Source organism: Chanodichthys erythropterus, chromosome 10 (assembly GCF_024489055.1).
Source record: "Chanodichthys erythropterus isolate Z2021 chromosome 10, ASM2448905v1, whole genome shotgun sequence".
In the NCBI taxonomy this organism is placed as follows: Eukaryota; Metazoa; Chordata; class Actinopteri; order Cypriniformes; family Xenocyprididae; genus Chanodichthys; species Chanodichthys erythropterus.
In genome coordinates this window covers 167501-642500 of record NC_090230.1, presented here as the reverse complement: position 1 = coordinate 642500, position 475000 = coordinate 167501, and the positions used below count along the sequence as shown (strand labels likewise).

General features: G+C 40.4%; 6 protein-coding genes across 21 annotated transcripts in view; 5 read left to right on the top strand and 1 right to left on the bottom strand.

Moving 5' to 3' along the window:
* Positions 1 to 394, top strand: part of arhgef3 (Rho guanine nucleotide exchange factor (GEF) 3) — a 165337-nt gene extending 164943 nt beyond the window's left edge. For all 4 annotated transcript variants that reach the window (XM_067395770.1, XM_067395771.1, XM_067395772.1 and 1 more), the window contains one exon: positions 1 to 394. This exon is cut by the window's left edge and continues 1109 nt beyond it. The gene's annotated coding sequence lies outside the window, so the exon portion shown is untranslated.
* A 3898-nt stretch (positions 395 to 4292) lies between these two features.
* tasora (transcription activation suppressor a) lies at positions 4293 to 48999 on the top strand. 2 transcript variants are annotated; one of them, XM_067395769.1, is made up of 23 exons: positions 4293 to 4649; positions 18817 to 18962; positions 22001 to 22093; positions 22266 to 22338; positions 23442 to 23533; positions 23623 to 23754; positions 23880 to 24013; positions 24094 to 24122; positions 24712 to 24817; positions 24916 to 25019; positions 33055 to 33158; positions 33244 to 33316; positions 33398 to 33475; positions 35219 to 35800; positions 37014 to 37387; positions 37623 to 37749; positions 38386 to 39440; positions 39733 to 39855; positions 39969 to 40128; positions 40240 to 40348; positions 41182 to 41360; positions 42765 to 42920; positions 47514 to 48999. In XM_067395769.1, exons 1-23 carry the CDS (start codon positions 4421 to 4423, stop codon positions 48728 to 48730), a joined length of 5475 nt encoding a protein of 1824 aa, XP_067251870.1. In that variant the 5' UTR covers positions 4293 to 4420; the 3' UTR covers positions 48731 to 48999. The 2 variants fall into 2 exon arrangements, with proteins under 2 accessions (XP_067251870.1, XP_067251869.1); XM_067395768.1 differs by having other exon boundaries at positions 37011 to 37387.
* A 128-nt stretch (positions 49000 to 49127) lies between these two features.
* Positions 49128 to 70607, bottom strand: ccdc66 (coiled-coil domain containing 66). Of its 5 annotated transcripts, none has more exons than XM_067398467.1 (19): positions 70415 to 70607; positions 69962 to 70020; positions 68901 to 68941; positions 67562 to 67898; positions 67357 to 67471; positions 66443 to 66549; positions 66037 to 66122; positions 63426 to 63536; positions 63157 to 63288; positions 61951 to 62171; positions 59907 to 59991; positions 59646 to 59807; positions 57539 to 57701; positions 57347 to 57466; positions 55627 to 56096; positions 55044 to 55087; positions 51086 to 51291; positions 49694 to 49803; positions 49128 to 49497 (listed from the first exon to the last, which is right to left on the bottom strand). In XM_067398467.1, exons 1-19 carry the CDS (start codon positions 70534 to 70536, stop codon positions 49402 to 49404), a joined length of 2787 nt encoding a protein of 928 aa, XP_067254568.1. In that variant the 5' UTR covers positions 70537 to 70607; the 3' UTR covers positions 49128 to 49401. The 5 variants fall into 5 exon arrangements, with proteins under 5 accessions (XP_067254568.1, XP_067254570.1, XP_067254571.1 ...); XM_067398469.1 differs by having other exon boundaries at positions 51086 to 51288; XM_067398470.1 differs by having other exon boundaries at positions 55627 to 56033.
* A 1246-nt stretch (positions 70608 to 71853) lies between these two features.
* On the top strand, positions 71854 to 173359 carry ip6k1 (inositol hexakisphosphate kinase 1). Of its 7 annotated transcripts, XM_067395762.1 has the most exons (8): positions 71854 to 72686; positions 76750 to 76842; positions 138886 to 138934; positions 142336 to 142742; positions 157120 to 157324; positions 159538 to 159719; positions 160706 to 160881; positions 169837 to 173358. In XM_067395762.1, exons 4-8 carry the CDS (start codon positions 142520 to 142522, stop codon positions 170350 to 170352), a joined length of 1302 nt encoding a protein of 433 aa, XP_067251863.1. In that variant the 5' UTR covers positions 71854 to 72686; positions 76750 to 76842; positions 138886 to 138934; positions 142336 to 142519; the 3' UTR covers positions 170353 to 173358. The 7 variants fall into 7 exon arrangements, with proteins under 7 accessions (XP_067251863.1, XP_067251864.1, XP_067251862.1 ...); XM_067395763.1 differs by lacking the exon at positions 138886 to 138934 and having other exon boundaries at positions 142339 to 142742; XM_067395761.1 differs by lacking the exon at positions 138886 to 138934.
* A 26879-nt stretch (positions 173360 to 200238) lies between these two features.
* On the top strand, positions 200239 to 210065 carry gmppb (GDP-mannose pyrophosphorylase B). The gene is made up of 10 exons (XM_067395757.1): positions 200239 to 200432; positions 201302 to 201498; positions 201604 to 201684; positions 202751 to 202799; positions 202884 to 203026; positions 204066 to 204224; positions 206122 to 206200; positions 206767 to 206894; positions 207829 to 208011; positions 208871 to 210065. Exons 2-10 carry the CDS (start codon positions 201367 to 201369, stop codon positions 209000 to 209002), a joined length of 1086 nt encoding a protein of 361 aa, XP_067251858.1. The 5' UTR covers positions 200239 to 200432; positions 201302 to 201366; the 3' UTR covers positions 209003 to 210065.
* Positions 210066 to 210219: 154 nt separating this feature from the next.
* On the top strand, positions 210220 to 469779 carry lmcd1 (LIM and cysteine-rich domains 1). Of its 2 annotated transcripts, XM_067395758.1 has the most exons (7): positions 210252 to 210332; positions 210634 to 210693; positions 218310 to 218398; positions 258652 to 258907; positions 406977 to 407306; positions 467860 to 468075; positions 468251 to 469779. In XM_067395758.1, the coding sequence occupies exons 2-7, from the start codon at positions 210667 to 210669 to the stop codon at positions 468377 to 468379; spliced, it is 1047 nt and encodes a 348-aa protein (XP_067251859.1). In that variant the 5' UTR covers positions 210252 to 210332; positions 210634 to 210666; the 3' UTR covers positions 468380 to 469779. The 2 variants fall into 2 exon arrangements, with proteins under 2 accessions (XP_067251860.1, XP_067251859.1); XM_067395759.1 differs by lacking the exon at positions 210634 to 210693 and having other exon boundaries at positions 210220 to 210332.
* The last annotated feature ends 5221 nt before the right edge of the window (positions 469780 to 475000 follow it).

Sequence of the window (475000 nt, the reverse complement as noted above, 5' to 3'; positions counted from 1 at the left end):
TGCTGCGCTGAAATAGACAACCTGTGCTGTAAAGAATTCAACCTTTGCCAAAACGTGTTTGGTGGTTTTAATTGTGTTCAGGTTTACTCACTAGACCTTGTGTTGTGTTGTCAGATGTGCAACATTCTGTTTATAAAAACTATCCAAAAAAGCATTTTATTCTGTTTCTTTAGTATTGTATTGTATTGAAATGTATGATGTAAGATGTTTATTTATAGTTTGTTTTTCACCTAATTTACTGCTTTGGTTGCTGTTGGATTTAAAAGGAATCCATTGGATGGGATTTAAGAGAGAATTTATCAGAAATTAATCTGAAATTATTAGAAAAGAAAGCACAGAGCCACATGGAAGAGTTTGAAGGTCAGCTGGGGTGTAAATGCTTGTTTAAACAATGGGAGAGATTGACTAATGGGTAGTGTAACAAAATGAAAAAAAAATCAAATAAACATTTTAGAAAACCTTATTTCTATCTTTTATATATTGTCTGTAATTACATTTTAAAATTAGTTTGAAATTATGTAATTATTTGAGAATAGTATGTTATTTGTGAAACTCTGAAGTGCCTTAGGTTTAGGAAATATTTTGATGCAAATGTGTGATGTTTGAGCTGAGCTTGGAATGTTTACCATCTTTACACAATGGGAAATAATGGGCAGGGACCGCAGAGTCCCTCTAGTGCTCCTCTAGCAGTGTATCACGTTTATAATGAGGACCACAGGGAACTAAAAACACTGTTTATTTACCACTGATATGACAGTCAAGATACAACCTTTCAAAGTATTCACATTCAATTCAAGTTTATAGAAACCAATGAAAAACAGGAAATGCATGTTTACGTTGCATTACATTACAAGAGTAATGTATTGTCAGAGGTGACTGTCAAAGCAATGCCCAGTTGGCAGAAATGTACAGTTCTAAGATAATACAAATCACAAAGTTATTTAACCTCATTCATTTAGGCAGGGAAAAACGTACATATTTTTCTTTCTTCCGTTTTCTTACAACCATTTGAGTGCATATGGAATAATCAAACATTCAAAGGTTTGGCTTCCTTAAGATTATTGAGATGTTTTTGAAAGAAGTCTCCTCTGCTCACAAAGGCTGCATTTATTTAATCAAAATTACAGTTTAAAAAAGTAATATTGAGAAATAATTAAAAATATTTATTTTTCTATTTTAATATGTTTTTTTTTAACATGTAATTTATTCCTTTGATGGCAAAGCTGACTTTTCATTATTACGGCAGTCTTCATATTTTGGTCGAAAAAAAATTTTCTTGGACGAATGGAGTTAAAAAGAACAGAAATACTTTTTTTTTGTAACAATGCAAACATCTTCACTGCCACTTTTGATCAATTTAAATGCATCCTTGCTGAATAATTGTATTTTAATCATTCTGACCCCAAACTTTTGAACAGTATTGTGTGTTAAAAAAAAATCTCCATACCGAGTTAATGTAGAACACTTTTATTAAGAACTTTTCATTTACAAAAATTGGCAATTGAAAGGTCTAATTCCATGTTTTGTTTTGTTTTGTTTTACTACAGAATTAAACCCAAATTATGAAGTGAGAGCAGAACCTCTGGAACTGAACTAACTCCTTGGAAGATGATTACTATTGATGATGCAATAGCAGATCTGACATATGGCTGAGGCTTTGTGCCATATCCCCTAAAGAGCCCACTTATCTCAGGTGTGCTTTTGTCTGTCCTCCCCCTGACAGTAACACACCCTTTTTCACATGATGATGGTCATGTGTGCATATGGATAATTATTCACACATAGATGAAGCTGGAGAACAATAACACACAACAGATGAAAGACAATATAGCACTCTCTTATACCATCTGCTTCTTTTTTTAAATAGCACACTAAAATGTTTAAGACGACATTATTTATTTATTTATTTTATTAGGCTATACATTCAATTTAAAAGTAAAACCATTGATGGAAATGCATGTTATGTAAAGACAGCCATTTCAGGCAGGGTAATATGTTCATAATGTTAATATGTTCATCCCAAATATGTAGTCACATATACCATTGTTCTGCAAATTTTCGCAATCGAAATCAAATAATTGAATATATAGAAATCTAGTTTGCGTGAGGTCCAAAGAGGTCACTACATTTTTGCAATAGACTGGTTGCGCAAATTGTGTTGACCAACAGAAATGTGATTTCTCGCTTTTTGCAATTCTAAGGAAACTTGTATATACCATGGGGGAAAAAATAGAAAATGTAGGCTAATTGCAACTTTTTGTCTGGCAATTCTGACTTTTTATGATTGTAATTTACTCTGTGGCAGAAAAAAAGCTTCCATACAATTCTCTTATAAATATTATATTAAAAAAATAAAAATAAAAAGGGTAATTGCTAAAAATTTTTATCACACAATTCTGACTTTCTCAATATTTTTCTCAGAGTTCATATTCTATTCAGTATTGTCAATAGTATGAAATATATGAAAGCTTATTTCCACTACAATATTTAAAAAAAAAAAAAAAAATCTCACAATTCTGAAAGTTTATCAAATCTGACTTGTGAGATATAACTTCAGAATTGCAAGAAAAAAAGTCAGATTTATGAGATAAAAATAGCAAATTAAATGACCTTTTTAAATGACCTCTTTTAAAATTTCATGGCGGAAGTAAGCTTTAATATATTTCACACTATAGACAATAAGTAATGGAAATTTTGCCTGTTAAGTTTTGTTAATGTGTATGCAGCCTTTTAGAAACATCCCCTCCCTCTTGCAGCACATCTATTCTCTTCTCTTCTCTGATGAGCTGTTTACCAACGAAAAGGCGGAGCAACCTGTCACCTGTTGAGATCCACCAATAGCAAACCACAACCATCCAATCAATTCCCCATGGACAAAATCAAGCCCATCCCCCCACACACACACTTTTTTTTTTTTTCTTGCTCGAGAAGCCTTTTCACTTGGATATACATTGTACAATAATGAAGAAAAGGTTATCGCAACTTCTGTTTCATGACGACTTTAAAGGTCCACTGAAGTGCCTTGAAACACGCAGCATTATTCAATGTGTTTATGTAATTTCCACTGAAACAGGAAGACAGAGCGGGACATATTGACAATTATATCACAGCTCGCCCAGAGCTATTGAGCTCGCCACATTTGACAGCTTATGGCAGCCACAGTCTAATAGATTCCCCTTTTAAATTTAATATGAAACTGTTAATAAACTTAATATGAAACTGTAAATAACTTTTCAAACTACACATCCTTAGCATGATTATCTTCACTGTTTTAGTTATGTTGGTACATGGCTCCACCGGTGTCAAGCCCCGGTTATAGGCTATTTTCCGCATACACAAGGGTCCGCTAAGGTCCATGTTATGTAAAAATCAGCACTGGAGGGTGTTGCATCCCATTTTTTGTGACCGTGTGGACAGGTACAGGTAGGCTACAAAAGCACCAACTGCGCATGCGCTGGAAAAACAATATGGACGTTGAATTTAAAAAGAGGCTGTGTGAAGAAATCCGTCACTACCCCACATCTACAATCTGTCGTTAAAACAATATGGAGACAGCCAGATGTGCAATAATAATGATGTGCATAATCCATGTTTGCAGTCACATGTGTGGAACGCGTCCACCGATCAGACCCCAGCATACTTTCAGTAGCATAAATACAAGTAGTCCGTATCCGTACTGTCCGCAGCTGTCCGTGTACGCATCCGTACTGGAGTATAACCAAGCTTAATGATTATACATTACATTATACAATCAAGAAGAAGGAGAAGCTGAAGTGCAGGGTGATTACATCAAAATCGTAGTTGAAACATATTGGATGAAGTGAAAGACTGCAAGTTTTGAATGCCTATATATTTTAAATGAAATAAATTGTCATTATTTTGGAGCACACTAGCTTATAGATAACGTTAAGTCTAACATATTCCTACTAAAAGACAAACAAATTAAATTTTGATTTCATGGGGACTTTAAATACTGGGAAACTGTCAGGCCAACTGTAGCACTGTGGTAGTGAGTTTTGCAAGCACTGCTCAAATTTTTCAGACAATTTTCTATGTAATTTTCATATAAAGTGATAATAAAATATTTTAGAATTTATAGGCTACTGTATTTGCCATTGAGTATGATATATCGTTAAATTTTTTCTTTGTTGGTGGTGATAAGCTGAAAGGACATTCTGTAGTTCAGCATTGACACCTGCAGGCGGCGCTCAGAGTAATATCTTTCAGCAGTGTTATAATGGAGCCCGCTGGATGGCGCTATTGCGATACGGTTACATACACACATTGCGGCTATGAGTGGGCATGTACATGTGTGTGTGTTTATGTGTGGTGTGAGGCACATTCAGCAGACAGAAACCCCACGCTTCCTCCAGCTTTTAGCGCTGCGAGGAGAATCCATGTCCACTCATGTCTGCAGCTCATGAATAAAGCAGCGATGGAGCATCGAGGAGGGAAATTCAGCGACGAAGTAAAAGACAATCCTACTGCGTCTTCATGGAGCCAAAATGGCGCCACGGAGGAAGAGTATGGCTGTCCGGACGGTCCCGATGAAGGTAAACGGGTCAAGAGAGTATCGTGGGCCGCGAAACCTGCCGAAGAACAGCCGCGACTGAACTTCCACATCCCCCGGAAGAGCAAAGAAAAGAGAGGTGCGCTGGCCCCCTTTGTTTGTCTTTTTTCCGTTACTGGGACTAAAGACACCCAGTCTGTGTCTCAAATTGTAGTGAGCTCTCAACCTAGACAACAACTCTATGCATCACAGGCGAGTTGAATGTGTTGCCCAGTAGTGCTGTCTAGATAGGCAGCCCAGTAATTCATGACAGGATAAATGAAGTTCCTGTGCATCAGCCTATAATATTAGAGATATTATAAAGTCTCTCTCTTTGTGTGTGTGTGTGTGTGTTTGTGTGTGTGTGTGTGTGTGTGTGTGTGTGTACACTCTCCCTCAGGTAACAGGTTGCTCTGCCACACCCGTTGTGTCACTGGGGTACAGTGGGGAGCACTACATGCCATTCTGTTTTACGATTTAAAAAGACACAAATAATTGCGCATTTTAAATAAAATGTTGCTTTAGAAGTTTATAGAATCGAATTTCAAACATTAAAATGTGTACACATTCAAAGCTTCAATTCAGATAGATAACTATCTGTAGATAACTACAAATATTTCTGTGCAGTTTTTAAAGGTTGAATATTCTGTTTGCACATTTAAAAATTTAATTCATGCATTTGACTTTTTTTTTTCTTTTCAAATACTCTTATTCAAAAGATTCTCTTGAAACATTTTAAAGGGAATATTGGATGCGAAATTCACTTTTACAGTGTTTGGACATAAATGTGTGTTGGCAGTGTGTCCACAACCACCCTATAATGATAAAAATCCACCCAGTGCTTTTTTATTAAAAACCACAAATCACAAGCACTTTGTTAGATCAAGCCTTTCACAGATTCTTGGCAAAGTGACATAAATTTGCACAGGCCCCTCCCACGACTGTTGACTGACACTGCCGTTTTAGCATAGACACCTGAGTGAGCTGTAAACAGTCCGCCATTGTTTCAACGCTGCAAAATGCGTAGACAAGAATGTCTCCTAAGCAACTGAGGCGTTTTGATATTTTTATATAAGAATGAACATAGAAGTCATCATTTACTCTCGACATCTGAGCCGCTGAAGACGCTGTGGATTCATTTTGTTTTTTAAGGGAATGCGCCCCGGATCTACCTATATGTGTTTATGTCTGCGCTATTTTTTTTTTTTTTAATGTATATTTGCAAATCGCTTTTCCTAATAATGTGCTAGTTAGCAAGTTCCACGACGAATGTGGCTAAAGTTAAAGGCCAGTGAACACCGCATAGATAAAACGGCAACAAACACGTCTGTTGGAGTTTGTTGGATCAGGACGCAGCCTCCGAAATGAGACGCAGCTAGTGTGATACCCCTGTCGGCGTCTGTTGCTGTTGGTCAGAGTTTGTTTTCACCCGACTGAACATGTTTAATCAGCGTTTGTTGGGTCAGGGAATGTTTGAGCAGAGTCGTAAGATTTTCCAGCAAAGGACAACAAACTCTGATGTAATCTGACCAGGGGCCGTTTTAATAAGGAGATTCAACCAACTCTGAGTTAAAACTTGAACTCTGAGTTGACTTAAGGCCAGAACACACCAAGCCGGCGACGACGAATTAGTGGCAAACAAACTGTGGGGTTGGCTCACGTCGGCAGCGTCAGTGTCCAAAGTGGCCCTGCCACACCAAACCGACGCTAAACAGCCGACGGCCAAGCAGCACGTCAGTTCTGCGCCCACGTGAGATGAAATGCCTTTCCGAAACAGCAGGTGGCAGTAGCTGAGCAGCCAATCAGAATGATCAGATGGCCAGACGGACCGATGAGCTCCAACGCCGATTCAACATTTCGAATCGGCCGAAAAAAGGCAGACGAGGACCAACTTCAGCCGACGGTGCAGAACACACGGAGAAAACTTAGTCAGCCGACGAAGAAAAACCGACCGTCGGCTTGGTGTGTTCCTGTCTTTACCCTGAAATGGGAAACTCTGAGTTTTCTATTTCAGAACAGTTGAATTGAGTTAGTTCAATCGACTCTGAGTAGGTTGACTCAGAGTTAAGCGCGTGCACCATGACTCTGAAAAGCCATCATCAATGGAGCTCCGATATTACGATTCACCTTGGCATGCCAAGAATTTTTATTTTTTGGGGGGCAAATTATGTTATACTATTTATCATGTAGGCTAAAAGTAGCAGTTCTTTTCAATGATTGTAAATAGTAATTAGATGCTATTTATTTTTTATACTGGCAGATACATACTATTTGCACCTCAGTATTGTTTTACATTAACAGAATGCAATAATAACGGAGTATAAATTATTTTATCATTATTAAACACTCGTTAGGCAATTTACTTCCACTTTTAGAACATTTTATTCATTTTTATTGAAAATAAATGCCTTTCTGATGTGATATGTGATGGGGGAAAAGGGAGAATAACGAGTTTGGCAGAAGGCAGATTCGAACCCAGGCAATCGCGTCACAAGTTACTTCATCGTGCTCAACATGCTAATGCCTACTCCACTGAAGCCATTAAGCATTTGTGTTGATTTTAACCTTGTGTTATATTGGTGGCCAGGGCTACTGTAAATTTGCACTTAGTAATAGACTCCGAATAATCTTATTTTCCGTTTGCATTAAGATTATTTTTATTACCACACTGGCAGATATTGATCATTTTACTTACGTAAAATGCACTTAATTTAGATCCCCCCCCCCCCAGGAAACAAGACTAAATATCTTATATCATTTTCTTATACAAAATCTTGCTTTAAGAATTTTTAGATATTTGTACTTGAAATAGGACAAAAAACACTGAGTATGAATAGCATTTTTGCAGCATGAATGAATGAACTATTTAAACATCACTTGCGCTTTAAAAAGTGGGAGGAAATCAAAGGAAACTCTGGGTTTTCTGAAGAAAACCTGCTCACGACCAGGTTAGGTTCACAGAGTAAGTTACCATGGTAACTGACTCTGAGTAAGAGTTACCTCCCTTTTAGAAATGGGCTTGACTTTTACCCTGCTTTCTTGGGTTTGACATACCTCCCATTCTGAAACATAAAACCCAGAGTTTCCCTCATTTCAGGGTTAACATAATCAGAGTTTTCACTTAACCTCCTTTCTGAAACGGGCCCCTGGCCATGAACCGTTGCCATGACGATGAGCAAGTGGTGAGAGACGTGCGCGGATTGGCCCTCTGGTTTGTCAAGCACTGCCATGACGTTCCTTGTGAGAGATGTGTGCGGCTGCACGCTCCAGTAACTTTCCACACTCCACAGGCGCCGCATACAATGTATTTGTCAGGAGACCGGAGTAACAACTGCAGATTATGAGTTACCTGCGGTGAGTCCGACATAATGAATCCACTAATGCCTGGTTCACACTACAGGAGTTTTAAAATCCTATCCAATTGTAAAATCTGGTTGCAGCACACACTTCAGGAGAATCTTTGCAGATTTTCTTCCCTCAAATCTTAAATCTTATGCTCACACTACAAGATTTGATTCGCGGAGCATCACACACTACAAAATGTTATTAAGATTTTTTTTTTTCCCGAGGAAGCGCGTCACGTGATCTACGCAGCAGATCGAAAGCGGATGTAAACAAAATGGATAGACTGAAACACGGAAACTTGCTGTAGCAATAATAATCGTTTGTTGTGAGAACACATAAGCGGAAGAATAAACGAGTGTGGATGAAAAAATGGTTGAGATGGGCTCACCGTGGATTGTCAGTTCTTCAGCGAGAAATGGAGGTAAAATTTACCTTTTATTACTATCGTAGTGTGCTAGAATGTTTACCGTTATAATATTGCCTGTCTACTGTAGTTCAAAAGCGCTAGTGTCACCTTTTACATTGTAGATTTCTTGATCTTGAGGTGCGTCCCAATTCGCGTACTTGTGCACTATTCTGTGACGTTTTTAAGTATAAATGGTGCGAGTAGTGCGTTCACACAGAAAATTCCAAAAAGAAAAAGTGCAATTTAAATACCCGGATGATGCACTAAATTAACGGAAAAAACGAAGTGTGGAATGTTGGACACTTCATGCACTCAACTGTCGCAGCTTTAATTACGTAGTGGAGGGGAAGGGACGATCAGACTCCGATGTTAAATGACAAAATAACCTTACACAATTCACGCACTTACATGGATGAGTGCATAGTGCACAAGTACATAGTGTATAAGTGCATAGTGTATAGTGCGTCATTTGGGACGCAACTTTGGTTTTGCGGTCACCATTTCGAAATGTCTGTCACTTTCGTCGCGTCGTATACTTATTTCCTATTGGCTATTGTGGCAGTACTGATGTTATTACAATCTTGCTCATCCCGATAAATATCAAACATGTTTGATATGATCGGGGTGAGCCCGATTTGTGTGAGATCAGATTGTGAGGTGCAAGATTTTACCTGTGAACGTCTCACATTACCAGATAATCTGCGCCGAAAATCGGAACCGATCGAGGTCGTGGACAAGATTTTTTCTCAGATTCTCGGGAGGGGAAAATCGGGCATAAATCGGCCTAAAACTCCTGTATTGTGAGCCAGGCATAACATGACACAGCGAATGCCGGTGGTAAACACTCGTGATCCAATACTCGTGCACGAGTTTTGGGAGGCGTTCCCTTGAAATGAGCTGTGAAGGAGGGGGGTTGTTCTTACGCATGCGCTCATTTCAAAAACTCACTAAGGCCCCATTTACACTGCACGGCTCAAGTGACCCAATTCCGATTATTTTTTTCATCCCATGTGGCACAGATCGGATATGAGTCACGACCGTGTAAGCAGGAAAAAAGCGCATGGATTCCGATTTTCACAGATCGGTTTCAGGCCTCATTCATATGTGGTTATAAATCAGATATGAATCGGATACGTGCGTTTGCGCCTGCAGTGTAAGCGGGCAGATCGGATATTCCCCTGTAAATGCGACTCCTGCGTCATTGAAAAGTGAGGGTTTTTTAATATTTCGCGGTACAGACATACCTATAACAAACGGAACATCTCTAGTTGACTGGCAGATTATTAATTGCATTTGTTTGTGTTAAATAAAAGGCGATCTGACTCTTGAAATCACACTGAGTATTCGTTGTCGCTGTTGTCAGTGACGACGGCTCGTGCACAGACGCACGCTTCAGTCCCTATTCGTTCCATTGAAACCATAAAATAAAGAGCGCACAAACTTGCAACTGCCCTTGATATACAATCACTGATGAATGCATTTGTTTTAATGATTCAAAAAAAAAAAAAAAACACTAGTATAGAATGGTGGATTCGAGCCCATGAAGCTGTGAATATCTACCCGTGCCCAAGTATTCTTCAACTCGCACGCTTCCAGCGGAGCTGCGTACGTATAGTGTCGTGAAGAATTTGTATTATTTTTATGTAGGGATGTAACTATTGCATTAAAAGGGTTTCTATATGAATTCATGTCAATAAATTAAGCTCAATGTACCATTGAAATTGATTTGTGATGTCAAATAGGCTATTTTTGGTACGTTTCGCCAAGTGCAGTGTAAAAAGGACACATCCGATACAGGTCACCTTTAAAAGAAATGTAAGCACGTTGTCCAAAAAAATCGGATATGGTCAAAAGATCGGATCTGTGCATTAAGACTTGCAGTGTAAATGCGGCCTAACAGTCTTTGGTTTCTCAGTCGACGAAAGGATCCTCTTTAGCACCTTTAAGGTGATTGTCTTATTACAAACTGTGTACATTTTATGGAAAAATAACACGTTAACACTACAATACAAGTAATTTTCAAATGTCCCCCCTGAATTAGTTGGTACAGTACGGTACAGTAGTGTTGTGTATTGCCAAGAACCCGGCGATGCAATACACATCATGATACAGGGGTTGCGATAGCATTCGCAGCCTTTTGTTTTGTGCAAATGTAAGTTGTAATATTGTTTATTTTATGTAGGCCTATCTATATCTGATTTATCTAATATAGGATGCATCTGGTTAAGAATTAACGCTGTCGTAAAGCATGCTTCAACTTCAGCTCATGCAGCTCAAACAGCAATGCACAACTAATGATTTGGACTGTCATATTGCTTAACATTAAAGAGAACAATGTTATAATAAAACATTGTGAATTATTTGGGGTTAGTTGCCGTTTAGTTGTTTCATTGCATTGCTTCAGGAAGAGCATGTCCACAACATGATTCACACATTCTGAATAGCACATAACTTAAGTGCAGTGTGACCGCCCCCTTTTCGTTCCATTGACTTCCATTCAAACGCATGCGAATGCATCAGACCAGAAAAGACATTGTACAAAAGACCGTGTAGACTGTGACGTCATATCACGACCATCACAGCATCCGATTAATTTCACATGTTCAAAGTCTAGTGTGACCTCTGCTTTAGTTCATATTCACTTGTACATTCACATCATTATGTGCAGATATAATTTGTAAAATTGTTTATTTTGTAAATATCTCATATAGGATGCATTTCTCTGAGTTAAAGGGATGGTTGATTATGATTTCACTTTTTTAACTTTAGTTAGTGTGTAATGTTGCTGTTTGAGCATAAACAAGATCTGCAAAGTTAGGATGCTCAAAGTTCAAAGCAAAGGGAGATGTTTTCTTTTAAAGAAATTGCTTTTTAAGGACAACCAATGGCTGGCACGGACTGCAATGAGCAATACAGTACATAACACAAATGCAATAGCATGTCATAAAAAGCAAGATGACAACATAAGTTATAATCGTAATTAAACTAAACTAGTTCTATCTTCATGCAGCATATATTCTCTGACTCTGTAGGCATCTTACAACAGTTCCCACATGAGTCATTTATAGATTGTCATGACGGAATATAGTAATCAATGACTTCAAGATAGTTAACTCCACATCCGCTACATAAATTCATCAACTAACCATTCCGAAACGTTCTGTTGCATTCTTCATGTTGTCACTTCTTCTTGAGTCTCTCCATCATTGTCCGACTCCGGTTTGAACATAAAAGGCTGAACCGTTTCTGATATTTTCAGTGAGTCTGTGTGAGGTAATTGGATCTGCTAACATGAGCTCTTGAAACTCCGCCCTCTTCTTCGGAGCAGCAGCTCATTTGCATTTAAAGGGACACAAAAACATAGTGTTTTTTGCTCACCCTCAATAAGTGCCAATCTTAACATGCTATAAAAAATTATATCTGGTGTATTTTGAGCGAAAACTTCACATACACACTCATTTAACTCATTTGACTTATTTAACACCTTGTAAAAGTTGCATCATATGACCCCTTTAAATAATGTGCTAGCAAAGCACTCCAGTTTACCGGTGTTCATTCAAACAGCAAAGCATGTCTAATAATAACTATGATTGGGACTGTCATATTACATAACATTGAGAACACTATTTTAATAAATTGTTGTGAATGTATTGAGTTTAGTTGCCGTTTTCAGCGCGTTGTTCCAGGAAGAGCGCATCCAGAGCAGGAGTACACATTCTGACAAGCACGCATCTGAGGCGGCGTTGGTGACCTGTATTAGTCGTTATATTTGATTATTAAATAAGTAATTTAATAAATTATCACAGCAACTCATTTTACAATCCTTCTAGCTCTTTATTTAGATTAAAAACCCTTCTCATTCATTTGGTGAGGAACATGGCATTTTGAGCAGCATTTGCACACCCTGTTGTGCTGTTGACTATATGCCACTGCAGTAGACGCATATTGCAGTATTAAGGCTAATGATTAATCGATTCATTGATCGTTAATTTAAACAATGATCGATCATGGGAATTTGTGAATCCATAATGGGAACATTGATGTTTCGATTAAAGTTTATGAGGGCGTGACTAAAATCCTGACAAGGTCTTGGTTGGTTAAATGCTCTCGCTGTCTAGGGCAACCTCATTGACCAATGTAATAATGTTGTACTACATTGCTCTTTGTATCGAAATATATAAAACTGTGTTTGCGAGAAAGACCCGGTGTGTGAGAGCGAGTGAATCAACAGTTTTAGTTTTAATATATCTCCAAAAAGGACAGATGAGAGTACCAGGAATCTATGCAAGCTGCCAGTATGCTAGAATCTCTCCCGGTACTGTGAAGAAGAAAAAAAGCAACAAAAAAAGAAGTGCCGCACTGCCTGCACAAACAGCTGGATGCGCAGGGTTTGATTTTAGACTGTTTATAGTCAGGTAAACAACACGTAGCAGCGTTATGTTACCATTCGTTCCTCAAGTCTCTGGAAACACACGGCTGGTTCACAACAGGCTCCAGTTTGCCTGGCCGAGAACAGGCTCTGGCTCCAGAAGGTGAACCATTCTGGTGAAAAAGAGGTAATAGGAACTTGAGGACGCTTAGGACTGGACATACATATTGGTTGGACCATACATATTGGTTTGTTTTTTTCATGTTGTGGATGCTGCCATTTGAGCATGAGAAGCAACATTTATGACACAGTTTGTGTCTGATTTTTTTTGGGTGATTTCAAATAAGAAATGTAATTCGAAAGTTTGGTAAACAGCTTAGAAGAATTTGGTGTTTCCCCATTCAAAGAGATGAGAGCTTTTTGCTTGCATGACTGAAATAGATGCCCAAGAGGCATTTCAAAGATAGCCGGCAAGTAGGGGTGGGCAATTTACCAGTAGACACGATTAACTGGTAGAAATTTGTCAACCGTTAGAGATTTTCAACTATTGTCTCTATCACGGTTATGCTCACATGATGTTGCTGCTTGCACGCTATATAGTTGTGCAAGCCTATAGTTTGCTTGCATTTTTAAGCGTTTTAAAAACAAGTGGTTTTTAAACTGTTGAAGCGCAATTAGCAGCTAAAGACAACTGATTTCAACATATGCACGCGTTCTCGGAGAGACTTTTTCCACAGCACTGCCTGAGAGATACGCGACTTGAAGCCGCTGCTCATAGAGTGCTTTTTTGCCACCGAATTGGGCTTTAACGGTTAAATACACTTACCTATGTGTTATGTTTCCTGGGCTGCACTTATAATGTTAGTATGCTTTTTACATCCAAAATTGTCATAATTCATAAATAAAAGACATTTTTCCTACCCTGATTTTAGCCCTCTGTCTGCTGTGAGACTTCAGTGTAAATGCCCACTGCTGTGATTGGCTAACGTCTTAGATTTAAAAATAGACTTTTAATATAGTACTCACTCTTTTAGCATGTATTTACTATTACAGCTCTCAAGGTGAACTAATCGTGAAAAGTGCTGCATTACATTTATATCTATGGCATTATATTTAGATTGTGGCATGAAAGGTTGCAGTGATGAATGCTGTAGCCGATCACAGACATGTTGAGCACGTCAACTCAATTTCTGTACACTAACAAATGATTTCATATTCACTAACAGTGCAAACGCAATATAATTAAGAGATTCGTTGAATAAAATGGGAGTTTTACGCGTGTCCGTTACGATAAACTTGCACTGTTCGATTGACCGCTTCAGCGCGCTGCTCCAACGATTGCAAAGGGAGCTTTCTTTGATCGCTTTCTATATATAATTTAATCACCGTAAATAACAATTATTTTCATCCTACTAAGAGAAACAACGCAAGTTGATGTTCAGTCACTGGTTTGATTTACTGACACACAGACATTTCTCAGGTCAGTCGGAGCGTGCATGGTACGAACAGTGCGTATATAGCCATAGGCCTACAGCTGCAGGCGCCACTGCGGCCACATATCTAACCAAATTAGTCACACTGCCAGGAAAAAAGGAGGACGGAAATCGGGGTGCCGCGGGCCGGATGAAGATGATTGGTGGGTAGGGCTGGACGATTATGGCCTAAAATCAAAACCTCAATTAACTGAACATTTTACCTCAATTGTGATTAATGAACGATAATTTTGTTTCTGTTTTTTTTTTTTCTTGCTTTTTTTCTTTTGGCCATCATAGTTCACTGACAAGGTTTGTATTGTAAATATGATTGACTATTAAAGGTGGGATATTTTTTCCTATTGAAAGAGTGATCTGACATAGCTCACTTTCAGCAGTTATTTATCTATGGTTTGTAACATTTCTTACAGATTTCTGCTCGTTGTAAATCAGATAAATTAGCACAGTACCACTAATGAGAGCGATTGCATGTGTGAATTAGTCATACCGTCTCTCTCTATTAATTGTGATGCTGTAGGTTGTAAATAGCTCCTTCAAAAGTAGAACAATATATGCTATAAGTAGTTTTGAGTTTCTAAGCTACTTTAGTGATAAATCACAGGACAGCGCTGACAAGTAGTTACACATCCTATAGGCTAAAATTGCTTGAGTCCAAACTGGCAAACTATAAAATGAATACAATTGACAAAGTTTAGTGAAGACGCAAGGCTCACCACTCGCGCGCCATCACCATGCCTGTGTCTCAATGTGCATACTATCCTGCCAATAGTATGTGGCATTAGTAATATTCAATACTTTTTTGGATGAATAGGGTGGATAGTATTGGGGTGTAACGGTACACGTATTTGTACCAAAAATTTCTGGTATACATATTTCGGTTCGGTACCAACAAATATAGAGTTGTATAACCCATTAACCACTTTTTACCACCATTAACCACCAATAATTGCATTAAGTTCTGTCTTTTTTTTTTACTTTCAATAAGAAACAAAAGTTCATCCCTCAAATTCTGTCCATTTTATCATGAAATTCAAGCAATAAATACCGTTTTGATGCTCTTTGATGTGGCGTCACAGGTCACTGTACAGGCACCTCATTTCAAGCGCCAGCGTGGAGCGCGAGTGAGAGCGTTCATCTCTTCCTCTTTAATACTAGTTACAGAATGAACATCTGAAGGTATGCTGAACACTGTACTGTAGCTTACTGAAACGTATCTCGTGTTATCGCTCAATCAGTGTTTCAACCGCAGAAAGACAAATGAAACGGCTTATAAACAATGTCATGTTCATTTTCTTCAGAAATGCCATTCAGTGTCCACAGCTTGTTAGTTCGCTAGAGAAATTAACTCTTTCCCAACAGATATGCACTATATTAGCCTATATATTCATTATATTTTACTTAAGCTGTCTTGATTATTTAATGTATATGTTTAATGTATGTTTAAATAAATCTGTCATGAAAACAAGTTATGATAGCCCACTGTGTTAATGAATGTATTTTACATGGAATTTTTAAATACATGTTTTTATGTAAATTGCATGTAAATGCCTTATATGCAATTAACATGTTTGCGTACAATTTTGATGTGAGTGTTGATTATTATATCTAAAAATAAATAGCAACTTGTAGGGCTGCACAATTAATCGAATTTCTAATCCCGATTACCATTACGGATGCCACGATTTCGTAATCGTTCAAAGGCGCGATTACAAAGAAAAATATCCACTTACATTATTCTGTGTGTTTAAGAGGTGTGAGAGCATATTACGTTGTGAGAGGTGAATCATGACTACTTCAGAGTGCAAAAGGTCTAACCAGCACAAAAGAAGCTACTAATGACATGTGTACGCTGATGGGAAACACCATGACCCGCCATTTTCAAAAAGGCGTGTACACAGCACAGTGTTGTCAAAAATATCGATATTTTGTTATGTATTGATACTGAAATATCTGAAAAGATACCAATACTCCTTTCTGCAGTATCGATACACGGATACCAGCTGCGCGTTCTTGCTTTCCTCTCTGACAGCGAGTTGAGATGCGCACGCCTACTCTCATTCAATCGTCTCATGCTCTCAGGTTTAATAGTGTTGGTGTGACCGGGTCTGAATTTTGGCATGGTATTGCACATAATTCTATTCACTCCCACAGATTTCGCCCTCACGTGAATCGCAGACACATAATAATGCCGTTTTTGACGTACAAGTACCAAAATAAGCTCTTTTTCTGGCTTATTAATGGTTAAATATATTCAGAAACAATGTCACAATGCCCATCTTGCAAAACAGTTTAGGAAGAATGTGTCCGTGCGTTCGTCATGTCTTATAGGGACATCAGGCAAATAAACGTGCCACTCTCTGTTGTTAATGTTAATCAAACGACAAAAGACAAAGAGAAAATCACTTACTGCTCTTGACTGATTAAATTCTGTAACTTAAATTGATTAATCTGTATTTATTTTACAATGATTATCCAATGTTATTTTACATTTGATTACTTTTTCCTTATTCAGTTTCTTACCTGATTACTACTTTAGACATAACTAAAAAAAAAAAAAGCAGTCTGTTTATTTTCTGTCTTTATTCTATTGTATTTATTTGTGCTATAGTTAGTAATTTCTTAATTTGTTCTTATTTTATTACTGTTTACTTTTCCTTTTTTGAATTCAAATTACCACTTAGAATCAAGCTTCCTTGTGTTGTGTGTAAAATATTGGAACAAAATTACCCCATTGTAAAAGCAAATACATTGAGTTGGCAAATATTTGTGAGATAATTGTAATGGTAATGGTTTATATATGAAAAAAGCTTTATCATATAATTTGATCTCTTCAGAAGAAATTTTTGATTGCCTAGACTTTCAATAGATGGACAAAAAAAGGAATAATATTAGAATTATCTATATGACAGTATATAATTTTTTTTTTCCCCCCATGGTATCAAAAATGGTATCGAATATCAGTACTTTTCAAGGTATCATATCGAAGTTAGAAATTCCAGTACCGTGACAACACCACAGCCTATATATTTAGTCGATGAACTAACTCTACAAACATGGAAAAGAGTGATAGATGGACCTCTCAACCTTACGCAAAGGAGAAAATCCATCAAGCAAAACATGATTATTGCTTCAAACAATGGTATAAAGCTATTCAAAACATCATTCAATGTAAATTGTGATAATCATAATTAATAATCGCAATGACAATTTCAAGGAAATAATCGACAATTATGATTTTTGTCATAATCGTGCAGCCCTACTCTGTTGTTAATTGTAACTTTTAAAATTATAGTGATGTGCAAGAAAGTGCTGCCTATATAGTTTACAGCATTAGCAGAGATATAATTATAATTTAATTTATTTAAAGACAGACACAATTTGTTCAGTAAACACTACATTCAGTTTTAATACATTGTGCAGCATTAGAAAACAGTCTAATGCCATCATGGATTCTCGTCTGTGGAATGCACCACTTCCGGTTTTGTTGGTTTATTTGACATGGGTAAATTGCAAAAGGGGATTTTTTTTTTTTTTTTTTTTAACAGCCTAATGAGATTATTAAACTGCTGAGAACCATGGCTTAATGAGAGCTAATTATGGCTGATTATGAATGTAATTTGATCGTGACGACTGATCTTGCCCAAACACATTGGTCTAATCTGTGTTTAAAGTCATGCAGTGTGCGGTGTCTAAAGTTTCTAGTATTAATTTAAGAACCAGCTGTTGCCAGTCTTCCTCACAAAGATTTTCCTAAACATGTTTAATAATGCAACTGATGCTTGTGACTATGCTGTGGAGATGCATTTCTTGTCAAACATCATTCATCCTTATTTTTGTAATTTTGAAATTTTTCTTGATTACACATGTTGTTTTGATGTTTCTTGTATCTTATTTCACAAGTTAACATTGCAAGTTAATTGTTTTTAGGCAGATATCTGCAGATGGAAAAAAAGTGAAACTGCATTCTGTAAAAATTCACAATAAGCAGTGATTTCTTTACTTATAATTATAAAAAAATTGAAGTATTCTTTGTTTGATCTGCAGTCTAATAAAAGTTAAATATATTTGCATTCTAACTTTTCATCTGCACAATATTTGCAAGAAAGAATGTGGAATGACAGCTTTTTAAAATAAAATACGGAAAATAAAAATGGAATTTTTAATCTGATTAATCAATTTTTTAATCTTTACTTAATCTGATTAATTTAATCAGATTATTTAAAAACTTATACTTTCTTCCCCATAAAAAAATTGAGGCTTTGATAAATAAAAATTTGTAAAAACAAAATTTGTTGTGCAAAGATGGCGGCTGTGGTTCAACCAAGTAAAAAAAAAAAAAAAAAAAAAAAAAAAAAACCCTAATGGTTTTGCAATACCACTACACTGATTGAAGTAATGCTCAAAAATGTAGTAAGATTTAAAATGGACAAGCAACCTCAATGAGACCACTTGAGACTGGTTGACCCAGTGAGGTGTACCGTAAACAGCTTAAAGCTCATTAGTGGTGCTACATTGACAAAATGAATTGGCTACTTATGTCATTCCCCTGCCATATTTTCCATGTATAAACAAGGCTGCTTTCTAGGGCACAGACTGACTTCAACAAGAGATTGTAGTTGTATTGTGTTCTGATGGTTTTGTTCTCCGTTCACAGCTCTGTTTCAGTATGTGTCTACGGACTCCAGAGAGTTTTCTGACATCCTTCAGATCCTCACCTCCAGTTACAAGGACTCTTCCTCAGCAGGGACGTTTGTGTACAACAAACCTCGCCTCGTCCACAGTGAACCACTGGAGAAAGACGTAAGAGCATATTTAAGCATAATTTTTTAATATGCCATATAAATGAGATTGAACACCTTTTATAAAAAATAGGGATGCACCGAGTCCGATACCAGTATCAGTATCAGGCCCAATACCAAGCTCATGTACTTGTACTGTTACTCGTAAAAATACCCCTATACCAAAGACCGATACCTCAACTGACAGAATTGTCCGTGCACAGAGACACTATATTTGTCATTAATGTTAATAAAACAACAAAACATGTTAAATAAATGTATACATGGTAAATAAACCTGTATCTGAAAAACAAGTTTATTTAATTTGTATATCTATAGTATTTGTTGTATTGTTTGTAATTTATTTTTATATAAAAACAGTTTTATATATATATATATATATATATATATATATATATATATATATATATATATATATATATATATATATATATATATATATATATATATATATATATATATATATATATATATATATATATATATTGGTAATTGTGCCCTTTGAAGGTTATTGGACACTCTGAAATTTTTGATCTTTTAAGTTTGTGACAAGCACATAAAAATTATTACTTTTTTCATTACAGTAATAATAAAGAAGCTGTCCTACATTCATTAGTCTCACTGTGTTGTGCTTGGAAAACTGCAACATCAAAAAAAAAAAAAGAGAGAGAGAGAGAGAGATAAATGAATAAATGCATTGACATCGGTATCTGTATCGGTGAATACTAGAAAAAAAGTATTGATACTCATACTCAGTCCTTTAAAAATGGTATCAGTGCATGCCTAATAAAAAAATATACATGTTGAATTGTCTCAGAATCTTTGTGTAGCTGTCTAAAAGTTAACTCTCAGTATGATTCACTTTCCACATGGCAAGTGGTGTTTTTGTTCTATGCTCAAGGTCAGCATATACAATCCTAACAAGAGAACAGTAATACCACACAAGTCTCAACAGTAAAGATGTTTTGCTAGGCCAGTAGTTCAGATTTTTGTTTGGGCAGGGCCATTACTTCCAACAAACATAACTTTTTTTGCAGTTTATAGGTATATATATTTTTAAACTGTCATTACCTGTTTGAGCATAGATCTAAATTCACAAATGCTTTGGAATGCTGAGCTACCAGGGTTACAGGTGTTTGCACCATTGTAGATGCTCCTGACTTTAAAGATCACCGAACTGTGTAACGTAAATTATGTTAATAATGCAATTTCACATGCTTCAGTTTTTTACTTTCGTTAAATTGTTTTTAACTAGGGATGTGCTGGTATTGGGCCCGATACTGCACTTGTGTACTCATACTCATCAAAATGATCCGATACCAAAGACTAATACCACACAGCATGTGGTGTTCGTGTCCAGACAAAGAATCACAGACAACAGAGCAAACATAGAGCACATTTGAGATATCAGAGGATATCTATGAAGTAAATGTATCTAATTAACAGAATATTAAACAAATTAAATATTCGCACAATCACACTATAGCTGCTGTGCGCAAGCTGATAAGCAAAACATGCAGAGTGCATTGAGTTGTCAAGTTGTCAGTTGCATCCCTTTTTCACAGACATCGCTGGAAAGTTTGTAATTGCGTCAGATATGGCAGCAGCAAAGGACGTTACTAACCTTAACTTACATAGCGCGCACATTTCTGTTGCTGACAGAGCGCGTGCACTTCTGTTGCATGCTCTTGATTGCTGATCGTGCACTTAGCACGCATGCGTCATTTGAATTAAAACCAAATGGTATATGTACAAGCAAAAACATGAACTGTTGCATGATTTATGTATGACAAGTCGTTCCCTACATTATTACAGGAAGGTGGTACAGTCATATGACGTTTTCAATAAGTTTTCTGTGTGTGCACAAACATCCGAAGCATGCACCCAGAAAACTGCCTCTCAGACAGCGTACAAATAACCTATTAAATCAAGTTCTCTTGCGCTTGAACGGAAAAACTCACACAAAATTATGTCAAAATACCCATATAGGCAAGCATCCTTGTGAAACATATTCGGTTATGTGTTAAGAAAAAATCCATATGAAGCCCTGCTGGAGCAGCTCTAAATATTACTATGCTATTAAAGTAAAGATAAAATATGATATATGAAAATATGAAAGTGCAATACATTTTAACAGGCATAATTAGGCATGAAAATAACTGAAGGATATACCTATTTGCTAAGCCAACTAATTTGATTCATGTTGTTTTGTTTTATCTGCCCAGTATTTTTTTTTTAAATTAAAAATGCAACGAAGATACAGGTATCAGTACTTGGTATCTGCAAGTACTAAAAGTGAAAGTATTGGTATCAGACTCTTTCTGGAAAAAGTGGTATCTAGTTTTAACACATTGAGGATTTTAAAATCAATCATGTGTGTTAATGTTGACAGCCTTAATTTATTTATTTAATTTCTCTTCAGCTAAGGAAGGAAAGTCATATACATATTGGATAAGTAAATAATCAGGACATTTTTGGGTGAGCTATTCCATTAGCAAAAGTTCCAAGTGAGTGATTCACAGTCGGATTTGCCTGGCTGTGACCATATTATAAACCAAGTTGTACATGTATACAAGTGACTGGATTATGATCAGATCACTGAAAAACCACATTCAGTGGTGGTCAGGGAGGAATCGTCAGCACACTGAGCAAGTTTGTTATTTGCATACACTTACATGTCACTTTGATAGATTGAGTTGTAAAAGTTCTAACTTGTTGTATTAATTGTCCTAATATTATGTAGATGTATTCCAGTTGCATTTGTCTATTGTCTTCATATCTCCAATTAAAAATCTGTAAAAGTAAGGACAGTGTTATACACAATGAATTCACAAAATCTCATTCTTCATTCCTTAGGAACAATTATTTTTCATGTGGTCAACTGAGATGCAAGCATGGCTTTAATCTGGTGTAATTTTATTGCGTGTGCATATGTCTGTGTTTTTGAACAATGGTACTTTCACCTTTGGCATTTGGATATCTAGATTGTTCTTGGTAGATTAAGTACAAAAGTAATATTGTTATGTTTTGAATGTGCAGTTCATGGAGAAGAGAAGGGAACTCAAGCAGGATGGGCGCACAGAGAAAGAGCTGTCTGAATCATTCTGCTTCCTGCTTTGTGACGATCAAAAGGTAAACGGCTTCTTTTGTACAGCCTTTTATTAGTTCAGTACCTTCAGAATGATCTAAACAAATGATCATTTGTTATTCTTTGGTGATGTCATTCATTTCTGAGCTGGTTTCTGCTGTGATAATCAGTCATGCCTGCAGTGTAATTATGCCTGTGTTTATTTGCTGCTTGCAGATCTCAGTGGTGTGTGAGAGAGGTCTGTCTGTTGGCTGCAGCTGGATGAATATGTTGGGGAATCCTTCTAAAGGTGAAATTGCCAAATCTTCACACTACATTTCATAACACACATTCTTGAGTTTTGGGGAAGTGGTCTGTGATGAGTCACAGGAAATGAATCGAGTACTACGCCTTGTCAGAAAAATACCTAGAGAGTATTAACTCTAAAACATTTTTAATATTATATTAATATTAATAATATTAATTAGTATACATATTAATTAGTATAATTTATTATAAATATCATAATTATAAATATTAGTATAAATTAGTATAAATATCATAAACATTAAGTTTTATTTGACAGTACAATAATGTTGTTATTTTTATAGTAATATATTTTTCAGTGGCATGCACAGGGAAAACAAAAATTTGTTTTAATTTTTTGAATTTAATAAAATAAATTAAATTATTGTAATAGTAATAATGATCATAATAATAATAATAACAACAATAATTAGTATCACCAAAATTATTTTTTATTACCAAAACACCAAAATTAAAGTTTTCATTTAGCCAAAAATGAAAATAAACTTTATTTAATAATAAATCAATTTTATTTAATAATCAATTTTTATATATATATAATCAAAACACTCAAATAAAAATTGAGTTGTATACAAACATTTAAATGGCACATAAAGCAGTTTTATATCAACTTTATAATATTTATAATGACGTGTCTACTCCAGTTTGTTGTTGAAATATAAACAGTGGCTGTAATAAATAACTTGCTTTCATGACAGATTTATTCAAACATTAAATAAAGACAATGGGTTAAGTAAACATATACAAAATATCCAAAATAGTGTTTATATTTAGCAAAATTACTCTAGTCTTATTTTTTCTAGCTGACAAACAACCTCCACTGAATGGCTTTCATGAAGTTAATGCAACGTTACGTGACATAAGGTTGAACTGAGAATTTGACAGCTGAAACTTTGCTGAAAACTTTGCTGAAACGTTTCATATCAAACGTAACAAAGCCCAAAGCTTATTGCGATTATTGGATCAGAAGCTCGCTGCAAATTGTTTAGTCAAGTTTTGTTCATGCATCAAAAAAAAAGATGCATGACTAGAAAAAACTTGTTCATGTAGTGCCTCTAATAAATAGTAAATATGTTGATATTGCAGGTGTTTACCTGTGTCAGTTTTCTGATTTACTTCAAATCAGCCCCATCGAGCCTGGATCCACAGGAAACATCATCATATTTAAAGTTATAAAGGTACATCAGCAGTTTGAATGATCTGTTATTTTCAAATGAAACTCGTAGTGTTTTTAAATCTGAGAAATGTTCGATCTTCTGTCCTTCAGGGAAAAGTCAAGAGTGTACATGATTGTATGTCAAGAAGTATGGATCCTACACCTAAATTTGACAGTCATTTCTCCAAGAACTCAACTCGAGTGACATCCTTACAGGCGTACAGGGCATTTGAGTATACTCAGGTAAAAAAGTGCTGTTTTCGTCATTCAAGTATGAGTAAAAAAAAAACTGACTAAAAATGCTTGATCAAATGATCATAAGTGCATTTATTTTTACTCTGAGATGGCTGAAGGGTCTTTCTTCACAGCAATATTTCTACGAGTATGTGGATTTCGACATTTCATCCAGGCCGAGACATGTGTGTCCATATGCTGTGGTTTCTTATTACTTTAAAAGCAAAGAGGCTTTGACGGTCGCCCCCAAACCGCTTCCTCCTCTCAGGTACCTGAATGCTCTCCTTTACTCTTGGTGCTGTGACTCACAAAACTCAAGTTTTTATTAAAATTGTCTTTGTTCCTCAGGACCAGTCAGCCATCAGGGATGAGCAGAGGTGAGCATCACTTCAGTACTGCAGCATTTGGCAGCACATGAGATGTTTTTTCAGATATTAATGGTTTTCTGTGGAACATTAAAGCAGTATTTTTTAAAAATTTTCCAAGATCGGTTTTCCTTACTGCAACAGCTTATATAGTCTGCCAAGCTACAAAAAAACACCATAAAAGTACACAAAGAATTTAGCAAAGACTGTAACAAAAACGGTGCACTCATATTATTATGAATGGGACAATGTGCAATATGGCAAAATAATTCCTGCCTTCTAAATAAAAGCATTTAGAAACAGAATTTACTGTAGAATGAGAAAATGTATGAAATTTAATCATTAGCTAGGTTCGGTGAACAACTTTGGAGAACTTTGTTTCCCCATTCAAATAGATAGGAGCTGTACTGTCACGACTGAAACAGCTGATCGAGAGGCGTTTCAAAGATGTCTGCTAAGTGAAATTACTTGCCTTATCGGGGACTTTGGAATTTAGTCTTCATTAACTTGTTGTACGGAAGAAATTAAAATTTTGTGGAATAGGGGAAAAAAAAACATTTTCAACTATTCTTTTCCTTTGTCATTTTCATTGTTGTGATAGGTAGACGCAGCTACACGGTATGGCGGGGACATTTTGTGAATGGAGGAAAAGACATGTACCAGGCCTGCCTTCGATCGCTCTCTCAGCCTTTCCTGCCCTACAAACTGTAAGTCCCATGGACAACAGCAGTCACCTTGTGTATAGTAAATGGCATTGTGCATGTGGAATCACTGTGATAATGAATACTGACTGTTGTTGTTTCAGGCCAGAGAAGATTGAGATCGGTAAAGTCATGAGCCTGATGCAAGTGAAGCAGAAAATCCCACCTGCCCTTTTCTCCTGGAATCTCTACACAGGCAGCCACGAAGGTTTTACCACTAAAATATCGCTCGGTGCTTTAATCATCTTTATATTGGCCATTGGTCACCCTGCTCTCTAAGGGGCCGTTTACATGACACTGTTTTCAACAAAAAATGTAAAGCTTTTTATGCGTTTTGTTCATTTTAACACTGCAACAGTGTTTTGGGGGCCTGAAAATGCAAACTTTAAAAAAAAAAGTACAAAGTTTGGTAACACTTTACTTGAAGGGGTGTGTATAAGACTGACATGACACCTTCATAATCATGACATTACATATGTCATGAATATGAAGGAGGTTTTATGCATGTTAATGATAACTGTCATTAAGTGTCATTCGCTCAATTATGTCATTTTTAATGCAAAGATGCCATTGTTTGAGATGTCTTTATGACAACTTGACATAAATCAGTACATCACATAACCTGTCATAAACATGACATAGCAGATTAATTGTCAAAATTAAGAAACTACTTTGCTTTATGGGTTAACATTACATAACATTATTTTGGTTACCCTTCAGTATAGGGAACACACAATTAACTATGACTTTCCCCTCAATAAACTCCTAATTTACTGCTTATAAATATAGTTAGTTGTTAAGTTTAGGTATTGGGTAGGATTAAGAATATAGAATAAGGTCATGCAAAATAAGGCATTAAAATGTGCTTAATAATTACTAATAAATAGTTAGTAATAAGCAACTAATTCCAATATTTGATTTTTGATGGCCAATGCCAGTATCTTAAAGAGAAGGATGGCTGAAGTTGTACTATGAATGAAAATAATTTTTATTAAATACTTAATTTCTTATTTTACAGTACAGTCTTATAATATATTTCTTATTTTGTTTAACATATTATTTAATTTTATGCTGAATTGGTCAATAACGGTGGGAATGTGCCCTATGGTAAACTGGTACCCTGTGTAAATAAAAAAGAAAAAAAAAGAGAGATATTATTTTGTTCACATTTAGGCATGAATCTTTATGTTGCGATAATTGCTGAAGCTTTTATCATGGTATACGGTATTATCACGAAATTGAAATAAGTTGCAAAAGTGTTGTCATAGTATAACAGGTTTAAGAACTCTTTCATATAATAACGCAATACTCAAAAATATATATCAAGTATAATGTTTCAAACAGATTAAAGTGCAAAAGAATTATAAAGAGCAACAGGTAACACTTTACAATAAGGTCTTATTATTTAATATTTAATTCATTAACTAAGATTTAAGAATGAGCAATAGCTACATTTGTTACAGAAATATCATATAATACTTTTTGTTAACAATAGCTAAAAAATACAACGGATCATTGTTCGTTTTAGCTCAGGTCCATTAATTATAATTGCAACCTTTTGATTTAGTAATGTTATTAAACATTAACTAAGATTAATAAATGCTTTATAAGTATTTTTCATTGTCAGTAATGAATTAACATGTTAACTAATGAAGCCTTATGTCACTTAGTGTTAATGAACAATAATCAGAACATTTTCAGTCATTATAGGGCATGTTGTAGTCCAGATTAAAATATAAAAATGTTTAAGTTTGAAAATAAATAACCTATTAAGTATTTAAATATTAAGTATTTGGTGCTGTGATGAATAACAACACGAGTATAAAAAAAACTGAATGGCTGTTTGAAGCATTCGCACAGCTGCTTTGTTTACGGGTTTCTGGGGTAACTACAGCATTTCTGCTGTTCCATCAGTGCCCTCTGCTATCAGAGAGTGAACGTGCACTTTCATTCAGCGCATCTCTTTCAATCGTTCCGCTACGTGCTTCTCATGTACTTTGGGCTTGTTTACATCAGTACGTGTGACTCTTTGATGGAGCATACAGCAGTGAGCATTTTAAACGGTTGATGGGTAAAGTATTCTTAAAATGTATTTTAAAAATTTGAATAATTCATAATGAATAACTATTCACGATATAGAGGGTATGCACGACCGTTAGGTGATTTGCTTCAAAAACATTTTTGTAATGCTGGTTGAAAGTCTCTTCACATCCTGATAGCAATCACAAAGTTAAGTGGTCTAAATTTATATATATATATATATATATATATATATATATATATATATATATATATATATATATATATATATATATATATATATATATATATATATATATATATATATATATATATATATATAAAAAACTCAACTCTGCGTTGCCACGCTTTGGGGAACGTCACACGTGACTCGGTGTCTGAAAAACCAACTATCCAACAACGCCAATGCTCATTGGCCGACGACAGCCTATGACTACATAGGGGCGTGACCCGGATGTATAAAAGCGCGCCCGCGGGAGCAGTCATTATCTTTTCGTCTTTCAGGGACTGCCTGTGTCTTGCCGCTGTCTGATTTCTCTAAATTTCGAAACTGTGAGTATCTTGGTAACTGTGTCTGAGGGCAAAAGTTTTAGGAAGTGTGTGGGTCCTTGTCCGAGGTTTCTGACCCCAGAGGATCCTCACACCCTATGTGTGTTATGTCTGGGTGAAGAGCACGCACGGACGGCGTTTGAGGACACTGGCTGTGAGCTGTGTGAGCGTTTTCCCATGAGAACGGATGATCTGGTCCTGCTCGTGCTGAGGCCGAGCGGCGGCTGCATTCATGGGGGTCGCAGGTGGAGCTTGCCGCTAAGTTTGAGAGAGGTGTCACGGTCTCTCAACCTCAAGCAGCGGCTGGCAGGGATGAGCTTCTGGATGACAATGATGCCATCTCCTTGACATCACCGGATCCAGGAGCGAGTGCTCTTCTGGCTGAGAGCCCCCGAGAGCAGGAGATGGTTTTGGAAGAGGGAGAAGTGACTGAGGTTGCCTCTTTCTCTTCCAAGCCTCCCTGTCCAGCATATGTGGAATTATTGGAGGTTGTGGAACGCGCTGCAGGCAGGCTGCAGCTGCCATGGAAGCGCGTCAGGAAAGAGCCCGTTCGTGGCAGATTGGACGAACGGTTTCTCTCCGATCACATCCCTGTAATTCCTGTGAGCCTTCCATTCCTTCCCGGCCTACATGTTGAGGTGGGGAAGGCATGGAAGAACCCATACTCGGCTAGGATTCCTTTGCATCAGCGGGGGAATTTCGCTGATGTGGAGGAATTGGGCCAGCATGGGTATGTGTCGATGCCCCCCATTGACGAGACGTTTGCTAACTATCTCGTCACGGGTAGCGCGCCGACACTGAAGGCTCCGGTTCTGCCGTCCAAACCCCGTTTGAACGGCAGAGCATATGCTGCTGCGGGCCAGGCTGGTGCTGCTTTGCACACGATGGCGGTGTTGCAAGCATACCAGGCTGACCTGCTGAAGGACCTGGATCAGGGGCAGGGTTTGTCCCCTGATGCGGTGGCTGAGCTGCGCCAAACCACGGATTTGGCTCTCCGTGCCACTAAGCAAACGGCCGCCTCGATTGGAAGATCGATGGCGGCTATGGTGGCTACGGAGAGGCACCTTTGGTTGACCATGGCGGACATCGGGGAGAAAGAGAAGGGCTCTCTCCTCTGCCCCGGTTTCACCATCTGAACTTTTCGGCGGTTCCGTTGAGGCGGGCGTTGGACAGTTTAGGGAGGCGAGGGCGCGTTCAGCAGCATTTAAGAAGTGCATACCGCTCAGGTCCGATTCTGGGCCCAGACAACCGGGAGGCTCTGGTCCGCCTCGAGCCGAGGCTCAGAGGCAGGGTCAGAGATCCAGTGTTGCCTGCTCGAGCACCTCCTTCACTTCGTATTCTCTCTGAGAACTAGTCATATACACTTTCGCTGGCCAGGGGCCCAAGTGGTAGATTCAACCCCCTCTTTTGCGGGTTGTTTACCTGGCTTGGGACCTAAACAGTACCACGAGCTGATGCCACGTGTTTGAGGTTATAGGCCTTCCAGGCCTTCCTTAATGCGTGTTGGCGTACGCTGTACTCCTCTTGTTTAAAGAGTAAGAAGTGTTTTTTACTGAGTACACTGCTTGTCGGATTGTGTTGGGTGGATTATTAAGGAGCACTGTGCAGCTTTCCTTGGCTGCCATGGAAGTTATCTGTCTCTGTACGTTAGACAGGTGTTCAGAGAGGCGTTTTACCATAAAACGGGTCGTTTTCTGAAGTGTACTTCTGTTGTCATGTTGTAAGTCCCTTCCGGGCCTCCATGATTATGTGCTCTTGGCATAGTCTACCTGTTAGGTGAGCTCTACGCTTCCCCCTTGGGGTTGGGTTTGTAATAGTGCTTAGCTCCCTAAGCTGATTATGGTGGTAGGGCCTTCATCTGGCCCCATCTTAAGGATCAGCCCCAGGCTGGTTTGTGCTCCCCTTTCAGGGTTTTCAGCGCACAGCCTCCTCAGTGCGTTAAGCACTGGGTAGATCCTAGGTGAGCGGATTATCTCCCCTCGATATGAGGGTTCATAGCATTCAGCTGAGTTCTGCGCTCCAGGATGCCCGTCTCTACGCGTGGGTCTGAGTTGGTTTCTGCCTTTCTGCAGTCACTCTAACCTATTTTCTTCTTCAAGAATGCATTCTAGAGGCTCTGTATTCAGACAGGGTTGGCCTTGACTAAGTCTGTTCCCCTAGAAGACCAGGTCGGCCTCCCTGGTGGCAATGAGGGTAACCCCGTTCCCCTCAAGAGTGGCTGGCCGAGGTTCCCTTTGGTTCCTTGGCCACATTCCCTTAAAGGGACCACTTTTTCCTTCGGGAAAGTGGGTCCCGGACGCCTTAGCGATTTCTTTAGGCTCTATTTGTTGAAAGAGAAAGGTTGAAGCCTTTTGGAAGTTCAGCTTGGGCTGTTGGCCAAAGGGAACGCTGTCACTGACAGCCTGGTGTGACCCGAGGGGGAGTTGCTGAGCAGTTCGAGAACTGCTTTGAGACCTTTGTTTCAGCCATATTTTTTGGCAGGCACTCTCCTTAATCATGGCGGCGTTGGTATATCGTTCCCCAAAGCGTGGCAACGCAGAGTTGAGTTCCCTTCGAAAGGGAACGTCTCAGGTTACATATGTAACCATAGTTCCCTGAGAACAGGGAACGAGACTCTGTGTTCCTTTGCCATGCTTCAGGCGGCCTGCTGGGCAGTCCCTTCAAGACGATGGATAATGACTGCTCCCGCGGGCGCGCTTTTATACATCCGGGTCGCGCCCCATGACGTCATAGGCTGTCGCCGGCCAATGAGCATTGGCGTTGTTGGATAGTTGGTTTTTCAGACACTGAGTCACGTGTGACGTTCCCCAAAGCGTGGCAACGCAGAGTCTCGTTCCCTGTTCTCAGGGAACTATGGTTACATACGTAACCTGAGACGATTTGCATAGACATGATGAGAAAGTGTTTGGGGGGTGGGTCTTTGAACAGGGTTACGTTGAATAAAATCATGAGAATCACACCTTTTTTAGCTGTCCCAAAAAAAAAAAAAAAAAAAAAGCAACGCTTCTTGGAAGAGTGAATGCATGACTAAAGAGAGCCGTCTCTGCTAGTTCTGCCTTCATGCCTTAATGTAAGAATCTCATAAAGTAGCATTAGGATAACCTTAATTTAACTTGCATATGTAAAGCTTGGGACTGTTAATAAGCCTGACATGGCTGACTTGTTTTAATTTTAACGTTGTTAGCTTTATTTCCACCGAAATTGTACTTATTCCAAATACAGCTTGTGTAACGCTACTAACATTAACATTTTGCCAATGAATACAACTTTATTTTAACTGTACTATACTATATTGTCATAACCACAACATAATTAAACAGTTTGCTTTTTAATCGAGGAATCGTGACAGCCCTATTTCATGCTATGCAGAGTAAGACAGATGCCAGTCATGAGCACCGCAACCAAAACAGCAGCCATTTTACAGTTCCTCCTGAAACAAAACAACAAGCTTATGCAGTGTTCACATCATAACTAACGTAATTTGGAATAGATTAGGGATGTAACGATATCAAAATCTCACAGTACGATAATCCCTTGGTATACACCGCATTCCAAATTATTATGCAAGTGACATATCAGTAAGATTTCAGTAGAATAAAAAGCAGCTTCAAATACCTGTTTGCTGCTCAACACTGGCTTTTTTATAGGTGCCTTTTTAATACAATAAATTTTTTGACCGCAACTTTCATTAATAAGCCTTTATCTGACCGAGTTCTGCTGTGCTCTAAATCACTTATGATGATTAGTTAATCTCCATTCAGTTTTTACACAATATTATTTGTTTTCATGCCTTTTGCACAACATTGGATCATTTCATGCTTTTCATCTTCAGAAAGATCTTTCTTCCTCCCCATATTGCATGAGAACTGTGACTTGCTTAATAATGTGGAACAACCTCAAAGTAGCGTTTCCATAGACCTGGCAAATTATTTTGTCTGAGATTGATACCAGTTATCTAAAAAGACGTGGATAAATAAACAAACATTTTCTTAGAAAAACTAAAATCTGAATGTTTATTCTACTGAAAACTTACTGATGTCACTTGCATAATAATTTGAAACGCAGTGTAAAGTCCATGATACAATATTTATTGTGATATTTTAAAAAAGAAAAAATGTGCCATAAGTGTTTAACTCCCTTGGGTCGGCAGTCACGCCGGCGTTTTTTTTCTTACCAGTGTGAAAGAGACTCAAAATACTCTGTCAATGTTGCACATACAATTAAAAGCTATACACCATTTTAATCTGTGGAATATCTTTTTATTTGTGTACACTCAGAGTAAAAACAAAATGTTGTGCTTTTTGCAAAATAAAGAAAACAAACATGATGCGTGATCTCTCATCTCCCTCTGAACAAAGTCCAATCTGATAGTTCTCAGAAAATGAACTGTAACTTAGTGAATACTAATCACAAAAAAATGAGACTTGTCTAAAAAAAAAAACGCTGACTTGTCAGGTTTTAAATTTTGTAAGTCAAATCAAAAACAAAAATTCTGTTTATGTAATCTGTATGAAAAGAGAGCCATGTCAGAAGTCCGTGATTCAGCTCATTATCCGCTAATGCGGCCACTCCCACGGAACAAGCGCTATTTAGACGCAAATTCTGAGTCAATACTTGTATACATCGTCTCAATCGTGTATTTATTGTCTTAAAAAGTGTTTATCTGGATGTTAAAGCCATGGTTAGCGACCTCTAGAAGACATGCTGTTAGTTCCTGGTTCCTGTTCTTCTTTAGATGAATTTGTGGACTAAAGGTGCACAGAGCGCCCTCCGGCTGCAAGTATGAATTGAAAACAGTATCCAGCGCTCACAGTGAGGACAATAAATATTGAATAAATATTACTCCACTGTGTAGAAAATTGACAAACATATGAGAATCCATAAATATTTCTCCAAATGTGCATGCTTTTAAGCTTAAAGCCTATATGAAATGCCATAGAAGTAACATAACTGTTCAGACACTTTGCATCACAGAAATGCATTATATTTTAAAGAATACTTTACACCATGATGAGCTTTGAGACATGATCAACAGAGGGTTTTTTCACAGCCTACCTGACTGAAAGAGCTCATTATTTATGCAGGACATTAGAGCTCTTTATGCGATTCTTTTGTCTTCTCGGGTGAGAATCACCCATTATTCATGATGATTCACGCCTCCACGCATACTGTTTCTTGACCCAAAGATGTTTTAGAAAATTTAAATCTCTCTATTGTTTTATATGAACAAGCAGGCAGCATAATTTTTTTTACCTCATTTTGAAGCAAAAACTCTAGTCTACAACCTCCAATACCCAGAAGTCTTGTGAACACATATATTTTTTGGCTTTATTTCAGTGACTTAAGTTTTTTGTTTTTTCAATAACCATGCATAAACGTTATTCCTTCAAAAATACAAACATATACATACATGTTCCTCGCATATTATTGTAGCATAGTTTGTGCTGAATACAGTATAATGACACTTTTTCCATCAATATGTTTATGAACAACTGAAAAAAGCACAAATGTCAGGGCATGTCAAAACTTCTCCAGGACCCCAAAAGTCCTCAGACCCCTGAGGGTTAAGCATTATTGTGGGGATGTTAAAGTTGCATTGATTGTGCTTGTAGAGATGTGATAATATAATGTAAATAATGTCTCTGTATTTATAGTGTCTAAAAGTGGCATGTTCTGCAGTCTGTTTGACGTGGTGGAGAAAGACAAATCTCCAAAGAGTTTGACTGCACTGCTGCAGAAACTGGAGGAAGAGGGTCTGGTGAGTGTTCATATTGGGCGTCTAATCCTGACTCATGTTGCTTTGGCAGTTGGTATAGGAGTTGAGTGTTGTCTTGTCACTGCAGGTGTTGGTGAATATGGTGAAGGACAGAGGTTTTCTCTTCTTGCTTTCTGGCAGTCAAATGGCCAACTCAAGTGGTATGATCTAATGATGGTGAAATGTCATTGGAAAAAAAAAAATCAAGCTTTGAAATATTTCAAATGTCTTTGATTTTATAGAGCGACGAGGCGGTTGGAAAATGTCCTGTATACAAGCACTTTTTATTTACCATGAGAAGCGAGACTTGTTAAAGAGCTGTGAGTATTTGGAGAGATGTACATGGTTAAAATGATGTGCACCTTCTTAAAAGCCAGAAACATATTTTATGCAGACACGTGAATGCTTGGCCAAAATATTGCAAACCCATTGTCTCGTTTAACACACATAGTGTGGCAAAAATAAATTTCATTAACTCAAGGAAGTAGATTCAAATGTCTGTGCTGTTAAACATACGTTATCATTCATGTAGCTTGTCATAAACACAGTTTACCTTATTTCAGCTAAGTTGATCAGCCAGCTTCTCTTCAAACTAAAACAGTTTACTGTAACAAAAATTATAGTAGTGAGTACCAATAGCCATGTTTCCATACAAAGTTGTGAATTTAACGTGTGAAGTATTGAAATATCGCACAAAACAGTTGTGAATAAATCAGCATTTCCATCCCATGTGTTTCCTGTGAAATTGGCGCAAAATCTTTTTAATATAGTTGCTGCAGTCGGGGAAGAAACTATGGCCCTTTTTTCCTTACATCATGAATGAGCGGCAGATGAAACTCAGTAAACACTGTCATGTTCTCTTGAGTTTGGTTGCTGGTGTTTGTGAGCACAATCATGAGAGACACTTCTGGGAGGCAATTAAACCAAATCTTTCTGATTATTTCAGAACCACCAAACCAACATTTGATATGCTATAATAATTGATCCGCTGGTTAGTCCAGTTAACCAATCTGGTGAGGCATAAGCCGCTTTTCCACCGTCAGGCTGAACAGTTCTCATTGCATAACCTTTCCATTCCGTGTTGATCCAGGCCAACTGGTACGGTTACGGTTTCATGTTCCACTGTGGGGCTGACAACGTCCGCTCTTTGGAATGAAATACAAAAGAGTCAGTCATTGCCTTGGTAACTCAGCGATTTAATGATGATATGAGATGTAAATAATGACCGCGTTATGGAGGATGATCATATATTTCTTATTATTATTTGTGTTTACGTCGCTCAAATAGAGTGCTCTGAAGGGAGCCAGCTACAGAGAAACTGGTATCCAGGCAACAAACAAGTGACCAATCCTGGTTGGCGACATCATTTCACGTATTCTACCAGCACGATTCAGCATAACCGTGCTGAGAATTACGGTCTGAGAATGGTTTGTAATTGTGCTGTGCTGTACCAGGCTCAAGTGGAAGCACAACTGGAACCATTCCTTACCAGTTTTTTGTTGCGCATTGAGGGAATTATTCAGTAATTGTGTTTCCATCATAGATTATGCACGTCGTCTTGTTATAAAAAGTGTATCCACCTCAATTGTTGGCAGATTTTTTTATGCACATTTTTAGAATTTATAGGCTTTTTTTATTTCAATATAACTTGATAGCATTTGTGTTTCATCTGTCATTTATGATGTAGGTTAAAAGAGCCACAGTTTCTTTCCCTGATTGCAGCAACTTTAATATTTATTTCAGGTATTTTGAGCTAATTTTCCAGGAAATAACAGTTTTCTTCCCTTAAACATGGGGTGGAAATGCTGTTTCATTCGCAAATGTTTAATGTGACATTCCAATTTTACACACTAGTTAAATTCTCAACTTTAAATGGAAACCGATATTGGCATTCAGAACACAACTATGTATGAAAAGCTAAAATCTACGTTTTCATATTAGCATAGAGTATGTTTCAGGCTCAAGTCTCAGTCACTGATCTAATCTTTTTTTTATCTTATTTTTTATCTTAATTTGTATTATTTAGTAATGAAACTAATTTCAATTTGTTTGTGTTTGTAAAGCATCAACTCCCTGCAAGCCTGTGTCATCAGACCATTGGGGTCCCATCATGCCCCAGCATGATTTGTTCATCTCCGCTCTTCACTACACCCTCAGCAAGGCTCGTAGTGACCCTCCTGCTGACCTCAGCGCCACCATAGAGCAGCAGGTTTACGACTACCTCACAAACCTCCATGAAGGCAAACCAATACAGCGCATTAGGACAGACTACGATCCTAAACTGGATGTCAGGGAAAAGCTCTTCCCTGCACCCAGACAGAAGACAAACTGGGAGGCCTTCATGCGGCCCTACATCTACAACCCTGCCGTGTTTGCAATGGTTCTGGAGAACGTGAAGAAGAAGGTGGAGGAGTTCCAGGTTCAGACCAACCTGAGTGCTGAGAAAGCACCCCCTCATGATAACCCAGAAAAAGTAAAAGAGCTACTGAAGCTCATTCAGCTGAACAAGAAGAGCTCAAAAGGAAAGGCAGGAGGTCCAGAGGTGATGGAGGACACCTGTGCACTTAAGAGGAAGGTAGATCTTGACGCCCTTGAAGGAAGCTCAAAACGACAGAGAAATCAACCCAATGAAGAATTCAGGGAAGGTGAGGCGAGTGAGGACAATCTTGTGAAATAGACATAGAATAAAGATGCAGCTTGATTTTAAGTTTATTGGTGCAGAGGTTCTATTCAAAATCTTGTTTGCATTGAATATTCGCATTTGAATTGTGTAACAGCCAGGGTAAGAAAATAGCATTTCCAGTATTTGGCCCTTGGGATTGATTTCAACTGACTTATTACCATTTAGGGCAGTTTTTATAATTACTCTATTAAATGTATCTGTGTTGTCTTTTAGGGCTGCCCCATCTGAAGATTTTCCTCGTCGGCTGGTAGTCGTTACATTAGCATTGTTCTACAGTACAGTAGATAGTTAAACCATAATAATGAGCTTTAAAATATAAATTCCCAGTTTGCAAAAGTAATGATTGTGAATGTGTCGGAAAAAAGGAGACTGTATGAACATTTTAATAATTTATTAATAAGCTAGTGTTTTCTGAATCAGTGTTGGCTGCAAAGATGAAATTGACGAAGCTGACACTCGCCATCTCCGAAGTATAGTGGATGTGTCACCTTAAGTTAAATGTCATGCAGTAAAGCGCGGCACTAATTTAGCTTCCATACTTTGCGCGAACACTTGGATATACATGCGTCTAGTAATTGCCCATATCTATAAAAGTTAATGTTAAAGTGAGCAGCCATGTAAAATGGTTTACGTTAGGGTACTACTAACATGCTTCAAATGATAATCCATGTTTGAAGATGATTAATGATAGTTGAACATTTGCATCACCTTTTTGGGGTCATCCTTTACCCTCTTGAAATTATTCCATATTTTGGATTTCCTCCCCAACATAATGATAATAAACATAATAAATATATGTTTTTAATAGTGACTAATCAAAACACTTCTGATTGAATTCATAAACTCAGCAGAAACGTGTGATTGGTTATAATGCTTAATGCTGGAAAAATGCATAAAAAGAAATGTCATCCAGCATGAGCAGATCTAAATGTCACAATCAACACTTAACTTTTAATTTACACATTTTGCTTTAAGCGCAACAACCATAATCGCAACAGCTGTTTTTTGTTCTGTTGTTTTTTTATAGTGTAATTGTGCAGTGGCATTCCTTATCTTGAATTTGGGGGCATTTTTGTTAATTTTGGTGGCTTCGGCCCATGTTAATTTCAGACCCTGGTTATAGCTGTATGCAGGTTGCTTTCAGTCATTAATTTAATGCTCTCCTTCATCAGCAGACGAGAGGCAGTCCACTCCACGTCTCACCAATGTTCTGAGCAGTGTCGGTATTCAGGACACAGACCTGAGGAAGGACAAATCTCAGAGTGCGCTGAAAGTCATGGAGATGTTAGACAGCCTTGGAAAGATCAGTCTTGACACAGACTTGCGCAAAGACAAGACCCAGGGGGCGCTAGAGGTCATTAAGTTGATAGACAACCTGACCAGAGTCACCACAGAATCACCTAAGGACACAGAGGTGAAGGACACAACGGACATTTCTGACGCCGCTCTGTTCGACAGCATGTTAAGACTCGGCCTCCCGACTGACCGTGACATTGACCTGAGGAAAAGATTCATGGATGATGAACCAGAGAGAACTGACTGTCTTGAGGTAGATCACTGTGCTCAAGCAACTCAACATTTCCACATTAAAAATCAAAAAACAGGAGCAAATATTTGAATACTACTGTACCTGGTATATGCTCTTTACTTAAATAATAGTTGCTAGTTTTGCATCTAGCCAAAGTATTGTTTCTTTTTATGATAGTTTGCATTTCTCCAGTAATTTGGTTAAAAAGCCATGAAGTCCAGGTATGGATTTTGATTATGTTTTTTTGCCATTTTAGGAGGAGACCGCTGGTAGCTTGAGTAGTTTAGAAGCATTTAGCCCTTGTTCAGATTCTGGTGGACAGCAGCGTGGCGTTAACCTGCTCGGGGAAAAGACAATCCCATGGGTACTAATACCCATCACAGGTAAAGTCATTAATGAAGAAGTGAAGAACACCGTAAAAATGTCTAATAATGATTTTGCAAGTCAATATCTGCAAAAAAAAAAAATTTTTAAGGTCAATTATACTATATTATATTATTATATTAGTTAAGAAGCCCAGTAGAAGTTCTAACATAATGAAATATTGAATATCCAACTCCCGAAACAACACGCTTCACTTTGGCCTAATTTTGTTTGAAATTACGTCACACCAGTTTGTTCTTTGATTTGCTTGAAGTATATCAGGGTATTAAAGGAAATTACCTTTGTTTGAACCCTGTGGCCGATTTTTCTAGATGATTTTTCATTACATTTCCACATGAAAGCTGTATATACGTAGTTGGAGGGAAACTTAATTTGTTTGAATGACCTCCAGCCGCAAATCAAGTTACCTTAAGCTGGTTAGTGAGACACCACCTTAAACTCAGTACATATATATATATTTATATATATATATAATATGTTCATTATATCAATAATGCACACTTAACACTGTTTCTGAGAATGAGTACTACACCGAGATGTTAAAAAATAAACTATAAAATGTAAACCTCAGCGAAGATGTTTATGTACATTGTTTATAGTTTTTAGAATCTTAATTTTCTTTATTGCTTGCTTAGGTCTGAAAACAGAAAGATATTCCCAAAGAAAGATGGACTATCCTGAAGATCCACGTTTCCTTCAGAGCCCAGTTGTATCTACACACACCACACCTGACAAGAAAGATCTCTCACCCCCCTACCAGCCTGACAGCAGCAACATAGTAGTGGATCTGGATGTACAGACTGCAGCAGAGGTTGAGGATGAAGACCCTGTTCCTGCTGCTGTGACCACTTTTAGTGATTGTCCTGCAAATGAAGTTGACCACATAGTCGATGAGCAAATCTCTGGCTTTTCCAGTGAGGTTGAGCAGCTCTTGAGGGGCAATAATATTTATTATGTTTCTTGCTTAAGCACTCAGGGCTCACGAGAACCTCCCCAGACTGCAGTTCTACCTCTTTCTGATTATGTCTCAAACTTCAACACTCCATTTCCTGTCTGCAACTACATCAGCTCTTTCCAGGACAGTCTGAAGATGTTCATAGACTCCCATCATGCCAGTGGACCCCTTGCAGCTCAAGAAGTTGTGTCTTCATCGTCTTCTGCGACAGAAGTTACTTCAAATGTCCCTGATACATCCTCCAACATTAATCCTTGTGCTTCCTCATCTTCAACCACTAAACCTAACACTTTTGAGTCATCTCTGAGACCATGTTCCCCTTCTATTGCCCTACCTGACTCAATGACACAACGGCAACATCGGTCAAGTTTACCTGAACCTGATGTCCACAAACCTCACCAAAAAATGTGTCCATTAGAGCAGGACTCAGTGTGCCAAAAGACCCTGGAAACAAACATCTCTAATAATCTCCATCAAAGCTCACATGAGATGAATGGTAGTTTGTTTGCTGAGACTACGGAAGCTGTGGAGGGGCAAATGGCACACCCTGCCGTGCCAGCTGAAGTCGCCCCGATGGAACACGCACATTCCGCCATCAGCAGTATCATTGATCAGCTACAGCCAGAGGTGATTAGTAACCTAGTGGAGATCCTTAAAGGAGTTCAGAAAAATTCAGTTCACTTCTACATCCATTCCATGGATGAGGAGGAGAGTGACGTCTGCTGGGAAATAAAGGTACATCTTTCTTATGTGAAAACATATAGTTTACTCTTCAAACTATACTGGTTTGTTCTGCTGTTTTTGGACCAGCTTTACACCTGTATTTAGTGCTGTCTACATGAAATTAGATGTTGGTAGTAGGTGTAAACATGGCCAAATAGGCATACATTTTTCACTGACTTGAAAAGGTGGAACTGTAGCTCCATTGTTGGTAAAACTTACTGTCAAGTGTTAAACGAATTGAGATGGATGTTTAAACTTAAGTCAAACTTAAGACATACTAACCTTGTACTGATATTTGTAACAGGAATATTTGAAAAAGTTGGGGGATTTGGAGTGTAACCCTCATAGTTTCCTTGAAAAAAGCAGTAGTCAAGATAAACTACTGGTCATCATTCAGAATATGGACATCGCCACACAGGTTCACAAGGTAAGTCGCAGCCCAGCGCTTAAAATGGATTTGTTGAAAAAGTTGATTCTGTTTGAATTTGGGAACCAGTTCCGTAAATGGAAAATACCAGATGTTGTGTTTTATACCCATAGATACCTTCATTAGTTTCCTTGAAGAAGCATCCATCTGTGAGCTTTGCTGGTGTAGACAACCTGAGTGACATTCAGAACCACACCTACAATGAACTCTTTCAGTCTGGGGGTTTCATTGTGTCAGATGAGCACGTGTTGAATCCAGCAGTCATCACAGCAGGTAACTCATTTTCAGGATGTTTTCAGGTATCCAAGCAAATAGATTTTTTTGTCGTTAGGTTTGTTCAGCTATTTAACAAGCATTTCAGCTAAGCCATTTTTCTGTTTTTAGAGAAACTTCAAGATATCCTTCAGCACATTGAGCAGCTCAACTCTCCTCAGAACCCCTGGAGGTGGAGGATACACTTCAAATCACACAAGAAACTCAGAGAGCACAGCAGGTTTGCCTCTAAACCATCAACCGTTTTTACAAAATAGTGACACAAACTATTTTTCTTTGTAGGGGATTTTACAGTTAAAGACCCAAGGACCAGATATGATAAATGAAGACCCGGAGTCAGTTTATATAAAAAAAATTTACTGAAGAAAAGTTAGCAGTTTCATCAGCAGAAGTCAGTTTCACCACTCAAAACTTCTTTTCGCAGGCCGCTCTGCCATACATTCTCAAAACAGCAGCAATTATACTCTTAACATACAGTATGTCAGGTTCAATGATTCTGATTGGTTAAGAAATAGATAAAATAGATACAAAAAAATCTCCACACATGGACTGATAGACAGAATCATATCTCCATTGAATATCCAGATGACACAAGGATCCTGGCTTAGGCACAAAGTGACCCACCAAGGTCATATATCAGCATTTCTAGGCTCCAGTTTGTCTAAAAGATGGTCATTTCATCTCGCCTGGATACCAGTTGTTCAGTCAGGACCTGTAACTATGGATACTGACACGCACAGATACACAGCTTCTTCAAGGTCTGAGCTGCTTGAGCTCAGAAAAATTTCCCAAAACATACTGATAACATGCACTTTCACTCAGTATGAAGTTTAGACAATATTCCTCATTATTCTCTAGTGATTGAAGGAGGAAAGTAAAATAAATGCTTTAACATATGCTTGAAGAAGTCATTCAAATCATTTAATATTTAGAAGGTTAAATGTTGATTAATAACTTGATTATAAATCACTCTGGAATCCACCCCCTTCATCTTCATGATTGATAGCACTGCAAGAACTCACCATGACCATGTTTTGCTTGTTCTGTCTCCAGGCTTAAAGCTGATGCTTTGAACCTGTACGAGATCCTCACTTCTTATGAGAAGAGACATATTGTGGAAATCCTGTCGTACCATGACTGTGACACTCCATCACGTAGAGCACCTGACCTTGATTGTCTAGTGGATCTGCAAGCAAGATTCATCAAGCAACGACACCTGATATTTCTCACAGGTGCCCTTAGACCTTTTTGACAATTTAAATACATAAGTGGACTGTATTATTGTTCATAAACCCTAGTGAGTTACATTTGCATATTGCATTATAAGTAGGGCTGTGCCTGACAGTGTGATTACCGCCACACCACAGTTGCAGAGTATCACCAGCAGTGTCTGTTAAACCGAGGTCCTGACTCTTTGTGATCATTAAAAATCCCATGGCACTTAAGAGTAGGTGGTGTTCTGGCCTTATCAACCATGGCCTTCTGACAATCCACATCCAAACCTCAAAAAGTTTTTCAGTCTGTAAATTAAATTTTAACATTTTAGGTAAATTAAACATTGTATGCTTATACATATACATATACATTTTAAAAGTTTAAACTTTTCGTTGCGTGTAAACTGATACATTTAGCCTAAGTCAACTGCTTATCGACTTGTTTTAAATAAATGTACCAACCTCTTTTATTTAAACCTGGGAACATCTCAGTGTTTACCAGCTTCCTCAAAATAAACCTGGCAATAGTGTTGTCAAAGGTACGGAATTGGGTATTTTAAAATGTTAAAAATGTGATGATACCAGCATAGCCTAATATTTTGAGCACTATTGAGCGGATTCTTAAACACCTGATTGGCCATTGTGTGTTCACACGCTTAACATATGTATATGACACGTATGCTACAATGATCAGCGCTTCCAAAACATATTGTAAATGGACATCTTTGATGCTCTTCACCGAGCACTTTCAGATTCACACGGAGCGTTGAAAGCAGGCATCTGTCAGCGGATCCCTAATATATCCGCTGATAGACGAATCCGCTGATAGACACCTGCTTTCAAATGCTCCAATGTATATCTGTGTATATCTGCTTGGTGAAGAACATCAAAGATGTCTACATTTGTCACATCAATTGTATAAAAGCCTAAATGCGTCCAGACTTTGAACTTAAACGGGGCTGGGGCATCTATTATTTTACTCTCACTGCTGTCTGCCATCCCATTAAAATCTTTTTTCTTAGGCTAGTTAACTAATGTTCACGTTCCCCTCATTCATGTGTTGAGCACGGTTTTGAAGTAGCGACGCTGGGAGCAGGGAAGTCTTTTAGAGCGCCTTATTTTATTAATTAGAATATCGATATTTGGCACCAATGTATCGATTCTCGTATTGCACAGAGAAGGACAACAATATATTGCCCTATCGATATTTTGTCCCACCCCTATTTAGAATACATAGTTCAAAATTCTGTTCTAGCAACCAGAGGCTGCATTTTGCTATTTTAGAATGTTTTTGTAGTGTATTTATCAATTGTTATCCAAAGGTAAATTCAAAGCATGATTTATGGTTATGGAACTATACTTGCCTGAAGTATGGTGAATGCATATGACGAAAGTAATGTTTGTTTAAATCCTGTCCAACAGGCTTCCAATTTGAGATGTTTCCCCACTACTCAAGCAGTGGCATCGTTATTGCCAATGTTGATGACGTAAAGTTTGTAATAAGCAGTTTAGCCAGTGGAGAAAATGTGGACACCATTCCATCTGCTGAGATTTACCCCACTCCTGATCCAGCGTCATGTAAGTGATTCTGTGGTAAAACCGTCTGACAACATCAAAACTACGTCTTGCTCTCGTTGTGATTGTACGTGGAATCTTAATGAGTATCCCAGTCGATCTGCTGCCACCATGATCCTTCCATGTCTCCTGAATGACCTTTATTATTCATCATAGAGGCAAGTCCAGCTAAAACTCAATGACTCCAAGTCCAGGAAATGCATGTAATGTCCATGAACTGATGAACAATCAAAATAGAAAATAACAGGACAAAATGGTGTTTTCTGAAAGTTAAAACAGGTACTGAACAAAAACAGCTCACAAACACAGTGGCATTATGCCATGATAATAATGACCACAATAGAAAGCAAGGCTGAGGAAAGGATTGGAAGGACATGGATGAACACCCAATAGATATCTTGTTTACCTTTGGGATCAACAGGTCTTTTGTATACATTCACCGCCGAATATAACCATGGCATTTTTGTAACCACACTTGCCAATGAATGTAAAATTTTAAGTACCTTGAAACTGTATCAAATATTTTTTATCCTTTATATTTTTTGTCCTAATAATAATGGGATTATAACTGTTTTCATACGAGATGAACCAACAACAGCTGTCGCAGAAATGTTAAGACGTTGTGAATTTCTTCCAAATATATTAATTTTGGTATTTAAAGGGGCTATATGTAGAATTCAGAAATCCTTGTTATTAGTGACACCGGTGGCCGTTAAGTGAACTGCAGCCAGTAACTTAATGCTTGTTCTCTCACTTGCGCACGTAACTCATAAGAGACTGTACGCAATTCAAGGCCCTGATATTCTTGCAGTGAAGTTCTTTTTCGTTCTTTTGTTGCATGACACATTGTTATTACAGTACAGAATGGCTCTTTAGGCACATTGTATGGTTTCATGTGCCACTGAACAGAAGAGAGGCTCATGGGAGTGTAAAAATCACATCCTTTTGATTTTCCTGGCAAAACCAGAGTCCTTCAAATAAAAATAAAGTCTACAGGCTTTCATAGACAACCTAGGAAGTCGGGGAAGGTTGAATTTAAGTTACATTACAAGCTGTTCACACATTGACAATAAAAAGGAATTAATACATTTAAATTCTTACATATAGCCTCTTTAAGATGTGGAGTATTCATGCCTAAATAAAAATAAACGGGAATCCTAGATGTATTTGTGGTGATAAACTGATGTTAAAGTTTTCTTAGTAGACCTGTAGATAATTTGCTTTGTTCTGAAACAAAGACAAATTGTTATCATGTGGCATTTTTTTCTTTGGTTTGGTTCACTTTCACAAGGCAACAATTCAAACAAAGCACACCAAAATACGTTTATGCAAGTCACATGTGAGACTTCTCATTGGCCTGAGTGCAACCTGTTTATGTCCAGGGATTCTGCTCACAGCAGCCGCCCTCTAACTGATAAATTGCATTTTATATAGTGATCTCAGACTGATTATTTTGATGCGGATCCGAGCATGATAGCCATATTCGTATATGCCTTAGCGAACCAAACTAAGGAAGAAAATGCTCCAGATTTAAAAACACTCCAAACAAGACACCCAAGACATTTATTATGCTGCAATTACTGAAATATACCTGCCAGCTGGCCAGTAACTTGTTTCATTTACTTGTCAAAAGCCCATTTTTACTCTTTTGGCTCGAGTGTTTGTTTTGAACCCTGTGTGTGTAACCTTTTGCAGGTGTGAAGACCATTGTCTGAAGATTTTGATTAGTCTAAAAGTTTCCAGAATGTTATACATGTCTTAAAAACACAAAGTAAAGAAAAGAAGTGTTCTATTTTAGTGTGTAAATACAGAAAAGTGTTTGTATTTGGACCCATAACTGTAACTGTTACAAAAAAAAAAAAAAAAAAGAAAAGAAATAACCCCTAAAATATAGGGCATTAATAAAATCTTTTGTATCTGGTTTAAAAAAATTCAATTGTGTACATACAAAATTCTTCCAATAAATATATTTTGATCAAACTTTCTCAATTTGTCTTAAACTTGCTCTGCATTTATGGTAGATGAAAATAAATAATTGCAAATAGCATCAGAGCTAAAGCAGATGACAGATGCTAAAGCCTAGTACAATAACTTTACAAACCACAAAATTAATTTTAATTGAGGTTTAACATGTCCATTACACAACGTGCATTAAAGTTATTTTTGCATTATAAACATTGGCAAAATGTAATTTCTGAATTTTGCCAATAATTTTGAACCTGAATGTTATTTATTTTGTCCACCAACATGCTGGTAGCCATTTTGTTGTCTGTAACTGTACAACCCGTATAGTACCATAGACAATACCATATTGACATGGTTAAAATATATGTTAAAATGGATAGTTCACCCAAAAATGAAAATTCTGCCATCATATACAGTGCTCAGTGTAAATGAGTACACCCCCTTTGAAAAGTAACATTTTAAACAATATCTCAATGAACACAAAAATAATTTCCAAAATGTTGACAAGACTAAGTTTAATATAACATCTGTTTAACTTATAACATGAAAGTACGGTTAATAATATAACTTAGATTACACATTTTTCAGTTTCACTCAAATTAGGGTGATGCCAAAATGCGTACACCCCACAACAAAAACTACTATATCTAGTACTTTGAATGGCCTCCATGATTTTTAATGACAGCACCAAGTCTTCTAGGCGTGGGTTCATTCCATTAAGTTGGCAACATTTTGCAACATCTATCTTCCATTCTTCAAGAATGACCTCTTTTAGAGACTGGATGCTAGATGGAGAGTGATGCTCAACTTGACTCTTCAGAATTCCCCATAGGTGTTCTACTGGGTTCAGATCAGGAGACATGACTTGGCCACTGAATCACTTTCACCCTGTTCTTCTTCAGAAATCCAACAGTGGCCTTAGATGTGTGTTTGGGTCATTGTCATGTTGGAAAAGTCCATGACGACCAAGGGCACGGAGTGATGGTAGCATCTAATCTTTCAGTATAGAGCAGTACATCTGTGAATTCATGATGCCATCAATGAAATGCAGCTCCTCTACACCAGCAGCACTCATGCAGCCCCACATAAGGACACTGCTACCACCATGTTTCACTGTAGGCACCATGCATTTTTCTTTGTATTCCTCACCTTTGCGACGCCATAGTTTTGAAGCCATCAGTTCCAAAAACATTTATCTTGGTCTCATCACTCCAGAGTCCCAGTCGTCTTCATCTTTGTCAGCATGGGCCCTGGCAAACTCTAGGCAGGCTTTTTTGTGCCTGGGCTTTAGAGAGGCTTCTTTCGTGGACGGCACCCATGCATTCCATTTCTCTGCAGTGTACACCGTATTGTGTCACGGGAAATAGTCACCCCAGTTTGACTTTCTACTTCTTTAGATAACTGCAGTGAACTTGCATGCCGATTTTCTTCAACCCTTCTCATCAGAAGACGCTCCTGTCGAGGTGTTAATTTCCGAGGACGTCTCTGTGAGATGGTTGCAGTTTTTGAATTTAAATTAAAATTTTTGTACCACTTTTGCTACAGTATTCTGACTGATAAGTAAAGCTTTGCTGATATTCTTGTAGCCTTCACCTTTCTGGTGTAAAGAAATTATTTTCTTGTGACATTTCTCTTCCATGTGGTACCATTGCTGACAGCATGAAATGGGAAGGGGGTTTAACACCCTTTTATATTCAGCTGTCTGCTGGACACCTGTGTAATGAATTTTTAGACTCACCTGTGGTTGAATTCTTGTTAAATTAGACATTTGTAGTCTAAAATTTAGCTTTTCTCCAGAGACTTTCAGTGGGGTGTACTCATTATTGCATCACCCTAATTTGAGTAAAACTGAAAATTTTGTTCTCTAATTTATATCTTTAACCTTACTTTCATTTTATAAGTTAAACAGATGTTATATAAAACTTAGCCTTGTCAACATTTTGGAAACTGTTTTTGTGTTCATTGAGTTATTGTTTAAAATGTTACTTTTCAAAGGGGGTGTACTCATTTACGCTGAGAACTGTACTTGACCTCATGCCGTTCCATACTAGCATGATTTTCTTTATTTGTGTTTACAGCCTTTGACTATTGAAAGGAATCTTGATAGGAGTTTTGCATTTTCAGTAACTTGATTTTATGAAGTTCATGGAGAAGATTACCAAATGCCTTTATGCAAGTTACATTGGTCAGTTTTTTGTCCAGGGCAGACCTGATTTCAAGCAGGTATCCAGAGTGCCAGGAGAAACTCAGTGGATTGAAGGCAGTTAGCTTTCATTAAAACCAAAATAGCATTGATGAGCTGACAGTAAAGATAAGGATGTCTATACTTGCACAGATGATGTATTGTGTTTGGAGAATGACTGACATGTTGGAAATGTAGAAATGACCATTAAAATGGTCAATTAAGGTACCCAAAGTTGTCTACCACTGTGTACCAGAATCCACGTTTAATGGTATATTCTAGAAATAAAACTTATTTCCATCAAAAAAGTTATCAGGAAAAATTTTGTAGAACAAAATTAAATCTTTGTTTAAAATTATGGTTCAAATTTCCTACCTACTATTTAAATGTTGCATTTCATTTGAAATTCTGACTGTTGATGGCCTGTAACCTCTCTCTTGTCCCTGTAGTGAGAGATGATAGCATGTCCATGGACTCGGACCAGGACTCTACAGATAACAGTGTATCTGTCACAACTAAGTTGAGCCATGTTGTTACAGACCAACACCCGTCACTTGCGACTGATCCGTACCCTCCTGTCTCGGAACCCTCTCTTCAAGACCAAGCAAACACAATTCCTGGGCCCACAGCAACCAGCGATATGGCAAAACAGTTAGACTTTAAAGCTCTCAGTGAAGCAATTTCTCAATTCAAGGCTTCCAAGATGCTTGTGGAGTCTGACGCAGGTGAAACTTCTTTTCGAGTCGATCCACACCAAAGTTTCCTCAATCTTGGTGATCAGACAGATTCCTATCCTCAGTACTCCTTGGAAACACACAGTCTGTCAGCTACTCTATCGGAGACACTAGTCTCCTGCACTTCCAACAAAATTGAATCAGCTGTCCCAACAATGTTCACTGGGGCTCCATTGAGCAGTGCTTCTGGAAATGCAGAGTTGGCATCTTCTGTTGAAGCTAGCCGTGAAATGGTCATGGCTAGCGGAGAAACGCCGTGTAGCTTCAAACCAGCCACACCTACAGCTGTGCCTATCATAGCAGCTGAGAATGCCAGCGATATATTGAATAATCCAGAACATTGGGAACAATCAAGCACAAGCTCCATGGACACTCGGTCAGACACGCCTAATACTGGGAGCAAAGCATCCAATAGTGGTCAAGCATCCAATGGAAGCAGTGTTTTGGAGAACCCCCCGATGACAGCAGTGGTCAATACTAGTTCCTTTGATCCACCAGTCAAGAACCAATGTGGGAGCAGAGGTTTTCTTCCCACACCTGGCAATTCTAGATATGGCATGGATTGTTTTTATCCAGCACTCCAGGGAAGTGGCTTAATATCATCTACACCTAGATCTATGGGTCTGAACTGCCCTAGATTTGTATCTCACAATGGTGCTATTGGAATCAGACATCCTCTTCTGAACTGCACGGTTTCCAACAATCTCGCAGTGGTAGGACCTCCAGTCTTGACAGGATTCTTGCCTAGTAATAACATGCATATGACGTGGAACAATTTGGCACAGGGGTCTGCATCAGGCCTTTGGGCTGCTCGCTATGGCTTGGATGCACAGCAGCTCCATAGGTCTCAGTTCATCCAGAATTGGCAGGGAAATCCTGCGTTCCAAGGAGACAGTTATCGTCCCAACAGGGGAGGATTTGGTGGCTGGTAAACCAGCAGTGTGTGTAGATAGTTTTCAAAATGTTTACAACTGGAAATCTCAGTTTGTCTTTTGTATGAGAAATGAAACATTTCCAGGTTTTCACTGAAAGTGAATTAAAAAGTGATTCATTTCATATTTTTCAGAGAACATTATATTTGTATTTTGCTTTTGCATGTTGGTCAGGCTGAACATGTTTTTTTTTCTTTTCCCTTTTGTGAAAAAGCTCAAGGCCTTGGTTTTAGTATTATTTTTATAAAGCCGATTAACATTAAACAACTTTACAACCAATCTTTGATATGAATGTGTCCAAATTGCTGAAATATTCTGTTAACTGAGACAGAAGTAATATTGAGCATTGATTTTACCAGGGTGAAAAAGTATCACAATAGTAGACAAGTTGGGCAACTTCAAGTTTAATTTAAAAGGTTTAAAAACATGTCATTCACATTTAGAGAAAATTGTAAAATTCACATTCAAGCCATAAAATCAACCCCAAAACCCAGAATACTGATGCATTACACAATGAGTCTCTCTTTAATAAGTGTTTTACAAATATTTTATTAACAGATATTAGTTTTTCAAATAGGAACATCTCCGTTTTAAAAAAAACAAGATTCAGTGTTCACATCTAACAGTAAGTGCTGGACCGGGTTTGGTCTTGTTTGGGAAGCAGCTTTGGGTCACACATGTTTAAAAGGAGAAAAGTAGTTTCTCTGTTGCGTTTGCAGTACAGGGTTTAAACTAGTTTCTAGCTCTCTTTGTCTCTGCAGCAGGCCCTGCAATAAAAGAAATCGACATTTCATATGGATTTCAGTGTTTTCTAAGTTCACATAACACAATTTGACATTTAATTTAAATATTAATAAAAAATGTACTTCTAACTGCATCAAACAACAGCAAATGGCTAATGTATCAAAGAAGAAAACGGTCCTGAGCTTGTGCACAGTTGGACATCTTGGGTCAGAGCATTACCTGTCTTAACTCGGACAGACCCTTCAGTATAGCCTGCTGCCTTTCAGTGCTTTTAGGGGCGTCGGGGTCGTGCTGGACCAGAGGTGTTGCCTGCCTCTTGCTGCTCACAACTGCAAATAAAATCAACAACTGTCTATAACAGTCTTCATTACAGAATATTTTGATTCTTGAAATCGGTCTCTCACCAAAAAGACCCAGAGTTCTTTGCTCCTGCATCAAGCTCCAGAAAGAACAAAAAAGCACCATAAAAGTATCATAAACTTGACTTGTGCACTATATTCACTTGAAGTTAAAATACATTTTGTTCTGCTTTGTGTGACGAATTATGTCGTTATTCAATAACAACCTTTTCCTCTGCCAAAATGCAAAAATATTGTGTATTCCCATTAAGATTTAAAAATAGACATTGTGCGAACAAAACATGACACGTCAGTTTATAATGCATTTATAATGCAGAATGGATTATTATTTCGGCAAGATTTTCCATGAATAAGGACTCACAAATCCATTGTATTCCAGAACACTTGGAACACAAGTAGTGTGGATTCCTTTTATGATACTTTTATTAAAAAAAAAAAAATAAATCCTTTTTGGAGCTAGATAGACAATTAGTATGAAGTGCTGTATGGTAATGGACTGTGTGAAGATCCTTCAAGAATACTCCTTTTGTGTTCCACTGAAGAAAATAAGTTTTCACAGTGTTTGGAAAAACATAAAGGTAAGTAAAATCAAGTTGTGGAAACTTGTTGCATTAGACTTCCTGGGTGAACTTTTTAGAGCAACTCTGATAGGTTGGGATGTTGAATTTTTGTTGTCATAAAAGCAAAAACATACAAAGGGGACAGAATTATGGGTAAGGTTTAAAGTAACACCCAAGATGTAAGACCTGTAAAGGAAATTTCAATTTAATTCATACTATTCATTCATATTTACTCTATATGTATTTACACCATATATTTACTGCATTATTTCCCTTTCTGTTATGTGAGTGTATATGTTTGAGGCCTGTGAGACCTACTTTGGCCTGAATATGAGATGTCACAAATGACCTGCTTGTGTTTGCATGCCTGTGCTTGTTTGGGAACACAAAGTATCAAGTCAAAAAAATTTGAACATAACAAGTGCTTATCACACTTTCTTTGTCCATATTAGGGAGAGTTACTGAAAACAGAGCCAAAAGCGTATAAAAACAGAGAAGCAGCAAGCTGCTTATTTTCTGTCACACATATGGCGGAGCTCACTGCTGCCTGTCTGACCTTCTTGCAAGAATAAAAGATTCTGTCTCTGACCTTGTTCATTATTTGAGGGGAAATTTCTTCAACACACCAAAAATGGGTTTGTCCAGTATAGTGACACCAAGCAGCAGAGGGTTAAACGCCATATTTTGCTTACCTGCGTCGCCTCTCTGCTGGACTTCGTTTGTTGAGGGTCTGGAAAGAGGAGCCAGGGGGTCCATTTGATAAACCTCGTCTGTACGCACGTAGGGCACATAGTCTAATAACGGAGGGCGCCCCATATCCTCCATTTGGCGAGAGGCCTGTTGTGATGGCTGATGTGCACGGTTCTTTACTGCAGGAATGGGAGGAGACGTCATCCTACTGGAGACAAAAGAAATTTTACGAAATTTTAATCCACTTTATTATGAAATGTATTCACATTTATTCACAATTTATAAATCACATGAAAACACATCATGCATAGTAAATACTTTCAAAAGAAGTTACAACTTTTCAAATGGTAAAAAGCCTAATTTCCAGCAGCCATTTTGGAAACCTTTATGTATGTTAAATAATCTTTAAGAAATCCATCTAATGTGCTGATCTGGTAGTCAAAAAATGTTTCTTGATATGTTAAAAATTATTGTGCAGCATAAAGAAGTATGGAAACAGCAGTACCGTGTCTCTTAACAGTTACCAGTTTGAAGAAGGGAAAAAAAATAAAGTATTATTGATGGATGAATGGACAAATACATTAAGATTTTTTTAATTGACCTAAAATTGACCGGTGTATCTAGGGGATTTTGAGACTTTTTCATGTTGTTTTTTTTGTTTTTGTTTTTTAAATAAACTTTACTAAAGTACTATATAAATAATGTTGAATTGACAAACTGCACATGGAGGATTCTATGATGAACAATTGCATTTTTAACAGTGTTTTTAGTTAATTTATGCATCATAGGCATTGATTTCTTTGAAAACAAAGTCTTAAGTGTTTTCAAACTTTTGAATGGTGATTTATCATTATTATATTAATTGCATTACATACAATGCATTCAAAAAGTATTCAGACTTTTCAGATTTTTATTTATTTATTTTTTTTTACATTTTTATGTTGCAGCTATTATTTTAATTCTTGTATTTTACTATTTTTGCTAAGCCCCAATACACCAAGACAAATTCCTTGTACAAACTGACAGTACTTGGCAATAAAGGTGATTCTGATTCTTATTTATGTTAAAATGCTTTATTTTTTCAGATCAATCTACACTCCATACCCCATAATGATGCTATAAAAAACAGATTTGTGATAATAGACCCTTTGCTTTGACACTTGAAATTTAGCTCAGGTGCCTCCTGTTTCTCTCGATCATCATCTTTGAGATGTTTGTAAACTTTGACTTGTGGCCATTTCAATGGTCATGATTTGGAAAGGCACATACCTGCCCAACAGCTGAAAATACATATCAGATCGAAGGTCAAGTCTGGGGAAGATTACAAAAAAACATTTTTGTTGTATTGAAGTTTCCCAAGAACACAGTGGCCTCTATAATTCTTACTGGAAGAAGTTTAGAACAGAGCTGGTCTCTTCCTAGAGCTGGTTGCTTGGCCAAACTGAGTGCAAGGGGAGAAGGGCCTTTGTAAGAGAGGTGACCAAGAACCCAACTGTCGCTCTGGTTGAGCTCCAGTGATCGTATAGATGAGAGAAAGTTGAAGAACATCACTGCAACACTCCACCAACCTGAGTTTATGGCAGGGTAAAAGCATCAAATTAGTTTTTCAGACTGCCAAAAACTACATTCTCTGGTCTGTTTTGCCTTTATTAAAAGGGTCATGTCTGGAAGAAACGAGGCATCGATCATCACCTGCACCATACCATCCCAACAGTGGAGCATCATACTATGGGAGTGTTTTTCACAGGCAGGGACTGGAGGACCGGTCAAGGTAGTGTTATGGAAAATGTCAATGAAGCTCAAGAGGGAGAGTTCCGGAAATCAAAATAAGACTTTATTGAACAAAGCAACAAAGCCGGGAGGACAGCCGCTGCATCTGAATTTGTCTCAACCAAGTGACATATTTCTCTGGTAAGATTCACCCCTCCTGTTTTCACATAATTAAGTTTTACATCTTTTGACTTTCTTTCTAATTGTGGAATTTTGCCAATTGATGGTCAACCCTTTCTCATAGGCAAAATGTAACATTCTCCAAGGACAATCAATTCTTTCCAGAGGCAAGAAGCTTCCACGTGACACCTTTTAACAGTGGTCTTATTCTTTCCACAGCTAAATGTTGTTTACTAAAAAAATCCCTGACTAAGCAAAATATACTCAAGGGCCAAATGAACTTCTCAGATACATTTGTAATTCTACAATTGTTTTCTATAGGATAAATAAAATAGTTTATCAGTAGAAGGTTAAAAGAACCTGGTCCAGAGCATTTAGGACCTCAGAATGGTCCAAAGTTTCACCTTCTAACAGGACAATGTCCCTGAGCACACAGCGGAGAGACAACACAAGAGAACCACTCTGAATGTCCCTGAGTGGCTCAGAGCCCAGACTTGAACCCAATCAAACATCTAAAGAGAAACCTGAAAATGGCTGTCCAACGGTGGTCACTATCCAGCCTGAAAGAGCTTGAGGGGATCTGTAGAGAAGAATGGCAGAAAATCTCCAAATCCAGGTATGCAAAGCTTGTAGCATTTGACTCAAAATACTTGAGGCTGTACAGACAGTCCCAATGGCCAGCTTCAACTCCTCCTCACTCCATATGCCGACGATGTATCCCGATCTTCAAGCAGAAGGTCCACAACATGACTTGTTATGGAGCCTGGAATCATAATCACACCAAATTGCTTTGTTTGGCCAGAGGAGGACTGGCCCCCCGACTGAGCCTGGTTTCTCCCAAGGTTTTTTCCTGCATTCTGTCACCTGATGCCGTTTGCCAGTGTCGCCTCTGGCTTGCTTAGTTGGGGACACTTAATATTCAACAATATTATTGATTTGACTGCACTGATGCTGTTGGATGAGAACTGAACTGAGCTGGATGATGGCATCACTGTTTTCTGCAGAGCTGCTTTATAGATTAAATGAACTAATTTGATGATCTTCACATCAGAACTGAATCAATAATGAACAGACCTCAGCTGAAGTACTGTCTTTTCAGAGCTGCTTTACAGCAGAATTGAATTCTGTGTACATCACTGAATCATTATTTCCCTGTTTATCACAGCTTCTTTGAAACAATCTGTATAAAGCGCTACAGAAATAAAGGTGACTTGAGTTTACTGTAATTTTTGCCAAAGGTGCTTTAACCAAGTACTGAGGTAAGGGTCTGAATACTTATGTCAATATGATATTTAAGATTTTTTTTTTTCTTTTTAATCAATCAGCCAAGATATCACAAATCTGATTTTTGGTTTGTCATTATGAGGTATGGGGTGTAAATATGAACTGTATTCAAATATATTCAATGATTTTAGTGAAATGTCCCAGAGTTATTACAGCTCACTGCAATTGTATGCATTCCCTACATATAATTCCAAATCTATATTTCACAAAAATTTCACTATTTTCATTTGTGGAACAAAAATAAAACCTCTAGCAATATTTTGTCTGAGATATCAGTTAATCAATATTAGGGCTGGGCTATATATTGCATGCGATTGTCACGCGCATTTCATCAGTAAAGCCAGTTCCCTGATTACCGCTAAATCGCCATCACTTGCTTTCAAATGGAGTGGCATTTAATAGACAGAGCCGTAGTTCACTGACAAGCTACGCAATATCGCGTTCATTATCGAAGGGAATTCCTCTCCGATAATAAACACGATATTGCGTAGCTTGTTATATATATAGATATAAAATCAGCAACTACATGAAATTGCATATTTTTGCTCAGGTTGGGCATCTAAACAAAACCGTGGTGTTCTTCCTCCTCAAGGATGATTATTATACTATATGAGCCATTATCGCCTGATGTATCAAATATGATAATCAAATTTGCAAATATTGTTCTGACCCTAAATAGTTACTGTAGAACATCACAGTGACATACATTGAGAGAGAGTTAAGCATCTGTTCATTTCCTAGATAAGAAACCTAAAGTAGCTTCATGCATCTGGCTAACAGACTCACCTTTCAGCACGGAAGGCTGATGGTTCTTGGAGTTGATTTTCACTCTGAACAAAGAGAAGAAACAACATCAGCACTCTAACATGTACAAGTCTGCACTATATGCATTTATAGGGGTGGGGACTGTAAGGAATTTAAAGCCGCTGTCTGTAACTTTTTTTTGGTTAAAAAATATCCAATCAATTTGAGCAAGTACATTTTTTGACATGATCCGAGCTAAGCAATCGTTAGATTTAATTACCATTGTGTAGTGATAGCAGCGTGATTTATTGTAAATCTTTTTTTTTTCCCTCTCAGTTGGTCAGAACAAAAGTGCCAGACATGTTACTTGTTCAGATGACATTTTCCAGTGAAAATTCTTACTTTGGTCATATTTCAATCTTCATCTGTGATTCTGAAGTACAGTATCCACACCGGTGCGGTGACAGACAGCAAACATTATATTCATCAGCGCTGAGGACTTTAATTATTCTTTTAGTACTTGACAGATAACTGGTCACTAATTTTTTTTTTTTTTTTTTTTTTTAATGCTTGGTTCCCCACCCTACGTAATTATTCCTGAATACTATGAATAGTGAACTGGCACCTGTGGTTGTGGTGACTTTCTGTGTCTCTGCGCTTGAGGTTTTTGATTATTAACAGCGTATGCTGGTGGTAGCAGCTCTTGCTGCGGTGTTCGTGAGAGCGTGTTTCTTTCCACCAGCGTCATGAGCTCTATCTGCCTCTGTCTCCTGCTCTCCTGCCTGTGTCTCTTCAGGGCTTCAGGGTACCTCTCAGAAGCAGGGACGAATGCTTTACTGGGTTGCTGTGTGTTCCACTCAGGCCTTTTTTCCAGTTTGTGGTTCCTGCTGGTCCGTGCGTAAGGCTCATAAGGGTCGGCTCTGACTTCTTTATGTGCAGTAGACAGATGATCTTTGCTCTTTTCAGATGCTTGTCCCTCACCATGATGGGATTTCTTGCCATTTAGAGTGTTGGGAGGAGCTGTGTGCATTACTGCAGCAGGAGATAGTTTGAGACTGTTAGAGATCAAGATATTCTCAGGCTGATGACTGATCTCTGCAAAATCACAGATTGATATTATGCTAATGCTGATACATTTTTTTTTTTTATAAATACTCTTGTTCACCCACAAATTTGAATTCTGTCATTATTTACTTAACATCCTTTTATTCCAAATGCTATTTGTTTTGTTAAACAAATGGGGGAATTTTTAAAAATAATTTTTCATACAACAGTTCATAGTGCCAAGGCAAAAACCATTAAAAACACAATAAACGTGTGTGTGTGTGCGCATGTGAGAGAGAAACAAAAATTAGAATTCACAAAAATCCACTCATGAACCATGTTCTGATTTAAATCACATATATGCAGGTTTGCCATCATTAGCTATGTTTCAAAAATCCAAAGTTGCGAATTTAATCTGTGTACAAAACTGAAATATCGCATAAAACATTTGAGAATAAAGCAGTGTTTCTATCCCATGTGCTCAAGAGAACAAAATCGTCACTTCCTGTGAAAATTGGCACAAAATATCTGTAATAAAAATGGAAGTTGCTGCAATCAGAAGAGAAACTGTGGCTCTTTTATCCTTTAATCCATCATAAATGACTTAGTGTCTCAGAAGCGGCAGACAAAATGCAATAAACGCTGTCATGTTCACTTGTGTTTAGATTCTGCTGTTTGGGAGTGCAATCGTGTGAGACATTTCTTGGAAGGAATTAAACCAAATTATTGTGAAGACATACTTTGGCTAAGGCGTTTCAGAACCACCAAACCAACATTTGAGATGCTGTGATGTGATTGGTTCGCTGCTTAGGCCAGTTATCCAATCACATCCACTGTTGAGGCAAAGTCATGTGAGATTTTTGTTGTGCATCGCGGGATTTATTCAGTAAATGTGTTTCCATCATAGTTTCAATGTGCATGTCTTCTTATCAGATAAAAAAAAAGATCTGCCTCAATTGAGCGCATATGTTTTTAGAATTTATGCTCATCTAGATGTTTCCATCCACCGTTTTTTTTAAGCGATATCCCAAAATTCACATAAAAATAAGTGGATGGAAACAAGGCTAATGACACGTCAGATCAAAAGTAAAGAATGAATAATTCAGTCTATTTCTCACTAAAGGCTTCTGAAGGCTTTTTGTCCCTTTTGGAATTTGACAGCCATTGTCATTGTCTACAACCTGTCATTTTACGAAAAAAAAAAAAAGATTAATCAAAAATCTTCCAACATATAAGGATGAGTAAATGATGACAGAATTTTTCATTTCTGGGTGAATTATCCCTTTAAAAGACAAACAAACCTGTCTGAACAGCAGTGTCTTTTCTTGGAGATGTTGTGGAAGGCGGTGCCATTCTCTGGGTTTGACTCTTGGACGATGTTAAGATTGCTGATGAACCAGGTAAATCTGGACCACTGAGGGCTAAAAGACTACTTTATAATAATGCATACAAAATGTTGCAAATACAAAGCAAATGTTTCATTACTCCCATACCCTTTGAGACTGAGTCTCCTTCCAGGCTGTGCAGTAGTTTGGACACATCGTGGCCTTTCTTGGCCAAGTCTCTGATTCTCTCGAACTGTCTGTCTTTAATCGCCTCCTCTTGGGCTCTTTGAATGCTCTGATACAGCTCCTCAGTTTTACGTGACTTCACCTCCTGGAATACATTTTACAACTTTCATATTCAAAATATTTGAAATTTGAAATAGACCCTACCATTTTTCTTATTCTTTTGAAACAAGAGCTCATACGATGTAATTCTTTTACAACTAAAAATGCCCTCCCGAGACTAATCAAGCCATTTGGTGTGGTTTCAACCAAGCAGACTTTGTGCAGTACAAGGAAAACCTGTCAGTGACACTTTACAGTAGTAAAAACCAAACAAATTGGAAAAATATGTAAATAGAGTGAAAGAGCCACAGTGCAAGTTGCCCCAGAAAAAAGGTCAGGAACAGTTTCATTTGATATTTTAAACCATTTTTCGCACACAATGTATAAATTAATTATATATATATTCTACTTGATTTTTGTTTGAAGGAGAGCACTGGGCAAGATAATTCCAAAAAGCAAAGAGTGTTTCTGATTGGCTAGTTTTCGTAGTGATATCTGACAGGAAATAGGGACATTTCATATGTTCATATGTATCACCTTTAAAATATTAATAATAAGTATAGCTGGCTGCACACAGCAATTAAGGGGCCAAGCACCACAGATGCACAATGAGGAGCTAAAAATCAAGACAGCAAGCATCAGATCACCTGCAAAAATGAGTAAAGACATTTGGAGACCATTTTAAGCTAAATGGTCGAAAGCACATAAATACAATCATTTGTAATGTGACATGATTGCTTGTTACTTTTGACACCAAATTGATGTGGTGTGGTCAGAGTAGTGACAATGACAAAGTTTGGTGTCAATATGTCAAATCTTTCCAGAGATATAGCCTCAGATGCAGTTTGACATTATACCATCAAATTTGTTGATATGGTATAAGAAAACAGTTTCATCTATCAACACGAAATCCGTACGTTTTTGGATGGCGCTGTCTCAAAAAATTGAGTACCTTCAGGTAGTGTTGTAGTACTTTAGATCGTTCTTGGTCTTGAGATCAGTCTTAAGACCATTTTTTGAAGGTCTTGGTTTCGTCTCAGTCTCAATCACATTTGTACACATTTGTGGTTTTGATTCAAGACTGGTCCAAACCACAACTGCGGTCGCTGCAAAGGATATCACAAAATTGCCAGTGCATTGTCTGATTTATTTATTGTGCCAGTTCAGAAATTAAAGAGGGACTGTGTCAAAAATGTCACCAAAATTAATACAATTGCTCACAAAATTCAAGATATTGAAATCTGGATTTTTTTATTACAACATCATGTGATAGAATTAAGCAATATCACAAGAGCAAGAGAACTGTTTTCACAAATTTAAACATGATATTGCTTTTGAACAAACATTCAATAAAAACATTATTTAAAACATTATTCTCAACATTATTTATGCAATTGTAATTTTACCAATTCAGATGCATCTTCTGTACCACCTCTGCAGTGCAAAGATGAATTTTGTTAATGATTTAATTTGATTGGTAACAGCTCTATATAGTCTTATTCTAATTATATTTACTGATTAAAAATAAGTAATTTCTCAGGCAGCAATGTGAATCTTTATGAATTTAAGGAGTGCTGGTCTGGTCTTGGTCTTGACTCGGACTAGCCTTGCCTTGGTCTTGGTCGCGTCTTGGTCTCAACCCCTCAAAGTCTTGGTCTTGTCTTGGTCTCAAGAAACATTGGACTTGACTTGGTCTCGGATTAGGTGGTCTTGACTACAACACTACCTTAAGGGCATGGTGCTGATGACACTCACCAAGTTTCGTAACGGTGTGCGCCAATGCATTTGTAAAATATAGCAGTTTATGACCAAATTCAAAATGGCCGACATCGGATAATTGGGTATCGTTCGATTTGGCATGCTGCACCAAATCTAAAGAGACCAGTTTTGCCAAACCATTCAGAAGTTATAAGCAAAAATAGCAACTTTTCATATCTCCTGACCACTTCGTTGCTTAAATTTGTGCAGTAGGTGTGCAGGCTAATTTTACCTTTCTGTGTCTCTGTCGCTCTGTGTCATTTATATACTGCTGCTGGAGTCGTTCTCGTTCTCTTTCAATCCTCCTTTCCTCTTCTTGTTCCTGTGCTCGTCGTGTGGCCTCCTCTTTCTCTTTCTGACGTCTGCGCTCCTCTACTTGAGCCTCAATTGCTCGCTACACATATGATTTATAGAGCTCACAATTGTATAAATATAAAGGTACATACTATACAGCAGTGATTTCCTGTCAGTTTGGTCAAGGGATGAATCCTACCTGGTGCTCAAGCTGTTTGAGTCTCCGGCGTTCTCGTTCCTCGATCTGAGCAGGGTCCAACAAGGCTGTCATTGTGCGAAGATAACTAAACAACAAATTACAAGGGCATTTTTATTTTCAAAAAAAAACTTTGAACAAGACAGACTTAGAATATTAAGAATTTGTTTAGTTATTCCAAACAAAGAATAAATCATTTTGGTGCATGATCATAAAACACTGAAGACAGCTGGTAAGGCAAGGAATGACCAATGAGATTCCATGGCCTGACACACTGAAAAAAAAAAAAAAAAAATCTGTGAAATTTCCAAGTGGTACTCACTGCAGAGTCTATGATGGCCAGCTCCTCCTCTCTGGACGTCCAGTGGGGTGGAGGGATAGAACTCTCCACCTCTCTGGACGTTGAATGGGATGGAGAGATATCTAGCGAGGGGGAGCTAACATAAGCTCCACTCATTTGCTCTGCAGCGAGCACCTTCTCGAAATTTCAGGTAAAAAGCCAGCAGTTGTGGTTACAAAACCGTAAAAATTATCGAAGCAACATTTTAAGTTTTACAGACTGAACTTTAATTTATACAGTAACCAAATCTGTCTAAAATCGGTTTTGTACCTTTATTATATATTACTGACAACCACCTTAAAACACTGGTGGTAAAGGGAAAGCCACATAAACAAACAAAGTGCATCACAAGTAGTTTTTCCACAAGTAAATACTAATATACAGTACAGTTCAAAAGTTTGGAACCACTAAGATTTTTAATGTTTTTAAAAGAAGTTTTGTCTGCTCACCAAGGCTACATTTATTTAATTAAAAATACAGTAAAAAACAGTAATATTGTGAAATATTATTAAAAATTTAAAATAACTGTGTACTATTTAAATATATTTGACAAAGTAATTTATTCCTGTGATGCAAAGCTGAATTTTCAGCATCGTTACTCCCGTCTTCAGTGTCACATGATCCTTCAGAAATCATTCTAATATGCTGATTTGCTGCTCAATAAACATTTATGATTATTTTCAATGTTGAAAAAAGTTGTGTCCTTTTTTTTTCAGGATTCCTTGATGAATAGAAAGTTCAAAAGAACAGCATTTATCTGAAATACAAAGTTTCTGTAGCATTATACACTACCGTTCAAAAGTTTGGGGTCAGTAAGAATTTTTATTTTTATTTTTTTGAAAAGAAATTAAAGAAATGAATACTTTTATTCAGCAAGGATGCATTAAATCAATCAAAAGTGGCAGTAAAGACATTTATAATGTTACAAAAGATTAGATTTCAGATAAACACTGTTCTTTTGAACATTCTATTCATCAAATAATCATGAAAAAAAAATATTGTACACAAATATTTTGTACAATTGTACACATTAAATGTTTCTTGAGCAGCAGATCAGCATATTAGAATGATTTCTGAAGGATCATGTGACACTGAAGTGAAATATATTCAAATAGAAAACAGTTATTTTAAACTGTAATAATATTTCACAATATTACTGTTTTTACTGTATTTTTAATTAAATAAATGTAGCCTTGGTGAGCAGACGAAACTTCTTTTAAAAACATTAAAAATCTTAGTGGTTCCAAACTTTTGGACTGTACTGTATAGAAGGCGTACAGTGTCATACACACAAAACACCATCATGGTAGCACATGACGCTAAACATTAATTAAATAACATAAGTTATTACATAAAACCATAATGTACATATCTGATAAGAAAAAACAGCTATTTCGACGAAAAATAAATGTGAGCTGAGATTTCCATTTTCACTGTAAATTATGTGATGACTTGTTCTTTTTCACTTCCAAAAACAGTACATTTAACAATATTTTAAAGTAAAATTACATAAACAGTGTCATAAGTTTTTTACTGCATAGAGTAAGGAAATTACAGTTCATCAATTTTTCACATTTTCAGTCTTTTTTTCAGTCTAAATGATGATCATTTTTATGCTCAGTATAGATCTATTTTCTTACCTTTGTCAACTCAGAGTATACGGGTGTAATAATGACCTGTGTGTCATGAACCTTTCAGCTAACTGACCTGGATCTCTGTTGGTTTCCCTGAGTGTTGTCAACGCTGGCCCTCCCCAGACTGTCCCCTCCAAATGTGCTCATGCCCTCCCATGCAGTGGACAGGGCTCCTGAAATGGACCGATGATGAGACAAACAGCTGCTCATGTCAGGCACCCCTTGATCAGGGCCTACTGTTGAGGGCTGATGCAAAGAGTCAAAATGAACGGCCCACCGCTCGATGTCCTCGACCTGTGGAGACAGAAGTTACAGAACACTATATGACAAAGAGATTAACATTGATATGATTTTGAAAACCTAATATGTAACCCCATAACCCCTGGGAATCACCCTGCTTTTATACGAGATCCTCCCAGCCGAGACTAAAGCATATTCAAAGGCATTGTCTCTAGAGTCTATCTGGTTACTGCAGGTTAGTGGAGCACTAAAGACCTTATTCCCAAGTAACAATGTTCATAGTGGGCGAGACGTTGTCCGACACAGCAGGGTGTCGACTGGAGACACGCACTAGAGTATACATTTTAAGTGTTGACTGTAGACAGTTGGATGTCGGTTGGAGACGCCCCAGGTAAACTTGAGTCAGGTGTGTAGGGGAATTTCTAGCAAAATTCTGGCTGTCAAAAGATGTGAAGCACAGTCCTGCAGTGTGACTTCTCCTATGACAACCATCAAATAAAAAAGCAACAGGAGCACAAAACCTGTTGATACAATTAGTGAGACAACAGCAAACCACTAACTGCTCCACACACATCGTCTTTGTTTATTCTTTTTAAGACAAAGCCATGATCAAAATTAATGCTAGAGATTGTTTTTGTTTGCTAGCTACCATTTCAATGCCACATGTAAATGCAACTAATCATCACGAACACGACACGGATTGATGATGTAAAACTCTGGATGAGTCTTCCTGCGTGAGTCAGTTTTTAACACTTCTTAACTGACATACAGTCTGACATTAATGACAACTGAGATCATACAGTGCTTACAGTGACTTACAACACGGATCATGTTCATACAGTCTGTCTAGCAACAGTCTCTTCTAAATCATACAGTGTGAAACCGGCTTTAGCTTAAAATGAAAATGAATGATTTCCGAAACTGAATCGAGATACTTATGTTTTATTGTAAAGCAACTTTGAAGCAATTTGTATTGTTTAAAGTGCTATTCAAAAAAACTTGACCTGTCTCGACTGGAATCACTGTGGGATGAGTTCACCTGGTTGTTAATTTCTTTGTCTTGTTGTCGTCGTAGTTTGGCCTCTTCTCTCTGCCGGTCCAGTTCCTGTAACCATCGCCTCTGCTGTTCCTCTCTCTGAGTGTTGAACATGTCCTCCATAGGAGCTGCTTCCTGTTCACGCATCAAACACCACAGATACAGTCAAGCATCATTCAAATCTATCAATCAATCTATTGTAGAGACATTGCAGCAGACATTATTCTAAGTTTGCCAAAAAAACAAGATGCGAGTAAATGCTGAAACATCACCCCCACTATAAAGGCCGAGCGGATGGCAGCGGGCAGCTCTCGCTGTGTCTGAGCTAGAGCTCTGCGCTTTGAACTCTCTATTCCAGCAGCATTTCGTGTGCTCATCCCATCCTGCACCAAGACATGGGGCATACATCCACATCTCAATTATACATGGACAATGGCCCTGTTTACACCTGGTGTTAAGAAGCGTTTTTGTTGATCGGATCACAAGAAGACGAGGGAGACACATTCTCATTTACACCTGGGGCCCTATGATACACCCAGCACAATGCAACGCCAGGAGAGTTTTTTGCTAGTTTCAGCCCGACGCAGTTATCATTTTCACATCCAGCGCCCACGTTGTTTAAACAGCAAATGCACTTGCACCCATCTGTTCGCCCATGGGCGTGCTGGTCTGAAAACAAGGTGTGTTCAGACGTATTGTTGGCTTGTTGCCATTTTGACGCAACTGAGAAGGACTGAGCCAATGACCAACAAAAACCTGGTCTAAAGTCAATGGTGCATTATTTATTTATTTTTTGTTTGTTATTTAAAGACTGCGTTAGTAATATGCGCCTATAGGTGGGTGCACAATGAGCTTACACTGTTCACACACAAAAATCCAAAAGTGGATTTGGACATGCCATGTGTCAAAGAGCACCTGCGCCATGTGCTTCAAACCATGTGCTTAGATTGTTAAAATAGGGCCCCTGGTGTTTAAATCCGTCTCTTGTCCACTTTCAACTACATCTGTCCTGATTTTTTTGAGGGGAGGGTCGGTGGGTGGGTTTTTTTTCAGATCTAATGGATGTTCACGCAATTTACATATGAACTCAAGACCATGGAAAAACATTTTGGAGAGCAGCAGCTTTCGTTTCTGCTCTGATAGCGGCAAGACCACGGAGAACACAGAGGGTGTATGTTAGAAATCAGGAATGGTGGGAGAACATTGTGCTTAGTATATTTTTATTCTTTAAACCAAACTTCGGTCTTCTGCTGACAAAGTTTAAATCCCGTCTGGCTTGTGCGCTTTCCATAATGTTTACACAATTGGTCAGTAGGTGAAGAGTAGACGAAAACAGACACTTCGAAAGCAATCCGGTCAAATGCGTTTTCGACTACCTCTGGAATTGGTCGAAAGTGGACAAGCTCAAAACTTTTACAGCCCATTTACACCAGTATTTAGTGTCGTCCACTTGTGAGCCGACCAAAACGCACCTCAACACCAGGTATAAACAGGGCCACAGATGTATACAGATAGACAGATGTGTAAAAAATGTTTTTTAATGATAATCATCAGAATTTTCATGTTGCTCTGTCATGGAGTGATGCTTTATTAAGGTGCAGTCACATTTACTGAATTGTTCGATGAATTTTCATGGGCAGAAAGATTCCACCACACAGATTTCACCAGTTGGTCAAGTGAATTTGCCACACTGATCAACAGAAAGCTGCTTTTTTTTTAATGTGACTTTGGTGTGATATACATCACTACACTACTGATAACAGACACTGGACCTTTTTTGCCTGTGGCGGTTTTGGGTCTCTCTAATCACTGCCTTGTCCACTTCCTTCAAAACTTACAGGCTATAAAAGTAACGGCTCTCTGCAGTTACTAGGCTATAGTATGAAAAAGTAACTGCTGTACTATAGTAACTACAGTGTTATGTGTCTGTTTTTTTTTTTTTTTTTTTTTTTTTTTTAAGGGCTATTTTTGGTGTTTTTGCCTTTCTTGCGATAGGAGTCCAAGTAGTCTAGAGCAGACAGGAAGTGAAGTGGGAGAGAGAAGGGAATGGGATCAGGAAAGTTCCGCAAGCTTGGACTCAAAGTCAGGACGTCAGAGCACTGGCCATAGGGAAAACGGCTCAGCCTTTAAAGGTAATTTCTGATGACATCACAGAGTTTATGTTTTTTTTTTTTGTAAAAAAACAGATTTCTGTTACTTGTGTAAACAGCACATTTGTGCATTTACCGGTCAGTCTGGTAATTTTAAGGTAATTTACAAGGATTAATGTGTAAAGGGGCCACTGAATCAGCATGTCAGACATTAAGTCAGGGCCTGGTGGTGCAAGCGTTTCCCTCACATTTGTGACTAAAATAGATGCGTACAAACTTTAAAACATATTTAGGAGCACGAGTGTGAATATATAAAAAAAAAAAAATCCTTAAATTCAGAATTTAAAAAAAAAAAGTAAATTATCCTCATGAGATTTATACATATGAAATTGCAATGTGAACGCACAAATGAACTTGAACTAGTCAGAATGTACAAAAATGAGACCAAAAACTGTAAAACAACAACAACTAGTCTGAGAGTCTAGGTTAAACCTTTTGATTTTATAATACTCTTTAATTTCAAACAAATGCATTTTTGTCAACAGTCAGGGTTTTTTTCATTAAAAACATTATAACAAAGTGCTGTATAATTTATATTTAATTGTTGCACCCTCTTGTGGACTGTTGATTTAAAAACAAATTACAGCCCTAAAGGCATAGCAGAATCTTTATTGTGTGTCACAGTATATATGGTTGTACTGGCAGCCTTAACTGTGGCAAATTGAACAGACACAGATAGGTATGAAAGCGTTTCAACGGCAAAATGAATGCAGAGAATATAATAATTACTTACTGTTTCAGGCACATCTTTCAGTCTCGCTTCAGCTCTCATATCTTTGAGACTGGCTTTTTGCTGCCTTTTTAGAGCCATCTGCTCATCTGTAAAGTAACAAACTGATCAGCCATACATTTCATCACCGATAATTCAACACATTCTTGTTGCAATTTGTTTGCTTTTTTGTTTATCTTTCTAAAAACCGTATTTTTCTGTACGAATCACATACAAATTCATACAATCGCTAGTTTATAAGATAGTTAAGTTTTCCCATGATATTTGAGTTCATTAGATTAAGGTAAATTTAATGTAAAGAATTTGTCCACTGTATTCATAGACTTTCTATGCCACACTCATTATTATTTAAACTCTTGTTACTTATAGTTGACACAGAGGTTTATAGAGTCTAATTGCACATCAGTACCCAGCTCTCTCCTCCATTGAGCTTTTCTGGCTTCCAGTTTGTCTTTGTCCCTTTCCCTTTCTCCAAATGTGCTGAACAACCCTGAATGCTGCCCATCTGATGGAAACCTAAATCAAAACAAAAGAGAACAAAATAATTGTTTATCATGGTCAAAAACTATTCATCAATTAACTCAATGAATGAATCTTACCAAACCTAGCATCAAAAGCAAGCAATATTTCATGGCACTGGTCATATTTTACCTTAAATGCCCTTATATACTTCATGCGAAGAACAAACTGGTGTGACGTAATTTTGAAAGAAATCAGGCCAAAACTAAGTTTATTTCGGGAGTTCGAAGCAGCTTGCCATAGCAAACTTTCTGGAAAAGTTTGCACCTCCTGGTAAACACCTTCAAACCCCCACTGGTCTGTGGCAATTATGTAATAGATGGGTGTGGTTTTGAGGCTCTGCCTTCTTTGACATGGAAATCTTCTCCAGTTCATTTCTTCTGTTCAGTCCGTTAAGGTCAGACGTGAGTAAAAACATGAACACATTGGAGAGCCGCTTTATAATATAGTAGAAGTTGTAATTCTAATTGAAAGGAAATTGAGAGGAAAGCATATACATATTAGAGTAAAGCATATTTACATTTTTTTATCTAAACTTCGTTCTCAACAGCTTCGGCACATTTGATAACAGTATAATCGCTGCAAAGGTATTCCCAACTCTCTTTTTTTCTACCTCTAAGCGAAGAATGAAAAAGAACTTTGGAGAGAGTATATTAGTGCTTTAAAAAAAAAAAAAAAAAAAAGAGAACAAACGAGACTTTCAGAACATTTCTTGTCATTCTAACATTATCATTACAACTAAGCACATTTTTTAAAAGATTCACCTCATCAGATACAGATGTTAATACAAGTAACTTTTCTTACTCTCCTCTGTCTGTCTTTACTTGTGACACTCTGTGTTGACGGCCATCTGGGATGAAATCTTTAGCTGCTTCTCTAGTTCCATGACTGTTTTCCTCTGAGCTGACAGCAGGTTCTGCTAACAAGAAAATAAATGTTGTAGTTAAGAATGTTTTGCATGAATTTATTAAAATGAATCATACCCCTAGGCCCTACTGTATATGCGCACCTGTGTGGGTGTGCGTGTTCGGTCCATGCAGTGCATTTGCAGCGGATGTGCTGTTGATTGTGCTCAGTATCTGCTGAAACTGCTCCTGTGTCAAACATACTACACTCTCTTTCTGCTGTGTGACTATGCAAGATTCATTCTTGTTGTTCCCTGACTGGACTCTCAGAGACTCCGTGCTGTGCTTTGTGTTGGTCACTCTGGGTCTGTGAGTGATATTCTGCTCTACAGAACTAACAGCTGCTGTGTCTTTGCTCTTTCTCTCCTGTTCAGCTTTGTCTGTTTGAGGAGGACCTTGTTTTGAGCTGATGATTTTCTGTGTTCTTTTCCTTGGAGGAATCTGAAAACAAAGGATATAGATCACATACACAAGTAACCAGTGTTAGGGGTAACGCATTACAAGTAACAAAAGTTATGTAATCAGATTACTTTTTTCAAGTAAGGAGTAAAGTAAGGACTTTTTTCAAGTAAGGAGTAAAGTATGTTTAGTGCAGAGGTGTTGTGTGTGAACTTGATGGTTATTGTAATTCTATGTAGACTGAACATGTAAACATGCATTTACTCATCTCACGTGCACAAAAACATTCAATATTCCTCAAAATAAATAAAAAAACTGTGAAATGCAAACTCAGAATATTACGCAAACCTGCAATAATTAAATGTTAAATAACAAATATTTAATATTTATATTGTGAGATTAAATATAAATATTTAATCTCACTTTATTAACCAATGTATTTGCTGCTGACCTTCGATGATCCAATTCAATCATACTAATAAGCAAAAACATCACATTTGTTTCATTTTTTGTTTTTATTGCTTAAGGAAGAGTGTTGAACTTTCTACTCCTGGGTCCTATTCTTCTGCGGTCAAGAATGGCAGCACAGCTGAAAGGTTTGTATGAGCCGCACCCTCTACTGTACAGTCTAGAATTTGCATTTCCTTCAGCCTGAGGCTTATTAATTTCACTTTTGTTGTGAAAAAGCCTTTACATTTGCCAAAAATATTACTTTTTTTATATTTTGTTATTAAAAAAAAAAGAAAGAAAAAGACAGCCCAGCCCAGTAGAGAAAAAGTAACGCAAAATGTATAACTTTCCATTAAAAAGTAACACAATTAGTTACTTTTTTAGGGAGTAACTATTATAATATTGTTATAATATTGTAACACATTACTTTTAAAAGTAACTTTCCCCAGCACTGCAAGTGACACACATTTCACAACAATATTCATGTTTGATAACTTCTAGAATTTAGATGTCAAATTTACACACACTTATTTATTTATTTATTTTTTTTACACACATAGTTCCTGCACAAAGGTTGCATAGAGGTTTACTTACCCGACAAAAGCCCTTCTTATTAGAAGATTTAGATTCAGCACCTGTATAAAATGAGATTATCAGCCAAAATACAGACAGAGAGTCTGTTTCCCAACTGTATAGTATGCAGAATGCGGTATGTCAAATGATTAGTAGTGGTAATATGCAGTGCTCATAAAGCACAAACATTAGGTGGGAAATATCCTGATGACCTGAAGAAAACTCCTTATATTAGTATTAATATTAATATTAGTTAATAAACATAAAACGGTTCATTGTTAGTTCATTTTAGCTCAGGTACTTTTGCATTTTCTTGTGTATTTTTTTCTTGTTTATTTTTCTTTGTCTGAAGTGAAATTTTTGTATTGTCTTAAAACATAATTATAAAATTATGATGGAAAGCAAGGAAAAGAAGCAAGGGCAGAAAATGTGTCTGCACAAATACAAATCTGAGAAGCACGTCCATTCTTGCAGGGAATGCGTCCCTGGTGACGGGAAAGTGTACACTTTTTTGAGTAGGCGATACGACCATATTAGATTTTTGAACTATTAAAATGTCTCCACAATCTGCCTTCACAGAGAGATTGTTAATATTGTGCTACAGTGCACATTCAGGCTTCACATTGACACAGTCGGTCATGTCAGTTGGCAGAAAATCAAATATTTATCAGTATTATAGATATCTGAAGTCTTAGTGACAGTATCCTAATAAACCTGCTGCTGTTTATCATAAATGTTAATCAAACAACAAAAGACAAAGAGAAATCACTCACTGCTCTTGACTGAATAACTTTTGTATCTTCAAATAACACACAATGTATATTTAATTAATGTAGTGAAAACTTCAGTGTTTTATTTTTTCTTTAGATTATTTAATTATAAATACTGCTTTTAAAGTGACCTACTGAATATTGGCCTATCTGGAAAAAAGTATTAGTTTTGCTAGTTTGACCCTTACTGTTGAGTGTTAAGTAAAACAGCAAATTACTGCACATATTACAACAATGTGAAATTTAATCTTGATGCAACTAATCAAAGTTAGTGGATTATCTTCAATGAAGTGACTGATTTCATGTTCTTACCATATTTAGCCAACACGAGCCTGGGCTTGCCATTCTCCAACTCAAACAACAGACCATCACTGCAAAAAAAATTAATACACCTGAGAAGAACACACTAATATTCTAACAAGTAACGTTACCATGTTAAAACCATGGTATTATTCGAAGAGCCATGATTATTGCAATCATTTATTACTAAAGTGCCATGGGATAACCAGCATATAGTGCACCTTGTTACCACCACAGATTTTATTGCTCAGATCAATCTAAAATAAACAACAGGGCTTATAATAGAGGTTTCAGATTACGTTTCATGCCATAAAATATGGCATCCTTTAATCACCCGTCTTTGCAAACCACTAAAACAGCGTAAAACGCTGACTGTTCAATGTGACAAATTACTGCATAACATGATCAAAGAGAGTAGTTTACTAATCTATCAAATCATGTAAAGTCCATTAAGATCCCACTCACCCCAGATTCATCATTTTAAGCCTCCAATATTTTGATGCCTGTGAGCTCTGTTGAAACGCGTGTCCGTTGCTGCTCGCGACCAGTAAGCGCTCCTCTGATTGGCTGAGGTGGCTTCTCTTCATCTACAGCCGAGCAGCAAGTCAGCAAACATCAGGAGGCGCTTTAGCGCCTCTTCAGGTGGCATACGGAAGCGCGACTGCGTTTACAGTCTGACACCGTCTCGCTATAATTTTTGGAAAATTTTGAAATACTGTTGTAATATTTTTCAGCTTAAAGGGATACATATGAAATCAATTTGACATTAAGAAAAAGGAGTGTATTTGGTATTTTGGTAGTTACAAAAATATTGTTGTTTTTTTTTTTTAACTACTCATGTCAGTGTTATTTATCAACAGTAAAACAGGTGAAAGAAAAAGATATAGGCCCTATTCATTTTTGTCAAATATTTGATTCGCATTATTTTGTTTATGCTCAGCTAAGATACAAATGTTTTTGGAATGTTATTCTTATATACAGCATATAAAACTGAAAACCTTACAATGAGACAGATGCTAAGAAAATATAAAAATTGGCATCCCAATCATCAGTTATAACACCCATTGCACAATGAATTTGAATTCTACTGCCCATTCACAAACCAAGAGCTCACTAAATGGGACCAAAAAAAAAAAAAAGAAAGAAAAGAAAAAAAAAAGAAAAAAAAAAGAATATACTATGATAGCCTCAAATATTGCCTCAATAAAAATAAAAATAATAATAATAAAATTACATTCATTAACCATTTTATGTAACACTAGAGTGGTGACCTCACTAACTAAAACATGTCAAGCTGATCACTGGAATAAAAACTCAGCTAGACCAAATTATTAAAACACAATAAGAAGAATATATACATCGTTGTGAACAGTGTTTGGAAAGTTAGACTACTTTTAAAAGTAATGCTTTAAAATATTGCTTGAATTGCTAATAAAGTAACTAATTGCATTAGCAATTGCATCTTGCATTAGTTACCCAATCTGCCGGCCTCATCATATAATACAGGAAGACACAGACAGTCCAGGATAGCAGAAAAAGACAGACATGCTGTGTGATCAAAATGCACTCTTTAGCATCCCACTCTAAAGATTGTTATTACATACATATTAAGGACACCTGCTGCTTCCCACACTTCACATAGCTACTTTTGTATTTGTATGAGAGAAACACAATGTATTGTTTTACTTATCTTTGTTATCTTATTGCCATTAATTTCTTTCGCGTGTATATATGCCTGTAAACATGTATGTATGTGTAAATATAGACTATATGCCAATAAAGTTTAAATCTTGACAGACGTGGTTCTGGTAGTTTTATCAGTAGGGGGCAGTATATGAATGATGATACTGCTGGATTCTGACTGACTTGTCAGTTTGTTCTGCTATTTCAGTATCTCAGGCGCCTGCACATACTCAGTGCGTGTTTTTGTTTAGCTAGAAAAAGACTTTAAATGCGAGTTAACGCACTAGCTTATCGGATATATTAATTAGTTAGTGTTTATAATACGATATTGCACCTTTATTTGATGAGGTTTATTATAATAGTATAGAAAAAAGAGAGGCCAGGTTAAATGAGAGTCCCTTAAATATCATTATATTCTCTGTAAGTGACAAAGCAGGGTTTGATAAAGTTAAAGATAAAGAGGCAAATCGATATTTTATGATTTTATTTGCTAGACTAAATACGTTAAATTTCTCAGGATTAGCCATCAGAGCTAACGTTACATGGACGAGATGAGATCGTGCACCGCTATATATATCTGGCAATTTATTCAGCATTTAAATTCTACTAAATAAGCCAGTTAAAGTGTTCTCAGCTCTTTATTTCAATTATTATTTTTTAAATCTGGTGATAATTTTTTTAACAGGTTTGTGAGTTCTGTTTATGTGGGTTAGCATCAGCTTTAGCATCCACACACTAGACGAGTAAAAAAGGTTTAGAAGATAAAATATTAAAACTGTACTTGAAATCTTAACATTATTATCAGGCGTTTATTTACTGTTTTGAAATACAGAGGGTCAGTGGACAGTGTAGTTAAATCATATTAAATCGGTTTATTTGAAGACATATAAAGGTATTAGCCGGCGTGCTAACACGAAGGACATCAGGAGGATTTTATACCAAAATATTTAAGTATTTATTTAATCGTGTATTAATAAGGAAATATATCAAATCGTCGTGAAAGAAGGAAGAGGTATAAACAAGAGGGCTTTCCTTGAGGAGGAACTGACATCAGGTATGTACATAAATATTATGACCTCATGCTCATTTCCTATCATTGTCTGTTTTTAAAGGTTTATACGTTAATTATTGTTGTGGATTTTTGAGTGGATAGATGGGATGTAATGCGTGATTAGCACATGTATGATGATATTATTTATTGATGTTTGTTAAAGGTCACTGGTATAACAACATGTATTTAGTTTATTTTTGGACATATTCTTTTTATATATCGTTTTTTTATATAAATATATATAAATATTTATTTCATCATCCCATTATTTCACCATAATAGATTATTACGTTGATGATAGGCATATGAACACTGGATGGATCGTTACATAAGTCTCACATTGGAGTTGAAACGTGACTTCATCTTTGCGTGTAAAGTTGCCTGTATGTTTATATATGCGTATCAGAGTTTGTTTTGTTTTAATGTTTGTCAAAATACAAGGTTGTTAAATGCACATGAGCTGGAATTTTCTTGATGATCGTTTTTAACGTCGACACACACACACACACACACACACACACACACACACACACACACACACACACACACACACACACACACACTTCATTGCTGATTAATAGTTGCTATTTTGAGTGCATTGCCCTAGAGATGTTTTTGACATTTTCAATTTTGCTGTCATTCAATGACATTTCAGTCTGAGACTGTATGTTTGATTGAGGATTTAATTTGTTATTGTTCATAAAGCCTATAAGACCTTCAAACTGATTTTGCGGATGCTGATGTTGGCTAACCCTAGAAGACAGACACTTGGCATTATTGTTTTACCTGAAATATTATTGGACATTACATTTGAATTTTATTAAAACGTTAGGAACGTAATAGCGTCCCCTGACTAAAAAGCCACATATTTACATCTTGCTAAGAAAAATGGAGCTAGAATGAGATATCTTACTGTAGTCAGTTTATAGCTGCTGCTAACACTGGCAACGTCAGATGAAATGAACAAGCCATTTTCTGTAATAAACTATCCTTGGTCCTGCATTATTGATCCTTTACAAGACAATCAGTCAGATATCTAGAAATCTGATATATGAAATTCTAAACCTTCATGTCACGATATGTCAATCACCTGTAACTTGAGATGTCAGTTCGTCTGTGAGGATTTTTATTCATTGAGGTCATTGTGGGATGTCTGCTGGACTTTCAGTTGTTTTCAAGCAACTGGACTTGTTTAGTGGCTTCAATCTGTTGCTCATTTTAAATTGTTTTTAACGGCTGAGATGTTAGCATTTTTATTAATTAATTGATTTATATTTATTTTTTCACAGTTTTAGATGACTTCCTCCAGCATGCTGAATGCATATATAGAGAGTTCGTTGAGCTTTTCAACTCTCTTTTTATGTTGGTTTAATTGAAGATTAAAACTGAACTTAAAATTATGCCATTTAGTTCTGATATGTTTGCATAATGTCCACAGTAGTTCTTCTTTTTTATTTATTTTTTCTTTGCATATAAATGTAGGTGGTGTGCTGGTTAGGGTTGGCAGTATGACTAAAATCCCATCTGATCTCCCAGAAACTTTATCAAAGTACAGCATACATCATATTATACAATACCGGTCAAAATTTTTTTGTGTGTTTTTGAAAGAAGTCTCTTATGCTCTCTCAAGGCTGCATTTGTTAAAAAAAATACAGTAAAACAGTAAAATGTTATCACAATTTTGAACTGTAATTTAATATATTAAACTATAATTTATTCCTGTGATCAGTGCTGAATTTTCAGCATTGTTACTCCAGTCTTCGGTGTCACATGATCCTTCAAAAATCTAATATTCTGATTTGTTGCTCAAGAAACATTTCTTATTTTGTTGAAAACAGTTCTGCTGGTTCTCCAGTTCTCCACTTCCTTCCACTGTAGAGAAATGAAGCCGAAATATCCCAGAAATGGTCATTGCTGATGACTTTATTTGGAGCCCAAGTCTAGAGTAATGATCCTGAGGTGGAGCTGTGGCATCAAGGTCCCGCCCACACTCCTGCTCCCACAGACTCAATCACAAGCACAGCTGTCAATCATGACTTGGCAACAAATAACTAACTAAAACCAAACTTATTGGAAAAGCAAACATTTGATTACATGGAGAGGACTGGGTTTAATATGACCTACACTGCTGCCAGCCACTAGGGGGTGATCAACGTTTTGGTTTTGGCTTCACTTTTTAGTACGCGTATGACACACTTGCTGTAATTTCACAAACAGTGCAAGTAAATCAGCTAAATGCATCTCTAGCTGCGTCCCAATTCAGAGGCTGCATCCTTTGAAGCATCCTTTCAAACCAAGGCCACATTTCTAGGCCGCATTCAAATGAGCCTTCAAATTGGGGCAGGCTTCAATACTCCGCTGTGACGCAATCTGCCTTTGAATGTGACCTTCGAAGGATGCAGCCTCTGAATTGGGATGCAGCTTTTCTCTTTCTCTCTTGGACACGCAGTGAGCTGTGTGTAAAGGAAGAGGGTTCTCACATATTTCTGAACATTGACTCACTGAAGGCTAAATAAATGTGTTAATTCGACACGCAAATGCCGTCACACCACGTATGCATTACAAGCCAGCAGTGCTCTGTGATGCAACAAAACGTTTGCTCGTAATTAGATTCAAAGAAGCTGTCTACATGATGCCACATCTACACTGTCATCGTGCTCATTCAGAATACAACATGAAAGACAGCAGCAGAGGTAGAAAGTGTCTGATGCTTTAAGAGGGTGAAGAAGGATACTTAAAACAGCCTGCATCTGCTCACAATAATGTCAGTGATACAGGTTATACTCTTTTAAAGAACAAACATTGAATTATTGTGTAGGGCTATTTCACAACAAAAATAACCCCATAGCACCATCTGTCGTCCAAGTTGTACACTTTTAAGTATCTGTTAGTGGCAAATTTATGTATTTGATGATTATATGATTCAACACACAATTACATTTCATTACCGAAAAGGAGCTTAAAGTAAAGTGTCACCTTTGACTTGGACATTACGGTGTCATTAAGGTTATTCTTTGTAAAACTGCTTAAAATTATGTGTATTGTAAAAACAAATACAGTGAAAGTGCATTAAGTGTGCAAACATTTATATTTGACAACTGTAATTTTATAAGAACTTTATCTTATGAGATACAACTTTTCCACATATGTTTTTTTTCTTTGGGGGCATTTGCAGTTGAACAAAAGGTAATAAAGTGCAGTATTTTGCAATATATGTTATTGCAATGATCAGCATATCACAAAATGTTTAAAATCGCAATAATGTTGTATTGTAGCATAAGAATCATGATAATCGTATCATGGGAGATTTGGTGATTCCCACCCTAGAACGCATTCTAGTATTCGCTTAAAAATGAAGTATACTTTTTTGGCTTAAAATATCCCTGTACTTGTTCATCATGCGTAATGGAGTGTCTTGGCACAAGGTCCAACAGTAAAGAATGGTGTGATGACATTGTCAAGGGAAACTGTCTCATGGAGTTTTTGGTCCATTTTCTTTATGCTGAAACAGCAGTGTGCTTTGTGAATCACTCCCAGTCATCTTAGGTACGACGTGTCAGCATGTAGACAAAGATCTGCAGATACAACCTAGTTTTGTGCTACAGGAGAACACTTGAAATACCAGTGTGTTGTCTTTAATATTCTTTAAAGGAATGGTCATTCTGTCATCATTTACTCACCCTCATGTAGTTCCAAAACTACAAAAAGACTTTTGAAAAACATCTCAAAATATGGACAAAAAGTGTTTTTTCACATTCTTCAAAATATCAGAAGAAAGTTTGGAACCACATTAGGGCAAGTGAATGATGACAAAATTTTGGGGTGGAGTATCTCTATAGCTTCACAACCTTCAGCCTACATGTTTGTATTGACCCTGTGAACAGAGGTTGAAAGCCATCGCACTACACAGTGTCATATTTTCCATGACCATGATGTTTGATTATCTGCTTAATCCGTTGTGCCCCTGAAATCAAATGACCAATGCTTCTGCATCAGATGGACAAGCATTCAAATATTCAAGACTAGCATTCTCTCTGCTTAATTGTGTTTTATGGCTCTGCTCCAGAGCCTTCTGGAGCGTGTTTTTGCAGGCACTCCCACAGAAGTGCGATGTGATGTCATGAAAATCTGTGATCCATTTTACCGGAAGTGAAAGACTGTAAGTTTTGAATGCTTATATATCCTAAATGCGAATTTTGTCATTATTTTGGAACACGCCAGATTATTCATAACCTTTAGGCTAAAATATTCATATTAAAAGCTAAAAAACTTACACTTTGATTTCAGGGGGACTTTAAAGGTGCCGTAGAACGTGTTTTCAAAAGATGTAATATAAGTCTAAGGTGTCCCCTGAATGTGTCTGTGAAGTTTCAGCTCAAAATACCCCATAGATTTTTTTTTATTAATTTTTTTAACTGCCTATTTTGGGGCATCATTAACTATGCGCTGATTCAGGCTGCGGCCCCTTTAAATTCTCGTGCTCCCTGTCCCCAGAGCTTGCGCTTGCCTTAAACAGCATAAACAAAGTTCACACAGCTAATATAACCCTCAAAATGGATCTTTACAAAATGTTCGTCATGCAACATGTCTAATCGTGTAAGTATGGTATTTATTTGGATGTTTACATTTGATTCTGAATGAGTTTGATGGTGCTCCATGCCTAAAGCTAACATTACACACTGTTGGAGAGATTTATAAAGAATGAAGATGTGTTTATGAATTATACAGACTGCAAGTGTTTAAAAAATGAAAATAACGATAGTCTTGTCTCCATGAATACAGAAAGAAACAATGGTAACTTTAACCACATTTAACAATACATTAGTAACATGCTAGTGAAACATTTAGAAAGACAGTATACAAATATCACTAAAAATATCATGATATCATGGATCATGCCAGTTATTATTGCTCCATCTGCCATTTTTCGCTATTATCCTTGCTTGCTTACCTAGTCTGATGATTCAGCTGTGCACAGATCCAGACGTTAATACTGGCTGCCCTTGTCTAATGTCTTGAACATGGGCTGGCATATGCAAATATTGGGGGCGTACATATTAATGATCCCGACTGTTGCGTAACAGTCGGTGTTATGTTGAGATTCGCCTGTTCTTCGGAGGTCTTTTAAACAAATGAGATTTACATAAGAAGGAGGAAACAATGGTGTTTGAGACTCACTGTATGTCATTTCCATGTACTGAACTCTTGTTATTCAACTATGCCAAGGTAAATTCTATTTTTAATTCTAGGGCACCTTTAAGGTTGAACCACTGTAGTCATGTTGACTATTTTAATGATGTCTTTACTACTTTTCTGGACCTTGAATGTGGTAATTATGTTGCTTTCTATGGGGGATTAAAAAACCTCTTGGATTTTTCATCAAAAATATCTTAATTTGTGTTCCGAAGATGAACAAAGGTCTTACGGGTTTGGAAACAACATGAGGGTGAGTAATTAATGACAGAAATTTCATTTTTGGGTGAACTACCCGTTTAAGTTATGTATGAATTTCTTTCTTCTGCTGAATACAAAAGATGATATTTTGAAGAATGTCGGCAACCAAACAGTTGATGGACCCCATTGACTTACATGGTATTTTTTTTTTAATACTATGAAAGTCAATAGCTACCGTAAACTGTTTGGTTACCGACATTCTTCAGAATATCTTCTCAGCATTTTTCAGCAGAAGAAAGAAATTCATACAAGTTTGGAACAGCTTTATTTTTTGTTCAGACAGCATCATACCAGTAATTTACTGGCAATGTTACAACTTCTCCATCTTTGATCAACAAAATGACATATTTAAAAAAAAAAATCAAGTGAGAAATTTTTTTTCATGCCTTAAAATAGCTTGAATGTAACTCTACAACCTTGCCTTATTTAATATACACAGATCAATGAATATGCAAATTAGCCCCGCCTCCACTCACTCACACCAGCTCGGAGAGTCCACTGTTGCTGCAGTGACGACGAGGCAATTTGTTGTTTGTGTTGTGGCTACATGAAATAAATGCACATCCTTGAATGAGCGTGACTTTACTTGAAGTTATCAGGTACGCTAATATCTATGGTTTGATCCATTCCAGAGGCAGCCAAAATCAGAATTTATAATGGACTGAATATGAATATATGATTAATAATATGAATTAATATGATTAGCCTTTTGCTTGTCTACGTTATCAAACAGCTAATAATGTGTTGCTAATGTTACACACATCGTTCTTTATCTCAGAGTCAGACAGCTGCCTTCTAACAATCAGTATCCTTACAAACGCTTTGAACAACTCAGAACATCAGTGGAGAAAGGCATATAGTTGTAACGAAGCGGGAGTCATGATAAGATCCATGTGCAAGCTTTATTAAAGTAGAGTGGTCGTACAGGCAGGGTCAAAACAGGAACAAACAGGAACAGTAAGGAACAGGCAGAATCGTAGTCAGGGTACAGGCAGTAGATCGAGGCAGGCGGATATCATACACAGAACGCTATATCAGGCAAGGTTCAGGACAGGCAGCAACGGTAACAGACAGGCAGACAGGAATATAAACGCTCGGAGATGATACACTGGGTAATCAAGACTTCGCGATCGGATGGTGTGAATGAGATTCCTTTTATAGTCCAGGTAACAAGCTGCAGCTGGGTGTGGTGATTAGTGAGGAGTGTGTGCATGGCTGTATGTGGCGACAGGTGATTGGTGTGGAGTGAACATGTGACTGGCAGGGAGGATAGTGGGAAGTGAAGTCCGGGAACTGACAGGAGCAGACCGTGATCATGACATAATGCCCCCCTCCCGGAAGACGCGTCCTCGCGACGTAAACGGAACAGCTAGGGAGGGGGGGTGGGTGCATTGGGGACTGGTATGCAGACATGAACAGGGTCCCCAATGCAGGTTCCAGGAACTCGGGCCATGTATGGACTCTGACCCGCTGGGGTCACCCATGGACCCTGACCTGCCGTGGCTGCCCAAGCCGCCTGACCTGCCGTGGTTGCCCGAGCCGCCTGACCTGCCGTGGCTGCCGGAGCCGCCTGACAGCTGCTCGTGCTGTAGTCAGTGGAGGATCATTCATGCTGGAACGCAATCCTCTCCGCTCTCGGACAGGACCAGCGACGTGACGTGACTCGGGGCGTTCAGCGGAGACGTGACGTGACTCTTGGCGTTCAGCGGAGACGTGACGTGACTCTTGGCGATCAGCGGAGACGTGACGTGACTCTGGGCGATCAGCGGAGATGTGACGTGACTTTGCTGTTATGGGAGCCGCCATCTTGTGAGTGTCCTTTGGCGCGGCAGCCATTACATGATTAAGCGAGGAATCACGTTCCCCCGCTTCACCCACAGTAAACTGAGAGCCAACAGTCAACAAGGCATAATCCAAAAATTGACTAAGGGTGGAACGGGGTCCATTGTGAACTAATTGTTTTTTGAGTGGCTGGTTCACTCCATCACAAAAAAAGTCAATGAGTGCGCAGTCAGGCAGATCCGAATAACAAGCTAGGTTCAGATATTCCGTGACACGCATCCAAACTTTAATTGAGGATAGTGAGAATGAAAGGGCCTTAGATACTGCTTTGGATGCGACTAGCCTAGTAAACACTACACATTCGGTTCCGGTTGTAGAAGCCACGCAGCAGGCTAACTGGGTGACTGTGAGGCGGCATAATGGCAAGAACAAACACCACTCTTCCGTTCCGATTAGAACATCAAACAGGTTCTCCCCACTCAGTGACGCACCCACTGAGAATCCTGTTGAAAGTGCCCTAGTAATTGGCGATTCTATTACACGGAACGTGAAAATAGAGACACCAGCCACCATAGTCACATGTTTGCCGGGGGCCAGAGCACCTGACATCAAAGCAAATTTAAAAGTGCTGGCTAATGCTAAACGTAAATATTCTAAAATCATTATCCACGTCGGCACAAATGATGTTCGACTTCGCCAGTCGGAGATCACTAAAATTAACATTAAAGAGGTGTGTGAACTCGCAAATTCAATGTCAGCAAAAGTAATTTGTTCTGGCCCTCTTCCTGTTCGTCGGAGTGATGAGATAGTTAGCAGGTTATCATCACTCAATGGCTGGCTGTCTAAGTGGTGTGCGCAGAATAATATAGGTTTCATAGACAATTGGAAAAGCTTTTGGGGCAGACCTGATCTGTTGAAAAGAGATGGTATTCATCCCTCCCGGGATGGTGCTGCTCTTCTCTCTAGAAATTTGGCAAATAGTCTTCGAGCTGAAACATGACAAACCAGGGCCCAGATCAGGACGCAGACAAACTGGCTAAACCGACCGTCTGCTAGCCGCCTCACGTCACAGAACTCAGATAATTCACAGCACATAGAAACACTTTCACCTAGATATTATCACATAGAGACTGTGTCTGTACCTCGAACTAGTAAATACAAAAAACTTCCAAAACCTTTTAAGGGTAAAAATTTAATTGATGTTCAAAAAATGAAAATCACAGATAAATCAGATAAACAAATGATAAAGCTTGGGTTACTGAATATTAGATCTATTTCTTCAAAAGCACTTATTGTAAATGAAATTATCACAGACAATAAACTAGACTTGCTGTGTTTGACAGAAACCTGGCTAAAACCAGACGATTACATTACTTTAAATGAATCTAGTCCTCAAGGTTATGATTATCGACACAATCCTCGACAGAAAGGAAAAGGGGGAGGTGTTGCTGTAATTTATAGTAATATATTCAGAACAATTCAAAAGAATTCCAAATATAATTCCTTTGAAGTGATGGTGCTTTATGTAACATTATGTAAGTTGACATTTGTGCTGGCTACTGTATACAGGCCACCAGGGCACCATACTGACTTTATCAAAGAATTTGCTGAGTTTCTATCAGAGTTAGTACTGGCTGCGGATAAAGTCCTTGTTGTTGGTGATTTTAATATCCATGTAGATAATAATAAAGACGCATTTGGATTGGCATTTGCAGATATTTTAAACTCTATTGGAGTTAAACAACACGTGTCAGGACCCACTCATTGTCGTAATCATACCCTAGATCTAATACTGTCGCATGGAATAGATATTGATGCTGTTGAAATTCTACAGCAGAGCGATGATATATCAGATCATTATTTAGTCTCGTGTATAATACAATTAGCCAAGGCTACAAAACCACCACCCAGCCATAAATATTGTAGAAAAATCACGTCTGCCACTAAAGATTGCTTTATAAATAATCTCCCCGGGCAGTTTCATCGCCTTAGTATACCTGACAACATAGAAGAACTCGATGCTGCAACAGAAACTATTGGCTCTCTCTTTTCCAGCACATTAGATGCGGTCGCTCCTTTACGTCTAAAGAAGATTAAGGAAACTAATCCAACGCCGTGGTATGATGAGCACACTCGGGCTCTAAAACGAGCTGTTAGAAAAGCTGAACGTAGTTGGAAGAAAACAAAACTAGAAGTTTTTCGCCTTTCGTGGAAAGAAAAAATGATTGAGTACAGAACAGCCATAAGAAATGCTAGATCTACTTATTTTTCAAATCTCTTAATAGAAAACAAACATAATCCTAGGTATTTATTTGACACAGTGGCTAAATTAACTAGAAACAGAGATTCAACTGCTGACGTTTCCATAGAGCACAGCAGTAATGACTTTATGAACTTCTTTACTTGCAAGATTGATAATATTAGAGAGAAAATTATAAACATGCAACCGTCTACAGTTTCTCTTCAGACAGTGCACTGTAGTGTCCCTGAGGTAAAACTAGAATCATTCGCCGCTATAGGAGAGGAAGAATTATCTAAACTTATCAAATCATCAAAATCAACGACATGTATGTTAGACCCAATGCCGACTAAACTACTGAAAGAAATGCTTCCAGAGGTCGTAGGTCCACTTCTTGATATAATTAATTCATCTTTAACACTAGGACACGTGCCAAAAACCTTTAAGCAGGCTATTATCAAACCTCTTATTAAAAAACCTCAACTAGATCCGAGAGATTTAGTAAATTACAGGCCAATCTCGAATCTACCTTTTCTGTCAAAGATACTAGAAAAGGCAGTTTCAACACAACTGTGTTCCTTTTTAGAAAGAAATGGAATCTGTGAGGATTTCCAGTCAGGATTTAGACCATACCATAGTACTGAGACTGCTCTCGTTAGAGTTACAAACGATCTACTCCTATCATCCGATCGTGGCTGTATTTCTCTATTAGTGTTATTAGATCTCAGTGCTGCTTTTGACACTATCGATCATAACATTCTTTTAAAAAGACTTGAAAACTATATTGGCATTAGTGGAATTGCTTTGGCATGGTTCAAATCATACTTATCTGACCGTTATCAGTCTGTGGTAGTTAATGAAGAGATGTCGTATCGATCACAGGTTAAATATGGGGTACCAGAAGGCTCAGTATTAGGACCGTTGCTTTTCACTCTGTACATGCTGCCCTTAGGAGAGATAATTAGGAAGCATGGTGTTAGTTTTCACTGCTACGCTGACGATACTCAGCTCTATATTTCCTCGCGCCCTGACGAAACCTACAAATTCACAAAACTAACAGAATGCATAGCTGACATTAAAAACTGGATGACAAGAAATTTCTTATTATTAAATTCAGAAAAAAATGATTTCCTAATCTTTGGACCAAAAACTTCCTCACGAAAAAACCTTGAATACTCTCTAACACTTGACGGGTGCTCCATTAAACCTTCGTCCTCAGTTAGGAACCTGGGTGTGCTCTTTGATACCAATCTTTCATTTGAAAGTCATGTTTCTAGTATCTGTAAAACCGCCTTCTTCCATCTAAAAAATATATCTAAATTACGACATATGCTCTCAATGACAAATGCGGAACAGTTGGTTCATGCATTCATGACCTCAAGACTAGATTATTGTAACGCTCTACTGGGTGGTTGTTCTGCTCGGCTTTTAAACAAACTACAGTTGGTTCAAAATGCGGCAGCTAGAGTTCTTACTAGAACCAGAAAGTATGACCATATTAGCCCAGTTCTGTCAACATTACATTGGCTCCCTATTAAACATCGTATAGATTTTAAAATCTTGCTACTTACTTATAAAGCTCTAAATGGTTTAGCTCCCCAGTACCTAAGTGAGCTCTTAATGCATTATAGTCCTTCACGTTTATTGCGATCTCAGAATTTAGGCCAGTTGATAATACCCAGAATATCAAAATCAACTGAAGGCGGCAGATCATTTTCCTATTTAGCACCTAAACTCTGGAACAATCTTCCTAGCATTGTTCGGGAAGCAGACACACTCTGTCAGTTTAAATCTAGACTAAAAACACATCTCTTTGCTCTTGCATACACATAACACATTATCAATACATTAACATTTTTCAAATCCGTTAAAGGATTGTTACGCTGCAATAATTAGGTCGGCCGGAACCGAGAACATTTCCTATAACACTAGATATACCTGTACATCAGAACAAGAATGGCATCTACGCTAATATCTGTCTCTCTGCTTATCCTGAGGTTTGCCGGGTGCTGGATCCAGGCCGTATCCAGGTCAGATGGAGAACCTGCGTCTCGACCTGACTACAACGTAGCCCAGGATCCCCGTATCCGCTTACATATATTTATATATAATCGATTTTTAATCTCTATAATAAAATGTACAATTCAGATTTTGATCTCCATATACATTTACATATATATATCTTCCAAGGGGTTTTTTCCCTCCTAGGACTTTTTTCCCAGTGCTAGCACGCTGGGTTTTTCTCCTAGGGGGTTTTTTCCACCCCTGGAAGTCAGCCGACATTGGCTTAATGTAGCACCATCTTGTATATGTTACATATTACCACGCTTGTTTGTACAGTTTTAACCACTTCCCTTTTTTTCTGTGCTTCTAATATGTAAAGCTGCTTTGAAACAACTACCAATTGTAAAAGCGCTATATAAATAAATTTGACTTGACTTGACTATTCCGTGATGTAATCCTCCAGTGAACGTGTGCCCTGCGTACTCCACAACAACAATTGGTTAATGTCCATACCGTAAAGAGTTCCTGCGGGAAAGCTGCTGGATCGTGGTGGGGGCGAAGTCTTCTGTAACGAAGCGGGAGTCATGATAAGATCCATGTGCAAGCTTTATTAAAGTAGAGTGGTCGTACAGGCAGGGTCAAAACAGGAACAAACAGGAACAGTAAGGAACAGGCAGAATCGTAGTCAGGGTACAGGCAGTAGATCGAGGCAGGCGGATATCATACACAGAACGCTATATCAGGCAAGGGTCAGGACAGGCAGCAACGGGTCAAGAAACAGGAACAGGAACAGGCAGCAATGGTAACAGACAGGCAGACAGGAATATAAACGCTCGGAGATGATACACTGGGTAATCAAGACTTTGCGATCGGATGGTGTGAATGAGAGTCCTTTTATAGTCCAGGTAACAAGCTGCAGCTGGGTGTGGTGATTAGTGAGGAGTGTGTGCATGGCTGTATGTGGCGACAGGTGATTGGTGTGGAGTGAACATGTGACTGGCAGGGAGGATAGTGGGAAGTGAAGTGCGGGAACTGACAGGAGCAGACCGTGATCATGACAATAGTTCATCATAACATCGTAATAGACTCGCTATATTGATAAATCTACACAAATTTTCTTATCAACAGGAAATCAACTGGGATAACCTGGTTTCTCTCGAGACTTTCCTGCTTCAGAGCAGTCATAGTTAATGATATGCTAAAGCCTGCTGGCAAGTTGTTGTGATTGGTTACAAGGTAGTCTGTGACATCACAAACACCCACGATTTCAAATCGCGGGTTTTTGGTTTACTGCAGTTTCAAACATAAAATACTCAGCAATGGTGCTGGCTTAAGAATTTGCTCATGGTTTGTCTTAAAGCATATTAAAAACACCACATAGACATATAAACAACATTAAAAACTTGATTTTCACCACAGGGGGTCTTTAAATATTTGTTAAATTCCTTTTAAGTGCTCTGAATGAAGGCCATCACTGATATAATACTGATAACTGATGTCTGTAGCTTCGCAAGTATTTACAATAATTTCCGCACCTACACCTGTGTGTCCCTAGAATCAAAAATTGAATTTACCTGGGCATAGTTGAATAACAAGAGTTCAGTACATGGAAATGACATACAGTGAGTCTCAAACACCATTGTTTCCTCCTTCTTGTGTAAATCTCATTTGTTTAAAATACCTCAGAAAAACAGGCGAATCTCAACATAACACCGACTGTTACGTAACAGTCAGGATCATTAATATGTACGTCCCCAATATTTGCATATGCCAGCCCATGTTCAAGGCATTACATAAGGGCAGCCAGTATTAACGTCTGGATCTGTGCACAGCTGAATCATCAGACTAGGGCAGGCAGGGAGCGTGCAATTTAAAGGGGCCGCAGCCTGAATCGGTGCATAATTAATGATGCCCCAAAATAGGCAGAGTAAAAAATGTATTAAAAAAAATCTATGGGGTATTTTGAGCTGAAACTTAACAGACACATTCAGGGGACACCTTAGACTTATATTACATCTTGTAATAACTGGTTCTAGGGCACCTTTAATCATTGAGACAAGCACATTACTGACAGGATCAAAAACAGGCAGCCAGACGGAGCTTGAAACATAATTTTTAAACACGTTAAATGGAAAATATAATTTAACCCAGAAATTAATGCATTAGTTTTGACAGCCTTAAATGCAACAAAAATAGTTAGAAAAAGTGCATTCTGTCATCTTATTTACAGCAAAAAGTAACTACTGCAGTTTTCTACCAAAATAAAAGCTTGAGGGTTTAACAAGAGTTAAACTGTCAAGACTTTACTTTGGTGGAAAACGTGATTAATAAAGGCATTGCAAGTCGCACAAAAGCATGTTCTTTTTCCATCATCAATGCTGCACTTACATCTTGCGTTCAATGACTGTTGCGCTCGTTTCATCACCATTTTTGAATTGAAATTGCAGATTTCTAACCAAGTTTCCCTCATTCCCTGTAAGGGGAGCTCACACTAAGACAAGATAAAAATTCTTTACAATGCACTCACTGTATCCTGTGTAATTTGGCCTTAAATGGTTAGTTCACCCAAACATGAAAATGATGTCATCAATGACTCACCCTCATGTCGTTCCAAACCCGTAAGACCTCTGTTCATCTTCGGAACATAGTTTAAGATATTTTAGATTTAGTCAGAGAGCTTTCTGTTCCTCCATTGAAAATGTATGTACGGTATACTGTCCATGTCCAGAAAGGTAATAAAAACATCAAAGTAGTCCATGTGACATCAGTGGGTTAGTTTGAATTTTTTGAAGCATCGAAAGTACATTTTGGTCCAAAAATAACAAAAACTACAACTTCATTCAGCATTGTCTTCTCTTCCGGGTCTGTTGTCAATCCACGTTCACGACTCTGCAGTGACACTGCTTGTGACAGCGGTTGCTACTGTGTAGGAGCTTCTTCCATCGCTCTTAGTTCTTCGTCCGTGTATTCGGGTTCAAATAAATATGGCTGAGCAAAAAAATGCAAGTCTTCCTCTGTGTCAAAATCCTTAGACATGTTTGCAAAGGTTATTTTGTTTACAGCATGCATCTCCCTCAGACTGTAAACGAAGCTCGGGCGCACCAGATAACACGTCAGCAACGTCTTACGTCAGCAGCGTCACTGCGGAGTCGTGAATGCGGATCAACAACAGACCCAACGGCACCAACGGTCTCTATGATCTACTTCAGCTTACGGTGCTTTTGGGAACTGCTCCCCTGGTGCTGGCTGCTCCACCTGGATGTAAAAGATTTGGGTGTAAACTAGGCTAAGCCACATGTCCAGACTTCTGATAACAATTTACACCTGTTGCACCAGGCGCAACTACACCCAGAGTAGATGATGCTCGTCCATGCTGACACATTCTACTGCAGGTATATTAAAGACAGCATTCACAATGGTTACAAACTTTGCTAATAATAAAGAACTGAATTGCTCATGACATTATAACAAATAAAGCTACCATGCCATCTGATTTCAGTGCATAAATGTTGATGTAATGAGTCAACGTTTTTTTTATCTGAACTCCCTGTACATTCTTACAATGCAAACATCCTCAGCTTGAAAAAGTTTTTACTTTCCCATCTTATTAAAAGTGAGCTAGCTACATGAAAGCCTACTACTTTTCTATAATCTGAATATGGTTGCACAAATTAACCATAAACATTGCAGTTCATGTCTGAATGAACTCACAGACATGAAACTAATCTTATCTGCACAAGTCAAGACTTTTCACTTTACATAGCTATAAAGATAACAATAAAGATATAGTTCTAAAAATTGTTCAGAATATAAAAGAATAACACTGTCCACACCACAGCTATAACGATAATGATATAGAGAAACGATATTGTTGGGATCACTTTCACACAATTTTTTTTCTTGCTGTTGAACAAAACACTTGACAGCCAATCAGAATCCGTTGTAATGTTAGGGCTCGCGCATTTAAAATGGAAGTTAATCGCGAGGTCCAGAAAAAGCCACCACTGTTTGACAAGTCAAACCCCCTTTTCAAGGATACTTCAAAGAAAATGGACATATGGAAAACAATAGGTTATACCCCCGGAATAAATGGTCAGAAGTATTAACGATGAGATCATTATGCCAGGCTAGCAAACAGTGTAATATAAAATTACCTCAGGTATCCAGAGCCAGTTTTGACAACATTTGCAGCAAAAAAGACTAGGTGTTGTTGGTTTTTTCCCCACTATATTGACTTTGTCAGCTAAATTCACTGTTAGATTAGATTGAAAACATTAGCTATTCATTCGAAACATAGCATACTGAGGACATCTACTGGCTAAATCCATGTAAATGCAACAAGAACAGCAAAAACATGTTGTACACACTTTGAGTGTAAGTTTAGAATAAATAGACTGTTATCATTCGTTGGTGTGGACACTAATATAGTTATCGTTATAGTTGTCTTTATAGTTATCATTCATGGTGTGAACAGGCCTTAAGATGGTGAAACAGGTATTAATTCTACGCAGGACTTAAAACTTATTTTGTGTCCAGAGTAGTCTTACAACTGGGTGTACGTCCAGCTGGTGCAACTGACCCCTGGTGTGTTGCAATAACCTCAAGTAGGGCCCTAAGTTTTCTGCAATGTGGAAAATGTGGAAGGAATCCGGTCATGTGAAGTCAAGTCATCTTCATTTATTTTTATTTTTTAAAGATTTATTTTTGCCGTTTGTGCCTTTATTATGATAGGACAGTGATTAGACAGGAAGCGAAGTTGGAGGGGGGGGGGGCATGAGGCCATCGGTGCTGACGTCGACGTCATCTTCATTTATATAGCACTTTTTACAATACAGATCGTTTCAAAGCAGCTTCACAGTGATAAAGGGAAAATGAATGGACACAGATTATTTTGGCTTTACAGCAGCTCTAGGAAAAAGTTATTATAATTTGTTTGATTAAATCACTTCCGTTGTAAAAAATGTTAATTATTAACTTAGGGGCAACTTAAATGACACCTTTTTAACTGAAAACAGAAGACTTTTAATGCGTTCTTGCCATTCATTTATGTGGTTAGTCTATAGGTATGCGCATTTGAATGTGTATTTGCGCAGACGCTTAGTCTTTTTTACAAAGTGACACTGCCAAATTACTTGTCTGGTCTGCATAATACAGAATCACTAGTCGCTTCCATGGACCCATGCAAAACGGAATCATTTTGATAATATTTTATCTATACATAGAGAAAGGAAAGGGAAGGAGGCTTTCGCATTTGATATTTTAGTTGGCACTTCAGGGCTGCGTTGTCGTCGTGTCTCGGTGCAGGTCCTTCATCTCATCTGGATACGGCCTGGATCTGGCAGACTACAATAAAACTCAGAATAAACAGAAAGAGACTAGTATTAACATAGACGCCATTCTTCTTATGATGTAGCAAGTACATCAGGTGTTATGGGAAGTGTTCCTGGTTCCGGCTGACCTAATTTATGTAGCCTAACAATTTGCATGATTTGAATTATAGAAGTAGATAATGGATTATGTGTATGCCAGGTTAAAGGTGCTCTATGCATGTTTTTGACTGTACTAAAGCATAAAAATTGCAGCCATGGAAGCCATCGAACAAAGTGGGTCAGAGATCGCAGATTCTACCTGACCTAAAAAGCCTAAACATATCAACTCATCATAAATCAGTAAATCAACTAATTATTCCTTCCAATGTCAATTGAGCTGGCAACACGTGAGAGCGTCGAGTCTTGAGGAAGCCGGGGCGAGGGAATTTTTTTTGAATTTGGACTGCAGTACCCATTTCAAGCACTAGCTGTCATTCTTACATAAAGCACCTTTAAAGAGATGTATTTTTCGTCTAGAATCTTTCGTCTGCTTCCCGAACAATGCTAGGAAAATGCCTGCGGGTGATTTTGATATTCTAGGTATTATCAACTGGCCAGAATTTTGAGATTACAATAGACGTGAATGTGTTAAGAGTTTGTACAAGTACTGGGGAGCTAATTAAACTAAATTTAAATTCAATTAAAATTATATTAAATTAAATTAATTCGATTTATACTATGTTTAATGGGGAGCCAATGCAGTGTTTACAGAACCGGGCTAATATGGTCATACTTCCTGGTTCTAGTAAGAACTCTAGCTGCTGCGTTTTGGACCAGCTGGAGTTTGTTTATTAGGCATGCAGGGCAACCACCCAGTAAAGCATTACAGTAATCTAGCCATGAGGTCACAAAGACTTGACAGAACATCCATCAAGTGTTAGACAGTATTCTAGGTTATTACGTGCAGAGGTTTTTGGTCCAATAATTAGAATCTGTTTTTTTTCTTAATAAAGCAGTAGGAAATTGCTAGTCATCCCATTTTTTTATATCAGCTATGCATTCTGTTAATTTTGTGAATTGGTAAGATTCGTCAGGGCGCGAAGGAATATAGAGCTGAGGATCATCAGCATAACAGTGAAAACTAATGCCATTTTTCCTAATGATATCTCCCAAGGGTAGGATATACAAGGTGAAAAGCAACAGTCCTTGTACTGAGCCTTGCGGTACTCCATACTGAATTTGTGATCTCTTCGTTTACTGATACAAACTGATAATGGTCAGAGAAGTATGATTTGAACCATGCCAATGCAATTCCACTAATGCCAACGTAATTTTCGAGTCTATTCAAAAGAAAATTGTGGTCGCGATAGTGTCAGAGAAATAGAAAAGTAGAGAAATACATTCATGATCTGATGATAAGAGCAAATCATTTGTAACTCTAATGAGAGCCATCTCAGTACTCTCGGTGCGGTCTAAATCCTGACAGGAAATCCTCGCAGATATCATTTCTTTCTAAAAAGGAACATAGTTGTGAGGATACTGCCTTTTCTAGTATCTTTGACAGAAAAGGTAGATTCGAGATCGGCCTGTAATTGACTAATTCTGTAGGATCAAGTTGCGTTTTTTTAACAAGCGGTTTAATCATAGCCAGCTTAAAAGTTTTTGGTACGTATCCTAGAGACAAAGATGAATTAATGATATTAAGAAGAGGATCTATGACCTCTGGAAGCATCTCTTTCAGTAGCTTAGTCGGTATAGGGTCTAACATACATGTTGTTTTGGATGACTTAATGAGTTTATGAGTTTAGTTTATAATTTTTCCTCTGCTATAGCAATGAATGTATGCCAGAGTTTTTTTCTGATGTGATACTGTAGTAGACGGTTGCATAGTTAGAATTTTCTCTCTAATATTATCAATCTTGTAAGTAAAGAAGTTATTACTGCTAGGGTTGTGCCGATGGACGATAGCATCGTCCATCGTGATGGCTGACCGACATCACGTTGGAGAGCAATGACACGTCACCATGGAAACAATAAAGTGATACGTTCTAAATAATGGTCGCCTTGAAAAACTCACGCTGGGGGGTCAGCCAGAATATTTTAAACTTACATGCGAAAGGGTTATTTTATTTCCCAACTAATGACTCATCCGGGTTTTACAATAGGTTGCACGTGAGTGGAATAAAAGGGGCGGAGCGGGGCGGGGGCGTGGCATCACACACCCGAAAAAAGTAAATAAGCTTGACAGTATGGGAGTTTTTCGGCTTCTTAGACAGCCCAATCTGCAGGATTTGCCTAGCTAAAGTCAGTGCGAACGGTGGCAACTAGACTTGTGCCGATATTCGGTAATGCGATACATCGCGATAATGAATATGCCCGATATTGTAATCGTCGGCACTTCAGAATACCGTAAATAATAATTTATTACCAATTATTAATTTTTTATAAGGCAATTAAGGATACTTTACCCATCAATCGTATAAAATGCACAACACCGCTGTATTCTGCGTCAAAGGGACACGCGCTCAGATGTAAACAATCCCAACGTGCACGAGAAGCACATGGCGGAACCAGTGAAGGAGACGAGCTGAATGAAAGTGCGCGTTCACTCCGGGTGTGTCTCATACGTTCTGAAAAGTGAAGCCACGGGCTCTTTGATCGCCCCCTGGAGGCTGGATGCAGTACAGGTCATAAACACCGCCCTCTCAATGCAGTCGAATGAGACTTCAGTGAAAACTTAAAAATAAATTCTGCTTCAAATAAAACTTTCTGAAAGATGGTTTTGGTCATTTAAGGTAGTTGTTATCACACTGATATATATTCAATTGTTCGTTTTTGTGATGATTTAGATTTTAGCTAGCAATTTGATTCTATAAAAACGGGGCGTGTCGTCATGATTCGAAGTTGATTGACAGGTTGTCTGAGGACTGTCGGAGCTTCGAGGGGAGATTGAAGATGTATTAACTAACTGTTAATTTTCGATTTCTTTGTCATTAACACCAACAAAATGAGTTGTTCAGCAGTAAACTGTACTAACCGACCTACAGGATCTGACGGATCACTGAACTTTTTTTCTGTAACATCAAATGTGGGCGTTATAAATTAATTAATAAATGTTATTAGTTAAGATAACACACCTAATATTAACCATGTCGGGAAAAAGCAGGTGATCGTTATCTGGCAGTTACTTATTATTTTTATGGGTATAAAATAATAATTAGCAGGACAAAACTAATGATAGCTTACTCTAATTACAGCAATCGATCTCCTGTAACGTTAGTTGAACTTGATTTAAAATGGCAGGACCGTTTCTGACGATTTAGAGTTGTTTCTAGTGGCATATTATATTGATTTTATCTACTGAATTTGCTGTTTCAAAAATATTATTGCTCTAGAAACAGAATAGCCTATTATTTTATAGGTAGACTTTTAAATTGTGCATAATTTTTATAGTCTATTTAAAATACATGAATGATGACGCAGTCGTCTGGGCGGAAGTTTGATATCGCGACTCCGCCTCCGGCTCAACTGACGATTCCTTCTGCGCATGCCCAGGCTCCAAACTTTTTTTGGGACGTATTGCGTAACGTGTCAGCGCCCATTCATCAGCCCATTTTGGCTTCAGTTCAATACAATAGAAGGAAGCGACGTCGCGTCGTCCATCTTTTTTTACAGTCTATGGTTCACTCTCTGACAGCAGAGGGTGCTGATGGAACAGCAGCGTGCAGCGGTTACCACAGAAACCGTGCAAACAAAGTAACTGCTAGTGAAGTTTTTAAAATGCTTCAAACAGCCATTCATTTTTTTGTAATCTCAGTGTTGTTCATTACAGCACCAAATACTGAATACTTAAAAAAGACTTAAAAGGATATTTATTTTCAAACCTAAACATTTTTATATTTTAATCTGGACTACAACATGCCCTAATGATTAGAAATGTTCTGATTATTTGTTATTGTTCAGTAAAACTTTGAAAACATTATTTCATTAGTTCATTAGTTAACATATTAATTCATTATCACTAAACTGACAATAAAAATACTTAAAGTATTAATTATTATTAATTAATGTTAATTTCTTAGTTACTATTTAATAACATTACTAAAATCAAAATAACTTATTTAATGGACCTGAGATAAAACTAACAATGATCAGTTGTGTTTCTAAACTAACATTAACAAAAAATAACACTTTCTGTATCAAATGTAGCTATTGCTCAATCTTAGTTAAAGCTGCTGTCCGCGATTTTTGGCACTCTAGCGGTTAATAAACAGAACTGTACGCGTCTTGCGGGCGAACATTGTAGCCGGAGCTAATTTTCTCCATGTATGTCTATGGCGAGTCACGCAGTTACTGTGATACTCTGCGGCGAGTCCTACCAGTCCGGTCTGAAATAGTCCGAATATAAACACTTATTATAAGTGTACCATAATGATTCAGGACAAGTCAAAAACACGGTTTGGAAAATGGATGTTGTGTATTCTCATTATATAATTTTTGTAAGTGTTTAACACAAAAAAGTTGCGGACTGCAGCTTTAATGCATTAAATAGAGTAAAGTGTTATCTGTTGTTCTTTATAGCCTAATTCTTTTGCATTTTAATCTGTTTGAAAATTTCAGTCAGAGTTGTTTTTCTTTTATTACAAAAAGAGTTCTTAAACCTGTTAAACTATGACAACTTATTTTAATATCGTGATAATACTGTATACCGTGATAAAAGCTTCATCAATTAATCGCAACATGAAAATTTGATACCGTCACATGCCTAGTGGCAACACCACCAACCTCTTACCCACCTCCGTGTCCATCACCCTGCAGATTACTCCATTTTACAGAGAGCAAGTTGCGATTATTTTACTGGTCATGGAATGGAAATGTTATATTAACCTGTTAACAGCGATTTTCTGTGTTCATGTATTCAAATAGAAGGTGATTATTTTAAGTACCGCATTTTCTTTATTCGTCTTATGTGCATGACGAATTTTTAGGATTGCGAATACGAAAAAACGCATGCAAAAATTTTGGACTCAGTGTGCAAAGGCCTTTACTCAGCATGATGTAGATATGCATGCAGTTATTTGCCCACAAAATTCAAGATACACGGGCATTTTTTGCCCCGACAATTTTTTGTCATTATATCATATTATAAGATGTAGTTGTTTTACAATATCACATGAGCAAAAGTGCCGTTTTCCCCAAATCAGCACAAATGAAATGTTCCTTCAACTTGTTAAATGAACAATCTGAGTTACATTTTAGACACAGTATTGTTAATATTGTTTGTTTTGTTCTTTATTTCGCCAACGAAAATTAAAAAAATTATGAACAGCAGAACAAAGCCCCGTGCAACAGAAATGTTTTTGTTAAACAGACTGAATCCATGTTTAGAACGAATGAATCCAAGCTTCGTTCCTGAATGAAGTCATGAATCAGTCATTTGAACAAATCGTTTGACTCACTCACTCATTAAGACAAGTCAAGTCAAGTCACCTTTATTTATATAGCGCTTTTTACAATGCAGATTGTGTCAAAGCAGCTTTACATTGATAACTGGTACATAATTTGGCTGCACAGCAGCTCCTAAATAATAGTGTCAATGCAGGCAGATCAGAAGCACTGTTGAATAAATGTCAATAATACTATTGAATATCAAATGTCAAGTGTCCCCAACTAAGCAAGCCAAAGGCGACAGCAGCAAGGAACCCAAACTCCATCAGGTGACATCAGGTGGCAAACAAGTGGCAAATAGGTGTTAAAATGGAGGAAAAAAAAACCTTGGGAGAAACCAGGCTTAGTCGGGGGCCAGTTCTCCTCTGGCGAACAGTGCTTTGTTACAATCAGGTTGCTATCATAAGTCTGATAGGATCGCAACAATCAAAGTATTTCAGATAAAGACAGTGACTTGCTGCCACCTACTGGTAGTTTAGTTTAGTTTCATATTTAAGGGACATTAAAAAGTTAAAATTAGAAAAAATTATTTAAATATTTAAATATTAAATTAAATTTATGTAGACAAATTGTAAATGCTGTGTAAATGCTGTGTAAATATATGTCACTTCTCATTCTGTGTCACCTCTGTATTGCAAAGATGGATTTTGTTGATAATGATTTAATTTGATTGGAAACAGCCATAATGTATAGGCTACTATGCTAGTATTAATTTTTATTTCTTCAGGTTTTAAACAACTTAAATTTGACTTTAAAAAATGTGCAGCAACCCTGAAAGAGAAAAAACTAAATAAACAAAGTAAAAATTATTTAGACTGCTAAATCCCCCCCCCCCCCCCAAGGATTCTATAAATATCGCGATATATCAATACCATGATATTTTTTGGCCACAATAACCGTTGTGTGAAAAATCCAATATCGTGATAGCCCTAATATATATACACACATACATACATACATGCATACAGTGGGTACGGAAAGTATTCAGACCCCCCTTAAATTTTTCACTCTTTGTTATATTGCAGCCATTTGCTCAAATAATTTGTTCTTTTTTTTTCCTCATTAATGTACACACAGCACCCCATATTGACAGAAAAACACAGAATTGTTGACATTTTTGCAGATTTATAAAAAAAAGAAAAAAAAAAAAAAAGAAAAATTGAAATATCACATGGTCCTAAGTATTCAGACCCTTTTTGTCAGTATTTAGTAGAAGCACCCTTTTGACCTAATACAGCCATGAGTCTTTTTGGGAAAGATGCAACAAGTTTTTCACACCTGGATTTGGGGATCCTCTGCCATTCCTCCTTTCAGATCCTCTCCAGTTCTGTCAGGTTGGATGGTAAACATTGGTGGACAGCCATTTTTAGGTCTCTCCAGAGTAAACTTGTGCCGATATTCGGTAATGCGATAAATCGCGATAATGAATATGCACGATATTGTAATCGTCGGTACTTCAGAATACCGTAAATAATAATTTATTCCCAGGCAATTAAGAATACTTTACCCATCAGTCGTATAAAATGCACAACACCGCTGTATTCTGCGTCAAAAGGACACGCGCTCAAATGTAAACAATCCTAACGTGCACGAGAAGCACATGGCGGAACCAGTGAAGGAGACGAGCTGAATGAAAAGGCGTTTCTCAATGTCAAGGATACTTCCTTGGCAGGACTGGTCCTTCCAAGTCACTTCCTTCAGAGTCTAGGAGAGGCTCCTCTTTAGCATTCAGGGAACACGTAAATGGAACAGACTAGCAAGTGCACGTCATTGCGTCATTACCCCCGGTAAACAGCTGCTTGTTTTCTACCTTTACAATCTATGTTTTCTACACGGAGACGTATGAACGCCTCCGTTTGTTCCTTGGTCCCTGTTAAAAAATACGAGAAAGCTATGAATAACGCTGTGAATGGTATAAATGGTATAATATTAACGTTAAATTACTTTAGACAACTTAACTAGTTATTTATAAAGGATGCCGGTGATGGCTAACAACGGTCCGGTTCAGTTAGCCATCAATAACGTAATTTGTATTTGTATAATTTATAATATCAATACTGTAGTAATTTGTACTGGCATTTAAACGTTAAACTTTATTTATCTGACATATTTACTACTGTTATAACAAATGTTTGGTAACGTAAATATACTTACATTTGAAAGCATATTGCCCGCTAACGTCCAACATTTTTTAAAAACATTTTTGAACAAGATTGCAAAGCTGCACGCATAGGATTGTGGGTGATTTGAGAGCGCGAAGAGCGCGAAGGATACACATATGCATCCTTTCCTGTGTATGGGATATTTTTCGAACGAAGGACTCAGTCCTTGTTTGAAATTCCGAGGATCCTCGACATTGGAACAGTCCTTTGACGGATGTCGATGACGTAGCATCCTCGAAATTCTGGCTTCCGAGGATCCTTCCTTGACATTGAGAAACGCCTAATGTGCGCGTTCACTCTCTGACAGCAGAGGTCGCTGATGGAACAGCAGCGTGCAGCGGTTACCACGGAAACCGTGCAAACAAAGTAACTGCGCTAGTGAAGTTTTTAAAATGCTTCAAACAGCCATTCATTTTTTTGTAATCTCAGTGTTGTTCATCACAGCACCAAATACTGAATACTTAAAAAAGACTTAAAAGGATATTTATTTTCATACCTAAACATTTTTTTTAATATATTTTAATCTGGACTACAACATGCCCTAATGATTAGAAATCATTTGTTATTGTTCAGTAAAACTTTGAAAACTTCATTAGTTAACATGGTAATTCATTATCACTAAACTGACAATAAAAATACTTATAAAGTATTAATTATTATTAATTAATGTTAATTTCTTAGTTACTGTTTAATAACATTACTAAAATCAAAATAACTTATTTAATGGACCTGAGAAAACTAACAATGATCAGTTGTGTTTCTAAACTAACATTAACAAAAAATAACACTTTCTGTAACAAATGTAGCTATTGCTCAATCTTAGTTAATGCATTAAATAGAGTAAAGTGTTATCTGTTGTTCTTTATAGCCTAATTCTTTTGCATTTTAATCTTTTTTAAAATTTCAGTGACAGTGAGAGTTGTTTTTGTTTTATTACAAAAAGAGTTCTTAAACCTGTTAAACTATGACAAAAATGGTTTTGCAACTTATTTTAATATCGTGATAATATTGTATACTGTGATAAAAGCTTCATCAATTAATCGCAACATGAAAATTTGATACCGTCACATGCCTACTCCAGAGATGCTCAATTGGGTTTAAGTCAGGGCTCTGGCTGGGTCATTCAAGAACAGTCACAGAGTTGTTGTGAAGCCACTCCTTCGTTATTTTAGCTGTGTGCTTAGGGTCATTGTCTTGTTGGAAGGTAAACCTTCAGCCCAGTCAGAAGGTTTTCGTCCAGGATATCCCTGTACTTGGCCTCATTCATCTTTCCCTCGATTGCAACTAGTCATCCTGTCCCTGCAGCTGAAAAACACCCCCACAGCATGATGCTGCCCCCACCATGCTTCACTGTTGGGACTGTATTGGACAGGTGATGAGCAGTGCCTGGTTTTCTCCACACATACCGCTTAGAATTAAGGCCCAAAAAGTTCTATCTTGGTCTCATCAGACCAGAGAATCTTATTTCTCACCATCTTGGAGTCCTTCAGGCAGGGGAGCCATTGGCACGGGGGACAGGGGGTCAGGACCCCCGCAGTTTTGATAAGGGCTGCTTCAATTAGTCACATTATATCATCTTTTAGCTTAGCTTAGCTGAATTTTCTTTCAAATGAGACCATTTTCACGTTTCTGTGAGCTCCCGTTCGTAAATAATCAGCTGTTTTGTCGCGGATGTGAACAGGAAATGTGCTCTCGAACAGAGAAACACACGATCTCCAAACCATCGATCAAAGCGTGCTAACGTTTTAGGACAGGTCGATGGTATATAAATCATGCCCGAATGTTAGCGTTTGTCAATCAAGCCAAACCGTCCATTCAGAAACCGAGAAATTTGACACTTTAAGGTAATGAGGCTGATCTCTCAGGTTGACGCGTGAGCTGGCTTGACTGACGTTTTCGTGAGGATTTATAGTTTATGGACTGTTTTGATTTCGGTAATTACATCTTGAAAGGCAAAAGCATTGATGGCATCTATAAAAGAGATATCTGAAATAGAAATGAAAGTGATATTGCCTCATCCAGTGGAGGTCCACGAGAGGAGATCTGTGCGTTTCATTGGTATGTGTATACTGTAATACTGCATTTACAATGCTTATCAGTGGCGTGCACTTTGATCGTGAAAGTGCCTTTTGTGGTCACTTTGCGGTGCTCCCGTGTTCCCGATTTGAACGTGAGCTCCAGTCCATTACAATTTAGAGCGGTTAAGGCCCGGGTATACTTAATTTCCCGCGTTCTGTTCAGTCTCGCGCGAGTCTTTCAGAGAAACTCCTTTGCCCATGAGTGCCGAAAGACCATGGGAAAGACGCGTTCAGCGCATGCATATGTGCACCGCACTTTCTACAACTTTCTCCCATCTCCCGACTGCATCTCTGGAGCTCAGCCACAGTGATCTTTGGGTTCTTCTTTACCTCTCTCACCAAGGCTCTTCTCCCCCGATAGCTCAGTTTGGTCGGACGGCCTAAGAAGGGTTCTGGTCATCCCAACCGTCTTCCATTTAAGGATTATGGGGGCCACTGTGCTCTTAGGAACCTTAAGTGCAGCAGAAATTTTTTTGTAACATTGGCAAGATCTGTGCCTTGCCACAATTCTTTCTCTGAGCTCTTCAGGCAGTTCCTTTGACCTCATGATTCTCATTTGCTCTGACATGCACTGTGAGCTGTAAGGTCTTATATAGACAGGTGTGTTGCTTTCCTAATGAAGTCCAATCGGTATAATCAGACACAGCTGGACTCAAATGAAGGCGTAGAACCATCTCAAGGATTATCAGAAGAAATGGACACCACCTGAGTTAAATTGTGTCACAGCAAAGGGTCTGAATACTTAGGACCATGTGATATTTAAGTTTTTCTTTTTTAATAAATCTGCAAAAATGTTAACAATTCTGTGTTTTTCTGTCAATATGGGGTGCTGTGTGTACATTAATGAGGAAAAACATGAACTTAAATGATTTTAGCAAATGGCTGCAATATAACAAAGAGTGAAAAATTTAAGGGGGTCTGAATACTTTCTGTACCCACTGTGTGTGTGTGTGTGTGTATATAATATATATATATATATATATATATATATATATATATATATATATATATATATATATATATATATATATATATATATATATATATAATATCATATCAGAGGTCGCGTTAACCGAAAATGTGCCATCATTGATGGAATTTTAGCAGTGATGGAAAAAATCTGTAGCCCGTCCGTAGGGCTGTCATGATTATGAAATTTGGCTGACGGTTAATTGTCTAATAAATCATGACGATTATGCCGATTAATTGCCTGTTTTAGGGCTATGACGATTAATTGCCTGTTTTATTGCTTTGACATTTAATTCTCATAAATTTTTTATTTGTTCATGAAATAATTTTCACACATTGTTGTGATTATTTAAATTAAATTTGATTAAATTTTAAAGTTTTTCCTAGCAGTAAATATTAATACACAATACACATAACACATATTTAAAAGTATTTTTAATATGTTTCAAAAACTGAAAATTCTTTATCAAAAATAAACACAATAAAGTATCTGAAAAACAACTGAAATAAGATGCAATCAAAAATATACTGCCTATAACAGAACAACTTTAAATGCTGATTTTTCGACTGTATTGAATGGCTGCATTTCCTTTGCTATGTATCGCGTTACACTCTCCGTCAAAGAGCGCCATCTGAAACTGTCTCGTTTATACTTAGTTGATCGCTCAAAAGCCTGCGTTATAGGCAATTGACAAGACTGATGCGCGGTCGCGGAAGTCTTCGTGATTTTGGCGAATTCTGTGGGGTGATGTGTCTTCAGGTGAGTCCGTAAGTTTGTGGTGTTAGCGCTTTTCACGGATATTTCTCTTTTACACATACGACATATTGCCTTCTCAATGACCTTTGGTTGCCCTTTGTCATCTGGTTTGAAACCAAAATACTTCCAGATCGGTGCCGTCGTATTCGGCTTGAAAACTAGATCCATTTTACCCGTGGATGTACAACTGATATATGATACTGACGTCAGAGCACTGTATTGCGTGCAGCCAGAGTGGTGGATGTAGGGATGCTGCAGGTGCTGCAGCTCCCTCTTGTGTTTTTTAGAGATAGATGTGTGCATCATCGAGGTCAAACAATCGCGGTGAGACGATTATTTAATTATTGTGACAGTCCTACCCGTCCGTCATTTTGACAGATTATGTAGCTTGTAACTGTAATTCCCACCTCTGTCCAGTAGGTGGTGAGTGCACTCCAGTGTGGCAGCAGAGCGCGAGTTCAGTCTCCAGAATAAAATGAAAACAATGCGCTTGATTACACACAGACGAGCACCCAGTTTAAGTCAATTTTATAATAATAAAACTTATGCTTACATAAATAAATAATTTTTGTAATTTTTCTTGCTGACTATAAGTTTATGGTCAACAAATGGCTTTTCTGAGGTATAATGTTACGTGACATTGTTTGCAACACTGATTGAACTGAAGTGATACAGATTTCGGTAAGCTAGTATCTTTCAACATATTTTTTGATTTTCATTCATGTTTATTTTGTTCTGTACAGTAGTAAAGAAGAAAGGACGATCACATTCACTCACAATCAAGATGAAAACTAAAAAGTGATGCAGTCTTTGATCAACTTTCTTTTCATAATATAAATAAATGCATAGCTAGGCCTATTTGCTTATTCTGTAAGTTTGTGAATAAAAGTGAAAATGTGGACGAAATCAGAAGCTATTAAATGACTTATCATTAAAATATAAGAATTCATATGACGGGTAATTATTGATTATGATGGACCCATAAATGAAAATTCTGTCGTTAATTACTTACTCTCATGTTATTCCACACCCGCAAGATCTTCGTTCATCTTCGGAACACAAATTAAGATATTTTTGATAAAATCCGATGGCTCAGTGAGGCCCCCATTGACAGTAAGATAATTAACACTTTCAAATGCCCAGAAAGGTACTTAAGACATATTTAAAACAGTTCATGTGACTACAGTGGTTCAACCTTAATGTTATGAAGTGATGAGAATATTTTTTGTGTGCCAAAAAAAAAAAAAAACCTTTATTCAACAATATCTAGTTATGGCCGATTTCAAAACACTGCTTCATGAAGCTTCGAAGCTTTATGAATCTTTTGTTTTGAATCAGTGGTTCTGAGTGTGTATCAAACTGCCAAAGTCACGTAAACCATTGAAAAATCTAAACGTTTCGAAACACTTGTGACGTAACAAAGCCTTGTTTACTGAAGTCACATGACTTTGGCAGTTTGATACACGCTCCGAACCACTAATTCTGAAAAAAATATTTGTAAAGCTTTGAAGCTTCATAAAGCAGAGTTTTGAAATTGCCCATCAGTAGATATTGTTGAATTATGTTATTTTGTTTTTGGCACACAAAAAGTATTATTTCCAACTGACCATCAAACCATCCGGCAAAAGCAAGCCACTTTTATGTTGATTGTGGGCTTTTCTGGAGTTGTTAGAGCCATTGATGGAACTCATGACACATCATTGCTCCAATTGTAAATGAGAAGACGTATATCAACAGAAAAAGATTTCACACCATCAATACTAATTTGTGATAATTTTGCACAATGCGAAGCTATTTTTAAAAATAAATTTAAATATTAAAACGTTTCAGTGTCCTTTTAAATTATTTATTTATTTTATTTTTTTACAATAACATCAATAATTTAATGTTGTGCTGCTGTGACTTCACCCTTGCAGGTCCGCTATTGGCTGAGGTTGAGGGCCATTTTGTAGTCCTTGGTTCACAACACTTAAGTCAGCACTTAAGAATCAGTCTTAGACTTAGGGCTGGACGATATGGCCAAAATTTATATCACGATATAATTCTTAATTTCGGTCGATACGATATAATTCCGATATCGATATGAAATATATAATAGCCTCAGAAAAATTGCCAAGAACGGCCACAACGTAAAATAAACAGTGCTTTTCAGGTTTTCAGGTATCTAACAGCAGTTTTCAGGTACAGAATGGATAAAGTAATCAAATATAAAATAACACTGCATATTATCTTTACTGTATAAAATAAATAATATTAATCATTATTGAAGTTACAAAAACTATTCAGTCAAGAGCATTGAGTGATTTCTTTGTTATTTGTTGTTTGATTTAACATTAAAAACAGGCAGCAGGAATATTTTTTTTCCCTTTTAAGACATGCACGATCCAGTAGCTACATATACTGTTACACATGCGATGTCTTTCTCGACTGTTATACGTTCACTTAAGACATAACCGACTATGTTTGCTAGGATACTCGCCAAGACGGGCATGTTGACGTAATTTTTGTATTCATTTGTCCGCCGAAGCGCAAGACGTGAAAGAGAAGTCAGTATTTGCGCGCTGACTGAAATAAGCTGTGCGCGCGTCGCATGAGCGCACACAAATCTTCTCATAGCGCGTGCGAGTTCTCTTTCGCGTCTTGTTCTTGAAGGTTTAAATCAGCAAAGCTAAATGAGTTTAGTTTAAACAGATAGCATCGTGTGCTGTTCAGGTCTCACCTGCGCTCGCGCGCTATCAACACCCGGGTGATGACGGCGTAAATGACTGGACATTAGAGCATACGGCACTCGCTGTTAACAGTTTACAAAGAGTTACTGTTTTGTCCACGCTTTCTGATTATCGTTGTTGTAACGTTTTGTGCATCCATCGACTGAAACATACATTATCTGAACTCTGTCTGTTTTCCACGTTGCTATTTTAAACAGACCATATTAACCAATAGATACGCTGATGGCAGCGTGTCTCTGTGGTGTACGTCATCACGCAAATAGCCAATCGCGTTCTGCTCTTTCTAACGACTGCGCCTCAAGTAAGTGAGAAATGTTGTAATGTATATATCGAAATACCGGAAATGTGTTTAAAAATCATATCACCGTTATCTAAAAAAATTATATCGCGATATATATTGATATTGAATTATTGTCCAGCCCTACTTAGACTTTACTAAAAGTTGCTTTTAGCTTCTTTATAAAAGTCTCCTACTATTAGAAAAGTACTACTTTTTACTAAGAATTTTTTGACACTTAAGTCAAAAATTAAGACTAATAATTAAAAATTATTCTTAAGAGCATTTCTGAGAAGTTTTATACATACGGACCCAGATCTTTGCACACAGTAACCGTGGCTTCTTTGGCATCATATTTCCCAAACATAGCTTCATGCTATGGTGTGAACATTAGAAAAACAGCTTGAATGGATTTGATCCATCATACCTCCTTTAGCTCCATGATAATCTTCCCAGCCTTTGATAGCAACCCTGATTCATACTTTGTCCTTGTAATCCAGTCATGATGAGGGCTAAAATTAACTATATAATGGCATGCAGCCAGCAGTCAGTGTAAGGCTCTAATCTAACCACCCTTGCCTGCAGACACCCAGGTGGCCTTTCAAAGAAGCTTAGTGGGGTCATCAGTCTTTCAAGTGTCTGTCTCACACTTTTATTCTGTCTCAGTCTCCTCCCCATTGAGCTTCCTTATCCTGGAACCACTCCCACTATTGTGTCAAAACAGATGCGACCTTGAGATGTCTTTTTTTCCAGACGCTGAACTGCTGCTGTGTGTTTTGGAATGAGATATAATATGTTTGACTGAAATATTCCATTGAGACTTGTACGAATATCAACACACATTCATGCATGCAAAAAGATGTATGCAGGTATGTATGCATGGGTGAAACTGGGCTCAGATCTTAAATGGACACTTCTGCATCCTCAAATTTTCTGCTGGATCTAGTCCCATATTCAGTAAGTAGAAACTATATTGAACTATAGTGGCTGACCATGTTATTATTCACTGAGATTGCCTAGTTATACACGCACAATCAGATATGATTGGGCATCTTTGCTGCAGTTTAGAGTCCAATAAAGTCAAAACAAATGTTGATCATTGGCAGGCAGGTGTATTTGGGAGACTTATTTGAAAACCCATTTGGTGGCATTGCCCTAACGTTTTGAGTGTCAGATGGGACTTTGTAGCTAAGGTTCTAGATAAAATAGTGTAGGCCTGCATGTTTAGTTTTATTTTTAGTTCAAAAGTAAATTCTCTCATTACTTGCCACAGGTAAAAAAAAACAAAAAAAAAAAACAAAACACAATAGAAACAATGTCAAGTAACATTTATTTCTATAGCGCTTTATACAATACTTATTGTTGCAAAGCAGCTTCACAGTACTAAACTTATCCTGCCCAAAAAGACCATATGCCTAAACATTACAGTTAATTACCAGTAAGAGATCATGTGTAAACAGGACCTTTTCAAAAATACCGGTAAATTGGTTCTGGCAATTTACCAGTACGGGAAGTTGTAACATTGCCAGTAAATTACCAGAAATATGCTCTGTGTGAACACAGAATGAAGATTACAGGTATGAGCATGTACGAATTCGGAACGCGTTGACGTAAGAAGTCTGCTTTGAGCCAATCAAAGTTACTATAGAGATTACGTGATTATTCCACACAGTTTACAGTAAGCTTTTTAATAGTTTTTCTATGTAAATATGCACTAATTGATCATTCTTGACCATTGCGCCACGTCGTGCAGATTTTTCAGTGTGTCGCGCTCAAGACCCAGCCTTCTTTTCCAACCATCATTGTGGCTCTGCAGTTGGATACTATTATGCGCGTCTGGTGTTTTTAAGAGCAAAAACTCATTCTGTTTGATCATCCGTTATGCCTGCCACTCAGACATCAAAAAAGTGTTGTCAAATTGAACAGATTGAAAAACTAAAGTGCTTCTCCTCATGCGGGCAAATAAAGAAAACAGTGCAGCATTTAAAGATAATTTTCGATGACTGACATCACAGAATTTACCAGTATTTTGCTGCTAATGTGTGAATGGTCTGTGTGCACCATGTGTGAACAGCATATTTGTGTATTTACTGGTAAAATCATTCTGGTAATTTTACGGTAATTTACTGGGATTACTGTGTGAAAGGGGCTCGAACACTTCCAGTGGCTTCACCGCCTGCTGGCAGTTTAGAATGCAATGAGCAATCCATATATCTATATATAATGTCAGTTAGGGGTGGACTATATACAGTGCATCCGAAAAGTATTCACATTTTGTTATGTTACAGCCTTATTCCAAAAGGGATTAAATTCATTATTTTCCTCAAAATTCTGCAAACAATACCCCATAATGACAACATGAAAGAAGTTTGTTTGAAATCTTTGCAAATTTATTAAAAATAAAAAATGAAAAATATCATATGTACATAAGTATTCATTGCCTTTGCCATGACACTCAAAATTGAGCTTAGGTGCATCCTGTTTCCACTGATCATCCTTGATGTTTCTGCAACTTGCTTGGAGTCCACCTGTAACGTCTCGGTTACATAGGTAACCCTTCGTTCCCTGAAGGAGGGAACGGAGACGTACGTCGGACAGACCGACGAATAGGAATCTCGCTAGAGAGGCCAATCTACTTCGAGTGTAACTAAACGAGCCAATGCACATTGGCATGCAATCATATGCATCAGCTGCTTACCTCGCAGCGCGGGTATATAATGAGCAGCAGGTGCGTTGCATCTTCAGGTTTTCGCTGAGGAGCCGAACCGAGCAGGCGGCAGCATCAGCAGGACAACGCCTGTGGCAACGGGACGTACGTCTCCGTTCCCTCCTTCAGGGAACGAGGGTTACCTATGTAACCGAGACGTTCCCATTCAGTCGGTCACGTTTGACGTACGTCGGACAGACCGACGAATAGGAATCCCTACCAAAGCGCCACAGGAGCTGCCCTCTTCCAGCGCTCTGTCGTGAGCCACCTGAACCCCCTTGCCAAAGGACGGTGGGACCAGGCTCACACAGAGAGGGTCGATCACTGTTGTTCCCAAAACCCACTCAGTGCGACAATTGGATAACGCTGGGAAAGCGTAGCCTTACATGCGATAAGGAACGCTGCGGAAGCCATATCCTTCCCCGAAGGAGTTATATGGATAAGTACATATGGACTAACCTTGTAGGTTGTACAACATATGGAAGAACTGGGGTGAGGGAAAGACACAGGCTTCGTTTAGGAGCAGCCGTGGAAAAAGCCATATGGGATCCCCGTAGGGTCACACATATGGAACCCAGCCTAAATCCGGTTCTCAAGGATACAACGGAGTATAGGCCTGGCGCCAGACGCTCCGCCACGTCGGCTGCTGAAGGGTAACCGGAGGACTCAACAGGGTCTGCCCGTAGGGACTCTCTGGAGAATAGAATGCCATCCTCTGCTTGGAGACAGCCTTTCCCTTCTGCTGGCCTCCGTAACAGACAAAGAGCTGGTCTGAGGTCCTGAAGCTTCGAGTTCTGTCTAAGTACAGTCGCAAGGCGCGAACTGGACAGAGCAAAGCCAGGGCTGGGTCTGCCTCCTCCGAGGGCAGCGCTTGCAGGCTCACTACCTGGTCCCTGAAGGGAGTGGTTGGAACCTTGGGCACGTAGCCAGGCCGGGGTCTAAGTACCATGTGGCTGTCACCCGGCCCGAACTCTAGGCACGATTCGTCGACCGAAAATGACTGCAGGTCCCCTACCCTCTTGATGGAGGCCAATGCCACCAGCAGCAAAGTCTTCATAGAGAGAATCTTTAAGTCTGCTGACAGCAAAGGCTCAAAGGGAGCAATCTGGAGTGCTCTGAGCACCAGAGTGAGGTCCCAAGAGGGTATGGAGAGGGGACGAGAAGGATTTAACCGTCTCGCCCCCCTAAGGAACCTGATGACCAGGTCGTGCTGACCAACAGATTTGCCATCTATGTGGTCGTGGTAAGCGGATATGGCAGCAGTATGGACTTTGAGGGTGGAGGGGGACAGCCTACGCTCCAACCCTTGCTGCACGAAGGAAAGCACGACTCCGATAGAGTATCTTCGGGGGTCTTCTCGACGAGAAGAACACCACTCGACGAACAGGTTCCACTTCGAGGCGTAAGCACGTCTCGTAGACAGTGCACGTGCCGAAGTGATGGTGTTAAGTACCTCAGGGGGTAAGTCACCTAGAACCTCCGCGTCCCGTCCAGGGACCAGACATGGAGTTTCCAGAGGTCTGGACGCGGGTGCCAAAGAGTGCCCCGTCTCTGAGAGAGGAGGTCCTTCCTCAGAGGGATGGGACAGGGAGGGGCTGTCGCGAGGAGTGAGAGTTCTGGGAACCAGGTCCGGTTGGGCCAGTAAGGCGCAACTAACAAGACCTGCTCCTCGTCCTCCCTGACTTTGCACAGGGTCTGTGCAAGTAGGCTCACTGGGGGAAACGCATATTTGCGCAGGCCCCGGGGCCAGCTGTGAGCCAGTGCATCTGTCCCGAGTGTTCCCTCGGTCAGAGAGTAAAACAACTGGCAGTGGGAGGTTTCTGGTGAGGCAAACAGGTCTACCTGAGCCTCACCGAAATCTCTCCAGATCAGCTGAACCACCTGGGGGTGGAGTCGCCACTCTCCGGGCAGCGCAGCTCGTGATAGCTCGTCGGCCACACGGTTGAGCACACCGGGGACATGAATGGCGCGAAGCGACCTCAGATGCTTCCGACTCCACAGGAGGAGATGGCGGGCGAGTTGCGACATGCGACGGGAGCGTAGACCACCTTGACGGTTGATGTACGCAACGGTCGCAATGTTGTCCGTACGGACCAGTACATGCTTGTCGCGAAGCAGGCCTTTGAGGCGGCTCAGCGCAAGGCGTACTGCCAGCAACTCGAGGCAATTGATGTGCCAATGCAGATGGGGTCCCGTCCAAACCCCTGAGACTGCATGCCCGTTGTACGTGGCACCCCAGCCAGTGGTAGAAGCATCTGTGAAGACCACAGCATGCCGGGACCCCTGTTCTAGAGGGACTCCTGCCCGAAGAAACAAGGGGTCCGACCACGGGCTGAAGGTACGGTGGCACTCCTGAGTGATTGGCACCCGGAACGTGCCGCGTTGCCACGCCCATCTCGGGACTCGGCCGTGAAGCCAGTGCTGACCGCAGCCGCCATATGCCCCAGGAGCCTCTGAAAAAACTTCAGTGGGACCGCTGTCCTGCCATTGAACGTATTCAGGCAGTTCAACACCGACCGAGCACGTTCCTCTGTGAGGCGTGCTACCCGTTCGACCGAATCCCACTCCATACCGAGAAAAGAGATCCTCTGCACTGGGGCGAGTTTGCTCTTCTCCCAGTTGACCTGAAGCCCCAACTGGCTGAGGTGCCTGAGCACTAAGTCCCTGTGTTCGCACAACTGATCCCGAGACTGTGCTAGAATGAGCCAGTCGTCCAGGTAGTTGAGAATTCGAACACCCTGTTCTCTCATGGGAACAAGGGGCTCCCTCCACGACTTTCGTGAAGACGCGGGGAGACAGGGCCAGCCCGAAGGGTAAGACTCTGTACTGATATGCTCGACCTTCGAACGCGAATCTCAGGAATGGCCTGTGTCGCGGAAGAATCGAAACATGAAAGTACGCGTCCTTCAGGTCGATCGCTGCAAACCAATCTCGGGGACAGATGCACTCGAAAATGCGTTTCTGCGTAAGCATTTTGAACGGTAGCTTGTGAAGGCTCCGATTCAAAACTCGCAGGTCCAAGATCGGTCGTAACCCGCCGCTTTTCTTGGGTACAATGAAGTAGGGGCTGTAGAACCCTGACCTCAAATCGGCTGGAGGGACTGGCTCTATCGCGTCCTTCGCCAGTAGGACTGCGATCTCCGCACGCAGAACAGGGGCATCGACATCTTTCACTGAAGTGAAGAGGACGCCCCTGAACTTGGGGGGACGCCGGGCGAACTGAATCGCATAGCCGAGCCTGATGGGCCGGAGGAGCTAGCGAGACGGACTGGGGAGCGCTAGCCAGGCTCCCAGAGACCGCACCAGCGGCACCAAGGGGACCACCGGCGTACCCGCCGCGGGGCAGCGAGGTGGAACGCAGGGACGCGGCCCGGGAGGCTCTCTGTGTGAGGCGGCCCGAAGCGGGGTCACAGTGTGCTGTGTAACACTTACCTGCTTCCACGGGTGGACAGAGGGAGCAGTCGAGGATTTGCTTACCTGCTGCTCGCTGCTGTCCGCTAGCGACAGAAGAGGTGGATGAGAGTGGTGAGGTTCTAGCCCTCCCACTGCTCTCCGAGCCCTCTTCGGACCCGGAGATAAAGGAAACTGCTCTTTTATTGAAAATTTGGGTACCGCTGGTCGTTGAGCCAGCGGCGGAACAAAAGGAAATAACAAAAGATTCTCCACCCGGCCCTCCTCCGGGGGAAGGAGCGGTGCAGTCACCACCTCCTGAAGAGCAGTCCCTTCCATCTCCGGGTCACCCGTCCTAGGGCCGCTTGGACTTGGCCTTGCCAACCTTCTTCTTGGGGGGTGGCTGGACGGGCTGGGCACCCCGCCCGCGACCGGCTCCACGGCGCCGCTTGGATGGAGGCTGCTGCTGCTGGGGCGCGGGAGCGGGGGCGGCTGCAGGGGGGCGCCCTCGGCGACGGGTAGTCGGAGGTGCCGCCGGCGGTGGAGGTGCAGCAGCTGACCGCCTCGGCAGGATGTGACTGATGGCCTCAGACTGCCTTTGTACAGCCGAGAACTGTTGGGCAAAGTTCTCGACCGCATCGCCGAAAAGGCCGGTCTGGGACACGGGGGAATTAAGAAACCTGACCTTGTCGGTATCCCTCATGTCCGCAAGACACAGCCAGAGATGGCGTTCCTGGACCACCATAGTGGACATCGCACGACCCACTGACCGCGCCGTAACCTTCGTCGCTCGAAGCGCGAGGTCCGTCGCGGCACGAAGTTCCTGGAGAACTTGTGGATCATGACCACCCTCGTGCAGGTCCCTCAGTGCCTTGGCCTGATGGACCTGCAACAACGCCATAGCGTGTAAGGCAGAGGCAGCTTCCCCACAGGCCTGATAAGCCTTGCCGGTAAGATCCGACGAGTACTTACAGGCCCGGGAAGGGAGAGACGGCTCCCCCCGCCAGGTGGAGTTAGGGCACAGTTGCATAGCAACGGCCCGTTTCACAGGGGGTATGCGCGTGTAACCCTTCGCTGCCCTGCCATCAAGGGTGGTGAGGGAGGAGGACCCACCGACACGGTTTCGGGCAGTAAAAGGTGCCGTCCACGTGCCCGTGAGCTCTTCATGCACCTCCGGGAAGAAGGGCACTGGGGTAGGGGGCTGAGAACCAGCCCTGGCCACCCCGAGATACCAGTCATCCAACCTCGAGGGTTCGGGACACGGTGGAGGATTCCACACGAGCCCGACCCTGTTGGCGGCCCGGGAAAGCATAGCCATCATTTCCGGGTCCGTGTCGGGCACAGTTGTCACCCCCGAAGGAGGCAACTGCGCCGACTCATCCTCCCCAGAAGTATCAGGCTCACCCTCCGATGCAGCGATCGTCATCCGGTCGTCTGGGGGAGCTCCGAAGGAAACGGATGGTACACACCTCTGGGGTGGTCCACCACGTTCCGCGGGCAGCTCTACTGGCTGCGGAGCGCACGAGGGGGGAGGGTTCCTAGGGGGTTGGTCGCGGCACGAAGTTCCTGGAGAACTTGTGGATCATGACCACCCTCGTGCAGGTCCCTCAGTGCCTTGGCCTGATGGACCTGCAACAACGCCATAGCGTGTAAGGCAGAGGCAGCTTCCCCACAGGCCTGATAAGCCTTGCCGGTAAGATCCGACGAGTACTTACAGGCCCGGGAAGGGAGAGACGGCTCCCCCCGCCAGGTGGAGTTAGGGCACAGTTGCATAGCAACGGCCCGTTTCACAGGGGGTATGCGCGTGTAACCCTTCGCTGCCCTGCCATCAAGGGTGGTGAGGGAGGAGGACCCACCGACACGGTTTCGGGCAGTAAAAGGTGCCGTCCACGACTCATCCTCCCCAGAAGTATCAGGCTCACCCTCCGATGCAGCGATCGTCATCCGGTCGTCTGGGGGAGCTCCGAAGGAAACGGATGGTACACACCTCTGGGGTGGTCCACCACGTTCCGCGGGCAGCTCTACTGGCTGCGGAGCGCACGAGGGGGGAGGGTTCCTAGGGGGTTGGTTCCCCGAAGGAAGCGCGCTCACCGTTATCCTCAAGTCACCAGCCCCGCCGCTCGCAGCAACCCTCTGAGGAGGATTGGAGCGAGGCGTCGGGACCGGGACTCCACCCCTTTGCAGAAAGTGGAGTCTCGACCGCAACTCCGCGATGGTCATCTTCCCACAATGGGTACATGACTCATCCACAAATGCTGCCTCAGCGTGCCTTAAGCCCAAGCACGCGATACAGCGCTGGTGACCATCCCGAGGCGCCAGGTAACGACCGCATCCAGAAACACACAAGTAGAACGACATCTTTAAAAAGATGCGAACTACTCGTGTTAGCTCTTTCAAGGACTGACTCTTTTAGGTGCTGAAGCAAGCAGGGGAATAGCCGCTGCAGCACAGACAGGGAATGTGCAGCCTGTCGTGTGCACTCTCCTTGAAGGCGCTCCTCTTACCAGCTGTAACAACAGCTTTTTAGCGCTCTAGGCGCACCGTTTCACCAGCCGTGAGAACGGCCTTCACGCTGATTACAGCTTTGCTCAATCAAACAAAAGGCAAAAACAAAAACAAAAGGAGAATCGGCCCCGCTGCTGTGCTGTCCGCCTGCACCTCGCAACAAAGAGACGTCTTGAAGAGAGACTCGTTCACCACACTCGCTTTCAGTAGCTGTCTTCATGGAAGGTTTGGCTCCGAAGCGAAAAGCTGAAGATGCAACGCACCTGCTGCTCATTATATACCCGTGCTGCGAGGTAAGCAGCTGATGCATATGATTGCATGCCAATGTGCATTGGCTCGTTTAGTTACACTCGAAGTAGATTGGCCTCTCTAGCGAGATTCGTGAACGTTCGTGAACGTCGTGAACGTCGGCATCATTAGGCTGTAACATAAAATGTGGAAAAAGTGAAGCACTGTGAATACTTTGCGGGTGAGATTTTGGACTATTGTCTCTATTGTGGTTTTGCTCACGTGATGTCCAAAGCATACCTGATGGCGCCACTGTGTTTGGCTGGCCGTCTACCTCTGCCTTGTGTTTTATCGTTATTGTTAATTTTGTTACACTTTGCACAGAATGTGTCACCACTGTTAGTATATGACCGCCAGACTCTTCTGAATATAAGGAATTATGTGGTTATACCTTCAATCTGTGGCTTTAGTGGACAGTCTAAGATGCCACCGCCATTCCTGTCATCTGTACCTTCGTACCTGTGGCGTGTGCCCTGCCTGCTACCTGCCTTTAATCACTACCGAAAACGCAGCAGAAGGCGCGGCAGAAGAGGCGGTAGACTTGTCAGATTAAGAAGAGCCTACCTGACCCTGTCTTCGGCATCTGATCCTCGTTGCCTCAAGGAGCTCTCTCAAGATTCGTGAACGTCGAACGTGACCGACTGAATGGGAACTGTAAATTCAGTTTATTGGACATGATTTGGAAAGGCACACGACTGTCTATATAAGGTCCCACTGTTAACAGTGCATGTCAGAGCACAAACTGTTCCAAGGAATTGTCTGTTGACCTCTGAGACAGTCGAACGTGACCGACTGAATGGGAACTGTAAATTCAGTTTATTGGACATGATTTGGAAAGGCACACGACTGTCTATATAAGGTCCCACTGTTAACAGTGCATGTCAGAGCACAAACTGTTCCAAGGAATTGTCTGTTGACCTCTGAGACAGGATTGTATCGAGGCACAGATTGGGGGAAGGGTATAGAAAAATTTCTGCAGCATTGAAGGTCCCAATAAGCACAGTGGCCTCCATCATCCGTAAATGGAAGAAGAGTCACCAGGACTCTTCCTTGAGTGGGCTGCCTGGCCAAAATTAGTGATCGGGGGAGAAGGGCCTTAGTCAGGGAGGTGACCAAGAACCTAAGGGTCACTCTGACAGAGCTGCAGCATTTCTCTGTGGAGACAGGAGAACCTTCCAGAAGAACAACCATCTCTGCAGCATTCCACTAATCAGGCCTGTATAGTAGAGTGGCCATTCCTCAGTAAAAGGCACATGACAGCCAACCTGGAGGTCTTTCAGACCATGAGAAACAAAATTCTCTGGACTGATGAAACAGAGATTGACCTTTGGCCTGAATAGCAAGCGTCATGTCTGGAGGAAACCAGGCACTGCTCATCACCTGGCCAATACCATCCCTACAGTGAAGCATGATGTGGCAGCAATGTACAGAGACATCCTGTGAAAACCTGCTCCAGAGTGCTCTGGACCTCAGACTGGTGCGAAGGTTCATCTTCCAAAAGGACAACAACCCTAAGCACACAGCCACGATAACAAAGGAGTGGCTACTGTGAATGTCCTTAAGTGGCCCAGCCAGAGCAGACCTGAACCCAATTGAACATCTCTGGAGAGATCTGAAAATAGCTGTGCACTGGCGCATCCAACCTGATGGAGCTTGAGAGGTCCTACAAAAAAGAATCGGAGAAACTGTCCAAAAATAGGTGTGCCAAGCTTGTAGCATCATACTCAAAAAGCTTGTAGCATCATACTCATCATACTCAGCAAAGACTGCATACTTATGTACTTATGTACTGCATACTTATGTACTGCATACTTAGTATGTGTATATATATATATATATATATATATATATATATATATATATATATATATATATATAGTAGTCGTCAACATTTTAAGTGGATCAAAACCTTTAATCAAAGTTGTCCTAAAACATTCTTCTTAGGACAACTTAATTCTTAGGACAAATTTGATTAACTTTTTTGACCCACTTCAAATGTTGACTACTATATATATATAAAATTCTAAAATTCATAATAACAATGTTAAAGAAGTTTGTTTGAAATTGTTGCAAATTTATATATAATGTGTGTATATATATATATATATATATATATATATATATATATATATATATATATATATAGATAGATATATATATATATATAGAATATATATATATATATATATATATATATATATATATATATATATATAGAATATATATATATATATAATGGGGTATTGTTTGTAGAATTTTGAGGAAAATAATGAATTTAATCCCTCTTCGAATTAGGCTGTAACATAAAATGTGGAAAAAGTGAAGCACTGTGAATACTTTGCGGGTGAGATTTTGGACTATTGTCTCTATTGTGGTTTTGCTCACGTGATGTCCAAAGCATACCTGATGGCGCCACTGTGTTTGGCTGGCCGTCTACCTCTGCCTTGTGTTTTATCGTTATTGTTAATTTTGTTACACTTTGCACAGAATGTGTCACCACTGTTAGTATATGACCGCCAGACTCTTCTGAATATAAGGAATTATGTGGTTATACCTTCAATCTGTGGCTTTAGTGGACAGTCTAAGATGCCACCGCCATTCCTGTCATCTGTACCTTCGTACCTGTGGCGTGTGCCCTGCCTGCTACCTGCCTTTAATCACTACCGAAAACGCAGCAGAAGGCGCGGCAGAAGAGGCGGTAGACTTGTCAGATTAAGAAGAGCCTACCTGACCCTGTCTTCGGCATCTGATCCTCGTTGCCTCAAGGAGCTCTCTCAAGAGTATGACGGCTATGTCGTTAAGTGTTCCTCGGAATACTGTTATCGGTGGCTTCGACCCGTTGTCCCCGATGCTGAGTACACACCTGCTTGCCGACGACCCGTGAGGATTTACAAAAGGCATCCCATAAAGGACAACCATCGCCCGATTGCACGCATCTCCCAGCAGTCTGGTCTCAACACATTGCGCGTTGCTTTGATCAACGCCAGATCGCTTACAAACAAAACTTTTATTTTAAAGGACTTTTTTATTTCTCACTCATTGGATTTTCTTCTGTTGACGGAAACCTGGGCTAAACCAGGTGACAACAACGTCTTCACGGAGCTCCTCCCACCTCGGTGCTGTTTTTTCAGCTCCCCGCGTGCATCTGGGCGCGGAGGAGGCGTAGCTACTGTCTTTAAAGACAATTTTAAGTGCCGACTTTTATCTATAAATAATTATTCTTGTTTTGAACTGCAGTTATTTTTAATTGAGTTTACACGCCCTGTGTTGTGTGCTGTTGTTTATCGTCCTCCTAAATACAACAAGAATTTTATCCAACAGTTTTCTGAGTTTTTAGCTGATGTTGTCCCTAAATATGATCAGCTTTTGATTTGTGGTGATTTTAACATCCATGTTTGCTGTCCGTTTGATCAGCTGGCCACTGATTTTAAACGACTTTTGTCATCTTTTGATTTATTCCAACTAATGGATCGACCCACACATCTTATTGGTCACACTTTGGACCTTATTATTTCTCATGGACTCTCTATTTCCCTTACTGAAATATCTGAGACTGCCATCTCAGATCACTTCCCTATTATTTTTGAATTTCCAATTCTGCCATCAACAGCCAACAGGTCTATTGTTTCACCATGTTACCGTCGCATTTTCACCTCCTCAACAGCTGAAGTGTTTACTGCTGCTTTTATGGACTCTAAACTTTATGCCCTTAGTGAAGCTGTCTCTCCTGCATGCCCTGATGACCTTCTTTTATCCTTTTATTCCACTTGTTCTGAAATCCTGGACTCTATTGCCCCTTACAAGCATAGATCTCCTAAGTTAAGAGTAGATCCCTGGATGAACGATGCCACCAGAGACCTTAGGCAGCTCTGTAGAAAGGCAGAGCGCAGATGGAAGAAGGACAAATTACATGTGTCATTGGAAATATTAAGGAGCTGTCTTTCTGATTATCAAAGGGCTGTGAAGGAGGCAAAGTCTAAATATTTGTCAAATATTATTACCAATAGCGGCCATTGTCCCAGGGTGTTGTTTAACACAATTAATTCTGTTGTGAACCCACCTACCTGTTCTCCAACAGATGCCTCAGTCTCCTGTTGTGAGAATTTCCTTCACTTTTTTATTAATAAAGTGGAGTCTGTCAGACAACTCACGATTAAGAGCTCTGGAACTGATTTAGCTGTTGCTGCAGCACATTCTGAAGTGTTTGAACAATTTGAAGCAGTCACACTATCATTTCTTAAGGAAGTAGTGCAACAAATGAAAATTACAAATTGCCCTTTGGACTTTGTTCCAACCAAATTGCTAAAAGAGGTCTTTACCACTGTAGGGCCTTTTCTGTTGGTTTTCATTAATAAATGTCTTAGCTTAGAATATGTTCCTGCTGCTTTTAAACATGCTGTGGTTAGGCCTTTACATGCATAACGATATTGCTCGGTTTGTTGATGCTAAGAGCCCTGTTATTTTAGTATTACTTGATCTCACGGCGGCTTTTGATACAGTGGACCATGAAGTCCTTCTGTCTCGCCTTAATCACCATGTTGGCATTCGGGGTACTGCACTTCAGTGGTTCTCGTCATATTTGACCAATAGAACTTTTTCTGTAGCGATTGGGGACTCGTCCTCTTCCACCTCCTCTCTCTCTTGTGGGGTGCCACAAGGCTCTATTCTCGGGCCTGTTTTATTTTCACTTTACATGCTGCCTCTCGGGTCCATCATAGCCAGGCACAATATAGCTTATCACTGCTATGCAGATGATCTGCAAATTTACTTGCCTTTGAGCCCAAAAAACACTGACGCAGTTGAGTCACTAATTGATTGCATTAATGACATTAAACTATGGTTAGAGCAAAATTTCCTTCATTTAAATGAAGAAAAGACTGAGTATATTTTATTCGGAGAGTCTGTAACTTCCGACTTTAATGCGCTGACTTCAAAGCTTAGACCATCAATCAGAAATCTCGGTGTGACTTTTGATAGTAGCCTGAAATTTGATAAACAAATTGACAGTGTGGTTAAAGCTAGTTTCTTTCAATTACGTCTCTTGACCAAGGTCAAACCATTTCTGAATCGCTCTGATCTTGAGAAAGCTATTCACGCTTTTATCAGCTCAAGATTAGATTATTGTAATGCACTTTATGTTGGTGTCTCACAGTCATCCCTCAGGCGCCTTCAGCTGGTGCAGAATGCTGCAGCCCGTCTTTTAACCAATACACGCAAACGTGAGCACATAACTCCGATTCTCTATTCGCTCCACTGGCTTCCAGTTACTTTTAGAGTTGATTTTAAGATACTTTTGTTTGTTTTTAAAGCTCTCAATGGCCTTGCCCCTCTTTATGTAACTGAGATGCTGGCTCTGTATCAGCCAACCAGGGCTCTTAGGTCAACAAAACCAACTTTTACTGGAAGTCCCAAGGTCACGGTGCAAACACTGGGGTGACCAGGCTTTTTCTGTTGCTGGGCCCAGACTCTGGAATAAGCTTCCCGCCGATATGCGCACTATCACTGACCTGGGCCTTTTTAAAGCTAAGCTTAAAACTTATTTATTTAGACTGGCTTTTAATATCTAGCAGTTGTGCTGGCATTTTGTGTATTTTGTGTATTTTTTATTCATTTTCTTGTTGCTTATTAATTTTTGTTTACATTGTTTTGTTTTTATTGGAAAGCACTTTGGTTCACCTTGAGTGTTGTAAAGGGCTGTATAAATAAATGTTGATGTTGATGTTGCTGTGCTGCGCGGCCACGAAAACATATGCGTTTGCATGCGTTTTTAAGCACTGCGGTTTAAAAACATTTTAGTAAATGTGCACGCTCTCTGAGAAACTTTTTCTCAGCGCTGTCTGAGAAACGTGCGACTTGAAGGTGCTGCTCATAAAGCGCATGAGAACTGAACTGATTGCTTTTTGCCGCTTATTTGGGCTTGAAAGATTAAAAACACATACCTGTGCCAAAGTGGCATGTATTTGCAAGTAAACTAAACTTGCAACTAAAATAATTTATGTCTTAAAGGGTTACTTCACCCCAAAATGAAAATTCTGTCATTTATTACTTACCCTCATGCCGTTCCACACCCGTAAGACCTTCGTTAATCTTCGGAACACAAATTAAGATATTTTAGTTGAAATCCGATGGCTCCGTGAGGCCTACATAGGAAGCAATGACATTTCCTCTCTCGAGATCTATAAAGGTACTAAAAACATATTTAAATCAGTTTATGTGAGTACAGTGGTTCAATATTAATATTATAAAGTGACGAGAATATTTTTGATGCCCCAAAAAAAATAAATAATAAAGACTTATTTAGCTATGGCCGACTTCACAACACTGGTCCAGGAAGCTTCGGAGCACAAATCATGATCATGATTCGGATTACGTGTCAAACTGCCAGCACAAGTAAGAACAAACTTGTTACTGCACTGGAAATAGCAAAGTTATGGCTCATTGAACAAAGCAGCATGCCTTATATTATGCAGTTATTCACAGCCTAACTCATGCTCTGCTCTTCTGTACAATGGTAATGATCAAAACTCCAACATTCAAATGTCAAACATAACTGAACATTAAAGTATTAGTTCACTTCTGAATGAAAAATTCCTGATAATTTACTCACCCCCATGTCATTCAAGATGTTCATGTCTTTCTTTCTTCAGTCAAAAAGACATTAAGGTTTTTGAGGTAAACTTTCCAGGATTCTTCTCCATATAGTGGACTTGCAGTTTCAATGCAGCTTTAAAGGGTTCTACACGATCCCAGACGAGGAACAAGGGTCTTATCTAGCAAAACGATTAGTCATTTAAAAAAAATAAAAATAAAAATGTATATACTTTTTAACCACAAACTTTCCTTAATTTTATTAGCTTAATCGGTCCTTCAATTCAAGTCTCAAAACTACTTAAGTTTCCTTAAAACAATAGGAAAAAATATCTCTTGATTTTATTAGTCTCATTATTTTCTATACAACACTGAACCCCAATTTTATTAATAAAACATACACACTATTTTTAATTATCACCCTATTTTTTTTTTAATGAAAATTACAAGACAGATTCTTCTTTTTTTTTTTTTTTCAGTGCACAGCATTAAATGCATCAAGCAAATAGCTGGGGATGTGATAGTGGCAGTCTATTTAATTTTTTTTTTTTTTTTGATCACGTCTGCTTTGAAGGCGACTTGACATGATCAAGGTCTAGGTTAAATAATCTGTTAATTAGGGCATATTTTATCTTTGTGCTTTTATTTTAATGGAATGTTTTCCATATTTAAAAAAATGTGCATAGCCCTTCAAACATCAGGCTTTGGCTAATTAAGCAGAAGATGAGAACTGAATGCTGAGTTCAGTGAAAACGGGCCCTAAAATAGTCACTAAAGCTGATGCTTGTGCACTGATGAGACAAGTGATGTAAGCGGACGAGCCCAACAAATCTCATTTACTGTGGGGACAGCCCACATTCAAGCACGTTGGAAAGTCTTAAGAGCAGATTAATGTTGTTTGTGAGTCTCTTTCCAAACAACATTTGGCAGATGAGCCATGAATCCTTGACAATAAAAGTTCCCTTGTTCTGGAAAAAAAAAAAATAATAAATAAATAAAAATTACACACACACACACACTGTTGAGTTTTGTTTTCTTGTTAAGAGTATCCATAAGAGTCCAAGAGTATTCCACATCCATAAGACCTTCGTTCATCTTCGCAACACAAATTATTTTTGATGAAATCCAAGCGATATCTGACTCCTCCATAGACAGCAATTTAACCACCACTTTCAAGGTCCAGAAAGGTACTAAAGACATTAAAATAATCCACGTGACTACTGTTTTTATTATGCTTGTATACTACAGTCGGACACTGGCACTCCTTTCGTATATTTAATTTATGATTAAAGTTATGTTTAATGTCTGCCTCCTTCTTCCCTTAACTGGAACTTTTTTTAAGAAAAACATTATATTTATATATAAAATATCTATATATGTAATAAAATATATATAAATATGTATATTTATTTATACATGTATATATTTCTTAAATTTATACATGTGCATGTATTTATATAAGTATGAATTGAAAACACAGTATCCATTGCACATAGTGATGACAATAAATATTGAATAAATATTACTCCTCTGTATAGAAAATTGACATAAACATATGAGAGTCCATCAATATTTCTCCAAATGTGCATGCTTTTAAGCTAAAAGCCCTGATGGATGTTGTTTTGTCAAAGGTTGTTTTGACGCACAGGCTATTAACAAATTATGGTCACTATAAGAGTAAAACAGGGGTCTAAATGTGAAGCTTGAGTCTTAGATCTTTTTAATGATGTATAGTTTGTCAACTGCACATTAACATTTAGGCTATAACATTTAGCCTATGTGGCATCTGCTTGTTTGTTTTATGTTATGTCTTTTATGTGTTTGACATTGTACTCTGAGCTTCTTGCACATCTTTTCCAATGTGGTTTTACACTGCAAATGGCTAATAAAGTGAACTGAACTGAACTGATATAACAAATATAATAGCCTATATGAAATGCCATGGAGGTAACATAAATGCTTTGCACTAGGGCTGGGCGATATATCGCATGCGATTGTCATGCGCATTTCGTCAGTAAAGCCGGTTCCCTGATTGCCGCTAAATCGCCATCACCTGCTTTCAAATGGAGCGGCATTTAATAGACAGAGCTGTAGATCACTGACAATTCACGCAATATCGCGTTCATATCGTAGACGAATTGCCTTTGATAATGAGTGTGATATTGCGTGGCTTGTCAGTGAACTACGGCAGGTGATGGCGATTTGGCGGTAATCAGTGAACCGGCTTTACTGATGAAATGCGCATGACAATCTCATGCGATATCACGCAGCCCTACTTTGCACCACAGAAATACATTGTATCGTAAAGTATATTAAAATAGAAAACCATTATTTGGTTTGAGACTTGAGACTTCTTGTAAAAATATTATAATAGTAATGTGTCCAAACTTTTGACTGGTACTGTAGTTTAACATAGGCCTATACAAAATTTTCTTCACATGATGTTCAATAATATGTGCATGCAGGTGAATACAAAAATCATGTTTTTTTTTTTTGTCAAGAGTGGACTTTATATTATTGTATTCCTGTTATCAGTATGATCACAGAGAGTTTTTTCACATAGCCTACCTGACTGAAAGGGCTCATTATGCTGGTCATTATTAGACTTGTGCCGATATTCGGTAATGCGATATATCGCAATAATGAATATGCACAATATTGTTATCGTGGGCATTTCAAAATACCGTAAATAATAACTTATTACCAATTATTAAAATTTTTATAATGCATTTAAGAACACATTCATTGCACAAAATGCATTGCACAACACCGCTGTATTCTGCGTCAAAAGAACACGCGCTCAGATGTAAACAAGCGTGCATGAGAAGGACATGGCGGAACGAGTGAAGGAGATGCACTGAATGAAAGTGCACGTTCACTCTCTGACGGCAAAGGGCGCTGATGGAACAGCAGAGTGCAACGGTTACCCCGGAAACCCCATAAACAAAGCAACTGCACTAGTGAAGTTTTAAAAATGCCTTAAACATATATTTTAATCTGGACTACAACATGCCCTAATAATTATTTGTTATTGTTCAGTAACAATTACAGCTTCATTAGTTAACATGTTAATTCATTATTACCAAACTGACAATGAAAAATTCTTAGCAATAATTAGCAATAATTATTCTTAGTTAATGCTAAATTAAATAACTTATTTAATGGACCTGAGATAAATCTAACAATGATCAGTTGTTTCTTAACTCACATTAACAAAAAATAATACTTATTGTAACAAATGTAGCTGATGCTCAATCTTAATGCATTAAATAATGAGACCTTATTGTAAAGTGTTATATGTTGTTCTTTATAGCCTAATTCTTTGCACTTTAATCTGTTTGAAAATTTGACTTTATATTTTTTGTGTATTATTGTATTTAAACATTCAGAGTTATTTTTGTTATTACAAAAAGAGCTCTTAAACCTGTTATACTATGACAACACTTTTTTTTGCAACTTTAAATATCGTGATAAAACCGTATACCGTGATAAAAGCTTCAGCAATTAAAATTGATACCGTCACATGCCTAGTCATTATGCAGGTCATTATGTCGGTCTTTGTCTTCTCAGGTGTGAATCACAGCAGCATTCATGAAGATTCATGCCTCCATGCATACTGTGTTTCTTTACAAAAAGTGTCTTACAAAATTTAAATCAATATATTTTTTTATATGAAAGAGTAGGCAGGATAATTTTTACATCACTTTGAAGCAAAAACTCTAGTCTACAACCTCCAATACCCAGAAGTCTTGTGGACACATATTTTGTATTTATTTTGTGCCTTATTTCAGTGACTTAAGTTTTTTGTTTTTTCAATAACCACTAGGGGTGTGATGAGATCTCGCGAGATTAAAGTGTGACGAGATTTCTCGTCGAGGCGAAAAGTAGTCTTGCGATGTTGTCATTAGGGATAGACCGATATGCATTTTTCAGGGCCGATGTCGATACCGATTATTACAGATCAAGGAGACCGATAACCGATATTTTGAACCGATATGTGTCTAGTGTAAAAATGAAAATTAATGTCAAAATTAAGAATAAAAAGGCCTCTGACAAAGACTCTCTTTAAATTATTTTAACACATCTTTAATTCTGAGAACTGTTCATAATAACAACATTAATATTAATAATAACAACAAACATAAAAAGTGCTGGGAGCATCCATCAGCAGCATTCTATAAACAAAGTAAAACTTAAAGCAAATTTAAACAGCAACAAATTAACAAATAATAGAAAATAAATGTAATCTCTCTGAAGTTTTATAAAGTAAATTAAAATGGGTAACAATTAGTAGTATACAGGACAGCGTCATCCAGAAACGTGCAATGTGAGATTATTGACAATTTACGTTATTAGCATAGGGTTATTAGTCAAATGAGAGAGCGCGGCCGCGGAGCTCGCGCTTGATGCCCTTTCAGCTCTTCAAAATTGCATAATGGTAATTCTGAATTCTGTATGATAAATTATTTTGCAATCATGTTATAAAGCAATATTTCTCCAAATATGCACAATTTTTTTGAATAAGAGCCCTAACGGAACGGACGCTGTTGAGTGAAGCTATGTGAACAACACAAAAAAAAACAAAAAAAAACGCAGCAGGCGTGATTGAATTCATTCGTGTTGATAATCTATTCACAATATAACGTTAAGTTGGCCGAATGGTGAGAGAAGTAGGTTTTAGTTTCACTATCTCAGCACTGATGTGATGATCCGTTAAAGCATATCACTGCAATGACGGACATTGACCGGGAATTCACAGTATAATAACTGAACGGGGCTTGTCATCATAAATCGATTATATTTAGGTGTTTTGCAACTTCAGTGTAGTGATTTATTGCAACTTCAGGAACGTTTACTGCATTCTTACCTTCGAGAGTTAACTTATTGATGTGTGATGATGATCACTGAAGCAGCTCCTGTGCTTTCGGTGTGAGAGCGGAACATTTTCCAGCCGCGCCAGCCGTATTGATTGGCCAGGTTCGTGACTCCCAACAAATCAGACGGACGATGGGCGGGGCTTAGTCTAGGCCACAGAGCGGTGCGCTCTGACTGAGGTGGCTGGATCAGTGCCAGATCGCGCATTTCAAAATAAAATGGTTTTATCTGCAAATCGGTTTTGAAAATGGCCGATGCCGATAACAATAAAAATGCTTAATATCGGCGCCGATAATCGGCCACGCCGATAATCGGTCGACCCCTAGTTGTCATGACAGAGTGTTGGGATGATTAGGAAAGAATATGCCACCGCTATGTTTACATTACGCCTCCACTGTCCTTTTGCTTTGTGTTTAAATAAAAAACATTTAATTAAGTTGGATAACGGTCGCCGCCGCTCCATATTTAAAGAGTATGCGTGATCGCTGAAAGTGAAAGTAAACGCGCGCGAGCATACAAACGTGATTTCAATACTCCGCATTTTGAAAGCGGCTCCCTGATGAATGCAAATATCTCTCAATATGAAAGCTATTTTAAGCTGGGCAGTGTAGTTGTAACCATCTCTTGGCTCTGTATCAGAGAAAAAGTTGGTCTTATTTGCACTTTGAATATTGAGAGAATACGATTATGGTTGCACTTACAGTAAAGTGTTACCATAAAAACGAATAACAATTTTCTCTTAATCTTATTAAGCACAAACAGTAAGGTTTCATTTGTTAACATTAGTTAATGCACTGTGAACTTTCATGAACTAACAATGAATGACTATTTTTATTAACTAACATAAAGATTAATAAATACTGTAGCAAATATATTGCTCATTGTTAGTTGATGTTGGTTAATATGTTAATGTTAATAAATGAGACCTTATGAGAGCTATTGTAGAGTGTTACCATTTTTATTTATACTGTTTTTATTTCTATGATCAGTTTGTGGAAAGGAGTTCAGTTGGAGGTCAAAAGATGTAGAAGTTCGTAAATCATGTACAGTAAGGTCGGAAGAGACAGAAGAGAAGTCAGTCAGTTGAGTTAGTGGCAAAACCTTTTACAGTACTTGAGTATTGTTTTACTGCATATGATAATTCATACTCAGAAAGTAGAACTGAATGACATTCATTATAAGATGATTAGTTAAAATATTTCAAATACACCTGCAGAATATTTTTTCTAGTCATGTATTTCGCCATTGAGGATTTCTAAAAAATACTGTGTAAAAATATTGTCTTGTCTCGTCTCGTGAACTCAATCTCGAGTCTCGTCTCGTCTCGTGAGATACCCGTCTCGTCACACCCCTAATAACCACACATAAACGTTATTCCTTCAAAAATACAAACATGTACATACATGTTTCTCACATATTATTGTAGCCTAGTTTGTGCTGAATACAGTGTAATGACACTTTTACATTAATATGTTTATGAACAACTGAAAAAAGCACAAATGTCAAGGCATGTCAAAACTTCTCCAGGGCCCCAAAAATCCTCAGACCCCAGAGGGTTAATAAAAGCTGGATGACTTGTGTTGCTAAATGTCATTTATGCCATTTATGTCAAATGTCATTTTAAAACATATTGTATAGTGAAGAAAGATTGTATTAGAGAAAATACTGTATTACTTTTAGGCCTACTACAAATATAGCTCTTTTTGATTATGCTATGTTAGCCACTTGACAAAATAACATTGTCTCTGAGGCATGGTATAAATACTCCCCATAACATCAAGAAAACAAGAGATTCAAACAATAAGACTTAACCGTGTTGAGCTATATAACAATGATTGGTTTTCTGGTTTTTACGGAAGTAAAACATCACAAATAATGGATATGATGTCAATGGCAGGTGACGTAATGACACGGGCTGTTACACTTTTAAAATAGCTGATTTTTCTGGATTTGGATCTGGATAATGTAAGTACACAAGTCAACAATATATAACATTGTTCTAGTGGTTTTGGATATTTTAATCAAAAATCTTACATATTGTGCCTTTAACTCCTTACTGCACACCCCTCATTTTGGCAAGTAGGGCATAAATGACATACCCAAAATAAAAAGGTTGCTGCTCATAAGTCATTCTGGGTAGACACATAACCAAAATATATTTAGAAAGCAAACACTTGAGAGTTTACTGTTCAATACTCAGAATTACTCAGACTGGAGATATATAAGCTCAAACATAAAAACAAAAATAAAAATACTAAGAATATAATTTTTAAATGTACAAAAAAATTAGGCTTATATAAATGTGGTATAACAACTTATAACCACAATTTAAGTGAAGCCACAAGAGTGGTCATGCTTCTTTCAAATCTGAGGATCATATCTCTAAAACTATGCATTTTTTTAATCATTTGTGGATTATTAATATTATTAATAATAATATTAATAATCCAATATAAAATAACTCTGCATATCCTTAACTGTATAAATTAATGTATAACTGTATAGATTAATCCTTAATAAAGATTTACTTTTGTTGTTTGATTTTGACAGGCAATAGTAGCAGGTTTAAAGGCTGCTGTCTTTTTAAAGACATAAAGGAATATACTGTACACACGCTGTTTATATTCACTGAAGACAACCAACGTGCTTACGTGTATACTTGCCAGGACATTAGAGTGCATTAGAGCTACAATTAGCATCAAGCTACAGTTTTAATATTACGATTTTACTCAAACTCACTTTAAACCACCAATGAGTGTTTGTAATAACTTCTGATAGCAATTTAAAGGGCACCTATTATGCCCATTTTTACGAGATGTAATTTCAAGGGGCTTTATGTAGGAATGACACCAAGTGGTCGAAATAGGTACTGCAATCCAAATCCAAAATATTGTTTGGCCCGCCCCCTCCTTCAAAGACACGGCACTGTAAGCTGATGAGTTGATTTATCTGTGTTTTAATATGCTGTAGTTCATAGAGATTTTTAGATGGATGCAGAGGCTTTTTAGGTCAGGTAGAATCTGACCCAGTTTGTTTGCTGGTTTTCATGGCTACAATACGCAGTGTTTTCCGCCAACTGGCAACGTGTGATGTTGAAACATTATTGGATAAACTGGCAGCACATGGTTTTGCACAGACCAAAACAAAGACAGACATTCCGACAAGGAACGCACATTTCAATGTAGAATATCTGGCTGTAGCATTGTTTTTCTGAGAAACAAGTAGGTGAACTTAGCATGTTTCCTAAATATCTGCAAACATATTGGGGGATTTTTATGCTTTATTAAAGTGAAACTCTTACATATAGCCCCTTTAAGTCTCAGGTGTCAACAGAATGTGTCTGTGAAGTTTCAGCTTAAAATACCTCACAGATCATTTATAAATCCATGTTGTAAATACCCATTTTGGACTACAATTAAGAACACGCCGTTTTTGTGCATGTGACTTTAAATGCAAATAAGCTGCTGCGTGTAGCAGCAGGATTCTCTGTCAAATACTAACAAGTCATCTGCTTGGTTTTGCTTATCTATATTGTGATTACTTTCACAGATAGAGTAGTTCTTATTTCATTATTAAAGTTTATTAATTCCATGCATTTTACAACTTTATCAGTTTAAACTTCTAATGGATCATTTTCTGAGCGCTTCACTTATCTGAAGCGCACGCACCCACAGATGGCTGGCTGTCAAATGTCAAATCTCGTGAGTAACTTCTTTCACATTTTTTGTTGTTTAAACTGTCAAATATACACAGTTCACATAAACTTAGTTATGTCTGTGAATAAATACATTTATTAACCATCTGGAGTCTGAGGATTTTTGGGGCCCTGGAGAAGTTTTGACATGCCCTGACATTTGTGATTTTTTTTTTTTTTTTTTTTTCAGTTGCTTATGAACATATTAATGGCAAAAGTGTCATTACACTGTATTCAACACGAACTAGGCTACCATAATATGTGAGCAACATGTATGTATGAATGCTTGTATTTTTGATGGAATAATATTTATGTGTGGTTATTGAAAAAAAAAAAAACTTTTTGTCACTGAAATATGGCCACAAAACAAATACTAAATATGTGTTCACAATTGGAGGTTGTAGACTAGAATTTTTGCTTCAAAATTATGTAAAATTTATCCTGCCTATTCATTCATATAAAACAATATATTGATTTCAATTTTGTAAGAAACTTTTTGTCAAGAAAGACAGTATGCGGGAGGTGAATCTTCATGAATAATGCTGTGATTCACACCTGAGAAGACAAAGAACCGCATAATGAGCCCTTTCAATCAGGTAGGCTGTATGAAAGGAAACTAAAAAAAATCTAAGTTTTTTTTTTTTTTTTTTAGTTTATTCAGAATATAGTTAACAATATAAACGAGACACATTTTGAATAAATGAGGGCACATTTTGAGTATACAGATTTACCTGGAAATAAATCCTGCTCAAAGATATGTGAGCATCATTTACCTGGCATTCCAAGGTGTTTGGTGTTTCTTTGCACTGTAGAAAAAAAAAAAAAAACCTTTCCTGCTTCAAGTCAGTGATCACACCATTATATTTATTCAGAATGTCCAGTGTGGGCCAATATTTGTTCACTATGATTCTCAAAGCTGTGAGATAAAAGAAAAAACCTTCTGTGAGCATGCTGATAACAGGATCATATCAGCTATTGTGTTAACGTTAATATAATGTCCACTCTTAACAGAAAACATGATTTTTGTGATCTTATGCATGCATGTATTTTTGCACATTTTGTATATGCCTAAATTTTAAATTACAGTACTGGTCAAAAGATTGGACACATTATTTATTAATAATGTTTTTGAAAGAAGTCTCATGCTCATCAAGCCTATATTTATTTGATCAAAAATACAGAAAAAACCCAGCAATACTGTGAAATATTACAATTTAAAATAATGTTTTTCTATTTTATTATACTTAAAAAAACAATGTATTTCTGTGATGCAAAGCATCTAAACATTCATATTACTTATTTACGTTTCATTTACTTATAGTATTTATTATGTATTTCAGTCGATTTCATTCATCTCAGTATAGCAATATAGTTTGTGAATAGCCAATATGGCAATTTACTAATGCAAGTTGTGTGTAGTAAACAAAACTGCACATCGATCTGTCCCATTGATTCACACTGAGACACAAAACTTGCAGGATTCATATTTAAACAGTATTTTTGTGGTTTAATATACACAGACGCTATATCGCGAATAAAATAAAGAATTTAAGAATAAAAAAATTGGCTTTCATAATCATCGGCTTGATCTGGTTGATCCGCAAAATGAAAGTAAAACCAGTCATGCTCATCCTCTGAGGCAAATCCTTTTAAAATTATTCCTCACCGCATCTCAAAAGTCAAGTCAAGTCAAATTTATTTATATAGCGCTTTTACAATTGGTAATTGTTTCAAAGCACCTTTACATATTAGAAGCACAGAAAAAAAGGAAGTGGTTAAAAATAAGCTGTACAAACAAGCGTGGTAATATGTAACATATACAAGATGGTGCTACATTAAGCCAATGTCGGCTGACTCCCAGGGGTGGAAAAAAAACCCTAGGAGAAAAACCCAGCGTGCTAGCACTGGGGAAAAAAAGTCCTAAGAGGGAAAAAAACCCTTGGAAGATATATATAATATATGTAAATGGATATGGAGATCAAAATCTGAATTATACATATTTATTATAGAAATTAAAAATAGATTATATATAAATATATATAAGCGAATACGGGGATTAAAAATCTGAATTATAGATGCAGCCAGAACTGGATCTGTAGGCCCATTGTCTCCTGGGCTACGTTGTAGTCAGGTCCAGACACTGGTTCTCCATCAGATCTGGATACGGCCTGGATCCTGCACCCGGCAAACCTCAGGATAAGCAGAGAGACAGATATTAGCGTAGATGCCATTTTTATTCTGATGTACAGGTATATCTAGTGTTATAGGAAATGTTCTCGGTTCCGGCCGACCTAATTATTGCAGCGTAACAATCCTTTAACGGATTTGAAAAATGTTAATGTATTGATAAAGTGTTATGTGTATGCAAGAGCAAAGAGATGTGTTTTTAGTCTAGATTTAAACTGACAGAGTGTGTCTGCTTCCCGAACAATGCTAGGAAGATTGTTCCAGAGTTTAGGTGCTAAATAGGGAAAGGATCTGCCGCCTTCAGTTGATTTTGATATTCTGGGTATTATCAACTGGCCTGAATTCTGAGATCGCAATAAACGTGAAGGACTATAATGCATTAAGAGCTCACTTAGGTACTGGGGAGCTAAACCATTTAGAGCTTTATAAGTAAGTATGGTCATACTTTCTGGTTCTAGTAAGAACTCTAGCTGCCGCATTTTAAACCAACTGTAGTCTGTTTAAAAGCCGAGCAGAACAACCACCCAGTAGAGCATTACAATAATCTAGTCTTGAGGTCATGAATGCATGAACCAACTGTTCCGCATTTTTCATTGAGAGCATATGTCGTAATTTAGATATATTTTTTAGATGGAAGAAGGCGGTTTTACAGATACTAGAAACATGACTTTCAAATGAAAGATTGGTATCAAAGAGCACACCCAAGTTCCTAACTGAGGACGAAGGTTTAATGGAGCACCTGTCAAGTGTTAGAGAGTATTCAAGGTTTTTTCGTGAGAAAGTTTTTGGTCCAAAGATTAGGATATCAGTTTTTTCTGAATTTAATAATAAGAAATTTCTTGTCATCCAGTTTTTAATGTCAGCTATGCATTCTGTTAGTTTTGTGAATTTGTAGGTTTCGTCAGGGCGCGAGGAAATATAGAGCTGAGTATCGTCAGCGTAGCAGTGAAAACTAACACCATGCTTCCTAATTATCTCTCCTAAGGGCAGCATGTACAGAGTGAAAAGCAACGGTCCTAGTACTGAGCCTTGTGGTACTCCATATTGAACCTGTGATCGATACGACATCTCTTCATTAACTACTACAGACTGATAACGGTCAGATAAGTACGATTTGAACCATGCCAAAGCAATTCCACTAATGCCAATATAGTTTTCAAGTCTTTTTAAAAGAATGTTATGATCGATAGTGTCAAAAGCAGCACTGAGATCTAATAACACTAATAGAGAAATACAGCCACGATCGGATGATAGGAGTAGATCGTTTGTAACTCTAACGAGAGCAGTCTCAGTACTATGGTATGGTCTAAATCCTCACAGATTCCATTTCTTTCTAAAAAGGAGCACAGTTGTGTTGAAACTGCCTTTTCTAGTATCTTCGACAGAAAAGGTAGATTCGAGATTGGCCTGTAATTTACTAAATCTCTCGGATCTAGTTGAGGTTTTTTAATAAGAGGTTTAATAATAGCCTGCTTAAAGGTTTTTGGCACGTATCCTAGTGTTAAAGATGAATTAATTATATCAAGAAGTGGACCTACGACCTCTGGAAGCATTTCTTTCAGTAGTTTAGTCGGCATTGGGTCTAACATACATGTCGTTGATTTTGATGATTTGATAAGTTTAGATAATTCTTCCTCTCCTATAGCGGCAAATGATTCTAGTTTTACCTCAGGGACACTACAGTGCACTGTCTGAAGCGAAACTGTAGACGGTTGCATGTTTTTAATTTTCTCTCTAATATTGTCAATCTTGCAAGTAAAGAAGTTCATAAAGTCATTACTGCTGTGCTCTATGGAAACGTCAGCAGTTGAATCTCTGTTTCTAGTTAATTTAGCCTCTGTGTCAAATAAATACCTAGGATTATGTTTGGTTTCTATTAAGAGATTTGAAAAATAAGTAGATCTAGCATTTCTTATAGCCGTTCTGTACTCATTTTTTCTTTCCATGAAAGGCGAAAAACTTCTAGTTTTGTTTTCTTCCAACTACGTTCAGCTTTTCTAACAGCTCGTTTTAGAGCCCATGTGTGCTCATCATACCACGGCGTTGGATTAGTTTCCTTAATCTTCTTTAGACGTAAAGGAGCGACTGCATCTAATGTGCTGGAAAAGAGAGAGCCAATAGTTTCTGTTGCAGCATCGAGTTCTTCTAAGTTGTCAGGTATACTAAGGCGATGAAACTGCTCGGGGAGATTATTTATAAAGCAATCTTTAGTGGTAGACATGATGGTTCTACAATATTTATGGCTGGGTGGTGGTTTTGTAGCCTTGGCTAATTGTATTATACACGAGAATAAATAATGATCTGATATATCATCGCTCTGCTGTAGAATTTCAACAGCATCAATATCAATTCCATGCGACAGTATTAGATCTAGGGTATGATTACGACAATGAGTGGGTCCTGACACGTGTTTTCTAACTCCAATAGAGTTTAAAATGTCTGCAAATGCCAATCCAAATGCGTCTTTATTATTATCTACATGGATATTAAAATCACCAACAACAAGGACTTTATCCGCAGCCAGTACTAACTTTGATAGAAAATCAGCAAATTCTTTGATAAAGTCAGTATGGTGCCCTGGTGGCCTGTATACAGTAGCCAGCACAAATGTCAACTTACATAATGTTACATAAAGCACCATCACTTCAAAGGAATTATATTTGGAATTCTTTTGAATTGTTCTGAATATATTACTATAAATTACAGCAACACCTCCCCCTTTGCCTTTCTGTCGAGGATTGTGTCGATAATCATAACCTTGAGGACTAGATTCATTTAAAGTAATGTAATCGTCTGGTTTTAGCCAGGTTTCTGTCAAACGAAGCAACTAGACTTGCAAGTTTTGCAAGTCTAGTTTATTGTCTGTGATAATTTCATTTACAGTAAGTGCTTTTGAAGAAATAAATCTAATATTCAGTAACCCAAGCTTTATCATTTGTTTATCTGATTTATCTGTGATTTTCATTTTTTGAACATCAATTAAATTTTTACCCTTAAAAGGTTTTGGAAGTTTTTTGTATTTACTAGTTTGAGGTACAGACACAGTCTCTATGTGAAAACAAAGAAAAGTATATGAAACTGACTAAGCTTGAAGCGTTTTTCCAAGCTGATGCGGCGCAGGCGTTCACTCTTTGTTGCATGTATTGCACTCGCGCTTTGTGGCCATGGCCGAATTAGTGGATAATAATTTGACTCCCCAATGTCTGACATGTCTCTCTTTTCATACGGATTAAATAAACAGAGAATATTTGTTTTCGATTTGACTTACATGATTTAAAACCTGACATTTCAATGTTTCTTTAGACATACCTCTCACTTTTGTGTTATTAGTATTCACTAAGTTACAGTTCATTTTCTGAGGACTATCAGAATAGACTTAATTCAGAGAGAGACAGCGGCTCGCACAGCATGTTAGTTTTCTTTATTTTGTGAAAAGCGCAACATAATGTTTTTACTCTGAGTGTACACAAAAGAAGACATTTTACAGATTAGAATGGTGTATAGCTCTTAATTGTATGTCCAAAATTGACGGAGTCTTTTGAGTATCTTTCACACTGATAAGAAAAAAGCAAGATGGTATTGCCGGCATGACCGCCGACTTGAGGGGGTTAAGCATTTATAACCTGTGAGTTCAAAATGGCTCAATATTTGGCAGGTATTGCATTAAAGTCACCCTTATTCATGCAGTTACAACTGCTTATCAGTGATTTATAACACATTTGTAAATTTCTTAGTCATTAACAAACACCTTTTTATAAACCTTTTACAAAGGGAACCTTGATGTAAAGTGTTACCATGTTATCTTTACAGAAAACTTGCACAGTTTGTAATAAGACAATCATCTTAATGCATTGTTCATTATAAACGTGCAGTTATATATTGAAAAGGTTCTAAATAGAAATGGTGATGTAACTGTTCTCTGTGACTGTTAACTTTAGCTGTTTGTCGTGGAACTTATTAACTAGCACATTATTAGGAAAGGCGATTTGCAAATATTTATAAATAATACTTATATTTAGTACTTCTGGAGATGAAGCTGGTTCACCGATCCATCCTTCAGGAACAACTTCTTAGCAAAACCTGCTTTGTAATGACCCTCGTTCACAAAGCGGTCTGGTGTAAAAAGATTCACGCAAACAAAGGCATTTAACTTGGATAGATTGGGGGGCGCATTCCCTTTAAAAACAAAAATAATCCACTGCGTCTTCTGCGGCTTAGATGTAGGGAGTAAATGATGACTGCTATGTTCATTCTTAAATCTAACAACAAAAACACCTTGATCGCTTAGGAGACATTATTGTCTACACCTGCTCTGCTGTCAAAATAATGTTGTACTGGTTGTAATGGTCACTCAGGGCGGGTCTAGGTTAAAACGGCAGTGTCCGTCAACAGAGTCCTCCCACGACTGTTGACGGACACTGCCATCTTAGCCTAGACCCTGAGTGTAAACGGCTTGTTCTGAGACAGTGCTTATGATTTATGGGGATTTTTAAAAAAAAAGCACTGGGTGGATTTTTACCATTAAACCGTGGTTGTGTACACACACTGCCAACACACATTTATGTTCAAACACCATGTAAAAATGAATTTTGCATAATAGGTGCCCTTTCACGTATAGTGAAAGTTGAACAACAATAATCTGGGGCCGTCAACGATCCTTAAATGTAAAGGGGTTAAGGAATTTACACCTTTAAAGCAGTTGTCATTGCAAAAACTTTGCTGTGTGTATGTAGATTTCTGACTGTTGACTCCATTTTAGACTTTTTCGTTGTCTCCTAATTTCCTCTGCTTCACAATTAATGAATAGCGCACATTTATGCCAAGCGATTGCTTATAAGCTAATGTTGATGAATAATGACAATGTTTACTACACAATGTTTATATGGTAATATGTTTTAGACGGTTGTAAGAAAGCTTATTTTATCTCCCTCCTGAGTAGCCTGCTACAGTGCAGACTGCAGACATTTCAGAATAAGAGTCACGGTGTATTTCGGTATGGTTTATAATTATTATTTTTTCCTGGTCATTGTTGTTACTATGTTTACACAATAAGCTGTATTTAATTTAATTTCTATTTAATTCACAGTAAACTACTGTATCTTCTGTCACAGGAAGGAAAGTCTAAGAACATTATTTGACACATTATTCAATATGTTTTACAAGTATAAGGGTTATTATAGTTAACTAAACCTAAAACCAAAGAAATCTTCATTACTTGAAATAAACATTAACTGAAATAATTAAAAATAAATATATAAAAATGTAAACATTTTATTTCATCTAGTTTCTAAGCTTTAGCTTTACATGAGGTATTAAAATAACAGAAATAAAAACTTAGACAAACACAAAAAATTTAACTAAAAATTACAATGAAATTAAACTAAAATTACAATGAAAGCAGAAAAACTAAAAATCAAATCTAAAAAAAAATTTCAAATGAAAACTATATAGTACCTCAATGATAAGTATATCAATCCCTGAAAAGTACTGAATTTTGCTCTTTCACATGTTTTTACACATGAACAGTCAAAAACCGTCCGCTTTGGCGAGCAAAGTACAGTTGGGTGAACATAAACAGTTTGGGGAATATCAGATGTACCTATATCAGTGTATAGGATCTGTGTATTTATAGAGAAATGCTTAATGCATTACAATTTAACTAAATTAGATTATAGTTGACTAAATCTACTGTAAATTTAGTCGACTAAAATCTTATGATATTTAGTTGACTAAAAGTAGACTAAAACTAAAACAATTTCTGATGACTAAAATATGACTAAAACTAAATGGCATTTTAGTCAAAAGACTATGACTAAAACTAAATCAAAATTTGATGTCAAAATTAACACAGTTTCATAGGCAGTCAAGTTTTATTGAAAGCCCATTTTGCCATATTGAAACAGCACATTGTTTCAATATGTTTATCACTGACATATCAGGTTTGTAATTGTCGTCTTCAGTTTGTGTGGCAGCCTGCCAAAGGCATTATACAGTAAATGGAGTCGCTCTCCCTTATGTCCTTTTGAAATGCCTGAGGTGTCGTACAGCATTATTCTACTTTTCTTGAATGGCTTCAGTCTGTAATTTGAACTAACTTTTCCAATTTGCAGCTTATTAGTAGGCCAGCAAGAAATGGCTCTATATCTGGAGTTTTTTGTGTTTTATGCTAATTACTGTTGTTTTGAGCATTCTTTTTGTGAAAATATTTCATTTTCCTTAATTTTCCGTGAATTCCGTGAACTATCTGACCTCCGATAGATTGCAACACAACGACCACTTTCAAGGCCCAGAAAGGTAGAAAAGACATACAATAGTCCATGTGTATTCAAGTGGTTCAATCTTAATGTTATGAAGATAAAAACAAAAATAACAACTTTATTCAACTGTTTCTTGTCTTCCATGTCAGTCTCCTATGCAGTAGATGTAGTGAACTCAGTGCAGCGCTTCCATGTTCTATGTCAGAACGCCGGCTCCTGCATGCATTGTGGTGCTCACATGAACAGTGTCGACCAATACTGAGCCAGCCAATAAAGAACCAAAATTCATCATTTACACACCCTTATGCAATCCCTGATGTATGTAAATTCAGTTGACTCTTCAAAAACCACACAAAACAAGCATGATGGGTAATCCATACAACCCCTGTTGATTAGGAGCGTATGAAAAATAGTAATATTTTAAACTTTTTAATCAATAAACCATTGTTTTCGGCCAACTGTCATACTTGTATTTGCTTGACATAAACATCAACATGTTTTGAAGTGTGATGTAAGCATGTTGTGAAACTTCTGACAGTCTTCTGTGTTAGGCTTACTGCGATAGTCAGTGTTGACTGTTACTAACGGTTACGTCACTTGCCCACCGTGGCACTGCCCCCACCGTTGTTTTGATTTTTTTATTTTTTTTTATAGTAATAAAAATTTAGTTCAGTTAAAAAACAGACACTACCATTAAAAACTGAACGTGTCTGCTCAATGCAGCGTGAACTGAGCGAGAGGCGCAGCACAGACCAGCAGCAGGAGTCACATTTCATTTTTTAAGAGATTGAGGAGCTGACTGACAAGATGATGGCGGAAGATTGGATTTTTTGCAATATTTTGGATTTAAACCCATTGCTAATAGGGACCTGCTAACAATAGCCTGCAAAGTGTTTTTCTATTTCAAGAAATACTGCCCACCCCACACTTGTTGAAGAACAGCTTATTACAGAAAAAACTATTGTAGGGGGTTGTCAATATATGAAAATCATTTCAGGACATCTATTTATTCTATATTGTCTATATCGGTTTATAGTTTATTTTGACTTCTCTATACTTTTATTTATAGGACAAAGGGGGAAAGTGAGCTGATAAGAGCTAGAGATGTTTAGATGCTTTTGGAAGCAAAATTTCTTTGTTTTAAGAGTTTAAATTGTACATAGCATTTGTAAAAAAGTGCCTTTGACTCATTGACTTTCAATGAGTTAAAATTCTTAGAACACCGACCCAACCACTTTTCACCCAACTACTTTTCAGCCAAATGCAAGAAAATCTAACACCACCATATTGTTGTTTTCATATGAGATGTTTTCGTATGAACAGTGGTGAGTTAAAGTGTAACTTTGCTGATTTTCATTTGCACTGTACTTTGTCTTCTCTTTAAATAGCATTATGGTAAAAACACTATAGAAACAACTTTCTCACCTGTACATTTTGGTTTGGGAAGTATGGACACAACAGCAGTTTCTTTTAGTTTATTCCCCACCGTTTGGCCTAAAACACAGTGTTCGTTGTCATCCAGTTTGAAATGTACTTTATTTTAGGGTCTTTTAACTAGTTGCTTATTAGCATGCATATTACTAGAACATTAGCTATTTATTAATTCCTTTTTAAAGCTGCTGTCCATAAGATTTGCCTCTTAGTCGCCATCTCTGTTTGAAATCTGCAATTACAGTTATATGCGGAATTGCGGACGATCGCTTAGCTCATATCGCAATTGTTAATTATTATTGTTGTACTTTGTTCTCAAATTGTTAATGTTAACAACATCAGCATTGCGTGACAATGTATTTAGTGTGTATTGGCGTTACCTGTAGATTTCAGTTTCTGTAGCCACTCCGCAGTCCGAAGTCTTTTGCTTTTGACCACTGCTGAATCTCCAGTTGTCACTGATGATTGCCATTTGGACCTTTCTGGATTACAATCCGCCATCAAAATTATGTTTAATTATTTCAGCTGCTGTGAGAAAATGCTATAAATGATCCGCTATCAGCAGCATCCTATATGCAGGGACTCCTTTCTTTTTGTTTTCAGATGAGACGTAATGACGCAAAGACGAACTGCTGCATTCTCGAATTTCCCGCGGAAATCCACCAGTAAAATTTTATTATAAAACATTATTACAAGCTTACTGTTGTGAATCGGGCTAAAGTAAGGAGACAGTTTTGAACACTGGCTGGTTAAAAGATGGTTATGTACTTGCTAAAAAATTGATTTTGGATAATTTTTTATCCAAAAAAAGGTAGGGACTGCAACTTTAAGCACATATTAATGGGTTATATTCTGCATGACCTTATTCTACATTCTTAATCCTACCCAATATCTAAACCTAACAGCTACCTTACTAACTATTAATAAGCAGTAAATTAGGAGTTTATTGAGGGAAAAGTCATAATAGTTTATATGTGTTCCCTATACTAAAGTGTTACCAAAATGTTGACTTCAAACACAGAGGTTTTTTCAGATTGTCTGTCATTCTCTCCTTATTTACAATTCTTTGCAGCCTTTGTCCACTGCCTACAACATTCTGGATCCTTCACTGGAAACTGAAAGTAACTCCCTACTGCAATACGACACCATTATGATTAAAAGTTTGCTGAGTAGTATTTCCTATTAAAACAGAGTGGTATTTGACTCTGGTAAGCTTATCCATAGCAGACTGGTGGAAGTGGCTTTGGACAGCAACAAAAGGGAAGCCTTTTTTTTTTCTAGTCAAGTAGCACCAATTTCATTTTTTTGCTCTCTCCTTTCTACTGCATAAGCAGCCTGGTTTTATTGAAAACCCATTTTTCCAGTGGTGAAGTCTCTTTGATGTCATATTGAGAGTCTCTAACAGGTGCATGCAAAATGTCCCCCACTTCCAAAATGATACAGCAATGACACTGCAGTGCTTCCCACAGGTTTGAAATATACTTGAGGTGGTAGCGGGGTGGAGGAAAATCTTCCTATTATCCCGCACAAAAATGGATTACTACATGTGACAGACAACAAATAATGTGTGATTTTAACAATATTCTTATTTATTGAAATTCTTTTTAATAACATAGGCTATATTACATTTAATTACATAGTAATATTATGCATTATTATGCGTTGTAAATTATGCAAAATTGCAGCATTTACTTTGTCATATAGTGTCTCTATAACCATTAATATTACTGGGTGGCCTACCCAAGTAAAATCTATGTGTGGGAAGCACTGCATTGGGAATACAAACTCAAATATGTCCAGCAGGGTTTTATCGCAAATGCCCGGAATGCATTTTGGGCACTGCTGGATCAATACTTAATTTGAGGATCTTTTAACTTGACTGTTCAGTAGAGAATGATGCAGTTAATGGCAGCTCAGCCTTCCTGAGACATCAAACTCATTCCATCACGACTTCAGAGACATTTTCAATTTTGAGGACATGTGAAACATTCATGTGTCTGTTTTTATAATAGTTGATGAGAGCTAAACGTGTGTGCTTTGGCATGTTGGGTAATATGAGGATTAGATTGGACGTATTGTCAGAGATGGATGGTGCTCTGAGTTTGTCTGAGTGGATGGGACTCAGGCTAATGTAATAAAGGCTCTAAAATCAACAGATGCCAGCTGTGTTTGTAGGGCTACACGGCATTCTGGGAAACACTCTCAAGGTGCAGTAATGGAAGGTTATAAACCTCTGTTTTATCCAAACAATTTAAGCAGTTCTCTGTTTTATTAGAAGGTTACTTCACCCAAAAATTTAAATTCTGCGTCATTTACTCGCCCTCATGTTGTTCCAAACCCATAAGACTTTCGTCCATATTCGAAGCAAGAGTAAAGATATTTTTAATGAAACCTGAGTGATTTTTGTCCCTCCACTCAAAGTCCAATCTCTTGAAACATTGATACTTTAAAAAGATAAAAAAAATGTCTTAAAATAATTTATATGAACCGAGCAGTTTAATCCAAGACACGATTACTTTATATGATGAACAGATTTTTTACTTGGATGTTTATTCACATAAACATTAATAAACACTAATACATAGAGCATATGAAATATGGTAAAGTCTGATATATTGGTCAATTTTTTAACATCTTTTTTTATTTTGGCTTTCCTGTAGCTCAGTGGTTAGAGCATGGCACTAGCAATGCCAAGCTCATGGGTTCGATCCCAGGGATTGCACATACTCAGATTGAAATGTGTAATATAATTCAATGTAAGTCACTTTAGATAAAAGCGTCTGCCAAATGCATACATGTAAATGTAAATGTATTTTGATATGTTGTGCACCCCTGCTATAGTAGGATTACAGAATCAAGAAGTTGCCTTCTAAAGTGTGAATTGTTTATTTTACAGAATTTTTCAAAAGTTCAAACTATTTTTTTTCATGTAATTTATTTTTAAATGACTTGTTTCTAATTTAGTAAATATTATGTAAAATAAATATTAATTTAATTTCAGCAATGTGTTTTTACTATCTTTTAAAGGATTAGTTCACTTCAGAATTAAAATTTCCTGATAATTTACTCACCCCCATGTCATCCAAGATGTTCATGTCTTTCTTTCTTCACTCGAAAATAAAATAAGGTTTTTGGGGAAAACATTCCAGGATTTTTTCCATATAGTGTACTTAAACGGTTACCACCGGTTTGAAGGTCCAAACTGCCGTTTCAATGCAGCTTCAAAGGGCTCTACATGATCCCAGCCGATGAATAAGTGTCTTGTCTAGCAAAACAATGGGTCATTTGTAAAAAAAAAAAAAAAAAAAAAAAAAAAAAGTATATATTTTTAACCACAGATGCTTGTCTTGCACTAGCTCTATGCATCCACAACTTCATACACTATGTAGTCACGTTGGAAAGGTCACACGTGACGTAGGTGGAAAGTTTGACTTAGTCTTTGCACATTTGCTTTGTAAACACTGGGTCAGTACTTCTGCCTAAATCACGTGTGACCTTTTCAACATGACTACGTAATGCATGAAGTCATGGACGCACATCACAGAGCTATTGCAAGACAGGCATTTGTGTTTAAAAAGTATATAAATTTGTATTTATTTTTAGAAAATGACTGATCGTTTCGGTAGATAAGACCCTTATTCTTCGGCTGGGATCATGTAGAGCCCTTTGAGGCTACATTGTAACTGCAGTTGACCCTTCGCTGGGAGTTTGCCTGACAGGTGATTTAACCAATCATAACGCAGAATCCGCTGTTTTGTCAGACAAAGCAGTCAGGGGAGTTACTAGTTTAACATTTGTGGACTTAAACTTAGTGTGTACTGATGAATTTCAGTTGTTAAAACAATATTCTTTCTGATGTTCATTCATGTTGTTTTGATGCTATAAATTAACATGTTGGAAGAGATGATTGGTTCATGAGCAGCTTGAACTGAGGCGCTACAGTGATCTGTCACAAAAAATTACAACATTTGAAATTGGAGACTTTGTTTCATATCAAAAGTAACCTGCTATCAAAAGTCTTGTCTGTCGACGCGTTGTCAGTGTCCTCTTTGCTCCTCTGTGTATTTTTCGCTGTTTGAGAACAGGATTTGTTGTGTGAGAGCACCATGGCTTGTCAGACGTAGCAACAGTAACTAAAGGGGGCGGGTCTTTGTGAACGGTCAGTTTGGACCTTCAAACCATTGGTAACCGTTGAAGTCCGTTATATAGATAAACATCCTGGAATGTTTTCCTCAAATAACTTAATTTCTTTTTGACTGAAGAAAGATGAACATCTTGGATGACATGGGGGTGAGTAAATTATCAGGAAATTTTAATTCTGAAGTGAACTAATCCTTTAAATTAAATAGTGTGATTATCATATATTAGCCATCAAAAAAAATCAATAATCTTCCAAAGGAACCAATGAGGTTTGTTCTCAGGCATCAAGCAAGTTCCATTTACCATATTTGATTCTGACAGTATATTTCGCACAGTCTATATTTTGTTGAACCTAAATGTTATTTTCCTTTTTCTCTCCTAGAAGGCAGCATCAAGGATTCTTCCCAGCTTTCTTGAGGCCGGGATCTGTTGGCAGGTGGGTCAGCGGGCTGGCTCCTCCCCCTCCCGGCGGCAGCGTGCGCTCTCAGCCGCCCCCTTGCACCCCCCGCTCGCCAGGCCTACGCGCCCGAGCCCATGCCCCCAGCTCCACGCGGCCCTCCAACGCCATGTGTGTCCCGCACACTATGGAGGTGGGCAAGCACAGTGCCAGCCAGGGGCAGGGCAGCCGCGGCGGGGTTCCCCTGGAGCCGTTTGTTCACCAGGTGGGCGGCCACACCAGCATGATGCGTTATGATGACCACACCGTCTGCAAACCACTTATCACCCGTGAGCAGAGGTTTTATGAGTCCCTGCCACCAGAGATGAAGGAATTCACCCCTGAATACAAAGGTAAGATAGAAGATTTGTATGCAATGCACTTTTCTCAGATTTAGTGTTTTATTGTTGGTTTTTAGTGAGCTGACTTTCGACAACACTAGTCTCCTCATATCCGTAAATAGATAAAAGTTGCTCCGGGTACTTTAATGCATGTCTGGTGTGGGAGTGACATAGGATAGTTGTCACAATGGTTGACAGTGCAACAGTATTCATGTGTGGTTTCGGTAACTTACAGCGACGGAGATATGAGCTGTGTGTCATCTGAAGGTTTTAGATCCAGTCATTGTTCTCCACCAAAGCTGCTTTTGTCAATTTTGTGTTCTATGTGCAACTCAAATGCTCCACTCTCCATCCAGATATAAAAGCTGCCATCGGTTAATGAAGATTTAAAAGATGAACTCGCAGCTTGATTGGACTCTTGACATGTCAAAAATGATAAGACTTTTCGGTTTTATGGAAGTTGCCATCTTATCATCATATTACTTTGGTCACTGTTGCTATGGTTACTGGTAAGAGAGTATGGACTTGACTCCCGTTGCATGTTCATACAGACAGTATTCAAGACACTAGACACAAGACATATTGTTGTTGCTATGTGAACGGGACATTTCAAGATTCACACCTGCAAGTAAATGTAAATTTACATTTACTTGCAGGTGTAAATGTAAATCCTCCCATCCATCCCCATTTGAGCTCAATCCACTTTTACAGCTCATAATTGTGCTCATAAACTAGTCTAACTCAAACTTTCTGGGAAAATGTTTTTAAATAAAAACTGAAACAGTTCTTGGAAGCTTTAGTGATGGTGACATTGAAGTCGAGTGACTGTGGTATAGTTTGTTTATAGCCTACCTTTAGCTTTTTACTTCTGGCGACTGCATTTAGGCTTCAAAATCCTAAAACATGTAAGTATCATAAACCTTTGTTGATCACAGAGCTTGTTTTTTGCGATAATCCAAAAGCCTATGAAAAAATCCTATTGGGTTTTTGTCGAAGGAACCAATGTGAGGCTGGTTGCGCCTAAAACCTGGAAAATGCTGCCTTTTGGAGGACACATTTCAAGGTACGAAGGCATCAAGGCATGTCCGAATTCAGTGTTAGCTTCACTTCCTGTTTCTTGAGATACCTTCATCTGATTGATTTTTGAAGGCAGCATAGATGTATCTTTTGCTGCCTTTGATAATCCTGTGTTTTGATAATCCATAATCCTGTGCTTTCCATTCTGCGACAATTGAGCTAGAAAAATAAAGATGGCGCCCAAAAGTTGCATTTGCTGGTCAGTTTGTGTGTAAATGTTCATGTTTCGCCAACATTTTCCACTTTTGATGTAATTTGTTTGTGGGCCGCCTGCGCGTGTCTGAAAACACAGAAAACAAAGATAATTCAGAAAACAACACGAGTGCTGAATTGAGTTCTCTTTCACATCTTCTTGCACTTGAATGTTTTAAAATCACTTGAATGTGTAAATTGGCAAGACAAAACACATGCAAATGATAAACTTTCAGTCTATGTTGGTTAAACTTTGCAATTAATCCGTGAATCACATGCGTACCGAACAGTGGGGCCTGGTACATATGGATCACGGATCAACTACGATCTGTTCCACCCCTAGTAGAAACATAATTATATCATTAAAACATGGTTAAATAAAATGTGTGATTTAAAGGGCAACTATTATGCCCCTTTTTACAAGATGTAATATTGGTCTTGGGTGTCCCCAGAATATGTCTGTAAAGGTTCAGCTCAAAATACCCCATGGAAAATGTCATTTTTGGGGCGTGTCTAAAAAAGAGCTGTTTTGGTGTTTATCACTTTAAATCAGGGGTCTCAAACTCAAATTGGCGGGGGGCCGTTTCTGTGATTGACACCTCATAGGAGGGCCATATTAACATTCAAGCGCAAGAAAGTGCAACATTTCAGAAAATTTACTTTCCTTTGCATTATTTCTCATTTACTTCAAATTTCATTAGGCCTACTAAAATATTTTTATACCTATACTATAAATATTTTATTTACCATACAAAATGTAAACAGCAGTGTCTCTCATTGTAACAGAGTGTAATCTAATTATATAATACTATTACTAATATAATACTACTAATATAATGATACTATTAATTGCAGTAGTCTGGTGCAACTTCTCACATCCAACAAGGTGCATGGAATAAAAAAAAATTAGTAATTTAGGAACAAAACCAGCAACACTTGTGGCGTGGAGGGGTCAGAAACAAAAAAATGGAGCTACATCAACTTTATTTTGCCAAAAAATAAAAATCTCTCATTGTTACATACATTATTAGTTTTTAACATTTAGTGGAAGTATTTTCCCTTACTTTGTTAGCTTAAATAACAAAATCTTGCACTGAACAACACTGTACTGAACAAATACAATCCCTGAATACATTTGTACACTCTTCTGTTTCTTGGCAGACACCTGGCAGCGCATTTGTCCAAGATGCCGTTTGAGCATCGGTAACGTTTAATGGTTGCATCGGACGCGTTTCGGTGGTTTAAATCGACGCTCGTGACTTAAAGTCGAGTGCTTTTACTGTAATTTAGAGCTTGGCAAACTACGTCACTGCGCGTTGCATTCTGGGTAGTCGCCGCCATGTTTTATGTCATGCTCAGGAGCGTACATTGACAATAAATACAAATCACCAGATGAAAAAACGACTTTATTTACGTTCATTTTTTAAAGAGCTGCTTGTACTTACTGAAAATAAATGGACTAGTATTTGAATCTCTTGTGTTCATTCGATCGCTCAGTCGTGTGGCCAGGACACGATATATACACACATAGAAATCATACTGACGCCTTCTATCGGACCACACACAGGACAAAAGAGATATCTCTATTTCAGCTTTTAATAACTAAGTGGCACCGATATATCTGCCAGATAAAATAATAAACACAATATAGATTGATCTCAGCCAGCATATCATCATATCGCCCTGATTTCTTCATGTTAAAGCATTAAGGGATAACCAAAGAGCACGACCATCTGTAATGCAGCTCTGAAATTAATTATATTGTGGAATCGCTACACCAAGTAATTTTTACTGGACCTAAATGGAATAAATACATGATTTCTTACCGAGACAAGCTGAACAATGAATTAGAGGTGTTGCTTTATCAACACGGAGAGTGATCGCAACTAGGCCTATATCACAAATGACATTTCTAAACGCGTTTTCGTACATTATTCATGGCGTTAGCAGACATATTCAAACGGATCAGAAGTTATTAATCTGTAATAAATACAAATGACAAAGCCAAATTTTGGTCAAAATTATTTTGAGTTTCACTTTCACCATTGTGTTTTTAAGCCGGAAGGCAGAAAATGAGGGACATTATAACATGATTAACGTGGCTTAATTTACTAATGCTAATGCTTTATTAGTTTGGTGTTTACTAAGCAGACGAGCCCAGAATATGAACGCACATTTAACACAGGCATTTTCCTCCCATAAAGAAAACAGTTAATGGACAGTGACTTAACGTGTAATAAGACGGGTTCTGTTCATATTCTAGGCTCACATCTGCTTTGCTGTAACTGTTACTTACAGTTTCTATGGGAGGAAAACGTTTAACGTTAAATTAAACGCGTTGCGTTAAAAATTCTGGGCTATTAGTATGATGTTTACTTACATTACGCCAGCATTACGCCACGTTAAGCTTTTTAGAATGTCCCGAAAATGGGACAAAATGGCGCTCCATTTCACATTCGTTTTCCACGCTGGTCAGTATATGCATATAGTTAATACCACAGCCAGCGTTCACCATTCTAATATGTTTTTAACTGTATAATATAAATTTTAACATCTTCCTCCACTATTTCCCAGTCTCTACTGTACTGTCCGTGACCTAATGTCCCAGAATGCAATGCGCTGCTGACGTCACGTTCCCAGACTCTATCCACCTGTTTCCGCGGGGCGCTACTGTAAAAGAGAACGTGGGTACAACTTCCGGTGAGGCGGCGGAAGAAGCATACCAATGGTATTTTGTGTTCTAATTAGCGAAGAGGCTAAGTGTTTTTTGGATCATTGTTTACTTTGTAAAGTTTCAAATCTTTATGAGAGATGTCCTTACGGTGCTCAGGGACAACATCTCAGTTTACTACATTAATATCACAATACAATAAACAGTTTTCGTGCCCTTAATTGCTCTTTACTTTACTGACCTTCCACAAAAGTGCTGCTGCATGACTAGAGCATCCTGACCCTGCAATACATGAACAATCCGCTGTCTGTACTTCACCCGTCACTGATGCTAGCACCAAAGCCTTATGATGTTATTGACTCCTAACGTGTCGTGCGTGCCAGAGCCAGTCGCGTTTCCACTGTATGCGATGCTAAAGGCTACTTATGTTAACCACTGCGATAATACACTTATGGAAAATATCAGAGACTGCTTGAGGAATGAAGACAGTTCTTATGTGATTATAATCGTGTATTTATTTGGTTTAATGTTTTATCTGTCTCTTCCCTGTGCCTGTTGATTCCTGACAAATGCATCACAGATTCACACTCCGGTTAACTCGTATAAGTCTTCTCATGAGCTCCCTCTGTTGCTCTGGCTGAAAGGATCAGGATAGATAGACGGAGAGATCGCGCAAACATCCTCGGATATCAATCATCGCATAATTTAGAGGAAAATCAATAGAAAGTCTCAGAAAAGTGACGTAAACATAGGGTATGTTATCAATATATTTCTAAATGTGTAAGCCTTTAGATTTAAAAGCCTTAATGGAATTGTTTTTTGCATTCTTGTGATCGCAAATAAATGGAAGCAGGCCTAACTGAATAGGTCTGTGTTTTCTTTTTATGTCAATATAAATATCAGTTAGATTTAGCATGATTGACGTGCACTCCTGACATAAATTAATACATTACTATTACTGTAACATTTTTTTATTGTAAAACATTGTTCAAATATTGATGCCGGAATCTTAAATCTTTAAGTAAAAAACAAACGTTCGCAAGTTTGGATCTTTAAATCTTGAATGACTGTCAACTGTTGAATGAATGAGTGTCACGTCCAGCTTGTTTACTTCGAACTGGAATACGCTGCCACGTTTGACGCAAGGCCTCATGGGGCGTAGGAAACTTGTGGATAGAAGCGACGCGGTTGAGAGCGCGGCTCATGGTTGCATAGCAACGACAGACGCCACTGGAGCAAAAGCGCTTTGGAAAGAAGGAGAATGCGGCGCGCCCGCTTATGTGACGCGATATGTGATTGCCCCCAGCCCCGTTCACATCGCCAGCGACAAAGCGACAGGATCCCATTCATTTCAATGGAGCGCTGGCGACAAGAGCGACAGTGACCGTTGGCGACGGAATGTAGGCGTGGCAAGCGACGAGAGACAAGCGACAAAAGTTCAGATATTTCAACTTTATGCAAATCAGGAGCGAATTTCGCGAGTGACAGCCAATAGGAATGAAGCTCTCTGGAACTCACGTCACCGTCTCGAGTGCAGGCAAGTAGGGCTGTTCGATTCCGGATTTTTTGGAATCGATTCCGATTCCTGTTTCTGGAATCGAAAGAATCGATTCCAAGAATCGATTCCTCACTGTTATTTTCATTTTTTTTTTTTTTTGAAATGCCAACACCGTGTCTAACATTGTCGCGTCTTACCGTGCCACACAGCAAGTAACTCTCTACACCGGGCGTGCAAAGCGACCATTGCAAATCCATTTGTCCTTCCTATTAGACATATTGCGACTGCTGCTTGGTCATAATTAGAACGAGGCATTTACTTCAGGGATTTGTCACGTCGTGCTTCCTGCGTCAGGTGTAGAGAGTGGAGTAGACACAGTAAGACTATGTTCACCACATATAGGTAGATTCTATTTACATACATATACAGGGTGCGATTTGTGAAAAAAAAGAGGGGGGGGGGTGTTTTGAAAAGTTTACTGGTTTTTTTTTATTATTTTTTTTATTTATTAAAAACCACAGTGGAGCTATATATTTTTGGCAGCTGTTACAGAAAAATTAAAAAAAAAATAACTTTGAGATTTGAAGTATTAGATAGCTTAGATATTTGCAACATAGTGTCATTGTAGTGTTGCAAATAGCTATCTAATAAATATAATTCTTAATGACTTTCTGATAGAAATGCAATATCAATTGGTATTATTAATAAAATAACGATATACAAACCTTTACATTCAATCGCGTTTGGTCCCATTTATTTTTGATCACACATACATAAACTTTTAGTCCAAAAGTGCGCACATTTGGAGAAATGCACATTTACCTCATATTTCATTAATAGCTGGCCAGGGTTTCATAATTACAGAGGACAGAAAATGTATGCCAGGGGGGTATGGGGTATGCTCCCCCGAGAATTTCCCTGGTGTAGGCCTACATATATGAATGTTTAAGATGTTTTAAGGCCAACAAATTGGATAACAAAACCATGTCAACAAATACATGCATGCACAGTTTTGAGGAAGCTTTAATCGCATGTTTGGTAATTTCATGACTTAACTTACAACAGAACAACGACGGTCATTGCTCGTATTTTCGTTTGCGCTTTATTTAAGCTATAATAAAGTTATGCAGCGTGCGCCGGGGCATTTGCACATAATTCTTTAGTGCGCGCCACCCACGAGCACAGTGTAACGGCTGATTGGACAGTCGTGTTAATTTTTATGAGTTTTACCGAAATAGCCTGACAACATCTCATCTTAACGGCTCTGATCTGACCGCAGTTCACTGTTTTTCAACTGAAGCTCCCTCGTCGTCACCTTTTCCGCGCTCGTTTGACTTGCGCCTGGCGCTGAGGCGAAGCCGGATATTTTATTTATTCCCACCGGGATAAAAATAATTCAGCAGAGGCAGGGATACATAGACCAGAAGGGGGAAAATCCTAGGGCTTTACACATATAAACTTTTTTAGGGCCTTACACATTCTTCGCGCGATTGATTGTTGTTGTCGATTGATTTATTCTTTTTGTCCTAAACTACAACAAGCAAGATCAAACCCGGCTCAGTAACCCATTCTAAAGATTCGGTTGGGTCAGTCATTGCGCGTGATTGCCTACACAATGTTGAAATAATCATCCTACCATACTCTGTGTCACGACTGGATACATTTATTTAGTCTGAACTTTATTTCTTTACAGGTGACGTGATTGTGTTGACAAATTAAATTGGCTACGTGGCTGCGGTTTGTATTAAAAAAGAGGAGTCGATTCCTCTTAATGGAATCGGTTCCGACCTTTGGAATCGACTCTCGATTCCCAACGCCTCGGAATCGAGGAATCGATTCTTTTTGGAATCGATTCCCAGCCCTACAGGCAAGACAGACAGGGATAGTTCCGGAGCGATTTCACTGTTTTATAAGATTTGACTGTACATACGTGGATATAAATGATGCGTGGAAAAGAAACGGTCGGCAGTCTTGTGAGTTTGATTCATACATTTTGTGTTGTTATTATATGATGCTGTGAGCAATTTAGCACTGCTGCAGTTCATATTACAGTTTCCCCTGCATTGTGTTTATTATTAGGGACAAGAAAATTGATTATTTGTCAAATTCGAATGACATTGTAGTATTTTTGACTGTATGAGTGAGTTTAATTTGTTGATAGACCGATCGTTAATCTAGTTAATTATTTAATGCACCGAGCTCTGCAGTCACAACACTCTACAACAGCAGAACGTTACTTTTAATTATTTTAAACCTAATTCCTTGTCCAATTAGAATGATTTCTTAGTTTTATATATCATTTGTGACTGCATTTTCTATAGATATGATCAGATGTGCAGTCTACCAATGACATTAGAGCGACAGCCCTAGGAACGCCCACAAACGACTTCACAGTAGGTGACTAGCGACATGCAGCGAAAAAGTCACTGGCGGTGTGAACGGGGCTTTAGAACGGCGACTTTTTCTTTGCATATCAGACAGGTAGTAACTAGAGAATAATAATAATAATAATAATAATAATTTAGCGGGCCGGATTATGTTTTATTTTTGAGATCAGTTGCGGGCCGGGTAGAGGGGGTGGGCGGGCCGTAAATGGCCCGCGGGCCGGGAGTTTGAGACCACTGCTTTAAATGAAATTGAGCTGCATTGAGTTGCAGTTGAGTTGGTATAGATCCATCCTTGAGTAACAACTTTTTAGCAAAAACCTGCATTGTATAGCCCCATAAACAAATTTAGGTATATTTTGGGGCACATTATCTAAACTAATCCACTGCGTCCTCAGTGGCTCAGATGTTGGGAGAAAATTAAGACTCTTATGTTCATTCTTACATCCAAAAACAGAACACCGGGATTGCTTATGACACATTGTCGCTACAGCTGCTTGAGCGCATAAAAATGGCAGACTGAGTATAACTTGCTGAGGGCGGAAACTTTGGTAATGCAGGTCTGTCAGTCAGCGGCTATGGGCAGGGCCTTAGCAGTGTGATGCCACACTGCTCAGAGAATCAAAACGGCATGTCTAATGAGACTGCTTTGGTTTAATAGTGATTAAAAAAAAAGGGGTAGTGGTGGATTTTTATCATTGTAGGTTGGTTGTGTTCACACACTGCCAACACACATTTATGTCCAAACACTATGTAAAAGTTGATTTTGCATAATAGGTTGCCCTTTAAATGATTATACACGATTTGGGACGCACCATGTAGTAAGAGAGCTTTTGAGTGCTGGAGAGGCCTCAGCAGGAAGGCCTGAAAAGGACGCCAAGGTTGTGTTGTTTCTGCTCCAGACGTGAGTAACATTGGTTTTGCTACGTTTCACAGAACCAAGATATGCTGCTGCTGTAACGTTTTAACTGTCATTGTTTGTCTGGTGCTGATGTGCTGCTAACAACTAACCTCTTGCTTGTGTATATACTCTTGTGTACTCTGTTCATTTTTTGTTTTTCCTTGTTCGTTTGTCGTCTTCGCTTTATTTTTCACGAAGCATTGTTTTGCTTCGCTTCACCTATGATAAAGTGACATCCACTATTGCATTGCGTGTTTGTGCATTTTGGGGGAGGAACAGTAAAGGGACTGCATCTTTAAACAGTCAGTTTATCTCATTTCCTGTTTTGTCATCCTTAAGTTCCTGTTGTCTGTATCATGTACAGCTCTGTGACACCTAACCTCCGTTCTTACTTATTTAGCATAATGCCTGTTTGCTTGCCAGATGGTGAGGTCTGTCTGGTGCACAGAACATTGTCTGAGACAGGATGTTGGCTGTCATGAGAGACAAGAACAGGTCCATTTTGTTATTATCATAAAATTGTAGTTACTGAGATATAGCAACCACAGAAAACGGAGCCCTCAGGAGCAGGTGCAGTGAGGTGGGATGATATGACATCCAGTGTCATGTCAGAGGAAAGCCAGAGTCCAGAGATTGATGAAAACAACCTGGCTAGAATTCTGTTCCAGTCTTTCTTCTCTTGAGATGTTCAGCTTTAGTGGTCCTGTCTGATCACTGCATCCACTTTGACAGCAGTTTATGCATCACCCTTTCAATAAGCAGGTCAACGCCCAATCGCCATCCGCAGAAAACATTCTGCAGATTTCCAGATCACAGGAATTATCAAATTTGGGTAACTGTAATTGTGTAATGGACAATGAAGTGAACAAAGACACAAGGCAAACTAATCAACTAAATGAATAACAAGTGTAGATGATTGTCAAATGAAAGAGAAACCATGGAAACAAACTGAAACACAGGAAAATGAACTAAAACACGTGATAAACCCACCTAAAACAGAAACTGGCACAGATTTCCACAACACGCACATTGTAACCTGTTGTTATTATTTAACTCAAGCCTTTTGGACCCTGAGACCCAGAGTTTATTCGCCATACATACTTGTCAAATGAAAGAGAAACCATGGAAACAAACTGAAACACAGTAAAATGAACTAAAACACGTGATAAACCCACCTAAAACAGAAACTGGCACAGATTTCCACAACACGCACATTGTAACCTGTTGTTATTATTTAACTCAAACCTTTTGGACCCTGAGACCCAGAGTTTATTCGCCATACTTCACATAACTGTGTCTTTCTTAACTGCTGGTAAGAAAACTGGTTTCTCCACATTATATTAATTTTAAGACAAACATTGGGTTTTTTTTTGTTTTGTTTTGTTTTTTTCTCAGATTACATAGAAGTTATTACACTTAAAGTAGCAACCTCTAAGCACACCTTGGCAATAGAATCACCATTGGCTAGTTTACTCTCCAGACTGATAAACTATTTTATATACAGTTGTGGTCAGAATTATTGGCACCCTTGGTAAATATGATCAAAGATAACTATAAAAAATAAATCTGCATTGTTTATCCTTTTGATCTTTAATTCATAAAATTAGCAAAAATCAAACCTTTCATTGAAGTAAAAGAATTGAAAGTGGGGGAAAAAGCACATTATGAAATAAATGTTTTCTCCAAAACATGTTGGCCACAATTATTGGCACGCATAGAATTTTTTAATGAGTAAAATATCTCTGAAGTATATTCCCATTCATATTTAAATTTTTTTAGCACACCAGGGTGATCATGAAAATGATATTGTCCAGCCATGACTTCCTGTTCCACAGGAGTATAAACATCAGGAAACACAAAGGCCAGATTTCCTTGATCATTCATCACAATGAGTAAGACCAAAGAATAAAGCTCTGATGTGCAGCAAAAATTGTTGAGCTTCACAAAATACAAAGTGGCTGTAAGAAAATAGCTAAAGCATTGAAAATCCCCATTTCCACTCAGGGCAATAATCCATTGCGTGATTCAGTTCCAATCAACTAAAGGGTTTCAAGAAAAATCCTCTGGTCTCATCCAGAAACATGGATAAAAAGTACCCCATGCCCATGGTTAAATATATTGCTGGATCTTTAATGTTGTGGGCCTATTTTTCTGCTGGAGGTCCTGGATATCTTGTTCAGATACACAGTATCATTGATTCTATCAGATAAAAAATCAAAACCTGACCGCTTCTGCTAGAAATCCAATAATGGGCCGTGGTTGGATCTTCCATCAGGACAGTGATCCAAAACAAACATCAAAACCAACACAAAAATGTGTCACTGAGCACAAAATGAAGCTTCTGCCATGGCCATCCCAGTCCCCTGACCTGAACCCTAAAGAAAATGAGTGGAGTGAACTGAAGAGAAGCACCACCAACATGGAGCTGGGAATCTGAAGGATCTGTAGAGATTCTGCATGAAGGAATGGTCTCTGATCTCTTTTCAGGTATTCTCCAAACTCAGCAGGCACTATAGGTGAAGATTCAGAGCTGTTATCTTGGCAAAAGGAGGTTGCAAAAAGTATTGAATATAAGGGTGCCAATAATTGGCAAACGGGTTTTGTAGAAAAACATTTATTTCATAATGCGATTGAAAAATTAAAAGTCAGTCATCATTTACTCAATCTCATGGTCCAAAAGTTTAATAAATTCACTGTTGAATCAAATAAAATATTTCTTTATGAATCCACTTTTTGTAATGTCTATCTGATGCTTTACACAATAATGACTTATATATTTCAAATAATTTCATATGAACAGCACGACGCATTCGTGTGATGCTGACGCAGGAGCCGGCCAATGATGAGTCGTCGTTCTGACGTAGAACATAGAAGAGAGGATATTGTTGAATAAAGTCATTATTTTTGTTTTGTTTTGCACACAAAAGTATTCTCATCACTTCATAAAATTGAGGTTGAACCACTGCAGTAACGTCGACGAGCGAAACACTCAAGCACTCTGAGTGTTCAGCCAGTCAAAATATATCCAAAATATAGCCTCTAATATAACATATAACACACAAACGGGTGAGTAAAATCTAAGAATTTATTAGCCACTGGCTAATGATATACATTATTTTAGTTGCCTATAGTGAAGATTTAGTCGCATTTGATTGATTTACATTGTTGAGGGTTGGGTAGGTTTGTGTACTTTGTGTCATCATTATGTGAAGTCCATTTCTTTATTGCATTTTGTTTGGTGCTGCAAGTAACAAAGAAATTACTCACCTCCAGTCATGATGACTTGTCAAATGTGTACTTGACTAAATTGAGTGCGGAAAAAAGCAGAAGAAGTGCAGATTCCCTAAAATAATCTTAGGTAAAGCAATGAAAGTACCTCATGTAACACTCCTGCCAGCACATGGAATAAAGTTGTTCAGGCAGCTGCTATTATTTGTCTGCAGTGCAAATGTTTTAGAATCTGTCCTGTGTTCACCATCACCACCCCCCAAAACATCTCACATTCTAGATTCACAGCATACCTTCCATGTGAACCCTGTGAGTTTTGATGGGGCTAAATGCATGCCATACATCTGCAACTTCCACTGACTATTTCAGGCCATGCTAGAGTAACATTGAAGCTTGTTATTTCCCTCATCTAGTCACAGCAGGGGTTATAAATATGCCTGTCCTTATGAATCACATGGCATTGTTTTTAAATGTCAACAGAGTGGGATGAGTGTTATAAATGAGACTGGAGCAGGGTAGTTTTAGGCGTTACAAATTCATATCACCTCTTTAGCTGGCAAACAAATAGAAGATTTTCAGAAGGCTACATGTTTTCTACTCATTTCACTCAAGTTTATACAACTATTTGTCTTCCAAGCAAAAAGAATGGCCCTTGTGCAAATGCTTGTGTGTGTTATTAGTCAGATTGTTTTTGCCTATAATTGTGACCATCAAGGCTGAAATCTTCTGCCTCAACATCTCCACAGGCCTCTTCCATTGTGGTTGGTGGTACAGTAGAAGTGGAATGCCATAGTACCCAGTCTATTTATCCCATCGCATTTAGTTCAGACTGCAAAGTCACAACCCAGGTAAAATATCTTTTGCCATGGCACTGTAGCAGCCTGACATATGTGGGTCAGTGGCCGGTGTCTGACATAGATATCGTATAAACAAAATGTAATTTGTCAGACTGCACTGTAGTACTGTATATATCTATACTTTAAAATATATATAAAATATTTTTTGGCTTATTTAGCGCCCTGTCTCTAGTGTGTGCGTGTCACAGATAAATTGCTTATGCTGAAATGAAACATTTTGAAATCAGCCTGAAAATAGGAGAATTTATTACCTAATTATGCAAAATATCAAAGGCTAGAGTCTGATCAAAGCTGATCTTGGTGGATCTTAAAATCAAGTTACTGAGCAGATACCTGAAGGAAACTCCAGAGCCAACCTTGGCACTTGATCAGCTCGGTGTACAGCATGTCTTTTCAAGGCTGCTGCAAAACAAGCTCAGATATAAGTCTCTAAAGCCTATTAAACAGAGCTCTCCCTGAATTAGCTCATTAGGCATCATCACAGTCTTCATTCATCAGCTCACGTTGCTTGGCTGACATCACTGAGGATGGATCCTGGAAGTAAATATGAGCTTCAAGACAGAGGCATGATGGGATTATTCAGCCCTTTCCACTTGCCCTCCTGTCTCATTGTGTCCTTCCCACACATGTACATCTATCTGAGCTCCTATCTGAGTGCTTCTTTTTGTGGCATTTGGGCAGTTCTGTAAACTCAGTCATGGCTTTCTTTGAATCACTGTCATCAATGTTTATATGTCTTGACTTTCTCTTTACCCAAACCATCAGTTATTCAGCAAAAGCTATTAGTTAAATCTCTTTTTTTTATCCTTCTTACCCTTCCCTCAGAGACATTAACATCCATAAAATATTTGATTTTTAATAAATTGATTGTGTGTGTGTGTGTGTGTGTGTATCGTAATGTATGGCTGTATGTCTTTCAGGAGACTTTTGCTCTCCTGCCAGGCTGTTATTGAAAATAAGAACATGTTCTTAATGACTTGCCTGGTTAAATAAAGGTTAAATAAATAAATCCATAAAATATTAATAAATTATCATCAACAGAGGTGCAAATTTGTGAATGTGTCAAAACACATACCATGGTTTCTTACTGACTGTCAGAGTGACATCACTGCATTTACAACACTTTGTTTAGTTGTGTATGCTGTACAGTTATGTACATTTGGTTGTTACTATATGAATATCTTCGGGACTAAATTTGAAGCTTGTACTTGAATTTATACAGAATGTAATTATATTTAATGACATTATTTAACTGAAGTGTGTACATGACCAATGTAACAATTCAGTTGTAGGTACCTAATGATTTATATCAGCAGTAATTCCATGTTGATTGTTCATAAAATCACATGACTGTATCCTCTTTTGCTTGTTGTGTATTTGTACATTTGCCCTTAATAGATTAGCAAGTGTTTATTGATTGAATTTAGTCCAAAACCTGGTATAATTGGAGTCTTGCATCATAATGTGTCAATTTTGTAAACTAAATCAATGTTAATGTTTATATTATGTTTTTCTTTATTGGATTCTTAGCATACACGAGATCTCAATAGTTGACATGTAAATGTTCTTCTTTTTGTCTAGGTGTGGTGCTGGTGTGTTTTGAGGGTGACTCTGATGGCTACATCAATCTGGTTGCATATCCATATGAAGAGAGCGAGGGGCTGGACCATGAAGAGCTGTCCGAAAGAGATCAACCTCGCCGAAAACACTCTCGCCGTAGCCTCCATCGGTCCAGCAGTGAGCACAAAGAAGACAGGCCGGCTCTTGACAGCGATGGTAACGACAAGTGAGTGAACGTCCATGTATACTGGGAATATGTGTAAAAGAATCCACCACTTATGATAACCACAATGAACACAGCAAAACTTTCAGTGTCAACAGCAGCTTCCCAGAGCCAGGGATGTGATTTTTCCGTATTCATACAGATTTTCCAACCTGAGATGTATGACCCATAAAATTGCACAAATCCATGGGGAAAATTGCCGTGTTTTCAAATACATTTAAAATATATTTATTTTATGCATGGATACGGTAGCTTTCAATAGAAGTTTTCTGTGTGTGGAACATCCTTAGTATTTCCTCCAGGTAATTCGCCAAGTGGAAAAAAAAAAAAAAAAAATGTGTTGGTGAGTATACTGTATAAAACCTGATACTCGCCAACTGGCTGATAACTTTGAATAATTTCTAACAATGCATGGATGCGTGAATTTGATATGGTACATTTGGCAAAGGCTCTGATTTAATATAAATATATAGTCTGAAGCACTACATGTTACAGAGTGAGGACACTGTTACCTTTTACATGCATTTTTAATGTCTTGAAGCATCTCAGTTCACAGTAAATGCTGCTCTACTCATGAATGCATGAAAACACAATGCATACTTTTTAATTCTGTTGTCAGCAAATGAGTAGCTTTTACCTGCACATGTGCTTTTTTGTCCTTGGCTGATAACATGCCTGTATTTTGTTCATTGTCAAGATAATTTGTCCATTATCAAGCATTTCACTTTCAACTAAAGTGCATAACATTTTTAATCCAAATTATGGTTTATTATGGTCCACTCCAGTGTTCATTTCTGTATACTGTACTGTAGTTTTAGTCTTGTGACAAAAATATCCTTTAAATTTAGCTAATATTTCTTTTTAAATTTATTTGAACAATTTTACTCTGATTAAAACTTTTAGTTTAGTTTATTACAGCCAATATTTAAAGGTGCCCTAGAATGCCTTTTCACAAGATTTAATATAAGTCTAAGATGTCCCCTGAATGTGTCTGTGAAGTTTCAGCTCAAAATACCCCATTGGTTTTTTAATTCATTTTTTAACTGCTTATTTTGGGGCATCATTAAATATGCGCCGATTTAGCGTGCTTCCCCTTTAAATGCTCACGCTCCCCGCCCCCAAGCTCGCGTCTCTATAATACATTGCATAAACAGAGTTCACACAGCTAATATAACCCTCAAAATGGATCTTTACAAAGTGTTCGTCATGCAGCATACCCGATTAAGTAAGTATGGTATTTATTTGGATGTTTACATTTGATTATGAATGAGTTTCATAGTAGCCTCTGTATCTAACAGGGCTAAAGCTAACAAGTTGTGTTTATGAATTATACAGACTGCAAGTGTTTAATAATGAAAATAACATCATGACTCTGATCTCCGTGAATACAGTAAGAAACGATGGTAACTTTAACCACATTATCAGTACATTAGCAACATGCTAACGAAACATTTAGAAAGACAATTTACAAATATCACTAAAATATCATGTTATCATGTATCGTCAGTTATTATTGCCTCATCTGCCATTTTTCGCTATTGTCCTTGCTTGCTTACCTGCATAAAGTCTGATGATTCAGCTGTGCACATTAATATTGGCTTGTCTAATGCCTTGAACATGGGCTGGCATATGCAAAAGTTGGGGGCGTACATATTAATGATCCAGACTGTTGCATAACAGACGGTGTTATGTTGAGATTCGCCTGTTCTTCGGAGGTCTTTTAAACAAATGAGATTTACATCAGAAGGAGGAAACATTGGTGTTTGAGACTCACTGTATATCATTTCCATGTACTGAACTCTTGTTATTCAACTATGCCAAGGTAAATTCAGTTTTCAATTCTGTGGCACCTTTTAAACATTTTATAATTTAAATGAAACATTTTAACATTCATTGTGAACTAAGGATGTCATTGTGAGGAAATTGTCATACTGGTATGAACTTGTATCACCTTTCCAATGTGCTCAGTTGTGCCCATTTCAATTTCACTTATTATTTTGAATCATTTAATTTAAAATTTGCACAACTGATCACACTGGAAAGTGATCTCTGTGATTATAACACAGTTCTTCCTATCAAGCTGATCTGTGTGAATCAGTAAACTTGCCAAGCAAACATTTCCATGTAAAATATATTAATTCTAAGAGTTGGCAATCATGAAACATTCTCAGGTGTCACACTTACATTGGATTGTGGGTAATAGTGTGTCTCTGTAGTCTGCAGGAGTTGAAGAGTCCTCTTCTGGATCTCCAGATTCATTCAGATGTGCCCTTCCAGATGCTGGACAGCAACAGCGGCCTGAGCTCAGAGAAGATCAGCCACAATCCCTGGAGTCTGCGCTGCCATAAACAACAACTCAGCCGCATGCGCTCCGAGTCCAAAGACAGGAAGCTCTACAGTATCTTACTCTAGAGTTAGAATGTCAGATTTTTGAGAAAAAAAAAAAAAAAAAAGTATATGTAGTTGATAGAAAAATTTGACAAATTTACTTTTTGACAAGGAGTTGAATTGAGTCAACAGTTTAAAACTGCTCTTTGGATCTTAACATTTACAGTGAGGTATTCTGTAAAGGATACGTTAGCTTTATGTAGTTTTTAATGCTTTACTTATTTATCTATCAGTGTAATTAATGTTCTAATTCTCTATAGCTTGTTTGCCTTCAATCATTCCAAAGGTGTACCTTATACATTATATTTTAAATTGGCATTTTGTAAATGAGGTAAAATGCATCTGCTAGTTTAAACATTTAGGACATGAGCTGCTTGGAAACATTTTTAGACTTTTATTTTCTGCCTGAGTGATGCTCATTTTGACTACTAAGGGTAGCTACTGTTCAGACAGACCAAAGCCGTTGTGTTCAAACAGCCAAGAACAAGTTCACATAATTGCGTCAAGTCTGTTTCTGGCTTTACTCACAAATCACAATTAGAACAAATAATGTCAAAATAATTTGTAAAACCATTTCTATGTTAACTGTTGCATTCAATTCAATGAACACGAAACTGTTGCATCAACACTGAAAATCATGCATGATGCAAGTCATTTTTGAGTTCCATCATCAGTTTAATAACTTAAGCAGTGTTATCAACTCACTGCTAAGGAATATGATGTAGCTTTTCAGTATCAATGCTGTTTTATTAGTCATGGGTCAGCCTCGACATCAAGTTTCTGTGTTCCTTTACGTGCACATGCTACAGTAAAGGCAGTGCATTCATTTACAATAGTGATTATACTGGAGCTAGCTGTGCCTTAAACAGTTTTAACGCATACATTCCAGCCAATCAGAATCGAGTATTCAGACAGACCATAGTATAAATACATGCAAAACGACTGTGTGCATATGTATTTCCTCTCTTATGATCCTTGACCCAAAACCTTCACCAGAATTTCTGCTGCTGGAAAATGTGGTCCATCATTTCAACTACCCCTGCATCCTGGACTTGAAAATGGGCACCCGGCAACACGGCGATGATGCGTCAGAGGAAAAGGCCGCCCGCCAGATGAAGAAATGCGAGCAAAGCACATCTGCCACATTAGGAGTGCGTGTGTGCGGCATGCAGGTGCGTATGGCTTTGACCTGAGACACGTTTATCATGTTTATGTCAGGGAAACACCAGTACTGCAGTGGTGCTGATTTGAATTAGTTCAGGATTAGAATTTTAAACTCTTGGCCTAGTTGGTACTCTAATGTCACCCAAGTTTGAATCTAAAGATGAGACAGGAGTCCCTTACATTTGTTGGAAAACAAATGTCATTATGGTAATTTGTAAATGTATGTCTATAGAATAGGAGGGTCTTCAACCCTGCTCCTGGAGAGTGACTATCCTATAGAGTTTGGCTCAACTTGGATTGCTTAAATGAGGCAGTTGCAAGTGAAGACTGCAGGAATGTAGTGCTGGATTCAGAACTACCATTCTACTACATACTATCATTCTACTCTCACTGTTTCTGCCATAGAAAGATATGGTAAACGTAGTAAGCTAGTATGCGGTCTTGAATTCAGCATAGCTCTCTCACCAGCTATGTGTAAGTTACAAATTATCCTAGTTTTACCGTAAATTAAACTACTACATATTTTTGCGGTGCACCATTAAATTTAGTTGAAGTGTAACTCTACATATAAACGAAATATTTACAGAAGCCTCCGATCAGGAGTAATGGTTGGAATCAAATAGCAGACTGAATTGCATCAATAAGCTCGTTTTACCTGACAGACTTCAGTTCTTTAGACATATATGATAATGCTGACATTTACACTCGCTTGCATTTTAAGAGAGAAAACATTGTGAAAAGATTACGGTGTTAGCGGCTCTTCAACACAAACCCATATTTACATATGAAAACACTGTTATTCATGATTAATTAGTATTGTATTTAATGGAAACTTATTTTTACTGTTAGTTACGTGAGGCAGAATAAGTTAGAATGTTGGATAAACTGAAATTCATGCATTTCAACACAACTTCTTGGCAGCGATGCATTTACTGGCAGATGAAGTGGACCAAGAAGAGAGAAATGTCAAAGTTCCTGAAGATTATGCGCATCTTTAATTGATAGAACCAGTACATTATTAGAACTATAGATATTTATGGTTAGAACGTCTCACAGAGAAGCGCGCCTGATCATGAGCGCTGTGGCAGAAACAGTTGCGGCGCTGCAAGTGAACAGTGCTTTACAACAGGTTACTTTACTCATAGAAATAATCTTAGACAAGCTGTCCGAAATTACTGCGTGCTATATCAGTATGATTGTATTTTTATCTCTCTCTTTACCATTCTGATTGTTGTTATGCAACAATTATAGGCCTACAATGTGTAATCCATCTGGATGCTAATAAATGTTATTTAATAATAACAATAATAATAATAATTTCTGTTCCCAAAAATAATTCTGGTGATGTCTAAACCCATCATTTTTAGAAAGCACTTTGGTCTGATGTGAACATATGCTGGTGGTATAATGGTGTGGAGGATATTTTCTTGGCACACTTAGGACCAATTGAGCATCCTTAAAAAGCCACAGCCTACCTGAGTATTGTTGCTGACCACGTCCAGCCCTTTATGACCACAGTGTAGGCTACATATCTTCTGATGGCTACTTCAGCAGGATAATACACGTCACAAAGCTCAAATCATCTCAAACTAGTTTCTTGAACATGACAATGAGTTCAGTATACTCCAATAAAGCAGATTTGGGATGTGCTGGAATAGGAATTTTTTTTTTGGCATGATAGCTTTTGTACAGTGTTGAAAAATATTCCTAGTTGTGAAATTTTAAATAAAGTGTTCATAAACAATTTTCTAGCGTGTGAAAGAGGGGTTTAAACATCAGAGATATTTTTGGGAATATAAATTATTATTATTATTATTTTTTTTTTTTATAAATAACATTAGCATCCAGATGGACTACACATCATTTTATTAAAGGCCTATTATTGATGCATAAACAACAATCAGAATGGTAAAGAAAGAAAAAAAAAAAAAACATACTGATATAGCACGCAATAATCTCAGACAGCTTGTCTAAGATTATTTCTATAAGTAAAGAAACCTATTGTAAAGTACTACTCACTCGCGGCGCCACGGCTGTTCCAGCACTTTAACAGATACACCACAGCGTGATATCTCACAATAAGGTGCACAAGTCCAGGCGCGTTCTGTGTGGTGTTCTAACCATGAATATCTTTGGTTCTAATAATATACTAATTCTATCACTGACTGACACGCATAATCTTCAGAAACATTGACATTTCTCTGTTCTTGCTCCAATTCAATAAATTCCTTGCTCTTAATAGCTCTGTCTACCACCCCCATATTTCCATCACCTGGCCCCACCTTGGTGCAATGATTGACAGGGCGGGGCGGGAACGTGATCGGTTCTGATTGACAGGGCGGGGCGGGAACGTGATCGATTCTGATTACTTTTTCAATTCCACATTGAATTTTGCTACACTTATTGCAGGACATTTAATAAAATGCAATCACAAGTGTGTTAACTGTGGGTGTAAATGCAATTAAAGGGGTGGTTCAGTGTTTTTTTTTCTAGGCTTGATTGTGTTTGTGGGGCACAGTTTAACATGTCTTAATGCTTCATTTTTTTTTTGTTTTGTTTTTTTACGTATTTTTCATATATTTTACCTTTATTCTACATTGTTTCCATTGTCATTTGAACGTCCGGTTTGACTTCCTGGTTCTATGATACCACTCCCTCTGAAATAGGCAATGGGCTCAGATTGGTTAGCTGGCCCAGTGTATTGTGATTCGCTGAAGCGTCCGGAAACGCCATGCCCTTTAACCATTAGTTGTTACATGTGCTTCAGTGGAAATGTAAATAATGGCATCTATGTTGCTCTATCAAATTGAGCTCGAATCAGACCCAGATGAAGAGGGTCAAGCAGAACCTCTGCAATCCCAGCTTTTAAAGGACGTTTATGAATGGTATTTCATGGTATGGTATTTAATTTTGTATTTGTGTCAAAGTGATTAGATATGCTGTCACTGCTGTTTGTCAGCTTTCAATCAGGTTTTATCCTGATTAAAGCCTTACTGTAGCTGAATACATGACTGAGTAGTAGCTTTTTTGTCAAGGTATCGTTTAATTTATAGCATGAACAACTGTTTGTCTATAAACATAGAAGTTTGTTGGCATTTGTTGAAGTATGCAATAGAATTTGGCTAACTGGCTATTGAAGCCAAACCAAGTTGGTCTTTGTTTACGTCCTTGATGCAACCAAAAAATAGCAACAGAACCATACATTTAAAAGACATGTACAAACAATAAAATGTACTTACAGTTTGGGGCAAATAAACAGCAGCTTCTGCTTTTAAAGTGGGAACTGCTCCATCTTTCAGTAATAGCCTTTGTGCAAATCCAGCATTGATTGAACTGTAGATTCTGGAAGCTGTCTTCCGCGCCACATCCAGTGTAGAAAATATTACTGATTATTATAATGGGTTCTATTATCTTTTGACACTCGTGTCCGGTGTACACAACTCTTCCGCTTCCATTATGCTGCACGACATGGCCTTGCCCACTTTGTTGCATGTTCCCGTGGGCAGGGTTTATGATGTCACCAACCCAGGAAGAAGCTCGTTATAGTCCAAACCGGTCGTTTTTGTTTAAAAAAAATTTGATTAGATTTGATTTTTAGATTTTTTGCTTTCAAAGTAATTTTAGTTCAAAGTTTTAGTAATTTTTTGTGTTTGTCTTTTCGTTTTTGCTATTAAACGTCATTATAGTTTTTTATTTCTGTTTTAGTTATTTTAGTACATCAGGTTAAGCCAAAGCTTGGAATCTAGGTGAAATAAGGTTCACATTTATTTCAACTAATGAAGATTTTTTTTATGGTTTTAGGTTTAACTATAATAACCCTTATACTTGTAAAATATATTGAATAATGTGTCAAATAATGTTCTTAGTCTTTCCTTCCTGTGACAGATGATACAGTAGTTTACTATGAATTAAATAGAAATTAAATTAAGTTAAATACAGTTTGATGTGTAAACAAAATTTTAAAAACAATAATGACCAGGAAAACATAATTATAAAGTATCCTGTATACACCGTGACTCTTATTCTGAAATGTCTACTGTCTGCAGGCTGCTCATTTAAGTTCAGATGAGGGAGATAAAATATGCATTCTTACAACCATCTAAAACATATTACCATATAAACATTGTGTAGTAAACATTGTCATAATTCATCAACATTAGCTCGTAAGCAATTGCATGGCATAAATGTGCGCTATTTATTAATTGCGAAGCAGTCTGAACTCTGAAGTGCTGCTGCTCGAGCCTGTAGAGTGTGCAACAGCGCCACATTTTCCCAACATTTTCATGTTACACTTCAAATGTGCGCATCTTCAACACAGGACAGCAGTACTGACTAGATATCTTCCCAAATCTTCCCTCTCTATTATTTTCGTTTCGTTTATTCGTTGACGAAAATGAGAGTGGATTTTAGTCAAGTTTTAGTCATTCAAAAAGCATTTTTATTTAGTCATCGTCTTGTTTTCGTCCGTGAAAAAATGTTGTTGGCAAAAATTATGACACAAATTATTAACACTGGTTTAGAGGGCTCAAACGAACTAGGTGTGATGTCAAACACCCTAAGAAAAATAACTTTTAATGATCATTTGCAACAATTTTTGCTTAAACATGCTAAACATATATAATAATTTCTGTAATACATTTTCCTTTTAATTTTGCAACTAATAAAACATTAAAATATATGTTTAAATTATATGTTAAAACTAATATAGGAAATAGCAAATATAAATTATATTATTGAATTTGAATTATCATTTTGTTCCAAACTTTGCACATATGGTATGGAAAATGTTCATTTAAATACAGAGAAATGCATTGCCATTTTGCATATTACATTTCAAATTGAATATTGCTACCCATAAGCTTCCATAACACTGGAGCAGAGTTGAAGATCTGCTGTAGATTATTCTAGTAGGCAAGTCAATATACAGTGCCCTCCACAATTATTGGCACCCTTAGTAATTATGAGCAAAGGCGGCTGTGGAAATAAATCTGCATTGTTTATCCTTTTGATCTTTTATTAAAAAAAATCACAAAATTCTAATCTTTCATTGAAGGAAAACAGTTGAAAGTGGGGGGAAACTCACATTATGAAATAAATGTTTTTCTCCAATACATGTTGGCCACAATTATTGGCACCCCTAGAAATTTTTATGAGTAAAATATCTCTGAAGTATATTGCCATTCATATTTACATTTTTTAGCACACCAGGGTGATCATGAACATGAAATTGTCCAGCCATGATTTCCATTTCCACTATCAGGGCAATAATTAAGAAGTTCCAATCAACTAAAGATGTTACAAATCTGCCTGGAAGAGGACATGTGTCTAAATCGTCCTAATTTGAAGTGAGGAGGAGAGTTTGAGTGGCCAAAGACTCTCCAAGGATCACAGCTGGAAAATTGCAGAGATTAGTTGAGTCTTGAGTCTCAGAAAGCCTAAAAAAAGATCAAACAGCACCTACATGCCCACAAGTTGTTCAGGAGGGTTTCAAGAAAAATCCTCTGCTCTCATCCAGAAATAATCTCCAGCATATTCAGCTGTCAGACACAACTGGAACTTCAAACTGGACTGGCTTCTATGGTCAGATGAAACTAAAAAAGAGCTTTTTGGCAGCAAACCCACCAGATGGGTTTGGTGCACACATGGATAAAAAGTACCCCATGCCCACGGTTAAATATACTGCTGGATCTCTAATGTTGTGGGCCTGTTTTTCTGCTGGAGGTCCTGGACATCTTGTTCAGATACATGGTATCATGGATTCTATCAAATACCAACAGATAAAAAATCTAAACCTGACTGCTTCTGCTAGAAATCCAATAATGGGCCATGGTTGGATCTTCCATCAGGACAATGATCCAAAAACAAACATCAAAACCAACACAAAAATTTGTCACTGAGCACAAAATGAAGCTTCTGTCATGGTTGTCCCAGTCCCCTGACCTGAACCCTAAAGACAATTGAGTGGAGTGAACCGAAGAGAAGCACCACCATCATGGAGCTGGAATATGGAGGATCTGGAGAGATTCTGCATGAAGGAATGGCCTCTGATCTCTTGTCAGGTGTTCTCCAAACTCATCAGGCATTATAGGTGAAGACTCAGAGCTGTTATCTTGGCAAAAGGAGGTTGCAAAAAGTTTTGAATAAAAGGGTGCCAATAATTGTGGCCAACATGTTTTGGAGAAAAATTTCATAATGTGAGTTTCCCCCGACTTTCAATTATTTTCCTTAAATGAAAGGTTATAATTTTGTGATTTTTTTTTAATGAAAGATCAAAAGAATAACAATGCAGATTTATTTTCACAGCTGCTTTTGCTCATAATTACTAAGGGTGCCAATAATTGTGGAGGGCACTGTAGATCCTGGTTTTAATACAGACTCTGTCGCTTTCCTTTTTTGCTTGTAAACTTTGCTTGTTTTGCTTTATAGGTTTATCAAAGTGTATTTGAGTTAAGACACGGTTTGGAAGGTGGATTCTTTTTGCATACCCTCATTAAAGAGTTAGTTCACCCCCCAAAAAATGATCCCATATAAGCAATCCAAGGTGTATGTGTCTTTCTTCTTTCAGCCAAACACAATAGGAGTTTTATTAAAATATATTCTGGCTCTTCCAAGCTTTATAATGGGAGTGAATAGTAACCATGAATTTGAGGCCCAAAAAAGCGCATCCATCCATCATAAAAGTAAACGATACGGCTCCAATGGGTTAATAAAGGCCTTCTGAAGTGAAGTGATGCATTTTTTTTTTTTAAGAAAAATATCCATATTTATAACTTTATAGAGTATAATCCAGTGGCGAGCGGTGACTTTTTTAACCGGGTATGCTGGGTTAAAAAATGTAGCCAATGCAGTTATAATGCTATACGCTGATTGGGTTTATAGCTAATAAACGTTCTCTCTAGACCAGGGGTGTCAAACATACGGCTGTCCAATCTGGGATGATTTGAACTATAATTAAAGAAAGAAAAAAAAAGAGAGAGAGAGATGCAGTAGTCCAATTGGCCATAAATCCAAACGTTTTTAGATTTATTTTGGTCAGTCTTTATTCCGGGCTTGCAAACAAACTGATTTGTAATAATTTCCCAAAATGTAATATATGGAAATATTTATAAAGTCTGTAAACAGGATGTTAACACAGATACACGCTAAATACGGAAACAAACAGGAAAACACATGCCCCAGTCTACTGCACCATGCACAAGTTCACTGTTCGCAAAATATAGAAAGAATAATATAAATATTGAATTAGGGTTTATATGAATGTATCTCTGAAGGGGTCTTCAGAAAAGTTTTGATGGCATTTCCTCTTATCTCCGTATAAAGTAGTAGCCAAGCAGCACTGCTTTGTGTGTAGCAGTAACCAAGGAAACGCTATATCGCTGCTGTTCCAAAAGTGCCACCTACTGTCAGAGATTGAATTTGCATTTTCATTCAGTCCGTCTGCTGATTGTGCAGATGTCTATGAATTGTGCTATGATGTCTATTTCACAAACTAAAATCAGGCCATGCTGTTTTTGCTGTTAATCTTGAAATTATACAATAATTTAAATTAAAAACAATTTAAATGTATGCCAGAAGTACTTTTTAAAATATTAAAAATAAGTAGGCATATAGTATAATTAGTATTAGCAGTATATTATAAATAAAAAGTAGAATGTAATTATAATAAAATAAGTAGGCTATAAAAATACAAATATCAGTATTCTTTAAAAAATAAAATGAAATTATGCAAACTGATGAGTTTAACAAACACACAGACTATTGATTAACATCATCTGATAGTTACAGTACGACTGTCTTTAACAATTTATTTTGTTTTCAGTTTCCATTCAGAAATTAGGCTAATTTCCTTGTGGAGAAAATTAAATACTATGAAAATAGTGTAAGTTATGATTTTTCCCCATTTGGCTAAGTCTAGTTAGTTTTGTATCAAATAAAATGTGATTTTCGGTGATCGAGATCTGGCAGCAGCTCATTTTTCCTCTTGGGCGAGCGGTCCGCTCATAGCTTATCCTGCCCATGTAAACTCGCATAGACCAGCAAACCAATGAGAACGCGGGACGATGATGACGCTTCATAACAAAAACGCAAAGGCGCAAAAGCTGCTGTAGATCAGCTTACCCGGAAGTCTCTGTAATTGGCAGATTTAAAGAAAATTACCGTAGTTTGGCAAATAAATAAATTACGGACAGTTACATACACATTACCAATCGTGTAGGCTTTGGTACACATCAAACAAGGGATTTAATAGTAATTTATAATGTTAATATTAGTTGCAGACTCCACGAATGGCTTGGGTATGCAGAGCATTTGCAGCTTATATGGACCGCATGCCACTGGTATAATCATTAGCTTTCAGTAACATCCATCCACGTGCTCACGAGAGAGTCGAGTTCCAATGTAGGACGTTGTAGGATGCAACAAACTCAAGCTCCACCGACATTTCTTTAATTCTCTTTTTAGACTTCTAATTTGTGACCTGTGTTTTGTTTTGCTCTGTCCTCTGTGCTTCCGTGTTCATCAATACGTCATGCGTCAGGTCAAAGTTCACTCTTACAGCAGTAATTCTAGTTTATAAAGTTATAAATATGGATATTTTTTTTTACAAAAACTCATCACTTCACTTCAGAAGGCCTTTATTAACCCCCTAAAGCCATATGGTTTACTGTTCACCTATGATGGCTTCACGGTGAGTGGGATAATTTTCATTTTTGGGTGGACTAACCCTTTAATAACATTGTCATTTTTTTTTTTTATTTATTAAAAAAAGTTACATTGTGTATCTTAAAACATTGGCCTGACCAAAAAGCAAAGTGATTGAAAGCAAAAGCCAGTGAAAGACTTGAAGACTATAATCAAGCCTTGACAGAATATAACAGGTGATTAATCACAAGCCATTTTGGCCATCATAGCTTTATTTAGTTGCATCAGCCTTACCAACCTCTCCTCATCTCCTTACTCTGCAGGTGTACCAGATGGACACAGGTCATTATCTATGCAGGAACAAGTACTATGGCCGTAGTCTTTCCATTGAGGGATTTCGGCATGCACTCTTTCAATTCATGCACAATGGCACGCAACTACGCAAAGACCTTTTTGAGCCTATCCTGAGCAAACTGTGTAGCTTGAAGGCTGTCCTGGAGCGCCAGGCCTCGTACCGCTTCTACTCCAGCTCGCTGCTCATCATATATGAGGGCAAGGATCCAGAGTCTGTCGACGGGTGGCAGAAACCCTCAGAACTGCCACCTGAAAAGGAAAATCAGGCCACATTGCTTGGTTCTCTGGAGAAGCCACCTGTCTCTGAGCCCCATACCCCTCCTCAGGTGCTCAGTGTGGATGTGCGCATGATAGACTTCGCCCACAGCACCTTCAAAGGTTTCCGGGATGACCAAACCGTCCACGACGGACCTGACCGCGGCTACGTATTTGGACTAGAGAGCCTCATCAACATTTTGCAGCAAATCCGTGAGGAGAACCAGTAGCCAAACCCATTGTTCCTTTAGTTGCAGTCCAATGTAAAAAGCTCCTCCCTCCAGACTATTGACATTTTCATAGAAAAACAAAGAGGTTTATAAAGATTGCACATTAACGCAAACCTAAAGGTGTGTTTTCTGTTTCTCACTTAGTATTTGAACCATGAGGGATTCATATACTTAAGAAATGGAGGAAGGTTCTTGACTCTCTTGTCATGAAAGAAATGGCTACTAGTCTGCCTCCCCTTATCAGAAGATGTTTCAGTTTGTTTGTCACATGGATTCATCACCACCATGTGGCCAACTGAAGTACTGCAGTCATGAACTGTGAGCTCAGGGCACGTCCACTGTCAGGGTCTCTCTTAAAGTGTGGGATTGCCATAGAAAGAGCAAGTGTGTGTGTCTGTGTGTGTCAGTTTGAGTGAATCGCAAGAAGAAATGCACAGGTCATATTTTACCCCAAATCACAAGAAAATAAATCTTGTTATATTGCCTAAATAAAGCCTATTTTTAGGACCTTTAAGATTTTTGTGCCATTATTATTTATGTTAATTTAAGCATGAAAGCATTTCTCCCCATATCTTATTATAATGCAAACAAACAAAACATTCTATCCAGAAACACTGATTTTGTTTTTCATTTATTAATATATTATAAATATGCTTAAAGGTGCTAAAGAGGATGTTTTGTATTATACATTTTTGCAATATTACTTGAAACTGTCTTTACTAACTGATAAAAGACTATTTATTAGGTGCACTGAAAGGAATAATATTAATATACATCATCTGTGCACGAGGTAGGGCCTTAAAAATATCAGCCAATTTTGGCTGATTGGCTCTCTGGCTTGTCAATCACTTCCGTGACATTCCTCGTGAGAGATGTGCGCGGATTGGCCCTCTGGCTTGTCAATCATTGCCCTGACGTTCCATATGAGAGACGAGCACGGCTGCACGCTCCAGTAACTTTCCACACTCCTCAGGCGCCGCATGCGATGTTTTTGTCCGGAGACAGGAATAACAACTGCAGATTATGAGTTACCTGCGGTGAGTCCGACATAATGAATCCACTAACACGATACAGCGAATGCCGGTGGTAAACACTCGTGTTCCAGTACTCGTGCACGCGTTTTGGGAGGCGTTCCCTCGAAAGGAGGGGGGTTGTTCTTTACGCATGCGCTCATTTCAAAAACTCAGTAACAGTCTTAGGTTTCTCAGTCGACGAAAAAGATCCTCTTTATCACCTTTAACTATGAAAATCATGCCACAATGCAAACAAAGTCTTGATGGTTTTAAAATATCTTTATGCAGTATTGTTTTTTTTCTTGTGTTATTTGGGGGGTGGGGGTGAAATATGAGCTGTTCTCAGCATTTCTCCAGGAGTTAAAGGGAGCAGTTTAGCTCAGAGTCGTTGATTTAAAGCTTTATTGTAGGAGTTGGAGGTGTTTAAAGGGAGGTTTTAAACCACTCATCTCTGATGACAACATGATGATTCTGGCCTTATGGCAATAGTTGAATTAAGCTTAGCTATGCGTGTCTATTTAACCAGTCAGGTGATTTTTTTTTTTTTTTGTAGCTGTCTTAACTCTGTGCATTTAGAGCAATCATTACATTTTACAGTTTTTACATATTTGTTGGGATAGTATATTTGTAGTCTTGAATTTAGATTACCCTTGTGTTACAAAGTCTTTCCCTGTCAGTAACGAGGTTATCATTACAGAAGAAAACCTCACTGCAAAAAAATAATTTTCTTAATCTGTCAGAATATTTAAACTTCCTTAAAACCTTGAAAAGCAAAATTGTGTAAGGTATTAAGACTTGTTTACAAAAAAAAAAAAAAAAAATCAAATTAATTTCTTACCCAATTGGCAAATCTAGAAAAAACTTTAATATTTGAAACCATTTTTTATTCATCCTCCAGTTGTTTTAGGAATATTTAGATATTTTTGCTGAAAAACAAATGAGATAAAACGACTGATTAAGAAATTTATCTTTGCTTTAGTTAGTGCTCACTAACTTCTGCACTGTAAATTATTATAAACACCATTACAAGAGCATGACTTTGTTTTGTTTTGTTTTTTTGCATTTTGAAGTATCTTAACTACACCGATACACAGTGACAATTTGCCCACCATCAGCAAATGTAGCAAGATTTGTCCCTAGGTTCATTCTCGTCAAGTCAGTTGAGTGCAGAATGACACGTTCAGCATGTTCTCTGTCTAGGTGAATCATTTATTGCACTATAGTATCATCCTTTTGCTGAAACATGGACACTTTTCTGCACTCTCTGGAAAACAGACATCTCATCCACCTGTAGTAGCAGTTGAGCAAATATACTTGTAATAACTTTGTTCGTTCGTCTTGTCCTACATTTATTGACTTTGGTCACATGTGGTGTATAAATCATAAATCAACATTACAAAACATGGCATCTATGCGGAGTTGTGCCGTAGGGATGTGTCTGTATTTAGACGTGTGATTTTGGTCAATAGCCATAACTGGGAGCCCAGGAGTGTATCGCGTACATTGTTTAACAGAGTCATCACAGCACAATCAGATCATTTCCGTAACCGTTGAAGGGAAATGTTTGAAGAACAAATGCCACATGCGTTATGTGTTCTCTCACAATAAATGAGCAATGTACTAAAGTTACAATTAGAATACATCATCACTAACATGTTGGCGTCATTCTGTAGCTGGTTTATGTATCTAAACCCTTAATTTGTGCCGAACCATGAGAGAGGATCCCACATTCATAGATTTGGCATAAAAAGAAAGAATGTTATTACCCCTCATCCTGAAAACAATCCTTTTCTCTTTATTGTTGTTGCATGGATGTTTTTTTTTTTTTTTTAAGAAAAAATATGACAACTTTGAATGTGAGATATAAATTGTTTATTTAAGAAAAGTTGTCTTGTCTCTTTAATATTTTGTTGCTGTTTTGACTTGACCAAATAAAACAGAAGACCATTTAAACCATAACTTTGAATACAAAATAAGAGTTTAAATAGAAGGAATTCTGTGTGCAGTCCAAAATAAATAATAATAATTTACTTGTTTGTCTTTTCTTTAATTTAGGGTACATTTCATATCAGCAAAATGCTTTCTCAATAAAACAAATATTGGTTTTAGTTTATATATTTTATCAGTGTAACATATCTGCTAAACACCATTTTGATATTACCAAAAAAACAATTTTAAAAAATCCCTGGTGAGTTTGTCAACTATTATTAACAAAATGTATGCCACTACATACACTGATTAAGTTACTCAAATATTAAATGTTTGTTGATTTATTTAGTCTATTCTATGTACAGTGATAATTTAAAAGATTTTGCAGATATTTGTGTAAATTTCTCAGCATGGTCATTAAGGACAAGAGCATTTAATCATACATCTACTTTAAAGATAATTTTGGTAGTTTTAAGAATGCCATGTAAAACTCTAGTCCATGTGGATATAAACAATACCCTAAAATAATATCAAAAGCATATTTAAAATGTAAAAAATCTGTCCAGACATAGTTGACAATGACAGTTGACGCAAGTAATGGTTAACAATGACAGTAACAGTTGACGCAAGTAACAGTTGACAATGACAGTAACAGACAGTAACGGCTGACGTAAGAAAGTAACACAGTTAACAATTTCACCATTTTGCCTCATAATTTCAATGGCTTGTTTGGCCAACCAAATGTAATTTTCTTGATCAGGCTAACTTCATATTTTAATATTTTTTTCAAATAAATTCATAAAAGTATTGTAAACCATAACAATGTTCCCTAGATAGTTGATGGGCAATTAATATACTCCTTGATGATTCATTGGAGATAAAATATAGAAAAAAAATTAAGAGGATATTTACCAAAATGTGTTCAAAATATCGGCAGCATAAGAATGACGTCACATGATGCTAGTCACATGAGTTAAACCATTGTTTAGTTTTCAGGGAGTGTTTGGTTAGTAGTATAGTTTACAGAATTTTTGCAGACATTAATAAAATGAAATATTTTCTTATTTGAAAGAAAATTAAATTTCTAAGGCAGGGATTCCCAAACACATTCCTGGAGCCTCCCCAACACTGTACACTCCCAGAAGAAAAAAGGTACAAAACCTGTCACTAAGATGGTACCCTTTAAAAAGGTCCATTTAGGTACTCATATGTACACTTTTGGTTCCAATATGTACCTTTAAGTTACTAATATGCACTCTTTAGGTACAAAGGTGTACCTTTTGAAAGGGGTACTGCCCCAGTGACAGCTTTTGTGCCTTTTTTCTGAGAGTGCATGTTTTCCATGTCTCCTTAATCAAACACACCTGATTCAGATCATCAGCTCATTCATTGAGACTCCAAGACAGGGATGGGCAAACTCCAGAGATTGTATTATTATGGGGAGATGTGAGGGTCTGTATCTCTTACCATTGGAGAAAGCGTAACAGCTAACTTAATCACGTGCAGCACTTCTCAGCCTATCATGTAATGGCCTGTGGTCTCCTTACCTGCGTACCGCCACAGCCGGAGCGTAAGCATTAGCCGTTACGCTTTTTTGGCTAAAGTTTTGTAGGCTTGCCTTCCAGTGGCTTTGGTAAACTCTGTCCTGTAGGGCCACTGCCCTGCAGAGTTTTAGCTGCAACCATGATAAAACTCACCTGTGTGTAATCCTGAATACCTTGATTAGCTGGTCCAGGTGTGTTTGATTAAAGTTGGAGCTAAACTCTGCAGGGACAGTGGCCCTCCAGGACCAAGTTTGCCCATGCCTGTTCCAAGACCTGAAATGGGTGTGTCAGACAAAGGAGACATTCAAAATGTGCAGTGCTGGGAGGCTCCGGGAATGTGTTTGGGAACCCCTGCTTTAAGGTATTTGTGCCAATAATTATGGGGGTCCATCTTACCAAAAAGACTGACTAAATCTCACAAATGTTGATATTGAGATGAAATGACTGAAAGGTGTATTTATGGCAGGACATTTTATCATTTAATGCTGCATGTTGATTATCCATAATTATAGTTCACAATTGCATAATAATGATGCAGATTTTCTCTAATTTGATTAGTAAGGAAGATGAGATATGAGATATTTGTATGACACGTACATAGAAATGACTAGACAAAATTATATTTTCAAATATAATAATTGTTCCTCTTCCTAGTCAAATATACTGTGATGTGTTGAGCAATTGAAGTGCACTTAGCTCCATCCTTTACCTCCTGTTGCTTACAGAGCAGACACTGCATCCAAAACTGCTGATAGAGCAGGTACTACATTTCATTAAGAATGAACTTCAACTGTTAAAAAGTATGTTCTATAATGTGTGCATAGGTTATTTTTTCAAAATCTAGATAAACCCACTTAAATGAGAAGGAAAACGCTCATTATGCACATCCAGATCCATTGTCCAAGTCAATGTTTTTTTTTTTAAATGAGTTTTTGGTTAAATGCCTGAAATAAAGTCTGTGGTTAACACAAGCTCTAGATATTTTATTTTTTTTCAAAGCTTTTATGTGTCTTGTAAAAGCCAGTTGCTACCAAATGGTTAAATGGGTCTACAGAGGTTTGTGGGGACATTAAACCTCAGCACAGCAAACAGTAAAACATCTAAGTTACATATATAACAATGGTTCTCTGTGTAGGGAATGAGACACTGTGTACTGTAACTGTGCAACACCCTCAAGGTGCGACAATTGTCTGAAGGCCATATACATACTTTTCCATTTCACAAAAGGTTTTTTAGATTATTAAAATGTTCATTGCACTAAGAAAAATTTGTTCTTTTATGAACTGTTCAATATAAGGTTCTTTGGGGAACCCAAATGTTGTTCGTTTATGGCATAAAATCACAGCAATTCATTAACTTATAGCTCTAGTGATGCCCTCTGAAGTGCAGCACCAATCGTGTCTTAAGAGGTTGAACTCACGGCATCACTCCTCAGATTTCTATGAAAGAAGTCATAGCAGTAATGAAGGAGTATGGCAAAGATGCAAGTGGTGCTCACTTCAGAGCCAAATGACATCCATCTCCCTCTCACTCAACCTAATGGGTGGAGCTTGACCTAATTAGGTTTAGAGATTGGGTTCTGGGTGTGGCTGGACCTTCAAGCTCCACCCATTACATTCAGAGAGGGAGAGCTTGACATCAAGCTCTGCAGTGAGCTGCCTCTCCAAAGTTTACAGTGTCTCGTTCCCTACTGTGTGTAACCGAGAGATTACTCTAAGTTTTTTTTTTTGTGAATTTTAACTTAAAAGTTAAAAGTATATTTTTTTATTTATATACATTTTAAAAATACCCCCCCCCCCACCCAAAAAAAAAAAAAATGTAGAAAACAAATGTAGAGTAAAAAAAATTTTTTTTTTTTTTTTTTTTTAATCACTAGGACCCATTTACGTCACTTTTTCAAAACTCTTCACACAGTGAGCAAAACATCATTCAGTGTGGACTAAACTGTGATTACATGAATACATTTCTCACTCAGACCAAACACCACCAAAACTCTATGAACCTACAGGCCAATTTGCATGTTTAAATACTCTTTTCAAACTTACGTTCAGAACCTAACATAATACAAAAATGACAGCAATTTGCTAAATTTCTACAGAAATACCATGTTGAAATATATTTCCAAATCTAAAAAAATGAAATGTAATCAAAACAATTGGATGTTGCTGAACACCTACACAGATGTTAGTCTTTCAGTTTCATTACTATACAAAAGGGGAAATGGAAATACATTTTGTACTGTAATGCAAACATGGATTGTGTAACAGTGCAGTGAATTACAATTTAACTGGTTGGTTAAATCATTACTATTAAAAGAAGCATAAAAATATTTTGTTCAATGGCAAAAGCAGCATCACTAGATCCCAGTCCCATCATTGTGTTTAATCCTTACCAGGCCATCAGTACTGTATATCACCTGTATGTCATTTTTCTCCACTATCCTTTGATATTGCCGTTTAACTACCTTATTCTTTTAACTGTTTGACACTGTTTATCACCCTTTAAAAACACTTATTTGGCTACAGTCTCACATGTAACCAGAAATGAAGGTAATGAACAAATGAATATCATTTACACAGCTCTCAAAAATATATCCCAGTCTGTGACTTCATCTTCCCTTCAGTGTTCTGTGGACATAATTGCAATGTTTTTTCCTGCCAAGTGACGGATGTAGGCTACTGTAAAATCTTAAGGCAGAAACAGCGGCTGCTGACTGATCTGGGCAACTTCAAGATGGAGATAATGTGGTTTAAGCAAGCATTATTTTCTGATGTTTTGAACAATTGGCATGTTTGCAGTAGGCTATGGATTATAACACACTTTTGAACACTGGTAAAAAAAATCATTTTGACTAGCCTATGATTGTCATAATTTTGACTTTTTATAATTATTTTTATTTATTTATTTATTTCAATTTACTTATAAAGCACAATTAAACACAACTACTGTTGACCAATATGCTGTACAAAATAAAAAACATGAACAGAATAAAACAAAAAAATCTGATAAAAACTAAGAGACATCAAAGCAGGACAACTGCATCAACCGTCATATGTTATAAGACAGATCAAATAAAGAAGTTTTTAACCTAGATTTAAAAATGGGCAGAGTAGGAGCAGATCTAATTTCCATAGGCAGACTGTTCCAAAGTCTTGGAGCAGGCTCGATCTCCCCTAGACTTGAGCCTAGATCTAGGAGCCACTAAGAGCTTCAAATTGGCAGACCTAAGAGCTCTTGCAAGTTGATGGACTGTCAGCAGATCAGAAAGGTAAGACGGTGCTAACCCATTTAATAACTTGAAAATTAATCAAAGAACTTTTAAATTTAGCCTATAACGCACAGGTAAAAGCTTGACTTCACAACTTGATTAACCTGTCTATCAAGCTTTAGGGCACTATCCAACACCACACCCAGATTTTTCACATGTGGCTTAACATAAGGTGCCAGAACACCAAGATTTACATTTGCTGTACAATGTACGTCAGAAGGGGTAAACACCATAACCTCAGTTTTACTCTCATTCAAACTTAGAAAGTTCAGAGACATCCATGTTTTAACATCCAAAATGCAAGTGGCCACCTGTTCTAGACCATTCTTATGTTTAAGAGGAAAATATATTTGTGTGTCGTCTACATAACAATCATAACTTAAGCCATACTTTTCAAAGATAGTACCAAGAGGGAACATGTATGGAGAGAATAACATAGGAGCTAGTGTAGAGCCTTGAGGAATCCCACAGGTCAGTGGTACAGAAGAAGATTGAAATTTACCAATATTAACAGAAAAACTCCTGTTTGTCAGGTAAGACTGAAACCAATGTAAGGCTGAACCTCTGATACCCATTATCTGTTCTAAATGGGACAGCAGAACATTATGGTCTACTGTGTCAAATGCAGCACTTAAATCTAAGAGTACCAATGCTACCGAATATCCAAAGTCAGTGGCTAAAAAGATATCATTAAGCACTTTTAAGTTTCAGTGGAGTGAAATTTTCTGAAGCCTGATTGAAATGTATCAAAAATGTTGTAATCGACCAAGAAACTTTGGAGCTGATACAAAACTACTTTATCCAAGATTTTTTTCTTAAGAATGGAAGATTAGAAATGGGTCTGAAATATGATAGATCAGAGGAATCTACAGTGGGTACGGAAAGTATTCAGACCCCCTTAAATGTTTCACTCTTTGTTATATTGCAGCCATTTGCTAAGTTAATTTTTTTTCCTCATTAATGTACACACAGCACCCCATATTGACAGAAAAACACAGAATTGTTGACATTTTTGCAGGTTTATTAAAAAAGAAAAACTGAAATATCACATGGTCCTAAGTATTCAGACCCTTTGCTGTGACACTCATATATTTAACTCAGGTGCTGTCCATTTCTTCTGATCATCCATGAGATGGTTCTACACCTTCATTTGAGTCCAGCTGTGTTTGATTGTACTGATTGGACTTGATTAGGAAAGCCACACACCTGTCTATGTAAGACCTTACAGCTCACAGTGCATGTCAGAGCAAATGAGAATCATGAGGTCAAAGGAACTGTCTGAAGAGCTCAGAGACAGAATTGTGGCAAGGCACAGATCTGGCCAAGGTTACAAAAAAATTCTGCTGCACTTAAGGTTCCTAAGAGCACAGTGGCCTCCATAATCCTTAAATGTAAGACGATAGGGACGACCAGAACCCTTCCTAGAGCTGGTCGTCTGGCCAAACTGAGCTATCGGGGGAGAAGAGCCTTGGTGAGAGAAGTAAAGAAGAACCCAAAGATCACTGTGGCTGAGTTCCAGAGATGCAGTTGGGAGATGGGAGAAAGTTGTAGAAAGTCAACCATCACTGCAGCCCTCCACCAGTCGGGGCTTTATGGCAGAGTGGCACGATGGAAGCCTCTCCTCAGTGAAAGACAGATGAAAGCCCGCATGGAGTTTGCCAAGATGGTGAGAAATAAGATTCTCTGGTCTGATGAGACCAAGATAGAACTTTTTGGCCTTAATTCTAAGCGGTATGTGTGGAGAAAACCAGGCACTGCTCATCACCTGTGTGGGATTACAAATTTGTTCTATGTTATATCTAGGTTCCAATGTAATAGTATATGAACTGAAAACTTTATGTATATTGTGTCAAGGCAGGCAGACCAGATGTCTGAGACACTAACCTTTTGTCTCATGCACTTCCTGACCATGTGGCATGACCAGCTCAAGATACAGCTGTGCTTTTGTCTCTATGATAATGTAAAGGTATGGGCGATACTGTCAGACTGATTGGATTAGCACCTATGCATTTGAATGCTTTGATCTTCCTACAGGAAGTCAAACTATGTGTGAATGTTCACATAGTCTTAGTTCTTGTGACCAGCTACTGTTTATACTATTTGGGGTACTATTATCTACCCAGTCGGGAGTAATTTCCTGTATTGTCTTTAGATGATTTTGTTTTAGTGGTCACTTCTAAGGCTGTGTGTAAGGCCAACACCTTTAAGGACTGCCCACTGAATGCCTATAAAACATCATGTATACACTGCCTTAGTTAGATTTTGGATGACCACAGCGATGCACAGCGTGTTTCTCAATAAAGAGTAACTTCTGCTTCAAGAGATCCCAAAGTCTCCTGGTCTATGCTTCTGAGATTTCCAACAGTTTTGGTGCCGTGACCCAGATAGAGCTTCTCACCTCAATCCAGATTGAAACTTCAAGCACAACAAAGATCTGATCCAAAAGAAGATACAGGCTGAATTTTCCTGTCCCACCAAGGGTTGGTGAGTGATACTCTATCCAAAAGAACCATTAAGAACAGTTGTTACGAACCCCTACTTTAAAAGGCAGAAAAGGGGAAACGTAACATAAAGAAGGACACGTGAAACCCAATACATCGTCAAATATTTATTCAACGAGCAACAAAGAAAATCGGGAACACGTAACCTATCATACGAAAAAACAAACAAATCAATGCCCAAATATAACCAACAATTAACCCAAATTAAGAATAAAGAAATAAATACCTAACTTAACTAAGACAAACAAATCAACTGATATAAAGAAAAACAAAAAATAAAACGGAAAGAAAAGCTTGTTTGCTGGTGTGTCTCCTCCCTCCAGTCTTCTCAGCGTCCTCCATATAAGCACACGCAACTAGAAGCAGGTGCACAAAGGCGGACCTACAATCAAAACTCTCAGGAAGAAACAAAGTCATGTCGTCACACAAAACACACACAAGGCACAGGCCGTAACACTCCCCCACCTAAAAGAAGAACCTAGTCAAATACAAAAAGAGACAGGTTCTGGGTGAAGCATCAACAAGCAAACAAGAATGAGAAGAACAAAAAACAAAACAAAAATGAAGTTACATTAACTTACTTATCCTCGTGAAAGAGCATCTGCAACGATATTATCAGATCCCCTCTTGTGACGGATCTCCACATTATAATGTTGAGCCATTAGAGCCCAGCGCATCAACCGTTGGTTATGATTATACATTTTATTCAAAAAAACCAACGGGTTATGGTCCGTATAACTCCGCGTTGCGGAGCCTGAACGCCATCCGCTTATATTGGAGAAAAGAATCGGGAGTCACGAAGGCGGAAATTTCAGAGGCACGTTCAGTCAAAGGCACCTGCCAGTATCCTTTTAAAAGATCTAATTTTGTAATGTACTGAGCAGTGCCAAGATTATCAATACAGTCCTCTATACGTGGTAAAGGAAAAGCATCTGGCACTGTAACAGAATTCACCTTTTGAAAATCTGTGCAAAAACGGAGCAACCCGTCTGCCTTAGGCACTAAGACACACGGTGAACTCCAAGGACTGTTACTCTTTTTGGCAAAACCATTTTGAACCAGATACTCCACTTCACGCCTCATGACCTCCCTCTTACTTACTGGACAGCGATACGCATGCTGTTTAATTGGACGGGCGTCGTCCACCTCAATGTCATGCTGGATGACAGGAGTACCTGAGGGTACATCATTAAACAAGTTAGGAAAACTTTTCACCAAATCAGTCACATCTTGTCTCTGATCATTAGATAAATAAGACAGTTGAGATGGCAATACTTTCAGAATTTCAGAATTGTTCAAACAACCACCATTCAACAATTCTGTAGACATGGACAAACCGTCATCTACATCTTCACTCGCGAGAGTGTGAGACAACATGGACACTCGCTCTGCCTGGAATTTACACTCGGAAAGGTTACTTGCCTCAGTTTTACCAGCACGACACAGGTAAGGCTTCAACATATTCATATGACATCATCTGCGTTCTGGGGTATGGATTATATAATCCGTATCACTCAGTTTACTTTTAATCACGTATGGTCCTGCAAACCGTGCAGCCTAAGCAGAACCAGGCGCAGGAAGCAACACTAAAACTTTCTCGCCCGCCTTAAAATTGCGTACAACAGCTCGCTTGTCAAAGCAACCCTTCATTTTCTTTTGTGACCGAGAGAGCGCTTCTTTTGCAACAGCACAAGCATTTTGTAAACGCTCACGGGTACGAGAAATAAAATCAAGCATGTTGCTTTTCTCAGATGGATTAGTGGTGAAGAATTCATCTTTTAAAACCTTTAGAGGACCACGTACGTTGTGTCCAAAAACCAATTCAGACGGGCTAAAACCAAGTGATTCCTGTCGCGCTTCACGAAGAGCAAATAAAACTAAAGGAACGCCCTCATCCCATTCATTATGAGTCTCCATGCAATATTTTCGCAGAGCAGATTTCAGAGTTTGATGCCAGCGTTCTAGAGCACCCTGCGATTCACGACGCTGGACACAACATGGGACACTCCTAGAGCTCTCAGAGCACTTCGAAAAACTCTAGATAAAAAATTTGAACCTTGGTCAGTTTGAACCGTTTTAGGCAATCCGAACGTGGTAAAAAATTGTCAAAGCTTTAATGACAGCTCTAGCAGTTATTTTCCGCAGCGGTACTGCTTCCGGAAACCGTGTGGCCGTGCACATAATAGTTAAAATAAACTGTGAACCAGATTTTGTTCGTGGAAGCGGACCAACGCAATCGACAAGAACTCGTTCAAATGGCTCACCTAGAGCCGGAATAGGACGAAGGGGAGCAGGTGGCACAATTTGATTGGGCTTCCCCACAATTTGACAAGTATGGCAATTTTTACAATGTCGGGACACATCAGCTTTTAAACCGGGCCAAAAGAAGTGTTGCAGCACCCGATTATATGTTTTGGTCACACCAGGGTGTCCAGACCAAGGGTGATCATGAGCCAGATTTAAAATATGCTGTCGAAACTGAAAAGGTACCACAATTTGATGAACCACATTCCATTCATTCTGAACATCCTCACACAAGGAGTGAGCACTCCAGCGACGCATGGTTACGTGACGGTAACATGTCACTATCAGCACTAAGACGGCATTTTTCAAGTGTTGGGTCACTCTTCTGAGCCTCTGTAAGAGCGCTACAGGAAACATCAGAACCTGGACAGATAGATTTCGAAATAAATCTAGGAGCCTCTGAAGACTCAGAAAATACTTCCTTCTCCAGAATCTCTTTAAAAACAGAGTCACCTAGATTTATTTCATTGTCTTGATCTAAATGTTTTGCCTGTGCACGTGTCGTAACTGCACTAACAGCAAATACGTTCGGAAAATTCTCAGCCAACCCATCAGGTTGTGGATCAGTAAGTGGAGTATTAGTAACGTGCATAACTGGCATTACCTTACCTCCAGCAATGTCATTGCCCATAATAAAATCGACGCCCGGTACAGGAAGAGAAGAACGGACCGCAACGTTAAAACATCTAGAGACCAAATCAGACGATACCCAAACACGATAAAGGGGAACAGGTACAAAACCCATTTCTATTCCCTGTACAATAGTACTAGTGCCACACGCAGACTCCGCACCAAAAGGTAGAATATTAGACAATATAAAAGATTGCGATCCCCCAGTGTCGCGTAAAATTTTTACAGCCCTCTGATCCTCATCACGACCAGTCAAAGACACAAGACCGTCAAACACGAAAGGCTGAAAGCACGCATCAGAAACTTCAGAAGTCACAGGCTGCGGCGACAAAACTTTCACCAATACTGAACCCCGAGGTTGATTCACCGAAGGATCTGGACGCTCTTGTTTTCGTTTTAAAATTCTACACTCAGCGATCACATGTCCCATTTTATGACAATAGCCGCATTCTTTACGAAATTTTGGGCCAGACGGACTAGGTTTTATTTGATCATCATAAGAACTAACCTCATTTTCCTTTTGTGAGGCATGTCCAGCATCAACCGAATGCTTGACAAACACGGGTTTATGCAACAAAGCATACTCGTCTGCCAAAACGGCTGCTTGTTGTACAGTACTAACCTTTTGCTCATTTAAATAAACCGCAGTTCGCTCCGAAACACAATTCTTAAATTCTTCAATGAGCAACAGTTCACGCAAAGAATTGTAGTCAGTCACTTTACAAGCCTTCACCCACCTGTCAAAAAGTATACCCTTCTCACGGGCAAATTCGACATATGTCTGTGTAGTGGATTTTTTCATCGTACGAAACCATTGTCTGTAGTGTTCGGGCACTAACTCATATGCACGAAGAATCGCATTTTTCACCGTTTCATATTGAACACTCTCTTCCAAAGGAAGAGCGGCACACACTTGTGCCTTCCCGGTCAATTTACATTGTAACATTAACGACCAGACCTCATTTGGCCATCTTAACGCGGTAGCTATTCGCTCAAATGCCTGAAAATAAGCCTCAACCTCTTTTTCACGAAACGGTGGAATTATTACGATATTCTTCGCCACATTAAACTGAGGAGACAAAGGAACAGTTAAGGAATCTGTTAACACGTTAACCGAATCACTTCGAACAGAATCATTTGAAACAGTCGTAGGATTCAAACCCACAGCTGCCTCAGAGACTGCATCTTTCAGCGCAGCAGATATTCTTTTTTCATTCGAGTCTTTACTGACCGGCAATTCAAGCGGTCGTATTTTAACTTTCATCTCCGCGTCAATACGATAACGTTCAAGCTGATGCTGAAGCTCATCCTTTCGTGCTTGAGCCTTATCTTGCGTCTCTAATTGTAAACGCGCTAACCGCACTTTCAAACGCGCATCCCCACGCGGAGCAGATGAGGTCCCCGTCGACAGAGATAACGGCTCAAACTTTGGTAAAGAATATGAAGGTCCTACCTCTCCCCGAGCAACAAACGGAGTAACTGGCTCGATAACAGATGAACTCGATGGAGATTGTTCATCCGCAACAGCTGCCAGCGATTCCGCTGATTTCTCCGGGACATTAACCTCTGAAGGTAACACCCCTTTACCAACTAAACCAGCCACCAAACAAGCTTTTAAGTCTTTTTTAAGTAATGTTTTAGAAACGGGTATATCAAAATGTTGGGCAATAAGAAACAAATCATCCTTTCTACACGTTTCTAATCCTACAAGACTTGGTTGTTTTATAAACGCATTTAAATCAAATGTCGCCATAGTTGAGCAACAAACAAACAAATATAATAGTGCAAACAACTCCAGACCTAAACCTACCTAGCCAAAAACTAAATAAGACCTAACTAGTCTTCAGAGGGTACCGATTGAGAGGAACCTCCCCCCCGGATTACCTCCAAAAATAACAAACTAAAATAACAAAGAAAAACAATAAATCAGTAAACCGTACTTTAAAAGGCAGAAAAGGGGAAACGTAACATAAAGAAGGACACGTGAAACCCAATACATCATCAAATATTTATTCAACGAGCAACAAAGAAAATCGGGAACACGTAACCTATCATACGAAAAAACAAACAAATCAATGCCCAAATATAACCAACAATTAACCCAAATTAAGAATAAAGAAATAAATACCTAACTTAAAGGGATAGTTCACCCAAAAATGAAAATTTGATGTTTATCTGCTTACCCCCAGGGCATCCAAGATGTAGATGACTTTTTTTCTTCAGTCGAACGCAAATTATGATTTTTAACTGCAACCGCTGCCGTCTGTCAGTCAAATAATAGCAGTGATTGGGAACTTGAACAATAAGAGTCGAAAAGACTTCCATAGACAAATCCAAATTAAACCCTGCGGCTCGTGACGGCACATTGATGTCCTAAGACACGAAACGATCGGTTTGTGCAAGAAACCGAACAGTATTTATATAATTTTTTACCTCTAAAACACCACTATGTCCAACTTCGTTCAGCTTCCGGCTAGTGAGGTCTAATCGCGCTCTGACAACGGAAGTGATGTCTCGCGCTCATTGAAGTATATGGGCGAGACATCACTTCCGTCATCACAACGCGTTTTTTGACCTCACTAACAGGAAGCTGAACGAAGTTGGACATAGTGGTGTATTAGAGGTAAAAATTATATAAATAATGTTCGGTTTCTCGCACAAACCGATCGTTTCGTGTCTTAAGACATCAATGTGTCGTCACGAGCCGCAGGGTTTCATTTGGACTTGTCTATGGAAGTTTTTTCGACTCTTATTGTTCAAGTTCCCATCTACTGCTATTATTTGACTGACAGACGGCAGCGGTTGCAGTTAAAAATCATAATTTGCATTCGACTGAAGAAAAAAAAGTCACCTACATCTTGGATGCACTGGGGGTAAGCAGATAAACATCAAATTTTCATTTTTGGGTGAACTATCCCTTTAACTAAGACAAACAAATCAACTGATATAAAGAAAAACAAAAAATAAAACAGAAAGAAAAGCTTGTTTGCTGGTGTGTCTCCTCCCTCCAGTCTTCTCAGCGTCCTCCATATAAGCACACGCAACTAGAAGCAGGTGCACAAAGGCGGACCTACAATCAAAACTCTCAGGAAGAAACAAAGTCATGTCGTCACACAACACACACAAGGCACAGGCCGTAACACCAGTACAAATGTGTTATCCTCTGTGCCGTCAGAGAAGAGTTAACAGACAGCTGTAGGGTTTGGTTAACTAAGTTATCCTCTAAAAATGTTCTTTTAGAAATGAAGTTTATCCTCTGTTCAGGCAGGGAAGATTAGCATTAAGTGCTAATATTGGTAACCTCTGTTCAGGCAGGGAAGTTTGGCATCATGTGCTAATATTGGTTTATCCTCTGTGAAGTTATGGAAGTTTTATCCTCTGCTTTATAAGGGAAGGTTGTTTATCCTCTGTTTAGGCAGAGAAGATTTAGCATTACGTGCTAAAATTGGTATCCTTTGTTCAGACAGGGAAGAATTAGTGTAAAGTGCTAATAATTTGTGTTGTCCTCTGTTCAATGAAGGTTGACAATAGTTGACAATAGATCTGTATTAACAAGTGTCCCCTCTGCTGATCAGAGAAGTTTTAGTGTTTTTATTGTGTGGTAACCAAGGAACTCACAAAAATGTTTAGAAAGAATGCTAGACTGATCCCCACAACTGATAAAGGTGGTCTTGCGACTCCTTTGTGGTCAAATAGTGAATTCAAATCACAGTTAGGAGTGCAAATGAACCTAATAGTCACTGAGAAAGTTAGACAATAACTCACTCAGAAATAAGAGATCCATCCAAACAAGATTTGGTCTGTAGATGAGTGTAAAAAGGTACTAGGAGCATGTATTCGCAAGAACAATGTGAAAGGCATTATCTGCTGCCATAGAGAATTTGGTTTAGCGCTAGCTACACAACAGTCTCAGCGTAACTCCGAGCTAGAGGAACAGAACAAAGAGCTCCGTGCTAGAGTAACTTCTTTGACTAAGAAATTGAACCGCAAAAACTGATGTGGATGAAGTTAGTCAGTCTGATAACAATTATCCTGATTTACAAGCTTTCTTTGAAAGATGTAGCCATCCAATCAGTAACTGATGTGCCCCTGGATTCAGTGAAGGTATGTGGTGCTAGGAGAAGATCTCAGGGAATTGAGGGAATTGACAGTGTTACAATTCTTCTGTTGTCCAAGTATAAACTGTTGCCAAGGCGCTAAGACCTAAAGATGTAGAGACACTATCCCAGAGCTTACCCTCAGCACGCACAAATTTTCCCGAATTTAGAAGTGCATTGATAAGCAAAATGCGTCTCTATGACATGTCGTTGACAGAAGTCACCCAGCTTATGTCACAAATTCTAAATGAAACTGAATTCAACAGTTTTGAGTCTGCTGTTACTTCTGAACAACAACATATCAGTAAAGGCGATTTGAGAGAAGGTGTTTTGAAAATTATAAAGAATATCATGGGACCCAAAATAGACTGGTCCAGAATCACTAACTGTGTGCAAAGGAAAGAAGAACATGTGAGTGAATACACTGAAAGGTTTTGTCAGTCAGCTGTGACTTACAGTGGAATAGTTGATGATTCTGAATGTGTGCTAGATGACAAGGGACCCTTAGTCCGCATCTGGTCAGATGGCCTTTTAGTCGAGTACAGAAAATCCTTGCCATTCCTAGATCTAACTTGGTCTAACAAAACCATCAGAACTAACCTAGACATCTTAGCTACATGGGAAAGAGATGATGATATTAAGGCAAAAGTGAGAGTAGCAGCAGCTACGTTTAGCACAACAAATCAAGACAATAGATGGCATAGAAAAGAAGGCAAATGCTACTACTGTGAAAAAGCAGGTCACTTGGAGAAAGAGTGTAGGAAGAAGTTGCAAGATAGTAAAAGAAACAATATGCATAACTCTGCTCCTTCTCAGCCCGCCTACAACCCTGAAGCAGTCCCGCCAAGTTACACTGAAACCTTAGGACAGCTCGCTCAGGCTCTTCTAAAAGCACAAAAAGAAAAGGAAAAAAACTAATTGTTGGGGCTGTGAGTAACTACCTTTCCCCTGTAATCCATCACAATGACCAAAGAATTTTTGTGAAAGGTAGCATACAAGAGAAAGAGATTGACTTTTTGCTTGATACAGCTGCAGAAATTACAGTAATTCCTACAAAATTGGCTGAAGGTTTAAACATCCCGTACAAGAAAACTAAACTTGGTTTAACTGGTGTAACAGGTGAAGATTCTGTTTTGTATGAAACCCCGCCCATAGAGGTACAGTTAGGCCCAAAGACTCTGACTACGAAATTGCTATGTGCTCCATTAAATACAGGTGCAATTCTAGGCATGGATCTACTGAGACAAGTGCATCTAACTTTAGACCTGTCCTCAGAATCTGCTAGCATAAAAATTCTCAGCACAAGTTTCTACTAATAATGCGACCACTCCTGAGTATGTTTTCTTACAGAATCATCCAATTTGGGCTAAAAACAAGGATGATTGTGGGTTTTTGACAGGTGTAGAACCAGTCAAATTGACAGGAACTCCACCTCCTGTTACCAAACAATATCCAATCAATAAGGAAGCTATACAGGCAATCAAACCTATTGTAGAAAAATTGCTAAAGCAAGGAGTGCTAGTTAAGACTAACAGTCCCTGTAACTCACCCATATGGCCCATCAAGAAAAATCCAATGGGACTTGGAGACTCACCATAGACTGCAGAGTAGACAATAAACATATTGATAAAATCACCCCCCTAGTAGCAGATCCATCTACAATTTGTAATGGCCTACCATTAGATTGCAAGGTTTTTTCAGTAATTGATATATCTAATGGATTATTTTCTGTACCATTGCACTCTGACAGCCAGGCATGGTTAGCTTTCAGTTGACTATGAGCAATACCAGTGGACACGGTTACCACAGGGATTTCAGAATTCCCCAACTATATACCATCAGGCTGTCAGACGTGACTTGTGTGACCCAGAATGTCCAGTCAAACAGTCCACTATGATTCAATATGTTGATGATATTTTGAGGTACATCAAACTGAATTGGCAGCATTGTTGGACAATTTGCAGAAAAGAGGACACAAATGCAGCTTTCACAAAGCTCAAATTGCTAAAAACCAAGTCACATTTCTGGGTCAAACAATTGGTGCAGGAAATAGATCCATTACACAGGATCGAGCTGCTTCAGTCAAAGCCATAACTCCACCTACGAACATTAAAACACTTTTTTAGGAAATCATTTAAAATCATTTTTAGGAACAGCAGGTTACTGCAGACCTTGGATTGAAGACTATGCCTAGATTGCTCAGCCACTCTATGACTTGTTGAAAGGCCAGGTTAAAGATTCTGATACTGTTTGTATGGAAGAAATTCATCTCAAAGCTTTCAATGATTTAAAGAGAGCATTATGTCAAGCACCAGCATTAGGAATTGCCCAATCTGATAGGCCCTTTGTGCTTTATGTCCATGAACACTTAGGCTTTATGACTGCATGTCTAATGCAAGATCATGGGGGCAGTTTACGCCCCATTCATTACTATTCTGGTAAACTTGACATAGTCACTCAAGGGATGGGCCAATGACTTAGAGCAGTGCAGGCAGTTCATCTAGCTCTTCAGGCTTCATCAGGAATGGTGTTAGGACAGATGGTAAATGTAAGATGCCCTCATACAGTGTCCGCACTAATGAATCAAGCAAAAGTCACTTCTGTCACCTCCTCTCGTTGGGGAAATTGGTTAACAACTCTCACAGCCCCGAACATTGTTTTACAGCATGCGCCAGTCACAAACCCATCCTCATGTATGATGTCTGCAATGACTGAAGTTGTGTTAGAGGATGAAGGAGAAATGACTCACGGTTGTGTTACGCTTACATTTGCAGCTACGAGTGAAATAAAAGAAACTCCTATAGAGAATGCAGAATTGGAGTTGTTTGTTGATGGTTCAGCTCAAGTTATTAAGGGTAACAGACGAGCAGGCTATGCAGTAACTTCCATCACTGAAGTGGTAGCTTCAGGTCGACTTCCAGACCATTTTTCAGCTCAAGCTGCAGAATTAGTAGCCTTAACTAGAGCATGCATGCTAGCTTCAGGATCGGTAGCAAATATCTACACTGATTCCAGGTATTCTTTTGGGATAGCTCATGATTTTGGTGTCATTTGGCAGAGTAGACAGTTTCTAACTTCTGCTGGATCCCCCATTAAGCATGCTGGATTAGTGAAAGATCTAATGTTTGCCATGAAACTTCCAAAGAAATTAGCGGTGATCAAAGTGAAAGCACATCTCACAACTACCGTATTTTTCGGACTATAAGTCGCACCTGAGTATAAGTCGCATCAGTCCAAAAATACGTCATGACGAGGAAAAAAACATATATAAGTCGCACTGGACTATAAGTCGCATTTATTTAGAACCAAGAAACAAGAGAAAACATTACCGTCTACAGCCACGAGAGGGCGCTCTATGCTGCTCAGTGCTCCTGTAGTCTACCACTGAAAACAACTGAAAACTGTTAACTGAAATATTAACTTAATTTATTTAAAATCCAAGACCAAGAACAGATATTGGTAATCTGGAAAGGCAAGTTATTCAGCTAATGGTACACAATAGTACACAGAACAACAGGCTGAATATGTATGTTAACATAACACATTAACAGTTAGCTACATAATAGCATAAAAACATACCTGGAAGGCTGAATAGGCTAAAATTAACATAACAAGCCAGCGAGTCCAACAGTTACCGGTAACACTAAGCAAGTTCACAAAGCTCCCGCGATCTTATTCCACTTCACTGAATCCGTTGAATTCTTCATCCTCTGTGTCGCTTCTGAACAACTCCGCCAACTCCGGAGGAAGATGAAGCGCCGTCTCTTCTTCTTCTGCGCGGCTGTCGTCAGACTCCGCATCAGTTCCAGTTATTCCGGCCTTTCTGAATCCCGACAGGATGGTTTCAATTGTCACTGAAGCCCATGCTGTGTCGATCCATCCAAGGACTTGCTGATAAGTTGCATGGCGCATTCTCCCGGTTGCCGTGAAGCTGTGCTCTCCGTCCACCATCCACTCCTCCCACAGGCGACGCAAGACTGCCTTAAAGCTCCGGTTCACCGAGATGTCGAGTGGCTGGAGTATTTTGGTTAAACCTCCAGGGATGATGACAGGTATGGAGTTGCACGCTTTTATTTTATCTTTGAATTGTGGCGTTATGTGCGCTCGCATACTGTCCATCACAAGCAGGGCTTTGCGTGTTTTAAAGAAGCCATCAGGACGCTTAGTGTAGCACTTTGTAAGCCAAAGGTTAATCATTTCTTGATTCATCCACCCTTTCTCATTCACGGCCACGACAACTGTGGGGGGAGATTCGTCTTTGGGCATGGTTTTCCGTTTGAAAATGACCATCGGTGGCAATTTCGATCCATCTCCACAACATGCCAGCACCACTGTGAAGTGCGATTTCTCATGACCAGTTGTCACTATATTCACACTTTTCTGCCCTTTCTCTGCGACACTTCGGCCCATGGGGATGTCAAACGTGAGGGGGACCTCGTCCATGTTGATAATATGGTCCGGTGACACGTTGTATTCAGTAACCTGCTTTTTAACGAACTCACGGAAACTGTCGACCTTAGCTTGGAAGTCTGCTGGCAGTTTCTGACACAATGTTGTCCGTGCTCTGATAGAGAGGCGGTTGCGTTGCATGAAGCGGTAACACCAAGAAGGCCCGCCAGCAAAATCATTTACCGGTATATTCATCTCCTTGGCTACTACCATGGCGTGGAGACGCAACTGCACTGTTGACAAGCCTCTCCCGGCAGCGCGTTGTTCAAGCACCCATCTGTGGACTCGTTCCTCCAGCTCTGGCCATCTTGCTTTCAGCCCGCGGTTAGCTTTTTTTGTTTTCTTCATTTGAGTTAGAGTAACCTCTGTTTTACGCCAGTCCCTCACAAGTTTCTCACTCACTCCAAACTTTCTTTCTGCTGCTCGATTACCGTTTTCGGCTGCATATTTTACTATCTGCAGTTTGTAATCTGCAGAATAGGATTTTCTTTTTGGGGGCATTTTATTTGCATTCAGTCTTTCTCAGTTGTCTTTAAGTTAATATTTCAGTTAACAGTTTTCAGTTGTTTTCAGTGGTAGACTACAGGAGCACTGAGCAGCATAGAGCGCCCTCTCGCGGCTGGAGACGGTAATGTTTTCTATTGGTTCATTTCTCTTGGTTCATTTCTCTCGGTTCATTTCTCTCAGTTCATGTCAAATAAATTGATAAATAAGTCGCACCTGACTATAAGTCGCAGGACCAGCCAAACTATGAAAAAAAGTGCGACTTATAGTCCGGAAAATACGGTAATACTATGGAAGCTAAAGGTAATGCTCTTGCTGATGTAGCTGCTAAACAGGCTTGTTATTATGCAACAGTACAAGTGTGTTCAGGTAGTACAGCACAGAAGACAATTCTGCCTCCTGAATCAATAATTGATCTGTACAAAGACGTTCCTCTATATGAAGCATGGACATGGTTAGACAAAGGAGCCACAGCGGATTCATCTGGTTGCTGGACCAAAGGGGGAAAGTATGTTGCTCCCGAATCACTGCTGCCATATTTGGCTCAACAAATACACAATTTGGGTCACAGTGGTCCAGCAACGATGAATCACAGGTTCTCAAATCAATGGTGGAATCCAAAATTCAGAAATGTAGCTACCGAAACAGTCAAAAGATATGTTACATGTCAGAAAAATAATGATGTGCCAGCAGCAACTACAGCAGCAACACATACCCCAGCTCCACCAAGACCTTCTCGTCACCTGCAAGTTGATTACATATCGTTGCCTCCTTGTAAGGGAAAAACTGATGTTTTGGTAGTAATAGACAAGTTCTCAAGATGGATAGAAGCTTATCCAACAGGGCGTGCTACAGCTGCACATACTGCTAAATGTCTTGTCATTGATTTTATTCCCAGGCGGGGATTACCAGATTACATTGACTCAGATCAAGGTACACACTTTACAGGACAGGAAGTCAAGGAAGTGTCTAAAATGATGAAAATTAAGTGGAATCTTCACTGCCCCTACAGGCCACAAGCATCAGGACAGGTTGAGAGAGCTAACAGAACAATTATAACCAGGCTAAGCAAAATGCATCAGGAAGGAGTACCATGGGTCGAGGCACTGCCAACGGTACTGTGTAGCATGAGAGTGTCACCTAACAGATCAGTAGGACTGAGCCCTCATGATATTATTACAGGACGCCCAATGCAGATACCAGGTGTGATTGATCTTAGAAATGCTGATGTACACATTGCCTCAGATGCTCTGATCACTTACTGTGAAAACCTCACAAAGGCAGTACAGAGTGCCAGAGAGAGAGATGAGTCTTGTTGGCAGACTCCACCAGAAGGTGGACACACAATCATCCCAGGTCAGTGGGTCATGATAAAGTCATTCAGAAACAAGCCGTTAGAGCCTAAGTGGCCCGTACCACATCAAGTGATGCTGATTACAGCTGCTGCAGTGTTGTGTCAGGGAAGGAAAACCTGGACTCATGTGTCACACTGTAAAGTTGTTCCCCCAACTACAGGGATAGGATAGGACACACGGACCAGTGAGGAGCCCAGGAAATAACCGAATGCAATAGGCATCGGGGGTTAATCCTGCGGTGAAGAATACCTCATAGGCCTTCCCCCACTCACTAGTCCATCCTTACCTAACTGTTCTTTAGGTGTCACAGGAATTAAGAAATAGGGAAAGAAGGAACAACAATAGCAGACTTAGATTGAACAGAGGATAGAACCCTAGTGTTTGCAGACTTTTACAACACATACTGCTCTGTTGTCTTTTGTTTTCTTTCTTACTCTATGCAGATACCACTTGATAGCTGTCCTGAGACCCACACGCACCGACCTCCTGACCTGCATATGAAGACAACTAGACCCACTACCGAGCCAACTGTCACGGAAGAAAAAAAATAAAAAATACACAACGCAGAGAATCACATACGGGAACTTCAGTCATCCATCAACATGATCAAGATTGCCATACTAGTAATCATCATGGACATCGCACAAAGTGTAGACTCCAGAAACAACATATTCTTAGAGGTGATGAATATGTCAAGAAATGCCTTGTTTGCTGGAAAGAACGTTTGCATGCCACACCCACATTCAGTAGGAGCAGGAATTGCATGGGTGGCACACCCCATCTCCAACTGTGACACATGTACCTTATTCGAAGTTCATACCAGTGGAATATACAACAAGAGTGCATGTCACAACATCACAACTCCTCCAGCTTCTCCATGTTGCATTCCTGGATTACCATCCTGCAACCTAACTTCAGCTACTCCCATCATGACCGATCTACTCTTGCCAATTATCCTTGGTGCGTGGAAAATTATGTTCCAGCCTCGACTCCATTGGGTGAAATTCCTCGTTAACGTTGCAACCTTGTAGTCGAAAAGAGAACAGCATCCCATGTGGACATTACTCCATCAGCAGGGAGAGAGGAAAAGGACTTAGAAGGGTGTCTTCACCGGACACCATCTCTCCCAAAACTCTTTGCAATAAATCAGTGGTGTATGATTCCTCCACCGACTGGCACCTTTTGGTTATGTGGAACTTCTGTCTACAACATCCTACCCAGCCGATTCAACGGCAGGTGCACCCTGGTTTATGTTCTACCAGCTATCAGAGAAAATACACACTCCATCCCAAGCTCTCCACATCTATATAATTCAGCTCCTACCACAAACAAAGAAGATGGCTGCATTCCAGGACTCACTTGTGCTCAAACATGGTGGTCAAGAACTCTTGGTGCATTAATCCCGTCTTATGGTGTCATGCAGGCCCTTGATCAAGTCAGAAGCTTATCGAATTCTGTACAGAAACTGGCCAATGATACGGCTTTGGCTCTAGGTAACATTACAGACACTCTCGCTTCGCACAAGATAATGATCTTACAGAACAGAGTGGCTTTGGATTACATTCTTGCAATGCAAGGGGGAGCATGCGCCATTATCAGACCTGAGTGCTGCACCGGGTTAATGGATCCAACAGAGAACTTGAACAAAATCCAACAAGACATTCTTGATCTTTCAGCAAAATTACACCAGATGACTGAAGATAATTCTTCATGGTTCGGAAACCTGTTAGGTAAACCTTGGCTGTGGATCAAGGAAATAGGAATTCTGCTGTTGTTTTTCCTACTAGTTTACTATCTATGCGTCCACAGTATCAAGTGTTTCATTCAACAAATGACTCACACTCATCACAAAGAAATGACTGTTCCAACCAGAAAAGACTATTACCCGTAATAGCTACAAGGTCCCTAGCTGCATGTTTGTTTCTGTGTCAACATGCCATTCATCACTAAAGACAATCAACACAGAGCAAGTGCTATATGCCTGTAATGATCAAAGGTTACAAGAATGAAACTTTTAAGTGTCTAAATTTGTATTTTGTGAGAGTTATTAGAACTCTCAAAGGGGGAACTGTGGGATTACAAATTTGTTCTATGTTATATCTAGGTTCCAATGTAATAGTATATGAACTGAAAACTTTATGTATATTGTGTCAAGGCAGGCAGACCAGGTGTCTGAGACACTAACCTTTTGTCTCATGCACTTCCTGACCATGTGGCATGACCATCTCAAGATACAGCTGTGCTTTTGTCTCTATGATAATGTAAAGGTATGGGCGATACTGTCAGACTGATTGGGTTAGCACCTATGCATTTGAATGCTTTGATCTTTCTACAGGAAGTCAAACTATATTGTGAATATTCACATAGTCTTAGTTCTCATGACCAGCTACTGTTTATACTATTTGGGGTACTATTATCTACCCAGTCGGGGGTAATTTCCTGTATTGTCTTTAGATGCTTTTGTTTTAGTGGTCACTTCTAAGGCTGTGTGTAAGGTTAACACCTTTAAGGACTGCCCACTGAATGCCTATAAAACATCATGTATACACTGCCTTAGTTAGATTTTGGATGACCACAGCGACGCACAGCGTGTTTCTCAATAAAAAGTAACTTCTGCTTCAAGAGATCCCAAAGTCTCCTGGTCTATGCTTCTGAGATTTCCAACACCCTGTCAAATACAGTCCCAACAGTGAAGCATGGTGGTGGCAGCATCATGATGTGGGGGTGTTTTTCAGCTGCAGGGACAGGACGCCTGGTTGCCATCCAGGGAAAGATGAATGCAGCAAAGTACAGGGATATCCTGGACGAAAACCTTCTCCAGAGAGCTCAGGACCTCAGACTGGGCCGAAGGTTTACCTTCCAACAAGACAATGACCCTAAGCACACAGCTAAAATAACGAAGGAGTGGCTTCACAACAACCTTGTGACTGTTCTTGAATGGCCCAGCCAGAGCCCTGACTTAAATCCAATTGAGCATCTCTGGAGAGACCTAAAAATGGCTGTCCACCAACGTTTACCATCCAACCTGACAGAACTGGAGAGGATCTGCAAGGAGGAATGGCAGAGGATCCCCAAATCCAGGTGTGAAAAACTTGTTGCATCTTTCCCAAAAAGACTCATGGCTGTATTAGATCAAAAGGGTGCTTCTACTAAATACTGAGCAAAGGGTCTGAATACTTAGGACCATGTGATATTTCAGTTTTTCTTTTTTAATAAATCTGCAAAAATGTCAACAATTCTGTGTTTTTCTGTCAATATGGGGTGCCGTGTGTACATTAATGAGAAAAAAACATGAACTTAAATGATTTTAGCAAATCGCTGCAATATAACAAACAGTGAAAAATTTAAGGGGGTCTGAATACTTTCCATACCCACTGTAAGCTACGCCTCTTAAGTCTGTGTTGAACCAAGGCAAGTTTCAGATAGTCAGGAACGACTCCTAACTCAAGGCATTTGTTTATAAAAATTTAAGAGCGTCGGACCCATTGCATTAAACACTTTTTTAAATAACCATGCAGGGATTAGCCTATATCTAAAGGTGAACCCGCTGATTTGAGCTGCTTCACAATGTCATTTAGAAAAGACATCGAGTTAGGACACCTGTGTATTTTAACTGGCCTGCACAGGGACGTGCACAGACATTTTGGGGGGCAGGGGCTCAAGTGGAAAAAAGGGCACTTTTAAATATAAACCCTCAAATATACTCTGACTTCCCTTACACTCATGCAATTGTTTTATACTCCACAGATTTCTACAAAATAATTAGTTCACATATAGAGACCATGGTCTTCTTTAGTATTCACTAGGTTTATCACAAGAGAAGGCAACAGCAACTATTTTCAAGCTATATATTTAGAATAAATGACTGCACCTAGGAGAGGGACATAGTTTCACTAATAATATGTTTAAATCAATAAATAATTTACTTTTCTTTTTTTTTTTCTTTTTTTTTTTTGGTGTTATTGGAATGCTTCTTTCATTAAGTGGACAATTTTAAGATTGTGGTCCATTTTTGCTGTCATGTCTTTTACTCTAATAGAAAGAAAAATCAACCCTAACCCTACACATTTAGATGGTGTTTGTTTTAAGCCTACTACCCTCCATCTGTTTGCATCTGTAGATTTATTCTAAATTAACCAAAACAAGATAATCTGCATATTTAAACACATCAATAATTTGTTTTCCTGAACTGTTAATTCTTAATGCATTATATATTATAACAACTGCCTGCAGAGGGCGCCAAAAGCGTGCTGATTTTTGTTGTTAGACAGCACAGCATGATCAAATACACGATCAAAGCCAACCATGATTAAAAATATGTTATTAGCTAAATAATAATAATATTCAGCCACTTCTTTGTGATAGAAATGCTACAGCCACTGTAATTTCTTCAAGAATATGTGGACATCAAACATGCAAAGACAGAGCGAGGGTTTAAACTTTTATTGATGTATTATCATGTGTAAGCGTAGATTTAAGAATAGCATTATGTAGCTAATGCTATGATTTTTAAATAGTTTTAATAAACCATGCATCCTTAGAAAACTGTCTAATAATGCGGTTCATGGATGTGCGTCCATGGAATGATCCTCTTCTGGTATTGAAAGCCCTACAGATATATTCACCATGGTTCAAAACGCAATGCATAGCACAGTAAAATAATTGAAATTATAATATAACATAAATTAGTATCAAATCAGGCAGATGCGTTGATGGTGGTCAAACTATTAATGCAGCGTTAAATGTATAACCCTTAATTAGCCAAAACTTTCAGGTTTGTGAACATAGGCTAGCCTACCTGAAAGAAATAGACGGGATGCATCCATCTAGGGCTTTTTTTTTTTCTTTTTTGCTTCTCATCGTCAGACAGCAGTTGCATTTTCGCGGGAATAGTTGTCACAAGTTTTCAGCCAGCAGCAAACTCGAGGTGGGGTGAGGAAGGTGAGCGAGCGTGCGTGCGGGCAGGCGGGCATGAATGGCGCGTCGCGGAGTGAGGATCTGAACTCGACAAAGCCGACCTGGTATAGTATTTTTTTGTATTTTTTTTTATTCAGTAAATATATTTGTTTGACAGGGAAGCTGTGCGCAAACAGCAATTAATTTATTTAAAAGAAAAAAATGGCACTTTCTCTCGAGAAAGAAAAAGGGCAGGTGCTCAAGCCCCTTTTATGTCTATGTGTGCACGTGCCTGGGCCTGCAGGATCACCAACAGCCGCTTTGATGTTAAAATATTTGACAGTTTGTTCAAATGTTTCGACTAGCTTATAATTTCGATTTTTTTTTTTCTAATTAAAACGTAGCATGTCAAAAATCTAATGTCATTAATTTCATAATTATGCCTTAGTATGTTATTATGAATTTTTATGTCATAATTTCGATTTTTAAGTCAAAATTATTACTTATCTCAGTTTTTTTGTTTGTTTGTTTGTTTGTTTGTTTGTTTGTTTTCTTATGTGACGGTAATGGGCTTCCATAGCAGGTTTGTCCACTGAAACTCTTTGGAAACTGAGATATCACATGCCAAAAAATGAAGATGGATAAAGACACGGATAGAAACAAATATCTAATGCTACAGTGTTTAATATTTACCAGTTTGCCTGGTTTAATGTATTTATTTTATTACTGTCTGTGTTGCGATGACACCTAGTGGCGTAGATGCAACATTATACAAAAGAAACGTTTTCAGTTATGGATGTTAATACAAAAATACGCTATGTCAGATATTATTAAATTATTATTATTACATTTGAACACATGATTAAAATAAGGGCATCACTGTGCCGTACTCACAAAACTCTTAAAACATGGTTGCGTGTAAGCATAAACAATATTGTCCTAAACAAATGTTATATAGGGTAATTTATTTTATAAATAGAGCTGCTTGCCTTATGTTTTTTATTTTTATTTTTATTTTTTATTTTTTTTTTTTTTTTTACTTTATTAAATCTTTTCAAACTTTTCTTATGAAATGATTGTTTAGGCTCTTATTCATTTCTGCGCCACGTTGTTATGAAATGATTGGTCCATGAGACCGCGTGTGTCATTTTAATGGGGGACACCACAGCCAATGTAAACAGTTAATCTTGTATTTTGTTTATAACTAGCTTTATACCGTATTCTGTCATAAAACAAATGATTTCATAATCACTCTTCCATGATTTAAATTATGTTTTCATGTTGTAAAATCTACCGGACTTTACGGCAAACGTCCACAGATTCCCTCGCAATACTGGTACAGTCTATTGACCCATGACGCCACAGCTCCAGAGCTGTGGCCCCGCCCTCACGCTGTCTCATCATCACTGTACGGAACTCAACTCACCTCACTTCGTTACAGAATATTATAGATACTTAAATCTGTCAGATAGACACGACATTAAAGATTAATTAAAGTTTATTTGTGGAAGTGAGTTGATTAAAAGCCATGTTTTGTTGATTATTTGAACGTAATCATCAAATCAGAGCAGCAGGTGAATCGTTTATTGGGTGAGTTTAACTTACCATTAAATAAAATGAAACATGAGCTGTACAGTTTTACTGTCTGGTAATTATAATAGTAATAATAATTAGTTAAATTGTATTATTTTTATGTTATGTTTTAAAAAGATAAATATTAAATTAGTTTTTCAGACAAATATTGTCATTTTGACATGTATGAGTTGCGGTGGCTAGTGAATGAAAAGCATCCAAAAAAGTGTCCAGCATACATGGGAACCCCTTCAATCCTCTTGGGTAAAGTTGGTTTTATATTCGCACATTCGGACATCCGTATTCAATAGCCTTGTTAATCACACTACATTGGACATTCAGTGGACATTCACAAGTAAATATGCCATTAAAACAATACTTGCCTATTTTGATCGACTGTGAAAAATGTTGTAAGTTGACAATCGTTGGTTGCCAATATCATGTCGCTGCTTAAAATTCGCAAACATTAATTTATTGCACATTTATTGGAAAGTCTGAATTTATCAGAAGTCCGAATGTGCGAATATAAAACCAGCTTTACCAAAGTCTTCAATCCGGTGTAAAAAGGCATCTCAGAATGCAACCCATGGCTTTACTGTTATTCAAAAATGTGCAAAAATAGTAATAATAAAGAAAGAATGACTTGGTGTGTCCAGACTTGACTGGTTATCAAGCTCTTTGTAAAAGATAGAGAGAGATGATTTTCAGGTATTACAGCTGTGCTGTGTGGGTGTGTTCTAATGGGACAGATATAGGTGTCAAATACTTTACCTTGTGACTTTGTGACTCCGTGTTCACTAGTGTCTGGTGCCTTTTTAAATACTGATATAATGAGGACTTATTTATTAAAGCTTCTAGTTTCAAATGTTTCTTGTTGTGTTTCTCAGGTACCGTTCATACATGATTGCACCTGATGCCCATCTGCATTGACTGCTTCCTGCTGTACTGACCCATGATGAAAGCTCTGATTCTTGTTGGTGGCTATGGCACAAGGCTACGACCGCTCACTCTCACTGTGCCCAAACCACTGGTTGAGTTCTGCAACAAACCCATCCTGCTTCATCAGGTGGAAGCCCTAGTCAAGGTAGCTGAGAACACTCTTTTATACAGTCAGATTTAGTTTTTTTCTGAAGTATTACATTTAGATGTACATTCATATAATGTTCATTGTTGCCATCTTTTTGGTCAGGCTGGAGTCTGTCATGTCATTCTGGCTGTGAGCTACATGTCTGAGCTATTGGAGCGAGAGATGAGAGCTCAGGAGCAAAGGGTATGCTTATTGGGTTTTATAGGGTTAGTTCACCCAAAAATAATGTAATTTATTACTCACCCTCATGTCGTTCTACACCTGTAAAGCTGAAGACACACTTAAAGATTGTAAGGCTGATTATGAATGTAAATTGATACTTAGGCCTGTGACTGATCATGCTCAAACGCATCCAGTCAGAGCCAGTTGCGTTCAGTCAGCGATTACAGTCGGTGTTTAAATCTCATGTGTAAGTATTTAAATCTGCTTCAGTCGCAGGAAACAGTCGCTGTGTGTTGAGCATAGTCTTAGAATGTTTTAGCTAGTCGTTAAATGTGTGCCCGGCTTTAGGCCTTCATTCATCTTCGGAAAACAAATTAAGATTTAAAACCGATGACTCATTGAGGTCTGCATTCACAGCAATGACACTTCCTCTCTCAAGATCCATAAAGGTACTAAAAACATTTTATGTGAGTTCAGTAGTTCTACCTTAATATTATAAAGCGACGAGAATACTTTTTGCGTGCCAAAAAACAAAATGATGACTTTAACAATATAGTGATGGGCCAATTTCAAAACACTGCTTCGAGGCTTTACGAATCGAATCAGTGACTCGGATCTCCTATCAAATGGCTAAACTGCTGAAATCACATGACTTTGGAGCTCCAAGTCACTGATTCGATTCACAAAGCTCCGAAGCAGTGTTTTGAAATCGGCCCATCACTATATTGTTAAAATCGTTATTTATTTTTATTTTTTTTGCCACACAAAAAGTATTCTCGCCACTTTGTAATATTAAGGTAGAACCACTGAACTCACATTAACTGTTTTAAATATGTTTTTAGTACCTTTATGGATCTTGAGAGAGGAAGTGTCATTGCTGTGAATGCAGACCTCAATGAGCCATCAGATTTAATCAAAATATCTTAATTTGTGTTCCGAAGATGAATGAAGGCCTTACGGGTGTGGAATAAATGACATTATTTTCATTTTTGGTTGAACTAACCCTTTAATGAACATTCATGTTTTAGATAGCCTGTCATATGTGGCGAATATCAAAGTAATACAATCTTATTTGTGATTTTGACAGCTTGGAATAAAAATCTCCCTTTCACATGAAAAGGAACCTCTAGGCACTGGTGGGTTAACATTTGCATATCGCTTTGATGGCACAACCCTCAGTCAATGTGAAATTGTAAATCTGTAGCCTTTTTTTTTTCCAGCTGGTCCTCTGGCTTTGGCTCGAGAGCTGCTGACCGACAATGAGGAACCTTTTTTTGTTCTCAATAGTGATGTCATCTGTGATTTCCCCTTTGATGACATGCTGAAGTTCCACCAACAGCATGGCAGAGAGGGCACGATTGTTGTAAGGGATCCGTTTTCTTTTTTCAAATTTTGTGAAAAATATGGTCTCACTTTCAGAGATTTGAATAAGACTCAAACCTATATGAGAAGTTTTAAAGATTCTTTCAAAGTACATTTTTAGATCCAAATGTGATTTGTAAATTTCTACCTCTCTGAATTCTTGCCTCATACGTCCTACATCTTGAAAGGAATATTAAAGGGATAGTTCACCCAAAAATGAAAATTTGATGTTTATCTGCTTACCTCCAGCACATCGAAGATGTAGGTGACTTTTTTTCTTCAGTAGAACACAAATGATGCTTTTTAACTCCAACCGCTGCCGTCTGTTGGTCAAATAATAGGAGTGGATGGGAACTTCTACCATAAGAGTAAATAAAACTTGCTTAGACAAATCCACATTAATCCCTGTGGCTCGTAAAGACACATTGATGTCCTAAGACACGAAACGATAGGTTTGTGCAAAAAAACGAATAGTATTTATATCATTTTTTACCTCTAAAACACCACTATGTCCAACTGCATTCAGCAATCGTTTAGTGAGGTCTGATCGCGCTCTGACAACGGCAGTAATGTCTCGCGCATATACTTCAATGAATGCTAGACATCACTGTTGTCAGAGCGCAATCAGACATCACCAAGCGATTGCTGAACGCTGTTGGACATAGTGGTGTTTTAGAGGTAAAATTTATATAAATACTGTTCGGTTTCTCGCACAAACTGATTGTTTCGTGTCTTAGGAAATCAATGTGTCGTCACGAGCCGCAGGGATTAATTTGGATTTGTCTAAGCAAGTTTTATTTACTCTTGTAGAAGTTCCCATCCACTCCCATTATTTGACTGACAGACGGCAGCGGTTGCAGTTATAAAGCATCATTTGTGTTCTACTGAAGAAAAAAAGTCACCAACATCTTGGATGCCCTGGGGGTAAGCAGATAAACATCACTTTTTCATTTTTGGGTGAACTATCCCTTTAAGGAAAAGGACATTACTCACCTGATTCTCTGTTACTCACCAACATTAACATCTGGCTGATGTTTCAGGTGACAAAAGTGGAAGAACCATCTAAGTATGGTGTGGTTGTTTATGAAGGGGACACTGGACGAATACACCGTTTTGTTGAGAAACCACAAGTGTTTGTCTCCAACAAAATCAATGCTGGGATGTACATTTTCAGTCCTGCCATGCTGAGAAGAATACAGGTCAGGAGTGACTCAAATGCCATCACACAAAACTATTATTTTAAAATGGATTTTCAAAAATATTTTTTTTTAATTGGAAAATCCGCAATCAATATACACTGAACAAAATTATAAACGCAACACTTTTGTTTTTGCCCCCATTTTTCATGAGCTGAACTCAAAAATCTAAGACTTTTTCTATGTACACAAAAGGCCTATTTCTCTCAAATATTGTTCACAAATCTGTCCTAGTGAGCACTACTCCTTTGCCAAGATAATCCATCCACCTCACAGGTGTGGCATATCAAGATGCTGATTAGACAGCATGATTATTGCACAGGTGTGCCTTAGGCTGGCCACAATAAAAGGCCACTCTAAAATGTGCAGTTTAATCACACAATGCCACTGATGTTGCAAGTTTTGAGGGAGTGTGCAATTGGCATGCTGACTGAAGTAATGTCCACCAGAGTTGTTGCCTGTGAATTGAATGTTCATTTCTCTACCATAAGGCATTTCCAAAGGCGTTTAAGAGAATCTGGCAGTACATCCAACCGACCTCACAACCGCAGACCACGTGTAACCAGTGCAAAAGTGGATTTTATTGATACTGATTTTATCATAGCCTTAATGTGATTAACTGTAAGAATTTGATATAAAGGTTAGAAAAACATTGCCCTTATAAAGGTAAAAATGCCCCAGGAAATCAATTTAAGGGTGCAAATATTTGGAAAGATTTGGGATTCAAGGTATTTTTATATATTTTTTTATTAGTTTATGCATTCCCTGGGAATCAAACCTATGACCATTGCTAGCACCATGTTCTGTTGTTTGAGCTAAAGAAACATGACATTAAAACACTTCACATGAAACGCTTCAAAAAGGCTCGTAAGTATAGCTTTTACTGTGGGTCGGTTGCTTGGTATTGACCATGCACTTGTGCAGTTTGATGTGATAGAGAAATGTCTTATCTCTTAAATGTCCCCAGCACATAACTTTCTATATTCTTTATTCTATAAATCAATCCATCTATTCTCAGAACTGCTTGTCATCTATAGGTTCTGTAGGCGGGGATGTTGGAGCTTTTCCCAGTGTTTCGAGCCATAGGCAGGGAATCACCCTGGATGGTTTGCATTCCATCGCAGGACATAAGGGCAATAAAGTAGAGAAATAAGTTTTTGATCAAAAATGTTGTTGAATGTATTTTATTATAACTGTAATAAGGTAGCTAGCTAGCTAACCAGCATGCAATCTTGACATATAGAAAAAAGGTTCTAAAAATAGATCTACTACAATATTAAGTATTTGGGTAATTAGTAGTTTTAAGATTAAATTAAAAATAAATTGCTGATCCTCAAAATCTCCAATAGGTGCGTGAGATTAATTCAGCCCATATCATCAAAATCTTACTTCAAAGTTGGCAGTCCTATTATTTTCCTCTATTCCTATCAAAACGTGTGACTATGTTAAGCCATTGTTGACAAATGAGAAATCGTGATTGTTTCACACTTCTTAAGTTCATCTACCATTCATCAATGTAGTTCAAACAGTAGAGCATGTGCCAGCAAAGCTAAAAACATGAGTTTGATTCCCAGGGAATGCATGAACATGAAAAAATGTAAGAATGAATGCAGTGCAAGTTGCTTCCAATGCATCTGCCATATGCATAAATCTAAATCTAAATGTAGATAGACAGCTTCTCAAAAAACTTCTGATTGGCTAAACAAAGAGCATCAAGGTGGCTGGTTTTTATTGTACTATTTCCAGAAACTAGGGCTGTGACAGAGATTGGCACAATATCTCAGGTCATTTATGCCATTGATATATTTCAGGGGGTAGGATTATTTTCTGCATACTTCAGGAAAAAAATACAAGTTTTTTATGAAAGTCTTTCAACATTTTCTTGTACTTTATACTTCAGTTGCAACCCACTTCCATTGAGAAGGAAATATTTCCTGTCATGGCAGAGGAGGGACACCTTTATGCCATGGAGCTGCAAGGTAAAGGATCACACATCTTTCACCTGAAATATGCTTAATTAGAGCGATTTTCCAGTACAAGCATATATTGATATATTTAACACCATATTGCATCTGTACTTCAGGTCCTTTACTTATATGTTCATTAATATAATTCCTTTACAGTTCATCTAAATAATCAGATGGGCCTTTTACACTTAAAATGGTTAAAATTGTTACCATCAGCCCATTTAAATCCTGCATTAACACAATCCCTGGTTATCTTTTTCCATGCTTCACATTGTTCAGTCTTAACCCTAGGTTAGGAATTACAGTATAGAAATATAGTTGGTGTGAATAGTAACAGGTTTCAAGGTTTCACTTGGCATTTGTATGGCCTGGGTTAACTTCTTATTTGCATATTTGCCTTTTCAGCAGGGCTTAACATTAACTTTTTTGCTCACCAGCCACTGTGGCTAGTGGTTTTCCAAAGTTACTAGTCACTTAGCATTTTCACTGGCCACAATTTTGCTGTTGGGAAATTACACATTCACACTGGGGCAGCCATTAGTGGTTTTTGCTAACTAAGTTAATTGTCTGTGCTCCAGGTTTCTGGATGGACATTGGTCAGCCCAAAGACTTCCTGACAGGCATGTGCATGTACCTGCAGTACGTACGGCAACAGGCTCCTGAGAGGCTCCGCACTGGTCCAGGATTCCTTGGAAATGTTCTTGTGGTGTGACATTTTTTTTATTGTCCTGTCTCCTTGTATCAAAATGCATTAAGTGGAGATTTACTTCTTGTTTAGTCTGACATGTTGATATTAATTATGTAGACTGTGTCCACAAGGTGGTAGTAGTAGCACAAAATAATCTCACTTTACACACTCGTAATATTTTGTAGCATCCATTTAACGCAAGTCAGTTTACTTGACATCCATATTCGTAACATGCCCTGGCAGCTATTCTCAGTAAGTAGAGTTTCTATTTACTTTATGGGGGAAGACAGAAATCCACTTAACTTTTTGTCAAAATTATGTTTTAATACTTTAAATGAGGAATAAACTCGGACAACAATGTCTGGTAACATATATATAATATAGTGTATATATATATAGTATACAGTATAATTAGGCTTCTGAGACTTTCAAAATAATGGAAAGGTTATGGTATGTTCACATACATAAAACAAAAAGAAGCTCTGAGCAGTTAAATTCTAAAATTAAAAATTCTTCTTGAATCTTTTTGTTAATATGAATCCATACTAAATGAAGGACAGAGGACTTCTATTTCAGTAAAAAATTCACTCTGGATTTTCAGGAAATACTGTCACATTAAACATCCATAACTAGACACAATGTGTCCAATGAACTAACAAAATGAATTTAGGGACAGTTGTAACTGCCTTCAGGTAGGTCATATTTATTCTCTTTTAAAAAAATGGAAAATGTTTAAAGCAACAAAGTATATTGTGCTTTAAGTATATTGTAAGTCAGGGGTGTCCAAACCTGCCACTGTCCTGCAGAGTTCAGCTCTAACCCCAATTAAACACACCTGAACCAGCTAATTAAGGTCTTACTGGGCATACTAGAAACTTCCAGGCAGGTGCTTTGAGCAGAATATGGTACATGTACTAAAAATATATGACATATGCCATTAACCTCAACCCAGGACCCAACGGCAGTGATCGGGGAAAACTGTACCATTGGGCCTAATGTAACGATCGGAGCTGGGGTCGTTCTGGAGGATGGGGTGAGAGTAAAGCGTTGTACCATTCTGAAGGGGGCGCACATACGCTCCCATTCCTGGCTGGAGTCATGCATTGTGGGCTGGAGCTCATCAGTGGGGCAGTGGGTGAGTTTCACAGTTTCACCAATAGAGCTCAATGGTGAGTGCCCAACTTTTCAGCAGCCTTGGTTTTGGAAATATTTTGCCCATTAATTTTCTCCATAGCAGTTTCAAAGGAATCCTTCTATAAAGAACTTTAAGCCAAGAACCTAGCAAACTACTGTAGCTCCAAGATGAATAACAATATTAAAGACTTTCATTCACAGTAGAAAAGAAAAACCAAGTCAAGTCATCTTTATTTCTATAGCACTTTATACAATACAGATTGTTTGAAAGCAGCTTTACAGTGATAAACAGGAAAATAATGATTAATTGATGCAAACGGAGTTCAATTCTGCTGTACAGCAGGGCTAAAAAGACAATAGTGTCATTGTTCAACTGAAGTAAGTTCAATGTTAATTCAGTTTGGTTAAATAACTGTGTAAAGTTCATCAATATGAAATTAGTTCAGTTCAGCTTTAAAGAAGCTCTAGAGGAAAAAGTGATGTCATCATCCAGCTCACTTCACTTCATCTAATAGTGTCAGTGTCATGAAATCAGTAATAATGTTGAATATTATTGATTTGAATGCTCATATCATGAAGCATTGTGAATTATGTAATGTAAAAAAAAGAATGAGGGAACCAGTACAAAACTATAGTCTATAAGCAATTAATTTTAAGGATAAAATATGTATTGTAAAAATATAAGATTAAACAAAAACATTTGTGTTTGCTGAGAGCTTTATGGGAATGGGTGGTTATTACTGAGCTGTTTTGAACCCTACTCTAGTTCTCTATACTCTCTTGTGGCTTGTACAGTAAGAAGAATTTTCTGTGTGTGTGCTATGTATGATGAGGATTGGTACTGCAATTGTGTTGGTCAGGTGCGGATGGAGAATGTTACCGTTCTGGGTGAGGATGTGATTGTGAACGATGAACTCTACATCAACGGTGCCAATGTTCTGCCTCATAAATCCATCATAGACTCTGTTCCTGAACCGCGAATCATCATGTGAAAAAACCTTTCATGCCACTCACGAAGTGCCCAAGTGCGTGTTTGAAAGGTTAACACTGGATGACAGAGTGAATTGGCTGCTGTGCTTAATGAGCATGATGGGAAAGAAAGGTGTTATTTGTGGAGTATCTGAAATATATTCAGTTACTGATTGTAGTGTTTCTACAGGTAAATCACATCTGTAGTAGATTCTCTCCAACTAAAATGCTGCATCACACATTTCTGACCCGTAAAGTGCTATTTTATTATCCTCTGCATTGTGTTCTCTATTACTGACAATAAGACCAGGACTCACCTTTCTTTGGTACATTTTGTTGATTTTGAGACACCATTAGGCTGTCTAATAAGTATGTCTATTCTTTTTCATTGTTTTTTGTTTGTTTTGTTTGTTTTTTCATTTATAAATGGAGCCATGTAATGCTTTCTGGATAAAACTTGGTGCCTGTAGAAAGAATAAAAAGTATGTTTATGTATCATATGATGCAGTAGCTGATGACTGTAAAGATTTTCACACCTGTGGTATGTACTACCTTATACAAATCATATTTTATTCATTACTCTGAACTGCAAAACACTGCAGAAATTTGATGTAGATATATATATATAAACCCATGAAACATGTGAGCTGTTTGGTACTTGAAAGCAATTTAAACCATTTTAACTTTTAAATGTTTGTAGTTGCAGCTTTTTGGAATTTAAACAGAAATAAGACAGCAATGATTCATGCACTTTTTTTTTTTTTTTCTTTTTTTTTTAATTACAGAAATGTAGATGAAACCACATGGACTCAATGGAAATGTCTTTTTGATTTCATTCTGAAGGCACATCCAAGGCATTAAAAAACAATTGGAAATCATTAAAGCATTGAATTTAAACTATTATAAGAAATTCTTTACTATTAAATTGTGAAATATCAAAACAACACCAGTATTATACAGTAATTCATAATTTAAATAATAACATTGTGTATGTGCACATCAAAGTTTACAAAAAGTTGTTATTCTTGTAAAATGTATGCAAACCTGTTTGCTTCCTTGGCTGTTTCTATAATTAAATGCAGTGTTTGGAGGAAACTGAAATGCGAGGCTTAGTGTTAATCTCACGTTCACGAGTGATGTAATGTCTCATTCCTGCACGAGAGACCACGGGCATTTCTAGTATTTTAAGCGGTCAGTCAGACAGAGGACGCGTCGTGGGGTCTCAAATAAATCTGAAGCAGACATTTTGATCTCCTCACTACACACCAAACTACTGACTTCATTTATACAGAACGTCAGGCAATGGAATTCCCTTTCTAACACAGAATGGATATGTTCGCGAGAGATCAGAAGGTAATGGATTTAATATAAAAATTCTCTTGAGTTTTTTTTTACAGTTGTTACAGTGGATATTGTTCAACAATAATCACCGCTTTTATGCAACGGCTCTATAAACAAAAATGTTAACACAGAGTAACATTTTAAACATAATATAGTTAGTCTAATTTCACATTCACGGGTGATGTAATGTCTCATTCCTGGTCGAAGGAAACGGCCAGTCAGTCGGTCAAACACGTTTCCAGCTCAATATCATCATCAGACACAGGGACACACACCACACCAAACACTGACTGAATTCCGCTCTACTCGACAGAACTTTAGGAAATAGACTTACTTTTCTACCAGAATGGATATGATGGCGAGTGATCAGAAGGTAAGTTATCTTACCTCATTCTCAAACAATTCAACTCAACTCGTGAATGCGCGTTGAGGTTTTAACTGTACAAAATGTTTATTTTCATTGATGAATTCACCATTGTTATATTGCCAATACCACATCTAAAACTTGAGCTTTCTGTTTTGATCTTTTTATAGTGAAAACAAAAGCTTTTGCGCAGTAATTATGTTTGTTTTGGCATCCATACACTGACAAATTGTCAAACGGGTGGAGGCTTCTTTCTCCCCCCCCACAGCAATAAGAAAACAAGAGTACGCTGGTTGTCAAGTTTACATAAGATTTCATTTACACATAGTTAGATAGTTAGGCACTAGGAACTATAGACGTCTCGTTTTTGGAATTCATTTTGCCCCAAAACGGAGCGTCCTTGCTAAAACGAAACGGCTGGAAACCATGGATTTGAGGTCCAAGATCAACTGGGAATGATTAAGCATGACACATTCTAACTAGTGCCATGTCTTAAGATAAATGTAAAAGTAAAGACCCCCTTGTTATTTATTTTTTTTTAAACTTGAACTTTGGGCATCACTGGTTTGAATAAGGTGTGGGAGTGGGGGTAGGATCAGGTAATTGTGTAGCGGCCTTAACAAGTCGAAATTTGGCAGGGTGGCAGGGAGTCAGCACAACACCTGTTGGCTCGAGGTCCTTTGCCGATCCTGGGGCCAGTTGCATAAACTTAACTACTATGTGTCTTAAGAACTAGTTTGACCAACTTCCAGTTAACCAAGGGGTTAACAGACTTTAAAAAATTATGACCTGTCTTGTAGAAAACGTTTAGATGACTAACTTTTAAGACTCGTCTTAGCACTTCATGCAGCTGGACTCTGTTCACAAAAAGGTTTTAAGCGATACCAGATGAGGAATAACAAATAACAACTGTATATGCTTTATAAACACAAATTATCACCTTGCATATACATTTTTTTTTTTTTTTTTTTTTTTTTCGAAAAAGACTGACCGTTTCGCTAGATAAGACCTGTAATTTTGACCTTCAACTGTCTGGAGGCCATTGAAGAATAATCCTGGAATGTTTTCATCAAAAACCTTAATTTCTTTTTGACTGAAGAAAGAAAGACATGAACATCTTGGATGACATTGGGGTGAGTAAATTATCAGGAAAATTTTATTTAAAAGTGGACTAACACTTTAATGTGCCTCCACTTGACCATTTCTGTGTATTTTTGGCAGTCAGACAGGTATGTTCAATGTAGATGTTTTGACTGAGGAAAACAAGATACATTTCTAATTTCAAAATTTGTTCTTCAGATATTTCTCTTAAAAAGAAAAAAAGTATCAGCTGTATGCAAAGTGACCTACTGAAAATGTGTACAATTGAACAATTTACGCATGGAGCTACAATGAGAACCTCCATATCTCTGGAATTGAACTATATACAGTAGGGTTTTAAAAATGAAGATTCTAAAAGAAATGTTTGTTAAGAGCCTGAATTTAAAAGGATATTAGGATATATGTAATACTTATAAGTTACAGGCACGCATACTTTGGGGGAAAAAACACAAAATATATTGCAAGTATACTACAGTATATTGCAATTTTCTGCTTGACCTGCACTTCACAACAACACAGCATTGTTTCTGCAAAGACTTTCGGTATGTTGCCTTTGTTACCTGATATGTTTACATTTTATTTGCCGCGAGAAAGTGACACAAGCAAAGTTAGTGTAGCTTCTACTCTTTAAAAAGGGTATCTTGACTGTAGTTTAACTTTTAAACCATTTACCAAGATACAAACTCATAATTCAATGATCTGTAGCTTCACCAACACTAGAACTTAAGTGACCAACTAGTTAATGATAATGCAATCAAAAGCATGAGACAGGGAGAGTGCACTGTGCCAAATCTGTGTAGCCTCTGTTTGGGTGACAATACGTCTTTTTCCCTGACTTGTCCTTTTTTTAAACCTTAAAAGCCATTCAGCTGGGATTTTTAAATTGCCTAAAATGTCCAGGATTTGGCTTTGTTTCGATATTGACATGCTCTCTGCAATACTTATACATTCTATGTACGTGTATTTGCATTGCTTTGACTGTTCTTTGTTGATCTTGCCTTCTCACAATTGACCCTTCGCAAAAAACAACCCCCCTTAGTTACTGTTGCTAGGTCCAACAAGCAATTATGCTCACACGCCACACATCATGTTCTCACACAGTGAAAAATACATCATGGAGCAAAGAGGACACTGACAACACGCCAACAGACAAGACAGACAGGTTACTTTTGGTATGAAGTAAAGTCTCAGCTTTCAAATGTTGTCATTTTTCAGAAATTCAAACAATAGATACAATTTTGTGTCTCTTTAATGTATTGTGACAGATCGCTGTAGTGCCTTAGTTCAAGTGGCATGTGAACTGATCATCTCTTCCTACATGCTATAGCACAAAATAAACATGAATTTTGATGGCTATATACTCTCTGCTTCGCCCTCAGAAGTGGAGTAGAAGGTGGCCTCCTGTAGCCCCCACCCCTCCTAATCCAGTGGTCCTGGAGGACATGACTCTGGTGGTCCAGTGGTCCCTGAGGTCCCTGTCATGGCCAAGGAGGCCATCCCAAAGCCATCCACTCTTCCTTCCTGTTGAAAAAAACAGCATATGCTGGTTAGGTATGTTTTGAAGCATGGCAGCTGGTTTGAGCTGGTATATGCTGGTCCTTAGTTGCTCATGAGCTGGTTTGAGCTGGTCCTGAGTTGGTTATAAACTGGTCCTGAGCTGGAGCTAGTTGCTTAGGACCATCACTTGACCAGCGCATGACCAGCTAAGGACCAACTAAGGACCAGCTTAAACCAGCTCAAACCAGCTGCCATGCTTCAGAACATTCCTAACCAGCATATGCTGTCAACAGGGTTGTCATGGCCATAGAGGCCATTGAAGCCACTCTCACCTGCTATGCCTTAGCCCTCCTGTGTGTCTGGGCCACAGACACAACCCTACTGGCTTCCTCCGCTCCAGCCCCAAATGTCCTCAGAGTCCGCTCTGACAACGAAGGCCGGCCCAGTGCTGCCTGCTCTCCGTAACGACCACGGAGGCCATAACCTGACAAGATGAACTAAATAAAACAAATTACAACAATGCTTGTTAACTTTACTTAATGTATTTGCTATCATGATTATTTTATTCAAGATATTGGTTCTATATTTAGGAGTTTTGGGGTTTCCTATCATTGCTAGGCCGATGATACGCAACTTTACATACCATTTATGCGTAATGACAGGTCTGCCATAAATAAATTAATAGACTGTTTTTAAGATTTGAAAACATGGCTATCCAATAATTTTTTTGCATCTGAATGAAGAAAAAACACAAATTGTCCTGTTTAGGCCTACCAAAAAACTGATCTGAGCACTGTTGATTTGGGTTCTCTCACCCCTTATCATTCTTTTGCTGCTAAAGATCTGGGCTTTATTTTGGACAGCAGCTTAAAATTGAACAAACAAATTAATACTTGTTGTCAGTTCCAGCTTTTACCACCTCCGAAGATTAGCGAAAGTTAAACCCTTCCTAAGTAGGAAGAGTTTTGAGATAGTAATTCATGCTTTTATTTCATCACGGCTTGATTACTGTAATTTGCTGTATCACAAGCTGCCTGTCTCGTCTATCCATAAACTTCAACTGGTCCAAAATGCATCTGCCCGCTTGCTCATGGGCAGTTGAAAACGGGACCACATTACGCCAATTTTACGTTCATTGCACTGGCTACTGATTCAATATCGTATTGAATTTAAAATTTTATTGTTTGTCTACAAAGCCTTAAATAATCTCGCTCCTCAATACCTGTCAGAGTTGTTTACTGGGCATAATTCAGTCAGATCACACAGATCACAGACCAGTCATCAATTACGAGTACCCAGATCTCGACGATACAGGGGGGACAGAGCCTTGGTAGTAGCTGGCCCAAAGTTGTGGAACAAATTGCCTTTATCTATCAAAACAGCGCCCACAGTGTCTGATTTCAAAAGTCTTTTGAAAACCTACCTGTTTTCTTGTGCATTTAACGTCTTGTGAATGTCTATTTTTAATTTTTGGTGATGGACATAGGTAACTTTGTACAGCACTTTGGTCAACCAAGGTTGTTTTAAATGTGCTTTATAAATAAAATAAACTTGAAACTTGACTACGATGATTATTTTATAAAAGTATAAATAGAAATTAATGTTAATTTCTACATATTCTAATACATTTCAGCATTTAAAGAGGGCATATGGCCTTTCACAAAATCTTGATTTTGTGTTCGGGTCTCAGGTTTTCATACTTGAATGTTCAATTTGTTGTTTTTGAATGTTTGTTTTTTCTTGAATGTTGAATGTTTTTTGTTGTTTTTTGTTTGTTCGGGTTTTTTTTTTTTTTTTTACATATTTTTCCACTCCTCTCTTCCAAGTCTGTCTTTTAGTTTCTGTTTCTATGAAGCCCCTCTTTCTATCCACCTTCCGAATGTGCTCTGATTGGTCGGCTGGACCAGTGTGTTTTGATTGGTCAATCTCTTCGAACATGTTTTTGAAATGGCATGCCCCTTACCAACTGCAAGTTTCAGCTTTAGAGGTGTAAACACTTAAAGGTGCCCTAGAATCAAAATTTGAATTTACCTCGGCATAGTTAAATAACAAGAGTTCAGTACATGTAAAAGACATACATTGAGTTTCAAACCCCATTGCTTCCTCCTTCTTATATAAATCTAATTTGTTTAAAAGACTTCCGGAAAACACGCGGATCTCAACATAACACGTAACAGTCGGGATCATTAATATGTATGACCCCAATTTTTGCATATATGCCAGCCCATGTTCAAGGCATTAGACAAGGAAAAGCAGTATTAACGTCTGGATCTGTGTACAGACAAGGTAAGTTAGCAAGAACAACAGCGAAAAATGGCAGATGGAGCAATAATAACTGACATGATCCATGATATCATGATATTTTTAGTGATATTTGTAAATTGTCTTTCTAAATGTTTCATTAGCATGTTGCTAATGTACTGTTAAATGTGGTTAAAGTTACCATCGTTTCTTACTGTATTCACGGAGACAAGTGCCGTCGCTATTTTCATTTTTAAACGTGCAGTCTGTATAATAATAAAAAGTTTGTGAGGTTTTGATTGGTGTAACAGTCATATCTCACAACACATCTTCAAACATATTTGCCATTTACAGAAGGTTTTAAAGGGCTTTAACACTATGGTTGCATGTATTGTTATGGTCTGTTTATCTCTGTGTGCTGTTATTTTTGTCATATTAAGCTCTGTGATGAAAGATAAGCCATCTGTATCGAGCAAGAATTGTGGTCGACAGCTTGTTATTATGTATTGTGTTTCAAGCTATTGATGAGTGATTTGAAGTGAATGCATGTGGTGTTTGTCATCACCTGTGTCCATCTGATCAGTGTGTCTTACACTGCTGATTTCTGAACAACCCTCACATCTGTCACCCTTTTATTTATGCCATCACTATAAAAATGCCATTTTACTGTATTACAGTAAAAAATAGTGTAATAGTGTTTTTTTTTTTTTTTTTTTAATCAGCATAAAGCACATTTTGTATTTATTGTAAGTAGTAAGAATTTTTTTCCTGACATGTTCTTGAACAGTTTTATATGATTCACCCAGAAAGGTGCCCAAATTATTCATACTTTTCACCATCAGACAGAGATTTGTATAATGTTTTTTTTTTTTTATTATTATTATTATTTGATTATTTCATCTTTTTATTTATTTTTTATTTGTTAGTTGCCTAGCTAAATAGGTTTGCTAAATAAATGAATTGGTAGTCTTTATTTAATGGTGAATCAGTAGTCTTTATTTAATGTTGTGTGAGTAATGCAATACGCTAATTGTGACAAAATTAATATGGTTTTCAAGCATTAGCTTCACTGAATACAGTGGATAAAAAAAGTCTACACACCCCTGGTTAAAGCTGGCTTTGGTGATGTAAAATTTAATCTAAGATAAATCAGTGCCCGGTTGCATAAAGCACCTTAAGTTTTTCCCTTAAGTATGACACTTAAGGCGTGATTTCCCCTTAACTAAGGGAATGACTTAAGGGTGTTGCATATAATCTCTTAAACTGTTCTCTTAGGTAAGGGAAACCGTTAAGTGTTTAACGACAGCATCCCAGGTTTTGCCGTTAAAAAATTCTACTGTTGCCATGGACACGTTATTTGTTAATACGTATCGTGGTAAGTTTTCACAGAAAACAACATAATATGGATAAGGAAAACAAAAAAGAAAACCAAATATGAAAGAGACGAGAAACTCAAATTGATTGTTTACTCAAAATTGAGATTTCTGCCGTCATTCACTCACCCTGACACCCTCATGTCGTTCCAAACCCATAAGACTTTCATTCATCTTTGGATAACAAATAAAGATATTTTTAATATTCTCTCATCATTTATGTCCGTTTATTGAAAGACATCCATATGATTACGGCTGTGTCGGAAGCTCAAATGTGCGCGCAAGAACCAATGAGGTTTGTTTTTGCGTGTGATGCACGCATGTTTGCGCTTCCGTTGACCATATAAGATAATAAGATATGTTATATTTCATCAATGTTTATGTGAATAAACCGCTAAAGTACAATTTGTCTATCATATAAAGCGGCCGATCGTGGCACGTTATACGACTTGGATTGATCCTGCTCACTCTGTGTAACACTTAAGGTGAAGTTTTACGAACCTTACGATATACTTAGGGAAATGAAGGTTAAGGGGCTTTATGCAACACTTACGCATTACTTAAGTGAAAAATATATACTTAAGGGAAATTCTTAAGGGTTTATGACGTTTCGCCTAAAGAAACCCTTAAGTAACACTTAACGGTTATTTTCTGCAACACCCTTAAGTTTAAGGGAAACATAAGGGTGATCTTAAGGGAAAATTACACTTAAGGTGCTTTATGCAACCGGGCACAGAACTTTTGCACTTTTAATGTAAAAATTCCAACCTATGCAAACCAAAGTGACATTTCAGAGGAAAAAAAAGAAAAAAAAAAGGTGAAATAACTAACTGCATAAATGTGCACACCCCTCAACTAATACTTAGCTGAAGCACCCTTTCATTTATAGCACTCATTTGGATAGGAGTCTATCAGCTTGGCACATCTTGACTTGGGGATATTTTCCCAATCTTTTTTGCAAAAATCTTCCAGATCAGTTAAATTGTGAGGGCATTTTCTGTGAACGGCCCTCTTGAGGTCCCTCACAGATTTTCCATAGGATGCAGTTCTGGGCTCTGGCTGGACTGTTCAACATAAATCTTTTACAGTTGAAGCCATTGTTTTGTTGATTTAGATGTGTTTTGGATCATAATGTTTCCATCCACTTACTTTTTATACACATTTCGTGATATTGCGTAAAAAAAGCTGGATGGAATCACCAAGATGCACATAAGTTCTAAAAATGCACATAAAAAAAAAAACGTATGTACTCAACTGAGTTGGATAATTTTTTTTATCCGAAATGAAAACATGCGATGGGAACACTTTTACTGAATAAATTAGTGACTAAAGTAATTTCCTCTACTGCTATTCTGTGAATACTTTATATTTTTCCTCTTACCTCTCTCTCTTTCTTTTTTTTTTTTTTTCCAGATGTTGGTGGGGCCACTGCCAGCAGGAAAGGGTGCAGCATGTCTGACATGTAAAGGGATCTGCTCTGGATTCCAGCCACATTCCTGGAGGTAATTTATTCTCTTGACTTAAGACGAAAAAAAGAGAGGAAAGGGCTTCCACGCCTGCCTCATTTATCTGGATGTGTATGTGGAATACTGGATTAACTGTATGTGTGTGTGAATTGTGTGAGTGTTTCTATCTGAATTCCCATAGGCTCCATGTTTTTCAGAGTGTCATGACTGACATCAAGCTTTGGTGTTTGCTATATTAATCTGTCTATATTAATTATGTGATAATTATATAATACTATGAATATGAAATAAACCCCAATGATGGCTCTGCAATTAAGCCAGTTGTAGGACTTTCCTGAGGCCTGTAGCAGTGACTATTTGAACAAAACCATGGTTTCAGGAGTCGTTTTGATTTGACAAAACCAAACAAATCCAAACCAGATTACTACTACACTGCTACTACTAAATTTTCCCATAGCATCAACGTTATGATGCAGCGTTGAGTTCCCTCAGTAAGGGAACATTCAATATATGCAAAGAGTCAATATTTACAGTGTTGACCCTTCTTATTCATAACCTCTGCAATTCTCATAGGCATGCTGGATATCAGCTTCTGGGACAAATCCTGACTGATGGTGAGCCATTCTTGCCTTATTAGCTCTCAGAGTTGATCTGAATTTGTGAGCTTCTCTTTGTCCACTCAGTTTTTTTAGGATTGACCACAGGTTCACTATGGGATTAAGATCCGGGGAGTTGCCTGGCCATGGATTCAAAATTTCATGATCTCCGAACCACTTCATTATCACTCTTGCCTTGCAACATGGTGCTTCATCATGCTGGAAAATGCATGGATCATCACCAAATTGCTCTTGGATTGTTAGGAGAAGTTGCTCTTACAGGACATTTTGATACTGTTCTTTATCCATGGGTTTTTGGGCAGAATTGTGAGAGAGAAACTCCCTTGGATGAAAAACAATCCCACACATGGATGGGCTCAGGATGTTTCACTGTTGGCATGACACTTTCTCGATGGGGCTCTCGATGGAGGTAGCACAGACCGTGATTTCTTTAGGACGTGGAGATGGAGGAACAGGAAACCCGGAGAAGCAGCTTGAGAAACCGTGTTCGCCCCAGTTCAGGATCTCGCCCATGCGCCAGGAGATGGTTGGGCTGTGTTGTTCGAGCCACAGGCGCCCTAGAGCCACGTCAGCGGTGGATTCCTCCAGAACCAGCAGGTGGATGTCCTCGACATGAAGGATGCCAACGCGGAGTTGCAGTAGTCCAGCACAGCGGCTGATCTTCTTGCGGCCTAGGGGCTTTCCGGTGATAGAGTGGGCTTGTTAGATACTAGGCGAAGGCGAGGTTGAGAGCTTGAGTTGACAACAGAGGGTCCCGGAGATGAAGTTCCCGGCTGACCCTGAATCGAGGAGCGCGACAACTGGAACAGACACATTTGCAGCAGTAAGGTTTACAACAGTGGTGAGTGGTTTTATCTTGAGTAAGGAGGGAAGGATGGCACTCATCAGAGGTCTTGGAGGGCGAGTTGGGCATGCAGAGAGTACATGCCCAGGAGAGGCGCAGTAGAGGCACAAATTCAGGTTCAGCCGTCGCTGTCGTTCAGTGGGGGAGAGCCGAGAATTTTCTATTTGCATGGGTTCGCTGGCTGGTTCTGGGGAGCTGACGGGTTCGGACCGACGGAGGAGATGTTGAGGAAGTGGCTGGCCCTGGTGCTCTTCGAGACACAACTGCATACGAGTGCCTACACGGCGAGTTGGATGAAGCGTTCGAGGGCGATGTTGTCCTCGTATGCAGCGAGATGCAATCGCAACTTCGGTTCCAACCCCTGGCGGAAGGAAGTGATGAGGGCTTGTTCAATCCATCCACTGCTGGAGGCCAGAGTACGGAACTGCAATGCATAATCACTCACAGTGTTAGATCCTCGTTTCAAATTATAGAGTTTCTCACCGACTGATGAATCCGAAAGGGGTTTTCCAAAGACTTTGCGGAAATGAGAGACGAAGGCAGAATATGATTTTACCACGGGGCCTTTCTGAATCCAGAGTGCGTCTGCCCAACGGAGAGCTTTTCCATGTAGCTGTGAGATTATGAAGGTGATCTTAGAGGTGTCTGTGGGGTAAAGTTGCGATTGCATCTCCAGGACCAGCTCACATTGCAGGAGGAATCCGCTGCAATCCTTCGCCAATCCTGAGTAGGGCGCCGGCCTGGCCATTGGACTGTTGTGCAGGGTTGGAGTGTGAAACGAAGAAGTGAACGAGGAAGCGGCGACAGGTGCTGGTGACGGTGACGGTGGTTGTGGTGAAGTGAGTGCTCGGCGCAGCGTGCTCACGAGCTCCTGGAAAGGGTCTGGTTGGCTCATGCTAATATCCTGTCGTTCTTTGCTGGTCCAGTCTTCTGTTACGGTACAGACGGCACGGAGGCAGAAGTAAAAGCAACTTAGGTTGTTTATTGAAATTCAGCAATGAGCAGGTGAGTAAATGGTGGATAGAGAGTTCAATGTGATGATAGGGAATTGATACTGTACTTTGTTGTTTGTAGATTGAATTCGTGGTTGATGAGGTGGAGAATGGCAGACGAGGAACACTCACACACACGGAGGGAGGAACACAGGAGGAAGACTGGAGACACTGGAGAGACTGGGATCGCTGGTAGCAGGTAAGTAGCAGGTTGGAGTCCTTGAGGTAAGTATACATGAGTCTGTATATCAAACGAGACCGGACGAGAGCTGTGTCCCAATGCAGGGTCCGCGCACTTCGAAGTGCATGAAAGGGGTGGAGTTTTGGAGTGGAGGGTTGCCAGGTCTGCGCAACAAAACCATCCCAAAAGTAGTCTAATCACAGCACAAGTGTATAAGTATCCCAATCCCAGACATGGCAACAATGAGCCGAGCGTCGTTACTAGCGGCTGTGTGACAGACATCTGACAGTTGACGTTTATGTGTGCATTTTAAAGTTTCTGACTTTCTATTGGGTTTTGACATGCTCCACTGCCAGCGACGACGGGACACTGGACCAAAATATGTATGGTTAAACTATGTAATGTTAGTTTTACATCGTTAGCAACTAGTTAACCTTGTTTGCTTTTTATGTTAAATTATGTTAAATTTATGTTAACTGTGAAAATATATACATTCATATTTATACATTTACTCTGTATTTAAGTCTGAATTTAAAGTACAGTACTTCAGGATTTTATTCAACTGCACTCCATCTCAGTCGTTGTTTATGATGTTCAACCTAAGTTCTGTTGTAAACAGTTGTAAAGGTACTTTATGTAATGTATAGAACGATTTATTTTAATGTAAAACTATTTAATTTACATGATGAAAAAAATGATTGTATATGTTGCATATGTAAAATGTTTCATGTAAAATTATAAGTTGCATAAAAGAAATAAACAATGAACAGAACAATTCTTTTATTTACAGACGTGAACATGCGTAAAAAAAATAAATTATCGAACAGAAATTATAGTAATTAGAAATTACTCTGGCTAATTTACAAATAAATTACTTCACAAACATAATGTATAACTTATGCATTTTATTTTTAACTTGCATCACAAAAATAAGCTGTACAGAAATTAGGCTGTTTCATTGACAAAGTGACATTTAAATAATATTTATATCGACACATTTTATGCACTATTCTGTTTTTGAGAAAAGTGAGGGGAAAGCGGCCTTTGAAGTGCGATTCACCGCGACGCGAGGAGGCATGACGTAATTCGAGAGTGACTTCAAGTGCACCCTCTCCGTTTCCCAGTGGAATGAAGCGCCGATTTCAAGACACTTCGTGGTCTACACTATCCCACAGTTCATTGCGCGCCAGTGACGACGAGTTCTGTGTGAATTCACATAAATGTAAGCAATGCCCCGTGTTCACCAATATCTAAATCAAACTGTAATATCTGGTTTTCATAAATACAGTATTTGTCTCTGAGATGGAGTGCAGTTGAATAAAATCCTAAAGTACTGTACTTTAAATTCAGACTTAAATACAGAATAAATGTAGAAATATGAATGCATATATTTTCACAGTTAACAAAAATTTTACATAATTTAATATAAAAAACAAACAAACAAGGTTAACTATTGCGAATGATATAAAACTAACATTAGGCCTACATAGTTTAACCATACATATTTTGGTCCAGTGTCCCGTCGTCGTCGGCAGTGAAGCATGTCAAAACCAGAAAGTCATAAACTTTAAAATGCACACATAAACGTCAACTGTCAGCTGTCTGTCACACAGCCGCTAGCCATGTAACGACACTCGGCTCATTGTTGCCATCTCAGGGATTGGGATATACACTTGTTCTGTGATTACACTACTTTTGGGATGGTTTTGTTGCGCAGACCTGGCAACCATCCACTCCAAAACCCCACCCCTTTCATGCACTTCGAAGTGCGCGGACCCTGAATTGGGACACAGCTAAAGACTGTGTGTTGGAGTGTGGACATTAGGCTTGTTTGAGATGAGCAAATTCTGCGCAGAACCGATCACCGGTGATCACCGCGAGATGCATGCCGGTTAGAAATGTGTCCGAGGGTGGTCCGCCTTGCTCTGATGTCATGCTGACATGTGTCAAAAACCTCTCGCGAGTGCGAGGCGGACGTGTCGGATTCTGCAGTCGAGCGCAGTTCCTCTCCACCGACTGCGCTGACCAAAAGCACGATGGGAAACGACTTGCTGACGACATAGCTTAAAGCTTATTGGTTTAAACAACCGTGATGTATTGATCTCTTTTAAAAATGTTTGATTTTAAAACACTAACACCATGATTTTACGCGTATAAATTATGTGTGAATATTCAAAAAGTCTCTGACAGTGCAATCTCTCTATGGGTTATGTGATTGTTATCATATTTATAAAAATATATAAAAACATGTCTGTAATTAAAATAAAAATGATTGATACACACATCCTTTGAATGGAAATAAATAACAAGTACTTTGGGTGTATTGTTCATTATGTTTATTTTCATATAAAAGCAACAGAATGTAAATTACATCCAGTTTATCAGCAACACAGCGCACAAGTGTGAATCCCGCGATATCCACCTTTGATCTCGCAGGTGTCTGATGCACTACGAGAACGGAGAATTGTCCGTCTTGCCTGCACTTTTTTCACTCCTCCCCTCACTGCAGCCGCCTACTCTCGGCTGAACTTCAGGCGAGGCTAGGCGCATCTCAAACAAGCCTAATATAGTGCTGGTGATTGCAGGGATGATGACGTGCAGGTGGCGGTGATTAGAACTCCGGTGATTGAGTGCGTGGGTATTGCAGGGAGGTGGAGCCTGACGTGTCTGTGACACACATGGACAGAAGGGTTAACACACATGGGTATTGTTAACTGAAAGTTTAAAATCATTGCACTTTTTGACATTAGAAGGAAATTAATAAAATTTCAGTTTTGGAACAATTTAGCTTAAGAAAGTTGTGTTTCATCCATGCATTGATTTCCAACAAACAGGCAGAGAGAGTCGAAGAGGAAGAAATTAGATTTATATTATCTAAGTGCTAATATAAATCTGGGTGTCATCCACATAACAATGATAGCTCAGGCCATACTTCTGAATAATCTGCCCAAGAAGCAGCATATAAACACCAAATAAAACAGGAACCAAAACTAACCCCTGAGGGACACCCTGATGCAGAGGCACAGTTTGAGATCTGTTAGTACCCAGGTAAACAAATTGGGAGCGATCTGCGTGGTAAGATTCAAACCAGTTCAACAATTCCAAACAGACCAAACCACCTACATAATCTGTCCAATAGTATATTGTAAAATATAGTGTTGAATGCAGCACTAAGCTCTAACAAAACCAAAATGCCACAAGCCCCAAAATCAGCTATAACGAGAAGGTCATTCAAGACCCTGACTAGAGCAGACCTAAACCCAGATTGAAAAGTTTCTAGTAGGCTATAAAGATGGGTTTGGAGTTGGCCAACAACCACATGCTCAAGGACTTTTGCCAGGAATGGTATGTTTGAAATTGGTCTATAATTGAACATATCAGCAGTATCACTCCCATGTTTTATAAGAACTGGCATAACTGCTGCCATTTTTAAAGTAGAAGAGACAATCCCTGCATTGAGTGAAGCTTTGACAATAGCAGTGATGTGGGGTACAAAAACTGGAAGACAGATTTTCAAAACAGTTGTAAGGAGGGGATCAAGTATGCATGTAGTTGAATTAATTAAAACAAGTTGGAAATAAAATCAAAATTAACAACATTGAAACTTAAAAAAAAAAAAAAAAGGCCAGGGAGATTAGGAGGATGCAACTCAACAAGTTCAGAAACATCATCACAGCTAATAGTGCTGTAAATATTCTCAATTTTAGATGAAAAATAATTGAGAAATTTGTTACACTGCTCAGTGGTGGAACAGTTGATGTTACTAGGAGGTTTAATAAGATTATTGACTGTTCTAAACAGAGATGTCACTACTAATAATAGTAGAATAATATGCCACTTTTGCAGTTTTGAGAGCATTGTGATTCTCATCTGATGTTGATCAAACATTGATCTATGAACTGTTAGGCCAACTTCCTGCCAAAAGCCTTCATTTGGCATAGTTCAAATGTATACCAAGGAGATGATCTCTTAAAAGAAACAACATGTTTTTTCAGAGGGGAAAACTCATCCAGAATAGATGTAAAAGCAGCATTATATTTGTCAATAGAGGCCACAACCGGTAAGTCACCAATAGTAGGACTAAGAAGTCCAAGATCAGTATCACTGATTTTCCAAAAACAGATAACATGTTTTTTCACAGTCTGCAAAGGAGGAGGGGTCAAATTGAATGTGAGGAGTGTAATGATTTTGGATTAGCCTCACACAAGGGCACCACAAATGTAGTGATTTTTGGTCTTAAATATTAATATTAATATTTTGTATTAATATTGAGTCAGATGATTCCTTCCTATATTTCGGAGCACCATCCTTATTGTCACCTTGACAATAAAGAACATGGAAGATTGTTGACTGAATTGACTAGAATTTTATAAATTATCATCAGACCAATCTGAAGGATTTAGTGAGATTTGGGCAAGCTTGTAGAACCTTATCAACACAAGAATAACAGTTTGTAATAAAAATTAATTTATTAACAAAAAGATATACAAGAGTAAAATATCACACTCATTAATTTTACTTAGGAAAATGACTACTAAGAAATAAACTACTAAACTAAGAATAAACTACTAAGAAAATTGAAACAATAATCAAACAGAAACTACAAGCTACTACACAAACAGACGTTAACAAAAATGAATGCCAAGTAGATGAGCAGCGGATTGGACGAAGCAATGACTGGGTGACTTGATTTGAAACTTGATTTGAATTGGTTGAGGTATCACATTTCAGTCTCAGTAGGTGCAATTGCATTGGCTTTTATTCCAGGTGCGGTTTCCAGTGTGTGTGCACAGTTTCCTGGATGAGCAAAAAGACATATAGGACATGTTCCTTACAGTATTCCTGTCCATTTTTGGTGGTTTCAAGCCAATATGTATAGAAACTGTCTTTCTTTTGGAGTATTTATTTGTTCTTGCTATGCTCTAGCTAGAATCTGTGGACCTCACAAGGAGTGGTCCGTGTACTTTTGAAAGTCGAAAAAAAGTTTTGTTTTGTAAAATTGTTGTTTCTCCCACACTTTCCAGAGCCATGTCTCTGAAACATGATAATAATTGACTTGATTTCCACCCCTCACTTGTGAGGGGTCCAAAACTGCCGCATGTCCAAGAGAATGCTATACTGGCAGCAAACCAGTATGTCCCGCTTCGTCCAGCGATAGTGATATTGGAGGAGCAAATTCACTACTTATAAGCAGCCCACTATGAACACAATTAACACATTAAGCTTTTTCCTTGAAAATAAAACACAGTTATGAAGAAAACGCTTAATTCATTAAGACACTGATATTAAATGACCAATAAGATATGCAGACAAGCAGCCAGGTCAGGCCGAAGGCAACGCGCTTTCAGCGTTCAGCGTTATGGAAAACTGTTATAAACGGTTAACATAAAAATATTGTCCTTCCACTTTGTTTACGTTGCTGTTGTCTTAGCCTTAGATGCTGTTGATGACAAGACTGTTGATGTGCGAGAAAATAGTTTCTCCCTGGATGTTGTTTAGGATTAAGTCACATAAAGCAATAATGTCCCAGTGATGCGCCCGTAACGCATTGCTTTCAATGAGAATTGAGAAACATTTCATGTCAAACCTCCACTAGGTTTGACATGAAGGCAAAGGGCATGGGAATTTTGTCTTCATGAAATTACATATTGGGGTATAATTTTGTCATCATAACAAATGTTGGTAATATTTTCAATTTGAACAGCATAGCTATAAAGTGACTCCTAATCCCAAAAAATTTCTCAATATAAAACACAGAGCCAGACGAAAAAGTCACAGTAATTTAAATTACTATTACGTATATTACCTTCATTAATATAAAACAGAGTAAAAAGCAAAATGACGAGATTGAGACCACAAGCGGGAACTTGATCATGTTAGAGCACTAAACAAGAGGCTAGCCTATAGGACTAAGGTTTAGAAATGTAATTTTTAGGTTAAAATATAAATGTAAAAATAATAATAATAATAATTTAATGAATGAAAATTAATCAATGTCATTTAGGCTGGCTCTTGAAGCGAGTCATTGATGCCAGAGGAAAAGGCAGTAGAGGGTGCTGTAGCGTCTGTGTGTATGACACAAAACACTGGAAATTAAATGTAGCTTTTTTACATATAAAAAAACATTTTAACAAAATAATAATCTTCCATAAGGAAAATTGGCTTGTATCTGCTAATTCTATTCATCAGTGTTAAAATAAAAAACAAAGAAGTATTTTCCATATTTCATTTCTGGTTTAAAAAAGGAAAAATGAATGGACGCAAAAGTACACGCACCAGGAGTCCATGGCCATTCACACCTTGGACTCAGGCATGGAGGGCTGAGGTGAAAAAATGTAATTCGAGATGAGATTAGCATTGATTTATCAATGGGCTGTTGATGTCATCTTTCTTGCCCTCCACCTTTGGCAGTCCTGATTACAATAGTCATTTAGTTGTCATTGAGGGCCCTATCACACTCTTGTCTTAAGGATGTCTGTTGTGAAGCTCTGGTGCCATCATGTCTGCTGTTTACTACAGGAGCTTGTGGTCACTTATATAAACATCAGTACACTCAAGTTGATCAATAATTACTGTGAGTAGTGTTAACACATACCTTGTGTCACTTTTACATGATTTATGTAATTTTTATTTTAATTCTCATAATTCTCAGACTGACAGTTGTCAGATGTCAGATGTCAGGACATATGTCAGGTAATATATGACCCATGGTATTACATTGTGACGTGGCTATGTGACTTCCTATACCAGTGGTTGTATGACTTTGTTGTCTGTGTGTTAAAAACAGATCAAACAGGACAGACTTTTGACTTTTGATAGGGTATCACATCTCTCACCCAGCAATGATGTTGTATGGTTTATTCCTTCCTTGTCTGCTGGCTCCTTCCAGTCTGATGGTGCAAAAGGTGTCATGTCTGTGACCGTGCTTTCTTTGATTGTGGGTTGTCTTAAAAAGACACCCAAGCCTAGTTTGTGTTATGTTGATACCTCACCAGGAACAGTAATGGCTGTTCAATACAGTATGTTAATTGATTCAAAAATATTTGGGTCCAGACAATCAGATAGACAATCACCCCCCAAAACAACAATGGGTATATCCATTTAAATAACGTGTGTGTGTGTGTGTGTTTTCCTTACACATGGCAAAATAACTTTGAAAAACAAACTGTTTCCTTGAATCTGTTGTAATGTTAGTGAACTCTAGGTGTTCTTGGCTTGTTTGTCCATATACGTTCCCCATGAATTTGCTTGACTTAATAAAATAATGGGTTAAATCATCTTCTTCACTTGAGATCTTTACATTATTTTATTATATACAATAATACAATAATAAATACATAAATACAACTCCTAACTCTTCGGTACATTCAGACATAACATCCAGAACTTTTCTTATTATTACACAGATTGGCTCTTTGGTGTAAACACACATACTCGTCACATCAGAATACCATGAATTTGCCAGGCCTCTTACGACATCCATTTCATTTTGAGATTTGTTACATATTTGGTATTTGATTGTGTTTATAGTGTGCAATATAACATGTGTTCATGTTTCGCGTGTAAAAAAACACAGTATTTTTTACATAATTTACTTATCTGTATACCGCTGTTTCCACTGTCATAAAAACGGGCTGATGACTTTCTTGTTCTATGAAGTCCCTCCTTCAAAAATACGTAACGAGTTCTGATTGTGCCAGCGGTTCCTGTGTTATTCAACAGCTCTGCGCGCACCGTGCACGGAAAAGTCACGCCTCTTACCATAACATGGAGATGCATGCGCTCAGTGTTATTGTAAACATGTCTTTAATTTTACCCTATCAATTTGAGCCAGAATCAGACCCGGTGATTGAACTGCGGGATGAAAATAACAGCGTTTCGACGACATGGCGACAAACACACTCTACAAACGCAACTCTTGTGTATTCCTGTGGGCGGAGGTTAGTCAAAAAACTGTTTTAGTGACATCATTAAAGAAGGAAGTAGAGGGATGTAGTCCAAACTGGCCGTTCGATGTAGGTGACTTCTGTTAAATAAAATATCTCGCTTGGCATTGAACTTTGAGCTTTAAAATTTTACAGATTTTATTTATACTCTAACAACAACATTACACACTAACTAAAGTTTGAAACATGGGATCTCGAAGAACGGGACCTTTAAGCAGTGTCATTTTTATTAACTCCTTTTTCATTAACTCCTATGAACACAATTGACCACGCTCAGAGTATAGACTTTACAAACTGTACAAATGTACTAAAACAAAGAAAGAAAATAAAAACAGCATCATCGACTAGTGGTAAAAATGACATTTACAAATCAACAAACTTCTTCTTTATAGCTTTCCTTATAGCTAATTGTTTTTTCCTATATGCCTTACAACACTTTAGTAGTAAATCAATGTCTTTAATTGACTTTTGTGCAAAGATGTATAAAGATTGTGTTTGATTTTATCTATAGCCTTTACAAGGGCATGTGACTTTACGGTTCTTAATGTGTTTGCATTACATCAGTGTGGCATAGTCCCTCTAACAAATCTGTCAGAATAGCACAAATGTACAAAGATTTTTAGCACATAAAGTAGCTTTGTTTGAGTCAGAGAAGATGCTGATAATAGTTGAAAACATAATGTAATCTTTCACCTCAAGCGGGATGTTGAAAGAAATTATTCTGCAGACGTTAAAGACCTTAGGAAAATCATTTGAAATGCTGGTTTATCAAAAGAGAACATTCAGTCATGCATTCAAAAAAGTTTCATCACACATGCTTTCCCATGTGAGGAAAAGCATAAACTTACACTGTTTTGTCTTCACCTAAAACAAAACACATCCCAACTGTAGCGAAAATTAACTCAAAGGGGAAATATTAATAATTATTCTTAACTCATTATGATTATTAATTATGATTAATTATGAATATGCAAATCCGTTAATCAGATTAACTGGACATAGCTACATTAAAATTAATATTAAAATCAGTTAACCTGTTCGTCCAGTGAACGCTCAGTGTTGATTGTTTATTAATTCTAAGAAATTATAATTTCCAAGTTATGGAAAAATAATATTTCTTATTGTACTGTACTACTCAGAGCACGTAGTCCGGATCTATCACTTAAGAGGCAATTCATTAGCAGACGGAATCAGAACCAAACATGTCATGTGCACAATCTTTTATTAACTAACTCACAAACACATAACTAAATTAACAAACACGTAACATAACATACACAAAGGGTCACATACACAAGTCAGAATGAGTAGTGATAGAGTTGAACCGGAAGAGATGCTGTTACTAGAGCTACATGAAATGTCAAAGGCAATCTGGAAAGGACTTATCAGTTTCTTTTAGCAATAGCAAAGGTAAGTCTTTACAAATCAATACTAAATCGCTGTTTAGCATTAAAATGTACGATACTTGCAAGATGCCTTTAGGCTGAGGAGCGTCGGATCTGCAGGTTGAGGATAACTCTTGCGGTTATCGTCTGAAGTTGTTGCCAGTCTGTTGGGTGATGAGCACATGGCTGGGTGTTGTAGGCCGGGGGCCTACCAGCCTTGCGGCCGGGCCTAGAGAGGCCGGTCGCAAGGAGATTTGTTCGGTCGTCCAGAAGCAAGGAAGAAGAGAGGGAGTGGCACTGTTTGCTAGTTTTTAACCTCTGGTCAAAGTCACACCTCTCAGTTGTTGACCGGACCAATGAAGATGTTGTAATTCTGGGTGGCAACACCCCTCCTGTCAGGGCTTTTACAACCCAGAAAGATTAACAAGCTGAGTTCTTGAATCAGAACTATTAAATATTCTTTTAATACTGATGTGTTGCACAGGTATGGATGTACCGCATACACAAGCATTTAAATCTTCCCGCTACGAATGTATAGACACTGAACATGGCATGATTGAAGTTACCGTGCAGGTCATAACATTTAACAATCATCAAACATGTAAATACAATCCCCGGGGGATGGGGACAGACTCCAGAGTGAGCTTAAAACTATTGGTTAACTAACCAATAATTGTGTCTTGATTTGCCTCAGTCATTACACAACCAACAATAATGTGAATAGTGTAATTTGTTATCTGAACAAGATGACTAAATCTAGTGGAGTAGTAAAAACGGCATTTGAAAAAACACATTTAGAAAACTTGTAACAAACTTAGAAATTGCTCATCAATGACTTTTCTGTAGTCTGTATTTATTATAAACAGTGCTTTTCTTGGTGATTTGGGCTCTTGAAGTTTCATGGTGTTTTGTGTACACAAATTTTTTTAATTTTATCTTCGGGTTTACCAGAGCGTGGTATGCTGTTTAATAACCTCAAACTTAAAATATAAATGTGCAGCTTTCAGGGCGTTACTTGGTTGTGATTCATCATAATAGTTTTAAGTGTAAAACAGTGTTACTTACTTTTCGTGTTGATGCTTCATGTGATCCCATATCATAGATAGCTGGAAAGTTGCACTTACAGAAACATCAATATAGTATTCAAACACTCAAACAGAAAGGTTATCACTTAAGTTCCTCATTTTCATTTATTCCTATAATGAACGTTGAGAACTCTCAAAGAACAGTCTTCACCAAAAAAAAAAACAAAAAAACCCCAAAACAAACTAAGCACGTTTCCAACAAACAACATGTGAACAGCGTCATCTGCTATCTGAACTAAAAAGTAGTGGAGTAATAAAAAATAAAAAAAACACCACTTACAAAACCACATTTTATGTCGCTGTGATAGAACATTCCGTTACTTGTTCAGTTACTTGTACATGTGGGGTCATAGACTCATAGAAGATGGTAATAGTTAAATTCCATCTCTTTAATTTATTTGCTAGATGTTGATGTGCTAGTTAAACAAAAAAAAAAAAGTGTAAAAAACATTGAAATGTAATATTCATATTGAAAATATTGTACAATTGAAAATATTGTGTTATTACACATTGAAGCATACTCTCAGTTTGAAAATGACATCCATTTGTTCTTTTAGTATGAATTTTGTCTGGATCACCCAACACAAAAGTTTTGTGTTCTGACCTCACAAAGATAACACCTAGATTAGCTTTCTAGAGCATTGCGTGTTTGTACTATATGCTTAAACTTAGTGATCAACATAATTCCTTTTGTGTTTGTTAAACACCTCAGGTAAATAATTTGAAATGTAGTTTTGTCAAGTTTCATTCATACATTTAAAAGTTTTCTATGTGAAAATGATGTGTTTGCTACAAACACATCCAAAAAGTTTTACTCATGTGTTTACTCATCGTGTGAAACCACTCAGCTACATTACTATTACTACTAATATTAATAATTTACAAAAAAATAAAAGTTTTATTTAAAAACAATTGACAACATGCATTGTTTTTTGCGGCAAACCAAACAAATGTATAAACGTTTAAAGACACACACATACACATACACACACACACACACACACACACACACTATAAGTTAATTAAAACTAAAACGTTTCTTATGTTCAAACTTTTTATTAGAGCAAATGTTATTACAAGAAAATAGATTACAAATGTAACATTTTTCCCATTTTGAGACTTAACCTAACCATAACACATAACCGTAAAAAAAAGAAAAGAAAAAGAAAATAAATAAATACAATATATACTTAATACAATATACATATTATATATATGAATTTATACATACAATCATATATTAACTAGGAGGTATAGTATTAAGAGACTTGAAGTAATCAATAAAGGGACCCCATTTATTAAAGAAATGACTTTTCCTAGAACATCTTACTTTTTCCAGTTTAAAAAAAAACATGGTATCCACTAGCCACTGGGAGGTTGTTGGAGGAATATTAGATTTCCAGTGGAGCAGAATACGGCGCCTAGCTATCAAAGAAGTAAAGGATAAAATATCTAATTGTTTTGAATTAAACTGAGACCAGATTTTTGGTATCCCAAAGATTGCTATAGCGGGGCAAACACCAATTCTAACTTTTAACACTTTAGACATAGTTGTAAAATAATTTAACCAAAAATTTTGCAACATAGGACAAGTAAAAAACATATGACTCAAATTGCACAGAGAAGCATGACACCTGTCGCATCTGTCTTCAATATTAGGAAATATTTCAGATAACCTGGCCTTGGAAAAATGAATCCTGTACAGTACTTTAAATTGTATGAGGCCAAGATGTGCACAAATTGTACTGGAACGTATTCTGTCCAGTGCACCCACCCACCAATCCTCTTCAAAAGTTTCACCCAATTCTGACTCCCAAGCTGTTTTAAATTTGTCAATATAACAGTCATTTAAACCTAAAATACAACCATAAATTCTTGTAATTTGTGACTTGTAATGTGGGCTGAATTGCAGAAATTCTTCCCAAACTTGCCTTGGGGGCAGAGATGGATGACTAGAAAACAGGGTAGCAGAACAGTGTCTAATCTGCAAAAAACTATACAAATGTGATTCTGACAGTCCCAAATCAGAAGATAATTGTGTATAGTTACAAAATGTGCCATCTCTGTATAGGTCTTGAAAACATCTAGCATGCCACTGTTTAAATACAGGATCAGAGAGAGATGGGGGAAACATATGATTGTCCAATAGTGGCATCATAGTTGAAGCAGAAGCAAATTTAAAGTGTTGCCTAAACTGGCACCAGATCCGAAGCGTCGATACAACTACTGGATTATGTGTAAAGGAAGATGAAGAGACATTACAGGATAGGGGTGAAGTAAGCAAAGCCAACAGAGAGGTAGATATGCATGAATTTGCTTCCAATCTACACCATGGTGCTGTAGACGGACTAAGCCAAAATGTTATCTTATGAATATTTACTGACCAATAATAAAACATGAAATTAGGTAAAGAAAGCCCACCATTTAGCCGGCATCTTTGAAGCAATGATTTCCGAATTCTCAAAGAACAGTCTTCACCAAAAAAAAAAAAAAAAACCAAAACAAACTAAGCACGTTTCCAACAAACAACATGTGAACAGCGTCATCTGCTATCTGAACTAAAAAGTAGTGGAGTAATTAAAAATAAAAAAAACACCACATTTTATGTCGCTGTGATAGAACATTCCGTTACTTGTTCAGTTACTTGTACATGTGGGGTCATAGACTCATAGAAGATGGTAATAGTTAAATTCCATCTCTTTAATTTATTTGCTAGATGTTGATGTGCTAGTTAAACAAAAAAAAAAGTGTAAAAAACATTGAAATGTAATATTCATATTGAAAATATTGTACAATTGAAAATATTGTGTAATTACACATTGAAGCATACTCTCAGTTTGAAAATGACATCCATTTGTTCTTTTAGTATGAATTTTGTCTGGATCACCCAACACAAAAGTTTTGTGTTCTGACCTCACAAAGATAACACCTAGATTAGCTTTCTAGAGCATTGCGTGTTTGTACTATATGCTTAAACTTAGTGATCAACATAATTCCTTTTGTGTTTGTTAAACACCTCAGGTAAATAATTTGAAATGTAGTTTTGTCAAAAGAAAAAAAAGGTTCATTCATACTGTTACAACCACTGGTTCCTGCACTACACTTCCCAGCATCCCCTCTGCCCTGCACCTGCACGTCATCATCATCACACGCACCTGAGGACAATCATCATCATTAGCACTCATTGGGACTTGTATATATTCACTCACCCTTCACTCTTGTGTTTGTCGGTTATACGTTGTATGTTAGTGTGTGTATATCTCCTGTGTTCCTGTATGCTCCTTTGGATTATCTAGTAAAGTTGTACTTTGATCCTATTCTCCTTGTCGTGCGTGTTCCTACACACCAGTACCGTAACAGAATAACCGACCGCCCTAAATGGATGAATGGGCTAAATTCATCGCCTTGGCTCAGGAGAGCCATGACTTTTTTGTTTTTTCTTCACGTTTTTTCCTTTTTGCCGTCAACAGTCAGCTGGAGGATGAGGAATTGAGGAAGTTATACCGGATCGGGGCGAGCTACAATGGACCTTGTGTGCTGCCTGATACCACCGGCTTGAACTGGAGGGAGGCCATGCTGAAATGCGTGGAGTTCAAGCGGCCCCGATCCGGAAACCCCCTGTACCCAGTTCCCAACCAGAGACCCACCGCCGATGGAAACGACGCCCCCGCCGTGACATCAGAGCCCACGCCAGGAGGAGCGACCGAGCCTGACATCACCCCGGAGCCTGAGGTATTTCCAACTGAGGAGAAGTTCGAGTCAGGGGTCCCTGTCAGCGACGAGGGAGTAGGTGTTGAGGACGTCGAGCTGGAGAAAAGCCCCGCCCACCCGCCCGTCACTGAGAGTGAGTCCACCGACAACAATACTACTTCTCCGCTGTTTGAAAGCTCTCTACTGGACTTATCTATTCCTACCAGCCTCTCTCTGCCACATCCTCTACTGGAATCTCCATCTCTGCCGCCTTCCCTGACCCCAACCAAGTCAGCTGTTCTTCCCGAGCTGTCTCCCATCAGTCCCGCTACACCACCATCACCTCCTCTCAGTGACGTGGTGACACCGCGGGACCACGGTGAGCCATCTCCTCCGAGGCCTGAAGTTCCCGTGGCTCCGCCTCAACATCTGTTCCCGTCTCTCTTCCTCAACCCATCGACCTGACTCCTTCGCCTACGCTCCTCCCTCCCTCGTCGTCTGCTGGGACCTTCGAGCCATCGGCTTCGCGGAGCTGCCTCGGACCGTCAACTGCACCTGGGTCAGACATCACACCGCCTACGCAACGGACTTACGGGCCGTCCGTTACTCTCCGGCCCTCCACCCCTACTGCTCCAGCTAGCTCCGCCCTCCCTCAGGCTCCGTCTCCGCCCTCGGTCGCTCCAGCTACACCTCAGCCCTCAGGATCCCTGCATCCTCCTCGGATGGTCGTCGCTGTGGCTCCGTCGCGGTCGCCTGGGTCGTCGTCATCGAGCCGCTCCATCTGTCGTCCATCTGTGCCCTGGGTTCCTCCATCGCCACGGCCGCCTTCGTTCGTCCCCAAGGTGGTGCTGATGCCTTCACCACCATGGCTCCTCCCTTCATCAGCGCCGCCACCGATGTACAGCATCCTGGTTGGGGACTGGGCCTCCATCAGGCTCATCCTCCAGCCTCACCGTCCACCTCCTGAACCCCCTCCGGCGGGGGCGGTACTGTTACAACCACCGGTTCCTGCACTACACTTCCCAGCATCCCCTCTGCCCTGCACCTGCACGTCATCATCATCACACGCACCTGAGGACAATCATCATCATTAGCACTCATTGGGACTTGTATATATTCACTCACCCTTCACTCTTGTGTTTGTCGGTTATACGTTGTATGTTAGTGTGTGTATATCTCCTGTGTTCCTGTATGCTCCTTTGGATTATCTAGTAAAGTTGGACTTTGATCCTATTCTCCTTGTCGTGCGTGTTCCTACACACCAGAGAACGTAACACATACATTTAAAAGTTTTCTATGTGAAAATTATGTGTTTGCTACAAACACATCCAAAAAGTTTTACTCATGTGTTTACTCATCGTGTGAAACCACTCGGCTACATTACTATTACTACTAATATTAATAATTTACAAAAAAAAAGAAAAAATAAATAAAAGTTTCACCCAATTCAGGATTCAATGATTTCCGAATTCTGGGCACTTTACCACCCCACAAAAAGTCAGTGATAATCTGGTCAATAGTTTTAAAAAAGCACTTGGGAAGAAATAAAGGAATGCACTGAAAGCTGAAAAGAAACTTAGGTAGAACATTCATTTTCACTGCATTAATCCGACCTATCAATGATAAAGGCAGATTTCTCCATCTCTGAAAATCAGACTTGGTCTGTTCCAACAAAGGAGAGAAATTAGCAGATAGAAGAGAAGAAAGAGAATGAGTAATATTAAGACCCAGGTATCTAAATCCTGTTTTGCTTAGTTTAAATGGAACATCTGACTGCCGAAGTCCCATAGCCAGTGCATTAATCGGAAAACACTCACTTTTGTGGAGATTTATTTTGTATCCAGAAAAAGAGCCAAATTTTTGCAACATGGATAAAATAATTGGAAAATTCGAAATTGGGTTCGATACATATAATAATAGATCATCAGCATAAAGTGATAGTTTAATTTCAATGCCTGACCTCACCACTCCCTGCAATGATGGGGAGGACCTCAAAGCAATCGACAATGGCTCAATGGCCAGGGCGAAAAGCAAAGGGGAGAGTGGGCATCCCTGTCTTGTTCCCCGTCCCAGCCTAAAATAGCTGGATCTATTATTATTAGTGTGCACACTCGCCTGAAGAGAAGCATATAAAAGACGTATCCATTTGATAAAGTTATCTCCAAACTCAAATTTTTGAAGCACAGTGAAGAGATACTCCCACTCCACACGATCAAACGCTTTCTCAGCATCGAGTGAAATAACAACCTCAGGTGTCTGGGAGGAATGTTTAAGATTAATTATATTTAAAAGAGTACGGACATTAAAGAATAACTGTCTCCCCCTAATGAAACCTGTTTGTTCCTCAGATATAATCTTTGGTAGAATGTTTTCAATGCGAGAAGCTAGCACTTTAGCCAAAATCTTTGCATCCACATTCTGTAAGGAAAGGGGCCTGTAAAAACCACATAGCTTAGGATCCTTATCTCTTTTGAGTAACAAAATAATGGATGCTTGTGTAAATGTCTCTGGTAGGAAACCACGCTCTAAAGATTCAGTATACACGGACAGAAGTAATGGGGACAGTTTATTCTGGAATTTTTAAAAAAACTCAACAGGAAAACCATCTGGCCCAGGAGCTTTATTACCTTGCATACTTTTAATTGCTGGATTAATTTCATTGGTTTCTATAGGGGCTTCAAGATCTCCAGCAACGGCAGGATCAATTGTAGTAAAATTTAAGTTCTGTAAAAAAGAAGCCATATCATGGGCACCAGTTGGAGATTCTGAAGTGTATAAAGATGAATAAAAAGATTTGAAGGTGGCATTGATACCTTCAGGATCAGATATCAAATTACCAGATAGGTCTTGAATCTCTGGGATTAATCGGCTAGCTGCTTGACGTCTTAACTGATGAGCTAAAAGGTGACTAGCTTTATCACCATGCTCATAATAAGTGCTACGAGAATGCAAAATAAGCCGCTCAGCATCATCGGTCAGAATAAGATCAAGTTCAGCTTGTAAATCGAGACGTTTTTTAAATTGATCTAGTGAAGGGGAGTTGGCAAGCTGCTGATCAATCAGAAAAATATGGGAAGTGAGATCACGTATCCTTGTGTTGCGAACTTTATTTAAATGTGCGGAATAAGAAATAATCTGCCCCCGAAGGTAAGCTTTAAGTGTCTCCCACAGCAATGAATGAGCGACCACCCCATCTACTAAAACGTTTCTTAAAAATGTATCAAAAGTAAAGACCCATTCAGATCTTATGAAGACTTCAGATGTCTCGACACTTGTGAAGATATGAGCCCAACCCGCTATGAGGTCTTCAGATGACACAAGAAAACCTGTCTAATAATTCTTCAAACCTGAATAGGAGGCGTTTTTATTTCCAGCCTTCATGAACAATAATATATCACTTATAAATGATTAAATACAGTATTAATAGTTATTATTAATGGGTTAGTTCACCCAAAAATGAAAATTATGTCATTAATGACTCACCCTCATGTCGTTCCAAACCAGTAAGACCTCCATTCATCTTCGGAACACAGTTTAAGATATTTTAGATTTAGTCCAAGAGCTTTCTGTGCCTCCATTGAAAATGTATGTACGGTATACTGTCCATGTCCAGAAAGGTAAAAAAAAACATCATCAAAGTAGTCCATGTGACATCAGAGGGTCAGTTAGAATTTGTTGAAGCATCGAAAATATATTTTGGTCCAAAAATAGCAAAAACTATGACTTTATTCAGCATTGTCTTCTCTTCCGGAATCCTTTCCATTGAATTGATCAGTAATGGTGCCCCCTAGTTGCACGCTGATCTCTGTGATGACGCACAGAAACTGTCTATGGTGCAGACTAAATCCAATTGGAAATCTTTGCAGATACTATTTCTTTCTAAAAAGAAACATAGTTGTGATGATACTGCCTTTTCTATTACTTTTGACAGAAAAGGTAGATTCGATATTGGCTTGTCAAGTCAAGTCAAGTCACCTTTATTTATATAGCGTGACAGCAGCAACGAACCCAAACTCCATTAGGTGACATCAGGTGGCAAACAAGTGGCAAATAGGTGTTAAAATGGAGAAAAAAAAATCTTGGGAGAAACCAGGCTTAGTCGGGGGGCCAGTTCTCCTCTGGCGAACAGTGCTTTGTTACAATCAGGTTGCTATCGTAAGTCTGATAGGATCGCAACAATCAAAGTATTTATTTTACGTTCCATCCAGTTGAGGATCGTATTCATCACGACGGTATGGACAGTCTGTTGAGGAACTGTGCTACTGGCTGTCGTGTCGATGAGGCCTTCACAATGGATGATCCAGTTGACTCGATCTCTGCTGATACTTCAGGGCTGCATTTTTGGTCGTGTCCAGTTGAGGATCGTATTCATCACGCCGGTATGGACGGTCTGTTGAGGAACTGTGGCACTGGCTGTCGTGTTGATGATGTCTTCATAATGGATGATCTAGTTGACTCGATCTCTGCTGATACTTCAGGGCTGCGTTGCGGTCGTGTCATGGCACCGGTCCTCGGTCTCAGCTGGATACGGCCCAGATCCGGTTGACTACGGTAAACCTCGGGATAAACAGAAAGACAAATGTTAGCGTAGATGCCATTCTTTTTCTGATGTAACGAGTACATCTGGTGTTATAGGAAGTGTTCCCGGTTCCGGCTGACCTAATTTATGCAGCCTAATAATCCTTTAACGGATTTGAAAATATAAATTGATAATGTGTTATGTGTATGCCAGGTTAAAGAGATGTGTTTTTAATCTAGATTTAAACTGACAGAGTGTGTCTGCTTCCTGAACAATGCTAGGAAGATTGTTCCAGAGTTTAGGTGCCAAATAGGAGAAGGATCTACCGCCTGCAGTTGATTTTGATATTCTAGGTATTATCAGCTGGCCTGAATTCTGAGATCGCAATAAATGTGAAGGACTATAATGTATTAAGAGCTCACTTAGGTACTGGGGAGCTAAACCATTTAGTGCTTTTTAAGTAATTAGCAAGATTTTAAAATCTAAACGATGTTTAACAGGAAGCCAATGCAGTGATGACAGAACTGGGCTAATATGGTCATACTTCCTAGTTCTAGTAAGAACTCTAGCTGCTGCATTTTGTACGAGCTGTAGTTGTTTTATCAAGCGAGCAGAACAACCACCCAGTAGACCGTTACAGTAGTCTAGCCTTGAGGTCATAAACGCATGAACTAACTGTTCTGCATTTTTCATTGAGAGCATATGTCGTAGTTTAGATATATTTTTCAGACGGAAGAATTCAGTTTTACAGATGTTAGTAATATGGCCTTCAAATGAAAGTTTGGTATCAAAGAGCACACCCAGGTTCCCAGGTTGTAACTGTCAGGTTAGACAGTATTCTAGATTATTGCATGAAGAAGTTTTCGGTCCAAAAATTAGAATCTCTGTTTTTCCTGAATTTAGTAGTAGGAAATTACTGGTCATCCAGTTTTTTATATCAGCTATACATTCTGTTAATTTAGCGAATTAGTGATTTTCGTCAGGGCGCTGTCACGGATCCCTTGTTCCCTGAACTCCAATTCCCATGATCCTCCTGTTCTCCACACCTGCACTCACTTCCCTCGTCTTCTCCTCCTCACCACGAATTGCCTGCACCTGTTCCTGATCGTCTTCACTCGCTATATATATGGACTCACTCCCTTCACTCCTTGTCTGTTATTTTATGTTATACCATGTGTTTGGAAGTTGTTTCTCTCCGTTGTGTTAATAAAAACCCATTTGATTGTGGAAGTCTGTATCAGCCTCATCTCTACAACAGCCAAACCGTAACAGAAGAACAGACCCAAAACCGTTGGACCTCCACATCATAGGATGGGAATTTTCCTTATTCCTGAGCCCCCGAAGTCTCTCCAGGCGGATGAAAGACTTTGCCGTTTGCGGCAGAGTGGCAGGCCGTTGGAGAGGTATGTGGAGGAGTTTTTGGAGGTTTCTTATTTGGTGAGCTGGACTGATGCTTGCCTTAATGCTGTGTTTCTGATGGGACTGTACAAGGACGTTATTCGTTATAAAGTTAAATTAAATAGATAAAGTTCTAGAGAACCAGAGTCCTTGTCCAGCCCCATCAGCAGCTTATCAGGCATCGGCAGCTCACCTCACCCCAGAACCCTGCACATACCGCTTCAACGGTCCTGCCCACTCCAAGCCGCCGCCGCCGCCGAGCAATCCGCTCCAGCCGCCGCCGCCGAGCAATCCGCTCCAGCCGCCGCCTAGCAATCCTCCCCAGCCATCGCCGCCGAGCATTCCGCTCCAGCCGCCACCTAGCAATGCTCCCCAGCCGCCGCCGCCGAGCAATCCGCTCCAGCCTTTCACGGGCCACCAGGGGATGATGGCTGGTTGATGGACGAGCCAGTATCCCCAGTCTCAGCCGCCGAGCCAGTATCCCCAGTCTCAGCCGCCGAGCCAGTATCCCCAGTCTCAGCCGCCGAGCCGTCCGCTCCAGTCTCAGCCGCCGAGCCGTCCGCTCCAGTCTCAGCCGCCGAGCCCTCCGCTCCAGTCTCAGCCGCCGAGCCCTCCGCTCCAGTCTCAGCCGCCGAGCCAGCCGCTCCAGGCTCCGGTGTCCACAAACCCACGCCATTCCGCAGACTCCTGAAGTCCCTCCTTAACCTCCCCAAGTATTTTTTTTTGGGGGGGCAAGTACCCATGGGTGGGGGACAGGTGAGGGACACACATGTGGGTGGGGCTTTGTCATGGCCGCCCAAGGCTCCTGACCCGCCATGTCTGCCCACTGCACCTGACCCGCCATGGCTCATGGACCCGCCCTCCCCCCCTCCCCGGTGTTACATCTACGGCGCGAGGACGCGCCTACCGGGAGGGGGAGGTACTGTCACGGATCCCTTGTTCCCTGAACTCCAATTCCCATAATCCTCCTGTTCTCCACACCTGCACTCACTTCCCTCGTCTTCTCCTCGTCATCACGAATTGCCTGCACCTGTTCCTGATCGTCTTCACTCCCTATATATATGGACTCACTCCCTTCACTCCTTGTCTGTTCTTTTATGTTATACTATGTGTTTGTTTGGAAGTTGTTTCTCTCCGTTGTGTTAATAAAAAACCATTTGATTGTGGAAGTCCATATCAGCCTCATCTCTACAACAGCCAAACCGTAACAGGCGCGAAGAAATATAGAGCTGAGTATCATCAGCGTAACAATGAAAACTAACGCCATGCTTCCTAATGATATCTCCCAAGGGTATCATGTACAGTGTAAAAAGCAACGGTCCTAGTACTGAGCCTTGCGGTACTCCATATTTAACTTGTGATTGACATGTCATCTCATCGTTTACTACTACAAACTGATAACGGTCAGATAAGTATGATTTGAACCATGCCAATGCAATTCCACTAATGCCAACATAATTTTCGAGTCTGTTTAGAAGAATATTGTGATCAATAGTGTCAAATGCAGCACTAAGATCCAGTAACACTAATAGAGAGATACAACCACGATCTGATGATAAGAGCAAATCATTAGAAACTCTAATAGGATCCGTCTCAGTACTGTGGTATGGTCTAAATCCTGACTGGAAATCTTCACAGATACTATTTCTTTCTAAAAAGGAACATAGTTGTGATGAAACTGCATTTTCTAGTTTTTTTTAATTTTTTTTATGAACATCTTTTTATTTTTATTTTAACAGTACATGTACAATACAGGATTTTCATAAAAAAGAAAGAAAACACACCCTCCTTACCCCAACAGGAGAGCCATAAAGGTATATTCACACCCATTTAAAAAAATATATAATAATAATAATAATAATAATAATAATATTATATATATATATATATATATATATATATATATATATATATATATATATGCCCAAGATCACATTATTAGTATTACTCAAGAGTCATTCCATTCTGTTCTAGAAAATGGAGGAAGGAGTCCCAGATCCTGTAAAATATGTGTTTTTTTTTTTTTTATTTGTTTTTTTTTTTTTTGATTAAGTCAGTTTCTCCATTGCTATACAAGAAGACGATTCTTTGATCCAGAGTGATAAAGATGGACAACAAGTACTTTTCCAGTGTATGGCAATCAGGCATTTCGCTTGCAATAAACACAGATTTATAAGCTTCTGTTCATGTATTTCCAAAGATAAGGCAGGTGGAAGTAGACCAAGAATACAGATTTTGGGGCAAACAGGGATTTCTTTAGCAATAATTTTAGATAATACACCAATTACTTCTTTCCAAAAGGATTGTAAGTGTTCACACTGCCAGATGCAATGAAATAATGTTCCTTTGTGAGTTTTCCACAGATATCTGGGATATTTGGATTGAATCTATTCAACTTTTCAGGTGTTATGTATGTTCTCATAATCCAATTATATTGGATCAATTTAAAACGAGTGTTGATCGATAATGTTTGTGCTTGGACACAAGTTTTTTCCCATTCACTTTCTGTAACATCCATTTGGAGATCGTCAATCCAATCCAATCTTTTATGATTTGTTGAGTCTTTAGAAGCATTAACAAATTGGCTGTATATCATAGAGATTTTACCTTTATCACTGGAATTTTTAACTGCCATTTCTTCTAAGCTACTTAAGGGAGGACACTGATATGAATGACTCTTAGATCATGTGAAATTATGGATCTGGAGAAACTTAAAAAAGTGTGACTGGGGGATTTTGTGTCTTTCCCTTAAGATTTCAAAGGACATCATTGTATTCTATGCATAAAGGTCTGCTATTTTCTTTATGCCTTTCTGCCACCACAACTTAAAACCTGAGTCTGATTTGCCTGGAGCAAACATTGCATTGCCCCAAATAGGGGAGAGTTGAGATAATGCAGGTGTCACTCCCAGCTCAACTTGTGATTCGTGCCATACTGAAATAGTGGTTTTAGCAAATGGGTTAGTTGTATTTTGTTTGAGTCTCCTTACAGAGTCAGAGTATAAATATGTATCAAGACTCAATTCTCCTGCGCCTAGTTTTTCAATCTGAACCCATGGAGTATGAGACGGACTAGCAAACCAGAAACATGCGGCTGCCTTAAAATACCATAAAAGATTAGGTAGTTGTAACCCCCCTCTTTCGAATGGAAGGTACAGAAGCGATAAGCGGAGCCTGGAGCGTTTCTTGTTCCAGATAAATTTAACAAATGTCTTCTTTATATTTGAAAAAAAGGAAGGAGGAGTTAGGGGGATTGATTGAAACAGATATAGAAATTTAGGGAGTAGATTCATTTTAATGATGACTTTACAATAACAGTACATGAATAACCATGAACTAATACCTAAATTAATAGTTACTTCAACATGAACTCATGATTAGTTAAGATATGAACTAATGAAGAGTGATCCTTAACTACGACAGGAGTCATAGGGATTCATGCATGAAAACAGCAGCCTTAACTACGCGTTAATACATGTTTGACAATTAATGCATTAATTAACATTTAGGGGTAAACTAAATAAATCAGCCTCCAGAAGAGTAAACAAGAAGTACTCTGAATTTGAATTAAACGTGAATTAATACTGTCATAATTTACACTGTAATATCATAATCTGCCATCTGCAGCTTTGTGACAAATAATTGCAATGGCACATGATTATTTAGCCATTAATTACATAGATCTGTCTAATCAAATGTGGAAAATAGACTAACTACCACTAATAAATTTAATTTGATCTAAACTGTTTTCTGATTTTTACATTTACATTTAGTCATAGCTAAATAGTCATAGGCCTAGTTTATTCCCGGAACTAAAGTATGAAGGGTTTGTTTCTGGTGGGACACTCATTAGTGGCGCACGCTAGGTGTTCTCTTGGTGCGTTTGTTGTGTTGCTGGCATTTTAAACTAATAAATGTTGACTGCTTTGGTAAGCCGAATTAATAATTAAAGACATATTTACATGTATGTTTTATTGGGGTTTTCAGGAGGTTATGTGCAGTTATTAACTGTATTTGTATTTTTGTCGTTTAAATGTATATGCTTTGATTAGCATTAGCTTGTGGACGCGCGCTATTTTACATGTAAATGTGCCTTATGTGTGTCTTTACAGGTATGTTTATGGCTTGCTTTCAAGTCCATATATGTTTAATTATATAAATACAAATAAAATACAAATACTTTTTATTTTAGTTTTTTTGTACCCGGGTGTAAAGGAATAAGGATGGCACTCTATAGTATTTATTCATATATTAGTTAATGATGTGTGATATGTGCATCATGTCATGACTTTACTTGAGGGGGCACAATCATAATTAACTCATTATTAACTAACCATATACTAACATCAACTAATGGTTTGCTAATGTATACTTATGTCATGGCTTTACTTGAGGGGGCACAATCATAATTAATTCACTGTTAACTACTTACCAAATTCAGCTCATGATTATCATTAACTTACAATCAAATACACTTGTACTAACACAACTATATAAGTATTCAGCCCAGTTAAGTGATGTTGATGACTTTTCAAAAAGTCAGAGAATGGAGGTACAGTATGATCACGGCCTGCGTCTGGATGGAGAGTGAACTTCTGAATCTGATCCCAGCAAATGCTCCCTGACCTTAGTTCATGTTTCCTGTTTGGTTATTTTTTTGGGAACCGATTCCTCAGGAACTGATATAAGTCACAGTAGTTTAGTTTGATAGGAAAGAATATCACAAAACAGATTAAGACCTTTTAAGATAGTGTATTTAGTATTTTATATGTTTGATAAGGAGGGTCAGTGAAAATAATTACAAACTAATCCTGTGCATTTCAGTAATGTTTATAATGAAGCTGCTGATGTCAGTAGTTTAAATTCTGACAATAATAAATTGTTTAAATTTATTTCAAAGTCCAAATATGTATTATTCCTTCTTATAGAGACTGTTTGATTTAGTTTACCCTAAATGTTAATTAATGCATTAATTATCAAACATGTATTAACGCGTAGTTAAGGCTTCTGTTTTCATGCATGAATCCCTATGACTCCTGTCGTAGTTAAGGATCACTCTTCATTAGTTCATATCTTAACTAATCTTGAGTTCATGTTGAAGTAGCTATTAACTCAGGTATTAGTTCATGGTTATTCATGTACTGTTATTGTAAAGTGTTACCAGTTAAATAAACAATAATGTCGTCTGCAACTAGGGAAATCTGATGTTCTAGGCCTGCAATTTCAATTCACTTTATACCTGGGCACGTTCTAATCGCAATTGCCAGGGGTTCCAGGGAAATTACAAATAATAACGGCGAGAGTGGACAACCCTGACGAGTCCCGCGATATAAATTAAAAGGTTTGGAGGTTAAATTATTTGTAATGACCTCTGCTGTTTTACCACTTTTCATCTTCATTATAGCATTTAAAACTTCTTCACTAGTTAAGGGTTTGTCCATTTGTCTTTTGGCTTCACTATCCATAGATGGGAACTTGAGATTATCTAAAAATATATTTTGCTGCATACTCTGACCTGTAGATTCTGCAGTATATAACGCTTGGAAATATTTGGTGAAAGTTTCATTGATCTCTGTTGGATCTGAAGTCAGCTTTCCAGCTGTAGTGTAAATGCTATTTATTGCTTTACTCAAATGCAATTGTTTAATCTGCCACGCTAAAAGTCTGCCTGACTTCTCTCCATATTCATAAAATGTTTGCTTGAGACGGATTAGACTAGCTTCAGCTTTTGCTGCAGATAGTTCATTATACTGCGCTCTTAAAATGAGCAATTCCTGCTTATGAGGGTTCGAATTTGACTGATCTGTGTAAATATCTTGTTCCAATTTCCTTATTCTTTCATTTTCTAGTATTTTTGACAGAAAAGTGAGATTTGAGATCGGCCTGTAATTGACTAATTCTCTAGGATCAAGTTATGTTTTTTTAATAAGAGGTTTAATAACAGCCAGCTTAAAGGTTTTTGGTACGTATCCTAGTGATAAATATGAATTAACAATATTAAGAAGAGGATCTATGACCTCTGGAAGCATCACTTTCAATAGCTTAGTCGGTATAGGGTCTAACATACATGTGGATGATTTTGATGATTTAACAAGTTTAGACAATTCTTCCTCTCCTCTACTGTAGTAGACGGTTGCATGGTTATAATTTTTTCTCTAATATTATCAATCTTATCAATCAAAGTTCATAAAGTCATTACTGCTGTGCTCTTTGGAAACATCAGAAGTTGAAGCTTTAGTTCTTGTTAATTTAGCCACTGTATCAAATAAATACCTAGGGTTGTGTTTATTTTCTTCTAAAAGTTTTGAAAAATAGGCAGATCTAGCAGTTTTTAAGGCCTTTCTGTACTCAGTCATTTTCTCTCTCCACAAAATGCGAAATACTTCTAGTTTTGTTTTCTTCCAGCTGCGCACCATTTTTCTAACTGCTGTTTTTAGGGCCTGAGTGTGCTCATTGTACCATGGTGTTGGATTAATTTCCTTAATCTTTTTTAAACGCAAAGGAGCAACTGAGTCTAATGTGCTGGAAAAGAGAGAGTCAGTAGTTTCTGTTGCAATATCGAGGTCTTCTAAGCTGTCTGGTATGCTAAGGCGATGAAACTGATCAGGAAGATTATTTATAAAGCAATCTTTAGTGGTACACGTGATGGTTCTACCATATTTATGGCAGGGAGGCAGTTTAGCCACTTTCACTAAATGTAATATACACAAGACTAGATAATGATCTGAGATGTTGTCACTCTGCTGCAGAATTTCAACGGCATCAATATCGATTCCATGTGACAATATTAGATCTAAAGTATGATTACGACAATGAGTGGGTCCCGACACGTGTTGTCTAACACCAATAGAGTTTAGAATGTCTGTAAATGCCAATCCTAATGAGTCTTTTTTATCATCTACATGGATATTAAAATCACCAACAACAAGGACTTTATCTGCAGCTAGTACTAATTCTGATAGAAAATCGGCAATCTCTTTGATAAAGTCTGTATTGTGTCCTGGTGGCCTGTATACAGTAGCCAACATAAATGTCAACTTACATAATATTACGTAAAGCACCATCACTTCGAAGGAATTATATTTGAAGGACTTCTGGCTGATACTATAAATGTTACTATAAATTACAGCAACATAAATTACCTCCCCCTTTTCCTTTCTGTCGAGGATTGTGTCGATAATCATAACCTTGAGGACTAGACTCATTTAAAGCAGTGGCGGAGGCAGAAAGTGGATGGTGGGTGGGCCTCTAAAAGTGTGGGTGGGCCAGAATAATTCGCTTAATTTGGCTTAATCAATTCAAGTAAATCTACGAGATAAGAACAAGACAAAACTGCAGTTACAACCTGAGCCGGTTAACCGATTAAAAAAATAATAATAATTTGGAAATAACATGGTAACAGGCAGCTATATGGATAAATAAAAATAACAAAAAAGTCAGCTTGCGATAAAAAAAGATAAATAAAAAAAATCAATACTGATTTGAAACTTGTGACAAACGCTCACACATCAACCCGATCACTTTATTTAGCGTTCATGTAAACATGTTCGGATTCATCGAATGAATTTATATTTATTTATTTATTTAAGAAATTCATTAAAAACAGAATATTGCTTCAGCCTTATTCAAAGGCCACAGAAACATGTTCGTTTGTTACACACTTAAATAGCTAGGCTACATGCCACCCGATGTTTTTGGTTTTCTTCCTATTTATTAAATATAGGCAATTGGTTGATGAAACAGTGATTGAAATTAAGATACAATTTCTGCAAAACGAAATTCACTTTAAAGAAAGGCTTACTATAAAACAAAACTTAATGAAGTGGACAAACTCATGTCTGACCAGCTGCCTTTGTCTCCCAACATTGCGCATCCGTCATGCTATTCACTTTTCATAATCAACATAGGTGAAATTTAAAAAATAATATAGGCTCTATAGCCTAATGTTTAAATATAAATATGAAACTAAATTGGCTATTTTTATCCCTCTGGCCGACGAACGCGCCGGCGCGTTCTGATGGATTTTTTCCTCATCGTGACAGAAACAACAAGTCTTTCGTCAAGCCTACAAATGGTCTACTTTTATTCGTGTATGCTCACAATAACAACAAAAACCTTGTACTTCAGTAAAATAAAATAAATAAAAACCAGGGTGCGCGTCTCAAAAATGAACCCCGCGAATAATTGTAGGCTACCTAAAAGAAAGAAAATCTCCATTCGATAAGATGATTTCGTTCGATAGAAAAGAAGCAGGCCGTACGCAGGGTTTCATAATTACTGAGGTTACAAAATGTATTATGCTAGGGAGGTTCGGGGGCATGCTCCCCCGAGAAAATTTTGATTTCCTTGGTGTACATATATGAATTTTAAGACGTTTTAAGGCCAACAAATTGGATAACAATAGCTTTAAAACCATGTCAATAAATGCATACATGCGCAGTTTTGAGGCAGCTTTAATCGCATGTTTGGTAATTTCATGACTTCATTTACAACAGAATAACGACGGTGCATGCCTGTAGCTTCTTTTGCACTTTAGTTAAGCTTTAATTAAAGTAATATGCAGCGCGCGCCCCGCATTCTTGAGTTCGCGCTTCGAGCACAGTAGGCTATACGGCTGATTGGAGTTTTACTGGCATAGCCTGACAACATCTCATCTGACCGCAGTTCACTGTTGTTCAACTGAAGCTACCTTTTCCGCGCTCGTTTGACTTGTGCCTGGCGCTGAGGCGAAGGTGGAATGCGTGTCTGAAAAGTGTCGCGTTTGTTGTGGTCGTAAAGAGACATTTCTTTATAAACGCGTTTTATTTGCGTTTATCTTTATTTTTTATTTATTTTTTTGCTCTGTTGGTGGTTTGTGGAGTAGCATCACCTGGGGGGGATTAGACAAATGCTGAATTAGAGACGGTAAAAGTGAGTGGGTCCAATATATTGGTCTTAAAAAGTACAATGGTTACAATGGTTCCGACGCCCATATAATATAAATACATTTCCTTGGATCTGACTGGGTGGGCAAGCTGTCGATCTGGGTGGGTTTCTGTCAAACACAGCACATCTAGATTATTGTCTGTGATAATATCGTTTACAATAAGTGCTTTTGAAGAAAGTGATCTAATATTTAACAACCCAAGCTTTATCATTTGTTTATTATTATAATCTCTATTTTTTATTTGTTGGACATCAATTAAATTTTTACCATTAAATGGGTTTGGAAGTTTTTTGTTTTTATTAATTTGGGTTACAGACACAGTCTCTATTTGATAATATCTAGGTGCAAGAGTTTCTATGTGTTGGGAATTATCTGACTTCTGTAATGTGAGGCAGCTAGCACACGGTCGGTTTAGCCAGTCTGTCTGCTTCCTGTCCTGGGCCCCAGTTTGTCATGTTTTAGTTCTGAGACTATGTGCCATATTACAAGAGAGAAGAGCAGCACCATCCCGGGACGGATGAATACCATCTCTTTTCAACAGGTCAGGTCTGCCCCAAAAGCTTTTCCAATTGTCTATGAAACCTATATTATTCTGCGGACACCACTTAGACAGCCAGCCATTGAGTGATGATAATCTGCTAACTATCTCATCACTCCTATGAACAGGAAGAAGGCCAGAACAAATTACTTCTCCTGACATTGTACTTGCGAGTTCACACACCTCTTTAATGTTAATTTTAGTGATCTCCAATTGGCGAAGTCGAACATCATTTGTGCCGACGTGAATAATAATTTTAAAGTATTTACGATTAGCATTAGCCAGTAGTTGTAGAGTGATCCGAGTTACCACTGTAGACTGATCCAAGTTACCACAGCGAGATGCAAACGCATTGTAACAGCGATTGAGATTCAAAGATTACAGGCTAGCGTCAGATTAATGTGGTAGGCAATAATAAGAATATAAGCAACAATAAATAAAAGTAAGAGATTCAATAAAAGTAAGAGAAAACAAAGCTATACGGAGACGCAAACACCAGCAGCGAGGCAAAAGCAGCGAGGCAGACAGGAGCAATCGAGCTTGTAATTGACATTCTCTAGGATCAAGTTGTGGGTTTTTAAAAAGAGGTTTAATAATAGCCAGCTTAAAGGTTTTCAGTATGTATCCTAGTGACAAAGATGAATTAATGATATTAAAAAGAGGATCTATGTCCTCTGGAAGCATTTCTTTCAATAGCTTAGTTGGTATAGGGTCTAACATACATGTCATTTTGATGATTTAAGGAGTTTAGGCAGTTCTTCATCTCCTATAGCAACAAATGAATGGCACACTACAATGCACTGTCTAATGCGACACTGTAGTAGACGGTTGCGTGGTTATAATTTTCTCTCTAATGTCAATCTTGTAAGTAAAGAAGTTCATAAAGTCATTACTGCTGTGCTGTTTGGAAACATCAAAAGTCTAAGCTTTATTTAAGAGAGTTGTGAAGTTCAATTTCTCCTCCATATTCTGTTCGTTGCGAGACCCGAAGTACGCTAGCCTGAGTCGGCTATAGAAGACTTGAGGAGATTCATGACGACCTTGTTTTGTTTCCAGGGCAGCCACTAGTCCTTGTTCTGACTCAGGGTCGGCGAACTCTTTAATGAGAGCTTCTCGGAGCAGGTGGTAATCAGTCTTTGTGTTGGCAGGCTGCCGGTCCAGGAAGCTGCGCACTTCAGAACTGGATGTGGCTCTGAGCAAATAAAGTCTATCTTTGTCAGTGACATTGGGTCTCATTTCCAGATGGAAGTCAATCTTGCAGATAACTCTGAACATTTGGGCTACCTGGCACATTTGGAGTGAATTTGCCAATGTTTCTAGCAAGCTTGTCAAGGTCTCTGAGGTCCAAGCCATGAGATGATCTGTGTCTGGCTGGAGCAAGTTCTTTTAGTTTAGTGGGGAGCTGGTGACTGTTTTGGCACTCCCCCCTTCTGATAATGTGCCAGTCTAGGAACAGGGGAGCCGGTCCTGCTTGGCAAAGGTGAAGTTGGTGTCCGACGTGTTCTTGACGGCTCACAGCGCAATTCATATGCATGCTTGAGTTCCTCTTTAATACTGTCGGACTCTTCTTTGATGTAGTCAAGCTGACGTGTTAGACGGCTGACATAATTTCTTGACTCATTCAGGTGAGTTTCGAGAGCTTTAATTCGGCTGTTCTTGTCTCTGAAGTCAGCCTTTTCTTTTACCAGTAGCTGTTCTGCATACTGTAGCTTGTCGGAGAGATCAGCGTAGTCTGCTCTGCCTCGTTCCATTTCTTGCGTAGTAGTTGCTAGGGTCTCTTTTAGCCTGTTGATCTCCTCTTTTGCGCCTTGTTCCACTTCATCAGGCCCTTCTTGTCGTTCCTGAGCCTCCAGCTCCAGCTGTTTGATGCGTCGTTGTGCACGTGTCAGCTCCTGCTGGCGATGGGCGGCTTGCCTGTCGCTCAGTTTGAGGGTGGCAATGAGTGTGTGGCTTAAGGAGCCGGTGATCTTGGCTAGTTCTTTGTGACTGTAGCTCTGGCTTGGGTCTTGTTTCATGAGGCTTGCTATGTTGTCATCCAGCTGGTCCTGTGTCTGATGATTTAGTGTTTCAGTGGCTTTAGGTAGGATGCTGTCCGTTACAACACTTAGCCAGGTCTCCAGATCCTCCCAGTGTCCAACAGGGTCTGTTGTGCGAGACATGTTTTGCACCGCGAGGGAGATCGAAACTGACACAGACCTTGAAGAAAAGAACAAAACAAAACAAACAAGCAGGACAAATCAAAGTTCAAAGTATAATTTCAAATTTGGAAATTATAGTTGTGAATTAAAATTGTAATGGGTTCAGCATTAAACATTGAGAGCAATTATAATCAAATTAATCAATCAAGTATCATCTGAATTAGGGAAGCCCAAATCCTAATTAATGACTAATGAAATCAAAATTTCAAAGCCATAATTATTAGTTAATGTTTACAAGTGACAGATGTTGGTAAGGGACTACCATTAAATTAATCCACAAATATCCCTACCATATGAAAGCTAAACTGCAATTGATTATGAAATTGATTTTCAATTAAGATTGAAATCGAATTAGAATTCCCAATCAAATATTCATAATCCCTGATGTCATTAAAATCAATAAGAGCAGTTACAAATAACAGGAAATGTCTTTAAAATAATCCGGACGATTGCTAATTATAAAACAAAACCGTGTTTAACTGACAAGAGTAAATTTAGGAGAGAGACAACTCTTCAACAAATGAGATTAACAAAACAGGTTTATTAATTTAACATTTGTCATGTTCTCTCTACTGTATAAAGGGCTCCATTACCTTCTATGTTACATTATGGCCCCGTAGAAACCACTCGACTCTCTGTCGCACAGTAGAGAAATTACCGTACAGACAGGAGGAGAAGCTCGCAGGCAATAGTATGCATTAACTTAATATGGCATACTGGCGTTACATTTTAAAATACTATACAAACTAATTAATCACAATACTTACTCCTGCTCACTCACGCCGCTCCCCGCTCAAGATCGCCGTCTCTGCAAGATTAACGATGGCAGTTTGCATGCACAGCTACTAGAAGATTTACATCTGTCAGACAGGTTGCTGACGTCATCAAGCTTAGTTTGAGTCTGCGCGTCAGAAACGGAAGTGCTAAAAATGGCTAAAAATGGGCTTCACTTGTCTCAATTGAGTTCCAATGGGGTCACTGTGTCCATTTCTTTTACTGTCTATGGTTTACACACAGTTAAATATGGCGCTGGCAGACTGCACATGCGCACTTAAAGGTTATCCCGGAAAAGGTTTCTTAGGGCTTCCGGGTTACAGCTGTCACTGTCGTGGTGACTGTAACGCACAACAAAGAATATACTTGTTCTATACTCTTTGCACACAGATAATAAACAACAAAAGCACACTAATTATTGAACTGACAGCGCAGTTCACATTCACAATGAACCATTCAGCTTCCCATGTTTCAGAGCTGAACAACCCCCACACGTTAGGGTGAGGCACATTAATCCACAGATTTTTCTGCAATTAATAATAGTAACGTTACTGAGATCTCGGCGATCTGAATCATTCGTGTCAGTTTCTGGACAAGCAACAACATGCAGGATTTACAGCAACAAATACTTGATCAAGAATTTTCAAAATAATCCCATTCAAATCGAACTCAGACACGCATAGTGTTTAGAGTATTAATATCTCATCTCACGAATGAGCGGATATAGGCGGCACATTAGGTAGCTACTCTCTAATGTAACCATGCAGGGATTTTAGCTTAGTTGAAATAACATTGGAACACGCAATATTATCCACTATAGCTACAAGGCCTTAAAAGGAACAAAAGCAAGGAACACGCCTACTCTGTCCTGGTGTGCTTTCAGGCGACTTTCTTTTCGTCTTGGCAGACAATCTTAGATTAATTTACTGCTGTTTTAACAACAACAACAAAACGTACAGACAAACAACTCGAGTTCAGATTTCATCCATCCACCACGCCTTATGTGCAATCATTGTTATGACAATCAAAAGCCTTGTTTCTGTTTCTAATCTATCTTCCGGATCAATAGAAAAGATACAATCACACAAGTTACTTGTTTTGTGTACAAATTAGATTAAACTGCATGAATCTTCTCCACCATTAATATGTAAGGACCTTAGGTCATTTATTAGCTCAATTTAATTGTTACAGGGAATAAGATTTGAATCAACTGTAAATGATTCACTGTGAATGATTCAGAACACTTCATCAATTATTCGTCCAGCGAACATTGAGGTTAGAGTATTTTACCAATTCTGGATTAAATATTATTCTGTGGCCAACAGTAACAATATTTTATTATGATTATTATTCTTATTATTGTAATTATTATATTATTATAAGCAAGAGGTAACTTGATCTTTTAAATTTAAGGCAGTAATTTGACACACAGCACAAGAAACTTGTATATGTGAAAATCAAAACAAGATTTATTGACTACTTCTAATGATTACAAGAAACTAAGGCTAAACACACACACACACACACACACATACATACATGCACACACATTCGCGGAGTTGATATGAGTTATGAAAAGTCCCAAGTTCAGTGCTAACTTAACTCATAACCTGAGGAATATCACAAAAGTCTCACCAGTTTCCAGCAAGAGAGAGAGAAGTTTGCTTGTACCTGCGTTTGCTCTGACAGCTGAGGTAATCGGGTTGTTCTGTGACTCGTGTACAGCAGAATCCCGTTTTGGATTGGCTGTCTTTCAGGTGACGTCTTCTCGGGAAAGCCCTTTGTGGGTTGCACGGAAGCTTTGAAGGATGTTGCTGGCTGGTGCAAAGCGCTGTTCTGAGCGTCTGGCTTGAGCGGCTCTTTTCTTGGGAGACTTTGGTCAGATATTTCACAGAGTGTTTTAGAGTCTGGATGTGACGGCTGTTGAATGGTCAGCGGCGCGGCTCGTGGATGACGTCGGCGACTGTTAGATGGAAAATCAGCCCCGATAAAGGATCTTCTCAACTTCTTCTTTTCAGCATGACCCAAGCGACTTTTCTAGCCTGACTACGTCAGACTTCCTACTTCCGCTCAATTTCATTTCGCTTCTGTACTCAGTCTGAGACAGCGTCAGAGCTTTCTGTTTACCACCGGTCTGGAAACAGCCGGGCCAATCAACAAACAGAGGGCGGGCTGAGAGCCGTGACGTAGATGCTAAGCGCCGAGTTTTACATTGTAGGTTAGAGAAATCGAAAACCGAAACGACCGCGGAAATGGGAAACGAGACACGGGATGCAATTCGCTCTGTTATGGAGAACATTCAACTCTTTTTCAAACTGAAGCCAGAACAAGAAGAGTGTTTGATAAACATTTGTTTTATCATGTGTTTACAACAGGTTTACAGTGGAAGTTCAATCATAGATTTGAGTTCGATGCATGATGTCTGTGCTTCGATGCGGCTGTACAGGCACATAACATACGTCATAACTAAACGTGATTGGCTTACGGGTAACCAATGATTTTAAACTTCAGACAAGCGCCCCCTGGCGAGAGAGAAAACACTTCTCTATTATGCCATTCCAGACTCTATCTACGAAGCAAAGTGAAGTAGCAGAGTCTGGTATTACCAGGCTACGACTTTTCAGCCGTGGTCAAAGTAGCGGTGCTTCAGCTACTGGGCTTCAACTTCGACAATGACTTCGAGCATTTCGACCGACTTTTGACTGATTTCTGACATTAGCTTGTTCGGACAGCATAGTTTAAAGGAGCAATTTGGCTCCCTCCTTCAGATGCGATCCTCCAATGAAACGTTGCTATATGGAGCTTAGACACGCCTTGTCTATTGTCTATTGATCACATCGCGTGATATCTGCAGAACATTCTCCTGTTTTATTAACAACTTTATAACGTTTCTTAATATTTTCCAGATGCTGAATTTCAATGTTTCATTCACATAGAATTACAGAGAATTATAAATTCTGTATTTAGAACTCAAACATGACACACTTCTTACACACATATTACTAGACTGACCTAATTAAAACAATGATTACAAGAGAAAGAAAATGCATACGGGAATACAAACATATAATGCATTGAATCCAACATGTTAGTAATCACATCATAGCAAGTGTTATTCTGGATATAGTTAATACTTTAAATGATTGTCCCTTTTGAGGTTCAAGATTGAGTCCTTAAACATAGAGTCATTGAACAGCGACCAGAGTCACAAGTGACCGGGTCAAAACGGACTCCTAATCAGGAGGATGTCTGTGTGGATCCGTTGTTCTTTTCAGGTCCGTTTAATTAGTGTTTCCTGTTCTGTTTGTTTGATACAAAAGGGTTTTGTAAGCATCTATAAATTTAATGTGATCAGGAAGGCCTCGGAACAGATATTCTCTGTTCTTAAGTCACATTACCACTTCTCTTAATGCTGACTAGCTGGAATTAGGAGCTATCCAGTGCCCCTGGGGATTCTGGGGGTCAGCAAATGAATCCTTTGTCAAATGAAGCTTTGTTAGATCACGTTGTTCATTGATAAAGTCATTGGTAAGTTCTGTCGAGCGAGGCCCTACAGTGAACAACACTGAGATTGCAAAAAAAATGAATGGCTGTTTGAAGCATTTTAAAAACTTCACTAGCGCAGTTACTTTGTTTGCACGGTTTCCGTGGTAACCGCTGCACGCTGCTGTTCCATCAGCACCCTCTGCTGTCAGAGAGTGAACGCGCACTTTCATTCAGCTCGTCTCCTTCACTGGTTCCGCCATGTGCTTCTCGTGCACGTTGGGATTGTTTACATCTGAGCGTGTGTCCTTTTGACGCAGAATACAGCGGTGTTGTGCATTTTAAACGATTGATGGGTAAAGTATTCTTAATTGCCTTATAAAAAATTAATAATTGGTAATAAATTATTATTTACGGTATTCTGAAGTGCCCGCGATTACAATATCGTGCATATTCATTATCGCGATTTATCGCATTACCGAATATCGGCACAAGTCTAGTGCTTTAGGGAAAATAGGACTACTGTCAAATAAAAGTAAAGAAAATAAGAACAAACAATCAAACTACAAGCAACATCACAAATAAGTACAATAAAGCAAATATTCAAATAAAATAAACAGTGCTTTTCAGGTTTTTCAGGTATCTAAGAGTAGTTTTCAGGTACAGAAAATGGATAAAGTAATCAAATATAAAATAACACTGCATATTATCTTTACCGTATAAAACAAATAAAGATTAATCATTATTGAAGTTACAAAAACTATTCAGTCAAGAGCAGTGAGTAATTTCTTTGTTATTTGTTGTTCGATTTAACATTAAAAACAGGCAGCAAGAATAGTTTTTTTCACTTTAAGACATGCACGATCCAGTACTCTTACACATGCGCTGTCTTTCTCGACTAATATACGTTCACTTAAGACATAACCGACTATGTTTGCTAGGATACTTGCTAGGACGGGCATGCTGACATAATTTTTGAATGAATTTGGCCGCTGAAGCGCAAGACTTGAAAGAGAACTCAGTATTTGCGCGCTGACTGAAATAAGCGTGTGCGCGCTTCTGATGAGTGCACACAAATCTTCTCACAGCGCAAGCGAGGTCTCTTTCGCGTCTTGTTCTTGAAGGTTTAAATCAGCAAGGCTTAAATGAGTTTAGTTTAAACACAGATAGCAACGTGTGCTGTTCAGGTGTCACCTGCGCTCGCGTGCTATCAACACCCGGGTGATGACGGCGTAAATGACTGGACATCAGAGCAGACGGCACTCGCAATTAACAGTTTACAAAGAGTGACTGTTTTGTCCACGCTTTTTTGATTATCGTTGTTATAACGTTTTGCGCATCCATCGACTGAAACATACATTATATGAACTCTGTCTGTCTGTTTTCCACGTTGCTATTTTAAACAAACCATATTAACCAATAGATGCGTTGTCATTCGATATGGACCGCGGTGCAAGTGCGTACCGAACCGTAAGTGGAGAACCGCTGCACCCCTTATATATATATATATATATATACACACTGTTGTATCTATTGTTTCTTTTTTGCCTGTAAAGCACTTTAAACTGCATTAATTTGTTTGGAAAAGCACTACATAATTTCAAATTTGCATGCTTGCTTGTTATTTAAAGAGGCACCACCTCTACTGATAAGCTTTGGCCAGTACAGTGTACAGTGCCTAATAAACTATAATCTAATCTTGATTTTTTTTCAGAAAAGCTTGCGTACAGTGCCACTGCAGTCAGGAGGAGCATGTGTCTAGCTCCGACAGCGAAGACGACCGCAAGGTGGGAAGATTGCTGGAAGAGTCCCACTATGCCCATCTCACAGCTAAGGTTAAGGGAGGAGACGGCATGAGGGTCTATAAACGCAACCGCATGATTGTCACCAACCCAGTGGTCTCCCGTAAAGACCCAACATTTAGCACAGTCACCTATGACTGGGTCCCACCAGGCCTCACCCAGAAACTGGTAAGAGAACAATATAAGCTAAAATAAACCAATGCATCCTAAATATTTAGTAGTTTTAGTTATTTATTATGTTTATGGTCAGGCAGTGGTGCTAGCTGTTTTGTGAAATGAAAGTAGTTTGTTGTTTTGGTGACTGATGAGTCCAGAAGAGCTATTGATGGTACCAGTAATGAGCAAGACAATCAGAGTTTAGTTGGGAAATATTCCTGGTGGTTCTAGTGAGTAGCTAGTGAAATAAAGCAATAAGCACCAAGAAACTGTGGTTTACAGCTAAGAGGCGTTGCTCCGCGTCATTTCAAAAACACCCTTAGCTGTTATAAATTCACTGTAAACCATGGTTTCACAGAGCTTATTGCATTTTTAAAACGGTTATTCCATATATATGTATATACAAATATTAAAGCAAATAATGGGTGGTTGTGCAGTGATACATAAAACCGTTGGGTGAAGCAGTCATAGCCATGTTTTATCGTGAATAAGACACAGCTATTGACCAATCAGAATCTTAATTGTGCTGAAAAGGCATGGACAGTTATTTTGCAACTGACCTTATTGCATTTGTAGGAGTTTCCCTTTCAAATGGAAAATTTATGGGTGGAGAGTTTTTAAATATCACACAGTGTAATTTACTAAGGTTTACGCTAGTCAATTTACTAGTATTTGTGCCATTATTTAACTCCCCAAAAAGCATGTCTTATAGTCCAGGTGATAACTTTTTATTTGCACCAAAGCAGGTGAAACTGATTCACAATCACTTATGCTTCCTAAGTGGACAGATTGATATCCCTGAAGTTTAATTGACTGTTTAATTTTTAAGCTTAATTATACTGTGATGATTGAGTGTTCCCTTAATTTTTTTTTTTTTTTTTTTGAGCAGTGTATTTCATAAACATGTTTGATTGTTTTGTTGTTGAACCTATTCTTTCCACTGTTGGTTCAGTACGAGCCTGGGCTAATAACATGGTGTGCTGGGCCAATAGCCTCAGACCTCAAACACTGAGGCCAAAAAAGTTGCATAACCTCTGTTGGGCCAGCAGCCCCGCAGCACTTCCCTAAAAGCCGCCCTTAATACACCTCCACACAACCTCACCATTTCACCAGCTGAATGAAAACTTGCTAGATTGCAAAATGAGCATGACAGAAGTGAACATTTGGTCTTTACTTAAAGACTTAAGATTCCAACATCAATATTTGATCAATGTTTTACAATAAAAAACGTTACAGTAACAGTAATTTATTAATTTATGTCAGGAGTTCAATCATGTTGAATCCATTTCACATAAAAAGAGAACAACATACCTATTCGGTTGCACCTGCTGCTTCCATTTATTTACGATCACAAGAATGCACAAAACAACTATATTAAGGCTTTTAAATCCAAAGGCTTCACATTTAAAAAATATTGATAAAATATCATATGTTTACACCACATTTATGAGCATTTCTATTAAAGGTGCCCTAGAATTGAAAATTGAATTTACCTTGGCATAGTTAAATAAACAGTGAGTCTCAAACACCATTGTTTCCTCCTTCTTATGTAAACTTGATTTGTGCAAAAGATCTCTGAAGAACAGGCGAATCTCAACATAACAATGACTGTGATGCAACAGTCGGGATCATTAATATGTACGCCCCTGACTTTTGCATATGTCAGCCCATGTTCAAGGCATTAGACAAGCCAGTATTAACACCTGGAGCTGTGCACAGCCGAATCAACAGACTTTATGCAGGTAAGCAAGCAAGGACAACAGCGAAAAATGGCAGATGGAGTAATAATAACTGACATGATCCATGATATCATGATATTTTTAGTGATATTTGTAAACTGTCTTTCTAAATGTTTTGTTAGCATGTTGCTAATGTACTGTTAAAGTTACCATTGTTTCTTACTGTATTCACGGAGACAAGAGCCGTCATTATTTTCATTATTAAACACTTGCAGTCTGTATAATTCATAAACACAACTTCAGTCTTTATAAATCTCTCAGACAGTGTGTAACATTAGCTTTAGCCACAGAGCACTATCAAACTCATTCAGAATCAAAGGTAAACATCCAAATAAATACCATCGGATATGCTGCATGACGAACACTTTGTAAAGATCCATTTTGAGGGTTATATTAGCTGTGTGAACTTTGTTTATGCAATGTATTATAGAGTTAGATAGATAGATAGATAGATAGATAGATAGATAGATAGATAGATAGATAGATAGATAGATAGATAGATAGATAGATAGATAGACCCTTTATTGTCCCCCAAGGGAAATTTGCTTTCACAGACTCTGTCAATACACAGAAATAAGGACAATAATAACAATATACAAAAAGACAACACATGCAGGATCTGTTCAGGTTACAAATTGTTTAAAGCAGCAATGGCAGAAGGGACAAAGCTTTTACTGAAGCGTGCCCGCCTCCACCTTAAAGTTCTGTATCTGCCGCCTGAGGGCAGCAGAGAAAAGTAAATGTGGAAAGAGGGTGGTCCAAGTCTCTACTGACTGTCTGAGCCATGCGTGTAACAGCTTTGCTGTTAAGAAGATCCGTAATGGACTTATAAACTGATAATTTTGGATGCTGTGCATGTGACTTTAATGAGCTTATTTCTATTAGTGATGGAAAGCATGTTGAAGTAACAAGGGGAACAGTAGGGAAGGATGGGTTGGATGATGCTAGTGTACAACAATAACAGACGATGTGGGTTGACAGAAAGGGCATGAAGCTTGCGAAGAATATGGAATTTCTGTTGGGAATGTTTATATATATATCTCTGACATGTTGTTCAAAGTAGGGCTGTGCGATATGGACAAAAAAAGATTTCAAGATTTCTTTATTTTTTCTCCGATTTTGATTTTATTCACGATTTCTCAGGGTTTGAGAGATGCTCTGGCTTCCTGGGGACTTTATAAAGGCTATATATATATATATATATATATATATATATATATATATATATATATATATATATATATATATATATATATATATATATATATATATATATATATATATATATATATATATATATAGCCTTTATAAAGTCCCCAGGAAGCCAGAGCATCTCTCAAACCTTGAGACAGATTCTCTCCAGTGTGGTCTTCAGGGAAATATGACGTTTGCAAGCATCGGCTTTTCATTTCGAAATAGTCATTAATAAAGTGCACCATTAAACTTAAGTAAGGCTCCGATGTTCTGATTGACCACATATCTGAAGTAGTTGCGTAGTATTTCACTTGTTTTAACTCTGATTCAACACTGGCCTTGCATTTGGAATACATCTCAGGGATGGCAACTCTTGAAAAATAACTTCGCGATGGCAGCTGATATCTCTTATCAACGGTCTGTATCATTTTTTGGAAGCCGTCTTTACTGACGATATTGGCTGGCACCATATCTTTGCATAAATGATACGTGACAGCTTCGGTTATTTCTTTATGCCTTTTTGAACTTCTGTCGTATGGTATGCAGCTCGCAAATGCCTGCATTATCGAGTTTTGTTCCGAATGAGTTTGGGATGTACTTTGGTTCGTGTCCAGGGATTTTTTTGCCATGCACTGGTCATAAAACTCTTTGTGGCGCTGCCTCAGGTGTTAGATAGATAGAAATAGATTTGTTGTGTTACCCTGTTTAGCCGCAATGACAGATTGACAGGTCTTGCAAATTACCTGGCTCTGTGATAAGTCATCTCTTCTGTATCAAAAGTAATCCCACACCACAGATGTTGATTTTTTTTGGGCACCAAGTCCTTATCCTGTCCTGAACTCATCTTCCCTGTTTCTGTTGAATATCTGTCGTTATGCCCGGTCTGTTCTGTTCTCACACTCAATATAGGCGCGCTGCATTCTGATTGGTTCGGAGGTTGGGTCCGGGAGCGCGGAAAAAATTGAGCTATAAAGCGATTTAGAAATCGCGCATGCTCAAATCGCGATTTTATTACGATTTCGATTAATCACACAGCCCTAGTTCAAAGTTGAGTTTATTATCTAATGTGAGTCTGAGATATTTAAAATGATTGACACGTTCCACTTTTTTGTCATGTATGATGATGGGGGCCAGATCCAGGATATGTGGGTGGGTGTAAATTATTAACTCCTTGGTCTTATCCACATTCAGCTCCAGACTATTTTCGGAGCAACACTTGGTAAAGTGAGTGACCGACTGATGGTTAGCAGTAATGGAGTTATTGTCTGTGAGTAAGGCCAGAATGTCAGTGTCGTCTGAATATTTAAAATATGTAGTGACAGAAGATGAGCTAGTACAATCGTTTGTATACAGAGTACAAACACACACCACGGAGCACACACCCCTGGGGGACTCCGGTGTTGGTAACTATAATGGAGGAGGTGACTGAGCCCACTCTAACAGCCTGTAGTCTATTACTAAGAAAGTTGTGAATCCAGTGAATGAGAAGTGGAAATAAGTTAAGAAACTGAAGCTTTTTAATCAGTTGGTGCCGTTGTATTGTATTAAAAGCTGAGCTGAAATCAATGAACAGGATGGATGCGAAGGTTCCAGGCGATTCCAGATGTTGTAGGAGGGGGTGGAGGAGACATGCCATGGCATCCTCTGTTCCCCGCCTGGCCCTATAGGCAAACTGATATGGATCCAGCAGAGGTCTGACTGCTGGAAGAATAGTGTTGAGAATGAACTTTTCCATGCACTTCATTATTATTGAGTAATTATTATTAGTAAGTGATAATGGTTTAGCTCGGATGGACGGGGCTTCTTAGGAATCCAGGGGTGGGAATTTGGGTATTTCTTAAATGTTCTGTTAGGTATAGTAGATGAAATGCAGAATTTAATGTAATCCGTGATAACTGAAACCTTATACTCCAAGTCTCCCTGAAAAATCTCCCAGTCTGTGCATGCTAGTGAACCCTGCTGCTGTGCCATGGTATCCTCTGACCAGACAGAGGCGCTGTATATGGTTGGCTTAGCGCATTTCAGTTTTGATCTGTAGTGCGGCAACAAAACGACAACATTATGGTCGGAGTAGCCGAGTGGAGGTTGTACCTGAGCGGTGAACGCATCAGGAATGTTTCCATAACATAAATCCAAGGTGTTGTGCCTCCTCGTATGAATATTCACATACTGGTGCTGTCACAGACACGTCAGGTTCCACCTCACTCCAGTACCCACGCACCCAATCACCAGCGTACTAATCACCGCCACCTGAAGCTCATCACATCAGTCAGTTTATTCCTGCCTCCGGTGTCTCTGTTATAACAGAAGACCGGACCATAACAGCTAAGCATCAGCATGAGCCGTCAGGACCCATTTCAAGAGCTCGTGGACGTATTACGTCGAGCACTCACCTCCCAACCACCGTCACCATCACCAGCACCCACCGCCGATGCCGCTTCCGCATCCACCGCCACGGCTGCTTCTCTGGTCTTCACCGCCAGTCCCATGGCCAAACCGGCGCCCTACTCTGGATCGGCGGAGGAATGCAGCGGATTGCTTCTGCAGTGTGAGTTGGTTCTGGAGATGCAACCGCACCTCTACCCCACCGACACGGTTAAAATAGCGTTTATAATATCACAACTGCAAGGTAAGGCCCTTCTATGGGCGGATTCTCTCTGGACTCAAAGAAGCTCTGTCGTTAAATCATACCCTGCATTTGTCTCTCACTTCAGAGAAGTCTTCGGAAAACCCCTGACCGACTCGTCTACTGGTGAGAAATTGTACAACCTTAAACAAGGAAACAAAAATGTTAATGATTATGCCTTGCAGTTTCGAACGCTAGCCGCAACCAGTGGTTGGAACGAACAAGCCCTCATCACCACCTTTCGACAAGGACTGGAGCCCAACGTGCGGTTGCATCTCGCTGCATACGAGGACTCCCTAGGACTCGAACGCTTCATCCAACTCGCCATCCACGTGGGTTCTCGTATGCAGTCGTGCCTCCTAGAGCACCAGGGCCAGCCACCAACCACCACACTCCTCCGTCGGTCTGAACCCGTCAGCTCCCCAGAACCAGCAAGTGAACCCATGCAAGTGGATAATTCCCGCTTATCTTCTACAGAAAGACAGAGACGGCTGACCCTGAATCTATGTCAATATTGTGGATCCCCTGGGCATGTACTCTCCACATGCCCAATTCGTCCTCCTCGACCCGTGGTGAGTGCTATCATTCCCTCAATCCAAAAAATGAAACCACTCACTACTGTAGTAAACCTTATTGCTGCTAATGCTTCCGTTCTAGTGGTGGCGCTCCTCGATTCAGGGTCAGCAGGAAATTTAATCTCCGGCGCCCTCTGTCGACACCTCGGGCTCAAGACCTCGCCTTCTCCGACTGTTTACAAGGTCCACTCCATCACGGGCAAACCCCTGAGCCGAAGAATGATTCGACGGGTGACTGGACCGCTTCAGCTGCAAGTGGGTATCTTCCACACCGAGAACATCCATCTGCTGGTTCTGGAGGAATCCACCGCTGACGTGGTTCTAGGGTGCCCATGGTTGGAACAACACAACCCCACCATCTCCTGGCGCATGGGCGAAGTCCTGAAGTGGTTCGACCACTGCTTCTACAGCTGCTTCCCAGACCTTCCTGCTCCAAGATCTCCTCTCTCCAAAGACATCTCCATGAACGCAACCTCCATTGAAAGTCCTGTGGATAAACGCTCCGTCAACATTCCACCCGATTATGCCCACTTCAGTGACGTCTTCTGCCCGCAACGCGCCTCCAAGCTTCCTCTACACCGGCCATGGGACTGCGCCATCGATCTGTTGCCGGGTGAACCAGTGCCTAGGGGACGCATATACCCCTGTCAGTACCGGAGGAGAAGGCCATGGAGGAATATATCAAAGAGGCCCTTAACCAAGGATACATCCGCCAGTCTACTTCCCCTGCTGCTTCAAGCTTCTTCTTCGTGGCCAAGAAGGACGGAGGCTTGCGGCCCTGCATCGATTATCGCTCCTTGAACAAGATAACAGTCAAATTCAGGTACCCACTTCCCCTCGTCCTAGCGGCCCAGGAACACCTCCGTGGTGCCACTGTGTTCACGAAGCTGGAACTCCGCAGCGCGTATAACCTCATCCGGATACGCGAGGGGGACGAGTGGAAGACCGCGTTCGTCACGCCCACCGGCCACTACGAGTACCTCGTTATGCCGTATGGCCTGGTCAATGCCCCCTCCGTATTCCAGGATTTCATCCATGAGGTGCTCCGGGAGTTCCTCCACAAGTCCGTCCTAGTGTATATTGATGACATCCTTATTTACTCCCGGAGCTTGGCCGAACATCGCCACCACGTTGCGGAGGTCCTCCAACGCTTACGGCAGTTCCATCTATTCCTGAAAGCAGAGAAGTGCTCATTCCATCAGCCCTCTGTCCACTTCCTGGGATACGTGATAGATCACAGTGGCATCCGGATGGACGAGGGGAAGGTTTCCGCCATCCAGAACTGGCCAACCCCAAGTACCATAAAAGAACTCCAACGCTTCCTTGGTTTCTCCAACTTTTACAGTTGCAGCAGGGGAATCCAAGTAGGCTCCATCCATGTGCCTTCTTCTCCCGCAAGCTCAACCCGGTGGAGGTTAATTACGACATAGAGGACCGGGAACTTCTGGCTGTCAAGCTCGCCCTTGAAGAGTGGAGGCATTGGTTGGAGGGAGCCAACCATCCGTTCCAGGTACTCACTGACCACAAGAACCTCGAGTACCTAAAGGCTGCCAAACGACTCAACCCTCACCAAGCCAGATGGGCGATGTTCTTTTCAAGATTCAACTTTACCATATCTTACCGTCCAGGCTCCAAAAATCTCAAAGCTGACGCTCTCTCACGTCTCCATGCACCCGAGGAAAAGAACGAAGACCCCAACACCATCCTGCCCGAATCCATCTTTATAAGCCCCATCGAGTGGTCAGAAGAGACACTCCCCTCCTCCAATGCCTCCTCACGAACTCCGCCGGGTTGCCCCCAGGGCTTGCGTTACATCACCCGGACACGACGCACTCCACTCCTGCACTCCGTTCACTCTTCACTTGGCACTGGTCACCCAGGGGTCAATGAGACCCTCTCGCTGCTCAAACAGCGCTTCTGGTGGCCAAACATGGCCAACGACGTCAGAAGGTACGTGCAGGGCTTCAGGGAGTGCGCCATCTCCAAGAGCCCACGCCATCTTCCCACCGGCAAGCTCCATCCTCTGCCCGTTCCTGAGAGGCCCTGGTCACACCTGGGGGTCGACTTCGTCACCGACCTCCCAGAGTCTGATGGTAACACATGCATTCTAGTTGTCGTAGACCGTTTCTCCAAAGCCTGCCGACTCATTCCCCTGGAGGGTCTACCTACAGCCATGACCACAGCCGAGTTAATGTTCAACCATGTCTTCCGTCATTATGGAATCCCCGAGGACATTGTCTCTGATAGAGGAGCTCAATTTATCTCCCGAGTCTGGAAGGCTTTTCTCGCTCCTGGGTGTGACCGTCAGCCTATCGTCTGGATACCATCCTCAGTCGAACGGGCAGACGGAACGGAAGATCCAGGAGATTGGCCGCTTCCTGCGTACCTTCTGTCACGGCCACCAGAACTCCTGGAACCAGTACCTGGGTTGGGCCGAGTACGCCCAGAACTCCCTCCGTCAAGCCACTACTGGATTAACACCTTTCCAATGCGTACTCGGTTTCCAACCCCCACTGTTCCCCTGGAACGGGGAACCCTCCAACGTTCCTGCCGTCGACTACTGGTTTTGGGAGAGCGAGAGGGTATGGGACTCAGCTCACCACCAGCTGCAGAGAGCCCTGCGCAGGCGCAAGATGACAGCCGACCTTCGGCGCTCCCACGCTCCAACCTACCAACCGGGGCAGAAGGTCTGGCTGTCCACCAGGGACATCAGGATGCGCCTGCCCTGCAAGAAGCTGAGTCCCCGCTTCATTGGCCCATTCACCATCCTGCGACAGATCAACCCCATCACCTACCGGTTACAACTCCCTGCACAGTACAAAAGAATTCATCCCACCTTCCACGTGTCACTATTAAAACCTCACCACCCTTCTGTTCTTCCCTCCACAGAACCTGACGTGGCAGCCGTCGAGCCCCCCCTTCCACTCATCCTGGACGATGGAACTGCTTACGTGGTACGAGAGATCCTGGACTCCCGGCGCCGTGGTGGTCTCTTGGAATACCTGGTGGACTGGGAAGGCTACGGCCCCGAAGAACGCTCATGGGTCCCCAAGAATGATATCCTTGATCCTGCTCTGTTACAGACTTTCCACACCAACCACCCAGACAGGCCTGCCCCACAACCTCGAGGACGACCACCATGACGTCGGGGTCCTCGGCCCTCAGGAGCGGGCCGTGGGAGGGGGGGTACTGTCACAGACACGTCAGGTTCCACCTCACTCCAGTACCCACGCACCCAATCACCAGCGTACTAATCACCGCCACCTGAAGCTCATCACATCAGTCAGCAACACCAGCACTTAAACCCCACACTCACACACACTCACTGTCCGGTCTCGTTTGTGTTACACCAGTTGTATACTTACCTCAAGGACTCCCAAAGCGATACTTACCAAGCTTCATCATCTCCTTCGTCTCCATTGTCTCCAGTTCTCCTCGTGTGCCTACCTGCCAGTGTGTGTGAGTGTTCCCATCTGCCTTCTCCAGCGTCTCCCTCTCGATTCATCTGCAACGAAAACAAGGACAGTATTATCTCTCATTCCACCTCTAAGATCTTCCACCACTCCATTCACCACCCGTTTTGCTCTGCTGTTTGCTCAATAAACATCATAACTGCTTTTATTCCTGCCTCCGGTGTCTCTGTTATAACAGGTGCAGCGATGGCATGACGCTGCCCAGTTTACAGTTGTTAAAATCCCCCAAAATAAACAGCGGTGCATCAGGATATTTAGCCATCATAGAGCTAGCATCCACGGCTAATAAATCCGCTGCTATCCTGGTGTTAGCACTGGGGGGAATGTAAACACAGCTGATCACCACGCATGGGAATTCCCTTCCGCAAAGACGATTGAAAGGTGTTTTTTAATGTTAACACACCATCGCTTATTAACGAAGATGCAGACACCACCACCTTTAGTCTTTCCAGACTTACGTGTCCTGTCAGCTCGTAGTAGGGTAAAGTGATCGAGACTGACCTCTGAATCCGGGGTGATCCCATCCAGCCAGGTTTCTATGATACATGCATCTCTAAAGGTCCACTCCAAGCGGCATTTGGCATGCAGCAGATCCATTTTGTTCCTGAGAGAGCGAACATTAGCCAGCAGAATGGAAGGGAGAGGGGTCTAAAAGGACGCCTCCTCAACCTGGTGCGCACCCCACCTCTCCTACCTCGTTTTCTTAGTCGGAGTTCTGGAGGTAGATTGACTGTTGGTTTCTGGAGGCAGATGGAGGAAGAGCGAAGCTGGAGGAGCTCATGCCAGCTATAGGTGAGTGGTACAAAGCCGCTAATTCCTGGATGTAAAGCCCCGCAGTTGTTTAGAAACCACAAAAGTAACAATATGATCGCAGTAATCTTGATCAAATCCAGCATTTTGCGTATGTCATTAAACAGCAAAAACAAATATAAAAATATAACAAACGAAATGACAGAGCAGTGTCGTCGCAGCAGAGCATGCGCCGGAAGGTTGCAAGCTTGGAGTCGGGGAGCGCAAGCATTTAAAGGGGACGCACTGAATCGGCGCATTTATAATTATGCCCCAAAATAGGCAGTTAAAAAACTGAATTAAAAAAAAAAAATCTATGGGGCATTTTAAGCTGAAACTTCACAGACACATTCAGGGGACACCTTAGACTTATATTACATCTTGTGAAAAAGCGTTCTATGGCACCTTTCATTTGCAATCCAAGGAGGTTTGAGTGATCTCTCTGTCTCTCTATACTGTTATCCTTTCAGCCAGAGCAACAGAGGGAGCTCATGAGAGGAAAAAAGAAGTTATGAGTTATATGAGTTAACCGGAGTGTCTGAGTGTGACTGATAAATGGATGCATTAATCTGTTATCAACAAAGGCACAGGGAACAGACTCATAAAACATTAAACCAAATAAAAACACGATTATAATCATATATGAGTTGTTGATGTTTCTCAAGCAGTTTCTGGTATTTTTGTATTTATTATCGCAATGATTAGCATAAGTAGACTTTAGCATCACATAAAAGTATATTTCTGCCTCATATGGTGATCAGAATCCCCATCGACTCATTAAGATTAAGATTGTAATGCACACATACACATACAGAGAGAGAGAGATACACAGACAGTGACACAGAAACCCCCCAAACCCCCACACCCCCCCGAATGAACCTGAGGTAGTATGGGGGAGGAGAGAGAGAGAGAGAGAGAGAGAGAGAGAGAGAGAGAGAGAGAGAGAGAGAGAGACTGAGAAGACAATTTTAAACAAACAAACAAAAAAATCTTAATTGTGACAAAGTAGTCTTTGATAAATTTTTAAATATACCTGCACAAACAGTATAATAAAAAACAAATCATTGTTCTATATATATCAACTTGATTATATATATGCTTGATTTATCCAACCCTGTTTAAAAATAGGTATATGCTGTCCTCTAGTTGTTACTCTATGTATGACATTAATTCATTTTTTAATCAAATATAATTAATCTGCCTATTTTTAACTTACACATGCTTTTTGAATTGGAAAAAAAAATAATAAAATGTGTTTATTTAAAACATTTGTATTACTCTATATACAAATTAATTGTGTATAGTGTTTTTTTTTTTTAAATAAAAAAAATTTCATTCTGTTTCCTTTTTTGACATTACTTCAATCTATCACCATGGCAACACCGTTCGAGATATCCATTATCCGTTCTCAATTTAACATCTTCAACGTCTTAGCACCATGGTAAAAAATGTTTTGTCTGTGTCTGGTGTCTGGTCCCCTATAAGTAGTTGTTTAAAATTCAGAGCCTGTTTATTCAAAAAAATTCACATTCAAATCAAAATAACTGACTTCCTGTTGGTCAGAGCTAATGACTGTAAATTAGAAAGTTGTCCGGCTTAATAAGAACATTAAGTGTACTGAGTTTGGTGACTGTAGGTTAAACTAACCCCCCCACTTTTGTCAAAAGGTGGCGCTGTAGAGCCCCTGCTCTGCGCCCGTTTCTAAGGCTTTGCCCATTCCTACTGTATGACAATATTGATGTGTGTGTCGAGTTTCATCCAATTTGAAGAATGTTAAGAGCCTAAAAAATGCCCAAGAACATTATAAAAGTTAGACGTCTTGCCATGGCAACAATATTTAAGAGATGACAAATACATTAACAGGTCTAAATCTGCCATGTTTTGACGTTATTGTGATGAAGTTTGAAGCAAATCGTGTAAAAATAAGAGGATGATCTCAAAGCATTTTAAAAGTGATACACTTCCTGCTGCCAGTTGGAGGCACTATAACTTTGACTCACAATAGTCACATCCATGTGATCTGACTACTACAAGCAATAAAGATCAATCAGTGTATGCAGAAGTTATAACACATTTCCTGTTTCCCTTTTCTTGCCATAAATTTGTTGCCTCGCCACGGCCAAACCGTTCGAGATATCATAATCCGCTGGCAATTTTTCATCAGCAATGTCTTGACTTAGTGGCCTAGGAGGAGTATATCAAATTCCAGAGCATGTGTTTTCCAAACAATCCTAAATAGCTGACTTCCTGTTGGGCGGAGCTAATGACATAGAGTGCAGAAGTTGTTCAGCCCGATGAGATCTACAGTAGGTGGACAACCAAAATGGCTATTACCGCCGCGCATACCGCCGCCGCAGGGCCGCGGCGTTAACTGAAATTCAGTCGCGTGTAAAAAACTACCGCCAGGTGGCGCAAAGGGACGGATTGGAAAGTGACTGTAATGATAAAATGTCGGTTTGTAAACGGAGATGAAAGGACGAAGTAAAACAACAACATTACAGTATAACCTTTTAACATCCTTAAGAACCATTAGAAAATTTAAAGTGAGAGTTAATTTCAAAACGTGGGATAGTCTTAGGCTACTCTATGCATCAAAAATTAAAAGAAAGACCTTTACACAAAGTCTTACTGCATGCTATTGTCATTAAACAGTCATTAGGCATATATATATATATATAATTTATATATATAATATATTTATTTATATATATTTATTTATATATATATTAGGAGCACACACACGGATTATAAATTCAATATTATTTTCATTCAGAACGGTCCAGCATTGAGACCACATTAATAGCAATAATTCTTATTTACTGCTATTGTTCTTGATTTTTTTAAATTGTTCTTGATTATTATTATTATTATTATATATATTTATTTTTTTGGGCTATTATATATGCTATAATGTTTAGTGATTTTGATGTCTCAGACTAAAATCCCGGCAGGAATAAATATTTAGGCAAATTTACTCATTAAAACCAAAGGTGTTTATCTGTGATTGTACATCAAGAGCAAGGACACGTTGTGTGCATTTTGTTTTGTGCTTTTACCAGACCAAAAAGCTCGATTGTCTTTGTGAAAACTGCGCGTGTGCACGAGCGCCAAGAGAACTGATAACAGCAGCAACGAGCACTGGCCATGATTTCAGAAACAACACGTTCCAGCGGATAGATCGCCTCTTATTTAACACAGACCTATAGCCTATCTTATCGAATTGAGATATTTCTTTCTTTTTAGGTACAATTATTGCTGAGTTTAAGTTCACTTTTGAGACGTTTCAGATTCTCGCAGAGACACAGCTGAAAGCGCACCCTGTTTTTTTATTTTATTATTCAAAACAAAAGTTCAAGGTTTTGTTGTTATTGTGAGCGTACACAAATAAAAGTAGACAATTCGTAGTCTTGCATCTATCTGTAAGCTATCGCCAAAAATGACGGAAGGCCTGTTTTTGTTTCAGCTGTCATGAGGAAAAAATCCACCAGAACGCACCGGCGCTTTCGTCGGCCAGAGAGGGATAAAAATTTAACCAATTTAGTTTCATATTTATATTTAAATATTTGGCTATTGCCTATTATTTTTAAATGAAAAAATTCCACCTATGTTCATTATGAAAAGGGAATAGCATGACGGATGCGCAATGTCGGAAGACAAATGCAGCGGGTCAGACATAAGTTTGACCACTTCATTAAGTTTTGTTTTATAGTAAGTATTTCTTTAAAGTGAATTTCGTTTTGTAGAAATTGTATCTTAATTTCAATCAATGTTTCATCAACCAATTACCTATATTTAATAATTAGGAAGAAAACCATGAACGTCGGGTGTGGAATGGAAACGAAACCATGTTTCCGCGGCCTTTGAATAAGGCTGAAGCAATATACGTCTTTCTGTTTTAATTAAATTTATTTATTACTTTATTACATGTCTTTATTACTTAAATAATTGATAAGATGTTTTTGGTCGAACAATATATTTTAGCTGGTCTACTTAGACACACATTTGCGTAGTGGCTTATTGTGCAAACTTTTTTTTCCTTCCACATGCCAAACATTTCTTGCAGATTTAAAAAAAAAAAAAAAAAAACACGACGCTCCGACTTTTACAAAATCCCTCCTCGCTTCAGTCAAGACTTCGCACATAACTCGGCAGCAGCAGACGCTGGCAAACACGCGGGGGGGGGGGGGTTGATCCCATTCAAACTTCTGGAGTGGAGCGTGAAAAACTGCAAAACACTGCAAATCTCCATAATACAAACAAATAAAGAAACTTACTGCAAATACTCATAACAGAGTCTAACAATTGTGTATTTCGTCAGCTTATTTCATATGATCAGATCAGGATGTTAAAATTAACAAAAAGAACCAAGATTGCAAAAAGGTCTGTCACGCGCATAGCTTAGGCTAATATTTTGAGTCTCCCGCCCTCTGGATTAATGGCTTTGGTTACAAACATTTTAAACAAAGCGCCCTTCCCCCATCTCAAACTTGTCAAGCACTGTTAGGTTGGGTGCTTTTTATACACACAAGATAATGTAAAAAATTATACATTGATATATAAATGGAACACAATCGGTTTGTTGTTTTTGTTTGTTTTTCTTTAACATTTTTATTTTATTTCTTTGTCTTTTAGGAACATTGGATGGCAGATTCTGTACAGTTATTGTTCTAATAATATACGAAACCATAATGTTACATATCTTGGTCAATTCTTTCGAGCTGCTTTACAGCTTAACCAGTTTGCAACATCAGCAGTTACTGAAATGAACTGAATCAACACAGATCTGCTGATATAAATAAATAGGCCTAAATAAATAGCAAAAAACAAGATTGGGTTTGTACGGTTCATCTGAACTATAATTGAATGATTTATGTTATGATGTTATAGAAGTACAATGTACAGATGCCTATATGTTTTGCACAAAGTAATATTTAATAAAGAATCTTAAACTTCCAATGTTAAACATGTTCTCGTCATTTTGCTCTTAACTGCAGTCGAAATACAAATAGGCCTATACAATATTCATATGCATTGTGTCCATTGTGTAGAGTCAGATTAGGCGCAAACTCTACAGCAGAAACGTTTTATCTTAATAGCCTATCACTTGTTGAATAACAAAATGTTGATTATTGGGATAACGTTTTTTTTTTTTTTTTTTTTTTCGTAGTTTATGGCATTACATTTCTTTTTGTAATGTTCATGAGCATGTTAATGGATACAAACGGCACAATTGTAGTTTATCAGATTGTTACATAGCTATAGTTGAAACATTAACACATTAAAATCGTCTGATAATCATACAGTAGTTAACATGAACCCATTGTATGCGATGTATTACCATTACATCATGGGCGTACGGGACACTCCCGCAACCCCCGCCCTATGATGGGCCCCGTCGCATTATTCACTATTTAGCCTTTGCTTTTTTTTAGAACTAAACTCAATTGACTAAAGATAAAAATAAAGCATCCAACTGAAGCCCAAAAATGCAATCAGAATACCACAGAAACTAGTGCTAAATTACCACAAAAGGGGGAAAAATTCACTGTTGTTTCCATCGCCGTTTGTAAGGTAGCCAAGACAACAGCAAGCTTTGATGCGCTGTGTTACTGTTAGCGGTGGTGTGCCGACACAAATAAATATGTTCGGTCTTTGCTGAGATATTATTATTATTATTATATTGCCCAAACATAAATAGCATATAAGTCGAGAGTTAGGCTATTTCTTTATTCTTTTACTGTAAATACATTAATTTAGTTTTGAAATTTGTGTCTGAGAATTTAGAGCAGCTAAAATATATTGTTAGACCAAAACATCTTATCAATTAATTAAGTGATAAAGACATGGATGTATTTAAGAAATTTAATAAAAACAGAAAGACTTCTATTGCTTCAGCGTTTTTCAAAGGCCGCAGAAACATGGTTTCGTTTCCATTCCACTCCTGACGTTCATGGTTTTCTTCCTAATTAAATATAGGCAATTGATTGATGAAACATTGATTGAAATTAAGATACAATTTCTACAAAACGAAATTCATTTTAAAGAAAGACTTACATAAAACAAAACTTAATGAAGTGGTCGAACTTATGTCTGACCCGCTGCATTTGTCTCCTAACATTGCGCATCCGTCATGCTATTCACTTTTCATAATCAACATTGGTGACATCTTTAAAATAAAAAAAATTAGGCTATAGCCCAATATGTAAATATAAATATGAAACTAAATTGGTTACATTTTTATCCCTCTGGGCGACGAAAGCGCCGGCGCGTTCTGATGGATTTTCTCCTCATAACAGAAACAACTTAAAACAGGCCTTCCGTTATTTTTGGCGATAGCTTACAGATTAGTACAAGAATACAAATGGTCTACTTTTATTTGTGCGCTCACGATAACAACAAAACCTTGTGCTTTAGTAAAATAAAATAAATAAAAACAGGGTGAGCTTTTAGCTGTCTCTCTGCGAGAAACTGAAACGTCTCAAAAGTGAACTTAAACTCAGCGAATAATTACCTAAAAAGAAAGAAATATCTCAATTCGATAATAAATTCGTAGGTCTGTGTTAAATAAGAGATGATGTATCCGCTGGAATGTGTTGTTTCTGAATTATTCAGTGACTCACGTTTTACTAAAATAAAGGGATATAATTCATGAAACACGCAACAATTTATTAATCAGTGTCCAAACAGCTATATTTTTCCTAAGTAGTTATCTGTCAAATAAAGGACAGGTAACGAATAACAAAGTATGTGCGAGTCAAAAATCCATGCTGTTTTATTAAAGGAGTTTAAAATATAAACAAAACATGTATTTGTGATAAATATAGGCCTAATATGCAAGAAAACTTACATTTTGCATAAAGATAAATGTGCTTTGATGCATTTGTTGGATAACATGTGGTTAAAGCGCCACTCAGCGGTCAAAAGCTGCAAATGCACTTTGCGACGCGGCGGCGGCGGCAGGCGCGGCGGTAGAAACACCGTTTTGGATGGCCACCTACTGTATATGTGTTCTGAGTTTCATATATATATATATATATATATATATATATATATATATATATATATATATATATATATATATATGTGCTAGTATGTAACCATGATTTCAGACTCAGTTCAAGGCAGGCGCTGTCGAGCTCCCCTGCCACGCCCGGGTACCAGCTTCTGCCCGGCCCTGATGGCCACAGATTCTGACCCGTGTGCAAATTTTCAAGAGTTTTTGAGCATGTTAAGGGCCCCAAAACCCCCCAAAACTTAGAAAAAAAATAATAAATATAGCTGTGAGCAGCGATGGCGGGCCAAAGCCCGGTGGCACCGCTACCCCAGTGGCTTCAGGTCAGCTGTGCACGGTGGGCAATGGGCATTTAAAATGGTTAAACATAAAAGGACTATGTTAATTTCACACCACATATACTGCAGCAGCTGATGCTCCTATGATCACAAACCACAAAAGCCACATGCATGAGATTGTTTAAATTGAGATGACTTTCATGTCACGGAATGTTATAAGTCAATTTCAAATGAGTACAGAATATCATCCTAATCATAAATGTCTGTGTTTTTTCTCAGACAACCCCTATAAAAATTCTAGAGCAAATTACATACTGTTATTTGTGCAAACTCCACAGTGCTCTGAAAAAACTAATCCAGCCTTAATGCGAATGTCTGTGATTGCTAATGCTGTATAATCCTCATACTTCTCTTCATGTGTTTTTTGACCTCCCTGAGCTGTTGTTTGTGCACCAATCTTATGCACCAAAAGCATGCATTCATTTAATTTTAATATGTGTGGTATAAGATAAAAAAAAAAATGAAAAAAAAAAATAAATAAAGCCAAATCACGTTCCTATAATTGAGCTCACTGACGTGGTTTTCATCCAAGTATAGGCTCTCTCTCAGCCATAAGACCTGAAAAGTGTTTTTTGTTGTGTGTTGGGGTTAGTCATACACAAATATAATTTTAAACTGATAATAATGTACGATGCTATGTGTGTGTATGTGTGTCAGAGCATGTGAGCACAGCGCAAGTTACAACTAGAATGACATGCTGGATCGAAAATAGCCTATATGTGAAATAATTTTTTGTCGACTAGTAGTTGTTAATTTAAGCCATTCGGGTAAAAAAGAGGGTGATCTCAAAGCATTTTAAAAGTGATACACTTCCTGCTGCCAGTTGGTGGCGCTATAACTTTGACTCACAATAGTCACATCCATGTGATCGGATTACTACAACCAACACACTTGTGAAGTTTCATAAAGATCAATCAATGTATGCAGAAGTTATTACACATTTACTGTTTCCCTTTTCTCACCATAAATTTGTTGCCTCGCCACGGCCAAACCGTTCCAAATATCAAAAATCTGCTGGCAATTTTTCAACACCAATGTCTTGATTTCATGCTGACTGAGATTGGTGGTGATTGGATTAATCGCCTAGGATAGTATATCAAATTCCAGAGCATGCGTTTTTCAAACAACCCATAATAGCTGACTTACTGTTGAGGTGACGTATAACATAATAAATATGACATATGGCCCGATGAGGTCTATATGTGTACCAAGCTTTATACTTATATGTGCAAGCGTGTTTGATATATAGACCATGATTTCGGACCCCGTTTAAGGGGGCGCTGTCAAGCCCCCCGCCACGCCTGGGTACCAGCTTCTGCCCAGCCCTGATGGCCGCGGATTCCAATGTGTGTGCCAATTTTCAAGAGTTTTTGAGCATGTTAAGGCCCCCAAAAAGCCCCGGAAGACCGAAAAAAATAAAATAACGAGCAGCGATGACGGGCCAAAGCCCGGTGGCACCGCCACCCCAGTGGCTTCAGGGCAAATTTGCATGGCGGGCAATGGGCATTTAAAACAGTTAAGCTTAAAAGGACTATGTCAAATTCACACCACATTTACTGCAGGAGCTGATGCTCCTATGATCACAGACCACAACAGCCACATCCATGAGATTGTTAACACTCTGAGGTCTGAAAACGCGCCGGCGCGTTTTTTCACATTGCAGCAAAACAGACTTAAAATATTCGTCATTTTTTGTCATAGAGACATAATATATCAAGTGAAACTATAGAATATCTTCTTTTATTTGTATACACTCAGAGTAAAAACACAATGTTGTGCTTTTTGTAAAATAAAAAAGACTAACATGATGCGTGATCTCTCGTCTCCCTCTGAACGAAGTCCAATCTGATATTTCTCAGAAAATTAACTGTAACTTAGTGAATACTTATCACAGAAAAATTAAACTTATGTCTAAAAAAACGTTAAGATGTCAGGTTTTAAATTATGTAAGTCAAATCGAAAACAAACCTTCTATGTTTATGTAATCTGTATGAAAAGAGAGCCATGTCAGAAGTCTGTGATTCAGCTCATTATCCGCTAATGTGGCCACGCCCATGGAGCCAGCGCTATTCAGACGCAAATTCAGAGGCAATACATGCATTCATCGTCTCAATGGTGTATTTATTGTCTTGAAAAGTGTTTATCTGGATGTAAAAGTCATGGTTAGGGAGCTCTAGAAGACATGCAGTTAGTTCCTGTTTTCTTTTCTTCTATAGATGAATTTTAGATGAGTTTTTGTTTCTTTAGCGCCCTCTGGCTGCAGTATGAATTGAAAACTCCATTCATGGAATAGCCTCTTCTTCTTTTATATGAATTTGTGGACTAAAAATGCACAGAGCGCCCTCCGACTTCAAGGATGAATTGAAAACACCAGCGCTCATAGTAATGACAATGAATATTAAATAAATATAACTCCTCTGTATAGAAAATTGACATAAGCATATGAGAATCCAATATTTCTCCAAATGTGCATGCTTTTAAAAGCCTATATTCAGACTCTTTGCATCACAGAAATAACATGATATTTTAAAGTATAATATAAAACCATTACTTTATATTGTAATAATATTTTTCTGTATGTTTCATATATCATAATGAGCTTGAGACATCACAGAAGGTTTTTTTTCACAGCCTACCTGACTGAAATGCCTCATTAATATGCAAGTCATTTCAGCTTATTACTATCCAATTCTTTTGTCTTCTCAGGTGAGAATGGCCCATTATTCAGTGGTGATTCACGCCTCCTTGCATACTGTGTTTCTTGGCAAAAAGTGTCTTACAAAAACTAAATCAATATATTGTTTTATATGAAGGAGTAGGCAGCATAATTTTTACATAATTTTGAAGCAAAAACTCTAGTTTACAACATCCAATACCCTAAAGTATTGTAAACACAGATTTATTATACTTTTTTTGGCCTTATTTCAGTAACTTAAGTTTTTTGTTTTGTTCAATAACCATACATAAATGTTATTCCTTTAAAAACACAAACATGTACATACATGTTCCTCACATATTATTGTAGCCTAGTTTGTGCTGAATACAGTGTAATGACACTTTTTCCATTAATATGTTTATGAACAACTGAAAAAAGCACAAATGTCAGGGCATGTCAAAACTTCTCCACGCCCCAAATCAGCCTCAGACTCCAGAGGGTTAAAATTGAGATGACTTTCATGTCATAGAATATCATAGGTTAGTTTCAAATGAGTGCAGAATATCATCCTAATCTGACATGTCTGTGTTTTTTCTCAGACAACCCCTATAAAAATTCTAGAGGAAATTATATACTATTATTTGTGCAAACTCCATAGTGCTCTGAAAAAACTAATCCAGCCTTAATGTGAATGTCTGTGATTGCTGATGTTGTATAATCCTCACACTTCTCCATGTGTTTTTTGACTTCCCTGAGCTGTTGTTTGTGCACCAATCTTATGCACCAAAAGCAAGCTTTCATTTAATTTCAATATGTGTGTTGTAAGATGACAAAATTAAATAAAATTAATTAATTAATAGAGCCAAATCACAGAACCTGCGAAAACAATTTTAATGTCAGCCTCAGGTAATAGTATGGTACATGTCTAGATTTTTCTGCTCACTTATGCAAGTTTATTTTAAACAGCCACTTTTATAAAATTTACTGAAACGGGTTTTCAATAAATTTGAATAAATAATTAATTAAACAATTCTTACTGTTATTGTAAAAAATAATAATTGTAACTCAAACAACATATAGAAAACTAGTCCTGTCCAAATAGTTATATAGTGTCATGATTAGGATTGGGTATCGTTTGAATTTGAACGATTCCGATTTTCGATTCCGATTCTTTTAAGAGGCAGGGTCAAAAAAATGAGCTAGCTAACCAACGGTCTTTCTGAAGGAAATAGTCTGACCTTCTCCATCAATTTTAATTCTATGAACTTTTTACTTTTTATGAACTTTACTATGAATTTCTCACAGGGCTGTTTTCAACTACAATATAAATATCAAATCTATGAACTTGAATATAAATATTATAAATTATGAATATATTGAAAACACATTTACACATGAGTGTATGGCTGCATTTACACTGCAAATCTTAATGCACAAATCCGATCTTTTGACCATATCCGTTTTTTTTTGGCCAGTGTGTTTACACTCACTTTAGACGCGACTGGTATCGATATCTGTGTTTACATTAGGCTACTTCCTGCCCCAAAATGATCGTCACTGATAGTTTTAAATGCACATAGTAGATCTTCGGGTTTTGAATGGCCGTGCTATTAAAATTATTTATATAATTCATGGCGTGGCCATGATTAGCCTGTCAGAATGGATAAGTTAACAGCTGTCATGGGTGTATTGCAGCGCGAATTCAGACTGAACGGATATAGACTGGAAAATAAAGGTAATTTGTGTTTGATATTTTATCTACATTTATTAATTTTAGAATTCCGTTTTTTGAATGAATTCGAGCGAGCAAGGGAGAGAGCGCGTACGTGCGAAGCTGCTGAATATATGTGTGTGCGCAATTTCTTTCACGTTAGACAAAGTTCCCACATTAATATTGAGCTGCGAATTTTTTGTGCGAGTGCATACATGCACATTTGCTTCATAATACAACATTGAAGCTATATTTTAGTGAGCAAACGTTCCGCCCTCGCCCTTTATGGCTTGGAATTACAATAGGAATCGGATATGCGTGTTTAGACGTAGGTCGCATGTTCAGAGATCGGATATGTATCGGATTTAAAACCACATTTGAAAGTGGCTCAGATCGGATACGAAAAAATCGGATCTCGTGTGGATTGCAAGGCTGGGGGTCAGAGCCAGAGGAAGAGGCAGCGGAGGACGGTCGGCGCAGCGCATCAAAGACATTTATTTATTTCTACTCCATGAACTCGGAGGTGCTTTATCATGTTCGATGTCCACCCACCCTTGCCGCAAATGTTGCATTTTGCCGAGATTTTGTTCTATTTAGAAAATTGAAGCAACACTTTGGACCGCCGACGCACGCTATCCATGTTCGAATCGCTCGGTTATGCCAACACTTTCGGTGGACGCTTCTTCGTTGGTGTTAAGCGGTTTCTTCTTCCAGTCGGCGGACTGGGAATCGAAACTAGGAATCGAAATTTAAACTTTTGAACGATTCCGGGAAAATCGCAAAGCTAGTCCCGGTTCCAATCGATACTCGATACTCGATACCCAAGCCTAGACATGATTCAATTTCAAATGAGTTTGAAGTTATCATTTGCAGTTCAAAATTTTTAAAAGTTCATCAGTAAAAGGGTAAAAGACCATTAACCACGATTGTAACACACACACACACAGGAAGGGGACAGAAAGAGAGAGAGTGACATACACAGACAGTGACACAGACAGAGACCCACAAACAGACACCCCCCCCCACCCCTCACACCACACACACACACACACACACACACACACACACAGACTGAAGGAATGAGAGGGGAGGGGGTTTGGACAGAGAGAGAGTCTATGTTTGTGTGTGTGTGTGTGTGTGTGTGTGTGTGTGTGTGTGTGTGTGTGTGTGTGTAAAAAAAAATCCACATTCAAACCACAATATCTGACTTCCTGTTGGTCAGATTAATTTAATGACTGTAAATTAGAAAGTTGTCCAGCTTAATGAGAACAACATATGTAGCAAGTTTGGTGACTGTAGGTTAAACTAACCCCCCCTCCCCCCCCCCCTTTTGTCAAAAGGTGGCGCTGTACAGCCCCTGCTCCACGCCCATTTCTAAGGCTTTGCCCATGTCTACTGGATGACAATATTGATGTGTGTATCGCGTTTCATACAATTTGAAGCATGTTAAGAGTCTCAAAAATGCCCAAGAATATTATTAAAGTTTGACATGTTGCCATGGCAACAATATTTCATATATCACAGACACATTAACAGATCTACATCTGCCCTGTTTTGACATTATTGTGATGAAGTTTGAAGCAAATCGGGTGAAAGTAAAAGGGTGATCTCAAAGCATTTTGAAAGTTACACACTTCCTGCTGCCAGTTGGTGGCGCTATAACTTTGACTCACAATAATCACATCCATGTGATCGGACTCCTACAACCAATGCACTGGTGAAGTTTCATAAAGATCAATCAATGTATGCAGAAGTAACACACCTCCTGTTTCCCTTTTCTCGCCATAAGTTTGTTGCCTCGCCGCGGCCAAACCGTTCGAGATATCAAAAATCCGCTGGCAATTTTTCATCAGCAATGTCTTGACTTCATGCTGACCGAGTTTGGTGGTGATTGGATTAATCGCCTTGGAGGAGTATATCAAATTCCAGAGCATGTGTTTTCCAAACAATCCTTAATAGCTGACTTCCTGTTGGTGTGGCGTTTAACTTAGAGTACAAAAGTTGTTCGGCCCGATGAGGTCTATATGTGTACTGAGTTTCATACTAATACGCGCAAGCGTGTTTAATATATGGACCAAATTCGTCGCGCCCCCCTGCCACGCCCGGTTACCAGCCTCTGTGGCGTCCTAATGGCCGCAGATTCCAATGTGTGTGCACATTTTCAGGAGTTTTTGAGTATGTTAAGGCCCCCAAAAAGCCCCGGAAGACGAAAAAAAAAAAAATATATATATATAGCTGCGAGCAGCGATGACGGGCCAAAGCCCGGTGGCACCGCCACCCCGGTGGCTTCAGGGCAACTGTTCACGGCGGGCAATGGGCATTCAAAATAGTTAAACATAAACGGACTATGTCAATTTCACACCACATTTACTGCAGCAGCTTTTACTTCAGCCAAGTTTTTAGTGTTTTTGGTCCAGACAGCATATTATTAACTTTGAACAATTTCAACTGCCAGAAGACTGCTTTTACACTACAATTTTCCACTTTAGATCAAGTTTTAGGATAACAAATATTTTCTTACATATATTTCCCTGTCAGCTTGCCTCGTTTAATATGAAAAATACATTATTTTAATTTTTTTTTACTCCTACTGCCAATTACCTTATTAAATTTATACACATATTTCTTTCAAACCATATTAAGGCTGTGCACTATAAGTAAATGTTGTGTTATACCAAACTATTATTTTAAAATTGATTATATCATAATATTTACAAATAAATAACTACACACAAAATATTGCATTGTACCCTGAATTTTACAGTACATTAAAACTCATGCAATGAAAACATTGAATCAATCCGCTTTATTCAGTGCCTAACACAGCTATTTTATCATTCAAACTTAGAAAAAGACAAAGACTGACAGTTTTTTTTTTTATCTTTTTACTGATCTGAAATATAGTACCTTCATTTTGAATTAATTCAGGTTCAATTACTAAACATTCAATAGTAATTTAATTTAAATCAAACAATGAGTGCAAAATATCATCCTACTCTGCCATGTCTGTTTTTTCTCAGACAAACCCTAAAAAATTCTAGAGTAAATTACATACTGTTATTTGTGCAAACTTCACCGTGCTCTGAGAAATCTAATTTAGCCTTAATGCGAATGTCTGTGATTGCTGATGTTGTATCCACCCCATGACGCTTTGCACGAATTATGGGAGTAATTTACGTTAAGCTGTAAACAGTCAGTGATAGACACTATGAACGCAGTAATGCGTTTTATTTTTAAACTGGTTACAATGAGATGACATTATTCTACTCATCCTTCAACCAACGAATAATAAATGGACATTTAAAAGTGTGAAAGCATCAACAAGGTAATTTCAACAGGCCATGAAAAGGTGTGATTCTTTCCACAGCAATAACGGATGAGTTGAACATATGCTATAGTGATATATATATGCATTATGTAATACGTTGCCTTAATAAAAATGTTCATGAACTTCAGCATTGTGTGATACTATTTCAAAGTGATTTCCATTTTAATAAATTGTATTTACCTGTAAAACAAACCTGGAAAGAGACGTGAGGCTTTGAGGAGATTCTTTGTGCATTCCAGTGTATTTTTAATGGGATGTATTAGACCAAAATTTCGGACCCTGTTCAAGGGGGCTCTGTCGAGCCCCCCTGCCACGCCCGGGTACCAGCTTCTGCCCGGCCCTGATGGCCGCAGGTTCCAATGTATGTGCAAAGTTTCATGAGTTTTCGAGCATGGTAAGGGCCCCAAAAATGCCCAAATAGTTGGAAAAAAAATAAAATAATAATAATCCTAAAGAAAACAATAGGGCCTTCAGCCCTTTACAGGGCTTTGGCCCTAATAATAATCCTAAAGAAAACAATAGGGCCTTCAGCCCCTTGGGCTTTGGCCCTAAATATAGCTGCGAGCAGCGATAACGGGCCAAAGCCCGGTGGCACCGCCACCCCGGTTGCTTCAGGTCAGCTGTGCACGGCGGGCAATGTGCATTTAAAACAATTAAACATAAAAGGACTATGTCAATTTCAAACCACATTTACTGCAGCGGCTGATGCTCCTATGATGACAAACCACAAAAGCCACATGCATGAGATCGTTTAAATTGAGATGACTTTCATGTCACAGAATGTTATAAGTCATTTCAAATGAGTGCAGAATATCATCATAATCTGAAATGTCTGGGTTTTTTCTCATTGCAAGTTCATGCTGCATGATTTTAGCCCCGATTTTAGCTCGCAGACAGGTTTTGTGAAATCACAGACAAATGCCCGAAATCACAGGCAAATCAGTGCTCTGTTATGCGAGTGCTCTGTCACAGTCTCTCCAACCATTTCCTCCTCCATATTCTTCTTTTATTTTTCTTGTTTTCACTGCAAATCAGCACACAGGCCATTCGTATTGCAAGCTTCTTGCAGGTTACCGTTTTTAATAATAAACCCAGTCTCACTTGAGAACTCCGGTCTTGCATATGTGATATTGTGTTGTTTCCTTGTCACATCTCCCATGTGTTTGGTTGTGAAACGTAGTTTTAGTGCCAGACAGATGTGTTGGCGATTCTTCCTATTCTAAATTCATGCAGTGTGAAACCTTCTGTCGCCGATCCATCATGCATTTTGAACACAACAGCGACTGAATCGAAAGCGAAAGTAATGCAGTGTGAAAAGGACAGTGACCAGACTAGTTTGAAAATCATGCAGTCTGAAGTCGGCTTCAGACAACCCCTATAAAAATTCTAGACCAAATTATATACTGTTATTTGTGCAAACTCCACAATGCTCTGAAATAACTAATCCAGCCATAATGTGAATGTCTGTGATTGCTGATGTTGTATAATCCTCACTCTTCTATTCATGTGTTTTTTTACCTCCATGAGCTGTTGTTTGTGCACCAATCTTATGCACCAAAAGCATGCATTCATTTAATTTTAATATGTGTGGTATAAGATAAAAAATAAAATGGAAAAATAATAAATAATAAATAGAGCCAAATCACAGAACCTGCAAAGACAATTTTAATGTCAGTCTCAGGTATTAATAAGGTTCATATCTTGAATCTTCTGCTCACTTATGCAAGTTTATTTTAAACAGCCACTTTCATAATCATGTGAAATTTTACTGAAACAGGGTTCCCTTTCAGTCGGTCACGTTCGACGTACGTCAGTAGTGACCGACGAATTGGGATATCGCTTAGAGAGCCCTATCATCTTCGTGTAAACTAAAACAAGCCAATGGAATTGGCGTGCGATATTTGCATAATGCGCACCGCCCCCGACAGGTGTATATAAATAGGAAGCAGATGCAATCGCACTCTGTCTTTCGCTTCGGAGCCATTCACTGGTGTCCAGTTTAGAAGACTCCTTTCTTCGTTTGCTTTATTCTAAACAATTGCCTCAGAAGAGGAATTACAGCGAGCTATCGGTGCTGGTGAAGAGGGCATGTTCAGCGAGGTCGCGAGTGTCCGAGGAGCTGAGCTATAAGCTCTAAAACTGCTGTTTTCACAGCAAAACAAAGAGTGTGTGTGTGTAGCGATTTGGGCCGGTTCCTCGGTGTGTCAGGGACTGGTGTACCTGACACATCGCGTCGCTCCCTGGGTGCTTCAGCACGAGTGAGTTGACTTCCCCTTCTAAAAGAGCTTTACAGACGAACCCTGACAGTATGTCATTTCGTCGGTGCATTGATGGGTGCGGTCGTTCCCTGGTCCCTGCTGATGGGCACAATCGTTGCATCTCGTGTTTGGGCATTCTGCACGCTGAAGCAGCTTTTGTGGATGGTTCATGTTCCCATTGCGGGAACATGACTATCGCGGTGCTGAGGTCGAGACTCTCCTTTCTGAAGTCTCAGGAAGCGGGGGTCCCCTCTCCTATGCCGCGTACGACCGTTTTTTCCGGCCCCGGGAACCGGAATGACGGTACGGCGCTGTATAGGAAGGGTGACCTGAGGATTACGGTCAGGGCTTCCCCGCCGAGCGGAAACGCTCCTCGGGCCCCTGCCGCCTCATCAGCACCGCAACCCATCGTGCCACCGTTGGTTTCCGCTGGGCCCTCTACGGACTGTCCAGCCGTTACCTTTGGTGTGCCGGCGGCGGATCGGATGTCGATCGCTGCATCGGAAGGTGAGCCTGAGTCCTCGAGGGAGAAAGATTCGGACGCGCTGCCGCCCGGGACGGTAGCGTTGCCCGAGTCGGATCCCGAGCTGACTGAGAAAGCTTACAGTGCCTGTGGGCAGGCTGCCTCTGCCCTGCACGCGATGGCCCTTTTGCAGGTCTATCAGGCAAAAGCGCTGTCGCAGATGCCCCAGGAAGGTCCTGACAAACAACTGCTTGGGGAGCTGCGCGCTGCCACTGACCTTGCCCTCCGGGCAACGAAGGTGACAGCGCGTTCTGTTGGCCAGGCGATGTCTACTCTGGTAGTCCAGCAACGCCACCTCTGGCTGACCTTGGCAGACATGAGGGAGACCGACAAACATCGGTTCCTGGATTCCCCCGTGTCTCTGGTCGGCCTTTTCGGCGACGCGGTGGAGAGCTGTGCCCAACAGTTCTCCGCTGCACAGAAGCAGGCTGAGGCTATCAGACATGTCATGCCACGGCGGTCCGCTGCTGCCTCCACCCAGCCGCCCGTGGCTCAGCCCGCTCGTCGCCGAGGGCGCCCGCCTGCGTCTTCCTCCGCCCCTGCTAAGTCGGCAAAGCAGCAGCCTACACCAGCCAAACAGCAGGGTGCCGGTCGCGGACGTGGTGCCCAGCCCGTCTCTGCCAAGCCAGGTGGCAAGCGGTCGGGGAAAACTCGGCCCTGAGACGGGCGACCTGGAGCGGAAGGTTCCTGCCCTTTGGGAGAGTATTCCATCTGCTCTCCCACCCCCGGAGGAGGGCCGGGGGGGATTTTGTGGCGGCTGTCCATCTACCGCCGCTGGCTCTCCGGAGTCCAGCGGTACCCACTTTGCCACAAAAAGAGCAGTTTCCTCAAACTCCAGGTCACAACAGGGTGTGTCTGCCAGTGTGCCAGGCTCCGCCTCGCCGCTGACAGCTCCCTCCCCATTCGCCAGCAGGCGGCAGTGTGATGGCGCAGACCGCGTCCCGTGCGCTGTCTCCCATGCACACTGCTGCCTCGCAGAGTCCGACCCCACTCCGGGCCGCCCCCAAGCCGTCCGAGTCGGGTCCCTCTCTGCCTTGCTGCCCCACCCCCGGTGCGTCTGTGGTGCCTTTGGTCCCGCTGGCTCAGTGTCTGGAAGCGTGGATCACGCTCCCCAGCCTGTCCAGTTGGCTCATAGGTACTATCAGACTCGGCTATGCGATTCAGTTCGCCCGGCGTCCCCCGGTCTTCAGGGCTGTCCACTTCACTCCGGTGTCGTTGCACAGTGCACCTGTTCTCCGGGTGGAGATTGCTGTCCTCCTGGCGAAGGATACAATCAAGCCGGTCCCTCCAGCCAATATGAAGTCGGGGTTCTACAGCCCCTACTTCATTGTACCGAAAAAGGGCGGTGGGCTACGGCCAATCCTGGACCGTCCCCAGGATTGGTTTGCAGCAATAGACCTGAAGGACGCGTACTTTCATGTCTCGATTCTGCCTCGACACAGACCCTTCCTAGGTCGGTCTGCGTTCGAGGGTCGGGCATGTCAGTACAAAGTCCTACCCGACATGGTTGTAGCTCCCAGCCGGTTGGGTCTTCAGGTCAACTGGGACAAGAGCAAACTCGCCCCCGGGTAGAGGATCTCTTGTCTCGGTCTCGAGCTAGACTCGGTCGCACGGACTGCGCGTCTCACCGAGGCGCGCGTCCAGTCGGTGTTGAACTGCCTGAGCTCGCTCAAGCGCAGGACAGCGGCTCCACTGAAAGATTTTCAGAGGCTCCTGGGGCATATGGCATCTGCAGCCGCGGTAACGCCGCTCGGATTGCTTCATATGAGACCGCTTCAACACTGGCTCCGCGGTCGGGTCCCGAGATGGGCGTGGCAGTGCGGCACGCTCCGTGTCCCTGTGACACCGAGCTGCCGTCGCACCCTTGTCCGGTGGTTGGACCCTTCGTTCCTGTGGGCCGGAGTACCCCTCGAACGAGTGTCCAGGCACGCTGTGGTCTCCACAGATGCCTCTGCCACGGGATGGGGGGCCACGTACAACGGGCATGCAATGACAGGTCTTTGGACGGGGCCTCAGCTGCATTGGCATACCAATTGCCTCGAGTTGCTAGCGGTTCGTCTTGCTCTGGCCCGCTTCAAGAAGCGGTTGTCAGGCAAGCACGTTCTAGTCCGCTCACACAGCACTGCGGCCGTTGCGTACCACAACCGTCAAGGTGGTCTACGCTTCCGTCGCATGTCGCAACTCGCCCGCCATCTCTTGTTGTGGAGTCAGAAGGATCTGAGGTCCCTTCGGGCCACTCGTGTCTCAGGTGTGCTCAACCGTGCAGCCGACGAGCTGTCACGGCAGCACCCACTTGCGGGCGAGTGGCAGCTCCACCCCCAGGCGGTCCAGCTGATTTGGCAGCATTTCGGCGAGGCCCAGGTAGTCCTGTTTGCCTCCCCGGAAACTGCCCTCTGCCAGTGGTTTTATTCCCTGACCGGCGGCACGCTCGGCACGGATGCCCTGGCACACAGCTGGCCCCCCGGTCTGCGCAAATATGCGTTTCCCCCAGTGAGCCTTCTCGCACAACTCATATGCAAGGTCAGGGAGGACGGGGAGCAGGTTCTGTTAGTAGCTCTGTACTGGCCCACTCGGACCTGGTTCTCAGACCTCATTCTCCTCGCGACAGCACCTCCCTGGCCGATTCCTCTGAGGAAGGACCCCCTGACTCAGAGACGGGGCACCCTGTGGCACCTGCGTCCCGATATGTGGAACCTCCACGTGTGGTCCCTGGACGGGATGCGGAGGTTCTGAGTGATCTCCCGCAAGCGGTCGTAGACACCATCACTTCCGCTAGAGCTCCTTCCACTAGGAATCTCTATGCGTTGAAGTGGAACCTGTTCGTCGAATGGTGCGCCTCTCGCCGAGAGGACCCCCGATCATGTTCGGTCGGATCCGTGCTTTCCTTTCTGCAAGATGGGTTGGAGCGAAGGCTGTCTCCCTCCACCCTCAAGGTGTATGTTGCCGCTATTGCCGCACATCACCATGCAGTTGAGGGTAAGTCCCTGGGGAAACACGATCTGATCGTCAGATTTCTGAGGGGGGCCAGGAGACTGAATCCTCCTCGCCCTTCCTCCGTACCCTCTTGGGATTTGACCCTGGTTCTCACAGCTCTCCGGGGTCATCCCTTTGAACCTTTGCAATCAGTCGACCTGAAACTAATGTCTCTTAAGACGGTTCTTCTGGTTGCATTGGCTTCCCTGAAGAGGGTAGGGGATCTGCATGCATTTTCGGTCGACGAAACGTGCCTAGAATTCGGGCCCGGTGATTCTCACGTCATCCTGAGACCCCGGCCTGGATACGTGCCCAAGGTTCCTACCACTCCCTTCAGAGATCAGGTAGTGAACCTGCAAGCGCTGCCCTCGGAGGAGGCAGACCCAGCCCTAGCTTTGCTCTGTCCCGTCCGCGCTCTGCGCGTTTACGTGGATAGAACGCGAAGCTTCAGGACCTCAGATCAGCTCTTCATCTGTTACGGAGGCCAGCAGAAGGGAAAGGCTGTCTCCAAGCAGAGGATGGCCCACTGGATAGTGGATGCCATCGCCTTGGTGTACGAATCCCAGGGCGTGCCTTGCCCGCTCGGGTTGAGAGCCCACTCCACCAGAGGGGTGGCCTCTTCCTGGGCGCTGGCTCATGGCGCCTCGCTGACAGATATCTGTAGAGCTGCGGGCTGGGCGACACCAAACACGTTCGCTAGGTTTTATAGCCTAAGTGTAGAGCCGGTATCCTCACGTGTACTCGCATCCACTAGTCGGTAGACGTGTTGTACCCTCTCTAAGTGTCGGCTTGCAATGCCATTCCCGCCACTGGCCGGATACGTGCATACTTTCACTCCAGTCGTGTTCCCCGCTTGGCGAACCCTGTCGAGTTCCTCCGCCTCCCCCTTCGGCTCGGACATTGCGGAGTGTCTGATGCCAGGCCTACATCCGTCGCTGACGCTGTCTGTTGGCTGGGGCCCATATGTCGTGACCCCTCTACGTGAGCGGTCCCATATGTGTATTTTCCACGGTTTAAAACTCCCTACGGGCCGAGTCCGTGTCTTTCCCTTAGCAGAACCAGCTCTGCTGTCACCTGTCAGATGAGTCTCCCCCTACCAGGTGGAGCCATCCCAGGGACTCCATATGCGTACTGCCCCCCGGGCCAGTCCATATGTGTATTCCCACGTAAACTCCTCCCCCATTGGGTAGGTAGTGGTCTCCGAAGCGTCCCTTACGGGTTCGCTTCCCCAGTGTAGTCTAGTTTACTTAGTGGGTATTGGTTAGACAGCAGTAAACTCTCTCGGTGTAAGCTCGCCCCCTTCACCGCCAGCCGGTGCTATGGGCAGCTGAGCTTGCGCTGGGCACTGGAAGGGGTTTCGTAACTGTGGCGCTTTAGTTGGGATCCCAATTCGTCGGTCACTACTGACGTACGTCGAACGTGACCGACTGAAAGGGAACGTCTCGGTTACGTATGTAACCCTCGTTCCCTGAAGGAGGGAACGGAGACGTACGTCCCGTCGCCACAGTTTCTGTACCCTCGCTGTAGCGCGGACACCAGTTGTCTCCTCAGCGAAAAAGAGTGCGATTGCATCTGCTTCCTATTTATATACACCTGTCGGGGCCGGTGCGCATTATGCAAATATTGCACGCCAATTCCATTGGCTTGTTTTAGTTTACACGAAGATGATAGGGCTCTCTAAGCGATATCCCAATTCGTCGGTCACTACTGACGTACGTCTCCGTTCCCTCCTTCAGGGAATGAGGGTTACATACGTAACCGAGACGTTTTTTTTTAATAAATTTGAATTATATCAGTAAATAAGTAATTAAAAAATTCTCATTGCAATTGTTTAAAATAAATAACTCAATATTTAGAAAAAAATAAGACTGTAAAGCACACATATGCATACACAGAGAGAGAAAAAGATATATATAGACAGTGTGACACAGACATAGACCCACACACAGACACCCCCCCCACCCACCCACCCACACACACACACACACACACACACACACCCGAATGAGCCTGAGGTAATATAGGGGAGGACAGAGAGAGAGAGAGAGAGGGAGAGAGACTGAGACAGACTGAGAAGATCATTTTAAACAAACAAACAAAACAAAAAAAAAATCTTAATTATGTCAAAGTAGTCTTTGATAATTTGTTTTTTAATATACCTGCACAAACAGTATAATTAAAACAAATTATTTGTTCTATATATATCAAAATGATTATATATGTTTGACTTATCCAACCCTGTAAAAATAGGTATATGCTGCCCTCTAGTTGTTACTCTATGTATGACATACATTATATTTGATTGAAAAATTGATTAATCTGCCTATTTTTAATTACACATGCTTTTTGAATTGGAAGAAAATGAATATAATGTGTTTATTTCAAACATCTATATTATTCTATATATAAATTAATTGTATATAGTGTTTTTTAATGGAGAATATGAGTCATTCCGTTTACCTTTTTTACATTACTTCAATCTATTACCATGGCAAGACGGTTCGAGATATCCATTATCCGTTTTCAATTAAACAACTTCAATGTGTTAGCAACAAGTTAAAAAAAGCTTGGTGTAAATTGGATGAACCCTGTAGGAGTAGTAGTATAAAATTCATAGCCTGTTTTTTTCAAAAACTTAACATTCAAACAAAAATAGCCGACTTCCTGTTGGTCGGAGCTAATGACTATAAATTAGAAAATTATCCGGCTTAATGAGAACAATAAGTGTTCCGAGTTTGGTGACTGTAGGTTAAACTAACCCCCCCACTTTTGTCAAAAGGTGGCGCTATAGAGGCCCTGCTCCCCGCCCATTTCTACGGTTTTGCCCATTTCTGCTGGTTGATATCTCTGATGTGTGCATTGAGTTTCATGCAATTTGAAGCATGTTAAGAGTCTCAAAAGCTTCCAAAACTAATATTAAAGTTTGATGTGTTGCCATGGCAACAGTGTTTGTGATATCACTATTCTTTTCAAAGGTCTACATTCACCATGTCTTGACATTATTCTGGTGAAGTTTGAAGCAAATCGGATAAAAATAAGATGGTGATCTCAAAGCATTTTGAAAGTGACACACTTCTTGCTATCAGTTGGTGGCGCTACAACTTTGACTCACAATAGTCACATCCATGTGATCGGACTACTACAACCAACACACTTGTGAAGTTTCATAAAGATCAATCAATGTATGCAGAAGTTATAACACACTTCCTGTTTCCCTTTTCTCGCCATAAATTTGTTGCCTCGCCACGGCCAAACCATTCGAGATATCAAAAATCCGCTGGCAATTTTTCATCATCGATGTCTTGACTTCATGCTGACCGAGTTTGGTGGTGATCGGAATAATCTCCTAGGAGGAGTATATCAAATTCCAGAGCATGCGTTTTTCAAACAACCCATAATAGCTGACTTCCTGTTGAGGTGACGTATAACTTAGAGCACGAAAGTTGTTCGACCCGATGAGGTCTATATGTGTACCGAGTTTTAGACTTATATGTGCAAGCGTGTTTCATATATGGACCAAGTTTTCGGGCGCAATTCAAGGGGGCGCTGTCGAGCCCCCCTGCCACGCCCAGGTACCAGCCTCTGTCCGGCTGTCATGGCCGCAGGTTCTGACCCGTGTGCAAAATTTCAAGAGTTTTTGAGCATGGTAAGGGCCCCAAAAATGCCCGAATAGTCGAAAAAAAAAATAAAATAAATATAGCTGCGAGCAGCGATGGCGGGCCCAAGCCCGGTGGCACCGCCACCCCGGTGGCTTCAGGGCAACTGTGCACAGCGGGCAATAGGCACTTAAAATGGTTAAACATCAAAGGACTATGTCAAATTCACTCCACATTTACTGCACTACAAGGTGCCGCTATAGAGCCCCTCCTCCCTGCCCATTTTCAAAGGATTACATGTGCCAAGTTTTAACATTATTCTGATGAATTTTGAAGCAAATCAGGTAAAAATAAGAGGGTGATCTCAATGTATGCTGAAAGTGACACATTTTCTGCTTCCAGTTGGTGGCGCTATGACTTTGAATCACAATAGTCAAATCCATGTGATCAGCCTTGTACAACGAAGACTAAGCCAAAGTTTCATCAAAATCAATTAATGTATGCAGAAGTTATAACACTTTGTTTCCCTTTTCTTGCCATAAATTCGTTGCCTCGCCACGGCCAAACCGTTTGAGGTATCCAAAATCCGTTTGCAATTAAACAACTTCAATGTGTTAGCAACAAGATAAAAAAATCTTGGTGTAAATTGGATAAACCCTGTAGGAGTAGTAGTATAAAATTCATAGCCTGTTTTTTCAAAAAATTAACATTCAAACAAAAATAGCCGACTTCCTGTTGGTCGGAGCTAATGAATGTAAATTAGAAAATTGTCCGGCTTGATGCGAACAATATGTGTACCGAGTTTGGTGACTGTAGGATAAATTAACCCCCCCACTTTTGTCAAAAGGTGGCGCTACTGAGCCCCTCCACCACGCCCATTTCTATGGCTTTGTCCATGTCTACTGGTTGACAATATTGATGTGTGTGTTGAGTTTCATGCAATTTGAAGCATGTTAAGAGCCTCAAAAACACTCAAGAATATTATTACAGTTTGACCTGTTGCCATGGCAACAATATTTCAAATATCAAAAATCCTGTCATAGGTCTACATCTGCTGTGTATTGACATTACACTGATGAAGTTTGAAGCAAATCAGGTAAAAATAAGAGGGTGATCTCAAAGCATTTCAAAAAGTGATACACTTGCTGCTGCCAGTTGGTGGTGCTATAACTTTGACTCACAATAGTCACATCCATGTGATCAGACTACTACAACTAACACACTCGTGAAGTTTCATAAAGATCAATATATGTATGCAGACGTTATAACACATTTCCTGTTTCCTTTTTCTCGCCATAAATTTGTTGCCTCGCCACGGCCAAACCGTTTGAGGTATCCAAAATCCGTTTGCAATTAAACAACTTCAATGTGTTAGCAACAAGTTAAAAATAGCTTGGTGTAAATTGGATAAACCCTGTAGGAGTAGTAGTATAAAATTCATAGCCTGTTTTTTCAAAAAATTAACATTCAAACAAAAATAGCCGACTTCCTGTTGGTCGGAGCTAATGAATGTAAATTAGAAAATTGTCCGGCTTGATGAGAACAATATGTGTACAGAGTTTGGTGACTGTAGGAAAAACTAACCCCCCCACTTTTGTCAAAAGGTGGCGCTACTGAGCCCCTCCACCACGCCCATTTCTATGGCTTTTTCTATGTCTACTGGTTGACAATATTGATGTGTGTGTCGAGTTTCATGCAATTTGAAGCATGTTAAGAGCCTCAAAAACACTCAAGAATATTATTACAGTTTGACCTGTTGCCATGGCAACAATATTTCAAATATCAAAAATCCTGTCATAGGTCTACATCTGCTGTGTATTGCCATTACATTGATGAAGTTTGAAGCAAATCAGGTAAAAATAAGAGGGTGATCTCAAAGCATTTCAAAAAGTGATACACTTGCTGCTGCCAGTTGGTGGCGCTATAACTTTGACTCACAATAGTCACATCCATGTGATCAGACTACTACAACCAACACACTCGTGAAGTTTCATAAAGATCAATATATGTATGCAGAGGTTATAACACATTTCCTGTTTCCTTTTTCTCGCCATAAATTCGTTGCCTCGCCACGGCCAAACCGTTCGAGATATCAAAAATCCCCTGGCAATTTTTAATCATCAGTGTCTTGACTTCATGCTGACCGAGATTGGTGGCGATCGGATTAATCGTCTAGGAGGAGTATATCAAATTCCAGAGCATGCGTTTTTCAAACAACCCTTAATAGCTGACTTCCTGTTGGCGTGGCGTTTAACTTAGAGTACGAAAGTTGTTCGGCCCGATGAGGTCTATATGTGTACCGAGTTTCATACTAATACGTGCAAGCGTGTTTAATATATGGACCAAATTTTCAGACTTTTTTCAAGGGGGCGCTGTCGAGCCCCCCTGCCACGCCCGGATACCAGCCTCTGGGGCGTCCTAATGGCCGCGGATTCCAATGTGTGTGCCAATTTTCAAGAGTTTTTGAGCATGTTAAGGCCCCCAAAAAGCCCCGGAAGACGGAAAAAAAAAAAAAAAAAAAAAATAATAATAATCCTTAGAAGAACAAGAGGGCCCTGCGCGCTTAATTCGCTTGGGCCCTAAATATAGCTGCTAGCAGCGATGGCGGGCCCAAGCCCGGTGGCACCGCCACCCCGGTGGCTTCAGGGCAACTGTGCACAGCGGGCAATAGGCACTTAAAATGGTTAAACATCAAAGGACTATGTCAAATTCACTCCACATTTACTGCACTACAAGGTGTCGCTATAGAGCCCCTCCTCCCTGCCCATTTTCAAAGGATTACATGTGCCAAGTTTTAACATTATTCTGATGAATTTTGAAGCAAATCAGGTAAAAATAAGAGGGTGATCTCAATGTATGCTGAAAGTGACACATTTTCTGCTTCCAGTTGGTGGCGCTATGACTTTGAATCACAATAGTCAAATCCATGTGATCAGCCTTGTACAACGAAGACTAAGCCAAAGTTTCATCAAAATCAATTAATGTATGCAGAAGTTATCACACTTTGTTTCCCTTTTCTTGTCATAAATTCGTTGCCTCGCCACGGCCAAACCGTTTGAGATATCCAAAATCCGTTTGCAATTAAACAACTTCAATGTGTTAGCAACAAGTTAAAAAAAGCTTGGTGTAAATTGGATAAACCCTGTAGGAGTAGTAGTATAAAATTCATAGCCTGTTTTTTCAAAAAATTAACATTCAAACAAAAATAGCCGACTTCCTGTTGGTTGGAGCTAATGAATGTAAATTAGAAAATTGTCCAGCTTGATGAGAACAATATGTGTACCGAGTTTGGTGACTGTAGGAAAAACTAACCCCCCCACTTTTGACAAAAGGTGGCGCTACTGAGCCCCTCCACCACGCCCATTTCTATGACTTTGTCCATGTCTACTGGTTGACAATATTGATGTGTGTGTCGAGTTTCATGCAATTTGAAGCATGTTAAGAGCCTCAAAAACACTCAAGAATATTATTACAGTTTGACCTGTTGCCATGGCAACAATATTTCAAATATCAAAAATCCTGTCATAGGTCTACATCTGCTGTGTATTGACATTACACTGATGAAGTTTGAAGCAAATCAGGTAAAAATAAGAGGGTGATCTCAAAGCATTTCGAAAAGTGATACACTTCCTGCTGCCAGTTGGTGGTGCTATAACTTTGACTCACAATAGTCACATCCATGTGATCAGACTACTACAACTAACACACTCGTGAAGTTTCATAAAGATCAATATATGTATGCAGACGTTATAACACATTTCCTGTTTCCTTTTTCTTGCCATAAATTCGTTGCCTCGCTACGGCCAAACCGTTCGAGATATCAAAAATCCCCTGGCAATTTTTAATCATCAGTGTCTTGACTTCATGCTGACCGAGTTTGGTGGCGATCGGATTAATCGTCTAGGAGGAGTATATAAAATTCCAGAGCATGCGTTTTTCAAACAACCCTTAATAGCTGACTTCCTGTTGGCGTGGCGTTTAACTTAGAGCACGAAAGTTGTTCGGCCCGATGAGGTCTATATGTGTACCGAGTTTCATACTAATACGTGCAAGCGTGTTTAATATATGGACCAAATTTTCAGACTTTTTTCAAGGGGGCGCTGTCGAGCCCCCCTGCCACGCCCGGATACCAGCCTCTGGGGCGTCCTAATGGCCGCTGATTCCAATGTGTGTGCCAATTTTCAAGAGTTTTTGAGTATGTTAAGGCCCCCAAAAAGCCCCGGAAGACGGAAAAAAAAATAAAAAAATAAATAAAATAAAAATATAGCTGCGAGCAGCGATGGCGGGCCCAAGCCCGGTGGCACCGCCACCCCGGTGGCTTCAGGGCAACTGTGCACAGCGGGCAATAGGCACTTAAAACGGTTAAACATCAAAGGACTATGTCAAATTCACTCCACATTTACTGCACTACAAGGTGCCGTTATAGAGCCCCTCCTCCCTGCCCATTTTCAAAGGATTACATGTGCCAAGTTTTAACATTATTCTGATGAATTTTGAAGCAAATCAGGTAAAAATAAGAGGGTGATCTCAATGTATGCTGAAAGTGACACATTTTCTGCTTCCAGTTGGTGGCGCTATGACTTTGAATCACAATAGTCAAATCCATGTGATCAGCCTTGTACAACGAAGACTAAGCCAAAGTTTCATCAAAATCAATTAATGTATGCAGAAGTTATAACACTTTGTTTCCCTTTTCTTGCCATAAATTCGTTGCCTCGCCACGGCCAAACCGTTTGAGATATCCAAAATCCGTTTGCAATTAAACAACTTCAATGTGTTAGCAACAAGTTAAAAAAAGCTTGGTGTAAATTGGATAAACCCTGTAGGAGTAGTAGTATAAAATTCATAGCCTGTTTTTTCAAAAAATTAACATTCAAACCAAAATAGCTGACTTCCTGTTGGTCGGAGCTAATGAATGTAAATTAGAAAATTGTCCGGCTTGATGAGAATAATATGTGTACCGAGTTTGGTGACTGTAGGAAAAACTAACCCCCCCACTTTTGTCAAAAGGTGGCGCTACTGAGCCCCTCCACCACGCCCATTTCTATGGCTTTGTCCATGTCTACTGGTTGACAATATTGATGTGTGTGTCGAGTTTCATGCAATTTGAAGCATGTTAAGAGCCTCAAAAACACTCAAGAATATTATTACAGTTTGACCTGTTGCCATGGCAACAATATTTCAAATATCAAAAATCCTGTCATAGGTCTACATCTGCTGTGTATTGACATTACACTGATGAAGTTTGAAGCAAATCAGGTAAAAATAAGAGGGTGATCTCAAAGCATTTTAAAAGTGATACACTTCTTGCTGCCATTTGGTGGCGCTATAACTTTGACTCACAATAGTTACATCCATGTGATCAGACTACTACAACCAACACACTCCTGAAGTTTCATAAACATCAATCAATGTATGCAGAAGTTATAACACATTTCCTGTTTCCCTTTTCTCGCCATAAATTCGTTGCCTCGCCACGGCCAAACCGTTTGAGATATCCAAAATCCGTTTGCAATTAAACAACTTCAATGTGTTCGCAACAAGTTAAAAAAAGCTTGGTGTAAATTGGATAAACCCTGTAGGAGTAGTAGTATAAAATTCATAGCCTGTTTTTTCAAAAAATTAACATTCAAACCAAAATAGCTGACTTCCTGTTGGTCGGAGCTAATGAATGTAAATTAGAAAATTGTCCGGCTTGATGAGAATAATATGTGTACCGAGTTTGGTGACTGTAGGAAAAACTAACCCCCACTTTTGTCAAAAGGTGGCGCTACTGAGCCCCTCCACCACGCCCATTTCTATGGCTTTGTCCATGTCTACTGGTTGACAATATTGATGTGTGTGTCGAGTTTCATGCAATTTGAAGCATGTTAAGAGCCTCAAAAACACTCAAGAATATTATTACAGTTTGACCTGTTGCCATGGCAACAATATTTCAAATATCAAAAATCCTGTCATAGGTCTACATCTGCTGTGTATTGACATTACACTGATGAAGTTTGAAGCAAATCAGGTAAAAATAAGAGGGTGATCTCAAAGCATTTTAAAAGTGATACACTTCTTGCTGCCATTTGGTGGCGCTATAACTTTGACTCACAATAGTTACATCCATGTGATCAGACTACTACAACCAACACACTCCTGAAGTTTCATAAACATCAATCAATGTATGCAGAAGTTATAACACATTTCCTGTTTCCCTTTTCTCGCCATAAATTCGTTGCCTCGCCACGGCCAAACCGTTTGAGATATCCAAAATCCGTTTGCAATTAAACAACTTCAATGTGTTCGCAACAAGTTAAAAAAAGCTTGGTGTAAATTGGATAAACCCTGTAGGAGTAGTAGTATAAAATTCATAGCCTGTTTTTTCAAAAAATTAACATTCAAACCAAAATAGCTGACTTCCTGTTGGTCGGAGCTAATGAATGTAAATTAGAAAATTGTCCGGCTTGATGAGAATAATATGTGTACCGAGTTTGGTGACTGTAGGAAAAACTAACCCCCCCACTTTTGTCAAAAGGTGGCGCTACTGAGCCCCTCCACCACGCCCATTTCTATGGCTTTGTCCATGTCTACTGGTTGACAATATTGATGTGTGTGTCGAGTTTCATGCAATTTGAAGCATGTTAAGAGCCTCAAAAACACTCAAGAATATTATTACAGTTTGACCTGTTGCCATGGCAACAATATTTCAAATATCAAAAATCCTGTCATAGGTCTACATCTGCTGTGTATTGCCATTACATTGATGAAGTTTGAAGCAAATCAGGTAAAAATAAGAGGGTGATCTCAAAGCATTTCAAAAAGTGATACACTTCCTGCTGCCAGTTGGTGGCGCTATAACTTTGACTCACAATAGTCACATCCATGTGATCAGACTACTACAACCAACACACTCGTGAAGTTTCATAAAGATTAATATATGTATGCAGACGTTATAAAACATTTCCTGTTTCCTTTTTCTCGCCATAAATTCGTTGCCTCGCCACGGCCAAACCGTTCGAGATATCAAAAATCCCCTGGCAATTTTTAATCATCAGTGTCTTGACTTCATGCTGACCGAGTTTGGTGGCGATCGGATTAATCGTCTAGGAGGAGTATATCAAATTCCAGAGCATGCGTTTTTCAAACAACCCTTAATAGCTGACTTCCTGTTGGCGTGGCGTTTAACTTGGAGTACGAAAGTTGTTCGGCCCGATGAGGTCTATATGTGTACCGAGTTTCATACTAATACGTGCAAGCGTGTTTAATATATGGACCAAATTTTCAGACTTTTTCAAGGGGGCGCTGTCGAGCCCCCCTGCCACGCCCGGATACCAGCCTCTGGGGCGTCCTAATGGCCGCGGATTCCAATGTGTGTGCCAATTTTCAAGAGTTTTTGAGCATGTTAAGGCCCCCAAAAAGCCCCGGAAGACGGAAAAAAAATAAAAAAAATAAAAAATAAATATAGCTGCGAGCAGCGATGGCGGGCCCAAGCCCGGTGGCACCGCCACCCCGGTGGCTTCAGGGCAACTGTGCACAGCGGGCAATAGGCACTTAAAACGGTTAAACATCAAAGGACTATGTCAAATTCACTCCACATTTACTGCACTACAAGGTGCCGTTATAGAGCCCCTCCTCCCTGCCCATTTTCAAAGGATTACATGTGCCAAGTTTTAACATTATTCTGATGAATTTTGAAGCAAATCAGGTAAAAATAAGAGGGTGATCTCAATGTATGCTGAAAGTGACACATTTTCTGCTTCCAGTTGGTGGCGCTATGACTTTGAATCACAATAGTCAAATCCATGTGATCAGCCTTGTACAACGAAGACTAAGCCAAAGTTTCATCAAAATCAATTAATGTATGCAGAAGTTATAACACTTTGTTTCCCTTTTCTTGCCATAAATTCGTTGCCTCGCCACGGCCAAACCGTTTGAGATATCCAAAATCCGTTTGCAATTAAACAACTTCAATGTGTTAGCAACAAGTTAAAAAAAGCTTGGTGTAAATTGGATAAACCCTGTAGGAGTAGTAGTATAAAATTCATAGCCTGTTTTTTCAAAAAATTAACATTCAAACCAAAATAGCTGACTTCCTGTTGGTCGGAGCTAATGAATGTAAATTAGAAAATTGTCCGGCTTGATGAGAATAATATGTGTACCGAGTTTGGTGACTGTAGGAAAAACTAACCCCCCACTTTTGTCAAAAGGTGGCGCTACTGAGCCCCTCCACCACGCCCATTTCTATGGCTTTGTCCATGTCTACTGGTTGACAATATTGATGTGTGTGTCGAGTTTCATGCAATTTGAAGCATGTTAAGAGCCTCAAAAACACTCAAGAATATTATTACAGTTTGACCTGTTGCCATGGCAACAATATTTCAAATATCAAAAATCCTGTCATAGGTCTACATCTGCTGTGTATTGACATTACACTGATGAAGTTTGAAGCAAATCAGGTAAAAATAAGAGGGTGATCTCAAAGCATTTTAAAAGTGATACACTTCTTGCTGCCATTTGGTGGCGCTATAACTTTGACTCACAATAGTTACATCCATGTGATCAGACTACTACAACCAACACACTCCTGAAGTTTCATAAACATCAATCAATGTATGCAGAAGTTATAACACATTTCCTGTTTCCCTTTTCTCGCCATAAATTCGTTGCCTCGCCACGGCCAAACCGTTTGAGATATCCAAAATCCGTTTGCAATTAAACAACTTCAATGTGTTCGCAACAAGTTAAAAAAAGCTTGGTGTAAATTGGATAAACCCTGTAGGAGTAGTAGTATAAAATTCATAGCCTGTTTTTTCAAAAAATTAACATTCAAACCAAAATAGCTGACTTCCTGTTGGTCGGAGCTAATGAATGTAAATTAGAAAATTGTCCGGCTTGATGAGAATAATATGTGTACCGAGTTTGGTGACTGTAGGAAAAACTAACCCCCACTTTTGTCAAAAGGTGGCGCTACTGAGCCCCTCCACCACGCCCATTTCTATGGCTTTGTCCATGTCTACTGGTTGACAATATTGATGTGTGTGTCGAGTTTCATGCAATTTGAAGCATGTTAAGAGCCTCAAAAACACTCAAGAATATTATTACAGTTTGACCTGTTGCCATGGCAACAATATTTCAAATATCAAAAATCCTGTCATAGGTCTACATCTGCTGTGTATTGACATTACACTGATGAAGTTTGAAGCAAATCAGGTAAAAATAAGAGGGTGATCTCAAAGCATTTTAAAAGTGATACACTTCTTGCTGCCATTTGGTGGCGCTATAACTTTGACTCACAATAGTTACATCCATGTGATCAGACTACTACAACCAACACACTCCTGAAGTTTCATAAACATCAATCAATGTATGCAGAAGTTATAACACATTTCCTGTTTCCCTTTTCTCGCCATAAATTCGTTGCCTCGCCACGGCCAAACCGTTTGAGATATCCAAAATCCGTTTGCAATTAAACAACTTCAATGTGTTCGCAACAAGTTAAAAAAAGCTTGGTGTAAATTGGATAAACCCTGTAGGAGTAGTAGTATAAAATTCATAGCCTGTTTTTTCAAAAAATTAACATTCAAACCAAAATAGCTGACTTCCTGTTGGTCGGAGCTAATGAATGTAAATTAGAAAATTGTCCGGCTTGATGAGAATAATATGTGTACCGAGTTTGGTGACTGTAGGAAAAACTAACCCCCCCACTTTTGTCAAAAGGTGGCGCTACTGAGCCCCTCCACCACGCCCATTTCTATGGCTTTGTCCATGTCTACTGGTTGACAATATTGATGTGTGTGTCGAGTTTCATGCAATTTGGAGCATGTTAAGAGCCTCAAAAACACTCAAGAATATTATTACAGTTTGACCTGTTGCCATGGCAACAATATTTCAAATATCAAAAATCCTGTCATAGGTCTACATCTGCTGTGTATTGACATTACACTGATGAAGTTTGAAGCAAATCAGGTAAAAATAAGAGGGTGATCTCAAAACATTTCAAAAAGTGATACACTTCCTGCTGCCAGTTGGTGGCGCTATAACTTTGACTCACAATAGTCACATCCATGTGATCAGACTCCTATAACGAACACACTCGTGAAGTTTCATAAAGATCAATATATGTATTAAGACGTTATAACACATTTCCTGTTTCCTTTTTCTCGCCATAAATTCGTTGCCTCGCCACGGCCAAACCGTTCGAGATATCAAAAATCCCCTGGCAATTTTTAATCATCAGTGTCTTGACTTCATGCTGACCGAGTTTGGTGGCGATCGGATTAATCGTCTAGGAGGAGTATATCAAATTCCAGAGCATGCGTTTTTCAAACAACCCTTAATAGCTGACTTCCTGTTGGCGTGGCGATTAACTTAGAGCGCGAAAGTTGTTCGGCCCGATGAGGTCTATATGTGTACCGAGTTTCATACTAATACGTGCAAGCATGTTTAATATATGGACCAAATTTTCAGACTTTTTTCAAGGGGGCGCTGTCGAGCCCCCCTGCCACGCCCGGGTACCAGCCTCTCCGGCGTCCTAATGGCCGCGGATTCCAATGTGTGTGCCAATTTTCAAGAGTTTTTGAGCATGTTAAGGCCCCCAAAAAGCCCCGGAAGACGGAAAAAAAAAAAATAAAATAAAAAAAAAATAATAATAATAATCCTTAGAAGAACAAGAGGGCCCTGCGCGAATTTTCGCTTGGGCCCTAATAATCCTTAGAAGAACAAGAGGGCCCTGCGCGAATTTTCGCTTGGGCCCTAATAATCCTTAGAAGAACAAGAGGGCCCTGCGCGCTTAATTCGCTTGGGCCCTAATAATAATCCTTAGAAGAACAAGAGGGCCCTGCGCGAATTTTCGCTTGGGCCCTAAATATAGCTGCGAGCAGCGATGGCGGGCCCAAGCCCGGTGGCACCGCCACCCCGGTGGCTTCAGGGCAACTGTGCACAGCGGGCAATAGGCACTTAAAACGGTTAAACATCAAAGGACTATGTCAAATTCACTCCACATTTACTGCACTACAAGGTGCCGTTATAGAGCCCCTCCTCCCTGCCCATTTTCAAAGGATTACATGTGCCAAGTTTTAACATTATTCTGATGAATTTTGAAGCAAATCAGGTAAAAATAAGAGGGTGATCTCAATGTATGCTGAAAGTGACACATTTTCTGCTTCCAGTTGGTGGCGCTATGACTTTGAATCACAATAGTCAAATCCATGTGATCAGCCTTGTACAACGAAGACTAAGCCAAAGTTTCATCAAAATCAATTAATGTATGCAGAAGTTATAACACTTTGTTTCCCTTTTCTTGCCATAAATTCGTTGCCTCGCCACGGCCAAACCGTTTGAGATATCCAAAATCCGTTTGCAATTAAACAACTTCAATGTGTTAGCAACAAGTTAAAAAAAGCTTGGTGTAAATTGGATAAACCCTGTAGGAGTAGTAGTATAAAATTCATAGCCTGTTTTTTCAAATAATTAACATTCAAACCAAAATAGCTGACTTCCTGTTGGTCGGAGCTAATGAATGTAAATTAGAAAATTGTCCGGCTTGATGAGAATAATATGTGTACCGAGTTTGGTGACTGTAGGAAAAACTAACCCCCACTTTTGTCAAAAGGTGGCGCTACTGAGCCCCTCCACCACGCCCATTTCTATGGCTTTGTCCATGTCTACTGGTTGACAATATTGATGTGTGTGTCGAGTTTCATGCAATTTGAAGCATGTTAAGAGCCTCAAAAACACTCAAGAATATTATTACAGTTTGACCTGTTGCCATGGCAACAATATTTCAAATATCAAAAATCCTGTCATAGGTCTACATCTGCTGTGTATTGACATTACACTGATGAAGTTTGAAGCAAATCAGGTAAAAATAAGAGGGTGATCTCAAAGCATTTTAAAAGTGATACACTTCTTGCTGCCATTTGGTGGCGCTATAACTTTGACTCACAATAGTTACATCCATGTGATCAGACTACTACAACCAACACACTCCTGAAGTTTCATAAACATCAATCAATGTATGCAGAAGTTATAACACATTTCCTGTTTCCCTTTTCTCGCCATAAATTCGTTGCCTCGCCACGGCCAAACCGTTTGAGATATCCAAAATCCGTTTGCAATTAAACAACTTCAATGTGTTCGCAACAAGTTAAAAAAGCTTGGTGTAAATTGGATAAACCCTGTAGGAGTAGTAGTATAAAATTCATAGCCTGTTTTTTCAAAAAATTAACATTCAAACCAAAATAGCTGACTTCCTGTTGGTCGGAGCTAATGAATGTAAATTAGAAAATTTTCCGGCTTGAAGAGAATAATATGTGTACCGAGTTTGGTGACTGTAGGAAAAACTAACCCCCCACTTTTGTCAAAAGGTGGCGCTACTGAGCCCCTCCACCACGCCCATTTCTATGGCTTTGTCCATGTCTACTGGTTGACAATATTGATGTGTGTGTCGAGTTTCATGCAATTTGAAGCATGTTAAGAGCCTCAAAAACACTCAAGAATATTATTACAGTTTGACCTGTTGCCATGGCAACAATATTTCAAATATCAAAAATCCTGTCATAGGTCTACATCTGCTGTGTATTGACATTACACTGATGAAGTTTGAAGCAAATCAGGTAAAAATAAGAGGGTGATCTCAAAACATTTCAAAAAGTGATACACTTCCTGCTGCCAGTTGGTGGCGCTATAACTTTGACTCACAATAGTCACATCCATGTGATCAGACTCCTATAACGAACACACTCGTGAAGTTTCATAAAGATCAATATATGTATTAAGACGTTATAACACATTTCCTGTTTCCTTTTTCTCGCCATAAATTCGTTGCCTCGCCACGGCCAAACCGTTCGAGATATCAAAAATCCCCTGGCAATTTTTAATCATCAGTGTCTTGACTTCATGCTGACCGAGTTTGGTGGCGATCGGATTAATCGTCTAGGAGGAGTATATCAAATTCCAGAGCATGCGTTTTTCAAACAACCCTTAATAGCTGACTTCCTGTTGGCGTGGCGATTAACTTAGAGCGCGAAAGTTGTTCGGCCCGATGAGGTCTATATGTGTACCGAGTTTCATACTAATACGTGCAAGCATGTTTAATATATGGACCAAATTTTCAGACTTTTTTCAAGGGGGCGCTGTCGAGCCCCCCTGCCACGCCCGGGTACCAGCCTCTCCGGCGTCCTAATGGCCGCGGATTCCAATGTGTGTGCCAATTTTCAAGAGTTTTTGAGCATGTTAAGGCCCCCAAAAAGCCCCGGAAGACGGAAAAAAAAAAAAAAAAAAAAATAATAATAATAATAATAATCCTTAGAAGAACAAGAGGGCCCTGCGCGAATTTTCGCTTGGGCCCTAATAATAAATATAGCTGCGAGCAGCGATGGCGGGCCCAAGCCCGGTGGCACCGCCACCCCGGTGGCTTCAGGGCAACTGTGCACAGCGGGCAATAGGCACTTAAAACGGTTAAACATCAAAGGACTATGTCAAATTCACTCCACATTTACTGCACTACAAGGTGCCGCTATAGAGCCCCTCCTCCCTGCCCATTTTCAAAGGATTACATGTGCCAAGTTTTAACATTATTCTGATGAATTTTGAAGCAAATCAGGTAAAAATAAGAGGGTGATCTCAATGTATGCTGAAAGTGACACATTTTCTGCTTCCAGTTGGTGGCGCTATGACTTTGAATCACAATAGTCAAATCCATGTGATCAGCCTTGTACAACGAAGACTAAGCCAAAGTTTCATCAAAATCAATTAATGTATGCAGAAGTTATAACACTTTGTTTCCCTTTTCTTGCCATAAATTCGTTGCCTCGCCACGGCCAAACCGTTTGAGATATCCAAAATCCGTTTGCAATTAAACAACTTCAATGTGTTAGCAACAAGTTAAAAAAAGCTTGGTGTAAATTGGATAAACCCTGTAGGAGTAGTAGTATAAAATTCATAGCCTGTTTTTTCAAAAAATTAACATTCAAACAAAAATAGCCGACTTCCTGTTGGTCGGAGCTAATGAATGTAAATTAGAAAATTGTCCAGCTTGATGAGAACAATATGTGTACCGAGTTTGGTGACTGTAGGAAAAACTAACCCCCACTTTTGACAAAAGGTGGCGCTACTGAGCCCCTTCACCACGCCCATTTCTATGGCTTTGTCCATGTCTACTTGTTGACAATATTGATGTGTGTGTCGAGTTTCATGCAATTTGAAGCATGTTAAGAGCCTCAAAAACACTCAAGAATATTATTACAGTTTGACCTGTTGCCATGGCAACAATATTTCAAATATCAAAAATCCTGTCATAGGTCTACATCTGCTGTGTATTGACATTACACTGATGAAGTTTGAAGCAAATCAGGTAAAAATAAGAGGGTGATCTCAAAGCATTTCAAAAAGTGATACACTTCCTGCTGCCAGTTGGTGGTGCTATAACTTTGACTCACAAGAGTCACATCCATGTGATCAGAGTACTACAACCAACACACTCGTGAAGTTTCATAAAGATCAATATATGTATGCAGACGTTATGACACATTTCCTGTTTCCTTTTTCTCGCCATAAATTTGTTGCCTCGCCACGGCCAAACCGTTTGAGGTATCCAAAATCCGTTTGCAATTAAACAACTTCAATGTGTTAGCAACAAGTTAAAAAAAGCTTGGTGTAAATTGGATAAACCCTGTAGGAGTAGTAGTATAAAATTCATAGCCTGTTTTTTCAAAAAATTAACATTCAAACAAAAATAGCCGACTTCCTGTTGGTCGGAGCTAATGAATGTAAATTAGAAAATTGTCCGGCTTGATGAGAACAATATGTGTACCGAGTTTGGTGACTGTAGGCAAAACTAACCCCCCCAGTTTTGTCAAAAGGTGGCGCTACTGAGCCCCTTCACCACGCCCATTTCTATGGCTTTGTCCATGTCTACTTGTTGACAATATTGATGTGTGTGTCGAGTTTCATGCAATTTGAAGCATGTTAAGAGCCTCAAAAACACTCAAGAATATTATTACAGTTTGACCTGTTGCCATGGCAACAATATTTCAAATATCAAAAATCCTGTCATAGGTCTACATCTGCTGTGTATTGACATTACACTGATGAAGTTTGAAGCAAATCAGGTAAAAATAAGAGGGTGATCTCAAAGCATTTTAAAAGTGATACACTTCTTGCTGCCATTTGGTGGCGCTATAACTTTGACTCACAATAGTTACATCCATGTGATCAGACTACTACAACCAACACACTCCTGAAGTTTCATAAACATCAATCAATGTATGCAGAAGTTATAACACATTTCCTGTTTCCCTTTTCTCGCCATAAATTCGTTGCCTCGCCACGGCCAAACCGTTTGAGATATCCAAAATCCGTTTGCAATTAAACAACTTCAATGTGTTCGCAACAAGTTAAAAAAAGCTTGGTGTAAATTGGATAAACCCTGTAGGAGTAGTAGTATAAAATTCATAGCCTGTTTTTTCAAAAAATTAACATTCAAACCAAAATAGCTGACTTCCTGTTGGTCGGAGCTAATGAATGTAAATTAGAAAATTGTCCGGCTTGATGAGAATAATATGTGTACCGAGTTTGGTGACTGTAGGAAAAACTAACCCCCACTTTTGTCAAAAGGTGGCGCTACTGAGCCCCTCCACCACGCCCATTTCTATGGCTTTGTCCATGTCTACTGGTTGACAATATTGATGTGTGTGTCGAGTTTCATGCAATTTGAAGCATGTTAAGAGCCTCAAAAACACTCAAGAATATTATTACAGTTTGACCTGTTGCCATGGCAACAATATTTCAAATATCAAAAATCCTGTCATAGGTCTACATCTGCTGTGTATTGACATTACACTGATGAAGTTTGAAGCAAATCAGGTAAAAATAAGAGGGTGATCTCAAAGCATTTTAAAAGTGATACACTTCTTGCTGCCATTTGGTGGCGCTATAACTTTGACTCACAATAGTTACATCCATGTGATCAGACTACTACAACCAACACACTCCTGAAGTTTCATAAACATCAATCAATGTATGCAGAAGTTATAACACATTTCCTGTTTCCCTTTTCTCGCCATAAATTCGTTGCCTCGCCACGGCCAAACCGTTTGAGATATCCAAAATCCGTTTGCAATTAAACAACTTCAATGTGTTCGCAACAAGTTAAAAAAAGCTTGGTGTAAATTGGATAAACCCTGTAGGAGTAGTAGTATAAAATTCATAGCCTGTTTTTTCAAAAAATTAACATTCAAACCAAAATAGCTGACTTCCTGTTGGTCGGAGCTAATGAATGTAAATTAGAAAATTGTCCGGCTTGATGAGAATAATATGTGTACCGAGTTTGGTGACTGTAGGAAAAACTAACCCCCCCACTTTTGTCAAAAGGTGGCGCTACTGAGCCCCTCCACCACGCCCATTTCTATGGCTTTGTCCATGTCTACTGGTTGACAATATTGATGTGTGTGTCGAGTTTCATGCAATTTGGAGCATGTTAAGAGCCTCAAAAACACTCAAGAATATTATTACAGTTTGACCTGTTGCCATGGCAACAATATTTCAAATATCAAAAATCCTGTCATAGGTCTACATCTGCTGTGTATTGACATTACACTGATGAAGTTTGAAGCAAATCAGGTAAAAATAAGAGGGTGATCTCAAAACATTTCAAAAAGTGATACACTTCCTGCTGCCAGTTGGTGGCGCTATAACTTTGACTCACAATAGTCACATCCATGTGATCAGACTCCTATAACGAACACACTCGTGAAGTTTCATAAAGATCAATATATGTATTAAGACGTTATAACACATTTCCTGTTTCCTTTTTCTCGCCATAAATTCGTTGCCTCGCCACGGCCAAACCGTTCGAGATATCAAAAATCCCCTGGCAATTTTTAATCATCAGTGTCTTGACTTCATGCTGACCGAGTTTGGTGGCGATCGGATTAATCGTCTAGGAGGAGTATATCAAATTCCAGAGCATGCGTTTTTCAAACAACCCTTAATAGCTGACTTCCTGTTGGCGTGGCGATTAACTTAGAGCGCGAAAGTTGTTCGGCCCGATGAGGTCTATATGTGTACCGAGTTTCATACTAATACGTGCAAGCATGTTTAATATATGGACCAAATTTTCAGACTTTTTTCAAGGGGGCGCTGTCGAGCCCCCCTGCCACGCCCGGGTACCAGCCTCTCCGGCGTCCTAATGGCCGCGGATTCCAATGTGTGTGCCAATTTTCAAGAGTTTTTGAGCATGTTAAGGCCCCCAAAAAGCCCCGGAAGACGGAAAAAAAAAAAAAAATAAAAAAAAAATAATAATAATAATCCTTAGAAGAACAAGAGGGCCCTGCGCGAATTTTCGCTTGGGCCCTAATAATCCTTAGAAGAACAAGAGGGCCCTGCGCGAATTTTCGCTTGGGCCCTAATAATCCTTAGAAGAACAAGAGGGCCCTGCGCGCTTAATTCGCTTGGGCCCTAATAATAATCCTTAGAAGAACAAGAGGGCCCTGCGCGAATTTTCGCTTGGGCCCTAAATATAGCTGCGAGCAGCGATGGCGGGCCCAAGCCCGGTGGCACCGCCACCCCGGTGGCTTCAGGGCAACTGTGCACAGCGGGCAATAGGCACTTAAAACGGTTAAACATCAAAGGACTATGTCAAATTCACTCCACATTTACTGCACTACAAGGTGCCGTTATAGAGCCCCTCCTCCCTGCCCATTTTCAAAGGATTACATGTGCCAAGTTTTAACATTATTCTGATGAATTTTGAAGCAAATCAGGTAAAAATAAGAGGGTGATCTCAATGTATGCTGAAAGTGACACATTTTCTGCTTCCAGTTGGTGGCGCTATGACTTTGAATCACAATAGTCAAATCCATGTGATCAGCCTTGTACAACGAAGACTAAGCCAAAGTTTCATCAAAATCAATTAATGTATGCAGAAGTTATAACACTTTGTTTCCCTTTTCTTGCCATAAATTCGTTGCCTCGCCACGGCCAAACCGTTTGAGATATCCAAAATCCGTTTGCAATTAAACAACTTCAATGTGTTAGCAACAAGTTAAAAAAAGCTTGGTGTAAATTGGATAAACCCTGTAGGAGTAGTAGTATAAAATTCATAGCCTGTTTTTTCAAATAATTAACATTCAAACCAAAATAGCTGACTTCCTGTTGGTCGGAGCTAATGAATGTAAATTAGAAAATTGTCCGGCTTGATGAGAATAATATGTGTACCGAGTTTGGTGACTGTAGGAAAAACTAACCCCCCACTTTTGTCAAAAGGTGGCGCTACTGAGCCCCTCCACCACGCCCATTTCTATGGCTTTGTCCATGTCTACTGGTTGACAATATTGATGTGTGTGTCGAGTTTCATGCAATTTGAAGCATGTTAAGAGCCTCAAAAACACTCAAGAATATTATTACAGTTTGACCTGTTGCCATGGCAACAATATTTCAAATATCAAAAATCCTGTCATAGGTCTACATCTGCTGTGTATTGACATTACACTGATGAAGTTTGAAGCAAATCAGGTAAAAATAAGAGGGTGATCTCAAAGCATTTTAAAAGTGATACACTTCTTGCTGCCATTTGGTGGCGCTATAACTTTGACTCACAATAGTTACATCCATGTGATCAGACTACTACAACCAACACACTCCTGAAGTTTCATAAACATCAATCAATGTATGCAGAAGTTATAACACATTTCCTGTTTCCCTTTTCTCGCCATAAATTCGTTGCCTCGCCACGGCCAAACCGTTTGAGATATCCAAAATCCGTTTGCAATTAAACAACTTCAATGTGTTCGCAACAAGTTAAAAAAAGCTTGGTGTAAATTGGATAAACCCTGTAGGAGTAGTAGTATAAAATTCATAGCCTGTTTTTTCAAAAAATTAACATTCAAACCAAAATAGCTGACTTCCTGTTGGTCGGAGCTAATGAATGTAAATTAGAAAATTTTCCGGCTTGAAGAGAATAATATGTGTACCGAGTTTGGTGACTGTAGGAAAAACTAACCCCCACTTTTGTCAAAAGGTGGCGCTACTGAGCCCCTCCACCACGCCCATTTCTATGGCTTTGTCCATGTCTACTGGTTGACAATATTGATGTGTGTGTCGAGTTTCATGCAATTTGAAGCATGTTAAGAGCCTCAAAAACACTCAAGAATATTATTACAGTTTGACCTGTTGCCATGGCAACAATATTTCAAATATCAAAAATCCTGTCATAGGTCTACATCTGCTGTGTATTGACATTACACTGATGAAGTTTGAAGCAAATCAGGTAAAAATAAGAGGGTGATCTCAAAACATTTCAAAAAGTGATACACTTCCTGCTGCCAGTTGGTGGCGCTATAACTTTGACTCACAATAGTCACATCCATGTGATCAGACTCCTATAACGAACACACTCGTGAAGTTTCATAAAGATCAATATATGTATTAAGACGTTATAACACATTTCCTGTTTCCTTTTTCTCGCCATAAATTCGTTGCCTCGCCACGGCCAAACCGTTCGAGATATCAAAAATCCCCTGGCAATTTTTAATCATCAGTGTCTTGACTTCATGCTGACCGAGTTTGGTGGCGATCGGATTAATCGTCTAGGAGGAGTATATCAAATTCCAGAGCATGCGTTTTTCAAACAACCCTTAATAGCTGACTTCCTGTTGGCGTGGCGATTAACTTAGAGCGCGAAAGTTGTTCGGCCCGATGAGGTCTATATGTGTACCGAGTTTCATACTAATACGTGCAAGCATGTTTAATATATGGACCAAATTTTCAGACTTTTTTCAAGGGGGCGCTGTCGAGCCCCCCTGCCACGCCCGGGTACCAGCCTCTCCGGCGTCCTAATGGCCGCGGATTCCAATGTGTGTGCCAATTTTCAAGAGTTTTTGAGCATGTTAAGGCCCCCAAAAAGCCCCGGAAGACGGAAAAAAAAAAAAAAAAATAATAATAATAATAATAATAATAATCCTTAGAAGAACAAGAGGGCCATGCGCGAATTTTCGCTTGGGCCCTAATAATAAATATAGCTGCGAGCAGCGATGGCGGGCCCAAGCCCGGTGGCACCGCCACCCCGGTGGCTTCAGGGCAACTGTGCACAGCGGGCAATAGGCACTTAAAACGGTTAAACATCAAAGGACTATGTCAAATTCACTCCACATTTACTGCACTACAAGGTGCCGCTATAGAGCCCCTCCTCCCTGCCCATTTTCAAAGGATTACATGTGCCAAGTTTTAACATTATTCTGATGAATTTTGAAGCAAATCAGGTAAAAATAAGAGGGTGATCTCAATGTATGCTGAAAGTGACACATTTTCTGCTTCCAGTTGGTGGCGCTATGACTTTGAATCACAATAGTCAAATCCATGTGATCAGCCTTGTACAACGAAGACTAAGCCAAAGTTTCATCAAAATCAATTAATGTATGCAGAAGTTATAACACTTTGTTTCCCTTTTCTTGCCATAAATTCGTTGCCTCGCCACGGCCAAACCGTTTGAGATATCCAAAATCCGTTTGCAATTAAACAACTTCAATGTGTTAGCAACAAGTTAAAAAAAGCTTGGTGTAAATTGGATAAACCCTGTAGGAGTAGTAGTATAAAATTCATAGCCTGTTTTTTCAAAAAATTAACATTCAAACAAAAATAGCCGACTTCCTGTTGGTCGGAGCTAATGAATGTAAATTAGAAAATTGTCCAGCTTGATGAGAACAATATGTGTACCGAGTTTGGTGACTGTAGGAAAAACTAACCCCGACACTTTTGACAAAAGGTGGCGCTACTGAGCCCCTTCACCACGCCCATTTCTATGGCTTTGTCCATGTCTACTTGTTGACAATATTGATGTGTGTGTCGAGTTTCATGCAATTTGAAGCATGTTAAGAGCCTCAAAAACACTCAAGAATATTATTACAGTTTGACCTGTTGCCATGGCAACAATATTTCAAATATCAAAAATCCTGTCATAGGTCTACATCTGCTGTGTATTGACATTACACTGATGAAGTTTGAAGCAAATCAGGTAAAAATAAGAGGGTGATCTCAAAGCATTTCAAAAAGTGATACACTTCCTGCTGCCAGTTGGTGGTGCTATAACTTTGACTCACAAGAGTCACATCCATGTGATCAGAGTACTACAACCAACACACTCGTGAAGTTTCATAAAGATCAATATATGTATGCAGACGTTATAACACATTTCCTGTTTCCTTTTTCTCGCCATAAATTTGTTGCCTCGCCACGGCCAAACCGTTTGAGGTATCCAAAATCCGTTTGCAATTAAACAACTTCAATGTGTTAGCAACAAGTTAAAAAAAGCTTGGTGTAAATTGGATAAACCCTGTAGGAGTAGTAGTATAAAATTCATAGCCTGTTTTTTCAAAAAATTAACATTCAAACAAAAATAGCCGACTTCCTGTTGGTCGGAGCTAATGAATGTAAATTAGAAAATTGTCCGGCTTGATGAGAATAATATGTGTACCGAGTTTGGTGACTGTAGGAAAAACTAACCCCCCACTTTTGTCAAAAGGTGGCGCTACTGAGCCCCTCCACCACGCCCATTTCTATGGCTTTGTCCATGTCTACTGGTTGACAATATTGATGTGTGTGTCGAGTTTCATGCAATTTGAAGCATGTTAAGAGCCTCAAAAACACTCAAGAATATTATTACAGTTTGACCTGTTGCCATGGCAACAATATTTCAAATATCAAAAATCCTGTCATAGGTCTACATCTGCTGTGTATTGACATTACACTGATGAAGTTTGAAGCAAATCAGGTAAAAATAAGAGGGTGATCTCAAAGCATTTTAAAAGTGATACACTTCTTGCTGCCATTTGGTGGCGCTATAACTTTGACTCACAATAGTTACATCCATGTGATCAGACTACTACAACCAACACACTCCTGAAGTTTCATAAACATCAATCAATGTATGCAGAAGTTATAACACATTTCCTGTTTCCCTTTTCTCGCCATAAATTCGTTGCCTCGCCACGGCCAAACCGTTTGAGATATCCAAAATCCGTTTGCAATTAAACAACTTCAATGTGTTCGCAACAAGTTAAAAAAGCTTGGTGTAAATTGGATAAACCCTGTAGGAGTAGTAGTATAAAATTCATAGCCTGTTTTTTCAAAAAATTAACATTCAAACCAAAATAGCTGACTTCCTGTTGGTCGGAGCTAATGAATGTAAATTAGAAAATTGTCCGGCTTGATGAGAATAATATGTGTACCGAGTTTGGTGACTGTAGGAAAAACTAACCCCCCCACTTTTGTCAAAAGGTGGCGCTACTGAGCCCCTCCACCACGCCCATTTCTATGGCTTTGTCCATGTCTACTGGTTGACAATATTGATGTGTGTGTCGAGTTTCATGCAATTTGAAGCATGTTAAGAGCCTCAAAAACACTCAAGAATATTATTACAGTTTGACCTGTTGCCATGGCAACAATATTTCAAATATCAAAAATCCTGTCATAGGTCTACATCTGCTGTGTATTGACATTACACTGATGAAGTTTGAAGCAAATCAGGTAAAAATAAGAGGGTGATCTCAAAGCATTTTAAAAGTGATACACTTCTTGCTGCCATTTGGTGGCGCTATAACTTTGACTCACAATAGTTACATCCATGTGATCAGACTACTACAACCAACACACTCCTGAAGTTTCATAAACATCAATCAATGTATGCAGAAGTTATAACACATTTCCTGTTTCCCTTTTCTCGCCATAAATTCGTTGCCTCGCCACGGCCAAACCGTTTGAGATATCCAAAATCCGTTTGCAATTAAACAACTTCAATGTGTTCGCAACAAGTTAAAAAAAGCTTGGTGTAAATTGGATAAACCCTGTAGGAGTAGTAGTATAAAATTCATAGCCTGTTTTTTCAAAAAATTAACATTCAAACCAAAATAGCTGACTTCCTGTTGGTCGGAGCTAATGAATGTAAATTAGAAAATTGTCCGGCTTGATGAGAATAATATGTGTACCGAGTTTGGTGACTGTAGGAAAAACTAACCCCCACTTTTGTCAAAAGGTGGCGCTACTGAGCCCCTCCACCACGCCCATTTCTATGGCTTTGTCCATGTCTACTGGTTGACAATATTGATGTGTGTGTCGAGTTTCATGCAATTTGAAGCATGTTAAGAGCCTCAAAAACACTCAAGAATATTATTACAGTTTGACCTGTTGCCATGGCAACAATATTTCAAATATCAAAAATCCTGTCATAGGTCTACATCTGCTGTGTATTGCCATTACATTGATGAAGTTTGAAGCAAATCAGGTAAAAATAAGAGGGTGATCTCAAAGCATTTCAAAAAGTGATACACTTCCTGCTGCCAGTTGGTGGCGCTATAACTTTGACTCACAATAGTCACATCCATGTGATCAGACTACTACAACCAACACACTCGTGAAGTTTCATAAAGATTAATATATGTATGCAGACGTTATAAAACATTTCCTGTTTCCTTTTTCTCGCCATAAATTCGTTGCCTCGCCACGGCCAAACCGTTCGAGATATCAAAAATCCCCTGGCAATTTTTAATCATCAGTGTCTTGACTTCATGCTGACCGAGTTTGGTGGCGATCGGATTAATCGTCTAGGAGGAGTATATCAAATTCCAGAGCATGCGTTTTTCAAACAACCCTTAATAGCTGACTTCCTGTTGGCGTGGCGTTTAACTTGGAGTACGAAAGTTGTTCGGCCCGATGAGGTCTATATGTGTACCGAGTTTCATACTAATACGTGCAAGCGTGTTTAATATATGGACCAAATTTTCAGACTTTTTTCAAGGGGGCGCTGTCGAGCCCCTGCCACGCCCGGATACCAGCCTCTGGGGCGTCCTAATGGCCGCGGATTCCAATGTGTGTGCCAATTTTCAAGAGTTTTTGAGCATGTTAAGGCCCCCAAAAAGCCCCGGAAGACGGAAAAAAAATAAAAAAAATAAAAAATAAATATAGCTGCGAGCAGCGATGGCGGGCCCAAGCCCGGTGGCACCGCCACCCCGGTGGCTTCAGGGCAACTGTGCACAGCGGGCAATAGGCACTTAAAACGGTTAAACATCAAAGGACTATGTCAAATTCACTCCACATTTACTGCACTACAAGGTGCCGTTATAGAGCCCCTCCTCCCTGCCCATTTTCAAAGGATTACATGTGCCAAGTTTTAACATTATTCTGATGAATTTTGAAGCAAATCAGGTAAAAATAAGAGGGTGATCTCAATGTATGCTGAAAGTGACACATTTTCTGCTTCCAGTTGGTGGCGCTATGACTTTGAATCACAATAGTCAAATCCATGTGATCAGCCTTGTACAACGAAGACTAAGCCAAAGTTTCATCAAAATCAATTAATGTATGCAGAAGTTATAACACTTTGTTTCCCTTTTCTTGCCATAAATTCGTTGCCTCGCCACGGCCAAACCGTTTGAGATATCCAAAATCCGTTTGCAATTAAACAACTTCAATGTGTTAGCAACAAGTTAAAAAAGCTTGGTGTAAATTGGATAAACCCTGTAGGAGTAGTAGTATAAAATTCATAGCCTGTTTTTTCAAAAAATTAACATTCAAACCAAAATAGCTGACTTCCTGTTGGTCGGAGCTAATGAATGTAAATTAGAAAATTGTCCGGCTTGATGAGAATAATATGTGTACCGAGTTTGGTGACTGTAGGAAAAACTAACCCCCCACTTTTGTCAAAAGGTGGCGCTACTGAGCCCCTCCACCACGCCCATTTCTATGGCTTTGTCCATGTCTACTGGTTGACAATATTGATGTGTGTGTCGAGTTTCATGCAATTTGAAGCATGTTAAGAGCCTCAAAAACACTCAAGAATATTATTACAGTTTGACCTGTTGCCATGGCAACAATATTTCAAATATCAAAAATCCTGTCATAGGTCTACATCTGCTGTGTATTGACATTACACTGATGAAGTTTGAAGCAAATCAGGTAAAAATAAGAGGGTGATCTCAAAGCATTTTAAAAGTGATACACTTCTTGCTGCCATTTGGTGGCGCTATAACTTTGACTCACAATAGTTACATCCATGTGATCAGACTACTACAACCAACACACTCCTGAAGTTTCATAAACATCAATCAATGTATGCAGAAGTTATAACACATTTCCTGTTTCCCTTTTCTCGCCATAAATTCGTTGCCTCGCCACGGCCAAACCGTTTGAGATATCCAAAATCCGTTTGCAATTAAACAACTTCAATGTGTTCGCAACAAGTTAAAAAAAGCTTGGTGTAAATTGGATAAACCCTGTAGGAGTAGTAGTATAAAATTCATAGCCTGTTTTTTCAAAAAATTAACATTCAAACCAAAATAGCTGACTTCCTGTTGGTCGGAGCTAATGAATGTAAATTAGAAAATTGTCCGGCTTGATGAGAATAATATGTGTACCGAGTTTGGTGACTGTAGGAAAAACTAACCCCCCCACTTTTGTCAAAAGGTGGCGCTACTGAGCCCCTCCACCACGCCCATTTCTATGGCTTTGTCCATGTCTACTGGTTGACAATATTGATGTGTGTGTCGAGTTTCATGCAATTTGAAGCATGTTAAGAGCCTCAAAAACACTCAAGAATATTATTACAGTTTGACCTGTTGCCATGGCAACAATATTTCAAATATCAAAAATCCTGTCATAGGTCTACATCTGCTGTGTATTGACATTACACTGATGAAGTTTGAAGCAAATCAGGTAAAAATAAGAGGGTGATCTCAAAGCATTTTAAAAGTGATACACTTCTTGCTGCCATTTGGTGGCGCTATAACTTTGACTCACAATAGTTACATCCATGTGATCAGACTACTACAACCAACACACTCCTGAAGTTTCATAAACATCAATCAATGTATGCAGAAGTTATAACACATTTCCTGTTTCCCTTTTCTCGCCATAAATTCGTTGCCTCGCCACGGCCAAACCGTTTGAGATATCCAAAATCCGTTTGCAATTAAACAACTTCAATGTGTTCGCAACAAGTTAAAAAAGCTTGGTGTAAATTGGATAAACCCTGTAGGAGTAGTAGTATAAAATTCATAGCCTGTTTTTTCAAAAAATTAACATTCAAACCAAAATAGCTGACTTCCTGTTGGTCGGAGCTAATGAATGTAAATTAGAAAATTGTCCGGCTTGATGAGAATAATATGTGTACCGAGTTTGGTGACTGTAGGAAAAACTAACCCCCACTTTTGTCAAAAGGTGGCGCTACTGAGCCCCTCCACCACGCCCATTTCTATGGCTTTGTCCATGTCTACTGGTTGACAATATTGATGTGTGTGTCGAGTTTCATGCAATTTGGAGCATGTTAAGAGCCTCAAAAACACTCAAGAATATTATTACAGTTTGACCTGTTGCCATGGCAACAATATTTCAAATATCAAAAATCCTGTCATAGGTCTACATCTGCTGTGTATTGACATTACACTGATGAAGTTTGAAGCAAATCAGGTAAAAATAAGAGGGTGATCTCAAAACATTTCAAAAAGTGATACACTTCCTGCTGCCAGTTGGTGGCGCTATAACTTTGACTCACAATAGTCACATCCATGTGATCAGACTCCTATAACGAACACACTCGTGAAGTTTCATAAAGATCAATATATGTATTAAGACGTTATAACACATTTCCTGTTTCCTTTTTCTCGCCATAAATTCGTTGCCTCGCCACGGCCAAACCGTTCGAGATATCAAAAATCCCCTGGCAATTTTTAATCATCAGTGTCTTGACTTCATGCTGACCGAGTTTGGTGGCGATCGGATTAATCGTCTAGGAGGAGTATATCAAATTCCAGAGCATGCGTTTTTCAAACAACCCTTAATAGCTGACTTCCTGTTGGCGTGGCGATTAACTTAGAGCGCGAAAGTTGTTCGGCCCGATGAGGTCTATATGTGTACCGAGTTTCATACTAATACGTGCAAGCATGTTTAATATATGGACCAAATTTTCAGACTTTTTTCAAGGGGGCGCTGTCGAGCCCCCCTGCCACGCCCGGGTACCAGCCTCTCCGGCGTCCTAATGGCCGCGGATTCCAATGTGTGTGCCAATTTTCAAGAGTTTTTGAGCATGTTAAGGCCCCCAAAAAGCCCCGGAAGACGGAAAAAAAAAAAAAAAAATAAAAAAAAAATAATAATAATAATCCTTAGAAGAACAAGAGGGCCCTGCGCGAATTTTCGCTTGGGCCCTAATAATCCTTAGAAGAACAAGAGGGCCCTGCGCGAATTTTCGCTTGGGCCCTAATAATCCTTAGAAGAACAAGAGGGCCCTGCGCGCTTAATTCGCTTGGGCCCTAATAATAATCCTTAGAAGAACAAGAGGGCCCTGCGCGAATTTTCGCTTGGGCCCTAAATATAGCTGCGAGCAGCGATGGCGGGCCCAAGCCCGGTGGCACCGCCACCCCGGTGGCTTCAGGGCAACTGTGCACAGCGGGCAATAGGCACTTAAAACGGTTAAACATCAAAGGACTATGTCAAATTCACTCCACATTTACTGCACTACAAGGTGCCGTTATAGAGCCCCTCCTCCCTGCCCATTTTCAAAGGATTACATGTGCCAAGTTTTAACATTATTCTGATGAATTTTGAAGCAAATCAGGTAAAAATAAGAGGGTGATCTCAATGTATGCTGAAAGTGACACATTTTCTGCTTCCAGTTGGTGGCGCTATGACTTTGAATCACAATAGTCAAATCCATGTGATCAGCCTTGTACAACGAAGACTAAGCCAAAGTTTCATCAAAATCAATTAATGTATGCAGAAGTTATAACACTTTGTTTCCCTTTTCTTGCCATAAATTCGTTGCCTCGCCACGGCCAAACCGTTTGAGATATCCAAAATCCGTTTGCAATTAAACAACTTCAATGTGTTAGCAACAAGTTAAAAAAGCTTGGTGTAAATTGGATAAACCCTGTAGGAGTAGTAGTATAAAATTCATAGCCTGTTTTTTCAAATAATTAACATTCAAACCAAAATAGCTGACTTCCTGTTGGTCGGAGCTAATGAATGTAAATTAGAAAATTGTCCGGCTTGATGAGAATAATATGTGTACCGAGTTTGGTGACTGTAGGAAAAACTAACCCCCCCACTTTTGTCAAAAGGTGGCGCTACTGAGCCCCTCCACCACGCCCATTTCTATGGCTTTGTCCATGTCTACTGGTTGACAATATTGATGTGTGTGTCGAGTTTCATGCAATTTGAAGCATGTTAAGAGCCTCAAAAACACTCAAGAATATTATTACAGTTTGACCTGTTGCCATGGCAACAATATTTCAAATATCAAAAATCCTGTCATAGGTCTACATCTGCTGTGTATTGACATTACACTGATGAAGTTTGAAGCAAATCAGGTAAAAATAAGAGGGTGATCTCAAAGCATTTTAAAAGTGATACACTTCTTGCTGCCATTTGGTGGCGCTATAACTTTGACTCACAATAGTTACATCCATGTGATCAGACTACTACAACCAACACACTCCTGAAGTTTCATAAACATCAATCAATGTATGCAGAAGTTATAACACATTTCCTGTTTCCCTTTTCTCGCCATAAATTCGTTGCCTCGCCACGGCCAAACCGTTTGAGATATCCAAAATCCGTTTGCAATTAAACAACTTCAATGTGTTCGCAACAAGTTAAAAAAAGCTTGGTGTAAATTGGATAAACCCTGTAGGAGTAGTAGTATAAAATTCATAGCCTGTTTTTTCAAAAAATTAACATTCAAACCAAAATAGCTGACTTCCTGTTGGTCGGAGCTAATGAATGTAAATTAGAAAATTTTCCGGCTTGAAGAGAATAATATGTGTACCGAGTTTGGTGACTGTAGGAAAAACTAACCCCCCCACTTTTGTCAAAAGGTGGCGCTACTGAGCCCCTCCACCACGCCCATTTCTATGGCTTTGTCCATGTCTACTGGTTGACAATATTGATGTGTGTGTCGAGTTTCATGCAATTTGAAGCATGTTAAGAGCCTCAAAAACACTCAAGAATATTATTACAGTTTGACCTGTTGCCATGGCAACAATATTTCAAATATCAAAAATCCTGTCATAGGTCTACATCTGCTGTGTATTGACATTACACTGATGAAGTTTGAAGCAAATCAGGTAAAAATAAGAGGGTGATCTCAAAACATTTCAAAAAGTGATACACTTCCTGCTGCCAGTTGGTGGCGCTATAACTTTGACTCACAATAGTCACATCCATGTGATCAGACTCCTATAACGAACACACTCGTGAAGTTTCATAAAGATCAATATATGTATTAAGACGTTATAACACATTTCCTGTTTCCTTTTTCTCGCCATAAATTCGTTGCCTCGCCACGGCCAAACCGTTCGAGATATCAAAAATCCCCTGGCAATTTTTAATCATCAGTGTCTTGACTTCATGCTGACCGAGTTTGGTGGCGATCGGATTAATCGTCTAGGAGGAGTATATCAAATTCCAGAGCATGCGTTTTTCAAACAACCCTTAATAGCTGACTTCCTGTTGGCGTGGCGATTAACTTAGAGCGCGAAAGTTGTTCGGCCCGATGAGGTCTATATGTGTACCGAGTTTCATACTAATACGTGCAAGCATGTTTAATATATGGACCAAATTTTCAGACTTTTTTCAAGGGGGCGCTGTCGAGCCCCCCTGCCACGCCCGGGTACCAGCCTCTCCGGCGTCCTAATGGCCGCGGATTCCAATGTGTGTGCCAATTTTCAAGAGTTTTTGAGCATGTTAAGGCCCCCAAAAAGCCCCGGAAGACGGAAAAAAAAAAAAAAAAAAAAAAATAATAATAATAATAATCCTTAGAAGAACAAGAGGGCCCTGCGCGAATTTTCGCTTGGGCCCTAATAATAAATATAGCTGCGAGCAGCGATGGCGGGCCCAAGCCCGGTGGCACCGCCACCCCGGTGGCTTCAGGGCAACTGTGCACAGCGGGCAATAGGCACTTAAAACGGTTAAACATCAAAGGACTATGTCAAATTCACTCCACATTTACTGCACTACAAGGTGCCGCTATAGAGCCCCTCCTCCCTGCCCATTTTCAAAGGATTACATGTGCCAAGTTTTAACATTATTCTGATGAATTTTGAAGCAAATCAGGTAAAAATAAGAGGGTGATCTCAATGTATGCTGAAAGTGACACATTTTCTGCTTCCAGTTGGTGGCGCTATGACTTTGAATCACAATAGTCAAATCCATGTGATCAGCCTTGTACAACGAAGACTAAGCCAAAGTTTCATCAAAATCAATTAATGTATGCAGAAGTTATAACACTTTGTTTCCCTTTTCTTGCCATAAATTCGTTGCCTCGCCACGGCCAAACCGTTTGAGATATCCAAAATCCGTTTGCAATTAAACAACTTCAATGTGTTAGCAACAAGTTAAAAAAAGCTTGGTGTAAATTGGATAAACCCTGTAGGAGTAGTAGTATAAAATTCATAGCCTGTTTTTTCAAAAAATTAACATTCAAACAAAAATAGCCGACTTCCTGTTGGTCGGAGCTAATGAATGTAAATTAGAAAATTGTCCAGCTTGATGAGAACAATATGTGTACCGAGTTTGGTGACTGTAGGAAAAACTAACCCCCACTTTTGACAAAAGGTGGCGCTACTGAGCCCCTTCACCACGCCCATTTCTATGGCTTTGTCCATGTCTACTTGTTGACAATATTGATGTGTGTGTCGAGTTTCATGCAATTTGAAGCATGTTAAGAGCCTCAAAAACACTCAAGAATATTATTACAGTTTGACCTGTTGCCATGGCAACAATATTTCAAATATCAAAAATCCTGTCATAGGTCTACATCTGCTGTGTATTGACATTACACTGATGAAGTTTGAAGCAAATCAGGTAAAAATAAGAGGGTGATCTCAAAGCATTTCAAAAAGTGATACACTTCCTGCTGCCAGTTGGTGGTGCTATAACTTTGACTCACAAGAGTCACATCCATGTGATCAGAGTACTACAACCAACACACTCGTGAAGTTTCATAAAGATCAATATATGTATGCAGACGTTATAACACATTTCCTGTTTCCTTTTTCTCGCCATAAATTTGTTGCCTCGCCACGGCCAAACCGTTTGAGGTATCCAAAATCCGTTTGCAATTAAACAACTTCAATGTGTTAGCAACAAGTTAAAAAAAGCTTGGTGTAAATTGGATAAACCCTGTAGGAGTAGTAGTATAAAATTCATAGCCTGTTTTTTCAAAAAATTAACATTCAAACAAAAATAGCCGACTTCCTGTTGGTCGGAGCTAATGAATGTAAATTAGAAAATTGTCCGGCTTGATGAGAACAATATGTGTACCGAGTTTGGTGACTGTAGGCAAAACTAACCCCCCCAGTTTTGTCAAAAGGTGGCGCTACTGAGCCCCTTCACCACGCCCATTTCTATGGCTTTGTCCATGTCTACTTGTTGACAATATTGATGTGTGTGTCGAGTTTCATGCAATTTGAAGCATGTTAAGAGCCTCAAAAACACTCAAGAATATTATTACAGTTTGACCTGTTGCCATGGCAACAATATTTCAAATATCAAAAATCCTGTCATAGGTCTACATCTGCTGTGTATTGACATTACACTGATGAAGTTTGAAGCAAATCAGGTAAAAATAAGAGGGTGATCTCAAAGCATTTTAAAAGTGATACACTTCTTGCTGCCATTTGGTGGCGCTATAACTTTGACTCACAATAGTTACATCCATGTGATCAGACTACTACAACCAACACACTCCTGAAGTTTCATAAACATCAATCAATGTATGCAGAAGTTATAACACATTTCCTGTTTCCCTTTTCTCGCCATAAATTCGTTGCCTCGCCACGGCCAAACCGTTTGAGATATCCAAAATCCGTTTGCAATTAAACAACTTCAATGTGTTCGCAACAAGTTAAAAAAAGCTTGGTGTAAATTGGATAAACCCTGTAGGAGTAGTAGTATAAAATTCATAGCCTGTTTTTTCAAAAAATTAACATTCAAACCAAAATAGCTGACTTCCTGTTGGTCGGAGCTAATGAATGTAAATTAGAAAATTGTCCGGCTTGATGAGAATAATATGTGTACCGAGTTTGGTGACTGTAGGAAAAACTAACCCCCACTTTTGTCAAAAGGTGGCGCTACTGAGCCCCTCCACCACGCCCATTTCTATGGCTTTGTCCATGTCTACTGGTTGACAATATTGATGTGTGTGTCGAGTTTCATGCAATTTGAAGCATGTTAAGAGCCTCAAAAACACTCAAGAATATTATTACAGTTTGACCTGTTGCCATGGCAACAATATTTCAAATATCAAAAATCCTGTCATAGGTCTACATCTGCTGTGTATTGACATTACACTGATGAAGTTTGAAGCAAATCAGGTAAAAATAAGAGGGTGATCTCAAAGCATTTTAAAAGTGATACACTTCTTGCTGCCATTTGGTGGCGCTATAACTTTGACTCACAATAGTTACATCCATGTGATCAGACTACTACAACCAACACACTCCTGAAGTTTCATAAACATCAATCAATGTATGCAGAAGTTATAACACATTTCCTGTTTCCCTTTTCTCGCCATAAATTCGTTGCCTCGCCACGGCCAAACCGTTTGAGATATCCAAAATCCGTTTGCAATTAAACAACTTCAATGTGTTCGCAACAAGTTAAAAAAGCTTGGTGTAAATTGGATAAACCCTGTAGGAGTAGTAGTATAAAATTCATAGCCTGTTTTTTCAAAAAATTAACATTCAAACCAAAATAGCTGACTTCCTGTTGGTCGGAGCTAATGAATGTAAATTAGAAAATTGTCCGGCTTGATGAGAATAATATGTGTACCGAGTTTGGTGACTGTAGGAAAAACTAACCCCCCACTTTTGTCAAAAGGTGGCGCTACTGAGCCCCTCCACCACGCCCATTTCTATGGCTTTGTCCATGTCTACTGGTTGACAATATTGATGTGTGTGTCGAGTTTCATGCAATTTGGAGCATGTTAAGAGCCTCAAAAACACTCAAGAATATTATTACAGTTTGACCTGTTGCCATGGCAACAATATTTCAAATATCAAAAATCCTGTCATAGGTCTACATCTGCTGTGTATTGACATTACACTGATGAAGTTTGAAGCAAATCAGGTAAAAATAAGAGGGTGATCTCAAAACATTTCAAAAAGTGATACACTTCCTGCTGCCAGTTGGTGGCGCTATAACTTTGACTCACAATAGTCACATCCATGTGATCAGACTCCTATAACGAACACACTCGTGAAGTTTCATAAAGATCAATATATGTATTAAGACGTTATAACACATTTCCTGTTTCCTTTTTCTCGCCATAAATTCGTTGCCTCGCCACGGCCAAACCGTTCGAGATATCAAAAATCCCCTGGCAATTTTTAATCATCAGTGTCTTGACTTCATGCTGACCGAGTTTGGTGGCGATCGGATTAATCGTCTAGGAGGAGTATATCAAATTCCAGAGCATGCGTTTTTCAAACAACCCTTAATAGCTGACTTCCTGTTGGCGTGGCGATTAACTTAGAGCGCGAAAGTTGTTCGGCCCGATGAGGTCTATATGTGTACCGAGTTTCATACTAATACGTGCAAGCATGTTTAATATATGGACCAAATTTTCAGACTTTTTTCAAGGGGGCGCTGTCGAGCCCCCCTGCCACGCCCGGGTACCAGCCTCTCCGGCGTCCTAATGGCCGCGGATTCCAATGTGTGTGCCAATTTTCAAGAGTTTTTGAGCATGTTAAGGCCCCCAAAAAGCCCCGGAAGACGGAAAAAAAAAAAAAAAAAATAAAAAAAAATAATAATAATAATCCTTAGAAGAACAAGAGGGCCCTGCGCGAATTTTCGCTTGGGCCCTAATAATCCTTAGAAGAACAAGAGGGCCCTGCGCGAATTTTCGCTTGGGCCCTAATAATCCTTAGAAGAACAAGAGGGCCCTGCGCGCTTAATTCGCTTGGGCCCTAATAATAATCCTTAGAAGAACAAGAGGGCCCTGCGCGAATTTTCGCTTGGGCCCTAAATATAGCTGCGAGCAGCGATGGCGGGCCCAAGCCCGGTGGCACCGCCACCCCGGTGGCTTCAGGGCAACTGTGCACAGCGGGCAATAGGCACTTAAAACGGTTAAACATCAAAGGACTATGTCAAATTCACTCCACATTTACTGCACTACAAGGTGCCGTTATAGAGCCCCTCCTCCCTGCCCATTTTCAAAGGATTACATGTGCCAAGTTTTAACATTATTCTGATGAATTTTGAAGCAAATCAGGTAAAAATAAGAGGGTGATCTCAATGTATGCTGAAAGTGACACATTTTCTGCTTCCAGTTGGTGGCGCTATGACTTTGAATCACAATAGTCAAATCCATGTGATCAGCCTTGTACAACGAAGACTAAGCCAAAGTTTCATCAAAATCAATTAATGTATGCAGAAGTTATAACACTTTGTTTCCCTTTTCTTGCCATAAATTCGTTGCCTCGCCACGGCCAAACCGTTTGAGATATCCAAAATCCGTTTGCAATTAAACAACTTCAATGTGTTAGCAACAAGTTAAAAAAAGCTTGGTGTAAATTGGATAAACCCTGTAGGAGTAGTAGTATAAAATTCATAGCCTGTTTTTTCAAATAATTAACATTCAAACCAAAATAGCTGACTTCCTGTTGGTCGGAGCTAATGAATGTAAATTAGAAAATTGTCCGGCTTGATGAGAATAATATGTGTACCGAGTTTGGTGACTGTAGGAAAAACTAACCCCCACTTTTGTCAAAAGGTGGCGCTACTGAGCCCCTCCACCACGCCCATTTCTATGGCTTTGTCCATGTCTACTGGTTGACAATATTGATGTGTGTGTCGAGTTTCATGCAATTTGAAGCATGTTAAGAGCCTCAAAAACACTCAAGAATATTATTACAGTTTGACCTGTTGCCATGGCAACAATATTTCAAATATCAAAAATCCTGTCATAGGTCTACATCTGCTGTGTATTGACATTACACTGATGAAGTTTGAAGCAAATCAGGTAAAAATAAGAGGGTGATCTCAAAGCATTTTAAAAGTGATACACTTCTTGCTGCCATTTGGTGGCGCTATAACTTTGACTCACAATAGTTACATCCATGTGATCAGACTACTACAACCAACACACTCCTGAAGTTTCATAAACATCAATCAATGTATGCAGAAGTTATAACACATTTCCTGTTTCCCTTTTCTCGCCATAAATTCGTTGCCTCGCCACGGCCAAACCGTTTGAGATATCCAAAATCCGTTTGCAATTAAACAACTTCAATGTGTTCGCAACAAGTTAAAAAAAGCTTGGTGTAAATTGGATAAACCCTGTAGGAGTAGTAGTATAAAATTCATAGCCTGTTTTTTCAAAAAATTAACATTCAAACCAAAATAGCTGACTTCCTGTTGGTCGGAGCTAATGAATGTAAATTAGAAAATTTTCCGGCTTGAAGAGAATAATATGTGTACCGAGTTTGGTGACTGTAGGAAAAACTAACCCCCACTTTTGTCAAAAGGTGGCGCTACTGAGCCCCTCCACCACGCCCATTTCTATGGCTTTGTCCATGTCTACTGGTTGACAATATTGATGTGTGTGTCGAGTTTCATGCAATTTGAAGCATGTTAAGAGCCTCAAAAACACTCAAGAATATTATTACAGTTTGACCTGTTGCCATGGCAACAATATTTCAAATATCAAAAATCCTGTCATAGGTCTACATCTGCTGTGTATTGACATTACACTGATGAAGTTTGAAGCAAATCAGGTAAAAATAAGAGGGTGATCTCAAAACATTTCAAAAAGTGATACACTTCCTGCTGCCAGTTGGTGGCGCTATAACTTTGACTCACAATAGTCACATCCATGTGATCAGACTCCTATAACGAACACACTCGTGAAGTTTCATAAAGATCAATATATGTATTAAGACGTTATAACACATTTCCTGTTTCCTTTTTCTCGCCATAAATTCGTTGCCTCGCCACGGCCAAACCGTTCGAGATATCAAAAATCCCCTGGCAATTTTTAATCATCAGTGTCTTGACTTCATGCTGACCGAGTTTGGTGGCGATCGGATTAATCGTCTAGGAGGAGTATATCAAATTCCAGAGCATGCGTTTTTCAAACAACCCTTAATAGCTGACTTCCTGTTGGCGTGGCGATTAACTTAGAGCGCGAAAGTTGTTCGGCCCGATGAGGTCTATATGTGTACCGAGTTTCATACTAATACGTGCAAGCATGTTTAATATATGGACCAAATTTTCAGACTTTTTTCAAGGGGGCGCTGTCGAGCCCCCCTGCCACGCCCGGGTACCAGCCTCTCCGGCGTCCTAATGGCCGCGGATTCCAATGTGTGTGCCAATTTTCAAGAGTTTTTGAGCATGTTAAGGCCCCCAAAAAGCCCCGGAAGACGGAAAAAAAAAAAAAAAAAAAAAATAATAATAATAATAATAATAATCCTTAGAAGAACAAGAGGGCCCTGCGCGAATTTTCGCTTGGGCCCTAATAATAAATATAGCTGCGAGCAGCGATGGCGGGCCCAAGCCCGGTGGCACCGCCACCCCGGTGGCTTCAGGGCAACTGTGCACAGCGGGCAATAGGCACTTAAAACGGTTAAACATCAAAGGACTATGTCAAATTCACTCCACATTTACTGCACTACAAGGTGCCGCTATAGAGCCCCTCCTCCCTGCCCATTTTCAAAGGATTACATGTGCCAAGTTTTAACATTATTCTGATGAATTTTGAAGCAAATCAGGTAAAAATAAGAGGGTGATCTCAATGTATGCTGAAAGTGACACATTTTCTGCTTCCAGTTGGTGGCGCTATGACTTTGAATCACAATAGTCAAATCCATGTGATCAGCCTTGTACAACGAAGACTAAGCCAAAGTTTCATCAAAATCAATTAATGTATGCAGAAGTTATAACACTTTGTTTCCCTTTTCTTGCCATAAATTCGTTGCCTCGCCACGGCCAAACCGTTTGAGATATCCAAAATCCGTTTGCAATTAAACAACTTCAATGTGTTAGCAACAAGTTAAAAAAAGCTTGGTGTAAATTGGATAAACCCTGTAGGAGTAGTAGTATAAAATTCATAGCCTGTTTTTTCAAAAAATTAACATTCAAACAAAAATAGCCGACTTCCTGTTGGTCGGAGCTAATGAATGTAAATTAGAAAATTGTCCAGCTTGATGAGAACAATATGTGTACCGAGTTTGGTGACTGTAGGAAAAACTAACCCCCCCACTTTTGACAAAAGGTGGCGCTACTGAGCCCCTTCACCACGCCCATTTCTATGGCTTTGTCCATGTCTACTTGTTGACAATATTGATGTGTGTGTCGAGTTTCATGCAATTTGAAGCATGTTAAGAGCCTCAAAAACACTCAAGAATATTATTACAGTTTGACCTGTTGCCATGGCAACAATATTTCAAATATCAAAAATCCTGTCATAGGTCTACATCTGCTGTGTATTGACATTACACTGATGAAGTTTGAAGCAAATCAGGTAAAAATAAGAGGGTGATCTCAAAGCATTTCAAAAAGTGATACACTTCCTGCTGCCAGTTGGTGGTGCTATAACTTTGACTCACAAGAGTCACATCCATGTGATCAGAGTACTACAACCAACACACTCGTGAAGTTTCATAAAGATCAATATATGTATGCAGACGTTATAACACATTTCCTGTTTCCTTTTTCTCGCCATAAATTTGTTGCCTCGCCACGGCCAAACCGTTTGAGGTATCCAAAATCCGTTTGCAATTAAACAACTTCAATGTGTTAGCAACAAGTTAAAAAAAGCTTGGTGTAAATTGGATAAACCCTGTAGGAGTAGTAGTATAAAATTCATAGCCTGTTTTTTCAAAAAATTAACATTCAAACAAAAATAGCCGACTTCCTGTTGGTCGGAGCTAATGAATGTAAATTAGAAAATTGTCCGGCTTGATGAGAACAATATGTGTACCGAGTTTGGTGACTGTAGGCAAAACTAACCCCCCCAGTTTTGTCAAAAGGTGGCGCTACTGAGCCCCTTCACCACGCCCATTTCTATGGCTTTGTCCATGTCTACTGGTTGACAATATTGATGTGTGTGTCGAGTTTCATGCAATTTGAAGCATGTTAAGAGCCTCAAAAACACTCAAGAATATTATTACAGTTTGACCTGTTGCCATGGCAACAATATTTCAAATATCAAAAATCCTGTCATAGGTCTACATCTGCTGTGTATTGCCATTACATTGATGAAGTTTGAAGCAAATCAGGTAAAAATAAGAGGGTGATCTCAAAGCATTTCAAAAAGTGATACACTTCCTGCTGCCAGTTGGTGGTGCTATAACTTTGACTCACAATAGTCACATCCATGTGATCAGACTACTACAACCAACACACTCGTGAAGTTTCATAAAGATTAATATATGTATGCAGACGTTATAAAACATTTCCTGTTTCCTTTTTCTCGCCATAAATTCGTTGCCTCGCCACGGCCAAACCGTTCGAGATATCAAAAATCCCCTGGCAATTTTTAATCATCAGTGTCTTGACTTCATGCTGACCGAGTTTGGTGGCGATCGGATTAATCGTCTAGGAGGAGTATATCAAATTCCAGAGCATGCGTTTTTCAAACAACCCTTAATAGCTGACTTCCTGTTGGCGTGGCGTTTAACTTGGAGTACGAAAGTTGTTCGGCCCGATGAGGTCTATATGTGTACCGAGTTTCATACTAATACGTGCAAGCGTGTTTAATATATGGACCAAATTTTCAGACTTTTTTCAAGGGGGCGCTGTCGAGCCCCCCTGCCACGCCCGGATACCAGCCTCTGGGGCGTCCTAATGGCCGCGGATTCCAATGTGTGTGCCAATTTTCAAGAGTTTTTGAGCATGTTAAGGCCCCCAAAAAGCCCCGGAAGACGGAAAAAAAATAAAAAAAATAAAAAATAAATATAGCTGCGAGCAGCGATGGCGGGCCCAAGCCCGGTGGCACCGCCACCCCGGTGGCTTCAGGGCAACTGTGCACAGCGGGCAATAGGCACTTAAAACGGTTAAACATCAAAGGACTATGTCAAATTCACTCCACATTTACTGCACTACAAGGTGCCGTTATAGAGCCCCTCCTCCCTGCCCATTTTCAAAGGATTACATGTGCCAAGTTTTAACATTATTCTGATGAATTTTGAAGCAAATCAGGTAAAAATAAGAGGGTGATCTCAATGTATGCTGAAAGTGACACATTTTCTGCTTCCAGTTGGTGGCGCTATGACTTTGAATCACAATAGTCAAATCCATGTGATCAGCCTTGTACAACGAAGACTAAGCCAAAGTTTCATCAAAATCAATTAATGTATGCAGAAGTTATAACACTTTGTTTCCCTTTTCTTGCCATAAATTCGTTGCCTCGCCACGGCCAAACCGTTTGAGATATCCAAAATCCGTTTGCAATTAAACAACTTCAATGTGTTAGCAACAAGTTAAAAAAAGCTTGGTGTAAATTGGATAAACCCTGTAGGAGTAGTAGTATAAAATTCATAGCCTGTTTTTTCAAAAAATTAACATTCAAACCAAAATAGCTGACTTCCTGTTGGTCGGAGCTAATGAATGTAAATTAGAAAATTGTCCGGCTTGATGAGAATAATATGTGTACCGAGTTTGGTGACTGTAGGAAAAACTAACCCCCACTTTTGTCAAAAGGTGGCGCTACTGAGCCCCTCCACCACGCCCATTTCTATGGCTTTGTCCATGTCTACTGGTTGACAATATTGATGTGTGTGTCGAGTTTCATGCAATTTGAAGCATGTTAAGAGCCTCAAAAACACTCAAGAATATTATTACAGTTTGACCTGTTGCCATGGCAACAATATTTCAAATATCAAAAATCCTGTCATAGGTCTACATCTGCTGTGTATTGACATTACACTGATGAAGTTTGAAGCAAATCAGGTAAAAATAAGAGGGTGATCTCAAAGCATTTTAAAAGTGATACACTTCTTGCTGCCATTTGGTGGCGCTATAACTTTGACTCACAATAGTTACATCCATGTGATCAGACTACTACAACCAACACACTCCTGAAGTTTCATAAACATCAATCAATGTATGCAGAAGTTATAACACATTTCCTGTTTCCCTTTTCTCGCCATAAATTCGTTGCCTCGCCACGGCCAAACCGTTTGAGATATCCAAAATCCGTTTGCAATTAAACAACTTCAATGTGTTCGCAACAAGTTAAAAAAGCTTGGTGTAAATTGGATAAACCCTGTAGGAGTAGTAGTATAAAATTCATAGCCTGTTTTTTCAAAAAATTAACATTCAAACCAAAATAGCTGACTTCCTGTTGGTCGGAGCTAATGAATGTAAATTAGAAAATTGTCCGGCTTGATGAGAATAATATGTGTACCGAGTTTGGTGACTTTAGGAAAAACTAACCCCCCACTTTTGTCAAAAGTTGGCGCTACTGAGCCCCTCCACCACGCCCATTTCTATGGCTTTGTCCATGTCTACTGGTTGACAATATTGATGTGTGTGTCGAGTTTCATGCAATTTGAAGCATGTTAAGAGCCTCAAAAACACTCAAGAATATTATTACAGTTTGACCTGTTGCCATGGCAACAATATTTCAAATATCAAAAATCCTGTCATAGGTCTACATCTGCTGTGTATTGACATTACACTGATGAAGTTTGAAGCAAATCAGGTAAAAATAAGAGGGTGATCTCAAAGCATTTTAAAAGTGATACACTTCTTGCTGCCATTTGGTGGCGCTATAACTTTGACTCACAATAGTTACATCCATGTGATCAGACTACTACAACCAACACACTCCTGAAGTTTCATAAACATCAATCAATGTATGCAGAAGTTATAACACATTTCCTGTTTCCCTTTTCTCGCCATAAATTCGTTGCCTCGCCACGGCCAAACCGTTTGAGATATCCAAAATCCGTTTGCAATTAAACAACTTCAATGTGTTCGCAACAAGTTAAAAAAAGCTTGGTGTAAATTGGATAAACCCTGTAGGAGTAGTAGTATAAAATTCATAGCCTGTTTTTTCAAAAAATTAACATTCAAACCAAAATAGCTGACTTCCTGTTGGTCGGAGCTAATGAATGTAAATTAGAAAATTGTCCGGCTTGATGAGAATAATATGTGTACCGAGTTTGGTGACTGTAGGAAAAACTAACCCCCCACTTTTGTCAAAAGGTGGCGCTACTGAGCCCCTCCACCACGCCCATTTCTATGGCTTTGTCCATGTCTACTGGTTGACAATATTGATGTGTGTGTCGAGTTTCATGCAATTTGAAGCATGTTAAGAGCCTCAAAAACACTCAAGAATATTATTACAGTTTGACCTGTTGCCATGGCAACAATATTTCAAATATCAAAAATCCTGTCATAGGTCTACATCTGCTGTGTATTGACATTACACTGATGAAGTTTGAAGCAAATCAGGTAAAAATAAGAGGGTGATCTCAAAACATTTCAAAAAGTGATACACTTCCTGCTGCCAGTTGGTGGCGCTATAACTTTGACTCACAATAGTCACATCCATGTGATCAGACTCCTATAACGAACACACTCGTGAAGTTTCATAAAGATCAATATATGTATTAAGACGTTATAACACATTTCCTGTTTCCTTTTTCTCGCCATAAATTCGTTGCCTCGCCACGGCCAAACCGTTCGAGATATCAAAAATCCCCTGGCAATTTTTAATCATCAGTGTCTTGACTTCATGCTGACCGAGTTTGGTGGCGATCGGATTAATCGTCTAGGAGGAGTATATCAAATTCCAGAGCATGCGTTTTTCAAACAACCCTTAATAGCTGACTTCCTGTTGGCGTGGCGATTAACTTAGAGCGCGAAAGTTGTTCGGCCCGATGAGGTCTATATGTGTACCGAGTTTCATACTAATACGTGCAAGCATGTTTAATATATGGACCAAATTTTCAGACTTTTTTCAAGGGGGCGCTGTCGAGCCCCCCTGCCACGCCCGGGTACCAGCCTCTCCGGCGTCCTAATGGCCGCGGATTCCAATGTGTGTGCCAATTTTCAAGAGTTTTTGAGCATGTTAAGGCCCCCAAAAAGCCCCGGAAGACGGAAAAAAAAAAAAAAAAAATATATAAAATAAAATAATAATCCTTAGAAGAACAAGAGGGCCCTGCGCGAATTTTCGCTTGGGCCCTAATAATAATCCTTAGAAGAACAAGAGGGCCCTGCGCGCTTAATTCGCTTGGGCCCTAATAATAAACGGAGCAATTCCAATAGGGTCCTCACACCATCGGTGCTCGGGCCCTAATAATAATAATAATAATAATAATAATAAACTGAGCAATTCCAATAGGGTCCTCACACCATCGGTGCTCGAGCCCTAATAATAATAATAATAATAATAATAAACGGAGCAATTCCAATAGGGTCCTCACACCATCGGTGCTCGGGCCCTAATAATTAAAGCTGCAAGCAGCGATGAAAGGGCCCTCGCACCCGGGCTCATCGCCACCCGTTGGCCTTAGGAAAACAGCGAACAGTGGGCGACATGCATGTGAGCAAGTAAATACAGGAGAATTATGGCAAAATCATGTAAAAGTGCCACATTTCCTGCTGCCAACAGGTGGCGCTATAGCTAACTGCATATTGTTATATAGATGTCTTTAGGCCAGGACTTTTATCACTCATGTGAAGTTTGGAGCAGATCGGACATAGTTTGCCTGAGTTACAACAGCTTCCTCTTTCATGGCGAAACATCAGACTTTGTCAGGCCGCCACAGACACGCCCTTCAGCGAAAACTCAAGATCTTTGATATTTAACATCTCAAAGGCCTTAAGATTAGACTGGCCATATATTATGTGCTTCTGGTTTAATCTCTATGAGGAGTTGATCACAGTGTAAAACATGTAATTTCCTGTTGCCCCCAGGTGGCGCTATGACTGTAACTGAATATTGTCATATAAATGTCTTCAGGTCAGGACTGTAATAAAACATGGGAAGTTTGGGGCAGATCAGACATTGTATGCCCGAGTTACAACATCTTCCTGTTTCATGGCGAAACATCGAACTTTGCCAGGCTGCCATGGACACGCCCTTCAACAAAAACTCTAGATCTTCGCAATTTAACGTCTCAAAGGCCTTTAGATTAGACTGACCAAATATGATGTTGATCTGATTAAAGCTCTAGGAGGAGTTCGTTAAAGTACAACATGTGGAAATGGCAAAAACTGCCAAATTTTTGCAGAGAAAAGTCAAAATATCTCACTTCCTGTTGGGTTTACAAACTTTGCACCCAGGGGCTTTTTTGTAGGTATTGGGCTGTTACATCTGTCTACCGAATTTCATAACTGTACGTGAAACGTAGCACGAAGGGCGCTTATTTGAAATTTTTTAGGTGGCGCTATCGAGCCATTTTGCCACACCTAATTCTGAAACCCATATCAGATGTAAATTTTCACCACTTCTGACGCTTGTGCAAAGTTTCATGAGTTTTTGATAATGTTTAGGCCCTCAAAAATGCGATTCATTTTGGAGAAGAAGAATAATTGGCTGAGCAATTCCAATAGGGTCCTCACACCATCGGTGCTCGGGCCCTAATAATCCTAAAGAAAACAATAGGGCCTTCAGCCCCTTATAGGGCTTTGGCCCTAAATATAGCTGTAAGCAGCGATGACGGGCCAAAGCCCGGTGGCACCGCCACCCCTGTTTTCTTTAGAATTATTTATTTTTTTTTCTAAGTTTTGGGGGTTTTTGGGGCCCTTGACATGCTCAAAAACTCTTGAAATTTTGCACACGGGTCAGAACCCGCGGCCATTACAGCCGGACAGAAGCTGGTACCCGGGCATGGCAGGGGGGCTCGACACGGCCAAACCGTTTGAGATATCCAAAATCCGTTTGCAATTAAACAACTTCAATGTGTTAGCAACAAGTTAAAAAAAGCTTGGTGTAAATTGGATAAACCCTGTAGGAGTAGTAGTATAAAATTCATAGCCTGTTTTTTCAAAAAATTAACATTCAAACAAAAATAGCCGACTTCCTGTTGGTTGGACTTCCTGTTGGTTGGTGACTGTAGGAAAAACTAACCCCCCCACTGACCGAGTTTGGTGGCGATCGGATTAATCGTCTAGGAGGAGTATATCAAATTCCAGAGCATGCGTTTTTCAAACAACCCTTAATAGCTGACTTCCTGTTGGCGTGGTGTTTAACTTAGAGTACGAAAGTTGTTTGGCCCAATGAGGTCTATATGTGTACCGAGTTTCATACTAATACGTGCAAGCGTGTTTAATATATGGACCAAATTTTCAGACTTATTTCAAGGGGGCGCTGTCGAGCCCCCTTGCCACGCCCGGGTACCAGCCTCTGCGGCGTCCTAATGGCCGCGGATTCTAATGTGTGTGCCAATTTTCAAGAGTTTTTGAGCATGTTAAGGCCCCCAAAAAGCCCCGGAAGACGGAAAAAAAAATAAATAAATAATAATCCTTAGAAGAACAAGAGGGCCCTGCGCGCTAATTCGCTTGGGCCCTAATAATAATAATAATAATCCTAAAGAAAACAATAGGGCCTTCAGCCCCTTGGGCTTTGGCCCTAATAATCCTAAAGAAAACAATAGGGCCTTCAGCCCCTTACGGGGCTTTGGCCCTAATAATAATAATAATAATAATCCTAAAGAAAACAATAGGGCCTTCAGCCCCTTGGGCTTTTTTGACCCTAATAATAATAATCCTAAAGAAAACAATAGGGCCTTCAGCCCCTTGGGCTTTGGCCCTAATAATCCTTAGAAGAACAAGAGGGCCCTGCGCGCTAATTCGCTTGGGCCCTAAAAACAATAGGGCCTTCAGCCCCTTGGGCTTTGGCCTTAATAATCATAAAGAAAACAATAGGGCCTTCAGCCCCTTGGGCTTTGGCCCTAATAATCATTAGAAGAACAAGAGGGCCCTGCGCACTAATTCGCTTGGGCCCTAATAATCCTAAAGAAAACAATAGGGCCTTCAGCCCCTTACAGGGCTTTGGCCCTAATAATAATCCTAAAGAAAACAATAGGGCCTTCAGCCCCTTGGGCTTTGGCCCTAATAATAACAATAATAATCCTAAAGAAAACAAAAGGGCCTTCAGCCCCTTACAGGGCTTTGGCCCTAATAATCCTTAGAAGAACAAGAGGGCCCTGCACGCTAATTCGCTTGGGCCCTAATAATAATCCTAAAGAAAACAATAGGGCCTTCAGCCCCTTGGGCTTTGGCCTTAATAATAATAATAATCCTAAAGAAAACAATAGGGCCTTCAGCCCCTTGGGCTTTGGCCCTAATAATCCTAAAGAAAACAATAGGGCCTTCAGCCCCTTACAGGGCTTTGGCCCTAATAATAATAGTCCTAAAGTAAACAGAAGGATCTTCAGCCCCTTACAGGGTTTGGCCTTAAAAAGAAACGGAACAATTCCAATAGGGTCCTCACACCATCGGTGCTCGGGCCATAATAATAATAATAAACGGAGCAATTCCAATAGGGTCCTCACACCATCGGTGCTCGGGCCCTAATAATAATAATAATCCTAAAGAAAACAAAAGGGCCTTCAGCCCTTTACAGGGCTTTGGCCCTAATAATAATAATCCTTAGAAGAACAAGAGGGCCCTGCGCGCTAATTCGTTTGGGCCCTAATAATAATAATCCTAAAGAAAACAATAGGGCCTTCAGCCCCTTGGGCTTTGGCCCTAATAATAATAATCCTAAAGAAAACAAAAAGGCCTTCAGCCCCTTACAGGGCTTTGGCCCTAATAATAATAAGAAGAAGAATCCTAAAGAAAACAATAGGGCCTTCAGCCCCTTGGGCTTTGGCCCTAATAATCCTTAGAAGATCAAGAGTGCCCTGCGCGCTAATTCGCTTGGGCCCTAATAAACTGAGAAATTCCAATAGGGTCCTCACACCATCGGTGCTCGGGCCCTAATAATAATAATAAATATAGCTGCAAGCAGCAATTACGGGGCCAAGCACAAAAACGGCACAAGAAGCAAGCCAACACGACTGGGAGCATCAGGCTAACTGCAGCAGTGAACAATTAAAGACCTATTAAGATCATTTTATGTGAAAGAGCTGAAAAATGATCAAAAATGAGGATTTACTGCTTCATCACTTTCGACCAATAGGTGGCGCTGTGTCCAAATTGTTGTGGTATGGTCAGAGTGAGGTGACAATGACACTTGCAAAGTTCGGTGTCAATATGTCAAAGCACTGAAGATTTATACAAAAACGGTTTGACATATCGACTTGAAATCCATAACTTTTTGTCGGCATCGTCTGAAGATGACACGGTTCAATTTTGGTGAAAATCGGAGCAACGGTCTAGGAGGAGTTCGAAAAAGTAGGTTTTTAAAGAAAAACAATATGGGGGAAAGGAAGTTTAGCTGACTATGGCAAATTTGATATCTATGTTCTCAGCATGACCCAAATAATCTACTGAGACCAGTTTCATTTCAATTGGTGAATGCAGTCAAAAGTTATTAACATTTTTGTACATTTTGTTATAACTTTTGGCCACAAGGTGGTGCTGGTCTGAAACTTCTCAAGCACTTTCAGGGCATTGTCCTGATGACCCATACCGAGTTTCGTAACGATACACAAATGCATTCACAAAATACAGCATTTTAGCACAAATTTCAAAATGGCCGAAGAACAAAATGGCCCATATGAGAAAATTGGATATCATTCGACTCGGCATGATGCCTCGAATCTAAAGAGACCAAATTTATGAATTTTTGTCAAACCCATTAGAAGTTAAAAGCAAAAATAGCCATTTTTCATATCTCCACTCCAGTAGGTGGCACTGCGCCGAAACACTGCATGATGCCTCAGGTCATGCTTGTGATGACATGTACCAAGTTTGGTCTAAATATGATAAAGCAGTGCAGAGATACAGCTTCAGGAGTGGGTTTTGCATCATGACTCAAATTCGTTGCTCCAGTATATGAAAACGATTTGACGTATCGACTTGAAATCCATAACTTTTTGTCAGCATGGTCTGACGATGATACGGTTCAATTTTGGTGACAATCGGAGCAACGGTCTAGGAGGAGTTCGAAAAAGTAGGTTTTTAAAGAAAAACAATATGGCGGACAGGACGTTCAGCTGACTATGGAAAATTTGATATCTATGTTCTCAGCATGACCCAAGGAATCCACTGTGACCAGTGACATTACAATAGGTGAATACAGTCAAAGGTTATTAGCATTTTTGTAACATTTTGTTTTAACTTTTGACCACAAGATGGCGCTGTGCCGAAACTTCTCAGTCTCCTTCAGGGCATTGTGCTGATGACCCATACCAAGTTTTGTAAAGATACGTTAATGCGTTCGTAAAATACAGCATTTTAGCACAAAATTCAAAATGGCCGACGGCCAAAATGGCCGAATTGGGAAAATTGGATATCATTCGACTCGGCATGATTCCCCGAATCCAACGAGACCAAATTTATGATTTTTGGACAAACCCATCAGAAGTTATAAGCAAAAATACCCATTTTTCATATCTCCGCACCAGTAGGTGGCGCTGCGCCGAAACACTGCATGGTACCTCAGGTCATGCTTGTGATGACATGTACCAAGTTTGGTCTGAATACGATAAAGCGTTGCGGAGATACAGCCTTACTTCTGTTTTCGCAAGCACTACGTACAATTCGTTCGTTAGTTTTTCGAAAACGGTTTGAGGAATCAACTTGAATTCCATAACTTTTTGTCAGCATGGTCTGAAGATGATCTGATTCAATTTTCATGAAAATCGGAGTAACGGCCTAGGAGGAGTTCGAAAAAGTAAGTTTTTCAGAAAATTCAAAATGGCGGAAAAATTTTCATGACGGAAAATGACGTCATATGGTGCGTTCGATTCGTCTTGAGCCAAGGAATAAGAGGAAAAAAGAATTGTGTTTCAAAAGTTATTAACATAAACATAAGTGCAACTTTGGACAGCTGGTGGCGCTAGAGGGATTGAGTTAGAGACTCCAAATTTGCTATGGACAAAGGTCAGACTGTCCTCTGACTGTGTGCCAAATTTCACAACTTTCCCGCCAGCGGTTCTATGGGCTGCCATAGACTTCAAGAGCGGAAGAAGAAGAAGAATAATAAATATAGCTGCAAGCAGCAATTACGGGGCCAAGCACAAAAACGGCAGAAGCCAGCCAACATGGCTGGGAGCATCAGACCAACAGCAGCAGTGAGCAATTAGAAAAAAAAGTTATTAGCATTTTTGTCAATTTTGTTATAACTTTTGACCACAAGGTGGCGCTGGTCCGAAACTTCTCAGGCTCCTTCAGGGCATTGTCCTGATGACCCATACCAAATTTATGAATTTTGGTCAAACCCATCAGAAGTTATAAGCAAAAATAGCCATTATTCATATCTCCACTCCAGTAGGTGGCGCTGCGCCGAAACACTGTATGATGCCTCAGGTCATGCTTGTGATGACACGTACCAAGTTTGGTCTGAATATGATAAAGCATTGCAGAGATACAGCTTCAAGAGTCATTTTTGCATCATATCTCAAATGTTTTGCTCTGGTATACGAAAACGGTTTGACTTATCAACTTGAAATCCATAACTTTTTGTCGGCATGGTCTGAAGATGACACGGTTCAATTTTGGTGAAAATCGGAGCAACGGTCTAGGAGGAGTTCGAAAAAGTAGGTTTTTAAAGAAAAACAATACAGCGGACAGGAAGTTCAGCTGACTATGGAAAGTTTGATATCTATGTTCTCAGCATGACCCAAGGAATCTACTGAAAACAGTTTCATTACAATCGGTTAATATACTCAAAAGTTATTAGCATTTCTGTAAATTTTGTTATAACTTTTGACCACAAGGTGGCGCAGTGCTGAAACTTCTCAGGCTCCTTCAGGGTATTGTGCTGGGGACCCATACCGAGTTTCGTAACGATACGCTAATGCGTTCGTAAAATACAGCATTTTAGCACGAAATTCAAAATAGCCGACGGCCAAAATGTCCGATATGGGAAAATTGGATATCATTTGACTCGGCATGATACCCCGAATCCAACAAGACCAAATTTATGATTTTTGGACAAACCCATCAGAAGTTATAAGCAAAAATATCCATTTTTCATATCTCCGCACCAGTAGGTGGCGCTGAGCCGAAACACTGCATGGTGCCTCAGGTCATGCTTGTGAAGACATGTATCAAGTTTGGTCTGAATATGATAAAGTGTTGCAGAGATACAGCCTTACTTCTATTTTCGCAAGCGCTACGTACAATTCGTTCGTGTGTTTTTCGAAAACGGTTTGAGCAATCGACTTGAATTCCATAACTTTTTGTCACCATGGTCTGAAGATGATCTGGTTTAATTTTCATGAAAATCGGACTAACGGCCTAGGAGGAGTTCGAAAAAGTAGGTTTTTCAGAAAATTCAAAATGGCGGAAAAATTTTCATGACGGAAAATGACGTCATATGATGCAATCGATTCGTCTTGACCCAAGGAATCATAGGAAAAAAGAATTTTGTTTCTAGCCCTTATGGTTCAAAAGTTATTAGCATAAACATAAGTGCAAATTTGGACAGCTGGTGGCGCTAGAGGGATTGAGTTAGAGACTCCAAATTTGCTATGGACAAAGGTCATTCTGTCCTCTAACTGTGTGCCAAATTTCACAACTTTCCCGCAAGCGGTTCTATGGGCTGCCATAGACTTCAAGAGCGGAAGAAGAAGAAGAATAATAATAAGCGTACGGAACGCCAACAATAACAATAGGTGCCTAAGCACCTTCGGTGCTTGGCCCCTAATAAGCGTACGGAACGCCAACAATAACAATAGGTGCCTAAGCACCTTCGGTGCTTGGCCCCTAATAAATGGAGCAATTCCAATAGGGTCCTCACACCATCGGTGCTCGGGCCCTAATAATAATAATAAACGGAGCAATTCCAATAGGGTCCTCACACCATCGGTGCTCGGGCCCTAATAAACTGAGCAATTCCAATAGGGTCCTCACACCATCAGTGCTCGGGCCCTAATAATAATAATAATAAACGGAGCAATTCCAATAGGGTCGGAGCAATTCCAATAGGGTATTTTAAGTAATGTTTTTTTACTCAAGCATATTTTTTCAATACTCTTTCCACTCGATTACCACAGCAAAAGAACCAGAAAAAGACAAAGGAATTAGGCAAGGACATTTTATAAAAGTGGCAAGTTTTTGAAAATTAATTTTAAAATATAAGGACCCCAGCCATGTGAACTGGATGCGGAAAGTAGAGTTCTGCTGTCAATGGACACACATATGCAAGTTTTATTTAATTTCATTGATTTTAAACTAACTTTACTATTCAACTGCTATGTCACATTCATGTATTTTTCATTATGTATGGTACTGTATGTAAAAGTGTTTGCTAGTCATATTTAAAAAAGTATGTTTCCCAATGCACACAGACTTACCAGATTACTGTGTGCACTGTTGGTTACAGATTCCTTTTTATTCATGTTTTGAAAACTTGTGAAAAATACTGTCAGTCAACCACTAGTTGCAGGGACTGAGAAACCACTCCAAATGATTCAGGGAGAAAGTGGTCCAAACAAATCACACTGATTCAGAAAGAATGATTAAGCCACAAATAATTAATTGTCATTGTTTGTTCTCAAAAAAAAAAAAAAAAAAAAAAAAAAAAAAAAAGATCAAAAAAGACCCCAAGTCTACTTCTAAGGCTAAGGCACAGTATAAATGTGTAGTGGGCAGCAGGCAAATAGGATGGCAGCCACTTTAAATGCAATGGTTCATACAGTAAATGTGTTCAAGATGGAATCCAGCTCTTTTCTTCCACTGCACTGTGGCCCAGGACAACCAGTGGAAGACATTGCCACCATCGGACTCACTTCGCCAAGCAGAACATAAAAATCTCTTCTTCTAGCTGTTGTCAGTTAATAACAAATTCTGAATTCAGCAAATACACTGATTGATTATAAGGTTTACCTTATTAGTCTCAGAGAAACAACAGTTTATCTTTCATACAGTATAATAACGCATCTCTATAGTAGCATCCAACTGAATTCAGGTCACTTAAAGGTAAAATGATATGCTCTTCCTTACCATTCATAGTATACATTTAGTAGTTATGTTAGCTCATTTAGTCTTTTTGTTAATCACATTTTCTGTGTTTTTAATACAGCATGTTATCAAGTTATCAATATCACACAAATCCTTCAGACTGGACAGTTAACAAACTCCCTCCAATTTACATTTTTCACCAATCTTACTTGAGTGTTTTTATTGTTAAGGTAAATTCCTTAGCTGGTTCCTCGAAGTGTGACTGAAACTCACAATATTAATTTGGTGCCACCAAACATTCTTGTAAATATATTAGCCAGCTATAACTCAACATATAAAGTACCATAGGCCCTAATAGGCTGAAGGCCCTATTGTTTTCTTTAGGATTATTAGGGCCAAAGCTGAATGGCTGAAGGCCCTATTGTTTTCTTTAGGATTGTATTATTATTATTAGTAGTAGTAGTAGTATTATTAGGGCCAAAGCCAAAGGCTGAAGGTATATTGCAGTCTTGATTAGTGGTCTTTAACACTCTGAGGTCTGAGGGTATCACCGGCGATACCACCACAGTTTTTTTCTAACCAGTGTGAAAGAGACTCAAAATACTCTGTTAATGTTGCACATACAATTAAGAGCTATACACCATTTTAATCTGTGGAATATCTTCTTTTATTTGTGTACACTCAGAGTAAAAACAAAATGTTGTGCTTTTTGTAAAATAAAGAAAACTAACATGATGCATGATCTCTCGTCTCCCTCTGAAGAAAGTTCAAACTGATAGTTCTCAGAAAATGAACTGTAACTTAGTGAATACTAGACTTGTGCCGATATTCGGTAATGCGATAAATCGCGATAATGAATATGCACGATATTGTAATCGTTGGCACTTCAGAATACCGTAAATAATAATTTATTACCAATTATTATTTTTTTATAAGGCAATGAAGAATACTTTACCCATCAATCGTATAAAATGCACAACACCGCTGTATTCTGCGTCAAAAGGACTCGCGCTCAGATGTAAACAATCCCAAAGTGCACGAGAAGCACATGGCGGAACCAGTGAAGGAGACGAGCTGAATGAAAGTGCGCGTTCACTCTCTGACAGCAGAGTGCGCTGATGGAACAGCAGCATGCAGCGGTTAACACGGAAACCGTGCAAAGTAACTGCGCTAGTGAAGTTTTTAAAATGCTTCAAACAGCCATTCATTTTTTTGTAATCTCAGTGTTGTTCATCACAGCACCAAATACTGAATACTTACAAAAGACTTATAAAAATGTTTAGGTTTGAAAATAAATATCCTTTTATTTTAATCTGGACTACAACATGCCCCAATGATTAGAAATGTTCTGATTATTTGTTATTGTTCAGTAAAACTTTGAAAACATACAGCTTCATTAGTTAACATGTTAATTCATTATCACTAAACTGACAATAAAAATACTTATAAAATATTAATTATTATTAATTAATGTTAATTTCTTAGTTACCATTTAATAACATTACTAAAATCAAAAGAACTTATTTAATGGACCTGAGATGAAACTAACAATGATCATTTGTGTTTCTAAACTAACATTAACAAAAAATAACACTTTCTGTAACAAATATAGCTATTGCTCAATCTTAGTTAATGCATTAAACAGAGTAAAGTGTTATCTGTTGGTCTTTATAGCCTTCTTTTGCATTTTAATCTGTTTGAAAATTTCAGTCAGAGTTGTTTTTGTTTGATTACAAAAAGAGTTCTTAAACCTGTTAAACTATGACAAAAATGGTTTTGCAACTTATTTTAATACCGTGATAATACCGTACACCGTGATAAAAGCTTCATCAATTAATTGCAACATGAAAATTTGATACCGTCACAAGCCTAGTGAATACTAATCACAAAAATTACTTGTCTAAAAAAACGGTGAAATGTCAGGTTTTAAATCGTGTAAGTCAAATCGAAAACAAACATTCTGTGTTTATGTAATCTGTATGAAAAGAGAGCCATGTCAGAAATCCGTGATACAGCTCATTATCCGCTAATGCGGCCACGCCCACGGAGGGAGCGCTATTCAGATGCAAATTCTGAGTCAATACATGCATTCATTGTCTCAATCGTGTATTTATTGTCTTGAAAAGTGTTTTGAATAGCCATAGTTAGCGATCTCTGTCCTCTGTTAGTTCGGTTATTTCCTGGATTGCCTATTCTTCTTTAGTGCTCAGGCATTTGTGGACTAAAGGTGTACAGAGCACCCTCCAGCTGCAAGTAGGAATTAAAAACACAGTATCCAGCACTCATAGTAATGACAATAAATCCTGAATAAATAAAGTAAAATACTCTTCTGTATAGAAAATTGACAAACATATGAGAATCCATCAGTATTTCTCCAAATGTGCATGCTTTTAAGCTAAAAGCCTATATGAAATGCCATAGAGGTAACATAATTGTTCAGACACTTTGCATCACAGAAATACATTATATTTTAAAGCAGTGGTTCCCAACCACATTCCTGGAGTACCCCCAACACTGCACATTTTGCATGTCTCCTTGATCAAGCACACCTGAATCAAGTCATCAATTCATTAGCAGAGACTCCAAGACCAGAAATGGGTGTGTCAGACAAAGGAGACATGGAAAATGTGCAGTGTTGGGGGTACTCCAGGAATGTGGTTGGGAACCACTGTTTTAAAGAATATAATAGAATACCATTATTTTAAATTGTAATAATATTTCACAGTATTGCTGTTTTTTCTGTATGTTTGATTTACAACATGATTATATTTGAATTATGATCACAGAGGGTTTTTTTACAGCATACCTGACTGAAAGGCCTCATTAATATGCAAGTCATTTCAGGTCATTATTATGTGATTCTTTTGTCTTCTCAGGTGAGAATCACCCATTATACATGAGGATTCACACCTCCACGCATACTGTGTTTCTTGACCAAAGATGTTTTAGAAAATTTAAATCTCTCTATTGTTTTATATGAACAAGCAGGCAGCATAATTTTTACCTCATTTTGAAGCAAAAACTCTAGTCTACAACCTCAAATTCCCAGAAGTTTTGTGAACAAAGATTTTATATATATTTTTTGGCTTTATTTCAGTGACTTAAGTTTTTAGTTTTTTTCAATAACCACACATAAACGTTATTCCTTCAAAAACACAAACATGTTCCTCACATATTATTGTAGCCTAGTTTGTGCTGAATACAGTGTAATGACACTTTTTCCATTAATATGTTTATGAACAACTGAAAAAAGCACAAATGTCAGGGCATGTCACAACTTCTCCAGGGTCCCAAAAATCCTCAGACCCCTGAGGGTTAATCCTTTTACTGAGTACCCATTTACTGATGAACTTAGAAGAAAGGCTATCTTTGATGTATCATTCGGGTACAGGTGCGGCTGCATCTCCAGGACCAGTTCGCATTGCAGCAGAAATCTGCTGCAATCCTCCGCCGATCCTGAGTAGGGCGCCTGTTTGGCAATGGGCCTGGCGTACGGTGGCGGTGAAGGAGATCCAGTGGTGCTATGAGGTAAGCTTTAACGTGTATATGCGAACGAGACCGGACAAGGAGTGCTGTGTGTGTGTGCTCTTTATGGTGCTGCTGATGAGTGCGATGATGAGGTGCAGGTGGCGGTGATCAGTACTCTGGGGATGGTGTGCGCTGTGATTGGTTGAGGTTGGAACCTGATGTGTCTGTGACAGAAATATTATTACAATTTAAATAACTAACTATGGCTATTCAAAACACTTTTCAAGACAATAAATACACGATTGAGACGATGAATGCATGTATTGACGCCATGGGCGTGGCCGCATTAGCGGATAATGAGCTGAATCAAGGACTTCTGACATGGCACTCTTTTCATACAGATTACATAAACACAGAAGGTTTGTTTTCGATTTGACTTACACGATTTAAAACCTGACATTTCAACGTTTCTTTAGACACAAGTCTAATTTTTTTATGATTAGTATTCACTAAGTTACAGTTAATTTTCTGAGAACTATCAGATTGGAGTTTGTTCAGAGGGAGACGAGAGATCACGCATCATGTTAGTTTTCTTTATTTTACAAAAAGCACAACATTTTGTTTTTACTCTGAGTGTACACAAATAAAAGAAAATATTCCACAGATTAAAATGGTGTATAGCTCTTAATTGTATGTGCAACATTGACGGAGTATTTTGAGTCTCTTCCACACTGGTTAGAAAAAAAATGCGGTGATTACGCCGGTGTGACCGCCGACCCGAGGGAGTTAAATGATCTCATGGATGTGGCTGTTGTGGTTTGTGATCATAGAAGCATAATCTCCTGCAGTAAATGTGGTGTGAATTTGACATAGTCCTTTTATGTTTAACTGTTTTAAATGCCCATTGTCCGCAGTGCACAGGTGCCCTGAAGCCACCAGGGTGGCAGTGCCTCTGGGCTTTGGCCCGTCATAGCTGCTTGCAGCTATTGATTTCTTTAGGATTATTATTAGGGCCAAAGCCCAAGGGGCTGAAGGCCCTTTTGTTTTCTTAAGGATTATTATTTTTTTGATTATTAAGTTTTTGGGGTTTTGGGGGCCCTTACCATGCTCAAAAACTCTTGAAATTTTGCACACGGTTCAGAATCTGTGGCCATTACAGCCGGGCAGAAGCTGGTATCTGGGCATGGCAGGGGGGCTCGACAGCGCCCCCTTGAATTGGCTCTGAAAACTTGGTCCATATATATAACACGCTTGCACATACAAGTATAAAACTCGGTACACATAAAGACCTCATTGGGCCAAAAAAATTTCATACTCTAAGTTATACGTCACCCCAACAGGAAGTCAGCTATTATGGCTTGTTTGAAAAACGCATGCTCTGGAATTTGATATACTCCTCCTAGGCGATTAATTCGATCACCACCAAACTCGGTCAGCATGAAGTCAAGTCAGCCTTGGCAATGCATCAAACTTTAATATTGGTTTTGAATGCTTTTGAGACTCTTAGGCATGCTTCAAATTGTTTGAAACTCCACACACACATCAGGATTGTTAGCCAGTAGACATGGGCAAAGCCTTAGAAATGAGCAGGGAGGAGGGGCTCTATAGCGCCACCTTATAGTGCAGTAAATGTGGTGTGAATTTGACATAGTCCTTTTATGCTTAACTGTTTTAAATGCCCATTGCCCACCGTGCACAGTTGCCTTGAAGCCACTGGGGTGGCGGTGCCACCAGGCTTTGGCCCGTCATTGCTGCTCGCAGCTATATTTAGGGCCCAAGCCAATGAAATGGCGAAGGGCCCTCTTGATCTTCTAAGGATTTTTATTAGGGCCCAAGCCAATGAAATGGCAAAGGGCCCTCTTGTTCTTCTAAGGATTATTATTATTATTAGGGCCCAAGCGAAAATTCATGCAGGGCTCTCTTGATCCACTAAGGATTATTATTAGGGCCCAAGCGAAAATTCGCGCAGGGCCCTCTTGATCCCCTAAGGATTATTAGGGCCCAAGCCAATGAAATGGCGAAGGGCCCTCTTGTTCTTCTAGGGATTATTATTATTATTATTATTATTAGGGCCCAAGCCAATGAAATGGCGAAGGGCCCTCTTGATCTTCTAAGGATTATTAGGGCCCGAGCACCGATGGTGTGAGGACCCTATTGGAATTGCTCCGACCCTATTGGAATTGCTCCGTTTATTATTATTATTATTAGGGCCCGAGCACCGATGGTGTGAGGACCCTATTGGAATTGCTCAGTTTATTAGGGCCCGAGCACCGATGGTGTGAGGACCCTATTGGAATTGCTCCGTTTATTATTATTATTAGGGGCCGAGCACCGATGGTGTGAGGACCCTATTGGAATTGCTCCGTTTATTATTATTATTATTAGGGCCCGAGCACCGATGGTGTGAGGACCCTATTGGAATTTCTCTGTTTATATCTTGTTCTTCTAAGGATTATTAGGGCCAAAGCCCAAGGGGCTGAAGGCCCTATTGTTTTCTTTAGGATTATTATTAGGGCCCAAGCGAATTAGCGCGCAGGGCCCTCTTGATCTTCTAAGGATTATTAGGGCCAAAGCCCAAGGGGCTGAAGTCAAGTCAAGTCAAATTTATTTATATAGCGCTTTTACAATTGGTAATTGTTTCAAAGCAGCTTTACATATTAGAAGCACAGAAAAAAAGGGAAGTGGTTAAAACTGTACAAACAAGCGTGGTAATATGTAACATATACAAGATGGTGCTACATTAAGCCAATGTCGGCTGACTTCCAGGGGTGGAAAAAACCCCCTAGGAGAAAAACCCAGCGTGCTAGCACTGGGAAAAAAGTCCTAGGAGGGAAAAAACCCCTTGGAAGATATATATATGTAAATGTATATGGAGATCAAAATCTGAATTGTACATTTTTATTATAGAGATTAAAAATCGATTATATATAAATATATGCAAGCGGATACGGGGATCCTGGGCTACGTTGTAGTCAGGTCCAGACGCAGGTTCTCCATCTGACCTGGATACGGCCTGGATCCAGCACCCGGCAAACCTCAGGATAAGCAGAGAGACAGATATTAGCGTAGATGCCATTCTTGTTCTGATGTACAGGTATATCTAGTGTTATAGGAAATGTTCTCGGTTCCGGCCGACCTAATTATTGCAGCGTAACAATCCTTTAACGGATTTGAAAAATGTTAATGTATTGATGATGTGTTATGTGTATGCAAGAGCAAAGAGATGTGTTTTTAGTCTAGATTTAAACTGACAGAGTGTGTCTGCTTCCCGAACAATGCTAGGAAGATTGTTCCAGAGTTTAGGTGCTAAATAGGAAAATGATCTGCCGCCTTCAGTTGATTTTGATATTCTGGGTATTATCAACTGGCCTAAATTCTGAGATCGCAATAAACGTGAAGGACTATAATGCATTAAGAGCTCACTTAGGTACTGGGGAGCTAAACCATTTAGAGCTTTATAAGTAAGTAGCAAGATTTTAAAATCTATACGATGTTTAATAGGGAGCCAATGTAATGTTGACAGAACTGGGCTAATATGGTCATACTTTCTGGTTCTAGTAAGAACTCTAGCTGCCGCATTTTGAACCAACTGTAGTTTGTTTAAAAGCCGAGCAGAACAACCACCCAGTAGAGCGTTACAATAATCTAGTCTTGAGGTCATGAATGCATGAACCAACTGTTCCGCATTTGTCATTGAGAGCATATGTCGTAATTTAGATATATTTTTTAGATGGAAGAAGGCGGTTTTACAGATACTAGAAACATGACTTTCAAATGAAAGATTGGTATCAAAGAGCACACCCAGGTTCCTAACTGAGGACGAAGGTTTAATGGAGCACCCGTCAAGTGTTAGAGAGTATTCAAGGTTTTTTCGTGAGGAAGTTTTTGGTCCAAAGATTAGGAAATCAGTTTTTTCTGAATTTAATAATAAGAAATTTCTTGTCATCCAGTTTTTAATGTCAGCTATGCATTCTGTTAGTTTTGTGAATTTGTAGGTTTCGTCAGGGCGCGAGGAAATATAGAGCTGGGTATCGTCAGCGTAGCAGTGAAAACTAACACCATGCTTCCTAATTATCTCTCCTAAGGGCAGCATGTACAGAGTGAAAAGCAACGGTCCTAATACTGAGCCTTGTGGTACCCCATATTTAACCTGTGATCGATACGACATCTCTTCATTAACTACCACAGACTGATAACGGTCAGATAAGTATGATTTGAACCATGCCAAAGCAATTCCACTAATGCCAATATAGTTTTCAAGTCTTTTTAAAAGAATGTTATGATCGATAGTGTCAAAAGCAGCACTGAGATCTAATAACACTAATAGAGAAATACAGCCACGATCGGATGATAGGAGTAGATCGTTTGTAACTCTAACGAGAGCAGTCTCAGTACTATGGTATGGTCTAAATCCTGACTGGAAATCCTCACAGATTCCATTTCTTTCTAAAAAGGAACACAGTTGTGTTGAAACTGCCTTTTCTAGTATCTTTGACAGAAAAGGTAGATTCGAGATTGGCCTGTAATTTACTATATCTCTCGGATCTAGTTGAGGTTTTTTAATAAGAGGTTTGATAATAGCCTGCTTAAAGGTTTTTGGCACGTGTCCTAGTGTTAAAGATGAATTAATTATATCAAGAAGTGGACCTACGACCTCTGGAAGCATTTCTTTCAGTAGTTTAGTCGGCATTGGGTCTAACATACATGTCGTTGATTTTGATGATTTGATAAGTTTAGATAATTCTTCCTCTCCTATAGCGGCGAATGATTCTAGTTTTACCTCAGGGACACTACAGTGCACTGTCTGAAGAGAAACTGTAGACGGTTGCATGTTTATAATTTTCTCTCTAATATTATCAATCTTGCAAGTAAAGAAGTTCATAAAGTCATTACTGCTGTGCTCTATGGAAACGTCAGCAGTTGAATCTCTGTTTCTAGTTAATTTAGCCACTGTGTCAAATAAATACCTAGGATTATGTTTGTTTTCTATTAAGAGATTTGAAAAATAAGTAGATCTAGCATTTCTTATGGCTGTTCTGTACTCAATCATTTTTTCTTTCCACGAAAGGCGAAAAACTTCTAGTTTTGTTTTCTTCCAACTACGTTCAGCTTTTCTAACAGCTCGTTTTAGAGCCCGAGTGTGCTCATCATACCACGGCGTTGGATTAGTTTCCTTAATCTTCTTTAGACGTAAAGGAGCGACCGCATCTAATGTGCTGGAAAAGAGAGAGCCAATAGTTTCTGTTGCAGCATCGAGTTCTTCTATGTTGTCAGGTATACTAAGGCGATGAAACTGCTCGGGGAGATTATTTATAAAGCAATCTTTAGTGGCAGACGTGATTTTTCTACAATATTTATGGCTGGGTGGTGGTTTTGTAGCCTTGGCTAATTGTATTATACACGAGACTAAATAATGATCTGATATATCATCGCTCTGCTGTAGAATTTCAACAGCATCAATATCTATTCCATGCGACAGTATTAGATCTAGGGTATGATTACGACAATGAGTGGGTCCTGACACGTGTTGTTTAACTCCAATAGAGTTTAAAATATCTGCAAATGCCAATCCAAATGCGTCTTTATTATTATCTACATGGATATTAAAATCACCAACAACAAGGACTTTATCCGCAGCCAGTACTAACTCTGATAGAAACTCAGCAAATTCTTTGATAAAGTCAGTATGGTGCCCTGGTGGCCTGTATACAGTAGCCAGCACAAATGTCAACTTACATAATGTTACATAAAGCACCATCACTTCAAAGGAATTATATTTGAAATTCTTTTGAATGATTCTGAATATATTACTATAAATTACAGCAACACCTCCCCCTTTGCCTTTCTGTCGAGGATTGTGTCGATAATCATAACCTTGAGGACTAGATTCATTTAAAGTAATGTAATCGTCTGGTTTTAGCCAGGTTTCTGTCAAACACAGCGTCTAGTTTATTGTCTGTGATAATTTCATTTACAATAAGTGCTTTTGAAGAAATAGATCTAATATTCAGTAACCCAAGCTTTATCATTTGTTTATCTGATTTATCTGTGATTTTCATTTTTTGAACATCAATTAAATTTTTACCCTTAAAAGGTTTTGGAAGTTTTTTGTATTTACTAGTTCGAGGTACAGACACAGTCTCTATGTGATAATATCTAGGTGAAAGTGTTTCTATGTGCTGTGAATTATCTGAGTTATGTGACGTGAGGCGGCTAGCAGATGGTCGGTTTAGCCAGTTTGTCTGCGTCCTGATCTGGGCCCTGGTTTGTCATGTTTCAGCTCTAAGACTATTTGCCAAATTTCTAGAGAGAAGAGCAGCACCATCCCGGGAGGGATGAATACCATCTCTTTTCAACAGATCAGGTCTGCCCCAAAAGCTTTTCCAATTGTCTATGAAACCTATATTATTCTGCGCACACCACTTAGACAGCCAGCCATTGAGTGATGATAACCTGCTAACTATCTCATCACTCCGACGAACAGGAAGAGGGCCAGAACAAATTACTTTTGCTGACATTGAATTTGCGAGTTCACACACCTCTTTAATGTTAATTTTAGTGATCTCCGACTGGCGAAGTCGAACATCATTTGTGCCGACGTGGATAATGATTTTAGAATATTTACGTTTAGCATTAGCCAGCACTTTTAAATTTGCTTTGATGTCAGGTGCTCTGGCCCCCGGCAAACATGTGACTATGGTGGCTGGTGTCTCTATTTTCACGTTCCGTGTAATAGAATCGCCAATTACTAGGGCACTTTCAACAGGATTCTCAGTGGGTGCGTCACTGAGTGGGGAGAACCTGTTTGATGTTCTAATCGGAACGGAAGAGTGGTGTTTGTTCTTGCCATTATGCCGCCTCACAGTCACCCAGTTAGCCTGCTGCGTGGCTTCTACAACCGGAACCGAATGTGTAGTGTTTACTAGGCTAGTCGCATCCAAAGCAGTATCTAAGGCCCTTTCATTCTCACTATCCTCAATTAAAGTTTGGATGCGTGTCTCTAATTCTGAGATTCTCTCTGTCAGCCTGACAATATCCCTGCATTTATCACATGTGTAAGTCTCACTGCTGACAGAAAGAGCTAAGCTGTACATGTTGCATTTACTACACATGATAATCGTCGGACATGACTGACCGTGTGTTTGATGAACGCCGTCCGAAAAACTGCAACGCACACGGGACTCGCTGGCTGGATGTCTCGGTCGCTTGCCGGTGCCTGGGGCGAGGGTGATGTGCGGGACGCTGTACCTCGCGGTGGATCGATGAATGCCGGGCAGCAACGTCTCCACAGCTTCCCGATCTGGCGAGGACAGATCAGAATAACATACATCGGATAAATCCGCCATTCAATCGACAAGGAAGGTAGGTTTAGAGGAAAAAAAGAAAGTAGACGGTAGCTAGCAGGCTATGGCTAACACTAGGTGATTACGCTGGTGGATTGCTAGTAATAAATCGTTCCGTTTAGTAATACTATGCAATAGGTTAAGTAATCAGGTGAAAAATAAGAAAGTTATATTATGCGAATAGGAATAAAGAGAAGGATTTAGGATAATCTCCACGAAGCTCCGAGCGTAGATCAGACAGCTGGCAGGCAGCAGCGTTGAGCCCTATTGAAGGCCCTATTGTTTTCTTTAGGATTCTTCTTATTATTATTATTAGGGCCAAAGCCCTGTAAGGGGCTGAAGGCCCTATTGTTTTCTTTAGGATTATTAGGGCCAAAGCCCTGTAAGGGGCTGAAGGCCTTTTTGTTTTCTTTAGGATTATTATTATTAGGGCCAAAGCCCAAGGGGCTGAAGGCCCTATTGTTTTCTTTAGGATTATTATTATTAGGGCCCAAACGAATTAGCGTGCAGGGCCCTCTTGTTCTTCTAAGGATTATTATTATTAGGGCCAAAGCCCTGTAAAGGTAAGAGGGCCCTTCGCCATTTCATTGGCTTGGGCCCTAATAATAATAATAATAATAATCCCTAGAAGAACAAGAGGGCCCTTCACCATTTCATTGGCTTGGGCCCTAATAATCCTTAGGGGATCAAGAGGGCCCTGCGCGAATTTTCGCTTGGGCCCTAATAATAATAATAATCCTTAGAAGAACAAGAGGGCCCTTTGCCATTTCATTGGCTTGGGCCCTAATAATAATCCTTAGAAGATCAAGAGGGCCCTTTGCCATTTCATTGGCTTGGGCCCTAAATATAGCTGCGAGCAGCAATGACGGGCCAAAGCCTGGTGGCACCGCCACCCCAGTGGCTTCAAGGCAACTGTGCACGGTGGGAAATGGGCATTTAAAACAGTTAAGCATAAAAGGACTATGTCAAATTCACACCACATTTACTGCACTATAAGGTGGCGCTATAGAGCCCCTCCTCCCTGCTCATTTCTAAGGCTTTGCCCACGTCTACTGGCTAACAATCCTGATGTGTGTGTGGAGCTTCAAACAATTTGAAGCATGCCTAAGAGTCTCAAAAGCATTCAAAACCAATATTAAAGTTTGATGCATTGCCAAGGCTGACTTGACTTCATGCTGACTGAGTTTGGTGGTGATCGAATTAATCGCCTAGGAGGAGTATATCAAATTCCAGAGCATGCGTTTTTCAAACAAGCCATAATAGCTGACTTCCTGTTGTGGTGACGTATAACTTAGAGTATGAAAGTTTTTTGGCCCAATGAGGTCTATATGTGTACCGAGTTTTATACTTGTATGTGCAAGCGTGTTTGATATATGGACCAAGTTTTCAGAGCCAATTCAAGGGGGCGCTGTCGAGCCCCCCTGCCATGCCCAGATACCAGCTTCTGCCCGGCTGTAATGGCCACAGATTCTGAACCGTATGCAAAATTTCAAGAGTTTTTGAGCATGGTAAGGGCCCCCAAAACCCCAAAAACTTAGAAAAAAAAAAAAAATAATCCTTAAGAAAACAAAAGGGCCTTCAGCCCCTTGGGCTTTGGCCCTAATAATAATCCTAAAGAAATCAATAGCTGCAAGCAGCTATGACGGGCCAAAGCCCAGAGGCACTGCCACCCTGGTGGCTTCAGGGCACCTGTGCACTGCGGACAATGGGCATTTAAAACAGTTAAACATAAAAGGACTATGTCAAATTCACACCACATTTACTGCAGGAGATTATGCTTCTATGATCACAAACCACAACAGCCACATCCATGAGATCATTTAACTCCCTCGGGTCGGCGGTCACACCGGTGTAATCACCGCATTTTTTTTCTAACCAGTGTGGAAGAGACTCAAAATACTCCGTCAATGTTGCACATACAATTAAGAGCTATACACCATTTTAATCTGTGGAATATCTTCTTTTATTTGTGTACACTCAGAGTAAAAACAAAATGTTGTGCTTTTTGTAAAATAAAGAAAACTAACATGATGCGTGATCTCTCGTCTCCCTCTGAACGAACTTCAATCTGATAGTTCTCAGAAAATTAACTGTAACTTAGTGAATACTAATCATAAAAAAATTAGACTTGTGTCTAAAGAAACGTTGAAATGTCAGGTTTTAAATCGTGTAAGTCAAATCGAAAACAAACCTTCTGTGTTTATGTAATCTTTATGAAAAGAGTGCCATGTCAGAAGTCCTTGATTCAGCTCATTATCCGCTAATGCGGCCACGCCCACGGCGTCAATACATGCATTCATCGTCTCAATCGTGTATTTATTGTCTTGAAAAGTGTTTTGAATAGCCATAGTTAGTTATTTAAATTGTAATAATATTTCTGTCACAGACACATCAGGTTCCAACCTCAACCAATCACAGCGCACACCATGCCTAGAGTACTGATCACCGCCACCTGCACCTCATCATCGCACTCATCAGCAGCACCATAAAGAGCACACACACACAGCACTCCTTGTCCGGTCTCGTTCGCATATACACGTTAAAGCTTACCTCATAGCACCACTGGATCTCCTTCACCGCCACCGTACGCCAGTCCCATTGACAAAACGGCGCCCTACTCAGGATCGGCGGAGGATTGCAGCAGATTTCTGCTGCAATGCGAACTGGTCCTGGAGATGCAGCCGCACCTGTACCCGAACGATACATCAAAGATAGCCTTTCTTCTAAGTTCATCAGTAAATGGGTACTCGGTAAAAGGATTAACCCTCAGGGGTCTGAGGATTTTTGGGACCCTGGAGAAGTTGTGACATGCCCTGACATTTGTGCTTTTTCAGTTGTTCATAAACATATTAATGGAAAAAGTGTCATTACACTGTATTCAGCACAAACTAGGCTACAATAATATGTGAGTAACATGTTTGTGTTTTTGAAGGAATGACGTTTATGTGTGGTTATTGAAAAAAACTAAAAACTTAAGTCACTGAAATAAAGCCAAAAAATATATATAAAATCTTTGTTCACAAAACTTCTGGGTATTTGAGGTTGTAGAATAGAGTTTTGGCTTCAAAATGAGGTAAAAAATTATGCTGCCTGCTTGTTCATATAAAACAATAGAGAGATTTAAATTTTCTAAAACATCTTTGGTCAAGAAACACAGTATGCGTGGAGGTGTGAATCCTCATGTATAATGGGTGATTCTCACCTGAGAAGACAAAAGAATCACATAATAATGACCTGAAATGACTTGCATATTAATGAGGCCTTTCAGTCAGGGTAGGCTGTAAAAAAACCCTCTGTGATCATGATTCAAATATTATCATGTTGTAAATCAAACATACAGAAAAAACAGCAATACTGTGAAATATTATTACAATTTAAAATAATGGTATTCTATTATATTCTTTAAAACAGTGGTTCCCAACCACATTCCTGGAGTACCCCCAACACTGCACATTTTCCATGTCTCCTTTGTCTGACACACCCATTTCTGGTCTTGGAGTCTCTGCTAATGAATTAATGACTTGATTCAGGTGTGCTTGATCAAGGAGACATGCAAAATGTGCAGTGTTGGGGGTACTCCAGGAATGTGGTTGGGAACCACTGCTTTAAAATATAATGTATTTCTGTGATGCAAAGTGTCTGAACAATTATGTTACCTCTATGGCATTTCATATAGGTTTTTAGCTTAAAAGCATGCACATTTGGAGAAATATTGATGGATTCTCATATGTTTGTCAATTTTCTATACAGAAGAGTATTTTACTTTATTTATTCAGGATTTATTGTCATTACTATGAGTGCTGGATACTGTGTTTTTAATTCCTACTTGCAGCTGGAGGGTGCTCTGTACACCTTTAGTCCACAAATGCCTGAGCATGTTTGGTGGCACCAAATTAATATTGTGAGTTTCAGTCACACTTCGAGGAACCAGCTAAGGAATTTACCTTAACAATAAAAACACTCAAGTAAGATTGGTGAAAAATGTAAATTGGAGGGAGTTTGTTAACTGTCCAGTCTGAAGGATTTGTGTGATATTGATAACGTGATAACATGCTGTATTAAAAACACAGAAAATGTGATTAACAAAAAGACTAAATGAGCTAACATAACTACTAAATGTATGCTATGAATGGTAAGGAAGAGCATTTCATTTTACATTTAAGTGACCTGAATTCAGTTGGATGCTACTATAGAGATGCGTTATTATACTGTATGAAAGATAAACTGTTGTTTCTCTGAGACTAATAAGGTAAACCTTATAATCAATCAGTGTATTTGCTGAATTCAGAATTTGTTATTAACTGACAACAGCTAGAAGAAGAGATTTTTATGTTCTGCTTGGTGAAGTGAGTCCGATGGTGGCAATGTCTTCCACTGGTTGTCCTGGGCCACAGTGCAGTGGAAGAAAAGAGCTGGATTCCATCTTGAACACATTTACTGTATGAACCATTGCATTTAAAGTGGCTGCCATCCTATTTGCCTGCTGCCCACTACACATTTATACTGTGCCTTAGCCTTAGAAGTAGACTTGGGGTCTTTTTTGATCTTTTTTTCTTTTTTTTGAGAACAAACAATGACAATTAATTATTTGTGGCTTAATCGTTCTTTCTGAATCAGTGTGATTTGTTTGGACCACTTTCTCCCTGAATCATTTGGAGTGGTTTCTCAGTCCCTACAACTAGTGGTTGACTGACAGTATTTTTCACAAGTTTTCAAAACATGAATAAAAAGGAATCTGTAACCAACAGTGCACACAGTAATCTGGTAAGTCTGTGTGCATTGGGAAACATACTTTTTTAAATGTGACTAGCAAACACTTTTACATACAGTACCATACATAATGAAAAATACATGAATGTGACATAGCAGTTGAATAGTAAAGTTAGTTTAAAATCAATGAAATTAAATAAAACTTGCATATGTGTGTCCATTGACAGCAGAACTCTACTTTCCGCATCCAGTTCACATGGCTGGGGTCCTTATATTTTAAAATTAATTTTCAAAAACTTGCCACTTTTATAAAATGTCCTTGCCTAATTCCTTTGTCTTTTTCTGGTTCTTTTGCTGTGGTAATCGGGTGGAAAGAGTATTGAAAAAATAATATAAGTAAAAAAACATTACTTGTCAAATGTCAGTCTGATATGTTTTACAGGGATTTGGCTGGTGTTTGGTGAAATGTTAAAAATAACCCTCATCATGATCTAAAGGTATGGAACCGCCTTGCTTTATCATCTCACTTGGCACATACCTCACATTTGACTTAATGGAAAAAGTCACATATAAATTTGTCCCACTGATCTCACATGCATTTGAGGGGATCATTTCATCACAAGGTAGGAGGATGGAATGAAGCATGCCAGCCTAGGTCGGGATTTGTACTGTTTATTTTGATAGCAGAATGTGCTTGCTGCTTTTTACCACCTCCAGGGAGTACAGCAGCTCAAAGCAGCTCAAAGTTCTTATTTAGTCCAGCAGTGGGCCATTCGCAATATGACAGGGCTCTGGAAATAAGCCCTATACTTTATTGCCCACAACTGGCTGCCAGGAAGCATGCCGCATGTGTGCCTACTAAAGCCCTTTCATTTTTCTGTCAGGTTATATTCAACCTTCTGAACATTACTGCTTTTACATTAAAAATCTAGCTTTTTGGGTTAGAATTGTTGCATATTTCCAGATAAATTTATTTTGAGCCACAAATAATTTTGAAGAGAACGGAGCACAAGCCAGAGACCACCTCAGACTCAAAGCCTTCAGCGCTGCTGGTCCCGCCCAGCTCTAAACAGGGGCGGAGCCAGACATTGTTAACATTCAGGGCTTAGCGCAAATGTAGTTTGTTCAAGGACATTTTAATTTGGCGTTAACAGCTTTACTGACTGATTTAAAAGCAACTTTGTTGTACTATGCTGGAGTAAAATTCATAAAATGATCAGCGTTTCCCACAGGATTTTGTAAAACTATGTTGGCTGGACCTCTGTTCCTCTAGGGTGCTGGGGGCAAAAACATTTTAAGATTAAATACATCAATCTGGTGCACTTTGAAAGCTCAAAATTAAGAGCTTCATTCCATGTACAGTGCAAATTGAACAACATTAAACAATTAATGGACATTAAACAAGGCTCAAACATCTTTTTAGTTGTGATCTAGTGTCTCAGTCTGCATTACACTGATGTTTTAGAATGCCAAATAATTATTACAATAATATAATAATGATTTAGATAATTATTCCTATGATAGTAATATCCATAAATTGTAAAGCAAATGTACTTTACACTGTAAAGAAATATACAATACAGCAGATCACCAGCTGATCATGTGAGCAAATGTGCCCACTTCCCTTTAAAACACGTGGTACAAACAGACTGCCCATATATTTAATTAAATCACTCTCTTTCGCTGTTTTATTAAGGCACAAAGCCATATCACGGTTTCGGTTTTAGTTTGTTGGTGAAATACAATGTTAGAGACTTTTTATGTTAGGCTATAAGTTTAAAATTTTTGGTTTATTATGAAACAGGCTCCAAGTCTCCTTCATCAACCAGTTCCAATTCTCCTTCATTGGTCAGTCCCAAGTGTCCTTTTGTTGGCCAATTCTAAGTCTCCTTTGTTGTTGATGCTTCCGCCCAGCGCCAAGTCTGTTTCGTCACCCTGCACCAAGTCTGTGGTTGTTGCTGATGCTCCCACCCAACCTCCCACTCTCACCTCCTTTGCATATGCCATCCAGTTCTTCAGTCCCATCTCCGCTGGCTCCCTTCAGCCCTTTGGGTCCACTTTCGCTAGCTTCACTTAGCAGTGACATCTACTTCCACTCATCAGAATATATATTTTTTTGTTGTTTTTTCTCAATTTATTTAATGTATTTTATTAGTATTACTGTGTATAGATACTGCTGATATTTGCTAATCCTCCTGGGGGGTTTAACGGTGTGGGGCTTGGTACTCATTTGTTTTTTTGGGGTTTTTTTTGCACACACACAGCAGTGATTAACACACACACACACCATGAACACACACACGGAGCAGCAGGCAGCCATTTTTGTTGCGGTGCCCGTGGAGCAATTGGGGGTTAGGTGCCTTGCTCAAGGGCACCTCAGTTGTGGGTAATGAGAGTGTATGAGAGTGCTGTTCATTCACCACATTCCACCACAGCCCTCTACAGTGCGAGTAAATTGCTCGCATATGCAAGTAAATTTATCGCTAGGTGACAAAAAATGTCTTAAATTAGCCAATGGTTAGTAAATTTTAAAATTTTACTTGCCTGTGACTGAGTTAGATGCAAAGAATAAGTTTAGCGCAGATATAATTTCAATTGCCTGCTCAGTCTGCTTTACACATCGTCTCTGTAAGGGAGGAACTCCTACAGGGGTTCAGGCTGTAAGGTTGCAGAGCGACTAAAGAAACTTTATCATGAGATGGTAAGATGGTAGAAAACATCACTTCTGCAGTACTTGGCAGGCGTCCAGTACCTAACCACAAACGTGTCAGCGTGACCTGTCACACTGGAACACTTTGAAGAACAATTGAACATAACAAGCATACTCTTAAATATAAAATAAGAACAACCATACGGGTACAATAACAAGTAAATACTTGAAATTATGATAAGAATTAATATATAAAGTAGAAGTACATGAATATATGAAATAAAAAAAATAACTGATAAATCATAAGCCATAAACGATTAACAGAAATATTAATAAAAATGCATAAATATGAATATTGACCATTTCGGATCCACCAATTCCCCCACTGGAGTCGTCTTTAAAGAGTCCCAAAATTTTCAAAAGATACGAAATGGATATCGAATAAATTAAATATAAAAGCATCACATCTAAATTAAGCTGCGGGTACCTCTCTAACCCCAGCTAACTGCATAGAATATTGACTGGAAGCCTTCACCAGGCTGGTCCGACGAGGGCTACTAGAAAAACCCGACCCCGAACATCCCCTGGACTTTTGCTGGTGTTGTGAACACCAGTCAAGATGGCTTTCTAGGGACCAGTTTACGACAGGGCCCCTCTCTAACTGCCGGTGTGTAGGAATATGTGCCACACCGTGATTGGATCTTTGGTGAATGAACATTAATAAATGTTCAGCAACATAAGATAAGATGTTGGGACAACTACCAGACACCTCTTCCAGAACAGGAAGGGGGACCTTCTGCACCCACCAAAACCACGGAGAAGACTTCTCATTGGACGACACATTGACTCTAGCCATTAAGCTCATTCCTAAGGTTTAGGCAAGGACTGCCATAAAAATTCTTTCAGGACCTCCTGGATGGAGCAGCAGAGACTGAAATAAAGAAAGGCCACAGATATCTATCTAAATCCATTCATACCTATGTTTGGAGGCCTTAATTTGATCTAAACTGCATCACATCCACTCCATCTTCATGCAAAAGCACAGTTTATGTTAATGGTTACTGACTGCTAAACCAACAGGTCATGGGACAGACCTGGTAACAGATAAACAAATGCATGGACAATGATTTAACCATTTCATATCATGTTTGGTGTCTATCTGTTCCCTACGATGCCTTTAATAATTTGAAAGAGGTTTGGTAAAGAAATAATGCATGGGTAAAATGTTAAAGACACTATTTTAACACTGTACTTTACGCTATGCAAATGAGTTCCACACCAGGGTGGGCAACACCGGGGCTGCTTCAGATAACAGTAGCCAATCACACTCCAGGATCGGCAAAGTGCCACATTTCAATCTCCTCCTCATCAGAAAGGGATAAATATGTCCCCCGGGTAGACACACCCTGGTTCTGCGTTTCCAACTTGACGGGGAAGGAGACATTAACAGACACTCCACGTCCTGAGTTTCTTACCTGACGAGGAAAGACACTACAAGACAGTTAAGGTGAAGCTTTTGCGAGCAAAACCTTTTTCCTTGCTTCCAGCTTCACTCTAGCTGCAAAAGGGCCCCAGCATTGAGGGATTTAATTTGACCCTTACGGCTTCTACAGCAGCGCAGCCCAGTCCGCAAAGGACCACTGCATCGGCAGACATTGCTTGTACCACACGGCTCCTCAGCGACACAGCCAGCCTGCAAAGGAACCTGTGAAGATTCATGACCCAGCTGGCCAGTCCATCCTAAAGGACCCTCTTGGCGCAACTGAAGTTCAGCATCCTCCAGCCCAGCGTGGCACGACTACTGGATCGCAACTACGCGCCCTCCCACTGCACGCAGCCTGCATCATCAGTGGAAGACGTCTCTGCTACCGGATTGATCACCCGACTGTGTGGAACGTAAATATAAACTTACCAAACCTCTTTTCTAGAGACCTTGGCATTAGTTTATACACGCAGCATATGTTATTCTAACCTGTTTAGATAACAGTTACTTGAGATCAGCTTGTTACAAATAATAGGGATATTATTTGTTGAATGATAAATAAGCAATTATTTATCACCATTTTACCAGAGCCATTAGGTGGCTTCCATAAGAAGCATTCCCATACAATTCTCTTTACTTTTATGTGCTTCTTTGATTTAATTCAGTATTCTCCTTTGATTATTATTTTACTATCTTTTAGAAGTGCATATTCATTATTTCATTATTAATCGTTGTGGTATTTACTCTTGCATGTCTATTGTTAATAAATTTCATTGATTTTTATTATAACTGTGTCTTCCTTGTGTTGATGACCAAAGGCTCTACTAGTTGACCGAACTCTCACAAATCCTTCAGATAAATCAGATGATCGACTCCCTCCATTTTATATTAATTCTGAATTATTGAACAGCTCTTTTGGAGCATTCATAAATTGTTAAGATAGTATTCTTAACTGGTGCCCCGTATTACAAAAGGAGGAAGGGGTCATCTCATACACTTATAACCACACCTTAAGTGACACATGATCAAAAATCACTACGTCACCGGTGAATGGAGTAAAAATCACTACATTGTGGTGCCCCGTGTGAGGACATTTAAGATTGAAATGAGTCTTTGATTCATCAACACAACAAATTCACCTAAAAGGTTGCAAGAGTAATTACTTTAACGGGAAACCAAAATTCTCAGTTTGGTCAGTTACCGTTTGCTTGGCAGGTGGTCCCTCCCAAGCCTGATTCATAGTTTCCTCACTCAGCTCTGTGGTACTGTTTATGAATGGGATTTGTTGCAGTTGAATTGTTTGCAGTAAATAGAATTGTTGTTTGAGCTTTGGACTATTGTACAGTGGCATAGTTCTGGTAAAGCGTTTCCTCATTAAGGAAACTATAGTGTTAGTGGAGGTTGTAATCACTAATTATAACTAATTGCTACTACTAAGCATAGCAAAGGGCTCAGATACCTTGTAAGTCTATCAAAAAGTTCTGTGTTAACTTAGATAAGGGTCAGATAAGGGCAGTTCCCTCTGACCACTCATAGCCAAGGGCTAAAATCCTCATCACTAGTCAGTGTGAGACAGTGTCCCAGTGACACCAATCTATCAACACTTTTGTGTTAAGTACTGAGATTAGCTAGTCGCTAGGTGCAGTAAAATATCTGTAAAAAAATGGCAGAGTTAACCCTACCTGAACAGCTGGTTGTAGACCTGACCAGTGCTGTGAATCCAGGTTACATAGAGACAATTAAGGGCTTAAATTATGATGAAATCAGTCTCAAGACAACACAGCTAACAGCTGAAGCAGCAGGCCAGGCCTTAAAGGGTGCCTCGCTAACCAAACTCCTCTCTAGCTTAGCACTAAATTGGGTTGCTCAGTTAACCCAAGCAATAGACAGAGTATCCCTTGCTAATGAACAGATAAAAGATAGGGATATGACGATCCAACAGCTAAAGAGTGAGCTGGCTGATCTGCGTCATGCAAATGACCATTTGAAGGTTGAAACCAAGAGGTTGTCTGCAGAGAAAGAAGACTTTATTACTGTATATTACAGACAGCCAAGGAGCAGAAATCAATAGGCTAAAAGATGAAAATCTAGACCTAGAAACTGAGCTTAGACAGCTCAGGAATGAATGCTCAAGTTCAGTCACTGTACTTAGAAGCCAGGATACAGCCGCTCTGCAAACAGAGCTTGTTCAGGCTCAAAATGATTTGTCAGCGCAGGCAGACAAATTAAGGATAGTGAGTATCAGTGAGAAACAGGCTAAAGATGACTTAAAGTCAGCCTTATCTGAAATTTCTAGTTTGAAAATGGACTTAGAAATGGAACACAAACTTTGTATTGATGCCCGCGAGCAGTCAGAGTTGTTTAGGCGACAACTGTACGATTCAAAACAGGCTCAGGTTCAACTCAGGGAGGACCTGGCTAGGGCAGACAATAAATTATTGGAAGTACAAAACAGTCATGACAAAATCGCTTCCAGAGCAGAGGCTAGAGGAAATAGGGAAGAGAATGGAGCAGTTAGACATAAATATGGACACGCCCTATGAACCTGAACCACCAAGTGTGCGTTTCAGCTCATTTGGCCCACAGGTGAAAGACTCCCCACTTGATAGCCCCTCACAGAGACAGCGCTATCAGACCCATGGTGATGCTGTAGCTGCCAGTGGCCCAACCCCCACTGCTAGTCCCAGCCATCCTTATGGAGTAGATTCTGATTCACCTGTGTGGGGAAAAACTAGTCGCTCCATCCCTGATTTCCCTAGTATAGCACAGTCCAGAGACAGTAGGCTGCGTCAGCTTAGGGAATTAGCATGTGACATTGAAGTGTTTAATCCTGACACCCCTGGAAGCAACATAGAGTTATATCTTAAGGATGTAAACTATGCATTGTCATACATCCCTGAGGCCACTATGGCAGATAAGCTACTCCTACTGAGGAAAACAACCGTGCGAACTGTCCATGGTTTCATGGAGAGACAAAGTCCTGCCATTGCTGGTAATTACAATGAACTGTGTAGGGCCCTGAGAGCAGAATACACAATATATCAAAACCCGTCGGTCTCCAGGCTTTCTGCCTTGCAGACCAAGCAAAATCACTACGAATCACCCAGAGAATATTATGAACGCTTAGGCAGAGTATATTTTGCTGGTGCTGATTCTCCTAGGGCAGAAGAGGATGTGATGTTTAAAAGTCTGTTTGTGAGTAATTTGCATCCAACAATTAGGAAGTCTCTTTCACTGCTGGTAGATGTTGATCACATGACTGCAGCAGAGTTAAGACAGCTGGCAATGCGAGCCTGGGAGAGTGAGAAGTTACACCCAGACAAGAAGGACAGGGACCCAGGCACTCATGTGTTTGAACTCCGACATGACAGGGAACCTCCCCTTGAACTAGAAGGTTCAGAGCTTCCCCAAAGCGGACCAGCTCGTCCTAGTCGCCCCTCGCAGCTAAAGTCCAGTGAGTTCCAACAGGACATGCAGGGCCATAAATCCTCAAGAAATGGAGGATACAAGGGTGGCAGACATACACAGAGAGGATAGGCACAGGAGGTTCAGAGACAGATCAAATGACAGTCACAAACAGAGCAGTCAGAAGAAAAAGGAGTCCAAAGGGACTGAAGGAAGGGATCGTGATAATTTGAAGCAAATTCAGAAAATACTTGCGAAAGCTCTCAAAGACCTTAAGTCAGAGGAGCACACATCCCCAAAAGAGAAAGACCCTCCTTCAAAGCAATGACTAGGCCGGCACCCCTCCCCTCCCCCACCTAAAGTGTATTTGATAGGGTGGGGGGAAGAGCCAGGGGAAGGGGGAACCATGCAACAGATTGTAAGGCCTAACCAGTCAGATGTCAGTAGACCAAATCCCAGTCTCTGTCAGTTCCTTGGTGACTTGACACAGAGAGGTAGGGCTAGAAGGATTTACATTTCTGTGTCCATTGAAGGTGTAATAACATGTGATGCACTGCTAGACACCGGCTCAGAAATCTCTTTGGTGTCACCTGGGGTGTTTAAAAAACTCAGTAACTAACCCAAGTAACTAACTCACTTGGTAAGTGGCTCAAGATTGAGAGTTGTCAGATCAAGATAACCAGCTACACACAGGATCAGGCCCCAATTAACCAGCGGGTGTGGGTGTAGTTAACCTTTGGTGAGATGAAGATAGTTCACCCTCTCTATGTGGTTGGTTTTGACACAGAACAACTTCTTATTGGGCAGGATTTGTTGATTAGGCTCAGACCATTAATTGACTATCACAGCTGTCAATTGTGGGCACAAGTTAGAATCCCACGACCCATTGAGGAGATTAGTTCTGGTCGGAAGCTATGCAATACAGTGGAGGTAGAAAGGACATGTGACTCTAGACAGCTGACAGTGAAGGATGCCCACCTGAATGAAGAGGCACCCGCGGTAAGGGAAATGCAAATCATTAGCCCCCAGTCAGCAGACATGGCTCATGAGAACAAGATCCCCCTAGAGCTGTTAGAGAAGAAACATGCATTACTGTGTGCCCTGGAACCTCTTAACACCCAGGTGTATAATCCACAGGTGGTGGGGGGCATACATGTTAATGAAGTACTTGTTGAGGATGCTGTAGTTGCACTCTGGTCAGAGAAGTCAGCCATAAGTCAGGAACTGTATCAACTGTTACAGGAAAAGCCTTGCAAAATTCCCATGGTTGAAAAGAAGCAAAAATTTTGGCTTGCTGGTGGCTCAGAGAAAACAGTTAAAAGTGTTTGAGTTTGCTCTGTTTCCCTTGAGCTTGGCCATAAAAATTTCAAGCACTACATGCTTGTGTTACCTGACCTGCCACACTCAGTATACATTGGTTCTGATGTCTTAGTGAGACTAGGGGTGCAGTTAGACACAGTCAACAATGTGTTATGGTCCAGAGCAGATATTGGCCCTAACATATTATCTTGTGACGCTAATAACATGCGTTCTGGCCAGACAGTTCCCCAAGCATGTCAGGTTATGAATGAGTTTGACACAGTGGTCCCTGCCCAAACTGCAGAGGTCCCGGTCAGACTAGTCATAAAAAGGGGTCAAGAAATGAACCAGACAGTACTAGCCTTTTTCCAGCCCTCTGCTCAGTTTTGCAGTTTGGGACTTACAATATGTGGTAACCCACAGCTTGAATTGTACAACCGCTCAACTTACCTACTTGTACAAAATTTCACCAGAGGAAGTATTCACATTCCTCCACATACTCCTCTAGGATACCTGATTGATAGCTCCTTTCATGATTTTGAATTAACCATTCCTGTCATAGGAGAGCTTCCTGACTTGCCTATAGAGAGAGACAACTGTGAGCAAGTGTATCTTACCTACCCTACCAAGATGATTTCCATCACAACACTCCCAGGTGTGTTTGAGAAGAATAGACTTTGAAAGCGACAGCGAGATAGTGGTACATACTGTGATGGCCCAAGAGTCGCATGCACTAGTGTAGGGCCCCGCTCGACAACTTACCAATGACTTTATCAATGAACAACATGACTGAACAAAGCTTAATTTGGTCCAAAAGATCCATTTCCTGACAGGAAACACCTAGCCTTAACAGAAGTGATGACGTGACTTCTCTTAACAAAGGACTCTGTCTAAAGGACTTCTTAGCTCATCAGCAATAAACTAATCAGAACCCATCACGTGGATCTGATCACATTAAATCTATTGATTCTCTCACAAAACCCTCTTGTATTATCGGACGGAACAGGAAAACACCCATCAACGGATTTAAAGACGAATCTGTCCTATCAATACCTCCCTTGTGTGAGCAGTCCATCCTGACCCGGTCACTCGTGACTTCGGTCAAAGTGTTAACTATGCTTAAGGACTCAATCTAGAATCTCAAAAGGGACAATTGTTTATCTGTTAAAATATTAACTATATCTAGATTAACGCATGATATGATGGGATTACTAATATGTTGGAGTCAATGCATTATATGTTTGTATTCCCGTATGCATTTTCTTTCTCTTGTAATCATTGTTTTAATTAGGTCAGTCTAGTAATATGTGTGTAAGAAGTGTGTCATGTTTGAGCTCTAAATACAGAGTTTATAATTCTCTGTAATTCTGTGTGAATAAAACATTGAAATTCAGTATCAGGAAAATATTAAGAAACTTTATAAAGTTGTTAATAAAACAGGAGAATGTTCTGCAGATATCACGCGATGTGATCAATAGACAATAGACGAGGCGTGTCTAATCTCCGTAGCAACATCTCATTGGAGGATCGCATCTGAAGGATGGAGCCGAAATTGCTCCTTTAAAACTATGCTGTCCGAACAAGCTAATGTCAGAAGTCAGAAACCGGTCAGAAGTCGGTCAGAAATAGTCAAAAACCGGTCAGAAGTCGGACTGAAGCACAGTCGTTGAAACCTGGTAGCCGAAGCACCGCTACTTTGACCACGGCGGAAAAGTCGCATGGGTCATTGAGAACTGATTGACCGGGGCTGATTTTCCATCTAACAGTAGCCGACTTCAAACACGAGCTGCGCCGCTGATCATTCAACAGCCGTCACATCCAGACTCCAAAACCCTCTGTGAAATATCTGACCAAAGTCTCCCAAGTAGAGAACCGCACAAGCCAGACGCTCAGATCAGTGCGCTGCACCAGCCAGCAACGTCCTTCAAAGCTTCCGCGCAACCCACAGGGCTTTCCCGAGAAGACGTCACCTGAAAGACAGCCAATACAGAACGGGATTCCGCTGTACACGAGTCACGGAACAACCCGACTACCTCGGCTGTCAGAGCAAACGCAGGTACAAGCAAACTTCTCTCTCTTGCTGGAAACTGGTGAAACTCCTTTAAACCTAAAGAATCAAGCCAAAGCTCTGCTTTTGTGATTTTCCTCAGGTTATGAGTTAAGTTAGCACTGAACTTGGGACTTTTCATAACTCATCAACTCCGCGAATGTGTGTGCATGTATGTATGTGTGTGTGTGTGTGTGTGTGTGTGTGTTTTGCCTTAGTTTCTTGTAATCATTAGAAGTAGTCAATAAATCTTGTTTTGATTTTCACATATACAAGTTTCTTGTGCTGTGTGTCAAATTACTGCCTTAAACGTAAAAGATCAAGTTACCTCTTGCTTATAATAATATAATAATTACAATAATAAGAATAATAATCATAATAAAATATTGTTACTGTTGGCCACAGAATAATATTTTATCCAGAATTAGTAAAATACTCTAACCTCAATTTTCGCTGGACGAATAATTGACGAAGTGTTAAATATTAATTCTGAATTATTCACAGTGAATCATTTACAGTTGATTCAATTCTTATCCCCTGTAACAATTAAATTGAGCTAATAAAAGACCTAGGATCCCTACACTAGTGAACTGTGAGAAAGATACAGGAAATGGCGCTGAACCATACCCTGGTTTTGAGTCAGAAGTGCAGCAGCAGTTAGACCAAGCAGACGCTCTTGACACAGAGATTGAGCGTCAGGAATTAAGACAGGTGTTTTATGAACTGAAGGAAATCTTTTCTAAGGATTCCTATGATTGTGGAGTTACGGATGTCCATACTGTCCGTATTCCCACAGATCCAAATGCACCGCCTACCTTTGTGCGGCAATACAGAATTCCACTCACTGCTTTTGACTCCATTCAGGAAATTATTGATTCCCTGTTAGAGAAAAAGATCATACGTGAATGCAATTCCACTTACAATTCTCCAGTTTGGCCTGTCTTAAAGCCAAGTGGAAAGTGGCGTTTAACTGTAGATTACCGGCAGCTCAACAAACAGGTTCCCCTGTCACATTGGCCTATGATACATCTTGACCAAGATTTAGCAAAGGTTACTACAGCTAAATATTTCTCCACAGTCGACGTTGCAAATGGATTCTGGACAATGAAGGTAGAACCAGCAGATCAGTATAAGCTAGCATTTTCTTTTGGAGGTAGACAATTCACCTGGAACAGGTGCCCATTTGGCTATTCAAACTCCCCTGCAGAGTTTAATATATTTCTACACAAGGCAATGGGTGATGCAGCTACACGTGGAAACCTGATCTATGTTGATGATATCCTTATGCGTAGTCAGACATGGTCAGACCATCTAACAGAGATATGACATGTTCTCACCCAGCTCACTGAGGCAGGTGCTAAGTTGTCATTATCCAAAGGACAGTGGTGTAGAACAAAAGTGGAGTATGTAGGACTGACCGTTGGCCCTGAAGGTATTCAACCTCAGTCTAGTAGAATAGAAGCAGTAAAGAATATTAAACCTCCCACAAATGTCTCGAAACTGCGTAGCTTCCTGGGAGTATGCAATTATTCCCGTCAGTTTATAGAAGATTATGCAGACATCGCCAGACCACTGCATGAACTGCTACAGAAAGGTAGAGAATTTAGCTGGGAGGAAAGTCAGGCACAGGCTACGAAAGAACTGAAGGACAGGTTGTGCACGGCCCCATGCCTAGCCTACCCTGACAAAGACAAAGAGTTTTTCCTTCAGGCTGATTTTTCAGAGCACTGCCTCAGTGCAGCACTCTCCCAAAAGCACGACCAGGATAAGCGGGTTGTAGCCTATGCTAGTAGGGCACTAAGTAGTGTAGAGATTAAGTTCTCAGACTGTGAGAAAGCCTTACTTGCTACAGTGTGGGCAATTGAACATTTTCGTAGCTATATTGGGGGTCAGAAAGTCATTGTTGAGACATGTCATCAACCTGTCCAGTTCCTCAATAGCCAAAGACTCAGGGAAGGTAGAGTTTCAAACAGTCGCATTGCCACATGGATGATGGCCTTGCAAGGTTATGAGGTGGAGGTGAGATATGCACAGAACAATAAAATGGCATTAGGCCGTGGACTAGCTATGTGCCAGCATTGCGTTGATGGAGAATACAGTCAAGAAGCCTACACAGTAATCACTACACCCTCACTGACATCAAGCCATCACTACTATGATGAAAATGTCTGTGCAGGCCTTCCTAAGGCCTACATTGATGGGTGCTCCTATCACCATGAACAACACATACAGGCTGGAGTAGGATTAGTCTGGGAGGCTGACACCCCCTGTGGTGCACAGCAGTTCTGCTTAGGCCCTAAATCTAGTCAGTATGCAGAAATCGCCGCCGCACTCATAACTTTGCAACAAGCAGCAAAGTATGGGATCAGAGATTTGGTAATCTGTTCTGATTCAAACTATGCCAGGCACAGTTTTGTTTCTCACCTCCCTCATTGGAAACAGAATAGCGTGAAAAATGCCAGAGGGAAGGAAGTTAAGCATAAGGAACTGTTTCTTGCCTGTAACAAACTTGTATATCAGAATGGAATGACTGTGTACTGGAAGAAGGTAAAAGGGCATTCACAAGCACCCGGGCCAGACAAAACAGGCAACGATGAAGCTGATAGGCTAGCCAAAGCAGGCGCCATAGCAGGCTCTCCCTGGCAGTTCCAGGAGGAGTGGCTTCCAACAGAGTCAACTCATGTAAGTGTTAATGTTGTCACACGTAGGCAAGCAAAGGAGGCAGTGACAACCCTTAATGACACCCCTCAGACTGTAGTGATAGGCAGGCAGCTATCAGATACTGACCTTATTGCCATGCAAAAACAAGACCCTGTGGTCAGCACTATGTACCTATTCATTTCTAACCCAGTAGAGCATCCGATAACTGAGCAAAATCTGACAGAGTCAAGTGACCTGAAAACACTGTATCTTATCAGACACCATCTGAAGTTAGAAAAGGGTTTGCTAGTGTACACTGCTGATGAAAATTCACCACCTCGATGGGTGGTCCCCACAGCACACAGGGGGGTTATGCTTCTGCATGCCCATGATGAACCTTGTGGAGGCCACCAGGGGGTGAAGGCAATGCATGAGACCCATCGTCATTTAGCCTACTGGCCACAGATGAAACAGGACATTGCCGCCTACATCCAGGGTTGTCTAGTTTGTTGTCAGTTTCAACCGGCTAACCCCCCTCACAGAGCCCCTCTTCAGAAGGCAGGAATAACATTTCCCTGGTCCAACATTCAAATGGATTGGATCGGTCCTGTAGTTACGTCCTCCAGAGGTAACAAATACCTCCTTAATGTGACATGTGCATTTACAAAATGGGTGGAATGTCTCCCAGCCCGTAATGACACAGCTGAGACAACGGCTATCTTTCTGATTAATCATGTGTTTAGCTGGTGGGGGCTACCCCTCTCTGTAGATTCAGATCGAAGTACTCATTTTACAGCCACTGTAATGACTGAACTGTGGAAAATGTTGGGAGTTCAGGCAAAACTTCACATTTCATTTCACCCTCGGGCATCAGGACAGGTTGAGAGGTCGAACCGCCATATTGTAGGGATGTTGAGGAAGTACATTTCAACTAATGGAAAAGACTGGGATGTAAAACTACCCCTGGTCTTAATGGCAATTAGGTCCACACCTCATAACTCTACAGGTGTCACACCTTTCGAAATGATGACAGGGCGGCAGATGACACTCCCCCTGCATCTCCTCTACCAACCTGAAGATGTCAGTGTAGCCAGCGCATATACTGCCCACCAGTATGTGGCAGACCTGAGGGCTCACCTCAGGCAGACATTCGCATGGGCACAAGAGCATCTGGAGCAAAGTGCTGAGGGCAGGAAAGCATACTACGATCAAAAGGCTAGCTCTACAGAATATCAGGTGGGAGACAAGGTGATGTATTTTAACTTCACAAAACCAGTGGGTGTTCCAAAAAAGTTTCTCCCAAACTGGCCTGGTCCTCATGAAATTGTAGGAAAACTATCACCGGTAGCATACCGCATCAAAATGGGAAAAGATCCCCTGTGTACAAGTGGGTCCACTTCAACCAGATTAAGCCTTACAAACCCCAGATAGGAATAAAGGGGGAAGACACCGCTCAGGAGTAACTCCGGTCAAGGTGTAAGCTCTAAGGCAGTGTAGAGAAGTCTATACTGTGTCAGGCACTGTGGCCAGTGCATCTGTGACTAGTTGTTGTGGCTAGTTATAGTGGTATTTGTTAGTTGTACTCTGCTTATAAAGTATTGAAGTGACACCCCATATTTGTGCAATTTCAGAATGAACCTGCTGAGCCTAATCATAGTGATCTGCGTACTCAATGCAATACAGCCCTTGGGAATAGTGGAATCAGGTCCTCCTAATGGCATTATACTTCAGGATGCACCTGGATTTTTAGTGACTGACTGTTACGTGCACACTCAGAGAGTCTTTGTTCGGCTTGACCCTGCTGACGTGTACAAAAAGCATGTGGCTGGATGGGGAAGGGTCCCCTGGTATGTCATCCAATGGAGCAAGGACATCATAGGACATGCCCAGTTAGACACAATTCATATGCTTAAACAGCTACAAAAAGTCACCATAACACAGGAAGAATTAAGAGGAGTTAGACGTGCTTCCTTGGTACACTACTGACAGCAGCATCAGCCCTAGGCTCACTCTTCTCAGTGGGTACTTCAACAGTTAACAGCATTAGCATATCCACATTGAAAAAACATGTGGAAGGGTTAAAAAGAGAAATGCCTGAGATACAAGAGAAAATGTATGTTCAGCTGAAGCAGCTGCAGCAGTTAGACAGAACTTTGGAGGGCACAATCCTCACTGTAAACCTACACACAGCCCTTTTGAATTATACAATCCACAGTATAGGCAAGATAGTGGATGATATACAACATGATTATGCCCATGTACAAAAGGTTCAGGTACTAATGCAAGATTTGCTGAGAGAGGTCAGCTCTGTTGTCAACAGTTTGGCATTGAATAGGATCCCTTCATACTTGGTACCAGTTGAGCTAGTGAAGAATATCTTGAATCCGGTGTTGCAGGGAACCTCACAAACACTGCAGGTACATTTAGCTTACAGCCTGGGAAGTACCAATCCATGTTAACCCAGAGGCTCAAGAAATTGGCTTCCTGTTAAACCTCCCGATTATCAACACTAAAAACATATATAGGTTGAAATCAGTGCTAAATGTAGGCTTCTGGTCTCAAGATATACACATAAAAATTGAGACACCCTCACTTATAGCTTACCAAGATGAAAACCCTGACATGTATCTGACACCTAACCTACATTTGTGTACAGTGGTCAAAGATATTCACTGGCTGTGTCCCAGTAAACCTTTTGTAAGAGACCCCATTGAAGGCCTATGTGGCATTAAAAGGTTAACCACGGAAGACAAATGCAATGCTGTTGCTACATACAGAGATGATGTGACTACCACCCGAATTGAGAGAGCAGGAAATAAGTGGTTAGTGAATACACCTGTCAGTGAAGCTGTAATGACATATAACAGACATGATACAGCTACTCCAATACACCTCCCTAACGAAACTATGCTAATTCAAATCCCAGTAGGAGTAATTCTCCACATCAAACACTTAGCTCTATACCATCTTGATGCTGATGTGCATAGTGTTGAGTTTGAAATAGCTGATGCCTTTAAAGGACACACTCTGGTAGTAGACAATTCACTCAGGAATCAAGTTTTGTTTGAGGGACCTAAATTAGCAAAGATCAGCCTCCAGTTAGGTAGCCTCCAAGCTACACCTGTGGAGCCAAAACCTAAGAGGGTGCCATTCACTTGGGGTTGGGATATCAGTGACAGCCTATTACTTATCTTCACACTATGTGGGTGGGCTACAATGGGCCTCCTGGGGTGGACACTGTACCAGCGAATCCACAAACTACAGATTAGCCTGATAGAGCAGGAAAGTGTGAGACTTAGCGACGCTCTTGAGCTCAAATCTAACATGTGTAGACCACTCCCTGAGCTTACTCCCGTTATAACATGCAATTCAGACTAGATAAAAAATAGAGACTGCTCTATTCCGTATACCCCTCTCACTGAATAGTCTTTATAGTTCTTTTTTTTTTTTTTACATGTAGATGCATGTGTAACCTTTTTAGTAGTCCTGAAAGAGGATACTATTATTATACTCACTAAAGAATTTACTTAGTTGTAACTGTTGAGTTATAGTTTACTCAAAATGCCAATGGTCGAAGGATGAGGTGAGGTTTGTGTTTTGTTCCTGCTGTTCCCCTCTTAGTACACCGCACAGGTCAACGACCCCAGGTCCTCGACCGTGCAGGGGGGAGATGTTGTGAACACCAGTCAAGATGGCTTTCTAGGGACCAGTTTACGACAGGGCCCCTCTCTAACTGCCGGTGTGTAGGAAGATGTGCCACACCGTGATTGGATCTTTGGTGAATGAACATTAATAAATGTTCAGCAACATCAGATAAGATGTTGGGACAACTACCAGACACCTCTTCCAGAACAGGAAGGGGGACCTTCTGCACCCACCAAAACCAAGGAGAAGACTTCTCATTGGACGGCACATTGACTCTAGCCATTAAACTCATTCCTAAGGTTTAGGCAAGGACTGCCATAAAAATTATTTCAGGACCTCCTGGATGGAGCAGCAGAGACTGAAATAAAGAAAGGCCACAGATATCTATCTAAATCCATTCATACCTATGTTTGGAGGCCTTAATTTGATCTAAACTGCCCCACATCCACTCCATCTTCATGCAAAAGCACAGTTTATATTAATGGTTACTGACTGCTAAACCAACAGGTCATGGGACAGACCTGGTAACAGATAAACAAATGCGTGGACAATGATTTAACCATTTCATATCATGTTTGATGTCTATCTGTTCCCTACGATGCCTTTAATAATTTGAAAGAGGTTTGGTAAAGAAATAATGCATGGGTAAAATGTTAAAGACACTATTTTAACACTGTACTTTACGCTATGCAAATGAGTTCCACACCAGGGTGGGCAACACCGGGGCTGCTTCAGATAACAGTAGCCAATCACACTCCAGGATCGGCAAAGCGCCACATTTCAGTCTCCTCATCAGAAAGGGATAAATATGTCCCCTGGGAGCCATTAGGTAGCTTCCATAAGAAGCATTCCCATACAATTCTCTTCCATTCTACATTCAGTTCAACAGCATTGCATTTATCCATTCTGTGTTCACTTCATTTATGTGTTTCTTTGATTTAATTCAGTATTCTCCTTTGATTATTATTTTACTATCTTTTAGAAGTGCATATTCATTATTTCATTATTAATCGTTGTGGTATTTTCACTTGCATGTCTATTGTTAATAAATTTCATTGGTTTTTATTATAACTGTGTCTTCCTTGTGTTGATGACCAAAGGCTCTACTAGTTGACCGAACTCTCACAAATCCTTCAGATAAATCAGTTGATGGACTGCCTCCATTTTATATTAATTCTGAATTATTGAACAGCTCTTTTGGAGCATTCATAAATTGTTAAGATAGTATTCTTAACTGGTGCCCCGTATTACAAAAGGAGGAAGGGGTCATCTGATTCACTTATAACCACACCTTAAGTGACACATGATCAAAAATCACTACGTCACCGGTGAATGGAGTAAAAATCACTACATTGGGTTGAGGACTTACCGCAACTGTCAGGTGGATAAAATTTCTTCCATTAGTCTTAAATTCTTAGCCAGTTTTAGTAAAGAATCAAATTAATCTACAATAATGAATTGTGAATTCAATATCAACACTAGACCTAAAAAAACTAAGTAAAATAACATAGCTATTATAACAAATTGAACAAAATATCATCTGATGACAGCATTTGTAATATATATATTGATTTTACAGTTTTTTTTTTTTTCAAAAAAATGTTTATAATTAAGAAAAAATATCTTTTAGCCAAGATGGAGTGACTAATAGCATATCTCTACCATCCATATTCTATTTAAGAGAACTCCGTAACACACATGTCTGTCCTGAGAGCAGTCTCTAAACTCTCTTCATTGCACAACATTCTCTAAGTCAAGTCAAGTCAAGTCACCTTTATTTATATAGCGCTTTTTACAATGCAGATTGTGTCAAAGCAGCTTTACATTGATAACTGGTACATAATTTGGCTGCACAGCAGCTCTTAAATAATAGTGTCAATGCAGGCAGATCAGAAGCACTGTTAAATAAATGTCAAGAATACTATTGAATATCAAATGTCAAGTGTCCCCAACTAAGCAAGCCAAAGGCGACAGCGACATGGAACCCAAACTCCATCAGGTGACATCAGGTGGCAACAAGTGGCAAATAGCTGTCATGTCGATGAGGTTCACAATGGATGATCCAGTTGACTCGATCTCTGCTGATACTTCAGGGCTGCATTGTGGTCGTGTCCAGTTGAGGATCGTATTCATCACGCCGGTATGGACGGTCTGTTGAGGAACTGTGGCACTGGCTGTCGTGTTGATGATGTCTTCACAATGGATGATCTAGTTGACTCGATCTCTGCTGATACTTCAGGGCTGCGTTGTGGTCGTGTCATGGCACCGGTCCTTGGTCTCAGCTGGATACGGCCCAGATCCGGTTGACTACGGTAAACCTCGGGATAAACAGAAAGACTAATATTAGCATAGATGCCATTCTTTTTCTGATGTAACAGTTCCAGTTCCGGCTGACCTAATTTATGCAGCCTAATAATCCTTTAACGGATTTGAAAATATAAATTTATAATGTGTTATGTGTATGCCAGGTTAAAGAGATTGGTTTTTAGTCTAGATTTAAACTGACAGAGTGTGTCAGCATCCCGAACAATGCTAGGAAGATTGTTCCAGAAATTAGGTGCCAAATAGGAGAAGGATCTACCACCTGCAGTTGATTTTGATATTCTAGGTATTATCAGCTGGTCTGAATTCTGAGATCGCAATAAACGTGAAGGACTATAATGTATTAAGAGCTCACTTAGGTACTGGGGAGCTAAACCATTTAGTGCTTTGTAAGTAATTAGCAAGATTTTAAAATCTATACGATGTTTAACAGGAAGCCAATGCAGTGATGACAGAACTGGGCTAATATGGTCATACTTCCTAGTTCTAGTAAGAACTCTAGCTGCTGCATTTTGTACGAACTGTAGTTTATTTATCAAGCGGGAGGAACAACCACCCAGTAGAGCATTACAGTAATCTAGCCTTGAGGTCATGAACGCATGAACTAACTGTTCTGCATTCTTCATTGAGAGCATATGTCGTAGTTTAGATATATTTTTAAGATGGAAGAATGCAGTTTTACAGATGCTAGTAACATGGCCTTCAAATGAAAGATTGGTATCAAAGAGCACACCCAGGTTCCTAACTGACGACAAAGACTTAACAGAGCAGCCATCAAGTGTTAGACAGTATTCTAGATTATTGCGTGAAGAATTTTTCGGTCCAAAAATTAGAATCTCTGTTTTTCCTGAATTTAGTAGTAGGAGATTACTGCTCATCCAGTTTTTTATATCAGCTATACATTCTGTTAATTTAGCGAATTGGTGATTTTCGTCAGGGCACGAAGAAATATAGAGCTAGTATCATCAGCGTAACAATGAAAACTAACGCCATGCTTCCTAATGATATCTCCCAACGGTAGCATGTACAGAGTAAAAAGCAACGGTCGTAGTACTGAGCCTTGCGGTACTCCATATTTAACTTGTGATTGACATGACATCTCATCGTTTACTACTACAAACTGATAACGGTCAGATAAGTATGATTTGAACCATGCCAATGCAATTCCACTAATGCCAACATAGTTTTCAAGTCTGTTCAGAAGAATATTGTGATCGATAGTGTCAAATGCAGCACTAAGATCCAGTAACACTAATACAACCACGATCTGATGATAAGAGCAAATCATTAGTAACTCTAATGAGAGCAGTCTCAGTACTATGGTATGGTCTAAATCCTGACTGGAAATCTTCACAGATACTATTTCTTTCTAAAAAGGAACATAGTTGTGATGAAACTGCCTTTTCTAGTATTTTTGACAGAAAAGTGAGATTTGAGATCAGCCTGTAATTGACTAATTCTCTAGGATCAAGTTGTGGTTTTTTAATAAGAGGTTTAAAAGGTTTTTGGTACGTATCCTAGCGATAAAGATGAATTAACAATATTAAGAAGAGGATCTATGACCTCTGGAAGCATCTCTTTCAATAGCTTAGTCGATATAGGGTTTAACATACATGTGGATGATTTTGATGATTTAACAAGTTTAGACAATTCTTTCTCTCCTAAAGCAGTAAATGATTTGAATTTTTCTTTAGGGACACTACAATGCACTGTCTGACATAAGACTGTAGTAGACGGTTGCATGGTTATAATTTTTTCTCTAATATTATCAATCTTGCAAGTAAAGAAGTTCATAAAGTCATTACTGCTGTGCTCTTTGGAAACATCAGAGGTTGAAGCTTTATTTCTTGTTAATTTAGCCACTGTATCAAATAAATACCTAGGGTTGTGTTTATGTTCTTCTAAAAGTTTTGAAAATAGGCAGATCTATCAGTTAAGGCCTTTCTGTACTCAGTCATTTTCTCTCTCCACGAAATGCGAAATACTTCTAGTTTTGTTTTCTTCCAGCTGCGCTCCATTTTTCTAACTGCTGTTTTTAGGGCCAGAGTGTGCTCATTGTACCATGGTGTTGGATTAATTTCCTTAATCTTTTTTAAACGCAAAGGAGCAACTGAGTCTAATGTGCTGGAAAAGACAGAGGCAATAGTTTCTGTTGCAATATCGAGGTCTTCTAAGCTGTCTGGTATGCTAAGGCGATAAAACTGATCAGGAAGATTATTTATAAAGCAATCTTTAGTGGTAGAAGTGATGTTTCTACCATATTTATGGCAGGGAGGCAGTTTAGCCTCTTTGTCTGTGGCTGTTTTTCAATATGCGTTCTTCAGCGATCTTGTGTCCTTGTGTTCTTGCTTTACGTCATCAACCGTCGAAGTTCATTCAATACTCAAGAACGCAAGAACAGAGGACGCATGAAAGTACCCGGATGTGTTCTTGATATCGAGGATGCATCATGCAAACTTGAGGGAATCGAACCATTAAAAATCCCAGAAGACGCTGCGGCGGTCGACGTACGGAAGCCTGAAAGCTTTGAAGTTCTCGTGAGATTCCAGCTACAAGCTCGCAAAAATACGTGACGGCTCGTGAAAGTAAACCGTTTGTTTTGCTTAATTTTAATAAAATGATAACCTGAAGAAAGCCAGTATTTTTATTGACATATAAAAAATAATCTTAACATTGACAAAGCATAACAGCCAAAGGCTACTCATTTTCATAAATACACACAGTGAAGTAAAAAGATAATTATATGAAAACAATGTCTATAATTATATGAAATATTTTTTTTTGAACAGGTTATGACATTTGTTTGTGATGTTATGTTGTATTTACTGTGCATTAGCCACTTATAATATGCTGGGACGGTCAGTTGGTCAGTTGAGCAACAAGATCGCAGCACATCTCAATTCTCAAATGATGCGTTCTCTGTCCTCGCATTGTTACAACAGAGACACGGAGGCAGAGATATAAACAATCCAGGTAAGTTTATTCACGTTAAAGAAGAGCACAGGGTGATGGTAAGCAGATAATGGGATGATGAGAGATGAAGAGAATATAATACTGTCCTGATTTTGTCTTGCAGGTGCAGATGATGGAAAGAACTGGCGGAGACACTCACACACACAAGCAGGTAAGTACACACGGAGAACAGGAGACGAGGGAACTGGAGGAGACGACTGGAGCAGGTAGATATGGCGTAGGGAGTCCTTAAGGTAAGCATACATATGTCGTAGTGCAAACGAGACCGGACAGTGAGTGTGTGTGAGTGTGGTGGCTTTATAGTGGTGTTGATAGCGGTGCTGATGAGTCACAGGTGGCGGTGATCAGTATGCTGGTGATTGAGTGCGTGGGTAAGGGAGTGAGGTGGAACCTGACGTGTCTGTGACACGCATCCTTCCGAGATCGTTCTTTCAAGGTCACCTGGCAAGACCGGACTCCACGAGAACGCAAGTCTGTTCTCTGCATTCTTGGAATTGAGAAACAGCCTAAATGTAGTATACACGAGACTAGATAATGATCTGAGATGTCGTCACTCTGCTGCAGAATTTCAACGGCATTAATATTGATTCCATGTGACAATATTAGATCTAAAGTATGATTACGACAATGAGTGGGTCCCGACACGTGTTGTGTAACACCAATAGAGTTTAGAATGTCTGTAAATGCCAATCCTAATGAGTCTTTTTTATTATCTACATGGATAATAAAATCACCAACAACAAGACTTTATCTGCAGCTAGTACTAATTCTGATAAAAAATATCTTCGGCAATCTCTTTGATAAAGTCTGTATGGTGTCCTGGTGGCCTGTATACAGTAGCCAACACAAATGTCAACTTACATAATGTTACGTAAAGCACCATCACTTCGAAGGAATTATATTTGAAAGACTTCTGGCTGATACTGTAAATATTACTATAAATTACAGCAACACCTCCCCCTTTTCCTTTCTGTCGAGGATTGTGTCGATAATCATAACCTTGAGGACTAGACTCATTTAAAGTAATGTAATCGTCCGGTTTTAGCCAGGTTTCTGTCAAACACAGCACATCTAGATTATTGTCTGTGATAATATCGTTTACAATAAGTGCTTTTGAAGAAAGTGATCTATATTTAACAACCCAAGCTTTATCATTTGTTTATCATTATTATCTCTATTTTTTATTTGTTGAACATCAATTGAATTTTTACCATTTAATGGGTTTGGAAGTTTTTTGTTTTTACTAATTCGGGGTACAGACAGTCTCTATGTGATAATATCTAGGTGCAAGAATTTCTATGTGCAAACGCGTTGTAACAGCGATTTAGATTCAAAGATTACAGGCTAGCGACGTCAGATTAATGTGGTAGGCAATAATAATAATATAAGCAACAATGAATAAAAGTAAGACATTCAATAAAAGTAAGAGAAAACAAAGCTATACTGAGAAGCAAACACCAGCAGCGAGGCAGAGGCAGCGAGGCAGACAGCCAGAGAAACATGTTTCGCCCCACTTCAGGATCTCACCGGTTTTCCAAGAGATGGTAGGGTTGTGCTGCTCCAACCAGGGATGCCCTAAGACCACGTCAGAGGTGGATTCCTCCAGAACCAGCAGATGTATGTCTTCGAGATGAAGTATACCGACACGTAGTTGGATGGGACCCACACATCGGTGCACACATCTTCGGCTCAGAGGCTTTCCCATTATTGAGTAGATCTGGTAGACGGACGGAGAGGGCGTAGTCTTGAGCTTGAGCTGCCGGCAGAGGGCGCCGGAGATAAAGTTGCTGGCTGACCCTGAATCAAGGAGCGTCTCCTGGAAGGGAGACACCAGCAGCAGTTGACAACAGTGGTGAGTGGCTTCATTTTATTGAGAGAAGGAATAACGGCACTCACCATGGGGCGAGGTGGATGAGTTGGGCACGCAGAGATGATGTGCCCAGGTAAACCACAGTACAGGCAGAGATTCGGGGTCAGCCATCTTTGACGCTCGGAGGGAGTAAGTCTGGAATTGTCGATGTTCGTAGGTTCGTTGGCTGGTTCTGGAGGGCTGACGGGACCATTTTGAGACCAAATGGAATCAGCCCACTGTAACGCTTTGCCTTGCAACTGGGAAATGATGAACGCTACCTTGGATGTGTCGTTGGGGTAGAGGTGCGGTTGCATCTCCAGGACCAGTGCACACTGCAGGAGGAAACCGCTGCAGTCCTCCGCCGATCCTGAGTAGGGCGCCGGTCTGGCCATGGGACTGGCGTGCACTGGTGGAGAAGGAGAGGTGACGGTGTTTGCGGAAGTGGTGGCTGGTGACGGTGGAGGTGCGCTGGCGATGAGAGTTCGTCGGAGAACATCCACGAGCTCTTGGAATGGATCCGAGGAACTCATACTGGCCATTTTTTACTTGGTCTGCTTGATTTCAAATGGTAAATTGAATAAAAAAAAAAAAAAAAACAATTTAACAGTAAGAAAATAAGAAAAAAATAACAAACTACTAATAGCACAAGTAAATACAATAGAATAAAGATAGAAATTAAATAGACTGCTTTCTTTTTTTCAGGTAGGTCTAGTGATCAGGTAAGAAACTGAATAAAGAAACAAAGTAGTCATAAATCAATCACAGGCGTTAATCAGTCAAGAGCAGTAAGTGATTTTTTCTTTGTCTTTTGTTGTTTGATGAACATTAACAACATAGAGAGCGGCATGTTTATTCGGCTACTGTCCCTTTAAGATTTGACAGACACTTTCTTCTTGTACAGTTTTATTTTCATACTCACCAGAGCCATGGGCATTGTGATATTGTTTCTGAGTGCATTTTGAACCGGTCACACCAACACTATTAAACCGGAGAGCATGACACGATTGAATGAGAAGAGCGCGTGCGTCTCAACTCGCTGTCAGAGAGGAGAGGGAGAACGCGCAGCTGGTATCGGTGTATCGATTCTGCAGAAAGGAGTATTGGTATCCTTTCTGATATTTCAGTATAGATACATATCGAAATATACATATTTTGACAGCACTAGGCTGTGTGCACGGCTTTTTGAAAATGGCGGGTCCTGGCGTTTCGCTTTTTTTCCCCTGGAGTTTCATGTGCGTTCGACATATCAGCATACACCTACATTACTGGTAGCTCCTTTTGTGCTGGGTTAGACCTTTTACACTCTGAAGTAGTCGTGATTCACCTCTCACAACTGGGTTTCCACCAGCACGAACCGGGTGCTAGTTCAGAGCTAGTGCTAGTGCCAGAGTTGGTTCAACTGACGAGCCTTCTAACGCCTGTTTCACACATAATCCGTCTGCAGTGCGTGTGCGGTCCGTATGCAGTGCGTATGTGTTGCTGAAGCAGGAAGCGGCCATTGTGCTTTCACACAGCACATGTTTGCAGTGTTTGCAGACTGTTCGAGTTTCTGCGAAAATTCATCAAAATTGTAACGTGTACTCCAGATTTATATTTATACATTATGTACACTTTCAACATACTTATTTAGATGTACATTGATACATTAAGACGTTGTATAACTACTTCACGGTCTGCCCTATAGAAATGACATGTAGCATACTAATTAGACATACAAATGTACGTACAACAAGCTATTTAATGCGTAAACTTAAATGTATACACCTACAAGCTAATGACATTTAGCTGCAAAGTGACGACCCCCCCCCCCTCCAAAAAAAAAAGATAGCAACACTACTGTATTCATGAACAACATATAGCCTTTACAGCAATAATATTTTTGTAATCATTTTGAAAAACCATAAACATAAATAACTTATTTTATATTCATTACGCTTATATATTGACAGTTGACAGAGTAGTTTAGTAAACATGTGTTACAACCACCGGTTCCTGCACTACACTTCCCAGCATCCCCTCTGCCCTGCACCTGCACGTCATCATCATCACATGCACCTGAGGACAGTCATCATCATTAGCACTCATTGGGACTTGTATATATTCACTCACCCTTCACTCTTGTGTTTGTTCGGTTATACGTTGTATGTTAGTGTGTGTATATCTCCTGTGTTCCTGTATGCTCCTTTGGATTATCTAGTAAAGTTGGACTTTGATCCTATTCTCCTTGTCGTGCGTGTTCCTACACACCAGTACCGTAACAGAATAACCGACCGCCCTAAATGGATGAATGGGCTAAATTCATCGCCTTGGCTCAGGAGAGCCATGACTTTTTTGTTTTTTCTTCACGTTTTTTCCTTTTTGCCGTCAACAGTCAGCTGGAGGATGAGGAATTGAGGAAGTTATACCGGATCGGGGCGAGCTACAATGGACCTTGTGTGCTGCCTGATACCACCGGCTTGAACTGGAGGGAGGCCATGCTGAAATGCGTGGAGTTCAAGCGGCCCCGATCCGGAAACCCCCTGTACCCAGTTCCCAACCAGAGACCCACTGCCGATGGAAACGACGACCCCGCCGTGACGTCAGAGCCCACGCCAGGAGGAGCGACCGAGCCTGACATCACCCCGGAGCCTGAGGTATTTCCAACTGAGGAGAAGTTCGAGTCAGGGGTCCCTGTCAGCGACGAGGGAGTAGGTGTTGAGGACGTCAAGCTGGAGAAAAGCCCCGCCCACCCGCCCGTCACTGAGAGTGAGTCCACCGACAACAATACTACTTCTCCGCTGTTTGAAAGCTCTCTACTGGACTTATCTATTCCTACCAGCCTCTCTCTGCCACATCCTCTACTGGAATCTCCATCTCTGCCGCCTTCCCTGACCCCAACCAAGTCCGCTGTTCTTCCCGAGCTGTCTCCCATCAGTCCCGCTACACCACCATCACCTCCTCTCAGTGATGTGGTGACACCGCGGGACCACTGTGAGCCATCTCCTCCGAGGCATGAAGTTCCCGTGGCTCCGCCTCCAACATCTGTTCCCGTCTCTCTTCCTCAACCCATCGACCTGACTCCTTCGCCTACGCTCCTCCCTCCCTCGTCGTCTGCTGGGACCTTTGAGCCATCGGCTTCGCGGAGCTGCCTCGGACCGTCAACGGCACCTGGGTCGTACATCGCACCGCCTATGCAACGGACTTACGGGCCGTCCGTTAATCTCCGGCCCTCCACCCCTACTGCTCCAGCTAGCTCCGCCCTCCCTCAGGCTCCGTCTCCGCCCTCGGTCGCTCCAGCTACACCTCAGCCCTCAGGATCCCTGCATCCTCCTCGGATGGTCGTCGCTGTGGCTCCGTCGCGGTCGCCTGGGTCGTCGTCATCGAGCCGCTCCATCTGTCGTCCATCTGCGCCGTGGGTTCCTCCATCGCCGCGGCCGCCTTCGTTCGTCCCCAAGGTGGTGCTGATGCCTTCACCACCATGGCTCCTCCCTTCAGCGCCGCCGCCGCCGATGTACAGCATCCTGGTTGGGGACTGGGCCTCAATCAGGCTCATCCTCCAGCCTCACCGTCCACCTCCTGAACCCCCTCCGGCCTGCCCCCTTGGATGTTCCTCTACGGCGCGAGGACGCGCCTTGCCGGAGGGGGGCGGTACTGTTACAACCACCGGTTCCTGCACTACACTTCCCAGCATTCCCTCTGCCCTGCACCTGCACGTCATCATCATCACATGCACCTGAGGACAGTCATCATCATTAGCACTCATTGGGACTTGTATATATTCACTCACCCTTCACTTCGGTTATACGTTGTATGTTAGTGTGTGTATATCTCCTGTGTTCCTGTATGCTCCTTTGGATTATCTAGTAAAGTTGGACTTTGATCCTATTCTCCTTGTCGTGCGTGTTCCTACACACCAGTACCGTAACAACATGACACAAAGATTTGAAAACTTACTGTCGACACCAACAGACGACGAAACTGCTTCCCATGCCTTTTCCTTCGCATTCAAATCTTTGTACAATACATTCTGCGGGTCATACAGAATTTTATGTTTTTCTACCTCAACGATGAGACGAGTGTCATCCATGTCACCTTGTTTTTGAATAGGTTGGTTTAGGTCCGCCTGTCACGTCATTGCCTGCTGGGATGCGAGTTTCCCTCAAACGATGGGGAAAAACATATCGCATTATGCAAATAAACACTGTTCATTTTTTTTTAAATAAAATAATTGTTTTGAAATGATACAACTGAACTGTGATTCTGTAATTCTTTATGTAATGTACTAAATGTACAAAGTAGTTTAAATGTGCATAATTTCTTTTTTTTTTTACAATTTCAGGTAAATCCACGTTCATTTTGCCCACACACTTGCCCTTGCAGCACAGCAAAAATAGACTCGGTACGTAAACATTCGCTCCACTGCTGCAGACGCACCGCTCCTGGAACGCAATGACGGACCGCAACCACGTGCAGTTTGAACGCTCTAATCCGTTAACATGGGTGCGTAAAAAAATACGCAACGCATACGCACAGCAGACGGATTATGTGTGAAACAGGCGTAAGAACCGGTTTGCCTTTCCACTGGCAAGAGAGCCAGCACAGAGCCAGGTGTTACGTCACTGTATACGTCTCATATTTCACAGCAAAGCTAGCACCGCAGGGCCAAACACAAACACACCAGGCTCATTTGAGATGCATCGGCTTCTCGCATAGCGATCGGCGCATGACATCAAAGCTCCGCGAGAACGATCCAAAAGCACAAGGAGTCGTATGCTCTACAAACGCTCCCGCGGATCCACGGCAACCGCCGAATCGGTCCGATGCATCTCGATGCATCTTGAACAAGCCTTCTGTCAACAATCGCGGATGCTTCAATACTGTTGATGCTCATGGCTTTGCAACCCTACATCGGCATTTTTCCTTTCAATTTAGGAATACAGTGGACTGTTCTATACAGTTGAGACTTAATATTGCAACCCTTCGAGACAGCACATTTTTAGTTTACTTTTCTTCTGAATGTAAATCCTTTCTATCTATTAATTCTTTATCCACAGATAATCCATCTTTATTAGGGGAAACCTGTAAAGCATATGCAAGGGGGCTAATTATTTCATAAACTTCCTCTAGAAAACGTCAAAGAATGATTAGAGAATCAGTTATTGGTTAAGGAAAAAATGTATGATAGTTCTCCCTCAGCAGGTTTACTGAAAGAGTTAAGAGTTTAGACTCTTGACTGTCTCCTCACTGTGGACACAGAGAAGAAAATAAGATACTCAAAACAAAGATTTTATGAGCATGGAGACAAGCCTGGGAGATTTCTAGCATATATTGCAAAACACTGTACAGCATCGCAATTTATCGCCACCATTGTTGACTCAGATGATAATATTTTCCATGATAATAAAATATTAATAACTTGTTTAAAGATTTTTATATGAATCTATATTCTTCTGAGAAAACAGGTGACCATCTCAAGCAAATGGTTGACTTTAAAATTAATCTCCCGACAATTTCAGTTACACAAAAAGAATCTCTCAATGGCCCTTTTGACAGGAGGTTATTAATGCTATTAATGCTCTAAAGAATAGTAAATCACCAGGGCCAGATGGGTTTTGCAGAGAGTTTTTTAAGGAGTTTCAAGATGTATAATGTATTATTGTTTAATATATTTAATTATTCATTTGTTGTTGATCCTTAGACTTAGAGAAGCTAATATCTCGCTTATATTAAAGAAAGGTAAAAGCTCTGATTTATGTTCTTCTTAGAGGCCAATTGCATTACTGAATGTGGACCGGAAATTGCTTTCTAAAATTTTAGCAATGCGTCTTGAAAACATTCTACCTACAATAACTAGGATTGATCAAACAGGATTTATACAGGGTAGGAATTCATCTGATAATATTAGATGCCTTTTAAATGTTATTTATGCCTTTAAAGGGAAATCCGTAGATGGGCTAGTTCTGTCTTTGGGTGTGGAGAAGGCGTTTGATCGTATTGAGTAGTCCTATCTTTTCTTTGTTTTGGAAATATTTGGCCTAGGTGAAAATTTTGTGCAATGGATCAGAGTTCTGTATACAGACCCATGCTCTGCTCTATTGACGAATGGCTTTAGGTCAGATTTTTTTCCTATGTATAGAGGCACCAGGCAGGGTTGCCCCTTGTCACCTCTTTTATTTGCGATAGCTATGGAGCCTCTAGCTGAAGCAATCCGATCAGCAACATCTATTCCAGGTTTACAGATAGGACATATACATCATAAGATTGCACTTTATGCTGATGTATTGCTTTTTTTTTATCTGAGCCTGTGAGGTCAGTTCCCACTTTGATTGAGTTGATTAACTGGTTCAGTACCTTTTCTGGTTATAAAATTAATTTAACTAAATCTGAAGCTATGCCTTTAGGTACTCTTATTTCCAAGCCTAATATTGTACCCTGTTTTCCTTTTAAGTGGTCGTATGTCTCTATATACATATTTAAAGCAGATGTTTAAATCTATTTTTGTTCCTTTATTTGAGAAAATACGGCAGGAATAAGAACGTTGGAAATCCTTGCCAGTATCTTGGTTAGGTCAGATAGCACTTGTTAAGATGACTGTGTTACCCAATTTATTATATCCTATTCAAATGGTTCCTATACTATTCTCAAATAGGGTATTAAAGGGCCTGAATATCTGGTTGACTTCCTTTATATGGAGTAAATGCAAGTCTAGGTTAGAACACTATCTACCAAGTTCTATGTGGGGGTTGGATTTTCTGAATATTAAGATTTATCAGTTAAGTTCTCAACTGAAATACATTGCAGAGTGGATTAATAATGATTCTTCCTCAACTTGGTTAGATATTGAATCCTCAATTTCACAATTTCCTTTAAGAGCTCTTCTTTTTGTTAAGAGCTTTCAAAAAATAAAAGAGATATGACAATCCAGTTATAGTTAATACTCTAAAAGCATGGAGATCAGTCTGTAGGCTTGAAGGTAGATCTAAATTGACTTCTTTTTTTACCACAATATTAAACAATTCTGATTTCCCTCCAGGAATTTTGGATGATGGTTTTAAACGCTGGTATAGTTTAGGACTTATTAGTCTTGGGGATATGTTTTCGGACAATAAGTTAATGTCATTTGAGGAGTTAATTCGGAAGTATCAGTTGTTCAAACACAATTTTTTTTGTTTCCTCCAATTTTCTTTGTTTCCAGACATTATATTACTAATAGCACAACACTTGTTAGGAATTGTGAAATGTCTTCGGTAACACTTTATAATAACGTTCAGTTATAAGTCACTTGTAAATTATTAGTTAATGATGAACTAATCATTTACAAAACATGATTTTATGTTAATGAATGATTGATAAGTGATATGTTAACATTTTATGAATGTTTTATTAATTCAGTTATAGATCATTTATAAATTATTAGACAATGTTCAACAAATCATTTACAAAACATGAATATATTAGCAATATCACACGAGTAGTCGTGCGATATGGCTGTATATCAGCACGCTGTGATTCGTCCGTAGGCACGAGGCCGCAGGTAATCACAGCGTGCTGATATACAGCCATATCCCACGGCTACGAGTGTGATATTGCGTTTATACAACAGTTCGACGGCACGTGTGTGTAAATAAATAAGAACAACAACGGAGTGTCTTTAAAACCCTCTTTTGTGCAGCACTACTTCCTTCCGCCACGGATTCAAATCTCAATTTGACAGTTGGACCAAGCCTCCGTTACTAATTCTAAAACGTCACTTCAGAACTAGTAACGAAGGAACGTTTCAAAACTCAAGTTGTCAGTTGAACCAAGCCTCCGTTACTAACTCTAAAACGTCACTTTAGAACTAGTAACGAAGGAACGTTGAGTCGCTTCATTGAAACACATTGAATTTTCAACAATATTAGAGAGAGAGAGAGAGAGAGAGAGAGAGAGAGTAGGCTATTACCTGTGTCTGGTATATTGCATTACATTCATTCTTCAAGTCGATGTCCATAATATTACATCCTTTATACAAGTCCGTTTGAATGTCCGCTGAGGTAAGCGATCTTTGTATTTGTTCTTTTTTTTAGCTTTGGGAATTTTCCATCCATAACACCACAGCGCTAAAACAACTTCCTTTTGCAAAAGTTCCTTTCAATTTAAAAGTGTCTTGTGACTCACTTCTCCTGTAAAGTGTTGCCGCCATCTAATGGCGTATTAATGTCATGTTCACTCAATCCATATTACTTAATGGACATATTTATATAAATAATATTTATTGAACAACATATAAGCACAATTGTACAGTTCAGTCAAACATAAAGCACTAGTTATTAAAAAAAAAAAAGGTCACCATTTACGCTGGTATGTGGGTTTTACAAATATTTAACGAATGAAAAGGATTTTAAAGAGCTTGTGACAAAACCTCCTAACTCCATTGGATCCTCAAACTGTCAATCAAGACTCATTAATCCGCCTCACCTCTGAATGAAGTGCGCACGCAGTTTGGACATCTCTGTGCAATGCAAAGGTAAATAAAGAGCTGATGTTTGAAAAAAAAAAAAAATGTAAAGCGTTTTCTTTACTCAAAAAAACATATGTTTATAAAGTTTAATGTTTTACGTATTTGAAGCGGAGAAGAGTCTGATATGTCCCGTCTAGTTGTAGCCAATATGCTATATAAGGATGTAACGTAACGTTTATTATCAAATTTAATATAGCACAATTCGACTTGCTCCAATAGATATAAAATAATAGATTAATAAGACCAAAGATTGCCCGTTCTATGTACTCAAATTGAATTATGTCTCATGTTTAACCACTATAAGAGCCAGCAGCAAATCCCGGAGGCACTGGCCGAGATGAAGCTGTTCTCGGCGGTTACAGAAGCACTGAACGGCCGCTGACGCACTCAAGCTCGCATCTCCGAAAACGTCAAAACAAATTGTAAAATGGGCTCTGTTATTAAATATGTGTCACGGCACACACAAAGACAAACGGTAGGTCCAATTGCAGGTATTTATTAGGGAAATCCAGAAACAATCCAAAAACCAGTCAATAGTCCAAAATCCAGGGAGGCAGTCCAAACAAAATAATAACAGGAACAAAACATAAAGCAAACCAAAACAGAGACTCAGGAAACATGAATGAAGACACCATGACCAGAGCAGTAACAAACCAGGTATAAATAGACAAACACTAATGATGAAACACAAAACAGCTGAGTGCAATGAGTGGGATAATGAGTCCAGGAGTGAGTATGGGTAATGTAGTCCAAGGGGTGAAAACAAGAGTCCGGAATGGAGTGCCCTCTAGTGGCTGACTAGGGCACTCTCACTAGTGATCATGACATTACCCCTCCTCAAAGGAGCGGCTACCAGACGCTCCACCAGACAACAAAAACAAAAAACACAAAAACTCAGGAGGGAGGTGGACAGGAGGAGGATCAGGGGGAGGGATGGTGGGCCAGGACCAGAGCCCCCAACCGAAGGCCAGGGGGGAGCCAGTGGAACAGACCATGTGGGCTCTAAGAGGGTCGGGGTCCTGGCTGAATGCCAGGGCGGCGCTGGAGGAACTGACCAGGCGGGTTCCAACGGTTCCAACGGCCAGGGCAGTGGCAGCAGGGCAGGAAGCCTGGACGACGGCGGCAGGGCAGATAACCTGGGCGGCGGCGGCGGCAGGGCAGAAGGCTTGGATGACGGCGGCAGTACAGAAGATCTGGACAGTGGCGGCAGGGCAGAAGGCTTGGATGGCGGCGGCAGGCAGACCAAGGTTGCTCTGTGGCCGTGTCAGGGAGAGCGGGCAGCTCGGGGACGACCTCCGTGGTTGTATCAGGAAGAGCGGACCGCTCGGTGATATCAGCAGGCTCGGGCTGTTCAGGCGGCAGGGCAAGGCGCTTCGGTGACGCTGGCAGGGCAAGGCGCTTGGAGAACCCACGAACAACCCCTAGAGTGGTCTCCAGGCCTTGTAGGATGGAGGAAGCCCTCTTCCTCCTCCGCTTACGAGGGTGAGGCGGTGGCTCACCCAAAATGGACTCGCTGGCTGGAGCGGGCTCGCTGGCTGGAGTGGGCTCGCTGGCTGGAGCGGGCTCGCTGGCTGGAGCGGGCTCCGGGCCTTGAAGGATGGAAGAAGCCTTCTTCCTTCTCCTCCTCCTCCCTTTACCGGAGTGAAGCTGAGGCTCAGTGCCCACCTCCTCTGAAGACGCTGGAGCTGACTCACTGGCTGGAGCTGACTCACTGGCTGGAGCTGACTCACTGGCTGGAGCTGACTCACTGGCTGGAGCTGACTCACTGGCTGGAGCTGACTCACTGGCTGGAGCTGACTCACTGGCTGGAGCTGACTCACTGGCTGGAGCGGACTCACTGGCTGGAGCTGACTCTGTAGTGGACTCACTGGCTGGAGCTGACTCTGTAGTGGACTCACTGGCTGGAGCTGACTCACTGGCTGGAGCGGCCTCCGGGCCTTGAAGGATGGAAGAAGCCTACTTTCTTCTCCTCCTCCTCCTCCCTTTACCGGAGTGAAGCTGAGGCTCAGTGCCCACCTCCTCTGAAGACTCTGGAGTGGACTTACAGGCAGGAATGGGCTCTGGCTGAGCGTGGGTTGCCCAACAGCTTCTGTGGGAGAGATAATGGACAAAGCGCCAACAATCCAGGATCTGGAGCCCCTCCAACTCCCACTGAGGCAGAGGGTCGTCGAGGCATCCATTAAACACCCCTTTTAACGCCTCATCATTATACCGCAGCCCTCTTGAAAATGTCCAGAAAAACTGGGCAAAACACCCTATCTCTCTCCCCTCCTGTCGCAGAGCCAGCACCGCCCGAACAAGAGCCATCCGCTCCCTCACCGTGGCTGGAGGAGTGATCCAAATCCCCATCCTGCTGGATCCTAAAATGATGGTGTCTTCTGTCACGGCACACACAAAGACAAACAGGGTAGGTCCAATTGCAGGTATTTATTAGGGAAATCCAGAAACATAATCCAAAAACCAGTCAATAGTCCAAAATCCAGGGAGGCAGTCCAAACAAATTAATAACAGGAACAAAACATAAAGCAAACCAAAACAGAGACTCAGGAAACATGAATGAAGACACCATGACCAGAGCAGAAACAAACCAGGTATAAATAGACAAACACTAATGATGAAACACAAAACAGCTGAGTGCAATGAGTGGGATAATGAGTCCAGGAGTGAGTATGGGTAATGTAGTCCAAGGGGTGAAAACAAGAGTCCAGAATGGAGTGCCCTCTAGTGGCTGACTAGGGCACTCTCACTAGTGATCATGACAATATGAGTCACATATTTCAGGTCTAAACAAGTACATTCTCACCTAAAAAAACTATTAAAACTACAGTTTGTGGTACAAGAAGTAGTATTTGTAAAAATTACGGTTGATTTGATCGGCCGCCATGACGGTCACTTCAAGCGGAGTGATACAAACGGTGAAAAGGCAGTAGGAGTGCTGTTTATCACTGAAATATCGCACGGCTATCAGCCAATCAGATTCGAGAACCAGACAGAACTGTTGTATAAACATTCATATATGATAAATAAGTGATATATCATTAGTAAATGATTAGTGTATGATTTATTGATGAAGCTGTAAGCTGGTCTGTGTTCAAAAGCACAAACATGCAGGTATGCTAAAGCACTATTTTTAAGAAGAGTAATTTATTTGTTTTTTGAAGTGTATAAACATTTCTAAATGCCTTACAGTCAGAGATTCCAGTGGATTATATTAAATCACATCAGGCTCACATCAGGTGCACAGAGTTAAACACTCCATGTGTGTCAGAGAAGACAGCTGTCTATACCCTCACCAGTCAGCACTTACACTGCAGTACACACTACAAAGTGTTCAACACCTGTTAGATGATTTGTAAACGCATGAATAAAATAATTTACAAAGCTTTCTGCATCCACTATTCTAAAGTGTAAACTATTCTTCACTTGTAAATGTGTTATGTATCATTTGTAGACCTTTCTTTCCTGTTAAAAATTATTTGTATATGTATACAAGTCATTTATAACACTTTCTGCATACCCTATTTTAAATTGTAAACTATTCATCACTTATAAATGTGTTACATATCATTTGCAGATCTTCTTTATAAATTATGTACAATCTGCAATTTGTAAATTTACCATTTATTTGCCATATGCAAAGTATACCTTTCAGTTACAGGATATAAAAATCTATAGGAATCCCGATATTTAAATTATATATTTCTATGCAAATATATTTTACTATTATATAGATATCTTTGAGCCCCTAACTCACCCCTTATACCTAAACATGACCACTTTTTAGCCACTTCACAAAAAAACGCAAGATAGATATATTAACAGTGACTGTTATCTTAGTTGATATACTGTTGTATAAAAAGAATAATTTTAAGCTCCCTACTCCACCCTATAACCTTAAGCATAACCATTTTGACAATATACACAGTGTAACAGGCAGATAAATGTACGTTAGTCACAATAATTTATTTAAAACATTACAAAAAGTAGTATACAGAACAGACAAAACGACGAGTGTGCTACATTACCAGCGAAATGACAGCAAATCATAATTTTGTGTGAGTAACAGAATGAAATTAAAGTGTTTAATCGCTGCAAACATTCCTCTGATCTGCATTTCCATCCTTTTAAGCGTTGCGCTGAATCTAACACAGCAACTCAAATTCGGCATGTCGCAAACACTCTATGGTAGTCGCAAATCACATGTGACAGCCAATAAGGAGCGAGGTTTGACGTCACTGCCGCAAACCTGTGTCGTATTCTTAGACGCGCCAATTTTAATTTAAAAATTATGAAATGGCGGATTGATACGATTCTTAATGTATAATGGTTATATTACGTTATAAGAATCTTTTCCTCATACGATGGCATTGTACGACTTCTGAAAACTTGAAAAAAATGCTCAAAATAATGGATTACGTTTATTATCAGTTTATGGTGCATTTTCATGTTATGGTGAGGAGCTGTTCCATGAAAAACAAGATAAAAATTAAGTGATTAAGTGCTGGTTTAAACAGTGGCAGAGTGTTGATTTATTTTGTTTTGTTTTTTTTATATAATGTAAATTTTAGGCTTGGTTAAATTGATGGAGTGAGATGGATCATGTAACAGGAACATCTGCAAATGATGTGTAACACATTTATAAGTAGAATAGGGTATGCAGAAAGTGTTATAAATGACTTGTATACATATACAAATAATTTGTAATAGGTAAAAAATATCTACAAATGATACATACACATTTACAAGTGAAGAATAGTTTACACTTTAGAATAGGGGATGCAGAAAGCTTTGTCAATTATTTATTCATGCGTTTACACATCATCTATAACAGGTGTTGAAAACTTTGTAGTGTGTACTGCAATGTAAGTGCTGACTGGTGAGGGTATAGACAGCTGTCTTCTCTGACACACATAGAGTGTTTAACTCTGTGCACCTGATGTGAGCTTCAGTGGAAGGTAAATCCGGATCAGAGGATGACTTCATCACTAGACCCCACACACTCCACACAGAACACAAGTCTGTGCTGATGATTGAAAGGATTTAATATAATCCACTGGAATTACCTGACTGTAAGGCATTTATAAATGTTTATCCACTTCAAAACAAATAAATTACTCTTCTTAAAAATAGTGCTTTAGCATACCTGCATGTTTGTGCTTTTGAACACAGACCAGCTTACAACTTCATCAATAAATCATATACTGATCATTTACTAATGGTTTGTTCAACATTTGTTCATGATTAACAATTGTTTATTGAGATACTAAAACAATTTTGTCATAAATACTTCAGTTATTATAAGTGATAAATAATATCTTAACTAATAACTTATAAACCATCTACTAATTATCTGTTTGATTTATTTAATTAAGATAACTTACAACACATTTGTAAATTGTTAACATAACACTTATTAATCTTTAAGAACGTATATTGTAATGTTTTGTAAATTATTTGTTCATCATTAACTAATACCTTATAAGTGTCTCATAACTGAATTAATAAAACATTCATAAAATATTAGTATATCACTTATCAATCATTTATAAATGTATATTCATGTTTTGTAAATGATTTGTTAATCATCTACTAATAATTCATAATTGACTTATAACTGAACGTGATTATAAAGTGTTACCAGAAATGGTATAATATTCTCTCCTTTGCTGCCAGAAAAAAATATTTTACTTAATTGGATCAATGATAAACCTCCATCACTTAAAAGTTGGCATAAGATTATTTTTGAGTTGATTCCCCCTGGAGCGTCTTACCTATGTTCTACATCAAAAGATATGCCAGTTTTATAAAGTTTGGACCCCATATCTGGACTATTTGGATCCTCGTCTTCGCCCTATTATATATTACAAGGAATATTGTAATTGTGTAACTCACTGGCCATTGGACTTTCTTTGTCCTTTTCTTTATCTTTTTGAAATATGTTTCTGTTATTATTTTTTATAACCTGTTATATTATGGTGTAGTCCTGTTTTATATATATGAATCTGAGCTTCTTTTTTTTTTTTTTTTGATGTTTTTCTTTTGGTGATGTCTTATTTTGTATTATAATGAAAATCAATAAATATAATTATGAAAAAAAAATGTAAAAAAAGAGTTTGTGTTTATTTAACAAAATTTGGTTTTGGGCAGAAACTTAACTATTTGGCTAATTGTGTGATGTAGGTGTGTTGCTGTTTTAAGAGTTTAGAAAAAGTACTTTAAGTACTTTAAAAAATGTTCCATATGTTTATGACCAAGCAGGGCAACCACCCAGAAGAGCATTACAGTAATCTAGCCTTGAGGTCATGAACGCATGAACTAACTGTTCTGCATTTGTCATTGAGAGCATATGTCGTAGTTTAGATATATTTTTAAGGAAGAATGCGGTTTTACAGATGCTAGAAACATGGCAGTTTCAACAGGATTCTCAGTTGGTGCATCACTGAGTGGGGAGAACCTGTTTGATGTTCTTATCGGAACAGAAGAGTGGTGTTTCCCGCAACTATGCCATCTCACCATTTCCCAATTGCCCTACTGCATGGGCTCTACTGCCGGAACCGAAAAATGTATAGAGTTCACTAAGCTAGTTGCATCCAAAACAGTATCTAAAGCCCTTGCATTCATGCTATCCTTAATTAAAGTTTGGATGTACGTATGTCTCTAATTCTAATTAATTTATTTCCCTACATTTATGACATGTAAATCTATCGTCACTGACAGAGAAAGCTATACTATGCATGTGACAGGCAGAGCAAGTAACAAAAGAAGGAGAGGATGACTCACCGTGTTTGTAGACTGATCCGACTTCGAAATTAGCCATTAGAGTGTGCATGGATCTGCACTTTGGTTTCCAACCGGAAAAAGTAGACCATCCGAGTATCTTTGGAATACTTATTTACACATCAGTTATATGGTAAAATAAAGCTCAAGCATGTTTGCTTGACCTGCGTGTCAAAGTATCAACTTTGGATACCATCAAACGTTCTTCAATGAATGACTGGAGGACGGTAAATGCCAGTTTTTCCCTTTTTATTTGGGGACATTCCCAAGCCAGTAAAGTGCAGAGTGCTCACAGATGCAAAAACAAACAAAAACACATTTCCCAAAGAGGGGGGAAAAAAAAAATCCCTTTAGTCAGGTATAACACTACTACAATCAAAGTACTCCACAGTAGCTACTGCCCTCACTGAATATCAATCCTAGACTCCTGGACCACTTCATTGTGTGAGAATTTATACACATGGGTACAACCATTTCTCAACTATAATTTTACATGGAAAGTACTAAAGATCACATAACAACATTTCCTTCAATACACAAATATAAATAGCACAATAAAACCCATTATCAGCTTAATTTCAGCAAAAATTAGAGGAAGTCAAGGGCAATAACCTCATAAAACAATGTTCACTCCTTCACCCCCACACTTGGTATCTCCCATTCCCATGATGCAACATGGCAAAGTATAAAAAGCATGATGAAAGTTCTTTCAGGTCTTTTACTCAATTCAAGATGGCCGCCCCCCATGAATGCCAACCCAGGTAATCCACAGTTTATGAAAAAAAATTTAAATGTCCACTGGTTTAGTGCTCAGGTGGCCAGTCTGAACACAACAGTCTAGTTGCAGGTGTATGTAGGTGTATATGCATGATCCATCTCTCCACCTCGCTGTCACATCAAGGTAAATAAAGAGTTTTAAAACCCAAATATGCGTTCATGTCTTTAAGTCAAGTCAAGTCAAGTCAAGTCAAATTTATTTATATAGCGCTTTTACAATTGGTAATTGTTCAAAGCAGCTTTACATATTAGAAGCACAGAAAAAGGGAAGTGGTTAAAAATAAGCTGTACAACCAAGCGTGGTAATATGTAACATATACAAGATGGTGCTACATTAAGCCAATGTCGGCTGACTCCCAGGGGTGGAAAAAACCCCCTAGGAGAAAAACCCAGCGTGCTAGCACTGGGAAAAAAGTCCTAGGAGGGAAAAAACCCCTTGGAAGATATATTTAATATATGTAAATGGATATGGAGATCAAAATCTGAATTATACATTTTTATTATAGAGATTAAAAATAGATTATATATAAATATATGTAAGCGGATACGGGGATTAAAAATCTGAATTATAGATGCAGCCAGAACTGGGTCTGTAGGCCCATTGTCTCCTGGGCTACGTTGTAGTCAGGTCCAGACACAGGTTCTCCATCTGATCTGGATACGGCCTGAATCCAGCACCCGGCAAACCTCAGGATAAGCAGAGAGACAGATATTAGCGGAGATGCCATTCTTATTCTGATGTACAGGTATATCTAGTGTTATAGGAAATGTTCTCGGTTCTGGCCGACCTAAATATTGCAGCGTAACAATCCTTTAACGGATTTGAAAAATGTTAATGTATTGATAATGTGTTATGTTTATGCAAGAGCAAAGAGATGTGTTTTTAGTCTAGATTTAAACTGACAGAGTGTGTCTGCTTCCCGAACAATGCTAGGAAGATTGTTCCAGAGTTTAGGTGCTAAATAGGAAAAGGATCTGCCGCCTTCAGTTGATTTTGATATTCTGGGTATTATCAACTGGCCTGAATTCTGAGATCGCAATAAACGTGAAGGACTATAATGTACCAAGAGCTCACTTAGATACTGGGGAGCTAAACCATTTAGAGCTTTATAAGTAGCAAGATTTTAAAATCTATACGATGTTTAATAGGGAGCCAATGTAATGTTGACAGAACTGGGCTAATATGGTCATACTTTCTGGTTCTAGTAAGAACTCTAGCTGCCGCATTTTGGACCAACTGTAGTTTGTTTAAAAGCCGAGCAGAACAACCACCCAGTAGAGCGTTACAATAATCTAGTCTTGAGGTCATGAATGCATGAACCAACTGTTCCACATTTGTCATTGAGAGCATATGCCGTAATTTAGATATATTTTTTAGATGGAAGAAGGCGGTTTTACAGATACTAGAAACATGACTTTCAAATGAAAGATTGGTATCAAAGAGCACACCCAGGTTCCTAACTGAGGACGAAGATTTAATGGAGCACCCGTCAAGTGTTAGAGAGTATTCAAGGTTTTTTCGTGAGGAAGTTTTTGGTCCAAAGATTAGGATATCAGTTTTTTCTGAATTTAATAATAAGATATTTCTTGTCATCCAGTTTTTAATATCAGCTATGCATTCTGTTCGTTTTGTGAATTTGAAGGTTTCGTCAGGGCGCAAGGAAATATAGATACAAAGGGGTTAAGCAAGGGCAACATAGGGAACAGAGGGCAGCTCTGTGACACTTCCTCCCCCTTCTGCAGACGACAACTGTCGTTGCAAATGTCAGACCTCCAACCCTCTATGAACTGGGGTCGACAAGCCAATTTCTGTATTTACCTCCTTTGGGATACGGGACAAAAAGTCAGCAACCTTGTTTTTGGCTCCGGGGCAGTATTTCACTGTAAACTGGTAGGGCTGGAGAGAAAGAGATCATCTCGTAATCCGAGCATTGGAGTCTTTCATACGTTCCAGCCATTGCAAAGCTCGATGGTCGGTTTCCAACTCAAAAGGTCTTCCTAGAAGGTAATACCGCAAGGAATCCGTGGCCCATTTAATGGCTAGGCACTCCTTCTCCACTGTCAAATAACGTGTTTCTCGTGGGAACAGTTTCCGGCTCGAGAATGCCACTGGTCTACGATCTCCATCCACTTCCTGCAGTAACACGGCCCCCAGTCCAACTCCGGAAGCATCAGTCTGCAGGATAAATGGTTTCTTGAAATCTGGGCTGAGCAGAACAGAGTCCCAACACACTGCCTCTCGTAAGTCCTGGAAAGCTCGCTCACATTGCTCTGTCCAAACCACCTTGTTGGGAGCTGTGGCTCTAGTGAGATCTGTAAGCACAGAAGCCCTGGCAGAAAAGTTAGGTACAAATCTGCGATACCATCCCAACAAACCCAGAAAAGATCTCACCTCTTTCTTGGTTGTAGGGGAACGGTAACTTCGGATAGCCTCCATTTTCTCCAGCTGAGGGCGAATGACTCACAAATAGCTTATCTCTCTCTTGGCAATTGTAAATTTTTTCGGGTTAACGGTAAGACCTGCTGCCTTGATTCTCCCTAGGACTTGCCTCAGATGTTGACAGTGGTCTTCCCAGGTCTCACTAAAGATGACCACATCGTCCAGATAGGCTGCAGCAAACTCCCTGGTGCCTTGCAGGATCTGATCCATTAAACGTTGGAAAGTCGCTGGTGCCCCCTGCAGGCCAAATGGCATAACCCGGAAATGGTATAGCCCAAAAGGGGTTTTGAAAGCGGTCAGTTCTTTGGCTCTGGCAGTTAAAGGAACCTGCCAGTACCCCTTACATAAGTCCACAGTGGATAGGTACTTAGCTCTGCCCAGTCTTTCCACCAATTCATCAATCCTTGGCATCGGATAGGGGTCTACCTTAGACAGGCTATTAATTTGTCTGAAGTCAATACAAAATCTGAGGGTGCCATCCTTTTTGGGAACTAGAACGATGGGGCTACACCACTCACTAAGGGATGGTTCAATCACACCCATAGAAAGCATAATGTCCAGTTCATCCTTAAGTACCTTTACCAGGCGTTCTGGCATGCTGGAGTTGCCTCCCTAAGGATGACATCGTGTAGCACTATGTCCGTACGCCCAGGTTTCTCCTGAAACAGCTCAGGATCCAACAACTGCTTTACCTGGTCTCTTTGAGGTTTCTCTAGATGGGATATATCCACCGCTTGTTGGGTGCAGCCAGTCGGAAAATACTGCTCTGTTGGTTCCTCTTCCTCCCCGACCACCCGAACAAAGAGTTGTGCAGCCTCCGACTCAACCCTGTGGTGGAACTCCTTCAACAAATTAATATGAAAGTTTTGCTTTTTCTTACCCCGCTCTGGCATGGAGATCTCATAGGTGACACTGGGGGTGGTAGGGTATGGTCTTAATAGCCCTAATCCCCAACAGTTGGTACACCTGTTTTAACAGCAAAGACATAAAGTTAGTACCCTGGTCTGTTAAAATTTCACGGGGAATCCCTACCCTGGAAAACAGCTGTACAAGGCAGTCAGCTACTTGTCTTGCTTTGATGGTTCTAAGTGCAAAGGCTTCCGGGTAATTGGTGGCATAATCACAGATTACTAAAATGTACCTGTTCCCATTCCTGCTTCTTTCCAGGGGGCCCACTACATCCATTCCCAGGCTACTAAAGGGTGTGTCAACAACTGGCAATGGTAACAAATGTGCGGGTGCAACTCTCCTTCTCGCGGTCATCTGACACTCTGTACAGGTACGAATGAACTCTGTTACATCCGTGTATATCTTAGGCCAACTGAACCAACTTGCAATCCTTGCCAACGTCTTATGCTTGCCTAAATGTCCAGCCCATGGAACAGAATGTCCCAGGGTCATAACGGTATGGCGCATAGCTTCTGGAAGTACCAAAGCCTCAACCTCCCCCTTCACCTGATAGAGTATACCTTTTTTCAGGATGTACATTTCCTCCCTTAAACAAGATACATTGTAATTTCTGACCCCATCTACTTCAGACACTTTCTGGAACCAGTCCTGCAAAGTAGGATCTTTTTTTTGCAGTTCAGCTATGTCCTCAGGGATAGTCATATTCAGAGGCCCTTCCGGCAAAGGCAGCTGCTCAACCTGCCTACTCTCCACACTACCCTGAAACTTAAGCTTACGCCTTTCCTTTTTAGATTTTCGGCTTTTCCCACTGCCCCCTTCCAAGTCACCGTCAGCAAAGGGCAACTCACTAAAGTTGGCTCTTGCACTCTGGGCTCGGGTTACTGCATAACAAGACTGAACTTGGGACACCAAATCACAGAGAATGGGGAGATCTTGGCCTAGTACTACCTCATGAGGTAACTGGTAACTCATTTTACATTGGGCATGACCACCCTCACCCCCAGACTTACTTGGCCATCTTTGACTCCAACCTCCGAAGCTGCGCTGGGTATCTCGGTGTGCGGCCAGGTACCTCTCTGCAAGCTTGGCTGCTTCTTCTGCCGTGGCTGGGTCATGCTCCTTAATCCACACTGCCATGTCAGGGTTTATCATTCTCATAAATTGCTCCAAGATAATAAGCTCCGACATCTGCAGAATTGTGCACGTCTCTGGCTTCACCCATTTGGAGAAAAGATCTTTCAGTCGCACATAAAGCTCACGGGGGGTCTCATCTGGCAGAATTTCTGAGGAGCGAAACCTTTGCCGGTAAATCTCTGCATTAATCTCATATTTTATGAGTATGGCCTCTTTGACTTTTTCATAGTCCTCAGCATCAGTCCCATCCATGGCCACATAGGCACTTCGAGCCTTACCCGTTAACAGGGGAACCAGTCTTATCGCCCAGTTGACTTTAGGCCATCTGCATGCTGCAGCCATCCTCTCAAAAGTTGTTAAGAACTGTTCAATGTCGTCATCTCTGGTCAAGGGATGTAATCTTGGCTCCATACTTCCTGATGAGGTACCTTCTCCAGTTGGCACTGGGCTTACAGCGATGGATGTTATCTGACTTCCCCTTCGGTCCCCTACAGTCTGGATCTCTAAGACCTGATGCTGAATCTGCTGGAATTGGTGCTGCATACTCTGCCAATGCTGATCTTGCTTCACCATTACTTGCTCCATTCGATCGTCACGGGCGGCTTGTGACTGCAGGAGAACTTTAACCAGGCCAGCCAGTTCTGACACCGTTCCCTCCACTAAGCCCTCTGAAGTAGTTGTACCACACACACTGGAAGCAGCTGTGGCTAGTGGTAAGTCGGTGGAAGTAGGTGCCTCCTGACTTATCCCCACCTGTTCATCTGACCCAGCACCTCGATCTTGTCTGGTCTTGGGTGGCATTATTGACCCCACTTCTGACACCACTTGTCAAAGTATCAACTTAGGATACCATCAAACGTTCTTCAATGAATGACTGGAGGACGGTAAATGCCAGTTTTTCCCTTTTTATTTGGGGACATTCCCAAGCCAGTAAAGTGCAGAGTGCTCACAGATGCAAAAACAAACAAAAACAAATTTCCCAAAACGGGGAAAAAAGAAAAGAAAAAAAATCCCTTTAGTCAGGTATAACACTACTACAATCAAAGTACTCCACAGTAGCTACTGCCCTCACGGAATATCAATCCTAGACTCCTGGATCACTTCATTGTGTGAGAATTTATACACATGGGTACAACCATTTCTCAACTATAATTTTACATGGAAAGTACTAAAGATCACATAACCACATTTCCTTCAATACACAAATATAAATAGCACAATAAAACCCATTATCAGCTTAATTTCAGCAAAAATTAGAGGAAGTCAAGGGCAATAACCTCATAAAACAACGTTCACTCCTTCACCCCCCCACTTGGTATCTCCCATTCCCATGATGCAACATGGCAAAGTATAAAAAGCATGATGAAAGTTCTTTCAGGTCTTTTACTCAATTAAAGATGGCCGCCCCCCATGAATGCCAACCCAGGTAATCCACAGTTTATGAAAAAAAATTTAAATGTCCACTGGTTTAGTGCTCAGGTGGCCAGTCTGAACACAACAGTCTAGTTGCAGGTGTATGTAGGTGTATATGCATGATCCATCTCTCCACCTCGCTGTCACATCAAGGTAAATAAAGAGTTTTAAAACCCAAATACGTGTTCATGTCTTTATACAAAGGGGTTAAGCAAGGGCAACATAGGGAACAGAGGGCAGCTCTGTGACACTGCGATAACAAATGAGGTTTATTCTTGTGTGTTATGCAGCACATTTGAGCTTCCAGAAGAGGTTTGTTCTCATGCATCAAGCAGGTTCAGTTAAGCCTCTTTTTAAGATCACTGATCAATGTTTATATGTGAATAAAATCCTATATTAAATCTGTTTATTTTATAAAGTGATCATGTCTCTTTAGAAAATTTGGACAATCTCTTTATGAACTTTATGTTGTTGTTGTTGTTGAGGAGGAGGCACTGGCATTCTATTACATAATTCTGTCTTTCTGTCAGGCGATGCAGTACATGGAGCTTCTCCCTGAAGAAAGGCGACCTGTGGCTGGCACAGAAGGATCATTATATCGCCACAGGCAACTGATAACACAGCTACCTTCCTATGATCATGACCCTGCATACTGCCACAGCCTGTCTGAGGTGGAGTTGAAAGCTATGGCACAGTTTGTGAAATTCTATAAGGAGGAATCCTTAGGAGTAGGAGAAGTTGCCCTGCCTGGAGAAAAAGGTACAGCCGAGAAGAATGAAAAGGACCCCGAGGAAAAGCCAGATGAGGAGACCACAACTAATGGAACAGCACAGTCTCCTCTCAACAAAAAGAGTGAATATGTGAGTTAGTGAAGGATTTGCAGATGGGTAACAGGGTAAACACAAGCTAATTATAATGATTAACCCAACCCTCCCAAAATTCACTTTATATATGAATCATTTTAGTCAAGTCACCTTTATTTATATAGCGCTTTTTACAATGCAGATTGTGTCAAAGCAGCTTTACAGTGATAACTGGTATATAATTTGGCTGCACAGCAGCTCTTAAAGAATAGTGTCAATGCAGGCAGATCAAAGCACTGTTGAATAAATGTCAAGAATACTGTTGAATATCAAATGTCAAGTCAAATGTCAAGTGTCCCCAACTAAGCAAGCCAAAGGCGACAGCGCCAAGGAACCCAAACTCCAACAGGTGACATCAGGTGGCAAACAGATGGCAAATAGGTGTTAAATGGAGAAAAAAACCTTGGGAGAAACCAGGCTTAGGCGGGGGGCCAGTTCTCCTCTGGCTTGAGCATCCAATCATATGACTTAAGAATCAAACCTTACCATGTATGGCATTTCAAGAAATATAATAACAAATAAGAAATGTATGTGCATAAATGTGCATGTGTCTTCAACTTCTGGTTACATGTGAGAGTGTCAGTGTGTCCAAGGACTACTACTTCTTGTTTTGTCTAGGTAGGTTGTAAGGAAAAAAGGAAGCAAAATGAGCTCAAATGAAATAATTAATTTATAGGGAATTATTAAGAGTCATTTAGTTTACGACTAAGCAACTGAATCGCCCAGCGTTCATCTGCTAGAGCCGTAATAAGCTCTGTAGCAGATATGAATATCCACTATCGTGAAAACACTGATTAGAGAGCAGTAATTTTTTAGATCAACAGTTTAAGACATTAAATTTTACAAGCACATACTACAAGACACTTTCTTTTAAAACTATACAAGAGACTTTTATTTATTCTAACACAAACTAATCTAACACAAACACACACATACACACACACATTCATACGCGTTGCAGTAAGAAAGGAAAGGATAGAGAAAGAGTTTTGAAATCTGAGGAGAGAAGGGTTTTCCAAGTCGATGATTTGTCTTTTCAGGTCCGGATGGTGGTTTGGTAAAAACCATCTGCTGGCAAAATGAAAGGAAGTCTCTTTGTCATGGTTGGAGTTAAAGTTGAAGCGGCAAAAGTCGATGGTTGAACTTTGCAGAAAAACTTAGAACACGAGACTCTCACGGAAAAGAAAAGTGAGTGAAAGTTGGATGGCTTGAATGAAGTCTGTCCTTTGTCAGCTTGGTCTTGTCTTACTCCATGGTTACTCTTTGTTCTGCTTACTCTGGTCACAGCTTACTTCTTCACTCCTAGTTCACTGTCTTGTGATATGACTATTTAACTTAGGTGTTTGTCTCACCTCTGAGAGGAGTTTTGGCCAATCAGATATCGTCCTGTTTCAAAAGATGGCTTTTCTCTGCTCCAATCATAAATAAGTGTTACCTCCGGTATTGCCGGCTTCAGCAGAGAGTACCGATTTATACATAATTTCTATTAAATGGAATATGATACATTTCACACAGATTTCATTCAAGCCATGATTAAGACATACATTAGAGATTTAAATTAATTCCAAATAAGGCATACTTTCAATCAGTCGTTCAAAAGTTATCACATTTACATGAATTGTGGGTGTTCTAAAGCATAACTGGTTACAGGTAATATGTGTGGACATGATATAAAATATATGCAGTTAAAAGATGTTTGATAAGTCCATTTCAAATTGTTTGGAACAATTTTGATGCCTTTTCAGTTGTAGAACAGTCTTCATTGGTTTCTGTAAATTTGATTCTCTGAGTTTGTATTCTGGAATTATGTTTTGAAAGAATCATCTGAATGATTCATTTGTCTGGTTCGTCCATGGTTCCTACAAGGTACATGATGTGCACAATTAAAAAAATCCCAAGACACAAAGAAAGTCAAAAAGTGAAGCCCAAGAAATAAGAAATTATTTAACAATGGCCACTTTAAATCATTTATGATTTAGCGCTTCACTTTAAAGGAAATTGCTAAAGCTGTTTTTTCAAATAATAGCAAGCAAAATCTAAACACATAATCATAATCTAATATTGTGATCTATAGACTATACCAAGTCTTAATCATTCCCTGTAAGTATTGTTATATGCATGGAGCCAAACATAAAAGCAGTAAAATCATCAATACAACAGGAAACAACAAATTAAGGCAGGGGTCTCAAACTCAAATTGGCGGGGGGCCGTTTCTGTGATTGACACCTCATAGGAGGGCCATATTAACATTCAAGCGCAAGAAAGTGCAACATTTCAGAAAATTTACTTTCCTTTGCATTATTTCTCATTTACTTCAAATTTCATTAAGCCTACTAAAATATTTTTATACCTATACTATAAATATTTTATTTACCATACTAAATGTAAACAGCAGTGTCTCTCATTGTTACAGAGTGTAATCTAATTATATAATACTACTACTAATATGATACTACTAATATAATACTATTAATTGCAGTAGTCTGGTGCAACTTCTCATAACAAGGTGCATGGAATAAAAAATTTAGTAATTTAGGAACAAAACCAGCAACACTTGTGGCGTGGAGGGGTCAGAAATAAACAAAAAATGGAGCTATATCAACTTTATTTTGCCAAAAAATAAAAATCTCTCATTGTTACATAGGTACATTATTAGTTTTTAACATTTAGTGGAAGTATTTTCCCTTACTTTGTTAGCTTAAATAACAAAATCTTGCACTGAACAACACTGTACTGAACAAATACAATCCCTGAATACATTTGTACACTCTTCTGTTTCTTGACAGACACCTGGCAGCTGAGACACATTTGTCCAAGATGCCGTATGAGCATCGGTAACGTTTAATGGTTGCATCGGACGCGTTTCGGTGGTTTAAATCGACGCTTGTGACTTAAAGTCAAATGCTTTTACTGTAATTTAGGCAAGCACACTCGTAATAGAAGCAACGCGGTTGAGAGCGTGGCTCATGGTTGCGTAGCAACGACAGACGCCACTGGAGCGAAAGCGCATTGGAAAGAAGGAGAATGCGGCACGACCGCTTAAGAACGGCGACTTTTTCTTTGCATATCAGACAGGTAGTAACTAGAGAATAATAATAATAATAATAATAATAATTTAGCGGGCCGGATTATGTTTTATTTTTGAGATCAGTTGCGGGCCGGGTAGAGGGGGTGGGCGGGCCGTAAATGGCCCACGGGCCGGGAGTTTGAGACCACTGAATTAAGGTATGTTGCCCAGTTAGAGAACCATTGTCTCATCCCTTTACCCCAGTCATATGCTTCAGGTGGATCAACAATTATGGTTTTCATGTGATTTATCAAGTCAAAAATATTGTTGTAGTGATCTGGAATTGAAAAACAGCTCTAACTTCTTCTAGGCCCGTTTACTGGCAGCTGCGGCCCCCCCTGCCACACACTGTTGTGTCTCACTCATCATTGCATATCTGTCTCCTCTACATTCTGGCAGGGTGGGATATAATTTTGGTGGAATGATAGGTTGTTTCAATTCCCCTACTGTAGGAGCATTATATTGACAAATATTTAAAGGGGATGCTGGGGCATGGGGTTGGTATGGGTACCCCTTTTTTTTAATTTTGGCCTCTCTGGGCCTTTATTCCAATATGTTTTGATTTCTTTCCATTTACTGTACGACTCTTTCATGTACTTATAATTCCACTCTGGGTCTCCCCAGCCCCCATTAATTATTGAATTAGCACTTTCCATATCCCCTGGCTTAAAAGAGCCTTCTCCTGCAAAAGGATCCAATTGTATTTTGAGTCCACCCCTTTAAATTTGATAAATAGGGTTCAGTCAATTTTGGGGTGTCTCATCTTGTATTGGTCTTGATATCTTTTGACCCATCCTTCCCCTAATCACAATTTTGATTTTTAATTTGCCACACCACACCAAAGGGGTCTCTTTATAGTTCTTTAATTATAATTATTCTGACAATTTTATTAAATCGTCAAACTGAATATTTCCATTAACACTTTGTTTTCCTTCTGAGCGGATCTAAACAGATTAATCAGAGCAGATCTGCACGGATCTTCCTTGCACCGGAGGAATAACCAAAATATTTGTCAGGTAACTGTGCGTTTAAACAGTACCCTTACAAACAAATCTTCCTGGACTAACTCTTAGAACTCCATCCAAGGATAACACTACCTATTATGAGATGAGTTCCATCAATCCTACCACCACAGGAAATCATGAAAGGTGCCCTAGAATTAAAATTTGAATTTATCTTGGCATAGTTAAAAAACAGAGTTCAGTACGTGGAAATGACATACAGTGAGTCTCCAACTCCATTGTTTCCTCCTTCTTATTTAAATCTAATTCGTTTAAAAGACCTCCGAAGACACGTAACAGTCGGGGTGTACGCCCCCAATATTTGCATATGCCAGCCCATGATTGAGGCATTACACAAGGGCAGCGAGTATTAACGTCTGGATGTGCACAGCTGAATCATCAGACTAAGTAAGCAAGCAAGGACAACAGCGAAAAATGGCAGATGGAGCAATAATAACTGACATGATCCTGTTATGACAGAGACACCGGAGACAGGAATATAAGCAGTTAAGATGTTTATTTGGCAATCAGCAGAGCAAAACGGGTGATGAATGAGGTGGTGGAAGATCTCAGAGGTGGAATGAGTGATAATACTGTCCTTGTTGAAGTAGCAGATGAATGGAGATGGAGACGCTGGAGAAGGCTGATGGAAACACTCACACACACTGGCAGGTAGACACACGAGGAGACTGGAGACAATGGAGACGAAGGAGATGATGAGGCTGGGTAAGTATCGTTTAGGGAGTCCTTGAGGTAAGTTTACAACTGGTGTAACACAAACGAGACCGGACAGTGAGTGTGTGTGAGTGTGGGGTTTAAGTGCTGGTGTTGATGACTGATGTGATGAGCTTCAGGTGGCGGTGATTAGTATGCTGGTGATTGGGTGCGCGGGTACTGAAGTGAGGTGGAACCTGACGTGTCTGTGACAGTACCCCCCCTCCCACGGCCCGCTCCTGAGGGCCGAGGACCCCGACGTCGTGGTGGTCGTCCTCGAGGTCGTGGGGCAGGTCTGTCCGGGTGGTTGGTGTGAAAAGCCTGTAACAGAGCAGGATCAAGGATATCATTCTTGGGGACCCATGAGCGTTCTTCGGGACCGTAGCCTTCCCAGTCCACCAGGTATTCCAAGAGACCACCACGGCGCCGGGAGTCCAGGATCTCTCGTACCACGTAAGCAGTTCCATCGTCCAGGATAAGTGGAAGGGGGGGCTCGACGGCTGCCACGTCAGGTTCTGTGGAGGGAAGAACAGAAGGGTGGTGAGGTTTTAATAGTGACACGTGGAAGGTGGGATGAATTCTTTTGTATTGTGCAGGGAGTTGTAACCGGTAGGTGACGGGGTTGATCTGTCGCAGGATAGTGAATGGGCCAATGAAGCGGGGACTCAGCTTCTTGCAGGGCAGGCGCATCCTGATGTCCCTGGTGGACAGCCAGACCTTCTGCCCCGGTTGGTAGGTTGGAGCGTGGGAGCGCCGAAGGTCGGCTGTCATCTTGCGCCTGCGCAGGGCTCTCTGCAGCTGGTGGTGAGCTGAGTCCCATACCCTCTCGCTCTCCCGAAACCAGTAGTCGACGGCAGGAACGTTGGAGGGTTCCCCGTTCCAGGGGAACAGTGGGGGTTGGAAACCGAGTACGCATTGGAAAGGTGTTAATCCAGTGGTGGCTTGACGGAGGGAGTTCTGGGCGTACTCGGCCCAACCCAGGTACTGGTTCCAGGAGTTCTGGTGGCCGTGACAGAAGGTACGCAGGAAGCGGCCGATCTCCTGGATCTTCCGTTCCGTCTGCCCGTTCGACTGAGGGTGGTATCCAGACGATAGGCTGACGGTCACACCCAGGAGCGAGAAGAAAGCCTTCCAGACTCGGGAGATAAATTGAGGTCCTCTATCAGAGACAATGTCCTCGGGGATTCCATAATGGCGGAAGACATGGTTGAACATTAACTCGGCTGTGGTCATGGCTGTGGGTAGACCCTCCAGGGGAATGAGTCGGCAGGCCTTTGAGAAACGATCTACGACGACTAGAATGCATGTGTTACCCTCAGACTCTGGGAGGTCGGTGACGAAGTCGACTCCCAGGTGTGACCAGGGCCTCTCAGGAACGGGCAGAGGATGAAGCTTGCCGGTGGGAAGATGGCGTGGGCTCTTGGAGATGGCGCACTCCCTGCAGCCCTGCACGTACCTCCTGACGTCGTTGGCCATGTTTGGCCACCAGAAGCGCTGTTTGAGCAGCGAGAGGGTCTCATTGACCCCCGGGTGACCAGTGCCAAGTGAAGAGTGAACGGAGTGCAGGAGTGGAGTGCGTCGTGTCCGGGTGATGTAATGCAAGCCCTGGGGGCAACCCGGCGGAGTTCGTGAGGAGGCATTGGAGGAGGGGAGTGTCTCTTCTGACCACTCTATGGGGCTCATGAATATGGATTCAGGCAGGATGGTGTCGGGGTCTTCGTTCCTTTCTTCGGGTGCATGGAGACGTGAGAGAGCGTCAGCTTTGAGATTTTTGGAGCCTGGACGGTAGGAAATTGTAAAGTTGAATCTTGAAAAGAACATCGCCCATCTGGCTTGGCGAGGGTTGAGTCGTTTGGCGGCCTTTAGGTACTCGAGATTTTTGTGGTCAGTGAGTACCTGGAACGGATGGTTAGCTCCCTCCAGCCAATGCCTCCATTCTTCAAGGGCGAGCTTGACAGCCAGGAGTTCCCGGTCCCCGATGTCGTAATTAACCTCCGCCGGGTTGAGCTTGCGGGAGAAGAAGGCACATGGATGGAGCCTACTTGGATTCCCCTGCTGCTGTGATAGGACCGCTCCCACTCCGGTGGTGGAGGCGTCCACCTCAACGACGAATGGCAGGTCTGGATTGGGGTGGACGAGGAGGGGAGCGGTGGTGAAGGCTTTCTTGAGGTGTTCAAAAGCTTCGTTGGCAGGTTGGGACCAGGACAGAGACTTGGGCTGATGACGGAGTAGGTTGGTGAGTGGACTGACGATGGTGCTGTAGTTCTTGATGAAACGGCGGTAAAAGTTGGAGAAACCTAGGAAGCGTTGGAGTTCTTTTATGGTACTTGGGGTTGGCCAGTTCTGGATGGCGGAAACCTTCCCCTCGTCCATCCGGATGCCACTGTGATCGATCACGTATCCCAGGAAGTGGACAGAGGGCTGATGGAATGAGCACTTCTCTGCTTTCAGGAATAGATGGAACTGCCGTAAGCGTTGGAGGACCTCCGCAACGTGGTGGCGATGTTCGGCCAGGCTCCGGGAGTAGATAAGGATGTCATCTATATACACTAGGACGGACTTGTGGAGGAACTCCCGGAGCACCTCATGGATGAAATCCTGGAATACGGAGGGGGCGTTGACCAGGCCATACGGCATAACGAGGTACTCGTAGTGGCCGGTGGGCGTGACGAAGGCGGTCTTCCACTCGTCCCCCTCGCGTATCCGGATGAGGTTATACGCGCTGCGGAGGTCCAGCTTCGTGAACACAGTGGCACCACGGAGGTGTTCCAGGGCCGCTGGGACGAGGGGAAGTGGGTACCTGAATTTGACGGTTATCTTGTTTAAGGAGCGATAATCGATGCAGGGCCGCAAGCCTCCGTCCTTCTTGGCCACGAAGAAGAAGCTTGAAGCAGCAGGGGAAGTAGACGGGCGGATGTATCCTTGGTTAAGGGCCTCTTTGATGTATTCCTCCATGGCCTTCTCCTCCGGTACTGACAGGGGGTATATGCGTCCCCTAGGCACTGGTTCACCCGGCAACAGATCGATGGCGCAGTCCCATGGCCGGTGTGGAGGAAGCTTGGAGGCGCGTTGCGGGCAGAAGACGTCACTGAAGTGGGCATAATCGGGTGGAATGTCGACGGAGCGTTTATCCACAGGGCTTTCGATGGAGGTTGCGTTAATGGAGAGGTCTTTGGAGAGAGGAGATCTTGGAGTAGGAAGGTCTGGGAAGCAGCTGTAGAAGCAGTGGTCGCCCCACTTCAGGACTTCGCCCGACTTCAGGACTTCGCCCGTGCGCCAGGAGATGGTGGGGTTGTGTTGTTCCAACCACGGACGCCCTAGAACCACGTCAGCGGTGGATTCCTCCAGAACCAGCAGATGGATGTTCTCAGTGTGGAAGATACCCACTTGCAGCTGAAGCGGTCCAGTCATCCGTCGGATCAACCTTCGGCTCAGGGGTTTGCCCGTGATGGAGTGGACCTTGTAAACATTCGGAGAAGGCGAGGTCTTGAGCCCGAGGTGTCGACAGAGGGCGCCGGAGATGAAATTTCCTGCTGACCCTGAATCGAGGAGCGCCACCACTGAAATAGAAGCATTAGCCGCAGTAAGGTTTACTACAGTAGTGAGTGGTTTCATTTTTTGGATTGAGGGAATGATGGCACTCACCACGGGTCGAGGAGGACGAATTGGGCATGTGGAGATTACATGCCCAGGGGAACCACAATATAGACATAGATTCAGGGTCAGCCGTCTCTGTCTTTCTGTAGAAGATAAGCGGGAGTTATCCACTTGCATTGGTTCACTTGCTGGTTCTGGGGAGCTGACGGGTTCGAACCGACGGAGGAGTGTGGTGGTTGGTAGCTGGCTCTGGTGCTCTAGGAGGCACGACTGCATACGAGAACCCACTCGGATGGCGAGTTGGATGAAGCGTTCGAGTCCTAGGGAGTCCTCGTATGCAGCGAGATGCAACCGCACGTTGGGCTCCAGCCCTTGTCGAAAGGTGGTGATGAGAGCTTGTTCGTTCCAACCACTGGTTGCGGCTAGCGTTCGAAACTGCAAGGCATAATCATTAACACTCTTATTTCCTTGTTTAAGGTTATACAATTTCTCACCAGTGGACGAGTCGGTTAGGGGTTTTCCGAAGACTTCTCTGAAGTGAGAGACGAATGCAGGGTATGATTTAACGACAGAGCTTCTTTGAGTCCAGAGAGCATCCGCCCATAGAAGGGCCTTACCTTGCAGTTGTGATATTATAAACGCTATTTTAGCCGTGTCGGTGGGGTAGAGGTGCGGTTGCATCTCCAGAACCAACTCACACTGCAGTAGGAATCCGCTGCATTCCTCCGCCGATCCAGAGTAGGGCGCCGGTTTGGCCATGGGACTGGCGGTGAAGACTGGAGAAGCAGCCGCGGCGGTGGATGCGGAAGCGGCAGCGGCGGTGGGTGCTGGTGATGGTGATGGGGATTGTGAGGTGAGTGCTCGACGTAAAACGTCCACGAGCTCCTGAAAGGGGTCCTGTTGGCTCATGCTGATGCTTAGCTGTTAGGGTCCGCTCTTCTGTTATGACAGAGACACCGGAGACAGGAATATAAGCAGTTAAGATGTTTATTTGGCAATCAGCAGAGCAAAACGGGTGATGAATGAGGTGGTGGAAGATCTCAGAGGTGGAATGAGTGATAATACTGTCCTTGTTGAAGTAGCAGATGAATGGAGATGGAGACGCTGGAGAAGGCTGATGGAAACACTCACACACACTGGCAGGTAGACACACGAGGAGACTGGAGACAATGGAGACGAAGGAGATGATGAGGCTGGGTAAGTATCGCTTAGGGAGTCCTTGAGGTAAGTTTACAACTGGTGTAACACAAACGAGACCGGACAGTGAGTGTGTGTGAGTGTGGGGTTTAAGTGCTGGTGTTGATGACTGATGTGATGAGCTTCAGGTGGCGGTGATTAGTATGCTGGTGATTGGGTGCGCGGGTACTGAAGTGAGGTGGAACCTGACGTGTCTGTGACAGATCCATGATAACATGATATTTTTAGTGATATTTGTAAGTTGCCTTTCTAAATGTTTCGTTAGCATGTTGCTAATGTAAGGTAACTTTAGCCTTACGTCATTTATTAGCTCAATTTAATTGTTACAGGGAATAAGAATCGAATCAACTGTAAATGATTCACTGTAAATGATTCAGAATTAATATTTAACACTTCATCAATTATTCGTCCAGCGAAAATTGAGGTTATAGTATTTTACCAATTCTGGATAAAATATTATTCTGTGGCCAACAGTAACAATATTTTATTATGATTATTATTATTATAATTATTATATTATTATAAGCAAGAGGTAACTTGATCTTAAGTTTAAGGCAGTAATTTGACACACAGCACAAGAAACACTATATGTGAAAATCAAAACAAGATTTATTGACTACTTCTAATGATTACAGGAAACTAAGGCTAAACACACACACACACACACATACACACATACATACATGCACACACATTCGCGGAGTTGATGAGTTATGAAAAGTCCCAAATTCAGTGCTAACTTAAATTATAACCTGAGGAAAAATCACAAAAGCAGAGCTTTGGCTTGATTCTTTAGGTTTAAAGGAGTTTCACCAGTTTCCAGCAAGAGAGAGAGAAGTTTGCTTGTACCTGCGTTTGCTCTGACAGCTGAGGTAATCGGGTTGTTCCGTGACTCGTGTACAGCGGAATCCCGTTCTGGATTGGCTGTCTTTCAGGTGACGTCTTCTCGGGAAAACCCTGTGGGTTGCGCGGAAGCTTTGAAGGATGCTGCTGGCTGGTGAAGCTGTTCTGATCTGAGCGTCTGGCTTGAGCGGCTCTCTTCTTGGGAGACTTTGGTCAGATATTTCACCGAGGGTTGTGGAGTCTGAATGTGACGGCTGTTGATCAGCGGCGTGGCTCGTAGTTGAAATCGGCGGCTGTTAGATGGAAAATCAGCCCCGATAAAGGATCTTCTCAACTTCTTCTGTTCAGCATGACCCAAGCAACTTTTCAGCCGTGGTCAAAGTATTTCTGACCGACTTCTGACTTCCAGCTTCTGACTCTGACTCTACTTCATATTTCTGACTGACGTTAGCTTGTTCGGACAGCATAGTTTTAAAGGAGCAATTCTGGCTCCATCCTTCAGATGCGATCCTCCAATGAGACGTTGCTACGGAGATTAGACACGCCTCGTCTATTGTCTATTGATCACATCGCGTGATATCTGCAGAAAATTCTCCTGTTTTATTAACAACTTTATAAAGTTTCTTAATATTTTCCTGATACTGAATTTCAATGTTTCATTCACACAGAACTACAGAGAATTATAAATTCTGCATTTAGAGCTCAAACACGACACACTTCTTACACACATATTACTAGACTGACCTAATTAAAACAATGATTATAAGAGAAAGAAGATGCATACAGGACTACAAACATATAAAGCATTGACTCCAACATATTAGTAATCACATCATAGCAAATGTTATTCTGGATATAGTTAATACTTTAAGTAATCGACAATTGTCCCTTTTGAGATTCAAGATTGAGTCCTTAAGCATAGTTTAAACTCTGACCGGAGTCATGGGTGACTGGGTCACGATGGACGGTCACACAAGGGAGGTATTGATAGGACAGATTTGTCTTTAAATCCGTTGATGGGTGTTTTCCTGTTCTGTCCGATAATACAAGAGGGTTTTGTGAGAGAACCAATAGATTTAATGTGATCAGACCCACGTGATGGGTTCTGATTAGTTTATTGCTGATGAGCAAAGAAGTCCTTTAGACAGAGTCCTTTGTTAAAAGAAGTCACGTCATCACTTCTGTAAAAGCTAGGTTTTTCCTGTCAGGAAATGGATCTTTTGGACCAAATGAAGCTTTGTTCAATCATGCCTCTGGCTGATAAAGCCATTTGGTAACGTCTGTCGAACGGGTCCCTACAGAGTCCCCCTTTTGCTTGGCGAGGTTCCTGGTGCGAACGTCGGCAGGCACTGGAACAAGAGGCAGAGAGAGAACAGACAAACACAAAACACAAACAATGCTTCCCTCACTTGACTGAGGCCTGGTGAAGGACTTGGGTATCTTGGACTAAACGGGTTAGGAACACTCCAACTAACATAGGGGCGTACTGTTTAAGATCAGTTGTAATTGGGTGGTTTCGACTAATCTAATTGTCAGTGGTTCGACGAGGAGGTAGAGGCGTGATTTCAATCAGGTTGGTTGAGTTCTCGAGTTCGGGTTCAGGTTGTTGGTCGATCTTATCACGTCGGAAGATGCACGGGACGCCTGACGTGCATCTATCAAAAGACTCTTGCACGGCGTTCACTCGCTTGTGCAGGATGAAGGCCAGTGTCAAGGTCACAATATATCCTACAATAGTAGAGATGCAAAGTGCTGTGTCAGCAGCAGACCAAGACCGAATGAACGACACGCCAGCGGGCGGAAGGCGAGCTATAGCTTCTAAGGCTGTATCAACAGGAGTCAGATCAATAAGTTGTGTTCCTTCCTCCCTGATCCTTTCTTCCAATTCCGGATCGAGGACGAAGGAATGCTGTTTGAAGAACGGTGAGATTTCAAGTTCCGCCTGGTACTCATCGTCGCCAAGGTGATACAATGCAAGATTGTCTATGTGGAGGATCGAGCCCTTAGGGACACTGATCCAGAGGGTTTGGTTAGGCAGACTGATGTGCGTGGCAGTATCGTGTTGATCATAGGTAAGGGTAGCGGTACGTGCAGGGGTGTTGACTAACCATCGGTTTCCTATGATTTCGGCTTGCGTTGCCTCGACTTGAGACCATGGGGTAGCTTCAGCGGGGCAGCTAGTGTCGGGTCTAATTGATTCTAGGCCGCAGATGCCCCCGGTATTGTCGCGGACGAATGATTTACTTGGGCAAAGGTAATGAATGTCTTTAGTGAGCGTACACATTTTTAGGTTTGGGGCTAGATACAACTGTTCGTTGTTATCGTGGTACGCCACGACCTCAGGGGTGTGTATTTTGACATAGGTGTTCCCTTGCCAAAATCCGACGTTAACAACGTCTTTGAGCCGGTAAATATTGTTTGAGTCGATAATGGGCAAACTGAGGAGGAAAGCCAAGTCGCCTGTTTCTGGGCTTACGTATAGGGGAATAGCGCTACCCAGGGAAAAAGCGAGATGGGTTTGCACAGGGTTTACAGGCCCCGGAGTGGCCGAGGCTAGAATGTTTTGGACCAAGCTAAGGGGTATCAAATAGTAGGGGATCCTACCCATGGCTAAGTTATCGATTGAGGAACTTATTTCCCTTAGCATATCGGTCATAAGTGTAGTTAGGAGTTGTATTTGGGCTAAATCGCTTTGCACGACCGAAAATAGGGTGTTGATGGATTTTATAGTTTGATTGAGAAGGGTGCTATGGGTGTTTAAGATTGTGATAGTCCCGTTCAAGGATTTCCCGAAGGTTTGCAAGGCCTGGCTCTGCACTGAGAGCTGTTGTCGTATTACAGGCATTTCGGCCTGTATTTCGCCCACATGCCGTCTAACGGTGGCCAAATTTACAGCATTAGCGGTGCTCACGCCAATGTTAAACAGAGTTCCTACAGCCGCCGCAGCCCCAAGTAGGGCGCCCAAAAATTGTTTGGGACGCCGGTTGTACCCGCTTAATTCAGCCTGGTTTTCGGTCATTTTCTGCAGTTGTTGCAGCATGTGGTTCACATCTGCCTGGGCATGGTCAAGGATCTCCCTAGTCCAACGGCTTCCGGCCCAGGTGGTTTGAGCGGCTGTGGGGGTGTAGTGAGCTCTGACAACATCACGGGGGCTGAATCTGACATAAACCCTTTGGGTGTAGGTTTTGCAATTCGTTATCAATAACCCCGGTTGTTCACGGAGTACTATCCCTGACGCTGGTCCAGGTGACGCAACTTCTGGCTGGGGCATGACCCCAAGTATGCAGAGACACAAGGCAGCGAATTTGAGCATCTCCCTGGTAATAGAGCAGAGAAAAGGAACAATTAGCACCGAAGATCATGATTTGGTAGGCTCACCTTCATTAGTTGGCAACGGGTTTTACGACAAACTCTAGCGCTTTTGGTGAAGAGTAGTCAATCCTATTTTGGGATCTGAATCAGTTACGGGATTTTCCTGATGAGGAGAAGAGGGAAATGATAGTGAAAGAGGAGAAGGGAACGCATAAGGAAAGAGAAAATAAAACACAAGGAGACACAAGGACACTGAGTTTACTAGAGCAAAGTGAGTGTCACATGTGTGAAGCGACTCCTTTCTACTAGAGGTTGTTCCTAGCAGTGCTGTGAAGGAGCATGTGTAAGTGTTGTGTAAAATAAAACCAGAAAAATAAAAGTAAAAACTTTCCCTAAAATGACAAAGTCATTAGTGTGGTGTAGCGTAGGGATTGTCGGTCTGTGTCAGTGGGTTTGAACCTCCCCCTTTCCCTGTCGGTTGGAACCTTGGTGCCTCTTTATCTGGTTTCGATGGACCCATCGAAGGACAGGCTCGTTGCGGCCTTGTCCGATCTTGATTCGGTAGGCGACAGGTGAGAGCTTATCCACGATCTCATGTGGTCCTGTCCAATGAGGTAGGAATTTCTTTGACAGGCGATGGGGAGCTTTCTGCCTTGGCTGGGCAAAGCTGTAGTACCACACTTTGTCTCCGACATTGAGTTCTTGGTAAGAGGCCCTTTTATCGTAGTAGGCTTTACGACCTTCCGCGCTTCTTTGGAGGTTTTGTTGTGCGAAGGCGAAAGTCGCTCTCAGGTGCTGATGCAACTCTTCCAGATACTGGTGAGTGGTGTAGGCGGTGACAAGGTTCATGTCACCAGGTTGGTACAGCAGGTGTAGTGGTAGTGTCATTTGTCGCCCTGTCATCATTTCGAATGGGGCTACTCCGGTAGACCGGTGAGGGGTGGCCCTGATGGCCATCAGTACCAGAGGGAGCTTGATATCCCAATCCTTTTGGTTGGCGGACACATACTTCTTCAACATGCTTGCCACTGTCTTGTTGGGCCGTTCGACCTGCCCTGAGGAAATTGGACGATGGCTTATGTGAAGCTTGGCCTGTATGCCCAGGAGTTTCCATACATCCTGCATAACCTCAGCGGTGAAATGGGTTCCTCGGTCAAAGTTGACTCTGAGAGGCAGTCCAAATCTTGAGAAGATGTGGTTCATTAGCAGGCAGGCTGTTGTTTCTGCTGTATCGTTGGGAGCTGGGAGACACTCTACCCACTTTGTGAATTCGCAAACCACGGTGAGGAAGTATTTGTTACCCCATGTTGACCGTGGCAGGGGTCCTACCCAATCTATTTGGAGGTCTGACCATGGGAAGGTCATTCCTTTCCGTTGTAGTGGTGCTCTGTGGTTTGGGTTTGCCGGTTGGAACTGGCAACACACCAGGCATCCTTTTACGTATTCCGTCACATCTTGCTTCATGCCAGGCCAATATGCTACTTGTTTGAGCGTTTCATAGGTGGCCTTGGCACCATGGTGTCCAGCGCATGGTGCATCGTGGGCGTGTGTCAGCATCATCCCCTTTTGGCTCTGAGGAACTACAAGCTTTGGCGCAGTTAGGGGCTCAGGGACATATGTGAGAACGCCGTCCTTGAGATGCAGCATGTGCTTGATTGAGTGAAGGTGGCGGAGATCAGAGGACTTGGATAGGCCGGAGGTGGAAATGGGATGAGTTATCGGGTCGGAAATGTGAGCGACAATGGTTTGCAGCGTTGGATCCGATGCTTGGAGGGTGAGGAGATCGTCAGCAGTGAACTGAAGTGAGAGGTCAACATGGGAGGAGGCGGGGGTTTGTGCGCCAATGGCGTGCTGGCGGCGGGTTATGGCTGCAACTGAAGGGTTGGGTGGGAGGGATGGGAATTTCCAAGGCTCTCCATGTGATGCACCTGCTTTGGCAAGGGCATCGGTTTGGTCATTGAGATCTTTGTCTTGCCCTGGTTGGCGTGAATGACCGCGGACCTTTTTCCAGTAGATGATCATGTCATGTGTGGTGACAATGGTATCGCATGCTTGGAAAAGTTCCTGATGTTTGACAGGCTTGTTGTTAGCTGTCTTGAATCCATTCTGTTTCCATCCAGCTAGATGGCATGTGAAACTTAGACGGGCATAGTTCGAGTCAGTACATATTAGAAGTTCTTTGATGTTATGGGAGGCGGCCAGTTGTAGGGTGATGAGGATGGCTGCTATTTCTGCATATTGTGATGAGTGAGGGCCTAACTTGAACTGTTGTGGTGGGCAAGGGTCATTGTTGAGCCAGACCACGCCTGCTCCCGCTTTCAAGTTGCCCTGTTGATTGTAGGAACAACCATCGACATATGCTGTTGGCATGCCTTCACACACATTCTCCTCGAAGTACCTATAGTTTGTCAGTTGCGGTGGTGCCGGTTCTTTGGCTTCTGCTGAGGTATTCAGCGTGTCTGTTGAACAGCTCTGACAGGCTGCTAGCCCGTCTCCCAGTGAGGATTTGTGGTTTTGGGCATATCTTGCCTCGACGTCTCGTCCTTGGAGCGTCATTAACCATGTAGCTATGCGGGCGTTGGTTACCACGCCATCCCTGATTCGTTGGCTGTTGAGGAAGGTCACTGGTTGGTGACACGTTTCAATGATAACCTTCTGAGCTCCAATGTAGTTGGAGAAACGCTGAATGGCCCATACAGTGCAAAGCAAGGCTTTTTCGCAGTCTGAGTATTTGCATTCTGGGGGAAGCAAGGTTTTGCTGGCATAAGCGACCACCCGTTTGTCTTTGTCGTGGAGCTGGTACAGACCTGCACTGAGGCAATGATTGGAGAATCCAGCTTCCAGATAGAACCCTTTTCCTTGGTCGGGGTAGGCCAGGCATGGGGCGGAGCACAGGCGTTGTTTGAGCTCGCTCATGGCTGTGTCCTGGGCTTCCGACCAAACAAAGGGTTTGTCCTTCTTCAGGAGGGACGTCAGTGGTCGTACGATGTCAGCATAGTTCTCGATGAACTGTCGTGAGTAGTTGCACACTCCCAGAAAGCTTCGTAGCTCAGAGATGTTAGTGGGCGTCTTTATGTTTTGTATCGCTTGTGTACGGCTGGACTGCGGTTCAATGCCGCCTCGTCCGACAAGCAAGCCAACATAATTTACCTTGGTTTTACACCATTGTCCTTTGTGGAGGGCAATTTTCGCTCCTGCTGTTGACAGCTGGTTCAGGACATGGTCGATTTCTTTGAGGTGGTCTACCACATTGTTGCTTTTCATAAGGATATCATCAACATAGATGAGGTTGCCTCTGGCTCTGGCGTCGGGGCAAGCTTTGTTCAGAAAGATGTTGAATTCAGCTGGGGAGTTGGCATAGCCGAAGGGGCACCTTGTGAAGGTGAATTGTTGATTGCCAAAGGTGAATGCCAATTTGTGTTGGTCATCAGGGTGGACAGGGATTGTCCAAAATCCTGAGGCGACGTCCAGTGTGGATAGGATCGTGGAGCCTTTGATTTTGAGAATCTCTTGGTCCAATTGAGTCATAGGCCATCGCGATAAGGGAACTTGCTGGTTTAATTTGCGATAGTCAATGGTGGGCCACCATTTGCCATTGGGCTTTAGGACTGGTCATATCGGGGCGGAGTAGGTGCTGTTGCAGGGTCGGATGACCCCCTTTTGCAGCATGGAGTCAATGATATCTTGCATTGATTCGTATGATGCTATTGGAATCTTGTACTGCCGCACAAATGTCGGTGGTGCATTTGGGTGAGTTGGGATGCGCACCATGTGGATATCAGTCAGGCCACAGTCCAGGGAATCCTTTGCGAAGGAGTCCTTGTATTTGCACAGAACTTCTTTAAGTCCGTGGCGATCCATTTTACTGTGGAGGGCATCCGCCTCGCTCAGGATTTGTTGGACTTGTGCACTGAACCCGGCGTAGGGTTCCTCGGAGTCCTTTGAGGGACCGTGGGCCTTGACGATCTGTTCTACAGGTAACTCTGTTGTAGTCTGTGTTGACACAGCGTAGACGGCGAGGTGAGTGTCATCTGTAAGTTCTGATCGGCAGACGCTTTCTTTAGGCACCGGCAGAATAGAAGTGATGGCGATGATCTCATGGGGCTTTGTAAAAGTTAAATTGTTGTGACATTCATCTGAAATTAGTTCGGCTGGTATGTGGCCGATGACAGGAACTGCCAGTTCAAAGTCATGGAACGCCTGGTTGATGAGCCATCCCAGGTGACTGGCTTTTGGCACATTGATGTCTTTGGCCGTACAGTTGTTGAACAACACATACACAGCACGAGATGACACTTCTATGAGAGGTGTGGCTTCCAAGGTCAGTCCTAGTTTTAGGCAGGTCCTGGAAGGTTGGAAGAAGCCTAGCTTACTGTTAAGGGTCTGGCCAGGTCGCATGTTGAGGCGGACACTGACACTCCTGCTGTAAGTGGGGATTGTGGCTTCTTGCTCATTGATCATGGAGCATGCATCTGGTATTGTTTGACCAGATCGAAGATTCTTGAGGTTGACTGAAGATGTCAATTGGTGTGACAGGGGAGCCCATATGACGTCATTCATGGTGTCAACGCAGGCGTTGAGACGGACCATGATGTCTGCTCCTATGTAAATGTCATGAGGCAGGTTGGGGACAACCAGGAGGTAGTGAGTCAAGAGTCTGTTGTTCTATCGTATGTCTACAGCACAGACGATTTTGGAGGTAGCCATGGTCGTTGACCAAGGATAGAGAGGGAAGCGGCTATGCTTCGAGATGTGTGGTATGCTCTTATTTGTCTGCTTCAATGTTCTGAAGAGTTTCAGGCTGATAGCTGAGTTTTCAGCCCACAGGGCTAATGCTGCATCAGGCACTGATATGTCTTGGACATTTATGGCAGTCATGATTCTGAGGGAACCTGAGTCTGAGTCAGATGCTTGCAATGAGCAGAGAAATGGATCTTGGTTCCTGTTGCTTGGAGTGGAACTTGCTCTTGGTTTTGAACTTGCATCGTCAGTCAGTAGATGGGGGGCGGTGTCTGTGACTTGACACTGCGATTCGTTGGAGTTTACTGACTGGAGAGGCAGAGGCTCACGGACTTGCGTCCATATCTTCAGGTGCTTGAAGTCTATTAAGGGTTCAAAGCGGTTAAGCAGGTCTTTCCCAATGAGGAGAGGATATGTGTTGAGTGGTGAGACGTATACTGGGTGAACAAGGTTCATTGGTCCCACAGTTAGGTAAATTGGGGCCACATGTTTTAGTTGTAGGCCTGTGTGGGAATATGCTTGGAGGTTTAGCTCACACCTTTGAAGTTTAAAGGTTCCATTAGACCTCTTTGTTCTGCTTTGGACTTCTTCAAGGAGTTCTGTTGACATTAAGGTGATGTCAGCTCCAGTGTCGAGGAGGGCTTCAACCTTGATGTGTTGTTCGATGATAACGCAGAGGTAGAACTTTCTTGCTATACCTTTCTCAATGAGATCACCCAGGAGTTGTGGGACTGGAGTTTGGGATGAGAGAGGTAGGATGTCAGCATTTATTTCGTTTTCTTTGGAGGAGTGTCAGACGACCAAGACAGCACTTTCAGGAACTGGAGTGGTTGCCACAGCAGGCGTTTGTTGGATGCTGCTGTGATCTGACCCATCAGGTGTTGGATCAGTTTCTGACTGTTTTGTGGGATGTTCAGGTGGGACTTCTTGTCCGTTTGGAGTTATGGTGCTTGTGGTTCTCTGGGAGAGAGATGAGGTGCTGTTCTCTGGGGTGTGTTGAGTAAGGTGGTCGCTGCCATCTCGTCCGGCCGCTAGTCAGGATGAATCTGGTTTCTTTTTCTCTTCCCACTTCCGGTTGTCCTCCTTTCGTTGAAAGAACTCTTTCATCATCATTTTCATCAGCTCTTGAGAGTCGAAACAAGGTGAAGTCTTTTGTTCTGGTATGGATTCATTTTGAGCTCGGTCAGCTTGGAATCTTTGTGAGTTTTTTCGTCGATTCCTTGGGCTGGTTGCTCCAGGGTGTGTTTGTCGTTTTCCCTTGGATTCCCATGAGCCTTTTCCTCTGGGGTTTCCAAATGAGCTTGGCTGATTCCAAGTTTTCTCCCAATGATTCTCATGAGGTCTTGATTGGTTCCATGAATTTTCCCAGTGACGTCCAGGTGAGCGTTGTCGTCCACGTGGTCCATCCCAGCGGTTGTCTCTCTGTTTAGGTCGAGTACCAGTGTGGGAGTCCCGCTCTCGGTTGGACGAGGATGCATTCCACTCTTTGGGTGTCGGCTTGGCAAGGTCTTGACGCTGGGTGCCCTCTAGGGCCAGCCCCTGACTCTGAGTGTTGAAGTCAAGAACTGCTGTGGTTTTGGTGCCCTTTTCTAAGGCCATCTTCTGTTTGCAGTAAGCTTTGTGCGCTAAGTCTCTTAACTGTTGAGCACTCATTGTGCGTGGACAGGCAAGGACGCCAAGATGGTGGCTCACCCCAGGATGGAGGTTTCTCAGGAAGAGAGTTTTGAAGTTCAATTCTTCCTCCATATTCTGTTCGTTGCGAGACCCGAAGTACGCTAGCCTGAGTCGGCTATAGAAGACTTGAGGAGATTCATGGCGACCTTGTTTTGTTTCCAGGGCAGCCACTAGTCCTTGTTCTGACTCAGGGTCAGCGAACTCTTTAATGAGAGCTTCTCGGAGCAGGTGGTAATCAGTCTTTGTGTGGGCAGGCTGCCGGTCCAGGAAGCTGCGCACTTCAGAGCTGGATGTGGCTCTGAGCAAATAAAGTCTATCTTTGTCAGTGACATTGGGTCTCATCTCCAGATGGAAGTCAATATCTTGCAGATAACTCTGAACCTTCGGACTACCTGGCACATTTGGAGTGAATTTGCCAATGTTTCTAGCAAGCTTGTCAAGGTCTCTGAGGTCCAAGCCATGAGATGATCTGTGGCTGGCTGGAGCAAATTCTTTTAGTTTAGTGGGGAGATAGGATTCTTCGGAGGGAGCTGGTGACTGTTTTGGCACTGCCCCCCTTCTGATCATGTGCCAGTCCAGGAACAGGGGAGCCGGTCCTGCTTGGCAAAGGTGAAGTTGGTGTCCGACGTGTTCTTGACGGCTCACAGCGCAATTCATATGCATGCTTGAGTTCCTCTTTAGTACTGTCGGACTCTTCTTTGATGTAGTCAAGCTGACGTGTTAGGTGGCTGACCTCATTTCTTGACTCATTCAGGTGAGTTTCGAGAGCTTTAATTCGGCTGTTCTTGTCTCTGAAGTCAGCCTTTGCTTTTTCCAGTAGCTGTTCTGCGTACTGTAGCTTGTCGGAGAGGTCAGCGTAGTCTGCTCTGCCTCGTTCCATTTCTTGCGTAGTAGCTGCTAGGGTCTCTTTTAGCCTGTTGATCTCCTCTTTTGCGCCTTGTTCCACTTCATCAGGCCCTTCTTGTCGTTCCTGAGCCTCCAGCTCCAGCTGTTCGATGCGTCGTTGTGCACGTGTCAGCTCCTGCTGGCGATTGGCGGCTTGCCTGTCGCTCAGTTTGAGGGTGGCGATGAGTGTGTGGCTTAAGGAGCCGGTGATCTTGGCTAGTTCTTTGTGGCTGTAGCTCTGGCTTGGGTCTTGTTTCATGACGCTTGCTATGTTGTCATCCAGCTGGTCCTGTGTCTGATGCTTTAGTGTTTCAGCGGCTTTAGGTAGGATGCTGTCTGTTACAACACTTAGCCAGGTCCTCCCAGTGTCCAGCAGGGTCTGTTGTGCGAGACATGTTTTTGCACTGCGAGGGAGATCAGGTACCTTTCACAGGTACAAATCCAAAAACCAGCAGCAGTAGTCAAACCAGAAGAGGACAGCTGAGAGAGAGAGAGAGAGAGAGAGAGAGAGAAGAAGAGAGTGAAGCTTTGCTCCCAAAATTTGGAAAAATTACAGGGTTGACAGAGTGGTGGCGCTAGGGAGTCGCTACACCTAGGGGGTTGACTTACTGCGCTAGCAGAAGTCAACTGACCCAAGTATTGAGGGAGACCCCAAAATGTTCCTTTAAATAAATGAATTAAATCAAAGACTAAGGGAGTGAAAGTCTGAGACTAACTCTATTTTCTTATGAAATTTGAATTTAAATTTGGAAATTATAGTTGTGAATTAAAATTGTAATGGGTTCAGCATTAAACATTGAGAGCAATTATAATCAAATTAATTAATCAAGTATCATCTGAATTAGGGAAGCCCAAATCCTAATTAATGACTAATGAAATTAAAATTTCAAAGAAATAATATTAGTTAATGATTAAAATTGCCAGATGTTTGTAAGCAACTACAATTAAATAATCCACAAATATCCATACCATATGAAAGCTAAACTGAAATGGATTATGAACTTGATTTACAATTAAAATTGAAATCGAATTAAAATTCCCAATCAAAAATTCATATTCCCAGATGTCATTAAAATCAGTAAGAGCAGTTACAAATAACAGGAAATGTCCTTAAATGTAATCAGGATGATTGCTAATTATAAGACAAAACCGTGTTTAACTGACAAGAGTAAATTTAGGAGAGAGACAACTCTTCAACAAATGAGGTTAACAAAACAGGTTTATTAATTTAACATTTGTCACGTTCTCTCAAATGGGAGGAGATGAAGAAAAGATAAGATGTGTAAGTTAGAGAGAGAGAGAGGTGAAAGCACTAGAGTGAATTAAAGTTCAGTAAGAAAGAAGTCATTCCAACATTGCAACATTGCATTCAGACCACAAAATGCTATGCTAGCCACTAGCCCTTTAGCAATGCTACTAGCTTTACATAGACTGTAATGCAACCGCGTTAGTTTTAGCTAGCTCAGCTTATGCTAGGCTTTGTTTACACACAGTTGAATATGGTGCTGGCAGTCTGCGCATGCGCACTTAAAGGTTGTCCGGGAAAAGGTTTCTTAGGGCTTCCGGGTTACAGCTGTCACTGTCGTGGTGACTAACGCACAACAAAGAATACACTTGTTCTATACTCTTTGCACACAGATAACAAACAACAAAAGCACAATAATTATTGAACTGACAGCGCAGTTCATTCACAATGAACCATTCAGCTTCTCGCGTTTCAGAGCTGAACAACCCCCTCAAGTTAGAGTGAGGCACATTAATCCACAGATTTTTCTGCAATTAATAATTAACGTTACTGAGATCTTGGCGATCTGAATTCGTGTCAGTTTCTGGACACGCAACAACATGCAAGATTTACTGCAACAATACTTGATCAAGAATTTTAAAAATAATCCCATTCAAATCAAACTCAGACACGTGGTGTTTAGAGTATTAATATCTCACGAATGAGCGGATATAGGTGGCACATTAGGTAGCTACTCTCTAATGTAACCATGCAGGGATTTTAGCTTAGTTGAAATAACATTAGAACACGTAATATTATCCACTAGCTACAAGGCCTAAAGAACAAAAGCAAGGAACACGCTTACTCTGTCCTGGTGCGCTCTAAGGCGACTTTCATTTTGTCTTGGTAGACAATCTTAGATTCATTTACAACAAAACGTACAGACAAACAACTCGAGTTCAGATTTCATTCATCCACCGCGCCTTATGTGCAATCATTGTAATGACAATCAAAAAGCCTCGTTTCTGTTTCTAATCTATTTTCCGGATCAATAGAAAAGATACAATTACACAAGTTACTTGTTTTGTGTACAAATTAGATTAAACTGCACGAATTTTCTCCACCATTATGTAAGGTAACTTTAGCCTTACGTCATTTATTAGCTCAATTTAATTGTTACAGGGAATAAGAATCGAATCAACTGTAAATGATTCACTGTAAATTATTCAGAATTAATATTTAACACTTCATCAATTATTCGTCCAGCGAAAATTGAGGTTAGAGTATTTTACCAATTCTGGATAAAATATTATTCTGTGGCCAACAGTAACAATATTTTATTATGATTATTATTATTATAATTATTATATTATTATAAGCAAGAGGTAACTTTAAGTAACTTTTTTAGGTAAGTTTAAGGCAGTAATTTGACACACAGCACAAGAAACACTATATGTGAAAATCAAAACAAGATTTATTGACTACTTCTAATGATTACAGGAAACTAAGGCTAAACACACACACACATACACACATACACACATACATACATGCACACACATTCGCGGAGTTGATGAGTTATGAAAAGTCCCAAATTCAGTGCTAACTTAAATTATAACCTGAGGAAAAATCACAAAAGCAGAGCTTTGGCTTGATTCTTTAGGTTTAAAGGAGTTTCACCAGTTTCCAGCAAGAGAGAGAGAAGTTTGCTTGTACCTGCGTTTGCTCTGACAGCTGAGGTAATCGGGTTGTTCCGTGACTCGTGTACAGCGGAATCCCGTTCTGGATTGGCTGTCTTTCAGGTGACGTCTTCTCCGGAAAATCCTGTGGGTTGCGCGGAAGCTTTGAAGGATGCTGCTGGCTGGTGAAGCTGTTCTGATTCTGAGCGTCTGGCTTGAGCGGCTCTCTTCTTGGGAGACTTTGGTCAGATATTTCACCGAGGGTTGTGGAGTCTGAATGTGACGGCTGTTGATCAGCGGCGTGGCTCGTAGTTGAAATCGGCGGCTGTTAGATGGAAAATCAGCCCCGATAAAGGATCTTCTCAACTTCTTCTGTTCAGCATGACCCAAGCAACTTTTCAGCCGTGGTCAAAGTATTTCTGACCGACTTCTGACTTCCAGCTTCTGACTCTACTTCATATTTCTGACTGACGTTAGCTTGTTCGGACAGCATAATTTTAAAGGAGCAATTCTGGCTCCATCCTTCAGATGCGATCCTCCAATGAGACGTTGCTACCGAGATTAGACACGCCTCGTCTATTGTCTATTGATCACATCGCGTGATATCTGCAGAAAATTCTCCTGTTTTATTAACAACTTTATAAAGTTTCTTAATATTTTCCTGATACTGAATTTCAATGTTTCATTCACACAGAACTACAGAGAATTATAAATTCTGCATTTAGAGCTCAAACACGACACACTTCTTACACACATATTACTAGACTGACCTAATTAAAACAATGATTAAAAGAGAAAGAAGATGCATACAGGACTACAAACATATAAAGCATTGACTCCAACATATTAGTAATCACATCATAGCAAATGTTATTCTGGATATAGTTAATACTTTAAGTAATCGACAATTGTCCCTTTTGAGATTCAAGATTGAGTCCTTAAGCATAGTTTAAACTCTGACTGGAGTCATGGGTGACCGGGTCACGATGGACGGTCACACAAGGGAGGTATTGATAGGACAGATTTGTCTTTAAATCCGTTGATGGGTGTTTTCCTGTTCTGTCCGATAATACAAGAGGGTTTTGTAAGAGAACCAATAGATTTAATGTGATCAGACCCACGTGATGGGTTCTGATTAGTTTATTGCTGATGAGCAAAGAAGTCCTTTAGACAGAGTCCTTTGTTAAAAGAAGTCACGTCATCACTTCTGTAAAAGCTAGGTTTTTCCTGTCAGGAAATGGATCTTTTGGACCAAATGAAGCTTTGTTCAATCATGCCTCTGGCTGATAAAGCCATTTGGTAACGTCTGTCGAACGGGTCCCTACACTAATGTACTGTTAAATGTGGTTAAAGTTACCATTGTTTCTTACTGTATTCACGAAGACAAGAGCCGTCGCTATTTTCATTTTTAAACACTTGCAGTCTGTATAATGCACAAACACAACTTCATTCTGTATAAATCTCTCCAACAGTTAGCTTTAGCCACGGAGCAAAACCTCATTCAGTCATGAGTCATTCAGAATCAAATGTAAACATCCAAATAAATACAATACTCACATAATCCGACGCATAAATCTGCTTCAAACTTCACGTGTTCAATGATAGTCCTGGCCTGAAGACATCAACATGGCAAAATTCAGTGACTGTAAAAGCGCCACCTGTTGGCCGCAGGAAGTGTGGCATTTCGAAATGACTTTGGCATAATTCTCCTGTATTCAGTCGCTTACATGCATGACGCCCACTGTTCGCTGTTTTCCTGAGGCCAACGGGTGGCGGTGAGCCCGGGTGCGAGGGCCCTCTCAACGCTGCTTGCAGCTTTAATTAAGGCCCGAGCACCGATGGTGTGAGGACCCTATTGGAATTGCTCTATTGGAACTGTTCGCTGTTTTTATTATTTTTTTAAATAAATAATTTTCTTGGAGCGAAATCCGAAACCGAACAGGAAGTCAGATATTTTGAATTAATTCACCGTTTTTTGCATTTTCCAGACGTTGTACTTTAACGAACTCCTCCTAGAGATTTAATCAGATCAATGTCATTTTTGGTCAGCCTAATCTAAAGACCTTTGTGACGTTAAATTGCGAAGATCTAGAGTTTTCACTGAAGGACGTGTCCGTGGCGGCCTGACAAAGTTTGATGTTTTCGCCATGAAAAAGGAAGTTGTTGTAACTCAGACAATGTCGGATCTGCCCCAAACTTCACTTGCTTTATTAGAGTCCTGACCTGAAGACATCTTCATAACAATATTCAGTTACAGTCATAGCGCCACCTGCAGGCAACCGGAAATTACATGTTTTACACTGTGATTAACTCCTCATAGATATTTCACCAGATCAACATCAAATGTTGTCAGTCTAATCTCAAGACCTTAGCAATGATAAATATCAAAGATCTTAAGTTTTCGCTGAAGGGCGTGTCTGTGGCGGCCTGACAAAGTCTGATGTTTCGCCATGAAAGAGGAAGCTGCTGTAACTCAAGTATACTATGTCTGATCTGCTCCAAACGTCACATGTGTGATAAGAGTCCTGGCCTAAAGACATCTATATAACAATATTTAGTTAGTCATAGCGCCACTTGCTGGCAACAGGAAATGGCATGCTTCACGATGTAATTCACTACCAGAGTCACATTTCATTATGCCACGAAGTACCAAACATGCTAGAGACACGTTAAATCATGCAACACTTGGCTGAGTGCTAATTTATGCGATTAACGCCACGAAAGAAACAGGAAGTTGTTGTAACTCAGACATACAATGTCCGATCTGCTCCAAACTTCACATGTTCGATAATAGTCCTGGCCTGAAGACATCAACATGGCAAAATTCAGTTACGGTCAAAGTGCCACCTGTTGGCCGCAGGAAGTGTGGCATTTCGAAATGACTTTGGCATGATTCTCCTCTATTCACTCGCTTACATGCATGACGCCCACTGTTCGCTGTTTTCCTGAGGCCAACGGGTGGCGGTGAGCCCGGGTGCGAGGGCCCTCTCAACGCTGCTTGCAGCTTTAATTAAGGCCCGAGCACCGATGGTGTGAGGACCCTATTGGAATTGCTCCGTTTATTATTATTATTAGGGCCCGAGCACCGATGGTGTGAGGACCCTATTGGAATTGCTCAGCCAATTATTCTTCTTCTCCAAAATGAATCACATTTTTGAGGGCCTAAACGTTCTCAAAAACTCATGAAACTTTGCACACGCATCAGAAGTGGTGAAAATTTACATCTGATATGGGTTTCAGAATTAGGTGTGGCAAAATGGCTCGATAGCGCCACCTACAAAATTTCAATTAAGCGCCCTTCGTGCTACATTTCACGTACAGTTATGAAATTCGGTAGACAGATGTAACAGCCCAATACCTACAAAAAAGCCCCTGGGTGCAAAGTTTTTAAACCCAACAGGAAGTGAGATATTTTGAATTTTCTCTACAAAATTTTGGTAGTTTTTGCCATTTCCACATGTTGTACTTTAACAAACTCCTCCTAGAGCTTTAATCAGATCAACATCATATTTGGTCAGTCTAATCTAAAGGCCTTTGTGACGTTAAATTGCGAAAATCTAGAGTTTTCACTGAAGGGCGTGTCTGTGGCGGCCTGGCAAAGTTCGATGTTTCGCCATGAAACAGGAAGTTGTTGTAACTTGGGCATACAATGTCTGATCTGCCCCAAACTTCACATGTTTTATTAGAGTCCTGGCCTGAATACATCTCTATGGCAATATTCAGTTACAGTCATAGCGCCACCTGGGGGCAACAGGAAATGACATGTTTTACACTGTGATTAACTCCTCATAGAGATTAAACCAGATCAACATCATATATGGCCAGTCTAATCTTAAGGCCTTTGAGATGTTAAATTGCAAAGATCTTGAGTTTTCGTTGAAGGGCGTGTCTGTGGTGACCAACAAAGTCTGATGTTTCGCCATGTAAGGTGAATCACTTTTTTGAGGGCCGAAACATACTCGAAAACTCATGAAACTTTGCAGATGCATCAGAAGTGGTGAAAATTTACGTCTGATATGGGTTTCAGAATGAAGTGTGGCATAATGGGTCGATAGCGCCACTTAAACAATTTCAACGAAGTGCCCCTGATACTACGTTTCATGTACAGGTATGAAATTTGGTAAACACATCTAACAGCCCAATACCTACAAAAAAAGTCTCTTGGAGTGAAATCTGAAAACCAACAGGAAGTCAGATATTTAGAATTTTCTTTGCAAAATTTGTGCAGTTCCCTTTCGTGGGAACTATCGACGCTACGTCGAATGACGTGATGGGAACCCTCTGTATTTTGTGTTCGTGAAGCACCTCTGTATCCAACCAATGAAGAGACGTGACGTCAGATGCTATATCTATATGCTATATCAATGCTAGATCTACTTATTTTTCAAATCTCTTAATAGAAAACAAACATAATCCTAGGTATTTATTTGACACAGTGGCTAAATTAACTAGAAACAGAGATTCAACTGCTGACGTTTCCATAGAGCACAGCAGTAATGACTTTATGAACTTCTTTACTTGCAAGATTGATAATATTAGAGAGAAAATTATAAACATGCAACCGTCTACAGTTTCTCTTCAGACAGTGCACTGTAGTGTCCCTGAGGTAAAACTAGAATCATTCGCCGCTATAGGAGAGGAAGAATTATCTAAACTTATCAAATCATCAAAATCAACGACATGTATGTTAGACCCAATGCCGACTAAACTACTGAAAGAAATGCTTCCAGAGGTCGTAGGTCCACTTCTTGATATAATTAATTCATCTTTAACACTAGGACACGTGCCAAAAACCTTTAAGCATGCTATTATCAAACCTCTTATTAAAAAACCTCAACTAGATCCGAGAGATATAGTAAATTACAGGCCAATCTCGAATCTACCTTTTCTGTCAAAGATACTAGAAAAGGCAGTTTCAACACAACTGTGTTCCTTTTTAGAAAGAAATGGAATCTGTGAGGATTTCCAGTCAGGATTTAGACCATACCATAGTACTGAGACTGCTCTCGTTAGAGTTACAAACGATCTACTCCTATCATCCGATCGTGGCTGTATTTCTCTATTAGTGTTATTAGATCTCAGTGCTGCTTTTGACACTATCGATCATAACATTCTTTTAAAAAGACTTGAAAACTATATTGGCATTAGTGGAATTGCTTTGGCATGGTTCAAATCATACTTATCTGACCGTTATCAGTCTGTGGTAGTTAATGAAGAGATGTCGTATCGATCACAGGTTAAATATGGGGTACCACAAGGCTCAGTATTAGGACCGTTGCTTTTCACTCTGTACATGCTGCCCTTAGGAGAGATAATTAGGAAGCATGGTGTTAGTTTTCACTGCTACGCTGACGATACTCAGCTCTATATTTCCTCGCGCCCTGACGAAACCTACAAATTCACAAAACTAACAGAATGCATAGCTGACATTAAAAACTGGATGACAAGAAATTTCTTATTATTAAATTCAGAAAAAACTGATTTCCTAATCTTTGGACCAAAAACTTCCTCACGAAAAAACCTTGAATACTCTCTAACACTTGACGGGTGCTCCATTAAACCTTCGTCCTCAGTTAGGAACCTGGGTGTGCTCTTTGATACCAATCTTTCATTTGAAAGTCATGTTTCTAGTATCTGTAAAACCGCCTTCTTCCATCTAAAAAATATATCTAAATTACGACATATGCTCTCAATGACAAATGCGGAACAGTTGGTTCATGCATTCATGACCTCAAGACTAGATTATTGTAACGCTCTACTGGGTGGTTGTTCTGCTCGGCTTTTAAACAAACTACAGTTGGTTCAAAATGCGGCAGCTAGAGTTCTTACTAGAACCAGAAAGTATGACCATATTAGCCCAGTTCTGTCAACATTACATTGGCTCCCTATTAAACATCGTATAGATTTTAAAATCTTGCTACTTACTTATAAAGCTCTAAATGGTTTAGCTCCCCAGTACCTAAGTGAGCTCTTAATGCATTATAGTCCTTCACGTTTATTGCGATCTCAGAATTTAGGCCAGTTGATAATACCCAGAATATCAAAATCAACTGAAGGCGGCAGATCATTTTCCTATTTAGCACCTAAACTCTGGAACAATCTTCCTAGCATTGTTCGGGAAGCAGACACACTCTGTCAGTTTAAATCTAGACTAAAAACACATCTCTTTGCTCTTGCATACACATAACACATCATCAATACATTAACATTTTTCAAATCCGTTAAAGGATTGTTACGCTGCAATAATTAGGTCGGCCGGAACCGAGAACATTTCCTATAACACTAGATATACCTGTACATCAGAACAAGAATGGCATCTACGCTAATATCTGTCTCTCTGCTTATCCTGAGGTTTGCCGGGTGCTGGATCCAGGCCGTATCCAGGTCAGATGGAGAACCTGCGTCTGGACCTGACTACAACGTAGCCCAGGATCCCCGTATCCGCTTGCATATATTTATATATAATCGATTTTTAATCTCTATAATAAAAATGTACAATTCAGATTTTGATCTCCATATACATTTACATATATATATCTTCCAAGGGGTTTTTTCCCTCCTAGGACTTTTTTCCCAGTGCTAGCACGCTGGGTTTTTCTCCTAGGGGGTTTTTTCCACCCCTGGAAGTCAGCCGACATTGGCTTAATGTAGCACCATCTTGTATATGTTACATATTACCACGCTTGTTTGTACAGTTTTAACCACTTCCCTTTTTTTCTGTGCTTCTAATATGTAAAGCTGCTTTGAAACAATTACCAATTGTAAAAGCGCTATATAAATAAATTTGACTTGACTTGACTTGACAGAGGCGGGTGACGTCACGGATCAGGAAGCTATAAAGCACACCTGAACACAAAGCACGCCAGCTTCTGTTGTCTTCAGCAAGCGCTCTCTGTATCTTGTGTGTCTTATTTGGTGTTGTTTGTCTTATTACATATAAACAAGTCAAGATCTCTTCGTCTGAGGACTCTTCGTCTTCATCTCACACCAATCCATATATTTATATATAAAAAAGACACGTATTATGGCGAGAAACAGCAGTGAAATGGGAGTGAGCCCAGGCAGCTCTTGAGGGAGCGTCTGTGTGCACTGTAAAAACTCGCTCTCAGGACACTGCTGCAGTGTTCCCCGCGGATCGGGTCCCGCTTCTGCTGAGGCAGGGCGGAGGCTCCGTTCATGGGGTTCACAAATGGATCTGACAGAGGGATTAGAGACGGGCGCGCCTTTTCTCTGCCCTCACCAGCCAGGTTCAGCGCCGTCTCCCAGGTGGAAGCACGCTCTGCGGTTTCTTCCCCCGGGTTGAGGCACCGATACTCACATGTCCAGCTCTGAGGAGGTGGATATTGTGATATCGATCTGAGGATCGCCACCTCACAGTCACACACACATATCGTGTTTCAAAATCACACGTTTATAACAAATCAATCGTGAACAGCAGTTTGATTTTTCCCCCTGTGCTACACTACAAAGCGAGTTGGGATACACACGATTTATGTGTTGTTTGCTGGGAGTGGAGCGTGCACGTCAGCTCACAACTGACAGTGACCGTGTTAATTCATAAAAATGTCCCGAAGAAAAGTATGCACTAGCGGGAGTTTTGTAGCTCCACTCCTGTTGGCTTTATTCTCGAGGGAATAAAAGTCTATTGCAAAGCTCGAATCTCGCGCTTGCCGAGGCAGCGCGTGGATTGAGTTTTCATTAAAGAATATAGCTCAGATCTCGCGCTTGCCGAGGCAGCGCGTAGACTGAGTTTTCATTAAAGAATATATGGCTCGGATCTCGCGTTGCCGAGGCAGCGCGTAGATTAAGTCTGCAAGAATGAAAATACGGCTCGGGTCTTGCGTTTGCCGAGGCTGCGCATATATCACGTGTCCGTAATTATGCATGTGTGTGTATGTGTATGTATATATTAAGGGATCTGAGTAGACGGGAGTTCCCTTTCTCTATTTCCCTAAAATACCTTGCGAATTATTACGAGCTATAATTCTTTTTGTATTCTAAATATATTCAGTCTGTTCAAAAATATAAGAACTGGCTGCATTTAATTTGAGGATTAAATGAAATATTGAATACATTAAATTCTGAGGAATTTAAAAGCCTCCGGACTAGGATGGATCTGAGGACCGTCATTATCTCTCGGAAGGCTTCAAAGAAGAGGTCCTGACATAGTGCAGGATCTCTCGAGGGCAGCCCCCTCCGGGGGGGTTCGGATATCGGGTCCTCCTCGGTGCCCTCAGGGGACCGTTCTGTCAACCCTGCCACCAAGCGTGAGTCAGGGCACAGCAGTTTCCACCGATCCTCCGAGGAGAGTCGGCCAGCACGTGATTCGTCTGTCTGCCGGTGCGCCGCGTCAGATAGACGAGCCAAGTGCTCAAAAAACACCAGAGACCAGTCTCGAGAGACTGGTTCCCTTAGTAGAATATTTGGAAGAGTGGAAAAATCCCGAATGTTTCGAAGTGGGTGCTGCTCATGATAGAACAGGGCTACAGAATTCAGTTTGGTTCACGACCGCCCAAGTTCAATGGGGTGCTTCCTACGGTGGTAACCCCAGAGCAGTCTCTGATGATGGAGCAAGAAGTAACGACGCTTTTGCAAAAAGGGGCTATAGAAAGGGTTTCCCCTCCCAGCAAAATGTCGGGCTTTTACAGCCGCTACTTCATTGTTCCGAAGAAGGATGGAGGGTTGCTTCCGATCATAGATTTACGTGTGCTAAATCGATCCATAAAGAAGCTGAAGCTCAAAATGCTTACACTCAGACAGATCATCCCTCAGATCAGGTCCGAGGACTGGTTTGTAGCGACAGATCTGAAAGACGCATACTTTCATGTATCCATCCATCCTTCACACAGGAAGTTCCTCAGGTTTGCTTTCGGGGGCGAAGCTTACCAACACAGGGTTCTTCCGTTCGGCCTATCCCTCTCACCCCGCACGTTCACGAAGCGCGTGGATGCAGCGCTGGCTCCGCTGAGACTCCAGGGCATCCGCGTGCTGAACTATATCGACGATTGGTTGATATTAGCTCAAACAGAACAACTGGCAGTTCAACATCGAGATGTTGTCCTGTCGCACATGAAGTGGCTTGGGCTGAGGCTCAACGCCAAAAAGAGTGTGCTGGTCCCGAGTCAGGTTGCAAACTACTTAGGTGTAATCTGGGATTCCACCACGATGCAGGCGCAGTTGTCCCCTGCTCGTTTGAGTTCCATTCTCGGGGCCGTGAAAGGGGTGAAGTTAGGCCAGTCACTCACTGTAAAACAGTTTCAGAGACTGGTGGGTCTGATGGCAGCTGCGTCCAACGTTATTACTTTTGGCCTTCTGCACATGAGACCCCTACAGTGGTGGCTCAGGACCAAGGGGTTTTCCCCGAGGGGAAATCCTTTTCGCATGATCAAAGTCACGCGGCGATGCCTTCGTGCTCTGTTCATGTGGAAAGAGCCTTGGTTAATAACCCAGGGACCCGTGCTGGGGACTTCTGGTCGTCGTGTAATGCTTACGACAGATGCTTTCCTCACGGGCTGGGGAGCGGTCATGAGTGGCCGCTCAGCTCAGGGTCTGTGGGAGGACCATCAGCGCTCCTGGCACATAAATCGGCTGGAGATGATGGCGGTGTCTCTAGCACTGAAACACTTCCTCCCAGACCTGAGGGGCCACCACATGTTGGTCCATACGGACAACATGACGGTGGTCTCTTATGACCAGTCACTCACTGTAAAACAGTTTCAGAGACTGTTGGGTCTTATGGCAGCTGCGTCCAACGTTATTACTTTTGGCCTTCTGCACATGAGACCCCTACAGTGGTGACTCAGGACCAAGGGGTTTTCCCCGAGGGGAAATCCTTTTTCGCATGATCAAAGTCACGCGGCGATGCCTTCGTGCTCTGGTCATGTGGAAAAAGCCTTGGTTCCTGTCCCAGAACCCATGTTGGGGTACTTCTCGTCGTCGCGTAATGCTTACGACGGATGCTTCCCTCACTGGCTGGGGGGCGATCATGAGTGGTCGCTCGGCTCAGGGTCTCTGGGAGGACCATCAGTGCTCCTGGCACATAAATCGGCTGGAGATGATGGCGGTGTTTCTTGCATTAAAACACTTCCTCCCAGACCTGAGAGATCACCATGGGTTGGGCCGCACGGACAACACTGCGGTGGTCTCATACATCAACCATCAGGGGGGCTTGCGGTCTCGCCTGTTATTCAGGCTGGCCAGTCGCATCCTCCTCTGGTCCCAGGGAAAGCTCCTCTCGCTGAGAGCAGCTTACATCCCCGGGCGGTTGAATGTGGGAGCGGACGCCCTGTCGAGGCAGGGCGCGAGACCGGGGGAATGGAAACTCCACACTGAGGTGGTGGAGTTGATATGGAAAACTTTCGGTCGAGCTCAAGTCGATCTATTTGCCACAGAGGAGTCAGCTCAGTGCCCTCTGTGGTACTCACTTCAGCACCCAGCACCTCTAGGGCTGGATGCCATGCTACAGACGTATGTGTTCCCCCCAGTCTCAATGCTCCTGGGAGTTCTGGAGAAGGTTCGCCAGGAGAAGGTCGACCTAATATTGGTGGCCCCGTACTGTCCGACCAGAATATGGTTTTTCGGACATAATGTCTCTACTTCAAGGCTCTCCCTTAGAGCTTCCTCTCAGGCAGGATCTCCTGTCTCAAGCGGGCGGCACGATTCTCTATCCCCGCCCAGAAATGTGGAAACTGTGGGCCTGGCCCCTGAGGGGGCAAGGCTCATAGGAACTGGTCTCTCAACCGAGGTTGTAGAGACCATCCTTCACTCCAGAGCTCCCTCCACGAGGAAGTTGTACTTATGTAAATGGAAATTGTTCTCTGTGTGGTGTGAACAGCATAATTTGGACCCGGTCCATTCTTCTGTCTTTGACATGCTTCAGTTCCTTCAGGAAAAGTTTTCGGAAGGTTTAACCCCTTCCACGCTGAAAGCATATGTGGCCGCTATTTCGGCTCATCATATCCCTGTAGGGGGCTCCTCGCTGGGTCGAGACCCCCTAGTAGTACGCTTCCTCCGTGGTGCACTCAGGTTGAGACCTGTGGTGCGCACAAAGACCCCGACCTGGGACCTCACTATTGTGCTCCAAGGGCTGGCTGAGGCTCCCTTCGAGCCAATAGAGGAGGTGTCAGACAAGTTCTTGACACTTAAAACTATCTTTCTCTTGCCGTCTCTTCTTTGAAGAGAATTGGTGATTTACAAGCGCTGTCAGTCGCTCCATCTTGTCTTGAGTTTGCGCCTGGTATGGTGAAAGCCTTTCTGCATACCAGGCCGGGCTATGTTCCGAAGGTTCCGACGAGGGTCCCAGGTCCCATTGTACTCGAGGCTTTCTGCCCGCCTCCTTTTACGAGTTCGGATCAGGAAAGAAAGTGGATAAGCAAGTGGGTGGTCGAGGCCATCTCACTTGCATATGAGACAGTGGGATGTCCGTGTCCCTTAGTGGTGCGCGCTCATTCCACGAGAGGTATGGCCGCGTCCAGAGCTCTCTTATCTGGAGTCTCCATGGACGACATTTGTGGTGCGGCTGGATGGTCATCCCAGCACACCTTCATCAGATTTTATAATCTTAATCTTAATATCACTTCGGGGGCCAGGGTCCTACAAGATAGCAGCCAGGCACTCGGAGACACGGCGTAGTTGGGATTGCGTTCCCATCACGTCATTCGACGTAGCGTCGATAGTTCCCACGAAAGGGAACGTCTCGGGTTACGAGTGTAACCCCTGTTCCCTGAGTAAGGGAACGAGACGCTACGTCACGTGGCCGTATCTCCTGCATACCTGGTGCGCTTGCTTCAGACATTTTACAGAAGCTGGCGTGCTTTGTGTTCAGGTGTGCTTTATAGCTTCCTGATCCGTGACGTCACCCGCCTCTGACGTCACGTCTCTTCATTGGTTGGATACAGAGGTGCTTCACGAACACAAAATACAGAGGGTTCCCATCACGTCATTCGACGTAGCGTCTCGTTCCCTTACTCAGGGAACAGGGGTTACACTCGTAACCCGAGACGTTTTTGCCATTTCCAGACGTTGTACTTTAACGAACTCTTCCTAGAGATTTAATCAGATCAATGTCATTTTTGGTCAGTCTAATCTAAAGGCCTTTGTGACGATAAATTGTGAAGATCTTGAGTTTTCGCTGAAGGGCGTGTCCGTGGCGGCCTGACAAAGTCTGATGTTTCGCCATGAAAGAGGAAACTGTTGTAACTCAGGCATACTATGTCCGATCTTCTCCAAACTTCACATGTGTGATAAGAGTCCTAGCCTAAAGACGTCTATATGATAATATTCAGTTAGTCATAGCGCCACCTGCTGGCAACAGGAAGTGGCATGCTTCACAATGTAATTCACTACCAGAGTCACATTTCATTATGCCACGAAGTACCAGACATGTTAGAAACACGTTAAATCATGCAACACTTGGCTGACTGCTAATTTATGCGATTAACGCCACGAAAGAAACAGGAAGTTGTTGTAACTCAGGCATACAATGTCCGATCTGCTCCAAACTTCACATGTTCGATAATAGTCCTGGGCTGAAGACATCAACATGGCAAAATTCAGTTACGGTCAAAGTGCCACCTGTTGGCCACAGGAAGTGTGGCATTTCGAAATGACTTTGGCATGATTCTCCTGTATTCACTCGCTTACATGCATGTCGCCCACTGTTCACTGTTTTTCTGAGGTCAACGGGTGGCGGTGAGCCCGGGTGCGAGGGCCCTCTCAACGCTGCTTGCAGCTTTAATTATTATTAGGGCCAAAGCCCAAGGGGCTGAAGGCCCTTTTGTTTTCTTTAGGATTATTAGGGCCAAAGCCCTGTAAGGGGCTGAAGGCCCATTTGTTTTCTTTAGGATTATTATTAGGGCCCAAGCGAATTAAGCGCGCAGGGCCCTCTTGTTCTTCTAAGGATTATTATTAGGGCCAAAGCCCTGTAAGGGGCTGAAGGCCCTTTTGTTAGGGCCCAAGCGAAAATTCGCGCAGGGCCCTCTTGTTCTTCTAAGGATTATTATTTATTTATTTTTTATTTATTTTTTTTTTTTTTCGTCTTCCGGGGCTTTTTGGGGGCCTTAACATGCTCAAAAACTCTTGAAAATTGGCACACACATTGGAATCCGCGGCCATTAGGACGCCGGAGAGGCTGGTACCCGGGCGTGGCAGGGGGGCTCGACAGCGCCCCCTTGAAAAAAGTCTGAAAATTTGGTCCATATATTAAACATGCTTGCACGTATTAGTATGAAACTCGGTACACATATAGACCTCATCGGGCCGAACAACTTTCGCGCTCTAAGTTAATCGCCACGCCAACAGGAAGTCAGCTATTAAGGGTTGTTTGAAAAACGCATGCTCTGGAATTTGATATACTCCTCCTAGACGATTAAGCCGATCGCCACCAAACTCGGTCAGCATGAAGTCAAGACACTGATGATTAAAAATTGCCAGGGGATTTTTGATATCTCGAACGGTTTGGCCGTGGCGAGGCAACGAATTTATGGCGAGAAAAAGGAAACAGGAAATGTGTTATAACGTCTTAATACATATATTGATCTTTATGAAACTTCACGAGTGTGTTCGTTATAGGCGTCTGATCACATGGATGTGACTATTGTGAGTCAAAGTTATAGCGCCACCAACTGGCAGCAGGAAGTGTATCACTTTTTGAAATGTTTTGAGATCACCCTCTTATTTTTACCTGATTTGCTTCAAACTTCATCAGTGTAATGTCAATACACAGCAGATGTAGACCTATGACAGGATTTTTGATATTTGAAATATTGTTGCCATGGCAACAGGTCAAACTGTAATAATATTCTTGAGTGTTTTTGAGGCTCTTAACATGCTTCAAATTGCATGAAACTCGACACACACATCAATATTGTCAACCAGTAGATATGGACAAAGCCATAGAAATGGGCGTGGTGGAGGGGCTCAGTAGCGCCACCTTTTGACAAAAGTGGGGGGGTTAGTTTTTCCTACAGTCACCAAACTCGGTACACATATTATTCTCATCAAGCCGGACAATTTTCTAATTTACATTCATTAGCTCCGACCAACAGGAAGTCAGCTATTTTGGTTTGAATGTTAATTTTTTTGAAAAAACAGGCTATGAATTTTATACTACTACTCCTACAGGGTTTATCCAATTTACACCAAGCTTTTTTTAACTTGTTGCTAACACATTGAAGTTGTTTAATATCTCAAACGGTTTGGCCGTGGCGAGGCAACGAATTTATGGCAAGAAAAGGGAAACAAAGTGTTATAACTTCTGCATACATTAATTGATTTTGATGAAACTTTGGCTTAGTCTTCGTTGTACAAGGCTGATCACATGGATTTGACTATTGTGATTCAAAGTCATAGCGCCACCAACTGGAAGCAGAAAATGTGTCACTTTCAGCATACATTGAGATCACCCTCTTATTTTTACCTGATTTGCTTCAAAATTCATCAGAATAATGTTAAAACTTGGCACATGTAATCCTTTGAAAATGGGCAGGGAGGAGGGGCTCTATAGCGGCACCTTGTAGTGCAGTAAATGTGGAGTGAATTTGACATAGTCCTTTGATGTTTAACCGTTTTAAGTGCCTATTGCCCGCTGTGCACAGTTGCCCTGAAGCCACCGGGGTGGCGGTGCCACCGGGCTTGGGCCCGCCATCGCTGCTCGCAGCTATATTTTTCTTTAGGATTATTATTTATTTTTTTTTTTTTCTAAGTTTTTGGGGTTTTTGGGGCCCTTAACATGCTCAAAAACTCTTGAAATTTTGCACACGGGTCAGAACCCGCGACCATGACAGCCGGAGAAAAGCTGGTACCCGGGCGTGGCAGAGGGGCTCGACAGCGCCCCCTTGAATTGAGTCAGAAAACGTGGTCCATATATCAAACACGCTTGCACATACAAGTATAAAACTCGGTACACATATAGACTTTATCGGGCCAAACAACTTTCGTACTCTAAGTTATATTTCACCTCAACAGGAAGTCAGCTATTATGGGTTGTTTGAAAAACGCATGCTCTGGAATTTGATATACTCCTCCTAGGCAATTAGTCCGATCACCACCAAACTCGGTCAGCATGAAGTCAAGACATTGATGATGAAAAATTGCCAGCGGATTTTTGATATCTCGAACGGTTTGGCTGTGGCGAGGCAACGAATTTATGGTGAGAAAAGGGAAACAGGAAATGTGTTATAACTTCTGCATACATTGATTGATCTTTATGAAACTTCACGAGTGTGTTGGTTGTAATAGTCAGATCACATGGATGTGAGTATTGTGAGTCAAAGTTATACTGCCACCAACTGGCAGCAGGAAGCGTGTCACTTTCAAAATGCTTTGAGATCACCATTTTATTTTTATCCGATTTGCTTCAAACTTCACCACAATAATGTCAAAACATGGCAGATGTAGACCTTTGAAAAGAATAGTAATATCACAAACACTGTTGCCATGGCAATGCGTCAAACTTTAATATCACTTTTGGAAGCTTTTGAGACTCTTAACATGCTTCAAATTGCATGAAACTCAATGCACACATCAGAGATATCAACCAACAGACATGGGCAAAACCGTAGAAACGGGCGGGGAGCAGGGCCTCTATAGCGCCACCTTTTGACAAAAGTGGGGGGATTAGTTTAACCTACAGTCACCAAACTCGGTACACTTATTCTTCTCATTAACCTGGACAATTTTCTAATTTACAGTCATTAGCTCCGACCAACAGGAAGTCTGCTATTTTGATTTGAATGTGGATTTTTTGACAAAACAGGCTCTGAATTTTAAACTACTACTTCTAGGGAGTTTATTCAATTCAGACCAAACATTTTTTACATGTTGCTAAGACATTGAAGATGTTAAATTGAGAACGGATAATGGATATCTCGAACCGTCTTGCCATGGTAATAGACTGAAGTAATGTAAAAAAAGGTAAACGGAATGACTCATATTCTCTATTAAAAAAAAAACACTATACACAATTAAATTATATATAGAATAATATAGATGTTTGAAATGAACACATTTTATTTATTTTTTTCCAATTCAAAAAGCATGTGTAATTAAAAATAGGCAGATTAATCAATTTTTCAATCAAATATAATTAATGTCTTACATAGAGTAACAACTAGAGGGCAGCATATACCTATTTTTAAAACAGGGTTGGATAAATCAAGCATATATTATCATTTTGATATATATATAGAAAGAAATAATTTGTTTTAATTATACTGTTTGTGCAGGTATATTAAAAAAAAAATTATCAAAGACTACTTTGACATAATTAAGATTTTGTTTTGTTTTGTTTGTTTGTTTAAAGAGTCTGTCTCAGTCTCTCTCCCTCTCTTTCTCTCTCTCTCTCTGTCCTCCCCTATATTACCTCAGGCTCATTCGGGTGTGTGTGTGTGTGTGGGGGGTGTCTGTGTGTGGGTCTATGTCTGTGTCACACTGTCTATATATATCTTTTTCTCTCTCTGTGTATTCATATGTGTGCTTTACAGTCTTATTTTTTTCTAAATATTGAGTTATTTATTTTTAACAATTACAATGAGAATTTTTTAATTATTTATGTACTGATATAATTCAAATTTATTATATGAAAGTGGCTGTTTAAAATAAACTTGCATAAGTGAGCAGAAAATTCAAGATATGAATCTTATTAACACTAGAACTACCAAGGCAGTCATTTTGACCGTTTTAAAGATTTGCAATGTAATAACTTTGTTGAAATAAAACCCATATAACTACAGTTCCATGACTTTTCTTAAATTAATGTAAATTTTATTTTAACATTGTTATTTTATTAAAATTACAAAACACAAAAGAGTTCTGAGTATTTCTACCTTGAATGGCCATAGCGGTCAATTTGACCACACATATTACAGGCGTTGTATCTCCTCAGCGCTTTTTCCCGCCGTTAAAGATGTGCGTAGCCGTTGCCTAGCAACCTTTCTCTGGCAGTTTTGTGTGCTTTTGCTAAGCTAAAACTTAGCTTTACCGTCAAAATGGCAACAAGAAAGAAAATGACTGTCACTGAGGTTTTATCCTTGCTTGAGAACATTGATGATGCAGAGTCTGATGGAGGAGCAGAGAGCGATGTCTCTTGGTCTCTTGACAGTTCGTCTGACACTGATTCTGAGAGTGATTCAGAGATAATTCCGGTTCGTAAAAAAAGATTTTCTAGATTTCATTAGAGGCTGCATAAAATTGTTTCCGATTCGTGTGGTCCAAACATTTCCGATAATGCTAAAGCATTGTAAACTCCAAAAGTCAAAATGTATTGAATAAAGACAGATGTAATCATTTCCAAAATTCACAATATGTTTTTATCTAACGAAATATTCTGCTTCATTTTATATTTGTTGACATTTTGACTTTCAAAAACATTTTAACTGCGGTGAAAAACTTTGATCTCCAGCTTGCCGGATGCAAACTGCGGAAAGCAAATTGCGGCATGCACTTTTGTGGGAGGTCTAGTAGCTCTTACACAATAATATCACAAACATATTATATTATGTATGCTTAAATTACCCCACATTTTTTATAAAACATGACCATAGAAGCTTTGAAGTAAATATAACATGACAAAAATGACATTCACTGCTGTCTGGTATGAACAGTCAAAATGACCGCTATTGGCAGTTCTAGTAGTTATAGAATTCTGGTAGTGCTAGTGTTAATACCTGAGACTGACATTAAAATTGTCTTTGCACGTTCTGTGATTTGGCTCTATTTATTATTTATTATTTTTCCATTTTATTTTTTATCTTATACCACACATATTAAAATTAAATGAATGCATGCTTTTGGTGCATATGATTGGTGCACAAACAACAGCTCATGGAGGTCAAAAAACACATGAATAGAAGAGTGAGGATTATACAACATCAGCAATCACAGACATTCACATTATGGCTGGGTTAGTCATTTCAGAGCATTGTGGAGTTTGCACAAATAACAGTATATAATTTGGTATAGAATTTTTATAGGGGTTGTCTGAAGCCGACTTCAGACTGCATGATTTTCAAACTAGTCTGGTCACTGTCCTTTTCACACTGCATTACTTTCGCTTTCGATTCAGTCGCTGTTGTGTTCAAAATGCATGATGGATCGGCGACAGAAGGTTTCACACTGCATGAATTTAGAATAGGAAGAATCGCCGACACATCTGTCTGGCACTCAAACTACGTTTCACAACCAAACACACGGGAGATGTGACAACACAATATCACGTATGCAAGACCAGAGTTCTCAAGCGAGACTGGGTTTATTATTAAAAACGGTAACCCGCAAGAAGCTTGCAATACGAATGGCCTGTGTGCTGATTTGCAGCGAAAACAAGAAAAATAAAAGAAGAATATGGAGGAGGAAATGGTTGGAGAGACTGTGACAGAGCACTCGCATAACAGAGCACTGATTTGCCTGTGATTTCGGGCATTTGTCTGCGATTTCACAAAACCTGTCTGCAAGCTAAAATTGGGGCTAAAATCATGCAGCCTGAACTCGCAATGAGAAAAAACCCAGACATTTCAGATTATGATGATATTCTGCACTCATTTGAAATAGACTTATAACATTCTGTGACATGAAAGTCATCTCAATTTAAACAATCTCATGCATGTGGCTTTTGTGGTTTGTCATCATAGGAGCATCAGCCGCTGCAGTAAATGTGGTTTGAAATTGACATAGTCCTTGGGGGCCTGACAGAATCTGATGTTTCGCCATGAAAGAGGAAACTGTTGTAACTCAGGCATACTATGTCCGATCTGCTCCAAACTTCACATGTGTGATAAGAGTCCTAGCCTAAAGACGTCTATATGATAATATTCAGTTAGTCATAGCGCCACCTGCTGGCAACAGGAAGTGGCATGCTTTATACTGTAATTCACTACCAGATTCACATTTCATCAAAGTACCAGACATGCTAGAAACACGTTAAATCATGCAACACTTGGCTGAGTGCTAATGTATGCGATTAACACCATGAAAGAAACAGGAAGTTGTTGTAACTCAGGCATACAATGTCCGATCTGCTTCAAACTTCATGTGTTCAATGATAGTCCTGGCCTGAAGACATCAACATGGCAAAATTCAGTTACGGTAAAAGCGCCACCTGTTGGCCGCAGGAAGTGTGGCATTTCAAAATGACTTTGGCATAATTCTCCTGTATTCACTCACTTAAATGCATGACGCCCACTGTTCACTGTTTTCCTGAGGCCAACGGGTGGCGGTGAGCCCAGGTGCGAGGGCCCTCTCAACGCTGCTTGCAGCTTTAATTGTAAATTGTCTTTCTAAAAGTTTCGTTAGCATGTTGCTAATGTACTGTTAAATGAGGTTCAAGTTACCATCGTTTCTTACTGTATTCACGGAGACGAGAGCCGTCGCTATTTTCATTTTTAAACACTTGCAGTATGTATAATTCATAAACAGAACTTCATTCTTTATAAATCTCTCCAACAGTGTGGCAATAGCCGTTAGTCACGGAGGACAGCCTCAAATTCACTCAGAATAAAACTTTAACATCCAAAAAAATACTTTACTCACATAATTCGAAGCATGCATGCAGCATGCATGATGAACATCTTGTAAAGATCCATTTGAGGGTTATATTAGCTGTGTGAACTTTGTAAATGCGCTGTAATATACTCGACAGCTGGTGTGGCAGAGAGCACGCGATTTAAGGGGGCGGCGCCGAGTGTAAATCAGTGCATTGTTAATGATGCCCCAAAATAGGCAGCTAAAAAAATTAATTAAAAAAAAATCTATGGGGTATTTTGAGCTGAAACTTCACAGACACATTCAGGAGACACCTTAGACTTATATTACATCTTGTGAAAGAACGTTCTTGGGCACCTTTAAGTCATTATTACGAGAAACCTTCTCATTATTATGAGATACTAAGTCATTATTACGAGAAACTTTCTCGTTATTATAAGATGTTGTCTTTATTACGAGAACGTTTCTCACTATTATGAGAAACTATGTCATTATTACGAGAAACTTTCTCATTATTATGAGATACTAAGTCATTATTACGAGAAACTTTCTCGTTTTTATAAGATGTTTTCATTATTCCAATAAAGTTTCTCATTATTATGAGAAACTAAGTCATTATTACGAGAAACTTTCTCGTTATTATGAGATGTTAAGTCCGTTATTACAAGAAAGTTTCTCACTATTATGAGAAACTAAGTCATTATTACGAGAAAATAAGTCATAATTACGAGAAATTTTCTCATTATTCTGACATACTAAGTCATTATTATGAGAAACTTTCTCAATATAATGCTAAGTCATAATTATGAGAAACTTTCTCATAATTATGACTTCGAGAATTATTATTTTTTTACTCAACGGAAATGGGCTTCCATACAATAAAGGGTAACACTTTACAATAACAGTACATGAATAACCATGAACTAATGCCTAAATTAATAGTTACTTCCACATGAACTCATGGTTAGATAAGATATGAACTAATCATGAACTAATGAAGAGTGATCCTTAACTACGACAGGAGTCATAAGGATTCATGCATGAAAACAGCAGCCTTAACTATGCATTAATACATGTTTGATAATTAATGCATTAATTAACATTTAGGGGTAAACTAAATAAATCAGCCTCCATAAGAGTAAACAAGAAGTTGTCACAGACACGTCAGGTTCCAACGTCACCCAATCACAGCGCGCACCATCTCCAGAATACTAATCACCGCCACCTGCACCTCATCACTCCCCTCATCAGCAGCTCCATAAAACACTCACACTCACAGCACTCCACGTCCGGTCTCGTTTGCATACCATACCAGTTTATGCTTACCTCAAGGACTCCCCTTCGCATACCTACCTGTCTCCATCGTGTCGATTCCCATTGTGTTCTTCGTCTGCCTCGTGAGTGTGTTCCCGTCAGCTTCCAAGTGCTCCAACGATCTCCAGTCTCCAGCGTCTAACTCCCTGCAAAGAAAAGGACAGTAACTATTCCAAGTATTCCCAGTTCAAGTCATTCTACTACCAGTTCACTCACCTGTTTCATTCTCCTTGCTCTCCTGTGGTCAAAATAAAGACTGTGTTAAGTGATACCTGTGTCTGTCCTCTGTCTACTGTAACAGAAGACCGGACCAACACCGCTGACCCAGGATGAGCCAACCCGATCCCTTTCAGGATTTGGTGGATGCGCTTCGGCGCACGTTAATAACTCAACCATCGCCACCATCTCCAGTTCCTCCATCTTCACCAGCACCAGCACCAGCTAGCCCCACAGAGAACATCAACACTCCTCCTTCACTGCCGCCGTACGCCAGTCCCATGGCCCTACTCAGGATCGGCGGAGGATTGCAGCGGATTCCTGCTGCAATGCACACTGGTCCTGGAGATGCAGCCGCACCTGTACCCAAGTGATACTGCCAAAATAGCGTTCATTGTCTCTCAGCTCAGCGGCAAAGCATTAAAATGGGCCGATTCCATCTGGTCCCAGCAGGGTGCTGTAACCCAATCCTACTCGTCGTTTATTTCCCACTTCCGGGAGGTATTCGGGAAACCCATCACAGACTCTTCAGCTGGTGAGAAACTCTATAATTTGAGACAAGGCTCCATGTCTGTTTATGATTATGCTTTGCAGTTCAGAACGCTTGCAGCCCTCAGCGGATGGAACGAACAAGCCCTGATAACGAACTACCGGCAAGGATTGGAACCTCGGGTGCGGCTGCAACTCGCTGCATGCGAGGACAACATCGGCCTAGAAAAGTTCATCCAGCTCTCCATCCGCTGCGCCACTCGCATGCAGGCGTGCCTCCAAGAGCACCAGGACCAGTTCTTCTCCACCGTGCCACTCTGCCGATCCGAACCCGTCAGCACTCCAGAACCAGCTCAAGAACCCATGGAAGTAGAAAACTCTCGTCTATCCTATGAAGAACGTTGCCGCCGCCTCACCCTTCGTCTCTGTCTCTACTGTGGTGAACCGGGGCATGTGATTGCTGCATGCCCCACACGACCGCCGCGACCCCTGGTGAGTGCCATTATTCCTGCCACTCAAAAGATGAAACCACTCACTACTGCCGTCAATCTTACTGCCGCTAATGTTTCACTTACAGTGGTCGCGCTCATCGACTCGGGGTCCGCCGGCAACTTTATCTCTGGTGCCCTCTGCCGTCAACTCCGCATCAAGACCTCTCTGACTACGACCATCTACAAGATCCGCTCCATAACCGGCCGACCCCTGAGCCGTAAGTGCGTCCGCTTTGTGGCAGGACCATTTAACATTCAAGTTGGACTTCTACATCAAGAAGAGGCAGAACTGCTGGTTCTGGAGGATTCAACCGCTGACGTGGTTCTGGGGCGCCCCTGGTTGGAGCAGCACAATCCGACCATCTCCTGGAAAACGGGCGAAGTCCTGAAGTGGGGCGACACTTGCTTCAAGCACTGTTTGACGGATCTGCCAGTTCCACCAAACTCCTCACCTGATCTCTCTCTCTGCGCCACGTCCATCGAAAGTCCTGTTGAACAACGTTCTGTGGATATCCCCGAGTGTTCTGTGGATATCCCCTCCGTTTCGTTCCTGGGATATAACATCGACCACAGTGCCATCCGGATGGACGAGAGGAAGGTGGAATCCCCTTCAGCGACGTATTTTGCCCTCAGCGGGCTTCCAAGCTGCCTCCACACCGGCCATGGGACTGCGCCATCGACCTGCTTCCGGGTGAACCAGTGCCCAAAGGAAAAATCTACCCGCTTTCCATCCCGGAGGAGAAGGCCATGGAGGATTACATCAAGGAAGCCCTCGCCCAAGGTTACATCAGGCCGTCTACTTCCCCTGCTGCTTCCAGTTTCTTCTTTGTGGCTAAAAAGGACGGAGGCTTGCGGCCCTGTATTGACTACCGTGCACTCAACAAGATTACAGTGAAGTTCCGTTACCCCCTTCCTCTCATCCCGGCTGCCCTAGAACATCTCCGTGGTGCCACTGTGTTCACGAAGCTGGACCTCCGCAGCGCGTATAACCTCATCCGGATACGTGAGGGGGACGAGTGGAAGACTGCCTTAATCACCCCTACTGGCCACTACGAGTACTTGGTCATGCTGTATGGACTAGTCAACGCCCCCTCCGTATTCCAGGACTTCATTCATGAGGTGCTCCGGGAGTTTCTCCATCGGTTTGTCCTGGTCTACATAGACGACATTCTCATCTACTCCCGGAGCCAGGCCGAACATCGCCAACACGTTGCGGAGGTCCTCACCCGCCTTCGCCAATACCATCTGTTCCTCAAGGCCGAAAAATGCACTTTCCATCAACCCTCCGTTTCGTTCCTGGGATATAACATCGACCACAGTGGCATCCGGATGGACGAGAGGAAGGTGGAATCCATTACCAACTGGCCAGAACCCACCACCATTAAAGAACTCCAGCGCTTCCTCGGTTTCTCAAATTTCTACAGAAGATTCATCAAAGGTTACAGCTCTATCGCCCATCCACTTACCAGCTTACTCCGCAACCAGCCCAAGTCTCTGTCCTGGACCCCGGCAGCCACCAACGCTTTCAACCAGCTCAAAGAAGCCTTTACCACCGCTCCCTTACTCGTACACCCTGACCCAGAGAAACAATTCATTGTTGAAGTGGACGCATCGACCACCGGAGTGGGAGCGGTGTTATCGCAGCAGCAGGGGACCCCAAGTAGACTCCATCCATGCGCCTTCTTCTCCCGCAAGCTCAGCCTGGCGGAAGTCAACTATTCCATCGGGGACAGGGAACTTCTAGCGATCAAGCTTGCTTTGGAAGAGTGGAGGCATTGGCTGGAGGGAGCCAAGCATGCATTCTTGGTATTAACAGATCACAAAAACTTGGAGTACCTTCGCTCTGCGAAAAGATTGAACCCTAGACAAGCTCGCTGGGCCATGTTTTTCTCCCGCTTTAACTACACCATCTCCTTCCGTCCTGGTATGAAAAATGTGAAAGCGGATGCTGTCTCACGTCTGCATGCCCCAGAAGAAAAGACTGAGGAACCTGAACCCATTATTCCTAGCTCCCTCATTGTGAGTCCCATTACGTGGTCAGAAGAGACCATTCCCTCCACCAATGCCTCCACTAACCCTCCGCCGGGCTGTCCACCAGGCTTGCTCTATCTTCCACGGACACGACGCACTCCCACCATTCACTCAGCCCACACGTCACTTGGCACTGGTCACCCGGGGGCCAATGAGACCCTCTCGTTGCTGAAAACGCTTCTGGTGGCCAGGGATGGCAGCCGACGTCAGAAGGTACGTGCAGGGCTGTAGGGAGTGTGCCATCTCCAAGTCTCCTCGTCATCTGCCAGCTGGGAAACTCCTTCCACTGCCCGTTCCAGATCGCCCCTGGTCACACCTAGGAGTGGACTTCATATCTGATCTCCCTGTCTCAGACGGATACACCACCATCCTAGTTGTCGTGGACCGGTTCTCAAAGTCATGTCGTTTAATTCCACTTCCTGGATTACCTACTGCAATGGAGACCTCCGAAATACTCTTCAACCAAGTCTTCAGATACTTCGGAATTCCAGAAGATATCGTCTCCGACTGTGGGCCTCAATTCATATCCCGTGTATGGAAGTCCTTCTACTCACTCCTAGGTGTGGCCGTCAGCCTCACATCTGGATATCACCCCCAGTCGAACGGGCAGACGGAAAGGAAGGTTCAGGAGATTGGCCGCTTCCTCCGTACCTTCTGTCATGACCACCAGGACTCTTGGAACCAGTTCCTGGGTTGGGCCGAGTACGCCCAAAACTCTCTCCGACAGTCAACTACTGGGCTTACACCGTTTCAATGCGTACTCGGTTACCAACCCCCACTGTTCCCCTGGGATGGGGAACCCTCCAACGTTCCTGCAGTGGATTACTGGTTCCGAGAGAGCGAGAGGGTCTGGGACTCAGCTCACCACCAGTTGCAACGAGCCCTGCGCAGACGCAGAATGGTAGCCGACCTCCGACGCTCTAACACCCCAGTATTCCAGCCTGGTCAGATGACATCAGACTGCGTCTGCCCTGCAGAAAGCTGAGTCCCAGGTTCATTGGCCCATTCCCCATCGTCAAGCAGGTCAACCCGGTCACTTATCAACTCCGGCTGCCACAAGGGTACCGTATACATCCCACTTTCCATGTGTCACTCCTCAAAGCTCACCATCCCTCTGTTCTTCCCACAGGACCTGACGTGGCTCCCGCCGAACCCCCCCTTCCACTCATCGTGGAAGACGGAGCTGCGTACGAGGTGCGAGAGATCTTGAACTCCCGGCGTCGTGGTGGTCAGCTTGAATACCTGGTGGATTGGGAAGGATATGGTCCCGAAGAACGCTCCTGGGTCCCAAGGGACGACATCTTAGACCCCAGTTTACTCCAAACCTTCCATGACAGTCACCCTGAGAAACCGGCACCGCGGGGAAGAGGACGACCACCACAGCGTCGGGGTTCTCGGCCCTCTGGAGCGGGCCGTGGAGGGGGGGGTACTGTCACAGACACGTCAGGTTCCAATGTCAACCAATCACAGCGCGCACCATCTCCAGAATACTAATCACCGCCACCTGCACCTCATCACTCCCCTCATCAGCAGCTCCATAAAACACTCACACTCACAGCACTCCACGTCCGGTCTCGTTTGCATACCATACCAGTTTGTGCTTACCTCAAGGACTCCCCTTCGCATACCTACCTGTCTCCATCGTGTCGATTCCCATTGTGTTCTTCGTCTGCCTCGTGAGTGTGTTCCCGTCAGCTTCCAAGTGCTCCAACGATCTCCAGTCTCCAGCGTCTGACTCCAAGTATTCCCAGTTCAAGTCATTCTACTACCAGTTCACTCACCTGTTTCATTCTCCTTGCTCTCCTGTGGTCAAAATAAAGACTGTGTTAAGTGATACCTGTGTCTGTCCTCCGTCTACTGTAAAAGAAGTACTCTGAATTTGAATTAAACGTGATTTAATACTGTCATAATTTACACTGTAATATCATAATCTGCCATCTGCAGCTTTGTGACAAATAATTGCAATGGCACATGATTATTTAGCCATTAATTACATAGATCTGTCTAATCAAATGTGGAAAATAGACTAACTACCACTAATAAATTTAATTTGATCTAAACTGTTTTCTGATTTTTACAGTTCATTTATATTTAGTCATAGATAAATAGTCATAGTTTATTCCCGGAACTAAAGTATGTAGGGTTTGTTTCTGGCGGGACCCTCATTAGTGACGCACGCTAGGTGTTCTCTTGGCTCGTTTGTTGTGTTGCTGGCATTTTAAACTAATAAATGTAGACTGCTTTGGTAAGCCGAATTAATAATTAAAGACATATTTACATGTATGTTTTATTGGGATGTTCAGGAGGTTATGTGCAGTTATTAACTGTATTTGTATTTTTGTCATTTAAATGTATATGCTTTGATTAGCATTAGCTTGTGGTCGCGCGCTATTTTACATGTAAATGTGCCTTATGTGTGTCTTTACAGGTATGTTTATGGCTTGCTTTCAAGTCCATATATGTTTAATTATATAAATAAAAATAAAATACAAATACTTTTTATTTTAGTTTTTTTGTACAGAAACAGAAACTGTTTAGGATGTAAAGGAATAAGGATGGCATAAGGATGGCACTCTATAGTATTTATTCATATATTAGTTAATGATGTGTGATATGTGCATCATGTCATGACTTTACTTGAGGGGGCACAATCATAATTAACTCATTATTAACTAAGCATATACTAACATCAACTAATGGTTTGTTAATGTATACTTATGTCATGACTTTACTTGAGGGGGCACAATCATAATTAATTCACTGTTAACTACTTACCAAATTCAGCTCATGATTATCATTAACTTACTATCAAATACACATGTACTAACACAACTATATAAGTAATCAGCCCAGTAAAGTGATGTTGTGTGACTTTTCAAAAAGTCAGAGAATGGAGGTACAGTATGATCACGGCCTGCGTCTGGATGGAGAGTGATCTTCTGAATCTGATACCAGCAAACGCTCCCTTACCTTAGTTCATGTTTCCTGTTTGGTTATTTTTTTGGGAACCGATTCCTCAGGAACTGATGTAAGTCACAGTAGTTTAGTTTGATAGGAAAGAATATCACAAAACAGATTAAGACCTTTTAAGATAAATAGTGTATTTAGTATTTTATATGTTTGATAAGGAGGATAAGTGAAAATAATGGCAAACTAATCCTGTGCCTTTCAGTGATGTTTATAATGAAGCTGCTGATGTCAGTAGTTTAAATTCTGACAATAATAAATTGTTTAAATTTATTTCAAAGTCCAAATAATGTATTATTCCTTCTTATAGAGACTGTTTGATTTAGTTTACCCTAAATGTTAATTAATGCATTAATTATCAAACATGTATTAACGCATAGTTAAGGCTTCTGTTTTCATGCATGAATCCCTATGACTCCTGTCGTAGTTAAGGATCACTCTTCATTAGTTCATATCTTAACTAATCATGAGTTCATGTTGAAGTAACTATTAATTCAGGTATTAGTTCATGGTTATTCATGTACTGTTATTGTAAAGTGTTACCCAATAAAGAGTTTCAAACAACTCTGAGTTAAAACTTGAACTCTGAGTTGACTTACTCTGAGATGGGAAACTCTGAGTTTTCAGTTTCAGAACAGCTGAATTAGTTCAGTCGACTCTGAGTAGGTTGACTTAAAGTTAATCGTGCACCATGACTATGAAAAGCCATCATCTATGGAGCTCCGATATTACGATTCACCATGGCAACAGCACGTGACAAAATGACGTCCGCATACTTCTGAGTCAATGCAAGTTTAATTCTTATCACTGTTATAATATCAAAGGTGAAACCTGGCAGAAAGATAAGTTATTGAACTAATATTCATTTTCATGGTATCCCACATGCAAAAATAGAAGAAGAAGAAAAGAATAATAATAATTTAAAAGCATGCAATAATAAGAGTGTAAATGATTTTATCATTATTAAACACTCGTTAGGCAATTTACTAATAATTTAAATTTCTTCATTTTTATTGAAAATAAAAGCGTTTCTTATGTGATATGTGATAGGAAAAGGGAGAATAGAGAGCTCGGCAGAAGGCTGCTTCGAACCCAGTCAATCACAAGATAATTCTCCAAATCCAATACTCTACTGCCTACACCACTGCAGTCAGGAGAATGAAACTTAATTTAAACATGATCTGACATTGGTGGGTGGGTCTACTGTAACTTTGCTCTTAGTAATAGACACTCTGAATAATCTTGTTTTCCGTTTGCATGAAGATTATTTTTATCACCACACTGCCAGATATTGATAATTTTACTTAAGTAAAATACACTTAATTTAGATCCCCCCAGGAAACAAGACTAAATATCTTATATAATTTTCTTATATAGAAAATCCATCTTGATTTAAGAATTTCTAGATATTCGTACTTGAAATAGGACAAAAAAATACTCAGTATGAAAAGCATTTTTGCAGCATGAATGAAGGAATGAACTATTCAAAAATCACTAGCACTTTAAAAAGGAGGAGGAGACCGAAAGAAACGTCTCCATTACAAAGGTAACCCTCGTTCCCTGAAGGAGTACGTCGGACAGACTGACGAATAGGAATCTCGCTAGAGAGGCCAATCTACTTCGAGTGTAACTAAAACGAGCCAATGCACATTGGCATGCAATCATATGCATAAGCTGCTCGCCTCACAGCGTGGGTATATAATGAGCAGCAGGTGCGTTGCATCTTCTGGTTTTCGCTGAGGAGCCGAACCGGATAGGCGGCAGCATCAGCGGGGTACAGCGACTGTGGCGACGGGACATACGTCTCCGTTCCCTCCTTCAGGGAACGAGGGTTACCTTTGTAACCGAGACGTTCCCATTCAGTCGGTCACGTTCGACGTACGTTGGACAGACCAATGAATAGGAATCCCTACCAAAGCGCCACAGGAGCTGCCCCCTTCCAGCGCTCTGTTGTAAGCCACCTGAACCCCCTTGCCTGAGGATGGTGGGACAGGGCTAACACAGAGTCGATCACTGCTGCTCCCCAAAAGCTATTCAGTGAGACTATTGGATAACGCTGGGAAAGCTTACCCTTTCGCTGGGAAAGGAACGCTGCGGAAGTCACATCCTTCCCCGAAGGAGTTATGTGGAGAAGTACATATGGACTAACCCTGTGGGGCTGTGCTACATATGGAAGAGCTGGGGTGACTCCAACCCGATGAAGGGTAGGTTCTCCCAGAGGGAAAGACACGGGCTTCGTTTAGGAGCAACCGTGGAATCAACCATATGGGATCCCCGTAGGGTCACACATATGGAACCCAGCCTAAACCCGGTTCTCAAAGATACAACAGAGTATAGGCCTGGCCCCAGACGCTCCGCCACGTCGGCTGCCGAAGGGATATCGGAGGACTCAACAGGGTCTGCTGTAGGGACTCTCTGGAGAAAATAAGCGCAGCAAGCCGACACTAAGCCGGGGCCTCTCCGTGCCTCTGACCTGTGACAAGAACACGGGAGGAGACCGGCTCAACATGAAGGCTATAGTATCTAGCGAACGTGTTAGGTGTCGCCCAGCCCGCAGCTCTACAAATGTCTGTCAACGAGGCGCCACGAGCCAACGCCAAGGAGGATGCAACACCTCTCGTGGAGTGAGCATGCAACCTGAGCGGGCAGGGCATGCCCTGAGCTTGGAAAGCCAGGGCGATGGGACACTATCCAGTGGGCCATCCTCTGCTTGGAGACAGCCTTTCCCTTCTGCTGGCCTCCATAACAGACAAAGAGCTGGTCTGAGGTCCTGAGGCTTTGAGTTCTGTCTATGTACAGTCGCAAAGCGCGAACTGGACAGAGTAAAGCCAGGGCTGGGTCTGCCTCCTCCGACGGCAGCGCTTGCAGGCTCACCACCTGGTCCCTGAAGGGAGTGGTAGGATCCTTGGGCACATAGCCCAGCCGGGGTCTTAGTACCACGTGGCCATCACCCGGCCTGAACTCCAGGCACGATTCGTCGACCGAAAATGACTGCAGGTCCCCTACCCTCTTGATGGTGGCCAATGCAACCAGCAGCAAAGTCTTCATAGACAGAATCTTTAAGTCTGCCGATTGCAAAGGCTCAAAGGGAGCAATCTGAAGTGCTCTTAGCACCAGAGCGAGGTCCCAAGAGGGTATGGAGGGGGGACGAGGAGGATTTAACAGTCTCGCCCCCCTAAGGAACCTGACGACCAGGTCATGCTGATCAACAGATTTGCCATCTATGTGGTCGTGGTAAGCGGAGATAGCAGCAGTATGGACTTTGAGGGTGGAGGGGGACAGCCTACGCTCCAACCCTTGCTGCAAGAAGGAAAGCACGACTCCGATCGAGCATCTTCGGGGGTCTTCTCAGCGAGAAGAGCACCACTCGACAAACAGGTTCCACTTCGAGGCGGAAGCACGTCTCGTAGACAGTGCACGTGCCGAAGTGATGGTGTTAAGTACCTCAGGGGGTAAGTCTCCTAGAACCTCCGCGTCCTGTCCAGGAACCAGACATGGAGTTTCCAGAGGTCTGGACGCGGGTGCCAAAGAGTGCCCCGTCTCTGAGAAGAAGGTCCTTCCTCAGAGGAATGGGCCAGGGAGGGCTGTCGCAAGGAGTGAAAGTTCTGGGAACCAGGTCTGGTTGGGCCAATAGGGCGCAACTAAGAGGACCTGCTCCTCGTCCTTCCTGACTTTGTACAGGGTCTGTGCAAGTAGGCTCACTGGGGGAAAACACATTTTTGCGAAGGCCCCGGGGCCAGCTGAGAGCCAGTGCGTCTGTCCCAAGTGTTCCCTCGGATAGAGGGTAAAACAACTGGCAGTGGGAGGTTTCCGGTGAGGCAAACAGGTCTACCTGAGCCTCTCCGAACTCTCTCCAGATCAGCTGGACCACCTGGGGGTGGAGTCGCCACTCTCCTGGCCGCTCAGCTCATGATAGCTCGTCGGCCACATGGCTGAGCACACCAGGGACAAGAATGGCACAAAGCGACCTCAGACTGACTCCAGAAGAGGAGATGGCGGGCGAGTTGCGACATGCGACGGGAGCGTAGACCACCTTGACGGTTGATGTACGCAATGGTCGCAGTGTTGTCCGTACGGACAGTACATGCTTGCTCTGTAGCGGCCCTTTGAGGTGGCTCAGAGCAAGACGTACTGCTAGCAACTCGAGGCAATTGATGTGCCAATGCAGATGGGAACCCGTCCAAACCCCTGACACTGCATGCCCGTTGTACGTGGCACCCCAGCCGGTGGCAGAAGCATCTGTGAATACCACAGCATGCCGGGACACTTGTTCTAGGGGCAATCCTGCCCGGAGAAACAAAGGGTCCGACCAAGGACTGAAGGCTTGGCGGCACTCCTGAGTGATTGGCACCCGGAACGTGCCGCGTTGCCACGCCCATCTCGGGACTCTGCCGTGAAGCCAGTGTTGAAGCAGTCTCATATGAAGCAGACCGAGCGGGGTTACTGCCGCCGCGGCCGCCATATGCCCCAGGAGCCTCTGAAAGAATTTCAGTGGGACTGCTGTCCTGCCATTGAATGTATTCAGGCAGTTCAATACCAACTGAGCACGTTCCTCTTTGAGGCGTGCTATCTGTTCGACCGAATCCAGCTCCATACCGAGAAAAGAGATCCTTTGCACAGGGGAGAGTTTGCTCTTTTCCCAGTTGACCTGAAGACCCAACTGGCTGAGGTGACTGATCACCAAGTCCCTGTGTTCGCACAACCGATCCCAAGACTGTGCTAGAATGAGCCAGTTGTCTAGATAGTTGAGAATGCGAACACCCTGTTTTCTCATGGGAACGAGGGTTCCCTCCACGACTTTCGTGAAGACGTGGGGAGATAGGGCCAGCCCAAAGGGTAGGACTCTGTACTGATATGCTCGACCTTCGAACGCGAATCTCTGGAATGGCCTGTGTCGCGGAAGAATCAAAACGTGGAAGTACGCGTCCTTCAGGTCGATTGCTGAAAACCAATCTCGGGGACGGATGCACTCGAAAATGCGTTTCTGCCTGAGCATTTTGAACGGTAGCTTGTGGAGGCTCCGATTCAAAACTCGCAGGTCCAAGATCGGTCGTAACCCGCCTTTTTTCTTGGGTACAATGAAGTAGGGGCTGTAGAACCCCGACCTCAAATCGGCTGGAGGGACCGGCTCTATCGCATCCTCCGCCAGTAGGACTGCGATCTCCGCACGCAAGACAGGGGCAACGACATCTTTCACTGTAGTGAAGAGGACATCCCTGAACATGGGGGGATGCCAGGCGAACTGAATCGCATAGCCGAGCCTGATGGTCCGAAGGAGCCAGCGAGACGGACTGGGGAGCGCTAACCAGGCTCGCAGAGACCGTACAAGCGGGACCAAAGGGAGGCTTTGGCTGCCCGCTGCTTGCTGTTGTCCGCTGGCGACAGAAGAGGGGGATGAGAATGGTGAGGTTTTTCTCCTCCCACTGCTCTCCAAACCTTCTTCAGACCTGGAAATGGAGGAACTGCTCTTTTCAATTTGGGTACCGCTGCCTCTTGGGTCAGTGGCGGAACAGAAACAAACCCAATAAAAGGATTTACCACCCAATTCATTAAAAGTCATGCAGTAGCACACTGTATGATAGAATAGGTATAATAGATTGTGGCGACCAGGGCGGGCGAGAGCCGTGAGGGAACGGTGTGAGGCCGGTGGCACGAGAGGTAACGAGCTACACCTGGGAGGCCTTGAGTCTCTCAAAGAGTAGTTTGAGTGGTTTTTACCTGACACAATCCGGACCTGAAAAGACCCTGCAACAAATCATCGACTCGGAAAACCCTTCTCTCCACGCTGACAAGGAGATACACATTTAAAGTCGACTCAAGCAAGTACCTCCAGATTCTAAAACTGAACTGGTGCATTAAATTAATGATTCATGATTTGTTCAGGTCAGGTCTTTTGAAGTGCACATTTTGCTAGGAATCCTGTTCATCATATCACTCTCTCTCTTAAAACTTTCTCTTTCATTCCCTTTCTTACTGCAACGTGTGTGTGTGTGTGTGTGTGTGTGTGTGTGTGTGTGTGTGTGTGTGTGTGTGTGTGTTAGATTGTGTAAGAATAAATAAAGTCTATTGTAGATTTTAAAAGAAAGTGTCTTGTATTATGTGCTTGTAAAATTTAATGTCTTAAACTGTCGATCTTAAAGTTACCGGGCTCTAATCAGTGTTTTCACGATAGTGGATATTCGTATCCGCTACAAAAACGACTCGAGCAGATGAACGCTGGACGATTCAGTTGCTCGGTCGTAAACTAATTGACTCTATAATTCCCTATAAATTAATTATTTAATTTGAGCTAATTTTGGTCCTTACAATCTCTATTCAATAAATCTGCTGTTGTATATATCACTTACCTCTGTGTTCCTCGTCTATCCGCTGACAGAAGACCAGAACCAACTTCCTTCCAACTACTCGGGTGAGGCGGTTGAATGTAGCAGTTTCCTTCTGCAAGTATCACTGTACATTGCGATGCATTCTCATAAATTCAACTATGAATGATCTACAGTGGCGTTTCTAATCTCACTGCTCACTGGATGTGCATTTTTCTGGGCACAGGCCATCTGGGATTCACATTCTGATCTCATTAACTCTTTCGATGACTTCTCGGGATTATGCTTGTATTTTGGAGTTCCCGGGCACTGCATCCATATGTGTCCTTCACGTCCCCCTTACTACTCCCGGAAGCTTTCCTCAGCGGAGCGGAATTATGACATCGGAAACCGGGAGTTACTTGCCATCAAGCTGGAATTAGAAGAATGGAGGCACTGGCTGGAGGGCGCCCAACACCCATTTACAGTTATTACAGATCATAAGAACCTGGAATATCTTCTTAATGCCAAAACCTTCTGGGCTCCCTTCATGCTTCCCCGGGCTCTTGACATCCAGGCAGCCAGTGAACTCTGTCGCTCCTCCCAGCTTGGTACTGGTGGCCCACCATGGCCCGGGATGTCTCCCAGTTATGCTCAGTCTGTGCCATCTCAAAAACTTCATGTCAACTACCGTCAGGAAAACTTGTACCACTGCCCATTCCCCGTCGTCCCTTTTCATACCTTTCATACCTTTCATACGTCTCTGATCGTGGGCCACAATTCACTTCCCGGATATGGACTACCTTTTTCAAACTCCTTAATGTCTCTGTTAATCTTTCCTCAGGATATTACCCCCAAACCAATGGCCAAACTGAGCGGAAGATTCAGGAGATTGGGAGATATCTCCGGGCACACTGTCATGACAACCAACATGGCTGGAACTGTTACCTTCCCTGGGCCGAGTATGCACAAAACTCCCTCAAGCAGTCAACCACAAGTCTCACCCCGTTCCAGTGCATACTCAGCTACCAACCCCCTCTGTTTCCCTGGACAAAAGAACCCTCCAACGTTTCAGCCATAGACCACTGGTTCCGAGCAAGCGAGAGAGTATGGGTCTCAGCTCACGTCCACCTCCAGCATGCTGTGCGGAGGCATAAGATGTTTGCAGATGCAAGTCGATCTGCTACCACTGTTTACCATCCTGGAGATAATGTCTGCATCTCAACCTGTGAGCTGCGCCTCCGCCAGCCATGCCGGAAGATGAGTCTCCACAATATTGGTCCGTTCACCATCGAGAGGCAGATTAATGAAGTCACCTACCGTCTTCAACTCCCGCAAGGCACCACATTCTACTGACTGAATTTCACCAGAGCCACCCTGACCGTCCCGCACCCAGAGGCCGTGGCTGCCCCCGTCGCCATAGAAGGGCATCAGGAGCTGCCCCTGGAGGAGGGGGTACTGTCAGGGAATCAACCCAGTCACCACCGTCATCACTCACCACATTCACCAGATCGCAATCACCTGATTACTAATTCCCTGCAGCTGTCATCAATCAACAGTCTACACTCCTCCTGTTCATTTACTGTCTGGTCTCAACCTTACCTTGTTGTGTTCCCGGATCGTCTTACCTGTTCTCTACTCACCAGTTGTTCCCACCTACCGTCCTGGCTCTCCTCAGCCTCTGCTCTCTGTCATCTCCATGCTCGTTGGTTACTGGATCTCCTACAAAAGAAACAAAGACTGCATCATTCACAGATAAGCTGAACCAAGACATTTCAACTCCAAACCCACTTACCTGGACTGCCTTCTCTGCTGGGTTGTTGATTCATCTCTATTCAATAAACCATAAACCTGCTGTTTTGTATATCTCTTACCTCTGTGTTCTTCATCTATCCGCTGACAACTATATTGCCAAAAGTTTTGGGAGGGGTGCCTTTACGTGCACATGAACTTTAATGACATCCCATTCTTAATCTGTAGGATTTAATACAGAGTTGGCCTACCCTTTGCAGCTATGACAGCTTTAACTTTTCTGGGAAGGCTTTCCACAAGGTTTAGGAGTGTTTTTAGTGGAATTTTTGACCATTCTTCTAGAAGCTCATTTGTGAGGTCAGGCACTGATATTGGACGAGAAGGCCTGGCTCCGCTCTAATTCCTCCCAAAGGTGCTCTATCGGGTTGAGTTCAGAACTCTGTGCAGGCCAGTTAATTTCCTCCACACCAAACTCACTCATCCATGTCTTTATGGACCTTGCTGTGTGAAATGGGGCGCAGTCATGTTGGAACAGGAAGGGGCCATCCCCAAACTGTTCCCACAAAGTTGGGAGCATGAAATTGTCCAAAATGTCTTGGTATTCTGAAGCATTAAGTGTTCCTTTCGGTGCAACCGAGGGGCCAAGCCAAACCCCTGAAAAACAACCCCACACCATAATCCCCCCTCCACCAAACTTTGCTCTATGCAGTCAGACAAGTACCGTTCTCCTGTCAACCGCCAAACCCAGACTTATCTATTGGATTTCCAGACAGAGAAGCGTGATTCATCAGAAAACACCTCTCCACTGCTCTAGAGTCCAGTGGTGGCGTGCTTTACACCACTGTATGTGACGCTTTGCATTGCACTTGGTGATGAAAGGCTTGGATGCAGCTGCTCGGCCATGAAAACCCATTCCATGAAGCTCTCTACGCACTGTTCTTGAGCTAATCTGAATGCCACACAAAGTTTTAAGCTCTGTAGCTATTGACTCTGCAGAAAGTTGGCAACTTCTGCGCACTGTGCGCCTCAACATGCGCTGACCCCGGTCTGGGATTTTATGTGGCCTACCACTTCGTGGCTGTTGAGTTGCTGTTGTTCCCAATTGCTTCCACTTTGTTATGATACCACTAACAGTTGACCGTGGAATGTTTAGTAGTGAGAATTTCATGAATGGACTTATTGCACAGGTGGCAACCTATCACGGTACCACGCTTGAATTCACTGAGCTCCTGAGAGCGACCCATTCTTTCACAAATGTTTGTAGAAGCAGTCTGCATTCCTAGGTGCTTGATTTTATACACCTGTGGCCATGGAAGTGATTGGGACACCTGAATTCAGTGATTTGGAGGGGTGTCCCAATACTTTTGGCAATTATCTAATATGGGTGTCATAATTATAATCAAAAGATATCTTTGAAGTAAATGACCATTGTCATTGGTCATCTGTGTGTTTAGAAACAAAGTAAATAATTAGTATTCATTTCACCATTTTCACTTTTTTGTTAATCTGTCTTTGCTATTTTCCCCCACTCCTTCATACCTGATGTTTACATTGTCTGGCTTTCTGTCTGTCTCGCAGCATTGCAGTGGCTGTGGACAACTGGCTGTTCTGGACAGTCCTGTGGTGTATGCTGACAGGGCTGGGTACACAAGACTGTGGCATCCCACCTGCTTTGTGTGCTGTGAGTGTGGTGAGGCTCTGGTGGACCTGATTTACTTTTGGAAGGAAGGAGCCCTGATGTGTGGACGCCATTACTGCCAGAGCATCAGACCTCGCTGCCTGGGCTGTGATGAGGTAAATCAAAGCACTTTTTATCCAGAGAAGAGAGGCTTAAAGAAATTAAAATAAAAGAAAATAAGGAAAACTGAACCAGACCAAAGATATACTCATTATATATTCTTTACCTTAAGATGTGTATGTGAAATAAACACCAATGAATTCTCTGTCTGTCTCTTATTTTCTTTTGTAGCTGATCTTCTCAGAAATGTTTCTTCAAGAGGCCAATGGTCACATCTGGCATAAGGAACACTTTTGCTGTTGGCTGTGTGGGCAGAGTATCAGAGTTCAGTGTGGCTGTGACAAACGGCAATCAAAATAGTTTGCAAAACAGTCAAATACTCCAGAATATAATGTTAAAATGGCACCATGGTAAATAGGCAAAGAACACTTACACCCAACATTTAAAAACCCTGCGTCAATATTATCAAAATCACAAAATATTTATTTTTTATTATTATAATATTTACTATTTTTAAAATATTAAAAGTCTAGAACCTAATTAAGGGGTCATGAATTGAGAAATCAAATCTTTTTACATATAATTGTGCTATAAAAACATACTTTATGTTTCCGAACTCAACTAATTTTTTGGAAAACAAACTGCCACTTCCAGGTTTTATTACATAATAGAGATGCACAAGACTGCCTGAACACAAAGGATTCGTTTACACTTTGCATTAACATGCGACCTGTATCTGGATGTTGTCCACATACGCATTGAAAAGACAAGTGTAAGACAAGTCTCTCTGCGTGGCTGTCAGAAAATAATGGACAGAAGCGGTTTTGACAAAAAATTAAACTTCTTTGAACTTTACAATAAACGTCTATCTTTAAAACAGTTTATTTAGACTTACATGATACCTTGAGTGTAATTTTTCATTTTAATTGTGCGACATTATCTAAACGAGACGATTACGTATGTTTTTATTGTTTCAGTATATTTCCAATATTGCACGCTTAACTTCATAACTTTAAACCTGGATGATGTGACTTGTTTAACATGATCAACCCAGTAATTTTTCAAATCTGGAAGTATTTTTTCATTTAAAAAAATTAATTTGATCTAAGACTGGAGATTGCATTGGAAAGTAAATTAGCCTAAGTGAGTGAAAGCAATAGGACATTGTTTAATTTGTATCATCTTTACTCTTATCTGGTGTCGCATAGCCTATCCTTGTTTAGTTCTAATTAATGCTCTTTAATGTGATGCGCGTTCTTTTATAAAGTGTTCGGATTCTGCCGTTACATATTACACAATCAATACAAATGCTTGCGCGCTCCTTTCAATCATGAAATGCGTCAAAATATTTTTTTTCACCATACAAGATTAATGTTGGGAAACGTAAATTGGTAGATTGTGAACGATTGTACTTTTGTAGATTAAATCACAAAAATTCCATGCTGTGTGTGCACTGCATTGATAGAGGCTAAAGTGAAAGTTTTTTTACTCTATGAAGCCATTTGAAGCATCTGCCTTTCAAATGCACCTAATTTAAATATTGTGCGGGGAACAGAAATCCAATCAGTTATCCAGATACAGAGGCCACTTAATGTGAACAAATATAAATGCGCTGTGTCCTGATTGACTAATAATCTGATCTGCTTGATTGGATCACGGTGATCGCATATTAATGCCAAGTGTAAACGCAGCCAAAGATTAACCCCTACTTCTTCATCATCTCCTCTTTGACCAACCCACTGGTATACATAAACAGAAAGAAGAACTACTACAACAAAAATAACATTACTTTCCAAAGGATTTTGGAAAGTGACTGTTTATTTTCAACTATGTGAATGTCTCAGCATAGCGTTCATATCAGTTAGAGCAGTGGTTCTCAAACCTGTTCTGGAGTACCCCCAGCCCTGCCCTGTGGGTGTGTCAGATATAGGGACACATAAAAAATGTGCAGGGTTGGGGTAATCCCGGACAGATTTGAGAACCACTGAGCTTTTTTTGTTCAGTTAATTTTTTTGCAGATAGACTTTACAGAAAAATTTGGACCCAACAATAATGCGGCAACATGTGAGTTCATTCTAATGTCTAATCTGTGATTTTTGATCTCAGACTCATGTTTAGTCAGACGTTTGTAGCAGAATTGTTTATTCCTGTTAATATGTCGGTAAATCAAGATTTTTTATGCAGTGTAGATAAGCCTCATCCGCTTCCGGCTTCCGGCCGCCTTCTAAGCATGTCTCCTGCCGACATCCGGCGCGCCCCTTGAGAGCTTTTCCCACGGCTTATTGCCGCTCTAAAGAGCGTTTTCCTCAGCGGTTCTACCTCTCTAAAAGAGCTTCCGCGGCCCTCGCCGCTCTAAAAGAGCCCACCAGTCGCCATTATAACGGTGGCGGCGTTGTTTCAAATGCCGCGCCACTCTTGTGGCACATGCAGAGCCCCTCTGCACGATGACGACGGACACAGAGAGTGTGTCGCATGCCTGGGCAAGTCCCACGCCGAGGGCGCGCTCGCTGGAGCCTCATGCCCGCACTGCGAGAGCACGAGCCTCGGTTCTCTGCGTTCGCGGGTCGCCTTCTTCACTGAAGGCATTCTCACCGCTTGTGCCCTCCCGTCTCATTCCTCCCACGAGCCGGCCAGGAAGAGACAACGGGGTAGAGTGACTCAGCGACCGGAGTTGTGCGAGCTCACGTCGGCCCAGCCCCCGCGTGCCTCGCCTTCTCCCTCAAGAGAACAATCCCCCGTCATGTTCTCCCGACCTGAGCAGCGTCCCTCTGCAGATGCGAGCGACCTCGTCTCGTTTGGAGGATCTAACGAAGACCCGGATGACTCCATGTCTCTTGCGGCTTCCGAAGTGGAAGGATGGGCTGGCGAGCCGGACGACCCCGCTCCCCCGCCCATTGATCACGGCCAGGGTATGGATGCTGAGCTCTTCCGCATCCTATCCAGAGCAGTGGAAGAGCTAGACCTCAAGTGGGCCCCTCCAGAGGAGCCATCGCGTAGCCGCCTGGATGAGTGGTTCCTGCCAGGCCACCACCAGGCCCCTCGCCAGCGTTCCATTCCATTTTTTCCTGAGGTGCACGAGGAGCTTACGAAGTCGGATGACAGGCCGTCGGTTGGCCCAATCCGACTGAAGCAGATCCTCGCACAGATTTGTCACGAGGACTGGTTCTGCTCGCTGGATCTGAAAGATGCATATTTTCACATCCAGATAGCCCCCCATCACAGACGATTCTTGAGATTCGCATTCGAGGGGGTGGCATACCAATGCCTTCGGGCTGTCTCTGGCTCCTCGCACTTTTACCAAGTGCATGAACGCAGCGCTTTCCCCTCTGAGACAGATTGGAATCCGGGTTCTGAATTACCTCGACGATTGGCTCATTTTGGCCCATTCGCGAGTCGAGCTGGAACACCACAGATCCGTGCTCCTCAGCCATCTTCAATGCCTGGGTCTCAGGGTCAACCTAGCCAAGAGCTCACTGCTCCCCAGCCAACACATTTTGTTTCTGGGGGCAGTTTTCGACTCAGTCCGCATGACGGCGGGGGTCTCGCCAGAGCGCGCCCTGGCAATACAGCAGCTCGCGGCTTCCATCAAGAACAAAGCCTATCTTCCTGTGAAGCTCTTCCAGAGGCTCTTAGGGCTGATGGCTTCCACCTCCCCAGTTCTGCAGCTCGGCCTTCTTCGGATGCGGCCGCTGCAGTTCTGGCTGAAGTTCCGGGTCCCTCCACATGCCTGGCGGCACGGCCGCTTGTGTCTCAAGGTCAATCGGGCCTATCTTTCAGCTCTGAAACCTTGGATGAACTCTGCTTGGTTCAGTCTTGGGGTACTCCTACAGGTGGTGTCACGAAGGACGGTGCTCTCGACGGATGCATCCAACTCAGGTTGGGGGGCTCTGTGCGAGGGCAGACCGGCCTTCGGCTCGTGGTCCCACGAAGAGAGCCATCTCCATATCAACTGCCTCAAAATGTTGGCAGTGATGAAAGCCCTGCAGGCGTTTCAGGTCCACTTGGTGGGACGTCACGTCCTAGTCCAATAGGACAGCATGACTGTGGTGTCGTACATAAATCACCAGGGCGGTCTTTCATCCAGCCGCCTATGCGCTCTGGCGAAACGTCTTCTGGAGTGGGCACTGCCAAGGCTTCAGTCGACTCATATACCTGGCAAGACCAACCTGGGTGCAGATATGCTATCACAGAACAACGTCCCCTCAGACGAGTGGATGCTCCATCCCCAGATGGTTCTCAAGATTTGGAAGTTCTTTGGGAGGGCAGAGGTAGACCTCTTCGCCTCAGAAGACAACTCTTACTGCCCAACATATTTTTCATAGGGAGTCGATTCGCTGGCCCACACCTGGCCCAGCACACTCCTTGACGCATTTCCCCCGATCGCACTGATCCCACAGGTCATCAGGCGAGTCAGGGAAGACAGACACAGAGTACTTCTAGTGGCCCCGCTCTGGAGGAGCCAGACTTGGTCCTCAGAGCTGTTCAGGCTCTCCACGAAAGCCCCGTGGCCCATTCCCCTGAGACAGGATCTCCTCTCTCAGGCAAACAGAACAATCTGGCACCCCCAGCCAGAGCTCTGGGCTCTACACCTCTGGTCCCTCGATGGGAGCCGGCTGACCTCCCCAGGGACGTACTAGATACCATATCTCAGGTGAGAGCCCCGTCCACGAGACACCTCTACGCCCAGAAATGGTCTGTCTTTGTTGATTGGTGTTCCACACGCAACATAGACCCCATGGAGTGTGACGTATCCCCGATACTGTCTTTCCTCCAAGAGCGTTTAGATCTGGGGCGCACCCCTTCAACGCTTAAAGTATATGTAGCAGCCATCGCGGCGTTTCATGCTCCTATCACTGGCCAGTCAGTGGGTCAAAACAACCTTGTGGTACGTTTCTTAAGGGGTTCTAGGTGATTTGGGACCTTTCTTTGGTCCTTAGGGCTCTCAAAGGAAACCCCTTTGAGCCGCTGAGTTCAGCTGACCTCAGGCCTCTAACCCTGAAAACCGCTCTGCTGCTTGCACTAGCATCGGTCAAGCGTGTTGGCGACTTGCAGGCCCTCTCTGTGAGCCCTGCGTGCCTCGAATTTGGGCCTAATGACGCTAAGGTCGTACTGAAACCCAGACATGGCTACTTCCCCAAGGTGCTCTCTACTCCGTTTAGAGCTCAGGTCATCTCGCTTTCTGCTCTTCCTCCCACTGCGGATGAACAGGAGCTGGAGCTACTCTGCCCTGTCAGGGCATTGAGGACCTATGTAGGGCGATCACAGCCTTTCAGGCAGTCAGATCAGCTCTTTGTTTGTTTTGGTGGCCGCACCAAAGAGTCTTCGGTCTCAAAGCAACGTCTCTCGCGTTGGATAGTCGACGAGATTAATCTCTGTTACTCCTCCTTGGGCATTGAATGCCCCATACGAGTTAGGGCCCATTCCACTAGAGGAATGGCTTCCTCCTGGGCCTGGTCTAATGGAGTTTCCATTAAAGACATCTTTGAGACGGCCGGCTGGTCCTCGCCGTCCACTTTTGTCAGGTTCTATCATCTGGACGTTCCGACCTTACAAGCTCGGGTCCTCTCGGTGTAATCAGGCGGCCTCTTCGAGCCCCGCCTCTCGCCGACTCAGGAGTTATCTCCTCTTGCAGTGTAACAAGGGTTAACGACGGCTTTGGCCTTCTTACTTGCTCTCTTGGTCCCCTCTCGGTGTCCAAAACAAGCTATGTCGTTCCCTGCCGTGGCACGGCGCGGTTGAATTCGTTCCCCATACTCCGTATGAGTGAAGTATCGAAAGGGAACGTACTCGGTTACTAACGTAACCTCGGTTCCCTGAGATACGGAACGAGTACTGCGTTACTTGCCGTGCCACGAGGCTGCGGCTTCAGTGTCATCGCTTCAGTCGATTGGCCTGAAATCCTATGGCAAAACGCCTGCTTATATAGCCCTTAACCCCGCCCATTTCGGCGGGTAAGTTTGCGCGCTTTCTCGCCATAGGTCGCGCAGTCATTGGTTCAACGACTTGTCTATGAGTGGACCAATGACGGTGCAGTTACACTGCGTTATTGAAAAAGGCTTCAGTAACGGGGAAAAAGGGAGACTTTTCCCCATACGCAGTACTCGTTCCGTATCTTTTTTTTTTCTTTTTTTTTAATGCCTTAATATTTCTAGAATGTAACTCTACACCATTGCCTCATTTAATATACACGGATCTATCAATATGATATTTAGCCCCACCTCCAATCACTGGCTCGCACTCTGTCAACTTACTGAGGTAAACTGCACAATGGTATCACTTTTTACAACGTCGGACACATAACGGTAATAAATATGATTAGCGTTTAGCTTGACTGCATTATCAAATAGCTTATAATGTGTTGCTAAAGTTACAAATACCATGTTCACATTTACAAGTCAGACAGCTGCCTTCTAACAATCAGTATCCTTAGAAACGCTTTGAACAACTCAGAACATCAGTGGAGAAAGGCATATAGTTCATCATAACATCGTATATACATCATACACCTGCCACATAAATCTACCCGATTTTCCTTCAGGTTACCAATCTGACTCTCTAACCATTGCTGTCACAATGCTGAGGAAATTGTTGGGGAAAAAAAGATAACCAGACATCAATGGAAGTGGTTTGAGTTTCTTAAACGCAACGAAGCGTAGATTAAGGGCCGGTCGACACAAAACACGTTTTTGCGGTTAACATGAGATGAAGGTCAGTAGAACAACAACAACAAAAAACACAGAGCTAGTGCAAACATATCCACACTGCTGTTTTCTCACCGCTGTCATTTTTGTGTGTTTATTCTGTTATTGAGAGGAAAGTGCACAGCACATACTTACTTACATATTCATCACAAACATCACTCTCAGCAGCATGGGCGGTGATCCCTTTGATACAGGGCCTGTCCACATACAAATACTTGTGGTTTTTCCATTGACCACTTGCTTACTTAAATGGCGTGTTTCCACAGTGTGGCCAAAGTTT

Coding starts and splice junctions, on each gene's coding strand:
- tasora (XM_067395768.1), top strand. CDS start 4,421: ATGAATAAAGCAGCGATGGAGCATCGAGGAGGGAAATTCAGCGACGAA. Junction 35,801..37,010: donor CAATGAAGAATTCAGGGAAG/GTGAGGCGAGTG, acceptor CTCCTTCATCAG/CAGACGAGAGGCAGTCCACT. Junction 39,441..39,732: donor ACGTCTGCTGGGAAATAAAG/GTACATCTTTCT, acceptor TATTTGTAACAG/GAATATTTGAAAAAGTTGGG.
- ccdc66 (XM_067398467.1), bottom strand. CDS start 70,536: ATGAAGAGAAGCCACCTCAGCCAATCAGAGGAGCGCTTACTGGTCGCG. Junction 67,472..67,561: donor GAACACGCACACCCACACAG/GTGCGCATATAC, acceptor TTTTCTTGTTAG/CAGAACCTGCTGTCAGCTCA. Junction 49,498..49,693: donor GTCTGTCCGAGTTAAGACAG/GTAATGCTCTGA, acceptor CTTTTATTGCAG/GGCCTGCTGCAGAGACAAAG.
- ip6k1 (XM_067395760.1), top strand. CDS start 142,520: ATGTGTGTCCCGCACACTATGGAGGTGGGCAAGCACAGTGCCAGCCAG. Junction 142,743..157,119: donor ATTCACCCCTGAATACAAAG/GTAAGATAGAAG, acceptor CTTTTTGTCTAG/GTGTGGTGCTGGTGTGTTTT. Junction 157,325..159,537: donor GACAGCGATGGTAACGACAA/GTGAGTGAACGT, acceptor GTGTCTCTGTAG/TCTGCAGGAGTTGAAGAGTC.
- gmppb (XM_067395757.1), top strand. CDS start 201,367: ATGATGAAAGCTCTGATTCTTGTTGGTGGCTATGGCACAAGGCTACGA. Junction 203,027..204,065: donor GCAGAGAGGGCACGATTGTT/GTAAGGGATCCG, acceptor CTGATGTTTCAG/GTGACAAAAGTGGAAGAACC. Junction 206,201..206,766: donor TTATGCCATGGAGCTGCAAG/GTAAAGGATCAC, acceptor TCTGTGCTCCAG/GTTTCTGGATGGACATTGGT.
- lmcd1 (XM_067395759.1), top strand. CDS start 210,306: ATGGATATGTTCGCGAGAGATCAGAAG. Junction 210,333..218,309: donor TGTTCGCGAGAGATCAGAAG/GTAATGGATTTA, acceptor TTTTTTTTCCAG/ATGTTGGTGGGGCCACTGCC. Junction 468,076..468,250: donor GCTGCCTGGGCTGTGATGAG/GTAAATCAAAGC, acceptor TTTCTTTTGTAG/CTGATCTTCTCAGAAATGTT.